Source organism: Hyaena hyaena, unplaced genomic scaffold, assembly GCF_003009895.1.
Source record: "Hyaena hyaena isolate Hyena2069 unplaced genomic scaffold, ASM300989v1 scaffold_231, whole genome shotgun sequence".
Taxonomy (NCBI): domain Eukaryota; kingdom Metazoa; phylum Chordata; class Mammalia; order Carnivora; family Hyaenidae; genus Hyaena; species Hyaena hyaena.
In genome coordinates, this window is record NW_024080862.1 from 1,903,172 (window position 1) to 2,479,887 (window position 576,716).

The following is a 576,716-nucleotide window of genomic DNA, read 5'->3' on the forward strand; positions in this document are numbered from 1 at the left end:
GCCTGACTTATTTCGCCCAACCCTCAAGTTGCATCCATGTTGCTACACATGGCCAGATTTCATTCTTTCTCATTGCCATGTAGTATTCCATGTAGTATTCCATGGTATAGAAGAACCACATCTTCTTGATCTATTCTTCAATTGATGGACATTTAGGATCTTCCCATGATTTGGCTATTGTGGAGAATGCTGCTATGAACATTGGGGTACATGTGCCCTATGCATCAGCATTTCTGTATCCCTTGGGTAAACTCCTAGCAGTGCTATTACTCCCTAGGGGAGTTCTATTGTTACTTTTTTGAGGAACCTCCACACTGTTTTCCAGAGGGGCTGCACCTGTTTACATTCCCACCAACAGTGTAGGAGGGTGCCAGTTTCTCCACATCCTCACCAGCATCTAGAGTTCTCTGATTTGATCATAATAGACACTCTGACCGGCATGAGGTGGTATCTCAGTGTGGTTTTGATTTGTATTTCCCTGATGAGGAGGGACGCTGAGCATCATTTCATATGTCTGTTCGCCATCTGGATGTCCTCTTTGGAGAAGTGTCTGTTCATAGACATTTTTTATTCTCTGCTTTCTAAGAGATGCGAAGTTTAGCTTTCAGTTTCGTGGTTTCTTTCCTGCAAACATCTCTCCAGCAGCCTTCCTCCCTTCTTTTCCCATTGGCATTGTCCTTCCTGGGACTGCAGAGCAGGGTGGTTTTCCTGGGACTTCTACCTTTTGCCGCATTCTTGACGAGTCCTTTTTCCTTATCTCATCCTCTGTTCTAGACTTCAATTCCTGGGTCTCAGATCTTTCTTTTTTCTTGGTGTACACCTTTATTTTGTTGAAATACATTTTCCAGTCGCTTCTTGAAAGGAGTATATATGAGACAAAAATCTTTAGAAACTGCAAGCATTACAAGTGCATATTTTCCACTCCTGTGAAATTCTGGATTAAAAATTATTTCCTTGAACATCAGAATTCCCAAGGCATTGTTCCAGTGCTTTCCAGCGCTAGTGTTGCTGTTGATATGTCTAATACCATTGAATGTCCACTCTTTTGTAGGTAACCTGTTTCTTCTCACTGGATGCTTTAGTATCTTTTGTTTAACCCTAGAGCTCTGAAAATGTATGATAATTTGCCTTGCCTGTGTCGATTTTCAGTCATTGTGTTGGATGCTTCGTCAACGGGCCTTTTTATTTATTTATTTTTTTAAAATAAAAAAATTTTAATAGTTTATTATCAAGTTGGTTTCCGTAAACACCCAGTGCTCATCCACACAAGTGCCCTCCTCCATGCCCATCACCTCCCTTCCCTCTCCCCCACCCCCATCAGCCCTCAGTTTGTTCTCAGCATTCAAGAGTCTCTCGTGGTTTGCCTCCCTCCCTCTCCCCAACTATTTTTCCCCTTCTTCTCACCCATCGTGTCAATGGGCCCTTTTAGTCTAGAAGATTGTGTCCTTTAATTCTTGGAACTTTCCCTGCTTTTTTATTGTTGTTGTCATTAATATATATTTTTTTGGTTGTTAATTTCCTTCCTACTGCTTTTTTGTTGTTGTTGTTATTCTCTGTCTGGAGTTATTCAGAAACTGGACATCCTGGGGGGTGCCTGGCTGGCTCAGTTGGATGACCATGAGACTCTTGATCTCAGGATTGTGAGTTCAAGCCCCATGTTGGGTGTGAAGATTACTTAAGTAAATTAAAAAAAAAAAAAAGCCACACAAAAACAAAGCAAAGAAAAACAAAACAAAAAGAAATTGGACCTCCTGGATTGTTCCTACTTTCCGTTTCTTTTCATTATTATAGTCCATTTTTTGGCCTTTTTGTTTTACTTCTAATTTTAGGGAGATTTTCTTAGATTTAAAAATTTTATGTATTTCAATATGAAGAGGTTCTTTTGTTCTTGGAGCATGACTTTAAGGCTTTATATATTGTATTATTATTTCAAGAATGAAATATTTTTTCTTACTTCTTTGAGATTTTTAATGAGTTTTCTTCTGCTCCCTGGGTTGTATCCATTTTCTCTGAGCTTTTGTTTGCTTTATTTTCTCCTATTGTATTAGGAATATTTCTAATATTTCTCAAATATCTGATGACCCAAGGCTGTCTATTCATATTTAAGGATGGGGTCTAAAGAAGTGTTTGTGTATCTCAAAATATATCTAGAATCCTAACATTTCTCACCATGGCCACCTGTACCATCTTGTTCCAAACCACTATCATGTCTTGCCCAGATTGTTGCAAGAGTCTCCTAATTGGTCTCCCTGCTTCCATACCAGTGCCGTATAGACTGTTTTCAACAGAGGCTGGAGTGATCTTTTAAAAATGTAAGTCATATTATATCACTTCTCCAAATGCTCTAATTGATGGCTTTCTGTCTTATTCCAAATAAAAGTCAAAGTCCTTATGATGATATATTAGTTTTCAATGCTGTGTAACAAGTTGCCATAAATTTAGTGGCTTAAAATAATACGCATTTATTATTTCACAGCCTCTGTGGTTCAGAAGTCCAAGCCTGACTGAGCTGGTTGCTCTGCTTCTAGTCTCACCAGGCTGCAGTCAAGGTATTGGCCAGGGGTATGTTCTCATCTAGAGGCTCGACAAGGCAAGCACCTGTTTTCTAACTCGTGCGGTTGTTCTTTGCAGTGGTAGGATTCATAGCAGTTTGCCTTCTCAAGGCAGGAAAGAGAGAGAGAGAGACAGACAGACAGATACAAAGAGAGACAGAGACTAAGGTGACTCTTTTAGCAAGACAGAGCCCTACATAATGCAACATAACCATGAGAGAGATATTCTCTCATCTTTGCTGTAATCTTTTGGTTAGAATCAAGTCACGGAACTTGTCCATACTCAGAAGTAGGGAATTACAAGAAGGGAAGGTGGCATGCCACCTTGAGCCTGTGCTGCAAATGCTCTATAGGGCCTGGCTCCCTATTACCTCCCTGACCTTATTTCCTACAGTTGTCATTCTTATTCACTCTGTGACAGCGACAGGAGTCTTAGGGCTTTTTCATTTTCTCTCCCCTCTGCCTAGAACCCTCTTCTCCCAAGTATCCATCCATATGACCTACTTTCTTACCTCCTTCATGTCTGTGTTCAAGTGTCACCTTCTCAGAGGATCCTTCTCTGATCACCTTATTTGGCAGTACTGGTATTTCCAATTCCCCTTTCCCATTTTAGTTTTCTCCATACACTATGTATTTGCTTCTTTGTTGTGTTTACTGTCTGTTTTCCCCTACTAGAAAAGAGGCTTTTTGAAGATAGAGCTTTCTGTTTTGTTTACTATGGAATTCCTTGTACTTAAAACGTAGTAGTGATTACATAAATATTTATTAAATTAACGAATGTGTATGTGCTGTCTGATGGGCTCAACCATAGGACAAATGGATGGCTGGTTGGCTGGCTTTCTGGAGGGGGACTCCCAAATATCAGCATCTGTAGGTCTTTGTTCATGAATCACCCAGTGTCTCCAAGAAAGGATCATCCAATACCTCCCCAAGAACTGTGAAAAGTCTGGTTGCCATTATTTTGTGGCTATGCAGGGGGAGGGGCTGCATATATATTCAGTTTGCAAGTTATTAGTCTATCTCCCAGTTTTTAGTTCTGCTCCTTCCAAAACCCCTCTCCTCTCTAGGCTGAATATCCTCTAGATTGTAGGGAGGGGAATCAATTGAATATACAAGTTGGAGGCTAGGATCTTGGGGTTTATCTGCTGCCTGTGGCTCACCTCTGCTTTCTATCCAGTGCTTAACATTTCCTGAATTCTAGAGTTCATGTGGATGAATTAGCTTCTCTTTCACTAGTATCATCTTTTGTATGCCCTTAGGTTTGACCTTTCTCTGTTCTGTTAAGTCATTCAACCTTCCTCCATCCACTTTCTGACTGTATATGGAGTTTTTCTGTTTCTTTTCTTCCTTGTTTTAGAGAGTTTTGAGAGAAGAAGGCCATCTTGATACTGAAAAATCCCCAAAAACATTATCATCCAGATGTGTAACATCTCCTTTGGGATAGGCTTAACGTCTAAAAATATTGATGGCGAATGGAAACTCTTATCAGAGGCTGCTTGATTTTGTAATAAAGGTAAACATTAGGAAAAGGATCCCAGATAATGTAAGTGTGAAATGGGATTGGAGGAGAAGTCCCATCTGCAATCAACACTTCAAGTCATTGATACCTTTTGATCCTGTAATTGTCATTCTAGAACTTTGCATTAAAGGTATAATCAGGGGCGCCTGGGTGGCTTAGTCGATTAAGCGTCCGACTTTTGCTTAGGTCATGATCTCGCGGTTCGTGGGTTCGAGCCCCGCGTCGGGCTCTGTGCTGACTGCCAGCTCAGAGCCTGGAGCCTGTTTCAGTCTGTGACTCCCTCTCTCTCTGACCCTCCCCTGCTCACGCTGTCTCTCTCTCTCTCTCCTAGAAATAAATAAAACATTAAAAAAAAAAGTATAATCAGAAACTCAAGCAAAAGTAGAGGTACAATCATGTTCATCACATGCTAGTCATATGATCAAACTCAGAGAAACCACAACAAAATAAAATATGACACATTCATTGGAATGTTATGCAGACATTAAAAGGGGTATTCTTGAAGGTGCTTAAAAAGTAAAAACAGTCAGATTTTAGGACTGTTTAATGACATGAGAAAGAACTTGCAACATATTAAAGGATAAAAACAAAATGAGTGTATTTTTATTGTAAGAAATTTTAAGAGGCACAACTCAATTAGAAGCCATTCAATTTATTTTAAACCATTTAAAAAGGTTCTTAAGGTACACAAAGTGAGTGATATATGCACCAGAAAGTACCAAGTTATGGTTTATAAATGAGCTCTAAAGAAAGCACCTGTTTCCTTCCTTGTTTCTATTGGTAGATGTGAAAGGGAACGAAGCAGTTACTCTTTCTTAGTTACTCCCATTACCTTTCCTTCAGACTGTGTGGTAAACTTATAAGCCTCCACTTTCCAGCTTTCCAAAATAATCTTTGTATGTACTTTAAAAGAATGGCCTTTCCCAATAGTCTGCCAAGCTTTTAAAAAAAGAACTATTCTTGACCAAGTTTGGAAAAACGCATAAGTGTTCACTGCACATAAAAGCATTGTGTTCATTTCATAGGGAAATTCTCCAGGAGGACAAATTTAGGTATGCAGATAACATGTGCTCTATCTAATATTAATTGCTAATGCTAGAGGAGTTTAGTTGAAGGAAACATTATTGACTTAGTGATGATGCCAGTTCCTGGGCCTAAACGCTACATAAAGTAGATGTCACGGTTTAGGAAATAATCACAAGATGCTTCTGTGTTCGGCCAGCATTCATCCATACAATTCACAGGCATAGTGACTAGAAAAGTTCTAGGAGGGACATTTAGCCTTTGGGGAGAGCAAGAGCTTGGATGGTAAGCAGAAGTTACATTGAGGTAGGGCACCTGGGTGGCTCAGTTGGTTAAATGGCTGACTTTGGCTGAGGTCATGATCTCACAGTTGGAGGGTTTGAGCCCTCCATTGGGCTCACTGCTGTCAGCATGGAGCCCGCTTTGGACCCTCTGTCCCCACCTTACCCCTCCCCAGCTCATGCTCTCTCTCTCAAAATGAAATAAAACATTAAAAAAAGAGAAGTTACATTAGGGTATGTTTTTTTGTCCCTGTCTGGCTTCCTTTCTCTTCTGACCCTCAATGCCCCCTCCTCCACTAGGAATGGGGAGGAGAAGTCCTATCTGTTCATATTTGCTGTTCTAGCTGCAGGGGAGCTTTTAAAACACCCAAATCTGGCACTGACTGCACAATTATGAACTTCCATCCTCCATCTCTCATATACATTTACAGAGAATTTTACTATGCAAGGCATTAAGTGAGACATTCGGCTCCAAGGAGCTTATGATAGGGTCATGATTCAAGGTAGCTCACTGAGTACATCACATGTATGGTGGAGGTTGGCAGGAGAGAGATCATTATGTGTAGGTGCCTCAGGAAATAGCTTCTGCTCTGTGCACTTGGCTTTTTGGAATAGGGGGATTTTCCTCTTTTGTTAGCTTGAATTTTATTGTTACGGTCCTGCTTTTGCACACACTCACGGAGCTGTGTCTACTGGACCTGTGCTCAGCAAATAGGCTTCCCTGCCCAGGGAAGGTGAAGGTTGACTCCTGCAAACTTAAAGAGGCAAAATCTCCCTGTGTCTGTCAGAATAGGAAGATTTTGTTTGGTAGAATTGTTAGGCACAGACACTTAAAAAAATTAGGAAGCTGCACTAATTAAACATAGGTTGAAAGTCTCACCCTTTCTTTTTTTTTTCCACTGTTTCAAACACTTGAAGTGTTTTTGTTGAGGAAATCTTATCGATCAGAGTAAAATACCTGAATTGGTCACATGAGAGCTTCCCTATTCCATACCTTCTCATTCTCTGACTTTGGAGGATTGAGCATCTGTCTCACAGTCTTGGATCCGTGTGGCAGAGGTGGTGGTGTTTCAGGTTACCTGAAAGGGGAGGGTTAGGATGGCCATAGCATTTCCGTAGTTCCATGGTTGAATCTTGTTCACTGGTCTCTAAATGTAAAGCTGATCATTCTAGAATCTTAGTGCAGTAGTTACACTTGTAGATATGAATTTGGTATTAGTTTGGTCAGTCTTAAACCTTCCCAAGATTTAGTTACTGAAAGGTACTTACCACAACACTATGGACACAGGAAGAGGTTAATATATAGTAATTCCTCAACTGAAAGGAAGCAATGCTGTTATATTTTTAAAAGAATTCACATATTTCATGTAAAGCAGTGGTTTTTGGAACAACTTGTTTGTACAGCTTCATGGGACCAAAAAGCTACAGCTGCCAGTAAAGAGAGGCTACCCTACAAGGAGTAAGAAGGGAAATTTAGATACACTTCAGATCCCAGCTTAACCCTGTAAAGTTTATTCTGTCCACCTGAGACTCATTGCTTCCTCTTGGCTTTCAGATCTTGCAGCCTGTCTATACAATTTACGACTCCATTCATCTGCACAACAGCTATAGCTATGTTTTGGTACCTTCTTTGTGCCAGGCACTATCCTAGGGGCTGAGTGAGCAGAACAGACAGTGATTCCTGTCCTCCTGGAAGTTACAAAGTGGGGGGAGAGACAGACAATAAACAAGTAACAAGAATAAGCTGTTCATTGAGGATTCTCAAGTCATTCGGATATAGACCTGAAACAGCTTTATTTTTTTCCCAGTGACTGCTTCCAACTCTTTTCACCAGTTTTCCAATTCTTAGTGAGTTTTTGGCATATCTTACAGCTTTATGTCAAGTTGAGTGGTTAAAATACAGTCCAGACCAACTCAGAATTCAACCTGGCTTCTGATTCAGAGTAAAGCCCTCCCCCATGACATGCTATACTTCTATTTACCCCAATTGGGAAGAAGTTCTCAGAGATTCTGGGCTGGTCTCCTTTCCTGAGAAAACCTCTAAGAGTAAAGTTAGTGGGGTGAAATCTCTCTCTACTGCAGCTGGTCTAAAGGCTGCAATTGTATCCTTCCTCTGTACCCGTTCTAAATTACCCTCACACTTGGCTAGCACAGCTGCTAGCTTACCTTATGTGGGGAGGGCTGACCCTTGGTCATTCATGAAATATCTGGGATCCTTGTCTGTGCTGTTCATGTATCATCAAATTGGGCAGGGAAATACCAAGAGATGTGCAACTGGGCCACCTGGGTGTCAAGCACCCTCTTCCATGTCCCTTTTGTCTACTAGCAGTTCTACCTCCTGCTGAGGAGCAAGATCGATGACTTCTGCTGGTATGGTGACACCTTTCCTTGCTTGCTGGTCTTTTAGAACAAGGGGCTCAAAGTGACTAGGTGGCAGCTGTAGCTAAAATGTCTCCTATGGGAAACAAAATCTCTGTAGACCCACAAAGTCTGAAGTTGCTGGGCAAAGAAACACAAGTTCCCTTACTGGGTCGCTGGGGGTGATAGCGAGTGAGGACACTCTTATTTTTACCCCTTGGTTCCAGACACATGTGCTCTCCCTCTTGGGGACACAGCACAATATAATCGTCACTGCTCTATTGTAAACCTGTTTATACCCTGTGGGTATCATTTCTAAGCTGCCACCTCAAAGGAACCTTCAATATGCTGTTTTACCTCTCTGCCAATGTGGCAGCTTCTAGAGAGATGAGCAGTATGGTAGGACCAGTAAATACCATGGTTATGTGCCACAAGGCTATACCAATTTTGTTGTAAAACGAGTCCCTTGGTCTAATGTACTGTCGTACAGGGTCTTGTGCTGGTAGACTGAATGCTCTGCAAGCCCTTGGATAATGGTGCTGGCCAAGGCCTTGAGGCATGAAAGACAAGGTAAATTGTCCAATCCCAGAAGATGAAATGGTGCCCCTTCCAGGTAGAAGGAAAGGGCCTAATGCAACCAACTTACCACTAGGTGGCTGGGTGGTCTCAAAGAATGAGGCATCATCAGGCACTCAGAGTTGGTAACAAGTTAGATATTTGGCAGCAGCAGTAGCAAGATCAGTGTGGGTGAATGAGAACTCAGGCTGTTGGACCCATGTATATCCTCCATCCCTGAATCATGGCTACTCCATTCATGAGCCTATGGTATCAGCACTATGGTAGTTAATGACAGAGGATGGCTGATGTCAACTGGCTACCTCACTTCCTTCATGCCCTTGACCAACCAGTCAAGCCATTCACTTCTGCCCATAAGTCTGTGTATATTCCTACTTCAGGCTACTTCTCTTTCCACATAAAGTGGACGACCAGGTGCAATGCACACAGCTGCTGTCTTTCGCAGTCACCCTCAAGTGCAGTAGTGACCTACTTTTGGCTTGCACCTACATATTGTGTCACTCTATCTGTGAAACGTTCTGCCCTTTTGCTCTCTGTCAGCTGTTCCACCACGACCTCCCACGTGGCCATAGGTAGGGTCAAAGGAGACATACAACAGTGGTGGAGGACATGGGAGTCTGGGTTACCTCTTCATGCATTTTTTTTGTGCCCTCTGTCCCTCCTCATATTCAATCCTCAATGTACTAGTTCAGCATTAAGAGGTGTCATTGTTGGGCCCAAACTAGCTTATGACTGGGTGGGACTGACAGAGCCAAGTTCACGGTGGGGAACCTTGGCCATATGGTCTTGATATCTCATTACCAGATACTTCCTGCCTCTCACCTCCCAGCAGCACACCAGAAGTTTAAAAATGATGTCTAGTTCTCTGCTGTAGATATCACGGCTTTACTCCAGAACCCTCGGGCTTTATGTTGTGATTCTCCTGTGGGAGTTTACCATAAACTCCTCATGGCATTTCCCCCCCCTTTTCTTCCCTCAATATACCTCTAAAATCATAGGTTCTGCCAGATTGGATGGTAAGGCGGAATGTGTCAGTGCTTGGACTTTTTACAGAGTCCTTTCCTACTCTAGACCACTTAGTGCAGTCTTCCATACCCCTGAGTACAGGAGTCTGGACAGTATTCCCAGATGTGAGATGTGCTGCTTCCAGAACTCAGGGGCAGATGTGATAAAGAAAGGTGCCTAGATACATCCAAGCAGGGAGACTTTGACAGAGCAGTACAAGAATAGAAAGGAGAGTCAAGAGTGTCAAGAGGATTTGTGAGGAGGTGATTATAAAGATGGAACAAAGAACGTGAGAGGGCAGTGGAAGGAAAGAGAGGTTGATGGACGTGAGAAAGTGTGTCATAGCTTAAAGGGATGTTAAGAACTACTGTGGTTGGGTTACTGGAGCAAGGAGACCACAAGAATAGGAGGTCGGAGTTTGACTTGGAAATACAGAAGCTGTGTGTGTGTGTGTGTGTGTGTGTGTGTGTGTGTGTGATGACAGTATGAGAGTAGGTAGGTGCAATGGAGCGGAGGAAAAATTCACTTGCAGTCAAAAGATGGAGAGGCCAATACACTCTTCTCTTTCAGTTGTTGTTAGTTTCACTGCGTCATGTGTCTTTATAACCACATTCCAAGTTCTTATGTTCGGCATCTGACACAGTGCTGGCCCATTGTAGGGATTTAATATGTACATGAGAGGAACAGCTTTAAGATCTCATGTTATACATACAAGGAAAAATGCGGGGTTCCATCCAGACCAGAGAGCTAGCTAGGGTTGTTTAAACTGAGCATACAGTACTGGGTTTACCTGTTAGCAGGTGTGGGGTTAAAGTCTATAAGGAGACCAGAGGAGTAGCAGTGGAGTGTGGGTGTGATGATTTTCAATATTTGCATTTGGTACGGTGTCTGGTGAACAGGAGACAGGACCAGAATGCAGAATTGGTACAGAGGTTTTGTTAGGCAGTGTTTCCAAGCCTATTTCCTTCTTTGTGTACAATTATCTGGTTCATTATTAAATTTTTTTGTTGTTAATTTGGTTTTTATTTTAGAGAGAGAGAGAGAGCATGAGTGGGGGAGGTAAGCAGAGGGAGAGAGAGAAAGAGAGAGAGAGAGAGACAGAACGTCAAGTAGGAGCTTGATCCCACAATCCTGGGATCATGACCTGAGCCCAAAGCAATAGGCAGATGCTCATCCAACTGAGCTACCCAGGAACCCTGTCTGGCTCATTATTTTTAATGTCAAGGAGAGCCTGCATAGATATTTTTTTCCCTTATGTTACAAACTTGTGTTACTTTTTCTTTCTTCTAAAGAAAACTGAGGCTGGCTTTAATTCTAGGGGCACTAAGAAGCTTCTTCAGCTGTGGTGTGTTTCTGGTGTGTGGGGGGGAGGCGGAAAGATTTTCTTTAAAGTGGTTGGCTAATGCCGAAAATTCCTTTCACTAATGTGGTGTCTTTCTTCCATTAAATAAAAGGCTTAAAATGCAAACTCCTGGGGGAAAGATAACATAATACCTTAAATACATATTCAGGTGCACATGACTGAGGCTAGAGTCTTTTCTGAGTGAAAGGGGAGGAGGCTCAGAAGACAATAATGGTGCAGGAGTGGGGAGAAATTGCTCTCAGGAGACAGAAAGGGGCAGGCAGGTGCAGGAGGTGAGCTTTTTGTCCCACGCTGGCTCTTCCGCCTGTGAGCCTCTTGGTTGCAGGGTTGGTGGGGACTATCATTTGTGAGTTCTGAAGTCATGCTCGTGTTCTCAGAAAAATTTCAAGACTGGAAGAAATATTTATCTCCTTATGTGGGCTTGTCTCTTTTTTTCCCTCTTCTAGGATTTCGTCTGGCTCATCAATCTTACACTTTGTCACACATGTGGGAATTCTACGTCCGTCTAGTTTTCCTCTCTATGTGGTCCACTCCAGTCTTTCAACTATTTCCTATCGCTCATATATGCAGAAATGAATCAGTTTACACAGGGACTAAGCAGTGATCAAATTAAAATGCCCCAATGTCTAGAAAAGCTGAATTCTGGGGTTTAAGACAAGTAGAATCTTTTTAGAAACTATTTCCAATTGAAGTCAACTGAGATTCCTAAGATCAGAGTCTTATTTCTAATTCGACCACTAAATAGCTGTATGAACTTAGATAAGCTATTTTACCTTTTTGGGAGCCTCAGTTTCCTCACTAAACAGGAGACTCCATGAATGCAACTAATGTATGTAAAAATGCTTGGTGAACTCTAAAAAAAGCCATAAGGTTGCTAGATGACATTACTAATGTTGCCGTCTGACTCTTGGCAAATATCCCATGGTTCACAATTGCTCAGGGAATTTGGTCTGGCTTTTGCTGTCTTTGTTCACATGGTTTTTGCACTTGTTTTAGGTGGTTGGAGGCAATAGTAGAATCATTGATGAGGTGTGTGTGTGTGTGTGTGTGTGTGTGTGTGTGTGTTTCTGGCCATACTATCCTTCTGAAAGCTAATTCCCAGGCTTGAAAGTTATGCTGAGTCTGAGCTCCATCCCCCTTTCTCTCCCAGAAGTGGTGTTGATATTTCTGGCTTTTTACTTCTCTTCTCCTTTGAGACCTCTTAAGCTCGAGAACTCATTTAATACCCCCATCTCCAGCTGGGAGTGTCCTTGAGTTCCATTTTTTCCTCAAAGATCTGTAAGGAGACTGCTTGCTCATTCCTGAATATCCTTTTCCTTGTGTTTTCAGAATTGAGCGCACTACTTGATTTCCATTCCGCAGTTGTCTTTTCTTTCCTGGTTGTCTATTTTCTGAACATTGCTGCTGCATCAAGAACCTCTTCTGCCTTTAATAAGATCATGAATATTGGGCACCGTGGTTCTTCCAGTGCATGTTATTTATCACCCAACTTGTCTACTACACTTCAGACACCCTTGATAATGTGAATACTTGAGAGTTACCCTTTCCCCTTTCTTTCCATTTTTCACCCACTCACTCTGGCTTGACCAAGGAGTCTGGCAGCAGGCATGGGATTATACCAATCTGTGTTTTGGATGGCTTGAGTTTATCTACCAACCTTGGAGTCACAGAGGTGAATTTTCATCCCCATCTGCCTTCTTTTTGCTGTGGGACATCAGGGGGTTGGTTCACAACTCTGAGTCTGCTGATTCCATATCTGTATGACGGGTATAATTTCTTGCCTGCTTCACAGTTATGAGGAGGAAGTGAAATAAATGCTGTGATCTGTAAAGTACTTATACATGTAAGTAAGATGTTTTTGTAAGATATAAGACTTAAGATGTACATATACATCTTTGTCATGATTATTTTTTTAAAATTTTATGTATGTATGCATGTTTATATGTATGTATTTATATTTTGAGAGAGAGAGAGAGAGAAAGAGAGAGAGAGAGAGAGAGAGAGAGAGAGAGAGAGAGAGAGAGAGAAAGCAGGGGAGGGACAAGAAGAGAGGAGAGAGAATCCTAACCAGGTTCTGCACCGTCAAGGAGAGCCTGACATGGGGCTTGATCTAACGAACTGAGTGATCATGACCTGTGACCAAACCAAGAGTTTGATGCTTAACTGACTGAGCCACCGGGTGTCCCCTTTGTCATAATGATTATTCTTGTGGCTGATTTTCTAGGAGTTTCCATCCATAGTGTCAGTGCTGGGGCTCTGAGACTGGTGGGCTTGCTGGAAGCAGGAAGGGGCATGTGGGAATGGTGGAGAGTGGGCACAGTGAAAGAATGGGGCTGTGGTACCTGAGGTTCCAAAGGATGTATGAGTGTGTTTGTGAATATGACTCGGACACCAGGTCCCATCTGTAGTCCCCAGATAAGGGCCTCCTCAGTAACACCTCCAATCTTCCTCCTCCTTCTTTTTTTTTTTTTTTTTGTTGCTGTTTTATTTTTTTTTCTAATAGTTTATTGTCAAATTAGTTTCCACATAACACTCAGTGCAATCTTCCTCCTTCTGAGAGGAGCTGGCAGTCAGCTTCTCATTGCCTGTAGCACTGCCTACCCGTGCCACTTAGCTGATTATGTCCTGGTAATCTGTGCTATTTCTTTTTTCACTTTCTATGTTCTTTCTCCGCTACCAAATCACAAGTGTTTCAAAGCCTGGAGGCATGTGTGTGCATGTCTGTTATCCCATAGCGTTAGCACTTCCCAGTGATTTATACACGGTGGGCACCCAAAATGTGTGGTATTTATGTGAAGCTGGGCCATGTTTTTCTTTGTTGAAGATTGGAGGGAAGAAAGTCTTCTGTTATTCTAGAAAATGTTTTATTTTTAACAAAGTCATAAATGAACATACATTAAAAAGTTAAAAAGTGGTACAGGCTTAGAAAAACAGTAGTCCCTGCCAGCCACACATTCGAATCTGTTCCCCAGAAATAACCACTTCTTAACTGTTTAACTGTTTTCCTTCCTTGGGTAATATCTTCCATATTTATAAGTATTTTATGTGTATATACTGCCTCATGGTTTATCAGTTTTGTACATAACTACTAACTTTAAAAATTGGGACATGAAAACTTTTATCCCTCTTTCACTCTCCTCTCCTCATCCTATAATTCAATATAGTTATATCTTAAATTTTGGTAACTCAGTTGTCAATGTTCTGGTTGTCTATTTCCGCATGTCAAATAATCACAAAACTTAGTGGCTTAAAACAACGACAGTAATTTTATTTTCTCCCACAGCTCCATGGGTCGGGCGTTGGGAAGGGCTGACTTGCTGGTTCTTGCTCCGTGTGTCTCGTACAATCGCGGTCAGCTGGTGGATGGACTGCCCAGCAGGAGTGGCCAAAATGTCTTATCATTGGAATCATGCAATATGTAACCTTTTTAGGTTGGCTTCTGTCTCTTAGTAATGTGTATTTAAGTTCCAACACATCTTTTCATGGCTTGACAGCTTCTTTCTTTTTAGTTCTGAATAATATTCCATTGTGTGGATGTACCACAGCTTATCCATTTACCTACTAAAGGACATCTTGGTTGCTCCCAAGTTTCAGTGATTATAAATAAAGCTGCTATAAATATCTGTGTGCAAGTTTTTGTGTGAACATAAAATGTTCAGCTTTTTTGGGTCAATACAATGGAGTGTGATTGCTGGATTGTGTAGTTGGAGTATGTTTAGTTTTCTAGGAAACTGCCAAACTACCTCCCAAAGTGGCCATACTATTTTTCATTCCTACCAGCAACGAATGACTGAAAATTCCTATTGCCCCAATCCTTCCCTGTATTTGGAGTCATTTGTGTTCCAGATTTTGGTCATCATCATAGGAATGTAGTGGTATCTTCATTGTCGTTTTTATTTGCATTGCCCTGATGGCATATGATATAGAGCATTTTTTACTATGTCTTTGTCATCTGTATATCTCCTTTGGTGAGGTGTCTGTTAAGGTCTTTGGCCCAGTTTTTAAATTTTATTTTTCATTTATTTTTTTGGATAGAGTTTGGCCTACTCTTTAATCAGGTTCTTTGTTTTCTTGTTTTTGAGTTTAAAGAGTTCTTTGTACATTTTAGATAACAGTCTTTTATGAGATGTATCTTTGGCAAATATTTTCTCCCAGGTCATGGCTTATCTTCGCATTCACTTGATATTGTCTCTTACAGAGCAGAATTTTAAAATTTTGATGGAGTTAGTTTATCAATTATTCTTTCATAGCTATGCATTTGGTGTTGTGTCAAAAAATTAACTACTATGCCCAAGTTAATCTAAGTTTTTCCTTTGTTATCTTCTGGGAGTTTTATATTTTTTGCATTTTGCATTTAGGTCTCTGATCTGCTTTGGGTTACATTTTGTGAAGGATATAAGATCATGTGTAGATTCATTTTTTTTTACATGGGATGTAAAAAAAAAAAAAGCACCATTTGCTGAAGAAACTACATTTGTTCCCTTGTATTACCTTTGTTCCTTTGTCAAAGATCAGTTAACTATATTTATATGGGTCTATTTCTGGGCTATTTATTCTGCTCTATTGATCTATTTGTTTATTCTTTCACCAATATCACACTTTCCTGATTATTGTAGAGTTTTAGTAAGTCTTGATATCAGATAGTGTCAGTCTTCTGACTTTGCTTTTCTCCTTCACTATTGTCTGTTCTGGGTCTTTCAGCTTTCCATATAAATTTTAGAATGTTATGGCAGATAGCTGGCAGGGATTTTGACTGAGATTGCATTGAATCTACAGATCAAGTTGGGAAGAATGGACATCTTGACAATATTGAGTCTTCCTATCATGAATATGAAATATTTTTATATTTATTTAGTTCTTTGATTTTATTCATTAGAGTTTTGTAGTTTTCTTCATATAGATCTTGTAATATTTTGTGAGAGTTACAGCATAGCTAAGTATTTCATTTTGGGGGGTATGTAAGTGGTATTCTATTTTCAATTTCAAATTCCATTTATTTATTGCTACTTACAGGAAAGTGATTAAATTTTGTATATTAACTTTGTATCCTGAAACCTTGCTATAACTGCTTATTAGTTCCAGTAGTTTTTTATTTCTGATTCTTTTGGATTTTCTACATAGACAGTAATGTCACCTGTGAGCAAAGACAATGTTATGTCTTCCTTCTCAATCTTTATGCCTTTTATTTCTTTTTATTATCTTAGTGCATTAGCTAAGACTTCAATACAGTGTTGAAAAGGGGTGATAAGAGACACATGCTTGTCTTGTTCCTGATCTTGGTGGGAAAGCTTCTAGTTTCTTGCCGTTAAGTATGTAAGCTGTACGTTTTTTGTAGGTGTTCTTTATCAAGTAGAGGAAGTTCTCCTCTATTTCTAGTTTACTGAGAGCTTTTGAAAAATTCATGAATGGGTGTTGGATTTTGTCAAATGCTTTTTTTGGGGCATTATTGATATTATCAGGTGATATTTATCTTTTAGCCTGTTAATATAATGGGTTACATTAATTGATTTTCAAACATTGAGCCAGCCTTGCATTCATGGGATAAATTCCACTTGGTTATGGAGTATAATTCTTTTATGCATTGTTGAATTCAGTTTACTAATATTTTGTTTAGGATTTTGCATATATTTTCATGAGAGATACTGATCTATGGTCTTTTTTTCTAATGTCTTTGTTTGGATTTGATATTAGGATAATGCTGGCATTGTAGAATAAGTTAGGAAGTACTCCCTCTGCTTCTATCCTCTCAAAGAGACTGTGGAGAAGTGATATAACTTCTTCCTTAAATGTTCGGTGGAATTCACCAGTGAACCTATCTGGGGCTGGTTCTTTCTATTTTGAAAAATTATTAATTATTGATTCAGTTTTAAAATTGATATAAGCCTATTCAGACAATTTATTTCTTTTTGTATGGGTTTTGGCAGATTGTGTCTTTTGAGAAAGTGGTCTATTTCATCTTGGTTATCAAATCTGCGGGCACAGAGTTGTTAGTATTATTCCTTCATTATCTTTTTAATGTTCATGGGATCTGTAATGTCCCCTGTTTCATTCTAATGTTAGTATATGTGCTGCCGAAGCGAGCACTCATTCTAATGTTAGTAATTTGTGTCCTCTCTCTCTTTCTTTTCTTAATTAGCTGCAATAGAGGCTTATCAATTTTATTGATCTTTTCTAAGAAGTAGGTTTTGGTTTTGTTGATTCTCTTTATTGGTTTCTTCTTTTCAATTTCACTGATTTCTGCTCTTATTTTTATTGTTTACTTCTGCTTACTTTGAATCTACTTTTGTTCTTTCTTTCTTTTTTTTTAAAGTAAATTCTACACAAAACATGGGGCTCAAACTCATGATCCTGAGATCAACAGTTGCATGCACTACAGACTGAGCCAGCCAGACTAATTTTCCCCCTTTTTCTAGTTTCCTACAATGGAAACTTGGGTGACTGATTTGAGATCTTTCCTCTTTTCTAATACATATATTCATGTTATGAATTTCCCTCAAGCACTGTTTTCACTTTATCCTACAAATCTGGTAAGTTGTGTTTTTACTTTCATTTAGTTAAACTATTTAAAAATGTGATTCATGTGTGAGTTAGAAGTATGTTGTTTAATTTTCAAGTATTTTGGGACTTTTCCACCTATTTTTCTGCTATTGATTTCTGGTTTAATTCCATTGTGGCTTGAGAGCAGACATTGTATAATTTCTTTATGTTTAAACTTAAGATGTATTTTATGGCCCAGAATGTGGTTTATCTTGGTAAATCTTCCATGTGGTCTTGAGAAGAATGTGTGTTCTGGTGTTATTGGGTGAAGTAGACTATAGATGTCCATCATATTAGTTGATTGATGGTGTTGAGTCCAGTTTTTCCTTACTGACTTTTGACCTGCTGGATCTTTCCATTTCTGAGAGACGGATATTGAAGTCTCCAACTATAATAAGTGGATATATCTATTTGTACTTGCAGCTCTACCAATTTTTGCCTCATGTATTTTGATGCTCTGTTGTTAAGCATATATACATTAAGGACTGTTATGTCTTTTTGGGGAATTGGCCCTTTTATCATTATATAATTCTCTTCTTTAACCCTGATATCTTTCCTTGCTCTAAAGTCTTCTCTGTCTGGAATTACTCTAGCTTTTTGTGATTAGTATTAGTATGGTATATTTTTCCCCATCCATTTACTTTAAAAATTATTTATTTATTTATTTTTATTTCTTTATTCCTTTTTTCTTTTAAATGAAGAAGGTTCTTTTTTTTTATTTCTTTCTTTTTTTAATAGTTTATTGTCAAGTTGGTTTCCATATAACACCCGGTGCTCATCCCCACAAGTGCCCTCCTCCATGGCCATCTCCCACCTCCCCCCCACACCCAAACTGAGTCCTCAGTTTGTTCTCAGTGTTCAAGAGTCTCTCATGGTTTGCCTCTCTCCCTTTCTCCCACCATTTCTCTCCTTCTTCTCCCCCATAGTCCTCCGTTAAGTTCCTCCCAATCCTCCTATACGTGCAAACATGATATTTGTCCTTTTCTGCCTGACTTATTTCGCTCAGCATAACACCCTTAAGGTCCATCCATGTTGCTACACATGGCCAGATTTCATTCTCTCTCATTGCCATGTAGTATTCCATGGTATAGATAAACCACATCTTCTTGATCCATTCGTCCGTTGATGGACACTTAGGCTCTTTCCATGTTTTGGCTATTGTGGAGAGTGCTGCTATGAACATTGGGGTACATGTGCCCCTGTGCATCAGCATTTCTGTATCCCTTGGGTAAATTCCTAGCAGTGCTATTGCTGGGTCCTAGGGGAGTTCTATTGTTAACTTTTTGAGGAACCTCCACACTGTTTTCCAGAGGGGCTGCACCAGTTTACACTCCCACCAACAGTGTAGGAGGGTGCCCGTTTCTCCACATCCTCGCCAGCATCTAGAATCTTCTGATTTGCTCATTTTAGCCACTCTGGCTGGTGTGAGGTGGTATCTAAGTGTGGTTTTGATTTGTATTTCCCTGATGAGAAGAGATGCTGAGCATCGTTTCATGTGTCTGTTGGCCATCTGGATGTCCTCTTTGGAGAAGTGTCTGTTCATATCTTCTGCCCATTTCTTTACTGGGTTGTTTGTTTTTCATGTGTGGAATTTGGTGAGTTCCTTATAGATTCTGGATATTAACCCTTTATCTGATATGTCATTTGCAACTATCTTTTCCCATTCCGTTGGTTGCCTATTAGTTTTCTGGGTTGTTTCCTTGGCTGTGCAGAAGCTTTTAATCTTGATGAGGTCCCAACAGTTTATTTTTGCTCTTGATTCCCTTGCTTTTGGGGATGTGTCAAGTAAGAAGTTGCTGCGGTGGAGGTCAAGGAGGTTGTTTCCTGCTTTCTCCTCTAGGGTGTTGATAGTTTCCTGTCTCACGTTCAGGTCCTTTATCCATTTTGAGTTGATTTTTGTGCATGGTGTGAGAAAATGATCTAGTTTCATCCTTCTGCATTTTGCTGTCCAGTTCTCCCAACACCATCTGTTAAAAAGGCTGTCTTTTTTCCATTGGATATTCTTTCCTACTTTGTCAAAGATTAGTTGGCTGTATACCTTTGGGTCCAGCTCTGAGTTTTCAATTCTATTCCATTGGTCTATGTGTCTATTTTTGTGCCAATACCATACTGTCTTGATGATGACAGCTTTGTAGTAGAGGCTAAGGTCTGGGATGGTGATACCTCCTGTTTTGGTTTTATTTTTCAGTATTACTTTGGCTATTTGGAGTCTTTTGTGGTGCCATACACATTTTAGGATAGTTTGTTCTAGGTTTGAGAAGTATGCTGGTGCAATTTTGATGGGAATTGCATTGAATGTGTAGATTGCTTTGGGTAGTAATGACATTTTAACTATATTTATTCTTCCTATCCATGAGCATGGAATGTTTTTCCATTTCTTTGTTTCTTCTTCAATTTCCTTCATAAGTTTTCTATAGTTTTCATCATACAGATCTCTTGTATCCTTGGTTAGGTTTATTCCTAGGTATTTTATGGTTTTCTGTGGAATTATGAATGGGATCAATTTCTTGATTTCTCTTTCTGTTGCTTCATTGCTTGTGTATAAAAATGCAACCGATTTCTGTACATTGATTTTGTACCCTACAACTTGGCTGAATTCTTGGATCAGTTCTAGTAGGCTTCTGGTGGAGTCTTGGGTTTTCTATGTAGAGTATCATGTCGTCTGTGAAGAGTGAAAGTTTGACTTGCTCTTTGCCAATTCTGATGCCTTTTATTTCCTTTTGTTGTCTGATGGCTGCTGCTAGGACTTCCAGCACTATGTTAAACAACAGTGGTGAGAGTGGACATCCCTGTCGTGTTCCTGATCTCAGGGGGAAAGCTCAGGTTTTCCCCGTTGAGGATGATGTTAGCTGAAGGCTTCTCATAGATGGCTTTTATGATGTTTAATTAGGTTCCTTCTATCTCGACTTTCTCGAGAGTCTTTATTAAGAAGGGATGCTATATTTTGTCAAATGCTTTTTCTGGATCTATCGACAGGATCATATGGTTTTTATCTTTTCTTTTACTGATGTGATGTATCACACTGATTGATTTGCGAATGTTGAACCAGCTCTGCAATCCAGGAATGAATCCCACTTGATCTTGGTGGATGTTTCTTTTTATGTGCTGCTGGATTTGATTTGCAAGGATCTTGTTGAAGATTTTTGCATCCATATTCATCAAGGATATTGGCCGGTAGTTCTCTTTTTTTGCTGGATCTCTGTCTGGCTTGGGAATCAGAGTGATGCTGGCTTCATAAAATGAGTCTGGAAGTTTTCCTTCGATTTCTATTTTTGGAATAGCTTGAGAAGAATTGGGATTAATTCTGTTTTAAATATCTGGTAGAATTCCCCAGGAAAGCCATCAGGACCAGGGCTCTTATTTGTTGGGAGATTTTTGATAACTGATTCAATTTCTTCACTAGTTATGGGTCTGTTCAGATTTTCTATATCTTCCCGTGTGAATTTTGGTAGTGAGTGTGTGTTTAGGAATTTGTCCATTTCTTCTAAGTTGTCCAATTTATTGGCATAAAATTTTTCATAGTATTCCCTGATAATTGCTTGTATTTCTGAGGGGTTGGTTGTAATAAGTCCATTTTCATTCATAATTTTGTCTATTTGGATGCTCTCTCTTTTCTTTTTGAGAAGCCTGGCTAGAGGTTTGTCAATTACGTTTATTTTAATGAAGAAGGTTCTTAAGCTCCAGGGGGATGTGATGGCTCTAAGAAGGAGTAAATCTGGTTCCCTAAATTAATGGAGGAAAGCCTCCTGCTAACCAGAATGTTTGCACTCAACTGTTAGATGAGTGAGAAATAGACTTTTAATTCATTATGTCCTGACATTTTGAAATTTATTACTAGTTAGCATTACCTAAATAATAAATTTATCATTGCTAATATTGCTAATTTACCTATTCTCCTTTGTCTGTGTTTGTTGACCAAGCATGTCAGAGATTTGTCTATTTTATTAATATTTTTAACAACATCTGTGTTTGGTACTATTCTCTACCATTTCTTTGTTTCCTATTTCATTAATCTCATAAATTAATCACTGCCATCAAGATTTCTGTCTTTCCATTTGGGTTTAGTCTTTTGTTCTTTTCATAAGTTCTTGAAGAGCTTGGGTAGGTCATAATTCTTAATATTTGTTATATTGTAATATATACATTCAGGCCTATAATTCTTCCTTTAAGTATTAATTTAGTCACATTTTATAAGTAATTATGATTATTTAATCATGTTCATTGATTTTTAAAGCCACAAATTATTCATCTATATGTTTTATTATTTTTCTAGTATATGAGCTTTAGGGGCCCAATTTCATTATTGCTTTCTGGTTGTACTATTTTATATTATGAGAAAGTCCATCTGTTTACTTTTTACCCTCTAGAGTATTCATTGTTTTTTATTTTATTATTTTATTTTATTGAGGTATAATTGACATACAATATTATATTAGTTTTAGGTCTACAAATAGTGATTTGACATTTGTATGCGTTGCAAATGATCACGGCAATAAGTCTGGATACCATCTGTCACCACACAAAGTTAATACAATATTAGTGACTATATTCACCATCTGTAAATTACATCCCCATGACTTATTTATTTTATAACTGGAAGTTGTTTTTTTTTTGATCTGCTTCACCCATTTCCCTCTCCTCCAACCTCCCTCCCCTCTGTCAACTACCAATCTGTTTTCTGTATCCGTGAATCTGGATTTTTTTTTATATATTTGGCATATAAGTGGAATCATGTAGTATTTGTCATTCTCTGATTTTTTTTACTTAGCATCATACCCTCATGGTCCAACCATGTTGTCACAAATGGCAAGGTTTCATTCATTTTTATGGTTGAGTAATATTTCATTGCATATATATACTACACATTCTTTATCCATTCATCTATCAATGGACACTTGGGCTGCTTCCATATCTTGGTTATTGTGAATAATGCAGCAATGAACTTAGGGGTTCATATATATTTTCAAATTAATGGGTTTTTTCTTCAAATAGATAGATACCCCGTAATGGAATTGCTGGATCATATAGTAATTCTATTTGTAATTTTTTGAGGAGCTTCCATACTGTTTTCCACAGTGGATGCTCCAATCTACATTCCCACGAACAGTGCACAAAAGAGTTGCTTTTTCTCTACATCCTTGCCAACACTTATTATTCCTTGTCTTTTTGATAATAGTCATTCTAACATGTGTGATTTGATGTCTCATTGTGGTTTAGATTTGCATTTCCCTGATGATTAATGATGTTGAACATCTTTTCATGTGTCTGTTGGCCATCTGTATGTCTTTTTTGGAAAGAGGTTTATTCAGATTCTCTGCTCATTTTTTAATTGGATTGTTTGGCTTTTCTTGTTATTGAGTTGTATGAGTTCTTTATATATTTTGAATATTAGCCCTTTGTCAGATATATGATTTGCAAATATCTTCTCCTATTTAGTAGGTTGCCTTTCATTTTATTGCTGGCTTCCTTTGCTGTGCAGAAGCGTTTTAGTTTGATGTAGTCCCATGTATTTTTGCTCTTTTGCCCTTGCCTTTGGAGTCAGATAAAAAAAAACACAACATTGCTAAGCCAGACGCCAAGGAGCTTAACTGCCTATGTTTTCTTCTAGGAGCTTTATGATTTTTGGTGTTACATTCAAGTCTTTAATCCATTTCAAATTAATTTTTGTATGATGTGAGGTAGTGGCCTAATTTCATTCTTTTGCATATAGCTTTCCAGTTTTCTCATTACCATTTATTGAAGAGACTTTTCTTCTCTGTTGTATATTCTTGCCTCCTTTGTCATAAATTAGTTGATCATATACGTGTGGGTTCATTTCTGGGCTCTCTATTCTGTTCCATTGATTCCGTTTTTACGCTAATACCATAATGTTTTGATTACTGCAGTTTTGTAACACAGTTTGAAATCAGGAAGCATGGTAGCTCTAGCTTTCTTGCTTTTTCTTAAGATTTTTTTGGCTATTCAGGGTCTTTTGTGGTTCCAAATAATTTTAGAATTATTTGTTCTAGTTATGTGAGAAGTGCCATTGGAACTTTGATAGGGATTGCACTGAATCTGTAGATTGCTTTTGGGTAGTATGGACATTTAAATAATATATTAAGTCTTCCAATTCATGAGCTTCGAATATTTTTCTATTTGTGTTTTCTTCAATTTCTCTCATGAATGTCTTCTAGTTTTCAGTGTACAAGTGTTTCTTCTCTTTGGTTATATTTATTCCTAAATAATAATCACCTTTTGATGTGATTGTAAATTAGATTGCTTTCTTAATTTCTCTTTCTGATAGTTCATTATGAGCAAATAGAAATTCAGCAGATTTTTGTATATTAGTTTTGTATCTGGCAACTTTATTTATTTATGTATTCAATGTCTTTACTACATATTTGCCTTTTCCATTGAGATTTTTACTTTTGTATGTTTTCTTGTTATTAACTAGTGCCATTTCTTTTTCAGCCTGAAGAAGTTTCTTTAACATTTCTTGTAAGGTTGGTTTAGTAGTGATATACTCCTTTAGCTGTTGCTTGTCTAGAAAACTTTTTATCTGTTCAGTTCTGAGTGATTATCTTATTGGGCAGAATATTCTCAGCAGGACTTTTTTTTTTTCTTTCAAAACTTTGGATATGTCATGCCACTGCCTTCTGGCCTGCAGAGTCTCTGATGAGAAATATGTTGATAGCTTTATGGGGTTTCCCTTGTGTATGTAACAATTTGCTTTCTCTTGCTGCTTTTAAGATTCTCTCTTTATCCTTAACTTTTGACATTTTAATTATAATTGTGTCTTGATTAGATCTCTTTGGTTTCATCTTACTTGGAACTCTCTGAGCTTTCTAGACCTGGATGTCTTTTTCTTTCCTGTGGTAGGGAGGTTTTCAGCCATTATCTCTTCTTTGTTTTTGTGTCTTTATTTATTCTTCAGCCTTGAAGGGTAACTTCACATAGTATGGAATTCTAGGTTGGTGGTTTTTCCCTCTCAACACTTTAAATATTTCAGTCTACTCTTTCCTTGTTTGCATACTTTCTGAGAAGCCAGATGTAATTAAATTCTTATCTTTGCTTCTCTGTAGGTGAGGTATTTTTTTTTTCCTTTGGCTTTTTTCAGGATTTTTTCTTTAGCTTTAATTTTTTGCAGTTTGAATATGATATGCTTACATACAGGTTGTTTGTTTGCTTTTTAATTTAATATGCTTGGTATTCTCTGAACATCCTGGATTTGTGGATAGGCATCTGACATTAATTTGGGGGTAATTCTCAGACATTATTGTTTCTAATATTTTTTTCTGTTCCTTTCTCTCTTTTCCTTCTAGTATTACCACTATGTGTATATTTCACATTTTGTAGTTAACTCACAGTTCTTGGATACTCTGTTTTCTTTTTTTAAATGTTTTTTTTCCTTTTGCTTTTTAGTTTTGGCAGTTTCTCAAGCTCAGAAATTCTTTCCTTAGCTGTTTCTACTCTACTAATAAGCCCATCAAAGACATTCTTCATTTCTGTTACAGTGGTTTTTTTTTCCCTCTAGTATTTCTTTTTGATTTTTTTCTTAGAACTTATATCTCTCTGCTTAAGTTGCCCATCTGTTCTTGCATGCTGCCTATTTTATTCATTAGATAAATTAGCATATTAACTATAGTGGTTTTACTATGATAATTCCAATATCCCTGCCATACCTAAGTCTGGTTTGATACTTGCTCTGTCTCTTGAAACTGTACTTTTTGCCTTTTAGTATATCTTATAATTTTTTCTTGATAGTTGGACATGATGAACTATGTAAAAGGAACTTCAGTACATAGGCCTTTAGTAATGTGGTGGTACGATGTGGGGAAGGGAAGTATTTTATAGTCTTATGATTAGGTCTCAGTCTTTTAGTGAGCCTGTACCTCTAGACTGTGAACTTCCCAAGTGCTTCTCTGTTTTCACTCCCTTAGGTGGAACAGGATGGTTGGAGTGAGCCGGAGTTGGCTCTTTTCCTTGTCTCAGGCAGTTAGGTGTTTATAAAATTCCAGAAGGCTAGGCTTTTGGTAAAATAGTTTCTTTCCTGGGAAGGCCTTTTTAAGAGCAGAATTCTCTGGCCTATGTCAGAATGGTTCATATTTCCTTTCCACTTCCAGAAGCACAAGGGGATTTTTCTCTGATACTCACTGGAGGCTCTGGTAGAGCTCCTGGAGATAAAATTTACAAGAGTGTGGGGTTCTAGGATGCCTATGTTGCCCTGGAGTTCTTATCTCTTAGATTTGTCTGCACTGAGACTCCAGCAACTTGTCACTACAGTTCAAATTTTCCTACCCCAGTACTGGGTTCCCAAGGAGGTTTCTTTGTGTGGATTTCTGCTCTGTAAAAGCAGTATTGTACGAAAGGTGTGGGTAATCCATATCTTTGCCAACACTTACTGTTGACAGTCTTTTCAACCTTTTTCGAATTGTAGGAATTCTTCATTTTGGATACAAGCTCTTTTCCAGTTATTATTTGTCAGTATTTTTTCCCAATTCATGGATTGCCTATTCATTTTCTTAATGACTTTTTTTGGTGAAAAAAAGTTTTTAATTTGATGAAGCCTAATCTGTCACTTTTTTTCTTTTTATGAATATTGCTTTCTATGTCCCAACTAAGAAATCTCTGTCTAATTTCAGTGTGCAAAGATATAATCTTTTTTTTATTTCTAATTTCTTTACAGTTTAACTTTTTATTTTTTGGTTTCTGATTCATCTTGAATCATTGTTTTTAATATAGTATGAAGTTGGAGATTAAGATTCTTTTAAAAATCTTACACAGATATATAGTTGTTCTAGTACCACGTGTTGATAAAAATTTTCCTTTCCAATTGAATTGCTGTGGCAATTTTTCTGAGACAGAGAGAAGGAGAGAGACAGAAAGAGAGGGAACATGGGCGGCGGGGGGAGAGAGAGAGAGAGAATCCCAAGCAGGCCTCAGTGTGGAGCCAAACAGACGTGGGGCTCTATCTCATGACTGTGAGATCATCACCTGAGCTGAAATCAAGAGTCAGACCCTTAACCAACTGAGTCACCCAGGCGCCTAACTTTGACAAATTTATCAAGAGTCAGTTGACTGTATAAGCATGGGTCAGTTTTTGCACTTTTTTCCCCTTTTTCCATGGACCAATTTATCTACTCTTATGCCAATATCTTATTGTCTTGATTTCTCTAGCTTTATGATAGGTCTTAAAGTCAGGTAGAGTAAGTCCTCCAAAATGTGAGTTTTTAAAAACTATTTTTGTTTTGAGCAATCCACATCCTTACGACTTCCATATAAATTTGAGAATCAGTTTGTCAATTTGAAAATAATAATAATAATAATATTCTCTGGGGAGAATTGACATAATTCAGTTCATCTTGGTAATATTTTTAGCTTCTTGTAAACAACATATAGTTGAATCATGCTTTCTTTTCTAGTCTGAAAAACTTCTCTTTTTTAAAAAAAATTTTGAATGTTTATTTTTGAAGGAGAGAGAGAGAGACAGAGCATGAGCAGGGGAGGAGCAGAGAAAGGGAGACACAGAATCCAAAGTGGGCTCCAGGCTCTGAGCTGTCAGCACAGGGCCTGACATGGGGCTCAAACTCACAAACCGTGAGATCATGACCTGAGCTGAAGTTGGACACTTAACCTGAGCCACCCAGGCACCTCCAAAAAACATTTCTTCTAATGATTGTATTTGCTTAATCGACATTTAAAGTAATTATTGATATGTTTGGATATATGTATGTCTCTTATTTAATTTGTTTTCTATTTGTGTCATATGATTTTTGTTCCTCAGTTTCTACTTTCTTTCCATTTTTCAAAGTTGACTTTAATAGGTTTTAATATACCACTTTAATTCCTTTAAGTTATACATCTGCATATTTTTAGTGGTTGCTCTAGGGATTATGATGCACATTTTAAATTTATCTCAGTCAGCTTACAATTAATACTGCACTCAAAAAATATAGGAAACTTATGGGGCGCCTGGGTGGCTCAGTCAGTTAAGCTTCTGACTTCAGCTCAGGTCATGATCTCATGGCTTGTGAGCTTGAGCCCCACATTGGGCTCTGCACTGACAGTGTGGAGCCTGCTTGTGATTCTCTCTTTCTCTCTCTCTGCCCCTCCCCTACTCGCACACACACACTCTCTCTCAAAATATTTTTCATCTATGTGCATTATAAGCTCTACAATAGAGTTTTATAGTATAGATTTTAAATACTCCTATATCATTAAAATAAAGAGAAGAAGAGTAAAAGTATAGTAATCTGCCTTTACCTGCATATTTGCCATTTCTGATAACTGGTAATTTAGGGTCCATCTAGTGTCTGAGATCAAATAACTTCTCTTTGCATTTCTTATAGTGAAGTTGCAATTCTATTTTCATTGATCTGAAAATGACTTAATTTTGCCTTCCTTTTTGAAGGATATAGAAATCTGACTTGAATTTTTTTTTCTTAACGCTTTAAAGACACTCTTCCACTGTTTCTGTACTTAATTTTTCTTTTTCTTTTTTTAATGTTTACATTTGAGAGAGAGAGAGAGACAGAATGTGAGCTGGGGAGGGGTAGAGAGAGACACACACACAGAATCCCAAGCAGGCTCCAGGCTCTGAGCTGTCAGCATAGATCCTGATGTGGGGCTTGAGCCCACAAACTGTGAGATTGCAACCTGAGCTAAAGTCAGATGTTTAATTGAGCCACCCAGGCACTGTCTTAATTTTTCTGATCAGAGATCACCTGTCACTTACTTTGTTGTTCTTCAGTCTATTGTAATATGTTGTTTTTCTTTGGCAGCTTTTGAGGTTTTATTTTTGACTCTTTACAGTTTGATCAAAATGTATAGCGGGGCGCCTGGGTTGCTTAGTCGGTTGGGTGTCCGACTTTCGCTTAGGTCTTGATCTCGCGGTTCTTGGGTTCGAGCCCCACGTTGGGCTCTGTGCTGACTGCCGGCTCAGAGCCTGGATCCTGTTTCAATCTGTGACTCCCTCTCTCTCTGACCCTCCCCTGCTCATGCTCTCTCTCTCTCTCTCCTAGAAATAAATAAAACATTTAAAAAATGTATAGAGGTGTGGTTTTTCTTGGTATTTATCCTCCTTGCAATTTTCTGAGCTTCTTGGATATTTTTCACCAAATTTGGGGAAATTTCAGCCATTGTTCCTTCAAACATTATTATTTTTTAAATCTTTTTTTAATGTTTATTAATTTTGAGAGAGAGAGAAAGAGAGAGCATGAGCTGGGGAGAAGCAGAGAGAGAGGGAGAGAGAGAATCCCAAGTGGGCTCCATTCTGTCAAGTGCAGAGCCTGACACAGGGCTTAGTTTCACAAACCATCAGATTGTGACCTGAACCAAAACCAAGAGCCAGACACTTAACTGACTGAACCACCCAGGTGCCCCTTCAAACATTATTTATGTCCTATTCTTCTCCTTAACATTTGGCAGTTATGTTAGACTATTTCATATGCAACCATGAGTCTCTGGGATTCTTCTATTTTTCTTTAGTCTTCTATCTCTGTATTTTGTATTGAATAAGTTACTGCCAATCAATCTTTTTTTTTTTTTTTTTTTACAAACAGTTTATTGTCAAATTAGTTTCCACATAACACTCAGTGCTCATCCCCACAAGTGTCCTCCTCCATGCTCATCCCCCCCCACATCCATCAGTCCTCAGTTTTTGTCAGCATTCAAGAGTCTCTCATGGTTTGCCTCTCTCCCTTTCCCCCACCATTTCCCCCCTTCTTCTCCCCCTTGTTCCTCCGTCAAGTTCCTCCTAATCCTCCTATACGTGCAAACATATGATATTTGTCCTTCTCTGCCTGACTTATTTCGCTCAGCATAACACCCTCAAGGTCCATCCATGTTGCTACACAACTGCCAATCAATCTTAAAGTTCATGGAGTCTTTCTTCTGCCTCTCCAATTTTTTCTTAAGCCCATCTAGTGAATTTTAAAATTTCTCTCTTTTAGTTCTAGACCTTTTCATTTTTTACAGTTTCAATTTCTTTGCTGAGAGTCTGCTTCATTTCATTCATTATATCTATGTTTTGATATAAGTCACTGGATATATTTATAATGAGATCTACTAATTCCAACATCTATGTTTGGAATTTCTATGAATTCATTTTTCATCCCCTTGATTATGCATCACATATTTCTGGGTTTGTTTGTTTGTTTGTTTCTGTATTTAATACCTTTTGATTATATGCAGGGCATTGTGAATGGTAATTTTTTTCAGACTCTGGATTCAGTTTTGTTATCCAAAAAGTGTCCATTTTGTTCTTGAAATAAGTTAATTACTGGGACTCGGACTCCAAAACTCTGTCTCCCCTGAGATGGGCAATGGCTAATATTTCCCCTAACTTCTTGTAGCTCAGGGTTTTGTTTGGTCTCCCAGAGTCTCCCTCATGAAATGATAGTACAGTAGTCAACAGAAGATTTGTTTAGAGTATAGACTCAGATTTTGGGGATCATACCCCCTGTGGAGCCTTCTTTTCTGTGATTTCCCTTATATTTTTCCAACCTCTCTGGCAGCCTGAAGTCTGTCTCTAACACAGAAAGGCAGCAAGACCATAGCTTTCTGCCAGCCCGCACTGCACAGATAAGGGACCGCCCTTAGGCAAAAAGCCACAAACATGAACTCTCACCCAGTGCAGTTCCCATCTTTCAAGGGTTAACTTCCCTCCAGTTTCTATCTCCTTTGGGCCAATATCTAATCCTTTCAGAGTTAAATTTTTTTTGTCTTGATGTTATCATTGTTATTTGTAGGTGGGACATTTTGATCAAGCTGCTCTCCTGTCCCCAGACTGGACTCAGTCTGCTGAGTACAGTACCCACTACCCTAGTTCCTATGACTTTCTGTGTTTTTAGGGGCATTGAATTAGTTTGCTTCCTGTTGGAATCTCTCCCTGGAGGTATTAAATTTTTACCTTGTTCTGCTCTAAGTCATTAACCTTTCTTCATGTGTTCACTCTCTTCATGTATTGTGATTTGGGATTACAAATGTCTTTACGTTTCATCAAAGATGGATTTTTACCCTTGTTATTTTTAGAATTAATTTCTGGAAAGGAAATGGGGGTGGAAGTGACTTTATTCTGTGCTCTTGAATCCTAAAGTCTCTTGAGTTATTCTTAAGCATGTTTAAGTTGTAAATTTTTGGGCTAGGATAGTGTCTCTTTTGCATTTTTCAACACCATGGATTTGTAAGAGCTATATTCACAAAACACATGTTGAAATCCAGGTGCTTTGGGCACACAAAGCTCTTTGGAAAGTATCAGTGTTTCTGGATGTTTTGACTCAGTTGCTGTCGAAGAAACAAACTTCAGTATTCCTGTCTTCTCTGAACCACTGCTCTTGGCCTCCACTTAGCCAGTTTTCTTCCAAGGCTTTGGCTATACCCTATACTTTCTCAATGATGTGTAGGTCGTACTGATAGAAAGGTGACCATCTTTTCACCGGCAAAGCCAAAAGGATGAATGCTGTCCATGGTTTTGGGGGGAGTATTGTCCCCCAAGCCTTTAAAAATGGTGAGAGAGAGAGAGAGAGAGAGAGAGAGAGAGAGAGAGAAGGGGGGCAGTCTTAAAATTCAGTGTTAGGAAAATATATTTATTCCCATGGTTTTCTCCTAAGGTCTTCCTGAGAAAAATAATGTAAAAGAATCACTTCACATGTCCAGTGGCAGATCTGATCTGTCAGAGCCCTATTTATCTTGAAGATGAATCTAGAAATCTGGGTTCATGGCCACGCTATGCATTCTGTCTCAGAGTAACATCGGTGGGTCCCCCTCCTTAGCCACTAGCTTTCTTACGGACTGAAAAACTCCTCAGTGCCTAGAAAACAGTGCAGTACCCAGGCATCCTCGGCGCCCTAGAAACGTCTGTGTTTCTGTGTAAAGTCTCTGTCAATCCAAGGATGAAGGGTGTATGTGGGAACCTCCATTTTTAATGAGCCTTAGGGCACAGCCTGCTCTCCCCGTACTGTCACAGCAAAGAGAGGTTTCTTTCTTTGGGAAACAGTATTAAGATGCAGAATTGAAATTGTATACACGTCATGTATGAAACGGCTTTTATCTACTTTTTCATCAGTGACAACTGATATCTGGTTCTGGCTCAGCCACTTACTAGTTGTATAACCCTGGGCAAACTAATGTCTCAGCTGAATTAATCTAGTTTCCTCCTTTATAAACTGCAGGTAATCATGTTTTCCCTGACTACCTACCTCAGACACTTAGTGAGGCTTACAGGGTAGCATGAACATGGAAAATATGTTATTAAAACTATAAAATAAATTATCGAGGGGTGCCTGGGTGGCTCAGTTGGTTAAGCGTCCAATTCAGCTCAGGTCATGATCTCACAGTTTGTGGGTCTGAGCCCCGTGTCAGGCTCTATGGTGATAGTTGGGAGCCTAGAGCCTGCTTCAGATTCTGTGTCTCCTTCTCTCTCTGCCCCTTGCCTGCTCGTGCTCACTTTTTCTCAAAAATGAATAAATAAATATTAAAAAAATAAGTTATTGATATGACAGCCTAAATAAGTTTTTCTTATGAGGAGGGATAAGTTTAAAATTTTTTTAAAGCACTTAATCACCTTTGAGAGACAGAGAGAGACAGAGTGTGAGTGGGGGAGGGGCAGAGAGAGGAGACATAGAATCCGAAGCAGGCTCTCCAGGCTCTGAGCTGTCAGCACAGAGTCTGACATGGGGCTTGAACCCATGAACCATGTGATCATGACTTGAGACAAAGTCAGACACTTAACTGATTGAGCCACCCAGATGCCCCAAGGAGGGAGAAGTTAAAAAGGGAAAACTTGGTTGCCTTCTGAGAGAGTCCAATTATGGAAGTAAAACTAGAATAGGACAATGGGGCACTGAGCTTGCAGAAGGCTCTACTGCCACTGTCACTGTCACACATCCCCTCTTTTTTTCAGCCCTCCCTCCCCCCAGGTGGAGACAGTAATCGACACTGGGCAGGACACCCCTCTTCCGTGCTGCCAGGCCACCTCTGCTGCTGGGCCTTGTCAGAGGGCTGACAATCAGCTCCCTGCTGCTTTCTCATCTTTTAAAATCCAATTAAACATCTCTGGCCACAGCTTGACAATTGTCTGGGCTCCACACAGTAGAACTTCACCTGAGGTGGCATTAGGAAGCCAACAGAGAAAGGAAAAGTTTCTTTATCCTGGAAAGATCAGGCTTACAGTTCCTGAAAGGGTGGAACCATTGTGAGGTCTGGACCCAAGTTCAGACTGAGAAGTTGCCTGGCTCAATTCTGAACTTCAGAATGTCAAAGGTCAAGGGCACCTGGGTGGCTCAGTCGGTTAAATGTCTGGCTCTTGGTTTCCACTTAGGTCATGATCTCCCGGTTCATGGGTTCGAGCCCCATGTCGATCTGCTTGGGATTCTCCCTCCTTCTCTCTCTACCCTTCCTGTCTGTCTCTCTCTCTCCATCAAAATAAATACATAAGCTTAAAAAAAGATGTCAAAGGTCAAGTAGCAGATTTAACCTCATCTACGTTGGTCCCTGTACCCAGAAGCAATCTGCTGCTTTAAGCATCAGCCATGGCATAAGGTACGTGTGAGAAATAGCAGATTTGAGTGGGATGTCCCAGCAGGGAGGGGTGCTGGAGCCTTTGGATAGGCCAGGTCACAGGATACCTTGAAGCTAGGAGTCATACTGGACTGTAGGACCTGCCCTCTTAAGGAGGGTGGGGGGATTCTGCAATGGACAAAGGTGTTCTCAGAGTGCCATCCTGTAACATCCTGCCATTACCAATGTTTCCCGAGTTTATCCAGCCCAGCTACTCACAGTGCACTGGGACAGTTTTTGCTTAATAGCATGGTGGCTTCCGGGGTGCCTGGGTGACTCAGTTAAGCATTCTACTTCAGCTCAGGTCATGATCTCGTGGTTTGTGAGTTCAAGCCCCACGTCAGGCTCTGTGCTGACAGCTGGGAGCCTGGAGCCTGCTCCAGATTCTGTGTCTCCCCCTCTGTCTGCCCCTTCCCTGCTCATGCTCAGTCTCTCTGTGTCTCTCAAAAATAAATAAATGTTAAAAAAAAAAATACCATGGTGGCTTCCTCCAAGCACATAGGAGGATGGATGCTGCATCTGGGAGGGTCAAAAGCTTCTTGTTCTGAAAGGCATGCTATGTGCTCACTGGCCTAACCAATCCCAACCAACCAGGAATCTGGACTCTGGTCCTTAATCTGCTACTAACCAATTGGACATCTGGGGAAACTATTCTTTTCTTGGGTCCTCAGCTTCCATATAATAAAATGACAGGGGAAGGGACAGCTGGTCTGGTGACCTCTAAAGCTCGTCTGAGCGTCATTGTTGTGAGGATAGCTGCGGCCGATGTCATGTCACACACGTTCAGAGAACTGTTCTGCCGGCCCAAGTTTCTGAGGAGGTTTTAAAGATAAAATAAGTGATTTTCATTAAAAAAAAAAAAAAGAGCACCAATGTGATATAACCTTTAGCAGATGGGCTTTCACCTCGTGGAGCATTTTTCAGAAAGGGAAAGTGATTTGCCAGCAGTTACAACGTGTCAGCAATGCTGCTCGGGGTGCGTATCCCTCCCCATCTACTTCCCTTCCTGCTCTCAGCTGCTGAGCTCAGGAGACGACGGGAGGGTCGCCACACTTGCTGAAGTTGTGGGAGATGAGGGAAAGGGATGAATAAGCCGTGGGGTGGTTGGGGAAGACTAAATGGCGAAAGAGAGCCCAGGCTGGACACTGGCAGAGGGGCAAGATTTAACAAGGCAGGGAGAAGGCTTTCTGAGGAAACCAGAAGGTGAGGCTGGCTGGTGCGCTGGGGGCCGGGAGGGGGCGGGGGCAGTCGGGAGCTGGCCTGGTGAGAGCAGGAAGCCTGGGCAATGAGGAAGGGCTTGAGACCCCCACTGCCCCCAGGTGATGCCGATGCTCCTACCCCTGCTGGGCCTTGAGACCCGAAGTGTGGTCTGGGCTCCAGGAGCCTGCTCAGTGCCTGGGGGCTTCTTAGAAACGCAGCCTCTCAGGCCCATCCCAGCCCTACTGAATCCATATTCATTTTAACACGATCCTAAGGAGATTCCTACGCACCTTCATGTTCAATACTTTTATTATTTAAACATTTTTTTAAATGTTTATTTGTTTTTGAGGGAGAGAGAGAGAGAGAGAGAGAGCGGGGGAGGGGCAGAGAGAGAAGGAGACACAGAATCTGAAGCAGGCTCCAGGCTCCCAGCTGTCCGCACAGAGCCCGACAAGAACTGCGAGATCATGACCTGAACTGAAGTCTGACTTTTAACCAACTGAGCCACCTAGGCGCCCTGAAGCCAGACTTTTAAGTGTGAACCAAGTGTCTTGACCTCAGCGATAGGGCAAGGAATGTCTTCCCAGCTTGACCTCAGCAACCCTCTGCCTAGGCTCAGGGAAGGACCGTGCCTCGGGCCATCTTGTAGGGCCCGTGGTCTTAGAGCCTAGCCTGCATGAAGTCCCCCTGCCAACTCTGTGACTCAGCTACACACTTCCACGGTGATATTTGCAGAGTACAGTTATGTGCGGCAGAACCTCTTTCCCATGGCTGATGGAGTTGCCCATCTGTGGAGTCGTTAAGCTCTGTGCTCTGTAAGCAGGGAGGAGGTATACAGTGGGAGCAGATCGGGACTGGCTCGGAGCCAGAGGTCTGGGATTCGCATCCTGCCCTGGGGGTCCCTAGGGACTGAGCAGGAGTGCCCAGGTCATCTTGGCAGTAGAGTGTGAACCAGACTGAAAATACACACCAGACAAAGGAAGTAGACTCAGAGCCTGAAAATAGGGGTTCTACTCTAAGTCAGCTCTGCTCCCATGCCGTCAGTAGGCTTGCCCATTTCTTCCTCAGTTAAATGAGTTTTTCCTTCCTCCCTGGACTGTGGTGAGCAGACACAGCATCACAGGTGAGCAACACAACAGATACACAGGCATAAGGAGGAAGAGGACCAAAGGATATGAGACTGCCCATTTCATGGTAGTTTGGGAGATTTTCTATCTTCCAAGAGCACCAAAAAGTAAGAACCAGTCCAATTTGGTTCCTGTGCTAGTCTCATTCTTCCGCCTTCAGCCTGAGACACCCAAGTTCCTTAGGGTGTTCTCCACACCTCTGCTCCATACCTGGTTCTGTGTGCACACCTGACCTTTGGCAAAACTGTGAAGCTAGCAAAATTGCCAGTAAGGACCTAAGAACTGTCTTTAGGGTATGCTTCCCCAAGTGGGGTGGGCATCCCCCTTCCTGAGAAGGAGACACTCAAGTTCTCCTCCTTCTCTCTCCCTTATGTGAGAGGTAAAAGGCTCACTGCAATGTTTCCAGGGATAGTGGCTTCCCAGTGTCGGACTAAAGCTTCAGGCTGTAACGATGGAATTTCTGGCGTCAGTGCACTGGGTGGGAATGTGCAGAATTAGATTCTTCTGGTATCCTTGAAACTGTAGTGCACTGGCTTCTATCAAGCTGTTGGGCTGGCCTGGTGGCAGAATATTTCCCAGCCCTCAAAGACATCATAAATTGTATGATCCACATTATCAGGGCTCTGGGATTCCCTGAAATGGGCCCAACTACATGAGTTTGCCAGGATTTTGTGAGAATCAAGAAGAGAACAAGAGAATGAGCTGGTATGCTCCTCACACAATAAGTACCATTGTGACACAGGGGTATTTGCATTTCTCACACTGGCAGAATCTCCCCGGAACCAGAGAAAACTACAACCAGAAGAAATCTCATGAAAATCAGTTCACCTGTACAGTGTGTTGTTTTTTCAAGAATCAGTGTGAATCAGAATTGCTTGGAGGACTTGTTAAAATACAGAGTGCCAGGCCCCACATCAGACTTTGTGATTTAGTAGGTCTGGGGTGAGCTGAAGTTTGGATTTCTAACAAGTTCTTGGGCACTGGTGCTGCTGCTGCTGTTCTGGGAAGTACACTGGGGAAGCCATGGGTCCCATGCTTTGTACTTCCCACACCAGTCTCCCGTGGGCCTCTGCCACCTTGTGACCTCACGAGGAAGGTCCTTCCCAGGTGGAGAAGCAAGTTCAGGAGGTCTGTGGCTGCTGAGCAGAGCTGGGATTCCAAGCCTAGTCACTCTTGCTGCTCTTTCTCTGGTTCTAATGTGTTTCACTGCCAAGTTGTAGGATGTCAGCGAAGTGTGGTCAAAACGAGAACCTCAACCTTCCAACTCTTTTTGTAGGATTCTTTTTATTCCCTTTGCCTTCAGCAGTCTACAGTGAGCTATAATAATTGGGATATTCTGGAGATTTATGAGGAAATGTTTGGAGAGGGAAAGTGAAAGGGCTGGGGTGGGGGGGGGGGAGAACCTTCCAAGAAGAAAGGTCTCTAAGAGATGAGAGGAGCCCAGACAGGCAGGGTCTGGGAAAGGAAGCCAAGGAGAGGCCTGTGGAAGGGCAGGGCAGGGCAGAGTAGGGAAGGGAAGGGAAGGGAAGGGAAGGGAAGGGAAGGGAAGGGAAGGGAAGGAGAGCAAGCTGGGGGTAGAAAGTTAAGAAACAGAAAGACCTTTCATACCACTTACACATTGAGCTTCATGGGAAAAGATGTCCAATGTTCTGTCTGTTAGCTCCTTGGTTACTCTGCCACATCAAAGGTCTGGTCTGTTTCTGATGTAGTGTGTTTGCAAAACCCCTCGCATCAGCCCTGGCATTCTTTGTTATTTACCATTAGAGGAGTGTCAGTATTCAAAAAGTTTGGAGCTCTTGGTATGGAGCCCTTTCAGCCCCATGTGTTTCTTGTATTTATCAAAATGGAACACTAACAAATATTTATTTGGTTTTATAAGACATGTTGACAATAAAGACTACCATGTGTGTCTCCCTGTCAGGGTGATTATTTTGCTCAATACATGATTGACTAAGATGTCTTCAGTGTACTATAAACACACATTAAAAATAGCAACCAAAATAAAAAAGATAAAACTGGCAAATGGGAAGGTCCATATTTTTGGATGTGATACTGTGCCAACCTGGTTATTAGAACATGAAGAGATAATCCTAAGTGAGTTATCTAAGTTTGTATAATGAGTCTTCTTCAAAGAAGTATTTTTGGCTCTTGCAATGTTCCTCTTCATTTATAAAAGTTTCTCAGATTGGAACCTTTTAAAAAGTGGCATATTTTTTTCCTGTGCGTATGTTCTAATAACCTAGGATATATAAAGATCTGACTTATTTTTTTAAAAAATGCTTATTTATTTATTTTGAGAGAGAGAGAGCATGAGAGGGTGCATGAGCAGGGGAGGGGCAGAGAGAGAGAGAGAGAGAGAGAGAGAGAGAGAGAATCCCAAGCAGGCTCTGCACTGTCAGTGGGGCTTGAGCCCACCGACTATGAGATCATGACCTGAGCTGAAATCAAGAGTGGGACACTTAACTGACTGAGACATCCAGGCGCCTGTAAAGATCTGGCTATTTTATCAAATTTTCAAAACCAAGGTCCTATTCCAATTTTTAAAGAAATTAAAAAAAATTATTTTAGAGAGAGCGCGGGAGAGTGTGCATGAGTCGGGGAGAGAGAGAAAATCCCAAGCGGGCTCTCTACTGCCAGCACAGAGCCTGACATAGGACTTGATCCCACAACTCTGGGATCATGACCTCAGCTGAAATCAAGAGTTGGTTGGTCAACCGACTGAGACACCTGGTCACCCCCAATTCCAAATTGTAACAACTGTTCATGACTGTACCCACAAAGCTGAGCAGAGGTTACTACATTTTTATATTACCTTTTTGTCAAACAGAAAGAATTATTTCTAAATTGGCTGTGTACTCTCCGCTTTGTTAATTGTAGGGGACTTAAGGGGGGTACGAAGCACTCAAGATTTGTGATGCTTATTTCTAAAGGTTTTATGGGCAAAATTGATAACCTGAAGACTCTTAATATTTTTATTATTTGCTATTCAGTATTCACCAAAAACATTGATTTGAAAGTTGAAGAGACTTGTCAGGACCAAGGATTCATGACTTCGATTTTTTTCGTTAAAGAAGGTAAATAGGTCTACTGTATACATTGTGCCACATCTGACAGTTACTGACGCCATTTACATTTCAGTTTTGTTTTGTGAATGGAATGCTTAAACAACTGCTCTGAGGAAACAGAAAGGAAACTATAATGTTCGAACTATAAAATTTCTGACATTTATTGACTCTGAATCTCCCAACTTCCCATCCTCATAAATTTGCTCCTATGGTTGATTAGATGCAGACTTGTGTTATTTTTCCATCACAGTGTGTGAACAGACCAGTTTTATTTCCAGTGGTTAGTTATGCTTTTAAACGGGAGGTGGCTGTGTGTGCTGTTGACAAAACCCAATGTTGGGTGTGTGTGTGAGTGTGTGTGTGTGTGTTCACTTCCACATTCAGCATGTGCCATGGGGCTGCACTTAGGTGCATGTATGTAAATACCTATTTTACTATTATCTGCATCCTTCTACTTTATCTGGTTTGGGGTTATGAATAGAGACTGTTGAATCTTACATACTCACACGTGTACCAGTAATTAAAAATGAGCAAAATACAAATATTATTAAAAAAAAACTAACTGCTTTCTGTTATTTTGGGACTATATTAAATAACAGGATGCTGTTAATGAAAAGGAGAGCCACTATGGTGGATTGCTATTAATGGGGTAGGTCAGGGCATAAAGGTAAGAACTAAAACCAAGCAGAGGAAGGGCAGACTCCTGATAATATGTTTAAATGGTGCCCTTCCTCCCTTCCTTTCTCTCTGTAACTGCATGTACTTGAATTCGTATAAGGCATGTGATTCAACTTGATGGTATGTGTCAGAGGGTTTACAACAATGTTTTAAATCTTTGCAATAAATCAATAAGATGGGTGATATTACCTCAGGAGGGTAAATGGCCTCCCCAAATAACATAGCTAGTGGTCAGCAAGGCCAGGATTTGGGCCCCTTATCAATCTGACTCCAAAATCTAGGCTGTCCAACACACCATATTAGAATGGCAAGAACCTTTAGAGATCATGTTTTATAACCCAATTTACTTCACAGATGGGAAACTTAAGGCTTGCCCCCTTCACTGCTTCCTTCACTCAGTGTGGATAATGGGGTGTTGACTGTGTACACTAGACTCCGCCAGGATTTCCCAACTGGGGAAATGGAGAGGATTTAGTGCATCAGAGAATCATAGATAAGATTTAAGAATTGGGTCAAGGGGGACGGGAACGAGCCAGTTAGAGGAAAGGGAATTACTTAGTTTGATGTGAAACGTAAATCCTGCTCTTCAAGTGAAGAGTTAGTTGATGAAGGATAAAGACCAGCTGGCCTCTACTTTCCATTTGGCGAAAGCAAGAAGTAAGGCCTTTAAATTGTGCTGGGTGGGGGCTAAGCCAACTGTAATCAAGAAGTCCCAATTGGGGGGTGGCGTGGGAAGGAGAGTGGCTAGGTAGGCTAGGCTGGGGAGCTGCTTTTGGTATGGTTTTTCTGTTTTCCTTGCTCAGCTTTAGAATAACATTGCCTCTATTAGTAACTACACTCAAGAAGGAACATCAGAGGTGCACCTAGGTGGCTCAGTCGGTTAAGCATCCTGTTGATTACGGCTCAGGTCATGATCTCAGTTTCTGAGATGGAGCCCCGCATTGTCAGTGCGGAGCCTGCTTGAAATTCTCTCTCTCTCTCTCTCTCTCTCTCTCTCTCTCTCTCCCCCTACCCCCCTCCCTCTCTCTCTCTCTCCCTCCCCCCTCTCAAAATAAACTTTAAAAAAACAGAAAAAGAAAGTAACATCAGAGCTTCCTGCACCTAGAAATCTTTCCCCCTTCTCATCTATCTTTAGATGATTTTCATGAAGCACAACTGATATTACTTCTCTCCTCTAAATGGCCTCACAGTAGCTGTTTGTAAGGAGTGGTCTATGGACACCCAGAGGTAAGGTTGTAGGGTTATAGCACATAAAAATATGGGATACCCAATTAGGTTTCAATTTTAAGTAAACAATAAATAATTTCTTGGTATAGATATGTCCTGTGAAATACTTGAGCATCTTGTGTTTTGTCTAGTAATTCCACCTGTGGGAGCTTAAGACCCTTCCGAGGGGTCTTGGAGGTCAGATCTATTTTCATAGCAATATTAAGGCTTATTTGCCTTTTCTGCATGTTGATATTTGCACCGATGGTACAAATTCAACAGTAGTTAAAACTACTGGTGTTTTTTAAAAAAAAATATTTATTTTTAAGAGACAGAGCACAAGTGGGGGAGGAGCAGAGAGAGAGAGTGAGACACAGAATATAAAGCAGGCTCCAGGCTCTGAGCTGTCAGTACAGAGCCCAATGCGGGGCTCAAATTCACTGACCATGAGATCATGACCTGAGCTGAAATTGGACACTTAACCAACTGAACCACTCAGGCGCCCCCAAACTGCTGGTGTTTTAACACGAATCAAGGCAGTGGCATCAGTGTGTACTGGTGGACATTGCATTATGTACAATGTCTGCATTTGCCTATTTTACTTAAGAATTTCCTCAATGAAGCAGTACAAATTATTAGTTATATTAAATTTTTTAAAACATTTATTCACTTTCGAAAGATAGAGTGTGAGTGGGGGAAGGGCAGAGAGAGAGGGAGACCTGGATCTGAAGCAGTCTTCAGGCTCTGAGCTGTCAGCACAGAGCCTGATGTGGGGCTTGAAATCACTGACTGTGAGATCATGACCTGAGCCGAAGTCAGATGCTTAACCGACTGAGCCACGCAGGCACCCCTAGTTTTTTTTTTTTTTTAATTAAATCTCAACCTTTATGTAGATATCTTCTTAATATTCTGGGTGACAAATCAAGACATATGTATAAAACTTGCTGCATACAATGCTTAAAATTTACATTTATTTATTTTTAAGAGAGAGAGAGAGAGAGAGAGGAGGGACAGAGAGAAGGAGACACAGAATCCCAAACAGGATCCAGGCTCCTAGCAAGTGGTCAGCACAGAGCCTGATGCGGGGCTTGAACCCATGAACCATGAGACCACGACCCAAGCTGAAGTCAGACACTCAAACTACTGAGCCACCCAGGCATCCCTGCTGCATACTATGATTGTCTTACATTGTAAATGTTGGAGGTGGGAGTAGAATGCATTGCTTTTTCATGGAACATCATTTTTACTGACAACTTTTGGTTACTTATACCTAAGTTTTTGGCAGATATTTTCTTGAAAATGAATGAAGCAAGCCAGTCACCTCAAAGAAAAAACTTGACAGTATTTGTGCCAATTATAAAATTTGAGCTTTCAAGTGAAAATTATAACTTTGAAAAACTTCTATCTACCACTGAGAGCCTGACAGCTTCCCAATATTTAAAGACTTTCTGATGAGATTGGTGGTGATAACAGTGCATGTGGTTTTTTTATACTGCATAATGAAATGTGTCAACATTTGGAAAGTCTCTGTAGCTCAGTGAACCAATATTTTCCAAATGACCAATGCATGATGTTACCAAATTATGCATGAGTAACAAGATTCATTCAAAGTACAACATAAACTGATAGGTTTTAATGTAACAGTATGAGAAGTTTCACTGATCTGGTTTCAAATTCCACATTTCGACTAACCTTTAAAAGTCAAGTTTAATGTCATAGCAAAGAGGAATATCTATAATTATCTGAAAGGGCTATTAAAACAGTTCTTCCTTGGATGGAACTTGAGGGTGTTATGCTGAGTGAAATAAGTCAGGCAGAGAAGGACAGCTACCATATGTTTGCACGTATAGGTAGATTAGGAGGAATTTAAAAGAGGACCATGGGGGAGGAGAAGGGGAAAAATAGTTGGGGAGAGGGAGGGAGGCAAACCATGAAACACTCTTGAATATTGAGAACAAACTGAGGGCAGATGGGGTGGGGGAGTGGAGAAGGGGGGTGATGGGCATGGAGGAGGGCACTTGTTGGGATGAGCACTGGGTGTTATATGTAAACCAACTTGACAATAAACTATTTAAGAAAAAAATTAGAAAAGGAAAAAATAATACTTATATAGATGTAGTTTACATTCTTGAATAAAATCTAACTTTTCTTATGAGTTTTCAGTACCTTATATATAATAAATTGTTGTAATGCTTAAAGAAAAAGAAACAGTTCTCCCTTTTCCAACCAGAGATCTCTATGAGGCTGGGTTTTCTTCATCTACTTCAACCCAACATACTACAGATTGAATGTATGAGGAGAATCTAGGTGTCTTTTTAGCCAGACAGGAAAGAGATTTTCAGAAATTCAAAACAATACTATTCTTCTATTTGGTTTTGGGAAATATAGTTACTTTTCTGAAAACAATGTTAACATGTTAAAGTGTGAAAAAATGGTAACATCATTTAAAAGTAAATCATACATGGTTTAAAAATGTTCTCCGTTTGAATTTTGAATATGGTAAATACTAATTGATAAAATCGACACAGTAAAAGCTCTTTAGGGTCTACCATAATTTTTAAGAGCAGAAAGCAGTCCTGAGACCAAAGACCTTGAGAACCGCTGGGCTACACGATGACACCCAGACTGGTGAACCAGATGGTAGGGACATTCCGCCATCCCACTCTGTCCTGTCTTTGCAACCTCACTTATTATCACCATCTCTGAAGTACGTCCAGGTAGGTCCCAGCCTAACCACCTTCCTGATTTGTGCACATGTCGTGGACTCTTCTGCCTGACTTTGTGCCTATACCATTCCTTTACCGGAAACACATGTCCTGACCTTTATCTGGTGCTTGGTGTGTCCTGGCTATCAACTTAGCATGAAGGCCTGAGGATGCAGAGACTCACTGAGGCCCAACTTCACAGTTTGTTTAAAGGTGTATTCTGCATATAGCCTTTAGAATCTGTTTATTCATTTTTCTTAATTAGAATTCCTGGAGTGCCAAGGACCCAATTTTCCCCTCTGTTCACACACACACACACACACACACACATGACATATATATATATATAACATATATATGAACAGAGAGAAAAAATATATAATACTATCTATTATACTATCTAAGGGCCAAGTGTCCTGCCATAAACGTATTGGATTTTTGTAAATATCAGCTGACAATTTCTAGAGCTATCTGTGGGCTTTTATGATCCAGGACAGACTAATCAGTGTATTTAGTGCCTGCTGAGAGCAGAACACTTGGCAGTGGAGGGAGGGGGCTAAGGAGGTGATCCTTGCTTAAGGACCTGCACGGTGGTTGGAGACCTAGGATTTACAGCCAAGAAGCAATGAAACAGGACACAAGAAGGCATATAACCAAAGGGATAACTGGGTGCTGTTAGGCCATTAGGGACAGGGATGTGGAGGCAGGGGTGGGTGCACATGTGTTTGCGGTGGTTGGAGAAATCAAAGAAGGCTTCTGGGAGGAGGCAGGGACTTGCTGGGGACTTGTTAAGTAGGGAAGGTTTAGTTAGAGGTCAGCAAGGCAGGATTTTAGGTCAGCGAATAAACACAAGCCAGAGCAGAGAGTCAGAAATGAGCACAGCATGTCCACGGCCTAATGAGACTGCTGACCATGGTGAAGGTGAACAGTGTGAAGGTGATAAGGTGGGGAGCTAGTCAGAGGATTTTCGCCTGGCCATGGAAGGCAGGAGGAACCAGCTTTTCTTTGCTTACGGAAGTAACCTAGAATTTTTTTGACCACAGGATGGGTTATTGTAGAGGTGGGGCATCTAGATAGTGCTCCAGGGGTGTGAGGTGGTGAGGCTCTGGACTGGGGTATCAGAAAGTTTTTTGGAAAGAAGTCACATGCAGGGAGCCACTTCCAGAATGTCCAATGGGTGCCTTTAAATGGGAGTGTTTTATGTATAAGGGCATGGGGATTAAATAGTGTGCTTGTGGCATAATTGGGTCTTATCACATGTGGGTGATCTGGAGCTGAAATCTTTTATTCTAGCCTTTCCTTGGGTCTTACTGTCTCAGAGACTAAATTATCGCATGGTTTTGGGCAAATGCTTTAACTCCTCGGTGTCTTGGTCCTGTCATCTGTAAAATGAGGGTATCAATGGGCCCTGTCTCCTAGGCTTCTTATGAGAATTACATAAACTCATGTGTAAAGTGGCTATACTTGTGTCTGGGATAGGAAACCTTTACAAAATACTAGCTGTTATTTATTTATTCAGTAATTCATATTAGCATGGGAACACAAATATTTAAATTATCTAGTGGGCCAAAGCATTCAGAACTGTACTGAATCAAGAGCTCCCTCCCCCCCCCCCGCCCAAAAAAAAACCCCTCACTGGAGACATTGGGAAGATGGGGCTCAAAAGCTGGGATGGAATAATGTTAAAAATTCAAATTCCATAAACTCCTTCATATCTAAAGTGTAAGACCTGGAGACCCAAGTCACAATATAATCACGTCACTTCTTAGCTTAAACACTACTGGCTCCCACTGCAGAGAAGATAAATCTAGTTTTTTGTTTTTTTTTTTTTTTTTGATAAATCTAGTTTTCTTAACAAGCCAGCAAACCTTCTTCGACTGGCTTTGCTTCCTCCCAGCCTCCTTTCTCCCCCAGCCTGCGAGGCCTGCGCCTCAATCCACTGCACTCCTGCTTAGTTTCAAACACCTCCCATCTTGGGCTTTAGTCTCCCCCGCCTTCGCTCTTTCCCCCAAAGCTCATTCCTCTTATCCCACTTATGCCCAATAAAATGAGTCACCTGTTTTTTTTTCAATAGGCTTTATTTATTTATTTTTTAGAGCAGTTCTAGGCTTACAGAAGAATCGCAGAGAAAGTACAGAGTTCCCATATACTGCCTCCGCAACTGTTTCTCCTATTAGTAACATCTTGGATGAGTGTGGTACATTTGTTACACTCGAGAGCCAATGTTGATACATTATTATTCACAGAAGTCCATCATTTACATTCCAGTTTGCTTTCTGTTGTCCATTCTATGGGTTCTCACAAAGGTATAATGTCCGATATTCGTTACAGTATTATATAGAATAGCTTCAACGCCGTAAAACTGCCCAGGGCTCCATCAGCTCACCCCTCCCCCTTCCTCACCTCGTCAATTTTTAAGAATCAGAATGCCATCTCCTCAGTGAAAAATGAAGACGGCTCGAATTACCCCATTATAATGAATCTCTATGATGCTTGTGTGGCATTTTTTTTTTCATACCTGTTATGGCTCCTGTGTTCCACATGGTGTTACACACACTGCTCTTCCTTCACTAGATTGTGTCTCCATGAGGGAGAGGAGGTAGTGTGGATTTGTCCTGACAACACCCAGCCTGGACCTTGTTCTTAACAGGTGCCTTGTAAGTAAAGGTTAGGTGGGATTCTGCAGTCCGGTCTCTAGAGGCAAGGTTTTAGGCCTAGAAGTCTCCAAGTGATAGCTTAACCCGTGAATTTTATACTTGCATCAGCACTCGGGGTCTGGGGATGGAAAGTTCTTTGAAGGCAACCGACTTCTGTCCCTTCCGATTTGGGCTCAGAAGCAGCCTTCTGTGAGGTGACCCAGGCTGGCTTTATCTTACTAGTAGGCCACAGGGCTCCACTTCTCCCCAAAGAAAAACAAACAAACAAAACCCAACAACAACAGCAAAAGAGAAAAGAACAAGGGGCCTGATTGTTTTTATCCTCGCAGTCCCTGTGCCCCTCTCCGCAAGGCCTCTGGGAAGCCTTCTGTTTGGTCCCCACTCTCCCTCCCCAGGGGGCCCCCAACAATTGAAGATGCCCAGCATTCTTTCTTTGGCCAAGGAGCGCCTTCCCATCAACGCTTCTTATTTCTTAAGTCACGCTGAGATTTTTCCTTTATTTTTGCTTTAAAGACACTGTTCTCAAACGTTCTAAAACGTCGTAGGAACATGCAGATCGGAACAAAAGCAAATAAATCGAATCTTGTGAAGTAAAGCAGAAGCCTTTCTCCAAACAGCCAGCACAACGCTAAATGAGAAATACCAGTCATCCACTAGATACAGTATTTCCCCCTCTAGACATGGGCTGCCATTTGCAGAACCCCCCGCCCCAAATACTGGACAGTGAAGGTACCATAAAACGAACTACTTTCCTCAGCTGCCACGCGGCAGTCAGCAGTTTTAGCGCACTATCTACTCCTTTAAGCAACACTCGCTGTTGGAAAGACCTTGGCCTTTACTTCCTAGTACCTGCCCGCGCACACCCGAGGGGGGAGGAGGGAGACACAGAAAGCCCCCCCGCCCCCCCCCCGCCTCCAACCCCCTCCAGCATCTTTGAGCCAACAGCGGCGCCAAACCAGAGCAGGGCGGAGGTGAGAAGGGGTACTCCGGAGGAAACCCGGTTAGATCTCAAGGTGCCGTTACCTGGGGGCAGTGAATGATCTCCAGACAGCAGGGCTCCACCATCCCCCCGCAACCAGAAAGAGCCAGAGGAAGCGGGGGGGGGGGGGAGCTCCTGCCCTACCGCAGAGCGTGGAGGGAGCCTGGCAGAGCCCCTCCGCACCCAGCAACGACCGCCCGCTTGCACCTGTGCTCCCAGGGGGCGGGGCCTCCTCCAGGTGTGCGGAGGGGAGGACGCCCTGAGCCAAGGCGGGCGCGGGAGCCTCAGCGTCGCGCTCCCCAGCTCCCCCCTCCCCGCCGCCCCGAAGAAATGCAGTGGAGGTGCGGTTCATCCGCACCCCGCGTCCGCGGGCTCCGCAGGCCCCGCCCGCGTGTGTCGGGGGAGAGCGGGGAGCACACTGCGGCGCGCAGGGGGTTAAGCGGCCGCCGGCGGCCGGAGCGCGCTTAACCCTTGGGCGCCCGTGGGTCCTCCGAGCCGGGCGGGGTGGCGGCACCCCGGGTCCCACGCGGCGGCCACCCCGGGCGCGCGGGCCGAGCGGGGACAGCCCCGGGCCGGGCCCGGCCCCTGGGGCGCGGCGCGGCCCGTGGGAGGCTCGGCGGGCGGGGGGAGGGAGGGGACGGCGGCGGCGGGCGCGCAGCGTCGCCAGGGCGAAGCCGGCGTGCGGCGCGGCGCGGCGGGCGCGGAGCGAGCGAGCGAGCGAGCGCCTCCGTCCCCGGATGTGAGCTCGGGGCGCCCGCGGTCCCGAGCCAGCGGCGGCGCGGGCGGCGGCGGCGGCGGGCACCGGGCACCGCGGCGGCGGGCGGGCGGGCATGGGGGGCGCCCCGAGCGGCCCCGGCGGCCGGGCCGGCATCTCCGCGGCGTCCCTCCGCTAGAGGAGGGGACCAAGCCAATTCTCCTTTGCAGCAAAAAAAAAAAAAAAATTACATGTATATATTATTAAGATAATATATACATCTGATCTTATTTTTTAAAAAAAGTTTATTTTGCTCCATTTTTGAAAAAGAAGGAGCGTGGGTGGCGAGCGGTTTTTACAAATTATTCTTATTTTCTGCTATCTGTCCCCGTCCCTCCCCACCCCCTGCTGAAGCCACAATAAGGGCAGGGACCGCGGCTCCTACCTATCGGTAACCCCCTTACCCGTTCCTCCCCACCCCCCCGCCCCGACGCCCAGCACCGTGCCCTGCACACAGTAGGCGCTCAATAAATGTTCGTGGATGATGATGATGATGATGATGAAAAACATGCACCATCAACGGCAGCAGCAAGCGGACCACGCGAACGGTGAGCAGCCAGAGCCTGGGCACCCGCTGCCAAATCTAATCCTTGTCATGGTCCTTTTCCCACCCCCTCTCCCTTCCCACCCCCTCCCGTCTCTGATGCGCTGGGTGGGTTGAGGGGGCTGGAGAGGATGCTTCTAGCTCGGTGTCATCTACACAGGGGAGATGCGTGACAGCCACTCCGTTCTCCCCTTCAGGCCTTGAATGTCAGAGTTAATTCTGCATTTGTGGGGTGGGGGCGGCCGTGGAGTCGTTGGAGTAGTGTGCCGAGGGACGGCGAGCCGAGGTGACTCGGGTTCAGTGTCCTCGGGCTCAACTTTCCTCCAACGCTCCCGAGCGATGGAAGGGGGATGGCTGTTAGTCCTCAGCCGGAGCCCCCTTTCCAGCCTCTTCTCGTCTTCCTCTCCTTCCCCGCCCCCTGGTCTCCAGTGGCATCCGGAAAATTCTAGGATTGCCCGGTTTCCCTCTTCCCGACGGTGGGTGAAGCACACCCCGCCCCTGGAGAGGGAGGCCGGGTCTCAGAATCACGGCCAGGGGGTCGAGTGGAGCGTATTCCTGCTCCCAGCGTCGCTGTGCACACGTCGGTAACCTAGCAATGCCCGGGGAGCCGCTGGCGGCCGCTGTGGGGCTCCCCTCCCCAGCCCGGCCTGGGCACCACGTGCAGCCAGCCACCACGCCGGCCTGGCTGGGTGCTGATGAACTGCTTCTGGTCAGTTCTCCTGCCTCCTTGGAGGCCAGGGCACCCCCCCACACCCTCAGTGGGCTCACAGCCTTTCCGGGTGAGGGCTTCCCATGGGAAGCCTCCGAACAACTCCTCCCCTGCTGGGGACTGTCTGCAGCTGCCCCCCCCCCCCCACCTTTCCCGTGGCCCCCTTCTCAGGCTGCTGGGCAGGCAGACCTGTGCTTGCCTTGCCTCTCTTGTTCTCTGCTTAGCAAGAACTGGGTTTGCAAACGCCCATCTCTCTACCTTGCCACCACTCTCCCTTTGACTTCTGTCTCAGTAAGGAGGTAGTGACTGAAGGTAGGCAAGTGCCTGAGAGACCTGCCAGAGTCAGGGTCTGACCCCAGGTCAGAGAGGGCCGTGCACATGGAGCCCTCTGGGGGTTCTGCCTGTACCTGGATGCCAGCCTGCACTGAGATGATTCCCTGCTTGGGCTTTGAGGACCCCTGGCACAATCCAGTCTGTCTTCCCTAGGTGGAGGGGTGCAAGCTGCCTGTCTTGACTGGTTCTCTGGATGCTGGCTTGGCTGCTGCGGCTGCAATTTAAAATGCAAAAAAGGCCTAAAGAGGTTTTCTGTTTTCGGAAGCCTGTGGAGGAAATGAGTCCCAAGCATCATGAATTTTCATCTGCAGGAAGTGTCAGTGCATAATCTAGATATTTGTTATGGGGCTTTTGGTATTGCCCCGGTGCCAGCAGAGGGTTTTTTTTTTTCCTATGCCGAAAAAAATGCATTTGTGGCTGTGGAAAGATGTTGGAGTAACACCCTGAAAATGATTAAGACTATTGAGTTATTGGCACTGCCTTTTTAAAATTTTTTTATTTTTTTGGTAGTGGGCCTCCGACACTCTGCACAGAGTGCAAGGAGTTCTCTTCCTGCTTCTGCAAAATAGGACATGAGGTTCAAAATGGAAACATGGGAATGACCCCCCTTCCTCTGTTATTGATGGGAGACAACTTTGCTCTTTTCTGACACTGGATTCCCACTGGTTTTTTTTTGTTTGTTTCTTAATTTTTCTTTTTCTCCTTCTTCCCAGAGGCAAACTATGCAAGAGGCACCAGACTCCCTCTTTCTGGTGAAGGACCAACTTCTCAGCCGAATAGCTCCAAGCAAACCGTCCTGTCTTGGCAAGCTGCAATCGATGCTGCTAGACAGGCCAAGGCTGCCCAAACTATGAGCACCTCCGCACCCCCACCTGTAGGATCTCTCTCCCAAAGAAAACGTCAGCAATACGCCAAGAGCAAAAAACAGGGTAACTCGTCCAACAGCCGACCTGCCCGTGCCCTTTTCTGTTTATCACTCAATAACCCCATCCGAAGAGCCTGCATTAGTATAGTGGAATGGAAGTATCCTTTTTTTGGGGGAAGTCTTTCTCATTTTCTCTTTTACCATCTGTTCTTCAAAAGGAATTGCTTTCTGAAATGGCACAAAGTCGTAGCAGTCTGGAATGGGAGCAACAGAAGAGCGTATGGAAAGGGTTTCATTGTATATACCTTCCTGTCTCCTCGGGATGCAGAAGGGTTGCTCTATGGGTATATTTAGCTGTGTGTGTGTGTGTGTGTGTGCGCGCGCGCGTGTGCGCACGCAGTGATGGAGGGAGGGAGTGACAGCCTAAAACTTCAAAGTGTTCATTAAATATGAAATGTACCTTTGGCCATTTGATGTGATGTCATTAGTTTAAACCCATCATTGTTTTGGGGGCAGTGATATACATTGAACCTACTGCAAATAAGGTATGCTGATTTAAAACGAAAAGACTGTAGAAGACTCTGCTAGAAAGAAATACATTTTGGACCTTTAGTGGCACCTTCTCATTCTGATGTTTGGAATTTGTTTCTGCAGCGCCAGCTACTGCTAAGGTTGCTTCTAGCTCTGACATCTGGTGATGGGGACTGTTCAGGTAGCTACAAATATGAACACTTGCTTCCTAGGGAGGGAGCAGTGTGCTCATCAATGCTATGACTTCCTGGAATTTCCTTTTGACATGTTCCAAAAAAGCATGTGAAACGTGAGCACGAGGGAGCGTATGGAGGGGGAGGCTGGCGAGTGCCTCTTCTGCCTGAGCCCTTGTGAGTTAGAGAGCAGCCTGTCAGTGGGGGAATTTGCAGTTGCTGCTTTTGTAAAACATTCTGTCTGTGTCCTTGGACTGGAGAGACATTTCTGGGTGTCTCCTTTGTATTTTTAAAACTGAACTCCAGATGCCCCAGGATGGTTGTTAGGTCTCGGATCTTGGAAAATCAGGGTGCTCTGCCTGCTTGCCCCCTCCCCCAAACCTGGAGGCCAGTCCCCAGTTCCTGCCACCCTTCAGAAAAGGTTGACTGAGGCCTCCTTTCTGAGCAAATGGCTTTCTAATTAGTCAGATGATTCATTGGTCTCGGTAAAACAAAGCATTTCCTTTTCCCAGAAGTATATTTGGGGCTGACAGGAGCCTTAGAGCAGCTTCTGACCATAGGAAAGAGTGTGAATGTAGGGCTTCTCCCACCAGCCCGGTGTGGATGGGCTAGAAAGAGAGTGTGTTGGCCAGTAGCTGGAAGGTGGAGCTGAAACCCTCTTAGAGCCTGAGTACCTTGCTAGGCAGCGATTTGCATGTCTTCTGTCTTAGCTGGCTTATTTTCTGTGTTCATGGATGCAAGTTAAAATGAGGTAACTTTGTTTAGAAAGGTTTTGCAGAGGGCGACCAAATGCAAGGGTAGGATTTGAGGGGTTTTCATGTGGTTTTCCTTTTTAGAACAGATGTTTCTTCTCTATAGGGAGTTACGGTGTCTCTCACATAGCTGGGGTTGTGTGGATGTGTTTTCTCTATAAGTTCTTTTCTGGTCTGAGAACGAGCACCACTGTCAGCTGGGAGGTATCTAGGTGCGTAGGGTGTGCCTCAGTGGCATCGCTCGAGTTAGAGGCATGCTTACCCTTAGCCAGAAAGATCTCCTCCTCCTGAGGTTGGCTTGACATGACTCCGAGGGAGCAGAGACCTCTCCGGGGTCATTAATTTCATGTGGAGTGGAGCGGGAGCCTGACGCTGTTTCTCTATGTGCACAGTAATTTCTGTGTAGCGATTTATGTGTACGGAGTGAATTCCCGGATCACACTGCTGACTCCCTTTCCCGCACTGCCAGACCCACGTGTACAGGAACGAGGGGATGTGGCTGCCAATGCAGGGGGAAGCTTGCCTGCAAACGGGACAGTCTGTAGAACAGATCTTTAAACAATGTGTGATCTGTTTGTCTTTCCAAGTGACGGTTTCCTTCTCGGTCAGGGAGCAGGTTATAGAAATCCTCCTGAAGCCAGTAATGCCAGGCCCAGGCAGCACTGGGAGGGCGACAGCTTCATTTGTTTTTACACCCAGATGAGGCGGGGTGTCCTGCATCTTAAGGGAGTGAGAAGAGTTTGCCTTAGCAAAAGGAATTTTTAGGAGCAGATCCATCTATTTCTCTATTGCTCTGTTCTGCTTGGCTTGTAAAAGTCTTGTGGGTGAGACAGTCTCCACCAACACCTGGAAACTGAAACCTGACCCCCATAAAGAAAAAGAATTACACCGGGCATTCCTGAACAGCACTGGTATCTTTCAGATTGCCTGGCGCATCATTTAGGTGTTGAGAACTAAAAAGGAAGGGCAGGGTATGGGGCATGGAGAGGCCATAGGTGTGTTTCTATGTAGAATAACAGTGGGACAGTTGGCTTTTAAAATTTCAGTAGGAACTGCGAAAAGGAAAAAAAGGAAAAGGAGATTCTGAAGTCTTTTTAAGGGAAACTGTCTTAAAGTTGGATCCCTAGATAAGAGATTTTGTAATCCTAGATGAGCTAAAAGAGTAAATATGAATGAAAGCTAATTGGCTTTAAAAATAAACCCATCAGAATTAGTAAGAGAATAATGTCACGCATGGCCTTATTTCAGTGAGTGTGAAGCTCTTCACAGGGCTGAGTTCTCATGAGACTCAGGGTATCCCTAGAGAGGAAAGGTGCCTTTGTTTCCCCAGTAAGTTTGGATTTCCCAGAAGGATATTGGGATGAATGGAGAAGGGTCTGTTCATATCCTCAAATCTTGAATATTTCAAGGAGTTTGGTTAAACCAGTGGCTTTGCCTTTTGTGGGTAAGGTTATTGGGGAAGCACTGCTGTAAAATCAAGCCCCAACCCCCCCACCCCCCGCCCCAAGCCGCAGACTATGTTAGTGTTCAGAAACCTTGCAGTTTGGAAAGGCTGAAAACCAAAAGAAGATAAACAGTCATTTTAGTAGAGGTCAAACCTTGCATTGCCAGTTGTCTCTTAATAACACCAGAATGTTTAAGCAAGTGTCTGTTGAAAGCTGATTTCAAAAGTGATTCTTCCAGACAGACCCCCGAGATTTAGAATTGCTCAGTTGTACTTTGCAAGTGTCTGGTGCTGATTTCTTATGGCCTTTTATTTAATTTGTTTATAAATTGAATGCAGTAACAGCTCATTATAAACTGAGCTCCAGTCCAGCTGTAATCTGAAACAGTGATAGGCATTGATTAGTAAAGGAAGCAGAGGGGGAGCTGGAGCCCAGCATGCCGGTCACAGTGTCTCAGGCATTGGAACATGCCATGATACAGTCACAGGTAGAATGCAGAAAGTCCTGGTGACTTGGCCTGCCCCAGTCCAGACAGGAGATCGACCCAGCCAAGAATAGCCCCCGAGAAAATGGCTTTAACACATGGAGACAAGGATTTGTGGGAGAGATTTGTCTCACGAGGACTTCTCTTTGTGTCTCCAGCAGTGTTCTAAGGACTTTGTCACTTTTAAAACTTTAAGAATCAGAAACCTGGTTCAGAGGCTGCCCTAACTGGATGTATGTTTAGGTTTCCATATAAAATGCACAGCAAAGAATGAGCGTAACGTGATCCTTTTAGAAGGAAAGGACATGGAAAAGTCATTCGCTAGGAAGACTTGCCAGACGACCATGGATGATTACATCTACTGGGGACCTAGGGGGTCTTGACAGCTCATCGAGAAGGGGTTTGTGGGTATAATTTTCATTTCAAAAGCAATTCAGGAGTGGTGTGATTGGGAATGTGATGAGAGAGAGGATTTACGTTTGCATAAGACATATATACCTTAACAAAAATTTTCAGACCATTTGACATATTTATATTATTGGCTATTTTTGCCAATTGTGTGGCCTTAGCTATTTACATCCCATTCCCTGAAGATGATTCTAATTCAACAAATCATAACTTGGTAAGTGTCCTTATAGTTCCTGCTTGTCTTGATGTGTGGTTATCATTTGCCTCTCAACTTAAACTGGCAGCTGGCTTTCTGGGTGGCTGAAGTTTGCCACTATGCATGTGATGTTTCCTGGAGCTTTGCAACAGGGGGTTGGTTGGTTTGTTTTTCTCTCTGACCTGTATTCTCAAATTTATACTGAATGAAAATGTTTAAAGTCCTGAATCTTGTATAAAGAGATGTGGAACTTTTTAAATGGAATATTCTGGTTTGTAGCATGTTTTAAAATGACTTTTCTCTCTACATAGACTTTTGCCATCCACCATTATTTTCATGATAATAAGAGCTGCTTTTTTTTTTTTTTTAAATCAAGTGTTATTGGGGAGTGGTGGGTCTTTTGTTTGGTCAATTTTTCTGGTAAGTAGAGAATTACTGTGGACTTTGCACATGAAGTAGAGAATTACTGTGGACTTTGCACGTGAACTATTTCATTTTTAGGACAGCAGAATACAAGGAAACGAATAGATATACGTGGAATCCAATTTAGAGAATAGAGTGTAGTATTTTACTAGGAGCAGCCTCTGAAATGCCCCAAGATAAAATGATTCTATGGTTAAATAAATCGGGATACTTCCACATACTTTATTGCCCTTAAAGATTTATAGCGCACATTAGCTCAGTAAGAGCCCTGGGAAGGTCTGTAGTTAAAAAACCAGTTTCATTTTGTTTAACTCAGCTAGTCCCTAAAAGTAATTGGTCATGGATTCTTCACTTTCTTTGGCAGAACACATCACCGAACCAGTGTTTCATGGAACTTCCTTTGGGAAAGGTTGATACAGTTTAAAAAACAAAACAAAAGAATGAATGAAAAAAGAAAAAGAAAAGCCTTAAAGAGCACTGGAGTTGGGACTAGGAGAGTGTTTGTCCCACTGAGCTGGCACCTAGCTGTGTTCTGGGGCATTTCCCTAAATCCTCTCTACGTGGACATTCACCCACTTGTCAAGGGGGTTGGATGCGAAGATCACTGGGATTGTGTTTACCTCTGATATTCTGTCGTCTTTATGATTCAGAAGGCCCATCAGGACTTTTCTCCAGCTCCAGCGTCCATCCTCCTGGGTGGAGGCTGTGCAGAAAGGCAGGTGGGGCAGGGGCCAGCGCTGGGTAACAGGGAGCTCGCTCTCTTGCTTTCTCCTCTTTTCAGCTGGATTCTTTTGTTTCTGGTTTTTCATGTTGAATCTGTATCTTTGTAGGGCTGCTGTTTGTAACCGAGTGTTGTAAGGGCAACACTAGTGTGGGGAGAGGTCTGCTGGGTTCTGAAGATCCCGAAATTAGGCTCTTGTGATTTTCGCCTTAATAGTGTGTATACAGGATTTCATGCCACACTTAAGATGTTGTGGCATAAGTCAGATAATAACGTGATGTCTGTTCACGGTCTGACTTTTATAGTCTGATTTCTAGAGAATGCAATAAACTTGCGGCTACTGCTCCTCCTGAAAATGTAACTCAACAAGAGTTGGATGCACGTCTACACACTTACCACTAGTGTGTATTTATACTGTGGTGATTTGTGTGCTTTGGGATATTTTAAACAGCTTCCGATTTGGTTGTAGACATGTGACATTAGAGGATCATTTTCAAGGAAAAGCAGAAGTGGCAAAAAGCCCCCATCAATGGGGATAGATCATCATAGTCTAGGCCACAGATGGTGTCAGCCTTGTTACCAAATTTAACAATGTGGATGGTGACCCAGTTTGTTGCTTTTTGTAGCTCAAGAGAACATGATTAAACAAACTTAGAAAATAAATACCTTTCAGAAAGGCAGATTAATTCAGATCAATGGAATAATTAATGTAGCTGCGTGTGTAAGCCAATTAATATTCTGATTTTTCCCAGGGAAATTCAGGGCACTGATATCTGCTGTCAGACCAGTTGGATTTCTCAGCTAACGAGTAAGGGAATAAAATGCAAGAAATGGATAAACCTCTCTTCTTCTCCTTTGCAATCCCTCCCTAGCGGATCCTTTCTTGACAGTTCTTAAACATTGGTATTTTTAGGGGGTGGAGGGAGAGGCAGTGCATTAAGTTTGGCAGGCCTTTCTAAAAACCAACATGTATTCCTTTGACCTCTTACTGTTCTGAAACTCATAGCATTCAAGTTTCTGTCTTGTTTCACTTGGATGGTCACATGGCCAGATGAGTTTATTCTCTGCTTGACTCTTTAAATATTTCCTTTCCCACTGTGGGAAGGGAAGATCTTTGTGGATTTCCCCCTGACTCTTTGCAAGGTCCCATGCCATGTCGGTGCTTTCACCAGGGAGCCGTTTTTTTTTTTTTTTTTTAATACATTTGACCCAATTTATACCAAAGTGATTGCTCTATTTTTGGGATCGGTTTAGAGGCAGCTGAACGAAGCTTATTTTTCATCTGTAGTAAATACCTTTCAGTTAACGTGAATGGTAAAGCAAAGGGCAGAGACTGATATGGGTTGCAAAGCTGCACGTGTCAGGGAGCTGATGGTTTGCTTTGCTTCATAGCTCTGTGGGTGTGTGTATGTTGAACTCTTAGAGCCAGCTTGGTGCCAGCTGTTTCTGCCCGTTACAGGTCATCTGTAGTGATGGGATTACTTCTGTTGGGTAGGAAAGGTGGCCATCCCCACTGGTGTGATATGTTTTTTGTCTGGGTTGCATGCAACTTAGTCAGCTTTGGAGATCTGGAAACTACCTTGGGGAGCGCAAGTTTTCCCAGGGTTAGATTTTTTTTTTTTTTTTTTTTTAAATATAAACAGTCTCAAGTTTCTATGCAGCTTTCATTTGTGGACTTGCAGGGACTGGTGGAGGCTGAAGCCATGGAAACAGTACAACTGAGTTCCCACAGTGAGACCCTTCTTGGCTCAGTGGGTAGCGCTAACTCCTCGCTTCTGCTTATTGAAAGTATATATCACTGGTTTAATTTCTTCTTAGCCCGGGTTAGGGGGGCGGAGGGGAGAGCTCTGCTTCATGGGGTGTCAGAGCGAGGCTGCTCACAGTATTGTACTTCAATGTGTTGAAGGATGCTTTATCTTGCTTACCAAACTTCCATTTTTCTGCCTGTGCAGCGGGCTCCTCGTACTCCCCGGCCCTGGCCGTGCCCAGCTGTCGGTAGCGCTGAGCCGCCCCAAACTAGAGCTGTCCCGAGTGGGGCTGCTCTTTTGCCAGTTCAGACCTTCCTTCGTGTCTGCTAATGACGCCACCCACGGAGAGCAGGGCGTCTGGCCCAGGCCTCTCTATCCCTTTATCAGGCTCAGCGGCAGATAAAGGGTGTTCAGTAAGTTGCTCGTTCAATTCAACAGGCTGTTTGACCAAACCTTTGGCCCCTTTCCTGCCCCCGTTCTCATCTTGTTGTTGAGGCCCCTTTGTTTTTCTTTGGCCAGTTGACATTTTGCCTCTACAGAACCCCTCCCCACTTCCCCTCCTCCCCGTCCATACCCCGGGTTGCTGTGGCCGGCTCCTCCTGGGCCGTCTGGGCTTTTTGAGTTCCTCCTTCATAGCCGCCCCCATTTGTCCACCTGCAGTTCCTAGGCACTGCTCTTGTGAGCTTGCCTGCCTTCCAGGCTTTTCTCCGTCTTCAGTGCCTCTCTCCCCCAGCCTGTTCTTCTCCTTCACCTCCTCCTCCTCCTTCTGTTTTTTAATTTTTGAGAGAGAGAGAGAGAGAGAGAGAGAGAGAGAGAGAGAACGAACAAGCAGGGGAGGGGCAGAGAGAAAGGGAGACACAGAATCTGAAGCAGGCTCCAGGCTCTGCACTGTCAGCACAGAGCCCCACGTGGGGCTCAAATTCATAAGTGGTGAGAAAATAACCTGCGCTGAAGTCAGAGGCTTAACCGACTGAGCCACCCAGGCGCCCATGAAGTAACACTCTTATTTGAACCTGTCTGGTGGAACCTCGCATATAAAATACCCTATATTTTAGTTCTTTATATTCCCATCTTATCTCTAGCCTATTAAGCATCTTCAGAATACAATTCATAGGGGGTATAGCTCAGTGGTAGGGCATTGGACTGCAGAATCCAGTTCATAGTGAATCATTCTGGAATCCCCAACAGTGCCTGGCCTGGTGGTACAAAGTAGCTGTTCAGTAAATACGTGTTGTTGATGTGATTGCCAGGAGCAGCACCGCTTCATTCTTTCCTCTGAGCTTTATTCAGGATTTCCTCGTTTGGCAGGCCCCTCTGTGGACTCCTTGGAGGTCCTTGTCTGGGAGTGAGTGGGAAGTTATAAGTGCGTATTCCTGAAAAGGTTAGGGTCTTGTGACTCTGCTTCTCAAGTACCTCTTGCTGAAGGAGCCCTGGGAACTTGGGTTGAGAGCTGAGCCACCTAGCATGTTTTGTGCTTGCAGTAGCGGAGTGGTGGGTCTCTGAGCAGCAGTGCTGGCTGTGGGCTCTTGGCAGTGGGACCATTGTGAGATGCCTTCTAGTGGCCAGGAAAGTTGTGGGACAGTGTACTTTGATCACATTCTCTCTTCCATGGCTGATGTGGTGTTTCCTGGTCTTAACAAGTGAGCACATTGGATCTGTGTGGTCATATAGTTCAGCATCTCACAGTTTTTGCACATAGTGAGAATTTCCCAAACACATTTTTATAACTTGGTTCATTGGGCTTAGCCTATAAGGTGGGTTTTAGTTTGGTATGTTATCCACACTGTGTCTTTGCTCTGCTGTCTTTCTGTTTGAACTGTACGCTCTTATTTCTGCACGACTAGATTCTGTCTCTTCTGGGACAGCTCACGTGCTGCCTCCTCAGCTCAGCCTCCTCGGAACCTCATTCACTCGTGCCTCCCACTCCGCCTGTCAGAGTGTAACTACTTGCTTTCCCTCTGCCCTCCCATAAGCACGGTAAACCCTCCTCTTTACAGGCATTAGTTCCTTTCCACCTCATTTTATAACTGCTATGGGGAGTGGTTTGTGTGTTGTGGTTCTGCACATGTGCTCTAGGGTCTGATGGCCTGGTTCTTTGGCTGATTAGCTGAGTTACTTTGGATGAAATCAGCATATGAGTTCCTAGAGACGGAGGCTGGAGTCTGATCACTCTCTATCATGTTGTGAACTTAACCCTGTACCTGGCGCACAGTAGGCACTTCAGGAAACGTATGTGGAACGAGTGAATAAATACACGAATGGCCATACAAGAGCTTCACGGTAGGTCCTTATGGATCAGTAGTTAATTTTCAACAATTGGCTAATGATTAATGTTTGCCTAAGAGGCTGACTTTCGTGGTCCAGTGTTAATGAGAATCCCAGGAAACACCTGTCAGTTTGCCTTTAATTTCAGGATGGTGTCTTTCTTGGCAAATTTAACTCTTTATATATGAGGCAGGAGAGAGGAAAGACGAGCACTTGTTGATACTTTTTGAATCCCTAAGTCGTAAGCTGGCTGCTGTGTTCAGTGTTGCATGCGCGCCGAGTGTGTGCGTTCGGGCGCAACCGTGAGCGTCACGGTTCATGGGCAGATGGGAGGGGGAAAGCGGCCAAACAACCAGAGGAGGTAGACTTGTGTAGTGACACTTTACCCAACGCTGGCTTCCTAACCATGAAATATGAACCAGTTTGCGTGCCGCACAAATCATCACATCTTTTCTAGTTCCTGGGCTCCATCTTCTACTGAATGGACTATTGACAGGTTTTTAGAGACCAAGTCCAGCTCTTAAAGAGTTCAGGTTTGCTACTATTCAAGTTTCTTAAGAAGAATTTCAAAAGGGTCCTCAGTCATTTGGTTTGTTAAGAAAAGCAAATCTCATTGTTCTGTAGTCCTGCCTTGAGCACTGGTGTTTCTAAGCTTGGCTTAGAGAGCAGATATTTGGATATACTGATGTATTAGCCAGCATATGTTGGATTTTGGGTTGTGGAGCCACAACTTAAAATGGCTTAGTTGGGAAAAAGTGTGTGTGTGTGTGTGTGTGTGTGTGTGTAATTTATTAACTAACTAAAAAGTCCAAGGGGGCAGAAGTCCTATTAGAGGCATCTGGAAAAGGGGGCATTAAAGAGTGTATCGGGGCACCTGGGTGGTTCAGTTGGTTCTGTATCTGACTGTCAACTTCAGCTCAGGTCATGATTTCACAGTCATAAGATCAATCCCTGTATTGGGTTCCACATTGAGTGTGGTGCCTGCTTGGGATTCTCTCTCTCCTTCTCTCTCTGCTCCGCAATGCATCCCCCCCCAATCCGGGCATGCTCTCTCTTTTTCTGTCTCTCTCTTTTTCAAAATAAATAAATATAAAAAAGAGGATATCAGAATGCCAGCCCATGGGTGTCTGTGGCAGAGGCTGGCTGGCCTGCAGTGGGTTTGCCTCACACACCATCTGAGTGGCGCATCCCTCTTAGCCCATCTGGGGGACGGGCTGTGGGGAGTTGCATTCTTTCCTTAACCTCAGCTCAAGTTCAGTATTTTAAAAATGATTATGTGAGAAACAAGAGACCCCTGTGGCAGATTTGTGGATAGTTTCTTTTTTTAACCTTCCCCATCAGTATTTAATTTTTAACTGTCTGCAGAATGTGAGAAGTTCCGGAATCAGAGGGGACAATTTGCTCAGCAGTAGAGATACTTATGTCTCATTAGATATTGGTGGTGGTGGTGGGGGGACTCCAGAGCAGACCCCCAACGGCTCCTCCCCTAAGAAAGTCCCTAAAGAAATTATAGATGAGATGTTCTGGAATTCTAGTGGTTGAGCTACAGGGAAGGACCTCATGGGGCATTACTGTTGCTCCGATGATGTGCCAAGGGCAGGGCTGTGGGTGGGTGTCCTTGTCCTGGGGGTGGGACATTGATCAGGCATCCAGGAGAGGCATCCCTGCTTCTTCCTGCTGCACTCAGACACCTGGGGCTCTCTGCCAGCAACAGCACAGGCTCTGTCCCCAAAGTCCTGTTCTGCCCATGCGATCAAAGTAAGGAAAGTGGCAGAAGGTGTCTTCCCTTTTTAATTCAAGTGGGATATGAGTTCTTGCAGCCGTGGTTCTAACGGACAGTAAGGCTGCGTGGCTGGGTGGGCACAGCCGGCCATGGCAGTGGGAAGGAGGACACAATGAGCAAAGCTGAAGATGGGGCTGAAGAGGAAGTGCCTGAGGTGACTAGTCCTGTGTGTGTGGGTGGGGGGGGTGCAGAGACGTGGGTGGGAGGATGGATGGATGGGTGTTTTTGACACACACCTCGAAGGGTGAAGCCTTCTGGTGATTTTCGCTGAGCAGGGCCCCAGACATTGCCCCGTGCTGGGGAAAATGACTTTCTTCTCCTGAGCCTCCAAGCAATTCTTTTTGCCAATTTTTTATCCACCTCCCTATTGGCTGAGTGGTAATTCTAGAAATCAGAGGACATCTGTTGAAATTATTGAATGAGTGACCTTGGGGGGCAGGCTGGAGGCAAAAGGGAGGCCGACGTTGGGGAGGGAAGGCAGGCTCCCAGCTGCTCAGGGAAAACATGGCCGGCAGGTAGACCCAGCCTGGGAAGGAGGGACGTGGCAGTTGGGGCCTCCAAGCAGGTGAGGTGAGAGGCACTCACCTTTTCCTGCCTCCTTTCTTCTGTGTCCAAGGGGAAGTCTAGCACAATGTGCTCACAGAGAATTTTGTAGAGCTGGATGAACCCTTATTTATAAGTCAGGGAGTCGAGGCACCATTATTCAACACATATTTTGTTTGAGATTTGCTATGTGGGGCAGACCAGGCTCTTCTGTCCTTGACTTATAGCCCACGGTGCTCTGGCTCCCTGTGTCAAGGGAAACCCACAACCTGGGGTCAGAGAACAACCCTCTTTGTTTTCTGCAGTTTGCATTCTTACAACAGATCATCGTTCAACATTTGCACGAATGTATTCTTCTAGACAATGAAAACAATATAAAGTGACAGTCTCTTTTTACCTGTCCAGCTCGTTCTAATCAGTCATCAATTTGGTGTGACCCTTTCAGAATTTTCCCCTGTGTATGTATAACCTGTGCATTTTGCACAGTAGGTATCTATACAGTTTGGGTGTTTTAAAGTTTACACGAGTGGATACAGAATGCACGTGTCATATAGCTTCTTTTTTTCCCCAATTAACGTATCATATAGATCTTTCCTTATCTGTATATGGAGATCTAACAACTTTGCATTGGGGTTAAATATTCCCTGAATGCATGTACCATGGTTTACCTGTTCTTTTTCTAATTTTAATTTTTTTTAGTGTTTATTTTTGAGAGAGAGAGAGAGAGAGAAGGGGAAGGGCAGAGAGAGAGAGGGACACACAGAATCCAAAACAGGCTCCAGGCTCAGAGCTGTCAGCACAGAGCCCAACATGAGGCTTGAACTCAGGAACAGTGAGATCATGACCTGAGCTGAAGTTGGACGCTTAACTGACTGAGCCACCCAGGCGCCCCTACCTGTTCTCTTTCTGATGATCATTTAGGTTAGTTCCTAAAGTTTTGCCATTTCACACACACTGCTTTGAATATCCTTAAATGTGCTTCTTTGTGCATACAAGGGAACATCTGTCTGGGATATGGACTTAGAAGTAAACTCTCTGGGTGGGAAGATAGTGCATTTCCAGTTTCTGCACTTACTGCCATGCTGCTGTCCGCTATGCCTGTATCCATTTAAACTCCTACCCCCACATCTCCCGGAAGTGATCTGCTGTCACTCACCTCTGATGACCAACCTCACTTGTTCTCACTATGCCATGGCGAGAGAAATTTGGGCAGAGGGTTCAGCCCTCCTCTGGGATGTTTGGCAGGCCTCCAGAGCCTCTGATTAGAGCAGAAAGTCCACAGACCCTGAGCACTAGATTCCTAATCTCTTTTGAACCACAGATCCAGATGGAAGGCCCCAAAGCTTATCATTCTTCTCCTTACTTTGAGTAAGTACTTTGCCAGGTGCTTGATTATTGTAGTTGTTTTTAGTGAAATATTAATTCTAGGCAGTGAATAGGTAAATAAATTTCTTAGTTTTGGAGTGTTTGCTACAATTTCAAGGTGAACACTACCTTTATGCTCCTTTCAGTTGGGGAAGGAAAATATCTAACCTGGTAGGTTTCTAATGTCCCATGTTCTTTGATTATTAATTTTTATGTTCGTGCATGGGAAAGTCTCAGTGTTATGTATTTATGATAAGGTTTATGCCCCTCCCCACTACTTCTGAAAGCCCTAAGGTGGCTTAGGAAATAGAAGTGGGTGAAAGATGGGGCAATGTGGAATGGAAACAAAGTCGACCTGCCCCCGGGGGCTCGAGGTGCATGGATTGCTGACACCCGGGCACTGATTTGCCCTTTAGGATTTCCAGCAGTGGTGGCCGAAGGAGGCGCATCCTAACTTACACGGCTTTTATCCTCTCAACAACGGAAAGCAGCTGCAACCATTCAGAGATGCACTTTGTAGGAACAGAATCCAAGGAGGACTCTCCAGTGGGGGTCCTTGTACAAAGTGCGTCGGCAGGCGTGGTGAGCCCTGTCGTTGCTGTGCTTTTGTTACAGAGTCAGAAACGCCCTGCCAGCAGATGGTCTCTGGCTTCGTAGTTTCTAAAGGGTTAGCGCGCAACACTGAGCTGTGGTGTAATGAAGGCACTTCTGTGTTCTGTGAGAGCTCTGCTTTTTGATTATATAAGTGACGATAGACGTAAAGCTGGGAAGATGAAAAAGAGTAGTTTAACACAGCTATCGTTAAATCACGCATAAAGTACTTTTTTGAGCATTTATTATGTGTAGCACAGAGTCCATTAAACACATTCGCTTACTGTCCTAACTTGTGTAAGTCAGAATATAAAAGGATACTATGAATTAATGCAGAGAACTCCTCCAAAACCCTCATTCTTGAAGAGATGTGGTTTTATTATTTTACTCTAATGTGAACTAAGGAAGTGACCAATAGATTTTTTTAAAAAGACATCCTTGAATGTTCTGTAAATAGATAACAATGGAGTATAATGACTTTATATTTAAATGACTCCATTTGTATTGTACAAAAACAGTCAGTAATTAGCTCCTTTAGTCCTTTTTTTTTCACAGTATTGCACAAATGACCTTCTCTTAGGCTTTTACAAATTCTGAATTCTTGAACTATGAATTAATGGTGAAACAGTCCGAAGCTCTTTTTCAGAGGCTTTATGGGGAGGGAATGAAATGACAAATTCTACAGTTCTCAGTTAGAATTTGAATTGAAGCAAGAAGTTGGTAAAAGAGGGGGTGGCCGAGAGGTCTTTCTCGAGAACGACACGTGGAGTGGAACTTGCGTGGTCAGGGAGGGCAAGGAGCCGGCCAGCCGCAGAAGCTCACCTGTCATGGAACCCATGTGGGGCAGTGGGAGGCGGGATGGCCCATTCTCATTGACCCGGAGTGGTGTTGGCTGTGAATCACAGACCGCTGAGCTTGGGATCGGGAAGGGCCCTGGAGACCTTTGGATGGAAGTGTTCCTTTCCAGATTCAGCAGTTGACTTGCCCTGAGTCCCTTGGTGAGGAAGGAACCAACTGAGGACCCAGCCCGGTCTCCTGTCCCCTGGTCTGTTTCTTCCCACGCCCTCTAGTTATAGCTGTGAATCTGGGTCGAAGCCAGGCACTTCCCCTCTGACTGGGCAGCGTCTGAGAATACCGGGGACCGCCGGGACATCAGATGACCAAAGAATGTCTCTTGACAGCATGCTGGGCATTCAGTCGACCTTTAATTCTCTCCTCAATCTTTTTTTTTATCTTCCCAAAGAGAGTTTTGATCACTCATCCTTGCCCTGTTTTACTTTAGAAATGATTCTCTCACTTCATGCATGCCCATGTGGCAATCTTGACCATAGGCAGCCACGTTATTTTATGGAGTCAGGGCGCTGGCCAGTGGGAGGGCAGGAGAGCATCGGCAGAGCAGGAAGACAAACAGTGTCCTCTCCTCCGTTACCTTGTTCAGCATAGCTGCCTTTTGATAGTAACTGGAGGCACAGAGATAATTGCCTTTGTTACTAGCTCATGGTTGACATCTACTGAGCTAGGTGCTTTTTATACCTATAATTGCCCTTAATTCTCATTTAATCCTTACCGTAAACTCCCAAGGAAGTCTCATTTTACAGGTGAGGAGAAAAGGCTCTGAGTGGGTAAATTGTTTACACCAGGCCATAAAGCCTAGGAAGGGGCAGGGCCAGGGTTCACACCAGGCTTTCTGACCCGACGCTCCTCCACTGAGCTGTGAGGGGAAGCTGAGGCTCGTGACTGATTCCTCTTGATGCTGAGCAGGGGAGGGTGAAGCCAAGGTGCAGAGCGGCATCAGAACATCCAGGTGGGTCCTTGGGGCAGGTTTCACATTCGTGATTTTGGTTGGGGTTTGGAGCCTAGGTGTGGGGGCTGGCATAGAAACTGTGTTCATGATGCCCCCTCATCCCTATCCCCCTCAGACATTTCTAGGTGGGCGCTGTGGCTGGAGGGGATCAGGGCAGAGGTTTTTGCCAACGCTACAGCCCTCTGCCAACCTTCTGAATCATCCAGTTAAAATGGGAATGGATTGAGAGGTTGAAATTCAGGTATTAAGTAGATTACATTGCATTTTAATTCATGAAAAGTTGTTAACCTGCAAGTGGAAAGTGCAGGAACTTTTGCGGCGTGGGTCAGAGGTTTGTGCTGAGCACTGGCCGGTCGTAGGATGAAACAACCAGGGTTATGGGTCCCACGGTCAGATTGGGTTCAGTCCCTAGCTTTGCTGTGCACTCCTCTGATCAGTAAGCTGCTTTTTCTTGCCAAATCTGTTCCTTTTTTGGAAAAGAGGGAATACAGGCACTAAGGGGGTTATCCCAGGCCCTGGCTCCTTGAAAACATGGAGCCATCGGGGGTGGTCACTATTATTGTGAGCCACGACAATGTGTCCTTAAGCTTCAGCATAGAGACCAGGGAAGGAACTGGGGCTTGGGAAGACAGACCCACTCGCTCCCTGCCTGGTGGGGGAGAGGCAGAATGGGATTGGCGAGCCACATCAGAGACGCTTCCTGACTGATTTACCGTGTTGGGGGCTTGCTCTCAAGCCATCCTGTGGAAGACATATTCACCAGACCGACTCGGTTAGTAGAGGTCCTGGTGGGTGTTGGGGCGGCCCTGGTGAGGAGGTGGCTGAAAGTTCTCCTCCCTATTATAAGAGGAAGCGCTAGGCCGGGACCATACCTTGCCTTTGCACTGACAATGGGGAAGGGTTTCTTCTTTCCCTGGGAACACTAAGGAAAGAAAGGATTTAATGGCCAGAATCTAATTCTGCCACAGCTGGGAAGGCTGAAGCCTGCTTCTACACAGTGAGTCATCTTGAGGCAGGCAAGAAGAATCCAGAGCTCAGCACCCTCCCAGGAGGCTTGGGGGTGTCTGCACAGACTACGCTCTCAGTTAACAAGGAATCTGCTTACCGGCTGTGTCTTGTTCCTGCTCGGCCCAGGTGGGAGACCCCTGACCATGTCTGGATTTAAATAATACTTAGAAGGGGAAAGAAAACAAGCTCTAAGGAGCAAAACCAGCGTGGAGAGTTCTGGCCTGACTGCCATGGCTCTGACAGGAAGAGCGGGTGATGTCTGGAGCTGGAATGGCGACCATCACTGGCGCCCCGGGGGAGCCCCCATCCAGGGGTCTGATTTCCTTCTCACGGCCACCTTGTGTGTATTGCTGGTGCTTTACAGAGCAGGTGGCCTCACTGGGGCAGGGAGGGCCAGAGATCTGGCAGCCGGGAAGTGGCAGACCTCTCCTGCCTTTTCCCAAGCCGTGTTCTTGGGCCTCAGGAGTCCCTGCTCCTCCCTCGAGTGGGAGACTGAGGCCTACGGATGGGCCCGAACTAAGGCTTCCTAGAACCCAGGCTGTCCCTGGCTCTTTGCCATGTGGCTCCTGGCCTCAGTTTCCTCACCTGTGAGATGGGAGTATGGGAGTGGTGAGGTGATGCGTGTATCACGTTGTTGAGAGGATGAAAAGTGATTTTCATAAGGGACCCTCTGAACCTCGGGAGTTGCACCATTAACTTCCTCCTACCTCAGGCCTCACTTGTTTGGGGCACACCCTGCTCTGACTGTCCCGCCTTCCTGCCTTCAGCCTGTGTTCTGCCTTTAGGAGAGCAGAGGCTGGAGGAAACCGAGCTGGATTTGGGCCCCAGGTTTGCTGCTCACTAGCTTTGTGACTGAACACATTCTCTTCCCTCCCTTGGCCTTGGTTTCCTCATCTGTCAGATGGGGATAAGACAGAACTCCTATGGAGTCTTTGTGAGGAGTCCTAACACACTGTGTGGGTGAGCTGCACTGTAGCAAAAGACACTGTTGAGTTTGTCAGGAATGCTCTTGAGGAGAGTCCCTTCCTTCCCAGGGAAGTTCAGGGCTCAGCAGTGTCTGCGCACTGTGGGGACCCCCAAATTCCCCTGCTGGAGTGCTATGGGGGGTTTAAATCACAGTCACAAGCCATGCCTGCTGAATCCCTGTGTTCTCTTGTGAGTATTGTGTTTCCTGGCCCTGGATTTTTTTCCCCTCGCAGCCCAGGGCCGGGGCGCGGGAGGAGGGGCATGCCCTTACCTGTTCTTCAGCAAGGGGCTGGTCACTGCTTCTAGTTCCGGGCTTGCTGGCCGCAGAGGGGGAGATGCACAGGGGCTGGTCGTGGCCATGGGGCATGTGGCCGCCGCAGAGCACACTGATGAGCTGAGGCCTGTATTTTCAGCAGGGAGCTCTGTGTTCACAGTCTTCAGTGATCAGAAGCTGGAAGGGCAAGTATGGCTTGTGGCTTCTGGGGTTGGCATTCGTGGCCACGTGGACGTTTCAGCTGAGAGTGTGTTGCCCTCTGTGCAGAGAGCTGGTGGGGCCTGGGCCTTGAACTTTGCCCCCTTAGATCTCTGGCACCAGGCTGAGAATCTTACACCTGTTTTGTCTGTCTTCACTGCCAGTCGGACAGCAGCGACTGGCGCTTCTGTGGTACAGATGAGGCCAATGAAGCTCCGAGTGGTTAAATGAATGGCTATTTGCTGCGGTAACGGCCCCCTGGGATTACAAACAGGTTGTGGGGTCACCCCATACTGTTTCAGGACGGTGCCCTGCTGTGTGTATGAGGCATGTCATGGAAAGGGCACTAAACTTGGAGTCACATGACTTGGCCTTGAGTCTGTGCTCTGTAGCCTCGCTTCTGTGTGACCCTGCTTTCCTCCCTAGTCTTGAAGTAGGGACCAATGGGATGTGTGTGCAAGTGCCTTATAGTCTAGAAAGTAGTATACACGTAGCAGACATTATCCTTATTGTCTGCTGAGTGACTCCAAGGACAGGATCCAGCCTCACCTTCCTCGGATCCTGTTAGAAAGTGGTGTCAGGCTGAGTCCCAGTGATGCCAGTGCCACACGTGAGCCCCACGCAGGGGAAAAATCACCCCCTCCAGCATAGCCACAGTGAGTGTGCTGGAGTGCTGGAGAGAGGCTGAAGTGCAAGCAGAGACAAAACCAATCAGATCTAAGCCTGAGGCAGCCCACTCCCACCCCTCACGATTTTCAAAGACCAGCTGTTACTTGAAGTCCTGAGTCTTCCTCGAGCTCCTTGAGAATTGTGGGATTCACCGTGCTTGGGAAATGCGAACCACAAATGACTTTGCCGAGTAAAGAATAGACTTGTGACCCGGCCAACTCTGTGAGCAAGCAATGGTATTTCCTGGTTCCAAGTGTGAATAGAGCATAGTTAATATCACCTCTTAACTCTGTTCCTGGATCTGTCTTCCTTTTGTCTGTGATGAAAAACAGAAATGATGAATATAGGCCTATCCCGCAGCTGGGGGCGGCTATCGAGGTTAGAGGTTCTGCTGCCTGGGTCCTGACCCGTTCTGGTGGTTTGCGTGTGGGGTGCTAGAGCTGCAGCACTGAGATCAGCGGGTGTGTTCTTAGTGGAAGTTCAAGACCAACCCCTGAGATGGAAGCAACCGGGTCCTCTGAGCCACAGACTTGCTTGTGTTTGATCTTGTGCTGTTCCCTTACTTCTAACAGGAGTGTGAACTTCTTGTGGGCAGGGACCCAGCCTTCCCTTTGTCTTAAATCCTCTACCTCCTGGCGTGGGTGGTTTGGTAAATGATGAGTATTTAATGAAGCAAAACTGTGTCTACATCAGGCCCCCTGAGGTTGCTTTAATTGCTTTGACTTTTTTCTTAACATAGGCTCGATGGTGTCTCTTTCCAAGTGGGGAGCGGAATGAGGGAGCGTGCACATGTGCCCGCCTGACCCCCTTTGGTCGACTGCTTAATGGAAATAGCAGAACTTAGGCATCCAAAACACAGTGCCCCCTTCAAAGTGGTTATTGTCGGGGCTGCACCCTCCTCCCAGTGATGCTGGAATGCTTGTCTTCAGAACTGCTTTTAGGCAGTTTCTGCTTTTCATTTTGCTTTGCTTCTGGCTAAAATTGGGGTGATCGAGGTTGATCACTGACCTTATTCACAGCCTTTTCTTAAATGTTGTTTGTAAGAAAATCACATCTACCCTCAAAGAACCACATTTCCTTATCTTTGAGGATCTTGAGAGGAATGTCATGGGCTTTGAAGAGGGTCTGACCATGGCATTTTGGAAATGTTCTGAGGAATGGCAATGTTACCAAAATTAGGTGTCCAGCTTCCCGAGCTTACTACACTGAAGGGAAGGCACTTATTTACATGATTCTGGTGAGCTTATTAAACAGAATGGCCTCACTGCTTCCCAGTCCTGCTTCTTAGGTCTGCAGTCTCTCCATCTCCTGGACTTTCTTCGCATGCCGAGAATTTTTCCACCTAGGCTGTGCTCTTTAGCCCTTGGCCCCAGGAAAATGGTCAAGTGAGACGTTTCATGCCCTGCAATAGCCTGGTTCTTAAAGCCCTCCTCCCATCCCTGGCAAGGCACATTTTCACGTTCCTCTAGAGTCCAGAGACTGTCGTGGGGTTGTGGGTAGTGATGATACATGCCTGACCCTTGCCAGGACTTTGGGGTCCTTGGGAACAGATGCAGCTGTACTGTTCACAGCTGTCATTTGGGTGCTTTACATGGGCAGACAGAATTCTGTTCCCAGGAGGGCTCCTTGGGCTTGACTAAGAAGAATATGTAAGTTTCTGCCTTTCTTTCTTCTTGCCTTGAAAAAAATGTACTCTTGATGCCAGTTAAGTTAAACATTTTAATCTTAGCAACAGCAAAGAGCTCCACCCTTGCTGCATGTGAAGCTGTGTGAGACAACAAAGACGGCTTTAAAAATAGTCTCCTTGTTTGTAAGTGAAGCATCTTTGACTTAAGTCAGAGTTCTGTAGCTGGTTCACGCGGTCACCACAGGTCCCTGACCTGTGGTGCTGGGACCTGGGGGCCATAAATAATAGAATTGGTCTCCAATTCTGGGATGATGGTGTGTACATTCTTTATAATTCACATACCATACAACTCAGCATTTTAAACTCCGCGATTCAGGGGATTTTACTCTGTCCACAGTGGTGCAACCACCATCAAAATCAATCTTAGAACATTCCTCAGTCCATAAAGAAACCCCTTATTCATTAGTTCTCACTTTCTATTTTCCTCCAACCCTCACTTCCCCAGCCGTAGACAAACACTAATCTGCTGTCTATGTGGATTTTCCTAGTTCAGACGTTTTTATATAAGTTATATAATATGATCTATGAAAACTTAGCATGTTTTCAGGATTCATCCATGTTGTAGTACGTATCAGTACTTCATTTCTTTTTATGGCTGAATCATATTCCACTGTAGGGATTAGCTACATTTTATTTGTCCCTTCATCATGGGTGGACATTTGGGTTGTTTACAGTTTTTGGCTCTTATGAAGAATGCTGCTGTGAACATTTGTGTACAAGTGTTTGTGTGAACTTATGCTTTTAAGTCTCTCGGGTATATTCCTAGGAGTGGAATGTACTGGGTCATACGGTAACTTTAACATCATTTTGAGGGACTGTCAAACATTTCCAAAGCAGCTGTACCATTTTATATTCCCACCAGCAATATACGAGGCTCCTGTTTCTGCTTGCTAACACTTGTTATTGTCTGTCTTTCGGGTTTTAGCCTTTCTAGTGGATATGAAGTAGTAGATCCTTGTGGATTTCCGTTTCCCTAGTGACTAATGATATTAAGCATCTTTTCATGTGCTTATTAATCACTCGTATATATTCTTTGGATAAATGTCTATTTAGACCCTTTGCCCATTTAGAAAATAGGGTAATTTTGTTATGGTAGAGAATGCTTGTTTTTTTTTTTTTTATTACACTTGATCTAGAATCTATAACTAGTCATCGAATAGTAATATATAAAAATTCAGAAAACTGAAGTCATGCCATCAGGCAAAAACTGGTGAATCTTAGAAGCCTTCAGACAGATCTTCTCTCCCGCTTAGGAGACAGAGCTCATGCTAACAATCTCTGATCTGTGTTCTGTTCATTTTGAATGAAACAGCTATATCTGGGACATACTTTGGTAGGTAGAAACAGAACATAAAATTCCAGGGTCTTAGGATTTACATGGTATGTGTCTAATTAGAATCTCTTTTAATCACACATTTTCCTCAGTTAACCTGCATTTTTAAAAAGCCATAAGAATTATACATCAGAGAACATAAATTCTGAATATAAGGCTTGAGAAGGAAATAAGAGTTGTTTTATAATTCTGAAGACTTACCCTGTAACTCAATGGTGAAGCAGCACATCATGGAAAGATTAGGACTTTGAAATCATTGTTGACCAAGGTTTGAATTCCATTGCTTTCATTTACTAGCAGCATGATCTGGAGCCTTAGGTTCCTTATTTATAAAATCTACTTTGTTATAAGTGTTTTAAATAAAATTTCTGGCACCTAGTAGTTGCTCACTTAGTGGTAACTATTAACATGCATGCTTTTAGTTCATGGATTGTACTTTTATGTGTATATAGGTAGGTTCTTAATTTTTTAGGTTCTTCTGTATTTTGTCATATTATTTAGAAGTAGCATGCATCATTATTCTAGAGTTGTATGAAAGAGTTCTTTGTGTATTCTCAAGACCAGTCCTGCAGATACAGGATCTGCAAGCCTTTATTTCCTGTCTGTAGGTTGTCTCTTCATCTACATGATGGTGTCATTTGAGCACAAAAATTCTTAATTTTGATGAAGTGGTATGCACATGCTTATAATCTTTGAGCTGAGAGGGCCTTTGATGTTGCCTGTTCCAGCCCCTTTGCCTGATGACAGGAGGCTCTATGGCTCAGAGAGAAGGGGTATTCCTCAAGGTCACAGGCCAAGTTTCATCTCCTGATTTTCACCTCTGTGCATCCTCTGTTTCTACCCCTACTGTTTCTGAAGGTAGGAGGTTTAGGTCAGCTGTGTTAGGTGTGGAGGGGAAGAGAGTGGGTGGTTCCTCTCTCCCTTGAAGCACACAGACTCCAAACTTTGCTTATAGATGGGACTGACCCTAAGGTGCATTTGTGTGTATCCTCCCTCCCCCAGCAGCTTTATTGAAATAAAATTGACACAGTTAATTTGTTTTTGACTGTCAGAAATTTGGTCCTGTCTCTCAGATGGTGCACGGCATGAGGGAGTTGCTCAGAGCAGTGGTGTCTTGAATGTATCAGTCACATGGGGCTATAAGACTGTAAATTCATGAAAATAAAATAAAAATTAAAATTCAGTTCCTCAGTCATGCAAGCCGCATTTCCATCGTTCACAATCCACATAGGGCCACCATAGTAGACAACATACACGTGGAGCCTTTCTGTCGTTGCAGCGGATGCTGTTGGGCAGCCCTGGTCTAGAGAGATTTGTGTGCCCTGCCCACTGGTATTCTGACCAGGCCCCTGATCCAGGTTGGCATCCTGGACTTGCAGCCTTGATCCGTTTTCTGTGTGTTCCTCATCGACCCACCACTCAGACTTCCTATTTCTGTGGCTTCTTGGTGAGCCCCCTGTTCTGATCAGATGATTGTGGGCCCTTTTGGCAGAAACCTTTCTTTTCTGTAGTTTCTGGACTTCATTGCCAGGAAAGAGACTGGGGCTTTCCCTTACCTCAGCCAATAGATGTGACTTGCAGAAACAGAGCAGAAAGGTGCTTAAAGGAATATGTGCCTTCTTGGAAAGGCTAACTCCTTTAAAAGTTTTTATTTATTTATTAAAAAAATTTTAATGTTTGTTTACTTTTGAGAGAGAGAGACAGAACATGAGCAGAGGAGAGGCAGAGAGAGGGAGATGCAGAATCTGAAGTAGGACCCAGGCTCTGAGCTGTCAGCACAGAGCCCGATGCGGGGCTTGAATTCACAGACCGTGAAATCATGACCTGAGCCAAAGTCAGATGCTTAACTGACTGAGCCACCCTGGTGTCCCTAAAAATTGTTGTTAATGTTTATTGATTTTTGAGAGAGAGAGTGTGAGCGGAGGAGGGGCAGAGAGAAAGAGGGAGACACAGAATCCAAGGCAGGCTCTAGGTTCTGAGCCATCAGCACGGAGGAAGGCTAACTCCTAAGAATGAATGAATGAATTGATCTACTCTTGGGCAAGGAGAAGAGGTTGAAAACTTTTGACTGCATTGATTGGTGGCCTTTTGATGGATACTTCTCTGGAGAGGTAGTTGGTCTCAAAAATTTGCAAGATTGCAAGGTGACATGGAGGTGGGAGGCAGGAAGGGCTGGAACCTCGATTTCCTAAGACAGTAGCAAGGCAGATTCTGGCTTAGTCCTGCCTAGTGCCCTTGTGGGAGTACATGCAACCTTGAGGACCATCTGAGCTGCTGATCCCAAGGTCATTAGAGCTCCACAGATAATCTCAAAGGAAGTGCTTTATGTGAAAGGCGGAGCACCTTACAGTTGTACCAAAGTGGAATATTAGACCAGAAGTGAGCATAGGAAATACCTCAGAGGAGAAAGGCGTTCACCCAGGCTCACAGCAAGTTAGTGGTGGCAAAGTGGACATTAGAATCCAGGTCCTGTGGCACATGGCGTCATCATGTTCCTCATGCTGGATTGTGTATCTTCACTGACACAAGTGACAGGTACTTCAAACACATGCAAAGAAACCAAACAGCTTCTTGGAGACATTGCCTGGGCTTAGACAAGAATTAATTTAACCCCTTACGTGCTAGGTCTTGCCGTAAGTCCTTCTTGGCCACTCTCCTCATTAGAAAGTATTTAGAAATTTATCAGTTAAGGTGGGGTCACCCAGGTTTTCATTCCTTCTCTCCAGCCTGTCTCTAGGATCTGTTTTCTGCAGGAACATCTGTCGTTGACCTTAAAGTGTTTGGAAACAGACATGTTATGGAGATCAGCCTTGTCCCCCCGACTGAGGAACCTGGAGGGCAAGAGCCACATGGTCCCTGTCACCACTCGGGGACAGGTGCATCATGTTCATTTAGTGAGTATCTGTGGACTTCTCTCTTTCTGGAAGCCTCCCTTTCTGATGGGTTTTGGAGGTATGAGGCCCCTTCTCCCTCTGATCCTGAATCTTTGTCCATTCTGATTTGGAAGTAGTGACCAGAAGAAATGGGATCATTTTTCTGTGTGTTGCGGGAAGAGTTGCCCATTTTGCCTGTGCCCATTTTACATTTGTGCTGAGAAAGTAAGGGTTACTTTTTGCTGAACTGGGCAGTGGGTGGGCATATCCCAACAGGACATCCTGGGAAGGAGTCCGGGAGCAGCGAGGGGCAGGCGGGGAATTGTGGAAGGAATTCCATGCCATAAACAGAATATCTTGCTTAATAGTGGAACTTTTCTACCTTCTCCTCTGGAGGTGGAAGACCGTTCTTTTCAAAGACAAGCTTAATGACTCCTGTGCCAGCACGCACAACTACGAGATAAATTTATGCACGCACCAGCTTAGCACCAGACATGCAGTTTACAAAAGATCTGATGAACATCTTAAAAACAGGTTGAAATGTCTTAGGCTCAGGCTGGTGTGCTTTCAGTTGAGTTATCAGGGACAGGGCTCTGGGGACAAGATCATGGGACAGAGATGTGACCCAGGCTTGAGCACCTGTCTGCCTGGCCTTTGAAGCCCGTTTTTGGGTTCATTGAAATGAATTTCCTTGTTCAGCTTTTACCAGGACCTGAGCTTCTCGGGTTGGAGCAGAGTAAGTTTTCAGGCTGAATTACTTGGACCATTGCCTGTGTTTTCTTTTTCACACAGCCTGCGGGTATCTGGCCTTCTCAGCCAAGGAAAATGGAAATGGTTCTAAACACTCACTTGAACCACGAATTTCAACCATGTATTAATTTGTTGCTTATTCCTTTTTGTGTCTTCTGAGAAGCAACGAGAGGACCCTAGGGCAGGCCTCAAGGGTCCTTTGGAGCTGGGGGGAGAGGCCAGGGGTAGAGGAACTGTGCCCTCCCACCGTGTTCCCCACAGAGCAGCACCCCGCCCGCCCGGGTGTGTGTGCACGTGTGTGTGTGCGTGTGAGGTTGCACTTCAGATTTCATTTGGAGAGGAAGGTTTCTGAAACTCCTTATGTAGGCAGTCCAGGGCAGATTGCTCTGTGCCTTACCCTCCCTTCAGTCTGCAGGACTCTGGGCTGAAAACTTAGGGCTCAGCTCTTGTTCCTGCCTCTTGCATGAGCTGCTGGATAGATTCTGTCCTGAGCTCTCGATTTTTGGCTCTTACTCATGGCTATCGTTTTGCTTTAGGGGCCACAGAAGAAGAACCTGGTATCATCAGTGAGCACAGGCCCTATAGGAAGTGATTTCTATGTATTATAGACATCTTAAGTATTCAGCATTACCCACGTTTTCAAGATATATATATATATAAGGGTTAGATCAGGGTATGAATTCGTTCCTGTCTTCTTTTAAAACTGTTTCCTAGGGAGGAGAAGACCCAGGGATGAAGAGTAGGTAGTAGGCTATATAACGCATAGCGGCTTTATGAGTGAGGGTGGGAACACAGTGGAAATAAACTAGAACTGATGAGTAAGTGGTCAGGATAGAGCTTTGTCCCCTTTTCTTATTAATTGTTGTTTTCTGATTTTTGTTATTTTCTGCTTTGACTGTCAGTTTTGCTATGTAAAGCCTGGAGGTGACCTATTTAATTCCTATATTTGGAGCCCTCAGAATGTGCTGAGGATCAGCTCAACACACTGAACGTTAACAAAAGGAGTAAGATGTCAGTCCCTGACCACAAGGCGCTCACAGTTCAGGAAGGAATAGATGACCCATTGGTGAGCCTTAGCCTGTGTTAGGACTCCTTTGGTCACTAATAATAAGTCTAAACCCAGCACAGACTAGGTTAAACCAAAGAGGGATTTATTGGCTCACATAACTGACCAGTCCATAGAGAAATCTGCAGTCAGTTCACAAGCCCAAATGATGTCCTCAGGATCTGGTTCTCTCTCTTCATCCTGCCCCCACTTCCTGTGTGTTGACGCATTCTTCGAGATGCCTCCCCTGTAATTGTAGAATGGTGGTCTGTATTTCCTAGACCTGCATTTGTCCACCTTCTTTCCCGCAAGAGAGAGTGAAGGAGTCTGTCCCAGACATACCAGTCTTGTTTCATCCCATTGGCTCAGGCTGCATCACATGCACATCCTGAATCTGTCACATGGCCAGGGGCATGTGCAGCGCTGACTGGCTTGAGCCCTGGTCCTGTGCTTCACCTCTGAACCCAGCAGAGCCAACTCTACCCTAAATTAACCCTGGGCTAAGAATGGAGAGAGAGTGCTCATTGTTGGGGAAAGGTGTCAGGCTTTGAACTCTGGTCTGTGCCGTTGTCAAGGCAGGACAAACATGGGGCTGTATTCCCACCTGACATACCCTTGAGTCAGAATTGATTCTGTAGTATAGCATCTTGTTACCCTGTGGTTTTAGCTGGCTCATGCATTTCGACACCAAATCTTGTCTCCACTGAGAACATTGCTCTGTCCCAGGATAGAGTGGGAAACTTATTTCAGGTGAGCATTAGGACTTTGGCTCCAATATTAGATAGCTTATAATCTTCTAACTTAGATGGTAATTAATATTTGAAATTTTCCAGTGCATAAGGGTGAATAAACCCAGTTGGTTCAGTGGCATTCCTCCTCCCCCCCCCCAAAAAATAGCCACATTGTTCAGATTAACATGTTTTAATCTCTCTGGGGTTTATATAGCAGAGTGGGGGATGATCGTACAGACTTGAGATTTTGGAGAAAGATCCCAAGGTACATCTTGACTTTGTAACTGAAGATTCTTCATTTGTAAAATGGTAACTCACTCATAGATGTGTGAGAGGTGAATTAATGTGAATAAAAACACAGTACCTGGTGGGGCACCCAGGTGGCTCAGTTGGTTAAGTGTCTGACTTTGGCTCAGGTCATGGTCTTGGAGTTTGTGGGTTCCAGTCCTGCGTCAGCTTCTGTGCTGACAGCTCAGAGCCTGGAGCTTGCTTCAGATTCTGTGTCTCCCTCTCTCTCTGCCCCCCCCTTGCTCTCTCTCTCAAAAATAAATAAAAAACATTAAAAAAAAACCCCACAGCGTCTGATACATGGTAAACAGTTGATAAGAAGTAGCTATTGTTTCCTAATTTTTCAAACGAGCAGGGTGTACTACCAGATAATGTCTTTGAAGTTTGGCATTTCCATTCTGTAAGCCTATGAAAATCTTCCATGCCCACCCCCACTCAGAGTTTGGGGTGAGATGCTAGGAGGCCCTTAAAGCCCTCACAGAGTATAGAGCTTTATAGTTCATGGAGTACTTCTGTGTTCTTTTTCATTTGATCCTGTGAATAGCCTCTCATGAAATAAAACAGGAATCACAGTTTCTTTATGTCTAAGGATACTTAAGTCTTTGAGAGGTTGAATGACTTCTCCAAAAGAGTAGTGGCTACAAAGTTGTGGGGCAAGCCCTGTAGCCAGCATCTTCTCAGATACTCCATGTCCATGGCATTCTGCTTCTCCAGGGAACGTTTGCCTTTCTAATATAATTCATTGAATTTGTTGGATATCTATCATGGCTTCAGATGGATTTCACTGGAGAGCCATATTGTATAGTTCCTTGAAATAAACCTTGGGTTCATTTATTGAAATCTGATTGTCTTTTTGTTTTCGTCTTTGTTCAGTGGCCTGATTTATCAGGGCTGAATCACAAACCTCTCCTGTCTTTAGAGCAAATTAGCTCAATTTGTGTTGTATGAAGTAACACAAATCAAGTTTATCACATTTCAAAGTTATAGTCGGAAGCTTCCTAATTAGAAGCTGAAAAGCTTGCCTTAACTGACGTCTAAGTCATTTATCTTGGTGAAGGTAAAGATTTCTCAGGGAGGTTGGACTCCTGTGAAAGATGGCTAAACCCTAAATCCTTAATCCATTAACACTTAGCTAATTTCTTCCTAGCCATGCCTCTCAAAGCATTGTGAACTAGTACCATTTAAACTATTGGATACTAATTACGATGGCATTAATGATTTGAGAGGAATTGAGTGTGTGCCCAGTAGCCAATAGACTATTGTTAGAGGCTTATCCAAAAGACACAATAGTATTAATAATATTCTATTTCAAGATCTTTGGAAATGTAGGCCAGATTAGTCCACTGCATTCTGCACAATCAGTGTCTGTTACTGTCTCATTTTGTGAGCAAAATGGTCACAAGAGTCAGCAAAAGCAGGATCATCTGATGCAGGTTTATCAGTTGTTAGGAGGTTTTAGGGTGAGTAACATCTAGTTGACTGAGAGTTGAGACTAAAACCAGATTGCTGGTCTCTTGATACACCAGGAACGAGTGTTCTGTGAAGCCCCACAAGGCCTTGACTCACACTGTTGGTCTAAGCACACGGATGTCCCTGTGAAGACATCTTCTGCTGTAGAATACAAATAAACCAGCATCTGAGACCAAAGCACAGATAACTAACAGATGTCTTGAGGTATGCCATACATATGATGAGGTGGATAAAATTCACAAACCTGAAGTGTACAATTCAGTGAATTTATATATATGTATATATACACACACACTCATGTAATACCACCCAGATCAAGGTATAGAACATTTCTCTCTCTCCAGAGGGTTCCTTCCTTCCCTTGCTTACCCCTGCTTCCCCTAATCCCCCACCTCCCCCAGGAAATCACTATTTTGACTTCTACCAGCATCAGTTAAGGTTTGCCTATTCATAAGCTTCCTTCTAAGTGGAATCATCCAGCATGTACTGTTGTATGTCTGGCTTCCTTCGGTGCCAAAAGGACAGGTATCGGCAGTTAAGCTTGGCTTGAGAACTTACCTGGAGTAAAAAGGGTTTGAGAAACTTTGATTTATACTAGTGGGCAGCACACATTCGGAGATAAGAGATGCCCTGGAAACATGATGAAATGAAGTTGTATAAAAGCCAAGGAAGGTCAACATTGCCTGAGAAAGGACTTCCATGAAATTAGAAGCTCCTGGTACTGAATATATTTTTTTTTTTTTACCTGGCATAGGGCGTATTCATTCCCTGCCACCTGCCTATTCCCACATCTTCCACATAGATGCTGGAGAGTGCTGGCTGCTTATGTATAGCATCATGGGTAGTAGATGACATTTGAATGCATGCATGATGGGGTCAATGAATATGTTAGCTGGCATTCTGTTTCAACTATCTCTTCCTATCTTGGAAAGATTCCCTCATATTAAATGTGAATAGTTGTAAAAGACCTTGTAGAAAGAGACCTTATTTCTTTTTTTTTAAGTTTATTACTTACATTCCTCATCTTATTAGTCCTGTCTCTTCTTTGACATTTGTCATTTCCTGATATTTTTCTTTTTGTCTGAGTAAATCCTGAAGAACCAGTCTCTGTAGTCCTTTAATTTGGAGAAGCTAGACTTTTAGCTATATTTGGAAGTATTTTTCAATAATGCTAAATATAATCTATGCAAGAACTGCCCCCCCCTTTCCAAATGTCTTAGAACATTATGGAAGTGTTCTCAAATATACATAGTCAGACTATACTAAATAACACTAATAACTAGACAGGAAGACTTGAGATTGAATTACAGAATATTTGAAAGTGGGGCATCTGGGCAGCTCAGTTGTTTAAGTGTCTGACTCTTGATTTTGGCTCAGGTCATGATCTCATGGTTCATGGGATTGAATGCTGCATTGGGTTCTGTACTGACAGCATGGAACCTCCTTGGAATTCTCTCTATTCCTCTCTCTAGCCCTCCCTCACTTGCATATGCATGCTCTCTCTCAAATAAACTAAAACAAAAGAATGAAGAAATCTGGTTTTATTACTTTAAAGTTTATTTATATTGTTAGAACGAGAGTGAGAGAGCTAGGGGGAGAGGACAGAGAAAGGGAGAGAAAATTCCAAATTGTTGTCAGAATTCTGTGCTGTCAGTGCAGAGCCCCACACGGAATTTGAACTTACCATGAGATCATGATCTGAGCTGAGAACAGGTGTCAACAAATGGCTTAACTGAATGAGCCATGCAGGTGCCCCTAGTTTTATTACTCTTAATTTTGAAGTTAAAAGTTTTGATATTAAAAAAATGTGGCCCATACTTTCTCATCCTAACAAAAGTCACAAAGATATTGTTTTCTTTAGAAGCTTGATAATTTAGCTTTTGCATTTAAAAGGTCTGTGGTCCCATGTAAAACTTTTATTTCCTATGGTTTGAGGTAGGGGTCAGAGCTCATTGCCCTCCCCCCCCCCCATTGGATATCTAGTTCTTCCAGCAACATAGGTTGGAAGCACTTTCCTATCTCCATTGAATTACTTTGATACCTTTGTTGAAATCAACAGACCATATTAAATATAGCCTATTTCTAGACTTTTTCATTGGTCTATTTACCTTTTATGTCATTAGTACACTGTTTTGATTACCATAGCTTTATTGTTGTAAGTCTTAAAATGAGATAGTACAAGTTGTCTGCTTTTTGTTCTCCATGCTCCCCTCCAAGATTGTATTGGCTGTTATAGGTCGTCCTTTTTGTTTCCATATAGATTTTGGAATCAACCTGCCAATTTCTACAAAACAGCCTTATGGGATTTTGATTAAGAGAACATTGAACGTATAGGTCAGTTTGGGGAGAAGAACATTTTTACAATAGTAAGTCTTGGGGTGCCTGGGTGGCTCAGTCAGTTAAGCGTCCAACTTCAGCTCAGGTCATGGTCACACGGTTTGTGGGTTTGAGCCCCGCATCAGGTTCTGTGCTGACAGCTCAGAAGCCTGGAGCCTGTTTCAGATTCTGTGTCTCTCTCTCTCTGATCTTCCCCTGCTAACGCTGTCTGTCTGTCTGCTTCTCTCTCTCAGAAATAAATAAAAACGTTAAAAAATAATAAGTCTTTTAATCACTGAATATAGTGTATCTCTTCATTTAGTTAGATCTCCTTTAATTTCTTTTAGCAATTTATCAGTGTAGAGGCCTCATCATATTTTATTAAACTTATCCCTAAAACTTAATGTGTTTTTGATGCTATTATAAATGGAATTAGGAAAACTCTTCCAGTTATTTACTGCTATTATATAGAGATATATTTGAGTTTTACATATTGGCCTTGTATGTCACTTTGTCCAATTTACTTATTTCAGTTTTTTTTGAAGATTCTTGAGGATTTTATATGAATATAATCATTCTGTGGGTAAAGACTTTTATTTCTTTCCAATGTTTAAGTATGTATGTATATATGTATTTTCTTGCCTTATTGCATTGGCTAGGGTCTCATAGAAGACCCTATGAAATAGAAGTAGTGAAAGTGGGCGTGCTTGTGTTATTCTTGAACCCAGAGGGAAAGTGTTTAGTTTCTCATCACTGAGTTCCATGTTAATTGTAGGTTTTGCATAAATGTCTTTATTGGTTGAGAAAATTTCCTTCTCGTTTCTAGTTTGAGAGTTTTTGTTACAAAGGGTGTTGAATTTTGTCGAACACTTTTCCTGCATGTATTGAAGTTATTATATGGCTTTTCTTTTATTCTATTAATGTGGTATATTCTATAGAGTTTTGAATATTAAACCAAATGTTATTCTTAGGATAAACCTCACTTGGTCCTCCTATATTACCCTTTCTATATAATGCTGCATTTAATTTTCTAATATTTTCTTAGGGACTTTTGCATGTCTGTTCTTGAGGGGTATTGGATGTCTAATTTTTTGTAATTCCTCTGGTTTTGGTATCAAGATTGTGCTGGCATCGCATAATCAATAGTCTGGAATGAGTTACTTTGTCATGACCAGTAGCAAAGTTCCCATTTTAAGTGCATAAAGTAATAACTGTTAGGTAAAAGAGGTATAATTATTTTCCTGACCAGCTAAGAACTTCTGCTTATTAACATGTGAAACATCTATGGAAGAGTCTATTTGTTGTGTATGAAGTAACGCATCAAATATGCCGGAAAATATTTTATCTTGAGTGGGATAAACAAGTCATACTCTCCCATATCCTAAATCCCATTCCTTTGTAATTTATGGAGTATTCAATTAATAACCTTTTATTGTATGTCAATATTTGGGTCTTTTTTACCCCCCTCTCTCTTCCCTGTTTTGGTTGTATTTCTCCCAAATAAAAGTTTATATTCACAAGTCAGCTAGTGTTTTTACCTGTTGAGTTATTTTGCATAAAGTTGGTCACATGTGCTCAGATGGAATAAAAACTTTTCCATCTGTCCTGGAGGCATTGTTGTCTGCCACGGCTGCTAAGGGCTCTGTTTTGGGGAGTCTCCTGTTCAGAAGGAAGGATCATAAATTCAGTCCAACTCAGTGTAGAATAGAGTTAGAGGAAATCAAACCATCAATTTGGTAAGGGAGAAATCTTGTGCTAGGTAAGCAGTGGGTGAGAGAGATCTGGGAGCAACTGTCCTGGTCCCCATGATGATGGCGCATCCAGGGAAAGGACAGGGAGAAAGAGGGTCATTCTGGAAGGGTTCTGGGGCATCAGGATGCTTCAGGAAGCACGCCAGCTCTACACCTCTGTCTTCAGACAACGTGCTGAGACCTCCTACATGACATGTTCAGCAGTGTTTATCGTGCTTCTCTGGAGCCTCTCGATCTAGAGGCTGCACCTCTGGGGGAGTCATGTCCCCATGTAATTTAGAAGGATCTTCTCCCCTACTTCCTTTCCAAGAGTCCAGGGAAGATGAGTTCTAACTCCCCTATCGGCAGGGACCCACAATATTGCTTGGAGCATCTGGTGACCTCTGATCGACAGATGTCCGCTGTCCCTGGTTCCTGGATGGTGGACCGAGTCATGTGATGCCCGTGGGGTGGTGTGCACATTCTCAGATGCCACAGGCCTGACCTTGGTGCTGCCCCCTGGAGCAGATTTACTTGTTCCTTGGAGGGATCCTTACCCCATAGGATATTGGGATTGGAGACCATTCCTGTGTTTGCAAAGAATATTCCCCTAGCGTAAAATGTCCCTCCTCATTCCTGAAGACTTATTTCAAGTCCAGCCTCCTTCAGGAAGCCTTCCCTAACTTCTCAAGCCCCTGTTTTTCCTTCCCTTAGGATTTATTCTGTGTGTGTGTTTGCTTAACACGACCTTAAGGATAATTCATGTTGAACTGAATTAAGAAGATAAGGTTTATATCAATCAGCAGATACAAACTAGATCTGATTTTTAAAAAAGAGATACAGAGTGAAGGCATTTTATTTTTTTTTACTTGACATTCTCAGGTAGGTTTTAGTTATTTGAAAATAGTGGGAAAAAATGTACTACACAATGGGAAATGAAATGTTTGTAAAAACCAGAAAATTTGGGTTGTACAGAGTATCCTAGCATATAATTTATACTAAAAGAAACAAAGTTAAGTTAGCTCAGATCTTGATGTCTCTGGCTCAACCCCCCTGATATTATAACCTTATTATTTCCTTTAGTCTTAGACTATATGGTGAGATTTTTCTATAGAGGTCCCCTCTTGTCATTAATGAATTCTTTCCTCTGCACCCACCCCATCTGAATTTTTGTTGTTTATCCCTTTTGGTTTCTATACCTCAGGTCTCTTCTTCTTCTTCTTTTTTTTTTTTTTTTAAATGTTTTATTTATTTCTAGGAGAGAGAGAGAGAGACAGCGTGAGCAGGGGAGGGTCAGAGAGAGAGGGAGATACAGACTCTGAAATAGGCTCCAGGCTCTGAGCCGGCAGTCAGCACAGAGCCCCACGCGGGGCTCGAACCCACGAACCGCGAGATCATGACCTAAGTGAAAGTTGGACGCTTAACCGACTAAGCCACCCAGGCACCCCAGGTCTCTTCTTCTTGAGGCACCTCTGCCAGTTGCTTTTAGGGTACTGGTGTCAGAGATCTCCCAGGACCAGATCCCAGGCTATGTCCTCTTGAGCAAGCCAATCTCACTGGGTCTTCCTTCTGTCCCCTTTAAAAAAAAAAAAACTACAAATCTTATCCTGAAGGTGATGGTTTTAACGTGGGAGGAGGCATGTTGCATGCCTGGTGTGTGACAGAGCTCTGATGTCAGCTAAGTGGCTCTCTGTTTGCTCTATACCAGGGACCCACTGGTCCTTGCACATCACAGGTGCTCAGTAAGTGCCCTCCCAATGGGTTGCTGACATTACAAGTAGGGTGACGTTAATAGTTGATAGCCAAGGGGAGGTGAGGGTCATTAAGCTCAGGTTGGTTAAAATGTTGCAAAGGCATGTTTCGTGCTGGTTACTCAACTGCAGGTATGAAGCTTACAAAATAGTAATCCAATGGTGACATAGCCTGTTGGTATAACACCTAGGAAGTAGTTAGGAACACAAGAAGACAGTGATGCCTTACGCTTTGTCCTGTGTAGAGATCAAGGGATAAATAATTAAGGAGAGAGAGAACAGGGGAGGACAGAGGATACTTTCTAAGGAGACAGGATTTCAACTACAGTAATTGTCATTTATGGAGCCCCTGCTCTGTTCTAGGCACTGTCCCCAGTAATCACAACCATATCATAAGGCTGAGGGGTAAACTGAGGCTTCAAAAGGCTGTATCGAGGTGGGAAAGTACAATTTGAAGATCAGTGAGAAGTGGGTATTTCAGGCTCAGGGAAGAGAATAAAGAGATGGGTAAGGATAAATTTTAAGTGCTTTTTGGTAACATCAGAATTTTATCACCTCTCTTTTCAGGGTAATCAGCACCGTCTAGAGTTTGAGATTATGTTATTGTTGAATTGAATTTTGCATATAGGTTGCTTTGATGGTTTTGATCCCTGTTTTTGAAAAGCCTTTACATTTATTGGATTTTCTTAATTTTGAAGCAATAACTTTTATAGTCAGGAGGAATTGGAGAGGTGGTGGGTGTCCTGAATAGAAGGCAGCAAACTTAGACTCAGGTCCCTTTCCTGCATTACCTGGTCGTGTGATTTTGTGTCTGACACGCCACGTCACTCAAGAGGTGGAGGTACTGCCCTGCAGCATCAGGCTGGGAGTCTGGCCCCATGGCCTTTTCTCTGGGGCCATTGAGTGAACTCCTAGCTTTGTGAGGACGGTTTTGTTAAGGGGCATTCACGACCGCTTCACAGCTGGTCAGTGAGGATGGCTGAGACAAGCTTGAGACCTTTGTACTGCAACCAGGCTCTTTACTAGGTCAAACCTCTTTGATGTCTTAGCCACGCCCCTCTCGAGATATCTCTGTATGAGTTGCAACTGTCTCTGTACTCCCCATCATGTTTTTCTTTTCGTCTTGGCTTCAAAGAAGCTCAGAGCTAAATTTATTGCTTGATTATAGTTGCTGGGTTGGCTAGGGTTTTAAATATGTATTTTTTAACGTTATGTGATTTTTCTTTTGATCATCTTGTTTCTGTGTCCTTTCTTGCATATCACCTTAAATCATTTTGAGAAGTAGGTCAGGTATACGTTGAAAAATCACTTCTGAGGGAGGAGGGCCATTAGACAAATGGGGAACACATTTGAATGTCTTCGGTCAATGTTTGGAATAGATTTTGTATTTAAACTCCTTTTTATGTTATTCACTATCAAATGGTCTAGACAGCACATTTTACTGTCCTCTCATGTGAGGTAAGCATCAGAGGGAAGTTGTTCTTCATAAAAATTGTTTTCCGGATGAAAGTACTTTGACCTTGTAGGCAGACCTGGGAGCCCCTGAGGTTGTGGGCACCGTGCTCCTGGCTCTTCCTGGTCAGGGCCTGAGGTTGCTCACCTGGGGTCCCAAGGCCACTGCAGGGGTGGAGGTGGGGGTGTAGTGGGAGGGTGTATGAGGGGCTGCTGGCTCATCTCCCTTGAATATGGATAGAAAAGATGGTGGGCATAGTTACTAAATGTCACTGCCCCTCCCCTTCTTTCTCTAGCTTGGCTTTCAGAAGCAGCTTTTATTTACTTGACGGTTCTTTGACATCAGCTCTATGCTGGGTCCTGGGCACTGATGCAAGTGCTGTATTGTTCAGCACTTAATGAGAACAGCAGAGTCATTAATAATCACAGGTGTGATGGAATCCTCACAGGGGCCACACGTTTTGGAGGAATACTCTTCTTTTAATTTTTTTATGTTTGTTTATTTTTGAGGGGGCAGAGAGAGGGGGATTCACAGAATCTGAAGCAGGTTCCAGGCTCTGAACTCTCAGCACAGAACCTAACTTGGGGCTTGACCTCATGAACCTCAAGGTCATGACTTCAGCCAAAGTTGTACAGTTAACCGACTGAGCCACCCAGACACCCCAGGAATACTCTTTTTATCTTCTTTTAAAAAAATATAATTTATTGTCAACTTGGCTAACATACAATGTGTACAGTGTGCTCTTGGTTTTGGGCGTAGATTCCCGTGGTTCATTGCTTACATGCAACACACAGTGCTCATCCCAACAGGTGCCCTCTCAGTGCCCATCACCCATTTCCCCTCTCCCCCACCCACCCAGCCACCCTCAATTTGTTCTCTGTATTTAAGAGTCTCTTATGGTTTGCTTCCCTCCTTCTCTGTAACTATTTTTTCCCCTTCCATTTCCTCATGGTCTTCTGTTAAGTTTCTTAAGATCCACATGAGTGAAAACTACGGTGTCTGTCTTTCTCTGCCTCCAGTTTCATCCATGTTGCTGCAAATGGCATGATTTCATTCTTTCTCTTGCCATGTAGTATTCCATCTTCTTGATCCATTCATCAGTTGATGGGCATTTAGACTCTTTCCAAACAATGATTTGGCCATTGTTGAAAGTGCTGCTATGAATATTGGGGTGCATGTGCCCCTGTGCATCAGCACTCCTGTGTCCTTTGGATAAGTGCCCCAGGAATACTCTTGAAAAGATTCCTAGTGGCAGACGTGTGTAGCTCTAGGAGAGGAACTGAGGTTGCGGTAGACACTGGGGACATCAGTTACCCTGAGGCAACAGACAGAGAGAGCAGAACTCCCCTTTCCCAGGCTGTGTTCATTGTGTGTCAGGGTCTATTTGGACACCTCTTCACTGTGATGCTGGGTATCTGGGTTTACCAAGTACCTCAGCTCCATTAACCTTTGGTGTGTGGTCCCCAGAGATCCCAGAGGTATTTCCAGAAATGACATGGCACGGGGTGGGGTGGGGGGCAGAGTGTGTAGGCTGACCAGGCTTACTCTCCCCTCCCCCAGAGTGCTCCTCCTTTCTGTAATTCAACTGATTGCTTTTCTTTCCAAATTGCTGGCTTAAGCTTTATCTTATCTAATTTTATCTCCTCCAGCGTGGTACTTCCAGAGCAGCACTGGGGCCTGTGCTCATTCTGTCCCTTGCACTTCTGTGCTCCCTCTGCATCCCGAGGGGATAGGGACTGGATTTGCATAATCTCTGCATTTTCTGGCACCAGGAGATGGTTGCGGTTTGCCAGTGCTTTTCAACCTCTGGAACCTCTCCTTTCTGTGTCCCCTTCGTCATTGTGTTTCATTGACATCTTTTGCCTCCTCTGGGACCTGCTTCTTCTTTCCCCATCGCTCTCAGCCCCCTTGTTTCTTTTGACCTGTGTCCTTCCCAGCCCCCTGTCCTGCCCTTTTGCTTGCTGGCTGCCTTTCCTTACCTTCTGTCACATTTACATGCTCACTATTTCTTTTTACTCCAAGCATCTGTTCATCTGAATCGTGAACTGCAGTTGGTATAATTAAATATGTAATATGTTTATTTTAATATCAATATGTCTCTTCATGCACATATTAGTAAGAGACTTGGCTGTTGGCAGCAGGCTGGATGGCTGTTTGCAAACGGCCACTCCTAGCAGCTCCCCGCTCCGGACGCTTACTCTGACTCTCACTGGTTCTCTCTGTCTCTGTGTGTCTCTCTGTCTTTTTGCTCCGTGTGCATCTCTGTGTGTCTGTCTTTCTCACAGACACACAGAACTCAAATAGGCCTGTATGTTTCCTTCCCCATACATCCCTGTTTGGAAGCACACAGACACTGGGTGAGTGAGGATGAAGGGTTCAGTCAAGAGGCTGCATGCAGGAACCGGGAGGAGAATCTCATGCTCACGTCTTTATGACCCTTCCGCTAGGTCCTCTAATACGGCAGCACTGTCATCGCCGGGAACATGGAACCTGGGCACCGTCCCCTGAGAATATTGCTGATGCAAAGGAAGGAGGGCAGGAGCAATCCTAGCCTTGCCTCCCTGGCCTGTGGTCCCAAGTGAGTCCCCTCCCCACAAATGGGTGGAAGGGAAGCCAGCCCATCTGTGTGGCATCTCAATGCCGTGACAGGAAATAGCAGATGCTGCATTAGAATAGATTATGTGGTATTTGACTGTCACTTCTGTTTAAAGGTAAATAAAAATCTATCTTTGGCTTAGAATTCTTGCCTCCCAGCCTGTGGGTGAATATTGACTGACAAGCATTACCTCCCATGTAGAAAAGGCTTGCATGCAGGGCTATAAATTAAAGCTCTGCATTGGCTATATCTTCTTAATGTTTTCTGCGGAGCGGAATTAGAACATGTCGTTTCTTCTGAGGTTATAAAAAGCAAACAAGGATCCCCTTCCTCCCAGACTCACAGAAAGTAAATGAATACTTGAAATCCTGTTTTATCAGCCATAAAAGTTAGATAAAAGCTGGGGCAGATGTAAGAGAAGATTGTGATATATCTGGGACCATGGGTTTCTATTCCTTTTCTGGAAGAGAAAAACTGCGCTTACACGTAGGCAATTTGGTTGAATTCTGTAGGCTCTCGAGCACGAATACTGGATTAAGTCTCTAGAGTTTCAGATTTTAGTGCAGTGAGAAGCAAGTCACTTGTCTCCCTGGGCCCTGGTTTCCGTGGCTCCTCAAGGGGATACAGATTCCTGCCTCACAGGTGGCAGCGACAGTTAAGGAAGAAATTTATGCCAAGCACAGAATATGTATTCTATAAATATTAGTAATTGATAAGCCCTTTGATAAGCCTGCGGAAGGCCTGGGGAGTCCTTTTGCCGTTGGTTTTTGGTTTTATTTTGTTACGATATTTGTAATACATGCTCTTGGTGCTTCTGTGGTCACTGGTGCTTTTAAGGTCCTAACTATACTGTTGTCATGAAATTTTGAAAGGACTCCTGGCTTCAAAAGAGGCTGCAGGGTTTTGAATTTCCTTTTTTCTTTGCAAAAGATTTTGAAGCTTAAGTCATGTAATTAATAACAGGGAAGGTTAAGAGTCAAAGATTTTTCTCTTAACTCTGGTCATTTTTAAAGCCAAACTTGGCACAGGTTGAAGCAAATCTGTGTCTTCTTGACCATTCACTGTTTTTTTTTTTTTTTTAACTGAGAAAATAGATTCTATCTCTAATGAAGTAATTGCAAACAGTCCTGTTAACATATGGTACTGATTCTTCACAGAAGCATTGTTGAAATGCATGGGAACTACCAGGTTAAAAGTTGTAAAAATAGCCAACCCTCCACACAGTCCAGATGGTATCTCCAGACTCGAGGGTCCAAGTGGCATGAGAAATGTCTGGTGCGGGGGTCGGCGAACCATGGCTCTCAGGCCAAACCCAGCCTGCTGTCTGCTTTTGCATGGCCTGTGAACTCAGAATGCTGTTTCACATGAAAAAATGGTTAAGGGGCGCCTAGGTGGCTCAGTTGCTTGAGCGTCTGACTTCGGCCTAGGTTGTAATCTCTTGGTTTGTGGGTTCGAGCCCCGGGTCAGGCTCTGTGCTGTCAGTACAGAGCCCCCTTCAGATCCTCTGTCCCCCTCTCTTTCTATCCCTCTTCCCCTCCTGCTCTCTCTCTCAAAAATAAATAAAACACTAAAAAAAATTTTTAAAATGGTTAAAAAAAGAATCCAAAGAATAATACTATTTCGTGACATGTAGAAATTATAGAAAATTCACATTTGTGTCCATAAGTAAAGTTTTATTGGAGCACAGCCACACCCATATGTTTACATATTGTTGAGGGCTGTTTCTGTGCTATAATGGCAAAACTGAGTAGTTGCCTAAAAGATTTACTGGGTGGAATTTTACAGAAAGAGATTGACAATCCCGAGTCTAGGTGGTTAGGAGTTTTAGTTCTAATGTGTACATATTAATTGATACATGGCTTGTTTTTGAAGTTCAGCTCTTAATTGTAGGGTTTTTTTTAAACTTTCATTTGTTATTAATAAAAGTATAAAGAAGATCAAACATGGCCCATTAATGCCACTACTCAGACTACCCTTTTCAACAGTTTTGATGGTAAAAATAAAAATTTGTTCACGGCAAATTATTCTAATGGATTAATAAATGTATAAAATAAAAGCCTTTCTCCCCATTTCCCATACCCCAATTCTTCCATCCAAAGGAAACACTGTTAATAATTTAACATTCCAAATATTTGGGAGAGGGTGCTATTCCAGCAGATCTATGTGTGTCTTCTTTTTCAAAAAGCTTCTTGGGGTACTTGGGTGGCACAGTCATTTGAGAGTCTGACTCTTGATTTCAGCTCAGGTCATGATCCCAAGGTGTGGGATTGAGCCCCACATTGGGCTCTGTGCTGAGTATGGAAACTGCTTGGGACCTTCTCTCTCTCTCTCTCTGTCTGCTCCTCCTTAAATCGCACGTGCACTTGCATGCTCTCTCTCTCAAAAATAAAATAAAATAAAAACTTCTCACAGCATGCTTAATTTAGTGTAAGATACCTCTTAGTCAATTATTTAAGCTTTTATTATGAAGTTTCAAATGTTACGTCATAGGACAAGAAAGTGTAATGAACCCATCATTCAGCATCGCTCCAACATTTCAAACACTGGCCAAATCTTGTTTCATTTACAAAATTCACTTCCCATATTATTTTGAAGTAAATCCCAGGTACCTCATTTCATTGGTAAATATGTATTTTTATACATACCTCTAAAACATAATCTTTTTATTTTTTAAATTTTTAAAAATTTTTAATTTTATTTTTTCTCCAAATTTTTATTTAAATTCTAGTTAGTTAACATGCAGTACAATATTGGTTAGGATGAGCACTGCTATGTGTAAGTGATGAATCACTGAATTCCACTCCTGAAACCAATATTGCTCTAAAACATAATCTTTTTAAAAATATAACCACTAACAATTAACATGAATAAAAATCCCAAAACAAACTGTAATACCTTAATGTAAGTTTGAACACTGGGCATTAGGTTTTTTTTTTTTTTAACCCCACTCTCCATTATCTTTTAAACAATTTCTTTTCTTTGAATCAGGATCTGGATAAGATTCACACAGTGTGATTGATGGCTGTCCTTTATGTAAATTGTAACTTGTACATTCTCTCTGACCTCTTTTTTTTCCCCTGACTTGGCACTTACTATCCAAAGAAAGGAAGTTATTTCATAGGTCCTCTTTCTCATGCTTGTGGTTTTAACATGTCCCTCTGTCCTCTTACTGGTAGTTGGATCTAACGGCTTGATCACATTCAAGATTCATTTTGTTTATTTTTATTTTTAGCTAGGCTACTTCATAGATGATGTTGAATCCTTCCAATAGGAGGCACTTGATATCTGGTGATCTCTTTCGTGATGTTGGCACTGGTTGGCATTTCCTGTGCCCATCCAGGCGTTCATCATGGCCTGTAAAATGGTGGTACTACTCTAATTCTGTCACTCCTTTGCCATTTATCAGCAGAAATACTTGATTTTTTAAATATTTACCGGTTCTGAAAGTATTTGGAGTCTTAGCCTCCTTTAACAATTACTGGTTTGTTTTTTGCTTTTGTTTATGTAATTTAAAAAAACGCTGTGAATTTAAACATTAAATGTGTTCCATTGAAGTTCTTGAGGCTCAGAGTATCCCCGTTTTGGCCAGTGTTCACCTTTTCAAGTTGGTCCCTGAGTGCTTTTGACGTGAGCCCAGGAGTCTTTGACAGCTTTCTTTGTATGTGGTGTGACAAGATATTTTATATTCATTCTGTACATGTCTTGCCCCAGATCTACAATTGGCCATTTCTTCAAGGAGTCAGTCCTGTTTCTTTTCAGTGGGGAAATTGTATTTCAAGACTACAGTTGAGTTTCAAAAGGTACACATCTATGAACAGGTTTTATAGTAAAAAACACCCACAGAAAGTGTATGACGTACGACACTTATGGAACCACCACCTCTGTCAAGAAGCAGAACGTGGAAGAAGCTCAGAAGTGCCCTCGTGGGTCCCTCCATGACCGTTCTCTCTTCCTTCCCTTCACAGTGACTGTGTTGATTTTTATGGTAATCAGGTCCTTGCTCTTCCTTTTTGTTTTATCATTTATGTACATATCCCCAAGCAGATAAAGCTTGGTTCTGTCTGCTTTTGCGTTTTTGCACAAATGGATCATGCCGCATGAATGCTTTGATATCGTCTCCCATTCAACAGCATAAGATTTATTTGTTTTTATTTTCTTTGCAGTATGATATTCCATTGGGTGAATGAATAGACCACATTTTATCCATTCTACTACCGATGTACATTTGAGTTGCCTCCAATTCTCTGCTAATATCTGAAAATGCTGACATTATCCTTGTATCTGTTTTCTGGTGTGCATGTGCAATCATTTCTGAAGGGTTTATACATAGAAGTAGAATTGTGGGGTCGCAAGGTGTGTGTATCTTTCCTCCCAGAGAGTTAGACCCGCTGTTGCTCTCACCAGCAGAGCCTGAGTGTTCCTGTTGCCTCTTGCCCACATCTGGAATGGTCAGGCTTTTAACATTTTGGCCAGCCTGTTGATTCAACATGGTATCTCATGGTGACCTTTGTTCCCTTTTTCCCCGATTACCAGTGAGGTTAAACATCTTTTTATATGTTCAATCAACTATTTGGATTTCTTCTTTTGTGAAGTCTCTGTTCACTGAGTTTTTTTAAATCAATTTATAGACATTTTCTATTGGATACAGATTCTCATTGGCCTGTGCTACGGCTTTTCACTTTCTTTATGGCACCTTTTGATTTAATGCAAGTTCTTGTGCCCTTTAGGTCTCGTTTTAGGGAGTCTTCCTGAGCCCTGAGCTGGGTTAAGACATAACATACAGATACCGAATATTCTGCTTCAGGGGACACTCTGCACTTGTGTCGTGTGCATCCCTAAAGGACCAGGAGGCAAGCAAATGCTGGAGCATGCTATGAGACGAGCACAGAAAAGCCTCTTCTGATGGCTGCAGTGTTCTTTCTGACGACTAACTTGAGTATGCTTGGGTCCCTGAGTAATCCTCCCCAAAGATGAAACTCTTACCGGCCTTTCGGATCTTTGATTTTGTTCAAATTGAAATGCATTTCCCCCCTCTTGTTTTAGTGATTCTTCCAGTATAGCTGTTTTTCTTCAAATATCTCCTGAGCACCTGCGTTGCAGGGAATAGTAGATGCTGTGGAAGGAGGGGGAGGGTGGGTGATGAGATCAATCTTTGTCTTCAGACAGATTACCATCACACAGAGGAGGTTAGGTAGTACGTTATTTTCGTGATGGGCTTTGACCATGCATTGCCTTTTACTTTCTTCAGGACATCATTTAAATCCAAGCAGCTGGGCCTATCACAAAATATTACATATTGCATAATTCCCTTGTAGGCAAGTCCAGAATAGGGAAATGTGTAGAGACAGAGAGTATATGTATGAGTGGTTGCTTAGGGCTTGGGGCAGGAGGCTGGGGAAATGGGGGATGAGGTGGGGATGGGGGCATGACCCCTAAAGGGTACAAGGCTTCTTTTTGAAGTGATGAAAATGTTCTAAAACTGACTGTGGCAAGGCTTGTGCAGAGCTGTGAATACACTAAAAACCATTGAATTGTACACTTTAAATAGGTGAATTGTATGGTATATGAATTACCTCAATGAAGTTGGTAAAAAACAAAAAAACTTAATGTAGCTGTTTTTCCTCACCTGGCTCAGTGATGAAACTCAGTGAGTTTCATGGTTACTTAAAAGAATGGATGATATAGGGGCACCTGGGTGGCTCAGTCAGTTTGGTGTCTGACTTCAGCTCAGGTCAGGATATAGCAGTCTGTGAGTTCAAGCCCCACGTCAGGCTCTGTGCTGACAGCTCAGAGCCTGGAGCCTGCTTCTGATTCTGTGTCTTCTCTTTATGCCCCTCCCTCCCCCCCCTCCCCCCAGTAAATAAATAGTAAAAAAAAAATTTTTTTTTAAAGAATGAATGATAAAGAAATCCCAGGTCTGGAGGAAGGGACCTAAAACAGATGCCAGTTTGTCCATAAATTAGCCAGTTTACTTACCAGCAGATAAGAAGGTAACTGTGATTCCTTTCTTCACTTCATGAATCAGTACTATTCAGATGCTTTTTATTTTTTTATTTCATTTTATTTTTAATTCAAGTATAATGAACATACAGTATTATTAGATTCAGGTGTACAATATCATGATTCAACAATTGTATACATGACTCGGGACTCATCCCAGTAAGTGTATTCTTAATCTCCTTCTCTTATTTCACAGCCCCCCCTCTTCCCCTCTGGAAGCACAAGTTCTCCATAGCTAAGAGTCTGGTTTTCTGTTTCTGTTTTTGTCTTTGTTTTTTTTTGTTTTGTTTTTGTTCGGAGGCCCTTTAAAGAAGGGGTCAACATTATTCTTGCTGTAGGGGGAGAAACCCAAACCAGACCCTCCCCACGAACCACCAGACTCATTTAACTCAAGCTGTTTAACATCTCTGAATTTAGAATTAATATGGAATTTAAATGCTACCATCCCTCACCCCCTATTTCTCAGCACACCTTTTCTGATGCCCAAGGTGAGGAGAGGGGTAAAGGACTTCTGTGCCTATAGTTGAGTTAGCAGTCCTCATTCTCCAAATGTGCAGGATTCAGGGCTCTCTCATTGGGTAGGTGGAGTGTATACATGTAGACACCCAGATTCAGAGAGTTAGTTAGGTATCTTGCCCAAGGTCACATGGTTGTGAAGTGGTTGATTCACACCCAGATCTGTCAGTACTTTCTTTTGTCAGGGGAGAGGAGGCAAGGAATTGGTAGCATTTTTATTATACAAATAATACAAATTAATTTTTTAAATGTTCATTTTTGAGAGAGGGAGAGAGACAGAGCATGAGTGGGGGAGGGGCAGAGAGAGGGAGACAGAATCTGAAGCAGGCTCCAAGCTCTGAGCTATCAGCACAGAGCCCCACACTGGGCTCAAACTCACAAAATGCGAGATCCTGACCTGAGCTGAAGTCAGATGCCCAACCAACCGAGCCACCCAGATGCCCCAAATAATATAAATTAAAGGACAAGGAAAAAAAAAGGTCACCCATAACTCTACCATGTGGGCATGCCCATCCTTACTGTTTCTGTGTATTTCTTTCGAATCTGTTTTTATACTTTCTGATTTATTTTTATATCCACCCAACCTCCGTCAGCCCATCGTTGAAGGCTCTTGAAGACTGTTGCTAATTCATTAGAGGACCTTGGGACAAACAAGTCATAAATCAGTATGTTTCATGGGCTGGGGACTGGTGGGCAAGGGAAGACTCCGACCTGACAAATTCATACCATGGTGCAGCCAGAAAAGGTCTTACTTGTCCCAAAGTGTACCCCCCCCACCCCCAGTCTTTCTCTACTCCCCTAGCTGTTGGATTGTGTCTCCTTTGAGACATTTGAAGAAAAATGTGTACAAAGGGGCACATTCTGCAGCCTGTACAGTCACCTGATGGAGAAGGGCAGGGCTAATGTAGCTGCTTTGAGATTGCCTGGGTGCGTGAGGTGGGGGTACAGGGCAGGGTCTGGCTGGATGCTTCCTTAGACAGATGTGACTGTGGCTGGCTCTCGGCCAGTTAAAAACCTGCAAATCTGGGAGAGAAAGTTCCATGTACTATGAAAAGGTCATGAGAACCTCCAGTCCTGGGAGGATCTAGGCGAGGGAAAGAAATCAGATGGGACTTTACCCGATGAGTCACCAGTCATTTGCCTGGTGATTGGTGGGGGTCACCTGCAGTTGTGGCTTTTCCAGTGCAGGATGGGAGGTGGGAGGGAGGACACGTTAGAGCTTCCTTTCTGAATTAATAGCAAAAGAAGGGTTGTATCTGTGAACCGAGCTCTGTGTCTCCCACATGTGTGGCATGTTTAGCTGTGAAGGTTGGAGTAGCGGACGGAGCCATTTGAGGGTAGCAGGATGTGATTGTGGCAAAGGCTCAGATGCCGGTGTGCCCAGGTAGCGCCCTTCTGATCTCAGCAGCTGCTCTTTTGAAAGTATGGCCGAGCAGAATGCTTCACCTCTCATTTGTAGACTGTGGGGCCACCCCCAGCACCTGTCTCACAGGCTCCCAGGTTCCTGGGAGGACAGAGGGATATAAGGCACAAAAAGTGGGTAGCCCGGTGCCTGGCACAGTGTAAGGGCTCAATAAGGATGAGCTAATGTCTCATAATTCCGGAGAAGGGGGAGGGATAGATATTAAGGTTGGAAAGTGAAGGATATCTTTCCTTTATATTGACAAAGAAAGCCATGCCTTGAGACCTCAGGCAACTCACTTTAATGTTTGGAGCCTCAGTTTCCTCAACAATAAGATGATGGGTGGTTCTAAATGATCTTAGATTCTACCCAAGATTATAACTCTATGAGTCTGTTGTACTTTTTTGTTTTTGTTTTCACCTTTTATAGTTACAACATTCTTTTCCTGCTGGTAAGTTTTAAGATCTTCTCTCTTAGCGACTTTCAAATAAGCTAAAGTTATTTGAATAACTTTATAATTAATAACATTTCATTAATTATAGTTGTCATGCTAGACATTATATCCCTAGGACTTATTTATTTATTTATTTATTTATTTATTTTTACAAATAGTTTATTGTCAAATTAGTTTCCACATAACACCCAGTGCTCATCCCCACAAGTGACCTCCTCCATGCCCATCGCCCCTCCCCCCCACATCCATCAGTCCTCAGTTTTTGTCAGCATTCAAGAGTCTCTCATGGTTTGCCTCTCTCCCTTTCCCCCACCATTTCCCCCCTTCTTCTCCCCCTTGTTTCTCAGTTAAGTTCCTCCTAATCCTCCTATACGTGCAAACATATGATATTTGTTCTTCTCTGCCTGACTTATTGCGCTCAGCGAAATATAACACCCTCAAGGTCCATCCATGTTGCTACACATGGCCAGATTTCATTCTCTCTCATTGCCATGTAGTATTCCATGGTATAGATAAACCACATCTTCTTGATCCATTCGTCCGTTGATGGACACTTAGTCTCTTTCCATGTTTTAGCTATTGTGGAGAGTGCTGCTATGAACATTGGGGTCCATGTGCTCCTATGCCTCAGCATTTCTGTATCCCTTGGGTAAATTCCTAGCAGTGCTATTGCTGGGTCCTAGGGGAGTTCTATTGTTAGTTTCCTGAGGAACCTCCGCACTGTTTTCCAGAGGGGCTGCACCAGTTTACATTCCCACCAACAGTGCAGGAGGGTGCCCGTTTCTCCACATCCTCGCCAGCATCTAGAGTTCTCTGATGTGCTCATTTTAGCCACTCTGACTGGCGTGAGGTGGTATCTCAGTGTGGTTTTGATTTGTATTTCCCTGATGAGGAGGGATGCTGAGCATCGTTTCATGTGTCTGTTGGCCATCTGGATGTAGGACTTAATTTTTAATAACTGGAAATTTTTGCCTTTTGACCTTCACTGGATTTGCCCACCCCAACCTTATGTACAAGTGTGTAGTTTTAAACTGTATCTTCTTGAATACAAAGTATTTCTCAAAGTCTTTCCTTGTTTGAGTCTCCCTCCTTGTGACATTGATATGGTAATGACTATTCCTACCATTTTCTGCAGACATTTGCTTTTCTAAGAACTCAGAGTTTCTCTCCAACATTTATTTTCTAGAAAGTTAAGGCCAGGTTACGTTTAAAATGAGCATGTGAGGGGCACCTGGGTGGCTCAGTTGGTTAAGTGTCTGACTTCGGCTCAGGCCATGATCTCCGGTTTGTGGGTTTGAGCCTCGCATCGGGCTTTGTGCTGACAGCTGGGAGCCTGGAGCTCCTGCTTTGGATTCTGTGTCTCCCTCTCTTTGCCCCTCCCCCACTCATGCTCTGTTTCTCTCTGTCTCAATAATAAATAAAAACATAAAATTTTTTTTAAATGAGCATGTGAAATATTGATGCACCTTGACTAGGCTTTTGGCCTCGTCTTGAAACTGAGTGGGGGAGGGGTTCTTGAAGAGGCTGGGTAAGCATTTTGGGAGAGGTGATTACCAGGGGAGCTTGAGGCCAGGATTATCATAGTAGAACAGTAATTTACAGGCTTTTGTCTGCTCAGAGGTCATGCTGGTGTGCTTTAGCGATGAAAACAAAGTATCTTGGGGTCCAAGGATACACATAAGGGCCTGTAAGACTGACCTCAAAAATCCCTGGTTATCATCATGTAAAAATTCAATTTGTTTGATACAACTAGCCAAATATGGACACTTTATTCTTATTCTAAGAGCAGTTGGGATTCAGGGCACAGGATAAAGGTGTCTTGGAGCAGAGGGCAGGGAGGAGGCCCCTTGGCAATAGTGGAGAGGCCAGATTGTTTCTATTGTGTGTGGTGATGGAATTCTTTTTCCACATGCCCGCTTCGGTTTATCATTTTCCACGTCACACACCCTCTTGTAAAGCAGTTGCGGAAGCAGTGTGACTCAGTGCCTCTAGAGTGGATGCCTGGTGTTCACAGGGCTTCAGTTTACCAGGGGTGCGGTGTGGAAGGATAGGGAAAGGAGAGATTCCTCTTAGAGGAGTGACCGCGGCCACAAGGGGTCATGACTACTGCGTCCTGGGCTGCCCTGGTCGCTCCTGCCAGTGTCTGATTTGGTTCCATTTCCTGCCTGCACGAGGACCATGGCTGCAGTGGTGGCCAAGAGCTTGTCATTTAGATGTTACCGCTGCTCAACCGTGAAAGGTCAGCTTTGGGCTGCTCCCTCCAGTGCTGCAAGGGAGATGTGGACCCTGCAGGAACTAGCCACTGGATTCAGAGTTTGGCTGATTGCAGGAGCCCCCGAGGAGTGCTTGGACCCTCACCTCAGTGGGTCAGAATTTGAGGTGGGGGTTCCCCAAACCAAACCGTGTATGTACCCTCATGTGTAGGCACTGAATATGTAGCCGTCTAGTGGGCAGGGTGCAGATTAATCTCCATCCTTGGTTTTGTTATTTTAGAACCCCTTTTGGCTTAGGCTCCTGGTGACTGACTGTTCATGACCATGATTTAGCCCTTGAAAGGCCACGAGAGCTAGGATTTGGCTGGCAGGGATGAGAAACCAATTCCAAAGTGTCCGTGCTGCATGGGACATTTCTTCATTTGTTTTTGCCCCTTGTCTTCTGCTCCCAGCCACCCCCCCTCCCCCCCCTCCCCACCGTCCTTAATGTTGGCGGTTTTGCATATAGGGCTCACCTCGCTAGCCTGACCTCATCAGTATCACTGTTACTAAGTACAGCACATCGTACAAAGCCACGGCCAAGGAAATACATAGAAAACAGCCAGCAAGTGGCTGACTCTCCTGAGTTTAAGTTTCTTTATGCTTATGACGCGGATGATAATAGCAGTATACAACATGGTTATGAAGAAACACGTGCCAAAGTTATTCAAATGACAAAACACAAACCTAAGATGGCATTTATCCCATATGTACAGTGGGACTTCCTGTGGAAAAGTGGTTTTTAGTAAATGATAGTATTACATACCCTGCTCATATAGTACTTAACATCTGTCCAAAGGGCTTCTTCTATTTTGTTACTCCTTTTTAAGCCCATCAACAATTCTGTGCAAAGAGGCAGGAATTGTTAATCTTCCCCCACTATGTTTTTAAAAAAGTCGATTTATTTATTTTAAGAGAGAGATAGAGGGCATACATGAGCACATGAGCAGAGAGAAAGAGGGAAAGAGAATCCCAAGAAGGCTCTGTGCTGTCAGTGCTCAGCCTGATGTGGGCCTCAAACCTGTGAACCATGAGATCATGACCTGAGCCGAAATTAAGAGTCAGACCCTCAACCGACTGAGCCACCTGGGCACCCCACTTCCCCAACCACTTTACAAATGAGGGGAGCTGAGGCGCCTGGATGTTGAGTGACTTGTCCAGGGTCATTTACTGAAGAAATGGCAAAATCAGTACTACAATGGGGCATCGTGAGGCTGGCCCAGCAGCCCAGCACTGTTATCATCGCCGTGTGTTACATACAAAGCACTCAGGCTCCTTGGGCCTGGCCCTGGCTGCTCCCCTCCCTCACCGCCCTCCACCTGCCTGCCCTCATTCACTGGCTAAGGAGCTCCTGGCTGAGGGAGCACTCTGCTGGGTGCTAGAAATGCCATTAACAAGGGAGATGTGGCTCTTTGTCTCTTGGAACCCTCAAGTTAGTAGTAAGGGAGGCAGACTTTGATAATTAGTGTTGGTCTTCTGTCTTCATCCTGTGAGCATGCCAGGGCTAGGGGTAGAGAAAGACTTGGTTCCCGCACCTCGGGTTTTGTCTAACTTTCTCCTTCTGGGGAGTCCCGAGAGGGCTCCTTAGCTAGGTGCCTCTGTGGGGGTTCTGCCTGCCTCTCCTGGAGCCTGTGTGCTTGGTGGTTGGAGGCCACGGAGGTTGTGTTAGTGTGGGCTTGGGAGGGCTTTGAAGATGAGAAGACATAGGAAGGTTCTTCGGAGGAAGCACTTCTGGGTGTTTTTTTTATTTTAAGTTTTAGGTGTATAGCTTTATAATTTGACGTCTATGTTCACTACAAGCTGATCACTGCAAGTCTAGTTACTGTCTATCACCATGCATCTTAAAGATGATGACAGTAGTCTCTAAAGAGAGTAGCACCTGTCCTTCCTGACATGACACACGGTGGGACCTCGGCAGCTTTCACTGAGACCCCTTATCCTACTTGTGAAATTTCTGTACCACTCTGCTTGCTCTGAGTAGAGCTGGAAATGACGAGGCAATAAAGTTCCACCTTCGTCCCCCTAACATCTTCTCCTTACCAGAGCTTTCCCACAAGGAAGTAGTGAAATGGAACCACTTCTTGGCACTGCTGAACAACCTTCCAGCATGAGTAAGAGGTGTAGTTTCAGAAAAGAGGAGCATCAGGCTGAGGGAGATTATCCCAGATTTCACAGCTAGGTGGGAGGAAGGGAGGTCTGGGCTCATTAAATACAGAAAGTTTTTTCCCTTCTATCGGAGAATAGAGGTAATTTGCAGATTTCTCTGTGGTTTGGTGTTCTGCTTCCTCTCGGTCCTTTGACTCATTCTGCCTTGTAGCTGCTCTTTGCTCTTCCTCTTTGTACCTGTCTCCTGAAAGGTGGTTTGGCAGGGGTTAGAAAGAATCATGTTAAACACACTTGCTTTGTGGCTTAGTTGATGATGCACAAAAGTAACTGAAGAAGAATCTACACCTTGGCTGTGTTCCTTCACAGATTGTATCCTTCCAGAGAGCTGGCTTTGTTCCGGAGGGCTGAAACGGAATTTTCTCCATTGTAAGCAATGAAACTTTTCTTTATTTTTGAAAATCCACTTTGGAACAAGGAAATTCTCTGAAAAGTATTACATAGGACACATACAGTGCCTTCCTGAGCAGACCACTCAGAACCTACCATGATGTTTTGTCTATCACACAGGGTCGCTGTTAGGAACATCCAAGGTTCTGCTCTGCTTGCTGGAGGAAGGATGCCTTCGGCATGTATGCCCCTACAGTCAGTGACTCCACTTTCTTACTTTCCTGATTCTTGTACCTCTCTGCCCACCCACCCTCCTCCCCAAGGTGTTAGGTGTTACCTTTACTTGCAATTTCTCCCCCCTTCTAATTTGTGTGTTCAGAAATAAGAAAGCAATTGGGGTGCCTGGGTGGCTCAGTTGGTTAGGCTTCAGGCTTTGGCTCGGGTCATGATCTCGCAGTCCATGGGTTCAAGCCCTGTGTTGGGCTCTGTGCTGACAGCTCAGAGCCTGGAGCCTGCTTCAGATTCTGTGTCTCCCTCTCTCTCTGCCTCTCACCTGCTCACACTCTGTTCTCTGTGTCTCAAAAATGAATAAATGATAAAAAAAAACAACCAAGAGAGCCATTTTTTTTCAAAATACAAGAGCAACATTTGCCATATAGTGGGTTCTTACTATAGGCACGGCAGTGAATGTTTGTGTGAATGCTTCCAGCTGTAGGAGGTGGATAATATCATCTTCATTTTACAGAAGAGGCAGCTGGGCAGCCGAGAAGGCAACCACATATCCTTGCCTGAAATATAGGAAATTAATTCAACAGGCATCCATTGGGGGCCTCTATTGTACTTATGGAGCATCATTAATTAAAAATAATTGGTGGGGGGCTGCTGAGCAGTAACAGTAAAAGAGTTTGAATAATAGGATATTCTTAAATAAATAGTCTGGTTATTTACAGGGCTTCATAAATCTTTGTGCTGTTTGAGAACACTTACATGGCTTTGAGAATGCTACAAACAGTCCGTAAATTAAATGAAAATGCAAACGCAGGCTTCTTACTGCTGCTTGGAGTTCAGCTCTGCAGAGGACAGCTGAGTACAGTAGTCATTTTTTTGTTTGTCACATGTACTGATGTCACAATACTTTGCGTTCATTTATGCAGCCTGATTGCCCCAAACTTGGATGTGCTTTCACTTAAATTCACTTAAATTGCTCCTGTCTGATGGAAATGACAACTGTGTATATATTTGAGTATACATATGCATAGGTCCTTGAAATCCTGTGGATAGAGTGAACTCAACTGTAGGTGATTTGTCAGTAGACGTAGGCTCCAGCTTTGCCCCTAATGTCAACTTTTTGTGGATCCCTGAGCACAAATGATTTCTTTCTCTGGGCCTCTAGCTCTTCAAATTTAAAATGAGGAGGTAAGGACATCTGACAGAATTTCTAGTCTGGGACATTCTATGGGGATTCTGTATTCTATCTCAAATGATCATGACTGTAGATGCAGTCTACAGGTGCTCTAAAGAGTGGTGGGGTTTAAATGTGAACCACTAGCTTAGAATATTCTTTACAAGTTGAATCTTTTAAGGCTATTCTATTTGCCCTTTGAGTCTTGCATATTTAGAAACATTTCTTCATGTTCCCCATTGGCTGTTCCAGCATTTTCTTTGTAGCTAGCACAGAAAATATTTGTAGATATCTTTCTGATGAATTTATCATACATTCTAAATTGGTAGATTTTCTATTAATGATGGTTTTATACCGTCTGTTCACGTTAGCCTTTTAACTTAGAGTAAATTAGAATGGGAAAAAAGTCTTCATCCCTTTAAATACTCAAAGGATTGTTTTGTTTTTTTTTTTTCTCCTGAGCATTCTGCATGTCTGTATGTGATGGAAATAGAATAAAGGGCATTAGAGTGGAGATGTCAGATGGATATACCGAAGGGTGACAGCAGCCTGGGCATCATCTGAAATGCCTGCTGAACTGCTGGGAGAAGAGGTGGCATGTAGCATTGACCCGGATGGCCCCTCAGGAGAAAGAGTCAGCTCTCCCTGGCCCCAGGGAAAGGGCCTCCTGGAGGAGACGGGGTGGGGGAGGGAAGAGCCTGGGATGCCCTTTCAGGGCTGCTGGCAAGAGTGGGTTAGCAGCCAGGTGGCTGGCCTTCACGGTCCCTTTCTGCACCTGGGGGCTTTTGTACTGAGCTGGTGAGCACAGCACCTGACCAGGCAGCACAGAGAAGTGGGCCACTCCTCTTCTGTGTTTCTCATGCTCCCTGATGGCCAAGATGTGCAAGGGCCCTGAGTGATAGGTGATTGACACTGGAGCCATGGCCCAGAGCTTGAGAGTGGATGCTCACTTTACCACCCTCCTCCCCCCCCCCCCCCCCCACAGGGTCCCCCCCCCCCCACCCAGCAGCCTCCGTGACCCCAGGGGCAGGTTGGTCCCCTAGTCTGCATTCCATGAGTCTTCATGAGCCATCAGGTTTTCCTCTAGAATCGGGTCAGGCAACCATGTGACCTGCTCACTGCCAATTTCTGTTTTGAAAAGATGTTTATATCATGGATCATCATGAAGATTCTCTGTGGGTATGCACCGTGGTTTTAGATGGTTGGATAATTTTTTGTTGGCTCTTTGAGATCAGTGGTCTTTTGTTCTTCCTTGTGGTCAGTCATTGCAGACTTTTGAAGAGAGCTCTCTTGCTATCTTTATTACTTCTTGTCTGAGGAAGACCACTGGAGAAGGACCCAGACCCTTACGAGTCCAACCCTCCCAAGAGGTGGTGCGAGAGGATGCTCCAGGGGAAAATACGGATTTTTGAGTTACAGATGTTTTAGTAAGGGAAGGGGAGGGAGAGAAGGAGAGACCAAGACCTCAGCATGTTTTTTACTTAAATGAGCAATTATATCCTTGACTTGGGGATGGAAATTTGTTTGGAAATTTCTTTTGCCAGCTCCCTCTGAAATAAATAAAATTACAGTGATGATATCATTCCTGTTTAAGATGTTTGAATAGGTATCAAGGCAAAGTGATTAGGGCCTAATTGGTTGCCAAATTTTCTTTAAAGCTATGTTGTTTTGGGGGGAATCTCTATGCCAAAAAACATCTTAAACTGATGAACATATAGTTCTTCCTTATTTTGGCCAGTGTTTAATTAGATGACTGTTTTCATAGTTGAGGAATACATTTGCATTGGGTCTGAGCCCCAGGGTGCCAGATTTCCATCCCAGAAAACAGTGTTCTCCCTTAGTTTAGTGCTGATGCACACTTAAATAGCACAGGAGCAGTGCTTTTCCTTGGCCAAGGTCACATGGCAACTTTCCAGGGGGTTGATTGGTTTCAGAATTAGGCAGGTTTAAGGTCAAGTGCCCTGGAGGAGCTATGACTCTTTCAAGCTCCCCATACATGCAGCCCTCTGAGGAAGGGTCCAGAGTCCCGAGCCTCTGTTACCCTGGGCCGGAGGCTGTGAGCAGAGGGGGAGTGGGTGCCGAAGCACGTTGCTGCCCAGTACGACCTGACCTCTTCCTCATACCCACTCTGCCACGGCCACTGTGCATGAATCACCAGCTCCCACGTCTACGCACTTGCTCACACGAGGTGCTTGCGAATGAACTGTGAGGTATTTACTATTTGCCACCTACTGTGGTAGATTCTGGGAAGGATAAACCATAATTTTCCTAAAGCCACACTTGGAGGCTTGCAGTGATCACCTTCTGAGGACCTTTGCCGACCCCGGGTCAGGTGCCTTTGCTGGGTCTCTCCTCACGCAGGGCGTGTAGGCTGGGCCCCTCGTGAACACTCCATCCACTCCAGGCAGGCTGGTCCTGCCCAGCCCCGGCCCCACCCCTACATGTTGGCCGGGCCGCTGCTCCTCACTGTGCGGCAGTGGACAGAGCAGCTTCACACGTGGCTTCCGCGGTGGCTGCGGGACTTTCCCCCCACGCCCTGCCTGCCTCCTCCGGAATAGTTGGTCTTCTCTAGGGGCTACGGGTGGAGTGCTGAGAATTGTTTTCAGTCATCCCTTCTGCACACCGCGGGTGTGGAGGTGGGGTGCGGGGTCTTGGCTGGCAAGGGTAAGCAAGGGCACGGGCAAGGGCTCTTGCCAGGGGTCTGGTTCCCGCTCCTGCTTCTGGTACCCCCTTCCTCACCTGCCCGTGCTCACTCTTCCGTCTGGGAGTCCTCCCCCTCCCTAGGGCAGCTCAGTGCCCCAGAAGATGGCAATTTCTTCTCTTCTGCCCACATCCCTCTGTGTTGTGTGTGAGGTTCTATGCCTGGCAGCTTTATTTCACTTTTTGCGGATCGTGGGCTTACCTCCTCCCCTGGCTTCTCTCCAGCCTGGGGCCCCCACCCCAGAAGCATCAGGGCTTTTATTGCTTGCCCTTCTTTGCCTCCCCAAGGAGTAGGGTAGGGTCAGGAGCCCTGCCACGCAGCTCCTTCCACCTGATTCTTTTCCCGTTCTTGACAGATGCAGTGTAAGATTTATTTCCTTTCCGTGTTTGGTTGCTCCTGGCATGCATGTTTATATGTGTATATACACATGGATACGGATGCTTTTCTTAGTTGTGTGTATTGTGCTTGACTTTGTAGTATAAAAATAGCACTTCAGCCTCTTCTGAACTTGGAACTCCCATGATACACTAAGGATTGACTATTCCTGTGAGTTTTCTTCCTTCCTAAACTAGAAACTTCTTCAGGTCAGGTCAGGAACTATATTTTATTCTTCTGTGTGTCCTCTACCTGCTGAGCGCTTGATAAACACAGGGCAGATGGTCCTGTGCTGAGCCTATAGGAGAGCAGCTGATTGCAAGTCCTGTTAACAAGTCCCAGGAACACTAAACAATTAACTTGAGAAACAAATCAAGCTGCCTGCACACACATTAAAGCAGGAACACTAAGTGCTGCTACGAGGCCACAATTTTAGCTTAGGAAACAAAGTTTAATGTTTTATGTTAACATATTCTAGTTGACACAGTGATTCAGAGTGGTGATTCAGAATGGCCTTGGTATCATTTAGTGGAGCGGGTTAGTGAGGTTTTTAGTACATTCCTAGTTTCTGTGACTTAACTAATGAAGCAAGGCTGGTGTTCAACACGATGCCTGCCTCTCACTTATCAAGTCCACAAATGTGGTGACGCTGTTGTCACAGCAGCTCATCTGTGTGCTTCCCCAGAGGGCTGCAGAGGCCCCCGGGCACCATGGCTCTCCTGCTCCCCTTCGCGTTTTGAGAACAAGTCCCTCCCATTCACCCAGGGTGCGTACTGGCAGCGGTGGAGATGCTCCTAGCACGCCCCACTCCCACCGCTCATGCGGGCTGGGAGTGATTGATGAGCACTCTTACATCCGCCCTGTTGTGAGGAGTCTGCATATTGTCCCATTCAAACATTGTGGGATCCTATGAGGCAGTTGCCATGATTAGCTCTAGTTTATGGGCGGGTCAGCGAGGTTAAGTGACATGCTGAGACCACACAGCTTGAAAAAGTGGGGTGAATGAGGGGGATAACAGGACTGTTTTTCCTTTAAGGCTACATTCAGCAAACTGAAAAGTAATCAGAGCCTACTGATGGGAGAAAGACCTTCCCCCAGGATGGGGCACAGGCTAAACATTACTGTTTTGTTTGTGAGTATAATCCAGAGGACTGGGGCTGAGGGGAGCGGTCAAGGAGGAGCATCAGCTAAGAGTTACCTATGGTTCAGATAGAAAGTAGTGCAGGTACCAGAATTACAGTCCAAAGTGCAGCTCTGAAATGTTACCCATACAATAATGACAAAACACACATCCAGACCGGAGAGGAAGAAATACTACAGAGTCCAGATTTCTTCTAGGTGGATACAGCTTTGTGTTCATATGTATGTGTGAGTGTCGTTAGCCTATTCACGACCTAGAGACCCTAAGGACTTGACTGTATTTCTCTAAAACACAGTAATTCATGAGTGTGTGTGATTTCCAGCATTTCTACAAGGGATGCTTTACGATTAGAAAAGAATAGCTCTGCTAAAAAATTGTAATGAGAATTATTCTCAAAGCAACTGAAACAATGTAACACTAAATAGGATCTTTTTCCAGCTGTATTACAAGTCCGAGCGCACAGGACACACATAAGCTCCCTGATTCTGTAATACTTAACTGTGTGCAGTCAACATATTTTATTCCCTGGCAGTTAGCACTGCACGGGAAGAGGAGGTAAAAATTAGGACCGCTAAAATTGAGTTCAAAGTTCCTTCTACAGACTGACAAACCTTTGTGATAGCTTTCTGTACGCCCTACAGCTTTTTGTTACCTACAAACTGGTGTCGAAGTAGAAAATGGCACAAAACACAGTCGTATAAATACTTTTTGAGAGTGTCTTAAGCTGTGTGTGTGCATGTGTGTTTTTAAAAGTGGAATTTGCAGTATCACACCATAGAAAATAGATACGTAAGCTAACCAATAAAAACTATTTACAAAAAAGGACAGAAATTGTGAGCTAGTAAACCACTTTTACAAGAACTGGATTCACTGCTCTTACCACTCATATGCTGTTCCTATAAGTCCTGCTCGATCTAGCCTCACCCAGCCTGGCACATGGGAAGATTTTTCCTGCTCTCCAGGCACTACGTTTTGTATGGGCCTTTCCACCAAACATCACTTCTCTGTGACCTTGCCCTGATGAGTTCATGAGACTCCTTGCCTGGTTCCGTGACCTTTCTGCGCACAACAGGATGGCGATTGGATTGAATGTGCACTTAGAATTCTTTACTGGTTCCTGGGTCTGTTTCAAATGCATTCATCAGCCCTCCTCAGTTACACTGGAGTCTCCTCAAGGTTAAGATTAGTGCTTCTGTGTCTCTTCTCTCACTGTACGGGGTTCGAACACTTTGGTGGCTGATGTTTTATTCCTTTGTTGCCACTCAGGATCCAGCTCATGGTCTTAAACCTAGGAAGCAACCAAATATTTCGTTGGTTAGTGATTCCTGACGTGAAGAAGGTTCTAGGACCCTGCATTCTGTTGAGTTAGAGGACTGTTTGCATTCTGGTTCTGAATGGCAAAGGGTTCTCCCCTTCTGTTGGGAAGGGGAGGTGGTAAACTCCTTGTGACTCCCATCCATTTAAGCTCACACCACGACTCCTCTCTTAAATTTGCATCAGTCGTATCAGCAAGTATATAGGATTATGAGAAGTTTTGAAGAACATATATTGAAATGCAATCCAGGTGAAAAATGACAATGGCTTTGGAGCAAATTTGGTTTCTTGTAGCCTGTGTCTTGCTGTCTGGGGAGTGTATCTGACATACCCAAACGATGGGGTAGCAATGGAGAAAGACTTATCAGGCATTTAGTGTCAGGGACACATGAGATGCGTCAATACCGGAATCTCCAGCTATGTTTTTTATGGCCCCATATTTTACAAAACCATGGAAAATATTGAACACTTAGACAAGGATCTCGGTCACAGTGATAGAACAGGATGCAGGATGGGGCTTTGCTGATGGAGTTCATTTGGAAACTGGCTGAGATGGGTGGACCTCCTGCCCTTTCCCTTGTTGCTTTCTGGATGCTTTTTCAATTTTCCTCTGAGGTACTTCCCAGGGAACAGAGAAATAAGTGGACAAAAGGCAAGTATAAAAGAAGGATTTATGACTTTCTGTACCTAAAGCTCAGAGCCCTTTCGTTTAATGCTATATTGACTCATCTCTTTTTTCTCTTTAAATCATTCTCAGTGACGCTCCATTTCTCACGTCTCCCTCTTTCTTATCAGTTGCAGGTGATCTGTTGGGAAGGCAGAATCTTTAAACCATGTGTGGCTCTCAGCAGACAGACTGCCTGCCTGTATTTTATCAAGGGTCCCTTTCTTGCCTGTGGGAATTCTGTCCTACCTGGATAGTCCCTGCCCAGATTCTTCTTTTATTTGTTTTTAAGAATTGCCTACAGTAAACACTTTTTATTTTTGCTGTACAGTTCTGTGAACTTGAACACATACATAAATCCTCACACCCCACATCTCCATCATGACGCAGAACAGCTCGATCACCTCCCCAAACTTAGTCATCCTGCCTTATCATAGTTGTGTTGTCCCTTCACCTCTAGTCCTTGGCTGGCAACCACTGATCTGTTCTCCGTCACTATAGAATGTCATGGAAATAGAATCACTCAGTATAATGCCTTTGGGATTGATATTTGTTCAATCCTGTGCATCAGTAGTTCCTTTTTATTGCTGCCGAGAATTACCTTGATGGATTGCCACAGTTTACTTATCCATTTAGCTGTCAAAAGAAATTGGGTTATTTCCACTTTGGGGCAATTATGAATGGAACTGCTGTAAACATACAGATTTTTATGCAAATATAAGTTTTCATATTTGTACTGTAAATACCCAGAAGTGGGATGACTGGATCATCTGGTAAGGGTCCATTGAATGTTACGAGAAACTATCAAGCTATTTTCCAGAGTGGCTGTACCACATTGCATATGCTTGCCAGAAAGGTATGAAAGTTCTGATTGTTTCACATCCTTGCCAACACTTAATAGTGTCTGTACTTTTTATTTCAGCCTTTCTAACAGGTATATAGGGGTCTCCCGCTTTGGTTTTAGTTTTCCTGTCTCTAATAGGTAATGATACATTTAAATGTATCTATTGTTCCTGTTTGTAGGGGAAAACATTCAGTTTTCCAGCACTAAGTGTGATGTTAGCAGTGGATTTCCGTGATGATCTTTATCAGGTTGAGAAAATTCCTTCTTATTCCTCTTTCGTTGAGGGTTTTTTTCATGAGAGGTGGTATGGATTTTGTCAAATTGTTTTTATGCTTCTATTAAGATGGTCATGTGGTTTCTGTCCTTTATTTCATTAAGCTCGTATATTTGCATTGACTATTTTTTTCAGTATGGTAAGCCAGCCTTGCGTTCTTGGGATAAATCTCACTTGGTTATAGTGTATGATCATTTTTATATATTTATATGCTGAATGCAGTTTCTAGTATTTTGTTAAGGATGTTTATGTATATATTAAGGGATGTTGGTATATTATTTTCTTGCGATGTTTTTGTCTGGTTTGGGTATTGGGGTAATGCTGGCCTCATAGTATTCACATGTGTGTTGTGTGTCTGTGTAGGGTTGGTAGTAATTTTTCTTTAAACATTTGGTGGAATTTACCAATTGGTCCAGTTGGTTCAGCCAGTTGGGGTTGGGCTTTCCTTTGTGGGAAGTTTTTTGATTACTGATCCCATCTCTTTGCTTATCATAGGCCTGTTCAGATTTTCCATTTCTTCTTGAGAAAGTTTTAGGAATTTGGTTTTTTCCTAAGAACTTGTCCATTTCATGTAGGTTGTCTAATTTGTGAGTAGCATTTCCTTCACAGTAATGGTTTTCATTCCTCTGAGAATGTCATTTCTGTTTTATTTCTAAGCATGTTTATTGCTGGATATGAAGTCTAGGTTGACAGTTCCTTTTGCTCACCACTTTATAGTCTTAAAAATTTTTTTTAATGTTCATTTATTTTTGAGAGAGAGAGAGAGACAGAGCAGGAGTGGGGGAGGGGCAAGAGAGAGGGAGACACAGAATCCGAAGCAGGCTCCAGGCTCCAAGCTGTCAGCACAGAGCCTGATGTGGGGCTCGAACCCCCAAACCATGAGATCCTGACCTAAGCCAAAGTTGGACGCTTAACTGACTGAGCCACCCAGGCACCCCTTACTCACCACTTTATAAGTCTTGCTCCCTTTCATCCTGACCTCTCTGGTTTCTTCTGAGAAATCCATAGTCATTGAAGCAATTATTCCCTGTATCTTAGAGGTCGTTTTTCTGTGGCTGTTGAAAAGATTTCTTTCTGGGCAGATATTTTCAGCAAAATGTGGGAAAATATGGATTTCTTTGAGATTTTCCAGTTTGGGGTTTGTGAATTTTCTCGAAACTATCAGTTTAGGTCTTTTGCCAATATGGGCATTTTTCAGCCAGTATTTCTTCAAGTGTTTTTCCTTCAGAACACTCTCCTCTTCTGGGATGCCAATGACATGAGTGTTGGATCTTTCAGTGTTGTCCTGCAGGTCTCTGAGGCTCTACTTACTTTTGTAATACATTTTCTTTGTGTTTTACATTGGGTAATCTCTACTGGCCTCTCTTTGACTTCACTCACTATTTTCTCTATCACTTCTATATTGCTACAGAATCTATTCAGTGACATTTTAAATTAGGTATTTTTCAACTCCAAGACTTCCATTTGGTTATTCTTTGTTTTTGGTTTGTTTTGTTTTGTTTTGGCTGAAATTTTCTATCCTTCCATTCATGTAAATAGGGTTCAGTCTTACTTCTTGGAGCATGGTTGTAACAGCTATTTTAAATTATTTGTTAGATAATTGCAGACACAACTGAGATGTCTGTTGATTGTTGCAAACTGAGAGTTTCCTGGATTTTCATATGCTTGAGTAGTTTTAGATTGATTTCTGGATATTTTGGATATTCTGATTCTCTGGGTTTTGTTTATATCTCATGGAGATTGCTGTTTGTTTTTTTTTTTTTTTTCCTTTAAGCAGATAATGGGCCCAGTTGCAGGTTCTGGCTTGTCTTGTATGTTTCCAACACCAGTTTGGCTTTTTGAAACTTTGCCATGTCATTTGGATCTGGCCCGTGTGTATGCATGATCCATTGTCCAGGGTGGGACCTGGGCCGTGATCTCTTCCAGAGTGCAAATCTCAAAGCCATTACCATGCTGTTTAGGATCAGATCTACAACAAACAGCTTGGAGATGAGGCCAAATGTAATAGACCATTTTGTGGTGCCACTCTCTTCAACTCCCTTCCCTCTGTAGTCTCTCTGACAGTCTCTGATTCACTGACATCCTCTTTTGCTGTCCTCCAGCCAGAACTCCAGGACATTGGTTCCCTTGCTGTGCTGGGTACTTCCTGTCCAGAGTGGAGCAGTGGAAGCCCAGAGAAGAGCAGCAGTGATGAGGACTCACCTTCTTGTTCTTAGAACTACACTCCCTCTTCTTAGAATCATTCTTTTGTCTCAGAGTTTCAGGCTCTCACCTCTGCTCTCTGCTCTGTGGCACCGTGTGGTTGCCTGGAGCTGAGGTGATAGGGATCAGAAAAAAGTAAAAACAATCCAGGGGAATCCTCTGAACATAAGGAGTTCCTTTTATTTTGCTCCCGAGTCTAGAAAGTGAGTGTTTCTCTTCAGGTCATTGTGTCCATACCTAGTGTGCACTTCTGGGCCTTTGAATCCACACTGGGTGATACCAGAGGGAACAAAACAACAATGGAAAACTCACCGCTGGTTTGTGGTGCTTTGAGTTCTAGTTTCTTTCCCCAGCCTCTGCTTTTCAGAGTCTTCAGCTACTCCGTGTTTCCTGTTTGCCTTCAGAGAGAGAGACAATGTGAGTGTTCTTGCTCCATATTACCTGGAACCAGAGCCTCTGTGTGAGGCTAAACATCGTTTTTATGAATAAATCCTGCATTGGGTGGGGGTTACCAAGCCTGCTTTTCTGAGACCCTGGAAACCAAATTGACAATAAACTACTTAAAAAAAAAAAAAGGAAATCATAACATGTATCTTAGAATTCTCAAATAACATTATGACTAAATAAGTTTGCATTTCCTTTCATTTAAAGGAGAGTTTGGCATACTATTTCTATGAAGGGCCAAATAGTAAACCTTTGTCTTGTGGCCGCATGTCTTGTGGTCTTTGTCACACCTTCTTAACTTGGTCTGTTGCAGTGCAAAAGCAATCACAAACAGTACATAAACTAATGAGGATGGCTGTGTTCCGGTAAAACTTTATTGGCTCTGGGGGCACCGGAGTGGCTCAGCTGGGTCCGTGTCTGACTCTTGATCACAGCTCAGGTCTTTAGTCAGGGTTGTGAGTTCATCTTGATCATAAACTTATTTTCCACTAGTTATGGAGAAAAAAGCATGAAAGCATCAGAGATTCCAGAAACCCTATGGAGGGTTTATAGATGAGAGCCATAAACCTGTATTTCTTAGGTTGTGTAGAGAGAGAAGGCTGTTTACATGTTTTATCTCAGTTTATTCCCATATTACTTTGTAAACACTTTCATCCTTATTTTATGGATATAGACACTGAGGCACAGAGACAACTACTAGCATGTCCCAAATTATGACTAAATGAGGGTTTGTATCCAGGCCCGTCCAGTGCCAGCGCTGTTGGGTCTTTATACTCTAGAATAGTGCAGATCTCTGTTCTCCATTATGACTTGTCTCTGTACAAAAAAGGCCTTGTTGATAATGTAGAGGTCATCGAAAGACCTGGTATACAAGACTCCTGTGTTCTGGTCTGGACCTGTTCCTGAATTATTACACAAATCGGGGCAAGTCTCTTCATTTCTCTGGGTTGTAGTTTTTCTGCTTCTATAATAGATGCTGGACAAGCCAGTGTCTGTTTCTCTGTCATTGGTGGGTCTGTGGGTTTTGATAGTGAAGGAAGAGATGATGGTGACCTTCATCCCTGGAGGGGTTGGGGAGGGTTGTAGAGAACAAGCCTGGTCTGGGGACCATACTGAGATGACTATTGATGTAGAGCTTTGTATCTTCAAAAGGAATTGAGTACACATATCACTTCTTTTTGACCTTCACTGTTTTACCAGTGTACTCCTCGATTATGCCTTGACTTAGTGTTGGCTTGACATAAGAGGTCAAAGAAAATGGAACTTATCAAAGTCCACAATAATGCTTAAGAAACCAGCGCCCTTATGGGGCGCCTGGGTGGCTTAGTCGGTTAAGCGTCTGACTTTTGCTTAGGTCATGATCTGGCGGTTCGTGGGTTCGAGCCCCGCGTCAGGCTCTGTGCTGACTGCCAGCTCAGAGCCTGGAGCCTGTTTCAGTCTGTAACTCCCTCTCTCTCTGACCCTCCCCTGCTCATGCTGTCTCTCTCTCTCTCTCCTAGAAATAAATAAAAAATATTAAAAAAAAAAAAAGAAACCAGGGCCCTTGGAGCCCCACACCTACTCAGATTGTAAGAATCAAGGCAATGTTGGCATATATGCCCCTTGACAAGACGAGCCTTGCACTACTGTTGGTCTTTTTGCACGATTGCCTAAAATACCTGGCAAAGAATACTGCCTCTCTTTTTACTGCCAGTGATTACAAAGTGGCTTTGGCTGAGTACCACCTCAAAGCCCTGTGAGGGTCTACTGACCACTCACTGTTATGTTTAGTATCTGTAAACATTCTTTTTGTTCTTAGTCTTTTTCTCGTATAATTGATGTTCTTTAAAATTGTTAATGTATAACAGGGCTTATGTTTCCGTTTGTGTTTGGTTCTGTTTTCTGCAAGCTCCTTTTCTTATTTTAAAGTTGCTACCAATGCAGTAATTGGACAAAGAAGAGACATTCAGTGGAACACCCCATTGCCCAGTTGACAACATTGCTTGAATGCTGGTGATTCGATCCCTTTGACACTACATAATTTTTTACTATGTGTTAATGCTATGTGACAAAATGCCCTGATTCCTAGTGCCAAAGGTTCAACTTAATGTATATACCTCAAAACCCATGCATGTGTGCTCTTTATTTTTTTTAAATGGTTCTTGAAATAAAATAGCCCATCCTCTGCAAGTCCATCTATATTGTTCCTTGGGCATTCCATCTTGGCTCAAGTTGTTGAAGGATGGTGGTTTGTTTCATGGTTTTTGTATTGGCGTCTAATGCACGTTCTAACATAATGAGGCAATGCATTATTGGGTAGCCATGGTTTTCTCCAGAAAACAATTAGAAATTGTATTTCAGATCTTAAATAAAATTGATTTCTAAATTAAAACAAAAAACAAAAAACATGGGCCTTGATGCAATACTGGTTTACCCTGTTGGAAATTTTGTCTGCAAGTAAAGGACATTTTGAAGACTTTATGGGATAGTATGAAAGTGCTTATTGCTTTCTTTGTTCACTCTAGCATTAAAAAATCACTTTGATGTCACATATCTTAGTTGTATAGTTGATTTAATGTTCTTTAGAACCCAGGTATGATCGTAACCACTTTGCTTTGACCACTACCTCATTTACCCAAGGGCTGAATGGAACACCATGGGAAAGTCTAGTGGGAGTCTGGAAGAGAAAGTTAAGGACATAGGATGGCTGCTGAGCCTATAATAGAGCTTGCCTGTTGAGAGATGGAGGAGATCATGTTCTTCTCTTGTTTTTTAATGTAAGTTGGTGCTAAAGAATATCTTAAAAATATTTTAGAAGTTCAACTCAAGATACAGTGAAAAGCCACGGACCTACACTTTGCATGAAATAAATCGCCATCACCGTGCAATCCCATGTGCTCTACCTCATCCCCTTTTCTCCATGCAGAGGAGACCATGATCCAGAATTGCTGCCTATCCTTATTTGCTTTTCTTTATAGTTTTACCACTTAGGTTTTTTTTTAATTTTTAAAAAATTTTTATTTTTGTTATTTATTTATTTTTTACCACTTAGGTTTTTTTTTTTTTTTTTACAAATAGTTTATTGTCAAATTAGTTTTTACATAACACTCAGTGCTCATCCCCAAAGTGCCCTCCTTCATGCCCATCCCCGCCTCCCCCCCACATCCATCAGTCCTCAGTTTTTGTCAGCATTCAAGAGTCTCTCATGGTTTGCCTCTCTCCCTTTCCCCCACCATTTCCGCCCTTCTTCTCCCCCTTGGTCCTCCGTCAAGTTCCTCCTAATCCTCCTATATGTGCAAACATATGGTATTTGTCCTTCTCTGCCTGACTTATTTCGCTCAGCATGACACCCTCAAGGTCCATCCATGTTGCTACACATGGCCAGATTTCATTGTTTCTCATTGCCATGTAGTATTCCATGGTATAGATAAACCACATCTTCTTGATCCATTCGTCTGTTGATGGACACTTAGGCTCTTTCCATGTTTTAGCTATTGTGGAGAGTGCTGCTATGAACATTGGGGTCCATGTGCTCCTATGCCTCAGCATTTCTGTATCCCTTGTTACCACTTAGGTTTTAATACCTCAGCAACATATCTTTAGTTTTACCCATTTTGGAGGTTTAGATACATGGAAGGATATTGAATATATTTTGTAACTGGTCATTTTCTCTCAATTATATTTCGGAAACTTATCTGTAATTCACTAGTCTTCCTTGTATATTGGAATATACCACCATCTATACATTTACTGTTGGATGTTTGGAAGTTTTCCGTTTTTTTCTAGTTCAAATGGTGGTATTGTGAACGGTCTCCTGGATGCCTTAGGTGCAGATGTGCAAGGGATAGTATGGGGTTGTGAGGTCATAGGGTGTATGCGTCTTCATCTTCACTGGAGGATACCCAGTTGTTTTCCAGAGGGTTGTACAAATTTATACTTCCCTCTGATGATGTCTGGAGGTGGTTTGTTTTCATATCCTTGTGAACACTTGACATCACACTTTTTAATTTTTCTAATATGATGGTTCCAAAATAGTATATTATTGTGGTTTATCATTGTGAATTACTCTGAGATTGAGTGTCTTTTTGTATAACCATTTAGTGATCTTCTTTCATGAAGTGTCTGTAGAAAGTCTCATGCCCATTTTCTAATTCGATCTTTTCCTTATTCCTATTAGTCCTTTAAAAAAATTTTTTTTAATGATTATTCATTTTTGAGAGACAGAGAGAGACTGAGTGTGAATGGGGGAGGGGCAGAGAGAGAGGGAGACACAGAATCCAAAGCAGGCTCTGGGCTCTGAGCTGTTAGCACAGAGCCCGATGCAGGGCTTGCACCCACAAACCACAAGATCATGACCTGAGTTGAAGTTGGACGTTTAACTGACTGAGCCATCCAGGCACCTCCCTCCCCAACCTTGCTAGTCCTTTATATGTTCTGGATATTAATTTTTTTCACTTATATATATTATACAAATATGTTTCCCAGTTTGTGGCTCACCCTTTTGATTTCTTTGTGAGATCTCTTGATGAACAGAGTTCTTAATTTTCATGGGGCCTACTTTATCCATCTTTTCCTTTGTGAATTTCTTTTATTTAACAAGTCCTACTGGAGCATCGTCTATGCACTAGACACTTTTCTAAGCACCTTACACATATTTACTCACTTAGCCCTCATAATGGTGTTAGAGGTGAGTACTATTATCCCATTTTATAGGTAGGGAACTGAGGCACTGAGGGTCATGTGACTTGCCTGGGTCACCCAGCTAGTAGGTTGTGGAGCCAGGATTTGAACACAGTCAGTTTGAGAAACTCTTGTTTAAGGAATCCTTTCTAGGACGCCTGGGTGGCTCAGTTGATTAAGTGTCTGACTTCAGCTCAGGTCATGATCTCAGTTAGTGGGTTCGAGCCCCACGTCAAGCTCTGTGATGATAGCTGAGAACCTTGAGCCTGCTTCATATTCTGTGTCTCCCTGTCTCTCTGCTCCTCCACCTCTTGCGCTCTGTTTCTCTTTCTCTCAAAAATAAATGAACATTAAAAATAAAAAAGAAATCCTTTCCTACCAATACCTCATGCAGATGATTCTCTTATATTGTTCTCTGAAATTTAGGGGTACGGTCCATTTTTTCCATGTGGATAATCATTTGTTCCATCCAGCACAGACCCCACTCCTCTGCAACACAAGCTGTACCACAGATCAGATTTTCTTGTGTGCCCCGATCTGTTCATGGGTTCTTGGTTTTGCTTCATTGGTGGATTTGTGCATCAGCACCACGCTGTGTTAATTTCCGTGATTTCTCTGGAAGTCGTTCTCCCGCCTGTTCTAATCCTTCAAGGATGTCTTGGAAAGTTTCTCACTCTTTGTGAGCAAAACGGCAGGGGAATTTCTCACTGTAACACTATATTCACATACTGGGCTATTGGAAACGATTCGTCGTTGCTGTTGTGTGCACTTGTTTGCTGAAAGTTAAGGAGACCCAATTTCATGTGATTAGCTCAGGCTCCGTGGATCCTCAGGCAGACGTCTCCTCCAGTGTGTATCATGGTGGCCTCTGGAAGGCTTTGAGGTCTTGGGAAATGGAGGGGAAGGGGGGAGGTAAGGAAGGGCAGTGTGGTGGGTTAACGTTCTCTTCTGTTTAAGTGCACTTACACTGGCAGTTTCAGAGTGCATGCTGGGGGACATCAAGAGGCATGTAGAGCCTGCTGTAGTAGGATTCCATTAGTTGAAAAAACCCAAGATATTACATATTATGATTAAGCTGCCTTATTTGACAAGAAAGAGGGGATGGCGTCCAACTGGTCTGAAGTGGCCGATGTACACTTTGGTGCTTATGTTGTCTTGATTCTGTTGAAGGAATTAAGCTCAAATGTCTAGCATCTGCGTGGAGGATATTTCTGTCCCCCCCCCCCCAAGTATTTTATCAGAGTAATGGAAATAGAATGTGTGTTATACCTCTTCAGGCACCTGCTGCTCTTTCCCGTGACCCTTTGCTCTGTAGAAAGTATTACCAATGCTGCAAATGGCAGTCACCTTTCAGATAACATGGTGCTCTGCATCCCAGCCTTTCCCAACCTGCCTGGCCAGCTTGGAGCAGGCTCTGTGAAAATGATAATTCTGGTTTCTTTCTGACAGAAGGGCTACGAATTTCTAGGCAGCAGAGAGCCGCTTCTCCAAGGAAAGCCTGACAGTGTGAAGCCTTCCTGGCCTTCAGGTCATAGGAAGGTCTTACCAGGGCCCAGAGAAGTCAGTCCTCTGCCAGTAACATTTCCCCTTCATGCCTTACTCGAGCCCCTTCACTCTGCTCTGGCCACGGTGCCTTCCCTGCTACCCAGAGTGCCAGGCGCACTTTCATCTCAGGCTTTGACCCTGCCCTTCCTTCTGCCTGGAATGCGTTTCTGCCGATCAGTTCACTCCTACTTGCCCAGGGCTCTGCCCAGTTGCCATCTTCTCAGAGAGGGCATCCCTGACCACTTCTACAACAGCAGCATCTACACGCCCAGTCCCGCACTTTGCCTCCTCTGCCTCATCGCCCGTGTGGCCCCGACATGCTGTGTCTGTGGCTCCCCTGGTGCCTGACCACATGCTGGTAGGTTAGCTTGTGGAGGACAGGGGCTTTGCGTTCCACTGCTCTGTCTTCTGTGCCTACACAGTGCACGCCATGCAGAGGCCACTTGATTGCTATTAGCTGGGAACGAAGCTGCTTGCTGGAGAGAGGTGGAGAGAGGGGACCTCCAGAGAAGGCTTGTACCCCTGTACCCCACCCCCGGCCTTTAGGCCCCTTCCCAAGTTCTCTGGCAGCATCTTGCTCGCCTCCATCAGAAACTTGCCCCATTTAGAAACATGCACCTCTTTCCCTGGGTGTTGCTTTCATTACATGCTAAGCTCCTTGAGGCCAGAGTTGGACATTTCTCCCCTCCTGTAGGGCTGAGGCCTGAGCCGTGCATGCTACTTTGCTCATAGTAGGCTCTCTGTCAGTAGAGTCTTTAAGTAGAACAACTACACAGTAGTAGAGCAACACTGTAATTTCTTAGGCAGACTTCTGCTTCTTCCTTAGCATTTCCACTCAATTCCTGGAGGTACTTTCCCTGAGTGTTGTGTAAGCAAATCCCATTGACTACAATCTTGATGAGAGAAGGGCCAGTCTGTCTTATTCACTGTGGCATCTCTAGTGCCTCATGCAATGCCTGGCATATGAATACCCACGCTTGGTAAATGTTTACTAAGAATGCATTGCAGAAGTTAACTTTTGCTGATGTGAAATTTATTAACAATGTCAAAAATTCCTCTTCGAAATTACCAAAATTATTTATACTCCCCATACAGGATTTATAGGGAACAACAGTTTCTTTTTTTTTAATTTTTTAAAAAAATGTTTGTTTATGCTTGAGAGAGAGAGCACAAGCAGGGGAGGGGGAGAGAGAGATGGAGACACAGACTCTGAAGCAGGCTCTGTTAGCACAGAGCCCTATGCGAGGCTCAAACTCATGAATCATGAGATCATGACCTGAGACGAAGTCAGACGCTTAACCAACTAAGCCACCCAGGGGCCCCTATTTATTTATTTTGAGAGAGAGAAAGAACGTGCACATGTGCATGAGTAGGGGAGTGGCAGAGAGAGAGAGAGAGAACCCCAGGCAGGCTCTGCAGTGTCAGTACACAGCCCGACATGGAGCTTGAACCCATGATTTGCGAGATCATGATCTGAGCCAGAGTTAGATGCTTAACCGACTGAGCCACCCAGGTGCCCCAGGAACAACAATTTCATATTGTGGAAGACCCTTTGTTGCCCACCCGACTTCCTATGATGTTGAACAAGAAGGTCTAGACAGACGTGCACCCCCTTCTCTACTTGGGGTATTCATAAAACGTTCAGAGTCTCCTCTGAGTAATTTGTTGTGTTTACTTCCTCTAATGGTGTCCTCGTGACATTAAACAACTCACCTACCTTCCAAAATAGAGCTATAATCCTGCTCCCTCCTCACCAGAGAGTTTAAGCCTCAAGTGTTTAATTAATGAAGAATGAGAACCTACAGTTTTAGGATTAAAGAACTCAAGGGCAGACAGCACCACTGCTAATAGAAAACTGTTCATAAAAAAATAAAGTCAAATATCTATAGTTGAGAACACCCTCACCTAATAATAGCTGCTTGTGATAAGGAGCAGCTGGTGAGCTCACCCGTGTGGAGTCACAGACGTGTCTTCTATCTGTTACCTGGGGTGCAGCTGGACTGTGCTTGGGCAGAAGCAAGTGCCAGAGCTTGGGCCACTTTTGCCAGGCAGGGTTGTATCAGGAGTTCTGAGAGAGTGAAGAGTTCTGGTGTGTGGGTTTCTTTTTGGTTGGAAGGGGGCTGACCTGGGCAGAGCACTGGGCTAGGAGTCAGAGAACCTAGCCTTGTGGCACAAGTAAGTGATTTAACCCAGTCAAGCGTGAGGGTCCTCCTGGAACACAGGCGGAAACATCATGGGGCGATGTTTGCATCAAGTGAGAGAATGTGATTCTTTGTCTCTATTTGTGGACAGTGAAGTTCTGTGACAGTAGATGGTAAGGGGGCATCATATACTTTGGTGCCAAGACCCCAGACTGGAATACCTGCAACCATTCATCCTCCTGTACACCCGCAGCTAAGTCTTTTATTTACTGATTTTTGCACTTTTCTCTTTTTGTATTGACACAGTGTTACATTCACGTCAGGTGTCCAGCATAGTGATTCCACATCTCTATTCACTGTGCTGTGCTCCCCACAGTACAGCTACCCTCTGTCACCACGCAACACTGTTCCACTCCCACTGACTCTATTCCCCATGCCCTTCCTTTATTTCCATGATTTATTCATTCCATAACTGGAAGCCTGTGTCTCCCACTCTCCTTCACCTCCCTCCCCTCTGGCAGCCATCACTTTGTTCTCTGTATTTGTGGGTCTGTTTCTGCTTTTTGTTTGTTAGATATTTTTTTTAGATCCACATGTAAGTGAAATCATATGGCATTTGTCTTTCCGTGCCTGACTTATTTCACTTAGCATAACACCATCTAGGTCCATCCAGTGTTTTCACACATGACAAGATCTTATCATTTTTTATGACTAAGTGACATTCCACTGTGTGTGTGTAATGTGTGTGTGTGTGTGTGTGTGTGTGTGTACACACCCAACATCTTTATCTGTGCATCTATTGGTGGACACTTAAGTTGCTTCTATATCTTGGCTGTTGCAAACAGCACTGCAGTAAACTTCGGGGTGCATGTATCTTTTTGAATTAGTGGTTTTATTTTCTTTGGGTAAATACCCAGTAGAGCAATTCCTGGATCATATGGTAATTCTATTTCTGATTTTTTGAGGAACCTCCATCCATACTGTTGTCCACAGTGGCTGCACCCATTTGCATTCTCACCAATGGTGTATGGTGGTCTTTAAAAGGACAGCTGACCCCAAGTGAGAACTTAATGCCACTGCTCCTGATACTATGTTTAATCTGGTCCATTGTCTCTTTCTCATTTCATGATACCAATTCCATATATTCTCCTCTCTCTTTAAATCTCCAATACCTCCTTCCTCTCCTCACTTCGTGCTGATGGCCTTACTGCCCATTTTCCTGAGATAATCGAAGGTACCAGGAAATGTCTGGTACCTGCAGCCACCCGCCTGCATCTGTCCACAGATGCTGCCGCTTTGCTGTTGCTACGGAAGAACCATCCATGCCCCTGACCAAGGCCAGGCCTGCCGCTTGCAGTCTGGATCACATCCAGCTTTGCGTGCTCAAGTACACGGCTCTGCATCCCTCCTGCTCTGCCTCTTTATTCCTCCGTGCTAGACCTTTGCCACCACTATGCAAACATGCCATTTTCCCTCCATGTAGGTACAAATCCTCTACCTATCCCTTTTCAGCCCTCTTTTCCCTTTTTCTTTAGAGCTAAGCTTTTCAAATTACTTTCCATATTCCCTGTTGCGTATTTCTCTTCTCCTGTTCCTTTTTGGACTACTTTGGCTATCACCACTCCACACTGCTCCCCTCACCATCACTACTGCTGGTTTTGGTGCTAAACCCAGGGGCCAGTTTTCAGCCCTCTCTGTGCTCAGTTCATTTGCCACAGGTAACGCCCTTTGTCCCTGCTGCCCTGCATTCTTGTGGCTTCCAGGACACTGCACTCTCTGGATTTCCCCTGCCTCACCTGTGGCTCCCTCTTTGTCTGCTTTCCTGCTTGTTCCTGGCCCCTTCATGTTGGAGCGCTCCTGGGCGGGGTGTGACAGGTCGACATCCCCTTATTTCTGGCAACCCTTGCCCTCTCAGGGTTTTTTTTTTTTTTAAAGAGAGAGAGAGAAAGAGGGGTTGGGGGGAAGAGGCAGAGAGAGAGAGAGAATGAGAGAGAATCTTAAGCAGGCTCAACACTCAGCACAGAGCCCGATGCAGGACTCGATCCCACAACTGTGGGATCATGACCTGAGCCAAAATCAAGAGTCCGAATGCTCAACCGACTGAGCCTCCTGGGTGCCTCCCTCCCTCAGGGACCTTACACGGTCTGTGGTTTCAGCAATATCCAGAAGCCGGTGTCCTACATCCCTCTCACTCCGGTCTGGCTGCTGCATTCCCAGCTTGTCCACCTGCCTGGCCTTGAGAGCCATGTCCCATCCTCCTCGCCCTGTATTTTCTCTAAAACACTTGCCACCAACTTGGTGGCTGTCCTCTCTGGGCCCACCACTAGAAGGGATGCTCTGCAAGGGAGGATTTTTTATTGACTGCTGTAGTGACAGCACCTAAGACTGTTCGGTCTCAACAGTCAGTGTAGACTGTGCTGAGCCACCGTCCTCATGCACAGCCTCCACTCTCCCTGCGTCCAGTGAGGCTCCAGCTCCACATCGAGGGTCCTGGTCATGGAAATCTCCTAATAAATCCATCTGGCGCTATGATCTCATTGTTTCCGTATAGGCCTCGGTAACTGAACTCAGACATTTTAGTATGCACTATTAAGTATATTCCTTACGAGTGATTTAAGGAGGCCATTTAGAGTAGTGGAAAGATCTTTGACTTTAGAGCCAGATTCTTGAGTTTAAATTCTTGTTCTGCCACTAAATAGCAGGGCCTTCATCAAAACACAGCAACACTCAGCATTAGTTTTCTCATTTGTAAAGTGAAATGATACTTGTTTCATAAGATTGTTGGAAGGAATTGCTGAATGTATGGAATGCATCTAACGTAATTTGGTTAGTGATAGCCAGTATGATTATTGTTCTTAGCTGTGTGCATGATAGTTAAGATTACTTGCAATTCTAAAACTTTTGAAATAAAAATGTTGCTGTCTTTCCTTTTAGATGTTGGCAGCTGCTCTTTGGTCAAAACCCATAATTGTTTAATAAAACATTGTCTCTGTGGTAAAAATTAGGCTTGATTTACATTGCTTCAACTTACAGAGTCTTTTTCAGGAATTTATTCTGCTACAGAGTTCAAGGGTTGCCTTTCAGTAAAATTTACTTAACCAGAGTGCTTAGGAATGGAATGTTCTGGAGGAATTGAATCTCCTAATTAATGAGAAAGGAACTCATTTTGTGGGGGAGGCCCTTCCTAAAATGCCTTTATATGTACATTGAGCATAATTCCAAGTGTACAGAGTGCTCAATAAATACTTGGTTAATTATCTTGAACTTAGAGACATTAATTTCTATATTGATTGCCTTTGAGCAATAAGCTATAGGAAGTATAAGTGATGGTCCTAAAAACAAGTCCTATGTTTTTAACATAGGCTTAAAAATATCTTAAAGGAAGTATTTGACTTTGATCCCTACATGTCAACAGTAGCCACTTTCAGGATAACTATTCATTGATTGTACCTATTTGGATAAGAAGGATTGCAGGTGACTCCAGTTCAAAGGAAGTGGAGTGAAGTTGAGGCCGTGTGTGCCAGCACACCCTTCTGTGGGTGTACACGTGCATACACCAGGACTCTCTCACACACCATTAAATGGTGAGTCAAGAACAAAATAATCAAGCACAATTTACAGTCCAGTGCATGGCAGTGAGCAATGTGTGGTAGGTACCAAGTGAACAGGATAGATTTAAGGACTGTGATTTCAAAGAAGGTGTGATTAGCAAAGGCTAAACGTGATCAGAGAAGGCTTCCTGGGAAAAGTGAGATTGGAGCCGAGCATTGAAGATTGTGTCTCCTGCTCCGGTGTCCCAGGCTGGCCCAGCCAGGGCAGAGTGGGTGGTTCTCAGGCCAGTCTGCAGCCACCCTGGGAGGACTGGGGCGAGGCCGCTGATCTCACACAGCTTCCCTTGTGAGCACAGCCGATGATTCGCTAAGTTATAGCCTCGTTTGCCACTTGTGATTTTGGGTATTTTGTGGACTTTGGTTCAAGATGGGGCTTTTCAAGCTGAGAGGGCAGGAGATGGAGATTTAGGACCAAGTTTGTTGCAGGAAAGTGTTTTGTTTTTTAATGTTTGTTTATTTCTGAGAAAGAGAGGCAGAATGTGAGCGGGGGAGGGCCCAACACGGGACTTCGACTCACGGACTGCGAGATCATGACCTGAGCCCAAGTTGCATGCTTAACTGAGTGAGCCATGTGGGCACCCTTGGGGGAAAGGGTTTGAACCATTAGTTTCCTGTGTGTGTCTGGGTCTTGCTTTGAAGATGGACCCCTGAGGGCCACCTCGGATGATTTTGAGGAAGAAGGCAAAGGAGATTCACGCTTTAGACAGAAGGAGACATGTGGAACCTTTCACAGATACATCCCCCCTCCGCTGAAAACCAAGCACACAGTTTACGCTTTGTGGCAGGGATGAGAGCAGTGGGGTTGCTGGAGAGAGTTGTATATATATCGATTGACTTGCTCAGTGCTCTGGATTGTTTACTGAGAAATCATGGCTGTGGATGGTTGATTGTACTGACTGGAGGTGTGCAGCCAAGAGCCCACAGTCTCATACAGGCCTCTGTGTGAGTCATGAGGGGCTCTCTGTTGGCAAAGAGGCTGGAATGCAGGTGGGGAGGCTGGAAAAGGAGCGGCTGTGATTGTCACAGGGTGACAGCCACTTGTCTCCAGAGGAACCATGGCTGCAGGTGTGTGCTTAGGTTAAACGCAAATGCTAAACAAGAAAGCAATGTATTTTTAGGACCTCCTGACTTAAATGTCTTTCTCTCTCGAAGACCACGGGCCTTATGGCACAGGCTTACCTGAGAGCATAACCTGTGTGGCAGTGACTGTGCGTTTCGAGCTGTTTTGCTTTGACTGGGCAGTATGGATCTTAGCTGCTCCTGGGCCTGCTTGATAAACACTCTCCAAATAATAGGTGGTGAGGGATGTATGACCCTGGATGACTGCAACTTGTAAGATTCCCTGGAAATGCCTCCGGCATCACCCTGGCTTTTCAAGTGAGAAAACTACTTCTCAGCCTGTGGACTGATGTGCTGAGGTCACTAAGCTCTTTTTGTCTGTCTGTCTGTCTGTCTCTATCTCTTCATAGCTGTTTGCTGTCGAGGCTGAAGTTTATATGTCGACCCCTGACCTATTAAAACCTTGACTTGAACGTTTCAAAGGTGCCTTAAGCTCATCGTGTCCAGTGGAACTCGGGTCTCCCCCACTCAGCCTGGCCACCCCCAGCCTTCCCTGTCCCATCGGGGGATCCCATTCAGCCACGTGCTGAGCCCACTGGCTGAGCGTCTCTCGGATCCCTTGTCACCCCTGAGCCTGCTATCTGTCTTGTCCTCTCTGCCTCTGGATTTGTTCTGAGCCTCTCCATGTCTCTCCCGCCACCTTCCTAATCTAAACTGCCATCTTCTGCATTTCCGTTCTCTTCCAGGCAGTGGCCAGGTGGCCTTTTCATAACAAACCTGAGCATAGTATTCCTTTACCCGAGTCCCTGTTCACAAGCCCTGCTGCTGTGAATTGAGCATGGGCTTCACATCGGGGTCTGTGAGGCCCTGTGTGACCCCTGCCTTCCTCCCACATGCCTGTCTCCCCCCTCCTTTGCCTGTCACGCTTCAGCCACATCAGCATCATGTCGGGATCTTTCAGATAAGAAACTCTGATGGCCACCGAGCTTTCAAACCTATTCCTCCCACCCAGAAACTCCTTTTTGTCTACTAGTTCCCAGCTTACATGCCCCTTGCTTTTGTCCTTCACTAATTCTTCTACCTAAAAAGTCCTCCTCTGGTTTTCTCTATCACCGTGCCCAGCTTATTTTCTTGATAGTGTGTCTGTAATTGTTTATTTGCTAATTTGGTCATTTCCTAGACTGATAGGGAAGGGCCTATGTTTGTTTTGCTCACCATATAAATCCCCCTCTGTCTGCAGCTCATCTCCTATTACTGTGTCTTTCCTTCATCCCACGGCAGCCACACTCATCTCCTTGCCATTCCTCAAACACACCTGGCTTGCGTATGCCCCAGGGCCTTTGTACTTTGTGGGCTATCTGTCCAGAAAGTTTTGTTTTGTTTGGTTTGGTGTTTGCTCAGTTATCTGCATGCTGACTCTTGTTTTCTTTAGATTTTAACTCAAAGTCACCTGTTTAGTGAAGACTTCTCTGGCCCCTGTGTGTAAAATTACACCTGCCCCCTGACACTTCACACTGCCTTTCTCTGCTTTACTTTTCTCCCTCATACGAACACCAACTACCATATGGCACATCTTTCTTATTTATCTTATTTTTTGTCTGTCTCCCCAACTGGAGCGAATACTCCATGAGTTTCTGTTCTTGCTGTTCTGTTTTCTGTTCTCCTAGTGCTGTATGCCCAGTACTTGAATGTTGGTTGAATGAATGAATACTTGCATGAATAATGCATGCTTAGGGAATCACACAGAGTGGGCACTCGACACACTTTTTTACTGTGGTGAAATATACATAACATGTACCATTTTAACCATTTTTGAGTGCACAGTTCAGTGGCATTAAATATGTTCACATTGTTGTGCAACCATCCCCACCATCTGCTCTTTATTTTCTGAACTAAATGTATCCAAGAATAAGTGAGTAACTGAATGAATGAAAAGCAGGTTTACAATAAAGGTCTCTTGACTTGGGGCCCAGTGTTTTTCCCACTGCATCGTGTTAGGGGAAGGGACGGTAAGAAGAGGCATCTGGGTAGCCTCTCGGACGGTCAGGTAGCTTCAGCGAAGATGCCTAAGGGTGTGGCACATGTTTTGTGTGGCCTTTGTTGTAAATGATGAGGGGCCCCTCTCTCTGCCATGCATACCCATGTGCCTTCTTTTCTGCATCTGAAGCTGTGACTCTCATGGAGCTTGTAAGAGGATGTAAAAGGAGGTGCTCATTCACCTCTGAACCTTTCTTACTGGACTCATGCAATGGGGCAACCCTGCCTGCCCCCTTGGTGCTGTTCTCATTAACCTTTGAAGAGATTATTCCACTGATGGCAAGGCAGTGTTTATTTTAAATTCTAAAGGAAACCAGATTACAGGGAACACAAAATGTTAAGTGTGGGTCAAAATCATTGACTATGAAAGTCTCCCTGATGGATGGGAAGGGAGGAGTTAGTTTGAGCCCATAATAGTTTCTTCCCACAAGCTTGGTGAATTCTGTGGCACCCACCTTTTCATGCACTTCAGCATGTTAGGCACTTCCTGCTGAAATCCACATGGTAGGTTCCCTCTCCTGTCTGTCACATGTCCTGCCTTGGATTCTTTGGTGATGTGGCAGTGGTGTCTTTTCTTCATGTCCCCACTCAGGTCTTAAGGCAGAAGCATGGGCAGACACAGCTGAGGGTGTGGGGTCCCCAGTGCACCTGCCATATGCCGGATGCTGTTTTGGCTTAGGGAAGCTGAGGGGGCACCTGAGCATAGGCTAGGCCCCCAGGGAACTTACAGCAACATCCTGCAGGCACAGCTGTCCCTACCTGACTTGTCCCTACCCTAACTACTTGACCTGTTCTCTGAACGAGAAGGAAATCTGCTGTGTGGGGTCAGGGGAGAGTTCACAAAGGTATCTGTCAAGGCATGAGGTGTGTGGTGCGGCAGAGCGGAGATCAGAAGGCAGAAAAGTCAGAATGAGGGGTGAGATTGTGGTTTGGGTCAACTTCCTGTTTGGTCTTTTCAGTGATAGACAGGAAATGGATCTAGTTGAATTATCTTCGGTTCTGTTTTCAAGCTCTAATCATTTGTTGTTTGACCTGCTTCCTGCCTTCACTGGACATACTCATACCTGTCAGGGAATTCCCTGAATTTCCAGTCTTGCAGGGTCCAGGGTCAGTCATCATTTTGTTGGCACCAGGTGGCATTCAGTGTTACCTAAGCTCGCAGGATTACCCAACCCGGTAGAAATATAATGTCCTTTTAGATTATTACATGTTACTTCACGAGGGTAAAGATACCCACCAATTGGTTTAATCTACTTTGATAGACTCTTAAAAATTTTTTTTATGTTTTAATTTTATTTTTGAGAGGTAGACAGAGCATGAGTGGGGAGTGGAGGCAGAGAGAGGGAGACACAGAATCCGAAGCAGGCTCCAGGGTCTGATCTGTTGGCACAGAGCCCAACGTGCAGCCCAAACTCACATACTGTGAGATGATGACCTGACCTAAAGTCAGACCCTTAACTGACTGAACCACTCAGGCGCCCCTACTTTGATAGATTTTTAACTAGTTATGTCCGTGAAAATCACCAGTCCATTCTCTTTGTTTATGTTAAAGGGTAGTAGGTACTTCTAGCCACTCAAGCGATGAGACCTGGTTTTAGATTTTGAATGGCAGTATTAATACTACTTTACCCCCACAGCAGAGCGATACCTTTATCTCCTGATCAGCAGAAGTCCTTAAGAGAACCTTCAAATGTTCCTGGAAAGGGGAAGAATATGCCTTAACTAGCAATGTTTTTCTTGTTCTCAAAATTAAGTGTACAAATAGCTAAATGGATGAAACAGTTAGTTGTTTTTCCAAGGCTATCTGTCAGCTTTTAGTTGGGAGGACACTTGTGTGTCTTATGGGCAACTTCCTTGCCACCCACCAAAACATAATGAAGCTGATAGATGGTCCTTATGGAACCTTTCCTTTATTTTCCTGGATGTTGTGGCTTTTGGCCAGATGCACGCTGGCGGAGAGATATGCTATTGTCTTTCAGTTGGGAAATATTATTTTCTGTTTCCGTCACAATGGCCCAAGGGGTTGGATGCCGCTGACACTTGTTACACTGTAAGAAGAACCAGGGGGCCCTAAAGTTTGACCTGTAGGTCCATCTGCTTTCTTAAAATGGTGACCAATGAACATTTTCCGGTGAGTGTTATTCTCCTAAATTTTAAATGGATTCAAATAAAACGTGGTCTGTGGATGTGATGATTCTTAGTGAAATCTTCAGTGTGCAGAAATACTAAAGGCAGCAGCATATTCAGGGAATCCTTGCTTTCTGTAATGATTTCCTGTAAGAATATAAGAGTCTCCATTCTCCATCAGACTAACAGTTTTCCTCATCCAGCACTCTGATGCCAAGACTAGGGCAGGGGTCCTAGAGGGAGGGCTTGGTGCTCCTTCTTGCCATCACCTTAACAACCTGAGGGTATGGTTCAAATATGGAGAACTTCCATTAATAACCTATCATGGAGCCATTACTCCTATTATTCTTGGATTTGCCTAAATTGCTTTCACAGCAGTTTTTATTTTTGGCCTGTACCATCTGGTGGAACATGGCGGCCAGTCTGAGCATGAGCCAGTGGGAATGTACTCGTGTCACCAGTGAAGGAGGAAAGTCTGTCTTCCGTTCAGTGTTCATGCTTCTTCATGTGACTCAGTAAGTACAATTGGTAGATGCTTACACCGTTCACCTGTATGTGTGGGATCTTTGCAGCACACGTTAGTTCGACTCATGTCGCCATGAAGCCAGTTCCTCTGCTTCCTCTTGCTGTGGGGCTCTCAGAGCCGCACGGCCTCTGCTTGGTAACTCCCGCCTCAGAGTGGCGGGACACTGGCATCACAGGACTCACTGTCTCCTGGCTGTGTGGCCTGTGTGCTTTACCAGACCTGAGGCTCAGCCCCCACCTCCGTAAGGTGGGAGCGCTGCGTACCTTCTTGTGGACTTGGACTCCATTTAGACTCCCTAAGTTGCAAGTGATGGAAGCGCAGTTTGAAGTACCCGGAATGGAGGATTTGCAAGCTTATGTAGCCAGAAGGCCGGGTATGCGGCTGGGTCCCAGCTCTGGTGGAGGGGCTGTCTCATCTCTCAGCAGTGCTAGTCTCTGCTTGGCTTTCTCTTCTCATGTGGTGGCAAGATGGCCATTAACAGCATCCAATTCATATCTTACCAACCTGGCAACACAGCCAAAAGGGCATTTTTTTCCAGTAGAAAAATTAGAGAAATCTCATGGTGGTCTCTGAGTTCTTGGCTTCGGGCATGGTCTGTTCTCATCCTTTTCACTGCAGCCGGAGGCATAGAGTTCCCTGGCCCTGCAGTGGCCAGAGGATGGAACCCCTGCTACGCAAACCACGGGAGGAAGAGGTTCCCCACAGAGAAAGAGGTTCCCACCAGGGCAGTTGTGGGGGGGGGGGGTGGCCACGGCAGCAGCTCCCCTAGTGGCAGGAGGTCTGAGGTGATGTAGATGCAGAAACTCGTGCAGTGCCGGGCAGGCCGATTCCCCGCGGACACAGTCCTTCTCTCCTGTTCTTCCTTTCTCTTCTGAGGAGATGCAGCTTCTTTCTCTTGGTTCTAAAACACATTTTTTAAAATAAGTGTATTCTTTTTTTTAATGTTTTTTAAAATTTATTTCTGAGAGAGAGATAGAGATAGCGTGAGCAGGGGAGGGTCAGAGAGAGAGGGAGACACAGAAACTGAAGACAGGCTCCAGGCTCTGAGCTAACTGTCAGCACAGAGCCCGACATGGAGCTCGAACACATGAACTGTGAGATCATGATCTGAGCTGAAGTTGGACACTCAACTGACTGAGCCATCCAGATGCCCCTAAAGCACATTTTTTAAACCTAGTAAGGTACTCCTATCTTTAAGATGTTTATAAACCTTGAGTTTTACTTATGTTCAACCCTGAAATGTTTTAAGGAGATCTATTTTGAGGAGCATGGTAGAGGGAAATGTTACTTAATGTGTTTTTGTTATTCAATAAAAAATTACTCATGGAGAATCTGCCATAGAAGTTCTGAGAGGATAGAAAAGAACAAGGAAAACTCCCTTTCTTGGGGTGTGTGCAGCCCAGCTCATGTGGGCAGTAGGTCAGGTGTCCAGATAGCATGTGATACAAGGTAGAATATGGGCAAGTGCTGTTAGGGAAGAGAGGAAGCACTGGGGAACACAGAATTGGGCAGGACGCTATCCAGCTCAGAGAATTCAAGAGAACTCATGGGGGCAATGGTGTCTGAGCCAAGCCTTGAACATGGGGTGTGGCTTTATAGGTATAGGCTATAAGGAGCAAGAGGGGGTGGCCTGGAAGGAGAGGGAGGGAGCTGATCCATTTATTCTTGGGGCTCACTCTATGCCAGGCTCTGTGCCTGGCACTGGGCATTCAAAGACCAGTAATCGATCTTTGCTCTCCTGGTAGAAGAATATCACACAGAGTCACAGAGGCCCAGGTAGAAGTCTATATGCAGTCTGGTGAGGGCATGGAGGAGGGATTGTCCATTCTCATTCCAGATGGAGAAGAGCACACTCAAAGGCATAGAAATGGGATGGCGAAAGATGGCTCTGTGAAATGAGTAGTTCTGTGTTTCTGGAGCTGGAGGTTCACCAGGAAGAGATAAGGTGAAGCCAGGCAGTGGAGGACCTTGAATGGCTGATTCAGAAGTTTGGCTGTGATTCTTGAGGCACTAGCTCTCCAGGGCAGGCTTCAGGGGCATGTGACCTATGCAGCTGCATAGGGCCCCACACTTCGCTGATGCTCTGATGGTGTTGTCTTGAAATCCATAGTGCTTTTCAAACAAAGAACCATGCGTTTTCATTTTTGTGCCGGGCTCTGCAAATTGCGTAGCCTGCAGGGGGGATGTGATAGCTGTCTGAGCTGTGCTTCAGGACATGTCTAGCTGGAGTGAAGGAGAGCCAGTGCAGAGGAGTAGTAATTGGGACACTGTTTGCATAGCTTTGAGGAAGGGACATTAGGGGCCCAGGTGAGGGTGGGTAAAGGGAGGATGGAGATGCATCTGACACCTGTGGCCAGGCCTGAGAAACAGACTGAATGTGAAGGCAGGGGGAGGGAGGAGCCAGCGTTAGCCTTGGCTCTGGACTTGGGGGCTTCTTGTGCTCAGCGCTACCCTCAGAGCCAGGGGACTTCTGGTGGATAAGGCTGGTTTTCCAATCCAAAATTTACAAGACTGTCTTAATATTTTTATTCTCGACAGTAAGCGAAAGCTGACATTGGCAGGCTCCTTCAATGAATGTAAAATAACCAGAAAAGACATTCTGAGGCATTCTGGAATCCAACAGATGGACCAAGCAATCATGTTAAAAACAGTAAATCACAAGTTGAACTTCAGTTAATCATAATCACATTTCTCTTTCCCTACTTAATTTTGAAGCATCTTCTTAAGTAGTTTCCTTTTTTGGTTTCTTTTACTTAAAAGACCTTGTTATTATAGGGCACCCCAGTTAAGGATGCCTGATACATAACATCCAAACCGAAAAGCCTTATTTGGGAAATGACATCCTTTCTGAGGTTTCGGAAGTGGTTATTTTGTCTCCTGCAAAGATTCATGGAGGAATTTATTTCCTCTGGTTCACTTAGCACAGAAATTAAAATAGCACAACTGTGTATTTACCTAGTGGTCTTTAAAAGACCCTCTTCAAGGAAACCAAGGTTGCCCTGAACTTAGGGTGACAGCATGCAGGGCTTTGGGAATCCGGGTGGGAAGTCATGTGGTTTTGACCTGTCGGGTCTGGTCTTTTGGCATTGGACCATTTCCTGTCTGGTGCAGACACAGACAAGGCACTTCTGTTGCAAGGACATGAGGTCAAGGTGGTGCCGTCCAGGCCCCAGATGCTGTGCTGTGCTGTGGAATCGAGGAGGCAACTTGGGGCCAGAGGCACCCGGGAGAGGCTTGTGAAAAGATGGAGGGATGTCACTGCAGTCATGTGGACAGGTGGGCACGCCTTCTATGTTTTTATCAAAAATGGGCTCCGCCGAGTACAAAGACCCCCCCCCCAAACTCTTCCTACCCTCGTGGTGTTGCCCTGCACCTGATCATCCACCATGGCTTTCTCCAACTTGTGCCTCTTTTCTATGGAAGGAGAAATTTGGAGCCATCCAGATGTGTCATTCTCTAAAACTAGAGATTATGTCTGCTGCTTTTTCTTTTTAAAGGGGATTGTGGAAAAACACCTGATGTCATGAGGGAGACCCATAAAGTCGTCAAGATGAAAACAAAGTGTTCCCTTGCTTTGCCCTTTTGCAATGATTGTGATGGGTTTGATTTCATTCGGATGTGACTCTCCTGTTGCACTGATGGCGAGTGCTGCTCCATCAGGGCTCAACACCAGCTCCTTGGTAGGAGCGTCTCCAGGCACAGCGAGTAGAGAAAGTGCTTGTAGACACTGGGCCAGCTCCTTGGAGTCTCTCCTGGCACCACGTACCTTGCTCTCAGCACAGTAGGCACTGGGGGTCGGGTGAATCAATAAGTGTGCAGTTGAATTAATCCTATTTTCTCTATCTGAAGAAAGGGACATTCACCATCTGTAGAGTGTGAATTTTGAACTCTAGGTGCAGGGACAGCTTTGCGCTAAAGCATCCTCAGAGCCTCACTTGGCTCTTCCTGGCACCAAGAGCTGTGAAGGCAGAGGCCATTTCTATTTTGCTCAGCATTTATTCCCCAGCGCCTAGCGTGAGGCTGGACACATAGCAGATACTTAATAAATCTTTGAGTGAATGCATAACTGAATAGGTATTCCTGTTTTTCTTACATATTAGAAGCTCATCTCTAAGAGTCATGTGTGAATGTCTCCAAGTTCCTTGAGACCTCAAGACCTCCCCTTCCCCATCCCCATCCCTCCAGCGCTTGACACAGTGATTGGCACATAGTTGTCATTTGGTATTTGTTGAGGGAATGAAATAAATGGCAGTAGGCAAAGGGAAGTGCCCTGACTGGGAGTTAGAAGGTCCGGAGTCCAGGCCAACCAGTCTGGAGACCTTGATTAGGTAGGTTGGGTGCTCAGGGCCTGGCAGAACCCTGCTTTGTAAAATGGGTTTCAGCCACTAGTTGCTGCTCTGCTTGTCTTGGGGCCATTTTGCAATTCAGAGGAACTGATGGTACCCTGTTCATCCACCATGGCCCTCTCCGACTTGTGCAAAAGTTAAGCCTTGTAGCCACGGGGAACTTGTCACGGAAACACGATGGAATCCAGTTACAGTGGAGGTGTGGCTGATGCCAGCACACCTCCTTCCCAGGCCTTCCTGAGTACTGGGGGCTTTATTTTACCTCAATAAATAGATAAATAAGTGAGATGTGCTGTTAGCGTAGAAAATTTGGAAATCATAGAAAAGCAGAAATATGAAAACAGTAATTTCCCTAAAGAAGTAGCCCAGGCACTATCACTATTAACTTTGTGGACTCTTTCAGAGCCTGTCCTCGGCAGCTACACATACACATCATACACACACACGATGTGATTCTGGTCATCTAACAGATGGGCAGGGGAGGGGCAAAGGTAGAGGGAGACACAGAATCTGAAGCAGGCTCCAGGCTCTGAGCTGTCAGCACAGAGCTCAGCACGGGGCTTGAACTCACAAACCACGAGACTCTGACCTGAGTCGAAGTCAGAAGCTTAACTGACTGAGCCACCCAGGCGCCCTGAATATCCTCATTTTAAATACATGGAAAAACTAAGTCTCAGGGAGAAAAAGAGGCCCAGGGCCTCCAGGCTAGATGGTAGCAGAGCTGAGCCTCCACACCTTGCCTGCTGATGATTCTGGCCTGCTCATCTCCACTCCCTGCTGATGAGTTGAAGTTCAGATACCGCTCTGTTGGGCGGAGAAGTCCGTGCTTGGCTAGTCTTGCCTGCATCTCCAGGTTTTGGGTCCTCCTCTGTCTCAGGGTAGCATCTAGGTGTCTCGGAGGAGCTGTCTCCAGTAGCACTTTCTGACTGTTCTCACAACATTATGCTGACTTCTGTGTCGGCCGACATCTGGGGCTCCCTCTTGGTTATCACCATTTGTGTCGTATGCATTCTCTGTGCTTGACTTAACATGCTAGTCTTGATGGGAGTACATTCTCCTGTGCTTTCTCCTTAAATGTCCTAACATTTCTCTTGCCTTGTCTTGTCTTTCAAGCCCAGTGGGAAGGGTCCTGCTTTTGATGGGCGTTCCTTCTCTCCTGCTCTCACAGGCGTGAGATTCTGTCCGCTCCCTTTCTGGGGCTGTATAACCGAGCCATCTTTTGTCCGCCAGCAAACCTTTCATGTTTGAGGTCCCCAGTGAGGCTAGCCTGTGGAAGATTCTGCATCTGGGAACACCCTGGCTTTCAAGATCTGAGTCTGAAGAGAGAGGGGACATGTATACAGGAAAATTATAGCTCAATTTATAAAGTAGCCAGGAAGCCAAGAGAAGGGTAGAGAAAGTGCTTTGCATCCTCAGTGGCAGGAGGCCTTCCTCATGGTTACTAGGGGTAGGGAGATGGGTGGGCAAGGCTTTTACTTTTTCATTTTTGTTTTTTAAGTTTGTTTATTTTTGACAGAGCAAGCAAACAGGGAAGGGGCAGAGAGTGAGGGAGACAGAAAGAATCCCAAGCAGGCTTTGAGCTGTCAGCACAGAACCCTGAGATCATGACCTGAGGTGAAATCAAGAGTCGGATGCTTAACCAGCTGAGTCACCCAGATGTCTGAGGCAGGCAAGGCTTTTGAAGAAGGAACATTTGAACTTGACTTGGAAAGGATGGTCAGGGCTTGAGCACTTGGAAGCTGCAGGGGAAGAACTCCAGCCAGAAGAAAGGATAAGGTGGGTAGTGTCAGGGGTGACTCCCCAGCTAGGGGCAGCCAAGAGGGAACCCCAGGAACCCTGGCTCTGGCATGCAGTAGAGGCAAGTTGAATCCTCCCCTTTGCAGTCCGTGCCTTGGGGACACCTGGTCTCCCACTCAGTTCCTGCTCCAGTGCTGTTGGTGCAAATAGCCTGGGAAGTTGGTGCAGCTAGCTTTCCTTTGGGACAGAACTCTTGCTCCAGAGGCCTATGGACTCCTTAGGAACCTTCCAGTTGGTGTTGGCATCTGGGAACTACCTGAGATTACGTGCATAATTTTGTATCTTGTGTGCTTTTTACCTCTCCAATGGGTCTGTCTGCCCAGCACCTGACAAATGCAATTCGAGGTGTCTTCTCCCAGAAGAGATCTTAGGCCCCATGATCCACAGGTGTATGGCTAGGCCCAAATGTACCTCTTGACCTGTTGTGGGGCGGGGGCCGTGCTTGGGAACCTGATCTCCCCCTCCTTGATTTGAGACCGGCTGGAGCCAACACCCATCCAAGCTTGTCTTCGGTGGTGTGAGGACTCCCATGGCTGCGTACTACCAGCTGGGACTCCCCTCAGGGCTTTCTGCTTGGTGACTGCACAAGGTTTCTAATCAGGAGCTCTGATGGTAGGGCCGCTGGCAGCTGCCTTGGCTTCTGTTAAGTAGGTGTGTAAGTTGTGGCCCATCGGGGAGCTCCAGGGAGCAGGATTGGCAGGGTCATTTGCCCATCTGGCTTAGACTGCGTTGTAGCACCATGGGGGAGACCCAGGCAGAAGAGTGGCCTCCTTCATGGTTTGTCAGAGGCCTCCTTTTCCTGTTTAGGAAAGCGCAAGGAGAGCATTTGATTTCTACCATGAAGGGTCTTGGCTTCACCTAGGAAGATGGCAACTGTGGTGTGTAGTGCTTCAGAGTGACAAGCCAAGTCCAACCAGTCCCAATCCAAGAGGGATCTGGAAACCCCTCCTCCAGCCCCATTCTCATCCATTCAGCGGCTCACTGATGACCTACCATGTGCCGAGAGCGAGGCTGCAAGCATATCCACCCCGATCCTGCTTTCAGGGAGCTTTTAATACTGCAGGGTAGCACCTAAGTGTTCTAAGAAATTCTGAGATGCATGCGGTGGGGGGTGGAGAGGTTCTTGGATTGATGCTCGTGCTTCTTCAGAGAGGTCCGTATTCTCTTTCTGTTATCCAAAACCTGTAGCATCTTTACCACTGAAGAATGTTTCCAGCTGTAACATCTGATTGCATTTATAGCACTGTTGTTGTGTCCATCATCTGCTGTTCCTCCATCTCTCCGCCAGCCAACATTCACAGGCCCTTGGACAGGAATGCAGCAAGAAAGCCTGCTCGGCCCCAGCTGTCTGGGAGCTCATCTCTGACCGCCTTCTCATTGTTCAAACTGCCCTGTGGGTTTTGTTCCCCAGCTTAACTGTAAACTCCTTGAAGGTCAGAGCTGGTCTCTTCTTAGATATTCTTGGAAGAGGGGAAGATTTGTTGGCCAGTGGGTTGCTGGAACTGTAGTCCTGTTGTATTTGTTTAGTGAAAGACTGAACAGAGTGTCCGCAAAGCCTCCCCGCCTTCCTGCTCGCCAGGCTGCACGGATGTCTCCGTGAAAGGCTCTTCGCTCTGCTTTGGGAATCCAGGGTGGTGGGAGGACTTGGGGGAAAATATAATGTCTCAATAGGCAAAGATCCCGGAGGTGTATTTGTGCTCGAAGCTCTCCTGAAGAATGAAAAGCTTAATTCATGCCTTTTCTGTATGCTGCCACTTCTTTAAAAAAAAGAAAGAAAGAAAACAGAAGAAAAAGAAGGGAATGTGTCAATTTAAGCTGCCTAATTCATTTTTAATGTGGGTCAGAGTTGTCATCTTCACGCGCCTTTGTCTCCTCACACCTAGGCTGCTGCTGTCATGCTTGCCTCCTCAACAAAGCTTAATTAATAGAGCCGGGAAGGTGACACACAGGGCTGACGCCACTGAGCACGGCTTCCTGCCTGCCCCGGGAGCCCGTGGGGTGGCGTCCCTCCCAAGCCTGTCGTCTGCCGTCTCAGGCGGACTTGCACTTGGGGGGGGGGGCGGGCAGGGTTCTGGGAGTCAGGCTGGGGCAGGCGTCCACAGTGTGGAGTGTAGATTTGCTTCTTACCAGATGCGGCTGGCCCACTTATGGTCCTAATGCCAGAAGAATTGTCATTGTCTTAAAAAAAAAAAAAAAAAGGATTTGACTTAAAAAAAAAATCAGACTCCGGGATGAGGCCAGGTTTGAATCTTAAAGCAGGTTGACCTATTTTCATCACAGCATTATCAAAGCCTGCTTTGTGATTCTACCTTTTGAATGTGCTTTTATCTGTGTCACATGAACTGAACACCTGATTGGAGGAAGAGAGTGTGCGAAGACCTTGTCTGGGAGGGCTCTGTTTCCCATGGGTCTGGGGGCTGAGCCTTAGCCTGCTCCAGCCGGTCCCTGCCTGGGGGAGGGCCACCCGCGCAAGGACGGCAGATGTCTAGGGCTAGCCTGCAGGGTGGCACCTTCCGCAGAGGGCATCTACACCTTCCCATGTGACCTTGACAGCTGCCCGGGGAGGGAAGCCTGGCCGGCCATGTTCTCCTTGCTCCACAGAAGAGGAAACTGAAGCTCACAGAGGCAGGTGGTTGGAGAGCCTAGGTGAGAACATTCAAAGTCACCGAGACCTGTCCTCGCACTGACCCGGAGTCCCCTGGCTGACCCAGAGTCCCCGCCTCTGAGAGCTTCCTCTTTCCAGATCCGTTGTTCTCCTTCTCATTTGGTTTAAGTAGTTCCAGCTGTGATTTGGGAGCAAAGGAACCCCCAGACTGCATGTAGGATGTGTGTGTAAAGGGCCAGGAAGCTCACTCTTCTGGAAAACCTTGGGAAGTATACTCTCCTGATCTACCTTGTCACATGGTGAGCCCCTTGGTGAGATGAGGGAAAGGTCTCAATTCCTGGCAGAACAGCGACAACCCTGTGGCCAGTGCATTAGCCAGAGGAATTCATGTGGAGGAAAGAGAGAGGAGGATTTTCCCACTGACTTTTTCCTGGCCTCTGTTCTGAGTGTTTTTCCCCTTGGAGGGAAAGATGGCTCCTCCTCCCAAGAGGTCATACCCTGTGGCTTTATCAGTAGCCTCCTTTTCGACTACTTTGCTTTCCTTGATGGCCTCAGAGACTATTCCTCACTCAGTTTGTGTGACATACTACAGTGTCTCCAGTGTTAAGAATGGGTGTTGTAAAAAAAAAAAAAAATCAAAGCAAACTTAATTCACTTCAGTTTTTTTTCAGTCATTGTACTCAACAAAAAATATTCACAACGACCAGAGATTGTTAGTATTATAAAAAACAATAGTAATAAACCCTTCATGTTTTGTAAAAAGCTTAAAAATGTTTAGATTGTCTTCTGTTGTTTTACTTGCCATTTCTGGAAACCATCTGGATTAGATAAGCGGATATTTAAATGTTTCCATCTTACAGATGAGAGAATTAAGATCTGGATCAGGAACTTGCCCAGAGTTATTGGCCAGTTTAGTGCACACCTGAACTGAATGAACCCAGATCCTTTAGTTCAGAATAAGATGGGCATGGTCTTTGACTTGAGGAAGCTAATGATCTACTTGGGAAGGCATTAAACACATAGACAAATATTAAAACAGGTATAAGGGGAGTTGAGGGACCTAAACTGGTCTAAGGAGTCAGGGTGAGCTTCCCTGAGATAGTGGTGGGTAAGTGAGACCTGGATGGTGAGTTGACTCCCATTCGATGAAGGGGCAGGAAGACCGTTCAGGGCATGGCACATTCGGGGAAGCAGATAGAGCTTCATGTGGCTGGGTGAACAGGAGCAAGGGGTCGAGGACCAACAGAATCACATCATGGGGGGCCTTGCAAGCCAGGCTGAGAGCTCTGATTTGGTCCTAAGGACTGTGAGGAGCCACTGAAGAGTTTTAAGCAGAGGAGTGCTGCAGGGCAGCCCCTTCCGCAGAGGGCATCCACACCATGTCACAGAAAGACTAACTTGGTGGCTGGGTGGCTGTGTGTTGGGGGTGGGGCCAGAATACACCCGGCATCCTGGTCATGCAGCTGCTGGAATTTGTCATGGAGAAATAGGGTGATACGGACTCTGGCGGGGATGGGGGGTGGGCAGGAGGGGACAGACTGAGGAATGACTGGTGAGTGGACTGGAGAGAGTTTGAAACTGTTTGGCTATGGCAGAAGAGAAGAAAAGACATACTCTGAGGATTTTGGCGTGGCTGTGGCTAGGGCTATTTTCTGGGTTAGGGAACCCTGGGGAAAAGGCCAGTTTGGGGAATCAAGAGGACCGGATCATGGACCCTGTTTGGGCCATGCTGAATTTAAGGTGCCTGAAAGTATCCGAGTGGAGGCACCCATAGGAAGACAGACAAGTTGGCTGGGGCTTGGAAGAGAAAACTGGGCTGGTAGTGTGAATTTTGGAGCCACTAACACAAAATGAGTGGTTGAAATGGATTAGGCCACCAGATACGGTGTCTTCTCGTCTTTACCACACGTGTTGAGAGGATGTTTCACTCCGGGCCTGGGTTAAGATCCAGAGCTTTAAGGACATTGTGACCAAATCTGGAGTCAGTTTAACAAAGGCTGCTCCCTGGGTCCCAAGAGAGGCCCTGTAATGCCAAAGGAAAATCCAATAGGCGAGCAGAACCAGCAAATGAACTTGTTATTCTGAGTGTTGTTGATTCATAACTTGTGGCTGATTGAGGGAAGGCTGATATGTGGTCTCTGGTGGCACTTTTTCATGGCTGTGTGTATTCCACCAAGTTGTTCCTCCCAGTTTTATTTCAGTAGATGCTGTGGTATACTGCACAATTAAATAATTCTGAAAGACCTTCATAGTGTTTGCAAATTGTGGATTCTTTGGATGAGTACCAAGAGGCTGCCTTCTTCGGTTACAGAGTACACACATTTTTATGACTCTTGTTATGGAGGCACTCTATTGTGGTGTCAACAAGAACTCTGGATTCGCTGGGGGCAAGAGCTTCATGGCCTGTCCCATAACAACTCTCAAAGGGTTGCCCTCCCTGTGTTTCCAAGGGACCCCCTCTGGGGGCCGCTCTGAAGACTAGAGGAAGAAGCACTCATTCACTGACTCATTCATCACTGCTGGCTGCGCACCCTCTGTTGGGAACGTAAACATGACTCAGACCCAGCCCTGCTTACAGCCTGGGGCTGGTAGCCTAATAGCTGGGTAGATATTACACCAATAATTGCAGCCAAGGATGAGCCCTGCTTTATTTGAGTTCTGTATGAGGTGGGGGGTGGTTGAGAGGGAGGTGCTCCTTCTGCATAGAGAAAGGGCTTCACCGAGGTTGTGACAAGAAATTGAATTCGTGGAGATGACTAACAGCCCTGTTCCACCATTTCTCTGGCAGTCAGAGAGCTCTTGCCCAGAGGGCACATGGAGGTCAGCCCTTGGAGCCCCAGTTTACCCATAGGCAGGCAGAAGCCCATGTGAGGACCAGAGCCACGTGCCTGGCCAGCAGTTTTTTGTTTTTACTTCAGTTTTCAGTTTTTGAGGTTTGAATTTCTAACCAGATTTCTTCTGACTGTAAAGTTATTTAATGCTCCTGAGAAATCATTCTTAAAATTGGAAGTTTTAAGTTACTTACGATTTGAGTTGAGTAACTACAGTTAGATATACAGACTATATATAAAAAACTATAATAAATTCTGATATCCTTTGTTGTGGGGGAATATCTCTTCTAGTAGAAAACGACAGAAAAGGGCTCGATTAATATTTTGTCGTGTTCACAGTTTTTGGAACGCATCTTTCATTTCTCAGCCACTTCATGTATATTTCCATTTTGCACAGTGCCACTTCTAGAGTTTCTGAAGCTTCCGAATGGTGACAGATGTATGATTCTTCAGATCTGTAGGGTTTTCCCTCACGCCGAAATCAGTGTCTTTTTTTTTTTTAAATTTGATTACACCTTTAATGAATATTTTATCAAACGAACTCCATGTCTTGTATTTCATTATTAATGTCATTTATGAGGCTCTGTCCTAATTAGCATAATTTAGAAACGAACAGATCACCGAAGGAGGGGTGATCCTTTAGGGACGATGGGTGGGAGTGGGGGAAGACCGTCCACCTCACGCCTTTCTCAGCATCAGCAAACCCGGGCACTTGCAGGTGCTGTGGGAGGAGCTGGCTTGGTTGGGTGTGCCTTTCACCTGGGTGGACAAATTGAGCGTGTGCGCTCAGTGAGATGAAGTTGTCCTAAATGCGTGCTGTTCCTGCAGCGTTTTGGATGCAGCACAGCTGCGAGGTGGCAGAGACAGAGCAGGGCTGTGGAGGCAGGACAGATGTGTGTGTGGGTCAAGGTTAGTCTAGTCCTCACTGGGTCACTTGTCAAGTGCTCTTCCCCTGATTCGGGGTCATTTTGACCTGCCCACTGTCCACAGAATTCCCTGGTTCACTGATGACCCTGGCAGCTGGCTTCTCATTATCCTTTCTGTCTGTCTGGGCTAAATGATATGCTTGCCCATTCAGCCCACCCCGGCCTCTCATTTCTAGGGGCTTTCTCCTTCCCTTCTTAGTCAGTTGCCCCCTCCCGCACCCCCCATACCTTGGGTCCATAGTCACAGGTAATGTTCCAGCCCCTAAGCCTCTCTCTCAGCACCTACCTTGTCCCTCCTCCCAGCTTGCCTTCCCAGCACTGCCCTGGGACTTGTTCTCCATCCTCCCGAATCTTTGCAGACCTTTGCTTTCTTCCTTGGCTCAGACCCAGACCTTTCAAATCATTGCCCTAAATGCCCTTCCCGTTTGTCCCTTCCTGGGAAGTTCCCAGCCCTGGATGAATCCAGCCAGCTCTTCTGGCTCTGGCTGCCTGACCACCACCACCTTGTTCGCGATTGCTGCTGAGCCACAGTAGGCTTGGCTGTTCTCAGTTGACCTCCTTCCCACCTCAGAGCATCCTCACACACTGTTCCAGCTCTCTGGTTGTTCTTCCCTGCCTTCATCCACTTTTTCAGACCCCAAGTCTTCCTTTGTATCACAGGGGCCCTTTTCCCGCTGCCCGGCTGAGGTCGGTTCTCTCCTACTGGGTGCTCACTCAGCACGCTGTCCTAGGCTGCTCTGTACTCAGGGTCGTCACCTGTTTGTGTGTTCACAACCTGGCCCAGGCTTCCCAGGGCAGCCCAAACTTCAGATCTTTGTTCCCTCATGCCCAGGAAAGAGCCCAGAATCCTATTACCCTAGCATCCAAATGCCATCTCTCAAACTATCTCTCTGACTCAGAAGCAGCTCCAATCTCTTAGCAGCACGAGAATCCTGAGTTTTGGTTCCTCAGGTGCCTCGGGCCGAAATCAGCCACCATATCTCAAGCTGCGACGATAAGAGTTGTATTGAGCAGGATGTTGTCAACCAAACCAGGAACCTTAGACAAGAGACTCTGGCCGAGAGCACCTGGCAGTGCCCTCCTTGCGATGAAGACTGGGATAAAGATCTATGGGAACAGACCAGCACCCCATTTGTCTGGGGCTCAGCCAACTACTGTGGCAACAACAGCCCTGCAAGCAACATAGTTATGGAACATAAGGGTAACCTGGCTTCAGGAATGTGTGTTCCCAAGTCTCTGCCATACGTTCTGCCATGGAAAAACAATGGAAATGCACATTAACTGAATATCTATCTCATCAAATTCCAGACCCTAGAAGACTCTTTCTTCTTCCTGCTACCAGGGGGTTCTTCATTTTTTTTCTCCTAATCTAATTATAGGAAGATAAACTGTGACTTTCAAACTGAAAAAAAAAAAAATCCCTGTGGTCCTCAGTGATAGTCCCTATTGTCTGTCGGTGTGGTAGGATATTGGTGAGGCGCATAGGCTCTGGGCCAAAGTGCTTGAGTTAAATTCTGACCTCACCACATCTAGCTAGAGGGCCTTGGGTCAGGTACCTGCACGGAGCCTTAATTTCCTCATCTAGGAGATAATAGTACCCACCTCCTGGTAGCGAGAGAATCAAAATGAGCTGATTGGGGTGTGGGGCACATAGAGAGGCTCAGGGTGCAGGTGAGCATCCGGGAAGTGTGGCTTTGTGAGCTAGCTGTTCTTCGCCTCGGTGGGGGAATGTGAGGCTCTGCTGCCTCGTGCTCCACGTGCTCTCTTACACGTAGGCTTCAGGAAATGTTTGTAGGCAGAAACCAACACCTGGAGAAGGTGCTGGGTGCTGGCTTTTGGGCCTACAGTGTAAACAGCTTCTCACTTCCCATGTCCCCAAACTCCACCCCTCTGGGCAGCACCGCGCTCTTGACGCTTGCCTCCCTCTCCTGCACGTGGAACAAGTTCTTCTTTGTGTACTCCCTCCTCTATTCTGTCCACCTGGGATACTCTCTCTAGATCTTTCCTTGAGCCCAACATCGTGTCCACCACCCCCTTTATTACCAACTTCACAAATCCTGAGTGTGTCCACTGACCTTGTTGCTTTCTAATTCTCAACTTAGAAATGACCGAAGGCAGGGATGAGGCTTCCTCTTTCATGGGAACCGCACAAGGCACAGAACTCCGCTGTTGTTAGACATTCAGGCAAAGCTCACTGCCCACAGCTGACCTAGTGCAGGTGTTCATTAGTGATATCTGCACATCAGGTGTGTCCTGGCATGGTCCTGAAGTCCCATGTCACTCAGCATATTTTGTCATCAACGTTTGGCAAAACAGGGTGACAGGGCCTTGTCCTCCCCGCCCCTTTTCTCTCCCTGCCTTCCCAGTAGCATGTGATCCCTCTCTACACTACCGTGTTCTTGCTCTTGTTCAGCAGGACTTACTGAGCAGCGCACCTACTGTGTGACAGGCAAGGACTTGTCTGGGCCCCAAGGAGCAGCAGTGAACCAAACAGGCGGGGCTTCCGGTCTTGTGGAGCTACGTTCTGGTGGGAAGAGACAGATGGTAGACATCCCTTCCCCCCTCCATAGATGCAGCTTACATTCTGGTCAGGGAAGTGAAGTGATGGAGTGGATACTACTGCACATTTTGGTGTCCAGGAGAGGCTTCTCTGATGAAGTGATACATGAGCAGGGATTGAGTGGGGGTGAGGAAGCAAACCTTACAGATATCTGGGAAACAGCATTTGAGACCGAAGGGACAGCACCTACCAAGGCCCTGAGGAGAGGGGGGTGCAAGTGCTGTTTTGGGAAGATCACAAGGAGGTACCTTCAATTCGAATGGAGAGGCTGAACGGGGGAGAGTGGAAGGGGCTGAGACACAGCAAGAGGAGACCAGATGACATAGGCTCCTAGAGGGCCTTGCATTTTATTCTGAACTCAATGGGGAGCCATTCGAGGGTTTTGAGGAGCAGAGAGACACAATTCATGTAGTGTCACCTTCGATCTCTCAAGAGCCAGAGGAAATTGAACTAACAGTGTCGTAGGAGAAGAGAAGTTACTTGCATTTTAGCAGGAGAGCACCTTCCTAATTACAGAGAAGGCCCAGAGCAAAAAGGCTATAATGTATGTGGGATTAAGTGACTCTACATGCTTCCTGCATCACTCTCTCCCAGCGTGTATAGACGTGGTAAACACTTTGGAGGAAATACACCCCCAGCCCAGTGTTGTTTCTTCTTGGTATGGTTTTGGCACCACAAAACTTGTCTCTTACTAACGAAACCAAAGAACCTTAAACACTTTTTGCGAACATCAACTTTTTTCTTTCAAATTTTAAAATGGTATTGTGAGTATGCATATTTTAAAAGTCAGACAGTTTGGAAGACACCAACAAATGCAAGAAATCACTGGGTGATGTTCTGAGATGTGAATTCAAACCCAGAGAACCATCAAGTAAGCGTCTGTAAAACCCCTCGGCCACTGCACCTGTCGAGGTGATGACCGGGTGCTGCTTGTGGCTCTGCACAAGGGCTTTGCTCCCCTCTCTCTGAGGATCGTGAAAGCCCCAGGGCCATCCTGTTGGCATTGAAGTCATGACCCAGTGGGGGAAGAAAGAGGGAGGGATGGGTGGTGGGGTGGTGTCTGTCCTTCACCCTTGTGGTGGGACAAGGGCCATGTGCCAAGGCTGCCAAGCAGCTGGAATTTCTTTCTTCTCAGCCCAGTCTCCCCGCTCCCACACCCCACGACCCACCAGGTGGACAGAAGGTGGTGCTTCACCTGCCCCTGGGCTCAGAAGTGGCCATGAGTCCTGCCTGCACAGCCGGTCACCGGCAGAGATGGCTGCGGTCCCAGGCACTGTTGCAAGAGCTTCAATCAGAAATGATGATGTTTGAATCCATTCTTCAGGGAGCTGCTACTTTTCTTAGAAGGTGTAAGAAAGGAAAGATGGAAGGTGGAAGGTCAGAGGAACGGGAATTAAGTTCAGTGACAGAACCCACCAGGCCAGAAGGCACAGCCTGTGTGATTAAGGAAGGTGTGAGAGAGGGAGCGGTCCCCTGCATGCATGTGCATGTGCGTGTATGTGCACATGTGTGTGCGCATGCATGCGTGTTTAAAGAAAGAGGAGATGGGATTCCCATGGACAGAAAGGCCCTCACTCCCAAGTCTGAAGTCTGGTTCTTATTAGTAACCAAACTTAGAGAACAGCTTTAAGCTGTGTGTTGTGTCACTTGAAAGAGTTTGAAATAGTCTAGCTGGTCTAGAAGGCAGCTGTCTGAGTCTTACTTGAGGATGGGAACAAAGTCACTGGAATGCTCTTGGCTTCCTGACACTCCAGACAAGCAGGTAGAGCCCAGCTACCTCAGGCCACATTCTTCCATTAGTTAATTCAACCTCTTCAGCAAATGTTTCTTGAGCACCTGCAGGTGGCAGCCACTGTTCCTGGTCCTGGGGCCATTGGGCCAACAGGCTCCATGTGGGGCTTATGCTCTCCTGGAGTGGTGTGGTGGGGTGGGAACAGCCACGCAACAAGTGAGCGGAGAAGGTAACTTCACGGAGCACCCACCTTATGAAGGAGAGAAAGTGAGACGGCGTGGTAGACCTGATGGGTGTCTCTGGGGCAGAGTTCCCAAGGCAGGAGGGAGATACAGACTTTGATGCAGAAAGTAGTGTGTGTATGTATGTAAGTATGTATTATTTTTGAGAGACAGGGAAGGGCAGAGACAGAGGGAGACACGGAATCCGAAGCAGCTCCAGGCTCTGAGCTGTCAGCACAGAGCCCGACACGAGGCTCAAACCCACGAACCATGCATGAGATCATGACCTGAGTTGAAGTCGGACGCTTAACCGACTGAGCCACCCAGGCAATGAAGTGCTTTTATGGAGCGGAAGGGAGGCCAGTTGATGCCTCCTGATGCACAGCAGCCGTCTCCAGCAATCCCTTCCTTCTCTCATGTTCCTGGGCAACGCCACAGACTTGCATGTAAATGGCATGCACAGTCATGGGCACTGGGGACTCTCTTTCTGAGCTTTCTTCCCTTTGGCCCAACATGTAAAGATTGCTGAGCAGAGTGTAGTGTCTTAAGACTTGGTGATTGTTCTGTCATTTTCCCTCCAATCACCCAAATAAGAAAATTCCTTCTTCCCGAATCCCCCATTGATCTGGAATTGCGCCCTGGCGGGAGTGTTCTCCCTTTTGCAGATTTACTGTCCCACTGTGGCTTTCCTACCAATTGTCTCTTCTCCACGTGGTCTGTCCCCTGGTTGGCTCTCTCCGTGAAGCTAATTGTTGAACCGTTAAAATGGTTCATTAGTTCAAACACAACCACTGCGCATAGCTGTTTGATGGGGAGTTTAACCTTGGTAGTTTCGGTCCATCTTCAAGTTGGTGGTTGTGATGGTCAGCTCCTCCTCAGTGTGCTGCTGCCCACAGAAGAATGCAGGGGCCACAGCTATGTGAGGACACTGGCAGGGGCATTTGGAGAGAGTTGAGGTGGGTACTAAGAATACTTGAATTTAGAAGAGAAGGAGAACGAGAACTCCAGAGGTTAAGCCAGGGGTGACGGCAATGGCACCTTCCCTCCGATCCCACCCTGGGTCCCTCACCCACATAGAGCTGTCTTTGAAGCCCCACATCACAGTGGAGGCCCTTGGGGACCAGGAAGGACCATCCATCTGTTTGGTCTCCATGTCCAGCTGGTCCCCGAAGCTACTGGCATCCAGGGCTGGTTCCCTGATGCTCCCTGACCCGGCTCACCAGAGCCCACTGACTGGGGCCAGAGCCACGGTCATCCTGGGCCCTTGCCTGCCTGGCTTCCATCACCCATTCCAGAGTGGCCCCAGCCCCTAGTGCCATCTGCCTGACTGGACTCTGCTTGTCTAGAATGCAGCTGAAGCTGCAGCAGGATGCCAGGTGAGAATTCCTGGGGAAAAAATGTTTTCATGGTTTTTGCCTTCAAGGAGTTTAGAGTCTGGTGTGCATGACAACATGAGCAATAAAGGCACTCGGTGACATGTGCCCAGAGAGTGGTGCAGAGGAGTTGAGCAGGACAGGATGTGGGTATGTATGATGGCATGCGCTGCTAGGTGGTGGCATCAGTGTCAACAGAGAACCCAGGCTGGTGTCAGGGTAGACTTTCTCGACCTCCTAGGCTTTCTTTCAGTTGTAGTATTCTGGCATCAGTGAAGACGCCAGGCTTCGCCACTTGCAGTTTTAAGTGCCACAGAGGGATAGAGAAACAGGTGGAGAACAAGGGCACGTGCACTGCAGCAATGCTCCTTCTGGCTGAGGCCCACGCAGGCCTCGCAGCTCTGGGGAAGGCGAGCTGGACCAGGGTCCTGGGTTCCAGCCTCAGATGTCCGCAGGCTCACTGTGTGACCCGGAGCTCTGCCCTTGGGGACCCCTGCTCTGTCATTCTGCAGTGATACACTAGCACGTGGCAGAGGTTCTGTGCATGTGCGCACCCGCACATGTGCCCGTGAGCTTGAGGACCAGTAACTCCAGAGTCGGGAGATAATCCACTGGGAGGCAGGAACCCTGTGGGGGGAAGGGTTGTCTTTGTCACTTACTAACTGTCATTTTGGGGGGAAATCGGGAAGAATAATGACTCCTCAAAGATGCCCATGTCCTGATTCCTAGAACTTGTGAATAAGCACAAGGGAGTGGTAGAAGGCGCTTAAACCCAGGTCTGTTGGAATCCAGAGGTCTGATCTTGTCTCGGGCTGGTGGAAGGCTCTGCTCTACTTGGATTGTTTGTACTCCCCCCACTTTTCTGAGGGAGAGGAGTCCCCGCTATCAGCTTTTGTCAAAAAAGTTGCTGTCATTCTGGATTTCATCCTTTTTTTTTTAACTCCTTCCCATCTTTCCAGTAAAAACACCAGAAATCCAGGGCCTATTCTGATGCTGGTGATGAGTCAAGGGAGTGGGTAGCCCGTGGGCTTGTGTAGAAGGTGCACAGGCCCCCGTTTCTGTCAGGGGAGATGGGACACCAGAATCTTCCCTCCCTGGAGGCCTGAGGGTGAGGCCGGAACTCTGGGGAGAATACTCCGTGATTATTATCCTTCTGAAGCATGGCCTCTTCCAGGCAATTTGATTTTCGTCATTTCCCATCATCTAGGAATACATTTTTCTAGGGAGCTGTTGTGTCTTCAGAGGGAAACTCTGAAACTGTGCCTCAGAGCTCTGTCCCTTTTGTTTCACTACTTAGTCCAGTTCTGACTGGAAAACAGAAGAGAGTGGAAATAGAATGTTTCCGTAGGAAACATTCGCAAGTCATAATCCATAAGTAATTAGTGAGCTTTGTTAATAAGTCTTCACAGCTCAGACGGTAGATTTCGGAGACCGTTTCTGGAGTGCCTCCTGTTGAAGGGGGTTTGGGGAAAAGCTGGTGGTCCTGTTGTATGCAGTTTGGGACCATTTCCCTTTTATTTCTTCTTTCCCGCTACTTCTACACAAAGCAGAAAGAAAGGCTTGCTTCAGAAGAATTACAGATGCGACCCCTGGGGCCAGCCGCGGGGAGAGGGATTGAACTTCTGGTTAATTAGCCGAGGCCCTGCGTCCCGGGTGCAGAGGGAGATGCGTCCCCGGTGCAGAGGGAGGTGCCCGGCCTGGTCGCTGAGAGACTCGGCCTCAGCAAACAAAGCCCTGCGGCTGACAGCCGTTTCATCTTGGGGGACCTTTCTGGGCCCCTGGACAGCTGCGAAACCTGATGCCATTTGAAACTGTTCTCGAGGCCTCTTGCAGATGAGCCAGTCATGGAAGTACATCGGTTTTAGCTGGCCAGATTGGGATGTGGTATCAGTGTGCCTTTAAAAAAATACCACAGTTCCTGCTAAACAGGAACATGTATGTAAATTGGATTTTAGGTAGTTTTCCAGTGAAAGGGATATTTTACTTTTTTAAATATTAGGTTTTTCTGAAGGGGCAGCTCTGTCTACATTTCCTTTTTCATGCTAGCTTAAAATGTTTTAAGGTAATAAAGCATATTCATTACAAAACATATAGGAGACGTAAACAAAAGGACAGTAAAAATAGTATCTTTAAAAAATATGGGCTCAGGGTGCCTGGGTGGCTCAGTTGGTTAAGTGTCCGACTTCAACTCAGGTCATGATCTCATAGTTCGTGGGTTTGAGCCCCGCTTCAGGCTCTGTGCTGACAGCTCAGAGCCTGGAGCCTGCTTCAGATTCTGTGTCTCCCTCTCTCTCTGACCCTCCCCTGCTCATGCTGTCTCTCTCTCTCTCAGAAAAAAAAAAAAATAAAAAAAATAAAATGGGCTCATTTAAAATAGATTCTTGAAACAGAACACTGTACTGTGAATGCCTTTTGGCATGTCATGTGATCTAGATCTGACCTTGCAGGCTGCTTAATTTCATCAAAATGGTGGTTCCATTTCACACGTGTTCTATTGTTGGAGATCAAGGTGAGCTTCCTCTTTTTGCTGCCATAAACCATGTTGCAGTGAGTATGTCTGTGGCAAAATCACCCACCATGTACCTCCACGGTTATATCCTTTGAATCAATTTTTAGGTAGGAAACTGCTGTCCCAAAGAATATACAGATTACATAATTCTTTGGTCTTTGGTACAAGTTGCAAAGCATTTACTTTTTGTTGATTTCTAAAAAGGGAGTAAAAATGGAGAAATTTTGATGTTAAAGTAATTGACTGTTCAAGAGCCTGGACTCTTAGGTCAGATACAGATTGTTTCACATCTCCAAGCCTGTTTCCTCACTTACAGTAAAAAATTTTTTAAATGCTTATTTATTCATGAGAGAGAGAGAGGGAGGGAGGGAGAGAGAGAGAGAGAGAGAGAGAATCCAAAGCAGGATATAGATTCCCAGCTGTCAGCTCAAACCCACGAACCACAAGATCATGATCTGAGCCAAAGTTGGACGCTTAACCTACTGAGCCACCCCCTGCCCTCTGTCTCCTCACTTATAAAATGGGCATCCTAATATCCTTCAACTGCACGTGAGCATAAATTAAGTCATATAAGTAAAACACTAAGCTGCAGATGACCTCTCTGTGTGGAAGTTCTGGTTTGTTCCTGAACCTCCCATTCACCAGAACAGCCTGGACACCTAGCCAGCCTCCTCTCCAGGCCACCCGGCTTCCCGGCCACCACTGTAGGCACTGGCAGGTGCACTGCCATCTTGCTGCTCTGTGTCCATCCTGATTCTGAAAGCCTGCCTTCAGACATTTATATGTTCAGACAAACTAATCAGGCTGAAATTTCTCATGCTTATTTGCAGCTAGATGAAGCAATCCATTTAGTTGCTTTGGAATTACCCAGGCGTGGAAGAAATTGGTTTCTTCAGCCTTGAGAAATTCTGCAGCTACTGACGTAGTGACAGGCACCAGGGCCGGCTTGATGAAATCAGAAACTAAGGGGCTTGCGGTGGCTTTTGGTCAGGACCTCTGTCCTTAGCAGCACTGGTGCGTCCACCTCGGATGCAGCATACTCATCAGTGTTCTTTGGTCTGCTTGTGTCTGAAAGTTATTCCTTCTCTCCTCCTCTGAGGAGCTCTGAGCTTCTCCCCGAGAAAGCCTTCCCTTCCAGGTTCGTCACTGGCTGATAGAGAGGAGACATTTGCTGATTCTTTTTCTCCTTTTGCTGACTGAGAGCCCCAGAGGCCCTTAAATAGTTGCTTTGTGTTAAAGCCAGTATTTGGGCCATCAGGAGAGCTTGAGCTGAGTTTGGGATTCCAGAGTGTGAAACACCCCCTTTTATCAGTCTTCCCAGTCCACGGGATAGAAGTACGACAGAGATACTGGGTCACCAAGGGGACTGGGCCCGGAGATGTGCCACCAGTAAATGGAAGACCTGGGATTTGAATCCTTGCAGAATATAGTTCCATTGTGGGTGCTTTTATAAAAAATGTTTTAATGTTTGTTTATTTTTTGAGAGAGAGAGATCAAAAGAGAAAGAGAGAGAGAGCAAGTGTGAGCAGGGGAGAGGCAGAGAGAGAGAGAGAGGGAGACATCAAATTCGAACCAGACTCCGGGCTCCAGGCTCTGCACTGTCCGCACAGAGCCCAACGCAGGGCTCAAACTTAAAAACTGTGAGATCAGGACCTGAGCTGCAGTGGGATGTTTAACCAACTGAGCCACTCAGTTGCCCCCTTTGTGGGTGCTTTGAACCACTGCACGATACTACCTTTCATCAGACATCTATTAATCAGGATGTGTTTTGTACCTGTCTATACCTTGGGATTTATCGCTCACTCAACTGTTTACACGATTGTTGCATGAGAGCAGGCCCAAAAAAGGGGGAGGGGGCACCTAAGTGGCCCATTCAGTTAAACATTTGACTTTGGCTCAGGTCATCATCTTGCGGTTTGTGGGTTCGAGCCCCTTATCGGGCTCTGTGCTGACAGAGCCTGGAGCCGCTTTGGATTCTGTGCCTCCCTCTCTGCCCCTCTCCCACTCACCCTCTGTCTCTCTCTGTCCCTCAAAAATGAATAAATGTTAAAAAAAGAATGAAAAAAAAGTTATGGCCCCTGTTCTTAAAGTAGAAGCAACAAACTGGTCATACATTATTATATGAAAATACCTCACTGGTTTGATGTTTAGCTCTAAATCCCAAAATCCCAGAAGAATTTTGTTCCAATGACCAAAATTGATGATCCTTCCTTACCACACACATCATTTATGCCCCATCCCCACCCAGCCATCACTTAGAATCTGTTGATTCTTTTCTTTCTTGGTGGCCCCAACATGTGGGCTGATCTCAGTGATTCCACAGTACCCTCTAAGTTTGTAAGGAGGGAACTCATCTGTGGCTCAGATCGCAGAGTGTTTTTCTGTCTCTCCTCTTAAAGGTCATACCCTCTTGTCATGAATATAAGAGCTCTGGCCCCGCTGCAGAGATCCGGATGCCGCCTTCTGGGGTTTGTGTATGCTCAGTGCCGCTGCCCTAGCCTCCGTAAGGATCATTAATGTGCAGAGGGCTCTGTTCCTTCCCTGTACATCCCATCAGCAAAGGTGTGATCAAGCTTTGCTTCCTGTCCTATGTATTAAGGTTTTAAATCTTAAACTATGAAATTCCATTCTAATACTAAATATGCTCCTTTCATCCCCAGTCACCACCGTGAGCCTGTCCACTTTACCAAGATGTGGCCCTTTCTGGGGTACGCCCTCTGGTTAAGAACCACCGGGTTAGTAACAGGGGAGAAGGCAGGAGACTGATTAAAACAAACCCAGGATTCTAAAAATCCCGGGATTTTGGAAATCCTGGGATTCTAAAAATAAATGGCATGATTTTAGAGAAGGGACTAGAGCCCTGCAAACTTATAGTCACCACTGCGAATATTGTTCTGTCCTAGCTCAATCACTGATTTTCCTGACTTCACTCAGAAAACATGAAATTATGTTGCTAGTAATAATGAGGACGATGAAGATGAGGGTAGCTGCTATGTAATGTGTGCTAAGCACTGTGGGAGGCACTGCTGGTACTCAATTAATCCCTATAATGACTTTCTGTTATAGGTATTTCACCCTCATTTTAGATCAGAGGGCCCTGGCTCTATCCCAGCCCTCACCTCCCACAGCTGGTAATGGGGCTTTTACCCCATATCGCGCCAGCTCAAAGCCCCGTCTTCCCAACCATGACACCCTGCTGCAGCTTTCAAAGCACGTGCAGAGAGTACTGCTACCGTGCCCCCCCCCCCCCCCCCCCCCCCCCCCCCCCCCCCCCCCCCCCCCCCCCCCCCCCCCCCCCCCCCCCCGGATTGGAGAAGTTTTACCCACCTGATTTGCACTGTGTTGTCTTGGCTGTTGCAGATCCTTCTGGGATGAGGATTGGGTGTAGTCTCTTTCACTAGGTGAGCAGTTTTGTGGTCAGAGTGGATGACTTTTATCGTTGAAGTAGCAGTTAATAGACGGTAATACCAGCCTAGAGTTCCTGTTTAAGTGGGTGATGCTTGGAGCCCGGTGTAAGAGCCGAGCCAGAGTTCTGAGCCTTACCCGTCATTATGGGGCTCTGTGACCTGGGGAAGCCCCCTTCCCATCCAGCACTCATTGGTCATGGTTCCCCTTCTTCCCTTTTCCTTCTTTCCTCCCTTTGCTCTTTTTGAAGCTAAGCCTCACAACTTTACCAGTTAATTAGAGCTGAAATGCAAGCTAGAGTCTGTTTTTCTATTTCTTGACTTTGATGGTCTCTACAGTTCCTTCCATTTCTAGAACTCATCTGATGTGAGACTGGTGCAGCATTGACAAGCTTCTTCTCCCTAGCTGACCCAGTTGTTCCTCTTGGACAGTGAGGTGCAGCCGAGGCACCAGTGGGCTCCTAGAGCCATGAGGTGGGGAGGACTGGAGGGACGCACAGACTTACACGTAATGGAACCGTGCTCTGTACCGTGGTTTTGCATGTGGGGTTTTCTGAGAAGCCAGAACAGCCACATGGAGCAGATGTACTCTTACCTGAGAACTTGTTCCAGTGCCCCTTCCTCACAGTGGGACTGAAGCTTGCGCTTGCTTTGAAGGGCAGTAGAGCAGAGTGCTTGGAAGCCTTCATGGTGGTGGTTAGTCACACTGCTGGGGCTTGAATCCCAGCTCTGATATTAAGACCTCAGGTGGCTTCCTTAGCCTCCCTGTGCCTCAGGTTCCTCATCTGTAAAACCGGAAGCAATAACAAACCCACCCCACAGGGTTGTTGTGAGCCCTGGATGACTTTCTCCGTGGAAAGTTCCTGGAACATTCCCTGGGACCTAGTTTGTGATAGGTGACATGTTGTTGCACCATTTAATTCTCTAAATCAAATGAGAATGCTCCAAAAACTGCAAAATACCATTCAAATTCTCTTGGCGACAAAAGGTGAAGAAATGGGATGGTGTCATCTAAGCTATCGCTGATAATCCCAGTTCATGCAGTAGCAATAAAATTGGCCAGCTGGAGATGATGGAGAGCCCACAGGCATGAATGGGCTCCTCAGAGCAGTGATGCCCTAACTTAGCCATGTATGTACATCCCTGGGGAACTCAAAATACACAGCCCTTGGTTTTTTCCAGACCAGTGGAATCAGAACTGTGCAGGGCATGGGGAAGGGTGGATGCAGGGAGTTGTTATTTTACAAAAAGCTCTCCAGGTATACCCTGGTGCAGCTGGTCTATGGACCAGTGTTTGGGAACCCCTGGCATGGATGGTCTAATGGAATTCATGGGTTGTATTTAACAGGTTACAAGATTTAGTAAAGTGTCTGACAGCAGGTGTCTACATTTAAATACGTTTTCATTAGACCTCTAAAGACACCTGAAGCCTGGGGCTGAGAGTCTGGCTGTGTTTCTTTTCAAGGTCAGTTTTCACTGGCTGACTGGTCCCCTTGCCATGGGGTAAAGTGACTGTGGAGACTGGTAACTGGCTGAGGGTTTGGGATGAATGTAATTGAGATGGGATTTGGGAACAGGCAGTTTGGGATCCTGGTTTGTAGTAGGGACCGCAGACTCCCACAGTGGAATGTGTACCTGGAATGGCTCTGTGGGGTTTTGCAGAAGGTGAAGGGAGAGGCGCAGGAGATTCAGTGAGCAGGCACTGGGGCAACTGGCCGGCAGATGGGGAATGGAGCTTAATACAGAGTCATAGCCCAGGAGCAGGGAACAAGCTGGGGAACATGTGCTAAATAGAAAGAGGGACCAGCATACTACTGAAGAGGAAGAAGAGGATTACAGATGGAGGGCTTTTTGAAAGTCACTGAACACTTCGTACCCACCCACCCCCCCTGCCAACAATTCTCATAGCAAAAAAAGTGTTTTAAAAAGCCTTTAGGAAATCATAACGGTTAAGGGAGATGCCAGGATGAACGTCTTTGGATAGTCTTTGGACCAGTGTCTAGTAGCCAGTCTGGTTATGTTGGTTTTGGCTACAAAGTAGGGATAAATAACCTTGCTTTGTAGAGCTGTCATAGAAGCGAATGCAATGGTAGCTACGGATGGTGGCTTTGTAAATTGTAAAGTGCCATTCACACATACAGAAGTATTGTCTATGATATGTACATAGCATGGCCCTTAGTATTGGCAGGAGAGAGCAGTCTGTACCTCTGGATGGAGATTGAGGGTAGTTGGTACCAGGGAGTAGGGCCTCAGATCTAAACATCTAGAAACATTCACCATCATGTGCTTCATGGTCTGAAACATATGAGTTTGGACCTTCCTAAGATCTCTTGCAGGGAAATGTATTGTGTTCACTCCTGGTGGTTAAAGCTGTAATGGTATGTCTCATTGCAGCCTATAGCTGTTAGGTTGCTGGTTATGCCTAGTTGCCAAGCTCTGCTGTGACTCCATTCCTTTCTCTCCTATGGTATTGCTATACATAAGCAAGATTGACATCACTGAAGAGGTAACTCTGAGTCTACCTGATTGAAAGAGAACCCAAAACATAATAGATGATTTGGATTTTGATACTATGTTGTCAGCAATAAATGGCATATGATACCCCACATGGTGGTTGTCAAGGTAAGAACCACAACTCCAGGTAGGGAGATCCTTCCAGACACCAACAGCTACCATGTACTTGAGACCACCATGGAGGGCTCCCCATGTATCTGGCACTTGAGAGTTCTTGGGGAGATAGAGGTGGTATCACTTTCTGATCCTCAAAGTGTTTTCAGTCTTCCCAGGAACACAGTAAATGATCTTGTGCCCAAGTGATTGGTAGGCTCCTAGGATCTATAGGATTTGTTCAGAGAGAGAGAAGATTCAGATTAATGTAAGTCTTCTAGTTGATCAAGACACTAAAGGATAGGGAGCTAGCTAGCTGGTCATTGATTATGCAAATTAGAATAATAACTTTCATGTAGAGCATCTTACATTTTTAACATTTTCTACAGGGATCATGAACTCGGATCCCTTCAGGGGCCAGGCAGGTAACAAAATTTGGGGAAGCAGTTAGGATGGTGAGGATTGTGACACCTTAAAACATGACAGCCCAGAATTTAGAGCAGAAGCATAGCATGATTCTGATTTTCGAAGAAAGTTTACAAATATCCTATTTGATGTTCACAGCATCTTATGAGTCAGGGCTATTCTCATTTTCCAAAGATAAGGAAACATCGATTACAATGAAAGGTAGAGATAGCTGTGGTCTGGAGTCTGCAGTGTCTATCTCCAGAGCGGTGTGGTATTTCCCCTGGAGGCTTGGGGCCCCCCAGGACCAAGCCATTGGAGAAGAGGGTATTGTGCTCTTCTGAACGGTCCCCGTCTCCCCAGAGCTGTCCCAATCATTCTCTGAGTGTGGCTCTGGGGAGATGGCTCCTGGCCCTGTTTGTTTCTACTCCTTCCCTGTGTCTTAAATGGACCCAGGAGGAAAGGCTGGGAGACAGCAGCAAGGCTGTACAGAACTCAGAGAAAGCCGTCAATGTTCAGTGTTCAGGTCCTTTTGGACCTAATAACAGGTCCCTAGTGCTGAAATCAGCTTTGCTACCACATCTAATTGGCTGATTTGAGATTTCCCATCTGTCTCTTTTTATCTTTTACCCATCTTTGTTATTTTTCACTGGAAGAAAAAGTAAAAAAAATTGAGGGGTCGAGTTGGGGGTATTTGAACCCAAAGTGCAGAATCCCGTGCACCAGGGCTGGGATCCGCTGAAAGAGGGAAGAGGTGTCAGTTACAGTTAATGTGAGCAGTCTCTCTGGCCCCAGAGACCTTTGGTTACAGCTACCATGACAGCCTGAATTACCTTCAGTTGTGAAGTACATTTAACAGCATTATTACCGGCACACACTGGTGGCAAACGGGAGGGAAGACTTGGGAATGACAGATGCCTGGAGTCTGGGTGTGGGACACAGCAACAGGCCAGGGACCATGGACTTCCTGTGCCATCACCAGAGCTTACATATGGTTTGGGGTCTGATTTCCACAAGTGCTTGAGGAAGGAACAGTCACCCACTTTATTTAGGTATCATTTACATATGATAAAATATATACCTCAAAGTATACAGATTGAGCCTTGATAAATGTCTACACTTCTCTAACCACCACCCCAGTGAAGGTATAAACCATTTCTGCTGCCACGTAAAGATCCCTGTACCCTCTCTTGTCATCAGTCCCCACCCCTAATTCTTGATGCAAGACAAACACTGATTTGCTTTTTACTATTATAGATTAGATTTGTTTTTCCTAGAGTTTCATAGAATGTACTCTAGTATGTGTATCAAAGTTTTGTCCTTTTTATTGCTGGGTGAATGACATTCCATTGTGTGGCTACACCACGATTTGTTTATCCACTTACCTGCTGTTGGACATTTGGGTCCAAACATTGGGAAGTGTTTTGGCTATTACAAATAAATAGCCAGGTTTTGGCTATTACAAATAAAGCTGCTGTGAATATTTTTATACTAGCCTTTGTGTGGACATACATTTGTGTTACTCTCAGGAAAAATAGCAAAGACTGGAATGGCTGGATCATACGGTGTGGCAGGCAAGAATTTGGCCCCAGCAATTTTTGTCCCCTGGTGGTACACCTGTGAATGTTACCTTATGTGGCAGAAAGGACTTTGCAGATAGAATTAAAGTGGCTCATCAGTGGACTTTAAGGTGGGGAGATTATGCTGGGTCAGATGGATAGACCCAGTATGATCCTGTGGAAGTATCAGAACGGGAGGCCAGAGAGGCAGCTAGAACTCTTTAGGAGGAAAGGTCAGAGTGAGAAGGACCCTGCTGCCATTGCTGCCATTGAATGTGAAGAAAGGAGGCCATGAGCCAGGTGATGCAGACAGCCTTTAGGAGATGAGAATGACCCCTGGCTGACAGCCAGCAAGGAAAGGGGAACTTCCATCTTATAGCTGTGTAGCTGAATGAGTCTGGAAGCAAATTATCGATAAGAATCCAGGCTGGCTGACACCCTGTTTTTTGGCATTAAGGGACCCAGAACAGAGAAACCACCTTACTTACTGGACTTTCTGACATGGCAGAAGTGAGATAATCTGTGTTGTTTTAAGCCACTAAGTTTGTGGTAATTTCTTACAGCAGCAACAGAAAACTAGTGTATATGCTAAGTGTATGTTTATAAGCAACTGTCAAACTCTTCCAAATGGGTCATACAATTTTATATGCCAGTCAGCAGTAATTGTGAGTTGTAGATGCTCTGTATCCTTGCCAACACTTGTTATTGTCAGGCTGACTTTCATCCTAGCCTTTCTGGTGGGTGTGTAGTCATATATCATTATGGCTTTGATTTCTATTTGATTTGTAGATTGTCTGTTGTGATGTGTCTGTTCACATCTTCTGTGCATTCTTTATCGGGCTGTCATCTTATTGAGTTGTGAGAGCTTTTCATATATTCTATATTTAAGTTCTTAGAAGACCTATGCCTTGTGAATATTGGTTCATAGTCTGTGGCTTGCTTTTTCATGTCCCTAATGGTGTCTCTGGAAGGACATTTTTTATTTTGTTAAGGTCAATTGTATTTTTTCTTTGGTTCATTCCTTCTAAATCCTAAGAAAAATTTTACTTACACATGATGTACAAATTTTTCTCCCACTTCTTCTAGAAGTTTTCTAGTTTTAACTTTTATTAATGTCTATGATTTGTTTTGAGGTAAGAGTTGAAGTTCACTTTTTTACATGATGATGAACTCTGTGCCATTTGTTGAGAAAGCTGTTCTTTCCCTGTTTAATTCCCTTGGCCCCTTTGTCAAATCAGTTGACTATATATGCATGGGCTTATGTCTGGACTTTTAATTTTCCATCGATAGGTCTATTCCTTCTGCAAACACTGCTCTGTCCTGATTACTGTAGCTTCGTATCAGGTCTGGAAACCAGGGAGTGTCAGTTACCCAACTTTCAACTAGGTGTTGTGTATTTCCATATAGATTTAATAATCAGCTCATTAACTTCTACAAAAAAGCCTTGTTGACATTTTGATCTGGATTGCATTGAATCTGTATATCAATGTAGGGAGAATTGAGGTGGGAACAGAAAAAGATTTTTAAAAATTAATGGTTGAAAACTTTGGAAATTTGACAAAACCCCACATATCCAAGAAGCTCAATGAATCCAAAGGGAGGAATAAGCAACAGAGAAAAGCTCACATTATAACCAATGCCCAAAAATTTATATAAAGAGAAAATCTTAAAAACACAGGGGAAAAAAGACCTATTATGTAAACAGATTCAGAGAAAATTTCCTATCAGAAACACCGCAAGCCAAAGATAATACCTTTGAGATATTGTAACACCTTTAAGATATTACAAACTGTCAATCTAGACTATATCCAGTGAAAATACCTTCCCAATTGATGGCAAAATAGATTATCAGACAAACAAAAAGGGAAATCTTCGTATGGGAGGAAAATGACATCAGATGGAAACTTGGATCCTCCCAAAGGAATGAAGAGTCCTGGAAATGGCAAATATGTGTTAAATATAAAAGAACTTTTACCTAGAAAAGATCTATAAAGTAAATGTAGCTAATATTGCAAGAGTAGAGATAAAGTAGAATGCTAGAGAATATTCAGTTGTACCAAAAAAATGGCAGAAAATAAAAGTGGAAAGGAACAGGAAATATATAGAAAAACAGAAAAGAGCAAGAATACTGCAAATGAAAGCCAAAACGTGCATGGTCCACACACTTAGTTAAAGGACAGCTGATTGGGAGCGCATTAGGAACTTGAGAGGCTGTCCGACCATCACTGGCACAGCCCACTCTTCTGGCCACTCAGCTTCCGTCCCACGTGCAGCCTGTCACATCTGAACCCCTGCACAACATAACCATTGCTTCTGTGAAATAAGATAACTTTGTTACAGGTGAAGACGTTCTCCCCCATTTCCCTAAATGAAGAAACACAGTCTCAGGAGCCACTGTATTCTTCTCTGGCTGTGTTAATTACTCCTTAAATTTAGCAGTCCCACCAAATATTCTGTTACCTAAGACTACATTGTACTACAAGTTAGCTTCCAAACACTTGTACATAAGTCAAAATGGGAAGGAGAGAGAAGAGAATGATTAACATAATATAAACAAAAATACACATATGACAGGCAAATAGAAAATATGGAAAACTGCTATAGTCCACGTTTCGTTTCTGAAATTAGTCACGTGGCTGCAATTGCTCTGTGTGCAGTCACAATTTCGGCTGGTAGGGACTTTTTTACCTGGTGGAGTGACCTTAACCTACCTTCCTGAAGGTCTGAGTCCTCATTTTCCTGCCCAGTTTTGATTTACTGGAGTTTCCTATTAATCTTTATTATAGAGCATGGAAGTACTAAGAGGTGCCCCAGAAAACCATCTGGATTCCGACTGCTGCCCTGGCTTCCATTGTATAAAAGCAGCCTAGTTTCCCCCTTGCTAACCAGAATCAGCTACGAGAGCCAATAGATTAACATCCTTTCCTCTTTGTTCTCCTTGTTGGTCCAGTGACATGAGGGGGCTAAACTGTCGGGGTGGTTATCTCATGTTCAGATCCCGTGAACCCATGGAACCCTGTGGAACCAGTACTTTCTTGGGGGACTAGGGTCTCTATACCAGCAGATCCGAGTTGCTGAGATGTGGATCAGATACTCTGCTAGTCGGTTATTAGATATAATAAGGGTAAGTGGAACCTCCTTCACTTCCACCCCTTACATTCCAGATCCCTGCATTCTCACTATGGGAGAGACTGTGCCCTGGGTCAAGTTCTGATTTGGAGCACATAATGCCTCCCGTAAAACAGAATCGCAGCTTTTCAGGGTATTCTCTTCCACCGGGTGCCATAACTGAGTCTTTAGGAAGCCATCCTATCTTTCAGTTGGCCAGCCATCTCTGGGCAACAGGCCACTCACGGACTGCTCTTCTTGACCCTGGACAGACACCAGGATTCCTGCAGTTTCTAGATTTCTGTTATAGCTGGCTTGTTGATGCTCACATTTGCTTAGTCTGCTTTCTTCCATGGCTGGATGTGCAACCTTAGGTAAATCCTCCCCTCTCTCTGGATCTTTCGATCTCCATTTGAGAAGCGGGAGGTTTGGACGTGATCCTCCTGACCTTGCAGGGTTGCTGTGAGGTCAGTAGGGACAGTGTGGGTACAAGTGAACTGTTAACATGCATGCACCACCGGGACACGATGCGTTCTCATTGTTGTCAGAATCCATGTCCAGATCTTGACTTCCATCTTCTGGAGCTGAAGAAAGGTCATTGCCCTCCACTATCATGCTGTCCTGTCTCTACCCCAGGACTAGGATCAGTGCTTATATTTGTGGATGGGGACTGGGACCTATTGGTGGCAATGAGGATGGGGCAACCTTGTGGGGAGAAGGTCAGAAGAGGAATGGGGCGGAGTTTGAGGTTTCCAGTCCACCTCTTCCTGCCTCTCTCTCCTTATTCCCCCTGCACAGAGGCGCCTGCACACGTATGCACATTCTCTTTCTCTCTCTCCCCCCTCCCTCTATCCCTCTCCCTTCTCTCCCTCTCTGCCTCCCCCTCCCCGCTTTCCAAACAGGTGCATATGCTCTGGAGTCAACCACACTTAACGAGGAGACAGCCATCCAGGCTCTTCCTCCTGCCCCTTCCCTGGCCTGATGCTGCGCTTGGCAGTGGCAGCAGGCCTACGAGGAAATACACTATGCTTTCCCTGTTTTTTTTTTTTTTTTTTTTTGAGATGAAGACCTAAAAATATTCCACTCTATAATTGGTTATCCAATCAACCATGCAAATAAGCACTGTGCCCAAGCCTATAGGAAACGAGGCAGGAGGCCTGAAACTCCAAATCATGCCAGCTTTGCCTTTCCTTGTTTTAAAAATGTGCTTGGGATCTGAGCCTTGAGGGGCTAGAGCAGAGGATGTGCTGGTGGGTTTCCATGGGGGCAGGCACGTGGCGCTGAGTTTATGTCTACCTGACAGGTCAAGGGCAAACGGGGAAGGATTTGGTGTCCTGGGGAGTTTGGGAGGTGGTATTACTGAATATAGTGGGGACTGTTTGACTTACTGTGCCTTGAGCATCTATTCGTGCCTCTGGGCCTTGCTTCTGTGTGATGTGTTCCCCCCTCCCCACAACTTGAGGCTCAGCTGGCCCGCCCCATCCTCCTCTCTGCATATCTGAATCCTGACTGCCCCTCCAGGCCCCACACTTAGTGGTGCTGTCAGGACTAGCCCTGTGTTGCCTCCAGCACTCCATCCATAGCAGAAACAGTCCTCTCCCCATCCCTGTACACAGTGCGCATGCGGGCAGAGCTCACTGGGTGCTCTGTGGTCTCCCCCCGATTCTCCCAGAGGCCCTCTGGTCTCAGTGGAGGTGGTGGTGAGGGGGGAGGCAGGGAGAGCTAGATCAGAGTTTGGGCTAAGAGCATAGGCTTTGGAGCAACATACTTGCTGCTGCTCTGTAACCTTGGCTAAGCTGCTCTGCCCTTTGAAGCCTCAGTTTCCTCAGATATAAAACACTGAGACGAATATTTTTTTTTGTAATGTTCTATTTATTTTTGAGAGAGAGAGAGACAGCATGAGCAGGGGAGGGTCAGAGAGAGAGGGAGACACAGAATCTGAAGACAGGCTCCAGGCTCCAAGCTATCAGCACAGGGCCTGACGCAGGGCTTGATCCCACGAACCGTGAGATCATGACCTGAGCCAAAGCTGGACGCTCAACTGAATAAGCCACCCAGGCACCCCTGAGAAGAATATTTCTAGTTTCAGAGTGAGGGCTACTAAACTGTTAACTTAGAGCACTTAGCATGTGTCTGGCTCAGAGTCAGGGCTCAGTAAATGCTAGGTGGTGGTGGTATACTTTCCTGGTGGAGGGAAGAGACACGTGGGTGTCGGCAGCTTAGCCCAAGAGCATAGTCCATCACGGCTCCCAAGCAAGGACTGCAGATGGTTCACTAACTGGACTATTCCATGCCGGCCCCATCTGCTAGGTGGTGCTGGAATATTGGCACAGCCGGGGCGAAGGGGGTACTCACATGAGAGTACCGTGTGTGCTGGGAGAGACAGGATGGAGGCTGTCTACACACGGCTGGGGAGCACTTGACCCAGAGATGGAACAGAAGCATTGTAATGAGAGTGCCTTCTGTCATTTTGCCCCAGCACCCAGAACAGGGCCAGGCACAGAGAATGTGCTCGGTCCTTCTTGGGGAAGGAACAGCCTCATGCTCAGGGGCTCAGGTGGTGCCTCTGACCTGGGTAACCCTGACTGGTTCCCGTGGTCTCCCAGTCCCCGAGGTCCCCTGGTGCAGGAGGGGCTGGGCCTCACGGTTGCCGGGCTGCATTTCGGAGTCATCCTGTGACTGCCCTCTGCACAGTGTCTCACTTCTGCTGTGCTTGTGGAGAACTCGATGGAGAGGCGGGAGCGTGAAAGGTCCCACAGCTGACTGGCAGTGAGGGTACCAGGTCCCGGCAGTGCCGCAGGGAGCATGTTGGCTGTCCTTAGATGGCCGGGCCAGCGGGAGCACTCAGCTTGTGGACAGCCTTGATTTGTGCTGACGCTGAAGGACTTCCCTGGCAGCCAGATTTGCTGCTGTTGCTACTGCACGGTCAGAGTCTAGAGCGTGTTCTGACAACAGGAGCCACACCTTGTGGTCTCTCCACTGGTCAGAAGCCTCTAGTGTCTGGTTGGCCACAGGTGAAAACTTTGGAGCAGGGTGGTCAGTGCCCTTGGGGTGCTTAGGTCCCATGAGTGTTTCTTGTATTACCTTTTTCCCACCCCTAGTCCCCACGCACCCCCAGACCATGCTGCAGTCACCTCATCTGTTTGCTGGTCCCCAAACATACCCAGACCCTGATTTTTGCATGTAGGCATTCAGTGCACCTGCCTCCCCACTGTGCACACCATTGCACTATGGGCTTTCACCCTTCCCTGCTCCGATGCCTTCTTCCATAAGGAGCCTCCTTCCCTTGCTCAGAATGAATTATTTTCCTCTCATGTACAACCCAGAGCACCTAGAGGGTACCTGGGTCCGTCTCGCACCCTCATGTCTGTGAGGTGGTGTACTCTAGCAGTTCCAATGTCGGCCTTGCCGTTGAGCAGGCTGGGATTTGCATTCTAGCCTTGCCATTCACGGTCCATGTGACCTTGGGGAAGGCATTGAACTTCTTGGCCCATGGTATCATTATTGGTGAGGTGGGGTCAGTGGCTCTGGTTACAGGCATCTCTTTGCAGGTGGCGAATAATAGGTCCTCATAAGTCAGCTGCCACCACATCTCTCCTGTGTTGGTTCAAGTCTGTTTCCCTGTCCACCTCCACCTCCTTCCACACAGAGGCAGGACGTGTGAAGTACCAGCGTGACAGCAGGTCCAGCCAGGATGCAGATGTCCTGCTCTGTGGCTCCAGTTTCTGCTGTCTTCCCCACCCCCTGCCCCCACAGCCCCTGCGCCTTGTACAGGGCTGCTCGTGGACCCAGTCTTGATAGGAAGAGGGTGAATTGGAATTTGAATTTGCTCATGCTTTCTCTCCCTTGGCCCTCAGAAAATTAATATGCAGAATTAGAATTAACTGTGGGAAATTCTCCATTCTCTCCCTCATTGTTTCTCAGTGAAGATCACAGTTTCAGGTCATTCCCTTGAATCAATTAATTCAACACGCCTTTTGAAGTGTTGGTAATGTGCCTGGACGTGAGGCGCTGGAAATGACGACCAGCATTCTTGGATGGGTGTGCATTTTCCAAGTGCCTTCAGCTGTGCTGACTTGGCCCCCTCAGTGCTGGATGTAGCTCAGGGGCCACTGTTCCTGTTACTGTCCTCATTTTACAGAGGATTTGGGGCTCAAGGCCTGATCTTCTGGCCCTATGTCGGTATCCTTCCCCTGCTCCACTGGACCTTCTCCTTATTCGTTGGAGGTCCTCCAGAGATTACCTGGCGCACCAGTGTAGAACGGAAGGCTTCCTTTTGATCCATCTCTCTTTTATGTGTAACAAATGCTGGGCAGGTACAGAGGAAGGAGAAGTGGTCCCTCTCTACCAGAACTGTATAAATGTCTTTACTGAACAAACAGTTGTTGAGTGTCTGCTTTATGCCTGGCACTGTGCTAAGAGATAGTAATATGGTGGCAAACTGGACAGAAAAAATATATCTTAGACTTCTGGCTGTACAAACAGGCAGCTTAACACGGAAAGAGATAAATAATCATAATAGATTGTTGTGCTATCAAGAAAATTTATGAAAAATTAAATAGCAGTAGAAATAGAACAATATAAAATGAGAACACACCAAGACAAATTATAGGACCATCATGTATCCATTCTGGAAAGGCCCTGATCCTGCCTCCCTCTCTTTAAAACAGAGAAATCCAGTGTGAGAGGGTGGGGCAGGCTCCTAGTGAGCGGGCTTTCCATGGGCAGTGGACATACAGGGGTCTGGGGAAAGGGAGTACCGTTTTTTGAAAAGGGTATTGAGACCTTTAATTTCTACCATTTGAACTCAGTTCTGATCCCTCTTTAAAGCAGAAGAAAGCACAAAGGAGCCACATTTGTACTTTTGTGGTGTGGGAACATTTCTTCCAACTGAGAACTCCCCCTGAGCATTTGTGGCCATACATTTGTGTAAGAACTTGGTTTGCATCTTACATTTTTGGAATAAGCAGATATACGAGGACTTGCACAGCAGAAAGGACTAGTTCAGGACAGCTTCTGAACGGTTCTCCTGCCGTAGGAACTTTAACATCAGGTGAGGGAAGAGGGAGACAGGTACAGGTACAGGTTCTGAGGCCTGAGGAAGAAGGAATGCTCCGTCCCACTGGGTTAGCTGTGACTCTGCCTTAGGAGGTAGGCCCCAGGACACCAAAGAATGATCAAGAAGGGTGCTTTGATCCTTTGAGGAAGACAGTATACAGTTGCACACACAGCCTGGGCCTCCAGTTTCAAACTCCATTTCATCTTCTGCACTGAACCCTCCCTCGCCTCAATAAGTATGTGACAGCTTGGAGGATATACTTTCATTACAAATGAAAACAGTCTTACCTTAGACGCCAAGATAGAAGGCTGTGAATGCAAACAAAGGAAAAGAACAAAAGGGAATTCACAAAAGTCAATAGGCACAGGGCTGGGGTGTGGCTCCCTGAACTTCTCTCTCCATGGCCCCTCCTTGAGGCTGCATGTCGGCGGCGCTGTGTTTTGACTACGTGTCTCCTTCATTTTGTCTTTTCAACATTCTGTTTCAAGACTAAGCCAGAGAGAGCTCCCAAAGGGATGACAAGTGTGTCCAGAGCCAGCCTTGCTTCTTTTCCCAGCTTCTGGCCATATGGGGATGGTGGGGGGGCGCGTAGGGGGAGGGCGGGTTAGCAGAGATCAGGAAAGCCAAGTGTGCACTGCTCACAAGCTGCCTTGGGAGAGGAGCTAGGAGAACACAGTTCACTGTGCTTATGTGGCGAAAATAAAGGATTGGACATAAGCAAAGGCTTTTAAGGTAGGGCACAGACAGCAATAACCATAAAAGGAAGAAATGGATATAGTAGGACTTCATCAAAATGAAAAGCTTGTGCTCATCAAAAGCTTGCTATAAAGGAAATGAATAAGCAAAGCAAGCCACCAGTTGGGAGAAGATAAGTGCGAAACATACACCTGATGAAGGACTTGTATTAAGGATGTGTAGTGCCTTCATACAACTTAATGATAATAAAAAAGAAGTTTAATTTAGAAAATGGGCAAGAGATGTAACAGTTATTTTTTTTAATGTTTATTTATTTGTGAGACAGAGAGACAGATCGTGAGTGGGGGAGGGGCAGAGAGAGGGAGATACAGAATCTGAAGCAGGCTCCAGCCTCCGAGCTCTCAGCACAGAGCCCGACCCAAGGCTCGAACCCATGAACTGCGAGACCATGACCTGAGCCAAAGTCGGATGCTTAACTGACTGAGCCGTCTGGGCGCCCCTAACAGTTATTTTTAATACAAATGGTCAAGAGCTAAAGAAAAGAAGTTCAACATTATTGTCATGAGTCAAATGTGAGTTAAAAGCATAATGGCGTGCCACGGCACACCCAGCAGAGCAACTAAAATGAGAAAAAGGTGACCACAAGCAAATGTCGGTGAGGCTGTATAGCAACCAGTCACTCTTACACATTGTTGGGGGGACTATACAATAGTACAAACACTGGAAAAGCCTTGGGCGCTTCTTTAGAAAGCTTATAACACAGCAGTTTTATTCCTGGATATTTACCCAAGAGCATTGAAAACATGTCTCTAAAAAGATTTAAACACAAATGGTTATAGCAGTTTTATCCATAATAGAAGAAAATCCCTGCAGCCCTATAGGTGTTCATTAGTAGGAGAATGGCTAGGCTGTGATGCCTTCATACAACACAGCACTACACAGCAATAAAAAGGTGCAAATGAACAAGCGATATGTGTAGCATCACTATACGTGAAAGAAGCCTTTGATCAAAGAGCAAATGCTGTACAGTCCATTTGTACAAGTCCTTGGACAGGCAAAACTCATCTATGGTTACCTCCAGAGACTGTAGGGTGTGGCTTGGGTGGAAGAGCATCCATCGATAGTAATGTTCTCTATCTTGATGGAGGGGCATTCATTGGTCCAAACTCACAAATAACACGCTGACAACTTTTACATTTCTGAGTGTGTAAATTGTACTTTAAAAGACCTATAAATATCAGAGTGCCTGGGTGGCTCAGTCAATTAAGTGCTTGACTCTGGATTTTGGCTCAGGTCATGATCTCATGGTTTGTGAATTTGGGCCCTGCATCTGGCTCTGTGCTGGTAGTGCAGAAGGATTCTCTCTCTCTCTCTCTCTGGCCCTCCCCTGCTCACGCTCTCTCTCTCTCAAAATAAATAAATAAACTTAAAAAATTTATTTTTCTAAAAAAATAAATACTCAATATCCTATTCGAGGTAATAGTATGTGTCCTCAAGGGTTTGGGGGTGAAGCAGACAGAGGTCTGCACTGTGTTTCAAAGAGTATCTGGAAACTGAGGTGCACTGATGGGTGCATTGAGGGGTGGCTAGACAAAGCACACGTAGCAAAATCTTAATTGTAGAGTTTAGGTAGTGGATATATGGATATTCACTGTAAAATTCTTTCAGCTATTCTGTGCCTTTGAAAATGTTTTTATGTTAGGATAAATATGCTCAAGTGCCGTAATATGAGTGGAAAATAATTGTGATTTATTGCCCTTGTTACACAGGGTTCTTTTGCTTATCTTCTTCAAAATTCCATTAAAATCCTCCACAGGAGCCTCTGCAATGTAGCTGATTTATCAAATGTGAAAGAGTCCTTCCATCCTCTTGGACTCATTTGTATCACCTGGATACCTTTGAGCTACACCCCCCTCCCCCGCCACCACTCTGATTCTCTCCCCACAACCCATGTCATCATCCCAAAGGTGTGTTTCCCTAAGTGCTGAGTGGCTGGAGTAGCTTTGGAAATGTTGCTTTTGCTGTCTGTTCATTTGGAGAACAAAAAACCCAAACAACTAGAAGGAGATCGGGACATAGTGATATGGAAAGACAGCATTCACTAAATAATTTGAAATCTACCCAGTGACCAAAACAAAGTTGTAGCTTTTTAGTAAAGATTTAAAGAAAGGATCAACTAGGACATGTCCTTCCCTCTGATATCTGTCATCCATCTGCCGTGCAATGGCGGACGTTGGAGACAAGAGCTGAAGTGGCTGTTCACTTTATAACTTTAAGGGCATTAGGCAAAAATACCAGAGATGTTGTTCAAGTTAGCAATATCAGGCAGGCCTTTTTGTGGGGAGGGGAAATTTGTAAACCACCGTAGATAATCAGAGAGTGAACTGAGGACAGAGATTAGATCAACATTCATTTCTTTTTTGTTTTCCTGGAATGAATTCAGAGCAACATTGTTTTCATTTTTATTTGCAGTGAACCTGATTTTTGAACCGATCTCTGTCATAATAAGCACAGGAAAGGCAAACCAGAAGGAAGGAGATTCAGGACGTTGGCTGGTTAGTTCTTGCCCGATAAAAGAAAACGACAGAAAGTAAACTGATGGCTGGTCAAGTGAACTCTGCCTTCCTTCCCTGGCCCCTCCCCTTCTGACATGCTGAGACTTTTCCACCTAGGTAGTTTCTCAGGGGTGGGATGGGGTGAGGGGGCTTTACTAGCCCCCTCCCTGCCAGCCCAAGCCACCTGCAATTACCCATCTGCAAGGTGTACTCTCCAGGTGTTTACCTCTCATTACCTGGCACTTCACTTGGGAAGGACTTCTGTGCAGGCACTCTGCTGTATCCCACAAGCCCTTGAGTGGTATTCTCGTTCCTTCGGTTATACAACACAGCCCTCAATCCTGGAGCTGAGGCCTTGATGGGAACAATTGTTGGAAACCGAATTTCTGTGAGGGACAGTGAGTTCCCCCAGTGAAAGGCCTGAGACTGGATTTGTCTACTGGTGCCAGTGAGTTTGTGTGGGGCATGCTAGCAAGGGATGCCCTGTGGATACAGTGAGAAACTCTAAGAAACCCAGAGCATTTTTGGTGACAGTGAAAATCATGTCGATGGAATCAGGGCATAAGGAAGCTGATTAATTGCTGTGTGTTTATAAAGGAATAGAGAAGGAAGGGGAGGAGAGAGGCTGTCAGCCTGCAAAGGCATGCCACAGAGGCTTGTGTGTTCCTTCCATTGTTTGCAGCCCTGGGTATGGAGGGCTCAACTTGCTGAGTCCCCAGCAGCCAACAGAACTGAGGACTGTGGACCGTAGTGAGTAAAGAACACGAAGAGGCAAAGACCACATTTCATTCGTGTCTGTGTCTTGATGTCCTGGCATTGGATGTGCCTCGGAAGGAACCCCGAAGGGCAGTGAGGACAGCTGGGTCCAAGCACTGATACTGATGTTGGTGAGACAGACTCAAGGCCTGTCCCCCCCTTACAGAGCCACCTGGTAATAAATGAGTTGGTGGCCAGGTCCTTGCTGTGTCTCCCACACTTTCCTCTTAGAGGTTTAGGTGCTTTGCTGGTTTCTAGCACCCCCACATAAGCCTTTTGTGTCTGGCACTTGTCCTGAAGCCCATAGTTTTATTCCCTGATTGCTCCTTAGCTCTGGTCTTTGGCTGTATGAGGGCTGTGGCCATTCTAGTCATCTTCTGGGAAGGTTTGCAGCTCCAGGATTTGGGAGTGTTCTCTGCATCTCTCCTGCCCCCCTGTCTCAGCCAGGTTTGTGCCCTGTTTTCTAACATAGCTCATTTTAGGAGGACAGGGCACATTTATTCACTGACTTGTACAATAACTGTTAAATGCCATGTTGGGTACAGTTTAGACAAAAGGAATGTGCTAAACCTATAGATAATTCTAAGTCACGTGCATTGCTATTTGACCTTCAAATGTGTTTATGAATTTGCAATAAAATAAGTCATATGGTGGGGAACTGGTTTGCTAGTGACATGTTGTTAGGAGAGGGGTGGGCTAGTTGTGTGTGCAAGGGTCCAGGGTACCTGATGCAGAGAACTTGGGGTCACACGGAATCACCTGCTCCAGCCCCTGCCTTCAGGGTAGGTAGGGGAGCCAAGTGAGAAAATTCACAGAATGGGTGGGCAGTGGAGGGAAAGGAAGTTTTGTTTCTAGTCCTGTTTTGGGTTTTTCTAGCTTATTATTATTTGTACATGAAATTTATTGTCAAGTTAGCTAACATACAGTGTATAGTGTGCTTTTGGTTTTGGGGTAGATTCCCATGATTCATCGCTTATATATAATACCCAGTGCTCATCCCCAACAAGTGTCCTCCTCAATGCCCATCGCCCTTTAGAAATTGGAAGCTGACCAATGAGATGCACAGAATTAGTGGGATTCTAGAGCAGAAGAGTCTGGTGCCCACTGTATTTCTCCTTATTAAAAGTGGGGCTTGTCAGAGATGTTTCCAAGTCTAGATTCTCACTGCTTGGTGTGGTGGGCTTGGTTTGGTCAGTGCTGCCATGCCTTCTCCCTCATGGTCAGAGAGTACAGAGAAGGCGGTGGCTGATGGCCGAGTTCTAGAAAGACCCATCCTAAAGTCATTTCCTGGTCTAGAAATAGCTTAGAACTGACTATGGCCTGAGTAGGGACAATGTTAAGTAAGGTCTTGATTGATTTTGACAATCAGATAGAGGGGAGAAGAGGGACAGGCATGGCAGATGGAAGAGGCAATCTACCCAGAAGGTGGAGAAAGAGACAAGAGGGAAAAGGCTGAACAGTGAACCAGAGCATCTGAACGAGGTCTCCACAGAGGGAGGGCCTGAGCCAATTCCTCTAATTTTTTATCCCCCTCAAACATGGATGAAGTGACCAGCAGGTGTCATCATGCAGGGGAAAGTTTCACTGTAGCTACTGTCTGGGTTCGTGACATTGGGGCAGTTCGTTCCCTGCGAGCCTCAGTTTACCCACGTATATTTCATTGGTTAAAGAAGCACACATCATGCAGGAGGCGGTTTGATGTTTGCAATTACTGCTTCACCTGCACTGGTGCATCGCTCCCCCTTCCCCCAGCCACTCTCCCTCTCCTGTTTCTTCACCTGATCCTGGGTAGACTCACTTTCAGTTGTTACCCTTTAGTGTTTTATTTATTTATTTATGTATTTATTTTTAAAATATTTTTATTTCTAGGAGAGAGAGAGAGACAGAGTGAGCAGGAGAGGGTCAGAGAGAGAGGGAGACACAGACTCTGAAACAGGCTCCAGGCTCTGAGCTGGCAGTCAGCACAGAGCCTGACGCAGGGCTCGAATCCACGAACTGCGAGATCATGACCTAAGCGAAAGTTGGATGCTTAACTGACTAAGCCACCCAGGCGCCCCATACCCTTTAGTGTTTTAACTGCAGGGCTCCCCCTGGCCCACGACTGCCTCTCCATCAGCCTCCCTACCTCCCCTTCCCCACACCCACTCCAAGTCCTCCATTTTTGAGGAAGGTGAGAAGGGATATCTGCAAAAGAACAAACATCTTTCCCCCTAACTGGGCATGATGGAGGCTTTCTTCCTGTTCAGCTCTGCAGCCTGTGTAGCTAAAATGGGCCGGGTGGCACACCTTCCATCTGTCAGGTGTCCAGTGCAGGTCCCCCCATGGGGCTGGTGTGGTAGTGTTCTGCGGAAGGTCTGCTGAGACTTCCCCACCTCTCGGGTGCTGACCTTGGACATGTGGCTCTGGCTCCTCCCTAGCCCCTGCTGCACAGCCTCTGTCACTATGGTGACTGACCTCTCATGGTGACCAGTCCCCTTGAGTGAGGTCCCAGAGATGGCTCATGCCTAGTAAGAACCCCATGGGGTCCATCGCTTGGCTCAGGGGAGGCTCACGTGTCCTTGACAGGCCAGGAGGTGTCAAGGATACCCTGTTGAGGGTAAGAGGGGCAGCAGTTTAGGACTGTGGCTGAGACTGAGGGTCCCCTGGGGGATAAGATGCTAGTTTTTCTTCTTGTAGCCGTGACCATCTTTGTGACTCTTCTGAGTCCATGTCACGTGGATTTAGGAAGGAGAGGCACCCCCAATGTTATAATCCCCACAAGGCTGACAGCCCGATGCCTCTGTGTCCCCCCACCTCAAGCCTCTTCACACTGTAGCCATGAGGGTGGCAGGGTGGAGGGCTTGTTTGGTAAGCCCTGTGTGGGGATCGTCTAGTCCTATTTGTTGGTTACTTAGAAAATGAGCTACTTTGTACTTTTCACTCGGGAGCTCTGTCCCCTAATACCTGAACAATAAGAAACCTGTCACCCAGCTTTAAAAAAGTACAAAGTGAAGAATTTTATCCTTACCTCCACTTCCTGTTATACCTTATCTGTACACACATGCAAGTATCAAATGCAGAACCTGTGTCCTTTATTGTTTCATTTTTATTTTTTTAAGTTTTTTAAGTTTGTTTATTTTGAGAGACAGAGCAGAGGAGGGGCAGAGAGAGAGAGAGAGAGAGAGAGAGAAACTCAGGTAGGCTCTGTGCTGTCAGTACAGAGCCCGATGTGAGACTTGAACTCACAAACCATGAGATCATGACCTGGGCTGAAACCAAGAACTGGCCCCTTAACTGACTGAGCCACCCAGGTGCCCCAAACCTGTGCCCTTTATTTAGGACATTTATCTTTTGGTGGCTTCGGTGTTCTCCCTGTTAAGGTGTTGTTTGTCAAGTCTGAGGATAATTTCTTGTAGAAGGGTGGATGTTGAGTCCGATTTAAGGCTATTACAATCTCCCTGAACCTTAAGAGTTAACATGCTCTGTTCCGGGTCTGCTGTATGCTTAACATCCGTGCTGACAGACCAAATTATAGTGCTCCCTAACCCGATTCTAAAGGATGAATGCCACGGCACTTAAAGTATTTTGCAGAAACTATTATTTTAACTAATTTTCACAGTGGCTATGGTTTTTTTTATAGTCTCGTAGGAACTTTGGTTAAATACAGAGTAAAAACTGAAAGCTTCTTTGGGAATAATGGGGAATCAAGTCCTTCAAGGCCTTTCAAAAAGTAATCCCTAAGTAGCGGTTTCTTTAGTGCTTGGGATTCTCCGTTGTAGTGTGTACCTCTAAACAAAGCTGAGCACTGTATGTGACTCTGCACGTGTGTGTTTCAAAAAGCCTCAGTGGTCACTGTAATATTAGTGCCTTTATGTTTTCACAGGAAGCAGCGAGGAGGGACTATCAGAACCTGTTTTTAAAAATGTTGATGTACGTAAAGATTTTTGCTAGTATCCCACACCTGTCTTAGCTAGTAAGCAGAATATGTTACACAATTCATCGTAGAAGAAGGATCAGAGCTAGATGATCACTAGTGGTTTCCTTTCCTTTCTCTGGCAGGGAAGTGAACACTAAGAGCATTCTCTCTCATGGGCACAGCATGGGTCATCAAACCTTTTCTGTAAAGAGCCAGATAGTGAATATTTTAGGCTATGTGGGCCACGCAAATGCAGCCAAAGACAGTGCACAAACAAATACTTGTGCTGTGTTGTGCTAGAACTATAGTTTTGAGAATCTGGCAGTGGAATGGATTCGGTCTATGGGCTGGGATTTGCCAACCACTAGTCTAGTGAAAAGTACAAGTTTTGAGTTGTCACTGATTGTCTTAATGTGGCCCAAAAAGGTGGCGCTCCCTGTCTGGTTGCCTTCATGGGACACAAGTCTACCTCGGTGATCGCTGACGAGGATGTAAGGTTAGGCTGGTCTTCAGTCTCCTCCGATGCAAGTGAGTGCATCTGCACACATGTATGCAGACTCCCAAGAGAAAACCTTATTTTTCTTTACCTCACACACAGCAGATGCTCAGGAACTGGGTATCGAACTTAGAACAAAACCCCGAGTGCAAGAATTCTTCACAGTTTAACGGAAGTCACAGTGAAGGTAGTGGTCAGCACTGGGGTGATTTGGGGGAATTCTGACCAGTCGTGAATTTGCATCAGTGGCCGCCATCCTCCTCTGCCATCTAGGACGCGTAGGTCTCGCTCAAATGCTCACGTGTTCTTGCTCGTGCTCCTTCGCAGTGCATCACCCCTTCCCCTTGTCTTTCCCCAGCAAGTAATGCTGACATTACCCCCACACATGCTTGTGAGCAAGAGCTGGTGATCTAGTACTCATCCTGGGGAGGCTGGCGAACTGAAGCCCAGCCACGCTAGTGGTGGTGGTACTTGGTGTCTGTCTCTGCATCACAGGTTAGCATAAGAGCAATATACTTATTTCATATATTTATTTAATATATATATTTCAATAAAACATATTTATTTTGAGTGACTGACAACACCTCTGCACTCTGTGATGCTGTTTCTAGAGACAAACTCGTGGTGAGCATCGTCATATGCCAAACCTCAAATGGGAGTTGAAGACAAAGTGAGCCCTGGCTGCCTGCTGCACCTGCTCTTATATCTCACCTCTAAGTTGGTTATTCTAAGAAGTCAGTTATAAGGAGGAACCTGGGCGGCTCAGTCAGCTAAGCATCTCTTGATTTTGGCTCAGGTCATGATCTCACAGTTCGTGGGATCAAGCCCAGCATCAGGCTCTGCCCTGACAGCACAGAGCGAGCCTGCTTGGGATTCTTAACTCTCCCTCTTTCTATGCCCCTTGCCTGCTTGCATGCTATTTCTCTCTCAAAATAAACTTCAAAAAATAAAAAGATATAAACACATCTTGAAGATTGTTTATCAATCTTTCAGAGTAGGGCAAAGGCTTTCTATTGAGTATTATGCATGTACTGATAAGTGTCCATCTTCTTTCTTGCATAAACTACACTTATAATGTGCCTACAGTTTCTAGCTGTATTTGAAAATAGGGTAAGAATTGGGGCACCTGGGTGGCTCAGTTGGTTGAGTGGCCAACTTTGGCTCAGGTCATGAGCTTGCCGTTTGTGGGTTCAAGTCCCACATCAGGCTCTGTGCTAACAGCTCAGAGCCTGGAGCCTGCTTCAGGTTCTGTGTCACCCTCTCTTTCTGCCCCTCCCCTGCCTGCACACTCTCTCTCTCAAAAAAAAAAATTAAAAAAAAATTTTTAAAAAGAGGGTAAGAACTTGGATCTATGAGAAGAAAGCTGAAAGCTTATGGTTTTTCCCTTATCAGTCATGTCACTCATGTCCAATTCAACAACAGACCGTCAGCAGCACCCTTACTCAGTACTTCTAGAGGACTTAGCCTGGTTTTTCATGGAAGCAACAACTCTTTTACACTCCTGTATCATCACTCTGAGCTGTATTCACTTAAGTTAGGTAGTCCATCCAATACAAACTTGGGAGCAAACATAACCAATTCATGGTAAGCATGTAACTCAACGGTTGGGAACAAGAACACATATGCTGTCTAGAAATTGACCTAGGAGCCAAGTGAGCTCAGTGTGGCATGGACATTCAGCATTATTTTACCCAGAAGGATCAAAGAATATCAGTTCATTAGTTGCATTGGTTCAATCCGGAGAGCTTCTATTGTAGGAGAAAAGAGGTCACAAACTGCCCTGCTAGCCTCCATTCTTCATCTCCTATAACAACCATTTCTTGTATGCCTACTGCGTGCTGGACACTGCGCTGGGTTTCACTTATTCCTCTGACAGTGCATTCACTGACCAGGAAACTGAGGCTTGGGGTGTGGGTGGGGGTGAAGTGCTTGCACCAGGTTAGATAACTGCACCAAACAGGAGCTTTCAGCCCCAACTGTCTGACTCCAAATTCACTGTGCTGCCCAGCTGAGGACAGGGACTCAAGAGTCATCCAGGTAGATTTTGCTTTCATCGTCCTGGCTTATGGATGTCTGGTTGTTTAAAAGTCAATGGCAGACTCAAGGAGCACAGGCGATAGAGCCACTTGGCTTTCAGACCCCACCTGTTTACCTTCTCTTGGCCGTCATGGGGGCTTGTCTTGTCTCGTATCTTTGTCACTCTCTCTCTGGATTCGCCTATGTTCGGGCTATTTAAAAAAAAAAAAAAGGCAAGACTGGATGTTACAGTTGAACTCTTTGTTCTGGATCTGGATTTTTTTTTTTTTAAAGTTTGGCATTTGAGCAGAATCACAAGCTGTAGAAAGTGGTAATTTCCAGACATTTGAGATCTGATTCACCAGCATTACTGTAATTAAAGGAAAACCTGTATTTGTTTGCTCCATTTTATCCTAACTCTCTAGGATGTTTTATAAATAATGAACCTAGATATTTAGAAAATAGCATCCATTTAGCTGTTTAAGCTCTCATGGTTCTCTGTGTTCAGATGTCTCAAAGTGATCCTAGTGATTTGAGTTTGCCTGGACGCGAACTTCAGCCAGCAGTGACTCTGGGTGGTGAACTGTACTGACCTGTCAAGGCTGCTTTAAAATAGAGTACAGAAATTAAGCAGCATGGTAGTTCTCCTAGGAGGTACGTTTATGAGGAACAGGGCTCGGTGTAATGATTTCAGCTGGTCACAGAGTGTTAATGAATTTTGAATTGAGGCAGTTGTGATTAAGCCTGTTGCCTTTTCTAACACTAATCATTATTAAAATGATGATTGATCTTAGTGATTATGAAACCATTAAAAAGGCATCTGCTTGTGCCCGAATTAACAGGATAGATCTAGTTTTGAGCTTTCAGAAAGCCAAACTGAACTTCAGTGGCTGTGATTTCAAGGTACTTGTTTATTTATGACCTTTTCTGTGTTTCCTGAGCCTCCAATACTATGTTTGGTCGTAGGGCATGATGGCAATGGTGGCGGTGGTGGGGCCAGTGCACCCTTTTCAGCATCAGCGTGGTGGCAACATAAGGTGAAGTGATTGCTCAACTTTCCAGAACCCTGCCCTTGATTCCTTGATTGGAAAGAGGGTCTCTGCCCACCTCACCTCTTGCAGAGAGCTTTCTCTGTGACATTCACAACCACCAGGGTGACAGCAGCTACTTTATTGGGTCCCAACCATGCGCCAGGCATTTCCCACCATCAGTGTTCACCCTGAATCACCTGCCACTGGTGGTGTCCCTGATGAGAGGGTGAGGATTCTGCTGCTTGAGAGTCTCGGTGCTTTCCCTGGGGCTAAGAACCGGGATATGAGCAATGTTCTTCATTACCCACAGCCTTGTGCTTCCTCACAAGAGTTGTCTGTGGCGAGGTCAGTTCCCGGTGTGACTCATCTTATCCAGTGAATAAGGCACAAAACCACGCTCTGCCCAGCTGCAGAGGGGCTTCGATCTGAGCTGGTCCCCTTTTCTGTACAGCAGCTGGATAAGTGTCTCTGTCTCACCTTCTCTCTAGTGTCTCCTTGTGAGTCAAGTGTCCCTTGCTTTAACAGCTTTGTTCCAAGGCAGCCCCATGGCTGCCTAAGGACATGGGTGACAGCCAGTTTCTGTTGACCCTCCTTGGCCTATAGACTCTGCTCTAGGGCGGGGGCCAGAGTCTTCAAATGCCCCATGCTTCCTGTCCTGCTTCTTTCTGACCTGTTCCCTCAGGTTTAGGGCCCAGGGGGGTGTCATCCTCTTCCTGTCCTGCTCAGGACTCTTTTATGAGCCATTCTCTATGTGGTCTTGAGTGGATCTTTATCCCTATTGGTGTCCACTGGTGGGTCCATATTATTGGCCTCTAGTGATGGTGTTTTTCAACTTTCTTTTTTACCTTGGCCAACGGTAACAAATACATCTTACATTTTAGCTCCCAAACACATATGTGTCTGTCCTCTGAAACATCAAGTTTGATGAAAATCTACTTACTCTTACTAAATTCTGCTATCTCCTATGCATTCTGGGTTTTTTTCACTCTATTTTCACTTTTCAAAAACTGCTTGTTGTAAGCCACAAAATTAATTTCATATGTATTTCATTTCTCTATTACAGTACAAATTCCACGAAGACAGGCAAACATTATTTTACTTCCCATAATTGGTGCTCAATTCGTATTGTCAGCTGATTCTTCTCTCTATGCAAATCCTCTGGAGAAATATTTTTCTGTGCTGAGAAACAATTTCATTCAAAGGAGAAGGTGACTTGTGTCACTGGTCTGATTTCTTCCTTCTGCATTAGTGTTTAGAAATCTTGGAGACATTAATATAGCTATCTTTACAGTGTACATCTTTGTAATGGCCTTACTCCTGCTTCTTTTCATTTTCTTAATTTTTCTTTCTCAGCTTACTCTTGTCTTAAATATTTAGAAGTTCAGCTGATTTTGAAGTTAAAGATCTTGGGGTGCCGGGTGACTCCGTCGGTTAAGCATCCAACTTCAGTGCAGGTCATGATCTCACAGTTTGTGGGTTCGAGCCCTGTGTTGGGCTCTGTGCTGGCAGCTCAGAGCCTGGAGCCTGCTTCAGATCCTGTGTGTCCCTCTCTCTCTGCCCCTCTCCTACTTGTACTCTGTCTCTCTCTCTCTGTCTCTTTCTCTTAAAAATAAATAAACATTAAAAAAATAAAAATAAAGTAAAAGGATCTTCAGTGAGAAAGAGTGATGAATCAAGGATACCTCAGAGTAGAGAGGAAGTGCCCGTGATTTCATTCTCAGAGACTCTTCACTCTTGGCTGTCTACACTGTAGACTGGCTTATTTAGAGATTTTTTTTTCAGACATCAAGGGGATCCTATTCATATGATTTCTTATGTCCATATGTATTGTGGACATCCTCCCCTAGCCTTCCCATATAGATTTGCTGCCTTTCAAAAAAAATAGGCATATAGCATTCCCTTTCTTACCTGCTTCAAATTTTCATATTCTTGCTGCCTAGAGTTCTTTTTTAGGAGTTCAGCAGGTATTAAACAAAACTTTACTTTTAAAAGAACAGTGGCTTTGTGAACTAGGTCTGGAGAGCTAGGTCTGAAGAGTATCTGCTTTTGGAGCACCCATCTTCCTGGGGATGGACTTGCTTGTAGAAAGCCCAAGTGGATCGTGAGCTTGGTGTGGTGGTGCAGAGCCCTTCCTCCAGCCTCTAGGAGGTGTGAATTGATGAGGGAGACATTTAACTGGCAGGACCAGAGATCAATGCAAGTGACACTTCCAGCTTGGAGTGGGTCTGCAGAGAGTCCGTTCTGCTTAGTCAATGACTATGTATTGATTTCCACTTCAAGGCCACGGTTGGGTGGTGCCTGGTTTTTAAACCACCCAATGTCTTTTAAATTAACTTAATTTTCCTTTCTGATTCTAAAATAATGGTGAATTATAGGCATGGGGTTATTAATCTTCTGGGTGGATGGGTTACATACTTTATCTCAATTATAGACTCCACACTTTATGTATTTTTACACTTTGATTCATAAATTTATTCAGAAAGAAATGATATATGTTCTCTACACATTCACTGGGAAGGAGCTGACCATGAATTAGGGTTGTTCATCACCCAATGTGGTTTTTATGGCAGAAGGTAACAGCTGAGGACCTGCGTGCTTCCTGTTCCCCACGGCCCCGCAGACATCTGCTGTTTTGCCTTCACAGTGAAGGGGTGGGGGGTAACATGGGTGTAGGAAGGTGTTGGAGCAGATGTAGATGGGGCAGCTTTCTCCCTCAAGGTGGAGCCCATGCTAACCGGAGCAGGCCCACCTGGAAGAGATGTCTACACTGTGGGCGTGTGGACCTGCAAGGTTGGCTGGGAGTTAGACTGCTGTCCCTGGGTTAACTTAATGTAGTTAGCACTTGGTCTATGCCAGTCCCTGTGCATTTCCTGGGTGGAGGCCAGGGCCGTGCAGGGCACATTACATAGACGCAACAATGTCCATGGAGTGTGGTACACACAAACCCTGGTTCTTGTGTTTTACACGTGTTGCCTTGTGTACACTCAGCGAGCATCCTGGGCAGTGTCTGCCCTCCCTCCACTTTACAATGAAGAAGCCATGTTGAGGAGGATGGTAAAGTCACTTTAGAAGTGTGTATGTGGCAGAGCCAGAACCTGGGCCCAGGCTCTTTGCCACCACTGTAGGAGGTGAAAGTACTTCCAGGTGACTGCACAGTTCTTACATGGGAGCAGCCTCACCCCAGGTACCTACACCAACTGTTAGCAGTGGCACCTCCAAGGCGCATTCTCATGGTTGCTCGGTTGCCCAGGTGACCCTAAGATGGGGCAGAACAGCACAAAAGCCCAGGAGAGATTGGGCAGGTGCAGGATGGCGTGGAGGTGGGCGTGGTCAGGGCTCCTCACACCAGAGGGCACCATTGCTGCTCCTTGGCCCCTGGCCAGAAGTAACTCGGTGTCTGTGACACTCATGTGTGGATGCGAGTGGTGATCCCTTCTCTGCCTGTCTTACCCCATAGCTTGGAGGGTCAGCTGAGGTAAGAGACTGGAAGGTGTTTCCTCAGCTTCTGGCACAGCATCACATGTGCTGGCAGCATGTTGACAGGGACAGGAGTGAGCATCAGGAGAATGAGATGAGATTCCATCTGTAACTCAGATGTCAGGGAATTTAACCACATCCAGAGTTGAAAAGCTTGTCCTTAGCTCTGTTAATGGAGAAAAGAAATGACTGTCTCCTTGTCAAATGAAAATGTTTGGTTTTAAGCTTACTCGGTTCCTGCCATTTTGAAATGTTTGCTCATTTCTTTCTCATAGCTAAGGAGGTGGACGTTTTGGAGCAGTGGCTCACGCCATGCAAACTAACCAATGCTAAGAAGGTGGCTTTTCTAGAATGATGGGAGTTTGGCAGCTATGACTTGACCCAGGTCCCTTACATCCCAGGGAAGCAGCAGGTTGCTTTGATGAGCCCTACATAGGGCACATATTCTTCCATATTCGGTCATGCACCTTGACCCGAGCTGTCAGAATGGGATACAGAGGCTGATATGGTTTAGAAAGAAAGCAAAACTGTATCTCCAAGTAGGAGAAGGCAAATGGGATAACGGCTTGGGTGATAGAGCTGCTGTCAGTGCCCCCTGATGGTAAGACAAGGTGTTGGCCCAGGGAGGGGCTTGGGATCATGATGACTCTGCTCTTTCTTCTTTGTGCATTGTGGTGGATGCCATTATGGTCTCTTCTGAGGCTCAGTCTTCTGCTTGGGATGGTGGGAGAACCTGCAGAGGTAAACACAGTGGTTCTTCCCCTCAGGATACTGACAATCTACAAATAGTACAAGACAACACATCAGTGGGTTTTCCTTCCCAACTAGACCAGGAGCTGGAAACAGGGTAGTGCCTGCCCTTCTCTGCTCTCTTTCATGGCCTCAAGAGGACATGAAACTTCCTAGCCTTCCCTGAAATGGTGAGCAAGATTGAGGTAAACAGAAGTGCTTTGCGTCACAGAGAAGAGCAGTCACAGTGACCATGAGTATGACATATGTGCAGGATGTTATGGGAACTGATGGATTGGAGCGGAAGAGGAGGAAGGGGATTGAGAAGGGTGGGGGCCCTGTACCCTGTGGGGTAACAGATACCAAATGGGTGTTGGTAGGTAGACCAAAGACAGATTGTATAGGTCCTTGAGAATGCCATATGGAGGAATTTAGATGTGACACAGTCCTATACTTAAAATTTTTTAATGTTTATTTTTGAGAGACAGAGAGAGAGAGCATGAGCAGGGGAGGAGCAGAGAGAGAGGGAGACAGAGGATCTGAAGCAGGCTCCAGGCTCTGAGCTGTCATCAGGGAACCAGATGTGGGGCTTGAACTCATGAACTGTGACATCATGACCTGAGCCAAAGTCATTGCTTAACTGATGGAGCCGGCCAGTTGCCCCTGGAGGTGACACAGTCCTATACTTTTATTTTTTTTATTTTTTATTTTTTAAAATATTTTTTTATTTATTTCTAGGAGAGAGAGATCGAGAGACAGCGTGAGCAGGGGAGGGTCAGAGAGAGAGGGGGATAGACTCTGAAACAGGCTCCAGACTCTGAGCTGGCAGTCAGCACAGAGCCCGACGTGGGGCTCGAACCCACGAACCGCGAGATCATGACCTAAGCAAAAGTCGGACGCTTAACTGACTAAGCCACCCAGGCGCCCCACAGTCCTATACTTTTAAAGAAGCTTTCCCAAATGCTCTAGACACAGTTGATGGCACCATTCCCCCTGTTTCTACACAGGAGGTTGCCAGTACTCTACCTTGGCTTTGATTGCCATGTGCTGTGTCTTGAAATTTTTATACATGCCTCTGATGTCTCTTTTTGGGACACAAATGATGTCTTAGCCATTTTTGACTCTGCAGTGCTCAGGAATGTGCCTGGTATGGAGTAGATACCCTGTGAATGTTGTTGAATTGAATTGAAACAGGGTGCTAGAACTGCCAAGCACAGTGGGGTGGTGGCATTGGAGCTGGGTCAGGAAGCACATGTCCACCAACCACAGAATGCACCCACTACCAGGGAGACTCACAGTTCAGGTCCCAGCATGGGCGGGATAGGAAGCAAGGCAAGTCTGAGGCATCAAGTTTATAGGAAGGAACATGGAGAATGACATATCAGATAAAGGACTAGTATCCAAAATCTATAATGAACTCACCAAACTCCATACCTGAAAAGCACACAATCCAGTGAAGAAATGGGCAGAAGATATGAACAGACACTTCTCCAAAGAGGACATCCAGATGGCCAGCAGACACATGAAATGATGCTCAGCATCCCTCCTCATCAGGGAAATACAAATCAAAACCACACTGAGATACCACCTCACACTGGTCAGAGTGGCTAAAATGAGCAAATCAGAGGACTCTAGATGCTGGAGAGAATGTGGAGGAACATTCACCCTCCTACACTGTTGGTGGGAATGTAAACTGGTGCAGCCCTTCTGGAAAACAGTGTGGAGGTTCCTCAAAAAATTAGCAATAGAACTCCCCTAGGACCCAGCAATAGCACTGCTAGGAATTTACCCAAGGGATACAGGAGTGCTGATGCATAGGGCACATGTACCCCATTGTTCATAGCAGCACTCTCCACAATAGCCAAAACATGGAAAGAGCCTAAGTGTCCATCAATGGACAAATGGATCAAGAAGATGTGGCTTATGTATACAATGGAATACTACATGGCAATGAGAGAGAATGAAATCTGGCCATGTGTAGCAACATGGATGGACCTTGAGGGTGTTATGCTGAGCGAAATAAGTCTGGCAGAGGACAGATATCATATGTTTGCACATATAGGAGGATTAGGAGGAACTTAACGGAGAACCATGGGGGAGAAGAAGGGGAGAAATGGTGGGGGGGAGGGAGAGAGGCAAACCATGAGAGACTCTTGAATGCTGAGAACAAACTGAGGACTGATGGGGGTGGGGGGGAGTGGAAGGGGGTGATGGGCATGGAGGAGAGCACTTGTGGGGATGAGCACTAGGTGTTATCTGGAAACCAACTTGACGATAAACTATTTAAAAACAAACAAAAAAAGTGCAGGAAACCAGTTGGAATTGAAGACAGCAACAGAGAATGGGTGGGATTGAAGGAATAAATTTGGAAGATCCAACCTAGATGAATTCCCAGAGGCAACAGCCTGCAGGGCTCATGGGTCCTATATATAGAGAATCATCCCTAAGCCTGTGGGTCAAAGGGATTCATCAAAGGAGTTAAGTCTCTTGAGAAAGGAGTGGCTGAAGTTGCTCTTAGACGCTTTAACTTTTAGGGAAGCAAAGTGATCCTCTAGGATCACTGTGTAGTTAGCTAGGACATTTTTGTTTATAGTTGACCAAAAACCCAACCCAAACTTGCTCAGTGAATTGGCTTTTATAACTGTGAAAAGCCCAAGGCAGGAGTGGGGGATGAGAGGTAGAATTTTGGCTTAAGTTCAACTTGCTCTCTGAGATTCTCTTTGTTTGGCTCTCTCCCCATTTTTTGGCTTGGCTTTTCTTGATACTGGTGGTGGTTCATTCTGTGTCCCCCTGATAACTCCAGGCCTCCTGCCTCTCAGAGCCAAGTCTGGCCAATGACAGAATGTCTTGCCTGGGTGCTGAAGTGAAAATCCCAGGTGTCGCCTGCACCGGACGTGGTTTGCATGTGCAATCACATGCCTGTCCCTGAACCAGGAGCCTGGGCCACATGCCGACTCCTGTAGCTCCCGGATGGAGACTAGGAAAGGAGCAATTCTCAGGGGAAGGACAGAGTGCTGTTACTACTCCAGGAATTTCCTGGGTGGTAGGAACCATGCTTAGCCAGGCATGGCCTTGAAGCAGCAACTTGTGCTGCTGTGCCAGCGAGCAAGGAAGCTGCTTCCAGAAAGAGTGCCCTGTCAGCCTCCTCCACCCCAGGTGTGATGCTGCTCTCCTCCCACAGACAAGATGTTTTAAGGCTGGTCTCCATGGAGGGCTCCCCTAGGCCACCCAGCTGGCTACCTCCATTTGTTCTTGCCTGGCAAGGCCCCTCCCTGTCTGGATGTTCACGGGCTCACTGGATCTTCAGAGAGTTTCCAGATCCTTCTGTGAGGACGGTACCTCCCAAGTGCTGAGAGAGCTGCCTCACGCCTGTCTTCATTTCAGGGGGCCTTTGGTTGTGGGGTGTGGGGCAGTTTACAGAGCTTTTTCCCACCTTTCACTTAATCTGATTATCACCATAGTCTGGGTGGGTGGAGTGAGGACAGTGTCTCCTGTTTTACAGACAACGAGGCAGAGAAGCCCAGGGGTAGATGACTCAACCAGGGTGACTCAGCTGTAGAGACTGGCATCGGGCTCAAGGGACACAAACATCATCTAAAATTTGTGCTTTTAACCAAAGGTGAAGAAAGCTGAAGGCAACCGGTATCTCACAGCCAGTTTCTTCATGTAAACGGGCGATCGAACTAGCTCCGCTGGAGGCTGGGGAAGTACATACCTCACTAGTACCTGCAGAGAACATTACTTCCGTTTACCTCTAAGTGGCCCTGAGCCGAGGCCTGCCAGCTGACACTGTCCTACGGTCACCCACTGCACTTTTACTAGGGATCGCTGATGGAAACTGTAACCGCCTTCCCACGGCTCCCCACTGTCCCCTCCTGCCGTGTTCATGGCAGCTCGTTGGGGGTTACCTCGGCAAACCTAGCCTGAATGCACTCCAGCAACCTCAGGTGGCCCAGCCTCTGGACAGCACGGCTTCCGGTCTTGGTTGGGCATCTTCTCCGGGGTTGTCTGGGCCTCGCAGAGCCTCACTGTGAAGCCAAGGTCCAGATTTTGTTCCTTGGGTGGTGGAGAACTGTAGTGTTATGACTGGAAAAGACCATCTGGTTAGGTCTGCTAGGTCTCCAGGTGAGAGATTGAGGCCAGCCCTGTAGCCTGGCCCTTGAGGCCTCACGTCTGCACCCTCGCCTGTCCCTCACCCCTGTGCTCTCTTCACTTGAATGATTAGACTTTGCGTGTGCTCCTTACTCTGAAAGAGCCTTGCCTTGCATATTGAAGCAGGGAAAACTGTGGTTTTGGAGAAGAGCTTTTCCCTCACTTTTAGTCACGGACGTTTTTCCTGGAATAGGGCAAAGCCAAGGAGGCCCTGAGATTATTGCTATGGACTGGATATTGGTGCCCTCTCCCCTGCCCCCTCTCCCAAATTCATATGTTGAAATTCCAACCCCCCCAATGTGATAACATTGGGAGGTGGGGCCTTTGCCGAGGTGGTTAGGTCATGAGGGCAGCGCCCCCATGAATGGGATTAGTGCCCTTATAAGAAGAGGTAGAGGGGCGCCTGGGTGGCTCAGTCGGTTAAGTGTCCGACTTCAGCTCAGGTCATGATCTCACAGTTTGTGAGTTCGAGCCCTGTGTCAGGCTCTGTGCTGACAGCTCAGAGCCTGGAACCTGCTTCAGATTCTGTGTCTCTCTGCCCCTCCCCCGCTCACATTCTGTCTCTCTCAAAAATAAACATTAAAACTTTAAAAAAAAAAAAAAGAGGTAGAGAGAGATCTCTTTCCACGTACACACATGGAGGAGAGGCCAGATGAGGACATAATGAAAAGTCAGCCCTCTCTGTAAGGTAGGAGAGAGCTCTCATCAGACACCAGATTAGCTGGTGCCTTGGTCTTGGACTTCCAGCCTCCGGAACTGTGACAGATCTCTGCTGCATTTTTAATGTTTGTTTATTTTTGAGAGAGACCAAGACAGAGCCCAAGTTGGGAAGGAGCAGAAGGAGAAAGAGATACGGAATCTGAAGCAGGCTCCAGGTTCCGAGCTGTTGACAAGCACAGAGCCCAACGTGGGGCTCGAGCAGCAAGATCATGACCTGAGCTGAAGTCGTTCGCTTAACCGACTGAACCACCCAGGCGCCCCATGAGGGACCTTTGCTCTTTAAAGTCCCCTGGTCTATGATATTTTGTTATGGTAGCCTGAGCAGACTAAAACAATTATGGAATTTGTTAGCAGAGAGACACAGTGAATAATGTTTGGTCAAAGCCTCCCATTTTGCTCATTTATTTATTCATTTATAAATATTGAGTATTTTTGTGGCAAGCCTTGAGAATACAGTGATGCATGAAATAGGAATAGTCTCTGATCTTATAGAAATTCATTAATGGGAGGGAACAAACATTAAAGAGATAACTTCAAAAAATTTAAAATTTCAGTTATGAGTAGTGCCATGAGGAAGTATAATGGGCCCTGACGACATCTAACAGCAGGCTCTCAGATTGTCTGAGGAGATCAGCAAAGGTTTCTCTGAAAGAGTGTTATTTCAGCTGAGGCTTGGAGGACAAGTAGAGCTTAACGTGATGAAAAAGTGAGATGGGGGGAACCATTCTAGAAAGAAGAAGCAAGGTGTGGACCTGAAGTGGTGGTTCATTCGGGGCTGGTAGAAAACAGATACTGTGGGGGCGCCTGGGTCGTTCAGTCGGTTAAGTGTCCGACTTCGGCTCAGGTCAGATCTCACAGTTCATGGGTTCAAGCCCTGCATCAGGCTCTGTGCTGACAGCTCAGAGACTGGAGCTTGTTTCGGATTCTGTGTCTCCCTCTCTCTCTGCTCCTCCCCCACTCATGCTCTGTCTCTCTGTCTCAAAAATAAATAAACTTAAAAAAAAAAAAAAGAAACAAGAAAACAGATACTGTGGCTACAAGCCCTGTGTTCTTTCTGCTGCCCCAGGCTGGGCTTGTTCTAGTCCTGTGTTGGTTGTGCACTCACTCTGGAGAGGGGAGTTTCCATGCCTGAGGGTGGGCACCCCAGATGGGGAAGCAGGGCGGCCCCTCGTGTGGAGGAAGAGACTCTTGTGGAAGAGAAGAAAGCTGGAAGAGGAAGGTAGGGACGGAAGGATGAGGACTTTACTTGGGGGTGCAGATCAAGATTGAAAGGGAGGGCCAGGTGAGATATCAAGATCAGTTGTTGGTTCAGCGGTGTGACCATTTCTTCCAAGCTTGCTCTAGAAAGAGTTAATGGCAACTTAGAGACATAGCCTCATTGTTTCTCTTTTTGGATCACAAAATCTCATGTTTTTCTAGCCTCCTTTAAGTCTGGTTTTCTTGATTTATTCCTTCCCTTTTTCTTCTCTACTTCCTGTTGAAAACCTTATGTATGTCCAATATAGTGCCGGGTGCTGAGATTACAGAGTTGGTAAGAGATGACCTCTGCCAGTAGGGAGCCTGGGACTCGCAGGGTGAGGAGGAGTCGTGTGTGGAGGAGCATAAGCTACTACCAGGGTGTCAGCCAGGAGAGACTTTCCAAAGATTTGGGACCATGTGGATGCATGACCCAAGCAAAGAGTTGACCCTTACCTGGCTCACAAAGCACTTGTTACCTTCTGATAGCAGGTGGGAACTCTGTGAAGATACACATCAGGCTTTCTGTGGAGGACCCAGGTGCCTGGGGATGGGTGGATGGATGAGTGGGTGAGTGGATGTTCATACTACAGTACTAGTGAAAGGGTCCCTGAGAAAGGAAAGGAGAGAACCAGGGGTAATTAAGGATCCTGGCATCTCCCACCCATTGCTAGTTGACAGTTTCAGTTTCTCAAAGTCCTGTGCATGGTTAAGTGGTGTAGACACTCTTCTGCAGAGTGAAGCTTCACTGTTTAAAGATCTACCAAGTTTATGAATTAGATTTTGAGCCTTTATTTCTGGTGGCTTAAGGTCTCATGGGCAAATTTCATCCATACGTAGGGTGGTATCCGGTTAAGAGGAATTGGTGGTTTTTAAAATTTTTTAATTATTATTTTTTTAATTTTAGAAAGAAATACGATGAGTAGGGGAGAAGGTCAGAGAGAGAGTGAGAAAGGGAATCTTAAGCAGGCTCCACGCTCAGTGCAGTGCCTGATATGGGGCTTGATCCCATGACCCTGGGATCATGACTTAAGTTGAAATCAAAAGTCTAACACTCAACTGATTAAGCCACCCAGGACCCCCTGCCAGCGAGAAGAATCCTGCTGGTGGCTGGGTGGCATGTGGCCCTGCCTGGCAAATGCAGTGAGACCAGGATGCAGGAATCATTTAATTTATCTGTTTCACCTGAGGCTGTTAGCTTTTATGAAGCAGCCCTGCCCCCAGGATACCTCCTATCATGTCCAGATCTGTAGGGTTCCTGCTAGCCTCTGCCTTAGCCATCCCATTCCTCTGTGCTCCCCTCCATCTGGGCCACAGACTCCATATCTTCTCTCTGCAACATCTCACTGGGTCCCTTCCATTGAGTGTATATTCCCACCTTGCCCAGTTAGGAACCTGACCTTCCTGATGGACTCTCTTTTCAAATTACTAACTCAACCTTCTTTTCCCAAATGAACAATTCTTCTGTGATGTAAATAATTACCTTTCCTTCCCATGATTGTTGTTTTGCAAAAGTTTTTTTTTTTTATATTGCGTGTGCTTACTGTGGAGGTGTATTTGTTTTATAGGAGTCCTTTTTAATGGCAGCACTGGGGATGAGAACGACACTGGCTTCTAGGCAAACTGGTCTAGTATGCTCTCTGGGCTGTGATGGTTCAGTTGGCATCATGGTAGCATCTCTGTAATAAAGAATCACATTAAAGCAAAGTTATATTTCCTACAATCAATTCCATCAAGTAATGCACTAAGGTTTTTGGAAAGAGAAACCTAATTCTTTAAAAAGAGAGAGAGGAGGACAAGAAAAGGGGACATAAAAGAACCCTAAACAATTCAGTTATACTAATGGCCCTTGTGTTATTATAGCAATATTACTTACAAATAAAAGCCAAAGAAGAAAAACAAGCTGTGTTTGCTCCATGTACTCTCTGTTCCCTGCCTTGTTTTTCTGCTCTAAAGTATAGCACTGTGTTGACGTAGGGATGTAACTGCTATGAATATTGATGGCAGCAAAAGCCTTTTTTTCTCTCTCTGCCTAGTAAATAAAGCAGAAGGGATAAAAAAGGAAGAGGAATTGTAAAATCAGCATGCTGTTTTTAGCTTATCTTGTTCCCCTAGAACTCTAAGTCTTGAAAACATATTGACAATCTACATTTGGTGGTCAGGGTCTAATTTGAGTACAGTGGATTGGTATTTTCAGGGATTTTTGCTTCTGGTTCAAGTAACAGAATTGCTTTCTCCTTTTAGCTCTCATAGTTAGTGCCACTGCCCCATTGAAGCCTTCCTGGGTCTCTCCTCCCTAGCCGGTAGCAAAGTTGGTCCTGGTATGAGGCCCACAGGGAATATGGAGAGTAAATAAGGGAGTTACTGGAGGTTTGGAGGGCACGACTGTGTGGAGGGAGAAGGGTCGTGGTCAAGGAGGGTCCTGGCAGCCTGGTGAAGGGTGTTGGGTACATGGGATAGGCTAGACTGAGGATGGGACCAGTTGAGAGGTCTGGGGGCAGCATGGGTATGGAGGTAGGGATGAGTGAGGTTCTGTACATTGAAAACACACTGACTCTGGCCAACTCACATCACAAAAGAATTTATTAGACCTCTCTGATGGTGTTCAAGGATCAAAGGGAGCTCTGGAGGACAGGTTAGGGACAACAGAGACCCAGGAGGGAAGAACTGATAAACTGGCTTTTTGCAAGACCAGTGGGAAGTCAGGAATGGAGGTGAAGGCTGGAGTCCAGGAATGGTTGGATGGCTGCCCTGGTGATAAAGAGAGAGGATGTGGGGTGAAACACAGGGAGGATCAGGCCAGACGACAGAGGGGTAGCACTTTGGTAGCAGGGTGGCTTAGTCCACCTAGTAGTGGTCACATACAGCAAAGCAAAGTCCTGGTGAGGGAGGAATGAACTAGTTAGTCCTTCAGCCTTATCAGAGTGCTCAAGATGTGCAGTTGCTCTTTCAGTTACCTGTCTTGGGAAATTCTCAGTGTTTCTGTTTGAAACCCTCCCTTCCCCACCAGACTAAACCTTTTGAGGGAACTGTAGTGGAGACATTTTCCTAATCCTGGCTCCTGGTGTGGGGTCTTTATGTACAATAGGTGCTCACTAAGTGTTTCCTGAGTCAAATGTATTTGACCTCTTGCACTGGGCATCTTAATAAGTGAATTCCATGACTTCTATTTTCCTAAGGTATTGCTAACTTTCCTCAGGTCCCACAGGGTAAAATTAATATTTGTGGAGGACTTTATGGCCCACGTGGAAGAGTTTTAATTGCTGATGGTTTTTCATTGAGTTATTAAGTAACCTCTTGCCAGGGAATGCCTCTAATAAAATTAATTGCACACATCCCAGTGGGTTGGTATTTCTATTAAAGCTGAAGCTGCATAAAGAAAACCTTTATAAAAGAGGAAAGGAGTCAACATTTTTAGACCTGCTGATGGATGTGTTCTCTGGACTCATGGAGCTGCATGAATTGGAATGGGTTGGGTTCTAAGAGTCACCCAGCCTGAGGGCTAAATCTCAGAGGTCTGGGCAGCCAGATGGGAATGGCTGCCAGGGCTGGTAAGAGGGAAGGACACAGAGGCTGAGCCCAGGCTCCCTGGGACAGTGTATGGTGACCACTTGGCAGTGTCAGCTGGGAGAGGCCACATGCCAGTATACCGGCAGGGCATTTGCCATCCTGAATATGCTCCCCTTCTGTGCTGGTGAGGAAGCAGAAGTCCAGAGGAGAGGAGGGACTTGCCAAGGTCACCTTGCTGCTCTGAGACCAAGAGGACCCTGGCTTAGAAATCAGGTGTAAACCCAAGAGGAAGAGAGAGAGTCAAAGCAGACGCATCTTCCTTTCTTCCAAAGGACATTCCATTCAAAGTCACTGTTGAGATCTTTGTTGCACCCTTGTGCTTTTCTGGGCCCGATTTGGCAATCTCAGGAGGAAAACATGCTGCGTTTTGCAAATGTGTGCAAATAACAAACATGCCCGTTATGTCCTAGGCAGACTCATTGCACACGCATCAGGCAGGTGGCAAAATGCAGTCATGCAGCCTGGAATGAAAAGTGTTTTACACTTAGCTGCTTATGAGAAATTCAGTGTTAGAATTAAAACGCTTTCCTGGCACAGGTGCTGTGTTAATGGTGCCATTTCTCATAATAAAACTTTGCTTGGAGAAAAATGCTTATATCTTAGAGATATTGAATCTAATTCCTGTCTCTTTTTCTTCTCTCCACTCCCCAACCCTCCTCCCCCCTCCCCCCCGTTTTTGTTTCTCTTCACAGGAAAAAGTAGAATATGCCTTCCTGATTATTTTTACAGTCGAGACATTTTTGAAGATTATAGCATATGGATTATTGCTACATCCTAATGCTTATGTTAGGAATGGATGGAATTTACTGGATTTTGTTATAGTAATAGTAGGGTAAGTCTCTTTTATTTGGGGGGAATGTTTGGAAGATGGGGGCCAGGTAGCAATGGAAAGCACAGTCTTCTGAGGAAACCTGGTTGCTCCTCTCTGCCAGCAATCGTGGCCAGAGCCTGCCAGGAGTGTTTTGAAGCTGGGTGATGCTGCTGTCTGTCTCTGGGCAGAGACCAGTTTGAATCCCCTCATTGTTTTTGTTTCCCTTCCAGTAATGTGTTAAAGAAGGAAGTTGAAGCTCTTGATTTAAGAGGGGTTCATTTTACAAGGCCTTGGGTCTTCACAAATAGGCCAGCCCTGCTAGTGGTTAGACTCAATTGAGTAGAACTCTTATACTTAGCACCTTGTTAAGTTAAAACACACACACACACACACACACACACACACACACAGACAAAACAGTAAAACAGTAATAAATCCTTCATAGCAGTGAGATACTCTGCTATTTAAGATCCCTTGAGCAAAGCTATTAATTTTTTTTGCTGACTTGTGGGAAAAACTTTGGCATGCTACCATCCATTTGAAATAACAAAACAAGTGTCTGAATAATGTCAGGTATCTGGCATGAAATGAAATAAATTGGAAAATGCAGAGAAGTAGGCATTCTCCTGAAATCCAGTCACAGGTAGAAGACGCCAACAGTTTTAGTTAAAGAAGTGTGTTAAAAAAAAAAAAACAAAAAAAAAACAAAAAAACCCAGTGGCCTGTGTTGTGTTATTCTGGTCCTTCCACACCTGGAAATTTTTCCGGCAAGAGGAAAAACTGAATCTGTGTTAGAGGAGTGCTAGGCCTTGGAACAAAATACCCAGATAGGAAAAGAAGATCTAGCCTTCATGAAGTCTTCATTATCCGGCTATAAAGTGGGTTGCTCCTAAAATTCTGTTTGATCCTACAGAGAGATTATTAAATGACATCTCTGTTTTCATCTCCATAACTTTGTTCAACTGCCTTTTGAAATTGAGCAAGGTAATTTTTCTTATGTGTTGTTTTTTTAAATCATGGATCCTTTGACTTTTCATGGGAGACAGATGGATGTTAGGAGAGTGGGATAAGTTTTGAGCCTGCCCTTTTAAACTTAGGAAGTTCAAATGAGATCCAAAATGGTGGCCCAGTGGGATAATTAGACTTGAGGGGGAAAAGTCAGCTTTTACAAAAACTACCATAGTACAAGGTACCTACATTGTTACCACAAACGTAGTGCAGCTAAAGTGATCAGGTAGTAGGTATATCTCATACCTTCCTGTATCTGGTGAACTCTAAGAAGCAATGACAAGCAGGAGCCTTGCAAGTCTCTTGGTTCTGGAACAGTCTTGCTATGCCTATTCTGCCCCTGGACTTTTCTGTTCAGCTACAGGATGAAGCTTAGCTCCATTTCTTTTGTCCCTGCCTTACAATTATCTCAGCTTTCTACCTGGAGACACTTTTCAGACTATAGTAGAGCACAGAGACAAGGAAGTGAACAGCGGATCGTGGTCTCATTGCATTGAGGAGACAGAGACAAGAATCCAGGAAGGTGGGGCTGAAATTTGACAGGTGTAGTATGGGAGTGGAGGGGAAAGAGCTTTTCAGAGAAGGAGCTCCATAAATACGCTTTGGGGTCCTCTTGAGCTTTGCCTGAGGTGTAGTCTACACTTACAGGGAGTAAGAATCCATGAGGCCAGTCAAATAATGCTATTAGGGAAAAATGGAAAGCTGGAGACTGTAATTTGAATAATAACTAGAACTCACATAGATCTGGGAGATGTTCAAGTTATGACCAGCAAGAGTGAAAAGACCTTAATACTCACCCTGGACTGTCAATAGAGACCCCAGAAGGGCCATTAGTAGCAGGGGTTGGGAAAATATGGCCAATAGGACAAATTCAGCCTGGCCACAAATTTTTGTAAATAAAGTTTTATTGTAACATAGTCACATGTTTACTGAGTTGTGTAGTTTAGGTCCACAAAGCCTGAACTATTTACTCTCTGGCCCCTTAAAGAACAGTTTTGCCAAACCCTACTATAGAGTAATGATCACCTGAATTCCTTTCTAATGATGGTTGAGAAGAAGCCTGAAAAGGAGCAAACTGATGTGCAAAACAAACTACCTGCAAAAACAAAACTCAACACCCTTTAAAGGAAGACAACAAAATACAGATGCTTAAACAAGTTTCCAGCATCCAGTCAAATATTATAGCTGTATTAAGACATATGACCCATAAGGAGGAAATTCCATCTATAGAAACAGGCCTAGAAATGATAGAGATGGTGGGATTAATAGAGAATTGCTTTAGAAGATTTTAAAAATAGCAATTATGAATATGTTTATGGACCTAAAGAAATACATGACCACGATGAGAAATGATAGGACAATAGTAGTAACAACCACATGGGACTTTGAGAGCTGAATAATTTTCCTGGGTTGGCTTAACATCAAATTAAATACAATAGAAGAAAACATCAAGGAGCTTGAAGACCTAGAAATAACACAAAGAATAATGACAGAGAAAAACTGAACATTCCTTGGATGACCTGTGGGACAATATCAGGTGGCCTAACATACATATATTTGGGGTCCCAAAGGAGAAGAGATAGAGGAGAGACAGAAAAAATACTTTAAATGACTCCAAATTTTCTCAATGTGATGAAAAATACAAACTCACAAATTCAAGAAGCTCAACAAAACTCAAGCAAAGTAAACGTGAAGAAAGCTACATCAAAGTATGTCATAATCATAATGAAATTGCTCAAAACCAGGGATAAAGAGAAAATCTGGAAAAGTAATCAGAAAAAAAGACGTCCCTAGACTTCTCATCAGCACTATACAAGCCAGAAGACAATAGAGATGTATCTTTAAAGTGCTAGGGAAAATGTCAACCTAGAATTCTTATTCAGTGAAGATACCTTTCAAAATTGAGGTAAAAACAGACTTTTTCAGATAAACCAAAGCTGACAATTCACCACCAACAAACCCTCACCTCAACAAATGTTAAAGGAACTTCTTCACACTGAAAGAAAATGAAAGCAGGAAAAGAAAGGAAGAATGCTATAAAAAAGAAATGAAGGGTAAATGCATGGGTAAATATAAAAACAGTTTTTTGTAATCTTAAAATCTCTTTAAAGGTACTTGTTTATTTAAAGCACAAGTAGTAACAACATATTGTGGAGTTTGTAGCTTCTATGAAAGTAAAATCTGTAACAACAATAGCATGAAGGACAGGAAGAAGGAAAAAGCAATATACTTTTGAAAAGAGCTTATACAGTTGGTGGTAAATATGTTAAAATATTATTTGAAAGTAGACTGTAATATGTATATTGTAAACCCTAAAGCACAGGCTGGCCAACTTTAGCCCATAAGCAAAATATGGTTTATTGCCTTTTTATTTTTTACATTGACAAAGTATTTTCCTGTGTTCTTTGGAAGATTGTTTTATTGGAAAGCAGACAGACTCATTCATATGTATTTGACTATTTGGTGTTAGGATGGCAAAGTTGAATAATTGTGACAGGGACCGTGTGGCCTGAAAATCCTAAAATAGTTACTATCTGACACTCTACAGAAGATTTTTGCTGATACTTGTCCTAGTGGAGCCACCAGAAAAATCAAGAGATATAGTTAATAAGCCTATATTGGGGATTCAATGGAATTTTTTAAAGTTCAATTAATTTTAAAAAGTCAGGTATGAATTAAAGAGGAGCAATGGGCAGGGCAAACAGAAAACACATAGCAAGACAGTAGATTTAAACCCAGCTAAATCCTTATTAGAGTCCAGAGTTTGTCAGATTATATATATATATAAAACCAGACCCAACTTTATAGGATCTACAAGAAATTGAACTTATAAAGACACAAATAAGTTGAAATTAAAAGGCCAGAAAAATATATACCATGTGAAAACTAATCAAAAGAAAGATTGGCAATATTAGTCCAACAAAATAGACTTCAGAACAAGGAATATTATCAATAACAAAAAGAAACATTCATTAGTGATGAAAGAATTTTTTCATGAAGATGTAATAATCCTAAATATATATGCCTAATAACAGTGATTCAAAATACACTAAGCAAAAAACTGAAAAGAAAAGAAAGATGGAATGAACAAATCTGTAATTGTAGTTGTACATTTTAATATATCTCTCTTGAGGGGTGTTGATAGAACATCTAGACAGAAAATCACTAAGTATATAATGAAATATGAACAGTACCATCAACTAACTTGACTTAATTGGCATTTTTAGAACACATTACTCAAGACCAGAATGGACATTCTTTTCACATGCGTGCACATGGAACACTGACCAAGAAATATTCTGGGCCATAAAATAAGTCTCAGTGAATTTAAGAATAGCAAAATCATACAAAATTATGTATTCTAAATGAATTTATCAATGTTACTTAGTAGAAGGTTCATATTTAAAAAGCATGTGAATTTCTACATGCTAGTCATGAACCAATGGAAACTGAAATTTTAAAGACATTATTTACTATAGCATCAAAAAAATTAAATACTTAGGAAAAAACAGCACACTGCAAATGACTAAACTTAACTGAGAGAAATTAAAGGATACCTAAATAAACGGAATGATGTACCATGTTCATGGATTGGAAGACTCAATTATTATTAGGATAACAGTTCTTCTCAAATTGTGCTATAGATTGAATCTAAATCCCAGCAAGATTGCTATAGAGATTGGCAAATTTATTCTAAAACTTATATGGAAATTGGAGAGGCTCTAGACTAGACAAAGAAATGTTTAAGAACAAAGCTGGAACCTGATCTGTAGGCTTGGTATAAAGCTCTTGTAGTCAAGACTGTATGATGATGGTGTAAGGAGTAGATATAAAGGTCAATGGAACAGACTAGGGAATCTAGAAGTAGACCCATATCAATGGGATACATTCGTTTTAGACAAAGGTGCCTCGATAGTTCAATGGGTTAAATTACAAATTGTAGTCCATTTTCAACAAACAGCAATGGAACAACTACTTACCCATATGAGAAATGGAAGAATCTTTATTCCTACCTAATAACATATACAAATATTACCTTAAAATGGATCATAGACCTATATGTGAAAGTTAGAAATATAGAATGTAAAGAATATAAAATATAAAATGTAAAAATACAGATTTTTATGACTTAGGCTGGGCAGATTTCTTAGGAACCAAAAAGCACTAGCCATAAAAGAAATAATATTTTGGAGCTCATCAAAATTTGAAAATTTTCTTTAAAAGATTGTGTGAGGAGAATTAAAAATTACAGCACAGGTTGGGAAAAAATATTCACAATACAGATATATGACAAAGGACTTACATTCAGAATATATAAAGATCTCTTATAACCCATTAGTAGGAAGACATCCCAGTATATAAATGGGCAAAAGATTTGAACACATCTCCACAAAAGAAGATACGTAAATGGTCAACAAGCACCTGAAAAACATTCAACATTATTAGAATTAGAGAAGTACAGATTAAAACCACAATGATGTACTACATACCTACCAGCTTTACTAAATGTAAAAAGATGGGCAACACCAAATGTTAGCCAAGATATGGAGCAACTGGAACTCTCATACACTGTAGAAATGGAAAATGGTGCAGTCACTTTGCAAAAGTTTGCCAGTTTCTTCTAATGTTAATCATACACTAACTACACGACCATATTACCAGTATTACTCTTAGGTATGTACCCGAATAAATGAAAACACATGTTCACAGAGACTTTATTTATAATGGACAAAAACTGGAAACAAGCCAAATATCTCTTAACAGGTGAATGGATACATTCATTGTGGTACATTTATACAATGGAATATCACCAATTAAAGGAAATGAACTGTGGATAAATGTAACAACTTGAATAAGTTTCAAAAATATGGTGAGCAAAAGATGTTAAAAGAACAACATACACTGTATGATTTCATTTGTATAAGATTTGAGAAAAGGGAAAAGACAACCCAAAGTGATAAGCAGTCAGTCATTGGATACCTAAGGTTGAGCTGAGAGGGAGGTGACTGCACAGAGCCATTATTAAAGAACTGTTGGGGATGGTGGAAATGTTCTGTATCTTGACCATGGTGTTTGTATTTGGACCTCTGTTTCTCAAGAATCCTCTCTTTGTGAGCTTTAAATAAGTGTATTTTATATATGAATTGATCTGTAGTAAAATTAAAAAGTAAAACTCATCTAGGGAACTAAAGTAGGAATGGACTCATTGGTCTTAATAAATGCAAAGAACTTTAGAACATCAGATTATTTTTTCATCCAAAATAAGCACTAAATTATAGTCAAAGAGCAGAAGAAAGGTTAAAAAAAAAAAAAAGAAAACTTACTGTGTCTTCATGTGCATCAAATTTCTACTCCCTAAAGTTTCCAACTACAGGATGTATCTAAGTCCAGTGGATTTTCTATTCCCAGCCAACTGTGACCTATTGCTTTTGTCACGATTCCCAATAACACAGACATTAAGAAAGTAATTGATACTTCTAAAATGTTAACTATAATGATGTGGCCACAAGAGGACTCACTGGGTCCACCGGGGCTGACAGTGTTCCCTGTGTAGAAAAGTTTATTCCGCCCACCCAAAGTTTCAGTTAACATATATTTCAACCATTCAGGCTCATCTTTCTGAAGAAAGACATGGGGCTCATTCTGGTGCTTCTAACTTGTGTCAGTTTAGGTAGCTCCTTGCCTTTTTCTCCTGTGCTGGGATAAACTTAGTAACAATCGAGGATCAAACACTTTGTCTTCATGTCCTGAACTCTCCAGGCATGTGGTACGTTTTTTTTGTTGGGGGTGGAGGGCATGAGTGGTAAAAGGAATAGAATCACAAAATATTAGAATGGGAAGGGCAGGGCTCTGGATCATTTAGTTCCAGTTTTCTCATTTTACAGAGGGGGAAACTGAGGCCCAAAGGAGGAGAGGAGCTTTCCTAGTGCCTCCTAACTCTTAAGAATGGAAGCCAGCCCCAACCCCTTACACTCTTGGCAGCTTGGACAAGGCAGCCAGCTTCCCTCTCTGACTCAGTTTCCTCTGTAATGGGAGAGAGACCTCATCACCTGTTATCAAGGGCATTGCTGAAGAACAAAGGGTAAAAGGACCATGATGTATGCCCTGTAAAACACTGATATTTGAAAGTGATCTTCAGTCACCACCTGCATAAATTACTCTCCTAACCCTTTGGGATGAAAATTCCTGTGGCTGCTACATTTCAGAAGAGTTTGAGGTTTTCTTTCTTCCTTTTTCTTTGCTTTTGTGAAGCTATGAACTTGTTTTGGAGGGGAGACTTTTAACTTTAGCCTTGCTGCAGGGGTTTACAGTAATTAAAAAAGCCTATACTAATGAGAGAAACCGGTTATAAATTTGGTCTATTTCCCCAGTTGTAACTAGGGAGAGCCCACCATCTGAAGGTTTGAAAAGGTAGAGACTTGATTTATTCCCCACTAGCGCCAACCCCCCTCTGCCCCTGCCTGGGTTCACCGCTAATTGCCATAGTGTTGTTAAAACAAATGGCTGGTCTTTAAATGCCCCAGAATGATTATGACTGTGCCTGATCAGGACTGTAATCAGACCACCCTGTATTTTATGGATTTAGTGTCTTCTCAATCCAGAGGCATGCCAGTGGGGGCAGAGTTTCTGCTTTGGCTGCTAATTAAACTTTAGAAACCTTTTCTCTGTTGTTGGGCCAATCATCCCCACAATCTGATTGGCCAGAGTTGATTCTATTTGAAATGGGCAAATTTATATTTATTCTGAAAAACAAGCAATAATTCCAAAGAATAAATGTTTATTTGAAAGAGCAAAAGTAACTGTCAAGTGAGCAGATTGTCTGAAAATAGCTGTATCCGAAAAACCTTTGGAGAGTAGGAAAAAATGTGTTGTGGCTGCCAGATACAATATTATGCACATTTCAAAAGAGAAGACGACAATATTAATACCTTACCTTGGGTTATTGCTCCTGGCCTTTGCACATGTCCTCAGCATCTGTGATTTACATCATTCCTTGAACATCCCTGGGAGGGTGGAGGTGGGTGTGGGCATGTGGGTGGCTATACCAGAAATGGTATAACACATTGATTAAGATTTGGGACTTTGAAGTCAGTATTCACCCATTGGTTTACTCATCAGATAATTTTTGAGTGCCTTCTGTGTTAAGAGCTGTTCGAGGCACTAGGCTTGAACAGACTAAATGAGCAAATGAACTACACAGGCTAAAAGTCCCGGCCCTCATGGGACCTGCATCCTAGTGGGGCTGCTATACCTGGATTCATACATTAGTTCTGCCCTAGTAGTGTGACCTTGGGCAAGTTGCTTGTTCTTCTCAAGTTTGTTTTCTTACTTGTGAAATAATAAGAATTCCTACTGTATAACACTTTGTGAGGGTTGAGATAATGTATGCAAAGTGCTTACCACCTGGTGAATGTGTATAAATGGTAGCCGCCATGTTTGTTTCCTTGTTACTTCTGTTTGGGCAATTCTACTTGCCATCATTGGATCCATGGTGAGTTCCCTCTTCTGTGGGGTCTGACTTGGTCAGGGATGCTCTTTTGGCAGGAAAACAGATGAGTGCAGTCCCTGCCCATGGTCATGTTAGATGTAGGGGTTGCTTTCAGGATTCACAGCCTGATCCTTGCCTTTGCCTTGCTGCTTCCCCTTTATTTAGGCAGCAGCCGCACAGAATTAGCCCTTGTTCAGAATAACTACTATTATCATCCTGTTTTGCTTCCCTGGGTGACAGACTCTAACATTTCTTCCTTTCCTCCTTTTTTCAGATTGTTTAGTGTAATTCTGGAACAATTAACCAAAGAAACAGAAGGCGGTAACCACTCCAGTGGCAAGTCAGGAGGCTTCGATGTCAAAGCCCTCCGAGCCTTTCGAGTGTTACGACCACTTCGACTAGTGTCAGGAGTACCCAGTAAGCACGTCTTGTTTCCTAAAGCCAGGCGTTTCTTGACTTGTTTTTCTTCTGGGTGGGGCTCAGGATTCTGGAGCTGAGTGCTGCGAGGTGAGTTGCTGTGTGCCAGCCAGGGGGTCCGCAGATGACCACAGAGGCCTTCACAGTTCATGACACACTTTTGCTTGTGTTCGCACTACCGTGATAGCCCCAAGAGAGGGCCAGCAGGAACTGTTGTCTTCCTGATTTTGTGGGAGAATCTTCTCTCACACAGACACCAAGTGCGCAGTGACACGGGGCCTTGAGTTCAGGCCTCCTGCTTCTGGTCTGGTTTTCTTCCTCAGACACCTCACTGCCGCAGCCCCCTCCCACTCCCAGCCCTCTCCCACTCCCTCTCTGAAAGTGGTGGCTTGTGTAGAGGAGGGTGATGGAGAGTTCATGACCGACTGCCTTTCTTCAAAGCGAGCAGCAGCAGGGGGCTGGACTCCTGAAAAGTCTGCTCTGCTCTCCACTACTAAGAGTTGTGCCTGTCTGGCTCTTGGGAGGGGAGAAGTGGATGCTTCTGGGTCCTCCCTGCGGTACAGTAGGACCTGCTTCAGGTTGTTGTGGGGACCAGCAGGGACGATACGAGGAGAGCCCCCAGTTCAAGGTCTGGAGCGTAGAGGTGACCCTCCGTGGTGAGAGATGCTTTGCTCCACTAGGCTACGTACCCCTCCGTGCCAAGTTCTAGTCTGCTCTTTGCTCTGGATGTCTAGGCCGGGTTGAATGCCACCTGAGCTGGAACAGATGTCTGGTCTGTGCCCTGTCTGGGAGCTGTAGGCTGCTTCTGCTTCTGTAAGGAGCACGAGCGTGTTGCTTTGCTGGGCCCTGCCCGTGAGGATGCCCCTGCTGGGGACATGAGGGTGGACGTCCTAACACCTCTCCAGGGACTGTGGTGGTGAGGGGGCTGCCTGCTCTGGCTGGAGGAAGGACCTGGGAAGACAGGGTGTGCCTGTTTTTCACGACTCATAGAGCCATCAAAAGAGCACAGATCATGTTTTTGCCTCTCCAGAAGTTCTTCATGAAATTTTTATTAAACCTGTTGGCACTCAGGACGCACCAAAAATTCTCTGGAAAAAAAAAAAGTATTTCCAAATTTAACATTTTAAAATGTAGGAAGTGGGGTTTTATGTGTACTTGTTTTTCCAGATGGTTCATTTATTTTCATTGAAAAAGATCAGCACAAGTCAAAACCACAGAACTGTCTGGAAGCAATTGAGAAAAATAGAAATACCTTGGAAATCACTGGTTCTGTTATGTGTAACACGATGAAATGAGAAGTTCAGTGAGCAAACGTGTTCTTTCAGATTTAGTTGTTAGAGCTTAATCTGATCTCAGAGTAACCACGACAACCTTTTTCCTATCAAAGAGCACATGACAGGGCAGCCTGCTTGCAGTATGTGTTGTAAGGACGAGCAGGTACTGTGGCTTCATGCATGCAAGTCTGGCCAGTGAAGCTCTCTGAACTCCTAGATCATGCTTTTGGCTTCCTTGCCTAATGAGGTTTTCACTAAATGACTTGTGTTCCCGGATACTCTTGAGAACAGTTTAAAACTATATTTCTTCCTTTTCTCCTTTGTAATGTGATAGAGTTCTCTCTCACACTCTCCTAGAGGTGGACAGGGGGGAATGGGGACCTAAGTCTTGCATGAGGACTTTTCAGCCCATGTTTATTCACTGCCCTAGTGGAGGACATCCATGTCTCTCATCAGCCCCAATTGGGCTTTGGGGAGATGGGTCAAGAGCTCTGGGTCCTGGTGTTTCCCATGCTGGTTATCAACTGGGGCCTAGTGATTTCTTAACCCTGAATTTGTTAAAAATGCCATGGAAGGTGTGACTGTTTACCCTCATCTGGGAATTGTCTTGTCCCTTCTATAGAGAATTCAGACTGTTCTATAAGACATGATTTTGTGTGTGTTTGTGAATATATATTCATTCATTGGGAGGTAAATGTGTATTTCAAAAGAGTACCTCAGGCATTCATGGAGTTCTTAACCATGATTGGTTAATCCATCCATGCTCTGGTAATATTTATCAGAATCCTGGACCATCAAATGGGAAAGAGCCCCACAGATCATCTGATCTGTGTGCATCATCTTTTAGATGAAGAAGCCAAGGGCTGTGGAGAGGTAGCAACTCGTGCAGATTCTGATAGCCAGTGGGTGGCCAAAAGGGAGCAGACATGCCCTCTCCCTGTTCCTGGCTTAGTGTTCTTTCCATTCCATCCCACTCTGTCCTTCATTAGAGTCCATGAGCTCTACTGTACACACTGATAATGTACAAAGGAGCCTGATGTCAGGAAAGTCTACATGTTCACATGAAGATAAACCTCATTATCTCATAAATTTGGTGAATCTGAAATACAGTAGTTACAATGAACAAACACGTTCATGAAACATCTGGCTCACTACCATAGAATTCAGAGGCGCTAACTGCTAGATGATTTCGAATGGACCATCCATGTCTAAAAAAACCAACCAAACAAACAAAAACCCTCCAAATGAAAAAACCAACCCCTGTCCAAGTGGATTAGAGAAGATACTTCTTTTTGTCTCTTTCTGATAGAAGGCAAAAACATTAAAAATTACTGTATTAATCTTTTTTTTTCTAAAACCATTTGAACACTTAACTATCTGAAGGTAATACCTAGGATAGGTTGTAATACGGGCCTTGGAAAGAAAGGCTCTTATAGAGTGAAATCTCAGTTTTCCCTCCCCATCTCGTTCTCACCTGTTTCCGTGGACTTCCAATCATGGTCAACTTTTGTTATTATTGCTAATGAATATTCTTCTCTTTCCTTGGTGTGTTCTGATTTCTGTCTTATTTACTTCTAGCGTCTTGGCATCTGACGCTGTTTTGTTCTTTGAATATGTGCTGGTAGCTGTGCTCCCGGGCAGGGGTCGGGGGTGGGGTGGGGGGAAGAACCTAGGTGCTAAACACGGGAATTAGGAAGCCTGGCTGCAGGGTGGGTTCTGGTGTCCTGCTCACCACTCACCCTCAGTCCCCTGCTTCTGCCCACCCACTCCTGACCTGAGTGCGGCCCCACCAACCCTCCTTCCATGACTTGTCTCAGCCTGTGCACAGAGCTTCCGGATGTTCCTGTCCCACCGTCATCTCACAGGTCCACGTAGCAGCGGCAGGACACTTCCCTCTTGAGGTTAGGCCCGCCACCAAACTTCCTGGGTCCAAAGTGGCTCTTGCCCCTCTCCTCCTTCCCTCGTTCCAGAAGAGCCTCCTTTGTGACATCCTTGTTTTTGTTCAGGCACACAGGTTTGCCTCAAGAGCCTGCCTCCATGGGCACCTTCTTCTCCTCTCAAACTCGGCTGCTAGATTCATCCTAATCCTCAGACTGTCCTGCCTGGAGAGCCCAGCGCTCACCAACGACCTCTCTGCTGGCCTCATCTCCTGCTGCCTTGTTTCTCTTTCTAAAGAGGCTGCCTTTTGCCAGTGGAGTACAGTCTGGCCCTGTAACCCAAGTTTAAAACCCAGAGCTACCTAGCTGCAATATGCTTTTTCTTTCCCGATCTTCTCTCCACTGTGTGAACCCCAAGCAACACTCACTGGCCTGGCCCACATTGCCTGGCCCACTTGGTGCTGCTGATGCACTTCCTCTGTCTGGAGTGGCCTCTCACCCAGGCCCACCTGTGGAAATCCATCCTCTTCCATCTTTAGGCCCTAGCAAGAGGGCGGCTGCCACCTAGCCCTCTGCCTTATCCCTACTCAGAAGTGATGTCTTTCTTTTTTTTTAAGTTTATTTATTTATTTTGAAAGAGAGTGTGAGCAGGGGAGGGGCAGAGAGAGAGGGAAAGTGAGCGTTCCAGGCAGGGTCCACACTGTCTGCGTATAGCCCCATGCAGGGGTCAATCTCATGAACTGTGAGGCCAAGACCTGAGCAAAAATCAAGAGGCGGATACTTAACTGACTAAGATGCCCAGGCACCCCTAATGTTAATTTAGTGTTAAATATCTCTCTGAGTTTTATTACTGTGTGTCATATATGGAACAGGCATCATCAGGACTTTGATCTATATCTTTACATCCTTAAAGAATCTCTTTGGCTCACAGACTTTTTTCTCTCTATCTCTTGTAGGTTTACAAGTTGTCCTGAACTCCATTATAAAAGCCATGGTTCCCCTCCTTCACATAGCCCTTTTGGTATTATTTGTAATCATAATCTATGCTATTATAGGATTGGAACTTTTTATTGGAAAAATGCACAAAACATGCTTTTTTGCTGACTCAGGTGAGTAATGAAAATGGTAGCTACCCTTGTTTTAAAAAATTTAATTTTCCCCTAAATAACTTCTGTGGTTTGGGGAAAATCTAAAACAAAATGGGGGGAGGGAAGGGAAGCCAAATATACCAGTAAATGTACTGAGCCAGTTCTTAGTGTGAATTGTGATCAGAATAAATGAGGATTTAATCTCCTTTTCTTATGTAATGTGTCCTGGCAAACCAGATGAGGTACCCCCCAAACTAGAACATGACGGGAATCTCTAGCATTGTTCTCTGTAGGCTTAAGAAAGGTGCTATAGAATCAGGGCAGAGGAGAGAGCACTGGATCCTGAGTACATAAATGTCATATGCCGCAGAGGAGGGGGTCTTTGAAGTGGACCTTGAGGGTCAAGTGGGAGTCTGAGACAGCACAGGTGGGAGACAGGTGTTCTAGGCTCTGAGGAGGGCACTCAGCTTTCACCGGCTTTGGGCTTCCTGGTGTTGGTGTTCTGAGTGGTGAAGCCTGTGCGCTCTGTTTGCAGATATCATAGCTGAAGAGGACCCAGCGCCGTGTGCGTTCTCAGGGAATGGACGCCAGTGTGCCGCCAACGGCACAGAGTGTAGGAGTGGCTGGGTTGGCCCAAATGGGGGCATCACCAACTTTGATAACTTTGCCTTTGCCATGCTCACCGTGTTTCAGTGCATCACCATGGAGGGCTGGACAGACGTGCTCTACTGGGTAAGCAGCAGGAGGATAGTGTGTGGAGTGTTTTTTTCTTTGCATAAGAGTGTTTCATTTGCGGGCACCATTGGAGAGTCAGCTGAGAAAGAAACCCTGGAAATCAGTTCTTTGGAAAGGGAAGCAGAACCCTCTCCTCACTCAGCGAGACTCATTCTCTTTCTTCCTCATGAGCTTCATTTCCATTCCAGAAAGCCGCCGTGTAATATTGGCTGCCCCACTCCCCAGTGCTGCTTGGTATGCCTGCAAGTCCTTGTTTTGGGGGAACTCCCAAGGTCAGGGCTGTTGTGAATTAAACTCTTAAGGAGCCAGGGGTTATTGGACAAGTTAAGAGACTCCTGGGCTTCCGTGGGCTTGATCTTTTTTTACGTAAAGGTGGGCTGCTCTACCAGATCCTAACAAAAGATAGGAAGTATATATTGGATCCCTTTTGTGCTTTCCATGAACTTAGCACAGCCTTAAGGCCAAAATGGATTATCCCTTATTTAATACTATTTCCCTCTTGTCTCTCCAGCCTTACCATAAATTAGCCCAGCACAGCCCCTACCTCTCTCTTCCTTTCTCTTTGGAGCTATAGAACTCTGGCAGAGAGGGTGGGAAGGCATGTCAAACTTCCAGGGCTGGTGGACCCATCCAACCTGCCATGAAAACAGACCGATGCCTTTTCTCTGGCTAAGGTCTGGTTCTCCTTATTCCTGACAGAGCCAGAAAGCTTTGCTATAAATGAAGAGCAATAGTATTTTAAATGCTATTTCTCAGAGCTGAGTTTGTTTGCTTATTTATTTGGTAGAATTCAAAAAAGCTCACAGAAGTTTAGAAATTATTTTCCATGGCACAGATTTCCGGGAAAAACAGCTGACATGCAGATTTTGAGCCTAAACCCAAGTTCAAGTGGATTAATCAGGATTCCAATAATGATTGGTTAAAAGGCAGTTAGTAATAAAGTACTTCTTGAATGGGCTGTCTTGAGTTAGAAGGCCTACAAATTGAGAAGTAGCTGCTGGCAGTATCTACATTTTAGATACTCTGTAGGGTTTCATATTCCTTTCTATCTTCAGAGAACATGGCACACAATGGTTATAAACAGGTTTTGCTTCCCTTCACCAATGAACACCATGTTTATAGAATTGTAGAAATCCCTATATATTCAATGTTATGCAAAGAAGGTGTATTTTTATTTTTTTCCCCAAAGTGTGAGTCTAATTTAGTAAAAAGTTTTAAGTATCACTAACATGTTATATCTTGTTTCTCTTTTCCCTTCCTTTTTCTTACTGTCCTAGGAAAGAGAGAATGTGCGTGTGTGTGTGTGTGTGTGTGTGTGCACATGTCTCTGTGTGTCTGTGTGGGCATGCATGTCTGTTCTTTATATCCATAAGATAATGTCTTTCATGAAGAGGAAGAAGGAGGGAAATTACATTGGATGAGCCAAGATCATGGCCAGGGCAAGGGGACCTTCAAATTAGGTAAAAGTTCATTGTCAGCATTATCTTCAAGAGTTGCAAATCCTAGTTAGATTAGTTGAGATCTCAATCCCGGTTTTGCCTTGAAGTTTCTGGTAAATAGAAAATGCTTCATGTAAGTAGCCCAAACTCTGACCCTCCCCACCCCTGCAAATGGTACAGGAAACAACATTTTGATTTTTTAAAAAATCTGTGATTCTTCTCAGCTCTGTTGTTCTCTCTGTCAGGGTGAATTTCACTGCTGATCCAATGTGCCTTGACTAATGCACAATTTTATACTTTATTTTACATTTTTGTACTTAGATTTTTGACAATTTTCCTGTTGTCTTGCAAGTGAAAACTCTTTATTGTGTAATTGAAGGGGAGAAAACTCCATGTACCCAGAAACAAAAATATCCATTTCTTTTGGAGCACCTAGGATTGTATTATTATCTCTATCATTAATATGACAGAGGGTTAATAATTTGACAATATAATAATCATATTCTCTGTGAATTACAGGACATCTTTATTCTGATGGAGAACCTCAAGTAATTTACCAACATTATCCCAGTCTGTATCCCTTTCTAGAAGGTCTGGGATTTTGAAGACCGAACAGTGATATACAAAGAGGCCACTGAACACATAGCACCCAGGGTCCTTTAGCAAGTGGTTGTGGTTCTTGATCCAGGGGTTTGTAGACCTGTGAAAGGACAGATAGTAAGTATATTTGACCTTGTGGACTGTAATATTCCTGTCACAACCACTCAGTTCTGCCTTCTGCCCATGTAGCTCAGTAGATAACATGTAAACGAATGGGTGTGGCTCTGTTTCATTAAAATTTTATTTGTGGATACTGAACTTTGAGTTTTATATAACATTCATGTGTCATGACACAGTCTTGATTCTTACCCTTCAACTGTTTATAAACGAAAAAGCTATTTTTAGCTCAAGGGTTGTGCAAAAGCATATGCTGGGCTGGGTTTGGCCCACACGTCATAGTTTGGTGAACCCTGCTCTAGCCTGGAACCCAGCACTCTTTCCTTGGCATTCCCTACTCTGAGGTTTGTGAACCATTCTAGAACACTAGGGGGCAGCTAAGTCATCTCCCATACAGTTCACTAAGATCCTCTGAAACACATCAGGTTTAATTATTCATTGATGACATTTATTAAGTCATCAGAGAGCTAGGCAAGAGCCAAGGCACCATACTTTCTTAATATCGAATGGGCCATGGTCAGGTGAAAAATACACGGCTGTGTTCCAGCCCAGAACATCCTTGACCAGCATAGTGCCTGGCACAGAGCAGGTGCTCAACAAATACTAGTTCCTCTTACTTCTCATTGTACAAGCCCATTACCTCAGTGTAGAAAGGCTGTGTTTAAATACCGGGTTGTATGTACAACTAGGGTAGAAAGGGAACATCTCGAGAGATAACTAGGGAGATTAGATTGTAAATATTGATCGCAAGCAGATTACTCAATCCTTCAGGTGTTTGTATATTGTGGGCACAGTCTTTATTTTGCCTCTTGTCAAGTTTATATTCAGTCAGTGTTCTCAAGCTCATCGATGCCTTAATTCTTAAGAATTTCTGGCAAAGTGTTGGCAGAGGCTTGAGAAAAGTTACAGGTGGGTCCACTATGCAGGAAGACATGCTTAGAGAACCATTTGGATGTGTGGGGGTGGGATTATCTATTTCTGGTGGGGAAAAAAGTTCTTGTAGAGCTCTTTTATAAAGTGAGTTCCGTATGCATAATCAAGCTGCCATCTCATCCACAAGTGTTTATTGTGTACGGAGGCAGCGGGGGGTGTAAGACATGGGAAGACCATGAAGGCTGGATGGGGCTGGGTGTATGACCTTGGGGAGGCCACCAGAACTCTCTGGGCTTTAGTTTTCTTGTCTGCAAGATGCACAGTTAGACCTCATTCTTCTCCAACTCAGGGGAAATGTCTTTAAAGGTAGGAAATTTAAATAGTGTTGGTTTCAGGAGAGAGCTACTCACATATAAATCATTTACGGCCTCCTGCCTTCGTGCCCGGCTCTTTCCTCAGTGAACACACCTCTGGAGGTTCTGGCTGCCAGACTCAAATGGGAAGTCTCATGGTCAAACTGCCAGTCTACGTCCTTCAAGACACCTGGGAAATTCCTCTCTCATTGGCCAAGAGTTTGCCTTTCTCTTATTCCCTGCCCAGGGGAGCCCCAACCAGTATGCCAAGTTCCCAGTAGTGTTTTCAACAGTCAGAAAAAGAAACAAAAAATCCTTAGGTTGGTCTTTAATTGGAGACATGAATGTGCATTTCAGCCTTTGAAATGAATATGGAAACTAAATAGAATATTATTTTCTAGGCACCAGGTGGTACCACATGATGACTTTGATACAAATCTTTCAAAAATGAATCTAACCTGAAATGCTTCAGCTTATGCTGATTTTTTTCTTTGCTGATAAAGACCTCACAGACAAAATTGCAAGCAGAGTCTTTATTTTCATTTGGGTATTTTTCAGAATAGCTTGCCAATTCTGACTTGTCCCAGGTATATGATAGGGTCTGAGGAATACTAGCCTCTGAAAAGAGACAGGTTGAGAAGGTTTAGTTTGGAGAAAGACTGGCCTTTAGACATGAAGTTTCATTTCTCTTCCCCACCTTCTGGAGATTTAGACAGTCTTCTGTGGCCTTTGCTATGGCCTTCTTCCCACAGCTGTCACTCCAGTTGATATTTCTGATCCAAGCAAATGTGACTCTGTCCAACACCTACCCTTAAGAAATTAAAAACTTCCTTAATTAAAAAAAAAGTGCCCTCCCAAGTAGAGCAGCCTGCTGTTCCAGCATTCCCTGGGACAGCACATGGGGCCTGAATGAGGACTGGGAGAGCATTTGGTGCTGCCGCTGACTGTGCCAGCGCCGTGCGGGACTGAGGTCTCCTGGTGAGAGTCCTGGACTTTGCACGTCTTTTCCTCACCCCATGAGCATGCTCTCCCCTACGACCTGGGCTGCTCTTGCGGAGAGGAAACAGGCCCAGAGAGGTCTCCATGGAAGTCCCTGACTCCAGGCCGGGCTCTGGCCACTACACTGGACAGCCTGGTTCTTCTCTGCCACACACGAGTATTTAAACAAGTTTAGTGGTGTTGTTGCTTTGGAAGAATTACCCTGTACCTTCCTGCTGAAATTAGTTTATCCAGCTTAATTAGGTCAACAATTGCAGCCACAGCCCTGGTTCATTCATTACTCTAATTGCCAGTGTAAGATGTGCAGAGTGATATGAGTTCTACTAAGCACATCAGTTTTCATGTGGCCAAACAGGTGTTTCATAAGGGATTTAATGTCCTCTCCCTGGACTTTGGCAACAGATGTTAGGTCTTTTTTTTTTTTTTTTTTTTTTTTTTTTTTTGGTTGTTGTTGTTCTCTTTTCCTGTTTGGCTTCTGCGTGAGGCAAACAGTGAATGCACCTCCTTCTGTAAAGTTAAAATCTGGAGCCAGATAATGTGGAAGCAGTCGCATGCTTAAAGGCCTAAGGGGCTTTCACCTGTGAGGCAAGAACAGTCACCCGCCCAGACTACATATAGTTCTACTGGCTGAAGATGCTGGGTGTTCCAGCAAAGTCAGGTGGGAGATCATTCATTCTGTCCTTGGACCGGTCCTTAACACCTCCTTCCTGGGAGAAATGTTTGCCTAATTTAACACTGACCTGTGCTGCTGGCAAGTTCCGTCTAGCCGTGGACCTTGAAGCACCTTTTTGCTCCAGCATGTAAGCTGCTGGTGACCACACCTCCTCTGCGAAGGTTTGCCCCTGAGGCCAAGACTGACTGTGCTGCTTGATCTTGTTCCAGAAGTAGCAGCACAGGGTTCATTTGGACCAGCCTTCTCTCACCTAGTCTCAGTCGGCTCACACCTGGAACCAGCTCCCCCAGGTGGCGCATCTAGGTCAAAGCTGGGTGTGGGAGATAAGGACTTCTTTTCTCTCCCAGGTCCTTCCTTGGGTGCAGTTGGGAAACCTCCCATTCCCCAAAGCACTCTTGAATGTGTGTCAGCTTCTGAGCACTTTTTCTTTGCATTAGTTTAGCCCTGCCTGTACTCACGGATGGCAGATAATCTAGATTTCAGATTAGTTTGATTTCTTTAGATAGGTTAGAGAGAGAGAGAGAGACAGCGTGAACAGGGGAGGGTCAGAGAGAGAGGGAGTCACAGACTGAAACAGGCCCCAGGCTCTGAGCTGGCAGTCAGCACAGAGCCCGACGCGGGGCTCGAACCCACGAACCGTGAGATCATGACCCAAGCGAAAGTCGGACGCTTAACCGACTAAGCCACCCAGGCGCCCCTATTTTAGGAATTTTTAAAAAAGAATTTATAGAGTTAAATGTTGTAAGTTTGTCTCTATAAGACTTTTCCACCATGACACATCTTACAAGCAAGAAGTTCTAACAACTTGGGTAGAGTAGAAAATATTTTCCAACTAAGCACGAGCTTTGTCCTCTACCAAGATCTGTTCTGAAAGTCCATGATCAAGATTGATTCCACTGAGAAAGAGCCAGATTCCAGTTGATTCCCCTGCCTGTGTCAAAGTCTGCTATTATTTGCCCCCAAAGCTTTGATGACTCTGTGTGCGTGCGTGTGTACGTGTGTGTGTGTGTGTGTGTGTGTGTGTAATATATAGTGAATGTGCCTTGGCTACTGTTGTCTCTGATTTAAATCTTAGTAAATGTTTAATTCAATGTATAGAATGCTGTCTCTAATGTGACCCTCTCTCTTTATTAGAACCTCTTATTAACCTGCTCCTATGAGACTATCTTATTTCTTGCAGATGAATGATGCTATGGGATTTGAATTGCCCTGGGTGTATTTTGTCAGTCTCGTCATCTTTGGGTCATTTTTCGTACTAAATCTTGTACTTGGTGTATTGAGCGGGTAAGCTACACCTCTTTCATCTTGAAAGCAGAGCCCTAAGGACAGTTGCCAAGACCACACAGGTTTTGCTAGATGGGGGCGGCCGGGTGGGTGCCAAACACGTACTGTGTCCTCTGAGACACTTTCTCTTCTGCTGAGCCTTCCCAAATCAAGATGCTTCCTGGAACCTCACTGGGCTTTATGAAAGAAAGCTATGGAATGGTTATTGACCAGAAATTAATCAGCGTTGTTGCTTGGGATTTAAATAGATTCCGTTGCCTGCCTGCCTTTTGGTCTGTCCTAAAATGAGATACACTTATAATTGCTTTATTGGTCTGGATCCAAATATGCAGATTAATTGGTACAAAACAGTAGCTAAATGAGCTGGTCCTGGCTTACTTTTGGTGGGCCGCGTTTGTAGATTTCAGCAGCATAACTTGTCCTCATCTGAAAACACAAGATAGAAGGTGCCAGGCAGGGCCCCTGTCCTGAGAGCACAAGTCTTCACTCAAAGCCCTGAGTGGTCTGGTCTGGCAGCTGCTCCTGGGGCTCCGCTCTTTAGTAAATGGATAACTGATAACTGATCTCCTTACATTTTACAGGTAAATGATGCGATAGGATGGGAATGGCCATGGGTGTATTTTGTTAGTCTGATCATCCTTGGCTCATTTTTCGTCCTTAACCTGGTTCTTGGTGTCCTTAGTGGGTAAGCAGTCAGATCCATGTTGCACACTCTGCTGGTGCCACGTGCGGGGTGGCTCTGCGTGTCCCCCAGCTGCTCCCTGCGGCTTCTCTGCATGCGTGTGGACTCTGACGTCCCTTCCGTGTGTTGCTTTTGGATTGAACTGTGATTCTCTCTGCCTGTATCTTGTCTGTGAGATTCTGTGTTTCTGATGCTTGCCAAATATTGTTAATTTAATGAAAACGGTTCCCCGAAGCCAGGTGCGTTAATGCGTCCACTTGCAGATGTGGATTGTGAATAACAGGAGTCCCAGCCTTGGTCTCCCCCAGGAAAGGGCCTGTGTCTTTCATGGCTTTATTCCCATTTAGTACCTAACCTGGCCTTTTTGAGTTACCCACAGCGTATCATGAATATTCCCAGGATGTTTCAGATTTTATTGAGTAGGAAGAATAAACCTAGATTTGCACATAAATACAGAACAATTTCAAAAATCTTACATGTTTCAAGTCATTTCTTTGCTTGGCTGTCTGCTACTGTCACTGTGAGAACTGTCCCTGTAATTCATGATTAGTCTTAACCTGTCGAATCTTTAATGCAGAGGAATGACCACCTTTTACACATACACTTCTTAGAGCCTTATAATCCCCACCACTTGGTCACCATTTTTGAAATTTCAGTTTGCTGCCTCCGCTTGCTGGATGACCTTCCATGGAGAGGAGTCTCTGTAGAGAGTGGAGGCTGGCTCAGGAAGGGGGTCCTGGTGTTTCTGGGTTCTGCCCTGCCTGTACTTTGAGATGCCGTCCCAAGCCCCTCCGGTGGCTCTGTATCCTCCCCACCCGCAGACACCCAGAAAGGGGAGCACCCCTAGAAGGGAGAAGGGGCTGTCTGGGCTCTCCCAGAGCTGCTTCAGAACATAACTGCTGCTGGGGGCCAGGGGTACCTGTCTCCCCTCAAAAGAGCCTTTGTACCCACTGTGCTCACACATCCTCAGGAAGTAGTGGAGGTGGTCCCCTTGATCCCACCTGCTTTAGCTTGAGTGTATCCTCACCTGCTTTAGCTTCTTCTTCCCAAGCTTGAGTCTCTGGCCAGGGAAAGGGTGGGGGTGGGGCGGGGGACAATGCCTGTGTGGAATGCTGTCAGTGAGGAGCCCTGGGTCACATCTTTCTGAGCACTGACTTTTCCAGAGGAGGGCACACAGCTCATCCTTCACCTCTGCTTTCTCTCCTCACCCACCCTCTAAAGTGCCCTGCCTGTTTGCAGGGGATGATGTCTGCGGTGTCCGTTTTACACCATGGACGCACGCTGTGGTGGGAAACCCCCCTCTAGAGATGGCCCAGGAGCTCGTGCCCCCAGTGACCGGAGTGGGGCTGGGTCGGGTTGAGGGTGTGACAGCATCGTCCATTCCCAGCAAAGCTTCCTTTCATCTACCCATGAATGGCCCTGCAGCCCTGGATTTAAAGTTTTGGATTTAAAGTTTGAGCACTTTAAAAGTGCTCTCATCCTGATGAATCTCTGGGGCCTTAGGTGAACATTGAGATTGAACGGGTGGAATTTATCCCTGGAGAAACAGCACAGCCCTGGTTTTGCGTCAGGAACGGCCTGCACAGGGTTAACAGCAACTCTGTGCTGCAGTCCTTGGCCGCTGCACCCCACGTCTCCCAAGTTCAACCAAACTGACTGAGGCCATGGAAACGACTAATTTTAACAGTGCCAATGACATGCCTTATCTCTGAGCTTCCCGGAGCAGGGGCCGTTGCCCAGGCGTGATGAAGCAGCTCAAAACGGGGCAAAAGGAAAAGCTGGGAGGAGGGGCTCCTTATTATAATGACGGGTATTAGATGTTGACCCCACAGAGGATGAACACAGTGATACACTCATGCAACAACCAGGTTACTGCGATATATTTTAGGGAAAATAGTAATTTTTTTTAATGTTTTATTTATTTCTGAGAGAGAGAGCGAGAGAGAGCAGGGGAGGGTCAGAGAGGGAGACAAAGAATCGGAAACAGGCTCCAGGCCCTGAGCTGTCAGCTGACGTGGGGCTCGAACCCACGAACCCACGAACCCACGAACAGTGAGATCATGACCTGAGCTGAAGTTGGATGTTTAACCAACTGAGCCACCCAGGTGCCCCAGGGAAAATAGTAATTTTAAAACATTATTGTGTCAAAGCAAAACTCGATCCCTTCTGAAGGAGAATGCAAAGGCATGTGAATTTTTAAACTCCAAGTCTTCCCAGTGATTTCCACAGTCCATTCTTGCTGTGCCCCAGCTCCTAAGGGCTGCAGCTGATGGTGCTCCAGCATGAGGCCACTCTGGGAGCCAGTGTAGAGAGGTACTTGGTATAAAGAAAGAACCACAGCTGCAAAGCACAACCTTTCAGCCGTGCTCGCCGGTTAGGCTAGCCTCTCCTGTGGAGCTAGAGGCCAGGGGTGCCAGGATGGCTGAGACACAGACAGAGGCTCTGGGCTCAGGCTTTCATTGTCTGGTGGGCAGACTGTGGTCGAGCAGTGCAGGATGGCAGAGCTGGAGCAGGGGTGTAGCCTGAGGGGCTAGGAAGGCTGCGTGTCTGTGAGCTGGATCTTGAAAGGCAATAAGGCATCTGCATGGGGAAGACCGATGAGGAGTGTGCATGCTCCCACCTCCCCAACAATTCCCCACTCCTCTGCGCAGCGACTCCCCCTAGACTGGTCCCCAAAGCAATGAACTATGAAAAGAAGTCATTCATATGCATTTTCTTGTGAAATTTTTAAAAATTTCCTCAGTCTTAGAGTTCTTCACAATTTTTTTTTTTTAGGGAACGCTAATGGGATCAAAAAACCAGAGGAATGTAAATACTAAAAGCAAGATGACTTCCATTGCATAGCCCCTTAGGGATCACCAGACCAGCACACATGTAATCCCTAAAGCACTGAATTAAAAGCCTCCCGTTTTAGAAATTTAAGACTGTGCTATTGCCTTCTGGTGAAGGATTGTTAAATAATGCTTGTGTGTCTTTAAGTCTGTTAACCACTTGGAAATACGTGTTTCTGCTCCTTGGCTTTTTCTTTTTTTCATGTGGCCATGCCATCCTATGGTATTTGTGAACTGATTTTAATCTGCACACTTGATTTGGTACATTTGTAAAGCATTCTAAGACTGATGCTTTGGAAAAATCTTTGGTTTTACAACAGATCCTTTTCTCAAGGTGAGTATGAAGTTTATGATCTGCACACCCTGTGTAACCAAGCATGAACACAGGTGAAGACTGTTCTCTCTAGTGACAGTGTTCAATGGGAGCTCTGGGGTGGGGCGGTGGGGGGAGCCAGGAATGTCTTTAGCTTATGTTGCAGTTTTACATTAAGTTGTCATTGAGGAGATGGCCCTGTTATGACCAGGGATTGGAAAGAATGTCTCATTTAAGGCTATAAGCCAGGAAGATTACGTCTCTTTAAAATTGTTTAACTGCTTGTCCCTTTGGAAATTTTTTTCAGTAAATAGGCAAAATAAGAGGACTGTTGGTGTTTGGGTGCATTGCTTCTTTAGAATCCCTGCCAGATTCTCAGGGGGGAAAATAGTGGTCTTGGGCAGTAGGCTCACTTCCTCACCTGCAGGACCCACCTGATGCCAGGCATACCCAAGGTAAGGCCCACAAGGTGTGGTTCAGGTCCCCAAGAAGAGATTGGTAGATGAGAAGACCTGGGTTCTGGTCCTGCCGTTGTCACACACCGACTCTGGGACTTCACTGTATAGCCCTGAGCTTCGGTCTCCTTGTCCCTCAAATACAGATGGTCCCATCCTGCAGCGTTCTCCATAGGGTGGCTGGCTTTATGTCTAGTAATGAATGTGGAAGTTAAGGATCTTACCCATTGAATGTGTCGTCATCCTAAATCCATGGGCCTCCTCCCAGTTCCCTCTCTGGGTGAAATAGGAATAGATACAGGGGCCCTTTGGAAATTAAAGTGTACCGTTTTCTGGATTTCCCAGAACATGACCAAGAGAACTGAGCTTTGTATACACATGAATACTGTATTCTGTGTCCCCTCAAGAGGAAGCCTTTCAGGCTCTTTGTCAACTACAGAGTCTTCTGCAACTCCAAATGGTTGTGACTGAAGTTCTCTCTGACAGTGATTTTTTTTTTTGCACAAATTTGGGGGCATGGCATTTCTGTAGCATTGTGGTTAATGATACTGGATTTAGAGTTGGATAGCCAAGACTTGATTCTTTGCTCTACCTTTCTGTGAGATTTGGGGCAAATTACTTACATATTTAAGCCTTGCTTTCCTGGTCTGTGCAGTGGAGCTAATAATACCAAGCACATTTTGTTACATGAGGATTCAATGAGCTAGACGATAGCATGCTCACTCTTTGTTACTGTGGTGGCTTGATTGAGAGTATAGAAAATGTGGTTTGATGCAAGAAAAATCTAATCAATTCAGCCCTTTTAAACTAATAATAATTGGCCAAGATCAGCCTGCTCTAGTGGAAAGTCAAAGTCCTATATTATTTTCAAGTGTTCTATTGCATACACACATGTATATATAATGACATAAGCCAATGATTACTGAAGGATATTATTACATAAACCACCTCCTGGGTCTGCTTTAAAGAACATATTAAAATCATTTATAACTCATCTGTGAATTCAAAGCTTTGGTTTTGTCAACGTCTTAGGGAAAATATTTGAAACACTTTCTTAAACAAGCTTTGTCTGTTAGAATGTTCTTTGTAAGTAAATTAGGTTTTATGATCTAAGATTAAATGAAAACCCAGCCCACATCTCTACATTCAAAGTCCTTTATCTCTAAATTAATCTGTGTTCTTTGTGTCCCAGTAAGTTTCAATTTACCAGATCACAGGTATCTTTTTAAATCACTAATCCAATTTTATATTACTAGAGGCCTGTTTATCTTAACTTCAGAAGTTTTGAGGGAGCACGGATGAGGCGAAGCATTATAGAAAAGCAAGAGCCATTTTCAAAAGAGTGGGTCATTCTGAGTTTTACCATTGGGATCTTTCCATTCACCATTGTAGTTACATCAAATCGCAGGGTCTACACAAAGACTCAGGCATGGCTACTTTACTAAGTAATTGCAGGTATAGAGCAAATGGGGAGGAAAAGGTAGTGGTAGTGGTGGAGTGTGGACTGTGTTATATCAAGATTTTGTGGAATAGGATCAGGTTTGGGGCATCATTGTTTGCACCCTAGTTCATTTGAATTCACACCATCATGAGCCATGGTAGGTCAGAGATTGCCTCTGATTTCCTCCCCTTGAATGTTGGCTCAGAAGAGAAAACATAGCATGTAGATGGTAGTTGTATCACTTGTGAATATTTTCTAAATGGAGACATAACCTCTGGGAATAGGCATCCTTATAAATTATTCATGACTGGGATTAGATTTTGCTCTCATTCAACACTTTACCAGCATCTACTGATTGAAAATGAACACTAGAATTTCTTCCTATACATACTCCTCTGGCACATCTGCATCTTAGAAGAGTAGTTGGGTTGCTTACAGCCTTGAAAGAGGTGTTGTTAGGTAAAAGGATAACCGGGCTGCCAATATGACTGGGTGCCACTATGTCACAGAACCAAATTGTACTGAGTTCATGACTTAATTCTGTATCTTGACCAGCAGACTGAGAAGGCACATAGAAGTCCAGTGTAGAAATGAAAAAGAGGGTATAGGGTTCTCGGAAGATCATACAATTAAAAAAATACATTTTTCTTTGTGTAATTAGTGATGATGATGATCATGCTGCCAGAACTCCAGACAGAGGCATCTTTAATGACCACTTGTAGGAAAATAATGCTCACATAATTTAGCTGGGCTTGTCTTTGGTTTGAGTAGGCTAATATGTGAAAGATTTGTCCACAGAGTTGGATGTTTCCTTTCTTGAACATGGAAGCCATGTGGGTGAGATCAAAGGCTGAGGGGAAAATCCATGGCTCTTTAGTAACTTCACCTGGTTTGGCTTTGGTAGGACAAGAAATTAAGCCCGATTTGGCTTTGAATGGAAGAATGGTAAATTTCCTTTTTCTGATGAAGATCCAAGCTCAGCATTTATATATACTTTCAAACACTGAACTTTCTTGTTGCAGAGTTAAAAGGCTGTCGGGGGTAGCTGGCAGCAGCATCCTGGTGCTGTTGGTATCATGGTACCTGAAGTGCACAGGCTGGTAGCCACACCTGACATTAACAAGTGAGTGGTAACCTCTCTGCCGCTGGCTCGCAGCTACTGTTACCATAGAAATGGCTGTCGGGATCGGTGGAAACGAGGTAAGTGAAAGTTTTTGCTGATCCTTGTTTCCATCAAGCTGACGTCTGTTTCCCTGGCAACAGCGGTGGACAGCAGCCAAGCACTAGCAACAGATTCAGTAGAGCGCTGTCACTTGTCAACTGTGGCTATCATCTGTTTCTGACTGAGTTCCTTTTTTATAAGGCATAGCAGGGGTGCTATGCCCTTTGATGACCAGGGGGCACTTCTGGCCACGTGTGCCCTCCTGGGCACCCATTTTGCCGATGGAGAGCTCTGTATGAAGCAGCAGGTGCTCTAGCCGCAGTCTTCCCTCCACCGTGTTCTGGTTGGTTGATGTGCTGCCCAGGAGAAGGGGAGACTTAGTTGCAGGCATCAGCGTTGCAGGGCAAGTCTGTTTAGTCTGTTGATCCCAAGTCTTGGAGGAAGAGAATTCATTATAGTACTTTCGTGCACAGACCCAGCTCTTCATAAACTTGCTGGTAACTTAATGATCAAAATTAAAGCCATAATTTTCTTGTGTTTCCTGTTCGATTGGTGGCATTAACAATTGCTATCACTTTTACAACGAGAGGAGTGTTTGTGAGTTTAATCATTTGACTTCTTGGGAGAAACATATTGATGATTGCTCCTAAGATGCAACTGTCAACCTTATGTCAATCTCTCCTCCTCACCCCCCGCCCCCCCCACTTCTGTGTGATATTCTTTGATAGGCTGGTAAAATTGCTTACAGAGATCAAATGTTGGTAGAGCTGGGCAGCTGAGCATGCAACGACCAGTATTTTCATAGTACAGGGAGCTCTTCTTTATTAAAGTTCAGCCATGTTCCTTTCTTGGAGTTTCATTTTAATATCTCAGCAGATGTATCCTCCCTCACGAGACTGCTTTCCCAGGTCCCACAAGGTAGAAGGAGGCAGTGAATATTGCCTTGGCATGGAGGCTTGAGAGCACATGGATAGCATGGAGCGAGTTGTGTAGCCGCGTCTGGGTTTAAATCCTTAAAGGTATCATTAAAAAATTTTCCTTCTGAAACAAAACAAGGCTCTGATATTCAGCCAGAGCTGTATCTCTGAGAATCAAATGAAGATATGGATCCACAGTGTTATGAGAATTTAGACTGGCTGTCTAGAAGAGCACAGAAGAATTGTGGGTTTCCTGTCTCTGGAGGGCTTTCTGAATGACTGTGTTCCTCACCAGTCTGGACTAGGAAAGTATGCCTGGAGGCAGTATTGAGGGCTGACCCTATACTGCTTGGTTGGGTTCAACATAACAGACTAATAAGGAGCAGAAAATCTTGCTAGATATTTTTTTTTCCTCTTTCTTAGATTTGTTAAGAAAAAATGACTTGCTCATTTACCAAATATCTCCAATAGGAGATGTATTTGCCAAGTATCTACTAGGCACTGGGTTTCTAACAATGAGACAGAGCAGAGTTCTTGTCTTTATGAAGCTTTTATCTACTGGGGGAGACAAAGATTATAGTTATAAACTTCTGTAAATTCTTTGAAAGAAAGGTATGTAGTGCTGTGAGAGTATTGAAAAGGTATAGCTGACACCTAGGGGCTGAGGAAGAGAAGAATGAATGGGTCGCCATCATATCCAGGCAAGATGGAGAAGGAGGCTGGGGGAGGGTATTCCAGTCAAAGGAAAGGTTATGCAAAGGCCCTGCGGTAGGAAGGAGCAGAGGATGTTGGAGTAACTGAGCAAACCAGGGTGGCAGGCACCCAGGCAACAGGGCGAGGAGGGTGGAGAAAAGACACTGATCAGCAAAACCCAGATCAATAAATGTTGTTCTAGGTCATGTCACAGATTTTGGTCATTAGCTGAAGGGTAAAGGAACCAGTGATGAATTTTAAGCAGGATGTATGTGATTATATGGATTTTATAGAAACTATTCTGTGTTATAATGTCTTCAGCTTACCTTCATATGTGCCAAAAAACTAAGATGACTTTGTGAATGGGAAGAAGGATGGATAGATAGGTGATAAAGAGAATGTAGGAAATGTTAATTGTGAAATTTAGGTGGTAGGCATATGGATGTTCCTGCATAATTCTTTCTACTTCTATGAAAGTTTGAAAATTATCGTAACAAAGTGGAAACATTTGCATAAAGAAATCACTCTGGCTGCCACAGTATGAATGGATATGAGGAGACCAATTTAAGACTGTTATAATCCACTTCCAGCCACAACAGAGTAACAGTTCCAGAGTGGACCTTTTACCATAAACAGCTATAAAACTGGCCAAAATTTATGAAGCAGTCCCCCCCCCCTCAACAATAGAAATAGGCAGCACAGGATTAGGATCCCTAAGAGAAGGGAAATACATCAAGTAAAGCCCCACAACTGTCCTGGCCTTCTGCCTGGAGACACTTTCAGAATTGTGGCACAGGAAGCAGAGCCCAGGAGAGAACAGCAGTCTATTTGCAAAGAGGCAAAGAGCAGAGCATAGGCTGTCGAGACAGCTGGAGTTTTCAGGGCAGAGTACCGGAGAGAGGTGTGCAGAGAAGGGGCTCTGGAAATCTAACTAGGGATTCTCTTAAATCCTTGATTATAAACTAAGCTGCTGTGTGCCAGGTGAGACTATTGAGGCATGGTGGAGAACAGCTGTTTAGAAAGCTGTGGGCTGCTGGAGACCTCACAATGCTGGGAAACAGAGGGGTTCAGATCAGCTGACCTGGACTGACCTTGATGAATACATTGGACATTCAACTGAGACTTCAGATAAGCTTGGCCTTGAGAGGGGGGCTACTGTAGCACTATAGTGAGAGCTACTCTAGACCCGCCTTAACAGAGCTTAAAAACAAGCCTCAAAAGGCTCAGGTTAAGTGGCCAATTAATTAAATACCTGCCAAAACAAAAGTCAACACCCGTTACAGGAAGACACCAAAATCCAGATGTTTTCCCCAATGTTTCTTCACATCACTAAAATCACAGGATATGAAAAGATGCAGGAAAACCTGCATAATCAAGGGAGGGAAAGTCAGTGGAAACAAATTGAGAGATGACAGAAGTGCTACAGTTAGACGTCGAAGACTTGGAAATTGCTACTATAAACCTGTGTAAAGAATTGAGGGAAAGGATGGATCTATTAAAGGAACAGATGGCAAATCTCAGCAGAGAAATCAAGGCAATACAATAGCCGGAATAAACAGCAGATGGAACACTGGAAGAAAAAAAAGATCAGTGAAGTCTTAGGACAATACTAATCTGATATATGTGGAATTGGAGCCCCAGAAGTAGAGGAGAGATTGGAGAAGAAAATAATTTTTAAATAAATAATTGCCAAAATGTTGCAGTTTATTTGAAAACTATAAATTCAAAGGCCAGGATGCTTTATAAACCCTAGGCAGTAGAAACACGAGGAGAAGCACACCTAGACACATCAAATGCAAACTGCTAAGAATAGAAACTAGAGTATTTAAAAAGAAGCCAGAGAGGAAAAGGCAATTATGTGCAGGGGGATAGTAAGATTATACACTGATTCATTTTCAGAATAATGTAAGCCATAGAACAATGGAATGGCGTCTTGCAAGAGCTGAAAGAAAAAGACCAGAATTCTGTATTCAGCAAAATGTTCTTCAAAAAGTTAAGATGAATTAAAGAAATCTTTGGAGAGGATTGGTCACCAGCAAGTCTGCACTACAGGAAGTGTTAAAGGAAGTCCTTCAGGCTAAAGAAAATAATACCAGATTAAAAATATATGTACATTAAAAAATAAGGAACACCAAAACCTGATAAATGTGAATAGAGAATTTTTGTCACTTCTAAATTTCTTTAATTTTTTTAATGTTTTTTTTAAAAAATTTATTTCTGAGAGAGAGAGGGGGAGACAGCATGAGCAGGGAGGGTCAGAGAGAGAGGGAGACACAGAATCTGAAACAGGCTCCAGGCTCTGAGCTACCTGTCAGCACAGAGCCTGACGTGGGGCTCAAACCCACGAACTGTGAGATCATGACCTGAGCTAAGTCGGATGCTTAACTGACTGAGCCACCCAGCCGCCTCCTAAATTTCTTTAAAAGATGATGAAAATAATAACAATCCTCTGGGAACTAAAGTTGTAAAAAAAAAAAAAATCCTATATGACAACAACAGCACCAAAGATAGAATTAAATGGAACTTTACTATTGTAATGTGCTTACATTATATGTGAAGCAATATGCTATAAGTTCATCTAGAATGTAGTAAGTTAAGGATGCATATGTGAATCTTTAGAGCAATGGTTTAAAAAATAGTGTTATCTTAAAAGCCAGAAGAAGAAATAAAATGGAATCCTAAGTAGTTGTTGTATTCAGTTATTCAAAATAAGGCAGGAAAGGCACAAAGGACATGTAGGCTGAACCAAAAACCAATCGCAAGATGGTAGACATAAGTCCAACCACTTCAGTAATTGCATTAAATACAAATGGACACATTTTAATTAAAAGACAAATTGTCAGACTGCATAAAAATGCAAGATGGTATAAATTTAAAGACAAAGATTTTAAAAAGCAAACAAGAAAACACCGAGGTAACTATATTAATACCACATAAAAGGAATGTCAATACAAGGAGTATTTCCAGAGATAGAGGTGTCTCATAAAGGGATCAATTGATCAAGAAGACATGATTCTAAATGTGTTGCCACGTAATAAGCTTTAAAATACATGAAGAAAAGCTGTAAAAATTACGTTTTCCAAATCATTTTATGAGGCCAAAGTAACCTCAATACCAAAACTAAATGGACCTAATAAGAACATCTTTCACTAATAGAACAACAACAACAAAAAATCTTAAATGTTAGCACATTTAATCTAGCAATAGGAAAGGAACAACACTTCAAGCCAAGTGAGTTTATACCAAAAATACAAGGTTGTTTCACTGTTGGAAACAATGTAATTTAACAGATTAACCAAATGAAGGAGAAAAATTAGATGATAATTTCAGTAAAATAGAAAATGATACAGACAGTATTCTATAACCATAATAAAAACTCCCCAAACTGGGAATATATGGGAACATCCTCAGTCTGAAAGGGTCATCTACAAAAAAAAAAAATAATAATAAATAAAAAAAGAAAGCCAAAACCCTAAAACTAAAGCTAAAACTTCACAAAACTGTAACTATTTTTAATGGTGAAAAGACTGAATGCTTTTTTCCCCTAAGATTAGAAACAAGGTAATCATTTCTCTCTTACCACTTTTATTCAGCATTATACTGGAAGTGCTGGCCAGTGCATTAGGGCAAAAAAAAGAAAAGGCAGAATGATTAGAAAGCAGAAACTCTTTTCTATTCACGAAGTGACCTAAGACCTGTTAGAATTGATAAGTGAATCTATACCATGGAATACTACATGGCAATGAGAAACAATGAAATCTGGCCATGTGTAGCAACATGGATGGACCTTGAGGGTGTGATGCTGAGTGAAATAAGTCAGGCAGAGAAGGACAAATATCACATGTTTGCACGTATAGGAGGATTAGGAGGAACTTGACGGAGGAACAAGGGGGAGAAGAAGGGCGGGAATGGTGGGGGAAAGGGAGAGAGGCAAAGCATGAGAGACTCTTGAATGCTGACAAAAACTGAGGACTGATGGATGAGGGAGGGGGGGGATGGGCATGGAGGAGGACACTTGTGGGGATGAGCACTGAGTGTTATGTGGAAACTAATTTGACAATAAACTATTTGTAAAAAAAAAAAAAAAAAGAATTGATAAGTGAATAGAGCAAGGTCACAGAATACAAGATCAGTATACAAAAATTAATTTTATTCCTATATAGAAGCTGCAAGCATGTGGAAGCTGAAATTTGAGAACATATTTATGATAGCATCAACAAATTAGAATACTTAGGAATAAAAATAAGGAAAGATATGGAAGATCCCTACACTGAAGATTACAAAACACTGATTAATAAAATTAAAACTAGTCTAAATAAATGATGATGTCCCATGATCATGCATTGGAAGACACAATATTGTTAAGATATCCATTTTCCTCCTATTTTCTGTATATTCAGTGGTATTCCATTTATAGAAATTAATAGTTTTTTTTTTAGAAACTGACAAGCTGATTCCAAAATTCACATATAATTACATATTACCAAATAATAACCAAAACAATCTTGACAAAGAACAAAGTTGAAGGACTTACACTGCCTGGTTTCAAGACTTACCAAAATGCAAAGTAAATATAGTATCATTTTGGTATGAAGATAGATATGTAGAATAATTGAATGGAATAGAAAATCCAGAAATATATATGGCCAATTGGTTTTTAAAAAGATGCTAAATAATCCAATGGAGAAAAGATTTTTTAGTTAAAAAAAAGACTCCATGACCCTTAGGTCACACCAGACACAAGCACTGACTTGAAATGGACCATAGATCTAATTAAACAGCTAAAAATACACATTTTAAAATGATCTTTGCTCTTCAGAAACAAGAAATTGAGAGGGTTTCCACAAACTGGGGGAAATTCTATCTCTCTGGGTGGGTAGATAGATATAGATAATCTGACACAGCTGTAGCTAGAATATGCAAAGAACTCTTAACAACTAAAAAGATAACCCAGTTAAAAACTGGCAAAAGACTTGAACAGATATTTTGTAAAAGAATATACAAAAACAGCCAATGTGGGTGTAAAGATTTCAGCATCATTAGTCACCTGGGAAGCACAAGTTAAACTGCAGTGAAATACCCCTGCATTTGTAGTAGAATAGCTAAAATAAAAAAGACAATACCAAGTGTTGGCAAGAGTATAGAGCAACTTATGTACTCATACATTGCTCATAGAAATGTAAAATGGTACAACTACTTTGGAAAAGTTTGTCAGTTTCTCATAAAGTTAAATACTGTACTGACCCAGCAGTGCCATCTGTACACATAAAAGACCCAAAAGGAATGAAAACCTCTACCCACAAAATGACTTGTCTTTGAACATTCAAAGAGCTTTGTTCCTAGGAGTGCCAAACTGGAAAACCAAGAATGTTTATCAACAGGCAAATAAACAAATGGTGGTGTAATCAGAAATTGGCATACTATTCAGCAGGACAAAGGAATGGAAATACTAATATGACGTTATTGATGAGGCTCAAAAACATTTTGCCGAGGGAAGAAAGCCAGATGTAAAAGAGAGCATATGGTGCAATTTCTATTTATATGAAGTTCTAGAATAAGCAAACGTATCCATTATATAGAAATTAGATCATTGGTTTTCTGGGGTAGGAGGAGGGATGGTTGGCTAGGAATGGGAACGAGATAACTGGGTGCTATACATGCTCAGTGTCTTGACTGGGGTGTTTATATAGTGCGCATTAATGTTAGCTAAAACACAAACTTAAAATGTATGCAGTTTTATTCATAGCTTGTATTTTTATAAAGTTGATTTAAAAATACCCTTAGAGTAGAATGAAGAGATACTTTGTTTCTAGGGAAGATGCAGTAACGAACACCCTCCTGCCTGAAACAACAGCAAAACTAAAAACAGACAGTGTATGTAAAACGCTGGACATCAGGCAGTGAAGGACAAGGATCGATCCCCGAGAAACAGGAAGTAAAGTGAATGAGCATTGTGACTGCCCCAGCTCACTGGCTTGAGAGTTCTGGGGGGCATGGCATGAGAAGGGGGACCCAGGCGGAGCCCTGTGACTTCCTGCAGTTGAGAAGACAAAGCTAAGAGTCTGTAGAAACCAAGGTGGCTAGAGTATCCAGGACAGAGTATTGGAGAGCAGAGACCTGCATAGAAAGAGAACCCTGGGGATGAACAGAAGGTCCCCCTCCACGCAGCAGAGTTTACTTTTTAGTACCTGTCTGTGAGGAAACTACCTAAGACTAAAAGAAGAACATTGGAATGGATTATAAAGGATGATGTTTGGTGCTCACACAGGGCCTGGAACATTGCCTGTGCCCACTGACCAAACTGAAAAACTCATAATTCATGGGACATTAGGGAGAGTATTCAAAGGATTTGCCCAGTTAGTGAGGAGTAACTAGACCTAGCTGGGGAAGGGCTCCATACTGATCTAGCGGAACAGTAAAGTAAGGCATGAAGGATCAGTGTGATCCAAATAACTGTATCTCAGAACAAAGCACTAGAATATTTATAGGAATACAGAATATCTCACACCCAACAAGATAGAACTTACAATGGCTGGCATTCAGTCAAAGGTTACTAGGCATGCAAAGAAGCAGAAAAACATGACCCATAATAAGATTTAATCAATCAGTTGAAACCAACCCAGGACTCACACAGATGCTAGAATTAACAAAAAGAACATTAAAAAGTCATTAGAACTGTATTCCATATGTTCAAAATGTTAAATAGAAACACGGAAGGTACAAAAATATATAGCATTGAAAAAAATCAAGATCCTAAGAATAAATCTAATAAAGGGTGTACAAGACCTCTTCTACGCAAAACTTTGCTGAAGGACTTTAAAGAAGACCTCAATAAATGGAGGGATATATGATCATGGTGGAAAAGCTCAAATTTATTAAGATGTCAGAAGACAGGTATTAAGAGAAGTTTCTTTCCTTCGTAAAGAGAAGAAAGGAAGAGAGGACAGGGCAGATGTAAGTTTGGTTTGATGGTGGGAAGCTGGGAATATTCTTGCCTAATTCCTAGTTTTCCTGAAGCAGAAAGCAAGCTCAACTGCAAGGGCAAGAGGGTAGCTGGTTGAGTTGGATGTTTGAAGAGCATGGAGAAGGCTCAGATGAGTCACTGTGGGGAGCTGAGAGGGAGTGATAGGCTGTGTTGAGGTCTTATGTGAAGCTACTGCTGAGGGATCTGCATTGATGGCAGCCTATCCCACCCACCCCTTCTCTAGCTAGGGGAGAAGGAGGTATTTGAGCTCATCTAGAGTTTGTTATCTGTGTATAGTAAAAAAGTGGGAGAGAGTTTAGGTTACTGTCAAGAACTTCACTGAATGGATCACTGATGGATCGTGAAATCTAAGTTAGATTAGGAGGAAAGGAGAGGCCTAATGGGTGGGGAGCAAATGGAAGGGTCAGTGGATTGGGCATTTCAGAAAGGTTAAAAAATGTCTTTTGTGGGAGCAAGGAAGGCAACTGTTAGGAGAGAAGGTTATGATCAGAAAGCAGGGACTTGTGATGAGGTTAGGGATTTGAGGTGTCACAGGGATTGGGTGGCGGAAGCAGCATGGAGGAGATGGCCTTTGGAGATTAATATGTCAAGGAATTGCAAAGCTAGGGGTTGGCAGAGTCAACCAAGGGTTACTGGGGTCCCCCAAGAGGATGGTAGAATAGAGAGGAAGGCTGGTAGTCAGGAGCTGAAGGCTTCAGTTCAGGAGTTTGGCAGAAGATAACTGCAAGGAAGGGGCGAAGGCCACGTGCCCACTGGTACTGTCCCCGAAGGGAAAGGGTTTTTTGTGTGATTGACTTTTATGGCAGAATGAAGGAGTATTGGTCTAAATGTTAAGAGGAACAGAAAAGCAAGCAACTCCACCTTGAGGAGGGATCTGGAAGGACTGTAACGGAAGCAAAACAGAAAACTCAAGGTTGCCCCAGGTTTCTATCTAAGCAATGAGGCCGGGGCTCCCTTTGAAGAGGCTGAGGGCACAGGAGCAGGAATTCCAGAGGGCACAGGGAAGGGTTGAAGAGCGAGGGAAGCCCGGGTCAGTGGGAAGGAGGTTCAGAGGAAGGTGGGGACAGCTGTGTCCTGGGTGATAGGGATTGGGCGTTGGACGTGTGCCTTGCGCTTTGGATAGGCTTTTGCTGGTGGTCATCAGCAGAGGGAGCAGAGGCTTGGTGGTGAGGTCTCCTGATGGGGGAAGGTTCTCGGCTGACGGAGACCCTGGCGCACTTGGTCTGGGGCCATATCAGCCCCTCTGGTCTGGGCTCAACCAGCCTGAGGTGTGTGCCAGAAGCTTCACTCTCTACAGAGAGTCTCTCCGGAGAGCACGTGGAGTGCCGGGTGTTCCAGCGGTGTGGATGGTCCAGCCAAGGGTTGAGGTCTCGGTGCTGCCCGGCTGCAGTGGTTCCTTTGGCCAAGGAGATGACGGGTCGCTAATGTTACTGGTTCCCACGGATCATCACGGTGGGGAGAGCACAGGTTCAGGGACCTGGCTGTCATCTTCGTTGCATGCTTCCTGCAGACGTGACTTTTGCCACTGGGCTTCTCTTCTGCATGTTGGGGTTTTCTCACTCAAGTTGGATGGCCTATCCACCCTGTCACTTCTCTTGCCGAGCCGTTCTAAGAGCCAAGGAGGGAAATGGATGGGAAGGGACCTGTAAACTGAACACACCTTCTCAAACGCGAGGTGTGCTCAGCATCCGCGAGACCTCAAGGAGACTGATTCTGTGTGTTTGAAAAGCTGCCTTATTTGCACTCTGAACGCTCACTTGCCGGCTCCTCTCTCCAGGGCGCTGTAGCTTTTCAGGACCGGAGTGGCACTTGAAGTGCTAACCTAATTTCTCTAAGTCTGATTATCGGAAGAGTCAGGTTTGGATTCAGGGATAAAATATTAATCTGTTCAGAACCAGATCATTCCCTTTAAATTCTGCTTTAAAATAAATCTTGGTCTAAGTTAAGTTCTCTGCTGGCACCTTTGGAGCTTCCAAGCATTTGCAGGTTTTTGGCTTCTAAGTCTGGGAGGCTTTTGCTGTATCTGAAGGAGTCTTAATTCAGTGGGCGATGACACTGAGCCTGCCCAGAGGTGTGCAATTCCCAGAGCCCCACCTGACCTTGAATCCTTTGCCATTCCTGATGAGCTGGCTTACAGGGACATAACCCAGGAACTCCAGGGTCCAGCATGGAGGCCAACTGTATGCCTTTCCTGTCCTACCATCAGTCACATGCATGTTAGCATCTGCTCTGTACATAGCAGTGTGCCCAAGGCATATAACAAATGGCTGGAACGTCAGAAAGGGCTCTCTTGAGGAAGCCAGGCTCAAGGTGGTCATTTGTAAGGAAGGACCTTGAAGGAAGGACATTTGTAAGGATATAAAGAAAGAAGGGCACTTTCCAGGTCCCAGCAAGTGGCAAGGAAAGCAGGGCCAGATGCACACGTGTGTCAGGAGCCAGGGAGGAAGCCAGGGTGCCCTGTGCTGGCTCGTGTGCAGCGAGACAGAGAATGGGTACAGAGCTGGGAAAACCCAATGAGGGAGGCGGGGTTTTCTCTTTAACTTACAGGAGTTGTTGCGGTGTTTGAAACAAGATGATAGAGTGGAACCAGACCTGGAGGGCAAAGCTGGGACCCTGCTGGGTGGCATGGAGTGAGGAGAGTCCTGGATGATGGGGGGCTCTGACTGGGAGGTAGGTGTGAGGTGATAGGCAGGGTGTGGTAGTGGAGACAAACAGGAAGGGCTTGATGCAGAAGGAGGTTGTGGGGCCTCTGAGATGGGAAGGAAGGATCTGTGGCTTTGGCTGGAGATTGACTGTGAGAGAGAGCTTTTCTTTATTCCTTGTAATTGTTAATAGAGCCACTAAAACAGGTGCCAAGCACTGGGCTAGGTGCTTTATCTAGTTTATTTCTTTTTTTAATGTTTATTTATTCTGAGAGAGAGAGTGAGCATGAGCAGGGGAGGGGTAGAGAGAGAGGGAGAGAGAATCCTAAACATCTCTGTGCTGTTAGCATAGAGCCCGACACAGGGCTCGGACTCATGAACCATGAGATCGTGACCTGAACCAAAATCAAGAGCCAGACGCTCAACTGACTGAGCCACCCAGGTGCCCCTATATAGTTTATTTCATTCAATCTTCTCTAGTACTTTAGTGAAGTGCTTTTGCTTCAGTTTTACAGATGAGGAAAGCACGCTCAAAGGGGTCTTAACTTTTCTGAAAGTCACACAGCTAGTAAGTAAGGAATCCTGGTAAGCTGGGAATTAAGCCTCCAGCTACTTGTCTCCAGAGCCCAGGCTGCTTTCCCGACCAGTTGGACGCTCCTTCTGTGTCAGGTGAGGGGCACCGTGGGATCCTGTCTACCCAGAAGGGGCCTGTGCTGATACATCCTGAGTGGCTCCGTGTTCTGTCAATATCTTTCTCTCCCCCACATTAATTACCCAAAGCAAAGTGGAAGAGTGGACGATGGAGGCTTCAGATAAATTGTTTGGTTGTTTTTTTTTTTTTTTTTCTTAACAGTGCTTGTGAACAAGGCTCATTCTAGCTCAAGTGGTCCTTTTGGATCCTTTACTGGGGATGGATCTCTCCGAATCCTTGAGTGTCCCTTATAACAGGATGCTCATTCCCTTGTTCTCAATCAAGTGTGATGGTCCACAGAGGGCACTTCCCGCCCATCCTGCCCTCCCGCAAGGAACCCCTCTGGGAGGGAGAGCTTCCCTGTCCTCTGTGTGCCATCACCAGCCAGTTTCAGTGGGTTGAATGGGGCTGAAATTCGTACAGGTGTTGCTGTGAGGACCTCCCAACAGATGGGTTTAGTTCCCGCTTGTTTTCTGGGCCAGTGTTGCCTACCTGTGGCCAGACCCTCCCAGCACACAGGCAGACACAGCCATCATGCCGCTTCAGGCGCTAAAGCCAGGCCCTTAACACAGCAAACAGTATCGGGGTATGAGTAGGACGTGCCCGGGGGTTGCAGGTACCTGCAGACATGTTCGTTTTTTAATGCTTCTGCCACCCTCCTGAGTCAGACTTCAGGTACACATTTTCCTTATTTTTCTTTAAAAACTGGAATCTGACAAGTCTAGCAAGAAGTTTCTCAAGTGACTTGTTAAGTGGCAGTATTTGAAGTGTGTCATGGAAGATACGAGTCGGCTTGGCTCATCTGATTGAATGATGTATTTCGTTCAGAGAAAGTGATAAGAGATGAGAGAGCCCATGCTTTTGAAGAATGCCTCCTAACACACGCTCTCTGCAAAACAGATGGAAACAAGAAATCTGTAACTTTTAGCATGCAACCGACATGGGGAATTATCTGCCGGAAGCACTGGAATGTCTTTGGTAGCCATGGAAACTAACTCTTCAAAGAGGGAGCAGCTCCTCTGCCCTCGACAAGGAGATGCAGTGAAAAAAAAAAAAAAGAAAGTGTATTTCATTCTAAGGTGCCGGATACACTTTATTTCCCTGGAGGACTTTTTAAGCCTTCACGAGACTCTGACTTTGTTCATTCCTGTTTGTTTTTTAACGAGTACAATTTTAGGTGATAGAATGTTACATGGGCATTTGTGACCAGACACATCCAATGCAGAGCCCACAATCCATGCCTTTGACGTGATCGTTATTAATGTAAGACCTGAGCCTATAAAACTGTGTGTTAAAATTTAGCCTCTTCCTACTGAGCAGTGGCCACTGTTCTTGACAAGGAATTGATATACAGGGATGAGAAAGACACGACTCCTCCTTCACAGGGTTTATGGTCTAGTGTGTAAAAGAAAATATCAAATAATAATTGCAGTGCTATGAAATAGGTTCTACATAAGTGAGCCTCTTATCCAGGAGACTCTAAAGACGTTAGAAAAATGTCCTCCCAGGCTGACCCAGCTGAGTGGGGAAGAGCAGTCAAGGTTAACGTGGGGAACAGCATACACACAGCTGTAAGACCTCTGTGCCTTGGAGGAAAGGAGTGAATTTCAGGATGGCTGGAGCACAGAGTTTAAGGAACAGAGTTTAGAGAGGGCCAGGAGAGAGAAAAACCCAGACAGATCATGCATTAGTTCATTCCCTCCGTGTCCCTGTTCCTCTTATGCAGGTTCAGTGCCATATGTACCCAGTCCCTGAAGTTTGGTGTGTTACAGGCCTGCCCAGCTGCTGTTCACAGCAGATAACCTTGTCATTAAAAGCTAAGGGGGAAAAAGTTTGGAAATGCCTGCTTTGAAAATGGTTCATCTTCTCCAGCGAGGGAAAATTTTCTGTTTAAAGCATTTTTGTAGACTTTTATGTCAATAAAAGCAGTCAAGGACATGAAAAGGGGGAATTGGTTTGAGAAAAAATCTCTTAAGATACTCAAACCTTTATGAACAGAAAAATTAGGAGGCACTGACTCCCTTTGCAGAAAGAGTCACTGTGGGGATTATTTTAGGAACAAGTTCCCAAAGAATGGTCATAATGTGGTATGAAGGAAGTGTGACTGTTAAAATACTTTCCTCCAACATATACTCTGTGTAAACAAAATTCCTCCATTTTCTCTTGTCCCTCTTGCCAGCCCGTGGGTCCCCCCCCCCCCACGCCCCTGGAGGCTGATGCCTCACTTGCCATTGAAGGATGCTGTCGCAGCTTAGCTCCCCTCCCCCACATCCCCGTGTCCTCTGCAAACCAGCAGGTCTTAAGGATGGGGTGCTGCGGTCCCAAGGCCCACTTCTGGCTTTCTGGCCACTCCTCTCATACAAAGAGAGCCTCCTTAGGCTTCACTGGGGCCTTTTGTGTTGAGGGAAACTGGAACAAAACCAATGATTTAGATGAACTTTGAACCTGAATCCCTGCCACTCATTTAAATTTTGTGGTGAAGCATCACACATTGTTGATTTCTTTTTAACGTAACACCTCATTTCCTTGAACAGAAACTGAATTTACATGCTTTCCAAAGAATTAGATTTAAACATAAAAATATTTTTTGAGCCAAACTGCTTTTTCATTCTGTTTCATTTCCTTTGTATCTTTGTAGGGGAAATAATTTAGGTCTAAGGATAACTGGCCTCCACTGATAAAAACCAGTGGCTCCCTTCTTCAGCTCCCCCTACTCTGCATTTTTAAGAATGCTGCTTGTGTGTATCTGTGAATTTCCAAGTCTTTCTCTTTTCACTGGAAATCTGAGTCCCAGTGGCTCTTTTGGCTTTGTTCACTGAAGGTTTTTACACTTGTTTGTGCTTGTTCTCTCTCTTTCTGTGTGTCACAAATTTTAAAGTGTTTATCTAAATTTTATTTGTGTGGGTCTGGTTAAAACAAATAGCATTACAACCCAAGAAAAAACCCTATCTCTAAATCAACATGATTTCCAGTGGCCCATTTATTTTATGGGGCATTTGAGAAATATAACAAATTCCAGAGTAAATGTGCGGTGGCCATCACGTGTGACCTGAGCTGCCATTTGAATGCAGTGGCTTGCTTCAGGCTAAGTGCTCCCTCCCTGGTGGGGTTGATTGAGCCAGGCCTCCCAGAGCGCAGGATGTCAGGGCCTGTAAATCCTGGCAATGTCAGGGTTTGGGGAGCTCTCTGCAGTGTGGGGCATCTGTATAGGGGCATCCCATCTTGGGATGGGAGGTGCTGGCTGGCAGATTGTCGCCCTGGAGCAGAGCTTCCTAGGGAGTGAGGGACAACATGTGGGGGGACGTGTACTATCATCTTTGCTAAGCCTGAGTTGGGGATCTGGAGGAAAATCAGAATGCGGGCGGTAAGTGGTAAGTCTTGACCCACCCCTTCTGATCCTGACCAGTGAGTGTCCAGTGGACACAACTCCTAAGCCAGGCAGCAGAGGGATTAGGAAACCTGTGGAAAGAGCAATTAGTTTGGAGCCTGGTTGGCCTATTTACTGAGCATACAATGCAGGGTCAGTAACGCTACCTTACTGAACTTCACTTTGGCTTTTGTGAGATGGGAGTGGCAGCCCTTCTCCCACACCGAGGAGTGAGGAGCTGTGGGACAGCATTTAAAGACACTTTGAGGACCTCAGATAGAAATCCATATGCATAAGAGGTTTGTTTCTGTTATTACTACAAAGGGGCCATGACCTGGACAGACTGTCCTGAAGGAAACTGAGGCAATACCTCCAGCTGTGAAGGCTCAGATTATTGGCTGACAGGTGGGACCTGGGGCTGGTGCAGTTACGGGTACAGGACTGTGGACTCAGGCTGTGCCTGTCTCAGAGCCTTCCACTTGTTCTTTTCGATTTCTCTCTCCCTCCTGCAGGGCTTTGCTGGGGCCCATGTGAGTGTCCTTGAGGGGGCGGGGGCAGGCTGCACCGTCACTCTGCAGCCAGAACCCCTCCGGCCCCTTGCTTCTGACTCCCTCAGCCCTCAGGCTTCTTGGTACCGATGCCAACAGACTTGTTGGCTGCCAGGACTAAGGGAGGGCAGCGGGCTGCTGCCCTGGGAGGAGAGCCGAAAGTGAGGAAGGGATCATTTCTCAGCACTGAGGGGCCCTGCTTTCCCTTTGAGCCATGGAGGAGGCCAGGAGGGTCCAGCCTCAGCCGTGGCTGGACACAGTACAGGGCGGTGTGTTGCAAGTGCTGGCCTGAGTGAGAAGAGGGGTTGGGAAGACACAGCGGCAGGATCTGTACCACATGCGGGACTCCAGCTTTCCCGCTTTGCTGCTAGTCCCCTACCGAAGTCCGCATCTCCACGCACCCCTTCCAGAAGCTGCTGCTTCCCACGCTACACTTTTCATCTTCTGTACCCTTGGACTGTTAGAGGTTTCTGCCTTATATTGCGCTGAAATCACCCTTCTTCCACTTCCCTGGAGCACGTAGGGGGCCTGCTTCCTCTGTTCCAAGGCAGCCTTCTGGAGATCGAGGACCGGGAATGGGGCTCTTCTGTGGTGTCTCCTCTCTACCTCCCTGTTCCTCTTTTCTCTGCCCCCTGCCCACCTGCCTTTGTTTCCTGAACACATGGGCATGGAATGTTTACACGGCAGGGAGTGGGGGCATCATCTGGCCCTAGCGGAGATGGTTAGCAGAGAAGCTGACACTGAGTGGGACAGGCCCAGGGCACCAGCATGAGGGAGTGAAGGGAAGACGAGCACAGTGTGGGGATGGTTGGGGGCCAGCAATGATAGCCCTCACAGGTGCTTTTCCAAATAGTCTATGAAAGTTGGGAATTTTATCAGAACATGTTACTTCTGACTCACATAGTTATTGCTTCCCCATCACTCAGTGCTTACTGAATTCCTCTGGCCTCAGCACCATTGTCTTGACTTGATCTCATCTTTACATAGAACTCCTATAAAACAAAGCTGATAAGGACCCTTCTCCTATCAGACTTCTGCTGGCTCCCCTTTGCTTTCAGGGAAGTAATCCTAATCCTCCCCAAATAGTTTTGGATTTAAGGGCCCTCCCAGTCTGACCCTAAGATGTTTCTTGGTCCTTATCCCTTCATATTGCTGCCCTTTTCTTTCTCTGCCTCCCATGTGGCCCATGTGGAGGTCCTTGGGAGGGTCAATTCAGGAGCTAGGTGGGCTTCTCTGACCAACCTGAGCCTCTGTTTCCTCAGTTTCTGTGTAATGAGGGTAATAACAGCGCCGCCATCACCACTGACCCTCTGCAGTGAGGATGGGGGTAAGGCATTAGGCTGGGCTCTGCCAGGGGTATCTCGTTGAGGAGGCCAGCTGGGATTGGACACACACATACCTCCATGTGTTGGTGCTCACTGAGTAGAGTGCTCTGGTGACTCAGAGAAGGGAAGAACTCTTTGAATGGGTAGCCAGGTAGAGCTGGGTCTTGATAGGTAAGCTGAAATTCAAAGATGGGAAAAGGCTTCTAAGGTGGTAGATGGAGTTCTGTGGACAGAGCCTCAGAGGGTTGAGGAATTGAGAAGAATGTAGGCAAAATACAAGATGTGTGTTTATAAGGTGGGGAAATGGAGCTGGAATAGCCTATGGAAAAAGGCTCAAAGGCACCAAGTGCCAGGCTAAGGCGTTTGACCTTGGAGTGTTGAGGGCAGTGTTGAGGAGCCCTGAGGCTTTCTGAGCAGGACAACATCAGAATGAAGCCAAGGTCTGCAGTGGTATCCTACAGTCAAGGGGGCGTGGGGCGGAGGTAAACCCTCATGAAACATTCTGACTACAACTCTTTCCAGCGGTGTTGGTGGGTGAGGTGTGTGCAGATTGTCCAGCATAAGACACTTGCTGGTCATGGTGTCCAACTGGCAGGGAGATTCCTCACTGAGAAGTTGTTCCTTACAAAGGACATAGACCTGGAGGGAAGATTCTCCAGCAATGTGGAGACAGAACATCCACCCCATGAGGCCTGTAAATGATAAGGGAAAATGGCAGGCTGATGGCGAGAGCTGCTGCAGATGGTATGTCTGGGGTTGAACACACTCATTTCATGCTTCTGGGAGATCCCAGGAATAAGGGGCTTTCTATCCTGATGTACTGTGGCCTCTTAAGGAGTAAGGCTCATTTTGTGTGCTTTGTGCCTGCATGACTGTTGGAAGGGGAACATCATGAAAGAGAGACGTGGAAAGGAAAACATAAGAAATGTACAACATTGTCCATTCCTGAAGGATCTTACAATCTAGCTGGTAAGCAGAAATGAATATATAACATAATTTGCATTTGGTTACTATGGCTACATTTTTCCAAACACTTGAAAATTTTTTCTCTTTGGAAGTGATATCAAACTACAGAAAAGTTACAAGAATAACATAATGAACAGTCCATGTACCCTTCACTTGATGCTTATTAATATTTTATCTCATTTGCTTTTGCCTTTTTTTACACTTTTAAAAAATTTGAGCATAGTTGACACACAATGTTACATTAGTTTCAAGTGTACAGCATAGTAATTTGACAAGTTTATACATTATGCTGTACTCGCCCCAAGTGTAGCTACCATCTGTCACCATACATGCTGGTACGGTATCATTGACTATATTTCCTATGCTGTGCCTTATATTCCTGTGACTTATTCATTCCATAACTAGAAGCCTGTACCTCCTGCTGCCCTTCACGCATATTGCCCATCCCCCTTTTTCCTATCCTCTATCAACCATCAGTTCATTTGTTTCATCATTTATCTGTCTATCAGAAGTGTGGACTGATTTATTTTTAATCATACTTTGTTCCTTACTACATGGCAATGAGAAAGAATGAAATCTGTCTATTTGTAACAATGTGGATGGAACTTGAGGGTGTTATGCTGACTGAAATAAGTCAGGCAGAGAAGGATGGCTACCATATGTTTGCACGTATAGGTGGATTAGGAGGAACTTATCAGAGGACCATGGGGGAGAAGAAGGGGAAAAATAGTGGGGGAGAGGGAGGGAGGCAAACCATGAGAGAGTCTTGAATGCTGAGAACAAACTGAGGGCTGATGGGTATGGGAGAGAGGGGAAGGGGGGAGATGGGCATGGAGGAGGGCACTTGTTGGGATGAGCACTGGGTGTTATATGGAAACCAGCTTGACAATAAACTATTTAAGAAAAAAGTACATTAAAATTCCAAAAAATATATATTTTATTCTTACATCATCATTTTCTATCCTAGATTCAGCCAGTGAGAGATCCTTTCTGGCTCCTGTGCCCTTATCATGTTTTTGTTTTCCTTTAATTTAAATTTTTTAAGCACTTCCTTATTTAGGGTACCTACTCCACCCTAGCCCTGGAATTAGCCACTTTACCAAAGACTCTTGGTTTCTTTTAATAGAAATGGTATTAGAGACCAAAGTCTGGGTGCCACATGTACTCATAACTACTGGGCTGCCTTTGTTTCCATATCCTGTCAACAGAGCTAGGAATTATATGCATTTACATATATATGGGTACATATATATGTATGTATACACATACATATACATATTTACATTTATATATATATATCTTCTAGAAATCATGAATTCACATCGACACCTCTAATTCCAGTCCATCCCCAGAGGATTCTTTGTAGTCTTCCTTTCTTCCATACTTCTGTGTTCCTCCTTCCACAGTAAGAACCCTGGCTCCCAACAACACGGACACATTTACTCACTTGTTAAGTCCTGTAATAGATCTGAAGTGATTTCAGCATTGTTTTGTCCATGCGCTACAAAACACAAAACTCCTGCAAAGAGTTTAGAATTTACTTGCAGTTTTTCCCTTACTCAGTCCTGTCCAAGGCTGAGAGCATACAGTCCAGGAATCCTAAGATACCTGAGCTAGTTTTGTCTTTCTCTTCATTGTGGTCGTGGTATTTGTTTGAAATACAATCAGATTCATTTCTCTCAATTCACTTCCACTTTAGGGTTATTTCCCCTTGATGCCATCCTTGTTGATTTAATTAAAAATTGCGATGTGTAGGACACTGACGTGGTTCCAAAAGTGAAAACTGTAGAGGAAGGTATACTTAACAGTATCCCTCCTACTTTGTCCCCTCCCTTCTGTTTGTCCCATTCTGCAGTTTTTGCTTTATCCTTTGGATACACCCTGAAGCAATATGCATGTTTTCCTATTTCCCCCTTTTTCTTTTTTTTTAAATTTTTAATAGTTTATTTATTTTTGAGACAGAGAGACAGAACATGAGTGGGGGAGGGGCAGAGAGAGAGGGAGACACAGAATCCAAAACAGGCTCCAGGCTCTGAGCTCTCAGCACAGAGCCCGACGTGGGGCTCGAACCCATGAACCACGAGATCATGACGTGAGCCACCCAGGTGCCCCCCCCACCCCACTTTTCATACACAAAAGGCAAAATACCAGGTACCTTTTTGTTGAAGCCTTTCTTATATCTTTTTTTTTTTCTTTTGGTCAAATGTACCATAAATAGAATTCTGATTTGGAACAAGTAGGCTCATGTCACATGTTGAGCTGTTAGATTTCTAGGGACTTGTAAGAAGTCCGATGGTTTTGGGGCACCTGGATGGCTTAGACAATTAAGCATCTGATTTTGGCTCAGGTCATGATCTCACAGTTCAGTTCGTGAGTTCATGCCCCGTGTCAGGCTCTGCACTGATAGCTAAAAACCTGGAGCCTGCTTTGGATTCTGTGTCTCCCTCTCTCTCTGCCTCTCCCCCATGTCCACTCTCACTCTTTCTCAAAAATAAACATTAAAAAAAAGATGGTTTCTACCAATAGCTTTGTTAAATCAACTTTTGTTGTAGTGATTATTACTTCGTCCCTTAGTAATGGCTTCTAAAATGACAAATTCTCATGCAAAATGGAAAACTTTTTTTCTTCATCCACTGAGCCTGATACAAGTTTCAGTAGACTTGGGTGGGAATTTTCTAGAATGGAAGAATTGTTGACATGGAATGGGTTATTTTCAACCGAGCAGAGAGGGGTACGGGATTGATGAGGCACTGGCTGGCCCATTGGGGTTACTCTGAGCCTAGGATTTCATATGTCCTTCTCTGCTTCTCTCAGTTTTGCTGGGATCATGAAGTTTAGAGTCCACTCAGAGCTGTTTGCAGTTTTCCTTCCTTTGGTATTTGAGAAAGCTCCTCTGATTGCCCTTTTAATGCCCAGATTCAGCAGCTAAATATTACATCTTTGAACTTCACATTTGTCCAGTGCTTTGTGATTTCCACAGTATTGTCTTAATCTCCGTGAAATAATAGAACAAGTATTATGTCTTTGTTACAGCTGAGGAAACCCAAGCTCAAAAGAGATGACAGAGTTGAGACTAGAACCCTGGTCTTCAGACTGAGAGCCCAGTGTGGTCTAGGTCCATCACAAAGACCACTCCCCACGCACACACCGCTCTTCCTCCAGCCTGTCTCAGAGCCCACAGCAGGAGATTTATGCTTGCAAATCTCAGTTCTGTCCAAATCAGCAAATGTTGCGTGTCTGTTGAGTACTGGACCATTCAGAACTGTCTAAAATCTGTTCAGAGGGTTTACATCAACAGCTTTATTACCTGAACTTGTGTAATAGTGACTATTATTTAAAATAAATGGGCCATAAGCCTGGCAATGGTTTTATTCTCAGAAATCTTACTCATAGTAGGATTTTATCTATGCATGTGTTCCTGTGTGTCAACAATCAAGAATGTGCAGTGATCGAGCTTGTTAGAGAGGGTTTTTTTGTGCTTACTTCGGCAGCACATATACTAGACTGGGTTTTTTTTTGTATTTCTAATGCAAAAAAAATTTTTTTAATATGATATTAAAGCAAAATCCTCTTTTATAAAGCCCTTAAATTTTTCAGGTAACTCTTTTACTATCTTTGTAATCTTTTTCAAGAACTCAGATAGGATATGACTCTAGGAATAAGAATAGCCTGTTTGTGTTATAACCGTGTAAATTTCATACTTCAAGTTCAGAATCAAAACACAAAGATTTGTGCTTAGATACTTTTGGCAAACAATAGAAACGAGGCCCACATGGTTGTGTTGTACAGTGTATTTAAGGAAAGGATGGCATGATGTATTTCCATGTTGACACGTGAGCCTCCATGGCCTCCACTTCATTCTACAGGGATGGACATTATGGATTGGGTGTGACTTTTTCAATATTCATATTAATTTGGTGAACCTCCCCAGAACTGAATTATGCATGTACTGTATCTCAGGAGGCCTGGAAGGCCTAGAAACCCCAAATTGTTCTGAAGGTATGGTTTGCATGAACAGCAAGACGCTGCCTATGATGGCTCTTCCTACATGAGACAGGAAGGGATTCTCCCTTGCAGGAAAGGCCCCTCGGAGAAGAGTGCAGAAAACATCTCTGAGTCTTAATCAGCTTTGGTTCACCCTGCAAACCCCCTGAAGTCAGCTCTTCTGCAGGTTGCGCCCAGGATACATCATAGCCCCCTCCTCATTTTTTAGAGGGGGAAGGTGGGGTGGATCAGTCATAACAGCCAAGGACAGGTTCTGGGGCATTTGGAAGGTGAGTGATTGGGGAGCAATGAGGGTCATCCTTTTATTTACTAGGCACAGGGTGGCACCTGGGTAAGGATTCCAGCTTTTAACTTGAAGCATCAGCATCCCTGAGCATTCAAGTACCTGTTCAGCCCTTCCACAGCCCAGGGTGGAGGAGGAGAGAGAAGAGGGGTTGGCTTTATGAAGGCAGGTCATTTCCCCCCTTTGTCGGTTGGGTTGGGGTGAAGAGGTCCCTGACCGGGACGTGTGTGGGCTTCGGGCCGGCAGGACAGCAGATGGAAGGCGGATGTAACCTCCATCAGAATCAAGGGCCATGTGCGCAGAAGCTGTGCTAAATCTCATCCGCTTTTTTAGCAGCTTTTTAATCGTGCTTGCAAAATCCGTAACTTGTGTAACTTGGCTCCTGTAAGCATTCGCGGTTGGAAATGCAGATGGTTCCTTGTACATGAAAATTGGGTAATCATCCACCTGACTCCCAGGCGTGCCTGAGCACACGTGGGATTCTATATGTATGTGTAGATGTAGGATTGCAGACGCGAAAGGTGGAGTAAACAACGAGCAGTTGGGGACATTTACACGTCTGCCAAAGCCTTTCCAGGGCAGGTGTTTCCATAAATGGGCAACAAATTGTGCTGCCTCTTCAGCCCCTGCATGGAAGACTTTTGGGGAAAGATCATGGCAAGAAGTGAGGGTTACGAGCACTGGTGCTCTGTGTCCTGTGTGGGAAGGGAGGACAGGGCCATGAGGTGGGTCTACCTCGGCCCTGCCCAGGGCTCTGGCTGGGACCCACGGGTGCTGCTCTGGGCACCGGCTCCCCCTCCTAGCTCTTAGTTTGGAATGCTCCCTTTGGCTGAAAGTATTGAAGAAGCCCTCAACTTGGTGTGTGCCCTCTTTGACCACAGCTTAGCCCTGCCAGGTCCTTTCTCTTTGAAGTGTGACACCAGCTGTCCATTGGCATCTGGGGACGCTCTGGGAGAGGTGGGAAACTCTGAGTTCAGGCTAATGGCAGGGGGGTGTCAGGAGACCCTCCATGACAGCACATGGTGATTTTGGCCTGGGCTCCTTGGGATCATTCATCTTCTGAGACAGCTTATGTGTGTTGATGTGGTCTCTGCAGCTCTGACACCACAGTCTTGCTTAGGAAGACACTGTCCTATGTCCTGTCCACATGTGTGGCCTTTCTTGCTGTGCTTGTGTGACTGTTACTCAGTGCTGTGTGTCCTGCCACAAGCCTGTTGTGCAGCAGGACAGATGGCGCACGGTGCAGGTCCCTGGGGACGTCCTGACACGTGCTTCTTCTTTCTGCCTCCCTCAGAGAATTCTCAAAGGAAAGGGAGAAGGCTAAAGCCCGGGGAGATTTCCAGAAGCTCCGGGAGAAGCAGCAGCTAGAGGAGGATCTAAAGGGCTACTTGGACTGGATCACCCAAGCAGAGGACATCGATCCTGAGAACGAGGAAGAAGGAGGAGAAGAAAGCAAACGCAACAGTATGTAGCACCTTCCTCCTCCTGACCCGAGAGAGCTCGTGTGTGATTCAGACGCCTGCTGTCCAGAGAGATGCCTGTCCCCCTGACCCGGCCTATGGTCACATGGCACCCTGTCCACTGCCCGTCAGAGAGGACCGGTGTGCTTACACCGCCTCTGAGAATCTGCCGGAGGTTCAGGTTTTAGATTTGTACGTGGCCATGTGGTTTCAAGGTGGAGGAGGGTCGGCCACACTCACCCACTGGGAACCAGGAAGTGAGTGGTTCTGTGTGGGCAGCAGCCGTGGGAAGACACATGCTGACCCTGCAGCACAGGAAACAAAGCTGTGGCTCCTTCCTTCCCTTCAGAGTGAGTCGTGTTCCTGGACAAGAAGTTGAAAGGCAGGGTCCCTCTCCAGCCTCGTGTGGCCTGAAGCGGCTCCTACCTGTGCTCTACAGGGGTGGGGCGGGGGGCAGACACTCAGCCTGTCAGGGGCTGGGAAGAGAGCAGCTGACCGGTCTGGGCAGCGTTAGGAGACCTGAGAGTCAGCATGGCTTCTTGGAGCCCACTCGCCTGGTTGTTCGCCCTGGCACCAGGCACCACAGGCGCTTTCTGCAGCCCGAAGGCCCGACACCTAGCAGAGCCTGGTGTTAATTGCCACTGTCACCCAAGGTGTCTCTTTCACCACCTGCTTTCCCCACGGATGTGCCTTTACTCTTCCTGGGCCATCTGGGCCTCAGGTAAAAACAGAGATTGACATTCAGCAGTGGACTTGACTGAGATGCTTGGGCTTTCTTTGAAATCTCGAATAGTTGAGCATAAAGACCAAGAATGTCTCAAAGGTGTGTGTCCCTCACGAAGCCTGGGAACCAAGGTGGGCCCCACCTCACAGAAGAAGATGGCTGAGCGAGCCTGCTTGGGCAGGGCCCCTGAGACGGCGTGCAGTCGCGCCTTCGCTCAGTAAGGCGGGTGCTGGTTGCAGAGGGTGGGGGGCGCGGGGGGTGCCAGCGGTTTGCTTCTTCTGGGGAAGGGCAGGCCTGTGCTCGCCAAGATGCAGCACGAAGGGCCAGAGATGCAGGTTGCAAGGGGTGGCGAGCTGTGTGCAGGGTGCTAAGGGGGTCGATGGCTGGCTGCAGGGTTCCAGCACAGAGCTGTGAGGCGTCGGCCCTGAGCCTGTAAGGATGGGCGGGTCTGAGGTCAGTCAATCTCTCAGGAGAGACATCCTGAGCCACGGCAGAGGTAGGAGGAGGACGCTGAGGTTGTCTGTTCCTTTGGCTGGAGCACAGAGGGTATGCAGGTTCGGGGAGACGAGGCGGGGGGGGTTGGGGAGCAGAGGCCAATATGTGCTGCCTCTGTGCATGTGGAGGCTGAGTGGCCCATGTTTGACTGAGATGGCCTTTGGCTGCTTCTAGCCAGAGGCTCTGGGTCTGTATTTCCATGGGGAGTGAGGCTTTCCTCTTCTCACAGCTGCAGATGATGGACTTAGCCCTATGTGCTCCTGTGGGGCCTGTGGGGTGCAGGCCCCTCCCCACGCCTCCCCGCTGCTTCCCAGCATCATTGGTGCTGCTCCCTCGAGGAAGAGGCTAGGGACTCAGTGGCTGAGCGTTAGGAAGCTGCCGGAGGATTTCTAGAGCTGACTTTGTGTGCTGACTCTGAAATTGGAATTCTTAAGGGAACATTCATTCCAGTTCCAAACTTGGTGCTGTCCTTTAGGTGACTGGGTGCAAGAAGGGTGTCTGTGTGTCTTCAAGGCACATGAGCCTGAACTGCGTGGTCTTCTTGCAGCCTCTGCATCTGCCGTGTGCAGCATGGGGGATGCCTGCCTCACATTTCCCTCTTCCTTTCCAGACCACAGCTTTGGTGCTGGCCTGGGAAGGTCTGCCAGCCTTGCCCTCCCTGTCCTGATGTGGCATGCTGTGTGTGCACCAGCACAAGTATTGTCCCTTCTCCCGAGTTTAGAACCTCCTTAGCCAGTTTAGTTGTGCCTGGTGGGGAGCCGTGTGAGCCTGTTAGGGTGGTGTCTCATCATCTCTTCATTGCCCCGGCTTTAGAAATAGACAGGGGCCCCTGTTAGCACTGCTAGCAGCAGCTGTGGTGGGACCGTGCTTGTGGCCTGGGGCTTGAGGCGTGGGCATTTTCACCAGACTCGAGGCTGTGGCTTCTGCTAGTCCTGAGAGCTCACTCTGTCTTAGCCCAGTCCTTCCTGTGTCCTGGCACCGTGTGTAAAGGACCTGGCCACATGATGACAAAATCAGTGCCTCTGCCTTTGGAAACCCAGCTGAGGAAGGAAGACAGAGAGGCAGTACCTTGACTTAAATGGAACGGACAAGCTGGCACTGTGATCCGGGGCCAGCAGTCTTCCGTGGGAGCCCCAAAAGGCACAGCGAAGCAGCCCCGGAGGAATGCAAGGGAGGCTCCCTAGAAGAGGTGGCATTCCTCCTGAGCTCAAGGGAGGAGCAGCCTGTGGCTTCAAAAAGTGAGGGGCAGGGGGGTACTTATTACGTCAGGGAAATGACACAAATAAGGTACAGATGGCTATAAATGGTCCATACCGTTGTGTACTGCTTAGTAGTATGATCAAGGAAAAACCCAGCCCCCCTTTAATGGTGGTAGATCTTCAGAGTCCACTTTGTAACCAGGACTCCCAACTGCACAAAGCTGCCCTGTGTCTCTGGAATGTCAGCTCTCTGGTTTCTGCCGTGCACAGGGCCATGTGACTCAGCCCGGGTAACCAGCCTGACCGTGGAGGCAGAAGAGCACATGCTTCTGTGGGGGGACTGTACCAGGTGCCGGGGTGTCCTGTGGGGTGAGGCTCTGATTTCTCGAGTCACCAGATGCCCAGAACCTTGATGATTAGGGTCTGAAATAAAGACAGGGGTGCCTGGGTAGCTTAGTCAATTGAACATCCGACTTCAGCTCAGGTCATGATTTCACGGTTTGTGAGGTCGAGCCCCACGTCATGACTCTGTGCTGACAGCAGAGCCTGGAGCCTGCTTCGGATTCTGTGTCTCCCTCCCTCTCTGCCCTCCCCTGCTCTCTCTCTCTGTCTCTCTCTTTCTCAAAAATAAATAAACATTAAAAAAAGGCATAAATCCCAGGCTGTGGGAACCATGTAGGGATTTAACTGACTTAGGACAAGAGCCCCAGGCCTCCTCCCAACACAGAAGTGGGCCTCCCTGAATGCATTCCCAGCAGCCCGGAACTGTTGGAGAAGGAGAGCTGCTGGGGTTTCCCTGGGACTCCCCGTGGTGGCTGTCTACTTTCTTCTCGTTACAGGCACAAACCACAGGGGAGAGGGGTTTCCACGAGGCCTGCACCGACCCACTCACCAGCCGACAATGCCTGGTTTACCACCTGTGCACGCCAGGTCCGGTCTCTGTCACCTGTGGCAGACAGTGCAGGTGGGCACTGCCGGTGCCAGCGTGCTCCCTGGGTGTGTAAGATCCATGGCCACGCACTTAACACCCCAGCCCTGCTCCTGCATTTTCTTTGGGAAAGGGGGTGGGACATTCTCTACAGATCCTTGCTTTATCCATACTGCCTTGGGATGCTTATGCCACTGTCTGCCCTTTTTTCAGCTGGGTCCTGGATGGGATTGGGGCAGGTTCCTTCCAGACATGGGGCAATTAAGTGACAGTGTGACAGGAAGCCCTTGCTAAGCCTCAGCATGTACAAGCAAAGGGCGGGGGGGAGGTATCAGAAGCCAATGATAACAGGTGTCATGAGCCTTTGGAGGTAGAGGCTAGACAGCAGGTAGATGCCGCTTCTCTGGAATTGGCTGTGATTGAGTTTTATGACTTAAGAATTTGGATTTGAGTGCAAGGCACACTACCCAATGTCTCCGAGCCCCCATTTCCCTGTCTGTGAGAAGGGGACAAAGATACTTGCCCATGGGATTGTCATGAGGATTAAACGTTCAGTAACTAGCAGGGGTCACTATTGCCTTAAGAGTTCTTGCTACTGCTGTTGTCATCAGACTGCAGTAAAACGTGCCCTACACAGAATTATTCTTGCAGATTCTACTAGACCTGTAACCAACCTCAGGCTAAGGACTCCTTTTAGGACCACATCTTTCTACTTTCCTTTTCAGAGACTTTCAGGCTCTAAAGTATTGATGGGAAACAAACCTGTTGACTGAGTCACGTTTGAGATACAGAAGCACGGCTTTCTGTTTCGACGTCCATTTGTGGTTGGTTATGCTTGCTGTGGGAGAGCAGATGTCACATCAAGTGCTTAGAGATATGCACACATTATCTTTCCTCTCTAATCTACTAAATGTCACTGTCTGCGTCTGTGGTACCCACCTTCGGCTGTACATGGTAGTCACCTGGGGAGTGCAAACACATCCTGATGCCACCCCTCCACCCCCATGAAGAATAGTTTGTCTGCGGCGGGACCCAGGCATGGCTTTATCTGCTGCTCCCTGGAGGCTCCCGTGTGAAGCCAGGGTTGGGAGCTCCAGAATTCTGTCATGCTGAATATCACCCTGTTCCTGGCTTTCTCTTGAAAGGAGACAGGAGAAGCAGTCGGTCCGTAACTGGACTGTCTGGTGGCTGTGGTGACTGGTAGCTCTAGCTTCATGCATTCACGGAATATTTAAAATGTCCATCCTGTAAATTTGCTATTAGGAAGCTGGTGTTACATGGTTAATTGAATGGACAAAATTCCCTTGGAAGTTAGTTCCTAAGCATTTGGGATATTTTCAAGGATAATTTATTTAACTTTTTGCTGAGCTTCAAGTTTCTTAAGAAACCCTGCCAAATCTCAAAGTGATTTTTTAGACGTATGCAGCTGCTTCTGAGTTAACAATGGCGTTTTTCTAGGGCCATTAAAATCTGGAAGCCTAAATTCTATTTTAAACTCTTTTCATTGTCAGTGATTAGTCTTTCTTTTTTTAAGAAAAAAAAAAGGCATTAAAAATAATGAAATCATTTTAAAGGGAGCTCATTCTAAAATTCTGGCCAGAAAAGCTGGGCAGTTTCACTGTGGGAACTATTAATGATCAATAATCTCTGTAAGTGGGGATGCATGATGCCCACAAGGAGATCTCCTCTTCCTCAGAGGTCCTGGAGGCTGCTCCTGCCGCTCCCATCAGGACTCTGCCCTGCCCAGCAGGTGTCTGCACGGAAGGCATGTGCAACTTGGATGCCTTTTACCGTGATATTTGATTTGGGGGTTGGGCAGGAAACCAGGGATGGCATAGCTGTTTGCAAGCACACGGCAGAGAAACGTGTTGGTCCTGCTTCGAAACCTGTGTCTTCAAGACACGACTTATAAAACTGCTGTTGTCACAGTTGAACTACCTCAGGGCGCAAGTTCAAAATGGAAAACATTCATTTAAAAGCTTTGTAAAGCAAACAGCAGCAATTAGAGGCACATACAGTAAACATGCATTGGGAGGGTTGCCCTCTCCAGAGAGGTTGTTGGAACTGCCTTTGACCAGGAGAGCTGACCGGGATAGGCCCAACACTGGGGTCTTCTGGGAGCCCCCCCTCCACTTAGGGTGGTGCGGAGGGCATATGGCTGCCCCGGTAGGTCTCACAGGAGCTGGCAGGAGACACACTCGGGGATGGTCGCCCCAGCATGGACATGAGGAACAGGCACTCCAGCTGGGTTCGTAGAGTCCAAGTCAGGGTTGTGTTTGTTTTTAATTTTTTCATTACAAAAGTAACGTATGCTCATTACCAAGAACTGAACCCTATAAAGCATGAGAGAACCACACTGGGCGGTTGGGGGCCTCGTGTTCTTCCCCACCTCACCTGGGCCTGTAAGAGTATACAGCCCACACTTGGGTCCCCACCAGCTCACATGGTTCAGCTTGACTTTTGTACTCAACCATGTGTCGTAAACATCCTTCCATGTTCTTTAAAGCACATTTAAGCTCTTTTCAATAAATTGACATTATAAAGCTGCTACAATGAACTGTATACTCCTAGCACCCGGACCTCCCAGGCCCGTGTCAGAGGTGTGTCTTTATGCCTCCTTGGTATGATTGCCTGATTCATGTCTTCCTCTAACACAAGGAGACTGTGAGCTCCTTGGGGGTGGACACAGGGTCTGTTCCTGTTCTCACTGTGTGGCTGGCACCTAGTGTGGTCCTTGTCACACGTATGAGCTCCCAATGATTGTTTGTTCAATGAAAGAACACAGACTAATAACATCTCACATTGATCAAGTGCTTCATGTATGCCGGACGCTGTTCTAAGGGCCGTGGATGTACTCATCCATTATTCCTCACAGGACTCTGGGAGGCAAGAACTTGACAGATGAGGAAGTTGAAACACAAAGAGGTTAAGTAGCTTCCCAGGCTTGTATGCCTATCACGTGGCCAAGCTGGGCTTTGAACTCAGGTTCTGCTAGTCTGCAGATGAGCCACCACAAATCCCCACAAATACGTGCACAAGGATGTTTGCATCCTTGTGGGAGAGAGTACCAGAAAGGAGTTTGCTGGGTCAAAGATGATGCCCATTTTAGATATGCGTCATGCCCAGTGGTCCTCATGCGCATCACCACCATGTTACAGGAGCCCATTTCCCTCATGTCCTTGCCTGCTCAGGATTCCTTCCGCTTCCCCCCACGGCCCCTGAAGTCCTCTTCCCTGAGCATGTGGCCTCTACCCTAGAGACCAGCCTGTCTGCAGTCATAGCATATCCCGGAGCCAGAAGGAGCTGGGGACCCTACAGTCATTTTTCTTGTGGCCTAGTGGCCACAGGGGAATTATACTCATAACGACTGACCACGCTTTGCCAACACTTGTATTACTATATTTACTGTTCACCGTTTACTAATGTAAGCAAAGGCTTACCAAATCAGGTAACTTGTCCTTGGTCATCTAGCCAGGAAATGGTGGGGCTGAGGTTAGACCTGGTCCGTCCAAGTCCAGAGCCCACTTATCAAACCCCCATGTGTCCTGACCTGCAGGGCAATACTGGCTGGACCTGCCCACCCAGGACTCCTAACTGCTACCAGGCGCCTTCTCCTAACGGCCTTCTTAGCAGGGAGGCCATACCCTAGGAAGCTTCGTCTCCGGTGGGTTGGTTGGTTGTTTATTTAGGACAGGTTCTTTTTTTTTTTTTTTTAAATTTTTTTATTTATTTCTAGGAGAGAGAGAGAGAGACAGCATGAGCAGGGGAGGGTCAGAGAGAGAGGGAGTCACAGACTGAAACAGGCTCCAGGCTCTGAGCTGGCAGTCAGCACAGAGCCCGACGCGGGGCTCGAACCCATGAACCGCGAGATCATGACCTAAGCGAAAGTCGGACGCTCAACCGACTAAGCCACCCAGGCGCCCCTATTTAGGACAGGTTCTTAGAGTCAGGCATTTGGTATCATAGCTATGGAAAATGTGCTTCCCTCTACTGGTCAGACCCTGAGTGATAGATGTATACATAGGAGGACAGTTTGGGATTCACGGTGGTGGCTGCCTCTCTGATCCTCGGCCCGGTTGCCCTGCTCCTGCTGCTCTCTGCTGCCCTCTACTGACTCATAATGACATTGCCTGTGTTCCACCTGAAGGAGTCACAGTGGCCGACCTGCTAAAAGATGATAAGAAGAAAGGGAAGTTTTGCGGCTTTCGTCAACGCAGGGCTAAAGATCACGGTAAATGGCTGAGGTTGAACTTCCCCTCAGGAGACTCCTGTCCCGAGGCTTCTGGTGCTTTCTCCTCGCACATAGGCCTGCTGTGAAGTGCATGTGCCCGTGTGGTGTGTTTGTAAGATGCCTATGTTTTAACTGCTTGATTTCTTTGAACTTTGGTCATGCTGTTTTCTTCTTGCCTTTACCCCAAATGTGTGGTTTTGCCAAGACAGCATTGCAGTTTCCTTTCTGTTTGAACTGTGCCTTTTAAAGAAGCAGCTGAACCCCCTCGGGACGTTTAATTCAGCGCGAATATTCTTAGACTGGAAGACAGACTTCTTAAACACGTTTCCACAATGAGGCTTTTTCATCTAAACTGTTTAGAAATTCCAATGATGTTATTTGATTGATTTTTATTTTCCAGGTTACATTTTTCAAATGGCCTGCTGGTCCCCCGCCCCCCCCCCCGCAGCTGGTTTGTCCAGGACAAGCTAAAACTGGTAGTTCCAGTTTCAAGAATGAAGTTAAAAATCTATTCCTAAGATGCAAAGATTTGGGGGCACTTGCCTTTGCCAGCTGGAATGCAAAAAGGGCTCATGTGGGGCACAGTTAATTTTCAAGCTACGCTTTAAGAAAGGAACTCTAGGCTGGGTGTTTTATGTAAGCAATGAACCATGGGGATCTACCCCCAAAACCAAGAGTACACTTTACACATTGTATATTAGCCAATTTAACAGTAAATTATATTTAATAAAAGAAATAAATAAAATCTTTTTTTTAAAAACAGGGTAAAAAAAAAAAAAAGAAAAAGAATACTAGGGGCACCTGGGTGGTACTCAGCTCTTGGTTTCAGCTCATGATCTCACGGTTTGTGGGTTCAAGCCCCACATCAGGCTCTATGCTCATGGTGCAGACCTTGCTTTGGATTCTCTCTCTCTCTCTGCCCCTCCCCTGCTCATGCTCTCTTTCTCTCTCAAAATTAATTAATTAATTTTTGAAAAAAAGAATGCTAAACATAGACTCTTATTGGAAACCCTAGGGCCAGAGGCAGGGCCACCTACACGCAGGGCAGTTACGCAGACAGCTCAGGCCGCGTCCTGCCTGTCCCACCACCGCTGCAGTCTCAGAGCGGCACGAAGCTTCACCCGGGCACACCGCAAGGGCCAACTAGTCGCTGCCGTTGAGATCGGCCTTGGTCAGGCTCTGGAGGAAGAGTCTATGTGACTGTACATAGGGACACAAAGCCAACTGCCAAGGCAGCGGAGGGGACATATTACATTGTGTTTTTGGTCGTAGCCTCTGCCGCCAGGAAATGCTGCGCTTGGAGATTGTAGGAACTGGATTGGAACAAGACGTGGGTGGTCTAACTAAAGGCTTTAGCGTCTGCTGTCATCAGAAGACTTGAAAGTAGACAGGAGCGGAGAGTGTCAGACATAAGGCCCTCACACTCCGGAGGGCACACTGTGGCCCCCAAAGGACAAAGAGCCTGAGTGGAGGCAGGCAGCCAGTGAGGGACAGGGCTGGGGCTGGCTCATGTACAGTTAGTGGCCGCAGAGGTTTACCAAGAAGAGCCGGCCTGACGCAACTCATGGAGGTCTCTGCGGAAGACTGGGCTTCACGTGAGCGGCAAGTATTGTCACTGACACAAGAAAAAACCTGAGGACCACAGCCCTGGGCACGTCATCATGAGGAGATGAGTGGTCTGTCCCCAAAAGAGAAGAGACCTCTCCTTGGGTGTGCAGGTGCCCAGCTTCCTAATGGGGGCTCAGTCCTTGGGATTTTTCAGGGATGCTTTGTTCGCTTTCTGAGGTGTACAGGGAGAGGACGAAGCTTCATATTTTTAGGAAACATTACATTTTTAGCAGGGGAGGAGTTTTATTGACCGAAACACCCCAGGACCCTAAAAAAGGCCGCTATGATGCTGCTGGGGTGAGGGCCCTGGTGGGGATGCCGTGCTCCCCCTGTCATCAGTCATACAGAAATAATCATTGTCAGGTCATCGTTCCTGCTTTAGGCACAGAAACCTTGGTCTGGCCTTGACCCACATTCCCCAAGAAGAGTCTGGCTTCTTTACAGCAATCAGAGTCTGTTACCCTGTGACAGCTAAGCGTGTCACTACCAGCAAGCACAGGCCAATTCCTTCAGGGGGTGTCGTGGCTCCGCTCATGCTCGTCATGAAAATAAGATAAAAAAGCACAAGATCTTGGCTTCAGGTCCCCTAATCCTGAGGAAGGCAGCCGTGACTGCCACCGCTCTGTTGTCCAGCCTCATGCTTCCACCCTTTGAAAGGAAAGCGTGAGAAGCTTTAGGTTGCTTGGGCTTGGAGGCAAATGCTGAAAGGCATCCGTGAGTGTGCAAGGGAGCCTGTCTTGTGGAGAACAGAGGAGCATGTCTCCAAGGAGCCCAGCACATCTGGGAAGGACACGTGTTGTGTCAGGTTGAGGAGGAGCAGCCCAGGGAGCTCTGAGCTCAGCTGGCACAGGTCCTGGGTCTCCTGTGGCTGGCTGAGGTCCTCGGGGGCTGCTTCCTGCCCCAAGGGCTCTGTCTGGGGGTGGCTTGTGATTACTTCTCCTGGACAGGCTGCTTGATTCCTGGTGGCTGTTCTGAGGAGTGGTGGGCAGGGGCTTCACAGTACTGCTTCTTCCCTGCTGTTCTCACCAAGATGGGGGAATGCAAGGGAAACTCCCTTGGTGCTGCTGGTAAAAGCAGACAGTCCGTGGGTGTTTCGTCTCTGCAGCAGTTCAGGCAGGTCAGAGGTAAATGGGTCTTAGAGATGATATCACCCAACAGCTCATTTTATAGATTAGCTAACTAAGCCCAGGGAGGAAAAGGGAAGAGACTTGGTGCCGCATTACCAGCAACAAAGACCCAGCTTCTCTGACACTTTTTTCTTGCATCTTTTGAGCTAAGTAGCCTCCATCACTGAAGGAAGTGTGCTGGAGAGTTTGCTGTGCCTGCTAATGGGGAGCAGACCTGGGGGGCTGCCTGCTTGAACCCACACACAGACTCATTCACCACGTGCACGTGTGTGTGTTGGATTCCCTCAGAATTCACAAGCCAGGCAGATTTGGTTAAGAAGTATGTTGTCCTTGACAGTGAGTGTAGACAGAAGAATGTTTACATGTTGGTGGAAATGCTAGTTAGCCGTGCTGGGGTGAGAAGCGGAGTATTTCCCTGGTTTATGTTGTACAGCATTGCCACTGGATCTTAGAAATGGTGTGGCGTGCCATCCACAGAGAGTGCTCCTAGTAGGGCCCTGCCTGGGAAGGTCAGGCCAGCTTCCGTGTGCAGTGCAGGGCCCACTGGCCGCTGTCTGGTGTGGTCTCCTCACCAGCAGCTGTCCTCGGGGCCTTTTCCCAGTATACCCGCATCGGAGCCTTGGGGCCTGCCCTGGAGGTCTCCCCCTGATCCTAGAACCTGGAATAGCTTACAGAGCATTGGCCCTGAGCTTCCCCAGATTTCCAGCCGGCAAATTGCAGATCAAGGCAGCATCCTGTTCCAGACATGGGATTGCCCTGATGCCTGGTTTCACCCGGATTCTGGAAATAGTTTTAAAACTTACATTAAAAAAAGTGAAAACTTGCTCCACAGAACTCTCAAGTTCCCTGGAATGTGTGAAAGGATGTACAGCTTCTCTGCATGCAGATGGCCCCGTTGGCTCTCTTCTTGCTGCAGATCGCACGGTGGGATCTGAGGGTGTCTCTGCCTGCATCCCTAACAAGGCGTAGCCACTTGTCACCAATGACTGTTAAATCCGTACTGACGGGGACAGTGTGGTCACCCTGAACAGGGCAGCCATTTAGGCATGTTTTCCAGTGTATTTCCTATGGATTTGCTGACGTGGATTTTTGTGAAGTCCCAGTAGTCACCATGGCCACTTGATCCTTGTTCTCTCTCTCTCTGCCAGGGTGGTCTCCTCGAGGCGGGCTGGCTGTAGGCCAGGTTTCTAGGGGTTAATCGAGGTCATTGGGAAAACAAACCAAGGCTGCTGGATAATAGGCTTACTTGGTTCTGGGAACTTTTAATGTGTGGCATTTTAGAAATAAACCAATGTATACCGACATACACCAGTACGTCTAAGTATATGAAGTATAATTTTAAGGATATGCCGGCATATACATCAACATACTCAATAACACAGACGTATCCTGGCATAATGAAGCCCATCCCATAAGCTCGGGGGGCGTGGCTGAGTGGGAAGAACACCCGGTGTGAAGCAGGAGAGCTTTCTCACACCAACCTGTGTGTCCCCAGGCAAGTTGGTCAGGTCTCTTATCTGTGAAACCACAGAGCTGCTTCATGCACTCTCAGAGGCCCCTTCCAGTTCTAACAGCCTGTGATCCTCCTGTCTTGTTTTTAAAAACATAGATGAAGGGGCGCCCGGGTGGCGTAGTCGGTTAAGCGTCCGACTTTCGCTCGGGTCATGATCTCGCGGTTCGTGGGTTCGAGCCCTGCGTCGGGCTCTGTGCTGACTGCCAGCTCAGAGCCTGGAGCCTGTTTCAGTCTGTGACTCCCTCTCTCTCTGGCCCTCCCCTGCTCACGCTGTCTCTCTCTCTCTCTCTCCTAGAAATAAATAAAACATTTAAAAAAAATAAATAAAAAAAAATAAATAAAAACATAGATGAAGTCCCATGGGGGCTCAGTGAAGTAAAACTCGTATCAGTTTTTTAACATTAATGAGTGCCTCGTACGTGTGGAGGGTGAAATGTTTATGCACGGATGAGCCCCCTTTGCCCACTGGGCCTTCTGTCTTCATACTTTGGGGAGGGAAGATGCTCCCCTGTGACAGGGAGGGAGAGGCTGGGGCAGACAGAAAGGCTGCTGGGGCCCCATCAGAGCTGGGTTCTTCTGCTCAGATGTAGGGACTGGATCACAATCTGTTTCTGGGATCAAACGAGTCACCTGATTCTGGACTAGTCACTGTCCTCTGCCTTCACCTCCCCTTTGTTGCCACCTCAGCCCTGGTCGATGTCATTCTGGAATAAGTTATCAGAGGTCTGTGGCTCTCTAGATGCCCAGCAGTAATGATAGAGAAGTCACAGCATCTGCAGCAGGCTAAGTTAGACAGAAAAGCTGCAAGCCCAGAGTGGTGGCCGAAGCTCCCTGAGGAGTCTGGAAGGTTGTTCAGACTGCACGTCTCTGTGCCATAATGGGAGTGGTCAGGGCAAAGGGACCCTAGATTTGGGCCATGTGGGGAGTGTCACTTTGCTTCTAGGGAACTCCAGGAGAGCCTTCTTGAGATGAGAGTTACCTCATCGATTGCCCAGTGATGACCCAGGACCGTGAGAAAAACACACGATGCCTTTTATCTCACTTAATTCTGCCAACAGCCTTGTGAGGTGGGTACTTTCCATTTCACAGATGTGAACATAAAGCCTTGGAGACCTTGACCACATAGATGCGGTTAAACTTAGATCTGGTCCACCAGGTAGCCTGCTCTTAGCCATGTCCCACCCCATTTGAAGCATAGAATCTGCCTGGAGGGCAGGGAAACTTCTCTCCATCTGTGCAGCCAGCCCTGATGCTGTGCCACGTAATTAACCTCTCTTCGTTTCTGTCTGGGGAGTGTGCCTTTATTTCTTATCTTTCTCCCCACTTGGTTCCCATGTCCAGGAAGTAACTAGTACATTTCATTCACTGATAGCTGGCACAGAGCCATACATGCAAAATGTCCTCCCTCCATTTACCATAGGCAATACGTAATTTATCTGTTTTGATCAGATCGTTTGAAAGCTTTAGGCATGAAACATTGGCAACTGTATTGATAGCATCATGGGACATCCCCTAGAAGAGTGAAAAGCCGTGAAGATTTAGCCTCTTCAGGAGAAGTTTGTTCTTTTGGAAATAGTAACTACAGTTACAGTATGGTTAATAGTAGTGAAGTATCAACCTGTCATAGGTGGAAGTGACCCTCCAGAGTGTGGAGTTAGTACCACCACTTTCCAGATAGGACCTTAAAGCCTGCAGAGTGGTAGGACTCTGTCCAGCTAACTGGGGCCTGTAGACGACCCCCCACCCCACCCCATGTCCTTCTGCTCTCAATTTCTGCCCCCTTATGTACTAACTACCAAGAAAAAGCACTGCGCGGAGATGACTCACGGTCCTATCTGTAGGAGTCTCCCACTGTGATGTTCTTTGTCGCTGAAGAGAAGGGTGACCTATGGGAGGAATGCATAACAATGAGCTTCATTGCATTTTACAGTGTTTTCATCTTTTTGCTCAAGTCAGAGCACAGATCAGTCATGGAGAAGAAAATTGCATGAGCAGCTTGTGTGTGTGTGCATGCGTGTGTGTGTGTGTTTATGGAGCTTTTGTTAAAGGTTTATCTGTCGTTGAATTCTGTGGGGTGTTTTTGGTTTTTGGGTTTTTTTGAGTGGGGTAGTAAAAAAGTTAATCAAAGCTTGTAGTTGGTTTCTTTTGACTTAATTGAACAAGAAAAAGGTTTATTCTAAAAGAACATCTGTAGTGCAATGTGGGTCTGTAAGTTTTGCTCATTTGGCTTTCAGTACTTTTGCCTAAATGTTCCCGGACTCGGCTATGGGACTCCCACCCTTAGTTCCTCAAGCACCCATGGAGGGAAAAGGATTCTCTTCAGTGCCCACAGAGGAGATGTGTCAGCTCTCTGGAGGCCTCCTTGCTAACCAGAGCCATGTCGGCAGAGCCAACGGGGGGGAAGGCCTTCTTGTTGCTACCAGGAGGTCTATAAAAGACAGTCCCTACAGTTCGAAGTCATGCATCCGGGCAAAGAAGCACACGCGGTTGAGTGATTCTCCCACACTTCCATCTTCAGCGACCCCCCTCTCCTAACCCCACAGCAGAATTGGTCATTCCTTCCTATGTGTTTCTGGGACTTCTTGCACAGACCCCTGAGGTGGCTCTCTTCTGAGTTAACTGAAATCCTTTGGGTTTCCAGGGCAGGTGCAGCACTGTGTCCCTCTTTATGCCCTGCATCACCTTCCTGGCCTGGCTCCCACATGTGCCTGTGGTGCTTCTAGGGTTGCGTCAGGTGATTGAGAAATAAATACTGTCCCTGTGCCAGATGGTGGGTCCCTGGGCCTCTCAGCCTCCCTGGATGCCTTTCTACCTTCCCTCTACTTCCTCTGCTCAGGATCCAGCAGTAGAGGAGTGACACATGTCCAGGGACCCTGGTGACCCTGAGACCACAGTCAGCTTTGCCCCCTGGTCACTGGTGGGGCACAAACTGTCTACCTGTAAGACTGTATACTTTCTGTGTGCTCTAGTTCTAGCCGCTTTGGTAAGAGCCTTCTGTGTGTTGCCCTCACAGGTTCAGTGGAACATAGACATCAGATAAATGAGCTAATAATGAGTAGAGTTCTGAAATTTTAAAAAAGATTTTGTGCATGGTGCCTTCATGTACTCTTGCGTCCAATACCTCTGCTCCTTGAGTATATTTAAAATAAGAATTCATGTATGAAGTATTGGTCTAGATTTTCTAGAAAAGACAAGTTGGGGCAAGCAGAGATGTCCCTGTAACTGAGTTGTTTTGGTGGCCTTACTCGGTGCATCCCTGGAAGTCAAGAGAATACACTGGTGCCAGGCACAGAGCTCCTCCCCTAGGCTGCTTTTCTTGGGAAGTATCTGGATGGACAGACTTTCCTCTCAATGGGGAGGGGAGGGGTGTTCTGTGGGCTTTCTTTGCAGATCTGATCTTGGAAGCGAAGGGTCCCCTGGCACGGAGGTACCTGACCTCTCGCCCTCCCTCGCCCTCCTCCCAGGCTTCCAGAGGGCCTGCCTGGTGGTGGCGGCGATCTGCAGCACCACCAACGTGCCCGTCTAAAGCGTTGTCTTCTCCCCGCAGCCAGCATGCCGACCAGCGAGACGGAGTCTGTGAACACAGAAAACGTGAGTGGCGGAGGCGAGAACCAAGGCGGCTGTGGGAGTCTCTGGTGAGTGTGGGGGCCGCTCGCCATCCTGCCCCCTCCTGTCTTCTTGCAGGAGCACATGAGCGGGATGGCGCCCCAGATTTCAGTGGAGACCCTGGGCCATGGCCTCAGGTGCGCGAGGGGTGGGTGGGCTCACCTTGGACCCCTTGGTCTCCTCCCATCCCAGGCCCCCCAGACCCCCAGCGTTTTACTCGCCTCCTCCCCCAGAGCAGCTCGTCCTGCTGAGGTGGAGCCTGCTGCGGGGCGTGCCAGGTAACCCGGCAATTCCACTGTGTCCACTAGGTGCTGGTGGAAAAGAAGAGGCACGGCCAAGGCTGGGCCCTCTGGGTGCCGGCGGTGGGGGTAACAGGCCTGACTCTCCTTCCGGTCTGCTGTTGGCATCAGGGCTTTGACAAAGCGCTTGTGTGGCAGAGTGGCTGACAGAATGTGCTGCATATTTTTCTTTCCCTGGCGCGTTCTCTGGCCTTGTACCCGGCGGCTGGACACAGAGCCCAGAGCCCGCCCCCCTTTGCTCATGGCACCTGTTTCTGGAGCCCTGCACCACACTCTCCTAACAGTGGAGGGCACCGCCACATTCACCCTGGTTGGCTTCCATCTAGATGACCTGGTCCCCTGTGGGGACCAGCAGTGTGCATTGTGCAGGGAGTACTGCCTGCCATGGGGAGCCCATGCAATTGTGTTTCATTTGCTTCCTGCCGGTACCCTTCAGCTCTTATCTCTGTAAAGTAGAGGTGGTGTTTTTAAGAAAATTGGATCTCCTTGCAGAGATCAAAAACGATGTGCTTGGGGCAGAATGCTCTGCAATTTAAGAAGTGCATTTGCCTCTGTTGTCATGCTCCGCCCTCCCTACAACATTGTAAAGTAAGCGGGGGGATGGGTTCATCTTCCTCATTTTACAGATGAGAACACTGAGGCTCAAAAAGTTGTGCTGCTTGCCCGAACCCATGCAGTAGTGAATAGCAGAGCCAGGACTCCTAATCCAGTGCTCCTCTTGCTGTTGTAGCAGCACAGTGGCTGAGTTGCGAGCAGGGGAGGTCCTGCTGACTTCAATCTGGGGAAGTGGGGTCAGGGGAGAAGACCCCCTCCCCCCGCCCGGCATCACGGCCTGTGACAGGGCTGCACAGGGCAGTTGGCTAAGAGTCTTCTCCTACCTGGACCCTGGAAGGAGTCAGCCTGGCATGCCTGGCCCGGGCAAAGCCTCACCTCCTGCTCTGCTCTCACCCCTGCTGGGCTCACTGGGGAGCTGGGAGGTGCTGAGCCCAGGCTTCCGTGCATGGCTTCTCTTATCTCTCAGCTGAAGTCATGGGGAGAGTACACTCAAGCCTTCCTAACCAAAATCCTATTCTTTCTGTCTTTCTTTCAGCCAAGCCATCTCAAAATCCAAGCTCAGGTCAGTACCTTCTGTTTTTCCTTAAGCCTGTGTGTTGGTGTCTTACTTTCTCACTTCTCAATTACACATGGAGTTGCTCTAGACTTGATTTTTACTCTCTGGGCTAAGACATTCATATTGAAGATTGGTCTGTCCAGTATGTATTAAACACCTGCCATGGAAAGCAGCATAGTAGGTGCTGAAGATCTTACCCCAAAACAAACTGACAGGATGTAATAACGAGCAATCTCTTGTCACTAGTCAACCCTTCATATTCCTGCCCAGAGTCCGTTCTTAAAGAAGGATTCTCCTTGTCACTTTTCTGCTTACAAGTTTTATATGGAGGGGGGTTCAAGGGGTCTTCTGAGGTGCTAGCGATGTTCTATTCCTTGCTCTGAGTGCAGGTTACATGTTTAGTTGGTAAAAACCCATTGAATCATATACATATTATTTGTATACTTTTCCATATAAATGCTGTTTTTCTTTTTTTTTAAATTTTGTTTTAATGTTTTATTTATTTCTAGGAGAGAGAGAGAGAGAGACAGAGTGAGCAGGGGAGGGTCAGAGAGAGAGGGAGTCACAGACTCTGAAACAGGCTCCAGGCTCTGAGCCGGCAGTCAGCACAGAGCCCGACGCGGGGCTCGAACCCACGAACCGCGAGATCATGACCTAAGCAAAAGTCGGACGCTTAACCGACTAAGCCACCCAGGCGCCCCATAAATGCTATTTTTCAATTGAAAACAATTTACTACAAAAACTGACTTGAAGTGGACATATAAATGCAAAACCTAAAACTGTAAACATTCTAAAAGAAAACACAGGAGAAAAATCTTTGTGACCTTGGGTTGGGCCAAAATTTCTTAGAGACAAAACCTAAAACACTGGCCATATGAGAAGATAAGCTCCAGATCGGAAGAAAAAAACCTTCGTAAAACATTTGATAAAGGACTAATATCCAGTATATAAAAAGAATAATACATAAATATGGTGTGAATGGTTAGAAAACAATAAAAAATGGTTAGTAGAGTTTAACAGGTATGTCATCAAAGGGGGATGCATGGCAAAGCAGCACATGACATGACCACTGTCACTAGGAAAATGCAAATTAAAACCACAGTGAGACATCACTGTATACCTATTAGAAAATTCTTCACACCTATGGATCAAATTTAAAATCTGACAATACCAAGTGCTGACAAGGATGTAGATTGGTGGGAGTTCCCACACATTCGTACATGGTGAAAGACACGGCCCTTTTGAAAACAAGTTGGCAGTTGCTTGGAAAGTGAAACTTATATTTACCATATAACCCAGCAATTCCACTTCCAAGATATTTATATAAAATGAAGATCTATGCCTGCATGCCTATTTTTTACATAAGGGTTTACAGCAACTTTATATGTAATTATTTTTTTTTATTTTTAAAAAAAAATTTTTTTTAATGTTTTATTTATTTCTAGGAGAGAGAGAGAGAGAGAGACAGCGTGAGCAGGGGAGGGTCAGAGAGAGAGGGAGTCACAGACTGAAACAGGCTCCAGGCTCTGAGCTGGCAGTCAGCACAGAGCCCGACGCGGGGCTCGAACCCACGAACCGTGAGATCATGACCTAAGCGAAAGTCGGACGCTTAACCGACTAAGCCACTCAGGCGCCCCAACTTTATATGTAATTATTAAAAACTATAAATAACTCCAGTGTCCATCAGATGGACAAATTGTAGTTCATGCATATGATGGAATAACGCTCAGCAATAAGACGGAAAAAACTGCTGACACATACAAAACAAATTAATCTGGAAAGTATTTTTGCTAAGTGAAAGAAGCAAGTCTCTCAAAAAGCTCTATATTGTGTGATTCTATGAAACCAAACCATAGGGACAAAAAAAACAGTAGTTTTCAGGGGCTGAGGTGAGGAGGGTGGGTTAACCGTCACAAAGGGCTGTGAGGAACTTCTTTGAGTGATAGAAATATTCTACCTCTTGATTGTGGTGGTGGTTACAAACCCTTTACCTAAATGTTAAGAGCTAACCACATATCTCTCATATCTCAATAAACCGGACTTCACACACACACACAAAAAACAGTTGAAAGCCCCTCCATGATTCCCTGTTGCCAGAGGGCACCTACCTTCCTTCATAATTTGGTCCCCAGCTTGCTTTCTGGCCTGATCTTCTGACACCGCCCCCTAACTCCCCACTCTGTGGCTTTAACCGGACTGCTCTCAGGTTTCAACACACTGTTTCTTCCCACCTCAGTCCCCGTGGCCATGCAGTCGCCTCGAGAGGAGTACCCTCCGTCTGCTCCCTGGTGAACTCTTACTCCGTCATCCAGAGCCAGCCCAAATCTCAGCTTTTCAGGGAAGCCTTTCCTGCCTCTCGCAAAGAGCATTTGCCACTCCTGTCTCTTTGTGTCTGTACCCGGGACCCCGAGAGAAGCGCTTAGTGGGGATTAATAATTGCTATTTGCCCCAACCTTGCATGCTTTTCAAGGTCAGAGACTGCAGGACGATGCACCTTCTTCATCTCCATATACGCAGTGTCTGGAGCCCTGTGAGGGACACATTGAGAGATGCTGCAGGACTTCAGTGGATGGGACAGTGAGGCCTCTAAGACCTCATGATGAGACGCTTGTGACTTGTCACTACTGCATAATAGAACCACCAACTCTGGTTCTTTCTCGAACCACCTTGCTTGTGTGTACTTAATCACGCATCACAGGAGAAACACAGCCTCCCTCGAGGGGACCGTCTTTAGTACCCTTGGTGGGATTTTTCTACCCTGGTCATCCTGTTAACAGCCACTGTTACCATGGAAACCACACAGCAGGAGCAAGCACCAAATGCACTGTGCTTGTGCCAGACCTTGTTGAAGAGTTAGCACAGTTTCTTCTTTGCCTGGTTCCTGGGTTATGGTGTTTTTCAGCATAGCAGCGCCGCTGAGTCAGCCAGCACTGCTGCTTGGACCCCGCATGGAGTTTCCTCTGACTCAGGTCCCTGGAGGAAGTGCCCATGGCCCCTGTCACTGAGCACAGCCTGCACAGGGCTGATGTAGCCACTCGGCCACCCTTTTTTCTGGGACCCACCTCACCAATCCAGCCTGTGTCAGGAAGTGTTTTCCATGGGGGGAAACAAGCTAAGGGAGGGGATACTTTCCCTAATAACACACCAGCACTGAAAGTCGCTAGAGGACACACCACTTGTCTGTCTGGCTCCGCTCATTTTATTTGTATGAAAACATGATTCAATATTGGCTCTTCTCCTAAAGGTGTATTTTGAGCATCCCTAGTTAGAAAGGGCACCTGATGACTCAGTATGAAGACTCATGTCCTACTCAGCTTTGACAAGTCTGCCAGGCTCCAGAGGAACCTCCCAGATTTAAGTAAGGAAAGTTCCCCTAAAAGGAAAACTGGGTTTGGAGCACTTTGCTGCCTGATAAATTCTGTATGACGGTCGAGATGCTGCAAGAGATGTGTATGATCAGCCAGACGGCTCTCTGTACCCATAGCGTGAACAGACCCATGTACCATATGGTGGGAACTGCATATATGTGCGCAGGCTCAGTTTTGCGTCTGCATATGAATCTATGAATATCTAGATTATTCTTACTGGTTTGAGGACTGCTTATGGCAGATTATGGAGTTATCTAAAGCCATAGGAAGGAAACTAATAGCATGACCAGCCAAGATACTATTTTAAATGCTGTATTTTAAGACTAACATAATTAGTATGATGAGTTCTGTTAATTTCTTTGTCCTTTGTTCTCATCTTTACTTCCTGCACCTGGTGATCTGAATCTCCAGAGTTGAAGACAGCTTGTTTCTCCATAACGTCCGTTGGACATTCAGATGCTGTGTCTGCCACTCAGCCAGGGAGTAACTTTTGCTTCTGTTGCAGCCGCCGCTGGCGTCGCTGGAACCGATTCAATCGCAGAAGATGTAGGGCTGCTGTGAAGTCTGTCACGTTTTACTGGCTGGTTATTGTCCTGGTGTTTCTCAACACCTTAACCATTTCCTCTGAGCACTACAACCAGCCTGATTGGTTGACGCAGATTCAAGGTACGAGCAGAGGCTGTTCTCTTTTTATTCTGATTCTGAATTAGGGACTCCTGAGGCTGCCCGACTGCAGTGTAGTCTTAGCTGATCAATGTGTAACGGCGGGACATTCCTGGAGGGCACTGGCTTGGAAGACGTGGAACTGTACAAAACACAGGCTGCACCCAGAGCGGTGGGGGTGCAGTTCATGGCGTGCAGTCAGTGAAGCACCTTGGGGCTGATTGAAGCTGAAGCCTCTCATTGTCTTAACCCTGTGACCACCTAGGGTCATGGAATCTTGCAGTTGGGAAGGACCTCGTCTCCCTTCTCCCCAGCCCCACATGAAGCTTTATTTTCCTGTATGGTATTCTTGGCAACTGGTTGTTGCCCCTTGATAGACAACTGCTTCTTCTATTATTGGCTGCTATGCGAGGCCAGATTGCCCCTTCCACAACTGATTGAAACGAGAAATATAATATGCTGGTCTAAATGCAGAATCATGGGCTTTTAGTGCTAGAAAGCATCAGAGATTATGTGGTAAACTACTCCTCCCTATTTTATGATCTGGGAAACTGAGCCCAGAGAAGTGAAGGGGCTTCTCCAGGGTTCCATATCTAGGTGGTAGCAAAAGCAGGACTTGAACCCAGGAGCCAGACGGTAAATATTGGTGCCACATTTCTGTAATGGGCACCAAAGCAAAGACAGAGGCAAAGTGCTGGGGATATTTCTAGCAGAGCCTGGTGGGGATGGGGGGTGAGGAGGGAAAACAAGTCTGAGCCACTCCCACCATGAGACCCCGAGCGTGTGAGCCCCCTTGTCTTTTCAGATATCGCGAACAAAGTCCTCCTGGCTCTGTTCACCTGCGAGATGCTGGTAAAAATGTACAGCTTGGGTCTCCAGGCGTATTTTGTCTCTCTTTTTAATCGTTTTGACTGCTTCGTGGTGTGCGGTGGAATTACCGAGACCATCCTGGTGGAGCTGGAGATCATGTCCCCCCTGGGGATCTCTGTGTTTCGATGTGTGCGCCTCTTAAGGATTTTCAAGGTGACCAGGTAAGGGTGCATGCATCTCACTGCAGGTGTTTTCTGGCCGGGGGTGGGGGGTGTGGGGGTGGAGGGTGGAGGGGCGGTGTCATTCAGCCACATCCTGGTCCGGTGATGTTTGTGGTGTCCCGCGGGCATTCTGGGCTCACACCCCCATCTTGATTTCCAGGCACTGGACTTCCCTGAGCAACTTAGTGGCCTCCTTGTTAAACTCCATGAAGTCCATCGCTTCGCTGTTGCTCCTGCTTTTTCTCTTCATCATCATCTTTTCTTTGCTTGGGATGCAGCTGTTTGGTGGCAAGTTTAATTTTGACGAAACGCAGACCAAGCGGAGCACCTTCGACAATTTCCCTCAAGCCCTTCTGACGGTATTCCAGGTGAGCCCTCGCAGGGGGCCCGCGTGAGACGCCGCCTTGTCAGTCCACAGCTCGAGAAGACAGAGTGATTCTGCTGTGGTTAGTGACCTCTGCCCCAGTCATGCTCTGACAGACCTGGCACCGTGGGAGCCATTGGTTTCGTACCCAACTCGGGCTGTCTGTGTGCTGTGACTCAGTGCCTGTGTGAGACCCCTGGATGTGGTACAGAATGACACAGCAAAAACTTCTGTTCGATTTTGTGAGGTTTTCTGTGAGATAGGCCCTAAAATCCTCTTCCTGTTCTGCGCTCACTTTTGATGGCTGACCAGCTTTGTGATTCTGGCTCTAACGGATTTGTGTAGAGAGGTGAATTCTAAAGCCCTAATGCTCCAGTGTGTAGTCAGAGGAATTGGGGTGATAAAAGGGTTGTGACAGCTTTCTGCCCCTTTGTTCTCCCTCCTGTGATGTAATGAGGACATGTGGGCTCTGAGCACGTCTGCACTGTGGGTCCTGTGCAGGCATCGCAGCTGAGAAGGGGGAACAGCGTCAGAGGTATGCAGGTGGCTAGGCACTCAAAGCAGCAGTCTCCACACCCACCTGGCTTGAAGCTGGGGTGTTATAACCACCCCCCACTTCATATGCTATGAGCTGAAGCCCTTCCTCAAACAATGAGTGGCAGATAAAAGCTTCCCTTGTAGCTTTTCCCACCGATGCCAGTGAGCTCCAGCTTTAGAGCCCATCTGGTGAGGAAGGAAGGCATGGTGGGAGGGGCCTAGACATTGAGGGCCCTGCTGGCTCTTTCAGTGCACAGCTCTGTGACCGTGGGAAGTCACTCTCCTTTCTGAAAACAAAACAAAACAAAACAAAACAAAACAAAACAAAAAACCAAGAGACTAGAGGGAATGATCTGTAGGATTCATTCCCATTTGGTCATTTTGAGGTGGATGGAATATGTTGCCACTGAAGGCCATACTTTTTTGAAATATACTCTGTTTGAATTCTACTTAATTTTTAGCCACCAACTGGTTATTTTTTCCATTTTATTTCAGAGAAACCTGTATGGTGGTGGTGGGTTTTGGTAGTACCTGTGTATAGTGAAAATTCAAATGTTTACAAAAGGGTATAAAGTAACAAATAGCCTCCTTCCCACCCAGCCCACAATTTCTCCTTCTAGAGGCAACCCCCTCTGGATAGTGTCTGTGTTCTTTGAGATCTATTTGCTCGGAGATGTGAATCAATGAACCTAGCAACCAACCTACCTACCCAGGAATACAGTATGATTCAGATGGTGGCTCATGTTACATGCCATTTCCATCATCTTACCATTTAAAGTGTCCTTGAGAACCTTCCTTATTGGTCCCTGAGAGTTGCTTCCTTTCCGATTCTGCATGAATCCTGTTGTCTGCACAGCCCCTAATTCATGTAACCAGTCCCTAGCTGGCGAATACGTCATTGTGTCTGGCCTCGGCTCAGTGGGTGACCGCAAACTCAAACCCCGGGCACACGTGTGAGCCTACTTGTGTAGGATATATTTCACAGAAATGGAATTGCTGGTTTGAAGGGTGTGGGTACATTTTCAACTCTGATATTCTTGCCTAGCACATTCCTCACAGGACTGTCTGTCCATCTCCAGGGAGGGGGATGCTCCTCACGGGACGGTCTGTCCATCTCCAGGGACTGGGACGCTCCTCACGGGACTGTCTGTCCATCTCCAGGGAGGGCTCCTCATGGGACTGTTAGTCTGTCCTCCAGGGGGGGGATGCTCCTCACAGGACCGTCGGTCTGTCCTCCAGGGATAGGGCATGGAGACTGACTGACTTTTTTACTACTTTTTTCACTACTTTTTTTAGCAGGTGGGTGTTTGGACTTTTTGATGGTTGTCTGACAGATGAAAATAGTGTCTTTCTACTTCTCTTATCAGGAGGAAACTGAATGTCTTTCATGTGACGAAAAGGCATTGATAGTTCCGTTTCTGGGAATTGCTTTTTCTTTTGAAATCATTTGCCCATGTTTCTGTTGGGTTGTGAGCCATGACAGTTCCACTTTTCAAAGTATCTGGTGCAGATAGATGATACAAGAGCATATGCACTCCCTCTTTCTTTCTCTCTCTCTCTCAAAGATAATATGCTTTTATTAATTTTTGTAAGTTTTATTTATTTTTGAAAGAGAGAGAGACAGAGTGTGAGCAGGGGAGGGTTAGAGAGAGAGGAAGACACAGAATCCAAAACAGGCTCCAGGCTCTGAGCTGTCAGCACAGAGCCTGACGCAGGGCTTGAACTTACAAGCTGTGAGATCATGACCTCAGTCAAAGTTAGACCCTTAGTGACTGAGCCACCCAGGAGCTCCTGGAAGATAGTATGTTTTTAAAATGGTTTTTAGGTTCATCCAATTCTACCTCACAATAGATTGAGTTATCAAATATCATCAGTAGGGAAGATTAAATTAGAAATTTCTGGTAGTTCTTAGTATCTACTCATGAGGTAGCTTGTAAATTTACAGAGATATTTTCAGTTCCCTGCGTCTACAAGTTCAGTAGGTTAACTGGGGAATAGTAGGCAGCCGTTAAAAGGACTGAAGGGCATTGACCGACCCAGAGGGTCTCTATAGTATATTGCTGAGTGGGAAAAAAAAGAAAGCAAATGCAGAAAATTCATATAGCATGACACTCTTTATGTTTAATAAATTTGAGAAGACACCAACTATCTCTTTTCTCTGGACATGTATCTATATGTTTACATGAAACAAGTTTCTAGAGAGAGACCATGTTTTTGGGTGCTGGGGGCAAAACTAGGGTGTCACCAGAAACTACATAAGTCTTACGTGTGGCATTACTTTACTTCCATGTGAAGACTTAACTCATGCGTTTGTGTACTTGGAAACAATGTTTTCACAACTCTGTGGGATAACCAGTGGCTTTGTTGAGCACAAACCGGACAGTAAAAGGCAGCTGGAACCAGATTCAGGCAGCCCCCAGCGAGCTATGACAGACCATCGGGAGCTGTGGTCCAGCGAATGCAGGCTGACCGCAGTTTTGGCCTCTTAGATTCTGACAGGTGAAGACTGGAACGCTGTGATGTATGATGGCATCATGGCCTATGGCGGCCCGTCGTCCTCGGGAATGATCGTCTGCATCTACTTCATCATCCTCTTCATTTGTGGTAACTGTATCCTTCAAGCCGAGCAAGGCTTTGTCGTTGTCATCTCCTTTTGTGTCTCCCTGTCTGAGTTTCCTTGAGGTGGTCGTGGTGGCGGGTGGTGGCAGCTCTTGGGCCAGGGAGATGTATGCCCTTACCTTGCTACCTTAACACCTGCTCCCCTTCACTGTTGCTGGAACAGCGTAGTGGGGTCAGAGTTCCAGCAAGGCTTTGAGGAATGAGCAAGCTGGGGAAGGGAGCATGGGACAGTGTGTGGCCTGTACCGGTTGTCACCCAGTTTGGTGCAGCTCCTGCACAGGTTCCAAGGGAAGGCTCAGAGCAGAGCCGGTTGTCCCCTGCGCCATCAAACCTGGGAAGTTAGGGGTAAATCTGTGTCTCTTAAGACCCTTCCTAACCAGTGGGGACCCATCAGCAGTGGCTTGACCTAAGCTCCCCGGACTGATCTGGCTTTGCTGATCTGTACCTCTCTGGGGATCAGGTGTCCATTGGCCAGTGGCTGTATTAGGCCGAGAGCTCTTTTCTGACTCCTATTATTCCTTTTCCCTGCCAAGCGGCACTCTCTAATTCTAGACTTCTGAAGGTTTAGATCTCTCTTTCCCTTGATCAGACCCTTTAGGACCCTGAAACTTTTGGCTGTGTCTTCTTTCTCTCTCTGACCTCCCTGACTGGCACAAGACCTGGTGTATGGAGTCCTCAATAAGGGCTTGGTGGAAGAGCGGCTGTAATGTGAATACCACCTCTTGGTCTTCACCTTTCTATTTTAAAGAATCCTAACTAGATTCTTCTCCTAAGAAGTCCCAGATTCCTTCAGCTGTTTTCCCCCTAATCTTCACTGGTTCATTAGTGAGTTTTCTTCGGTGCAGTAACCCTGTGCAAACTTCTAAGGAGAATACTTTGTGCTTCAAGTTATTCTATGGAAATCCCCATGTCAGTACATAGAAGCCCATTGAGTCCCTCGGGCAGCTAGAACACCCCTCCTACCCAGAGGTGAGCTCTCCTGCCAGATGTTATCCTCATAGTTCCTGCTGCACAGGGCGCCATCATCTACTGGATTTGGGGTGAGGGCTTCCCCATCCCCCCAGCTCAACAATAAACTTCTTTTTTTAAAAACATTTATTTATTTTGAGAGAGAGAATGAGAGCACAAGTGAAGGATGGGGCAGAGAGAGAGGGAGGGAGAATCCCAAGCTGATAGCGCAGAGCCTGATGTGGGGCTCAATCTCACAATCTGAACTGTGAGATCAAGACCTGAGCCAGAATCAAGAGTTGGACACTTAACCTACTGAGCGACTCAGGTGCCCCCAGCAATAAACTTCTTGCTTCAGGCATCTTGTCTTCTTTGTATTCATATCTCTCGTGGTTTATAGTGGAGGGTCTTGCACATAGTCAGCTTGTTTAATGCTTGTTAAATGAATCAATGTTTTCTTATTGTGCTTTCCTTGCAGTGAACTATCTGGGCCAGAGCAATATACCAGCTTTGGGTCTGCAGAGAAGTATTCCCTGGCCACACTCATTCTGGTTACATGGCTGTGTTTTCTTTGTAATATGTATATCATTGTCTGAAATGCTTCAGTATGTTCTGTCTCCCCCAACTAGAATAGATGCTACGTGGGAGTAGGGACTCCAGTCTGTCATGCCCCCAGCATCTAGCATAGTCGTCACTGTGACAGAGGTGCTTGGTGGATCTTTCTGAATGAATTCCAGAGCACACCACACTGTTCAGGAGGGTCTGGGCAATGCTTCTAAATGCAGATGATGGGTGTGAGCTCTTGGAAACTGTCTATTCCAAACTCGTAAAAATTTTCCTGTAGTTTATTACTTCAGAACACTTTCCGCTACCCAAAGGATTTTGGTGTCATTGAAAGCTTTACAACAATGTAAAGATACATGATTTCTTCAGTGAGAGCATTGGTAGGAATCCTCAGGACAGTTAGCCCTGCACTAATCCCTGCCTGAGCCACAGTTGCCTCTCAGCTGTCAGAGGAGGGCTCGTGTTGCCAAGCCATCACCCAGCCCAGGACAGATTGCTTCCCCGGGCTCATTACGTTCTGCTTAAAAAATAGTCTAGCATATCAAATGTGTTTTTAAAAGTTTTCGTATATTTCATTCATGTATCTATCCTCTTTAAAGACTTGAATAGATTAGTGCAGTGTGATATCCTAGGCAGGCATCTCCTCGTTAGTCCCTTGCTAGGTTGTGTTTGTGTTACCCACCTGAGACTGCAGATTGCAGAGGCTCTGTGGGACATGGGTGCCCTTCACCTGTCCCCGGGTTTCTGGACTCCCACGGCCTTCCACCCAGATGGCCAGGCCTCAGCCAGGGAGAAGCATGGTCAGAGAAGGAGCCCTCTTGACTTACTCCCTCTGATCCCTGTGCTTCTCAAAAAATGTATTTAACTGCTAGTGAATAAGAGATAGGCATCTTCTAGGAGATTCAGGAAACTTGTTCAGAATTTTTTCTTCTGTCATCCAAGGAAACCACACATACAACATTAGAGTAAGAGCCAAAAACCTGATAATATGCTCATTCACTTCACTTCACATTTTAGTATTTGAAAAAACACAATTCACCCACAGTAGTCAAAGATACAGCAAGAGGAGGACCGTTCAAAAGAATTGCCGGGCACCATCTGGCAGTACACGGTGTTTGTGTCGTGGATGCATGAACGAGGTATCTACAGACTCCAAAGATCATTTCAGATGAGAAAGACTCAGGACTGTGTTGTGCAATCATCATCTTGTGGGATCATCATTTGATTCCCATGTAGCCTTTAGAAGGGGCTATTTTGGAAAGTGCATCCTGGACATATGTTAAGGGTGTGTGCGTGTTTTAAAAGAAACGAAACAGTATGCATAAAGTGAAATGCAAAATGCATACAAATACCATGTTTATGTTATGGAATGTTTTAGGCAGTGTGTATTATAGCTACAGACACCTGGTGTGCAGAGACACACATATGTGCGAATGTGCACCGATGCACACAGATGAAAGGAAATGTCAAAGTTTGTAGGTTTTCATGGGGTTTAGTGAACCTTAATTTTGCTTCTTTCCAGACTGTCTTCTACAGTTTTCTAGGGGTTTTTGTTTTTGTTTTTCAAACAGGGTTCTGGTCCTCTGGTCTTACCAAGTAAAGACAGCAACTAGGGGAGAGTCACCTGTTAGCCTCCCAGAACACAAAGGGGTGTGATGTTGCCATTATGGATGACACATAGCTGTCTTTAGAAATTGCGTTGTTCCCTTAAAATGTTCAAACTAGATATCCTACTGAATGTCTTCTTGGCCATTGCTGTAGACAATCTGGCTGATGCTGAAAGTTTGAATACTGCCCAGAAAGAGGAAGCTGAAGAGAAGGAAAGGAAAAAGATTGCCAGGTAACTCCACTTTCACCCAAGAATAGAACCTTGGGCAGAACCCAGGCCCTCAGCTCTCATTTCCTCAGAGCCAAGAGTAGGAGTCACACGTCCCCCTGCATAAAGAATCTCTGTGGTTAATTTTGGCGGCATAAAATAAATGATGCGTTTGATGCTGATGAGCTCTAGGATGAGAATTTTAATAAGGTGATCCATGTAATGAACCCAGTGCAGTGAGGTGAACGGGGAGCTCTGAGGATGGGTTGTGCTATGGTCTTGCTATTAGGGTTGTTTCCAATTAAACTCCATCCTTCATCAGGCCGCTGTTGATTCAAAATCTGGATCAGTATTTTTATACATAGCACTATGGTTACTTGGTTTCTCATGTTTTCTTCTGTGTAGAAAAGAAAGCCTGGAGAATAAAAAGAACAATAAACCAGAGGTCAACCAGATAGCCAACAGTGACAATAAGGTATATGTCCTAAAACAGTTCTCCCCTTTTCATTTCACTGTGAGTCTGTTGATATCATCATAAATGTGCCATTTACACTGGGAAGGTGTCATCCATGATATTTTGGTGTGAAAGTGTGACACACATCATGGAGGCTGGCCTCCCAGTGGGGTTCTCAGTGAATTTAGACAGCTGGCTGGTTATTAATCAGTATTTTATGAAATGACTGGTATGGTAAGTATTTGACTGGTGGGACTACTTATTTTTTCTTTACTGGAATTGTGTCATCAGACCTGACCTGTTAGTATCTTCTGGGTGGAGATTACAATCAAGGATTGTTTTTTTTTTTTTTTTTTTTTTTTATTTCTAGGAGAGAGAGAGAGAGACAGCGTGAGCAGGGGAGGGTCAGAGAGAGAGGGAGTGACAGACTGAAACAGGCTCCAGGCTCTGATCTGGCAGTCAGCACAGAGCCCGACGCGGGGCTCGAACCCACGAACTGCGAGATCATGACCTAAGCGAAAGTCGGACGCTTAACCGACTAAGCCACCCAGGCGCCCCAGTCAAGGATTGTTAACAGACGTCTGGCTCCAGAAGGATTTTTCAGTCCTTTGTTTGTTCCTTGAGTCAGTAAATACTTACTGAGTGGTTAATGTGCGGCAGATACCGGAGGTCAGCTGTGAACAAGACCAGTGAGGTCCCCCCGTGCATGGACCTCACATTCCGGCAGGGAGACAGGTATCTGCCTTGCAGTGACCATTCAGTATGGGCCAGTGTTGAGTGGGGAGGTGCGTGGATGGTGTTGTCGGCTAACCGTGGCCGGGTAGAGGTTATACCCGTTTTCTCTCCATTTGCCTTCAAGTCTGTGTCTTAAGCAGAATTACCAATGGGGACACTTGTCCCTATGCACGCATGCATTTCCGTGCAGTGTGCACTTTGGAGAGAGTTTCTCTCCCTGCGTTGAATGGCAGGGTTGAGTCTGCACTTGGATCTCAGCAGTGCATTGAAGTCAGAGTCTCCCCTCCTCCCAAGACCTCTCTGTCAATCTAGGTTACAATTGATGACTATCGAGAAGAGGATGAAGACAAGGACCCCTACCCACCTTGCGATGTACCAGGTATGGGGGCAGAGGCCAGTGACAGGCTCTCAGTTCATGAGTGATGCGGCTTTGCTACCACTCTGTGATCAGAGGCTCAGTCTCTGGCTGACTAGCCCAGCTGGGGAGCGTGGTGGGCAGTGGGGCTGCCGAGGCTGTGGGCCTCATCCTTGCGGCTGTGGAGCACTTAGCGCTGCTGCTTTTCTCGGCCACCCAGGTAGCTTACATAACTCAAATTCCAGGTGGTGGAGAAAGTGTGAGTAGATCAGGGCAAGCCCCACCCCTGCTGGGAAATCTCTCTAGGAGGCAACCAGCCATTACTGCTGTTATTACTGCTCACTTGACCCTTTCATAACTGCTGGTGTCTTACCTTTATTGGCTGATGTAGCAGGGACTGTGAGGGAGGGGTGCCGGGGAGTGGGGGACACTGATGGTGTGTGGCTTGAGGCCCCACACACAGTTTTTCAGGCAGAAGGTGAGCAAGGCTGCTGGGAAACAGTGGGTGCTGGGAATACTGCACTGATGCTTTTCATCTATGCTCAGACTTGGAGCTGCTGGGCACCTCCTTCCCAGAACTGCATGCACCCACAGGCTGTGATGCATGTGAGTTGGGCACACTTCTCGCCCCACCCCCCCACGCACTCAGTCCGTATTCTGAAGGGTTTTGACCAATGTAAGCCGATAGATGTGAAAGTTAACTCTTCATTTGAAACAGAACAATAATTCAAACCCAAATGCAACCGTTATTTCATGCCTACAAAAAAAAGTGTCTCATTTAAAGTAGGGGAAGAGGAAGAGGAGGAGGAGGAGGATGAACCTGAGGTTCCAGCTGGCCCCCGTCCTCGTAGAATCTCGGAGTTGAACATGAAGGAGAAAATCGCCCCCATCCCTGAAGGGAGCGCATTCTTCATTCTGAGCAAGACCAACCCGTAAATACCCACTTTCTGATTTCATTGTTGCCGTGTCTCACCTGTCCCCTTACAGATTGCTTGAGGGGGCCTGGAGGTGGGGAGAAGGAAGGTGGGTCACAGCCGCCTTCTGTGCCTATGCCTCCGAGCCCCTGAGTCCTCTCCGACACCTCTCTGGCTCCAGCTTGCCTTTGCCTTCTGTCCATCTCTCCCTGGCCATCCCGTTCCTAGTTGAAGGCGCTATTATAGGAGTATGGCCAGGTCCTGGGAGCAGCGCCATTCCAGATTGCCCTCCCCTTAGTCCCTGTGTATTAGAGCCCACACCTCAGGTGTCTACTCATTGTCACCTGTGAGGTGTTTTCCATCCAGAGGACCCTTTCTTCATGAGTGGGTCTTCTGTTAAGATGCTTTGGGGATGAGAATTTTGCGACCAAGTTCTCCACAGCATCTTCATCCTGAGACCCAGTTGAGTTGGTCAGTTTTCCCTATTGAGTTTTATGGCAACAAAGTGATATTGCTCGATGATGTTTTATAGGTGATAGCTATTCAGCTGTATGCTATCCTGCTTAAAATAGAACTTCTTGTGTTAAAATGATAAGGTGCTCACCAGGAGCACGGCACTGCAAGTGCGGTAAGAAGACGATGTTTATTCACGAGCCAGTTTCTCGGTTTTCAATCATCTGAGATAGATGGCATCCCTATGGGCAATGAATGGCTCCTGGAAGCATTTCTAGACTCGCAGAGGCAGTCCTTGGCTGTTAGAGAAGAACCCTATGGAATTCACAGTCCCCAGGGGGACACAGGTGGGAAGTGAGGCTGTCGTCCTTAGTGACTTGAGGATTTGATGGTAGTTTTTACAGCTCATCACTGTAGAGAATTTGGGTGTCTCTTTTTTAAAAAAGGTACTCAACTGATGTTACTGATGCCTACAGCTCACTGGGTCTACATATATTGAAGGAATGGCTTGATTTCCCTCCCCAGAGCTGTGAACACTCCTGCCCTCCCTGCCTTGGAAGGTTCTCCCCAGACTCACCTGCTAACAGCTTGCAAGCCCCCCAAGGGCACATCCCAGCATGAAGCAGCCCTACAAGGGAGGATTTGAAGAAAGGGGTCAGTTTCTCATAAAGTTGGCTCCTGTTTTGAAAGTGAAAAAGGATGGAGCACCTGGGTGGCTCAGTCAGTTAAGCACCTGACTTCAGGTCATGATGTCACAGCTCATGAGTTCAGGCCTCGAGTCAGGCTCTGTGCTGACAGTTCAGAGCCTGGGGCCTGCTTCAGATTCTTATCTCTATCTTCTTTCTGCCCCTCCCCCTGCTCACGCTTTGTTTCTCTCTCAAAAATAAACATTAAAAAAATTTAAAAAGTGAAAAAGGAAAATAATTTCAAGGGAAAACATATATGCATTCTAGAGGCCAAAAATAAAATCTTTAAGTTCTAAAGTCAGATGTTGAGGTTAAAGGAAGTCTGGTGCTAACTAGCCTCTGGGACGTCACGGGTGGCAGGACGCTGAAGAGTGTCACATAGTGTGGAAGATCCCCGCATGATTCTTGCATGATGCAGCTTTCTCTTCACTTTCTTGGGAGTGCTTGGGTCAGCTCCAAAGTTTTAAAACAAAAACACATTTAGGACAGAATCTCCTTGTAACAGAAGATGTTACCACCCCATCTACTCTTGTAGTCATTCATACAGCCAGGTGGCAGCATTAGAAAGGGGTTGCTCTCTATCTTTTTTAATTTTTATGTATTTTTAAATTTTTGTAAGTTTCCTTATTTTGAAAGAGAGAGTAGGGAGGGGCAGAGATGGAGGGGGAGAGAGAGAATTCCAAGCAGGCTCCACATGGACAGCATAGAGCCCGATGTGGGGCTCGAACTCATGACCTGAGCTGAAACCAAGATTCGGATGCTTAACCAACTGAGCCACCCAAGGGCCCCTTAATTTTTATTTTTAACTGAAGTATAGTTGACATACAATATCATATTGGTTTCAGGCAGACAACAGAGCAATCTGACCAGTCTGTGCATTATACAGTACCTACAGCAAAAAGCATGGTTCCCATACAATGTTATTGTAATAGTATTGATGATATTCCCTATGCTGTACTTTTCATCCCTGTGACTCGTTTCTTTTATAACTGGAAGCCTATACCTCTGGATCCCCTTTACCCATTGCTCTCATTCTTGTGAGCTGTGGCAGTGAGCCCTGAGCTCAGATTCCTTCCTAAGGCAGGCGAAGGCAGACGCTGGGCTTCAGGTCATAGCGGGAAAGCATTACAGTCCACCTGGATTGGAAATCCCCCTCAGTCCTTACTAGCTGCATTACCTTAAGACCTTTCACACGCTTAAGCCTCAGTTTCCCCACTTGTATCAGGACGATAATCCCCACTTTTAAGGACTTGATGAATGCTGTGTTTGGAACTCTCCACAGAGCCATGGCACTGTGGGTCCTCAGGGTCTGCCTTCTGCAACTTTTGAGGGGCTGAAGGTCAGGTGGCTCTGGTTGGCCGGGTGGGGGCACGGACAGCTGTCCTCTGCCTGACCTGTCCCTGCAGAGCAGCCCCAGCATGCAGGAGGCACTGGCCCTGCCCAGGGCTGTGTCCATGCAGTGGTTTCCCCCACAGGATCCGCGTGGGCTGCCACAAGCTCATCAACCACCACATCTTCACCAACCTCATCCTTGTCTTCATCATGCTGAGTAGCGCCGCCCTTGCTGCCGAGGACCCCATCCGCAGCCACTCCTTCCGGAACACTGTAAGCCACCGAGCAGGGCCAGGCGGGCGGGCCTCCCTCTGGGATCAGCACCGGTCTTTCAGGCAGGGGCTGTCACGCAGACAGGGCTAAAGGTTAGAGGAGGCCTCCTGTTCCCCCAGAGGTGTTGCAGGTTCGCGAGTGCCAGAGGGGTTTCGTCTCATCAGGACAGGACTTTTTTGAATCCTGTCTTCTAAACTTCATCTTAAATACTCGGCAGTAACTTAAAGTATGTTCAGGAGCCCTGCTTCTCCTATTCGTTCTTCACTGCATTTAGTCCCTCTTTTCCCCCTCCCTGGTCAAATTTACATCCACACTTGGTTTGAGATTTCTGCCCAGTTGGAAGCATCCAGCAGGAGAGAAAAATAAAAATGGAGCCGGGTATGTCCATGCTCCCAGAATTCTTACTTCAGGCTGGCAGGAAGGTGTAGAGCTGGCCTGGGCTCAGTCATGAAGCTACTTGATTTTGTGACTCGGTGGAGGGGGTGGGGTGGGGTGGGGTGGAGGGAACACAAGCGAGGGAGGCGATGGTGCTGGGGGCCAAGTGGTTCGGTGGACAGGAAGAATTGTGTCTTGATAGGACGGGAGGTGGTTTTACAAAGAAAACAAGTCGACAGCTGAGTTGTCTGTTATCAGTCAGTTCCGTGCTTTAGGGAGAGCACGTCTGTGCTGCACAGACACCGGCACCTCGGGTGGTTCTTGCCCAGGCGGGTCCCTCTTAGCAGGTCAGCTTGGTCAGCACCGAGAACAAAGCCAAGATGACAGCTTCACAAGACCGGCAGTCTGTTGTCGGCTCTGGGCTGGAGACCGTGGTGCTGTCTTAGGTGATTGTCAAGAAACCCAGGGGAGGGAGGCTGACGAGTGTGTGAGGCCATTTGGTATCGCTGCCTCACGTGGTTTGTGCCTCTCTGTGTCCATCAGATTTTTAGATATGTGAGTGTTAAGGCAAATGACTAGCACCCCAAGATTTGGGTTGTGACAGTCAAGCCTTGTGCTGTATCTTTTTATTTCCAGTGCTGTTGGTTTGAAACCTGGTGTACCGAATGTATCAGGCTGATAAAACATGGGCACTCTGATATGCAGATTTTAAAAAGACTTCTCTCCCAACGCACATGTCGGTGTTGATGTAAAGATGAAAGCTGTGCGTCCGTCTTAATCTGCACTTGCAGATCAGGGCTCTTGTTCAAGATTCTGACACTGTCTCTATCTAAAAGTTCAAATGGAGCAAAGACCTCGGTGTCCTTGGGCCTCATCATAGAAATGAGGCACAGTGCGTAGAAGCTGTTAGGAAAAAAATACTGTTATTGACAGACTAGGTTAGGAGCTAGTCTAGAACACAGATTGACAGAGTTAATTTACATGTGGCCCCATGTTCTTGTTTTTATTGTGATTGCTTCCTCATGAGTTTATGTCCCTGCTGCCTTTTCGAAGAATGTTATTATTCTTTTTAAACAGATGTACATATTTGTACATGTATTGCTTTCAAACTACAACAGTGTTTATTTTATTGAAGCAAGAACGCTTTATGTGAGATCTACTCTCTTGATAAATTAAGTGCATGAGTCGGCCTTCTTAACAGTAGGGACTATGTTGTACAGCATTATCTCCAGAACTCACTCATCTTGCATGACTGAAACTCTATACCTGTTGCACATCTCCCCATATCTCCCTCCCCTAGCCCCTGACAGCCTCCATTCTGCCTTCTGTCTAAGGACTTGTCTACTTTAGATACCCCATGTAAGTGGTTCATGCAGTGGTTTTATTGTGGTTGTTGTGTTAAGGTAGCTAAGTTATTAGTGGAAGAGGGGTGAATGGGGAAAGAATAACCTGAATCTAAGAGCTTTGACCTCTGGCACTGGGATGAGTTGCTGACATGTAGGCAGTGGTGTCTGTCGTGGCTACACGGGTGCTTTCGACATGAACAGTCCTGCTCTGACCTCACATGGGGGATAGGGCTCGGGCTTGCAGTATACTGGAAATACCTTTTGTTGCCTGGCTAGAATCACAAATACACGACAGGTGTCCAGCAATTTTTTTAATGTTTTTACTTATTTTTGAGACAGAGAGAGACAGAACATGAGCTGGGGAGGGGCAGAGAGAGAGGGAGACACAGAATCTGAAACAGACTCCAGGCTCTGAGCTGTCAGCACAGAGCCCGATGCAGGGCTCAAACCCACAGACTGTGAGATCATGACCTGAGCTAAAGTTGGATGCTTAACCCACTCAGCCACCCAGGTGCCCCAACAGGTTTCCAGCAAAATCTATAAAGTTTCAAAACAGAAGTGGTTTGAACAATGAATGCCCTCTGGAGAACTTCCACGGAGAAGAGTTAGTTTTCACTGTAGGGGTCCTCTCCTTACTGTGACAGAGAAGTAAATGACTCCCCTGGGCTGGATCCCACACTCAAGGAACAGGGCCCCGGGGCCCACTCCTCGCCCAGCCACCCTGTGACTGGCTTTGTAGCCTGAGCAGCCTGCCCCCTGATGCCTCCACAGCATCCCCGTCTGTTATGTGAAGAGAGTTGGTCTGGAGGGTCCCTCCACAGTCCCTTCAGCTCTGATCTTGGCCTTTGCAACCGGCAGTCTTGGCTGCCATCTTTGTGGCTGAGGGTTCCCTGTGCACAGCCTCCATAGAGCGATCAGACTCTTCGTTGCTGGCCCCCCTGCCCCACCTGCCTGCTCACCCCTATGGCTCTGAGAAGCAACAGGGACCCCGAAGGGTTCCCTGAGCGGGACTCAGTTGGAGGGTAGACGGTATATTCACGAATACTGATAAAAGCAACCTGGACTGATCATTCAAAGACCAGATCAGTCTGTTCCTTGAGTGGGCCCAGCTAGGAGAAAACAAACAAACAAACAAAAACCCAGTGTTTGGAGAGAGCAGTGTTAGATGCGGAGCAGGACCATAAGTAGAACTCTTCCCTGAGGGCTTACTCAGTCCTGCACATCAGTGATGGAGGGGCACTCCACTCTGATTTCACAGGCTGGAATCAGAGGGGGCATGTGGAAGCTTCTGGCCCTATTGGATGCCATTTGCATCTTTATTTACATTTTTCCACCAAACTGAAGCTCAGCGGGATGACACCATATTTTATTCTTCCAAGAATTCCCTTTAAAGATCTAAAATGTGTATAAGTCTCCGGTTTATCTGGTGTCACAAGTTTGTCCATGTTGTGCTCTGATGAGCAGAGGTTATTAACAAAGCACTCTAGAAATGAGCCTCTGTCCGTCCATGACATGAGACAGAGAAGAGAGTCCGCATGAGTGGTGAAAGGAGGTAAGTGTCCCCAGATGCTCTTTCTTGGTCACGAAGAGGAGCTGTCACTGGGCCAGATGGGGCATTTGTGAGCATCTCTGCACCTGCCTTTGGAGCAGCAGGCTTATCTTGGGAGAGCGGGTGTCTGACTGTGCGTGGGTGTCCCGCCCACGGGGGTGCACGCTGTTGAAGTCTGTCTGGATGCCTTTTTCTCACTTCCAACGTGTTGTCCCTTGCAGATACTGGGTTACTTTGACTATGCATTCACAGCCATCTTTACAGTTGAAATCCTGTTAAAGGTAACGGCTTTTTCATTGATCCTCACATACTCTAAAGCAGCGGTAGCAATAATAGTTGCAATTTTTTGTTTACTTTCCAGATGCTAGGTTACGCAGATTATGTCTTCACTGGTACTTTTGCATTTGAGATCGTTTTGAAGGTAACAGGTCCCATAGCAGTGTGTCGAAGGGGCCTGCTCCTGTGTGACACACGGCAAAGAAGCGTGAAGTGCTTTTGACTATTTTATTTTTTGCCTTCTGTGATCAAGCTACCCTTTTTTTTTTGTAAACCGAAGGATTTCCCCCCCCTATAACCATTCAACTTGTTTTTGCTGTTTCTTTTTAACCTTTAAATGCATGTAGGACTTTGACTTAATAATGATGACTAGAAATTATTTTGCTCCTTCTAAAATATATCCTCTGAAATGTGTCATCTGATAACAGATACATCACTACGTGTGAACCTTCTTCCACCTTTCCTGACCTCAGAGTCAGAGGAAAAGCATTTAGCCTATGAAAGGAATGTGTCTTCTTTCGTTTCTTTGATGGAATGGTTTTCAGTGGCCTAAAATAGTAACACACTATTTTCTTGCAATGGGATTTGCAAGATAACCTATTTGTGTTAAGATATTTTATATCTGTTTTAATGGATGGGCTTACATTTACACAGACGAAAAGAGCACCCTTTGGACAGGGTGCCCGAAATGTACTGCCCATGCATGAGCTCACAGTTGGCATTGCTGCATGTGGTTTGTGTACTGATTGTGGAGGCCTCCCGGCGCGAGCCCATTCCCCATGTGTTCAGAGGCCTGGAGACCCAAAGCGGAGAGCCAGGGACACCCCTGATGTGCTCAGGGGCATGGATCAGTGCAGGACCGGGACAGGGTGGCCCATGACAGTCATCAGAGCCGTTGTGTCCTAGTGGGGAGACAAGCTGGGAAATTTTCACCACAATTTCCTTCAAGCCAATTTTGGGTTTTTACACGTGCATCTCAGGAAAAAGAAACGTATGTTACATTAGACTACTGTGGAATGTGGGCTCTTTACAAAACCTTTTATAAAATGAAACCTCGATGAACCCTGCCAGGGAATGGGGTACTTTGAATTGCTTTCTTTTATTTTCATTTATTAAAAACATTAGCCCCAAATGAACCATCTTCTGTTTAAACCTTTGTTAAAAATATCTAAAAATTCACATTCACTCTTCTGCCCTTAAGCTAGTAGACGTGGCTGACAGTTCTCTCCTAAGTGAGCGTAGGGGTTAGCTGAACCTAACAGGGCCTCTGTCACAAGGAGCACAGACACGATGCACGGGGGTCAGGGTCAAGCATACTCACCCTGCCTCTACTTCATTCTACGCTCTCTTTTTTTCCTTGTAATTTACCTTCTCTTCAAACTGAATGGCGAACATGTTCCACTTAGTCTGTTAGTTCATCGAGGTTTTATTTTACTTCCCACAATTTTAAGTTATTAAATGAATATAGTATTCTTGGGCTTTGAGGCCATGAGATACAGGGTTATTTAAAAGAAATAAAAAAACAATTGTTACTTTTAAATTTCTGTATATTTGCCTCCATGACTTAAATCTTCTGAGTTTTCTTCATTTAAAACCTGTGTGAGAGGGTGGGAAATAAGTTTTTTTTTTTTAATATTTCATTTATTTCTAGGAGAGAGAGAGAGAGACAGCGTGAGCAGGGGAGGGTCAGAGAGAGAGGGAGTGACAGACTGAAACAGGCTCCAGGCTCTGATCTGGCAGTCAGCACAGAGCCCGACGCGGGGCTCGAACCCACAAACCGTGAGATCATGACCTAAGTGAAAGTCGGACGCTTAACTGACTAAGCCACCCAGGCGCCCCATAAGTTTTAAAACTGGAAGGCTTCAGAAAATGGAGGCTCTCCAAGAAGCATCTAGCATCCGAAGTGGTGGTTCCTGCTGGCCGTAGGAACAAAGACACCACTGTAAGGCCGTTCGGTTGAACCATAGCAAACTGCCATTTGTGTAGATCAACAATGGTGGTGTGTTGGCGATTTTATATGGTTCAGTGTAATTGTTTCATGACTCTAGCCCTCCTGTGCTATACTTACCTGAGCCTCCTTCACCCCCCCCCTTTTTTTAATATTTATTTTTGAGAGAGAGAGACAGAGCATGATTGGGGGAGGGGCAGAGAGAGAGAAAGAGACCCAGAATCTGAAGCAGGCTCCAGGCTCTGAGCTGTCAGCACAGAGTCTGACATGGGGCTCAAACTCAGGAACAGCGAGATAATGACATGAGCTGAAGTTGGACGCCCAACTGACTGAGCCACCCAGGTGCTGCCCCTCCCCCCCCACCTTTTTTTAATACACAGTGAACTCTATGTACTTTGCTGTTTTTACTCTGGGAACGTCCTCACTAAAGTCCTTGGTGCATCGCCAGTAGACACCTCTCTGGGGCACTTGTGGTATGTGCTCTGGGTGCACATGACTTTGAGTGCAGAGCAAGGTGACTGCCCTGAGGAGAGGCCTATGACAGCTTCCTGGCTATACCTTGCATGTGCTGGAGTCACTGGGCTTAGAAGCACCTTTTTTGTTTTAAACATTTATTTTTGAAAGACAAAGACAGAGTGAGAGTGGGTAAGGGGAAGAGAGAGAAGGGGACACAGAATCCGAACCAGGCTCTAGGCTTCGAGCTCTTAACACAGAGCCCGACGTGGGGCTCATACTCACATATCATGAGATCACGACCTGAGCTGAAGTCAAACACTTAACCTACTGAGCCACCCAGGTGCCCTGGAAGCGCCATTTAAACTGGATGTATTGCTGAGGACCATTAGTAGCAGGCAGGGATCTAAAAAATGCAAGTCTCTCTGAATAGAGCCCATGAGCCTTGGGCTCCAGCGCTTTTGCTGGCCACACTGGGAAGGCACACTTGGGTGACGTAGGCTCTCCTGGGGCCTCAGGGGCAAGAGCCATGAGTCCTGACGAGCAGGGCCTATCCTTCCTGGGATAGGAAGTTTGGATCGGCCCATGCTGGATTCTTACTCAGTTTAGCATTGCTGATACGAAGTCTAGACTGGTCTCCTCTGAAATGTATTTGACATCAGCTGCCCCTTTTTCATTATTGAACCAATATTTGGTTGCTTCATCCTGTTGGTTTATATATATCTGGCTTCCTAATGCATGCTTGTTAATAAAGTTGTACTTTCCTTGAGGTTTTGTAAAGAGCCCAGGTTTCTTTTCTTCTGGAGAGAGAGAGAGAGAGAAAAAAAAAAAAGAACATCACAGTAAATCACTCATGATTCTGTTTATAGATGGCGACCTTTGGAGCTTTCCTCCACAAAGGGGCTTTCTGCAGGAACTACTTCAATCTGCTGGATATGCTGGTCGTCGGGGTATCCCTGGTGTCATTCGGGATCCAGTAAGTGTTTGGGGATGGACGCGGGTGTGTGAGCACAAGATTCTGGGGCAGGACCGTTTCTGTGAGGGGTTTTAACATAACTCATAAAGGCTAGGCATCACTGTAACAATTACATTTAGTTACCCTAGAAAGCTTGATTTGCATGCAGGCCAGAGAGCGTCGGGACGCTTCATGTTTCTCGTATTTCTCCTTCTCTCCATGGCCCCTGCCAGGCTGAGCATATCACTCTCTGTGATGTTTGCTTTCAACAGAGAAGTCTCGACTGGGAGAGAGGGGAGCCTGCTTCTAGTCAGGCTTCCTCCAGGGCATCACGGCCTTACTTGTCTCACAGGACCGCAGTTCTCCTACAGGAGGGGGCCTCTGGGGGCCCTTGCAGATTGAATATTGAAGGCTTCTTCCCTTGATCTCCAGGATATAGCAGCTGCCATGACCCCTTTCTTTTGGCTTCTACAAGTTTCAGCTAGGAGGGGGCCAGGGCTGCAAGGCAGGGCCCCGGGCCTTTCCCCGGCCTTTGCAGGTGTCTGGTGGGTACTCGCCCCAGCTGCAGACCACCTGCCTGCTGCACCATGGGAGTCTGTGGCAGTAGCTCCCGAGGGAGTGTCCTGGGTGCTCACTTAAAAGCGTCTGAGCTCGGGTGCTGGCCGTCAGTGCCCCGGATGAGAACACGTGCCCACCTACCGGCTCCGAGCTCAAGTTAAATGGAGAGGCTGCGTCCCCCACAGAAGACCAAGGACCCCTACCTGAGCTGGCCCTCCCCTCCCCCCACTGCCCAGAGGGAGGGAGGCAGGAGGTGGCCAGAGAGGACGTTCTCACAGCATCTTTGCAGGCCCTACAAATTCACGGCTGTGCCTGCTCCCTGCCTCCCAAGCCCACGCTCCAGCCACCTGCAGGGCTGCGTGAGCTCCGTTCTGTCGTCTGGGGCCTCCCTCGTGTGGCTCTGTAGCCCTCCCTGCTTTGTCTGGCGGACCCCGGGACTCGCCTGGCCGGCACGTCCCCAGCTCCCAGAGGTTGTGCGCTGCCGGCGGTCCTGCTACCCCTCTGCTGTGAGGCCCCACCACGCAGGTGGTGATGGCGTCTCTCCCACAAACTCCGCAGAGGCCAGAGGCCGGGAAAGCCCCGCACAGGGCACCAGGGCACTCTCTGCCTCCCAGAGCAAACCCAACCAAACCCAGCCACACCCCGAAAGCCAAGGACTACCTAGCGCTTACACTGAGTGAAAAGAACAAAGCAAATTCCTAAATAGTGCCTCTGCTGCCTCGGCCATGCGCCCCAGTCGGGGCCTCTGTGAGTGCCTATGGGCCTGGCCAGGAGGGGCTGTGTGGTGTGGACTAGACGGGGAAAGACCCGTGTGTGTGTGTGTGTGTGTGTGTGTGTGTGTGTGTGTGTGTGAGAGAGAGAGAGAGAGAGAGAGAGAGAGAGAGAGGGAGAGAGAGAGANTGTGTGTGTGAGAGAGAGAGAGAGAGAGAGAGAGAGAGAGAGAGGGAGAGAGAGAGACAGACAGACAGACAGACAGGCAGAGACAGAGAGAGCACACTGGGGGAGAGGTGAGCTCAGCTCTATACAGGCCAAGGTCTTACAGCGAAGACCATGTGAAATAGCTCCAGAGTATTTAATCTGACTGTAATACACCTTGCCTTCCTTCTTTGCTCTTTTCCTTAGATCCAGTGCCATCTCCGTTGTGAAGATTCTGAGGGTCTTAAGGGTCCTGAGGCCACTCAGGGCGATCAACAGAGCGAAAGGACTTAAGGTTTGGATTTCCGCTCTCCGGCTCCCAGAGCTGGGCTGAAGCTTGATGGGTTTTACAGGGTTGTACATTTGGAAAGGACATTTCTTTTTTTTTTTTTCTTAACATTTTATTATTACTTTTTTAATGTTTTTATTTTTGAGAGAGAGCATGCATATGCATGCATACGGGGGAGGGGCAGTGGAGCAGAGGATCTGATGCTGACCACGGATGGCCTGATGTGAGGCTTGAACTCAAGAAGGACAAGATCATGACCTGAGCTGAAATCGGTTGCTTAACCAACTGAGTTACCCAGGTGCCCCTGGAAAGGACATTGCTAACCAGTGACACTACCTCTGACAAGTGCTGGAAGCATTTTACAAATTATTTTCTTTATCTTTTTAAATTTACTTTTCTTAATGTAATTACTGTTTTATTTTTAAATATTATTAATATTTTCTTGGGTTGGGGTGCCTGGCTGGCCCAATCAGAAGAGTGCACAGTGCTTGATCTCAGGGTCATGAGTTCGAGCACCATGTTGGGTGTAGACATTCCTAAAAATAAAGAAATAAACCTAAAATTTTTTTAAAAAATATGTTCTTGGCCTTATTTTGGTCTTTAAATTTATTCTCATGCAGGTTGTATAAAAGGCCAGAGGTTTTGCATTTTCCTGAGTACTTTTATCGGGGAGCAGGGGTCCCTGTGGACCTGTGTGCCCCGGAGTACTACACCTGGTAGTGTTCCTTCTGACTAAACCACTTTGGAGGTAACCAGGGAGGGGCCCGTCTACAAGGTGCTCCTCCCAGGTGGCCCCGTTGCACTGGAGGCAACTTCCCACAGATAACTCCCTGAAAACCAAGAGCAAGGGAAACACAAAGTTGGAAAATCATATAAAAATGCACACAAAAGTAGAAAAAATCTTGGTCGGTCTTAGCTCACCCTGAGGCTGAAACGACAAAGGCAGATGATGTTTGTCCTCCTTCCCCGGGCTCCTCTCTCCCCAGCACGTGGTCCAGTGTGTCTTCGTGGCCATCCGGACCATTGGCAACATCATGATCGTCACCACCCTTCTCCAGTTCATGTTTGCCTGCATCGGGGTCCAGTTGTTCAAGGTACGGGAATGTGCCTTCTGGCACACAGCCCTGCTAATCACTTTGTGGGGAGCCTGGATTTGACTGCCTCTTTTGTACGTAGGGAAAGTTCTATCGCTGCACGGACGAGGCCAAAAGTAACCCTGAAGAGTGCAGGTGAGTGTCCCGAATGCGAGAGTGGGGAATGAGGAAGTGCAAATAAAACACTTTGAGGATCTGCTTGTGCTCACTTTTCAAAAGTTTTCATCATGGATTGCGAGAAGCTTGGATGCTCAGCTCATGGCTGGAGAGAGGATGGGTGGGTGGGTGGTGTGGTGGTGGTTTTGAGGTGACATTCACATATCATAAAAACAATCATTTTAAACTGTGCAATTCAATGACATTTAGTACAGTCACATTGTGGGAAAAGCATGGCCTCGGTCTAGTTCCAAACCCTCATCACCCCCAAAAGAATGGATAGAATGGCTTTTAATGTTTGGTATAGAATCTCTAAAATTCTATAGAGGGCATGCACTAAGACCTAAAATAACAATTCCCAAATGCCCCAGAGAACCCCACCACCCACCTTTCAGCCACATGGATAATCCCCCCCTCCTCCAAACTAGAACTCAAAGGTCAACTCCAGCATTCAGGAGCTGCTTAGCCTCTACTGACATGTTTTCTAGGCTGTCTTTCTCCCCTTGCTCTCCGCACCCACATTTGGGGCATAGTTTTGTTCACAGGAACAGGCAGAGGAGAGACAAGGCGGGAAATACTCATGCTTCTTATCCCAAGATGTCCAGAAGAATGTGAAGGCAGACATGACACCATCGCCTCAGGCTGTAAGACCGCGTAGAGGTCTGTGTTTCCCCATCCTCTGGGGATGGCACTAGCTGAGGTCTGGTCGCTCGCACTGCTTATGTTCCATTGGGGGTTTCTTTTCAGCAGAAGGCATGGTCAGAGAGTATCAGCCACGATATAGCTGACTGTGTACCCCTTGGGCATCATCCACGCAGGCTGTGGGGTGGGGGGTGCCCCCTGGAGTTTTTGTGGCATGGCAGGAGGGCGAAGACCCCTTCTCTTCTCTCGCTAAGCCTCTGCTTCCCCATCTGTGAAATAAAGACATTGGCCCCTTTCCAGAAATTAAATTCAAAGGCAAATACTGTGTATTAGAAATTATAGAATTATTTTAGAAAGAAAACTGGGAATATTGTTCATACAAAGAGAAAGAATATGATTACAACCAAAATGCAGAGAGGAGGATACACCTGGGTTTGCTTCCCGGAGCTTACAGAATTCTCCATGCCAAAGCCTCAGTCTTTAGCGTATGCTTTGAGCCTGTTGTATATGAGAGACGTTTACTTGGTAGTTTTCATTTGTTATCAGGCATATGCTGGATATCTGACTAGTTAGTTGCTCTAGAGGATAGTCATTAAACTAGTAGGTACTCAGTGATTATTGGAACTGTGGACTAGGATGAATGCAGGACATGAAGAGGAGAAACTCTGTGCTCTGCTCAGATGTGGGGCCTGGATGGCAGACAGTGTGATGGGGCCTGGCGGTGGCCTTGGGGCAGCTGTAATCGATCTCAGGTCAAGCCAGGATGACCCACACTTCTTTTCCTCCTTAGGGGGCTTTTCATCCTCTACAAGGATGGGGATGTTGATAACCCTGTGGTCCGTGAGAGGATCTGGCAAAACAGTGATTTCAACTTTGACAACGTCCTTTCTGCTATGATGGCGCTGTTCACGGTCTCCACATTTGAGGGCTGGCCTGCGTAAGTATGGAGAACATCTCAATAACATTCCCAAGCCATCCCTTCAGTCATTCAGTCATTCATTTCTGGTTCTAATGTGTGCCAGACATGGGCGGCTACCACTGGGCCATGTCTTTCACTGACCCACTCACTCACTCATTCATAAAATGTGTTTTGGGTACCAGCTCAATACAGTGTGGGAGAAACAGTGGTCTCAACATGCTCCTCCCTTCAAGGCCCCAAACTAGTCAGCGTATCAGGCAGTCAAACCAGGTAGGAGAGTCTGCCGTCTCAAAGATGTACAGAATAGCATCCTGAAGAATGCTAGGATTTTGATGAGTAAAGTTAAAAAAAAAATTCAGGAAGAAGGAAGAAGGTAGAATACAAAAGGGAAGTCTCTTACACCGTTGTTACCCTGTGCTCTCATGGCCACCCCAGCCCCACCTCCTGCGACCTATACATACATACATACATACATACATACATACATACATACATACCCAGAGTCCTGGATGTCAAGTTCTCGCGCCCAGAGGACCTGAAGAAGGTGGACAAGTTCGCTCTCTCAGGCTGGCAGAACTCTCTGGATGCATGGGAGAGTCAGAACTTTTTATGGGGGAGCCTGTGGAGTAAGAGGGTAGTTGGGTGGGACTTGTTCATTAGGGACTGGTCCTGCGGAGGGAAGAGGCAGTAGTGAGCCCTTTACCCTGTTGAGTGTGTTTTAGCAAGTCAGGATGGCAGATGAGGGAAAGGGAGCAGATTTGGGACCTAGGGCTCAGAGGAGCTGGGCTCATCTCCTGGCTTTGCCCCCAAGGAGTGTGACTTTGGTCACCTAGATCACTCTGTGAGCTTCCATACGATGGGTATGACTGTATTGTCTGCCTTTGCAGATGGACGTGAAAGTGTGTAGCACAGTGCACTGTGGGGTGGTGCCTAGCAGTGCTGACTCTGCGTCATTGTGGGGGTAAATTAAACTTGGAGATGTTATGGTAATTTTCCTTCTTCCTCCTGAGAGTTCTGCTTAGCATATATTTAATTTCTGTGTATATTTCAGTTTGGGGAACCTCTCCTAGTTCTTTGGAAATCCCGGGTTGCTCGCTTATACTCCTTGTTGGCGTGTGTACAGCTTTCAGTTCTGCCGGTGTCTTGCACGTGATGTCCTTCCTCTCTCCCATCTGTCAGTAAAAGGAGCATTGTTGAATATCCATGAAATCTTTTCTCATGTCCTCAAAACATCAGCCATCGAATGTATTCAGGTGTTCCCTCCTCTGGGTGCTGGGCCGACTGGGCCTAATGCCAAGGAGGATGCCTCAGAGAGCTGTGTGTGTCCAGGGACTGTGGGTGGGCTCCCAGGGAGGGGTCTGCCAGGCAGGGGGCAGGCCCACAGAGGCCATCAGAAAAGGGGCACGTCTCACCTGGTCTTTCTGTTCTCCAGGTTGCTGTATAAAGCCATCGACTCAAACGGTGAGAATGTCGGCCCCATCTACAACTACCGCGTGGAGATCTCCATCTTCTTCATCATCTACATCATCATCGTGGCTTTCTTCATGATGAACATCTTTGTGGGCTTCGTCATCGTCACATTTCAGGAGCAGGGAGAGAAAGAGTATAAGAACTGTGAGCTGGACAAAAATCAGGTTAAAGTCACACACTGTTTGGGCTTCTGTCCCTTGAGGGAGAGAGGAGTGGCTTGTTTCTTGCCAGCTTCCTCCATGCACAGAGAAGGACACGTATCTGCTGGCTGTCCCGGCATCTCAGGCCCTGTTCACAGCACCCTCTCAGCTAGTTTGGGTCATTGCAGGGGAGAGTGAGCTTTCCAGATACAGATTAGACCTTGTAATTGTGAAATTCACCCTCTCCTATGGAGAAGTCAGAGAATTGATTAGGCCGCCTTCTGTGGGCATGACCCATGACTGATGGCTCATAGTCTTGGGAGGGATGTGGCCAGGGGCCAGAAAGCCCCCATTGCCCCTCCCACAGTCCTTTGAGGGCTGGGGTGTGGATTGTGTCTTATCTTCTCGCCCTCAGCACTATTGATATGTTAGGCTAGATAATTTTTCGTTGAGCTTTGTGTGCTTTGTAGGATGTTTCGCAGAATGCCTGAACTAGACCCACTCATTTCCAGTAGCAACCCACTGCCCTGAGTTTTGACAATCAGAACTCCTCTACAGACATTGCAAAATGTTCCCTGGTTGAGAACCATTGACTTAGGAGGAAGTGACCTATCACACTGCAGGGGAAAGTCGCTAACTTTAAACCTGGATCTAAGATTGCACTGGCGTCACTCTCATTATCCACTGCTTCGTTTAAACCAGTCTGATAGTGGCAGGGGCCTTTGGCTCTGATTGGGTGATGATGTGAGGGAGCCAGGAGACCTGTGCTCTGGGCTTGCTGTAAATTGAGGGCACCCAGGAGTTGCTTTTAGAGGTCCCTTCCAGCACTAAAAGGTGGTGAGATGGAGATTCAGCTCTGGGAGTTTCCCTGTGGCCCTGGCTCACTAGCACCTCCATTTGAGGCTGACATAGGAGCAGGGATCATCTGCCAGCCTGGCTTCTGGAGGGGAAGTGGCTGTGCTAAGACTGGGTGTCTCAGGCTGTAGCTGTGCCCTCTAGAGCAATGAGGACAGAGCTGGCTTGATTTGTAGGAAGATGTTGCTTTGAATTGTCAGATCCCATCAGGGATGGTCAGAGGGAGGCCTGGCCCCACCCTCTTTGTCCCCCACTCCCCCACCTCCCAGCCCCTGGAATAAGAATGTCAGGGCGAGGCCCAGGCCTGCGGGTGGCAGAACCAGAGCTACAGTCATGTCAGCACTTGAGGTCCGGAGCAAGTTCAAATTGAGGTCACTGGAGTCAGCGTGCAGGATCTCAGCAGGGCCAGATCCTGGACACAGGAAGCCTGTCTCAAGTCAGAACCCAGGGTGAAAGCAGGAGATGGAGTAGGTCTGGGTCTAGGAGCAAGTGGGGCCTTACACTGAGCCAAAGGGCTGGGGGTCCCTCCAGGCTGCAAAGGGTGGACCCAACTCAGCCTCAGAATGAGTAAGAAGGACAGCGCTCTGGGGATCATTGCTGACCACATCCTGGGGCCTCTGAGATGAGCACGACAAGCTCGTGAGTATCAGAAGATCCCAGACAGACCCACAGCCAGGTCACCATTAGACACGTGTGGTTAATACAGTCTGGCTCCCAAGAGGCATCTCGTGTGGATCGGGTCTCAGGGCGTGAGCCCAGTCTTGCTGGCCCTGGAGGGTTTCTGTGCCTCTCATTACCTGACTTCCTTCCTGGTGCCAGAACTCCAGGCATAACACACCAGCAGAGAGGACAGGAAGGAATGGGACCTAGGTTAGGCCTCGCTCCTCTGGTAGGCACCGCAGGACCTCCAGCAAGGCACTGCACAGCTCTGGACTTTCGTTGTAATAAGGAGACTGGAAGCAGATGGGGTGCTCTGCTAACTCACCCCCCAGCTTGCTGTGAGGAGCCGATGAGGTGACAGAGCTAGGGGCCCTTTGCCAGTGACCTAGTGTGGCACCAGTGGGGGTGGCTACCGTTGTTTCCTCCAGTCCACAGTCCCCCGCAGTGGGTGTGTGTCTGTCCTTTCAAAGTGGGCGGATGTATGTCCCCTCCCACAGGTGTGCTCAGGACCCCTCCTTGCTCTTTTCTGCCGTTGCAGCGTCAGTGTGTCGAATACGCCTTGAAAGCACGTCCCTTGCGGAGATACATCCCCAAAAACCCCTACCAGTACAAGTTCTGGTACGTGGTGAACTCCTCGCCTTTCGAATACATGATGTTTGTCCTCATCATGCTCAACACACTCTGCTTGGCCATGCAGGTAAAAATGGAGACAGCCGTGGGGGTCACATCTGGGCCTTCTGCGCAGCCCCCTGCCCCAAATTCTCAGGGGGGAATGCCACCCCGTCACAAGAGAATGGGTTTGATTTTCTGATGAGTCTGGGCTGTAGGTTGGCCAGAGCCCCATTCTGGCTAACAGCTATCATGGTAGGCATTGAGGATGGCTCTTGTGTTTAAGAGCCTGTCTGTACAGCATGACCATAAGTAACGTTTCCATGGAGCCTGAACCTGGCATTCAATTCTATAAACATTTACTGTGAGCCTCCTGAGGCCAGGGAGCATTTGAGGACTAAAGCTTGGTCTATGTGGAGCTGGACAGGCAGGCATTCCAATCCTGCCTTACTCCTTACCAGATGGGCAGTCTTGGCAAGGTTATTTAAATCCCCGAGCCTTGCTTCCTTCATTGGCATAATAGGAAATCTATTCTATCTATGCCAGAGGTAGGGTTTGCACTGGATAATTCACATCAGGCATTGGCACTGGGACTGTCACAGAGTAACACCCAGTGTTGAAAAACAAAACATAAGCCACATTTCTGTCCTCAAGGAGCCCTCAGTGTGGGGTTGGGGAATCTTCCAGTTCATGGAGGAGACCTTGACCTGCATTATAGCCACTTCTTGCTACACTGGAGGCAAGGCACGTAACTCCCTTCAGTTGGTCAAGTTGGTGTACACAGTGAGCAGGTCTGGCAGTTATATTGTTGAGTAGTTACTGCCCTATCACAGAAGCAAAGTTTCACACAATTTGAGCAAATCAAACCAACTCCCAGTGCTGTCTGGAATATGGGTCTAAAACCCACCAGAGATACATTTTCTGGCATGGATTTTTTTTGTTTCAATTTAAGAAGTCTTTATGAATGAGAAGGACCACATGTCAATGTAGGGAAAAAGTGTGAGGTCAAGATAATACTGCCTTTTATTGAACATGGACCTAAATAATGGCATCAAATTTATCTCCAACTGAATCCTACCTTTAGTCGTAGGCATTTGGGTAGGTTCTGCCTTGTGCCTGGGTCAAGGCCCTGAGCATAAACCCAGCCAGGAAGAAGGGTGGGTTCCCTTCATCCTGAGCAGAGGCAGTGGATGTCTTTCCCCTTCATCTTCCAATCATCCTCATTCTGTCGAGGCGCCCTGTGCTTTGCGGTGAGTCAATCATGTGCTCTAGAACCAGTGAAGGTTGTCTCCATGTCCAAGCAGAGGGTGGATGCCTGCAGGGAGCAGGGCTGGGGAGCCTCCTCTCATGAGTTGGCCGGGCTGGGCCTTCTGAGAACTGTGCCTCTGTCTTCATCCACAGCACCACGAGCAGTCCAAGATATTTAATGACGCCATGGACATTCTGAACATGGTCTTCACTGGGGTGTTCACCGTCGAGATGGTTTTGAAAGTCATCGCATTTAAACCTAAGGTGAGTCAGTGGACCTGATTCTCAAAGTCTGTTGCTGAGTCACCCCAGAGAAGCACACACTTCCTGTTCATTGTGTGTTACCAAGTTACGCCGAATTGCTCTGGCCGATAACTGGGTTATCACCTGAGAATGTTAGAATCTCATTAGGGCATCTGTCTACATATTGGAAAACAAAACTACAAAACAAAACCTCATAAAAACAATTCTGAGAAAAAGAAGAGAAGGGTACAGAATTGGGAATTGGCAGAATGGGACTTGTTTTGAAACTAGGTTTTCCGTCTCTAGAATAACATGTCTCAGGGAAACTTGCCTCATCGCTTGAGCACTGGAGACACTGTTTTACACAGACTCTTCAGAAAGAATTCAGCCTTGATTTTACTCTTAGGTTTCCAGGAGAAAGACTTTGGTTTTATTTGTTCTTGGTCTATAGCTTCTTTTTCACCTTTTATGGAAAGTTCTGCCGGTTGGAGATCTCCACCCGCCATGCCACCTTTCATTTATTTGACCTAGAAAATGTCACTTGACTTTAGGACCAAACAAGACGTGAAGTTTGTCAAATTCTGTTGGGCTAGTCAGCATATCCTCTTGCCCTTGGGGAGAACGTGAACCCAGTCCCACGGCTGTCAGTGTCTGTGGTTGAACAGATTGATAGAACAGTGTCAAAGAGCACACACAACTTTGGGTCTAAACTCATACTCCCCATTTGCTAACACGAGTGTGTTCCTTAACTGCTCTGTGCTTTAGGTTTCTCCCCTATAAAATGGGGACACTCCCAGTTCTGTTTCATAAGGCAGCTGTGAGGGGTAAAGAATCACTATCTGTGCCATGCTTAGAAAAGTACCTGGCATGTGGTAACATGCTGTAGGCGTGCCAGTACTGTTACTCTGACCACCACCACCATTGTCATCACGTAATGATGCCCCCTTGTTCTAAAACTGTAGACAGAGGCGCAGACCCTGGCTGGGCTGTGGGACGTTTGACCCTCAGCCTTTTTGCTAGCAAAGCCCCAAACCATCAGAATGAGATGGTGACAGAATTCCGTGACCCAGTTATTTATTCATCTGTGTGTAAGGTATCTGACAACACTGATTTTACTGAGACTTGGATTATGAAGTGATGGTTTTCATATACTCCCTATTTACATGGAATTCTAATTTAAAACTGTTCCTTTCTTTAATTTGAATTAATTTCTACGCAATCTTTATCAGATCTTTGTGGACCATAAAGAAAGGACACTTGTAAGTGATCACTTGGGGTGATTGCAGTGGGGTCCAATTTGGCACTTTATGCATGGCCAGATGTTACTTACTGTGACTTGTCCACACCTACATACATAAGCATTTCCTTCTTTTCCAAATTCATCTTAATTTCCTTTGAGATTTTTTTGGTTTGCTTCCCTGTCACCTTTACTTCTCTGAACAATATGTGTTCGGACTGATGAAAAAGGTTGCCAAATAAGAACATCAAAAGGACTTGAGAAGATGCAACACGGAACATATCTCTGGAACATTCCTAGATGCCCTTACCGTGTCTTTCCCTGCCTGGTGATTAAGCTCTGAAGTTTTTGAGAGCTTGTTCTGGGCTGAAGAGAAGGCATACTCACCCATGGCATGTACGTGTGAGAGAGCGCGTGCATGTGTGTGTGTGTGTGTGTGTGTGTGTGTGCAGATGCGCACCCACTGGCAGGCCAGCGCACCAAGGGGCTTGCACACCCCTCTGCCCTATAACCCACTGATACCAGACCTGGGAAGAGGAGTTGGTGGCATGTGATCAGACTGGTTGATATCAAGAGGGAAATGAGTAACTAATTTTTAATCAGTGTTGATTAATCAGAGTTTTAAAATGAGTGATTTCTGCTAGGAATCGTGCTTTGTTATTTTGCCCAGCGAGATACTTCCATAGCGTAAAATAGCAAAAGGAGCATCCCTGTGCTTGCAAGCATGGTATCTGCAGTCACTGAAGCCAGGAGAGACAGTTTCTGTTGAGGAGCAGAAAAGAATCAATTCACCAAGAAACAGAGCTCTTCCTAAAATGCTCCCGGACTTTTCGTTGTTTTTCTCTTCTGGGTTGACAAAGCAAGCCAGGGCGGGGAGGTTTTCACTAAGAAGTTGGTGAGGCCCCTCCTCCCCCCTCAGAGGAGCAGTCAGACTGTGGAGCCTGTGTGTAGAAGCTGCTGAGGAATCTTGCAGGAGATAGCTGCCTGGGACAGGGGGGTGGGAACCCTAGCCTGTGGCTCTCATTTCAGGAAAGCCTTTGTCTCTGTGTGGCATTTGATACAGGGCCCCTCTGGGCAGCGTTCTCCACAGTGAGGGGCACACCTTCTAGGAAAACTTGTCAGTATCTGTCAGGAGAGATGGGCTTGCAGCCATTCTGGGATACAAATCCAGAGAGTGGCATTGGACGAAACCCTCCCTGATGGACAAGGAAGCACCGTGAGGAAGACCGGTTAAAAGGAGCTGGGAAACCTGACCATGGGGACCTCTGTTCAAGAGACTAACAGAAAGGCAGGGCCTCCCAGGAGGATGGGTTTAGGGAGAAGTGGTTCCAGGACTGAGCAGGTCAGGTAACCCCACCTCCGCAACTGGGCAGGGCTGAGGTTGGGAACCCAGAGCGGGGACCACCCGGGCTAGGGAGGCAGGCTCAGTGCATGGGAAGAGGTGTTCTGAGCATTGGCCAGGCAAGAGTGGGGGGTGGTAAGGAGCCGAAGAGCACAAGAATTAGGGAAAAGCAAGCAAGCTGTTAGGTGTATTATGTCTGCTCCCCAGGGGAACACCCACCATCGGGCATTGATTTTGCACACTCTAGATTGTGCTTTTGACTTGGAGGTGATGTTCCATCCAAGGGTTTTGAATGAAAGGTAGGTCATAATTTAAGTGAGAAATAAGCCCACTTTCCTGGCCTTTCTCTCCAGTACTCCAAGGGAAAGGCACTGGAATTATCCGATGAATTCTCTTGTTCCAAGGAGAGAGATTGAGAACAAAGGGCCTTTCCCAAAGTGCTGGCTCCTGCAGGAAGTAAGGAGCACTTCCAGTTTGCTGAGCTCCCTCCCCCCTTTGTGCTTCTTGATGTCACCCATCTCTGTCCAGCATGTGCCCGAAGCCAGGTTAGCTGCCATGGCTGCAGGATCTTCCCCCAACAGCGACACTTTGTTCACAGGTCTGCATTTTGATCTTGGTTCTACCTCAGAAATGTATAATTTATACTCCTAGCCACTTGGGCTTTGGAAAAGGAAAGGGTAGTTGGGTTTGGGGGAAGAGAGTGGTTTGGTGTCATTCTCTTACAGCAGTGCAGAGTTGCGACACCGTGGAGGATGGCATCCGATGCCACCAGCCCTCCAAGGTAGCATTCCCTGCCCCAGGGTCCCTGGCAGGAGTAAGGGTTCCTGTCAAAGCCTTAGCAATCATTTTCAAGGATATCCTCCACCTCCTGGAAAGAACATTTGATACTGTCTTTACAGCTCCTCAGGGACCACATCTGTGCTAGGGATTTATTCTAATGCCAAATATCCCTTGAGATCAAATAGGCTTCTCCTTAGCTAGGACTTTGGGCCAGACTTCATGGGCTCAGCCTGTGTCTTCGAGGTCAGGGTTTCCCCTGGTTCTCTCCTGGTCCCCCTCTCACCTGGCAAATGCACATGGCCTAGGGCTTCACGGGCCCCTTCCGTCTCATCCAGGCCCCTCCTTCCCAAGTTCCCTAGACTGCCACGTCTTCCCCTCCTCAGCCCTCTCTGCTCATCTCCCACAGGGAAACTCTGGTACCAGCCACCTGCTGCCTGAGAAAAAAACCTTAGAGTTTTCTTAGTCTCATGTTCAAAGTCTTCCACCAGACACTGGCTCATTTGTACTTCTGCCTTGTTTCTCGTTGCTTTCCCTATCTTTCCTTCTATACTCCCCACCCCCAACTGCTAACAAGCTAGACCTTTCCATGGCACATCCTTCTGTATCTGGAAGCCCTTCTTTTGCCTGGTTATTCTCCAAAGCCTGTCTGAAATGTTGGCTCCTCTGTGATGTCCTCCCCACCAGCTCAGCCGCAGTCTGTTCTTCCTTCACCAGTGTGTCTGGTTCAGGCTCACGGTGCATCATCATCATCCATTGGCTGCCGAGCAGTGGCTTGAGGTCATAGGCTAGGTCTCCCATGTGTCACGCAATGCCTGCTGCATGCTGGCCACACAATAAGGGTTGGTGGGATGAAGAAAGGAGTAAGTGGATAAGCCTGTAGGTGCAGGCTTTTGGCATTAGTGGTACACAGAGTCTTTTCTGTCACCGGATATTTGATCAGGGTAGAGTGGCCAAAAGTGAATGTGTTACTTTAAGCCCCCACCTGACCTTTCGAAAGGCTTATGCTAAAGAGCAGCCAGTCTCAGTGTCTACTGAAAGTTGGTACTATGGGTTATCTCTTGGGTCCAATACTGCCCAAACGGCCCCGGGCAGAAATTACTGCATGACCTGGCTGCCCTGGCAAACCATGACAGCAAGCGATCTGTGTAGGCGCCTTCAGGTCTGTGGACGAGAGAGGCTCCAGGCAGCAAAAGGAATCTGGACTTGGTCTGCTTCTCTTGTTTCTGCTCCACGAACATAACCCCCTGCTGTGTGTGCTGAGACTGCCTATATCTGGGCTGGAGGGTCCAGCTTTCCCGCAGGAGCCCGCCGTCAGGAGGGAGATGGACATTGACGGACAGAGCTCTTGGAGATGGTGAAAGTTCTGACCCCAATGCCCACATTGCTCTGCTTTATGATTTAACATTTCTGAGTCACAAGTGTTTCTGAGTGATAGATACCATTGCATGGGGCTGACTTGCTTGCTCTTTTCCAGCCAGTAGGGCTGAACAAGAAATAAGAGTTACTCTAGCTGGGTGCTAGGACCTGGTGGTTCCCCTTGAGGGGCCCTGGCCTCGGCATTCAGTGGCAGGAAACTCTGTCATTTTTGGCCAAGAGAAGAGGACACGGGGATGGGCACTCCGCCAGAAGCCCTGGTCTCACCTTTTGGCTCCCCAGACTCTATAGTGACTTTGGTGGGAAGAGGTGGGAGACTGAGTCAGACTCACTCAACTATGACTTTATTACATAGGGGGCTACTAAACAAGGAGTCAGATGTGGGGAGTAAGAGCACCTGGTGTTTTCTGTCTCCCCTGAGCCTCTAGCACAACCCCTGGTCAGAGCCCATGACTGTGGCCACCTGCATCTGCTCAAGCCTCCTGTTGCCTGGATCAGGGGTGTGTACCGTCAGTCCAGGAGTCCTCTAGGACATGGGCACAGTTTTGTGAGTGTGAGGGATCTTCTGAAGAGAGTTAATGAGCTGGTCAAAACATTCCAGCACCCCCAATATTAAGCCCCTGTTGCACCAAATGGGCCAGTTAGAGAATAGTGTGTAAGCCAATGGGAATGACCCAGAGGTAAGTACTGATAATTCTGGAAAAGCAAGGCAGGAACTGCTTAGGAATAAAGTCCAAAGTTGGTATGTAGGTGGTGGCCTTGGCCTTGGATGAACAGCCTGCTGTAATGGGGGGAGCAGTGTGTGGGGTGCAGCAGTGGGCAGGGGCTGGTTGTGTGCCCGGACAGGAGAGGAGGAGAAACTCGGGGTCTTCAGCTGTTCTCTGTACCCTGGAAGCCTGAGTGTTGCAGTACACGGCTGTCTCAGTGAGGCATCAGCCCCTCTCTAGAGGAGGTGGGAATGACCGGCATGCTCTCCTTAGCTTTGGACTTGCTGTTAAATCCAGGAAGGGCAGCATGGGCTCTGGTCCTGAGTAGAGTCTGTGGCCAGGCTGCCGGTCAGATGCCTTTTTGTTGCCCATGAACAAGGGAACCCAGTACTCGATCAATCCAGGCACCCCCAGGGCAGCACTCAGCACCCCGACCCAGCTGCCTTGTATGTTAAGAGGTCATCGTCCATGAAGAAGCTGTGTGCTCCTTTGGGTCCAGGTGCGAGCCCTGTCTCCTGGCCCGCCAGTGTGACTGGTGTGCTCAGTGGCACTAGTCTGGTCCTCAGAGGGGCTGGCCTTGCCCCTGTCTGGCAGCCAAGAATCACACAGCATTGGGAAGAAAAGCTAGAAGATGCTAAATGCGGTGTTCCTAAAGACTTGTTCCATCAGATGTGTGCATACAGGTCGTCAGCGACTCCCTTTACCTGTTAGAGGCCTGAGAAGGGGGTCTGGGAGGATAGCAGCCAAAGTGGTAATGTGTGACAGGGGAGGGGAGGAAAGAGGGGAGCAGTGGGTGAGAAGTCATGACGATTGGGTGGGAAAATCTTATATTATTCAAGATGAAACTTTTAAAAGGCCAAACCATGAGTCAGTGTTACAGCTCTCCCATAAATGCCCTGGAGTGATCAACTGTAACTAGAATAAACATCCCCTCTCCAGTTATCAAGATGGCCAACATGTCCACATTCTCTATCGTGTCACCAAAGGCTGGGGCTCTGCAGTGGCTTCTTTGGGGCCTGAATGTGATCATGAGTTCATGGAACCTGACACTTCAAAGTACCTTCTGCTCTGGTTTTCTTCATCTGCACTAAGTGTACCCAGTTGCAAGCGTGGTTGGTCCCTTTTTATGTAATTTGGACCTGAAAATTTTTATTTCCAAAACATGTCCTGACTTCTTGAAAAGACACTGTTGATTTGCAGACAGAGCCGCTGACCTTGCAACCAGAAGCCTCTGTGCCCAGTGCTCACCCCCCACCCACACCCTGTCCAAGGGCTTCCAGAGGCAGTGGGCATGCAATGTGCAAGCCCACAGAGGGAATATGTAAAATGTATACCATAGATACATAGGGGGACAGATAGGCGGATTGATAAGCCATGCTCATAGATATGTTGTACCATCACGATGGCTGTAGGATATGGAGATCTAAATGATGATAGGTTGCTAGCCATGGAAGAAAGAGACCCTGCGATGTGTTGAGCAGCAGGCTCATGGCTCTGGGGTAGATAGTGGGACTAGTAGAGGAGGGGATGGAAGAGTCAGCACTGAGGGCTTTCAGGGGGATAGACCTGCAAAGACCCAAAATTCAGTGATGAGGACATGAGAGAGAGACAGAGACAGAGACAGAGAGGCAGAAGTGGGTATCAGGAGGATCTGAAAAGGTCCCTTCAAGGGGCTGGCATTTGGTCTGACCTTGAAGTAGATTTGGGTAGACAGAGCTGGGATTTCAGAGGCATCAGGAGCAGTAAAAGAAACTTCTGGTGGTTTTGAGGGGTGGCAAGGAGCCCTCTTGGCCTGGCAGGTGAAGAGGGGAAGGAGGAGAGCCTGGGGCTAAGGGGGGTTATCGAGGTCAGTAGGATGCTTAGTGCATCATCGCCCTTGACTGCTCTTTTCTTTTGTAAGACCTCCATGGCTCTCTACACAGCCCCCTGTCCCACAGCCCAGAGTGAGTGTCCCTGCCACGGCTCTGTGCCCTGGACTGTGTGCATCACTGTGCCTCTGTCCTCGTGTGCCCAAGAGCTCTGTGAGGACAGAGCACACCTGTAATTCTTGGGCGGGTGAGGAGCAGGAATGTTTGCTGGTTTAAGGGCAGAGAATGGAGAATGTGTACATGCCTGGTCACAGTGCTCTTTAACTGGGAGAAGAGAAGGATGTGGTGTGATTGGGGACCCCATGGAAGGATCAGGGGGAGGGCCTGCTGACCCCTCTGTGTAAGAGCTGAAATCTTAGAAAGGTTTGAAGTTGTGATCCCAGGGGCAGGGGCAGGGGCAGGATTTCCAGGTGCTGCCCCTCTGCCCCCCACCCTGCAGACCCTCTTACTTGTCTGGTGCTGCCCAGGGCCGTGGGTCTGCGCTGTGCGTGCGTGCACGTGTGAACGTGTGTGTGCACGCGCCCTCTCTCACACATGTAGGTGCACCCCATCATGTGTCCCTTTCCACCAGTGGATGCTACTGTTGCCTCCCTTTGGCTCTCCCACCCCAGCTGGTTGCCATGGGTGCCATGGGGCCTCGGATATGTCCCCATATGATCCGTGTGTGGCGTTTCGTTCCTACGTGCTCACAAACGTCTGCCCCCTGCCTGCTCTGTCCAGGGGTACTTTAGTGACGCCTGGAACACGTTTGACTCCCTCATCGTAATCGGCAGCATTATAGACGTGGCCCTCAGCGAAGCCGACGTGAGTATACGCCCGCCGTGGCCGCCCGCCTCCTGTTCTCTCTCTGTCTGTGCACATTCTGCTCCCTGCCCTGCACTGGCATCACCTGGACAAGTCACAGGTCCCAACCTCACTCGATCTAAAACCGGGCATTTCTGACGAGAGCCGTGGACAAGAGGCTTGTGAGGGTAGAGCTTTATCCTAGGCCTTTCCAGATACAGATCAGCTTTTGGAGGGCTGACTCCTGCAGCGTTTCCCACCTCACTGGTAGGCAGGGCAGGACAGGTGTCTCTAATTGTCTCTATTTGCTATGTCAGCAGCAACACTCAAAGTGATGTACCTGTAACGTGTGTTTGTTTTAGGGTGATTTTTCAAGTAGCCGGGTGGCATAATGCCAGAATGTTCCCTTTTTATAACACTGTCCTTTTCTTCTTTTTTCCTGTTGTGCTTCCTCTCTGTGGCTTCTGAATGCTTGCCCTAACAGCACTATTTCACTGATGCATGGAACACTTTTGATGCCTTAATTGTTGTTGGTAGCGTCGTTGATATTGCTATAACTGAAGTGAATGTAAGTAGCAAATTTTGTGTCCTGTAACGTGATTGTTTTTGTTAAGTCTAACACTCAGGAGCCTAGAAACCCTATCCATGGGTCTTCCTACACTTTAGAAATTTGGGCATATGCTAGTTTTCAAAGACAGAGAACATTTTGTAGTCCCCCCTCCCTCACCCAAACCCCTCTTCCGGACAGAGAGTAGAGAAGTAAATGTAGAATTGCCATTTTAGAACTAAAACATTATTTTTTTTAAAAAAAGTTCTTGTTAAAATGTTAAGGGCTGTGAGTTATATATGTGAGTATATGAACATTACCACTCCCTAGCTGTGTGACCTTGGCTGGTCACCTGACTGCTTTGAGCCTCAGTCTTTTCAGCTGCAAAATGGAGTTCATCACATGTGCCCTGGTACCCACAGCAGTTCTGTGAAGGCACAGGAGGTAAACTTCATGGCCACACCATGAGCCCGTGGCAGCTGCTGCTGTGTCCTCACCTGTACCTTGTGTACCCACCGAGTGTGACTGTGACACTGGGGAACACCCCTCATCTTAGCTCCCCAAACGATGATGCACATTGAAGCCTGCCCTGGACCAAGGGAAGGAGGGCCTCCTGTATATTGGGAGAGGGTGTCCCTTCTCCACTGTTGCACTTGATGGAGCCCTTTAAAAAGGAAACAAGTGCGCTAGTGGTGTGGTAGGTGGAGCGAGCCCACCCTTCAGGAAGTTTCCTGAGAACCCTCCTTTGAGGGGAGCACTGCCTCCCTCCAGCTCCTCCTGCATCTAGCCCGTGCCTAAGCCAGAAGGATGTGAGGCAGGCAGAAACGGCCCTGCTCTCCTGGCCTGCCCTCAGTTCGTCAGCGAGGCTTGGTGGGTGTCCAGCGTGTGTACCCCTGTTGTGTAGAGCCCGTTGTGGGGAGGAACGGAGCATGGGGTAGACCTGCTGTGTGGTGTTGGCTTCCTGCTCCATGTGGCCAGCGCAGCCCTCCTCCCTCACCCCTGGCCGGGAAGAGACCTCCTCGCTCTGCCTGGCTGACATCTGCAGGGTTGTACGGCCCATCCTGGTGTCCACACAGCCTGTATCAAATAGTGGCAGTCCCTGTGAATGCCACTGCTTTGGGGCCAAGCTAATCCTGGAGCACAGAACAATGAGACAGCTGCTGGCCCGGCACTCCTCAGGCCTGACAGCCCTGGTCCTGGTTCAAAACTGACTTGTTGGACCTGGGGCCTCAGTTCCCCTATGGATCCACTGGGGTGATGATATGTGCCCTTCCAGCTTCATAGGTATGTTGGGGTGATAACATGATATGAATATTTGTGAAAATACCTGCTATAAAACCTAACACATTAGGGAGATACAGGCTATTATCCCAATTGTAGATTTTCCATGGACCGATAAGTGAAATGGATTGTAAGACAGGTCCCTGAGAGTGTGATTTAAGTCTCACAACACCCAAATCCATGCCACGACAGGGCATTAAAGTGGTATTTTACTAGACTTAGGAAGATACACGCCTACCAACCTCCGTAAGCCCAGACTTAGGTAAATTCCACTTTATGTGAAATATTCCATAACTCAGCTATAAAATTGTCATTCATAATGTGTAAATTATGCTCGGTTGTAAAATAATCTAATGCTAATGGCAGAACAGCAGGACCCTAACTGGGCTGCCAGGGGCTCTCTCTGGAATTTATGACCAGGCAGCTGCCTGCTTAACCGTCTCCTGATGTAAAGCACTTACAACCTTCATCAAAGTATGCTTACATGAAAGTTCTAAAACAGACCCTTATGTAAGTCAGAGATGGCCTATAATGGAGATGAAAACAGAATAAGCTACAGATTCAGCAGGTCTCCCTGGAGTGCTCTGTGCTCAAAGTGATGTGCACGCAGTGAACATAACTACATAGTTTCTGGGTACCAGGATGTGGCCAGGGCTCATTGGCTGAGCCAACAAACCAGCTCTCCAGTGTCTCAACCACCTGCTGGCTGGCAGGGTATGGCGCTGGTGGCCTCAGTCGACAGCACGTGCCCAGCTTCCTGGCTGCCCTTCTGTATGCTGGGGGTAGGAGTGCACCACGCCCATCCCCTCTGGCCCAGCCTTGCTCGTTGGTGTCTCACATATGTCCTCCTTTGTGTTTTATCGGTCAGGAAAGCTGCAGGGGTACAAGAACCCACACTGGATTTTCTAGTTAGAACTTGACTTTGGGGTGCCTGCACAAAACACCCTTTCACTGGGCCCATTTCTGGCACTCAGTTGGACTTTCAAAATCACACTGGTGAACATTCTCCTACTGTTTTCTAGTCGGTGACTTTCCCTGCAGCCAGATACAGCCCGAGACAACACCTCCCTCAGCTGGTGGCCATGTCAGTTGTCCACCCTGGTAGAACCCCTTGGGAGATGTCAGCAATTCTGTCCTGGGATGCATTGCACAGCGAATGATCAAGGCCACCTTCTCATTTATTTAGTCTCTCCCCACACATGTCCTGGGCATGTACACACGGGTCACAGACACAAAGATAAAAGATACTGGATGTCCTCAACCCCTGGTGGTATAACTGTCTGGGTGGGGTTAGGAATTCCTACATCACCCTCTCCTGCGCATGCCTAGTTCCCCAGTGGACCAACGCATACCGTACCCCTTGCTGGCCTTATCTTCCAAGATCCTGGGCCAGCCCAGCTTGAATAGCCTTGGTCCATGTTGGCTGTTTTTAGCTGCAGTAAGTCATCATTTTTTGCAATAGTTAACTTGCTGTGCTCTCTCCCCCAACCTCTATTGATCTTCCTTTTCTGTTGCCTAATTGATTTTCATGTTGGTTTTATTTTTAGAAAATTGTAGCGGCAAGTATATATAAACATATATACGGTGATGTCGTTAAAGCAAAAGCACTCTAAAGACTGTATACTTGTTTTTGGCTTCCCCACCTATGGTTTTCACTGAGTTTCACGGGGTGTGCTATTTATTACGGGTTGCGGTCATCTAAATTGTTTCCCATCCCCTGTGTCCAGTCTCCACCTGGGGTCTGGGCTTGGGCCATCTCGGCCAGTCACGCTTGGCTCTGTGACTTGCCAATGTAGTCCTCAAGAATGATTGATCTGGCCTGCAGATGAGAAATCCAACTTGCGTTGGTACTGTTTGCAGAAACAGTTTGGATGGCCCTTTCTGTTGTCCTGCTTGTTGCTCAATCAGCCCTCTCCTGCTGCCCCCGCCCCACATGCCTACCCTGCTCTGATCATGGTCTGATGGCTCTCACAGACTTGTCTTTATCACATCTGGTCATAACATCACCAAGCTGCTAAAATGTCAGATGGCAACTGTTAGGCTCGCTTTGGCTCCCCCTCAGATGCCTGTTGGTTCCCTGAACGGGGAAATGAGTGAGCACCCCATTCTCCCTAACCCAGGCAGTGGCTGTTCCTCACACTGAGTCTTTTCCCACCGTTGTTATTACCGGGGAGGTAAAATATCTGTGCAGAAGCCACGACTGCATTGTTCTTCCTTACTGAAGAGCATGTGAAAAGTCAGTAGGGAGCTCACTCCCAGGGACCCAAGAGTTGTCCCTGACCTGTCAGGTACCCAGTTTGGACCAGGTGACCAACAGCTGTGCTCAGCTTCTGGTTGGTTGTTCAGCCCTCCATTCCAGAAGCCAGCCCTTTTCCAGGGACCAGGTCACAGGTTTCACAGTCTCAGAACTGTGAACAGTTCTGTGTACAGAAGCTGCCTCTCCCTAAAGAGTTCCATGTGAGTCAGAAGCAGCCAGAGGGAAGCTCTCTCCTCCCCCTGCAAAGAGTGGGTTCTCCAGGATGCCTCGAGTTAACTGGTTCTGGGGTGCTGGTTTGCTTCCCGTCTGAACTAGAAAACCACATCATCTCAACCTTACCAGGAAAAGAAGGGAGTTAATATAGCAAGTGCAGACTGGCCTTTGGTTGCACTTGGGAAACTCAGGGCTTGTTGCTAGGGGTGGGCCCTGGCCCTGCCTCTTGACAGCCTTTCAATGGCCTTCCTGTGTGAAGGTGCCAGAAGGAATAGCAGGGAGCCTCAGGGATCTAAGGATCTTTCTGGACCCTGGCATATCGTTTGGCCTCCTGGGGCTGAGGGCAGTCTCCCCATGGGGTTCCCAACTGAAGACAGGGGCACCTCAGAGTTGGAAGGAGCTGCCCAGGCCTCTAGCCCAAGCCCGGAGATGGCGCTGCAGTCCCCTCTATGAGGACCAACCATGCAGCCCTGGTATCTGGTTTTGGAAAACTACCTGGGGAGTGAGCTCTTTTCCAGTTTCAGCCTCTGCGAGCATCCTGTCGTTGATCCTGGGATGGCACAGAGCATCGGCTCACCCATGCTCCCGCCACACCCTTCACAGCCTGCTGTTTTTCCAGGCCTCCCCCTCACCCCGTGGGGAACACAGGGATGCAGTCTAACCTATTTGCATTGCTAGAGTACTGAGGCCTCATCAACTCCAGGAAAACCCACTGCTCAGCGGTAACAGCCTAAGTGGGCTTTTCTAGGGGCCCCACTCTCTATGGCCAATCCATGTGGAAAAGGACTTTGCTGGTGTGGGTGACCATCTGAAGAGTGCCCGGCTTTGCCTCAGCCCAGGGCTGCCGTTCCCCGCTCTAGCAGAGCCTTAGAGTCACATGGGAGCTTTTAAAACTCCTAACGCCCTGGCACACCCCAGCCCAGTTCTGTAAGAATCTTTGGGGTGGAACCCAGGCAGCAGATTCTGTCAAAGACCCCCAGGTAGTTGGAATGTGCAGCCTAGGGTGAAAGCCTCCCGCCCTTAGCATCTGGCTGCATCTGTAGTTTGTACAAAGCCATCTTCAGGGTCCTTCCGCTCCACAAGATATTTTGGCAACTTGCACCGTCCCCTGGTGCGACCAGCAGCGTCCTCCCCTGCACCTGTGGCCCCCAGCTAGCGTGGCGCTGAGCGCAGGAGAAGGTGTCGCAGGCCGCACTGGGGGTGCACGTGGATTGCTGTGCTGTTTGTTGGCTCCTTCCTTTCTGCATGTTGTGCTGATGTGTCCTCCACAAATGCTGTCTCGTTCTCCTCTTTTTCTTCCTTTTTTTTTTTTTTTTTCTTCAAGAAGATCCAGGGTTTCAAGTTCATAGTCCAAGATTTGTCACACTTCAAAGATATCAGTTGGGGAAGAGAGGTGCCCCTCAAAAGTCAGTTTGGCTGCTGACTTGCCCACATCATGAGGGGGAAGGGGGCGGTGAAAGGTCATCTGACAGGGAACGGGATGGGGAGGACAGGGAGAAGGGGCTGCGGCCAGATCGTAGCCAAAGAACATGTTCCCTGACCCATAGGCCTCTTATTCTTACAGGTCAGACATTTCGAAAGTGTAACTGTAGAGTGCTCTGTCTCATACCCTGGTTCCCTTGAGCACAGGCAAGCAGAGGTGTGCATGTGCACACACAGCCTCAGACTCATGCCTTCGCACTCCAGCTGCATGGGTGGGACCCAGGCCTTGTGCTCACAGCCTTTAGGGAGATGGGGTTGGGAGACAGAGGTTTGGAAAACGAATTCCTTCATTTGCTAAAGTCAGAAGTTAAAAACCATCATCTGTCCCTTTTAGGGGATGTGCTTTGTCTTGAGGTGAGAGAAAAGAGGAAAATAAAAACCGTGGCAGGGGCTTGGACAGTGCCATTGGAGAGTTTGCATTCTGAGCATCGGGGTGAATCAGGGACCCCCTTTTCACCCTTTCAGAGCCTGTCAGTCCTGGGTTTGTCATCACATTGCTGAATTTCAGTTGTGATGTGACATGCTCCAATTCTTTGTTTTCTGTGAATTTTATGTGTGGTCTCAGGAGGCAGCTGTTAGTAAGTGTGAGATTCCAGAATGGAGCCCTTACTTTCCCTGTATCCTGAGGGAGGAGAGCCCCTCAGATTTGTGTGCACATCTGTGCGTGTGCATACGTCCCTTAACCGTGCGGACACACCATGCAGAAGTCTCCCCAGAAACCCTGGGGAGCACTCAGCAGTCCTGGGTCCCCAGCCAGAAGAGGCTCATTCCTTTGCCAGTTTCCAGGCAGACCAGCTGCTTCTGTGGAGCCGGCCCTCCTCAAGGGAAGGTGGAAGTAGAAGCTCAGGGCAGGCTGCTCCCATGCTGCTGCTTCCCGGGCGTCACACGGAGCTGAGCGCTCTCCTCTCTGACAGCAGTCTTGGCTGTACGCTGGGCATTGAAGCCCCTCTCCCACTCACACTGACTTGATTTGCCCACCTCCTCAGCAGCCCCGCCACAAGGGCCCTGTCAGACACCCTGCCCAGGCATGTGACCCAGGAGGTATGTGGACCACAGGCAGGTGCCACTCTGTTTGGCCCATCTGGTAGCCTCATTCTATTCCTTGGGGTTAGGGGTGGCCTGCTGCAGATCAGTTCATTCCCCGGACCCACAACCCAGCCTCAGCAAAGAGAACTAGCCTGTCCTTGAGATGCAGGGTCCCACCAGGCATTTCTGTCTTTGGGGACAACTGAGGTCCTTCTGTGTTCTCTTTCACTGGATGCACACCCACGTTGGAGCATCGTGTCCTGGGATGTGAATTAAGAAATAGCATGGCTGAGCCTGCGTCTAAGGCTACCCACCCTCAAGTCCAGGTCCAGGCAGAGCCCCTGGCATCTTCTCAGGGAGGGAGCAGCTGCATAGTCCTAAGACATTAACCACACATTGTTATAAAGAGGGGAGGGGCCCATCCTTCTGAACCACTGCTTCCTTTCCGTTCATTAATACATGTTCAATCTTTGATTTCTTAAAGCCAACTGAAAGTGACAATGTCCCTGTCCCAACCGCTACACCCGGGGTAAGATCAGTGATAAGTCCCCCCGGGGCTGGGCCTTTTCCTTGACCATGCTGAGTTTTCCACTAGTGTTTCTGTATTCTCCATGATTGTCCTTCCAGAACAGTGTCTGCAGTGGTTTGCATTCATCATCAGTGTCCAGTACTCTTGACCAGCCTGGCGTTCTCCTCTTAACACACTAGACCACGTGGACATGCATGTGCTGTGTGGACGCGGTTTTCCAAGCCCTGTGTTGTTAGCATGTAACTTTTCCTTTCATATCATGCTTTTTAAGGTGAAAAGGCCCTAGAAACACATCTTCAACTCTTACCTCTGTCACCTTTGTTTGCACTTGTTGCTGTTTTTCTGAAAGTGTTGCATGTTCTACTTTGCATTGGGTTTGACCTCTCCATGATAACCCTTCAGAACTCTGAAGAGAGCAATAGAATCTCCATCACCTTTTTCCGTCTTTTCCGAGTGATGCGGTTGGTGAAGCTTCTCAGCAGGGGGGAAGGCATCCGGACGCTGCTGTGGACTTTTATAAAGTCCTTTCAGGTAAGAGCCCCACAGGGGGCTTCTCTGTTGCTCTTGAAGACCACATATGAACTGGTGAGTGTCCTCTGTCATGAAGGACCCAGACTCCCTTCTGCATGGCCACTGGGACCCCTAAGTCACTAGAGGGTGTGGAATGAGGGAGGCACCTGACCCAGCCGGCCTTGGTGAATCAAACAGGATCACTTGCTAAAAGGAAATAGAAGGTAGTAAGGACCCACAGCTGAGAAGAGGTAACGTTTCTAAGACTGATAGAGATGGGGAGCCTCGAAGCCCTTCAGTCCTCCTGGGGATCCCCAGTGGTGGATGGTGACATCTGAGAGAGGGCAGGCCCCAGCTGACCCCTGCAAACCTAACAGCCTCCTGCCAGGACAGCGTCTCCGAGCTGCCACAGTCCCATCTGTTGGCTGGTCTAGGCACAAATGAGAGACCCCTTCACCTGGGCCAGTGCACCATCACCAATCAATGCGTTACCCAGTGCCTGGAAAGATCAGAGCATTGAGGACATTTGGATATAAGCCAAGCCCCCCTTGTCATCTGACTTTCCAGACTGGTGCAGGCTGGTTCTAGTCTATTCCTGAACTAGGTACCAGCTTCTCCAGGACTTTCTAGTACTCCATCCCAGATATTCTAGTCTTCTAGATGGAATTAACTGGGGACAGGGTACAGATTCTTCTTTAAAAGTTTCATTTAGGTAGAGTATTTGTAGCTATGTACAAACACTAGAAAGCGCATCATGAACCTTTAGGTTTTTGTTTGACTATCTTTAATTTGAAAGAAATAAATGGGTTGACAAGTAACACTGGTTCACATCCCAGGTACATTTTTCTGCTGTGGGTAGGATTTTAACGCATAAAGGGAAGGGATGGCATCTGGAGAAGGGGGTAGATCTAAAAACTCAAAGAAGGAAAATCCCAAATCCTGGTAGGGGAAATGAGGTTGTAGGAAGAGGCAGGAATGCAGCTCTGAGAGAGAGCAAGTGGGGCCTCACGGGAGCCTTGGTCTTGGTAAGGGACAAAATCTCAGATGCTTGTTATTAATATGAAGTACCAAAGCCTGAGAATGAACTGCTACAAAAATAGAATAGTTTCATGCAATAATGTCATCCTTGCGTTTAAAGAAATTATTAAAGTTTTCCTTTGTAAAGATTTGGTTGCTGTAGATAAATTCATTTCACAGGGTGGTAGTTCACAAAAACTGAGAAACAGTGCCAGCAGAATTCTGAAAGACTCAGTAATCTAGGAAGCCACCACATATAGGTGTGGTGAGGGAAGCCTAGAACTAACCTGTGGGGCTCTGATCAGCAGTTGACAGTCACAGATCCAGAGCTGGCACATGCTAGAGAGCTTTGTAGTCCCTGGCTTGCTGATGACCTTTTTTTTTGGTGAAAGGGAAAGCAGATGCTTTCTGTAATGCGTAATGTGCACCTGGCATTACGTTCAACAACCTGGCCGCTGCCTTGGAGGTGTGCCACGTGCACAGACATCTCCTGTCACACAACATGACATAAAATAGCAGGTGAGGATCATGGACTGAAGGACATGAGACATATACTTGTATTTAATGTTCCTAAGGAGAACTCAGGTTTGGCAACCACCCAGCCAACTCCTCTTTCTTCCCTGACCCAACCCCCAACTCTGGTTCTTTCAGGAAGTGTTCATTTTAAGAAAGATATCTTGCTTTCTATAGCAACATCCAGAAAGTGGTTCTTCTCTGCCCCAGCAGTTTCATTCCTAAGACCTCCCCTTAAGGGAATACTTGAGCAGATGCAGGTGATTTTGCATAAAGGTATTCCTCTGCAATGTGATCCACAATAGCCCCTCACTCCCACCCCAAACATGTCCACAAAAGAAAGTGGAAGCAATCTAAACATCCAGTGTTCTGGAATGGTTTGATCACTTACGGTAATTTCACAAAAGAATCTAATGACAACGCAAACGTTCTCGTGAGGGCGATGTGTCTGTGTTGACACTATTTATGATCAGGGTACACTGTTAATGATGGTGGAAGGCACTTCCTGCCTGTAGCTTCGTAACACTAGGCATATGCATGGATGGTATACTCAGGACTGAAATTATTGGGCTGGGCTGGGGTTTAAAAAGTCCTTGTTCACTGTTAGTATCCTTTCAACATAACCCGGAAAAGAGAAGCATGTGGCCCTGTGTTGGGTCTTCATTCTGCCCCTGGGCAGTCACAGGGGTGCATGAGGCTGGCAGTGAGCCAAGTGCTTCCTCTCTTCCAGGCACTGCCCTATGTTGCCCTGCTCATAGCCATGCTGTTTTTCATCTACGCTGTTATCGGCATGCAGGTAAGCACCAGCCGCTTTCCCCCAGCTTCCCCTTCTCTGGGTAGCCCCAGATCTGTGGCAAGATTGCCTTGGCCAGATAGAATGGAAAGACAGGGTCATGATTTTCCAGCCAAACGCCTTGGCTACTGACGAGATGTGGAGATGAGAAGGATGTGGCTCTGTGGGAAAGTGCCTGTGCCAGGAGAGCCAGGCTCAGGAGAGGGGGGGAGGTAGGGATGTGCCAAGGAAGGCTGGGTTTAATAGTACTCCTCACCCCCAATCTGAGTCTTGGGAGACTCAGCTGATTGAGAAAAGCCACAGTTGGTTTAGCAACAGGAAATGCAGCTCTTAAAGAAGCTGTAATTGTTCTAGTTTCTGTACCGATGTTACTAAGAAGATATTTAGTGATACAGACGTCTGTTTATAGTCTGGAAAGTTAGGTTTTATCACAAGCAAGTGAGATTCTTACTTGAGACCAAGTGTTCCCACATGCCGTGGCTGGGCCTGAACTGGAACCCTTCTTTGGCCTCGGTAGCACTCTCCCCCACCTTTAAAAAGAAGCATGAAACCAGGCCTTTCTGTGACTACGGCTGGGGCACTGCATGATTGTTCCCCACTTATCCTGGCGTGGAGGAAAGGGCTTGGGGCTTCGTTCCCTGCTGAGCCCCAGTGGGGTAGATGCAGCCTCCAGGAGGAGAGGGAGGTGGAGAGCAGCCTGCTAGACCCCTTGGGGAGGGATCTCCGCCACATTCTCTGCTGGTTGGGATGCTGTCTTTCAGATAAGGGGGGATGTGAGTGTCAAAGAGGTGGGGGGACTCCAGAGCAGAGAGGCGGCTGTGCTTACTTATCCGAAGGCATAGGAACCTTGGCGGTTTGCTAGGGATCTTATTGGGAGTTATGAACGAAGAGTCGACATACTTGAGCACCTGCAAGTCAGCACGGGACGCTGTGTGCCCTGAAGGGTCTTTATGACCTGATGTCCTCCTACAAAACGAGAGTGGTTTCAGAGAACCGCGAGCTGCGTATTGCACGTTCCATCACCGGGGCACTCGGGAGGCTCTGCGGGCACCACGCTCCTCTAAACTGGCCTGCTCCTACTAGTCCCACAGCTGACTTCTCCTGGCCGTAAGGTAGAGGCCGCCCTCCTTTCTGCAGCTCACCGGCCCCACGCTTGTCTGCGCACACTCATGTGCTTTTCATTTCCTGGAGTTCCCGGGCCGTGTCGCCTCCGCTCCCTCACAGACACTGCTTCCTTGTCACCTGACCAGCTTCCACTTTTCCTTCAGTTCAGGGCCTAAATGTCCCTGCTCCAGAGGCCTTCCCTGACCCCAGCCCCTGGCCTCAGATATGCCATGTGCTTCCTTGTCCATCTGGATCATCCCAGCTGTCCTGGGGTGGGGCGCTCTGTCTGGTTTCCTGGTGGTTACTCCCCGACATGAGAGTGTGCCTGACTTAAGCACCATGCCACCAGCGGTTAGCACCCTGCTGGGCACGTGTTTGTTGAGAGACTGAAGTGCCCAAGCACCATGAGAAAGCCCTGGTGGGTGTTGATCAAACTTGTGTTAGTTCTAAATTCACGTATGGAATATGTTTTGTGGGTAGTTTTTTTTTGGGGGGGGGGTGGTTATTGGGTTTTTTTGTTTGACAAAATCTTTATTTCCCTAATGATTTCTCCACCTAGATGTTTGGGAAGGTTGCTATGAGAGATAACAACCAGATCAACAGGAACAACAATTTCCAGACATTTCCCCAGGCGGTGCTGCTGCTCTTCAGGTGACTGCGTCCCGTGAGGGCACATGTCTCTCTAGCTCCAGGCTCTAGTGTGACACCGGACATGCGTTCTGTGGGGGCCTTTCCTGGTTCATCAGGGTGGTTTTTTGTATTTGTTCTGAATTCTTGAACAGAGGCACTGGCATTTCAGTCACAGAGGAACTTTGCTGGATGGTGAAAATGGCTGTGGTCATTCAGACCGGGGCTGGCTTAAGGCTTATCCCTTTGTAGGTTAGTAGGTCTCCTAAGGCCACCAGGAAAATGACAGGATATATGCTAACACATAAGAGCATGCGCCTAAACACAACCATGAAATTTAACAGGAACGGAAAGGCTTTTGCACAGCCAACGGGGAACATCCAAGATGTGGACTTTCAGATTTTATAGGATTATTTGTAACCCCAGTGAACTGACTTTGTAAAGAAGGTGCTTTGAAGTGAGAGAACTTTCTAGAAATTATACGGGTACTTTCTGATGATTCTAGTGATTGACTAGCAAGTCATTTGCCAGTTGGGTGGTTTCCAGTTCTTTGCTTTCAACAAAATTGAATGAGTATCTAATCAAGTCAGGTGTTAGGTCATTAAAACATAATTAATAATTATTTAAAGATTGGACCGTGAGTGTTTAAAGACAGAAACGAACATCTCTACAAAAAGAATCAATGTGCAAGTATCAAATTATTTATTTTTTAATGTTTTTATTTTTGAGAAAGAGAGAGAGCATGAGAGAGAGAGAGAGAGCGAGCAGAGCCTGACATGGGGCTCAAACCCAGGAACCATCAGGTCATGACCCGAGCCAAAATCAGATGCTTAACTGATGCAGCCACCCAGGCAGCCCCTCAAATTATTGTTTTAAATCAGAGGGAGCTGTAGCAGGGCCTCTGTGGACTCAGAGAGGTTGAGTTTGAAAATAAGTAGGAATTTCAATTTAGGAATTCTCACTAATACAAACAGGCCTCTCTCCCACATGACTTAGATTTGCTCCACTTAAAACTTTTTGTTTTAAAAACAATTCTTAACAATCTTGTAAAGGTCTAAGCTTTAGGTTCCTTCCTCTGCTGAAGCCCTTTCTTTTGCTCATCTAAACCAGGTGTGCCACAGGGGAGGCCTGGCAGGAGATCATGCTGGCTTGCCTCCCGGGGAAGCTCTGTGACCCCGAGTCCGACTACAGCCCCGGGGAGGAGTACACGTGTGGCAGCAACTTCGCCATTGTTTACTTCATCAGTTTTTACATGCTCTGCGCGTTTCTGGTGGGTGATCACGAGTGCTCCCTTCCCCAGTGGACAGGTGCTTGTGTAGCATTTGGGAATCAGATCATGGATATTGTCCCACCAAATTGCTGTGGGGTCATTTTTGTTTTTTGTGTTTTTTTTAAATGTTTTATTTATTTTTGAGAGAGAGAGAGACAGAGCACTAGCGGGGGAGGGGCACAGAATCCACGAAGCAGGCTCCAGGCTCTGAGCTGTCAGCACAGAGCCCAATGTGGGGCTCGAACCCATGAACCACGAGATCGTGACCTGAGCCGAAGTCAGACACATAACCGGCCAAGCCAGCCAGGCGCCTCTGCTGTGGCGTCTTTTATGTTGACGAGCACTCTAGCCTTCATTAGGCAGTAGGAGGTTTTGCCTAGCTAGGCGTGTGGCCAGCACCTTTGTTGTGAACAGGGGTTTGGGGTTCACTAACAGGCTTGGGACAGTCACTAAGCTTCTTAGGACTGCTGGTGTCTTTATAAAAGTTTCAAAGCTACCGCATGTAGCAGTAACTTAACAGTGTGAGTTATTTGGTGGCAATGAAACTGGAAAACTTCAGTGTGCTTCAAAAAGGCCAGATAATACAGCCCCCTGCCCCACCCCTGGGACTATACCAGAGTCACTGTGGAAAGCTGGAAGCCTGCCTTTTTCTTAAACATTTTCCATAAAGAAGTTTTTACTGTGTCTCTTAGAGAAATGGGTTCCAAATGTTTCATGACCCTTATATTTAGGAGGCCCTTACTAGGGTCCAAGCCTACCCGTTCCACTACAGCTGAAGTTTCTCTGCTCTGATTTGCTTCCTCAGATCATCAACCTGTTTGTGGCTGTCATCATGGACAACTTTGATTATCTGACCCGGGATTGGTCTATTCTGGGGCCTCACCATTTAGATGAATTCAAAAGAATATGGTCAGAATACGACCCTGAGGCAAAGTAAGTTGAAAAGGGTTCCGTGTGACTCGTGTGGGCTGTTTCTGGAATGTTGGCTGTGACTTCTGTGGAAGGTGGGATGGGCTGAGAGCTCAGGCTGGCCAGCACTCCCCTGGACCTCCTGCTGTACTTTGTCTCCAGGGGAAGGATCAAGCACCTTGATGTGGTCACCCTGCTCCGCCGTATCCAGCCTCCCCTGGGGTTTGGGAAGCTATGCCCACACAGAGTAGCCTGTAAGGTAAGTGTCCTGTCTGCGTGTCTGATGGCCTCTCTGCAAGGACTCCCTGCTTCATTCAACAAACATTAAGTGACATTCCACCAAGTGTGCTGGGGACACAGATAAATAATATGTGGTTCCTGTCCCGAGGAGCTATCATATTTGTAACTCTTAGGACACCCTGTCAGCAACCGTAAGAATAGGAAGGGAATTAAGTAATTTGTCACTGGGTGTGGGGGGGCGAGGGGAGGTAACATTTGTGTCAGGTCCAGGAGGAGAGAAGCAGGAGTTTGTGGGAGCAGGAAGGGCATTGCAGAGAGGGAACACAGAGAGCTCAGATGCAGAGGCAGGAGAATGGTCACCAGGTTGGCAAACAGAGAGTCCCTGGTGTGGCTGGAATGTAGGAGAAAGTGGCAGAGGAGTGTGGGCACAAGCCGAGTGTAGCTCCAGGAGACTTTCAGGCTATGCCGAGTCCCGGGAAAGAAGCATGGGTAGACTTTTGTGGTGGGAAGTCGCCTCTCAGCGCTGGGGGAGTAAACCGGGGCAGGCGACCACCCTGAGACCTGCTGGAGTCTCCTTGTGAAGTGACAGGAGCCAGAGTGAGGGCGGTGGGGGTGGGGTAGAGGAGGGCATGGCCGTCCTAAGCTCTGCTTAGGAAGTAGAATGGAGAAGACTTGATGCCCTGAACATTTCCTCGCTGGAGTGACCGTGAACGTGGTGGCGTGCCCCTCTGCTGCCGGAGCGCCTGTCCCCGTGAGCCATGTGTCATCAGTGGCCTCTCAGGGATGGGTCCAGATCCTCCGCCCTGTCCCTGTAGTTTTCGCACCAGACTATGCTGTCTGTGAGCCCCAGCTGAGATTTGTTCTCCCTCCGTAGAGCTCACAGGGGACCCCTTTGAGTCGGTGTAGCAGTAGCAACAGAAGAGAATTCTCCTTTCTGAAGGAGACAGAAGTTGCAGCTCTGCCCCTAGAAATCCAGGCAATCCATACAGCAGGCCCTTTCCCCATGGGTCCAACGTGATCCTAGGGTCAGGGCTGTTACCGCTTTGGGGTTGCGGGGCCAGCTCTAGACAGAAGCCGTGGTAACAGAGTAGGGTCTATATTGTATTTTAGGCTTTCAAAGAAATCTTTGGAGAAAAACTCCTTGTTCTCTGCCCTGAAAGTCCAGAAACCCCCATAGGCAAGCCCTTGGGATCTTTGCCAATGTGTTTGTCTCTCTGTAGCCTGGACTCCGGATGTAGGTACAGAGAATAAGCCACAGAAGATGACTTTTCTTCATAAATTTTCCAGCATCAGCCTCTTTTCTGCTTTCCAAGAACAAGATGGGCTGAGCTCATGGCTATCATTTTGTGTTTATGTTTCCAGACACCTTTTTACATAAAGGATCTAAGTATCCTTGAGCCACAAAGTGGTCCATTTTGCTGATTCAGGAACTTGCTGTGAAAAGCGAATGTACACGCTGGCTTTCCTGGCTGCTGGTGCTAGTTTTGGAGACAGACGTGGTTGGTAACAGGACTAGAAATTTAGGTAGGATGAGCCATATGAACACAAGATTCCAGGCTGTTAATAGGGAAGAGAAAAAGTGTTACAAATTGCTTAGGATGCCTTGCCAGCCCAAAGCAAGAAGTTAGGAACTATTAACAATTACACGTAGCACCTAACTCAGCTCTGACCATGTGCCAGGCACCCCCTGGAACCATAGCATCCGTGATTTCCCTTAATCCCAGCTGGGTGTGTTGCTTGCATTTACAGGGAGGTAACTGGGGCCCAGAGAGGGTGTCACTCACTCAAGTCCGCTCCCCAGCTCTCAGTGCTTGTGTTTGAGGGACCAGGAGCGGGAAGAGAAGCAGGAAGTGGGGGTCCTTCTCTGGAAGACCAGACAGAGCCACCGCATGGACTCATAGGAAATGCTACATGACGATTCCACCAGGCAGGGTTCCCTGAAGGACACTCCTGTGTTAGGGACAGTGAGGACCCAAGTCCCATGCCCTGTGCCTGGATGGTTGTACGTTGTATATCGTTTCATCCCTTGTGACAGCGTTAAAGACATGTCCTAAATGGAGGCCCAGCCCCAGGACTCAGGGATGGCTGCTTAGTAGAAGGGGAGAAAATACTTGAACAGTGAAGTGATTAAATAGTAGAGGTTAAAAACAAGCAAAGCACACCATTTAGTGCCAACATTTACATTTCATGATAAAGTTTGATCTGTATCAGCTCAGGGTTCCCCTAGATGGTGGGTGCTTCCCCAAAGAGTTGTTGAATTTTTTAAAATTTTTGTAAGGTTTTATTTATTTTTGAGAGAGAGAGAGAGAGAGAGAGAGAGAGAGACAGCATAAGCAGGGGAGGGTCAGAGAAAGAGGGAGACACAGAATCCAAAGACAGGCTCCAGGCTCTGAGCTAACTGTCAGCACAGAGCCCGACTCAGGGCTCGAACCCATGAACCGTGAGATCATGACCTGAGCTGAAGTCGGACGCTTGAGCAACGGAGCCACCCAAGTGCCCCAAGAGTTGTTGAATTGAAGAGCAACTGGATGGCTCATTCAGTTGAGCATCCAGCTTCAGCCCAGGTCATGATCTCAGGGTTCCTGAGTTTGATCCTCACATCAGACTCTCTGCTGTCAGCATGCAGCCCACTTTGGATCCTCTGTCCCCCTTTCTCTCTCTTCCCCTCCCTGGCTTGTTCTCTCTCTCTCTCTCTTTAATAAACCTTAAAAAAAAAAAAAAAAAAGAGTTGTTGACTGGAAAGAGGTGAGGGATTAACAGAGAATAAACACCGTAAAGGGACATGGTCATCATCCATCATTAGCCTTCTGTTGAGAAACTTCCTTCTGTTTACAGAGACTTGTTGCCATGAACATGCCTCTCAACAGTGATGGGACAGTCATGTTTAACGCAACCCTGTTTGCTTTGGTTCGAACGGCTCTTAAAATCAAGACAGAAGGTGAGCCTCTCCGGGACAGGACAGGTGGCACACGAGGGAGGGATGCCCTACCCTACCCCACCTTGGGTTCTCCTGTCTGGGCCTTCCCAGGGGAAGGGGTGGTGAGTGCCGGGCCAGCTGGCTGTTCCTGCTTTCCCCATCCCTTCTGCCTGCCTTTATGCTTCATTTTGTCCCCAAGAGTTTTGAGGTGACCTCTGCCTCTGCCACTGCTTACTACAGAGCAGGAGAAATAGGAGGTTAGGGCAGAGACAGGACCATTATGAACACGCTCATTCCAGCTGTCCCTTCCTACTGTGTGACCCTCAGAGAGGGACTCCACTATGCTGAGCTGTAGCCTCACCCTCTATTGAAAGAAATACACCCCCATCAGAAGTCCTGAGGATGAGATGAGAGGAGGCCTGCAGGAGCCCCTCTGTGGTATGGGCACATAGCTGGCACTTGCGGGCTGTTCGAAGCCACTTCTCCCCAGCTGAGACCTGGGGAGTGGTCTTCGCGGCCACACCCAGCCCTGGAGCATGGCCATTGGCGTTGGCTCGGTGGTGACTTCAGAAATGGAACAGAAAGCAAGTTGAGGAGGGACCAGGAGGTGGAAAGGTGAAGGCCAGGAAGGAGCCAACTGCTGGCACCCTTGGCCCAGAAGGAAGAGTGGCCGGCAAGGCGTGCCTGGAGTCAGCAGACAGCTGCTTGCTAGCGGCCCCCGGGTGCTAGGCGAACCTCTCCACAAAGCCAGTCTCTCCAAGCTCCCAGGTACCCCTTGCAGGGTGCTCACTCATAGCTGGTCCCGGCCAGCATCACCGAGCAATGCAGAAGGCAGGGTGGTCTTAGGTACTGACAGGTCAGTAGAAGAGACAGGCATCAGCCCATATAATGAAAGACCAGGATTCTGTGGTGCTGACCAGTATGTGCAGTAGGAATTGAGAGAGTCTCATTTGGGTGAAATTTAGTCTGATCTTCAAGGATGGAGGCAGGGTTTGGAACAGGCAGCAGAGAAGGAGAAGGCGTTCTGGCTGGAGGCAGTGGGAAGTGTGTGGGTGGGGGGAGGGGGTCTTAGCTGTGGGAGGGCAGGATGGATCATACTGCCTAGACCTTGAATTCCGGAATAAAACATGGCTGTTCCCACTGTGGAGTGCCTGCCCGGTGCAAGGCTTGCACACCATTTGCCTGCGACCCCTACTGGAGAGCCCTGGGGAGAGGGGATCCCTGCCCCACTGAGGGCTGTGCTCCAGGCCAGGCTGGGGGGAGGCAGCCTTGGTGGGAACAGACAGGAGAGCTGCCAAAGAGACACCAAGGCTTGTGTTCCCCTCTTGCTTTCTGGATTCAGGGAACCTGGAACAAGCTAATGAAGAGCTCCGAGCTGTGATAAAGAAAATCTGGAAGAAAACCAGCATGAAACTGCTTGACCAAGTTGTCCCTCCAGCTGGTGGTCAGTGCAATCTCTTTCCTAAGTAGCTCTTGGCCAGCGCGTTGGTTCTAAGGAAAGTACCTCCGGCAAGCCCACAGGGTGTTTGCAGAATGCTTCATGTACCCGCTAGAGCATTCGGGCCCACAGCTAGAGAAGGCTCTTCGGCCTTTGGTGTCATGATTTGGGGTAACAAGAGAACCACTCCAGAAAAAGAGAGGCTTCAGTGGGAAGGAAGCCCAAGACCCCAATGGCTAGAGCAGGGGTTTTCTCGTTGGTAGAGGAATTACCATCGGGGAATGAGCTTACAGTTGCAAAACGAAAACTTTATATTTTTTCAACCAAAATGAAATATTTAAAACTAGTTTCCATCTATCTTTCAACATACTGTTGAAAAGGTTTCAGAAGATAGAGATAGCTTTCAGAAAATGATATTTTTGAAACGTTCTTCTCCAGATTGAATTTACCATCGTAATTACCCCAAGTGTCCCTTCAACTGGAGTTTAGAGGCAGAACTAACAGGCATGCTTATTTCCTTCTGTTATTTGTCATAAAATAACTGACTAAACTTTTTCAGACGTATATATATATATGACACACATATATATCATATATATGCTGTTTTTCCATTTTTTGTTTAAGTACGCCGGACTTAGATGTGGAGGTGGTTGTTTTGTGACTATTTTATTTTCACGTTTTAAAGGTGCAGCATCCGTGCATTTAGTGCCACCATGCCCGCATTCTAGACCCCCGTCCCCACGTAAGCGCTCGGTGAGCTTTGTGACCAACCGAACTTTTCTCGCGTCACCTCTCCGGCAGCTTTCCAGGTTGGTCCTGGCTCAGGCTTAGAAGCCGACTCCAGGACCCTGGGCCAGGACAGTGGCCAAGGCCTCTCTCTCTCTGACAGCCTGACAGTTTGAGCTCTTGGGTGGCAGAGAGAGACAGAGACAGAGACAGACAGACAGCAGCATGGTGGCCAGCTCTGGCCCTCTGCATGAAGTGAGAGCAATGTGAGCTTTTGCCACTGGAGGGAGTCCTCCACAGCTGGCGTAGCCACCTCCTCAGAGCAGGGGATAATTGCCCCCAAAGAAATGATAAAAGGAAAGCAAACAAACAGGCAAAACCCCCAAAACGCCAAAAAGCAACAACAGCAACAAAAAACCCAAACTGCCACGTAGGGAACCCTGGGTCTCCACAGAACGGATACTGCACATTTAAAATGACTCTTTGGTTTTCGTTCTTCTCCTCGCAGCTGCTGCACCCAGTGCTCGCATGGCTTAGATGAATTGCTTTCTTAAAACTGTTGTAACGATGTGCTTGAGCTTTTTCTGCAGCCTCCATTCCTTTCAAGTCTCAGTCTTTCAGAATATTCTGAAGCAATTCTGTTTTAGGGCGGTGGCATGGAATCAGCGTTATCTCTTGGCAGCCGCATTCCCCTACGACTTTCTGAAACACAGATGCATGCTTCAGAATAGCGGCTGCGCCCTCCCAGTAAACCGTACCCCCGGGGCCGGCCGGCCCTGCCCGCCTCACCTCTGCTCACACACCTCAGCCTTCTTCAAAAACCAGTCTTACCCGACATCTTGGTGAGCGGCTTCATGTCACCATGAGGCTTTACTTGGCTTAATTATACCAGAAAGAGAAGGTCTAGAGTTTGGCTCATCCTATAAGCGCCCTTCCTCCAAAAAGCAGGTCAGCTTTTAGCCAGACTGCCAGCAGAGGCTAAATATCCCTCCACTCTCTTGGCTCCATCACTGGGCCTGGCCTTTTCTCTGTTTCTTAGAAAAGATTGGGGTTTAGGATGACGGGTGTTATTCTACTCCAGAATGGCAGCAGGGGCTCGGTGGGACCCAGGAGGAAGGCAGCAGGGCCTTGACAGGAGGTAGGATGCCGTGGGAGCGCCCATCATTGATATGTTCCTGGGATGGTGCTCCCCCCGCCCGACCTCAGATAAGTGCTACTGCGCTGACGAGGTTCACGAGGTGGTGCCCCTTGGGCACTGGGGGACAGACTCTGAACGAGGTGCAGGGCAGGGTTTAGTGCCTGCATTCGCCATTTGGCTCTGTTTTCTCTCTTCTCTTCCAGTAGACCAGGGGTTCCCAGGCTCGTCCACATCGTGGCACACTTGGAAAATGGGAATATCGGGCCAGGCCTCTGGGCCAGCAGACAGGTGGCTCCCCGGGGCCGGGGGCTCAGTGTCCCGCCGGCTGTAGCCTGCTCAGAGCAGCAGGCCCAGCCAGTCTGGGTGCTCCCGGCGCCTGCGACCAGCCCATGAGGAGCACTCAGGGAGCTCCTTACTAAAGGACTGGTGGCAGCAGGGCTTTGTAGCCCAGGGGAGTGCGAGGTGGCTCCCAGGTCATCACCAGCTTGAGGAGGCGACACCCAGAAGCCAGCCCTGGAGGAGCAGTGCAGGCGCCTGGGGCCGCAGGCACAGCCTGCCCATTCTCTCCATCACCTGGGCTAGGTGGTCTCCTTGGCCATCCCCGCATCTTGCTCATACTCTATCTCTGCTCTGCTCTTTAGTCTTCGGCCTTTTCATGGCTCTCTGCCCTTTCTTTAGAAGTCCCTCTCCTCCCAGAGACTGTCCTTGCCTTTGGGCCTCTACTCCTTGACCTGGATCTTTGGCTCCTTTGCCCCAAAGAGCACAAAAAACTGACCCCATCTCTTTCTCTCCGGGCTTGAGCTCGGATGGCCTCATTGCATCCGTTCCTTCTGTCCCTTCCTTTTCTAACCTGCTGTAGCTTTGACTCTTCCCGTTCTTGAGAGCTCGCCCTCAGCCCAGCCTCGATTAGCCTAGCATCTCAGTGGAGAAGACCACGTGGTGGGGCTGCCTGTGCTCTGGAGCAGCCTCTCAGGCAGAACCTCTCTGCGCTGAGCCCTCTGCACGGGGCACCCTGTTGCCCCCGGTTCTGGGCCAGGGAGAGGCAAGACTTCCCTCAGGAGCCTCCTGGGCCCCTCCCATTTGAGCTGAAGGAAGAAGAGGGTTAGGCCTGCGTTTGGGGGAAGCATCCTAGTATGGAATGAGGTGGACCTTCTGTAGACCCAGTGTGCTTTTTCTGGGAGCCCACAGAGAAGACATGACACCCTGGGCTGCAGGGGACAGCTGTGGTGCTGCAGACAGTCGTCCTGGGTTCCCAGGGTTGTCGGCCAGGGGCTGTGAGGCCACCTGCTGCACGCAGCTCGGTACACAGACTAGCACTGTAGGGGAGGCAGCCCCAAGGAGGCCCCTCTGTGTGGCCAGAGCTGGGCCATCCCCAGCGGGTAACAAGGAAGAGGAGAGGGAGAGCCCAGGCTTGGGGGACCGGCTGCCCTGGGTCACATCCCAGCTCCGCTGGCCAGGGCAAGTCATTCAGCCCCACCCCACCTGTTGGAGGGGTCAGCCACCCCCATCTCAGAGCGGCCGTGAAGAGGCATGAGACCCACATGGAGTTCCTCTGGGAACGTGGGTGCCCAAGAGTAGCAGCAGCTAGAACCAGTATTCCGGACGCATCCTGGGCAAAACTGGGAGTGGCTTGGGAGCAAAGCAGGGCTGAAGCCTCGAGACCTGGATGCTCTGCTCACCTCCTGCCTCCTTGCCCATAGACAGTGCATCGTTAGGCCATCTGGACCAGCCTGAGACTGATGTGGGATGTGGTTTTACATGCTACCCAAAGCCTTGGTCTCTTTGGTGACCCCTATACTAGTCAGGGACTTCTTTGCTGGGGCTTGGGAGGAACGCAGCACACTTCTCAAGGCCGGCCGCCCCAAGGCATCTTCTTGCTCAGTAATGCTGAGTGGCTTCTGCCACGGAAGTTTGGAGAGGTGCCCATAGCAGCCCAGTGGTTTCCAGACTGGACACTTCCCACATGGACACAAATGAACCCCGACCAGGAAGCATTAGTGAATACAGATGGTCGCAGTGGCCCCCAACCCATCTCGTTCCACCATCCACTGCAGTGGATGCCACTGTTGGCATGCTGCCACCACTCACTTTTCTCCAGCCCGGGCACTTAGGACTGCCCTCGCAGAAGGCCGAGTGCTTCAGGCCTTCATCTCTTGTGGTGCTCAGGGCTCCACAAGCTCCTTGCCCCAGATCAGCCCTCCACTCCTGGGAGGGTGGCCTGGGTGCAAGTTCAGTTGTCCTAAAGCCTGAGGCTCGGCAGCCCTTCCTCCTCTCAGCCTCTACAAGCCCTGGGGCCCTAAGCTTCTTGCCCAGGAGCCACTGTGATCTGGGGGCACGCACGCCAAGCACGCCAGCTCCACTGACATGGTTTACTGTGAGGCAGCCAGCACCTCTATTCTGCCTCATGCATCACCTTAAAATGCTCAGCAGAGTTCCAGCCCCCAGCGGTACAAGCTGGAGTTGTTTCCGAACAAAGCAGAAATAAGCTCAACTCCGAGGTTAGTTGGAGCTGTTGCTGCTGTGCCGAAAACCAGCAGCTCTGGGTTACAAACGCACAGATGGCATATGGAGGCTATTGGAACAGAGTCACGGGGGCACGTGAAAATCTGGGTTTGCAGCCACTTTCCTGAACCTTCCTCCTCTTCCGAGCTTGTCTGTCACTTTCTGAGGTCTCTGTCTTTATCTCCAGGCATCGGGATTTGGGTGCTTAATTGCCCTCGGTGTTCAGGTAATTACACATGCAAATCCCTATGCGCAGGGGTGAAAATAGGACCCAGGAAGCCTTTTTTTGTTTTGTAATTTTTATTTTAAGTAAATAACCAAGACAGCACTTCATAGTGTTACTAATACGCTGCTCTAATAAACTCATGACAAACATATTGTTTTCTGCAACTTTGAGTATCAGTTCATGTGACTGACTCTAATTTTGAGCCTTCACTGCTTTGCAAAACCTTGCTTTTTGCTAGACTTAGTCTCCCGTGTCTCAGCCCAGAGCTCAGTGCCTTGCGCACCGTCCAGCCCCGCCCCCGCCCCCGCCCCAAGCGAGAGTTTAGGCTCCTGGTGCAAACGTGCTGATTTCGGAGAGCTCTGTCTGGTCTCTCCGTTTAGATGATGAGGTAACCGTGGGGAAGTTCTATGCCACTTTCCTGATACAGGACTACTTTAGGAAATTCAAGAAACGGAAAGAACAAGGCCTGGTGGGAAAATACCCTGCGAAGAACACCACCATTGCCCTACAGGTGAATTGTCCTTTTCTTTTCTTTTCTTTTCTTTTCACTAACGATTTTACAAGCTTATTTGAAATACTAGAGAGCTGGCTATTCATGGTTGAGCAGTGCCACCAGGATTTTGTTTAAACTGAGATACTGCACACCCCCCAAAATGTGGACTAGTCCTTTCTGGGCTCCGAGGTAAGTGCTTCCCTCTCCTTGCTTTTTCTCTGTTGTGCCCGCCCCCGCCGTGGCCCGTGGCCCGTGTGGCAGGGCCCCCAGGAAGCGGCAGAGGCACAGCCCTGGTGGGCGGGGGGCCGGCGCTGGCCCTGCACCCTGTCTCCTCCAGGCTTCTCCAAAGGCAGTAACCTTAGGCAGGCACCCGCCTCCCCACCCCCGGCCCTGGGCTCAGGCCCTAGCTGCCCCAGAAACAGCTCTCCATCCGAACGCAAGTGCTTTGTTTTGTTTCTGTTTGTTTCTTACCCCACTGCTTGTTGGTTTTTGGTCCATTTCAGTAACATCCATCACCTCCTGGTGTGTGTGTACGTGCATACGTGTGTGTGCGCACGCGTGTTGTGTGTCTGTCTCTCTGTGCTGTGCAAACACTGCTCTGTGCCCAGGCCAGCCTCTGGTCCCTCCCCCTATGCCAGCCCCGGCCTGCCCCGGGCTCCCAGAGTGTAGATGCAGCTTTCAGGAACCTCTGGTTCAGGCCAGGGTCCATGCCTTTGAGGATGTAGAATCCTGGGTGAGCCCAGAGCTCTGGCACAGGAAGCAGGTGTGTGGAGGAAGGGGGTCTCCGTGAAGCCTGTAGAAAGAGGGGCCAGGCAGGAAAGCTCGTGAGCGAGCGCTAGCGATGGAGAAAAGCAGGGTGAGGAGGGAACGAGAGGACCTTAAGAACCGGCAAGGGAGCTACAGAGGTTGGCAAGCTGTCAGAAACACCTTTCCAAACTAATCAAAAGCCCCATCATCCCTTCTCCCTCAGCGCTTGAAATCCATCAGGAATAAGATACAGAATTATTTTTCCCTATTAATTTGTTTACTCTCAAATTGCTTTTATGCCCTTCTTACATGTCTTCAATTGGGTCGTGTAGTTATTAGCAGGGTTCAGTGTGGAATAGTCCTTCTAGTAGCCCCTCCCGGGGAGAGGCGCCCAGCGTTGTTTTGTGTCCAGAGTAACGGTGAGGTGCAGTGAGGGCTGGTCTGTGGCCTTGCTGAGTGAGAGGATGGGAGCGTGAATGGCCGTGGATGAAGGAATGTGGTGCACATGCAGATGCTGGGTTAGCAGATGACCTTGTGTGACAGTGACCTGAGGATTCACGGGGAAGCCTCTGCTCTGCCCAGACAGCCGCCGAGCTAGGGAAAGCAGCTGAAGACAGTTTCTGATCTTTTGTTTCTCTGAGGTTGTCCTAAAGGTGGCTTAGTGAATCAGAGGCCCAGTCCAATAGCCCACCGCTGTCTCAGGCTCTGGAATTTGCTAGTAAAACTTTCCCTTCTGACCCAGCCAGTCCGCAAAAGTGATCGCAGTTCACCAGTAGCCTTAGAGAGATGAAGCAAACAGAAAAGACATGTTTGCAGATTTGAACACGCCTCTGGTCCATCCATGGGCTCTTGAGGGCAGCGCGGCCAGGAGCAAGGAGGAGGTGTGGTGAACTAGTTTCTGAAGGCACTTTCATGAAGTGGTGCTGGGCCTGGAGACCCAGACTGGCCAGATTTCAGAGTGTCATGGCTCCCTCCGCCTGTAGGAAACTGCTTGCTGTTCTCAGATTCTAGTTGGTGGGCTTGGTAGAACCTGATGAATTTTCTGGACGAGGAAACATAACTCTTTCAGGGATGGTTATGTCATAATTTCTAGTAACCAGGTTAGCTCTGTGTTATGAGACCCTTCTGTTTTCTGGAGAAGGCATGTATGAGGAACACCTGGATACTGAGCTATCCCTTTCTTGAATCCCCAAACTTTCCAATCAGATGGCTTCAATTCTTGCTCTAGTGGCTGGATATAGTGTCTTGGTGTCTTACAACCTGAAAAACAACATTGTGGCTGAGTAATGATCACATTTGATGGATGGGCTTCCCTGGGTCTTTTAAGTTGCAGGTTCAAATGATGCTAAAAGTACATTTATAAGTCATGGGGTAAAAGACTATGTTGTTATGTGTTACAATAATGTTTTTCTCCTAAATGTTTTTCACTTTGTTGTTTGTAGAAAGTGTTTCATTTCCTTGGCAACATTCGAACATTTCCTATTAGATGCTAATACCGGCACATTTTCACCCGGTTCTGTTGGGAGCTGAGGCTATGACTATAATTTATGTTGAGTATACAGCCTAGAAAATTAAACTGTGTTTGCGATCTTGACAGATAAATTCTGAAAGTGCATTGGATACTGAAGCAAACATTAAAAATAGAAAATCTGTGTCTCCTTGAGGAATCATTCTAATTACATTTTTGGCCTCCTCTGCTCTAGAAATGGCTTTAAATGTGATTTGTCACTCTGCATTTAGTAAGCATGAGGAGGCTCTTCCTTTCTCTGTGATGAAATGTTACATGATGACGTGCAGCTAGGGACACAGGGTCGAATGACAGTGGCACCCACAGTGTCACTAGGTCGAGTGCACGGACTTGGGCATGGCCTGCTGAGGAGCCACACCCGGGGTGCCACCCGCTGACGGACAGACAGCTTATGGGAAGTGGAGTGTGAGTGCAGGGGGACGTAGGCATGTGCGTGCTTGTGCTGCATCGATTGGTCTGTCTGAGCAGGATCACAACTGGTCCACACTCCCTGCTCCCCGTGGATGGTTCCCAAGGGCACACAGGTGCACTGTGGTGTTCAACCCTGTGGGCTCCGTCTGGTCTCCCTCTGTTCAGACCCTTCTACGTGAAGGGGAATGGCCTGAGCTCCGGGATGGGTGTGTGGGTGGGAGCTCGGCACCCGGTGCCCTCTGGCCTCTGTGGTCTGAATGAATGTGCACTTTCCATCTGTCCATCCATCTTCATTAAAGCCAGCCTTCTCTCCCACCCTCTGTGGGAAGAGAGAGGGTGGGAGAGAAGCTGCATCAGGCTGCCTTTTTGTTTTTCTCCCCCCCCCCCACCCCCCATGTGCCATATTCACTTGAGTTTGACCCCACATCTGCTCTGTATCCATCATTGCCGCATCCGAGTGACCCGTAAGTTTCTGCCAAGAGCAAGTAAATAAAGGAACACAGCTCTGCAGGCTCGAAAGCACTCAGTCCCCTTCCAACAAACAGTAATGCCCCACCAGACCTTCCAGATGAAGACTTCAATGCAAGATACAGACATGCGTTAATCCAGTGTCTCATGGATTAAAAAAAAAAAAAGATCCCAAAGTGGGAAAAGTTTTGTTCATTTCTTTTTCTTTGAACATTCAAGGATTGCCCTTGTGCAAAAGACACTCTGGTGAAATCCAAGGAGACTTATCCCCCAGGCATCCCAGATGGGAGCCTGCCCTTCTTTAATGACAGGAAGACTTTAGTGGGATGGTCTCTTTCTCACCTGTTTGGAAGTTGGGTTTAGAGAGAAGACCATTCTTCCCCACTTGTAAAGAATGTAGTTGTCAGCTTTTATGTTAAAGCCTGCAGCCCAGCCAACAGACAGGGATGCAGGTGGCCGAGTGGAAGGAGAGGTGGCATACAGGAACCCAGTGACCCTTGGTCCCTGGCGTGCCCTGACGTGGCCACCTTGGGGAGGTTCGGTGCAGAAAGAGAGGGGAACTCACTCCACAGACATTTAACCGGTGCAGTGTCATACTCCTGTTATATAGGTGCCTTAGTTTAAAACGTAGCAGATGTTTTTCTTTTTTTAAAAGCATGAGTCCATTTAAAGCCATAAGAAAGGCTTTTTTTTTCTCTTTTAATCTAAGAAGAGAACAGATGCTAACAGATGAGATTTCACTGGCTGATTCGTTTGTTTCAGATGCTTGAACGGATGCTTTAGAATTTTCTGCCTGAGCTACAGCACCAAGCTCGTTAGTCGGAAGGCGTTTATGGCTAAGGCCTTGAAAGGGAAGTCTCAAGTGGGCTTATTTCTACTGAAACAGCATTTCGGGAGAAATGCAGGAAAAAGCAAACCCAAGGCCCCAGGGAGACCCCTTCCAAGCAAAGCACTACTCCAGAAGGCGGAAGCGGGGCCGTGGCTCATCTGCAGAGCCATGGCCTCCTGTCGCGGATGCTGCTCACGGTGGCTCTTTTTCATGAAAGGGAACATGCAAGGCTTAACAGTTTTCCCTTCCAAGCAGAGACTCAGAGAAAGGGAAAGAGAGAGAGAGAGTGAGAGCAAAGGAGGGGGGCAGCCGCCCCACAGAGAATGAAATGAACACAACTTCCTGATGCTGGCCAGTAAAAAATAACATAATAAAAAGATTAAGCAGACCTGCCTAAGGTGGGCAGCTGACTTCGTTCCAAAGTCCCGCGTCCCTAGTTTGTCTGAACTCCCAAAGACTGGCAGGCCCCTTGGCTGAGCTGACAGAGTTCCTTTTATATGCCAGTCCTCCATGACCTACTGACCCTCCAGCCCCCACTCTCTGCAGTGACCCCGTTCAGAGTGCATGAGACGTGGGCAGGCCAGGAAGCTCAGACACACCATTTAAACTAACACTTACACCCGCATGCCCAGATCAGTCCCGGTAACACCTCACGTTCCATCTCCGCGTGCCCACGGGAAACACCACCACACCCAAATCTCATCCAACATTGTCCGTCTTTAATTCGTGCTCAAAGCCAGTCTGGGGATGCCTCTTTGGAAGTGGTGTGTGGTCTAGTTTCAAGGACACTGGGAGTCAGGGAACCTGGGTTCTAGTCCCAGCTCCAGCGTTCACTTGCTACGTGACCTTGGGCAAGACACTTAACCTCTCTGTGCCTCAGTTTCCCCATCTGTAAAATGGGGGTAATAATGTCGACCTACCTCACAGGGCTGTTGTGAGGAATAGCTAAGTGATTGTAAAGCACTCTGAACGTATAATTGCTTATTATTAAGACTACAACAATAATAATATCCTATGCCTGTTTACTAACAGAACTTTAAGAAATTCTTGTTTTTCTTTGATCTCTTTTCTGTTCTGTACTGTAGTTATCCACCAAGAAAGAGAATTCTCCCCTTTTAAAGATCTCTGGGAAATGTATAAAGATGTACACAGAGGTACCTGTACAGGTTGCGTTTTCACATCTTAAAAATGGTAGACATTTGCCTGAGAAGTTGCTTCATGAGGAAGTCCTGTCCGAAATTCTCAGCCAATCACAAGCAGTGCTTAAGGAGGTCTGTGCATCCAGTGCTGAGCCCAAGACCCCCAGAGGAGCCAACCCAAGTTTTGAAATCAGTATTCAAAAGTAACTGTAGTGTGAAAACTCGAAGTTTCGGAAGTGTCTAGAGAAAAAAAGCTTAGAAGCAGCCCTTGCCTGCCCTGGTCAGTGCAAACCATAGGCCGTGTGCATGTGTGCGCATGCATGAGGGGCGGGGGGAAGGTGGTGGACAGGGCCACCAGAATGCAGGAGGCCCAGTTCCTGGCTGCATTCCTGCAGGAGCCACTCAGGTGAGCAAATGGTGTCCCCAACAGGAAGAGCAGCATTAGCGGAAAGTCTACGGGCCCATCCTGGGCATGGCTGTCAGGTTCCCTCCCAGCCCTCAGGGCTGTTCCAGTGCTGTCCTCTGTGCTGTGACCTTCGCCCTTTGGCCACAGTGGCTTCTTTTACAAGTGGTCTGGACTGCTTGCACTTACGTGGATTCCCTGGCCTTGCTCATGGAAACAGGTCTGGCCCCGGATTCTGCTCCCGTTGTATAGACTACTAGAAGTCTAGGAGCTCAGGGTGGCCTTTACGGATTCTCATGGCAAAGTCCGTGGGGCCAAAGAGCAGGTGTGACTTCGCACAGCGCCAAGGGCAGCGATGTGGGGTGGGGTTGAAAGCTGGCCAGCAGGCTGCGGGATGAGCGCAGACTTGCAAAGATATTGAAGCCTGTCTGTATGTGCCACGTCACAGCGGTGGCCCCCTTGCCAGCATCCAGTCCCTCTCCAGACCCCTCTGTGATCCCGGACGTAAAAGGCTAATGCCTGCTGTAGCAGGGGCTTCTAGGATCATGCTCTGGTCTGAAGGTCTACTCTGCCCCAATTGGGGAGTACCCAGGACATACCAGTTGTTAAGAATTTGGTGTATCATCCCTGAAAAGGAGGCTGGGCAGTCCTGTGACCACAGGTGTGGAGCTAGTTCCTCATCAGATAAATGACCCTCCTGTTTCTGACCCACCAGGACATCAAGCTTATTAAACAATGAAGGGCCGTGTCTCAGAGGACCAGTGCGACCAGCTGACTTCTAGATGGAGTCTCCTTAGGGTAAAGTCTCAGCATCCGGGCCCCCAGCAGTGTGCGGGGCAGGTGTTTCCACATGCCTTTCTGCAGTCCTTCCAAATAAGGGAAAATGGGACAACAGTGAACTTTCTAGATGGGATTAGGGAATGGCTTAAATGACACAGGAGCCTCTGGCCCCACATGGGCCTGGCTGTGCTGCTGAGTGGCGGCACCAGCTGTGGCTGCTAGCCAAGGGCAGTTCATGGAAACAGCTAGAAGTTATGAGGTATACCTCCGACTTCAACTCAAAAGGGAAAAAAGGCTTCCCTAAAACTTGGCATACAGTCAGACTGCAGACACCTCTGTCCTATCTCCTGAAACCTTGCCAGCAGAGTGTAGCTTTGAGCATAGAAAATGTAGGAGATGACTCAAGTTACCTGAGAATCTTCCCACCCTCAGCAAACTTGGTACCCAACACCAGAATCCATGGTGCTAACCTCTTAAGCTCCTGGATGGAAGACAGGATGCAGGCCAGGGTCCATCATAGGGAAGCAGATGTAAGACTGGGCGCTGGGCTCTTCATAAATAGATTACACTATGGCGGGACCCAACTATAGATACACAGGACTATCAGGTACTGCGTTCTGTTCTCTTTCTGAAAGGCAGGAGATCTTTTCCCTCTGACAATAATAATAATTATTTTCAAAAGACTTTGAGAAGATAGAATTACTGAACAGAAGTTAAGGCAGGTGATATTATGTAGTTGCAAAAGGTCTTAATTATCGTGGTGTGTTATTGAATAATACCAACCTGATGCCCTTCAATAGCCCTCATGTGTCATGATTCAGTTTTCCGGGGGAAGGAGCTCACTATCAGCTACTAACAGTTCCTGTGTTGGGAACTGTGCAAATATGTTCTCCGTGGCATACATCACACCTAAGAGAGGTGGCTATTTGGGGTAATGGAAGAGTACATCGTTCTAAGGCCATGGTGAAGGCAGTCCCATTAAGAAGTGCCAAAGGCCAGCTCAAGAGAAGCCACGGGGAGGACGTTTCTTCTAAAAGTGGAGCCAGGTCAGCAGAATCACAGGAATCATAGATGAGGTGAAGGGGCCAGTACCTGAGGAAAGGTTGGTGTTGCCTGTCTGGGGAGGAGTTACCAGCCAGTCTCAAGCTTCTGAGTCTCTTTTATATTCTTAAAAGTTATCGAGGGCCCTTGTATATCAGCACGTACATTAAAAATGAAAACAGAAAATGTCAAAATACAGAATATACATGCACAAAGATACCAGAAAGGTGATTCCCTCACATGTCATATAGCCTTTGAATAACCCCACTGTGCTCTGAGGCGGGTATAAGGCAAAGAACGTCCTGGTAGTGTGAAGATTACAGTCGCCTCATCAAGCCCTGGAGACATCCCTGGGCCACACTTTGAGAACTGCTGCCCTAGGGAAATGATCCCACATCCCTCCCCTCCCCGCCCCCCACTGAAGGGAAAGGGTACTAGAGCCTCTTTAGGATCTCCCTAGTGCGGGAGCCTCCTGCGTATAGCACTGCCCCCACCGTGAACTTTTGTCCCTCCCAGGTGCCACCCTAGTCCCAACCCACTGACCTAGACATAGAGTTGTGTGTGCCCCCCACTCCCCACCCCCATGGCCAGCTAAGTTCAGACTGAGCATTGTACCCCATACCTCACTGCCTGTGCTGGTCTGGAGGACAGCGGTCTGGATGATAGACAGTGTTGTTAAAGATCACTACTCCTCGGAGCGGCACAGCCGTCACCAGGGTGTGTGCTGAGTATAGGGTCAGTTTTCATGACCCGGTATGATCGCTGGTCCACTTCCATGTTGACCTAGTGATACAAGAGATCTGCTAAGTTAGTTGAAAGAAGGTTAACCTTGACTGAGGTCATGTGTGGGGTCACATGCAAAAGTGAGCACACAGTTGAGACTCAATCCCAGCCCTTGTTTCAGGAGACGTGATGGCTTTGTCTTGGTGGTGGTCTGGGTGGGGCAGGCCTGGGGACTGGAGTCCCAGCTGAGCCTTCACCAGGTCGGGCAGGCCTCTCAACCAAATGGGGATAATCTTGGCCTCCCCGATTATAGTGGGATAAAATATGTGAGATCACTGCCAGGAACAAAGATGTTAACAGAATAGTAGTCATGATTTGAAGCTTCTGCTGAGCTTAAATTTAAGTAATACTCTGTTATCAAGAAACTGGCAAGAATTTCTCTGATTCTGGTGTCAAACTACAACCAGGAATCAAGATTGCTCAGATAGGTGTCAGATGGCTTGCAGGGAGATGTCATAGATCTCTTTAGATACTTCTTAAAAAATGTTCCTTTATCTTTCAATGTGGTGGTAACAAACTTGATGTATACTGCTGAATGCGATGCCAGGAGTAACTTAGGTGGTGACCTAACAGCTGAGTTTTCAGCCAGGGTCAGAATCCCTGTGGGTGGCCCGCAGAGAGCTGCGCTCATGATTCTAACCCTTTACGTATGACTCAAGGACTGTGCATAATGGACACAAAGGCCACACTGTCACATTTTCCCTGGAGGAAAAGGATGACAAAAGAAGGGGAGTGCCTGTGTGTGCTCTGTGCGCGTGTGTGTGTGCGCGGGGGCAGTGGGGGACAGCTTGTAGATGAGCTGGTTTATTCTATAAGAATTGTATCCCCGGTTCTTTCTTCTGATGGAGCTAGTCTGAAACGATGCCCTCTGATGCAGCAGGGGCTGAATGCTGCTAAAGGGGTAATCAGAACTTGCCTCTAACGAGAGGGGTTTGTAAGGCCAGCCCTGGCCCAGCAAAGCCGAAGCCTATGATGGGAAACGGGCTCTAGCAGACAGGGGGCTCTTTGGCTGGAGTCTGAGAGCCTGGCACTGGCGTCCAAAGATGAATGGCCTGGCCTGGTCCCGACTGGAGACACACATCTCTTATCTCCACTGTTACAGTGTATGTTCGGGAGGTCGGGGTGGGGGGGCGGGGGGAGGGGGGATGGTGGCGTCTGTCTGTGTTTTCTCTGGTGCTGAGAGCAGGTGGCTCCCTGTGTGTCTGGTGGAGCTAGCTTAGAAAGGTGGCCAGCGTGACCACACGTGCACAGCCAGGTAGGAAGAACTCACCCTAACAGTGGGCAAGAGAAAGGAAGGTAAATGAATGTTCATATTTGATGTTAAAATACCATAGTTTTATGCTATTGCTTCAGAAATATTTAGAGATTTTATAGTTTATTTTTTTTTGTTTGTTTATTTTGGTGACCTAATCATTCTATAGAGTACCTATAAAATTCCAATTAAATGGTGTCTAAAATTTAAAGCAGCAGTCTACAGGCAAAGCGCCAACGTTTCTTTTTTTAAAAGATATTTATGATACCATCTAGAATTTAAAAATCAACTGGAAACTAGGCTTAATTCTGTTTAATATTTTATATGATTGGACATCTTAAATCAAAAATGTTTCTATTTTATAGCAAGCAATTCTGTGTTTATTCAAAACCATAATTCTACTGTGATATGAATGGAATGACTTTATATGGCTTTCATTGTGTTGGTTTAAGTGCTAAACGACCACGTTTCAAATTAAAGTAGTATTTTGCTGATCGAGGTAGATACCTAGATGAAAAATGAAAGAAGAGATCATTTTACTGATTGTAAAGTGTTTGTTAAAAAAAATGTTCCTTTGGTTTTTTTAGGGCTGTGAAAAAAGTAATTTTTTCAAGAGTTTAAGATAGTTTTCTGGGATTGGAATTTGTGCCTATGGAATTTTTGGAGCAGCCTAAGCTACCTGTTAGCTTGATATGTGTGCTAGAAAACTTTCATTATCATGTTTTGTGATATGTAATAAATTCAGGGTGCTGTGCTTAAGCTTCATTTCAGTTCAAGTTTGGGAACATCTGTTTCCCTCATTCCCAGACCTGACAGACACCCTATTCCCCCATAGCCCTCCGCCCCATCCTTCCCCAGATCCCACATGAAAGAGTCAAGTCAGGCCCTGACTCGCAGAAGATGTGCTTCTTCCTGCGTGGAGCAAACAAAACATAACCATGAATTCTAAACCTCTGCTTTTGTGTCTAGGGAGGGTGGTGCTTTCTATCCTCCTTTGATGTCTCTTTAATAAATATGTTGTCATTATTTGTCCTTGGAAGTGGCCTCTTGAGCTGCCTCTCAGTTTTCTCCATGATTTATGTCACAAACAAATTCTCTGTCCTGTGTCTGTTCACCACTCTCCTGATCTCGTGTACCATTGAAGACATGCTGGAGACCGTTTTTGTTTTTATGATGCAATTATATTATATGTGTATTTCAGTGAAATGTCAACCCGTCAACAGAGGATGATGTTAAAAATTGTCCAAATAAATAGTTTTCTATTTCTTTTAATCAGACCTAGTCCGATCAGTTGAATGACAGTGAACAGGATTATCTGTTGTTTTTCAAACTCAGGAGTGTTTCCTAGACCATGGTGCCTTGTGGCAAGCGTTCATATGCATAATTTACCTGGGGGTGTTGACTTAGTGCTTTGTCACCTATGTTTATTCTGTGGACAAGGCAGTGGGTGTCTCAAACCTGTTCTTTGACTTGGGAGCCTCAGGTCTGTGATCGCCCTTTCCTCCCAGTAATCCAAAACCAGACAGTGAAACCCTGACTTAGCTCACCTTCCCTTGATGGCCATGCTCTGGAAGATACTGAATGGATGAGCCACAGGCTGTTTGATACTGCTGGGCTTGACCTTTCTGCACATGCCTGCAGCTCTGTGTGAAGGAGCTTTCCCCCACTTGATGTTAGAGTTGCCTTTTTGCTGTTTCCAAGAGAATGGCAAGTGGTTCTACCTCCAAGCCAGATGATCCCGCTAGCTCAAATGTGCTGGACCTGGGGATCTGAAAGAGGGAAAGTGTGCATGTGCATATATGTGAGTGTGTTTGTGTATGTGTGTGCACATGCATCTCATGCCTGTGGTCAGAGGGACAAGAGAGTGAGAGGCAGCCTCAGTGACCATACTGCAAACTGTTCTGGGTTTGGCCCCAACACGTGTATCTTTCCGCTACAAGACCACAGCATTCCTAGCCAAGAACCTGAGAGCTCTGAATCTGGGCAGCTCTTTCACCCATAATTCATGAAATGGAGACAGTCCCTGCTCCTTTATCCAAGGAATGGATCAAACCAGACCTAGCCTGGTATACCATTTTGAATAGCATCATCTCATATGCATGAGGGTGTTTTCACAGGAGTCTTTTAAGAAATTCCTGTAGGACTTTACATCCTAATTACTGTCACCATCAACGTCTGGAGACCAGTTCTGAGCATTCCCACCCTCGGGGGCACCAGCCCTATGGGATCTGGCTAGACATAGCCACCATCCCCACCGTCTCCTCCCCTCCCTACTCACACTGCTGGGGGTCATGAAGGAAGGGCCAGGAGGTGGGCCCCTCCCCCGATGACCTGCCTCTAGGCCAGTGCTCCCCTGCCAACCACCTTGATGTGGAGTGTTAACTACAGATGTGGCCCCCATACAGCTGGGGTTCATGCTCCAGTGTGGCTGCTGAGTTGGAGGACTGCCAGCAAATGAGGGGGTCCTGGCCGAATATAGGACAGGTGGGTTTAGGCCTGGTGGCAGGGAGGAAGTAAGTCTTTCTGTGGAAAAGGATAAAGTAGCTGTAACATCCCTACTAGTATTTGAAGTCAGCATGCTCTTTTTCTTCAAATTGATGATCAAAATATAATCTTTTCAGAGCCAGCAACTCCACTTACCGTGTACATAGCATAAGCACCTCTAATGTTTCCCTAACAAAGTTGAGAACAAAAGAAGGGCTCCTCCCAGGGCCTGTCCCAATGGAACCCAGTGGAACCAGGCCCAGTATAAGGTAGGCCAATTGCGAGAGGCTTAGGAAAAGGAGTATGTCTGTGAGGGCCAAGGAGAGGTCACCTGGTGGGTCCTGCACAGCCCCCAGAGGCTGGTGAGCCCCTTTCAATGTGTTGTGGTCTTCAAGAGGATGAACCAACTGTTGGCAAGTTCTTGGCTTGACCCCAGGCTATAGGCCGGGGCACCATGGATGGCCATAGAGGCTGGCACTGCACAGCGGCCCGGGTCTGTGTGCGTGTCGACCCATCTCGTCATGGTCCTGAGTGTGCTGGTGACTGCAGTGTGTGGTGTCCCTCCCTCGTTCCCATGGCTTTCTAGCAGAACCAATGGCCCCAATGGGTGCTCGGTCTGCACTTGGACTTAGGTCTCCTTGTCCTGGACACAGCCAGTGAGTTCTTGTAGCATGGCATGGTTGTGTTCCTTGCCCTCTCTGGGGCTCTGGGAGAGGACTCTGCAGGCCTTCCTTCTGTCATTTAGATGTGAGCATGTGCTCTTGGCCATGGCAGACATTGCTCCCTACAAGTGTGGGTATTTGAGAAGGAGGTTACTGGGTTGAAGGCCTCAAGCATCCCAGCCTAGGACCATCTTGAATTCCTGACCACACCCTTCTGCCCTGGGGCTTCAGGGACCCATCAGTCACATTCACACGAGTAGTCAGTTCCCCAGGTTGCCTTTGGAGAAACTTCACTTCCCACAGCTGAATCAGGCAGGAGCAGAGCCAGGATCCAGGCCGGGCCCAGCGCGTCCATGTTGTCTAATCCGTTTTGCCATTTGTGTTGATCTAGGCAGGATTAAGGACACTGCATGACATTGGGCCAGAAATCCGGCGTGCTATATCATGTGATTTGCAAGATGACGAGCCGGAGGAAACAAAACGAGAAGAAGAAGAAGATGTATTCAAAGTAATTATTCCACGCCTAGCTACACACTGGCCACTTGGAAATAGTAGGGCAGGACTCCAGTTTGGGCAGTCGGTGATCCACAAAAGAGCCTGGAGAATGCAAAGCAGCCCCCGGGCCTAGAGGGGCTACGGACCACGCTCTCCCCACAGCAGACCTTCAGCATTTCCTCTAGGGCCAGGCCTGCTCCTTTCCTGAGCTCACCCCTCTGGCTCACAGTGGCAGCTTCAGAGGGACTTGGCCATGGCTGCCTGGCCAGTATGGCCGAGTGTCCTGCATTCCGCTAGCAGCTGCCTACCTGCACTACCCCCTTCTTCCCTGGGCCAGCTCTTTGATCTGCCAGCCGGCCCCCAGCCCCTCAGCCCTGCCCAACCGCAGCCAGCCAGCCAGCCCTGCTGGGTTATAAGTCACCTGACTTTGGAGCGACTGCAAGAGCACACTCGCGTGACAGCCAAGAGCTTGCTCCTCAGCTCAGGAATCGGTAACCTTCCTCATTTCAGGGGGGACCAGCTGCCACGCAGACACATTCACCCTGATCTGTGAGAAACTCAGATTGTTTTTACAGGGATCCTACGGAGCTTACCTAGAATTTGTTTTTCGTGTAGAAAAAAGTTACCTAACATAGCTAGCCTGCATCAAATACTTGTTAAATTACCTGGTGTTGTCTCCCATTATTTTGCAGAGAAATGGTGCCCTGCTTGGAAACCATGTCAATCATGTTAATAGTGATAGGAGAGATTCCCTTCAGCAGACCAATACCACCCACCGTCCCCTGCATGTCCAAAGGCCTTCAATTCCACCTGCAAGTGATACTGAGAAACCGCTGTTTCCTCCAGCAGGAAATTCGGTGTGTCATAACCATCATAACCATAATTCCATAGGAAAGCAAGCTCCCAGCTCAACAAATGCCAATCTCAATAATGCCAATATGTCCAAAGCTGCCCCTGGAAAGCGGCCCAGCATTGGGAACCTTGAGCATATGTCTGAAAACGGGCATCACTCCTCCCACAAGCGTGACCGTGAGCCTCAAAGAAGGTCCAGTATTAAAAGGTAACCTTTAAAACGTGTTTGCACTTGGCAATGTAGTGTGTACCCAAGGCAGTTCTTTTTCCCTGTACTCTGGCACACATGGGAGATTCCTAGGAGGTATTTGCACTAGAACCTGGGAGTGCTGTGATCTCACAGCCTCATCAGGTACTAGCCAGTGATGCACTCAGAAGATAAAGGGCCACCAGGCATCCAAGTGGGATGCCCCTTGAAACAGCAGCAGTACAAACTCTACTTTTCTCAGTGATGCCAACACACTTGGGGACAGGTGTTGGCAAACTTTGTAAAGGGCTAGATGGTAAACATTTTAGGCTTTGGGCACCGTACAATCTCCATCGCAGCCACTGAGCTCTGCTGCTGTAGAGAAAAAGCAGTCACAGACCATGCGTAAATGCATGGGTAAAGCCATATCCCAATAAAACTTTATTTAGGTACTGCAATGTGAACTTCATATAATCACATGTGATGAAATATTTTTCTTCCTTTGTTTTTTGGTTTTTTTTTTTGTTTGTTTGTTTTGCAATCCTCTAAAAGTATAAGAACTGTTCATAGCTCATGGACAGTATAAGGCCTATAAACCATAGTTTGCTGACCTTTGCTCTAGGGACTAGCCTGATATCTGCATTTTAAATTTTGTTGGAAATGTTTAACTTTTATCTTCTCCCTCCCTCCCTCCCATGTTATGCTTGTCCTGGATAGAACCCGCTATTATGAAACTTACATTAGGTATGTGCACACTGCCTGTGTTTGTGTATTAAATACTCTGTGTTGTAAATGTGACCGACCGGCCTCAACGCTGAGGGACGAGAGCCTCCTTAGATGCAGCTTCTTGGGGCTGTGGACTCCAGGAGCAGAGGTAGCTGCTCCTTTGTAAGCAAATGAGCTCTCAGGTCCATAGGTGTGTAGACTGTGTTACCATCCAAGGACTAGTATTGATGCGCCAGCGTGCCCACGGGCCTCACTACAGTGTAGCGAGCACCCACTGTGCACTTCCGGCTGCCCAGCCCTGGGAGGCCGGCCAATTCCTGCTGCTATATGAGTTCAAGTCTCTTTTGGGGACTTGATAAGAAAGTGACCCCAGTCTCCTGAAGACCAGGAACCAGGTCTTCTCTCTTTCCCCTGGAGCCCCTGACGTATGTGCAGTGTACCCTGCTCCACATTTGCTAATGTGGCTTGAACTGTGAGTGGGATGATCACTTTACTGGGAATGGGGAGGCTAGGTCTTTTGCTTTCATTATATCAAGTGAAACCAGCTGCTCAGGAACAGCTTGAGAGCTTGAACTTGGAGGGGGCATGGCCCTGTCTTTGGAGGGAGTTGATGTAACAGAGCCTGGCTGGTTTTTCTGAGGACCGAGGCCAGGACAGTGGCTTTTAGGGAGAGAGCATGACAGCCTTGCCATGTGGGCAAGGTAGCTTTTGAAAACTTGGTGGGTGTCACACGTATGAGTCCCCGTGGGATACTGAGTCACAAACCCCTGTCCCTTTTCCTCGGGGTGGACACAGTGGGAAATTGGCTAGGGAGCCTCTTTGTTCCAGACCCTGAAGTCACACAGGCCAGGGTAGGAAGGATCAGAGCCTTTTCCATGGGACTGCTGATCCTTGCCGGCCTCTATGTCCATTTCTTTGTTCTGTTCCCCCAAATTACACCGACTCTTTTGGCTCCATGGCCCCTGGGCATAGTGGTTTGGCACCGGCATTGTGCAGGGTACTGAGAGAGAGATGTGCTCACACAAGGAGCCTGAGGCAGTCCAGTCCCGGTACACCGGGGAGAAGCCAAGGGCTTGAGGTGGGGGTTGAGGGAGGAGAATGCTAGCCGCACACAGAGGCCTGGCTGCAGGAGGTGTCTGCCGCCTGCCTAGGCGGCTCAGGTGCTCAGGCCCTGTCTCACAACTGCAGGTCTGACTCAGGAGATGAGCAGTTCCCAACTATTTGCCGGGAAGATCCAGAGATACATGGCTACTTCAGGGACCCCCGCTGCTTGGAGGAGCAGGAGTATTTCAGTGGTGAGGAGAGCTATGAGGAGGCCGGCTCACCGGCCGGGAGCAGGTGAGTGGCTCTGCAGCGCAGTCTGATGGTAGGAGGCCTGGCCGTGTCCTGGCCCCGTCCCCTGAAGCCTCGGCCCGCCTGCACAACAGCTGGACTGCCCTGGGAAATGAGGCAGAGCACAGACTCTGGGCCAGAGGGAGAGCGGGAGCAGGAGAAACAGGGCCAGAAAGGCAGCACGGAGGCCGCTCTCTCAGACCACCTGCTACTGGGGCCCTGAATCTTCCGTGACGCCGAGGACTGCCTTGCTCTCAGCCGGTCCAGGGTGTTCAAGAAAGGTGGGGGAGGACTGTAGCGGCGGGTCTGTCCAAGCTGACAGACTAGGATCTCAGGTGCCCCTTACCCTCTCTTTTGGCCTTCTTGACCACCAGGCAGAACTACAGCTACAGCTACTACAACAGATACCCAGGCAGCAACTGGGACTTCGAGCGGCCTCGAGGCTACCATCACCCCCAAGGCTTCTTGGAGGATGATGACTCACCTGTTTGCTATGACTCCCGGAGATCTCCAAGGAGACGCCTACTACCTCCCACTCCAACATGTGAGGCCAGATTTTTTGTTTTGGGTGAAGCCTTCCAGAGAACAGTGTGCCCCTCCCCCTCCCCTGGGGGAGTGTGAAAGATGTGGTCCTGCTGTGTTAGGGACTGTCAGCCCTCAAGACACAGGCCCCTGGTTGGAGACCCTATCGGCTTTCCTTTTTGTTCCATCCGTATCCTATGTGATGAAGCTCGAACAACTTTAGTGCCCTTCTTGACTCTCTGAACACAGAGAAAGGCAGTGTGTGGTCTGTGTATGTAGTATGTGGCACCTGATAAGGGGCTTTTTGTGCATGTATCATTGCCTTTGAGCCCGAGGTCCATCCTTTGAGGTAGACGAGATATGCACAATGTTGTTGTCAGGTCCTCTCTGCCCATGGGGTAACTGACCCTCAGAGAGCGGAAGGGATCAGCCCTGTGCAGAGCTGGACCTGAGCCCAGGTCTGCCCCACCATGCCCCACACCTCTGAGGGCCACCTGGGGACTCTTGATGTCCATCTCTTCTCAGTCCCCACCAGGGAGTTCCCCTCTCACCTCCCCGTCCACCTATTTTTCATCTTTGCCATGGGTCAGCCAATGCCATTGCTCACAGGGCAAGTTTTGGCCTTGGTGGTGGCTTCTAGGGTCAGCACCCCCACCCTGGGGCTGGAGGAATCCCATTCTACTGAGAAGAGGCAGGGTCCAGCCGCTCCCCACCTGGTTTTCCTGTGCAGGCAGCCTAAGCAGTGCTGCAGGAGATCTGGGTCACCCCAAGTGAGGAACTTGGGCCAGGGTAAGAAATGTAGCAGTGGCCCCTGTCGGCTCCTGGCCGGGAAGTGTGATTTTGCACACGGGGGCATTTTGGTGATGGTTGCAAAATACCATTCCTGGTGTTTCTGAGGAGTGAAGCATATTTTCGAGCAGGACTCTAATCAGTAACCAAAAATAGCCAAGACACACGGGCTCCGAGTCTGCTAACTCTGTGTACAATAACAAGTGCGGCTGGGTGGCGCCTGGGGCCCTCTGCCTCTCTCCAGCTGCCACTGCCCTGCTGGGAGGGTAATCAGACCCATTTCCATGGTTAATATTTTATTCTGTGGCCCCAAACACATGCTGCTAAACAGAGCAATCCCGAACTCCATAAATACTGGATGACACGCAGGTGAGGCCAGGCAGAGACCCTGGCCCACGTGAGGACCACTGCCCTCCCTGGACCTCCCTGTTTCCCCTATAGTGGCCACATTAATGCCCACCATTCAGAGGCTCTTCTTTAGTGAAGCAGGAAGCTGAGCGGGCTAGAGCAGAAGCCCTTTTTATTTGTAAGGGCAAATAAATAAAACGTATTTTATTTGCTTTGCTGCCCATCAATTCAGACCTTGGGCAGGGAGGAGAACATGGAAGTCTTCAGCCTGTGTTCTTAGCTGCAGTGGGATTGCTTCCCCAGTCAGAGATGGTTGTGCACAGCAGATGAGATGATGGGTGTACATGGACTGTTTTTCAAAACTGAAAGGCACTACCCAAGTGAGAGGGCTGGTGGCTTCCTCTCCTGGCTCCAAGCCTCTGGCCCTTGCCATCTGATCTGAGGACGGTCCTAGAGGGTGTGCAGACAGGGGAGGCCCGTCCCCCTGTGTGGTGCATGGAGGACAGCAGCTGTGGTGCAGCTGTCTGTGTCCTTCATAGGCAACTCAACAAGGAGGAGGGGGCCCAGCATGCCCACAGGGGCAGAGCCAGCCAGGGGCTCAGCCCAGGCTTCCTGCACTTTGAGAGTAGAGATCAGAGAACTCAGTTCCTGCAGCTCCCATGTGTGGTCCCAGGAGGCTCGCCCCCATAGTTTCCCAGTACAGGAATTAGGGGTGTGCAGCATTTTGCTGGGGCATGAGAAATACCCTGGGAACTTAGAAAGCAGAGGTTGAAGAGACCTCGCTCCTGCCTCATGAACTATCAGCGGGGCCCCCAAGCAGCGAGCCAGCGCCCTGGAGGGTGGAGCTGTTCCCAGGGCAGCCTGTGGCCTGTGCTTGGGGGCCTAGAATTCGGAATGACCTGCATCTCTTGTCATTGCTCAACCCCATGCGGGGGCCTCTCTATTTAAAGTGGGTGTTAATGGGACAGCCGGGTTCTTTATCATCAGAGGTGTTCTTTTCTATCTTCAGGGCTCGAGAAGCTGGGTCTTTCCCAACAAAAGAATTTGCTTCGTATCTGGCTGAGCTGGTAGTGAGTCACTCCCCTTAAAGCAGGTAGAGGCACGGGAGCGCCAGTGAGATGCCACGCCCCCCCCATAGGCACTTAGGGTGTCTGCAGGGTGAGAAGGCGGCCAGTCAGCAAGGAGCTGTAGGATTCTAGAATGACGCTGTGTCTTGGCCTGAAATGCTATGGTCCCACAACATATACACAGGGCTGGGGTTTGGACTCAGAACAGCCACACTCTGGAGCCTTTAGCTCTGCCCCATGAGAACCGGCTTTACATTTATAAGAAACCAGCTTGAACCTGTTAAAAACATCCTCTGGCCAGGCGGCTTCTTCAGCCTCCTTCTCAAGGTTCTGAGGCCTCACCTCCTTGATGCTTTTCCTCAGACCTATTGCTTGCTTCCTCTTGGGCTCTGCTGAACGTCCGGTGGGCCACCCTGACCCCAGGGCCCTGGGGTCCCCACTGAGCGCCTGGTTCACAAGTGCTCGTGTGCTTCACTTCTCAGCCCGCCGGAGATCCTCCTTCAACTTCGAGTGTCTGCGCCGGCAGAGCAGCCAGGAGGAGGCCCCGCCGCCCCCCGCCTTCCCCCAGCGCACAGCCCTGCCCCTGCACCTGATGCAGCAGCAGGTGAGCCGGCCCACCTGGCCTGGACTCCACGGGCCCGACGGGCACCCTGCGTGGGACCCACCCTCAGGACACCCCCTTCTCTCTGACTGCCGGCAGCGGGAGGGATGGAGACAACCTTCACAAACACGCCGGTTCAATCCCGTAGCAACCCTGCCAAATAGATACAATCAAGAACCCGTTTCACAGACGAGCAAATGTCAGGGAGAGGGAAGTGGCTTGCCTGAGCTCACACAGCGGGTATAGGACCGAGTTGGCATTGGAATCCGAGGCTGCCAGCTCCCAAAGCTGGGTTCTCAACCTTGGTGCATGCTGCATTCTTTCCCCGGTGTTGAAGAGGGATCTGGTACAATCCCTGACCCAGGGCATGGCGACCGTTTGCCTGATCCTGAACAATCAGTGCTGCCCTCTGTTTGCTCTGAGACCTTGTTCCTTCATTAAAGTGTGTCTCTAGAGCCCTCTGTGGGCAGGGCTCTGTGGCCTAAAGGGTGGGTGAGTACCACCCCAGCCCCAACCTGTGAGGGGCCTGTGGCCCAGGGAGAAGGACCCACCCACAGAGAGGTGCTTGGACAGGAGGGGCTCGGGGTCTGGAGCGAGGATGGGGCTGCAGCCCACTCACCTGGGGCTTTGCCTCAAGGACAAGAATATGGTACTTTTTCTTTCTGAAAAGAGCACATCGGAGATGCTGTGCACTGTGTGCACGTGTCGGGGCGGGAGGCGTGCAGGGAGCACCCAGTCTGTACATTTGCAGAGAGCTAGCTCACCCTCCATGACAACATGAACGCCAGCTTCCACTACAGGTCTCGTGGCCAACTTTTTACTTTTCTGCCTTTGGTTTTTATATTATAAATTTTTATTCATGTCTTATTTTACTACAAGAGGACATTTGGAAAGGCCCAGCCATCAATGCCACGAACCAAGTAGGCACAGAGGTCTACGCAGGCACACGTGTGAAAACGTCCTTCCCTCTGCCATCCCGCCCCAATGAGGGCCTGGTCCGTGTGTTCACCCTCCCTCCCTCGGGTGGCCACGGCATCCAGGTGGGCCACGGGCCCTTGCTGTTCATAAGACCGGGCATCTTTGTGCCGAGGGGGTGCCAGGACGGACCTGCTGTGGTGCTGCTGCACGTGAGAGGGGCAGGGCCGGTGCCTGAGGCTTCCCAGAAGCCCCTGTGCCGGCCGCTGTGATGACTGGCACTAGAGAGAAGCAGCTGTGCTCCTTCCTGGGGCTGGGAATGGCTCATTTGCCCCGCATGGACTCCCATATTTAAACGTAGAGTGCCCTGGCTGGTATGTTCGCACACCACAGGGCCAATGTCTTCCCTAATTCTCCGCCACTCGGCAGTAATTTCATGAATTAGTGGCTGATTCCTACTTGGGAACAGTCATAGGCGGTGCGTTATAGATTTGGGAAAACAGAACAGACAGCTAGAACGCCAGATTTTACTGCCTGTGTCCTTTAAAAAAAATTTTTTTAATATTCATTTATGAGAGAAAGAGTATGAGCAGGATAGGGGCAGAGAGAGGGAGACACAGAATTCGAAGCAGGCTCCAGGCTCTAAGCTGTCAGCACAGAGCCCGACCTGGGGCTTGAATTACGAGCTGTGAGATCATGATCTGAGCTGAAGTTGGACGCTTAACCAACTGAGCCACCCAGGTGCCCCTGCTTGTGTCCTTTTGAAGTCATTGTCAAAGGCTGCCTTTGTCCAGCGGTGCCTCCTGCTTGGTCTGTGTGAGGCCTGCGGCCTGCGGCCTGCACCTGAGGACCTCTGGCCTCCCCACCTCCCCTCTTCCCTCAGATCATGGCAGTTGCAGGCCTGGATTCCAGTAAAGCCCAGAAGTACTCGCCGAGCCATTCAGCCCGGTCATGGGCCACCCCTCCAGCGACTCCTCCGTACCGGGAATGGACGCCGTGCTATGCACCCCTGATCCAGGTGGAGCGGCTGGAGGCCCTGGACCAGGTCAACGGCAGCCTGCCGTCCCTGCACCGAAGCTCGTGGTACACGGACGAGCCCGGCATCTCGTACCGAACTTTCACACCAGCTAGCCTGACTGTCCCCAGCAGCTTCCGCAACAAAAACAGCGACAAACAGAGGAGCGCAGACAGCTTGGTGGAAGCAGTGAGTATGCCACCCTCCCCCCGCCACCCTGCCACCCCGAGTGTGCCATGAATGGGCAGGCTCCACACAGCAGAGGGGGACCTGTGGGAGCAGTGGTGGTTGTGAGGGTGGGAGGCTCCAGAGCCCAGCTATGTCGCTTTTCGTCTGGATAGTGCCCACTGCTCAGAAGCAAAGGGGGGACGTACAGCACAAATAGATCGCAGCACTGCCAGTTCTCGTGAAGCAGCTGTACCTAGGATTACACGTGGTGTGCCTGCAAACATTGCCAGCTTCTCCTGACATCTTTTTCCCCAATGACGCTCTTGTTGGGCTATATGTAGTGTTTGAAGTCTGCCATGTCTTCAAAGCCATTTACATTGAGCTGTATATATCACGTGTGAGGTCTAACGAACATGAAATCACGCTGAGCAGTTGAGGTGGCTCCTCTGTCATCCCTCCCCACCCCCAAAGCCTTGTAACACATTCACGCGATGCACTGCTCCTTTGTCTCGTACAGGTCCTAATATCCGAAGGTTTGGGAAGGTATGCAAGGGACCCAAAATTTGTATCGGCCACAAAACATGAAATCGCCGATGCCTGTGACCTAACCATCGACGAGATGGAGAGTGCAGCCAGCAACCTGCTCAATGGGACCGTACATCCCCGAGCCAACGGGGGTGTGGGCCCGGTCTCACACCGGCAGGACTATGAGCTCCAGGACTTCGGGCCAGGCTACAGCGATGAAGAGCCTGACCCCGGAAGGGATGAGGAGGACCTGGCAGATGAAATGATATGTATCACCACCCTGTAGCCCCCAGGGAGGGGCGGACTGGCTCTGGCCTCAGGTGGGGCGCCTGAGGGCCAGGGAAAAAGTGCCTCGTAGTTAGGAAAGTTTAGGCACTAGTGTGGAGTCCATATTCAATTAGACTTTTGTACAAGTGATGTCATGCCTCAAGGAAGCCATAAACCTGGTGTAGGGAACAGCCGCGCACACGTGCCCAGCCCCAGCTGTCGGAAGCAGCAGGTCCAGCCCTCTTGGGGAGGGCCAGCGAGGAGGTCGGACAAGCCCAGCCCACTTGTCCGAAGTGCTCCCGAGGCACTCACCCACGCCCACCCACCTGCTGGCACGGTGGGGACGGTCAAAGGTGATGACGATCACCACACCTGTGTCATTACCTCAGCCATCAGTCTAGCATATCAGACATTCACTGGGCCCAGCATATCCATTTTTAAACCCTTTTCCCCCCAGTACACTGCTTCCTGGTTTCTGTTTAGCTGTTCTGAAACACAGTGTGTAAATCAGGACCCACCTACCAGCTGTCATCCTGAGAGGAGAGCAGGACCTTATCCACAAGGTTTGCTGTTACGTGACCCCAGTTTACGAGAGAGAACGTTGGTCAGTCGGTTTCTGACTGTCAGGTTAAGGGCAACTGTAAACTGGAATAATCATGCACTCGCAACCAGGTAAACTTAGATACGCTAGTTTGTTTAAAAATTATAGATTTACTGTACATGACTTGTAATATACTCTAATTTGTATTTGTAAAGAGATGGTCTATATTTTGTAATTATTGTACCGTATTTGAACTGCAGCAATATCTATGGGTCCTAATAATGGTAGTTCCCCACTGAAATCTAGAAATTATTAGCATTTTTACTCGGGCTGTACAGAAGTAGAAGAAATAGAGCCAATTCTCCTTTATCCAATGAAAACTCTTTGGGGGATAACATTTTAAGTTCAAAAGAACTTGACGCTATAGAGATTTTTCTAAAATATTTTGAGTCGCTGTAAATCTACCTTTACCCAAGATACACCAGATGACGATTTAGTCTTGGCTCTGGGCGAGTGCTAGGATTTGAGGGCAGGCCTCTGGTCCACCGTGGGTTGCAACTTTCATTTTACTGACCCTTCGACAAGTTCATTACAGAGTAGGTCGGGCTGTTAGTCTGACCCTGTGGCGGTCACGGGGTGGTTTCCTCAGCTGCCCTGACAAGGCTTTTTTGAAGTCTCTCCACCCTTGCTCCCTAAGGACAGCTGCCACTGCTTATCTTAAATAAGGAGTGGGGGGTGCGGGGGGGGGGCAAGGCGATGATCTGTGGGATGAGAAGGTCACAAGTGTCCACAAATCGTGTTGTTGCCTTTTTTTACAAAACATTGCTGTACTGTGTGTTCTCTCTGAGGGCTTTTATATGCAACTGAATGAGGGCTGAAGTTTTCATTAGAACGTACTCACAGCCTCACTGTACTTCCTGATGAAAACCCACTTCTGGACCATTAGACCCATCCAGGCTTCCTTTTGTTTTCAAAGAATCATGCCGGCTTTGTGGACTTGCCTTGGCAGGGAGTCCCTGCAGTCAAAAATACAGGTAGCAGTTTTTGGTTCAAAATTTTTAAATATTACCTACACGACCTGTTAACGTTTTGGGTTTTGGGTTTTTTTTTTTTTTTTTTTTTTTTTGTAAATAATGACACTTTGTTATGAACACCTTACAAACCTCTTCTTAAGACATTCTTACTCCAGATCCAGGCAAAAACACTTCCAGGTTTGTAAATGACTCTTTCCTGACATAATTTTTTTTTTATTAAAATGCAAAATGTTCTTCAGAACAAAACTGTGTAATAATTTTATTGTGTTAGGGAGCTCTCCTTGCAAAGATCTGGCGCCGGCGGGTGCTCTAGCGCTGGAGGTTCTGTGACTGTGTAACTCTGTCTTACCCTCCTGGCTGGCTCCTTAATGCAGAAGGTAACACCAGCTGCAGAGAGCAGTCTCTCCTAAAGGGCTAACCCCCCTGACCCCGTCATCTCTGCTGGCACTGTTCTTCCTGTGACTTAGCAGCCCAAACTGCCCTCCCAGGATGGGGTTTTCTGGTGCAGGCCACAATCTTTCCCAGTCAGGACTTAAAAACTGGCATTTTTATAGGCTGTACTGCTCTTTACAGGTCTGCTTTAAGCCTAGTTCCCATCAACCATTAAATTGTTCTTGGTACAAAAAAAAAAATTGAAGTTGTAGAGGATGTGGTAGTGTTTTTTCCTTTGCTTTAGGAAAGTTTTAAGATTAAATGTCTCTCCTTTTGGGGCCCCCTCCCATTCCATAAAAATAGTACATTTGGTTTCTTGTGTTTTTCAGAATATCACAAATAGATACGGCTGCTCTGACTTAACTAACAATGAGCAGGATCCTCGTTAAGGGTCCTCTCTCTGGTTTCTATCTTGGCAGCCTGGCCAGATGGGGCTATTCCGTTTCGGAGTCTGCCCAAGGCTAGGATGCTTCTCGGTACCCAGGGTACACAGTGTGGGCTTTAGCTGCCTTACTGCCGACCCCACACTTATAAAGGGAACCAGGGCAGTTTATTTCATGTTATATTTTTCGGGCCTTCAGCGTCTTTGCCAACTGCTTGTCTTCCTACAAAGGTTTCTGATGTTATGGGCAGTAGGTTCTAAAAACTGGCCAGCTAACAGAGCTCCAGCTCCCACCCCGACTCAAAACAGACCCCAGCTAGGCTCTCGTATGTTGACAACGTTTTTATTTCTCCAAAATAATATTCCTTCTTTCCTGGGGACCTCAGAGGGCAGGTGAGAGGGGAGAATGGGGAGCAGGCCTGGGGCCCTTGCCTCCAACGGGGCAGCGCCAGCGAGAGTGGCCTCGCAGATACCCTGTGGGGACGGTGGCGGGAGAGGAAACGGGAGATGGCCCGGGTCGCGGAACGGGGCCAGTGGAGAAGGCGTGTGTTTTCCTCTAGGTTTTGTTTTTGTTTTCGAAGGAGAAGAGGATGTAGATATTAGATCTGATGTGAGGTTGGTAGAAACAGGAAATGGCCTTTGTGGGAAGAACAGGGTCTGGCTGGAGAGGAGACGCTCTTTGAATTTATGGAAATGAGGAGTCCCACAGTCTGGCTTCCAGGACCTGCCACTTCCCGGTCATGCTGCTGGCGAGCGGCTCCTGTTCCCTCTCGGTCTGTCCTCATTCTACCAGGAAGAGCCTTCTGCTGATGAAGCCGCTTGAACCCATTCTTCAAAGTAGCCCATGTATGCCCAGAGCCCGCTCAGGTATATACACAGCTTTCTGTTACACTTTCTTAACCATTTTTTGAAAAGTACATTCTTCCGTTTGTTAGGTATCCTGGGCTCTTTGCTAAGGGGGTGCCTTTCAGGCCCGAGTGCGTGTGGCTCAGCCTCCCTAAACCAATGGGCACTTTCCTCCCCTCTCTGGCCTCCTCAGCCAACAGCCCTCCTTCTGAGGCCAAAGGTTCCCTCACAGCAACGGCACTTTGAGACAGTCCGCAGCTGTGACACGGGCCACTGTTCCGCTCCGCCAGACGCTGCATGCTCACCTGTCAAGCCAGGAGCTGCTTCAAAGCACATGATTCTGTCCTGTAGCTGAGCCCCAACTACACAGGGGTCCACCTTCACTTCTGTGGGGCCTGGATACAGAACACTCGCAGAGACTCCTCTTTATTTCTACATCCGGCTAAACTGTGTGATCACATGGGATGAGGCTCGGTGACCAAGGGTAGGAGAGGGGCCTAGATGCAATCCAACCCCTGCGGATCACGTACCTCCTCTCCCCACAGGCCGTTCTGCTTACCTGACCACACACACACACACACACACACACACACACACAGTAGAGGAGCAGCCACTGCCCCAGAGACCGAGGCCACCACAGGACGGAACGGCTACGTTGCCGGACTTACCCGCTCAAGGCAAGGTCAGCACGGTTACAGGCAGGCCTGGACCCCTCCACCCACCTAACTGGTTACTCACTGGCCCCAAGAACAGTGAAGTTGGTAGCTGCCTTCCTCTGCTCTTCCTCCATCCTTGCGGGTGGCTTCTAGGTGCTGAGGGTGACGGTTGGGGACCACAGCTGCCAGGGCACACGGGGAACCTCTCTAGGAGAAATCAATCTCTTGGCACATTTAGAACCTCCCTTGGGACAGAAAACCCAGCAAGATACAGGTAAGATTAAACCAGAGCCACTTAAAATTTGTCAAGGAAGCAGAGGTGTCATGGTTTTCTTCTTTCCATCTTCCTGGAAGGTCTTTCTCACAAATACAAGTTGTGGCTGTCTGGCCTCCAAACCACCTCGATCCACTCTGATCCTGGGGGGAAGCCTGGAACACCCCCATTTTCCTCCCCTCCTTGTTCTGGGTCTAGTACAGCCGCTTTCCATGGGACAATCCTTTTCTCCCCTGCTGTGTGGATGGTGATCTTGGAGATCTTCCAAAAAATCCATCCAAAACGCATTTAATTTTCATTACACCTTGTGAGAACAGTCTGGCTAAGGCATCTCCATTCAAAAAGAAGTTACTAGATTACATTACTGGATTATAGAATTTTAAAGATCAAAGAGCTGTTTTAAATGCTTCTGGTATCTGTTTCTCCCTCCTCCCCGGAAACTCAAATCTTTGCCAATTGATTTTTTTTCCTTCACTCAATTGCACTTTTACAGGATCAGGTACCTAGCGTGACCTGACCGCTTTTTCCATCAGCCTCGGCTCCATCCCGGTCAGTTCCTGTGGATGCCTGCGGAATACGAATCGGCCGGCCTTGTCTGCTGTGAGTCGCTTCCCCAGGGTGACAGGAAAGGGTCCTCTCAGGCTTGCTGCCTTGGCGTGGAGCAACGGTCTGGTCTGTAGGGTCTGCTCTGGGTTTCTAGGTTTCCCTGGTAACAGGAAAATCTTTTAAAATGCTAAATCATGAAACCTAGGGTAGTGAAGAGACTCTCTGGAAGCTTCTTTTGAACAAGGTCCAGAAATCTTCCCAGCGGGCTGTGTTTAGTAAGACCCAGAGCACTGGAGAGGTGGGCCCTCAGAGTGACCCAACAGGAAGTGGCATCGAGAAGCGCAAGGGAGGCCCGTGTTTGTCCCGGCAGGCAGCTTGCCGTCTGAATAGGGATGCTGGAGGCTTATGCACACCCCTCAGCTACAGCATGCAGCCTGAGACAGGGGATGCCCCCTACCCTGAGAACCCGGTATGGTCTAGCCAGCACCCAGCCTCTGGGCACAGCACCCTGCTCTGGGAGCAGCTCACCTTAATTAAGAGGGAGGTCTAGGAGAGAACCACGTCCCTCAAGTCCGACCAAGACCTGGACTATTGAGACAAGGCCCATGGCAGGAGTTAGCCATCCTCTTCCACTGGCCTGCCCCCTGGTCCCCTCTGCTGTCTCTTCAGGAGGCAGGGGGAGGGGCCCACAGGAAAATGCTGGGGAAAAGAACCCTGCTTCGTTGTTCTGATACCGATCTCCCACCCTACGAGATTACCCATTCTCAGCCATCGAATCCTAACATTCTAGACAGTTTCAGGCAGGGGCACTGAGGGCAGGGACTGTTCTGACCCTCTTGGCTTGTCAGGAGGCTTCTCAGGCAGTGACTGCCTCAGCGCTGGGTGGCCAGGCTCCCGGGCTTATAGACGGGGACGTCCTTGTCCCAGAGCGCAGGCTGCCCCTTGATGATGTCGGCTGCTTTCTCTGCGATCATGATGGTGGGGGCGTTAAGGTTGCCGCTGACCACACTGGGCATGATGGAGGCGTCGACCACCCTGAGGTTTTCCACTCCAAGCACCCTGGTCTGTGGGTCCACCACGGCAGTGGGGTCAGAGGGCTGGCCCATCTTACAGGTGCACGAGGGGTGGTAGGCGCTGTCCGCTTTCGCCCGCACAAATGCATCTATCTCTTTATCTGACTGCACGTGGCTTCCTGGCTGGAGCTCTTTCCCCCGGAACGGTTCCAGGGCTTTCTGGGCAAAAATTTCTCTGGTTAGCTTCACACACTGTCGGAAGTCCTTAATGTCGGTTTCTGTCGATGAGAAGAAATAGGGGAGGTGACTCCTTTTACCATGCTGGCTTTGCCAGCTGATTCTGAGCACAGACAGGCTCTGTAAGCTGCCTGAGGGGACCATAGTTCAGGGACACAGAGCCACCAGACTGCCTGTCACCTACTCACAGCCAGTTAGACTGTAACCAAGCAGCACCCTAGATGGACACAGCCTGCTCCTGCCAGTGTGGCTGTGAGCACACTACATACAGGTCATTACTGAGCAAGACCTGCCCAGTGGAGAGTACTTGGTTTTGCTGCTGGCAAAGAGGCAGGCCCAGGAATGTGATCTGCTTCTGGGCAGAGCTCAGAGTAACAAGAGCACAAGTCTCTCCTGCTGTGTAATAGGACATTCCACGGTTACTTCAAGGAACCCAGGGCACTACCTAGCAGCAGGTGCCAAGTTTATAGCCTTAGAACGAGGGAATGTGGAGGGTGATTGGTCTCAGAAAATGCATTCTGGGGTTAGGATTCAGAGACAAATGTAAACCCCATTCATTCACTGAACGAATGACCTGGCAAGCCCAGGCCCGGGGGGAGACAGAAGGGGTGGAGGATTGATTACCTGTTGACAAGTAGTTGGGTTGAATCACAGGGTGGTCCCGGGGGTTGGCACTTCTCAGTTTGAGCCAGCCCACACTGGTGCCCCGCATGGTCCCCACATGCACCTAGAAAAACGAGAGGAAGCTGTGACCTCCTTCAACCTCCCAACCCAGTAGCTTAAGCCCTGGGGTTTCCTGTGGGATAGGACTCCACATCCAAAGCCAGTTAAGAGCAGACACATTTTAGTATTTGTTTGCCTCTTACCCCAAGTGATCAAAAATCACCTCAATGAATCACTCCTGCTCCCTGGCTTTATACTTGATTGTCTTAAACTTTCAGGGGCTGGAAACCCCAGGGCCATTGGCCTCATTTGTCTATTTCTGGTGGTTTGAACCCCTTGAGCATCTGCCTTCAGCTAGGTGACGGCCTCCCCTTTCCATGAACTACGTGGACCGCCTCATGAAGACTGCAGCCTCCTCCTCTCCCCTCACCACTTGGACCCACTGAGCAACTGGAGGGCAGGGCAGAGGCTTGGCCCTCACCCCACCCCAACCAAGAGCCCTACTGCAGTGAGCAGAATGCTGCCTGATGACAAGATGAAGCTGGCTGCTCACCTGGTATGCTTCCTGCTGGGTGGGGACCCGCCCATGGTCGATCACCTGGGATGGCAGGAAATGGAACTGGATGTCTGGGTGAGGGACCCCAGGCTGGCTCCGGATGAACCCACCTGTTTCCAGATGGGCTGTGGCTCCATCCCCTGAGGATCAGAAGAGTGGGTCCAGGCATGGCAGACCACCCCGCCCCTCCTGGCCTCCGTTCTGGTGCCTGGACCCACATGCTCAACTCCGGCCTCTCTCCCTCAGGTGGGCTCACCCAACACCACGGTTTCAGTAGCCACCACATGCCAAGGGCCTTTTGGCTTTGCCCTCCCCATAGCGTCCTCCACCGCCAACCCGACTATGAGGCCTGATGGGGCCCGGCATCCCGAACTTTCCCAGCCCGGGCTCTACCTGACAGGCTGTTCTTTCATAGAAGGCCTAAGTCAGACATTCGAGCTGTCCCTGCCTCCTCCTCACCTCCCACCATCTGACCCTCAGAAAGCCTCACTGACTTTAGCTCCAAAATCTACTGGGATCCATGTACTTGGCAACACCCCCTACAACCTCCCGCAGCCCAGGCTGAGACCCCTCCTCACTGGTAGCCCCAGTGGCCTCCTTGCTGGTGCCCCGGCATACCCTCGTGATCGAGTCTCTTCCATCGCACCCCTGCTTCCTCCTCAACGTGCTATAGTCTCCCTGGTCCAACACATTCGTTCTTCAAACACCAGATCCTTAGACCCGGGGCCTTTGTACATACTCTCCCTAGCTCCCTGATATCCTCTGTCACCATTCTCTACTAACAACCCTGATCTTTTTAAAACTTAAGCATGTTTACATGGTTTCTTTCCGTCGATCCCACCAGAGTGTAAGCTCCCCCAGGGAACCCGCCTTACTGGCAGGGCACACAGTACGTGGCAAGTGCAGGAGAAACCCATGCTGAGTGTGATTTCACAGCACCGATTCCTGGCCTGGGGGCTGCTCTGGGACTCTGAAAACAAACCGAAACTGCTGAGAAACTGATGCCGACTGTGCCTTTTCTCCTGGCGCCTTGGACCCCAGATGGTGTCCAGCACAAGGCCATCCCTGTCTGTATGTAAGGAAGAGTGGCACCCAGGCTCAGGAGTCTCACCCTGGACAGGCCCTGGGCCACCGCATCTGGTCCTCACAACAGCCTGCCAGATAGGACTATGTATCCCCTTTTTGCAGACGGGAAAGCTGAGGCAAACGGCATAGCTAAGCTTTGGACGAGTGACGTGAGGCCACAGCCCTTGCTCAGCACCTTAGGAAGGAGGCTGTGCTGCCCTCCACTCCTTGGGTCCCAGAGCAGCACGCCCACCTGTGAACTTCCAGAGCCACTCTAGACCAATCCGGACCTTCCTCAAGGGCTTCTGCGCTGAATGGAGGGTGATGGGGAGGGTGCACGCCTGCTGGACGTAGATCTCCAGGTGGTCCTGAAGGTTCTGGCCAACTCCTGGAAGGCGAGGGGATGGTTAGGAAAAATAGCTTCCAAGGGGGGCTCAGCCTAGCTGGCCTCTCAGCTCCCCTGGTTGTGAACACGTCCCCCCACCCCAGCCAAGTATCTGCCAAGTCAGCTCCTGCTCAGCCCTCAGGTCCCCGCTTAAAGGTCACCTCCCGAGACGCCATCTCTACACTCCTGGCCAAGTCTCGTCCTCTCATGCTGCCCAAGCCATCTGCCCTTGTCACTCACTCCCAGGGCAGCCGCTGTACCAGTCCCGCTGCCCTCCTGCCACGCAGCACCCTCCCTGAGGGCAGGGCCCAGGCATCCAGCAGGCACTGCCCAGTGAGACTGACGGCCCCAACCGCACCCGTTGCCCGGGGAAGGAGGGAAACAGGCCTTGTCTTCCTGGGCACTGTGTGAGCTCATCCAAGCACAGTGGGGCACTGGGCAGGTCACAGTCACAGGCCAGCACTTTTACAAACCTCTTGTGATAAAGCCTCAATACACAAAAGGTCATTTCAGGGGGGCGGGGCTGGGTTATAAGAGAGATAAGAGGTCCTAATGGGCATTAAAGACAGTTTCTAAGATAAATTTGAAGCTTGGGATAATTGCCTTAACATGCTCTGAAGCACTGAGTTGGCTTCTTTAATGTCAGGGCTGCTGCTAGTCCTGAGGACAGAAAACACACAGGCCTGGACCCCTCTCACCGTTAGGGTACCCTGGTGACATACCCGAGCCTGGCCCAGCGGGCTTTCCCGGTGGAAGCTCGCTGCTGGAGGGTCATCACCTCTCAGTGGGACAGTAGGGCCGGGGAAGGGGAAAAAATAACACAAAGACTCGGGGTCCCTGGGGGGGTAGGGGTGTCCTGTGAGGCTCATGGGAAGAATTGGCCATTCTAAGGAATGCTGACTGCTGCCCCCTCCCCAACTCCATGCTGATGAACTACATTAAGCCGTTTTATTAGCAGAGGCCCCTTCTGAGGAGCAGCGGCAAAGGAACTCACCGGGAAGGTGGCATACCACCGGGACACCCAGTTTCCTGAGGTCATCTGCATTGCCGACACCCGAGAGCATGAGCAACTGCGGAGAGTTGATGGCGCCCCCGCTCAGAATCACCTCTTTGCCGGCATAAGCCTGGAAGAGGCAGAGGCATGCAGGTCACACTTCCTGAAAAGCCAGAAGGAAACCCAAGAGCATGGCCTTGGCATGACGTCCCCGAGTGGTGGGTGGGGACCCAGTTCCCAGGCCCCAGAGTAAGGAAGGGGATGCTTAGCCAGCCGCTCTATGAAGGGCGCTCCCAGGTGTGGGTGCGACACTGAGCACTTCACATGCTGATGCATTCTGCAACAGCCACGCTGTGACGGTGGTCGGAATGCAGAGCCCCAGACACTGCAACAAGCAGCTGCAGTAAAGAGAGCAGTGAGCCAGAACTTCATGTAGATGCAGAATGACCCTGACACACTGCTAAATGGAGAACAGCGTAGTCCTGGGGGCACCAGGTGGCTCAGTCAGTTAGGCATCTGGCTTTTGATTTTGGCTCAGGTCATGATCTCACAGTTCATGGGATCAAGCCTTGCATTGAGCTCTGCGCTGACAGCATGGAGCCTGTTTGGGATTCTCTCTTTCTCTCTCTCTCTCTCTCTCTCTCTCTCCTTCTGCCCCTCCCCCTAGTTGCACTCTTTCTCTCAAAAATGAATAAACATGAAAAAAAATAGTGTAGTGTTGAAATATGGAATATGATCACATTTAAGGTTTTTAAAGCCTTATTACAAACCTATCAATTCTGAAAAGGTGTGGAAGGCCCTGGGAGCATGCTCTGAGGTGGGGGAGGGGCAGACAAGCTCAGCTCACAGGGGCCACCATGGGCTCTCTGCAGGTGGCCGGAATGAGGGCCTCCTCACCTCCTCTGAGACCCTGGGGACAAGAGCCCGACTGCTGCCTACACTAAGCATGACCACCAGGGTGACTGCTCATTCCCTTCCCTCTCCACTGCCCCAGCCAGGAAGTAGCTCACTCACCCGGTGGCTCTGGCCATTCTTGATGTACTCCACACCCACCGCACGGGTGCCTTCAAACAGTACCCTGCTCACGAACGTCTGGGCCTCGGCGGTGAGGTTGGGGCGGCTCAGTGCCGGGTGCAGGTAAGCACAAGCTGTGCTCCAGCGCTGGCCTGGCAGACAGAGCAAGGAGATCAGGCGCAGCCCCTGCCTCTTGAGGAGGGGTCGTGGGTGGCACACTGGGCGCTGAAGCAAGATGGAATCTGCCCTTGCCCTGGCAGGACAAGCTCCGCCTCCAAAGTAGGGCTAAAACCAAAAGTCTCTGCGGCACTGAAATCCACATCCACCTGGGGGTGGAAAAACACCCTCCACTCTCAATAGAATGACCAAGAACAGCTAATACACGGGGGTGAGAACCCTGTAGAGGCAGTCAGGGGCCCCCATCAACCCAGGCCCTGCCTCTGTCCTGCTGCGTGCAGGGCACTTCCATGCTCCGTGCCTCAGTTTCCTCATCTGTAAGTCTCTGGTCAAAGAGCTGACTCCCCTCGACCACAGAGGCCAGAGGCCTAGAGGATGCCGGAGAGTCTCTGTCTCCAAGTCCTTTCTTACTGGCTGCGGGGTGTATTCTGTGCCCTGCAGGGGGCGTGAGACCTCCGTCATCTCAGCCTCATACTAGTCTCGGTGTATCCTCACTGTCCATGGTGGGGGCAGGAGGGATGGGGCTGTGATGGACAAACGGGGTAACCAGGGAGATGAGGGGTGGGATTGTGCTACCTTGATGGATGGTCATATCCATCCATCCGAAGCCTTCTTGCTGGAAGCCGTTCATGTCCTCGGTGAGGGGGTAGCCGGCCTGCTGCGCCGCCTCCAGGAAGGCGCGGTGCAGCGCGTGGTTGGTCTTGCCCCGGGACACGTGCAGCGGCCCGTCACCACCACGGTACCTGTTGGCGCCCAGTTCGTGGCTCTGCGCCTTGCGGAAGTAGGGCAGGCAGTGCTCGTAGTCCCAGCCGGCCGCGCCCTCCCGCTGCCAGCGGTTGTAGTCCTCTGCGTGCCCGCGGATGTAGACCATGGCGTTGAGCGATGACGAGCCGCCCCAGACCCGGCCGCGCGGCCAGTACAGCACGCGGCCGTCGAGGCCCGGCTGTGGCTCCGTGTGGTAGCACCAGTTGTACCTGTCATCGCACAGGTTGGCCACAAGGGCCGCGGGCATGTGGATCTTCCACGAGAGCCGCTTGCTCCCAGCGAGCACGTCCTTGGGCCCGGCCTCCAGCAGCAGCACACGCTTGTCCGCATCCTCGGTGAGCCGCCCGGCCAGCACGCAGCCCGCCGAGCCCGCACCCACCACCACGTGACTGTACTCGTCCCGCGTCCCGGAGCCCACGCTGGCCAGGGCGCGGACGCTGGGGGGCCGCTGCCACCCCAGGGCTCCCCATGCGCCCAGAGGGCCTCTCCTCCAGCCTCGTAGGACGCCCCACATGCTTCCTGCCCAAATCCTTGCCTCCACCGAAAGGAGTGGGATGATTCACCGTTCCTGAAACAGGAAAAGCAGCTTTAAATTTTTAACTCGACATGCACAAGGCAGAATCAGCCCAAAGCTGAGGCAGCCGCATCAGTGCCGCAAAGGTCCCCTCTAGGCTCGCCAAGTGCCCAGCTCAGGCTGGGGGGGGGGGGGGGGGGGGGGGGGGGGGGGGGGGGGGGGGGGGGGGGGGGGGGGGGGGGGGGGTAGGCCTGGCGGGCATATCCCTGTGCAGGGAACTAGGAGGGAGCAGAGGCAGACTCAGGGTATCAGCACTGTGAGGTCCTTGCCAGGACTGACGAGCACAGGGCTAGGGCACAGGAGAGAGGCTCCTCTCTGGGGAGGAGGGGTGGTCCGCTGAAAGGCCTCTCAGTGATGTGTACATGAACCTGCAGGCTGCGCAGGTGTCTATCTGCTGGAACGCAGGGGAGGGAAGGGCTTCCTAGGCTTGCACTCATTGCTCGCCCATGTAAGGCAGCTGCTGAGCCCCTACCCCGTGGCAGCCACCACTTCAACTCTAGCAGTACACGGAGAACAAGTCATCTGCCCTCAAAACTGATGGGCTGCCGCTCGGGAGACAGGAGACTTCAGCAACTGAAGGAAAGGCAGGGTGAGGGGCTGGAGGCTTTGAGCTCTGCAGCCTCTGACCTGAGGGCCATGGGGTGCCCTAGACGGCTTTTCAGCAGGTGATGGGGTCAGAGCTACAATCTTCAAAGCTCCCTCTGTAGAGTGCTGGGGTTCAAACAACGAGAAATGCCAGCAGCCTTCGGAGAGACCCTTCCCAACGATGCACAAATTAATTCCAACATGCCCAGTGCACAGAGGTGAGGAAGAACCAGGATATCCCACTCCGCTGGCCCAAGAACATCTGAGAAAGCCCCACCCATGAGATTCAGGCCCATGAGACCTGCCCAAGACTGACGCCACAACAGAGCTGAGGAGCCTCAAAGAGCCCCTGAGCCCTCCCTCTTCCCCCCTCCATCCATGAGCCTGCCCCAAGTAACAGCCACCCACCGCTGGAGGAGGGGTGAGAGGGAAGAATGTAGAGAGAGCGCCTGACCCCCATTTACTCAGGCACAGGAGAAAGAAGCCCCAGGCCGCCTCAAAGCCGGAACACTGAAGAGCCTTCCAGCACGCCAGGCCCCACAGCAGCGGGAGGTGACAGTGCCCACCACTCAACTCCCAGCAGTGGCCTCCTCGCCACACTACTGACCTGGCAGAATGCCGGCGTGTCCTCCTCTGGGCATTTACTTATCTACCTAGGTCATTACTGTCCTGTTACACATAAGGCCCAGCACTCAGTATGATGTTGAGAGACGCACACGAGGAGGAGCAGGGGCAGATGGCAGAGGAGGAGGGCCCTGAGCTCACCTCCTCCCACAGGCACAGGAGGGCAAGTACACAGCATGCAGCTCACTCTGAAAACCACCTGAAGACTGGCAGAACAGCTATTCCACAGCCAACGACATAAAGAGAAGGTCCTATCAAGACGGCAGGAGGGGCAGAGAAGTTGTCAGGAGCCAAACCCGGGCACAGCCGCCCCAAGTGGGGAGAATATCATCAGCACAGAGGTCCTTCCTGAGGAGCGAGGGGACCAAACCCCACACAGGCCATCCCCCATCCTGGGGATGTGCCCCGGGAAGATGAGCCCCTATAATGTCTGACTTTAAAAATCAGTGAGACTTAACTGCGGGAGAGCTGGAGGGCTATAGGAAACCAAGAGTCTGCTCTTTAAGGACCACAGTGCTCTATTACTCAGTCTGAGACCCAACACAGGAGCAGCAGTTTGAAAAGCACCTGGCTTAAATGTGAAGATATACTAATTTTACCACATCTGCTGAAAGGACAGGGATCTGCAGGAGATTTCTCCAGAGATGGAAGTGCTGGTGATGCCATTTTCTCGCCCTCCTTCAGCCTAGCTGGCCGGATGCTTACAAGGAGCCAGTTCTGATACTTCACCTACCTTGCTGCCATTGCTCACCCCCCTGCAGCATTCCCCCGTGGACCCACACCGCCCTACCCATTTGCCCCAGCAGGTGTCCCTCCAAAGCGGCTTCTGCCCCAGCACACCTGGCAGGCACCCCCGGCCGGGACTGGCACCCCTCCAAAGTGACGCCTGTCCTGGGGAAGCAGATAGCCAGCACCGCACACCAGCATGCCTGCAGTGGCTACAGCCAAACCATTGGGCCAGCCACACCAGACGTTCAGCCAGTCCTGCCCCTCATTACACCACAGAAGTTGTGGCCCAGTCACAATAGGAGGTGCAAGCAGCTCGCAGAGGGACACCACTTGCGTGCCTGGTTCTGGTGACCAGGGGAGACTGCACTTGTGCACAAGACCACTGCTTTCAAGACTGGGAGACACAGCTACCCTACCTAATGCACAGAGACAAACACAGAGAGTCAGACAGAATGAGGACACAGAAGAGTATGTTCCAAACAAAAGATGACGACAGGGCCTTGGAAAAAGAACTAAACAAAGTGGAGACAGGCAAACTACCTGCTAAAGAATTCGCAGTAATAGCCATAAGGATGTTCACTGGACTAGCAAGAAGAGTGGAGGAGCTCAGAGAGAACAAGGAGACGAAATATAAATCAGAATGGACTAAAAATAACAACAATATGATAGAGGAAAGCGGCAGCAGATTAGAGGATGCAAAGGAACAGATCAGCAATCCCGGACACAGGGTAGTGGAAAGCACCCAAGGTGAATAGCAAAAAGAAAAAGAATGTTTAATGAGGATGGATTAAGGGACCTCTGAGACAACATCAAGTGTACTAACATTCACATTAAAGGGGTCCCAGAAAGAGAAAAGAGAGAGAGGGCACGCACGAGAGAGAGACAGAGAGGAATGGGGCAGAAAACTTACTTGAAGAAATAATAGCTGAAAGCTTCCCTAACCTGGGGATGAAAACAGGCATCCAGGTTCAGGAAACACAAAAAGCCCCTAACACGATGGACACAAGAGATCCACAAAAAGGCACATGGTAATTAAAATGGCAGAAATTACAGAGAACCTTAAAAGCAGGAAGAGAAAAGCAAATAGCTACCTATAAGGAACCCCCCCATAAGGCTATCACCAGACTTTTCAGCAGAAACTTTGCAGAAAAGAAGGGACCGACATGATATATTCAAAGTGCTGAAAGGAAAAGCCTACAACCAAGAATACTTTATCTGGCAAAATTATTGTTTAGAATTAAAGGAGAGAGTGAGTTTTTCAGACCTACAAAAGTTGAAAATGTTGATCACCACTAAACCAATCTTATGAGAAATGTCAAAGGGATCTCTTTAAAAGGAAAAGAAAAAGATCATAATTGACAAAAGTAGTAAAATCAATTATACCTACAAAAATTAGTTAAGGGATACAAAAATAAAAACATATAAACTATGTCACATACATTAAAACGTGGACGAGGGGAGAATATGTGCAAACTTAAGTGACCAACTGAATATAGACTGTTACATACTTAGGATATCATATATGAGTCTTATAGTAACTACAAACCAAAAATGTATAATAAGTACACAAAAATAAAGACAAAAAAACCAAAGTGTAACACTAAAAAAAAGTCACCAAATCACAAGGGAAGAGAGCAAGAGAAGAAAGGAATATAGAACAACTACAGAAACACCAAAAACAATTTACAAAATGGTAATAAGTATATACCTACCAATAATTACTTTATTTTTTATTTAAAAAATATTTTCTAATCTTCATTTATTTTTGAGACAGAGAAAGAGACAGAATGTGAACAGGGGAGGAGCGGAGAGAGGGAGACACAGAATCTGAAGCAGCTTCAGGCTCTGGAGCCCGACCCAGGGTTCAAACTCACAGAACTCACAAGATCACAACCTGAGCTGAAATCAGACATTTAACTGACTGAGCTACCCAGGCACCCCTATCAATAATTACTTTAAATGTAAATGGATAAATGCTTCAATCAAAAGACACAGGATGAATGAATACAAAAATAAGACCCATCTATATACTATCTATAGAAGACTCACTTGAGACCTAAAGCCACATAGACACATGCAGATTGAAACTGAAGAGGTAGAAAAAGATATTCCATGAGAATGGAAGCAAAGCAAAACAAAACAAACACTAGGACAGCAATACTTATATCAGACAAAGTAGACTTTAAAACAAAGACGGGAGGGGAAGGGGGTGCCTGGGTGGCTCAGTTGGTTAAGCGTCTGACTTCGGCTCAGGTCATGATCTCACAGCCAGTGGGTTCAAGCCCTGCATTAGGCTCTGTGTCAAAAGCATAAAGCCTGCTTGAGATTCTCTGTCTCCCTCTCTCTTTGCCCCTCCTCCTCACGCTCTCTCTCTTTCTAAAATAAACAAACATTAAAAGAAAGACTGTAACAAAAGATACATAATGATAAAGGGATCAATCCAACTAAATATAACAATTGCAAATATCTGTACACCCAACATACAAGGACCTAAACATATGAAACAAATATTAGCAGAGTTACAGGGAGAAATTGAGAGTAATACAACAATAGTACAGGACTTTAAAATCCTACCTCAACAACAGATAGATCATCCATGCAAAAAATCAATAAGGAAACTGTAGTTTTGAATGGTAATTTAGACCAGATAGACTTAACAGATATATACAGAACATTCCATCCCAAAACAACAGAATATACATTCTTTTCAAGCACACATGTAATAGTTCTCTGAGATAGTTCTCATGTTAGGCCAAAATACAAGTTTCAATAAATCAATAAATTGAAAAAGAATGAAATCGTATCAAGCATCTTTTCCAACTATGATGGTATAAAAGTAGAAATCAATTACTAGAAAAAACACAAACACATGGAAGCTACAAACAACCAATAGGTCAATGAAGAAATAAAGGAGGAAATTTAAAAATACCTGGAGACAAATGAAATTCTAAAACACAATGGTTCAAAAGCTTTGGGACTTAGCAAAAGTAGTTCTAAGAGAGAAATTTATAGTGATACAGTCCTACCTCAAGAAACCAACGAAAACCTCAAACAATCTAACTAGAGAAAGAAGAAAGCCCAAAGTCAGCAGAAGAAAGGAATAATATCAAAGCAGAAATAAATAGACTAAAAAAACACAATAGAAAAGATCAATGAAACTAAGAGCCGGTTCTTTGTAAAGATAAGCAAAATTGATAAACTGCTAGCCAGATTCATCAAGAAAAAAAGAGAACTCAAGAAACAGAAAAATTACACCACCACTGAAATACAAAGAAATACATGAAACAACTGTGAAAATTATACATCAATAAATTGAAAAACCAAGAAGTGGATAAATTTCTAGAAACATACGATTTTCCAAGACTGAATCAGGGAGAAATAAAAAATTGGAACAGACCTATTAGCAGTAATGAAATTGAATCCGTAATGACAAAATTCTCAACAAACAAAAGTCCAGGACCAGACAGCTTCACAGGTGAACTGTATCAAACATTTAAAGAAGTGTTAATATCTATCTTCTCAAACTAATCCAAAAAATAGAAGAGAAAGGAATGCTTCCAAATTCATTCTATGAGGCCAGCATTACCCTGATACCAAAACCACACAAAGACACTACAAGATAATTATAGACCAATATCCCTGATAAACAAAGATGCAAAAGGGGCACCTGGGTGGCTTGGTCAGTTAAGCATCCAACTTCAGCTCAGGTCATGATCTCACAGTTCCTGAGTTCGAGCCCCGTGTCGGGCTCTGCACTGACAGCTCAGAGCCTAGAGCCTGCTTTAGATTCTGTTTCCCTCTCTCTCTGTCCCTCCCCCACTGATGTTCTATTTCTCTCAAAAAAATAAATGTTAAAAAAAATTTTTTTAATAAAAAAGCAAAGATGCAAAAATTGTCAACAAAATATTAGCAAACCCAATTAGCAAACAATATTTTAGAAGGATCATTCACCACAATCAAGTGGAATTTATTTCAGGGATGCAAGGATGATTCAATATTTGCAAATCAATCTACCTGTTACACCATATTAACAAAATGAAGAATAAAAATCATTCAATCCTCTCAATTAACATGGAGAAAAATAACAAAACACAACATTTATTCATGATAAAAACTATCAACAAAACGGGCAGAGAGGGAACAGATCTGAAAATAATAATGGCCATATGACACACCCACAGCTAATATCATACTGAATGGTGAAAATCTAAAAGTTTTCCCTCTAAGATCAGGAACAAGACACAGATGTCCACTCTCACCACTTTTATTCAACATAGTACCAGAAGCCCTAGCCACAGTAATCAGACAAGTAAAATAAATAAAAGGCACCTAACTTGGGAAAGAAAAAGTAAAACTGTCACTCTTGACAGATGGCATGATATTATAGATTAAAAAAAAACCCTAAAGATTAAAAAAGAAACCTATTAGAACTAAAAAATGAATTCAGTAAAGTTGCAGGATACAAAATTAATATATAGAACTCTGTTGAGCTTCTATACACTAATAATGAACTGGCAGAAAGAGGAGTAAAGAAAATAATCCCATTTACAATTGTATCAAAAAGATAAAATGCCTAGGAATAAATTTAACCAAGGAGATCAAAGACCTGTACTCTGAAATATAAGATACCAAGAAAAGAAACTGGAGATGATACAAATAAATGTAAAGACAGGTCTGAAGAATTAATACCATTAAAATGTTCATACTTCCCCCAAGCAATCTCCAGATTCAATGCAATCCCTATCAAAGTAACAATCGATTTTTCATAGAACTAGAGCAAGCAGTCCTCAGATTTGCATGCAACCACAAAAGACCCTGAATAGCCAAAGCATTCTTCAGAAATAACAAGGCTGTAGCTATCGTGCTCCTGGATTTCAAACCATACTATGAAGCCATAGTAATCAAAACAGTATGATACGGGCACAAAAACAGACACACAGCTCAATGGAACACAACAGAGAGCCCAGAAATAAACCTGTACTTATATGGTCAAATAATCTATGACAAAGGAGGTAAGAATACACAATAGGAAAAAGACAATCTCTTTAACAGTGTTGGGCAAATCGGACAGCTATGTGCTAAAGAATGAAACTGGGCCATTTTCTTACACCATACACAAAAATAAACTCAAAATGGATTAAGGACCTAAATATAAGATCTAAAACGATAAGAATCATAGAAGTAAACATAGACAGTAAATTCTGACATCTGCCTTAGCAACATTTTTCTGGATTGGTCTGTCCAGGCAAAGGAAACAAAAGCAAAAAGAAAAAACCTGGGATTACATCAAATTAAAAAACTTTCTGCACAGCAAAGGAAACCATCAACAAAATGAAAACACAAGATATTTGAGAGAAGAATGAATGGATAGGAGAAAACACTTGTAAAATGATTTATCTGATAAGGGGTAAATATCTGCAAAATATAAACAACTTGCAAAACTCAACACCAGAAAAACAATCTGATTTAAAAATGGGCAGAGGACCTGAATAGACATATTTTTCCAAAGAAGACATACAGATGGACAACAGACACATGAAAAGATGTTCAGTATCACAAATCATTAGAGAAATATAAATCAAAACCACAACGAGAAATCACCTCACACCAGCCAGAATGACTAGTATCAAAAGGACAAGAAAAACCAGTGTTGGCAAGGATGTGGAGAAAAGGAACTCTCCTGTATTGTTGGTAGGAATGTAAATTGGTGCAGCCACGATGGAAAACGGAGTTTCCTCAAAATATTAAAAATAGAAATACTATAAGATCTAGTAATTCCACTTGTGAGTATTTACCCAAAGAAAACAAAAACACTAATTTAAAAAGTGTTTATGCATCTCTGTTTATTGAAGCGTTATTCACAATATCCAAGGTATGAAAGTAACCAATGTGTCTTTGGACAGATGAATAGATAAAGAAAATGCAGTGTATTACACAATGGAATATTACTCACCCATAAAGAAGAATGAAATATTGCCATTGGCAACAACATGGAGAAATCTAGGGGGGTATAATGCTAAATAAGTCACAGAAAGATACCATATAATTTCACTAACATGTATAATTTAAGAAACAAAACAAATGAAAAAAGAGAGAGACAGAAAAACTCCCCTTATTTTTTTATCTCTTCAGAATATAATTGACTGTCAAAAGCAAAGTTGGTAAAATATATAATAGGGTTTATAGTATATGTAGCATTAAAATGTGTCTGACAACAGCACAAAGGATGGGATGGGGAGAAATAGAAGTATACTTTTATAAGGTTTTCATACCATACATGAAGTGATACAATATTATTTGAAGGTATACTGTAATAAGTGAAAGATATATATTGTAAATCATGACAATCACTAAAAAGTAAATAAGGATTGCACCTAGTAAGTCAATAGTGGAGATAAAATGACACAAAATAATCAAAAGAGGTAAAAAACTTAGGAGAAATAAAGAGCAAATAGTAAAATGTTACATTTAAATCAAAACATATCAATAACTACATTAACTGTAAATAATATAAACACTCCAATTAAAATACAGAAATTGTCAGATGGAATTTTTAAAAAGACTCAAGTATGTGAGGTCTACAGAAAAAGAAAACACTTTAAGCACATAGGTAATAAAAAATGGAAAAATAGATGCGCTACATAAACTGTATATAAAAACAGTCTACAAAAAATAATTAGAGTGAGTATATTAATATCAGACCATGTAGACTTCAGTACAAAGAATATTACCAAGGTTAAGAAGACATTTCAAGATGATAAAAGGGCCAATTTATCATAAAGACAAAACAATTCTAAATGTGTATGTGCCTAATAGAGTTTCAAAATCATGAAGCAAAAATTGATAGAACTGAAAGGAAAATGAACAAATACACAATTACACCTGGACACTTCAACATTCCCCTCTCTCAGTAACAGATAAAACATCTAGGCAAAAGATCAGTTAGAATATAGAAAACTTGAACAACATTATGAACTAAGTTGACCTAATTAACACTTATTATTAAACACCCAAACAACAGCAGAATATATATTGTTTGCAAGTATATCTCACTGAGACCTTATTCTAGGCTATAATAAGAATCTCAACAGAGCTAAAAGGACTGAAATGATACAAAGTATGTTTTCTGTCCACAAAATGATTTAGAAATTATATTATATATATATGTGTGTGTGTCTTATTTTCCATAAGAAATTAAGTAGCACACTTCTATATAACCCATGAGTCAAAAAAGAGATCACAAGAGAAATTAGCACGTTTGAACTGAATGAAAATGAAAACACAAGAGACCAAAATGTGTGGAATTCAGTTAAAGTGATGCTTTGCAGAAATATATGGCATTATAATGCTTGTATTAGAAAAGCCAGATCTCAAAATCTATACTTTTACCTTTAAAAAAATCAGAAGAAAACCAATCCCTGAGTCATCATAAATAGTAAACATTAACAGTAGAAATAAAATTGAAAACAAATTTTACAAAAATTTTTAAGTTTACTTGTTAATTTTGAGAGAGAGAGAGAGAGAGAGAGAGAGAGCATGCGCAGGGGAAGGGCAGAGAGAGAGAATCCAAAGCGGGCTCCACGCTGTCAGCACAGAGCCTGATGCAGGGCTCAAACTCATGAACTGTGAGATTGTGACCTGAGCTGAAACCAAGAGTCGGACACTTAACTGATTGAGCCACCCAGGTGCCCCTTTTTAAAACATTTTTTGAAGTTTATTTATTGAGAAAACAACTTTAAAAGTAGAAAACATAAACCCAAAATTTAGTTGTTTAAAACAATAAAATTAATAAACCTCTACCCAAAGAAAAGAGAGGTAACACAAATTACCAAAATCAGCAAATGTCAGGGGGTATCACTACATATTCTAGAGACAATAAAAAATATTATGAAAATTTTATGCTGAAAAATGTGATCATTAAGACAGTATGGATAAATTTCTTGAAAGATTATCCAAGCTTACTCAAGAACTATGTAACCTAAATAGCTATACATACCTATTAAAGAAACTGAATTCATTATTTAAATTTTTCCCACAAAGAAAACTTTAGACTTCACTGATCAAATCTAACAAACATCCAAGATGTAATACTGATTCTATAGAAAACAGAAGAGTAGAGAACACTGTCCAACTCATCTTGTAAAGGCAGCAGTATCCTATTACCAACGACAACCCAAGGAGACTACACACCAATATCCATCATGAATAAAGATGCAAAAATCTTTAACAAAAAGTTTAGCAAATCAAATCCAGCAACATACATTATAACCAATTACAGTTTATCCCTGGAATGCAGAGTTGGTTCAACAGTAGACAATCTATGTGTTTCAACATATTAAAAAACTAAAAAAGAAAAACCCTATGATCGTCTTAATGCAGAAAGCATTTAGCAATATTCCACATTCTATCCATAAAATCTTTGTGTACTCAAGGAATGAAAGAAATTCCTGGTAAAGAGCATCTATGAAATACCTACAGCTAACTTTATATTAAACTTTACCCCCAAGGTCAGGAACAAGGTAAGGATATTCACTCTTACCACATTTATTCAATGCTGTGCAAAAGTTCTAACCAGAATTTTAAGGTTAATTAACTCATTAATATAAACGTGGAAGGCAGGGGCGCCTGGGTGGCTCAGTTGGTTAAGCGTCCGACTTTGGCTCCGGTCATGATCTCATGTTCCTGGGTTCAAGCCCTGCATCAGTCTCCGTGCTGACAGCTCAGAGCCTGGAGTTTGCTTTGGATTCTGTGTCTCCCTCTCTCTCTCTGATCCTGCCCTGCTTGCACCCTGTCTCTCTTTGTCTCTCAAAAAACAAAACATTAAAAAAAATTTTTTTTAAATAAAAGTGGAAGGCATACAGATTAGAGAGAAAGAATGATAAATGTCCTTATTTGCAGATAACATGATCATCTACATAGAAATTCCCAAGGAATTTACGAAAGGTATTGAGAATAAGTAAATTTAGCAAGGTCACAGGATGCAAGGTCAACACACAAAAGTCAACTGCATTTTTATATACTATTAACAATTGGAAATTTAAATGTAAATGTAATAAAGACCGAGTTTATTTTTGATGTTTGACCACTGGCAAGTTTAAGCTCCATCCCTCCTTCTTGCTATGTATCTGGGCAAGTCAATAAGATGGCCCTGGCATTTCTGCCCTCACTGTCAGTTGGGGTAGGCAGAGAGGGGAGTTCAAATCATGAAAATCCAACCCATACACAGGAATTTTCACCTTGCTCCTGTTCCCCAACCATAATAAAAACCAGGACCACTCACCCTTCCCTTCACTCGAGCTACCCCAGAACAACTCAGGTGCCTGCACTGCTCTCCCCAGAAAACCCCATTCTGTGAAAAACAAGCCCTTTCAGCCTTTTGGTATATGTGTGGTGTCATCAGTCTCAACATTCAAACAAATTTTGGGTGGCGGTAGGGTTGATCCCATCTTCTGTGGGACAACCACAAAACAAAACAGTATTATTTATAAGAGCATCAGGAAATATGAAATGCTTAGGAGTACATTTAGCAAAATATGTGCAAGACCTATACAATGAAAACCAGAAAAACCCACTGATAGAAATTAAAGATAACCTAAATAAATAGAAAGAGATACCAGGAACAGGAAGACCTAACACTTCTGATGTAAATACTCTCTAAATTGATTTATAGATATGATGCAATGGCAATCAGATCTCAGCAGGATTTTTTTTGTTGAAACTGACAGGCTGCTTCAAAAAGCATATGGAAATACAAAGGACACAGAAAGTTGTAGTAGAGTCGTACAAAGAAACTTTTCACAACAGTGAATATGAAGGAACACAGAACTTCACATCAACACAAATGAATCCTAGAAATATATTCAAATATAAAAAACTATGAGTGGTATGACATAAATAAGACCTTTATGTAAATACAGTTTTAAAACATGTACTCCACATGTGTGCCTAACATCAGAGCCCCAAAATATATGAAGCAAGCTTTAACAGATTTGAAGGGATTACCAAGTAATTCAACAGTAATTAGTGAAGACTTCTATACTCAAATTTCAATAACAGATAGAATAACCAGACAGATCAATAGGCAACAGACAACACTACAAACCAACTAGACTCAGTAGACATATACAGAATACTCCGCCCAACAACAGAATATACATTTTTCTCAAGTGCACGTGGAACATTCTTCTAGCACAGACATATGTTAGCCTATAAATCTTAATAAATTTTAAAAGACTGAAATCATACAAAGCATCTTTTCTAATCATAATGAAATGAAAGTAGAGATCAATAGCAAAAGGAAAACTAGAAAATTCACAAATATGTGGAAATTAAACAATACACTCTTAAACAGCCAATTTGACAAAGAAGAAATCGCTAGGGAAATTAAAGACAAATGAAAATGAAAACAACATACCAAAACTTAGGAGATGGAGCAAAAGAAGTGCTAAGAGGGCAGTTTTTAGTTGTAAATGCATACACTTAAAGACTCAAAAAAATAACCTAACTTTAAAACTTAAGATACTAGGAAAAAAAAAAGCAAACTAAGCCCAAAGCTAGCAGAAGGAAGGAAATAATAGATTAGAACAGAGATAAATGAAATGAACAGAAAAATAGAGAAAATCAAGCCAAAAGTTGGTTCTTCAAAAAAAAAAGAAAAGAAATTGACAAATCTTTAGTAGAATGGCTATGAAAAAAAGAGAGAAGACTAAAATTAGTAAAATCAGAAATGAAAGTGGGGGCATCACAACTGATTTTACAGAAATAAAAAGGAGTATAAGAAAGCACTGTGAATAACTGTATATCAACAAATTGAATAACCTAGATGAACTTCCCAACAAATTCCAAGAAAAAGACCATCTATCAAAACTGAATTATGAAGAAACAGAAAATATGAATAAATCTATAACTACCAAGGAGATAGGATCCGTAATCAAAAACCTCCAAACAAAGAAAAGCCCTGGACAAGATGGCTTCACTCATGAATTCTACCAAATGTTTAAAAAAAGTAACATCAATAGTTCTCAAATTATTCCAAAAACATGAAGAGGAGAGAAAATTTCCTAATTCATTATATGAGGATGGCATTACCTAGATACCAAAGTCAAGACAGACGCTAACAAGAAAACTTACAGACCAATGTATCTTATGAATATTGATGCAGAAATTATCAGCAAAATATAAGCAAAGTGAATTTTTTATTATATTAAAGAAGATTATGCATCGTGACCACGTGGAATTTATTCCAAGAATGCAAGGATGGTTCAATGTATGAAAATCAATCAGTATAATAAACCACACTAATAAAATGAAGGAAAAAAACCATATAATCATTGATGCAGAAAAAACATTTGACAAAATTTAACATTTTCATGATAAAAAATAAGTGAGTAAACTAGGAATAGAAGTTCCTTAACATGACAAAGGCCATATATGAAAAACCCTCAACTTCATGCTCAGTGGTAAAAACCTAAAATCTTTCCCCTGAGATCAGAAATAAGGATGCCCACTTTTGCCACTTCTAATCAACATAGTACTGAAAGTTCTAGCCAGAGCAATTAGACAAGAAAATAAAAGTCATCAAACCTTTAAAGAAATAAGTATAATTATCTGTTTGCAGATGATAAGATCTACATTTAGAAAACCTTCAAGATTACACACAGAGAAACTATTACAGCTGATAAGCAGAATCAGCAAAGTTATAGGATATCAAATCAACACAAGGTACGTTTCCACACACTAACAATGAACAATCTAAGAAGGAAATTAAGGAAACAATTCCATTTATAATAGCATCAAAAAGAATAAAACACTTAGAAATAAGTTTAGCCACAGAGTTTAAACATTTGACATGACAAAACATGGCTGAACAAAATTAAAGAAGACATAAAGGAAAAAATCCCACGTTCACAGACTGGAAGACTTATTATTGTTAAAATGATAATACTATTCAAAGCAATCTACAGATTCAGTGTAATCTCTATCAAAAGCCCAACAGTGTTTTTTGCAAAAACAGAGAAACCTTTCCTAAAATTCATATGGCATCTCTCAAGAGACCCCAAAAAGCCAAAACAATCTTAGAAAAGAAGAAATTTGGAGGACTCACACTTCCTGATTTAATACTTACTGCAAAGCTACAGTAATCCAAACACGGTGGTGGTGGCATAAGAATAGACGTGTACACCAATAGAGAGCCTAGAAATAAACCCCTGCACAAGTGGCTAACTGGGGGTGCCTGGGTGGCTCAGTCTGTTAAGCGTCCAACTTTGGCTCAGGTCACGATCTCATGGTTCGTGAGTGCAAGCCCCATGTCAGGCTCTGTCCTGACAGTTCAGAGTCTGGAACCTGCTTCGGATTCTGTGTCTTGCTCTCTCTGCCCCTCCCCTGCTCACACTTTGTCTCTCTCTCTCTCTAAAATAAACAAGCATTTAAAAAAAGAAGTGGTTAACTGACTTTTGACAGCGTGCATGGAGAAAGGTTGGTCTTGCATTAAGTTGGACCCTTACCTGATGCCACATACAAAAATTAAAATAGATCAAAAACCTAAATGTAAGAACTAAAATTACAAAACCCTTAGATTAAAACATAGAGGAACATCTTCAGGACATTGGATTTGGTAATGATTTCTTGGATAAACACCCAAAGCACAGGCAGCAGCAACACAATAGATAAATTGGATTTCATCAACATTAAAAACTTTGCACACCAAAGGACTCCCTCAAGAGGGTAGAATGACAACCCACAGAATGGGAGAAAATATTTGCCAATCATATATCTGATAAGTGATTCATATCCAGAATATATTTTTAAAAAACTCCTACTACTCAATTACAGGAAAAAACAAACAACCCAATAAAAATAGACAAGCAAAGGACTGAAATAGACATTTCTCCAAAAATATACAAATGGCCAATAACCATATGAAAAGATGCTCAGCATCACTAAAACAACTTAAAGCCACAATGAGTTACCACCTCACACACATTAGGATGTTTAAAATAAAATTTTAAAAAAGGAAAGTAACAAGTGTTGACAAGGATGTGGAAAATTGGAACCCTTGTGCACTGTCAGCTGGAATGTAAAATGACACAGCTACTGCAACAAAACAAAATAAAACAAAACACAGTTTGGTGGTTTCTCAAAAAGTTAAATATAGAATTATCATATGATCCAGCAATTCCGCTCCTAGGTATGTACCCAAAAGAACCAAAAGCAAGGTCTCAGATACTTGTACCCCAGTACTTTTAGCAGAATTATTCAAAATAGCAAAAAGATGGGGTGCTGGGTGGCTCAGTCAGTTAAGCAACTGACTTCAGCTCAGGTCATGATCTCATGGTTCGTGGGTTCAAGGCCCGCGTCGGACTCTGTGCTGACAGCTAGCTCAGAGCCTGGAGCCTACTTCAGATTCTGTGTCTCCCTCTCTCTCTGCACCGCCCCCGCCCCCCGCCTCGCTCATGCTGTCTCTCTCTCTCTCTCTCTCTCTAAAATAAATAAAACATTTTTAAAAAATTTTTTAAAAAACCAAAATAGCAAAAAGGTAAAAACAACATGAATGTCTATCGACAGATGACTGAATCAGCAAGATGTGGTATATACATACAATGGAATATTATTCAGCCGCAAAAAGGAACAACATTCTAATACATGCTACAACATGGATGAATCTTGAAAACAGGATGTGAAGTGAAATAAGTCAGCCACAAAAAGATAATTATTGTATGGTTCCACTTACGTGTGATAAATTCATAGAGACAGAAAGTAGATTAGAAGTGACCAGGGGCTAGGGAGAGAGGAAATGGGGAACTACAGGCATACCTCCAAGATACTGATTTGGTTCCAGACCATTGCAATAAAGCAAATATCACAATAAAGTGAGTCAAACAAAGTCTTCCTTTCCCAATGCATATAAAAGTCATGTTTACGTGATACTATAGTCTATTAAGTATGCACTAGTATTATGCCTAAGGAAAAAAAAAAGCTTAAGAATATTTTATTACTAAAAAATCCTAACCATGGGGTGCTTGGGTGGCTCAGTCAATTACGTGTCCGATGTTTGATTTCAGCTCAGGTCATGATTTCACGGTTTGGTTTATGCAATCGAGTCCCACATCAGGCTCTGTGCTGACAGCAGAAAGTCTGTTTGGGATTCTTCTCTCTCTCTCTCTCTGCCCTTATCCTGCTTGTGCTCTCTCAAAATAGATAAACATTTAAAAAATAAAAAATGCTAGCCATCATCTGAGCTTTCAGCAAGTCATAATCTTTTTGCTGATGGGGCCCTGCTATGTTGACAGCAGCTAACCCATCAGGGCAGTGCCTGTGGAGGGCTGGGGTTGCTGGGGCCATTTCTTGAAGACAACAGTGAAGCTTGCTGCAATGAGTGATTCTTGCTTTCACAAACAATTCCTCTGTAGCATGTGATGCTGTTTGATAGCATTTTACCACCACAGAACTTCTTTCAAAATTGGGAGTCAGTCTTCTCAAATCCTGCTGCTACTTTTATCAGCTAAATTTATGTGATATTATAATGTGTTTTCATTTCAACAATCTTTGCAGCATCTTCACCTGGAATGATTCCCACTCAAGAATCCACTCTGTTTGTTTATCCCTAAGAAGCAACTCCTCATCTGTTCAAGCTTTATCATGGGATAGCAGCAATTTGGTCCTATCTTCAGGCTCCATTTCTGATTCTAGTTTTCTTGCTGTTTCCAGTACATCTGCAGTGACTTCTTCCACTGAAGTCTCAAACCCCTCAAACTCCTTCATGAGGGCTGGAATCAACTTCTTCCAAACTCCTGTTCAAGTTGATATTTTGACCTCTTTCCATCAAGTCATGAACGTTCTTAATGGCATCTAGATAGTGAATCTTTTCCAGAAGGTTTTCAATGGACTTGGCACAGTTCCATCAGAGCAATCACTGTCTATAGCAGCTACAGCCTTATGAAATGTGTTTCTTAGATAATAAGACTTGACAGTTGAAATTACTCCTTGATCCGTGGGCTAAAGAATGGATGCTGTGTTAGCAGGGAGGAAAACAACATCCATCTTGTTCATCTCCGTTAGAACCCTTGCGTGACCAGGTGCTCTGTCAACAAGCAGTAATGTTTTGAGTCTTTCTTTCCAAGCACTAGGTCTCAATAGTGGGCTTAAAATATTTAGTAAGCCATGTGATAAACAGATAACCTGTCATCCAGGCTTTGCTGTTCATTTATAGAGCACAGAAAGAAGAGATTTAGTATAATTCTTTGAGAGAGACAGAGACAGCATGAGTAGGGGAAGGGCCAAGAGAGAGGAGAGAGAATCCCAAGGCAGGCTCTGCACTGCCTGTCAGTGCAGAGCCCAATGTGGGGCTCAAACCCGCAAAACTATGAGCTCATGACCTGAGCCGAAACCAAGAGTTGGACACTTAACCGAATGAGCTGCTCAGACGGCCCAGATTCAGCATAATTCTTCAGGGCCCGAGGACTTTTAAAATGTTAAATGAACATTAGCTTCACCTTAAAGTCACCAGCTACATTCACCCTAAAAAGAGGCAGCTTGTCCTTTGAAGCTTAGAAGCCAGGCACTGACTTCTCCTCTCCAGCTATGAAAGTCCCAGATGGCATCTTCTTTCAATAGAAGACTATTATATCTATGCTGAAAATCTGGTTAGTGTAGCCACCTTCATGAATTGTCTTAGCTAGACCTTCCAGAGTACTTGCAGCGGCTTCTACATCAGCACTTGCTACTTCACCTTGTATTTTTATGTTAGGGAAACAGCTTCCTTAAACCTCATGAACCAACCTCTGCTAGCTTCAAACTGTTCTCCTGTAGCTTCCTCACCTCTCTCAGCCTTCACAAAACTGAAGAGAGTTAGAGCCTTACTCTGGATTAGGCTTTGGCTAGAGGTAATGTTGTGGCTGGTTCGATCTCCTATCTGGACCACTCAAACTTTCTCTGTATCAGAAATAAGGCTGCTTTGCTTTCTTGCTGTTGGTGTGTTCACTGAAGTACCACTTAAAAAAAATTTTTTTTTAATTTTATTATTTCAGAGAGAGGGCACACATGAGCAGGGGAGAGGGGCAGAGGGAGGGAGAAAGAGAGAAAAAGAATCCCAAGCAGCCTCTGTGCTGTTAGCGTGGAACCCAACAAAGGGCTCGATGCCACGACCCTGGGATCATGACCGGAGCTGAAATCAAGAGTCGGATGCTCAACCAACCAAGCCATCTAGGTGCCCCTAAGATAGCACTTTTAATTTCCTTTGAGGACTTTCTTTGCATTTACAGCTTGGGTAATTGATTGACTCATGAGTAACCTGTTAACTGTTTAACTCAAGCTTTCAACATGCCTTCTTCACTAAGCTTAATCATTTCTAGCTTTGATTTAAACTGAGAGATGTGAGGCTCTTCCTTTCATTTGAACACCTGAAGGCCACTGAGGGTTACTAATAGGCCTTGGTTCAATGTTGTTTTATCTCAGGGAATAGGAAAACAAGGAGACAGGGAATGGCAGGTCAGTGGGGCAGTCTGAACCCACAATTTACAAGTTCAGTTCACCATTTTATATAGGGATGGTTCGTGGCACTCTGGAACTATTACCACAGCAGCATCAAAGATCCCTGACCACAGATCACCATAACACAATGATAAAGTTTGAAATACTGTAAGAATTACCAGAATGTGACACAGAGACATGAGGTGAGCAAATTCTGTTGAAAACACGGTGCCAATAGACTTGCAGCGTTGTCACAAACTTGCATTTGTGAAAAACACAGATCTACAAAGCACCATAAAGTGAAGTGCAATAAAACGAGGCATGCCTGTACTGTTTAGTGGGTACAGAACTTCTGTGTGGGGCAAGGAATGTTTTGAAAATGGAGAGTAGTGATGGCTGTACAACACTGTGAATGTACTTAATTCCACCGAACTGTACAATCAAATATGATTAAATACGGTAATTTTTATGTTATGTGTATTTTGCCATAATAAAAAAAAAACTGCAAAAAACCCTCCCATATCACAGGCAATACAACTTTGGAGGTTGAGTGACTCAAATCTATGACTGAGGAAAGTATAAAGAAATCCAGGATACTGCCTCTGAGTGGGGTTACCCAGGTGTTTCCACTTGTACCTGCCACGTTTTGATTCTTAATCTGGGGGACAGGCACAGTATGTTTGTATAGCTCCAGTGAAGGTCTGAAATAATTGACAATCAAAGTCAACAAGATTAGGAGGCAACATGGCGGCTTTACCAGAAGGCACCAAGCTTACTGTGGAGAAGTGAAGACAGGTCCCTTAGTCTTGGGGTGATGCCTGGTCACTCACTCTCCTTGACCCACTCCAATCTTCCCTCCTATCACAGCTCTGCCTTCAACACCCCCTCCACATGCTCCACCACGGAGGGGCCTTTAATTGCTTTCAGAGTTCTGGGCCTGGCCTTCAACTAAGGCACACATCTCTCCAGCCTCTGGGCAGGGGTAGACTAAACTGGGGCTTATCTGTCTGGTCCCTGCCTCTGCTGAAATTGGGAAAGTCCCTCAGGTGCCTCTGCCTCCCTACCCGCCCTCAAGAATCACCAGCCCAGGATTTGCTGAATCATGGAGACAGAAGAGTACAGCGCACTTGCCCACTCACGTGAACCCCTTTCTCAGGATGCATGTGGTACAGCTCTCCACCCATAGCACGGCCAGAAGTGGGGCGGGCTTTCGTCTTCTCTCCAGGAAGGCTTAGTGCCCATGCCCCAGGCAGGCTCCTACCGCAAAGCAACATTTCCTTGCTCCTGAGATGCATCCAAGGCGGGCTGGACCCACCTCGGCTGTGTCTAGGGCCCCATATGGCCGCTCCTATGGTTGTGAGTAAGAGAGAGAGGGGCAAGCAGAGACTTCCACCCTTCCTGGCTCCCAGTCCAGGGGAGAAGACCCTCGTGCCACACTCATCTTCCTGGGGCAGCCGCACTGAACCACTCCTTCCATCCGGCCGGGCACCTGGTCCCTGTGGCACTTCTGTCTGGGAAGGCTTTGGTCGGTTCAGGCCCCCACCCCCAATGCCAGCGATGGACACAGCAGATGGGTCAGGCGCAGAGGTGACATTCAATGAGGGGCAACAATGTAGGGACCACATGACCCTATTAAGTATCACTAGAGGCCTTTGTCACTGCAGCACTTTGCAGCAACTAATGATTCTTGTTTCCAGTTCTGAAATCAGCAGGCGAAGATGTGTATTGCATAATCTGCCAAATTTCATGGTCAGAATTTCTCATATAACGGCAAATTTCCATGTAGTTTTGAACTCGTGGCCAATTGCACAACAAGTTTGGTAATTTGGGTGGAGTCAAGTTGCAAAAGAATTGTGCCCAGAATAAAATGCCTACCTGCCATCTCAGGAGGGTCCCGCACTTGGGACACAGTCCATCTCCAAAGTCACACAGCCGGAGAGCTGACAAAACTTTCTGAAACAGCACTTGTAACAGGTTCTCACAATTTCTTGGCAGGCACACATGTGTCTGTGTGTGTATGTATGTTTCCTTTCTGGCTTAGGGCCAGTGCAGTGTACTGGGCTAGGGCCAGACCCTTGGGCCACTAGACTCCTGATTTTTGCTGGTCACCCAAGAGATGACAGAACTCTGGAGAGGGACCGAGCAGTGTGAGCCAGGCTTGAGGCACACGACATGCTTCAGCCTTTCAAGAAGCTCAGCCAGGATGAAGCTGATGATGGTGATTCTGCTTTGGGAACAGCTGGTGGCATGTACACTTTCCAGGAGGTAATGGGGGCCTCCAGACTTTATAGGTGCCAGCGCTTTGTCTCCTCAATCTTACTTGTAGGAATTTAACCAGATGAGAGTGCTTCACATCTACCAAAAAACAAGCACAAGAGGTCTGTCCTGGGTTGTTTATGTTGGCAAACAATGATAAAAACTGAACCACCAAGAGAGGATGGTGCAGAGAAAACAGCGGGCCCGTGAACATGAAAGGACCTGTTAGCCCATTTCAATAGTGGTGCAGCCTTGTCACTACAGCCACAGCTTGAGCAGACCCGAGCATGAAGCTCAACTACTCATGACCGTGGAGGGCCTTGGTGCCCAGAGGCTGGCACTGTTCCTGGAGGCACCGGCTCGCACACCTGTCTCTGTGTCCTCGGACCAGGGCGGTGACGACAATCCCAACAGAACGGCAGAACGTGTGGCGGGGGCCGCGGCCATCCTTGCCACTGTGGCGGGTGTTTGCACGTCATTCTCAAACAGAGGATTTGGGATGCGTCGCCCACCTTTGACCTGGCCTTCCAGTCCTGGCTTTGACCTGCTCTCTCTGCAAGACTTCCAACGAGGTTCTCAACCTCCTAGGCTGGGCTTTGTGTGAGCAAAACGAACAGTGCTCTGTAGCTGCCTTCGTCTGACCATGAAGCTCCATTAAGCCATGGAACCAAAGAGTTACACTAGTGATAACAAGGGCACTTCACATGGATCACTATGCACATGTAACCCCCCAGAGACAGATGGGGGTGAAGCATGGGGAGGGGGTCTCCTCCTCCTCCCCCTCCATCATCATCATCATCATCATCATCATCATCATCATCAATCTCATGTTACAGAAACAGAAACAAGCCTGAGGGATGGGGTCCCTACCCCGTTTCAAGCTGGAGGCCAGAACCCACCCCACCACAGGCCTGAACAACAAAACCACATCATCGGAGCCAAAAAGTCATGGTCAGAACATGAAAAGGGTGCAAGGCACCATGTGCCCACACTAGGGCTCTGGAGGCCAAGAAGTGGTGAAGGATCGGCTTTCCTGCAGCTTGGCAAAGCCTTCCCAATGGCACAACCATCTAACTGCCCAGCCCTGTGGCAGGCTGAGGTGAGTGCAGGGTCGTGGCCCAGGGTAGGAATCTTGGTCAGAGATGAGACCTGGCTGGGAGGTGAAGGTCTAGTGAATAACCCTGGGGAGCTGCCTCCTCCCCTGGGACCCTCACTGCCACCCCTAACCCAGGCCGTCCACCCTTCCCAACGTGGCGGAATGTGCTTCCTCTTGCCCCAGGAGCCCTGCCTAGTCTGCCCCTGCCCACTCTGTCGCCTTCCACCCCACCATGAGCCTTGCCGTCTGGGTTCCAGTCCAGGTGCATGACCACCCTCCCTTCCTTCCACCCAGGGCCTCTGTGTGTGATACGCCTCTTCCCAGATATGTGACCTCACCCCATCCTTTCACCTGGGCCACTCTTTGCCTTCCCTCAGTCCCCACTCAGCCATTACTTCCTCTAGGAAACCTTCCTGGGCCACTGGCCACATCCATCTGGGACTTCTCTTTGTACCACACTTACTGGGACCTCAACAAACTAAGAGTGAGATGAGCTGTCCAAGGCCCATCCCCGAGCCAAGGGCTCTGCAGCCTCGCCCCCTGCAAGACTGGCCTGAGGCTGCATTCTGGAAATGCTGGTTGGCCAGACCAGGCCAATGCAGGATGGGCCTGCCTGCAGCCTACAACTCCGGAACCTGGGCAGTATGAAACACGGCCACTGAACTCATGCATCTGTGCCAGGGTGGACAGAAGGGCTCACGGAATGTTCTGGGTCCTGACGTGGGGGTGCTCCCCTGGGTGATACACAGATCAAAATTCATCACCAGTACACTTTATTCCGGGTATGTCATAACTCAATTTTGTAAAAATTGTAACAAGAAGAAAATTATAACTTTTTCCAAAGGTCAAGTTCTTCTTCCTAGAAATCTCATCTGCCATATACTGGTGCACGATGAATAAATCAGAAATTTTCTTCTCACCTCTTCTAATGGCTCATCATTTGTTGCTTTAAAGAGGCCCCCGGGGCGGCCTAGGTGGCCAGGGACCCCCTGGTGCAGCGGCTGTGGCAGGCTGGTTGGGAGCTGCCAAAGGCTGCGAGAGAGCCCCCCAGGGGAGCCCCCATGCCCGAGGCCACACCAGGACCAGAGGCCAGGCTTTTGTCCCCAGCTCTGCCAGGACCTGCTGTGTAGCCTAGCCCGCTTCAGATTCTGTGGCTCTCTGCCCCTCCCCAGTTCATGCTCCCTCTCTCTCAAAAATATAAATTAAAATTTAAATAATTTTAATATCAAATAATAAAAAAATAAATTTAAAAAATATTAAATAAAAATATGTTCACTTCAGGAGAGGAGCCAGACATGGCAACTGAGGCACAGAGGGCCAGTGACTTCTCTTACAGGGGCCGCGGCCAGCATTGCTGAGTCTGTCCACCCCAAAGACACCCACCTGGATCAGGCTCCATCATGTCCCCCTAGGACCTTCCTGATGGCTCCTCAAGGCGTCTGTGCTACCAGGACCCCTCTCCTCACCACCCTATGATGTGCTCCCCATACAGCAGCTGACGGTCAGCCTGGGCCTCACCAAAGGCCTCACCTTTCCATGCAAAGGAAACAGGACGACTAACAGCTCCTTCGGGTCCAGGGAGCAGTCTGAACGGGAGAACACGACACTGCCTGCTGCAGAGGCCACTTTGGGGCAACTGGGCCATGGAATGTGGAAAGGGCCAGAGTAACGCGCTGGCTGAATACAGACAGGCCCATAAGGTGACCCACCTCAACATATCCATAGGCCCTAATTCACCAAAGGGCTATTTACAACCAGGCAGTTACCAAAACAAGAGAAAATTCCATCTGTCGCCATACCTCCTCTCTTCCCCCTTTTAAAGAGCCTCCACCCTCCCCCTCCTGGCAGACAGTCCCTCCTTTGCTGTCTTGCCCTGTGGCTTCCTTGTGGGGTATTGAATAAACTTGTGTCACCTTTGCTCGGAGTCAGGTGAAGCCCGAGCCTCCTCCGGCTTCCACCCAATCATCACCCCACATTTGGGGGCGGGGCCTCCATCTGATTGGGAGAGACACCACACCTACAAAATACCCTCGCAGAAAAATTCAAACTCAAATCTGCTCAGATCCACCAATTCAGAGGAAAGTCAGAGGAGCATAGGAAAGGACATCCAGAGAGCCCATCAACAGAGCCCAGGGTTAAAGGGAGCTCCACAGATTTCTCACTACAGATTCAAGTGAAAAATACACAAGACAGAGAACGATGGAGGAAAAGCTATAGAATAATGAATGGATCTTCCATAGATCCTGGCAATGTGAACACTGGCTAGATTTTTGAGGATGCTAAGGATGTCACTGCTTATCAGATGGACAATGGCCCTGTGGTTACATTGTTTAAAAGAACTCTCTCAGAAATACATAGTAGGGGCGCCTTGGTGGCTCAGTCAGTTAAGTGTCCTACTTCAGCTCGGGTCATGTCTCACAGTTCATGGGTTTGAGCTCCACATCAGGCTCTGTGCTGACAGCTAGCTCAGAGCCTGGAGCCTGCTTCAGATTCTGTATCTCCCTCTATCTGCCCCTCCCCACTCACGTTCTGTCTCGCTCTGCCTCTCAAAAATAAATGAATGTAAAAAAAAAAATACATACTAAAAATTGAGAGAAAAAAATACGCTATTTGGGAATTGGTTTAAAACAACCCCAGTGTCATTAGAGGGGTGGATGAAATGGGATCACAGCCGCTTTGTGATGGGCATATGGGGCTTGACAAAGGCTCCTGGCTAATTCTGTTGCAAACTTTCCATAAAGAAAAGAGTGCTGTTGTTGTTGTCTGTTTTAAGTCTCTAATATCCTTACCAAAGGAGTGAGGTAAAGAAAGGAGGGTGGCCTAGAAACCACCCCACCCCCAGGTATGGGGCCAGGGCTAGGCTGGAGGATTCCAAGTATTTCCACTGCAAATGCTTAAACGCTCTGTGCACCCCTAACAGTTTTCAAGTCTCAGTTAAAAAACACCTACCTCAGGTGCCTGGGACTTTGGTGCAAGTCATGATCTTACCATTCATGAGCTCAAGCCTCAGGTGGGCAGGCTGGGCGATGACAGAACCCATTTGGATCTTCTGTCTCCCTCTCTCTGCCCCCCTCCCCTGGCTCACACGCACACATGCTCTCGTGCGCACGTGCGCTCTTTCTCTCAAAAACAAATAAACATTAAAAAAAAAAAAAACACCCACCTCACACCCGGATATGACAGGATTCAGGGCCACCAGGGTCAGCCCACACACTGTTGTGGATTGTCTGTGAAAGAGAAAAAAGTCAGAGCTGAGAAACTTTTACAGCAATGTCACACAGTGACTTGGTCTGCTAGGTGTCATCCTTAAGACAAAGGCTTTAAGGGGCGCCTGGGTGGTTCAGTCGGTTAAGCATCTGACTTCGGCTCAGGTCATGATCTCACGGTTCATGGGTTCGAGCCCCACATGTGGCTCTGTGCTGACAGCTCAGAGCCTGGAGTGTGTTTCAGATTCTGTGTCTCCCTCTCTCTCTGACCCTCTCCTGCTCATGCTCTCTCTCTCTCAAATAAATAAAACATTAAAAAAAAAAAAAGACAATGGCTTTAAAAAGTGAAGGGGAGGAGCTAGACGGTTAGCAGCCGACTTTGACTTCGGCTCAGGTCATGATCCCACCCTTCGTGAGTTTGTTAGCATCTGGCTCTGTGCCAACAGCTCTAGGGGACTCGAACCTGCTTTGGATTCTATGTCTCCCTCTCTCTCTGCCCTTCCCCTGGCTTGCACTCTGTCTTTCTCTCTCTCAAAATAAAAGTTAAAAAAATCATTTTAAAAAAAATAAAAAGTAAAGGGCGTTGGTGGTCAAGATCCTTGGGTTGCAGCCCCAGTGCTATCACCACTCGTGGTTTATTTAACACCTCTGGGCCTCAGTTTCCTCATCCATAAAATGGGAACAGAAGCCATCTCTTTTGTAGGTTTGATAGGAGAACAAAAGGAAGTCAGAGCCAAAAACACCCTTTGAAGAATGAAGTGCAAAGCCGAAGCACTTGGCGATTTTGTCACATTCCCAGTGTGGCCTGGGCCCTGTCCCCATCCCACTCACTGCATAGCCTCACTCACCCTGTTTCCTCCTCCATCAAGTGCAACCACGGCCAAAAACAGTATTACTGATAATAGACTAACTAAAGTATCACTGATCAAAAACTAGATCACCAACGCACCTGTGTGTGCCCGACACCTCCAGGAATGCTCCCTCCAGCCCTGGGGGGCCTACTTCACCACCCCATGCACAGAGGGGGCTCTGGGAGAACAGTGGTCCCTGTCCCTCTGTGTTCAGACTTGCTCTGAGGTCCTAGTGTGACAACACATGTAACACCAATGTAAGTGCACGTGGGCTGTGACTTCACAGGGCTTTGTCCCAGAACACGCAGAAGTCATACTAACGTGGAGTTCACGGCAGGCCCAGTCCGGCCCCGCTGCACCGAGAGCAGACAACAGCAGTCCTGTGGCCCTGCTGGGAACAGCGGAGTGCGGGCCCTCTGCAAGGCGTCACATCCTGGCTCAAAGCAGGCATTACCCTTGACCCCGCAGAGCCCAACCAGCTGGAGCAGCACACGGGGTGAAGGGACGGAGGCGCTCCCACTAGCCCCATGCCCCAGCTCGGGTGGGCCGCAGAGCCTCTGGGAAGCAGCCAGAAACAGCTTGCTCTTCATGAGACAATGAGTCCACTGTTGACTGGCCGGGGCCTTGATTAATATTTGCAAAAGGAGCAAAGTGGAAAATTCCACCTGGGTGGAGGCAGGGCCCAGGGGAAATGTCAACAACCTCAATGGCCTTGTTCTCCCCGGGATGGACCAAGCAGAGAGACAGAGGCCTGATAAAGGATATAGAACCCGAGAGTGTCATTACACTTGGATCCAAACGAATTTCCTTATGTGAGTCATAGAGGTATTAATTTTTTTTGGTCATCCTGACTTCCCTGGCCCTAAATTGACACCACACCTTGAAATCCTTCAACTCTCTTCCTCTCTCTGCAGTCTCCTGATAGCCCTGCCAGACCAGCAGAGCTGATGTCAGCCCCGTTACAGGTAGGTAAACTGAGGCTCTCACACTCTGAGAGCTTCGCCCAAGGCCAGCAGCTGATGAGTAGCACAGCCAGGCAAATCCTGGTGCCTCAACGGCCAGTGGTGGTACAGAACCTGTTCCAGGGAGTCTGGGGTCAGGTGTCACGGGGACGAGAAGGGGCGGGTCTTCTGGGCTCCGGCAGAGGCCAGACCTCCCTCCACCAGAGGAGAAAGAAGAGGAAGCCCAAAGCAGCTCTCCTGCGTAGGCAGGTGTGAATACCACCTTGGGGAAAGGTGCCCATAACTGGTTCATTCAAGCATTTAACAGTTTCTCTTAAATACCAGGACATGAAGGCACACTGCAGGAGTGAAGGCGCACTGTGCGGTGGCCCTCTGAGAAACCCAGACCTGGCGGAGTTCAGGACTGCAGGGGGAAGGTTTGAGTATCTTCAAAGGCTGCTTCCCTCAGGCTCAAGTCACCTCACTGGGCCACTTCATGATCTCATCTGCCCCATTTTACAAAAAAGGAAACAGAGGCCCTGAGAAGGGCAGCGACATGCCCTAGGTGACAGAGAGAGAGAGAGGAAGCTGAGATTGCTGGACGCTTAGTGGCCCTGCCTCCAGCTTATAAAGCCACAAAATTATTGGGCTTAGGTACTTGAACAAATGGTGTCCCTTCCAGCAGGCCCCTCGAAGGCTGCATGCCTGATCAACAAGGACGTCTCATGACGGACACATTTTGGAATGACCTTCCAAGCCAGTGTGGACCCCTCTACCCCCCAGAAGGCAAGCAGGCATAGCTTGCTGGCCTACAGAGAATACCAGCCATGGCCGCAAGGCCCTCCCCTCCACGCCCCAGCCCGCAGTCCTGTCTGCAGATCCCTTCACGGGCATCATCACCATCCCGGAGCCCCAGAGGGCCAGGGCGGTGTCAGCGCTGTGCCCCCACACCCCACGCTGCCCAGGGTCCCTCCTTCCACCCCTGCTACCACATGCTCAGTGACCTCCACACCACACTCACCTCCCGCCCCTGGACAAAGAACCTCCGACTCTCCTTTTCTTAAAACCACCCCCACCCCACTCCCATCTCTGCATCTCCTCCCATGTGCGTCTCATTCCCTCTTGTCAAAGCCACCCCTGAATGCCAGTGACATACCCTGACCTCTCTGCCCCATTTGGTCCCTCGGGGCTGCTCCCTCATCCCTGGGGCCTCACCTCCACATCCCTGCTTGTCCCCGAAACCCTTGCACTCATGGTCCCAACACACAGCTGTAAAACCAGCATAGCTTGAGCCTGGCCCACAACAGGGACTCACCTGTTCAGTGAGGGAATGCACACTGGTTAGCAGCTACCTTCTTGCTGGTCTCACAGGGGCTGCCCCTCCCCCCAACTATCCCTCAGAGCCATCCAGGTGGCCTTTCTAAAGCTTAAACTGACCACCACCTAAACCTCAGCTGTTGTTCCTTGGCACCCCAGAACAAAGTTCACGATCTCCCCCTGGCCTATAGGGCTGTCTCCAACTGCAATTTCACAGCAGGGCGGGTAGATGTGCCCTTGAACATGCACTCACCACATTCATCCCCAGTCTGAGAGCGCCCATCAGCCAGTACCTGTGTGTCATTCACCTTTGCACCCCAGTACTGGCACCCTGCAGGTGTTTGCTGGGAAGACCGACAACTATAAGGGCTGGAATCGGTCTCAAGGACCACACAGCTCAAAGCAACTCAGAGAGGTTGAGTAACGGGCCCAGGGTGACCCAGCCCCAGGCAGTGATGAGGCAAGAACCTCCCTTCAGCCATTCTCCTTGGTCAGAAACCAAACCAATCCTTTGGAAACGTCACCTGAAGCCCCACATGTACGCATGCCAGAGCTCTAGGTGACCTTGAGATTTAGCTCCAGTCCACGTAGGTCCAAATCTGAACCCGGCAAGTGAGCCAGGCCTGGCATACAGTAGGGCCTCAGCAAAACCAGCTGCTTCATTAAGTCAACCTCTCACCAGCTATTAATTCCCTCCATAAGTTTCAGGGCCCTCTTTAGGCCTTAGTCTCTTCATCTGTAGAATGGCGCTAACTTGGCCTGCAAGTTTAAGTGGCCTTGATCAGTCAACCTAACCTGGTCCTTTGCAGCAGCCCAGATCTAAGCTCTGTGATCCGCTGTTGGCCCCACTAATTTTTGCTAACCGTCTTCAAATCACTATGCCAGGCTCAGGCGTCAGAATTATCAGGGAGGGCTTGTAAAAGCGGAGCGCAGCCGGGACCCAGGGCCCAGGATTTGCATTTAAGGCGGAGCGTGACACCAGAGCACAGCGAAATCCGTACAGCGTCCAATGCTTCCGCCTTCGGAGATCCAAGTGTTACTTTCAGACCTCACTTTGCGGCAGTAAACATACCAAGGGAACCCGGTGGGGAGGGAGGACTTCCATTACTCTAACAACACACAACTTAGTTCCTCGAAACAACTGGCTCCCGCGAAGAACTCAGCGAGGCTACGGCTGCCAGCGTCCCACCCTTTTGTCTTGGGGGGTAGGGGGGCGCGCCGAGGCGGAAGGTGGGGCTCCAGCCTCAGCGTCCAGCCCGGGTCCTCCCGACTCAACAACCCCCGGCCCGAGGCCACCCGGGGCTCCGGGTCTGCGGCCGGGACGATGCGGGTCGGGGCGCGTCCCCCGCTACTCACCCTTGGCAGCTGGGACCGGGGAGCTGCGGCGGAGCGGCGGCGTCCGGGCGCTCGCCCCGCTACCCTTTAACTGGCGGCGCCCGCGCACCGCGCGCTCTCAGCGGCCTGGAGGGGAACCGCGAGCGGGCGGTTCGGCCCGGGGCTGCGGGCTGGCCCGAGCGCGCGTGTGCAGCCCTGAACTTGGCTCACTGCTCGCACGTGTGCCCGGGGTCCGCAGCGCGCCGCGGCCGCCGGTGCTCTGCCCACCAGGCGCCCGGAGGCTCTGGGACCCGGCCCATCCCCGCGAGCCCCGGCAGGCGCGCCCCGGCGCTCCCGGGTTCCCCACCCAACTAGGGGTCCGCCCCCTGCGCGCGCGGCGGGGCGGGGGCGGCGCTGCGGGAGGCGGGGCCGCGAGGGATGGCCGCAGGCGCGCAGATAAGAGTGCGGCCGGCCGGGGGCTGGCCGGGGTTCCGCGATGTCGCCGGCGCTGCTGAGCCTAGCCACGCTGTGCTGGGGAGCGGTGTCCACGGAGCCGGTAAGCCTCCGTCCGCGCCCCTTTCCCGCGTTCCCTCCCTGGAGCCGAGACCCTGACGGCGTCCGACGGTCCAGCTCCTGCTTGTTCTCCCAGGGCCGCCTGGAAGGGGCACATCTACGCCCCCTGGGGCACCAAGACAGGCCATACCGGGCTTCAGGCTCGAGGCAGGGGCGTGGGAATCAGACGGACCCGGGCTCAAATGGTAGCCGGTGTTCTGGATTCAGTCATTTATGTCCACTGAGGCTCGGTGTCCTCATCTATAAAAAGGAGAGTAATACCCACAACTCACTTGGGTCTAGTGAGGAACAGCGACAGGGCTTGCAAGACAGCAGCAAAGCGCCTGGCACATAGTAGGCACTCAATACTATTCGTTGTTACCACTTGCAGTCTTGAGGTCTGCCCACCTTGGCGTACAAAAACCGAGGGGGCGCCTCTGTAGTTCAGTCGGTTAAGGGTGGGACTTCGGCACAGGTCATGATCTCGGGTCCGTGGGTTCGAGCCCCCCTTCCTGTTCTGTGCTGACAGCTCAGAGCCTGGAGCCTGCTTCAGATTCTGTGTCTCCCTCTCTCTGCCCCTCCCATACTTATATTCTCTCTCTGTCTCTCTCTGTGTCTGTCTCTGTCTCTCTCTCAAAATCATATATCAACATTTAAAAAAAAAAAACTGCTTCTCCATTACCGGTTGCCTTTCGTTGCCATGTTGCTTGGTGCTGTGCTGGGTGCCACGGCGGTGGAGCTGGTAGTCTGTTGAACTCTGGCAGGTTTCCTTTCTTTCCCAGTGCCTTGAAGGTTTGAGGGAATCTTCTGGGTCACTATTGAAGAAAAATCTCATCAAATAGCATTTGAAGCTATATCCCTGCTCTCCTAGCATACAGCATAAAAGCTGGTGGTTACCTGTTGATGGTTATGGAGAGATGAACCCCTTCATGTGCTCTGATGTCTCCAGCTACTCTCCCTGGTGCTTTGCTTCTTCCTAAAATCTATATCATCAGCCCTTTGACAAGAACTCAGCTCCCACTGTGGTGGCTTACTTGTTTTAAAAAATATCTGATATTACTTGAAGTTCAGCTTTAAAAAGCGAAGATGAGGGACTAACAATTTCATCCAAACCCAGATTGATCAAACCATCAAATTTTATCTTCAGTCTTAGAAGATGTTTGGAAATGTACAAGGGATCAGATTCCAGAGCCAGTGCACTTTTATCGTAGAGGGTCTTGTCACTGGGACTTGCTGCTGCCTGAAAGTTAAATATTTTTGATCTAGTATTTTATTACAAAACAAAAGTACTAATTATTTGTTTCTTAAAATGACGTGAGCCGTTAACTCCGAAGGATTTAGTACTAGCCTTTCTGGACACTAATGATCATACTTATTTTTTAAAAGCTCTTTGCAAAACATAACATGATGAAATCACAACTGCTTTTTGATTTTCTGAATAGCTAGCTCAGGTGAGTCCTTTTGTATCAGAGGAAGAACATTTTAAAGACAAGGGGACGGCACCTTGGATTGCATTCATAGCTTTCTTCTGTTTATCTTCTTGGCACAGCTAGTCCCTAACCTGGGGAGAATCAGTAGGTACTCTGGATGGTCCTCAAAATCTACACTTGAACAACAGAGTGGGAAGGGGTCTTCATGATGGTCCAGAGTCACTCCTGCGTATAGCAGGGCAAGGGGGCGAGGCACAGAGAGGAGTGGAGACCCTGCTCTAGTTTTTAAGTGTGGTGATGAGCAGGCTTGAGGATCTAAGTATATTGATAGCTAATCTAAGGTCTATTTTACCCTACTCTGGGCCAGCTTAGTCTTCCTTAAACTGAAGTGGAACCAGCCCAGCTTTTCTCTGAGAGTTTGCCACTTGTATATGCATTTTAAGAAAAAGATGGTGTTTTGTCTAATTTGGCAAATGAGGGTTTATGGTTTGCTGGCATTCAACACGATACTTTATTTCTTTCTCTCTTGCAGACCATTCAGTGTGGCTCTGAACCTGGTACGTATGCTAGGGAATGGGCATTTGGGGCTTTACACTGACAGAACAGTGGACTTTTAGGGGGCCCACATCCAGGCAGTGGGTCATTGAGACCAGGGACAGGGTGAAACATTGCTTTGTTAGCCAATGTGGATGAAGCCTCTACCCGGCAAGGCAGAGCTCCCAGTGTTTCAGATGGGCAGGCTTCCTGGCCGGTAAGAGGGGCACAGGCAGGAGAGGAATCCCCCTTCAGGGTGGAAAGTGAAGCCTGATACTCTGGGAGATCAAGTGCCGAGATAGGGAGATCACTTACAGTTGAGAACAGGAAGGAGCTGTCTTAGAGAAGAAGGAGTGTTTGAGATGGTAGCATTTGAAGAATGAGTGGGCTCCTGCTCCAAAACTGTGGATGGAAAAGATGAGCTTGAGGAGAGCTGGGCCACCAGTGATTAGGAACTGGGAGTTGTGTGGGCCAGCTGGCTGGAGTCCAGACTGAGACATGAGGGACCTGCATGTCAAATACGCTAAATACAGCTGTACATACACAGACACATGGGGTGGTCTTGAGTGCCCTGCGAGGTGGGGCCAGGAGGTTGCCCATCTCCTTGGACATAAACCAGCCAGCATTAAGAGATGTGTGCTGCCTTAGCAGGAGGAATAGATGAATAGTGAGTGAAGGATGGATCCGGGTGGGCCACTCAGAGGAGATGGCATTGGGTGGGGCCAGGAAGGAGAGTGTCTCAGGCAGTTTTGCCTCTTCCCAGGACCATCTCCAGAGTGGATGGTCCAACACACTCTGACCCCCGGAGACTTGAGGGACCTCCGAGTGGAACCTGTTAGAAGCAGAGTTGCAATGGAGGACTATTCAATTTTGATGAATGTGAGCTGGGTACTCCGGGCAGATGGTAAGTTTGCATCGAGCAGTAAAGCCTAAAGTATCTACTACAGCAGAAAAGTGCAGATTATGTGACCCATTAATTCCTCGCATGGCAGGAACCGAACAGAATACTGTAAATACAGAGGTGCACCAAAAGCCACATACTGTGGTCCCTTATCTGTGGTTTTGCTTTCCATGGTTTCAGTTGCTCATGGCCAACCACAGGCTGGAAGTAGACGATCCTCCTTCTGACGTATCTTCAGAAGGTCCATAGTAGCCTAGTGCTACGTCACAGCACCAGCCGCATTTACCTCGCTTTGCCTCATCACATAGAAGAAGGACGAGTATAGCACAGCATTTTCACATAGAGATCACAGTCACATAACTTTTATTATGGTCTATTGTCATAATTGTTCCATTTTATTATGAGTTATTGTTAATCTCTTGCTGTGCCTGATATATAAATTAAAGTTCATCATAGGTATGTATTATAGGAAAAAAACCTAGTGTATATAGGGTTCGGTACTCTCCACAGTTTTAGGCATCTACTAGGGGTTTCGTAACATATCCCTTGTGGGTGAGAGTGGGGACTGCTGTACTAGGTTATTCGTAGTTGCATTATCCATAATAGCCAAAAAATGGAACACATCAAATGCCTGACAGTAGAATTGGAATCATAAAACCAATACAGTGCAGCAATGAGCATGAATGATCTGTTACTAAACACAGTGGGGATGAATGAATCTCACATTTTCATAGTGAGCTTCTCACAGAAGCCAGATTAAAGAGTCCGCATTCACATCTGAATGCAAAACTAAGTGGATAGAAGTCACAGTAATGGTTCCTCTTGAGAAGGGAGTAACACAGCACAAAGGGCATTCCTGGCATGTTTCTCAGCCTGGGTGCTGGCTACATGAGTGTGACAACCCATCACGTGGTCTGCTTAAGATCTGTGTACTCTTTGGTATGTTATATTTCATGGAAGAAAACCGAGTAAGTGCAGCAATGATTCCCTCCATCCACCACCATCAGGTTTAGGAAAAGTGCTGGCTCAGGTACATTTCTGCTTCCCAAATGGCACCATGAAAGTCCTGGCATTTCCCCCAAGGCAGCTTGCAAGTTCTTTCGATGAACCAATTTTGGGGGGCCTAAAGCCCATGTCTCTGGTTTCCACCCGCTCAGAATTCAGTTCAATTCCATCTAGTTGGGAATCCAGGAATATCTGAGACAGAGAGGTGAGGTGGCCACAGTTCCCACCCAGAAGGGCTCTCAGAGGGCAGGGGGAGACAGGCACAGGGGCACAGACTCAGTGTCGGTTGGTGGGGACAGTCCCGGAAGGAGCTGTGCTCCATCTGAATGGACTGGAGGCAGCGGGAGCTGGAGAGGGCCCTCAGGGAGCACTGTAACTAGGTGGTGCGGTAAGGCAGTGACCCCATACCTAGTACTGAGTAAGCATTTGCATTTGTTTGCTGTTGTTACAGGAGAGCTGGGCCTTGAAGGAGTGGTAAGCTAGAGGTGAGGGGAGGGGGAGGAGGAGGAGGGAGGGGCAGTCAGAACAGGCATGGTTTGGTGATTACACTCTGGGAGGCCTGTTCCTCTTAAAAGATACCCACAGTAGTGCAGAGCCAGAGTCCCCTTTGTAGGATCCTGTGAAATTGAGGCTTACCTGTGAGGACGCAAAGAGCTTGGGTTTTGGAATTGAATCTCTATCTGCCGCTGAGGAGCTTTGTACGCTTAGTCAGTGCTCCCTGAAATCCCCTGAGCCTCACTCACCCTGTCTGTACACAGAGGGCAGTAAGGTTGCCTACCTTACAGGACTGTTGTGACTATGAACTGAGATAAGGCATGTAACTGCTCTAGCATCAAGCTGTCCGCATAGTAGGTGCTGAATAAACACTGCTTTCTTGCCTGTCTCTGCAGCCAGCATCTGCTTGTTGAAGGCCACCAAAATCTGCGTGACAGGCAAGAGTAACCTCCAGTCCTACAGCTGCGTGAGGTGCAATTACACAGAGGCCTTCCAGACTCAGACCAGACCCTCCGGCGGCAGAGTGAGCACATTGAGGCACTTTGGCTAATCGTCTTTAAAGCTCGTCCCTTTGCTTGGGGGGCAGACGTGACGTGGTGTACACATAGGCTGCGGACGGGCCACAGCTTGGAGCCTAGAATAGGATGCCTGGGTTCATATCCTAGTTTTGGCCACTTCTGGGCTGTGCGCCATGGGCAAGTCAGCATCTCTGGGCCTCAAGTTTCCCCTTCTGCAAAATGAGGGGAGCTGAACTTAAATTATATCCTGGCTCTAAACGTTTACACTTCTCCGATTCTGTGACTTACGCTGGCAAACTGTGGGAGCTCCGTTCCCGTAGTAGACATCAGCGGGACACAGAAGTTTCAGCGGTAGGCTAAGGAACACAGTTATAAACTGAAAGGGCAGCACGCAAAGGTACTACATTTCTGCATTGCGGTGTTTCAGAAATTCAGGGGTTCTTTGCTTTGCCTTTCTTTCAGTGGACGTTTTCCTACGTAGGTTTTCCTGTGGAGCTGAATACAGTCTACTTCATTGGGGCCCACAATATCCCCAATGCAAATATGAATGAGGACAGCCCCTCCATGTCTGTGAATTTCACCTCACCAGGTAAACCCCCTCACTCCTCTGACATCCACTCCAGCATCTTGCTGGGATGCTTGCTGTGAGGTATGTGGTTTGATACAGAGATGCTGGCATGCCTCAACAAGGCTTCGCGGAGTCTGGTTTCCTTGTCTGCAATACATAGTAGTAACTATGCCTCACTCACAGAGTCGGGGAGAGGAGGAAGTCAGATAAAATGGAGGGAAAAGCCCATTCCTGTGTGTCAGGCACTGGCTGAGCACCTGACATGCATCCTGTCACCGAAGCGGCCAACAGTCCCAAGGTTATTGGACAGATGAAGACATTGAGAGCTTAAGTGGCTTGCCCAGGGTTAGGCACACAGGAAAAGTGAGGCTGACATTGCAACCCTGGTCCTTCTCGATCAGTGACTTTAACCACGTGCCACTGATGCAGAATGTTGTGTGCACAACATCGGTTACAGCCTTGGCTGGCTTCCTTGCTGGCTGTGGTGTTTGAGGAGCAGCTGGGTTTCTGAGGACGCAAGGACTCCCATCGGCCCCTGAGCTGTCAGTGAGAGGCAGTTGGCACCGGGTTGAACTCTGGGTTATTTCCCCTACTCTGCGGCACACAACTGGCCCTCAAGTATCACATCTGCAGGGTCACACGCGGGGCTGCCCCGAGGATGAGACAGGACCATGTGTCACATGTGGAGGTACCAGCATGATGTCGGGCTACAGCGATTCCCATGCTACCCTCACCTGGGATGGGTCACCTTTTCCTTACTCCACTCCTGTCCTCTGTCTCTGGTGAGGTGTCCCCAGAGACACCCAAATGGGGTAATTTCTGATTCCTTGCTGTTCTTTGAGAGTGTGGTCCAGTGCGTTCTTGGTGCCCCACAACTTACTACACAGTAGTTTCCAGCTTTCTTGATGCAATCAGACCCCATTTTAGGAAACATAAATGTTTTATTTTGGAGTAATTGTAGCTTTACAGAAAAGTTGCAAGGATAATACAAGGAATGGGTAGATGTCCAAAGGATCCCCATATAGCTCTCTCCCAGCTTCCCCCATCATTAACCTTTTATGTCTCCATAGTACATTTGTCAAAGTGAAGAAACCAACATGGGTACATTCCTATTAACTAAACTCCAGACTTTATTTCAATGTCACCTGCTTTTCCATGAATGCCCTCCTTCTGTGCCAACCCCATTTAGTCCTTGTGTCCCTCAGTCTCCTCTGGTCTGTGACAGGCTTTGGGTCTTTCTTTGTTCTTCATGACCTTGACAGTCTGTTCTTCATGACCTCGACAGTCTGGAGTGCCGGCCAGGCATCCTGCAGAATGCCCCCTAGTCTGGCTTTGTCTGATGTTTGTCTCCTGATTAGACTGGGGAGTGTGAGGTTTTGGAGAGACAGTGCAAAGGTGGAGTGGCCTTGTCCAAATCATGTCACTGGTCATGTTCACCATCATCACTTGGTTAAGTGGTTTCTGTCAGGCACCTTCATTGTAAATCTACTGGATTTTCCATTTCTCTACTATGAGTTTTTTTTTTTTTAAAAAACAAATGACTAAATCTCCTCCTACTCCGGGGTAGGGGTGTGGGGTGGATTGAGTTCCATTTCCTGGAAGGGACAGTATTTACATATATTATCAAACCTCATTTTCAAGGGTTTGTGTCTTCTCCTGGGGATCAGAGATACTATTCTAATAAAGGTTATATTTAAATTAGACTCCGGTTATCACTTCGTGGGTAATCTTCTGTTTAACCACCAAATGCCAAATGTTATTGTCTCATTTAAATTTGTTATCTTACCTCACATGTTGAATGTTCTGGCAATTTGTTACGAGTGTGGTATGCATGTGTGCATGTGTGCTTGCTGGCGAGGTTGTGGAGCAGAGATACCTTCTTCTAACATGTAAAAACTTCCATTCAAATTTCCAGGCTGCCTAGACCACATAATGAAATACAAAAAAAAGTGCATTGAGGCAGGTAAGTAAATACATGTTTGCCTTTGTTATTAGAAGAACCTGGAGGCAGCACAGCCCGATCCATCTTCCACAAAACAGGGGAGTTCTGTGTTCAAGTTGCACAGAGAGGGCTGGTCCCCGGCCAGCACAATGCCAACTCCATTGAGCAACCTGTCCAGAGGAGGACAGATTCTGAGTAGGTTTAGGTAGTGAGCCAACAGTCACAGAAAGATACCCACTGTCCAAACTGCACTTACAGTGGTACTGATTGAAGGCCCTTCCTGACTGGAGGGAAATCTGTAAGTCCTTCCACTGACCTCTGGCCTTGGGGAACCTGTGGGCCTTCCATTTGGATTAGCAAATATTCGAGGTGGGAGTGTTAGCTAAAGTAATGACCTAGAAGGAGATTCTCAACCTGTGTCTTCACTGGGGCTCACCTCTCACAGGCTAGACTATTAGAACCTGCCTCTACCCTTGGAGTTCTGAAATAGGTGCCTTTAGGATATCAGTCCTAAGTGTCCAATTTCCAAGAATTTTACAAGAGTGTGTGTACATTTCTGGGTAATAGAGTCTTATAATGCTAATGAGGCTAGTGGCACTGGAGGGAACCAGTTCGCACCTTTTAGGCACCCTCACCCCACCAGGCATCCCTGTGCAACCCCATCAGACTGAACTGCATACAGCTTCCTTGGGGGTAAGGCTGACTTGGAGCTTTATGCTTTCTCTCTTGCCTCCCACCAGGAGAGCTCTGGACTGTGGAGGGCACAGTGGGTACGGCGAGCTCTGAGAGCTTCCATCGCTCCTAGACCCCTATTCCTAAAGACAGTTGTGAGCTAGGGCCTGACATGCTCTCCCCTGTGGGGAAAACACCGCACGCTCCCATCTCTTCTGTTCCTGGAAATTAACCTGGTGCTGATTTGCAAGTCACAAAAATCAAACAACTGACCGTGTATCACTGAGTAGGACTGTCAGGGTATCTACTAAGCAATGAGGCATTTCCTTCTTTCTTCACATCCAGTAAAGCCAACAGCATGGTCTGATGGTTGAAGTTCCTGGAACCCAGCATGTTCTAGTAGCTATAGTCCTGCTTCAGTTATTCACTCGCCCTATAACCTTAGACTTCTCTTCTGGCCTGGGGCTCCTCCTCCCCCTCCTGAAAGGGAGAAAATGCTGACCTCAACCCTTAACTCAAAATGGATGTTGAGAACTGAAGGGAGTTAATAGAACCCCCCCATCTGTGCCTGCCACCCCTTGCCCCCCACAGCCCAGGGAAGCTATCTCAGCAAAGTGGTAATATGGGGCCCCTAAACTTTCTTGGGCAGCAGGTACTTTGACATGCTGAGAGCAAGGACTAATAAAAAGTACACTGTGCAGGAGAGCCCTTGGATGCACGCATGCCTGAGAACTTAGATTTGTTTTGGTCAAGCCCTTTGGGAGACTTAAATGAGGGGCAGTTTGCAACTCCGTCCATGTGATTCTCTCTCAACTCAGGAAGTCTGTGGAATCCGAACATCACTGCCTGTAAGAAGAACAAGACGGCGGTGGAAGTGAATTTTACAACCAGCCCCCTCGGAAACAAATACATGGCTCTCATCCAGAATCGCATCGTAATCGGGTTTTCTAATGTGCTGGAGGTACCTCTTCCCTCCGTTTCCTAACACCACCCCCAGCCTTGCTCACCTTGCTGACAAGAAAAAAGCAGGCCCCCTCTGGCTCTCCGTGGTAGCAGAGCACAGGTGGGACTGTCCCTGGTCAGGTATGCAGGGCAGTTTTGACTCATTTAACAGAGAAAAACAAGTCCCAAGTCCCTGGGAACATCCCTGGAACTGTCCCTGAGAATGTAAAACCAACCAGAGGTAGATGTGTCCAAAGTAGGAAATGAATCTTCATTCACGCGGTCTGATGAATTGAGAGTTCGTTTGGGAAGAGCAATCTTTTCATGGGCAGTCTTTGTTCTCGCTCCCCTGGCTCATGATTCTCCATTTGTCTCACTTAATTTCTGCCCCAGAACAAACCCCCAACACGTACTTCTGTGGTGATTCCAGTGACTGGGGAGATCGAAGGTGCTGTGGTCCAGGTAAGGCTCATGGAGCTGTCGGCGAGGGCAGGGGCGCTGGACGACAGCGGCGCTGGATGACTGGCTGCTGCACCGCCCACCGCTCCGATGAGCTCCCTCCCCCAGTCCGCTTCTGCCGCTGCCGGTCTGCCTGCACTAAGTGATAAGCAGGGATCCCTTGCCTCAGTCCTTATGGAGGCAAGGGGAGAAGCAAACCTTCGTGTCATGATCCCTTTTGTTTTTATTAGTGGTCATTGACTTTCTGTTTTAGTCCCAGAGCCTCAGAGAACTTCTGAGACAGGGGTACCATTTAATTGTTCACAAGCTTAATCTTCACTGCAAAATGAACCAACAAAGGATTTAAAATCAGAAGGTTTGGGTTTTGATCAGGGTATAAACTTTGGGTTCCTCTCAGGGCCTGAGTCTCGTCGGCTGGAAAACAGGAAGCTGGACCAGGCAGATGCTCTCAGGTCTCTTTCAGCTCCGAGTTTATGATGTGGGGGCATGGAAGGTCATAGAGGCCCACAGCCACACCCAAGATATAAGGAGCTTTTGTTTTCCATTCCCTGGAACGTAAAGGTAGCACTCGCACATGCCAGAGGGAGCAGATACCTGTCAGCAGATTATGACTGCACCTCTTCCGGGAAACCAGACTTTCCTAGTCCCGGGGCTATATCTGTCAACAGGGGCTCTAGTGCTTGGGTTTTTTTAGAGGAAATATTTGTATATGTATTAGCCTGTGACCTAATCCTTTTAGATAAGGAAACCAACATGTTAGCAACATGTACAAAGTTTAGGTTCACAGTTCAGGAGTCAGAAGGCATTTGGTCTTAGGTTGCTGGTTTGGATTTTAGGGGTTTGTTATGGAAGTGTGACCAAGGCAGAAAATGTCCTCTTAAAATGCTGCGGTGGGGATGTGGTTCAAACCAGGAGAGAAAAGGGGAGACATTTGGTGGAAGTAGGCATCATGCTGAGCTTTTGCTCTGAAGCATGATGGGAGCTTCCCAAGCCTCTTGTTTTTCCCTCAGCTGACTCCGTATTTCCGTACTTGTGGCAATGACTGCATCCGACGCAAAGGAACAGTTGTGCTTTGCCCACAGACCAGCGTGTCCTTCCCCCTGGATGGTCGTAAGTGCCCAGCCATTTGGTCAGAGAGGCTATGGGCCAGGGTGGGCATGCGCCTGTGGGAGGATGCAGGAGTCCCTGCTGTGGACACGGTGGGAGGCTGGGGTGCAGGGGAAGATGTCCAACCCGTGCCAGAGAGCCCACTACCTGACTGGGAATAGAGACTTTATCTGTGAATTCACCACAAGATCCTTTATGAAACAGATGCACACATGAAGGGGGAAAATAAACAGTGCAGAATGGATGTTCATTGTGCTACAAGGACCTGCTGAAAAGTCAACAGCGTTAAAGGACTGAGTCCATAAGGGAATGTGCAATTAACTACACTGTGATTTTCTTTCTTTCTTTCTTTTTTTTTTTAATGTTTATTTATGAGAGAGAGAGACAGAGCACAAGCAGGGGAGAGGGAGGGAGGTACAGAATCTGAAGCAGGCTCCAGGCTCTGAGCTGTCAGCACAGAGCCTGACGTGGGCTCGTACTCACGAACTATGAGATCATGACCTGGGCTGAAGTCGGATGCTTAACCAACTGAGCCACCCAGGCGCCCCTGCACTGTGATTTTCTTACCAGCCTCAGTGGCCTGGCCTAACCGTTGCTGTAACTTGATGAGGTCACTCAGCCACAAATTAATTAGGAACACTGGTTCCCAAAGACACACCTAACTGATGCCTGAGAGCAGCACGTTTGGGAAAATGACTTTCTGGATTTAGAGATGGTAGTTCTCTCACTACAGACAAATAAAATGTTCCCAGAACTGCCCCAGGGTAGAGTCAAAAGTTACAAAGTGTTACTCTCAGAAACACCCCAACACACCAACAACCTCAGGTGCCTAACAGTCCTGCCTACTATGGGGGCACAGGGCCTGTGGACTCTGGAGCTTACCTGACCAATATTCCTGTGGGAGGTGGCATCACCCCTCCCCCCGACCCCCGTTTGTCAGTCTAACAAAACAGCCCTGAAAAATGGCATGTGTCTGTGCTGTGTATTAAGTAACCACACTGAGTATAACATTAATTCATCAAAGAACAAAAAACCTGAATGCAAACTCTAGTTACCAGGGTGAAAATGCCTGTATATATGTGGAGTGAGAAGCAAAAATGAATTTGTTGGAACTTTCTTAACCTCCTGGGTCCCATATGCCTTTTTTTTTTTAATGTTTATTATTTATTTTAGAGAGGGAGAGACACACAGTATGAACAGGGGAGGGGCAGAGAAAGAGGGAGATACAGAATCTGAAGCAGGCTCTAGGCTCTGAGCTGTCAGTGCAGAGCCTGGTGTGGGGCTCGAACTCACGAACCATGAGATCATGACCTGAGTTGAAGTCAGACACTTAACCATCTGAACCACCTGGGCACGCCTCCCATATCCCTCTGACAATCTAACGAATGACCTGGACACTCCATGGAAAAATGTACCAATCTATAGACCCCCTAGAGATCTAATGACCCTTGGTTTTATAGGAATCTAAACTTCTACAAAGTTTCCAAAAAGGAGATAAATTTGGTTTTGTTTTGCTGAAGGTAAATCAACTTGGTTTTCTCCAGGCAGAAGCATGTTGGGTGTCTGGCTGCCTCTCCTCCTCCCAGCCCTGCTGGGGGCCACAGCGGTGCTGGCGGCTGGGATCTACCTGCTGTGGAGGCACAGTAAGTGTTACAGTTCTTTAAAGAAAGAAACCTGAATGAGGAAATAACACTTTGAATTTTTTTAAAGAAGATTCCTCTAGAAGCAGTTACATTTTGGCATTAAGACAAGAGTCAGGTAGCACTGATGTAACGCTGTAGAACTCTCCGAAAATACTGCTAATGGTGACTGGGTCACAACTGCCAAGGCAGAGCAGGGATGGGGACCTCTCAAACCAGTGACTGCCACCAGTTTCATTTTTACCACTGAGGCACCTGCAAGTACTGCAATGGGCAAATACAGTGAATAGTGAGTCACATTTTGCCTGTAACATGTACTCCAAGCTAGTTCCTACTTTTTAAAAATAATTGCTCCATAGCATAAGAACAACACTCGCTTGAATTCACATACCTCAGGGTGCTTGCCAACTCTTAAAACGTCAAGGATTTGAATACAGAAATCAGAGTATTTATACAGATACACAGCGAGAAGGACACCCACTGCTTCTCCTCTTGTCCACGTGGAGAAAAAAATGCAACCTTTGAGTCCTTTGTGATGTTGTGGATAGAACAAGATTAATCTCATAACCTGAGTAAGAAAGCCATGTGGAACTCTGACCTTGGAATACTTCTATTTAGGGGATGTGATCTGGCCTGTATTAGTTACAGTACTTTCATGTGTAGTTTCTGTTTTGTACCACATACAGGACAGAATTCCAGCTTCCAGCTCAAACAGGGTACCAGTTAACCTAACACAATCACAAAAAGACTCTACCACCTGTAGACATCAGATGGATCAATTACTGAGTTGACTGAATTCAAAATGTGATGTGAAGGGCAGAGATCAGGTAGCCCTGTTTATATAGGAAACTAAAAATACTAGTTACAACCATCCACCTAAAACAAAGTACCTCAAACCTAAACAGTTTCTGTAACTTTATTTGAAGAGATATAGCTTAAGAAGACTGACTTCATGATGGGGACTTAAAAAATACATCTTTCAGAGCATTTTTAAGGTTTAAACATCAGCGTGTTGCAGGTGATATGGTCAAAAGGAACGTGGCGGGTATTTTCCTTGCTGGCAGGAACGTCCTTGGTACTCCACCAACGTTCCTTAGCAGGGGCTCGTTTACTAGTAGTGGTTCAGATTGGAGTGGCGGCCTGCTGTGTGCTGCTCCTAGCTAACAAACGCTCTCTCCCCCCACAGGAAGGACCAAGAAGGCCTCCTTCCCTACTGCCACCCTACTGCCCCCAATTAAGGTTCTTGTGGTTTTCCCATCTGAAATATGCTTCCATCACACAGTCTGTTACTTCACGGAGTTTCTTCAAAACCACTGCAGAAGCGAGGTTATTCTTGAAGAGTGGCAGAAAAAGAAAATAGCGGAGATGGGTCCAGTGCAGTGGCTTACCACTCAGAAGAAAGCAGTGGATAAAGTCATTTTCCTGCTTTCCAATGAGGTCAACACCATGTGTGATGGTACCTGTGACAAGAGTGACGGCAGCCCCCACGAGAACTCCCAAGACCTGTTCCCCCTTGCCTTTAACCTCTTCTGCAGTGATCTGAGAAGCCAGACTCCCCTTTGCAAATACATGGTGGTCTATTTTAGAGAGACAGATACCAAAGACGAGTACAGCGCACTCAGTGTCTGCCCTAAGTACCACCTCATGAAGGATGCTCCTGCTTTCTGTACAGAACTTCTCCGTGTTGAGCAGCATGTGTCAGCAGGAAAGAGGCTGACAGCCTGTTCCCTGTAGGCCACCTGGGAGAAGTGAGGGGCCCTGAAGCCTTCCTACTCCTCCACATTACAGGGGGAAAGTGTCTCAGGATTCTGAAGTTTCCTGTATGGACTACGTGCAGGGAGGATTTTACATTATACCTGCTTTATTTAGCAGTAGGAATAGGGAGGATTCATAACTGAATACTTATGCCTTAGTTTAATCAAAACTTGTATGCCAATAAAACTGTTACAAATACTAACCACTGTAGCAATAACGAAAGGACAGAAACTGAATTTATAATTATAAATCAGCTGCATACCTGAAAATCAAGGAGAATAATAATGCAAAACTATAACCATTCTTATAATGAAATGATAAAGAATCTTCCAGCCACACATCCAGTCTTGAACAGTCCATGCACTGCACTGTAGGTAAGACTGTTTACTTCTGTAACACAGTAAACTGAAGGAGTATCAAATTTAAGAAGCCTTCACTAATTCACTCAAGTAACTTCATAGGTGAAAAACCGTCTAATACATATAAGTCATTTTTAAGAAAACAGAATAGGGAATAATGAGGTGAACTCCTCTCTGCTGACCAGATGACATAGCATACGTGTGACCACTTGTACTATTTGACACTTGCAGAGGACCTCTCTGAACCAGATTCATGTCCTCTCTGATTCTTGTACAGGTGACTTAACATGGATACCAATATACATTACTTGCAGATCTCGTGTCAACTTTTGCCCAAAATTATCTATTAGAGGTCACTGTCGAGAGTTCAGAGTTTCTTGGTTATTATATTAACTTTTCATGTTCAAAACACAAAGTTCCTGCTCTTTAGAAAGTTAGCCCTCTTGAGTAATGTCTTTTTATAAATCAGTTATAATGGTTTACTTAAATTACCATAGAGCTCCACAACATAGAAATGTATGGTATTTTAAGTCTTCCAACTTCTTTTTCTGAAAGTATCTTTTTTGTAATGCAGAGGTTACCAAGGAGCTATTTATATTATTTATATTTATATTATGCCCTTTTTTCTAAGAATGCTGGTCTTTCACACATACAATACTGTATCTGCTCTAGGACATGGCTCGGTTTTAGGTGGATGACTGTTAAAATATATTTGTGAAGTGTCAAAACTATCCTTAAAGGACTATGCCACCCATTCTAATTCATGTCTCACCATGTTCAGCAACCCAAGCAGATACTTAATAATGGCTGAGGCAATGTTTAATGTGGTTAAGCTCACTTACTTGTCATGATCTGTTTTCATGGTGCTTATTAAAGTGCTGGTAACAGAAGACGGACATGGTTTGTATCAAAACTTGGATCAGAAACCAACTTCCTCTGAATCAACATCTACCAGTTACAAGAACAATATGTTATTATGTAAAAAAGATTATAAACAAAAATAATGTTTTGCTTTTGGAATTAGGTAGCCATTAATAGTCTTGAAACAGCCCAGAAACATAAATAAGATCAACACCGTATAAGTTTATTCTGTTAAAAATTTTTTAAAAAATAAAGAACACAATTTTCAAATTGAAGGCACACATCTTCAATAGTGCCAACATGTTAGAGTTGTTTTGTTTTACTGGTGGACTCTTCTCTGTTCCTGACCTAAGCAGGTATGTAAGATTCTCCTATTTATGCAGCTTATCTGGTACCAGCATCTCTCCACATCCTAAGACTTCTAAACACCCCTGTTCTTTCCATATGCCACTCTTCCCTCCACCTCCTATCCATCCCTACTTTTGTCTCTCCGTCTCTCTGTCCCTCTCCATCTCCAGTTCTGGCGGAGCGGGTGCCCTGGGGTGGCAGGGACCCGACACTCTCCCAGGTTCCCAGGTCTCTGGCCCTCCAGCACTGTGCTCGCTGACTGGCTTATCTGCAGACAATGCCTTCTCTTCCTGGGGCCAGGGGCTCAGAAGGCCTTCACCAAGGCCTGGATCACTGGTGCTACTAGCTGTCTGTACTTAGATGTTGCTTCAATCGCTCACAGATTAAGGTCAAATAACCATACTGAGCACAAAGAGCACCAAAACCTTTCTTGGTTCCATGAGTATAAGAAAACTGGGGGCTCAATGATTAAGTTAGTAGTAATTACGACACAAGTTAACAACTCTAAATTATACCTGAATTGTTCCTATTTGGCTTTAGGAAGGAAACAAATTTTCCTTCTCAGTTTTTGTTTTGGTCAATGATTGTTTTCTTTCCCCAAGCCCACCCTGAAGCATGTCGGGTAACAGAAGCCAGCCCACCCAGCATTAAATCTTTCTCTGGAAATCCAGACCTCAACTGGTCCCAATCTTTTTTGTAATTCAACAGAAAAAGAGAATAAAGAACCTTCTTTTCTTCCTATATGGAATTCCAAGAGCACACAGGAGTCACAGCATGTGTGCCTGCTGTAACACATGAGGGAAATGGCATGACCAGAAAGTCCTCAGGGTTCAGGCACACAAGTCATACACACGTCCCTATGGCTGCAGGAGATTGTCCGATGACACTGAGGTCAACTTAAACCAAGGCGTACACACAAGAACCACACAACAGCAACCTTTCCCATCGTGAGGGAGCTCCTGTGACCCTGAGAAAGGGGCGGGGGAGTTTACCGCTGAAGACTAAGTTCGCATTTATTCTTAAATGTCCTGACTACAAAAGCAGCTTGTAATTTCACACGAAAGACCTGCTGTCGACATAAAAGTTAAAATTCATTTATTTTCCACAAAACTTAAGCATCTGAGTCAATAAATTAAAATACATATATTCTTTAAGAGTCTTTATACCAGGATGCTTATTTTTGGTCTTCAACACTGACTTCCTGCCCACTTTCACCACACAAAAGCAGCTCGCTCTCGTAACATGCGGACACCAAAGCGCTGCCATTCTCTCTGATAGATCCACAGTTCCTGTGTCGTGTCCAAACAAGCCAGCACGGCCCCTCCTTTCCAAGCAATCAGCCGGGGATCCATGTCCTAGAGCAAAAAGCAGACAAGACGTATATTTAATAATTAATTTCCTTGAATTTGGGAGTAGAAAAAACCTGAATCAATACTTAAACACTCAGATTTTTAACCTGTATTAAAGACACATCCATGCAGGACCCGTGAACTGCAGACATCTCTCTGTTCCAACTGATAGGAAAACTTTTTAGTGTTTATTATTGAAAATCCTACTATTCACTATTATTTCACCAATAGGCTCCATATGCAGAAACAGACATAAGGAAATTACTTATTCTGAAGTTAGAGTGTAATAAATGTATTCCATAATCCCTCCCTCAGGATTAAAATTAAGTAAGAACATTCCCAGGAATTGTTTGTGGGATACAATGAAATACAGATACAATCTCTTTCTAAATTCCTGGGTTTCTATTTCTTTCTGAGATAAGTTTAAGTCAGAAGAATCCTTAAAGATGCCCTGGTCCAGGGACCAGCAACAGATCCTTAACATGGAAGCTAAAACTAAAGTTTTTCTGGCAGAGACCAGCCAGTCTTCTTGCCCACACAGTCCTCTTCCAAAGGCCTGGCTTCTGGGAGTCAACCATGCTGGTCTGGAGAGCACAGCAGGGTCTAACACACAGGAATCCAGGAGCCCAACCCAGAGTTCCTTGCACCAAATCTGTGACCTACTGAAAGAAATCTTTCCACTTCCCCACACCCTCAAGAGCTGTCCAGATGCAAGCTCACACCTTTCAGTACTGGTTTCATTCATGTACAATCCAATTGCACCATGAACAACAGACCTTGGGCCTTGTGATCACATCCACATTCTCGATAATTCGCCTGAATGAGGGTGGCATTTTGTTGAGAATTCTGTGCTGCAGAAATTCTTGAGCTTTATGAAACATCAAACCACCTCCCACCACCAGGATGGAACTGTACATCTTCTTTTTGGTATCATCAGATGCTGAAAAGACAATGATACTCCTTCTATTCTTCTCCTCCATATCCACCATTAGGCCAAACCACCACCATCTCTTGTTTGGGACAACTGAGCCTCCTCAAAGCTCTCCCTCCAACCCACCCTCAACAATGCAGCCAGAACCCTGCAAAACACCAACGCCAATGTGAGCATGCTGCTGCACCCCCTACCCTGTGACTTGCAGGATTAGGACCAAAATCTCTACAGGAGCCTACAAAGTCCACTGTGACATGTACTGCACTTCTCCAGCCCCATCCTGGCATCTTACCTCCCAGCCACACTGGCCTCCACACAGGCCTCTTCCTCTGCCTGGAATGCCACCTGGTGACCCACTCACCTCCTAGCTCATTCTCAAACGGCTCTTCCCTAAGAAAAGATTCCCTGCCTCTCACCCTCCATACCTCCTCCTACCAATAAAAATCCCTTATTAAATCCCTCAACCAGAAGCTCTCAAAGTCAGCTAACTTTCCCTTTTGTTCAACTTTGAAGCACCTGTCATAGTTGTAATTTCACATTTGTGTGACAATTTAACTCTTTGGTTTCCTCCACTAGGCTATATGCTCAAGGAGGCCAGGAGCCAATTCCTAACACTGGACAACGCAAGCACAAAGCATGTGCTCAACAGTTTTTCAATAGATACACTACACCGCACAACCAAACCCTAGCCTGAACCAATTCACCTAACTGCTATCTTACAACGTGCTTACAACAGCAGTCTATGCTGTGAAGAATGGCTTTATCCAGGCCCAGGGCCTTCCCTTCAAACAGCGAGATGGCAGTCTTCCTGGACATCAGTGCTGTGAGAGCTTCCTCAGATTCATTGCCTGCCATCAGACAGTCTCCCTGGGAGGATCCCAAATCCACCTCCTGGGCATGGAGTCTTTCTGGAAGATCAGATGACTGGCCACGAAGATCCCCTTCAAATCCAATGGGTTTGGATGCAGACTTTCGGTCAGCTGTAGCTTTTGCAGACTTTAAATCAAACAAAAGGACAACCAAGTGGATGATATGACTATAAGAAAATGGTGCTGATGTTCTCCAGCTAGACCCCACCCCTCCCTACCGCACTACTTTATACTATAAAGCAAAGGCCCAACACTGTGGTGCAGGGAAGGAATACACCCTAGCATGTGACCAAGCAACTGCACCCACTCCCAGATCACCTAGGAGTGAGAGGTGGTATACAAAAGGTAAGGGTGTGCTGACAATTCCAAAGCAGCCATAGGCAGGCAGGGCAAGTCTCACAACTTTACTCTTACTGGTTGGATTTTAAAATTGAAATGACAGTGTACATGGACATTTCCCCCTTGAAATGAGTTTTTAGGTAGAGTATTTCAGTAGAACTTGTGCCTGTGGTTACTACCTAATCCTCATTTTCAGACCTTATCCAACCACCTCATGCTCACCTTTGGGACAGGGACAAAGACTAGAAAATAGAAAAGGTAGATAAGTCCTCCTTTCTCCATCATAAGCTGCTATTTCACTGGGAGAGAAGAGCTTTCATTTGTGCCCCTGCATCAGACATCCTATTACTTGGATCATCAGCTCTGGACAATAGAATTCAGCTCTTTGCCAAGGCCACATACCTTTTACGTTACAATTTTAAAAACTGGTGAGATTTTATTAAAAATACTCACTACTGGATAAATATTCAAAAGTAGATAATTTATACACCAACGATAAATATCTTTATTAAATTAACTTTTAAATTTGTGGACTGGTATTCTGAAAACTGGATTCATGTCTGCTGAATGAAGAAATCTGTCATCTGATTTTAATTTAGACTTCATTACATCTCCAGTTCTAAAAACAGGATTAGCTTCAGTATGCAGTCAGACTGCAGTGACTGCAACGATTCACTAATCGTGGGCAAGCTTCTGCAGGGACACAGCGGTCTCATCTCACACCGGAATGACCAGAGACCTGTTCTTGCTTGCTCTGTGTGGCTAGCAGGTAATGCTCATCGTGAGGATCCTCAGGGTCACCCTGGGATCTGTGCTGCAAAGTTGTCATCTTCTGTCCAACAATTCCGAAAGTTGCTGGGTAAAACAAAGCCATTGGAGCCTGCACAAGGAAGGAAAAGAATGATGAGCCAAGGACACTTGGCCTTCTGAAAAAAACTGATCCATTAAATTCTGTTCTTCCCAAAACAAAACTGGCAGATCAGATGCTAGAAGGCAGACTCAATAAGCATTCTCTTTCGGGAGTAGCCTTATTTCTTCATTGCAGAGGATGCCAGAAAACTTACAGAAATCATCCAACTGAATGAGTGATGTGACACCACAAAGAGAAATGTCAAAGCCAATGTAATGCAAATGCCTCATAAGCTACTTTATAATTTCCTAATAAGAACAGTCCTTCCCTCTCTAAATAATAACAGATCATATATAGCAGCTAATTAAAAAGATGGTCCCCATTATCTATTCTAATCTGTACTTTATCAGTGGCTTAAAAGCTGGTTTAGCAGGGGTGCCTGGGTGGCTCAGTCGGTTGAGCATCCAACTTTGGCCCAGGTCATGATCTCACTGTTCATAGATTCAAGCCCCATGCCGGGCTTTGCACTGACAGCATGAAGCCGACTTTGGATTCTCTGTCTCCCTCTCTCTCTGCCGTGCCTCCCCCCCGCGCCCCGCCCCCGCCACTCATGCTCTCTCTCTCAAAAATAAACACTAAACAAAATACCAGTTTTTTAAAAAAACAGAACTGCTAATCTATACCAGGTGACACTCTAACCTCACGAGGTTTCACACAAGTGCATGTTCTCTCAGTCTGAGTGAACGAGGTCAGCTTTCTTTCTACCCATGGAAATACACACCCATGTGTTACCTGGAGTTTTTCATCTCCTAATCGAAACTGGTAAAGCAGGGCAGGAGAATCTGGATGTCGAATCTGAAACTCATGATCCTGAAGCCCAGAGATGTCCTGATTCCAGGAAAAGATGCTGTCAGTGAGCCAGTAAAAGTGCATGTAAACTCCTCAAATTATAGTTAAGCCTCTCCATAATCCGCAACTCACTTATAACAAGGCTGCCCTGCAACTTAGTACCATTCCACCTGAAACTTAATAAGAGTCAAAATGTACCTTGCTTCCCTTTTAACATTTCTGAGATTTCTACCATCTGCTTTTTCTTCATTATCAAGACATACTAATACAATTACCCAAATCAAAAAGCAAATTTCCTCAATAACTGGGAAGTGCTACCCAGTCTTAAGTTCCTCAAAATTTCATTATTCAGAATTAGATAGTTTGAAAAATGTTAGGAAAAAAAAGTCTGAAACAGAATGAATAAAAAGGTAGGAGTCCACATATAACGTTTGCAATGCTAAGTGCTTCAAATGATACCATTTTATTAAATGTCTGCACCTATATATTTATTACATCTAAAGGTGTATCTTCAACCTTTATCAGAATGATCAAAGATCCTAAAAAGAAATTTCTTAAAGACACTTTCTTAAAAAAGCCAGCTGTACTTTCTAGAGCCTGAGACACATTCTGACAGCTCTGACCTTTTACCCAAACAGCCTCGCTCCTTAAGAGCTTCCACCTCAAGGCTCTGTCAACTTGGGTTGAAAGGGTGGCATAATACTGTTACGTTTTCAACTGCCTTTAAATATCTAACCTTCTTCCTGGAAACAAAAATAATCAGTGATTTTGATTTTGCCCCTACCTGATCTAAATGACAGAAAGTTTCTTTAAGGTGCTGTAGAAGAAGACAATCCATTTTATTTGTTAGCTGGCATTCCCGGTAAGGGAACCCGGCTCGCTGCATCAGCCAGTAGAAACACCTTGACACATCAGAGCCCCCATACGCCAGACAGAGCCTAGGGTTAAAAGAAAAGGCAGGTGGGTAATCTGTTGGTCAAGAAGGTGTGAAGGACATTTCAAAAACTCCATCACCCACAGGGAAACATGACAAGCCTCCAAAGATATCTGTTGCAGGAATAGACTGAAAGGACAGGATGTACGGATGGGATGGAGAAATGGACTCCAGCTAGGGGCGGGCACCTAGAAGCAGTCATGCTATTTGCAAAAAGTCTCCAAGAAACAGAATACACATGACTAAATGCAGCTCATTTCTAAGTCACTATGTTTAACATACGATGTTTGGTTGCCTGTCTATACTCACAAGCATATCAGGTTCACAGGCAGTGACATCATAGGACAAACTCACGAGAAGAAACTTTAAAGAATACCCTACCCACTAATTGAGTGGTTCTACAATTTGGAAAGAACACTGCTATGTTATTTTAGAAGTGGGAGACCTAGGTCCAGTATTTTCTACACATTTTGAGAACCAATGGCATCAGGTAATACAAACAATGGATGAGCCAAAAGAACACAGTGGGTTTTCGAATGCACCGTAACTTGGGGTGGGAAGCAACAGAGATTAACCTTTCTCATGGACTGGTTAGGCTCTCTTTCCAATGTTTCTCTGCCCTGTGACTCAAACCACCTATGTGACGGACAAAGAAGAGCTACCGCATCCTGAAGAAGCCATCCTGGAAGCACAAAATGCTGCAGAGAACCTGTATGTGCACTGCCTGAGTGTGCTTACCTGTGTTGGGCTGGTCTCAGAAAGTACAAGCAGTAAACCTGAGCCTGATAATTATTTTATTATCTCTTGTATCAGTAATGACATCACAAAGAGACTGGACAAGAAAGCTACTCATCACTCTCTGAACAATTACAACAAAAGCAAAAGCTAGCTAGGTAGAGAATTTAGACCTGAAAATCTATTTTCCCCTACATGACTTGCCTAAATAAAACTTTGCTATGAGCATAATTGATATCTTTACACCAGACCACAACAAGACACAGGGCTAACTTTTGTGGGAAGGCATACGACACAAGCTGGGATTTTCAGGAGCTGCTGATGTGAACTCACAGCAGAGAATTCCAACAGGAAAGGTAAAATTAGTGGTCTGTAGCCTTGCTAGAATTTGTACTTCCACAAGAGTGAATATAATTCCTTATAAAAATCTCGCTTCTAACTTGTGATGCTTTATAGCTGAACAGTCTGTGAGGGGAGAAGCAGCAGAGAAAGCCACCTTCCAAGGTCCTTACCGAGTATTCCGATGAGAGACCCCATCCTCCACACAGCACACACTTGTCTTCTGGTCACCAACATCTACGATACATGTGCTGCTTAAACCACTTCCAAAGGTGGCACACACAGACTCCTGATGGACCACAATCCCTGAGACACAAAGGCAGAGGAGCCATCAGCTGGGCGGCAGTCAAGATCCTATGACAAATCATCAGTTAAAGTCTAGAACCCCCTGAGCAATTGTCCAAGCACAGCAGATCCTCTCAGAATAAACATTTCAATAAAGGAGTGAATTAGATTAACTTTGTCAATAAAAACAGAAAAACAGTCTCATTTCAAGCAGATTTCTCTGGAATATTAGACATACCTGAAAAACCCATCTTCATGAGGATCATATTCACTAGTTCTTTCACATGCTGTTTATTATAGATATCAGGAATTAGCAAGATACATCTATAATACTGAAAAGATAAACGAAGGAAAAAAAGATAAAACAGTTAATGCTAAAGTCAGATCAAAATAAATGTCACTACATTTGTCTTCAGAGAGGATTCAATCTAAAGGATGGCAGCAACGATTAGGGGTGCGAAACAAAATCTCAAAACCATCTGCTATCTTTTGGGTTTTTGAAAACAGGAAATGTTGAAGTTGTGTGAGGATTTTTTTACCTTTAAATTATTAAAAACTTGTGAAATGGTATCACAGATTTCAAAATACACTACAAAGCTATGATAATCAAACAGTATGGTACTGGCACAAAATTACACATATCGATCAATGGAACAGAATAGAACCCAAAAATAATCCCACACATATATGGTCACTTTGACAAAGGAGGCAAGGATATGTAATGGGAAAAATCCTCTTCAACAAATGGTGCTTGGAAAACTGGACAGTTATATGCAAAAGAATGAAACTGGACCACTTTCTTAGACCATTCACAATAATACATTTGAAATGGATTAAAAACATAGATGTGAGACCAGAAATTATAAAACTCCTAGAAGAAAACACAAGCAGCAATTCTTTCACATCAGCCTTAGCAACATATTTCTTGTCTCCTGAGACAAGGGAAACAAAAGCAAAAATAAACTACTGGAGCTACACCAAAATAAGAAGTTTGCATAAGGAAGCCACCAACAAAGCGAAAAGGCAAACTACCTGATTGGAGAAGGTATTTGCAAATGACATATCTGTTAAGTGGTTAACAGCCAGAATCTATAAAGAACTTCTACAACTCAACGCTGGAAAAACAAATAATCCAATTAGAAAATGGGCATTAGACCTTAATAGACATGTTTTTCCAAAGGCATATAGATGGCCAACAGACACATGAAAGGATGCTCAACATCAATAATCATTAGGGAAATAGAATCAAAACCACAATGAGCTATCACCTCACACCTGTCAGAATGGCTAGTATCAAACAGACAAGAAATAACAGGTGTTGGCAAGGATGTAAATAAAAAGGAATCCTTGTATACTGTTGGTGGGAATGTAAATTGGTACAGCTGCTATGGAAAACAGAATAGAGATTCCAAAAAATTTATAAATAGAAATACCGCACGATCCAGTAATTCCACTACTATTACCCAAAGAAAATTAAAACAGTAATTTGAAAAAATATATACATTCCTAATTTCAGTGAAGCATTATTTACGATAGCCAAGATATGGCAGCAACCTAAGTGTCCACTGATAAATAAATGGATAAAGAAGGTTGGTATATAATATAATAGAATATTACTCAGCTATACAAAAGAATGAGATCTTGCTATCTGCAACAATATGGGTGGACCTAGAAGGTATTATGCTAAGTGCAATAAGTCAAAGATAAATAACATACAATTTCACTTTTAGGTGAAATCTAAAATATAGAACAAATGAAAAACCAAAAAAAAGCAGAAACAGACCCATAAATACAGAGAACAAAATAGTGGTTGCCAGAGGCAAGGAGGGTGGAGGATAGGCAGAATGGGTGAAGGGGAGTGGGAGACAGAGGTTTCCGGTTATGAAATGAATAAGTCATGGGAATGAAAAATACAGCATAGGGAACATAGTTCTCAGTACAGGAAGAGCACAGTATGGGGACAGACAGTAGCTACACTTGGATTAAGCACAGCATTATGCATAGGGTTGCCAAATCACTGTGCTGTACACCTAAAACTAATGTAACATTAAATGTCAATTATACTTCGATTAAAAAAGAAAAATAAAAAACCAAAAAAAACCCTGTGAAATTAAAAATAAGACAAAACATAAATCCTGAAAAAGGTCCAGAGAGAAGGCATCAACATGACATGAGCAAGTTGCTGGTTGCAGAGCAGTAGAGAGAGACACCAAAGAAACAGTAAGAAAAAGAGAAGGCACCAGAGCTGAAGTCAGTGAAGAAGGAAGATCCCCTCCATTCCTTAAGGCTGAAAATGCTTCAAGGACACTAGATTACAAACAACTCAATAATATGTACGTTTACTGACCAAGGCTCTTAAAGACAATCCAAGTAACTAGGAATTTTAGCTCACCTTTAAATCTTTTTTTAATTTTTTTAATGTTTTTTTTTTTATTTCTAGGAGAGGGAGAGAGAGACACCGTGAGCAGGGGAGGGTCAGAGAGAGAGGGAGTCACAGACTCTGAAACAGGCTCCAGGCTCTGAGCTGGCAGTCAGCACAGAGCCCAAAGCGGGGCTCGAACCCACGAACCGCGAGATCATGACCTAAGCGAAAGTCGGACGCTTAACCGACTAAGCCACCCAGGCGCCCCTAGCTCACCTTTAAATCTTTGAGTGGAATTTCCAAGTATTTTTGGATTGCGTGAGACCATATTACTTCAATATCTGCCAAAACAGCCGTAAGGGAGCCCCCAGGTCCTGGGTGAATATTTAACTGACCTCTTCTGATAGGCCAGTGAATATTATAACAGTCCAATGGATTAACATATAATGCCTAGAAAAGACAGGGAGATGAACACATTGTTAAAACTTTTCTTGGGCATTTTCTGGATTCACATTTAAAAACCTGAGGCCAGAGTTATGATTAATATTTGCTCACTATTCTAATTAATTTATTTTAATGTTTATTTTTTTGAGAGAAAGACAAGAGTAAGTGGAGGAGGAAAAGAGACAGGAAGACACAGAATCCAAAGCAGGCTCCAGGCTCCCAAATGTCAGCACAGAGGCCAATGTGGGGCTCAAACTCACAAACCATAAGATCATGACCTGAGCTGAAGTCAGATGCTTAACCGACTGAGTCACCCAGGCTCCCCATCTGCTCACTATTCTAAATGTTGACTGGAGTATCTAACATCATGGGAGCCTGTGTGAGTATCTGGGCCTGCAAGGAAGATGAGGAATTCTAGGAAACAACTAGAACTGGATGGTGCTGCAAAGTTCCCTACCTCTTCTCCCACCAAAAATTCAGGGTGATGAGATGTGTTTGTCCACTTATTTCCAGAACAGTGATCTAAAATTGCAGGTCGCATCTGCTTGTTGTAGGAACGTGCCTGAAACAAAAGAACATCAGAAAAGTCTTTGAATATAAGCAAGAAAAAAGAAGAGGGGGGAAGGACAAATGTAGTATGAGTCCTCTTTTCTCCTCTCTCACAGACCAGATACAGTAGCAAAATGTAACCACAAGCCTTAAATATTTGGCAAAATACTGACTGGTCACAGAAAGATTCTCTTGGCCATTTCCACAATTGTCATTTTTTCCTCATGGTTTTAACACCTAGGCTGTGATTCCTAGCCAGTCCAAAATTACTACGGCACTCTGCTTAATGCTGAATACACATTTATGTATCATACCAACTCATGTCCACTCCTATTTTTTATCATATCAAAATGACAAATGTAGTAAGAACATAGCTTCCCATGTTCTTACAGATCCTGGAATTATACACTTAAGACTCTCAGGTAAACTATAAGTTTTTATCAACTTGCCATAAGAAACATCATCTTTTAAATTATTCAGCATGCCCAAGCTTTTGTGACAGTGATTTGGGTATTCTGTAGGTGGTTATGAATGGTTTTTCTTCCTTTTTTAAGAAAATCCCTTTAATTTGCATACTGAAATTGAGAGAGCACATAAATGGCATTATGACAGAATGGCAGTTAAAGAGTGAATCTGAAGAAACAGTTAAGACCAAACCTGTTCAGGGGACACAGGAATCCGTCTTGTACCGTTTGACATCTTTTTAGACCATATTGCTTGATCCACCATTTTAAGGCCATTTTGTCTTTGTTCATTACTTTCTGGTTTCTGGGAGAAAAAAGTGAAAGATGAACAGTACAAAGGATTTGGTGAAAAAAGAAAGCAATTTGGCAATGTTTTTTCAAAATATATTAGATTTGGTTTTTATTGTAGAGCACACATTGTAGGGCAAGGTGCTGAACACAGAACTACAAATCATTTTTGGGGAAAAAAGCTGTAAAAAAAAAATTAAACTGCAACTGCTTTAGTTATGCAGTCCCGACATGAATCCATGCTGGCAAAGGAGTTCTAGCCCCTGAGAAGGGCTTCTCCATGGTGGCTGCCCCAGAAATCGGCAGCCTCAGGCCTGGCCTCTGTAAGACAGGGCCCCTGGGGTGGTGGCAACCTGGGTACTAGGAGGGCCTCTGCATTCAGCAGGCCTGGGGCTTGGCCCTGGCTGGCAAGGAGACATTGCTAATGAATCTACATCATCAATAGCTTGCAACCTTCGAGGATCTGAGTAGGTGGGAACTTCCAAAGACTTTATTTTTCCTTTTACTATTTCTTAAAAGCCCCTTCCCAGCTCCCATGCCCCTGAGGCAGAGGAGGCACCGACCCAGTCTGCAATCCAGAGCTCTGGCCTTGGATACATGCTACAGGCAGATGGGAGAGGGGGGGGCACCTTCCTATGGGGATGACATGGAGAGAAGGCCCACGCTGGCCAATGTAGGAGCAAGGAAAGGGTTAGGAAAAGGCTAGGAGATCAAAGGAAAATTAGTAAATTTAAATTAGTAAATTTAATCCACCAAGAAGAAATGCTCCCTCATCAACAAGTAGCAGTATTTCCTTAATTTTTGCCATATGTATCAATCTTAAGAAGTCAAAGTAATCTTTTTACAATTTATACATAAGTCAGAAAGGAACCCTCACTATAAAGGCAACTATTTGCAAAAATCTATAACCTCAAAGAAGTCTGAGTGACAAAATTTTTCATAGCACTAATCAGAATAGCTACTTTGTATTTATAAAGTATTTCAGAGACTTTTCCATACATCTACATATTTTTGCCTTTGTAACAATGTTACATCCACTCCTGTGCTACTTTGTTTAATCAGCAGGTATTCAAGTTGCTGTGACATAAAGAACAGATCTGTAAATACCTCTGTGAAAAAGTTATTGTTTTCTATCAACTTTTAATCCTGAGATTTATGCCCTACAAAAGAATTATAAGATCCAAAGATATAAATGAATTTAGACTCTTATACCCTCAAGTTACATTTAGGCTTAGAAATGGACTTACATAGTCTTCCAGTTATGCTTAAAAAAAAAAAAAAAAAAAAAACCCTAAAGTTTACTATTTCAAGTATAAAAACTGCAAATTCCTAAAACTACCTTCAATCTAAAACTTAAAAGTGGATTACAAAGCAAAACATATATTTTAACATCTACCAAGAAATATTTTGCTCATAATTACTATCTGCAAGATCGGATAAAGTAAATGCTACCTGCAAGGATATGTATAGTTTTGCCTTCAAGTTATAATTCGATCTAAGATTGTAGTAACTGATTATAACAATCAATTTACTTATGGATTGAAAATACAAGCTCAATATATACTGTAAGTATCTGGAAGAGAAAAATATGGCAGTCAGTTAATAGAGACCTTAAGGCCTTATTTTAAGTGAGTGGCAATTCTGTGTCATCCATTAAAGATCACCTTTATCAGGGGCACCTGGGTGGCTCAGTTGGTTAAGTGTCCGACTTCAGCTCAGGTCATGACTTCGTGGTCCAGCCCGTGAGTTCAAGCCCCACGTCAGGGTCTGTGCTGACAGCTCAGAGCCTGGAGCCTGCTTTGGATTCTGTGTCTCCCTCTCTCTCTGCTCCTCCCCTACTCACACTCTGTCTCTGTGTCTCAAAAATGAATAAATGTTAAAAAAAATTTTTTTTTTAAAAGATCACCTTCATCAATACTCAATTCATATTGATGGGTAAAAAATGATTTTGATTTACTTGTGTTATAACTATTTCTTTACAATCTAATACCGCTAGCTCAGATGAAAAATGCTACTTGTAACCCTGAATGATGTTATTATTTTAAAATGCATTAAAGCTATGAAGATATAGATGTTTATTCAAGTACACAGTGTACACTTGAATGTGTAAGCTCTCCCAAAGAAACCACCTTGGGCTTTCTCTCCAGATCCTCCATTTCTGACTTACATTTAGTCCTTCCCTTAGGAGCCAGTTGTCCTTGTATAGTGGCTGCCCTTGTTGTTTGTGTCTTCGTGCAATTACATGAGGAATGCTAGCAGGAAGTGTGTCTGTGGCTCGACCAATCCTTAAGGTTGTTGAACCGGGGTGTATGACAACGATGAAGTTGCTCTGGATTTGCTGCAAATATAAAACACAGGAGTGTGACCTTAGTAAATAACATGCAGATAACAAGTTAAATAATATATAGGTAACAGGCTAGACTAAGTTAGTTTCCTATGACTATCAGACTCAAAGGTATCAAAATAACTCACTGAAGGTAGCTCTTTGAGAGGCATCCAATTATTGCTCTCTGTCTGAATGCAAACTCCTTTCGTACTTCTGTGCTCCCAGGATCTGACTCACAGTACACAAGTCAATATTTGTTTAAATGAACAAAACCATAACTATCCAATGCAAGTTAATCTATAATTATTGGGCATTTCTGTGCCAAGTACTGGGAGTACAGTGATGACCAAGACAAAAGTTCCCGGCTACCAGAGAACTTTCAGATTACCAGGGCTCACAGACAAGGAATACATGTGGGGGACACCAGGACTAGTGAACAACTTGCTAAAGCTGAAGCACTAAAGATTCCTGTAAACAAAAAATAGATTCTAAACCTCCACTACACGTTTTCTGATTCAGAATTTCCAAGGAGAGCCACCATTCCTGCATGACTCCTTAGCTAGTACCTACTCTGCCCTGCCCTTGAGCTACCGATGTGTCTTCTTGCATATCTCCATTTAAAACATTTCCAAAGTTGCTCATAAAACAGAGTCCAGAACCTCTGGGATCAAGACCCTGTCTACTTCTCTAGCCTTACTTGAGAACCACCCCCTTTCTCTTTCATCTTCCTGATCTAGGCATCTCTTTTTTAATGTTTTTAATGTTTATTTATTTTTGAGACAGAGAAAGACAGACCATGAGTGGGGAAGGGGCAGAGAGAGAGGGAGACACAGAATCTGAAGCAGGGTCCAGGCTCTGAGCTGTCAGCACAGACCCTGACACAGGGCACGAACTCATGAGCCATGAGATCATGACGTGAGCCGAAGTTGGATGCCCAACCAACCGAGCCACCCAGGCGCCCTCGATCTAGATTATCTCTTGATTTCTTGGGGCACCTGTGTGGCTAAAGGTCATGATCTCACAGTTCATGGGTTCAAGCTCCATGTCAGGCTCCATGTCAGGCTCCACAGAGCCTGGAGCCAGCTTCAGATTCTGTGTCTCCCTACCTCTGCCCCTCCCCCTCACTCTCAAAAGTAAATAAACATTTAATTTTTTTTTTTTTTTTAATTTAGGTATCTCTTAATTTCTTAACTCACCACTCTGACTTCCAGGACTTCACAAAGGCAACTCCCTTTGCCTGCTGCACCCTTTCTCCCTGGTAAATCCTACATCCCCCTTCAGTTCTGAAGTTAAATGTCATCAGACTAGGTTTGCTTGTCCCCTTGCAATATAATCCTATGGTACTCTTTTTCTTGATACTTGTCTTCTTTGTTATTATTTACTGTCTGCCCTCACAACAGACAAAAACCTTTATGCAAGAAGGGATCACTTCTGTCCTGTTCACTAGTCTATGTCCAGAGCACAGTGCATAGGAGCCTGGGAGGTATTTGTTGAATTGTTGACTGCTTTCTCATGGCTGGAGTGTTAAACACTACTTCCCAAGCTTTTTTGTGGTATGGTAGACATGTGTACAGCAGATCGGAGTAGAAACACGAAGCTGCTTGCCAGCAGAGATATCTGTACCTTATTAATGGCACACAGGCTGCAGCACATTGATCGGAAAGCTCTGGGGTAGTAATGGCAGTTTTCCAAAGCGTGGGCAAATATTTTTTAACAAATTTATTTTAACACATGAGGAAAAGACTAGTCTGTACATGAAACTAACAATAGAACTCCCCTATGACCCAGCAATAGCACTGCTAGGAATTTACCCAAGGGATACAGAAATGCTGATGCATAGGAGCACATGTATCCCAATGTTCATAGCAGTACTCTCCACAATAGCTAAAACATGGAAAGAGCCTAAGTGTCCATCAATGGACGAATGGATCAAGATGTGGTTTGTCTGTACCATGGAATACTACATGGCAATGAGAAACAATGAAATCTGGCCATGTGTAGCAACATGGATGGACCTTGAGGGTGTTATGCTGAGCGAAATAAGTCAGGCAGAGAAGGACAAATAACATATGTTTGCACGTATAGGAGGATTAGGAGGAACTTAACTGAGGAACAAGGGGAGAAGAAGGGGGGAAACGGTGGGGGAAAGGGAGAGAGGCAAACCAAACCATGAGGGACTCTTGAATGCTGACAAAAACTGAGGACTAATGGATGTGGGGGGGAAGGGGGATGGGCATGAAGGAGGGCACTTGTGGGGATGAGCACTGGGTGTTATGTGGAAACTAATTTGACAATAAACTATTTGTAAAAAAAAAAAAAAAAAAAAGACTAGCCTGTACATCCCACACATCACTTCCTGAATATTATTAAATAAGACCAAGTAAAAAAAAGTTATTAAGCAAATAATGGGTATGAAAAAAACACAGAGAACACAGGAAAACTAAAGGGTGTTCTACAATGGAGTGGGGTTAAGGAAATGTTTCTATAGTGGTTAAGGGCCCAGGCTCTGGATTCACGGACTTGGCTTGAAATTCAAACTGCACCACTTCTTTGCTCAGGATAAGGTTCCTGCCTCACAGAGCTTTGTGGGGATTAAGCAAGTTAATCCTGCAGCCGGGGGTCTGTCGAGTTCTTCCGAAGTTCTGTACTACCTTCAGAAGAGACCAGACTCTGGCTTTATGCCTCTCGTGATAGGGCCCGCTAGGATCTCCTGTCTCACCTCTGGCTCCCTCTTCCTCCTCACTTCCAGACATCCTGATCACCAACACTTGATCACCTTTCCTGGCCCAGGTCTCTTCCACACTATTCTCCTTCTGAGATTCCCTCTGGCTAACTCCTAATCACTCTTCAGGCCTTGGTCCAGATGTCACTTCCTTTAAAACCGTCCCAGACCATCAGGGCCAGAGGAGGCACCTGCTGTGTGTGCCCAATACTTCCCTAAGGCCTTCTGGACTAGCCCATCTGATACCATATGCCCTAATACCTGCTGCCCCATGCACAACTGTAGGCTCTACCCTCCTGCCTCCCAGTCACAGGGTGAAAGAACATAGAAGGTGGGAACCTTCAAGGCCCATACGGACCGCCCAGTCTGCCCCCTCAATTAGATGGGCGGAGAAGCAGGCCCAGGCAACAGTAGGAATCACCCTGTGGGGTCACCGTGAGGCACCACAGTGCTATACATCCCACAGCTGCCTGGACAGTTGGGTGTAATCTTTAACCCATCCACCCGTTAGGAAGCTGCCTCAGAGGTGTCCATCATGCAATTCTGGCCATTTAAATGTCTTATTTTTTATGTGAATTTGCCTATTTTCCTACGGGAATGTTGGTGTTTTTCATTCATCAGTAGGAATACATACATACACACACACGTCCTTTGACTGCCATGTTACTACCAGTATTTTTTTCTGGTTAGGATGACTTCATCTTGTTCTGATTCTGACACACAAACTCTTCATGTCTATTCAGACGATCGTCTGCCCCTTCCTTGCTTTATGCTGGAACTGGCCTCCCCAAGACTTCCTTCACAAAGGAAACCGCCTGCACCGCCAAGTGTCCCTGCCCGGCGCTAAACTCCATCTGCGCTCGCTGACACTCCACAGCAGCTCGGAAGGCAGGCGAGGGCGGGGGGTCCGTCCCGCGGCCGGCCGGGGAGACAACCACCCCCCGCGCCAGCGCAGCGAGGGCGGGGGCCGGAAACCCGGCACCCCCGCCTGCCTTTTCACCCCCCGCCCGGCCGGAAGGCCGTCTCCGAGACCCGCCCCCGGCGCCGCGCCGCACCTCCTGCAGCGACTCCGGCACCAGCGCGGGCACGATGGGTCGTTTCACGCCGCGCTGCTCCTTCTCCTTCTCTCCGCCCTTCTCCTTCCCGTTCTCCGCGTCCCCCTTCTCCGCCTGGGTCATCGCGGCCGCTGACAAACACCGACCTCTAGCCTCAGGGACGCGCCGAACCCGCCGGAGCCGGCTGGGCCGCCGCGCACGCGCAGCCTGCCAACCTGGTGCCCGGCAACCAAGATGGCCGCTGGACAGCCGCCCCAGAGGATTACGGGAAATCGGAGGGGCGGGGCTGTCCAGGGGAGGATAGGGCGGGGTGTGGGGCGTGGAAGGGTGGGTGTTGCTGTGATTTGTCCAGACGGTAGGATGTTGGAAGCCTACTTGTTTTAACTTTTGATCACTATACCCAGCGTCGCGTTTTGTTCTCACAATAGGAAGCCTCTATTCTTGGCTTCCTAGACCTCACATGCTCCTAGTTCTCCTCATACAGCGCTGGTTAGACTCAGTCCCGCTTCTGTTGCTAAGGTTTTCTTGAGTTAGGGCCCCTCTGTCTACACCCATCGAATAACTTTATCCAGTTTCATGGCTTTGCATATGAATATAACTCCCAGATACATAATCCAGTCTGGAAGTGTCTCTGAGATCCTGACTGATAATCAACAGCCTATTTGGTATCTCCATGTAGATGTCCACAAGCCATAGCAAACTTAAATGTGCCCAAACTGGAACGCTTGGTATCTGCCCCATACCCTCTGCCCCCAACCTACTCCCATGTTCACCATTTTGGTAAATATCACTTTGATTCTGCTGTTGTCCAATCTATCAGTAAATCCTGCAGTCTCTAAAATATATCTTGAATGAATCCACTTCGCCATCTCTATCGTTACCTTAGTCCACACTATTCTCTCCTCTGGACTGCAACAGCCTCTTTTTTCTTTTTCTTTTTTTTTAGATAGTTTATTGTCAAGTTTGTTTCCATATAACACCCAGTGCTCATCCCCACAAGTGCCCTCCTCCGTGCCCATCACCCCTTCCCCCTCCCCTCCCCCGCCATCAGCCCTCAGTTTGTTCTTAGCCTTCAAGAGTCTCTCATGGTTTGCCTCCCTCCCTTTCCCCCACTATTTTCCCCCTTCATCTCCCCCATGGTGCTCTGTTAAGTTTCTCCTAAACCTCCTATACGTGCAAACGTATGGTATCTGTCCTATACGTGCAAACATATGGTATCTGTCCTTCTCTGCCTGACTTATTTCGCTTAGCATAACACCCTCAAGGTCTATCCATGTTCCTCCACATGGTCAGATTTCATTCTTTCTCATTGCCATGTAGTATTCCACTGTGTAGATAAACCACATCTTGATCCATTGGTCAGTTGATGGACACTTAGGCTCTTCCCATGTTTTGGCTGTTGTTGAGAGTGCTGCTATAAACATGGGGGTACATGTGCCCCTATGCATCAGCATTCCTGTATCCCTTGGGTAAATTCCTAGGAGTGCTATTGCTGGGTCATAGGGGAGAGGAAGTGAACTTAAGAGATGTCAGCAGAAACTGGATTAAGAATGGCCTTCTAAGCTATGAGTTTAGATTCTGTTCCATGAAGAAGGGGAAACCTAAGAGTAAAGCATGGGTTTAATTTTTGTCCAAGATAACTCATAGGTGGTATTAAGTGGATTGCTGGGTATGTGGTATTGATTAACTACTTCATAATTTAAAAGTTGACACTTGAGCAAGTGCATTAAGAACAGATTGCAGGAGGACAAAATGGAAGCAGTGAGTTGGGTTAAGTTTAACCCAGCATTCCAGTTATTAAGTTCTTAATCCAGTTTCTGCTACATCTGTAAGTTCACTTCCTCTCCTTCTGTCCACATTTCCAGTTACCCTTGCTTTCTTTCAGCTCCTCACACATGCCAAGCACTTCCCTTCGTTGGGCCATTGCTCTTGTTCTCCCCTTTGCCTTGGGTGCTCCTCCTCATGCTCCTCCTCAGCTGTCTCATCCTCATCCTGTCAGCTCAAATGCCACTTCAGAGAAGCCTCTCCCAGTTATCTTGTCATCTTATTCCTTTGAAGCAGGAATTAAGTCTATTCTTAGCTTGCTTACATTAGGAGAGCTAAATATCTGATGAAGTCAGGACTATAGGATAAACCCTAAAGAGTACCTCCACAGTGGTTCTGGGCAGAGATGGGGCGGGGGGGGGGGGGGGGGGGGGGGGGGGGGGGGGGGGGGGGGGGGGGGCGTGGTAGGGATCACAAATCACAGGCAAAGAGAAGCCATCACTTCCTGAGACTCTACCCTGGTCTCCTCTCCTCTCCACTACAGCCTTAGGTGATTTGACAGAATGACCCTGCCATTCATCAGCCATATAGTCTGGACATCACAACTTTGTTGAGCCCTTGCATGTTATCTGTATAATGCAAATATCATCTACCTAACCCAGTGCATCAGAAATAACAATAAGTAACAGATAAAATGTCTCACAGACTTGAGTGATCAATAAACTGTCTTTATTATCCTTCTTAAAGTTGTTATAATTGCCCCATTCCTTGTGTTTGAAGACTAGTGTCTCATGGCACGACATCCCCATTTCCTGGCAAATAGGGTTAAATAAATGCTTCTAAATAAATACAAACATGCTTTATCCTGGATGTGAGGGCAATCTGGCTGTGACATCTGTCACCCCACTGATTGCTAGGGTTGATTCGGCTGATCTGGCTGGCTATGCGGGTGTCCCCTCCCTCCCTCATCGCTCCATGTGCGTCCCTCCCGAAGTTGCGCACTTGGTCGAAGAGGATGACCTTCCCTGATAGAGGAGGACTGTTCTTCGGTCAAGGGTATACAAGAAGCTGCGCTCCCTGCTAGAACCTCCAAACAAGCTCTCAAGAATGCTTTATCCTGAAACTTTGTTTCAAAGACTGTTAAGCACAAAGCAGAATTATCTGTATTATTCATTTTTCCAACAAATATTTCAATGCTTATTACATGTAGTCACTATTCAAAGCACTAGGGTAAAAAAGACAAAAATCCCTAACCTCATAGAGCTTCCATTCTAGTGAAAGAATATAAGAGTTACTAGTGTTCCTGGGGGTGAGAGCCAACAAGGCAGTATCTTAAGCAATGGTTTAGAATTCAAATTTGTCAAGATAACACAGAAGCCTGTGATTGTAAAACCACCTAGCAAATCTTCATTTTGTATGTAGCTCAGGTTTGTTGGTTATGGCTTTATAAATACCCTAATTATATTTGGTAGCAAATCTGAAATTGTGTATTAAAGATTTATAGGACAAACATGTTTCGAGATAAAACTGTATGCATACCACTGAAATAAATACAACGTGATTTATTTATAAATAAGAACGAATTAACAATGAGGAGTACTTCAGAAGTTAAAAAGGTGACACTAGTTGTACTGAATACACAATCTTTATTCTTCCTCAAATTTGGTTTTTTAATTATACAAAGATGACAAGTCAAGTTTTGTAACCTAAAAATATTTACTTATTAAAACTATATTAATACTTTCATAAACTATACAAAAAAGATAATGAGACAAACATGTGCGTTTATAGAACTGCAGGTCAGTCATGCCAGATCCCTGGGGAGGGAATTCCCAGCACAACCTCATCCATCTGTGAGCACACAGAGCAATCCTTGTTTACACATACACATTCATTTGCTTGTCCAGCATGGTCAGCCCTCCACCTCTTGATGGTTTCCTTCTGCTATGAATGTGCATGTCCAGTTGTCTGCTTCTTAGAGCAGACATTTACCTAAAAGAAAGCATTATAATAATCAGTTAAGAGTCTTTAATTTGGATCTGCACAAAAAAGTCCATATCTTTTTTTAAACCTGTTTTCAAAAGACACTTTGCTAATAAAATACAGTAAATTTTTCAAGGGTTGAGATATTTTTCCAAATAAGATGTCTGAATAATTACAAAATATTGGGAAACTTGTTTTCCTAAAGAAAACTTTCCTAAGAAGGTATTTTCAAAATGAAATCTCTAAACTATGAAAGAAAAAAAAATGAAATCTCTGCAGAGTAATTTCAGATTTCAAGTTACCTTCCTCATCCACCAGCCATTGGAGGAGGACTTGGGCCACGCAGATGGTTAATTCGACCCATTCTTCTGGGGGGGTTTCCTGGTGGCCTAATAAAAGAAAATTTATGTTTAGTAGACATCAAGTGGTTCTTTCAAACACTCAAATAGACCCTCTTCTCTATTTAAAATAGGAATTACCAATTGGGTCAGGAGTTGAGAAAATTCAAACACTTATAAGGACCAGACACTTAATGCACATGAGGGAAGTGGGTCAAGCAAGACTGTGATGACCTGAACAGTATCTCCCGTAAGCAAATGCCAACTGAAATTCTGCTCCGTGGAAGTGCTGCTTGGTCTTGTCTGGTTTTCCTTAGCAGTGGAAATCTAGATTCTAAAGTGAAACTCTCTACATTTAATGTTGGTCATCAGTTTCAGCCTTTAATTTAGACTTTACCCATAGGATATCTGATACACATTTTAGCTTTATCAAATTGACTCTGCTTTTCAAATCTGAAGCAACTTGATTTAATTTACAGTAATACATTAATTTTGTGAAATAGAATTTAAATACTTTAGTTCCATGAGCAAAACTATGTCTATCCATACATAATATCTAATTTAATTAAAATTACAGACTGGTAAAAATATCTATTATTAATTTAGAAAGCTCTACCCTCTTCCGTCATCGTATCTGGAATCAGAGGAGCTTCCGTAGCCTCTTCTCTTTTTCACATCTTGCTGAAGCAGAGTCTTGAAACTGAAACAAGGGGCACAAAACAACAGAAATACCACTTTCAACATTATGAAATGTATTTCCATGGTTTCAGTTATGTCTGTGAGAAGATAACTAAGCCAACTTAGTTCCAATCCCACACTTCTCAAAGCCAGCTGGACAGCACCATCTAGCAGGAGCACATGTCTACACTTGTGCCATGTTCCGGGGCAAAGACACTACTCCTTGTCTTTCCTTGACAGAGCCTAGGAGTGACTCTCAAACCAGAGCCGTCCCCAACTTCCTTCCTCCACTCTATGTCAGCTGTCAGGTCCCAGAGTCTGTTTTCACAGCATTGCACATTCATTTCCCCTGCCAACAGCCTACATGATGGTAACTTGCTGAGGGAGGAGCCCAAGGTGGTGTGGCAGAGGCAAGGCTTCTGGGAATCCATGTGGATAGAATTTTCTTTATTTGTGGAGGGGAACAAATTTAAGTTAAAACAATGTTTTATTTTTTTAAGTTTGTTTGTTTATTTAGAGAGAGCACAAACAGGGGAAGAGCAGAGAGGGGAGAGTGAGAATCTCAAACAACCTCTGTGCTGTTAGCATAGAGCCTGATGCAGGGCTCGAAATAACGAACCATGAGGTCATGACCTGAGTAGAAACCAAGAGTCAACTAATTAACGGAATGAGCCACTCAGGCAACCCTGAAACAATAAACAATAGGGAGTAGGTGAAGCTTCTAAGAGACTTTAGTGAAGTTTTTCAGTAAGTAAATTAAGGACTCTCTGTCCCATTGTATTTTTCTATGGAACCATCTCTTCCATTTTTTCTTTAATCCCTTCAAACTTCTGGTACATGCAGCGATCAGATTATTTTTCTAAACCACATCCATAATCCAATTAAGTATAAAGACCACAGTCTGGTCTCAACCCTCTCTACTACCTCTTCTGTGTTTTTTCCACCTCTCACAATCACATCCAACCCAATACCCATTGTAATATGAATTTAAGTCAACGAAGGAAGGGGCAATCGCCCACACTCTGCATTCCTGCAGTTCTCTGCTATGTGACACTCAAATGTCTATTCAAACTTAGCACAGTTGGTAATTGATAAACAATTTTCACAAAACAGCATGCGAAGGACCACAAAATGCATTTTACTAAGGATTGCTTGGAATTAAAATTTACATTTTTGTCTCCTATGTGGATTTTAAAAATTGAAAAAACAACTTTACTCCTTGGGATATTTTTTTTTATCAAGATCTAATTCCCCTGTGTGTTTATGGCATAACATGGAGTAAAAGCTGCACATACACACTAATGCTGGAATAGTGGAGAGAAAGTGAGGTACTGTCGTTGGCAGTAGAATAGGGAGGCCTGACTCCAGAGCTGCGGACTGAGATCGTTACCATAAGGGCTGAGATGCAGTCAGGCTTACTAACTCCACTATCAGGCTCATGCTTACGATGTTGGGGAGCAGCTTTGCCACCACCATTAGTCTTCATTTCCCTTAGAAAAGCTAATGATAATAGTAAAACTTACAGTGAAAAACTGCTTCAGGAAAGCTCAGTTTGTTTTAAGATACTCCATATAATGGATCTAATGTCCTTCTGTTAACTGAAATACCAGGCCTACTAAGAGCATTGTTACACTTACAACAAAACCACGAACTCAGCTATTCCCCAAAAGAAATCTGTTATCAAAGATAATCTCCATGGGGACTGACTCCGGTTGTCCAACACTTGTCCTAGAGACAAGAAAAAAGAAACTCCAGTCAGTGCTACAAATCCCTGACACATGATATATCACAATTAATCCCTTAGGGAACAATGAGACTCAGTTCCAACCTGTTTGCCATTCCAGATGGTCAGCACCCGGAAAGGCGTGTTATGTGTGCATCCTTCTAAGGAAGGGCTCAGGGAAGTAAAGCTCTATGATCTAGGGGGCATACTTTTAATATGTCAAATCTTCCTATGTTCCTAATGTTGGTGAGTGACACTTCAAGTATTTTTTCTTTTTAAATTGTGGCAAAATAAACATCAAAAATTTCCATTTTAACCATTTTTAAGTGTACAGACTGCTGTACAACCATCACCATCATCCGTCTGCAGAACCTTTTTACCTTCCCCAACTGAAACTATGTACCCAGTCAACACTAACTCCCTTTTCTCCCTTCTCCTAGTCCCTGGCCACCACCATTCTACTCTGTCTCTGTGAATTTGACTGCTCTGGGAACCTCATTATGAGGAATCATACAGTATTCTGACTTCGGTCTTCAACTTTCATCCATGTTGCAAATGTGTCAAAATCTCCTTCTTGTTTAAGGCTGATTAATATTGCATTGTATGTATGTACCACATTTTTTTATGCGTACACATCCTTGGGTTGTTTCCACCTATTGGCTACTCTGACAATGCTAGCATGAATGAATGCTGGTGCGTGAATCTGTCTATTCAAGTATTTTGAGGACACAAATGGAATGAGTGAATATAAAAAAAATGTTTACACCACTTCCATTTTCCTAAATGTGTTCAAAACATTTCTTTTCACCTGCAAAGTGTCTTTCTGGTATATAAAAAAATTGTGTATACACATTCTTACAATTGTTTAGAATCAATTATGTTAAAATTTTCATAAATCAGAGTCTGTGTGCTCTAAGTATGGAAAAGAATTTGCCTTGTTCATTAAAATAACCACAATCTTTCTGTACCGGGATGCTGTTGATTCTAATTATAGACTCCAGTTTTATCTTAAGCACAAACGAATCTATTTTTCAAACCATTTAAATAATGGAAGCTACAACATGAAAGGTTAGTTATCTAAGGTTATAGCCTTGCAAATCAAGAGTTCAGAATATTTTGGGAGAAGAGCTGTCTGTCAACCTCTCCTCTCCATTTGCTCAAGGGCTTCATCATACTCACTGTCACCCCCTCAACCAGGGTCTACAATTCCTCTTTCTTTGACAGCCTTACTTTCAGGGATTCACTTGTACCTGAGCACTCAAGGGAGCTATTGAGAAAAAAGGGATACCCTTCAAGACAGAGCGTGGCTGCCTCCTACTAGCTCTGCTTTGTTGGCTGGTGGGACATCTTCCTTCTCTAAGGAAAAAGTATTCCAAGGCTAGTCAAATAAGATTATTGAAAAAGTCATTTGACAGTAAGAAAAATGTTTTGTTGACAGTAAAGCGCTGATAAACTCAGTCCTTCTAAAAGAGAACTAACTAGAACACACCAGTTCTCTCCTTATGATTCTAAGGAACCCTTTGCATCGTTCTATCTCATTTTGGGCACATTCTCTCCTAGTTTCTGAAGGCAGAAACCTCCCCTCCCAAAATATGCGGAGGGAAGTAACTTGCTTGGATGCAACCAGCATTTCTCACCTATAAAAGTGAGATAAAGGAGCTTAAAAGGACCTTTGTGTTATTTATGTGGATCCAATAGGACAATGCATACACAGGAAGACACACTACAAAGAATTAATAATGCATAAATAGAAGCCGCCAGCCTTACACACAAAGGATATAACACAAAGTCTGCAAATGCCCAAAATAAGATGAAACTTTAATGCTTTTGTTTAGTGTCCATCAACCTACTTGTTTCAAAGATTAAAAAAAAATTTTTAAGTTTGTTTATTTTGAGGGGCACCTGGGTGGCTCAGTCAGTTAAGCGACCAAATGGCTCAGGTCATGATCTCAGGGTTAGTGAGTCTGAGTTTGAGCCCCAGTCCGGCTCTGTGCTCACAGCTCAGAGCCTGGAGCCTGTTTCAGATTCTTTATCTCTCTCTCCTTCCCTCTCTCTCTCTTTCAAAATAAATTTTAATCGATGTTTATTTATTTTTGAAGGTGAGAGAGAGGAACAGGGAGGGGCAGAGGGAGAAAAAGAGAGAGAGAGAGAGAGAGAGAAAATCCCAAGCAGGTTCTGCGTTTCAGGGGGTTAGGAGTTGGGGATGGAGGGTTTGAACTCAGGAACTGTGAGACCATGACCTGAGCTAAAACTCAAGAGTGTAATGCTCAACAGACTGAGCCATCCAGGCGCTCCTCAAAAATCTTTAATTGGGAGATGAGGAGGCAGAGGTTTTGAAGAGAAAAGAACTGCAAAGTGCACCCAGCCAGAAGACTTCTCACGGATCACACCTTAATGGTCTCTGAAGGCGAAGGTCTGACTCAAATAGAACAAGGAGCTAGCTCCAGGGATCCTGCTTTTAGATTGCACCAAGGCACTGATTCCCGGAGTCAAACAGGTGGGCAGGCACTTTGGGCAGTGGTCTGACTCTGTGGTCTTGTGTCCTTCCTTTCCAGACACTTTCTCTGTGGAGTCCCTAAATTAAGTCTCTGATTTTCTTCTCCGGGAACAGTTTACCTTTGTTCCGACAGGGGGCGGGGCTTCTTCCTGTGCCCCTTGGAATTAGGGCATAACAATTACGTGTGTGACTAGCTACCTAATTCTGGTGGGGGGAGGGGGACAGGAGGAGCCTATCCTATTTTTAAGTTTATTTATTTTGAGAAAGAGGGAGCAAGCGGGGGAAGTGGAGAGGGGGGAGAGGGAGAGAGAGGGAGGGGGGGAGAGGGAGGGGGGAGGGGGAGAGAGAGAGGGAGGGAGAGATAAAGAATCCTAANCAGGGGAAGAGCAGAGAGGGGAGAGTGAGAATCTCAAACAACCTCTGTGCTGTTAGCATAGAGCCTGATGCAGGGCTCGAAATAACGAACCATGAGGTCATGACCTGAGTAGAAACCAAGAGTCAACTAATTAACGGAATGAGCCACTCAGGCAACCCTGAAACAATAAACAATAGGGAGTAGGTGAAGCTTCTAAGAGACTTTAGTGAAGTTTTTCAGTAAGTAAATTAAGGACTCTCTGTCCCATTGTATTTTTCTATGGAACCATCTCTTCCATTTTTTCTTTAATCCCTTCAAACTTCTGGTACATGCAGCGATCAGATTATTTTTCTAAACCACATCCATAATCCAATTAAGTATAAAGACCACAGTCTGGTCTCAACCCTCTCTACTACCTCTTCTGTGTTTTTTCCACCTCTCACAATCACATCCAACCCAATACCCATTGTAATATGAATTTAAGTCAACGAAGGAAGGGGCAATCGCCCACACTCTGCATTCCTGCAGTTCTCTGCTATGTGACACTCAAATGTCTATTCAAACTTAGCACAGTTGGTAATTGATAAACAATTTTCACAAAACAGCATGCGAAGGACCACAAAATGCATTTTACTAAGGATTGCTTGGAATTAAAATTTACATTTTTGTCTCCTATGTGGATTTTAAAAATTGAAAAAACAACTTTACTCCTTGGGATATTTTTTTTTATCAAGATCTAATTCCCCTGTGTGTTTATGGCATAACATGGAGTAAAAGCTGCACATACACACTAATGCTGGAATAGTGGAGAGAAAGTGAGGTACTGTCGTTGGCAGTAGAATAGGGAGGCCTGACTCCAGAGCTGCGGACTGAGATCGTTACCATAAGGGCTGAGATGCAGTCAGGCTTACTAACTCCACTATCAGGCTCATGCTTACGATGTTGGGGAGCAGCTTTGCCACCACCATTAGTCTTCATTTCCCTTAGAAAAGCTAATGATAATAGTAAAACTTACAGTGAAAAACTGCTTCAGGAAAGCTCAGTTTGTTTTAAGATACTCCATATAATGGATCTAATGTCCTTCTGTTAACTGAAATACCAGGCCTACTAAGAGCATTGTTACACTTACAACAAAACCACGAACTCAGCTATTCCCCAAAAGAAATCTGTTATCAAAGATAATCTCCATGGGGACTGACTCCGGTTGTCCAACACTTGTCCTAGAGACAAGAAAAAAGAAACTCCAGTCAGTGCTACAAATCCCTGACACATGATATATCACAATTAATCCCTTAGGGAACAATGAGACTCAGTTCCAACCTGTTTGCCATTCCAGATGGTCAGCACCCGGAAAGGCGTGTTATGTGTGCATCCTTCTAAGGAAGGGCTCAGGGAAGTAAAGCTCTATGATCTAGGGGGCATACTTTTAATATGTCAAATCTTCCTATGTTCCTAATGTTGGTGAGTGACACTTCAAGTATTTTTTCTTTTTAAATTGTGGCAAAATAAACATCAAAAATTTCCATTTTAACCATTTTTAAGTGTACAGACTGCTGTACAACCATCACCATCATCCGTCTGCAGAACCTTTTTACCTTCCCCAACTGAAACTATGTACCCAGTCAACACTAACTCCCTTTTCTCCCTTCTCCTAGTCCCTGGCCACCACCATTCTACTCTGTCTCTGTGAATTTGACTGCTCTGGGAACCTCATTATGAGGAATCATACAGTATTCTGACTTCGGTCTTCAACTTTCATCCATGTTGCAAATGTGTCAAAATCTCCTTCTTGTTTAAGGCTGATTAATATTGCATTGTATGTATGTACCACATTTTTTTATGCGTACACATCCTTGGGTTGTTTCCACCTATTGGCTACTCTGACAATGCTAGCATGAATGAATGCTGGTGCGTGAATCTGTCTATTCAAGTATTTTGAGGACACAAATGGAATGAGTGAATATAAAAAAAATGTTTACACCACTTCCATTTTCCTAAATGTGTTCAAAACATTTCTTTTCACCTGCAAAGTGTCTTTCTGGTATATAAAAAAATTGTGTATACACATTCTTACAATTGTTTAGAATCAATTATGTTAAAATTTTCATAAATCAGAGTCTGTGTGCTCTAAGTATGGAAAAGAATTTGCCTTGTTCATTAAAATAACCACAATCTTTCTGTACCGGGATGCTGTTGATTCTAATTATAGACTCCAGTTTTATCTTAAGCACAAACGAATCTATTTTTCAAACCATTTAAATAATGGAAGCTACAACATGAAAGGTTAGTTATCTAAGGTTATAGCCTTGCAAATCAAGAGTTCAGAATATTTTGGGAGAAGAGCTGTCTGTCAACCTCTCCTCTCCATTTGCTCAAGGGCTTCATCATACTCACTGTCACCCCCTCAACCAGGGTCTACAATTCCTCTTTCTTTGACAGCCTTACTTTCAGGGATTCACTTGTACCTGAGCACTCAAGGGAGCTATTGAGAAAAAAGGGATACCCTTCAAGACAGAGCGTGGCTGCCTCCTACTAGCTCTGCTTTGTTGGCTGGTGGGACATCTTCCTTCTCTAAGGAAAAAGTATTCCAAGGCTAGTCAAATAAGATTATTGAAAAAGTCATTTGACAGTAAGAAAAATGTTTTGTTGACAGTAAAGCGCTGATAAACTCAGTCCTTCTAAAAGAGAACTAACTAGAACACACCAGTTCTCTCCTTATGATTCTAAGGAACCCTTTGCATCGTTCTATCTCATTTTGGGCACATTCTCTCCTAGTTTCTGAAGGCAGAAACCTCCCCTCCCAAAATATGCGGAGGGAAGTAACTTGCTTGGATGCAACCAGCATTTCTCACCTATAAAAGTGAGATAAAGGAGCTTAAAAGGACCTTTGTGTTATTTATGTGGATCCAATAGGACAATGCATACACAGGAAGACACACTACAAAGAATTAATAATGCATAAATAGAAGCCGCCAGCCTTACACACAAAGGATATAACACAAAGTCTGCAAATGCCCAAAATAAGATGAAACTTTAATGCTTTTGTTTAGTGTCCATCAACCTACTTGTTTCAAAGATTAAAAAAAAATTTTTAAGTTTGTTTATTTTGAGGGGCACCTGGGTGGCTCAGTCAGTTAAGCGACCAAATGGCTCAGGTCATGATCTCAGGGTTAGTGAGTCTGAGTTTGAGCCCCAGTCCGGCTCTGTGCTCACAGCTCAGAGCCTGGAGCCTGTTTCAGATTCTTTATCTCTCTCTCCTTCCCTCTCTCTCTCTTTCAAAATAAATTTTAATCGATGTTTATTTATTTTTGAAGGTGAGAGAGAGGAACAGGGAGGGGCAGAGGGAGAAAAAGAGAGAGAGAGAGAGAGAGAGAAAATCCCAAGCAGGTTCTGCGTTTCAGGGGGTTAGGAGTTGGGGATGGAGGGTTTGAACTCAGGAACTGTGAGACCATGACCTGAGCTAAAACTCAAGAGTGTAATGCTCAACAGACTGAGCCATCCAGGCGCTCCTCAAAAATCTTTAATTGGGAGATGAGGAGGCAGAGGTTTTGAAGAGAAAAGAACTGCAAAGTGCACCCAGCCAGAAGACTTCTCACGGATCACACCTTAATGGTCTCTGAAGGCGAAGGTCTGACTCAAATAGAACAAGGAGCTAGCTCCAGGGATCCTGCTTTTAGATTGCACCAAGGCACTGATTCCCGGAGTCAAACAGGTGGGCAGGCACTTTGGGCAGTGGTCTGACTCTGTGGTCTTGTGTCCTTCCTTTCCAGACACTTTCTCTGTGGAGTCCCTAAATTAAGTCTCTGATTTTCTTCTCCGGGAACAGTTTACCTTTGTTCCGACAGGGGGCGGGGCTTCTTCCTGTGCCCCTTGGAATTAGGGCATAACAATTACGTGTGTGACTAGCTACCTAATTCTGGTGGGGGGAGGGGGACAGGAGGAGCCTATCCTATTTTTAAGTTTATTTATTAGAGAGAGGGAGGGGGGAGAGGGCGAGGGAGGGAGGGGGGAGAGGGAGAGAGAGGGGGGGAGAGAGAGGGAGGGGGGAGGGAGAGAGAGAGAGGGAGGGAGAGATAAAGAATCCTAAGCAGGCTCTGCGCTGTCAGCCTAGAGCCCGAGGTGGGGCTCGATCTCTCAGTTCCTGACCAGTTAAACGACTGTGCCACCCAGGTGCCCCCTTATCCTATTTGTCTAGTTCTCTTTACAGGTTTTAGAGAAAGACCGTCTAGTAGATACCAGCAAGGGCTCTGACGACAGCCACCTCCCTTCGTCTGTGATGCTGAGCAACCTAGTGGACCCAGCTGCGCCGCGGTCTCCACCCCTCAACGGGACAGTAAACTACTACCTAAACAGGGCTGCCATGGAGGCTGAATGGGCGGATAGAGAAGAGCGCTATCACTGCGCCCCGAACACCGGCGCTGCGCAGACAGCGGGTGTCAACCCTCGTTAAAGACGCGGGCGCCCGAGGAAAGACCAAGTTCGCGAGACCCACAGTCAGAAGCGGGGCGAGGGCGCCGGGCAGCCGGCACCGTCGTCACCACCGGGACCTCGGCCCCCGCCCGCGGGCTCAGGGACGCTCGGCTGACGCGGCGCAGGCCCGGGAGACTTCGGGAAAGCCGGGCCGCCGGGCGAGGATGGAAGAAACCCGGTTCGAGCCTCGCAGGCCAGCGGTGGCCCTCGCAGACCCTGCAACTCACCATTCGAGATGTAAACCATCTTCGCCCCTCGTTCCCCGCCTCCGTAGCGACTGAGGGGCTTGGCCCCTCTCGGCCTCGGTACCTCCCTCGCGACCCGCCCGTGCACGTCACAATCCGCTCTCGCACACAGCGGCGACGCAGGAGGGAGGTGGACGGAGCCCATTGGCTGCTGGAAGGGACACGACCACGACTGGCATTTTTTGCCTCGTCACGCCGGCAACTTCCGGTAGAGCGAAGGCTGCCGGGTAGGTGAGCGGAAGTGATGTTTGAGATTTTTAACCCGTAAACGCGCGCTTTCTTGTCTCCTTTTGGATTTGAGCTTGAAGAACTCGTTTGCACCGTACGGTGAAGAAAAGCTGTATTCTAGTTGCTTAATGGGCCCGTGTGAGCCCAGATTCGGGAATGCGAAGCTGTTCTATGTGCTTGAAGGAACTGCTGGCAGGAGGGGCGTCCTCAGAATATTCCAGAAGTGCTGATATTTGTGGGTGTGGAGGGAAGTGCCTTCGGGCTGAGGCGGTGATCCAGCCCTAGGGAGCTCTATTATCATGTTTTTGGAATGCACAGACAGGCACCCTCTAGATGTATTTATTCTTTTAGAACCAGTGTTTCTGCTCTTGGTTCGCCAGAAGTGAATGGAATTGTTAGCTCTTTTGAGGCAACCGTGAAGAAGAAATATTGTAGCTTGAGACCTTTCTGTTCTTTATTGATGGTCACTGCACGCTCGCATTGTGAACGTGACGGATGTGTAAGAAGATAATTAGGTGGTTAATGATTAAATATGGACCACGTCTTTGTTCCTTGATGGGTTTTACTCTGCGCCAGCCAGTGGGCGACTTTCTGTTCCTTGAACGTGGCAATTGCTTTCCTGTCACAAGGACTTTTGTACTTAACTGGCTGTTTTTCTAGGTGGAGTCCTAATGAGTGTGTCCCACCCGGCCCTCAAGTCCGGAGTGCTCCAGCCTTGTGTCATCTCGAAAAGGTTACCGATCATCTCATTTAAAATGAAGCAGAAAATTACGTTTTGGAGATAATTATATCTTGGTGTTTAGTAGTTTGGGTTAAGATTTTAAGTGTGTTCTAAAAAAAAAAAAGATTTTAAGTATGTTCTAGTATTTAAAATAGATATTTAATTTCACGTTGAATTTTTTTGGGAGCATTCACCCCCCCACCCCCAAAGTGCATAATAGGACGAGACAACATACTTTACTTCTTTTGTGATTTTTGCAGCACAGTTATGGATCGTTTATGGAAAAATATTGGAAAGGATCATAACTGTACCAAGGACTTTTTTTAACCTGCCGTTGTCATCTCACATGCTCTACTCGCCTTGCGTTGTACCTGAAATCCCAGCATCCACCTTTGGCAGCCTTAAGCGGTTTTTCACACTGCAGCAAGAATGATTTTAGAATGAAATTCCTCTCACTCCCTTGTCTATAACCTTTGGGACACTAAAATTTAGTGTTTTCTTACTGCACTTAAAATGAAATCCAGTTCCTTTTCATGGTCTTTGGGCCCATCATGACCTGTTCACTTGATTCCGCCTTTTACTGTATCGTCTATAATCCCCATCCATGTTATCTCTACCAACATTGTGCTTTTAGTGTTTTGAGCACCCCAAGTTCTCTTAGGCCTCCAAGGCTCTGCACGTGCTTTCCCTTCCACCTGGAGCACTCTTCTGGCTCCTTGTACATCAGCTGCCTTTGTCCCTTAGATTCAGTTTAAGTATCACTACTTCTGAGTACCTTTCCCTGGCCACTCATCCCCATGATTATTCGTGGTGCTTAACACAATGTGAACTTATTTTATTATCTGATAATTGATCTTTGTCTCTCTCAAGAAAGTATAAGATATGACAGGTCAGGAGCCCTACCTGGCTGTTCCCTTGTATCTCAAGGTCTATCATAGTCCTTGGCGGATGGTAGGTACACAGATATTTGTTGGTTGGCTGCGGGGGTGGGGGGTGGGTATCTTTCTGAAAACTTCCCCAGTCACCAGAGGAGAAAGGGAACTAACATGGGGATCTCCTAAGTACCGGACTCTGCTGAGTTATCTTTTCCTTTCTCTTTCTCGGTCTTGATCATTTCTAAATGAGATTTAATGCAGTGATTTCCTAATGAACTGCCTCTAGCCTGTCCCACTCCATTTCATGGTATACATAGCTGCCAGTTTAATCTAATCTTGCCTCTTTCCTGCTCACAACTTTCACTTTCTCCCCTCCCTACCCCCTAACAAATAATGCCCGGCCTCCCTGGTCTGGCACTGAAGGATTCCCTGATACATCTCATATTTATCTCCCTGACTTCTAATTCCCTGATAGGCCCTTTGTTTTCCTGTCCTGTTGCTTCTATTCATCTGTTTCCTCTGAATGGAAATGTTTCCCACCTCTTAAAATCTAATCCATCCTCCAAGGCAGGTATATTGCTATCAAATGAAATCATGTGAAGGGATTTTGCAAATGGAAAAAAATAGTGTAATTAGTAGCAAGGTGAGTGGGGGACAAATATAACATTTCCTTTGTTTCTCTGACCTTCAGTGTCTAGAACTGCTGTAACTAGTAGCCACATTTGACGGTTGAGCAGTTGAAATGTAGTTAGTCTGAATTGATGTATACTCTGCATACAAAATACACACTAGGTTACAAGGACTTAAGATAAAAAAAAAGGATGTGAAGTATCTCAATTTTTTTATACTGATTACACATTGAAATTATAATATTTTGAATATTGGACTAAATATTTTATTAAAAGTACATTTAACTGTTTCTTTTTACTTTTTTTAATGTGACTTCTAGAAAATTTAAAATTATGTACTTGGCTTATATTTATGGTTCACATTACATTTCTGTTGGATACTGCTGGTCTAGAATGAAGACATTGGCCTGGTACAGAAAAGGCGCTCAGTAAATATTTGTTGAATACATGAGTGAATGAATGGTCTTAATAATGACTAATAGTTTAGTGTATGTGCTGCCAACATCAGCACAATAGTGGATACTACTACACAGAGTTTACTCTGTGTCAGGCACTGTTCTAAACACTTTCTGTTTATTACTTCATTTAATCCTTACAATGATAAGAATAGTTATAACTAACATTTATATAGCACTTACCCTGTGCCACCCAATATCCTAAGTGCTTTTCATGTATTAATTCATTTAAACTTCAACCTTACTAAGTGGGTTTTACTATTACTCCCATTTACAAATGAGGGAACTAAGTCATAAATAGCTCAAATGACTTGCCCAAGGTCACATAGCTAGTTATGAAGCAGAGAAGAGATTAAGACCAGGTCTGGCTCTATAGTCTGTGCTTTTGACTTCTAACCGTACTGCCTCTCCACATAATAACAGTTATTAAAACAATAGTACTTCGGTTTCTGAAGATTGTATCTCATTTTTCTCAAAGTTGTGAAATAGCTTACCGAAGTTTTTCTTTTCTAGACATCCTATGCATTAAATTCCCCTAAACAGCAAAGTTAATTTCCTTCCCATCTCAGCATCAGTCCCTTGGCCAGAGGGATGGGCTGTTCTGAAAGACAGCTACCTCTGGAGCTGGAGTCAATCCCACTTAAACCACATGGTTCGAGAGCTGAAGAGGAGTGGTGTTTATTACAAGACAGTGAAGAGGTACGGGTTACATCTAAACAATAAGAGGCCCTCAATTCTGCCTTTAGGGAACATGGGAAACACTTGGTATTGATATTTTTTATTAATCTTTTCTGTGTTCTTACAGTTATTGCCTTGTATTCTTTATTGCATTTGGGCTCAGAAATCTTAGCCCTTTAATTATCTCATTTTTTTTGGACTGAGCATTAAAAGCAGATTTTTAATATTTTTAGACTTGTATTTCCTAGTACAAAAAATTATTGCTTTCTAAGTCTTATCTCTAGATCCCTAAAAATTGAGTAAAGAAATAGAAATGTACATTCCATTAGTATGTTTATAAGTCTTAAGATAACACCGATTTTTATATTTGGAAAAATTAAGAGTATAGATATGTACCCATTGATTTTAAGGAACATATGATTTATTATTCTTTTTTTTAAATTTATTTTCAATTATTTTGAGAGAGAAAAAAGAAAGCATGCCTGTGTGCAAGTGGGGAGGAAGTGGCAGAGAGAAAGGAAGAGAGAGAATCCGAAACAGGCTCTGCACTGCCACTGAAGAGCCCAGCGTGGGGCTCAAACTCACAAACTGTGAGATCACGACCTGAGCCAAAATCAAGTCTGACACTCAACCGACTGAGCCACCCAGCACCCTGTGATTTATTATTCTTATTCGCTAAATGGTTCAGAGCAGAGCATTTAATAGTCTTTAGATCTGTTTTTGTTTTAATGTGATATCTGAGCATAATATAAGAAAACAAAAGATACATATGGGTATTCCATGAAGAATAACTCTCCTTTCTTCCCCCATAACTCAGGATGCTAAATTTTGATGCTCTAACTTAGGCTGTCCTAAGCACAGCTTGGCAAATTCCTCTTGAGATATAGTAACCTTCATAACAGACTGACCTCTCTTAAGTTCTGTCTTCACTTGGGTCTTTATCAAGCAATTTGTCACTCGTTAGATCTCTACTATTTTGAAAAAAAAAATTCTCATTGTTTTGGCCAGATTCTTTTTAGTTGTCCTCTGAAGGAAAGTTAGTACAAACTACTTAATCCTCCATCACAGAAACAGAAGTTGATGCATTTATTTAACAAAATCAAGGTGAGAAATTAGGTTAAGTCTTAGGTTAGACACTGCTTTGCCTTCGACTTTAAAAATTCTGTTACATATGTATAAATAAATTTTCTACAACAACTGCTTTCCTAAGATAGTCAAAACACATTATTACTTGTGAACAATAAGGATCATTATAAGCAGTAAATTAAAATGTGCAGGTGATCAAAAAATTATTTTGGCAGTAAACACTCTGCTTTTAATCTTTCCACTACCAAACAGATGAATAAAACTTTACCTTGGCTTGACATTCTTGGTTCCTTCAGTGGTGGTTCATTGAAAATGGGTTTATTTTATAGTCTCTTAGGGGCAAGTGTTTTATGGCCCAGTAATGACTGTTCCTTGGAAAGACTGTTAACCAGGTTCAAAAGGGTGCCATGAAGGAGATCGCTGTCACCTCAACTCCACCGATGGACAGGCTGTTGCTGATGCCTCCCCACCCCTGTCACTTCATTTTTCCTTACTAATGGTATAACACGGCAGCTTGGTTAACATCACCCAAAGTCAAATATGGTTCTTCACAAAATCATCTTTCATAATTATCAGTCATTCCTCTCTTTTGCTATGAAATCCTAACTTTGTTTTTGATGGGAAATATGAAACAGAGACTCTGAAAATGGAATCTGGCAACTGAAGAAGTGTTGCTTGATATTATTTTCTCGTTTCATCTTGAACGCATTTAGCTACTCCTTAGTGGCACCCAGTCTTTCACGTTCAGACTGAGACATTTCACAAGTGTGCTGGAGACCATATGCCCAGAAAAGTAGAGAGGCAAAAGTGGAAATGGATGGAGTCATCTTGGGTTGCTGACCTGTTTGATCTCTCCAGTTCCTGTGCTGGCTGGCATGGGAGCGGGGCAGACGTGGAGGCTGTCAAGTGGCTGGCGCACGAGACAGCAGGGCTGGAGCTCAGGCTTACCGCTGCAGCAGAGGGGCCAGCATGAACACGTCACACAGGGACCTAATAGGTTAACCGGGTACTGGGGAGTTCAGCTTTGGGACTATTCCTGCGAAGGAAGCCACCCAGAATAGGACTCTAGTCATTTCATTGGAGTCACTATTTTTAGAAATGTAAAATTCCAAGGCAAGCCTGCTAAATTACATTTCCCGTTGTAAGCTTTGAAGACGTTCAGATCCTGAACCCAGTGTTTCCATTTCTAGAATTTCTAAAGAAACAATGAGGAGTTCAAAGAGATTTTTGTGCATCAGTATTTACCCCATGTTATTTGGAATGAAGAAAATGGTCACCATATAACTGCAATGATGGGGGATTGGCTAAATTTTAGAATATAATGGCATATTGTACTTTAAAGTAATGGGAAACCATTCATGACAAGTGAAAAGAAACATGTCACAAAGCAGTATGTATAGGATATCAGTGCAAAAAAAGAAAAATACATGTATATGGAAATACACTAAACATGAATTATGAGAGCTATAATATTTCTTTGTGCTTTTCTGTAGTTCTCAAATTTTTATGATAAATTTGTATTCCTTTTTTATTAGAAATATAAATAATATCAAATAGCAATAAAAATCAGTTAAAATATCCATAATTTTTAAAAGTTGCGTTTGTTAGAAACTGAGGGTTCATCTTTAGTTTCATTTAATGGTCTGAGCAATTCTTTAAAAAATTGCCCCAAAATATTTCTCTCTAGGAGAAGTGATAGAAAATTAATAACTAAACAATTTGCACAGGTAGTTGGTAACATTTGGATACAATTTAGAGGCCATTGTATTTAATGCAGTTATGTTTGGTGTGCCCACTTGCTCTCATACACAAAGTTATATTGTAGAATAACACATGATACATATGAAAGTATATGCATGCAATAGATCCCTAGCTATTAATTTACAAAGGACCAAAGTAGTTCCAAAGGACCCACAAGAACTGGGTTCAGAGAGCACCAACTCACATTAGGTCCATTAAAGGACCATAGATAAAAAGGTCCTCCTTGCCTCCCCTCCCCTCCCTGCAGGAGTCTGAAACCACAGTAAGCCAGCTCCAGAAGGTGAAGGGAAAAGTTGGGCTGGAGGCAAGAAGAGGGAACCATCTTGTCACAGACACTTCCTGCCTTCAGCAGGCCTCATGAGTTCGTCAAGGTTTTGGGGTTTTCCCTAAGTAGGAAGAGTCTGGTAAGAACCAAGTAAACATAGTTTCACATTCCTTGCTAGTTAGCTCAAAATAATCCTGAAAGCTGATCAAAATGCATACTTACATGTTCAAATTTTGTGAATGATCCATTGGCAAGGTTACTGAACAAAAACATTAATCTAAAACGTGTTTTTTCAGAGTCCTATCATACTATTCAATTAAAAATTTTTGTTTAAAGCATTAAAATAGGGCTACGGACCTTTATAGATCTTTAGCCCTTCTTTTGGGTAGCTGATTGTTGAAAGACAGTGAAATCATCTTACCAGTATTTGGACCATGATGAAAAAAAAAATGGACTGTGAATCAAGAAAATTTGTGGAATTTGATATGATGGCAAATAACCTTGAAGCAAGAAAACAGATCCCCAAAAACAAAAGAACAAAAACTCAAAAGGTTGTGTGAGTTTCGTCTAACATCCTTTCCTTTAATAGAATTTAGATGCTGCAAAAAATACACTGCAGCAACTTTCTTACCTTCGGGGGAATAAATTAGAGTCCAACTCAATGATTTTTGCCTCCTAACTAGAAGGCACTCTCTGGAAATAGCATGCAGGGAGTCAGCACTGAAAATAAGTTAAGTTCTTTTAAATATGTATACAGTCAAATGCAAGATGTAAGCTGCCTTCTAAAACAGAGTGGAGATGGGCTGTAGAGGCCCAGGATTATGCCTACGCTCTACAAAGGCCACAGGAATCCAGGCAGATGTGTCTGCATGGTGCCCACAAGTGTGTTCTGGCACACCCTCTATGAGCAATTTGTTTTCTTTAGTTTTCTCTCAAATAACCAGTACTTCAGCTTTTGGGATTAAGAAATTGCTTTTGAAATTTAAGACTAGTGATGGAAATGGTTTCCTTTGATCCTCTGGACGATGTGAAGCCTATTTCAGAGCTTGTCTGGTTTTTATGATATAAGGCAGGGGGAAAAAAGACCTTTGCATGCTCTATGGTATTCTCTTTTCTATCCTTTTAAATGAGCTATAGGTTTCAGGAGAGATCCTCAAAAAAGTTCTGGACACTTTACTTTTTGCTCTAGATCTTAGAGAGCTATTAAATTGTTTAATCACCTCTCCTATGAATTCAGTTTAACTTGATAAAACATTTATTAGGCTCTTACTGTGTACAAGTCATCATGCTAGGCAATGAAGATAATAATAGCTAGATAATAATAATAATATAGAATGGCTAATTATTTACTTAGCACTTATTATGTGCTATGTACTGTTCTAAGCACTTTACATATGTAAATATCATATTGAGGAAGCTAGAACTATGGGTTCTGATAATAATTTTATTTTTGTCTCCACTACTCCTTTACATTTTGTTCTGTGGGGCTAGTTCTTCTAATCTCCTAAATGAAAATTTGGGCAAGTCTCATGATTTCTCTGGTTTCTCATAGGGCAGACTATTGAAATTTAATAAGAAGAATGTCCATTCTTAAGTAATAGTAAAGCTCCTGATCTTGATTGAAAATTAAGACTTTTCCCTTCCCCAGGTGAGGCTTGCTGTGGGCAGGAAGTGACTATGACTAGATGGTTCCCTCTTCTTGCCACAAGGCCAGGTTTTCCCCCCACCTCCTGGCCCTGGCTTACTGTGGTTTCAGAATCCTCCAGAGGTGGGAGGGGAGGCAAAGAGAACCAGAAAACACTTCACCTATGACCCTTCATAATCTGAGTTGGTGCTCTCTGAACCCAACTTTTATGGGCCCTTTGAAAATTCTCTCAATTTCTGTGGAATCTATCACAAACAGCTCCCTTGATAAACCAGAAGCATCTCTACTGTTCTTGGATTGCTCACAGATCATTCTTCTGTTTCTGGTCATCCACATTTTACCTCCAGCCTTTTCTACTGATGTCCCTGTACCTGCCAGGCTGCTGGGTCAACACAATCCCAGGTCCCTCCCACATCTGCCTGACAAATGTTGGGAATGCCAGTCAAGTCCAACATAATAGCAGCAGTGTCTTCAGTCTTGCCTTTAAGGTAGCCATCGAGACCACTCCTCACTTTTTAGGTTTTCCAGGCAGAAAGCAGACCCCAGCTTTGTGTGTCTCTGTCATGTGGGAAATTACTTTGATTCAGAGGTAACTTGTAGTACACTATCTGACAAGCTATCCCAGAGGTAACTTGTAGTACACTATCTGACAAGCTATCCCAGAGGTTACAAAATAGAATCATTCAGAGATGAAAATAAGATGGTCAAATGGCATGATTTATTCAATCAATTTAAAACACACAACAGAGAACAAAGAGAAACAGATGGGTAGGTTTATCACATCTTAGGGTAGTGTGTGAGCAGGTTTATTACATCTTAGGGTAGTATGTGAGCAGAATTGAAGAACTACACTACCTGAATCCTTTGTTTCTCATTGTTTGTATGTCCCCTCTTATCCCTGGCCCCTTGCAACATCAGTTTCCCCACTGATAGTGTGGTTGGTTGTAAGTACCAGATCTGAAAATGAGCAAAGGGGCTCAGCATATAAAAGGTGCTTGGAGCCAACATGTTTACTCTGTCAGAGACACACTTGAAGCTGGCCTTTAGCCATGGCTTGCCAGTTAGCTGTTGAGCAGCAATGGTTTGTTTTGCTTCGCTTTGCTCTGTTTTGTGTCAGGAATGGGCTTTATGTGCATATCCTGGGAAGAGCACGATGGGTTCACAGTGGGACCATAGTGGGTATCACAGGTGGATGAGCAATTTAGGGGTAAAGTAGTTGTCAGTCTGGAAGCGGCATGGTACATTATCTACCTGTGACTTCATCTTTCCATCCTTTTCTGTCCATAAGACATACTCTCACTTATTCCATTTAAAAAATGATAGAATCCATTATTCTCTTTATCTTTAACACATCTTAGATGTTTCTAACATACTGTCTTTTAACATCCACACTATTGGTTCCTCTTGTCTTCTTTCACAGAGTTGCATAGTTTAAATATAATAAACACACAAGATTTCTTCTAAAACTTAGGGGTACATATTCATCTTTATAGGTGGTTTCCTTAAAACCTCCCTCTCATGACTTAGGATGAAAGTAGTGAAGCTCTCTCTACCCATTCTCCTCAGGGTGAGAATCAGAGAATAATTATCTCTAAAGAAATTTACTTTGAAAGAAATTCCTCAATCTCTGCCCTTGAACCCTTTCATATTCCATGTGGACAAGGGCTTAGGAGTTTAGGAACTAGTTTTCTGACACATTCAGGGTGGTATGGCTGGGGGCGGCCAGTAATAGACAAGGAGCTGGTTTTCAGATGGCTACTTTGAAAAGATTCATCTTGGGGTCCCTGGGTGGCACAGGTGGTTAAGTGACTGGGTCTTGATTTTGGCTCAGGTCAGGATCTTGTTGTTCATGAGTTTAAGCCCCATGTGGGGCTCTGCACTGACAGCAGAGACTGCTTGGGATTCTCTCCCTCTGCCCATCCCCGATCATGCTTTCTCTCTCTCTCTCTCTCTCAAAAACAAAACAACAACAACAACAAAAAACCCTTAATAAAAAAAAAAAAAAGATGTGCAGTGCCTGGATGGTGTAGTCGGTTAAGCGTCTGGCTATTGCTTTCAGCTCAGGTCGTGATGTCACAGTTTGTGAGATTGATACCCACATAAGGCTGCGTGCTGACAACACAGAGCCTGCTTGGGATTCTCTCTCTCCCTCTCTCTGCCCCCTCCTGCTCACTAGCTCTCTCAAAAATAAACATTAAAAACAAATAATTTTTTTAAAAAGAAAAGATACATCTTGCTCTAGTTCTTTTTTCAAGATGTTGTATCTATTTTATCCAGACCCTGCAGTCTAAATTTCCATTTTAACATCCTGTTATATGTGTATGACTTCAGTGAATCTTCCAAATGACTCTATATAAAGTTGAAATGATTTCATCCCCATTTTGTAGATGAGGAAATTGAGGCTCAGAGAGATGTAGTAATTTGTGCAGAACTAGCAAGTGGTAGGGCTGAGATTGAAACCCAGGCAGGCTGGCTGCAGAGTCTCTGTGACTGAGGAACTTATATCTTCCTCAAGGGAAAGGGGGATTGGCGAATGCACAAATCACTAATGTAAGACTGAGGAAGAGTCATGTGCCATAAGGGAATCACACACTAAGTGTCCCTGGGATGTAGAAGGGGGAGAGTACATGTTATCTGGTGGTGTAAGACCGTAAGTGTAAACGTCTAAACCAAACTGACTCCATGACAAGCTTTAAGTTTCCCCTCTGAACTAGAAGGCCTGAGTTTCAGCTTTCCCGAAACTATCAGGCAGTTACACATTGCCCAAGGCAGGAGAAACCACCCTTGCAACACCCAATCAGGAAAGGCCAGCGACCACCCTCCACATTACTAAGGGAGAGGCCTGGAGATACACTATAGATAGGACCCTGTTACCTAATGTTAAAGTTAACCTGTTAGTCGCCAAACAAGACCCTAGGCTCGTTCTGTGATTGGTTGAATTTCAAAGGTACTCTAAATGTTGTAATTGGATCCCGCCAAAAGTAATGAATACTCTAGACAATGTGTGTGGTCAAACCTGCTGTCAATGATGTTGAATAATTATGATTGGATCACTGTTCCCCTGCCACAACTTCTGTAACTCCCCCGTCTCAAACCCCATAAAAACCCTACTCTGCCCTTGTTCGAGGCTCTCAGCACAGACCCATATGCTGGTGAAGTCTGTGAGCCCGAGCTTAAGCCTGTAATAAAGCCCTTTGCCTTTGCATGCGTGACTCGGTCTCCCTGGTGGTCTCTGGTCGGTTAGGATACTGCGATCTGGGTGTAACAGTGGGAAGCAGTAAAAGATTCCTGAGGGTCGCCTGGATGACTCAGTCGGTTGAGTGTGGGACTCTTGATTTCAGCTCAGATCACGATCGCAGGGTCGTGGGATCAAACCCCGTGTCAGGTTCCACGCTGTGTGTGGAGCCTGCTTAGGATTCTTTCTTTCTCAGTCTGCCCCCATCCCCTGCTCTCTCTCTCTAAAGTAAAATTAAGTGAAAAAGAAAAGGATTCCTGAGAAGTGACAGTCGAAGTGTATCTTGTAACATAAAGAGTATCCCGAGAGGAGCAACAGGGGCTAGAAATGAAATGAAGGCTGAATGAGATTGCATGTGTCACTCAGAAATCCTTCCATTTTAAGCACATCTCCGAGTGATCACATGTCGTAAACTTAGTAAGACTTACGATGAGATTAATTTGAATTGACTGGGTTTTTTAAAAGTTTTTATTTGAACTCCAGTTAGTTAACCTACAATGTAATATTAGTTTCATTTGTACAATACAGTAATTCAGGACTTTCATACAGCACCCAGTGCTCATCACAAGTGGCCTCCTTAACTGAACTGACTGCGTTTTTAAAGCATCCTATTTCCATAGTTTATCTTATGAAAGGCAATTGTTTTGTCATTGACTTAGCTTTGCCGGCTACCTGCTGAGGCCTACCTGGTTGACTGTCACGTTAAAAATGTTCTAATTGGGGGCGCCTGGGTGGCATAGTCGGTTGAGCGTCCGACTTTCGCTTAGGTCATGATCTCGCGGTTTGTGGGTTCGAGCCCCACGTCGGGCTCTGTGCTGACTGCCAGCTCGGAACCTGGAGCCTGTTTCAGTCTGTGACTCCCTCTCTCTCTGNTCTGTGCTGACTGCCAGCTCGGAACCTGGAGCCTGTTTCAGTCTGTGACTCCCTCTCTCTCTGACCCTCCCCTGCTCACGCTGTCTCTCTCTCTCCTAGAAATAAATAAAACATTAAAAAAAAATTTTTTTTAAATGTTCTAATTGGCATCAAATCTTGCATAAGCTGTTCTCCTGTCTCTTTTGAACACTTTGTAGATGGGTGAAATGTTATATCTTAAACCATTTTTGTTCTTCAGAACCACATGTCTGGCTGTACTGTACATTGATTAAACTCAAGTTTATTGATTACTATTCATTGTCATCTCCCATTGTCAGCAAGGTTTTGAAGCACAGTAAGGCAGGAATGGCACACTTTGGGTGACTGCGAAAGCCAGGAAAATGGGCACAGTGGCAAATGGAGAGTCACTTTCCTCTCTTAAGGGTACAGAAGCTTTTCCACTCGAGTCAGTTGTCACCATGTGGCTGCAGGTCCAGTGTAGCCAGAGCTTCTGATGGTTTCAAGAAAAGCTTGAAATCTGGATGATTGTCCGAAATTTCCCTGTTTTAAAGTGTTAAAATTTGGTAGCTAATTCATATTAAAAAAAATTTGGTAACTAATTCATATTAGTGCTGGCTAAACAAAACATATCTATGGGCCAAATGCAACCCAAGGATCACCCGCTTACAATGTTTGCTTTAAGATATACCTACTAGAAATTGCTAAAATTCCTTGCAGGCCCAGACTTGAAGAAACGAAACATCACAAACAACAACAATGCACCAAACCTTTTATTGTGGAAAATTTCAAACACTAAAAAGCAGAATAGTATGATGACTCCTTTGTACCCATTATCCAGTTTGGACAATTATCAGCTCATAGTCTTGCTTCATCCGTACTTCCATGTACTTTCCCTATTTTCCTCAGATTATTTTGAAGCAATTCCTAGACATCATATAGTTTTATTTGTAAATATTTTGGCATGCACCTGTAAAAGACAAGGACTCTTAAAATTATATGTGACTGCGGGGTGCCTGGGTGGCTCAGTCAGTTAAGCATCCAACTTTGGCTCCGGCCATGATCTCATGGTCTGTGGGTTTGAGCCCCGCTTTGGGTTCTGTGCTGACAGCTCAGAGCCTGGAGTCTGCTTCAGATTCTGTGTCTCCCTCTCTCTCTCTGCCCCTCCCCTAATCACGCTGTCTCTCTCTCTCTCTCTCTCTCTCAGGAAAAAAAAAGAAAATTAAAAAAAATATATGTGACTGCGATGTCATTTTCCCACCAACAAAATATTAACAATAATTCTCAATATCATTAAATATCCAAGTTCCAAAATCCCCTCCTAATTGTCACTTTTTTTAGTTTTCCTTTTTCAAATCAGGATTGAAATACATTGCAGTTTGTTGATATCTCTTGAAATCTCTTAATCTATACATGAACACAACATTTTAATAAACATAAAAATTTAATAAAGAAGAGAAAACAACAAAACTTGTACCCATGGGAGAAAAATTTGCTGTTCTGGTGATTTGATGAATGATAATGTGGTAAGTTTTCTGGGAACTAGTAAAGTACCAAATACCATGGAGACCCTCACCATCACTTTATTACCACAGTACTTTTTAAGAAGTATTTTTAACTAAAAAAATAAAAATAGTACACTAGAAAGACATCAGCAAAAATAGTGGAGTAAGAATCTCCAAAAATTCTCTTCCTCATAAAAGCAATGAGAAAACTGGCAAAAATGGGCAGAATCAACTTTTTCAGAACTGTGGAAATTAACCAAAAGCTTGCAGCAATTGGGAGAACATTTTTTTATATTTTATTTGGAGAACACTTAACCCAGAAAAATGGCTAAATCTCAGTAAAAGCATCTTTCTGGTATGTTAAGTTGTCCTATCTCCATCTAGGTCTGCCCCTCTCTACGTCTGCAGCGGCCTTGAGACCCACAGCCTGACCACCACCAGAAGGGCAGAATGGGGTTAGTGCATTATTAAAACCTCATTCATAGAAAATTATCATTATTTGACCTGTCTGACGATTCCCTTTAAGACACCAATTGCAAGGCTGCCAGAACTCACAAAATGCACAAAAGACTTTTCCTGAGACATTTGTGGAAAACAATGAAAAGCAATGGGTTAATTTTGTGACCACCTGAGGCAGCGAATAACACTGGGACAAACAATAGGCCCCCCAAAAAATTAAAAGAAAAACTGGGTAATGAGATGACCATAGGACTTTGAAAAGCTCTGACATGTTCTTGGGAATCTAAAAGGTCACCTTTATGAATAGGACCGTTCTCATGCCTAGGGATAACTACATGCTCAAGAAAGACCCCAAGAGGTGCTAAGCTCTCAACCCTGGCTGATCTTTTTTTTAATTAATTAATTAATTAATTAATTTTTTAAATGTTTTTTTATTTATTTCTGAGAGAGAGAGACAGCGTGAGCGGGGAGGGTCAGAGAGAGAGGGGGATACGGAATCTGAAACAGGCTCCAGGCTCTGAGCTGTCAGCACAGAGCCCGACATGGGGCTCGAACCCACGAACCGTGAGATCATGACCTCAGCCGAAGTCGGACGCTTAACCGACTGAGCCACCCAGGCGCCCCTTTTTTTATTTATTTAAAAAAAAAAATTTTTTTTTAATGTTTTATTTATTTCTAGGAGAGAGAGAGAGACAGCCTGAGCAGGGAAGGGTCAGAGAGAGAGGGAGTCACAGACTGAAACAGGCTCCAGGCTCTAAGCTGGCAGTCAGCACAGGGCCCGATGCGGGGCTCGAACCCATGAACCGCGAGATCATGACCTAAGCGAAAGTGGACGCTTAACCGACTAAGCCACCCAGGCACCCCTCAACCCTGGCTGATTTTAACACACTGCACAAGCAGGAAGTAAAAGTCAAGGTAGAATCACCAAGTGCCTGCCTGAACATTGAAGGCATGCCCGAGTCCTTAAGGACGGTGGGAAACTTATTGGTTCCAAACATTTAAAGGAATCTCTAACCACTAAGCTAACTGAACAGGGACTTCAATGACTACACATCACCAAGAATACAGACAGCCTTTATAAAATTTCTTCCGAAAAGCTACCAAACAAACAACAGTTAGAACGTATCAGAGGAGGGAGAAGAACATTATTTGTGGGGTTGCCACTTTATGTTATTCGAAATGTCTAGGTTTCAACAAAAAAAAATTGGCGACATATGGTCATATTTACCCTGCAAGCTCTACAGAATAACAATTCACAGGCCAACACATCCAGGCCATTCATTTTACACCTGAACAGTTAGAGAGAGATACCTAGTGTTTTGTATCTGCTTCATGCCATGGAATCCTGTGACTATCCAGCAGATTTATTATTAGGGTTATGATAAAATCAAATTCAAATCAGCACATTTATTGTACATCTACTATATGTGAGACAATATGTTCTAGTTCAAAAATGATTTTACTAAGGCTAATTATGTTTATACATAGACTCTAAAAAAAAAGACTAAAAGAAACATTGGGACTGTTGTGTCTTGAAATGTATCACAAAAGAAAGTTTTAGAACTTTTAAACTGCTTGTTATGGGTTAGATTGTGTACCTCTCAAAATTCATCCATTTTTTTTTTTTTTAAGTAGGATTGATGCCCAGCACAGAGCCCAATGTGGGGCTTGAACTCAGGACACTGAGATCACGAGTCAGATGCTTAAAGGACTGAGCCATCCAGGTGCCCCAAAATTCATGTTTAAGTCCTAACCCCCAGTACTTCAGAATGTGACCTTATTTGGAGATAAGGTCTTTACAAAGTGAATCAAGTTACAGAGTGAATCAATGATAGGTCATTAGAGTAGGGCCTAATTTAATATGGCTGGTGCTCAAATAAAAAGAGGAATCTGGCAGAGATGCACACAGAAGAAGTTGGTATGGAGATAAATAGGAAGAACATGGCCATCATAAGCCAATGAGGAAGGCATAGAACAGATCCTTCACTCAAAAGAGACCAGCTCTGCTGATCCTCTAATTTTGGACTTTTTGCTTCCGGAACTGTGAGACAGTAAGTTTCTGTTGTTTAAGACATCTCTCCTCCTGCCCCCTGCCCCATTTGTGATACTTTGTTGTGGCATCCCTAGCAACTAACTCATTACTTAAAAGATTTCTTTGAAGGCACCCAGCTCTTCAACAAAGCTGTAGAACACTGTAGAAATGGGAATATTTTGGGTTCCTGGGTGGCTCAATAGGTTAAGCATCTGACTTTGGCTCAGGTCATGATCTCATGGTTTGTGAGTTTGAGCCCCACATCTGGTGAGCTGTAATCCCATTTTGGTTGAAAACTAGCCCTGCTTTGGGTGAGCCCCACTTCTCTGTGTGTGTTTCCCTCTCCCTCTCTCTCTCTCTACCCTTCCTCATTTGCATCCTGTCTCTCTCAAAAAAAAAAAAAGAAAAGAAAAGAAAGAAAAAAAGAAGAAGAAGAAGAAAAGAAAAGAAAGAATAATATTTTGTGACAATTTCATTTTGCCATTTTTAAAGTTCACAAGAATTTACGGATTATTTCTATGCCATGCATCTTAGTGGAGATCTACTTTGATACAAAGAGGAAATAAATACTGCACTTGGCTCATTTCTTCTCATTATTTAAAAAGAGTCCTATGATGTAATGCTGTCAGCTAAGTTTTTTCTTGCATGTGTCTTGCTCAAAGGGAAACTCATTTTTGATGTTGTTCTACTTATGGCTCATCAAAGGTTTCAGAGCATCTGTATATCATGGTTCTTGGCAGAATTCACCTGCAATGTAGCTGAGGTCTGAAAGCCATCTTCCTCACAGTGCCTTGCAGACTGATTTGTAGGTTGCTGAATGTAGCTAAATTGAAAACTGCTCTATTTGAAAGGAAATGGATGTTGTCAATCCTTCCAGAATACCAAAAGCTACAGAACAGATTGTCACAAAATATAATGACTGCCTAGACAACCACCTGTAAGAATGACAGCAAGTATAACCTGCTGAATTTTAATCATGCACTTGGCATATTTGCTATGGGATCATTTAATTTTGATAGCCACTTTTTTCATTTCACAGCCTATGTAATAACTTCTGCAGAGAAAGGAAGAGAGGCCTCCCAGCCTTGTGGAAGCTCTCCATGATACTTTTATTAAATTGCCCATTTTGTACTATATTCCTCAAAGAATAGACAGACAGACAGGAAGAAATTAGCCAGATCCAACTGGTTATGTGACACTTGGTTGACTGTGGCAGTGAGCTTTTGAGTCTCCCATTTCCAGGTTCTTTGATGGAATTGGGTCTCCAAACTTTTTTGGTGTACTGAGTCTCCTAAACTCCTAAATTAACCCAGAAGCACACGCATTTGGGAGGAATGGGGGTGGGTGGGTTTGTCACATCCTTTCAAATGTATCAGGATTATTATCAAAGCTGCAGAGGGAACGTCACTTGTGGGAGGATGTGAACTTTATATGCAGTGATTAAGAGAATCCAATCTTATGTTGAAATGGCCAGAATGAGGCCATGGAATATGAATGCTGTTTGCTACGGAGATGAGTGATTTGGGGGTACAGATACACATTGACATCTCTTGGGAAGACTGGGGACAGGACTACGAGGCAGATAGGGGAGTTTTCCCATGTTATCCTACATGTTTAAATTTGCTTTGATTTTTTTTTTTTTTGAAAATGAGAGTATTTGTGTTATGTCATTTAAAATCAATGGAGATAAAACTATAAATTGTGAACTAAAATGAAAACAAAACCAAACTGCTTGGGTAATTAACACCAAGCATTTTAGATGCTTTTTGGGAAAATTAGTGATGTGGACTAATGAACAGAAATAAAATTTTCTTATTTTCTCTTTCCTGATTCTTATGTTACACTTAAAAAGGTTTTTGAAAAAAATATATTTGAGAGAGAGAGAGAGAGAGCGAGCGAGCATGAATAGGGGAGGGGCAGAGAGAGCCGGAGACAGAATCTGAAGCATATTCCAGGCTCCGGGCTGTCAGCACAGAGCCCCACATGGGGCTCAAACTCACGATCCATGACATCATGACCTGAGCCGAAGTTAGACGCTTCACCACTGAGCCACCCAGGTGCCCCTCATGTTACACTTTTTGAAATGCTGTCCCCACAATCCATAAAAAAAAATAACAGTAATCCACACTAACTGAGCACTTATTATGTTGGACACTGTGATAATGTCTTCACCTTCAGTCCTCACCAGAATCCTAAGGAGGAGAAAGGGTGAATGTCAGAGAGTTAACCACATAGGTATCATCCACAGCTACAGCATCAAAAGCATTATTCTTAGGAATATGCCATAAATACCAAACTCCACAAAACATCATTTGGACATACTATCCTTTCATTGGATTTACTATCCATTTGATGGACTGTTTATTTAATTATTTATTTTAAATTGTTTATTGTCAAGTTGACTTCCATATAACACCCAGTGCTCTTCCCCACAAGTGCCCTCCTCCATGCCCATCACCCCTCGTCCCCTTCCCCCCCATCAGACCTCAGTTTGTTCTCGGCATTCAAGAGTCTCTCATGGTTTGCTTCCCTCCCTCTCCCCTACTATTTTCCCTTTCTTCTCCCCCATGGTCCTCTGTTAAGTTCCTCCTAATCCTCCTATGTGCAAACATATGGTTTGATGGACTGCTTAAACAGAAATCGACATCATTTTTAATTCTCTTTTAGTCATTCTGTTGCTGCTAGAACATAAATCCTGATGATCACATTGTGATGTCTTTCAATACACCTGTAGAAATAGCTGATGTAGGAATCTTGGCTTGAAGATCTTATGCCAGGCTAGAAGAAACAAAATTTCAAGATGTACTCAGAAGTGAATTTGGTAATATATGATATTCTGAAATAGGCTTACCTATCCCATATAGTAAATTCTTCAGATAACTGATAGTCATGCATCAGAGCCTTTAAAGATTTATTCTTTCTATTAGAAGTCTTTTGAAATTATTTATAATGGCTTGTGGTAAATACTATACTACTTGTAATTTCATCTTGATAACACAAGATTATCATTATGAACACCCATTATTGTTCTGTGCCAGAATGTGAAATAATGTAATTGTTTTAAAAGCTCTCTTAATGAATACCTATAATTGGATATGGTCCTTTTCAAAATAGTTATCTTGTGAGTTTTTATACTATTCTGATAATGCTGTTACTGTGTAGAACATGTTTGAAACTCTTTCTTCAGAATGTCCTACTTAGCCTTAGTCATATTGCTTCAGATTTCCTTAGTGAGGGAATGATCTCATCTGTTGAAGATAAATTTGATTTTGGGAAGTAGATTGTAGTCACTTGGACTCAAGTGTAAGTTACTGTCTGAGGTCAGAAACACTATGATTATGAGGAATGCAATTGGTTACTTGCCTTAGGTCTTTGTATTTTTACTTGCTTCTACCTTTGATATCTTCATTTGAGAGCTCTCTTTTTATTAAAACAAAGTAGATCCATTCCTTCACATTCTAGAACAGAAGAACGATGCATGACTGTAATGATAAGCTAGGTTTGAGACTTTAGGAAATAGATGAGTAGAGGGTTTTTAGAAGGCTATTCTGTGGGTTGAGACTTAAACTGTCCCTCCCAAAAGACCTTCAATAAAGACTCATACAAATTTTCCCCAACATTTTATGATGAAAACTTTCAAATGTATAGAAAAACCTAAAGACTGTTTGGTGAACACTCATGTATCTACTCCCTAGTTTCAACTGTTAACATTTTATTATTCTTACCTTATCTCTGCATCAATCCATGCCTGTACCATGAGTATTTCTCTTTTTTTTTATTCGTTTCAAGCTTCCAACTTTGTTCTTCTTTTTCAAGGTTTCTTTGGATATTCTGGGTCCTTTCTATTTCTATATACATTTTAGATTCAGCTTTTCAATTTCTACAAAAAAATTTGCTGGAATTGTGTTAAATCTATAGATCAATGTGGGGAGAATTCACATGCCAATGATACTAAATCATCCAATCTGTTGAACATGGTATGGTTTTTTTTTAATTCTCTCAGAATATTGCATGGTTTTCAGTATAGAGATCTTACAGGTCATTTGTTAAATTGATTACTATGTATCTAGTTCCTTTAAAAATAGCATTGCTAATGGAATTGTTTTAAAGTTTTATTTTTCAGTTATACACAAATTTGCAATTAATTTTTGTACATTAATTTTGGATGCTGCCGTCTGGCCTAATTCACTTATTCATTGTAGTTGTTTTGTAGATTCCTTAGGATTTCCTAATTTACATATAGAGGAAGAAACCTTCCTTCTACTCTCTTAGGTTCCATGCTGGACCTGAGAATTAAACTACATAAAACAGATTAGGAAGAAAAAAATGCACATTTTGTTTGATACTTTTACATGCATACAAGTGTCTTTAGAAGGAAAATGAAGACCCGAGGAAACCATTAGGACCCAAAGCTTACATACATTTTTAAACAAAAACAATAAATTGTGAGTATATGAAAAGGCAAAGGGGCTTGGTCAAGGGGCAGTAAATTGTGGGACAGTGACTAGGGAATATTTGGGGGAAGCTATTGGAAGATAAACTTTATTTTAGTAGGCTTTTAGTCTGATCCATGCCAATGTCTGTAAAAGGAATGTTTTCTCTCTGGTGCAGTGAGGCCTCACTGGAAATTTTTATAACCTGCTTTTAGGTAGAAGGTGGGAGGTCAAAGAACCCTTCTTGCACCTGTTGTTTCTCAAATGCCTTCAGCTCAAAATAGTCAAGATGCCAAAGTGGTACATTTTGGAGTGGCATGTTCTTTCATAAACAAGCATGTTCTATAGAGACAATTTTCCTTTTCAATATGTGTCCTTTCATTTCTTTTCCCCTGCCTTATTGCACTGGCTACGACCTCTGGTACACTGGTGAATAGTTGCAGTGAGGGGAGGCATCCTTACTTTGTTCACAATCTTAGTGTTCACTATTTCATCTTGATTAAGAATGATCTTAGCTTTAGGTTTTTCATGGATACACCTTATTAGATTGAGAAAGTGGACTTCTATCCCCAATTTTCTGAGCTGTTAAAAAAATCATGAGTTAGATTTTGTCGAGTGCTTTTTCTACATATGCTGAAATAATTATATGGATTTTCACTCTTATTATCTTAATATTCTGAATTACATTGATTAATTTTTGCATGTGAAGGCAACCTTGCATCTTGAGCCAAACCATCTTTGATCATGATATATTATTCTTTTATATACTTTCATACTCAAATATTTCATACAATTCACAAGTCTATTGTAAAAAGAGATTTCAAAATACAACAAGCAAACCTAGCTAATTGTCTCTTAAGATAGGGTCAGGAGGCCATAGGTGAGGAGGGAATTTTGCCTGTCCACAACAGAGGAACCATGAACTTCTGCCAGCTGTAAGACTTAACTCTCTCCTTACCATGACCCCTGAATCTTAGGCGTTCTGTTGGGTTGGCTTCTTTCACACTCTTCGCTAGGAAAAGAGCTAATGTGATTCGACAAGTTTCAATCCTTCATTTACATATTAACCCAACCAATCCCAGTTAACTGAGTTTCAATCCCTATTTTGCATAGACCATCTTTCACCTCTGTAACTCTACCTCCTCTGTCTTCCTTGGAGCAGGAGTCAGGTTTCTACCTGAATTCCTGTCTCCTGAATTGCAATCCTAATTGCCCAAATAAATGCCTGTTTGCTTAAATCTTCAGTGAATTCTTTCTTGGTAGACACTACTCTTCAGCTTCTGAGGGCAGATATGTCTGTTTTTATAAATAATTAAAAGGTTCAGTTGAGTAGTCTGTACTTGGCAAAATTTACTGAGGGAGGTTTTTTTTTTAGTGTTTGTTTATTTTTGAAAGAGAAAGAGACAGACCGAGCACAGGCTGAGGAGGGGCAGAGAGAGAGGGAGACACAGAAGCAGGCTCCAGGCTCTGAGCTGTCAGCACTAAGCCTGACATGGGACTCAAACCCATGAGATAGTGACCTGAGCCAAAGTCAGATGCTTAACTGAGCTTCCCAGGTGCTCTACTGAGGAAGGTTTTTGAAAACACTTTCCTGGAGTACTCAAAGGTGGAACCTGAGCAGGACCGAGAGAGAGTGTGCTATAATAACAAATAAATATTTGATCTTAGTGCCCAGTTGCTGGCACACAGCTCTTAAAACTTAGAATCTCAGGAATGACAAGAGTATCTTCTGTATGCTAATGAGATGATTGGTGATGGGGGCTCCTGGATCCTACCGGGATGAGGGCTGGTCATCACCCCAGAAAGACCAGGCATGATGTGAAGATTGGAGCTTTCAGTCCCATTCTCTGACCTCTGGGGAGATGAGAGGGCTAGAGATTGAGCACAATTACTGATGACCAGTGATCACCAACAGTTGATTACTCAGTTGTGCCTGTGTAATAGAACCTCCATAAACTCCCTAAAAGATGGAGTTCAGAGAACTTCTGGATTGGTGAGTCGGCTTGCGAGCTGGAAGGGTGACATGCCCCAACTCCATGGGACAGGAGCTTCTGTGCTCCAGACCCTTCTAGACCTGGTCATATGTACCCCTTCATCTGGCTGTTTGTCTATAATACATTGAAAAGGCCGTGTCCTTTATAATATTCTTTATAATGAAATGGTAATATAAGAAAAGTGTTTTCTGAGTTCTGTGAGATGTTCTGGGGAGTTACTGAAACTGAGGAAAGGTTGTGGGAACCCCTGAATGTATTGCCAGTTGGTTGGAAGTGATAACACGGGACTTGTGATTGGCTTCTGAAGTGGGGGCAGTCTTCCGGGACTGAACCCTTTACATATGGGGTCTGATGCTATCTCCAGGTAGATAGTGTTAGAATTGAATTGTATCATAAGACACTTAGCTGGTTTCAGAGGGCTGGAGAAGTGTTGTTGAAAAGACACCATGCATTTAGTGTTAGAAGTGCTATGAATAACCAGTCTGGAGGTGACAAAGGGTCTTGGGTTCCTCCTACGATTCCTCTCATTTTATAAATAAATAAATAAACAAACAAACAAATAAATTTATTGAGAGAGAGTGTATGTGCCCTCAAGCAGGGGAGGGTTAAAGAGAGAGAGAGAGAGAAAGAGAGAAAATCTTTTTTTTTTTTTTTTTTTAATGAGAGAATCTTAAGCAGGTATGGAACCTGATGTGGAGCTCCATCTCATGACCATGAGATCATGACCTGAGCTGGGATGCTTAACCAAGCCACCCAGGCATTCTTCTTTCTCCTCATTTTAATTCTCATCCCCTCAAGGCTTTATCCTTTTCCTCACAACTGTGTTTGGTCCATTTTCGTCAGGGTCCAGACCTCAGGTAATTGCTAAAACCATACAATGAACTCTTGAGGTCATCCAATTTGACCTCATGTATAAATTCCCCTTCTAGCTTCTTTGCAAGTCATTTGGTCTCAGCTTTAATTTCCCTTCTTCCTCAGAATGTTAGCAAGCTATTACCCATGTCAGGGTCATGTGCACTTAGCATGTGTTTTGAAGTACTGCAGAAAGCTGTCCAATGTCAAAGGGATGAGCTGCAAAGAGATGGAAATCCAGGTAGTGATATGGGTGAAGAAGGAAACATTTGGGAGACAGAAAAGCCTTTCCAGCTTCCCTAGTATGAGACTAAATAGGCTGTTTCCTAGCCCACCTATTCTAAAAGCACCCTGGCCACATGTGAGGCTACTTGTTTTAACTGCCTTAGGCATTCCAGTCTTTGAATGGCTGTATTTGGGCTTCTCCTGGGCCTAAAACAAATGTCATTTCTGTGGGAGAAATGTTTTGAACAGAACAGGGTTTACTAATGTCTTCCCCCTCTGCCTTATTTAGGTCACAAAGATTTTAAAAGGAGATAAGGCTACACTTGTTATAGGCAGTGTAGGGAACAAACAAGAACTTTTAAATTGGACCTAGTGGCCCCGCCCACCCCAATGTGCAGTTTCTATAACTTTCATGGAAACAGTTACCCAAAATACAAATTCTTTCAGGCTCCTGCTTGAGTGCTGCCCTTCTTTCTCCCACTAGGTGTCACCACACTACACAACAAATAAGGGAAATGACTCGTAGAGTGTGACAGGCTTCCAGACTTTGGAGAAATGGTTGCATTTAGGTTAGCACAGTGGGCATAATTCGTTTATTTAATAAGCTGTATCTTTAAGATCTGAAAATAACATAAAATCAGGCCAGAGAGTAAGTTCACTCTCTTAAAATGCCATACAGAGGGGAGTTTACAGTCACTTACTCTATCTGTAAAAAACCTGGCTGGATTAAATCAGCTGATGACCCTGCCAGGCTCGGTGGATCTCAGCCCTCAAGATATTAAGCCTCTTTGTTGAGAGGTTGGATTACTGCTAGGTCTTTTTATCACCAGAGCTGAGCTCTTGCGGCTGCTGGGCATTAGACAGGATCCTTCTCCATCCACAGTGCTTTCACATCCTTCCTCCTCCTGGCACTTCCTCTGTGGTCACTCTTCTGTGAAGGCAAAGATAAGATGCCAGAGATAAGGGAGTGAACATGGCAACCTCCGCAGCATTTCATTTACAGCATCCCAGTTGCCAAGCCATCCTGCTGGCAGTATAAAAGATCCTTCCTATTCCCTGAACATCCAGCCTCCGCAGGCCAAGCCCGTGAGTATCAGCTTGATCTCAAATCTAATTTAGGATATCGGGATGCTCAATGGAAAGCAAAACACAGCTAATTCTATGTATCTCACAGGATGAGTGATAAACACTTGTGAATGTATCTAAATCGAATGAAGCTTAGCTCTGCTGACCCCTTCCATCTCCAAGACAGGGCTCCTTGGGTGCCATTATCTAACTTGCTATGGATGATAATTTGACATCCAGGGGTCAAAAGCTGGTAGGCCAATGATTACTCTGTCTTCTGCTCTTGGACAAGGACAAGATGCCACTGACATGTCTGGCCTTCCTTTTGTTGCAAAGTTTAAAGTGTCATTTCAGCTGGGTCATCCAAGGTTGCTGTAAAAGTATCCCGAAAGTTTGCAAGCTCTTAGGAGTATTGGAATTCAGCCACCATTATTAGCATCAAGCAGCATTTATAAGGTAACTCTCTCTGTGTCTAACGCGGGACGGGAGGGGTCTCAAACATGTTTTACACTAAGTAGAACACCTTCCTCCTCCACACTTCTAAATGAAATGTCAGGCAGAGCCACCATTGGCATATAGAGTTGTGCACAACTCGAGGGGGTGCTGTTTGCATTGTTGTCTGCATAACCATAACTGGTGCCTGGGCAGTACCCCAACATGTAAAGCAGATAACAGTATCTTGTTGATATAAAAATTGTACTTTCCACTTTTGAACCTTCATTTAGTAGCCCACCAGTGGAAAATAGCCTTTTGATGAACATAAAAATTTGAAATCATGAGCTATAGTTGAAAATTTTATCAGCATCAGCATCTTAGGTCATGCAGATGAGCAGGTGAATTTTTAAGGACCCTTGAGTCAAACAGATTCAGATGCTCATAAATAAGAATGACAAGGATCACATATTTTGAAATTTGGGTGAGCTCTGTGGAGGGGAAGAAGAGGGTATCTATCCAGAACACATAGTGTTTAACCCAGCAATTCCACTTCTATGATGTTATCAGATGTACTTGCAAACATGAAAAATTATCTATAGACAGAATTATTCATGGCCGCATTATCGATAACAGCAAACATTTGGAAACAACCTAAATATCCAATAAAGGATGTATCACACAATGGAGACTTCGGCAGCCCTCATAGACAGTGAGGAAGCTCTATGTGGGGGGTGGTTTCCAGGATAGGATCCCAGGAGAAGAGCAAGGTGCAGAAATGTGTGGGAAATATGTTACTTTGAATGTGTGTGTGTGTGTATCTGCTTGTATATGCGTGAGAAATTTCTGGAAAGATATCCAAGAAACTAATAGCATTGTTTTCTCCAGGGCAAAATGCTCACTGCATGAGCATAGATAGAATGCCCTTATTGCATACCTTTTGTACCTTCTGAATTTTGAACTATATGAATGTATTCCCTAATTCAATAATAGTAATATTTAAATGGCCAAATTTCCCTTGTGCCTCCCTCCCAAAAGAAAAAAACCTCACCCAAGATGTATGATAATCACTGTAGCAGTCTAACATACAATATTCTCACCAAGTGGTCCACCCATTACTAATTCACTTGGGTGGCACAGCTTCATGACTAACTTGGGTGACAGTATAATTTAGTACTGGGGTTGAATTCTGCCTCTGTTACTTATTAGTTGGGTGACCCAGGGCAGATCTATGTAACTTTTCTCTGCCTCAGTTCCCTGTTTAATAGATGATGACAAATCCTACTTTGAAGGGTTATTGAGAGGAATTGATGAGTTAGGCTCTGTTAAGTGTTCAAAGAAATGTTTAAAAAGAACAAAAGAGAACAAAGAATCCCACTGTGCCTGGCATTAGTTGTGGTGTGCCTGGATGTGGTAATATGATTGATAAGACAGAGGATATAAATGTAGCCCTTGACACCCAGTAGCTATTTAACAAACACTCATTGCCTCCTCACCCACACTTAATTGGGCTGCCAGGGGCTTTATAGACTCTCTCTGAGCAGACTGAGTAGTAATTTTCTACTGGACATATTTGTGATCTCTTCATTTTAGTCTGCAGATGGACCCTTTGAGCTGTCTTAGACTGGGTCAGGTGCTTTTAAAATGGAGAAACTATTTTGCTTTATTATTTTCATGTCAGTTTCTCAGGTCTTTCTAAGTAAACATTTCCATATTTTTTTTGTCCAAGATTTATTTGGATTAAACTGTTGAAGTGGAAATCTGCCATGCTATGAAATGGAAAATCTGTGGCTATGACTTTAGGCATAAATTGAAAGAAAGGTACAAGGCAATTATATGAATAATTCTTAGGAAACTGAAAACAAAACCAAAAATAAATAGCAAACATTTTTAGAATGTTATGGGTCATGGCAAATCTTTATAAACTTTAGCCTTAACCCCTTTGAGTTACTATGAGGAGTTTAGTGTACACTTGAGGGAACTGAGGCAACTTGTTCAAGGTTACAAGAAAGTGAATTGCAGAGATAGGATTTAAATCCTAAGTATGGATAGTTTTAGGTTCCAAGTTTTGCATATATTCCTTTTCCTCACAGCCAAATCATCATGAAATAAAATTCACAAGCCTTAGACAGAAATTGCTAATTGATTTTAGGATGTAGTTTTCTAAGTAAGGAAGGGACTCTCATATGTATACAATTTTTTATAACTCTTACATTCACTCTGTAAGTTTTGTTCTCATCGTTCAGGTAAGGAAACCAAGACTCAGAGAGGTTAGGTTACTTGCCCATGGTTACACAGCAAGTAGAGAAGAAGGCATTTAAACCCAAATCTGTCTACTTCCACAGCCTTCAGACTTATGTTCTTGAGAACTTCAAGTCATCTTCAGTCTTGTCTTGTTTTCTTTCAACCCCCCTGCTGGGGCACAAGTTCAAAGAACATTTTATTCAAGGTCCCTGAAATTGGTCTCATGGAGTTCTGTTTCTCCTTGTCACCCATGTGACTCAAAGTAAAAAAACAAACCTTCTCACTGAGATGAGATAAGTCTCTGTCTTGCTGTATCTAGACTCCATTTATTCTCTATCTGATACAATATATTTTTTTAGAATCTACATTTGTGACATGGTTCTTAAAACAATGCAGTAGTTTCTGTAGTTCTTTGTAGTCTACGTTGTCAGTGCCTTGAATTAGGTGGAATACAGAATTCCTTTCAGATTAGGAGTGTCTGACAGGGTTTGTTTGGATTTTCTTGACACAGCTGTTTACAGCTAGATTCTCCATGTCTGAGCACACCGAACCTGAGAGGACTGACAAGCAACAAGGGAGATGCTCAGAGGCACAGAAGATGCTCTGGGGAGAGAGGTTCCGGAAGGGTGGGAGGGAGGCAGGAAAGTGGCTGGCATCCTGGGCTCTCATCTGAGCTTTGCCATTGCATCCCTGAGACTCCAGAGGAGGAGTTGGGTCAAGTGATCTGTAAAGTAGGTGTGAAACCAGGAAGCTGGATTATCACCTCTGGCAGAAGGGGGAGGAATTCTTCCCATGTGATAAGAGCGCTTGCTGTGTGCCAAACAATTCACTGAGCACAGTTCAGGGACAACTGACTGAATCCTCATAGCAGCCCCATGAGGGGAGTTCTGCAAGTCCCCTTATTTCACAGATGAACAACCTGAGACTCTGAGAGTTTTGGTCACTTTGCCCAACGTCCCACAGCCAGTAAGAGGCAGAGTGAGGATTCAGACCCAGGCCAGCTGGCACAGGGACTTGCACCTTAACCACCTGGCTCTAAGGCCCTGAAGCTAATAGAATTACCCAGCCTTCTACTGCCCAGAGAGAGCCCATTCTCCGTGCAAATGCATTCACATGCATGCAGTAGACAAAACTGGATCCTACCAGGGTGCTATTTCTAATTGTTCTTTCTTTTAGCAATGTACTGAAAAACGACCATCTTTAAGGTAAATCCCTCCCTCCTCTCCGGTGAGGTTCTTCCTGTACAACTAGGGAGACTGTGGGGTGAGGGGCTGAAAAAGGCACCAGTCCACTGTGGGGCTTGCTGCTAATGATACCTCCCAGGGCCTTCCAGTGACCCCCAAACAGCCAGATCCTATTCAGCAAAGGGAGAAAAAAAGAATTTTCTTGGCTTTGTTTTGCAGCTTCCATTAGCTTAACTGTCATCAAGAACAATGCTGAGTCAGGGCCTGAATTATCTTTTTCTCTGCTGAGGTTCTTGCCTTTGGCTTGCTGCCATTCTCTGCGTGCTACAAGGGATGAAGACAGGTCTCCACCTCATCCATCTCTCAAGAAAGCTGATAGGTATTATATATAATTTAATAAAGAGCAACATAGCATATGAGTTAGAAGGGTACATTCCAGTCCTCGTTCCAACACTGTCGAGCTGTGTGTCCTTGAGCATGCCATTTAATTCAGAGCCTTGATTTCTTCAAGCGTCAAGTACAGATCCCAAGAATGCCTCCTTCCTAGGGCCGTTGTCAAGGTGGGATCAGATAGGCGAGGAGGATGCTCGGCACAGTGCCAATTCTCCACCCCCGCACTTGGCTGGGGAGATTCACTTCTGTGCCCTTCAGGGTCACCTGGGATCATGTTGCCATTCCCAAGCCACTTGGTAAGGACTGCGCGGTTCAGACAGACCTCACCACAAAGGCCCTGGAGAACTCTGGGTCTTGTGACCTATCGAGCTCCCTGAGGACAAGGACATTGCTCTCCCTTTCTCAAATGTCTGAAATTATCTGGGGGGACCTGTCCTCTTTTTCACAGGAATTTGGCCAGAGAAACAGGGTGTAGGGTCCCTTGTCAAGATTGTATCAGTATCTTTTTTTATTCTTCCCCTCTTTCTCACTTGTTCTGTCCCTCCAAACCTGGGGAATTTTGATCTAACCTGGAACAGGGGAGGGAGAGTGCTGCTGGACAGGATAAGCCACCTTCTACCATATATTCTTGCAAATCTTTTGACTAACTTCAGGAGACACTTTGGAAACTCAAAAGCCAAACATGGATCCCTATATTTGTTGTGTTCTGCTATTTCAAAATGGCACCCTGCTGTAGTAGCAAGGCTTCATTTTATGGAGAATGGGAAGTGACTCACTACTTTTGGTTGCCTGACTAATACCTGTACAGGTTGGCTTTAAGAATCTTTGTGTGAGCACCGCCCTGAAGAGTCTGTGAGTTCCTCAGCATCTGGCACCCAGCCTAGTGTCTGGTACGCAGTAGGCACTTCATACATGCCTGTTGAATGACAGCCTATGTAAAACAAGAGATATACTGCTCCTGTTTGTGAAATGTGATTTTTAAGGTCTTCAGTGGTAGTTTTTGTGCACAAAGGAGATTATTCATAAGTAACACTGATTTTTAAATTAAAGTTAGAATTAAAAAAAATCATATTTCATAGGCTTTTAAGTTTATATTATAAATCTTGGTATTTTTGCTTGTAAACACAGAAAGTCACTTTTAAGGGGTATTTGATTAATGCTTGGTCCTATTTACAAACTTGGTTAAACTTTTAAACTGCTTTTATAAATTTAATATATTCAATTTCCTTTTAAGTACTATAACTGTCTGATTTAACAAAATCTTCCTGAATACTTATATAACTCTTATAAATCTAATACATTAAACTTATAAATATGGTAAGCCTTCAGTTCTATTAAATTATTCAGTTCCATAATAAATTTACTATGATTTGCTGGGGCGCCTGGGTGGCTTAGTCGGTTAAGCGTCCGACTTTCGCTTGGGTCATGATCTCGTGGTTCGTGGGTTCTAGCCCCGCGTCGGGCTCTGTGCTGACTGCCAGCTCAGAGCCTGGAGCCTGCTTCAGTCTGTGACTCCCTCTCTCTCTGACCCTCCCCTGCTCACGCTGTCTCTCTCTCTCTCTCCTAGAAATAAATAAAACATTAAAAAAAAAAAAGAATTAAAAAAAAATAAATTTACTATGATTTGAACTTAAAACCACAAGTCTAAATCAAGTCCACATTTAAAATTAGAATTGCAAGGATGACCTCTTGCATAATTAGGCCAAATTCTTTTAAACATTATAAATACATAAAAGGCTAAAAATGCACAGATTTTTTAAACCTGAAAATATTAATATTCCCCATTTGAGATTTTTAAATATTTCTATAGTTATTTTTAAGTGATCCCAGATTTAAAAGATGATGTTCGAAGAAAATCACCATGCCATCCTGAACAGTTTTCCTTGTCTTTTATTTTTCTCCTCTATACATCTGTTCCCCAACCGACCTGACTACACCTCAGTGAAGACCTTGTGATCAAATGCCCTGGCAAAACCTACTTAGAGTTTCTGTTCTCTTTACCTAGAAAGAATGGATAGAGTTAGCTTAGATTACCTCTAAGGTCTTAACCATAAAATTCTGAAATTCATAACTTTTCTATTTATTCACAAGTATGGTTTTCCAGTTAGGCTAATAGGAATGCACAAAACTACTAAAAATTGGATCGTAGGGGGCCTGGGTGGCTCAGTCGGTTGAGCATCTGACTTCAGCTCAGGTCATGGTTTCACAGTTCAAGAGTTTGAGCCCCATGTCAGGCTCTATGCTGACAGCTCGGAGCCTGGAGCCTGCTTCAGATTCTGTATCTCCCTCTCTCTGCCCCTCCTCTGCTTGCACTCAGTCTCTCTTTCTCAAAAATAAAAAAAGTTAAAAAAATTTTTTAATTGGATCATAGACTGCCCATGAAAAGCCCTCATCACAGAAAATGCTCTCTATTTTTTTTAAAAAAAAATTTTTTTTTTAATGTTTTATTTATTTCTAGGAGAGAGAGAGACAGTGTGAGCAGGGGAGGGTCAGAGAGAGAGGGAGTCACAGACTGAAACAGGCTCCAGGCTCTGAGCTGGCAGTCAGCACAGAGCCTGACGCGGGCCCGAACCCACGAACCGCGAGATCATGACCTAAGCGAAAGTCGGACGCTTAACCGACTAAGCCACCCAGGCGCCCCGAAAATGCTCTCTATTGTATGTAGTATGTTTGCAGCCTGCTCCTGTTCAACGTCACTCATTGGTTGTATGAACCCTAATGATTTGGGGGCCTTTTGACCTCAGAGCACAAACGATCAAGAAGTCACATCTGGGAACTTCCAGGAAGAGTTTTAAAATCAGGAGGAACCATTTGTAAAATGTATTTCCAGTTTATTTTGAAAATCATATCCCTGGTAGATGGGTCATGTCATTGCTATAACTTCTGGGAACTGGACTGAATTAGCATCATTGTGCCTGCTATTTGATGCCTGGTCTCTGTAACAGAATACTGAATAATAAATGAATGGGAGGCAGTATGCCTAACAGTAAAGGTTGGGGGTGTGAGTTACAAGGCCAGTGCTGAGGTATAGGGCCTTGTGTGGGGGCTGTGAATTAGACCCCCTTTTGTTTAAACCCAAGATCCAGTCCTTAAAATCATGTGACTTTGAAGGTCAATTTTATACAAACAAATTTGTTAACATGGATGAAATGGACAAATTCCTAAATAGACACAAACTTGCTGAAACTTTCTGAAGGAGACATTTAAAAAGTTAAATAGACCGGGGCACCTGGGTGGCTTAGTCGGTTAAGCGTCCGACTTTCGCTTAGGTCATGATCTCGCGGTTCGTGGGTTCGAGCCCCGTGTCGGGCTCTGTGCTGACTGCCCGCTCAGAGCCTGGAGCCTGTTTCTGTCTGTGACTCCCTCTCTCTCTGACCCTCCCCTGCTCACGCTGTCTCTCTCTCTCTCTCTTTCTCTCCTAGAAATAAATAAAAATAAATAAATAAATAAAAATAAAAACTTAAATAGACCTATAATAAGTAAAGAAATTGAATTAGTAATTAAAAATCTTTGCACCCACAAAAAAGACCTGGGCCAGATGGTTTCACTGGTGAATTTTATTAAATTTTACTATTTACAGAAGAAATAATCCCAGTACTGCACAAAGTCTTAAAAAAATTCTCCCAACTTACTCTGTGAGACTAGTATCATATAGATGCCATAGCTAGAAAAAGACATCATAAGAAAGGGAAACTAAAGATCAATACTCCACATAAATACAGATGTGAAAAATCCACCACAAAATATTAGCAGAATCCAAAAAGCTTATACAGCATGATCAAGTAGGATTTATCCAGAAACACCAGGTTGATTTAACAACTAAAAATTAACTAGGAAAATACACCAAAAACCACATGATCATCTCAGTAGACACAGAAACAGCATTTGCCAATATTCAATACCAATTTGCGATTTAAAAAAACTGGAATATGAGGGAACTTCTTCAAGCTGGTAAAGGGCATCTATGAGAAATCTACAGTGAAAAAAACACACTTAATGGTGAAAGACTGAATGCTTTCCTCCTAACATGAGAACCAAAACAATGATATCTGTTGTCACCTTTTTTTTTATTCCACATTATACTGGAGTTTCTAGCCAGTGAAATCAGGCAAGAAAAATAAAAGACATACAGATTAGAAAGGAAGAAGTAAAATTGTTTTGATTTACAGATGTTATGATCCTGTATATAGAATATTCTGAAGAATCTACATATATAGCACACACACACACACACACACACACACACTCCCACAGTTAGAACAAATAAACAAGTACAACAGGATTGTAGGATACAAGAGCAATATACAGAAATCATTTGTACTTGTGTATCTAAGCAATGTGCAATCCAAAAATGAAATTAAGAATATAATTCCAGGGGTGCCTGGGTGGATCATTCAGTTGAGCGGCCCACTCTTGATTTGGGCTCAGGTCATGATCCCAGGGTTATGGGATCAAGTGCCATGTTTGGAGCCTGTTTAAGATTCTCTCTCTCTGTCCCTCTCCTTGACTCTCTCATATGCTGTCTCTTTCTCAAAAAAAAAAAAAAAAAAAAAAAAAAGAATATAATTCCATTCACTATAGTATCAAAAATAGGAATGCCAATTTTTAAAAAGAAATCCAAGCGTTGTATGCTGAAAATAATAAAACTTTGCTGAGGAAAATTAAAGAAGATTTAAGTAAATAGACATTTCATGTCCATGGATTGAAAGACACAATATTGTTAAGATGTCGATCATATCCAAATTGATCTGTAGATTCAGTGCCATTCTTGTCAAAATTCCAGCATGCTTTTTTGGGGCAAAACTGACAAAGGGATCCCAAACTTTATATGAAAATACTTAGACTAGCCAAATCAATTTTGGAAAAGAAGAATAAAATTGGAGGATTTTCCTCTCCCAATTTCAAAACTTACTACTAAGCCACAGTTATATACATAGTGATACTGTCACAAGGACAGACACTTAAGTCAAATGAGTATAATTAAGGCTCCAGAAATATATTCCTATATCTATGGTCAATTGATTTTTTTTAAACAAATGCCAGAGTAATTTATTGAGGAATAGATAGTCTATTCAACAACAGATTCTGGGATAAGTAGATAAGCTTAGACTTTCATCTCAGCCCATACACAAAAATTAATTTAAAATGGGTTACAGACTTAAATGGAAGAGTTAAAATAATAAAACTCTTAGGAAAAAAACCTACAGGAGGATCTCCAAGACCATGAATTACACAAAGATCTCTTAGGTGCAATACAAGGAAAGCATAGTCAATGAAAGGAAAAATTGGTAATTTAGATCTCATCAAAATTCAAAACTTTTGCCCTTCAAAAGACACCATTAAGAAAGTGAAGAGACAGGAATCAGACTCAGAGAAAATATTGGCAAAACACATGTCCAATTAAGGATTTGTATTAAGAATTTACAAACATATAAACACAATTGAATGATAAGTAACCAAATCAAAAAAGAAAGGGCAAAAGATATAAGCAGATATTACACCCTTCCCCCAAATGAAGGGTCAAGAAGTACATGAAAAGATTCTCAGGGCACCTGGGTAACTCAGTTGGTGAAGCATCTGACTCTTGATTTCGGCTTAGGTCATGATTTCATGGCTTGTGAGTTCAAGCCCAGTGCACCTCTTGATAAATAGATGATAGATAGATAGATAGATAGATAGATAGATAAAATTAAAAAAAAAAAACACAGATGCTCAGCATGATTAGTCTTTAGGGAAATGCAAATCAAAACCACAATGGGATCCCATTTCACACTCACTAGAATGGATGTAAGAAATAAGATAGACAGTAACACATGTTGATGAAGATGTGGAGAAACAGGAACTCTCATACACTGTGGATGGGAATGTAAAATGGTACAGCCACTTTGGAAACAATTTGGCAGGTGTTTTTTTTTAAAGTTAATTAATTTATTTTTAAAGAGATAGAGAGAGAAAGAGTATGAGTGGGGCAGGGACAGAGAGAGAGGGAGAGAGAATCCTAAGCAGGCTCCGTGCTGTCATTGCAAAGCCTCAATCTCACTAACTGTGAGATCATAACCTGAGCTGAAATCGAGAGTTGGATGCTTCAGTGACTGAGCCACCTGGAGCCCTGCAGCAGTTTCAAAAAGGTAAACATAAAAATATTATAGAATATGCATTTCCACTCCTAGGTAGAGAGAAATGAAAGAAAAATGAAAACATAAGTCCACATAAAGACTTACACACAATTGTTCATAACTGTTATTCATATTAGCCCCAAACTAAAGGAACCAAAATGTCCATCAGCTGGAGAGTGGATAGACAAAATATTACACACACACACACACACACACACACACACACACACACACACAGAGTGGAATACCATGAGCTACTTATACATGCTAATTGAGTGTGAACCCAAAAAAACATTATGCCAAGTTAAAGAAGCCAGAAACACATATGGTATGATTTCATTTATATGAAATGCTCAGAAATACAGAAACAGAAAGTAGATTAGCAGATGCCTGTGGCTCAGGATATGAATAAGGATTAACTACAAATGGGCAGGAGGGATCTTATTGGGGGGACTAAAATGACCTGGAACATTATGGTGATGCTTGTGTTGTTTGGTAAAGTTAGTTAAAAGTTATAGACTTGTACACTTGAATGGAGAGAATTTTATGACAGTGAAATATACCTCAAAATTGTTTAAGAAAAAAGCACTTGACTTTGGGCAGGTGACTAACTTCTCTATGCTTTAGCTTGTCATCTAAAAATGAAGACAATGAGGCTATTTACCTCATAAGTCTTTGGACAGATGCAGTGATAAAACATATATGTAATGCTTAAAATCAGAGTGCCTGGCATGTAGTAAACATTTAAATATCAGTTTCTATGATTATTTTAAACAACAGAACAAAGGTCTGAAAGATAAGAAGTTTCTTTTATAGATGATACCAGTATATAAAAACCACTTGAGGTGCATCTGGGTGGCTCAGTTGGTTAAGTGCCTAACTTCAGCTCAGGTCATGATCTTATAATTTGTGAGTTCGAGCCCTGCATTGGGCTCTGCACTGACAATGTGGAGCCTGCTTGGGATTCTCTGTCTCTCCCAGTCTCTGTCCCTCCCCACCTCTCTCTCTCTCTCTCTCTCTCAAAATAAATAAACTTAAAAAATAAATAAACTGTAAAAACCCACTTGAAAAGACATGGAGGAACCTTAAATACCTATTTCTAAGTGAAAGAAGGCTATCTGGAAAGACTACATACTATATAATTCCAACCATATGACATTCTGGAAAAGGCAGAACAATGGAGAGAGTAGAAAGATCAGTGGTTGCTGGGGGTGGAGGGTGGGGAAAACGGGATGAATCAGTGTACAACAGAGGATTTTTTTAGGGCAGTGAAAATACTCTGTTGATATCATAATGACAGATACATGTCACACATGTGTCCGAATCTATGGAATATAGAACACCAAGAGTGAACCATAATGTGAACTGTGGATTTTGGGTGAGTGTGATGTCAATGTAGGTTTATCAGTTGTAACAAATGTACCACCCTGCTGGGGCATGTTGACAGTAGGGAGGCGAGCATGTGTAGGGCAAGGGTATGTGGGAACTCTATACCGGCTTCTCAATTTTGCTATGAACCTAAAACTATTCTTAAAGAGTGTGCTGTGAACCTAAAACTATTCTTAAAGAGTGAGGTCTGATTAGTAATAAAAAAACAACCTCCCAAAACCTACTTACCTGTTTTCCAACACTAAACTCTCTATCTGTAGCACAGAAAAACTGGTAGGTGAGGAAAAAATGCTTGTGGGAATCAAAATTTAGCTTAACAGATCAAATAGGTAAAAAATTCACTTTAAGGAATAATGAAACTAGAAGGCTTCATCATTTCCATTGATGAAATTCCAACTTATAAAGTGAAAGATTTTGGCAGCTAAACTAAACTTCCATCAAGACAGTGTTTTTGTTCATACAGTTCCTGAGTCAAAAACCACACAGTAACGTCATTCTAGAAATCTAGCTTCTATCCCCATTTTCTCTACTTTGTCCCCTTCTTCCCTCTCTAGGTAATCACTTTTTAAGGGTGTTTTTTTTTTATTATCCTTCCATTGTTTAATTTTTTGAAAATATAAGCAAATGCGCGTTTTATTTGTTTCCTCTTCCTTTCTCATGAAAAGATACTATACTATAAGCCTCATCCCCTGTTCCTTATCCCCCTTAACAATATATCCTAGTGACTATGCCGTGGGGAGAGACATGGCACCCATTCCTTTGGCATGGTGGTCTGTGGTGTAGATGCTCCATGGTTTATCCAGCCAGTTTCTTGGTTGTGTTCATTGGGATTGTTCCCAGTCTTTTGCTATAATACATAATACTGCAGTGCATAGCCTTGAAGTTGCAGTAAATTTAAGGTGTAAACTATGAACATCCCTTGCCATCTCAATAAGTTTGTCCTTTGGCAAGCCAAACCAGTTACGGCTTATGTAACAGAGCCAGCACTGTTTGTGAAGAAACTCCACTTGGGGTACATGTTGGTTTGAATCATTTTGATATTATTCATTTTTCTAAGCTCCTAAACTGTTTTGGGAAAGAGGCCTCGATAGCAAATGCCATTTCTTATTAACTGTCATAGGCAAATATTGACTTGTTTAATACCTACAACCAAATTGTTTGACTATCTTTAATTAATGTTTCTGGAAATTTCCATTTTATTGTACTAGTTATCAACTCTGTGAACCATCTTTCACTTGTTAAAGTGTGGAAATTTAGGATCTAACAAAATTGATCAAGTCAAATGTCAGGTATTTGGAGTTGGACCGAGCCTTATAGATATTTTGCAAAGACTTTAACATATCCTGAGTCTTTTACAGACATTTATATATTTTTAAAAATTGTTTTTAAAGTTTATTTATTTATTTATTTTGAGAGAAAATCAGAGAGAAAGAGGGAGAGAGATTCCCAAGAGGCTCTGCATTGTCAGCACAGAGCATCATGCAGGGGTCGATCTCACAAACCATGAGATCATGACTTGAGCTGAAATCAAGTTGGACACTTAACTGACTGAGCCACCCAGGTGCCCCACAAACATTTATATTTTTAACTTTTATTGATTATTTAAAAAATAAATTATCTGTGATCACTGGAGAAAAATTAGGAAGTTCAGACAAACAAAATGAAAAAACCCCACAAAACCTATAATCCCAACCCCTGACATAACCAATATTAGCATTTGGATATCCTTGTAGACTTTTCCAGTGAGCATAAACGGCCTCCCTCCCCTAGTATACATGCATATGTATTTTCTTCATTTCTTATGCTATATGTAGTCCAAGGATATTTCAACTTTTCCATTTAATGGGTTTTATCCATGAGCTTTGCTGTTTGCTTTGCACACTGTATAGATGTTTTTTCTATTTATCTGTCAGAGTTAGCCATTTTCATTTCTCTCTGCAGTATTTACTTTGAAACAGAAAATCAAGGTTTTTTTTTTTTTATTGATAAATAAGTTAAAAGTCTGCCAGATTTGTTTCCATGGTGTCCAAGTCCTTGAACCACCCTCTGTGTGTTTGCCCAGGGCAGTTTACCGACTCCTAGAGGGAGGTAGTATATGAGACTAGGTGGAGACTTGTCCTTGGAGAAATTGGTTATGCAGAAATGAAAGTCAAGCAGATTCTCCCTGATAATTATTATGCTATTCAAAATATTTATTGGAAAAAAAAATTCTTGCAAGTGCTTTCTGTGATCATGATAGCTTGTATCTTATTCTAACTACTGACATTGCATATCTAAAACCTGAAATGTTTCAGCACCATGTACCCAAAATAGTTTCTGATAATGAACTGAATTTAAAATTTCCTATGTGGATGGATTTTGACATTTTGTACACTAGAGTTGTGTATCTGGGTTAAAGGTGGAGCATTTTCCCCTTCTATGGGTCATTGAAATCAAAGATCACACAGAAATAACTTAATATTATGTCTGTGGGTTCAAGTCCCATGTCGGGCGCTGCTCTGACAGTGCAGAGCCTGCTTTGGATTCTCTCTCTTTCTCTCTCTGAACCCCTCTCACAATCTCTCTCTCTCAAAAAAAAAAAAATAAACATTAAAAAAAAGAGGTGGAGAGTAGATAAGGAAAGAGGGAAGAAGAAGAACCAAACAAAGGAGGGATACATCAAAAGATACTAGGAGGGGCAGAAGGTAGGGAGACTTGGCCTAAACACCATGCCCAAGGCAAAAGAGGAACACACCTGCAGAGCAGAAGAAATTCGTTATGAAAGTCAGTTAGAGAGCTATTTGACAGGATTTATCAAATATTTGCATTCCTAACTCTTCAACCCAGCAGTAGTACTTCTGGGTATCTGTACTCCAGAAATACTCACTTATGCATACAAGGATGTTTATTTACAATAAATTTACAATAGCAAAAACCTATAACAGCAAAGAATGATAGACAACATGTGGCACGGTGGGAAAATGTTTAAATAGATAAAAGAACATTTATCAGCGAAATTGTAGGCAGTCTTTGAAAAGAATAAGGGAGTTATATATTGTGATGTGATAAGTTAGGCATGCCGATCAAGCAAAAATCATGTGTTGCAAAAACATCATGTGCCGTGTGATTACAATTTTGTAAAAACAAAAAATGTGAGTATGGGAATATATATATGCATACGTGCTAAACTGTTGATAGTTTGGGATTGGAAAGTTTGAATGTTGCCATGGTATTTATTATTCTCTGGGAAGATGAAAATGAGAGAATCAGGTGTCTATGTGCATTGAGAAGAGATTTTGCAGCTGGGTTGTCCTCTGACTTCCAGCAGGCATCCAGACAGACTCAGCTAAGGGCTGAGCCAAACCTATAACTCTCTGTTTTCCGTTTCTCTTGGACACCATAGAGCCCCTGGACAGACAGCCCAGACCTATGTAATTCTTGTTTTGGGTATTAACAGACTATATTCATTCCAGTTGTGGGGTTTGTAGGTGAGACTCTGAAGAAAAGGATATTTCCTCATCTATCATTTGATGATAATAATAATCCTTGCATTAAAGGATTATGTTGAATGTCAAATGTAGTAATATATTTTTAAAAATGCCTAGCTCAGTGCCTAGGACATGGTCAGGATTCATAAATGGAAGCCACTACTGCTATTAATATTTTAGAAAGATTCAGGATCAAATCCCCATTTTTCTAGGCTTTCATTTTCTTTATTTATGTTTCCCACTCTTGTAGCACTGAAAGAAATTTGATAAATGGAATTAGAAGTAGACAAAAAAACAAGATTTCATGCTAAGCCATCACAGCTTATGTTCTATGTCTGTATGAAGAAGAAACTTTTGTTCAGTTCGACTCCTTCTCATCACGGCTCAATTACTTACCTAATAATTTGTATTAGTCATTAAGGAAGCCCCCTAAAAGTATTTGTTCCTTTCCTGAATATAGACTTTTAATTTTAAAATATCTTATATAATTTTTGGACATTTTTTACTATTTTTAAATGAAGCAACCTTTGACACATTAGATTTATTCCAAGACATCACCTCAGGCTGTGTTCTTCTATCTGTTCTCTTGGGTAGAATTAATGCACTTCCACCTTCTTAAAATGTTTTTATAATAGCTTCGTAATTACAAGTGATGTGGTTTTTTTTTAATGCTTTATTTATTTTTGAGAGAGAAAGAGAGAGAGAGAGAGAGAGAGAGAGAGATCAGAGAGAAATCAGAGAGAGAGAGAGACCCAGAATCTGAAGACAGGCTCCAGGCTCTGAGCTAGCTGTCAGCACAGAGCCTGATGTGGAACTCAAACCCCGGAACTGTGAGATCATGACCTGAGCTGAAGCTGGACACCCAGTCAACTGAGCCACCCAGGTGCCCCTACAAGTGATGTGTTTTCAATGTGCTGCTTTACCAAAACAGAAGACCTCTGACTTGCAGATTTTATGAATATTGCTAGTTCCATAATGCTTCCTTCCCCAGTGTGTAGGAAGAAAAAGGTCAAGTCACACCAACAGCCAGTTCACTTGTAGAAGTTATGAAAGCCAGGCAACATCTATACATGGTTATTGTGCATTGCAGGAAAGAGGCTGTTGGGTTCCTGGCTGTATTTATTTAATAACTTAATGTAATAATTGAGAAGACTATGTACTTAGAAAAAAATTTAAGAAATGTAAATAGTATATTTGTACTTTTGATTTGTTTCCAGCAAAGGACCAAGGATTCCCTTAAGTATAACAATTATTCAGCACCATTTCTCCAATATTATGAACATCAGATGCATTATCATTGGTTTGATACCTGTAACAGGTACTGGTTCTCCCCTGTCAAATCCTACTCCTACCCACTCATTACCCCACACCCTCCCATCCTCTCCCATCACCCCCAGCCCCTGCCACACATCCGTGGTGGGCATCACAAATCATTTAGTAATTGTTTTCCCACTGAGCTGAGCATGACCTCAGAATCCCTGTAAATATTGAGCTTCAAGGAACCACTTCCAGTCGACTGCTACAAAGTAGGAAACCCATCAAACTTCCAAGATTTATCAACTAGTCACAACACATTGAGCTAGTTTAGGCCATTCAGCCCCCAAAGCAGTTAGTTCATTTAAAAAAAAAAAAATAGCCAAACGATTTCAGATATAATGTATTAGAGGCAAAGACATTAACTTTTCAAACCAGTGATTCATAAAGTACAACACTGGTAAAGTTTGAACAATGTTAAATACAATATATGGATGGCATTACATGAAGTAAAGTTAATTGTGAAATAGCTGATGTTTAGGCAGGATCTTATCAGCAAGTGTGAATGTGTCCAAAACTTCTGCTTTGAAACAGATTTCTCACTGACCTTCATTTTTTGCTGTCCTCTTGGTATATAGTATAGTTGTTCTTTTCCACCACATGAAAATTCATCACCATGCCCCAGCCTGGTGGCAGATGGGAGAGCTGTGGCCCAGCATCTTTTTTGGAGATCTTCCCTGTCTACTCACTACTGCTGAGTAGTTTTACAATGCGGGTTCATTTAGAATGGAATGGGGAATAAATCCGACCCACATGCCATGCACCAATCACAGGCATAAAAATACCTTACATCCATCTCTAGCAGCATGGTGGATGGTACACACTGGATAGCTAGTTTGTGCAAGCACACCCTGAATGCTCCTGTTAATGACTATCTTGAGAATGTAGAGATCCTGTCCTCCCTCTGTATTCCCATCAAGCAGAATGTGCAGAAGAATGCGCTGTTCAGTGTTCAAGGTCAGGGGCCCTGGAGTGGCAGAGAGTCTCCTTCGTAACAGAGTGTCCGGATGGCAGGCAGTGATCTCCTTGGAATGCTGGCTGTACAAGGAGGGGAAGGGCTACAGATAGTTGCTAGGCTAGTTGCTATGATATAAAAACTTACTGCACGTAGATTCCAGCAGCAGACGCTTTGTCCAGTTGGCTGCTCCTGGACTCCCTGTATAGGAGTAAGTTCCCCCAACAAACCTATGTCTCAGTCATTATCTCTGGGTTTCTTCTTTGGCCTTACCATCATCCACCTAAGCTTCAGAGCCTGCCAGGGTGCAGCTGCACATATGGGCAAGGTAATTGGCACTTGGGAGCTATGGAATGTATTTCTTCCAACACTCTGTTGACTTTGTACTAGAATTTACAATCTCCTAGGGGCACCTGGGTGGCTTAGTCGGTTGAGCGTCTGACTTTCGCTTAGGTCATGATCTCGCGATTCATGGGTTCGAGCCCCGCGTCGGGCTCTGTGCTGACTGCCAGCTCAGAGCCTGGAGCCTGTTTCAGAGTCTGTGACTCCCTCTCTCTCTGACCCTCCCCTGCTCACGCTGTCTCTCTCTCTCCTAGAAATAAATAAACATTAAAAAAAAAAAAAAGAATTTACAATCTCCTAGACTGGATACCCAGGGATTCAGAATCCCTTCTGTCCCCCTTTTGCTATGCCCTCTCAGTTTCCTTTGATAGGGACAGAAACAGAGTAGGGGAGGGGAGGGTGCAGCTGCTCCCCCAAGCACAGCCTCGAAGACTTTAGACTATGGGGAAAGGTACACAAAGGAATAGTATAAAATAAACCATGAAATGCAGAGAGAAGATGTTTAAAAGAAGGATTCCATTCTTTGGTGTTTGCTTCTTTACCAACCACCAGGGCTTGTCCCAGTCCCTGTGGGACCCCACAGAGATGTAGTCACCTTAGTCTTATCCCCTGGCTACACCTCTGATTGACCTCTTTGTGTGAAGGTGCATGACCTGCCTATTCATGCACTTGAGACCTGCTTCAGGTGTCCATGTGGCCCAGCACATTTTGGGCCAAGTGCACCCAGTATGCTGTCTGTGCCTTCTGCAAGAGCTGCCAGTTCCTCTCTTCTGCCCTGCCCCCTAAGGTGCCTTGGCAGCCTGAGGCTTGAAGCGGGCACCCCCACTTGCAGGTTCCAGGACAGCTCAGTTCCTCAGGCAATGAAGGTCATGTGTGACTAATTCATTCTCTTTTATTTGGAAAATTCGAGAAGTTTTTATTAAAGTAAATTCCACACAACAGGACTTTTGATCTAAACTGTCTCTTAATCTTGTGTTTGATAAATAAGTAATGGCTCGTGGTTCACACTAGTCAATGATTACTAATGCCTCATTTGCATGTGGAATTAATGTTCTATATTATTGGTGCAATCATTTAAGTCTGAGCATGTTGATTTAATCAGAAGTTTTGGTTGCAGTGGGAAAAATTACCGGGTTGGTGTTTGTATTTTGATGCTCTCATGGCCAGTGCTGGAGGCATGGAACAAGGGGAAATTTTTTCTTTGGGGGGTAAAAAATGCAGTAACAAACTTGTTCTGAATATCAAGTGCCATGAAGATTATCCTATCATTCAACAAGCATTTATTAGAATCCTACCATGTACATACCACTGTGCTCAGAACACCTGTGCCCAAAGCACCAGCTATTCTAATGATTATTAGGAATGCAGGAAAGAAAACAAAAATTTTACTCCACTTTAATATGGAGTTGGTTTCTAGATCTCAACCACAGACTGTAATCAGTGCTTTGAAATCCCCTGGGTTCTGGACATTTGTCAGCGTTTGGCAATGAGCCCTTTAACCAAAAGGTTTTTCCCCCGAATTTTCAGTGCATCATCAACAAGGATTATCAATTATGATTAAGTTCATCATCAATATTCGGTTAACAAGCAAAATATTTTGTTATATGATGGGGATTCTAAAGCTCAATTTTATCAGTATAAGAATATCTAGATTAGTATTTGTTCCTTACCATATTGTGGTGGACTTTCATAAATATTATGAAAGTAGAATCTGACAGCTTAGGAAGTGTGTCAGATAAACTCTAGCTTGAGTGTGATGCCAGTAATGTCCTTAAATGATAATGTTATCATTTCCCTTCTTTTGGGGGTGGTATTGAAGAGGATACTTTTAGTTCATAGATAGACCATATACCAATCCAGGTAGGCAACATTATGTTACAGTAACTGTAGGAATAATTTCCCCCCTGCCTTTCTGAGTTCTTGGCTGAGACCCCCTATAATAAAAGACAAATTCACAAGAGAAAAACAAAACAAGTTTATTGACATATTGACATATATATGTCATGCATACCCAGGGAAAATGAGTAACTCTCTGAGGTGGCTTAGAATTAGAGATTAAATACCATCTCAGTAGGGAAAGGGGAGGGGGCATGTGGGCCTTTTAGGGAAGAGTAAATGATTTTTAGGAAAGATGAATGGGCCCTTAGAAGAGTAAGTAGGAGGTATGATAATTTGTGACTAAGTTTGTCAGGTTGTGTCATTGACCGCTAGTCTCCTCTCCAGTGCTAAGTCAATTTTTCCTGGTTGATGAAACTCCCAGGGAGGGGATTTATGATAATTGGGTTCCTTTTAAAAGATCTATCTTTAGGTAGGTAAGGAGAGATCAGAGAAAGCCTCTCCTTACACAGACTGTTTTCAGATGCCTATGGTTTAAAATAATCAGTATGCAAAACAGGCATATTCTGTGGTGGGATGTCCTCAATTCCTATGGTCATGTATTGGGGTGACATGTTCTGCCACTCCTGATAACAAGTAACCCCAAATATCCCTGGCTTAGCATAATGAAAGTGTATTCTGCACTCATGAAAAATCTACTGTAAATCAGAGCAAGTCTCCAAAGCAGCTGCCCTCAGTGTGTTGACTCATCAATCATCATTCCAGGGAGTGTCAATCTCCTGCCACATCTATGCTAACATGCTCTGTGGCAGTCATTGTGGCAGGGGAAGAGAGGCCTGGAGGATGGGGCAATGCTGATTAAATACTCTCACACTGAAATGCAGCAGAGGAGATGTGTGCTGCTTCCAGGCTCACAGAAGGATTGAGGGTCACTTGGCCATGTTCACCTTCAGAGAAGTAAGAACCAGAAAGTTGCAGATGTCCAGACATTGATGGAAAGGATGCTTGTCAGTTGGCCTACATCAGGCTGTTAGGAAATCCAGGAGAGGGGCACATGGCTGGCTCAGTTGGTTAAGTGTCCAGCTTCGGCTCAGGTCATGGCTTGTGAGTTCAAGCCCTGCATCAGGCTCTGTGCTGACAGCTCAGAGCCTGGAGCCTGCTTTGTTCTGTCTCCATTTCTCTGCTCCTCCTCTGCTCACTCATAGTCTCTCTCTCTCTCAAATATAAAGAAACATTAAATTTATTAAAAAGAAAAAGGAAATCCAGGCAAACTTTTGTCTCTCCTTTGATTAGTGAACTGGGAAAGCAAATAAATATTCCTGAATGACATTTTCTTCAGTGTGATTTTGATGGAATAAATGTGGGAGAGGCTTCTTGATTATTGAAATGACTATGCCACCGAAATCGAAAGTAACTACTGAGAATCTGCATATTTTGGTGTCTTCAGAAATAGGAACTTATTAAATGCCTTAAGGGAGACTGTGTGTGGACTTCTCTTAGAGGATTCATGTGCTGTTTTTGGCAGACTGATGTCCCCCTCCCCCACAAATGTCCATGCCCTAATCTCTGGAACCTGTGACTCTGTTGTGTGTGTTACAGGGCAAGGAGGGCTTCAGACTGCAGATAGAAGTCATCAGCTAACTTTAAGATAAAGAGATTATCCTGGGGGAACCTGTGTCGGAGGCCGAGCCAGCTCCGACAGGTCCAGGGGTCCCTGAAGGATGGACGGTGTCAGTGAAAGAGAATGAGAGAGCCCCGAGATTCTTTCTGATCACCAGGCAGGCATCTCTGTCCTGTCTGTTTTGGTGTCTTTATTTAAAGGTTCAGCAACAACATGAAGTCAGAGAAAGGAATTTCTACAATGGGAGGCTTTTTGCGATAACAAGTTTTTGATATTCTGCAGAATTATCCCAGTCATAGTGAATTTACAACCAAGGAATTAACAGGATGCTCTTAGTGAAAAACAGGATAATATATAGGTAAATTGTATATAGATAAGCTAGGAGTCATTCTGTCTGGCTCTCAAGAGGATGAATGTTTCTGAATTGGTTTGTGTGTGGAAACCATCATGGGGGCCCTAAATGTGTCCGTCTTTGCACCTGGGTTTATGTTTTAGCTACTCTTATCTGTCCTCATCCCAGTTGCCAGTGTAAGGGAGGGTGTTTGTGGAATGTAGGCCTTGAGGAAGGGACTGCTATGCTTCACCAATTAGCAAAGATATATGTAGTAACTATATTCTGCTCTTATCTGTACCTTAACCCCAAAATAGGTTCTTTGTCTCAGGGCCAGGTTCAATTGTAACTCTTGTGTTCTTAACCCCCTTTATTATGCAAGTCTTGGGTCTGCAAGGCCCATAGGAAGAGCCTTTTGACAATCACCCACAGAGCTTTCATCTAAAATCTCTCTTGCAAAGGCAGGAATATGCTTTTCCTTATGAGGTATCTGTGTTCAGAATATGGGTCTGATATGGAATATTGTGAGGCCTGGTCAATACCAGCAGGCTTATATCCAACGTGAGCCAGTAGTAGCAGAAGGAGATACCAGTTTTCATTTCTCATGGCAGGAGCTGCAAACACTGCCATTTCCTTGCTGTGACTGCCATCCAGAGAGACTGGTGCAGCTCCCGGCAAACCTGGGTAGCTCAGTTGGTTAAACCATTAAGAATCTGACTCTTGATTTCAGCTCAAGTTATGATCTCATGATTTGTGGGATCAAGCCCCGTATTGGGCTCTGCACTGACAGTGTGGAGCCTGCTTGGAATTCTCTCTCTGTCCTTCTCTCTCTCTGCCCTTGCCTTGCTCGTGCACGTGCCTTTTCTTTCTCTCAAAAATAAATGAATAAACTTAAAAAAGGATTATCCTGGATTACTTGAATGGGCCAATATAATCGCAGGGGTCATTTAAAGTGGAAGAGGGAGATCGGCACCATCGAGATGGCAGTGTGAGAAGACTTCAGCAGATAGGGCTAGTTTTGGAGATGGAGGAAGGGGGCCACAAGCCAAAGAATGTGGGTAGGCTCTAGAAGCCAGCAAAAGGCAAAGAATGCAGCCATTCTGACATCTTGTTTAGCCCAATGCAATACCAACTTCAGACTTCTGACCTCTAAAACTATCAGACAATTAAACCTGTGTTGTTTTAAACCACTAAATCCATGGTAGTTTATGGTAGCAGCAATAGGAAACTAATATGTACCCTGAATTCTCTAGAAGGATTGAGGCAGAAAGGTGGCATTTCCTGGAAGGCTATGCATGAAAACAATGGAATTATATTCTTTTCTTGTCAATATCTCTCCAAGTGGCCTCTAACATTCCTGGAGGAAGGAGAGAAAGCCGGAAAAGCACATTTTCTGGGAAAATTGTAAAGGTGAATCTTTTCTATTCTGCTATGAGCAAGCTCATTGATCTGTTGAGAAATGAATGCAGAGGGACAGGAGAAGAGGAACATGGAAAGCACCAATTTTTTTTTTAATGTTTTATTTATTTCTGAGAGAGAGAGAGAGACAGTGTGAGCAGCGGAGAATCAGAGAGACACAGAATCTGAAACAGAATCTGAAACAGGCTGTAGGCTCTGAGCTAGCTGTCAGCACAGAGCCCGATGCAGGGCTTGAACCCAGGAACTGTGAGATCATGACCTGAGCTGAAGTTGGACACTTAACCGACTGAGCCACCCAGGGTCTCCGGAAAGTACCGAAGTTTTAAGAATTCCACATGGCTTTGGAAGAACCAAACTTGGGGTTAAAATTCAGCAGGTGTCCAGAGGATTGACTGATAAGCAGCTTTGATGGCTGGGGTCAATATGCTAAGAAATGAGCTTGTGTGTGATGCCTTATTTGGTTAGACAAATAAAAGATTAGGGTTTGGGATACTGTGTACAACCTATTTATCTTGAATCTAAGGTGCAGCCAAGGTGGAGAGCAAAGTTTGTAGTTTCCAAAGAAAACTGTGTGTGCCAAAAATACCCCACAAACCATCTTTGCATTAATGCATGAGTATATAGTCTATATATGTGAATATATATGACTATCCATAACTATAAATAATAAATATACACAATAATTAATATATTTCCCTCCCTTGAAAGGATTTCCCTCTCTTGAAAGGATTCCCAAAAATAGAATGTAAAAGTACAGCAAAGTTGTTACTTAGAGAATATATGTAAATAGTGACATAAATGTAAATACATGTAAATATATGTAAAAAGTGACATGAAATAGTGACAGGAATTTGGCTCTGAATAAAAAACTGTTGAAGGCTATTCGTTGAGTGGTCCCAAAGATCACACCAATGCCAGACACCCAGCTAGTTGGTTGTAACAATCATTTATCTTTTACAAAGTCCTGATATGCAAGCATCCTTTTCTATTCTATTTGCTAAAACAGAACAGAATTTTGTAACTGAACAGAATTAGAAAATATCCTTAATTTGTATCCTAATTATCAGGAGCCATATAACTCGAGAGAGTTATATTTTGGTCATTAGTAACTGCTTTCCAATAATGATGGCAAAAGATAGCTAATAGTTCTATTATTTATTTATTTTCACTCCTACTTTGTTCCAAAAAGGATTTAAGGTGGGTTGCAAATATACATGCACTGAACAAGATGAAACAAAGATTAGCAAAGTGAGGAAATTAGGGCAAAAGTGGGAAACATAAGAAAATGGGAGTACAAAATGTGCTCCATAATACTCTGAGTCTTTGCCAGGGAAATTTGGGGCCCCAATTTGGCCCCAGCTTCCTAGTAACCAGCTCAAAAGGGGGAAATGATCAGTCCCATGAGTCACACATCAGTTTGTCAGAAGCCCCTCAATAATTCCTGGAACTTAGACCAAAGAGAAATTTCTCCCATCTGGTTGCATACATGGGACCCCTGCAGAATTCAGTGAGCAGAATCCTTAGCAACATCCTCCCAGAAGAAATGACAAATTCTTCCAGCCTGTGTCTTATCACTTGTATCTGCCTGTGACATCATACCCCAGAAGAATTCAGCAGAAACTGCTACACGGATCAAAGGGAGGTATTTCGGGTTGTCCTGTTCATTGCCGGCTTAACAGAGGCATGAAGTGTCTAGAGGAGTGGATGGGCAAACAGTCCTCCATAAACACTGTCTCTTCTCAGCTGAGCCCCTGCAGAAGTTCAATGTGCATGCTCACGTTCTTTCCTGTGTTTTAGCGTGAGGGTAAATGGTCAGAGACATTTGCAGAGAGCGTCAAGTTCTGAGAAAGAGCTTCAGTCTCCCTTTTTGGGTTTGAGAGCTTTAAAAGGAGAAGCCACCAGGTCCAGCAGAAGCACCCAGGAGGAAGGGTGCACAGGCATGTTGATGTGTTGGAAGGGGTTGGAGGTGGAATGGTAGTAGTTGGGTCTCATGCTTCTCTATGTGGGGACAGTCGTCTTCTGACAGCAAGAACATTTGGCTCTTCACGGTTGCCTTGATGAGTGCCTGGGTCCACAAGTCAGCAGGCAGAGCAAGTTCCCTCGGTGTGCCGAGCTTCGTGATGGGCACCTCATGAGCCCAGCTGGCTGGTGCCCCTCAACCATCGGTGAAGGGGCTAGAGGTCCTCATGTCAGCCTCCCTCCTACATGCAGGCCTCCTTCAAGGCATTCATCTGGTGCCCTGGCATGTTGTCAACAAGGACCACTAATACTGTCTTCCAGCCGCCCAGCACCTGTTTCTCCAAACCTCCTGAGGCTTTCGTGGGGCTTGGGAACTCCTCCAGGCTCCAGCAGCAGGCCACTCACATCTTCCCAGCGGCATTGTCCTTGTGCGTGTTTGGCAGGAAGAGGAAATAACCAACATGTGTTGTTCCAAGAACACTCCAATTCCCTCTTCATGCCGCAGGCACCGCCGTTGCTCTAAAACATATACCTCACCGTGTCGCCTCCCTGATGAAAAGCCATGGCTCTCAGGAGCAAGCTGCAGGTTTGGTGCTGGTCCAACCCTCTTTTGCTCTACAGCCTCCACCCTCCCCGTGCTTCACCACTGTCCCTCTGCGGCTGCCCATGCTTTTCAGCTCCTTCAGCTTCTCATAGTCTCCTTCTTCCTCCAGGCCCAGCCGTGTGCTATTCCTTCCTCTCAGAAAACTGTTCTTAAAGAACCTCCACACTGTTTTCCAGAGGGGCTGCACCAGTTTACATTCCCACGGGGGAGAGGGAGAGAGGCAAATCATGAGAGACTCTTGAATGCTGAGAACAAACTGAGGACTGATGGGTGTGGGGGGGAAGGGGGATGGGCATGGAGGAGGGCACTTGTGGGGATGAGCACTGGGTGTTATATGGAAACCAACTTGACAATAAACTATTTGTAAAAAAAAAAAAGAAGAAAGAAAGAAAACTGCTTTTAGTCTTTCATCCATTAGATCACCTCTACGTACTTCTATTGCAGGTTACAGCCCAGACATTCATCCCTCTGGGGAGTGGTCCTGGAGGTGCCCCTGCTGGATGTTCTATAGCATCCTTTGCTTGGTGCCACTGTAGTGTTGTATCAGCTAGGAAAATGCCAGCTGCAGAGACAAACCTCCAAACCTCAATGACTTCATGCAATAGAATTTTCTCTCTCTCATCTAGCCATCCAGGGCATGTGTTCCTGGCTGTTAGGCAGTTCTCTCCCGGGTGGTTCAAGGCCCCAAGCTCTTTCCATATCATGCCTCTGCCATCTTCCAGACCCTCTGAGTCCTCCATGTCCAGCTGGGGCAGAAGGAGAGAGGGGGGCTTGATAGCACATCATCCCCTTGCTGCCTTGATGTGAAGGTGCCCCGAGTCCTGTCCACCCATTCTGTTGACATGATCGTGGTGTTGCCTGGTTGCTGGGGGGCAGCTGCTGTTCAGTGACAGATATAATACAGAAGAGGGACATGGCTTTTGATGGGCACACAAGCTCCTGAAGCACTTGTTTTAATGGCCTGTGACTCCACTAGACTCTGAGCCCCGTGAGGGGAAAGAAGGTGATAGGATTCCCACTGTTATGCCCCGTGGCCAGCACTATTCCTGGCCCTTGGGTGCGGGGATTGTCTGATGAGTAACAACAGCCAGTCCATGCTCTGCTGCAGGAGGGAATGGGTCATGTTGACCAGTGGCCTCTTGAAGCTTCTCCCCAACCCTGGGTAGGGCTGGGGGCAGGGTGTGGAGAGGCAGCCAGCAGTCAGGCCTCTCTTGCTTCTGCTGCTGCCAGGCAAGCCCCTCAGAAGGCGCTGCTTCCTTTCACAGAACAGCTTTCATTGTGAGCACAGAGGTTCGTAATCACAGGTGCTGGTAAAGGCACAAGCCTCCACTTGGATGATGAGGCTTTCTGATTAAAGACTTGTTATCGGTACTTTATGGGGCCGAGAGAAAATGTGCTGCCGCTCGTACTGGCGCTGCAGCTCCGCGCCACATCTGGCACCTGCCTCTGTGTCCACGGAGAGGGGTGCTGAATGCATTTCTGTCCTCTTTATAAGCCAGCCATGTCTTTAGAGTGTCTCTTCAGAAGTCAGTGTGTGTGTGTGTGTGTGTGTGTGTGTGTGTGTGTGTTGGTGTGAGCTTATAGTAGTACGATGGCAATCACCTATCAGATTGTCTGAGTAGAAAAGAAGGAATGAATAGACATGATGTCTAATTGATTTGTGAAATTGGGTAAATAGAATTCACTATCTCAAGCAACGTGGTTCCACTTCTGAAAATCATCAGATGGGAGACTTAATGCCTTGGCTTGTGAAGCTGGGGCCTTCTGCTTTACAGTTCGAGGCCCCAGAAAGTGACCTCAGGTAATGACGAGTGGAAACTCTGGAGTGTCCCATCCCCCCAGACCCACATGGGGAGGAAGCCTGGTCCTCCTCTCCCCGAGGAATTCCAAGGCTAACTCAGTTCAGGGGATCAGTATTAATTGCCTTTGGTGTCACTGCAGACAACTGAAGTCCAGTTCAGTCCATGACTGTCCACTTTTCATCAAACCTGACATAAAAATACACAGTCTCATTGATGCTTAGGGGTTCCATTTCCTTATGAGGGCGTTTGTGTCATGTAAAAGTTCCATGTGCGGGCTTTTCTCCTGCTAACCTGCCTTTGCCAGTTTACTTTTCAGACTTGGGGGTTGGGGGGAGGGCCCTCAGAGGGTCAAGGGAAACTTCTTCCCCCTGCCCTGGGCAGCTCCCATCTGGTGCAGGGGGCCTGGTGGGGGTGAGCCGTGTGGTGCTGTGTCTGGTCTGGCCCGTTTTCTCAGGAGGAAGAAAGGAGAAGAAAGGAGAAAGCCTCCCCTCTCCCAGCTAGTGGTCCACGCAGCTGTGGGCGCTGTAGGCCCAGGAGATGGGAGTGAGGTTCCAGTCCTCTAGTGAGACTGCTGAGGAAGCAGGTGCAAGCCGACAGCTGCAAACACCCCTCCCCGAGGTGGGATGTGTGTGACCTTCCTCAGGCACTCCTGGCTGCCCAAGGAGAAAGGAAAGGACAGAAAACAAATGGTTAAACTGATAGAGTCTCCATCAGTTTACAAATACCTTAGTAATATTACCAGAAAAAGGCAATATTATCAATCAATAGCCTCCTCTCCAGGAACTCCCTACTTTCTTAATGGTAATGCTTTGCTAGAGGGAAATGGAAATGCTTTGCTGGACAGTAACTAAGCCTCCAGTAATCTGTAAATCCTCTTTAGCATATGGGAATGCCTTTAAGAAACTTCCTCTTGACTTTACCTCCCCCAACTCTGCAGTCTGTAACCAGTCACTCTTCACAACCCAGTGCAACTTTTTCTGCCCACGGGTCCTGTCTCTGTGGGCAAAAATCACCCTTTTTGCACCAAAGACCTCTTCAAGAATTCTTTCTTGGCATCGGTTCCAAACCCCACCATCACCCCAAAACCCCATCAAGACCATCCTGTTCAGGACAGGGACGTCTCTGTCTCCAGAAGAGTCAGAGCAGTGCAGAACAGCCCACTCTGCTTAAAGCTAGGGAGCCAGCCCCCCTCCCCCCCCCCCCANGCAGTGCAGAACAGCCCACTCTGCTTAAAGCTAGGGAGCCAGCCCCCCCCCCCCCCCCCCCAATCTGGTTCTGTGGACCCAGAGGTCAAAGAGATGGTAATCTCCCTGCCACTGCCTGGCTCCGTTCCGCCCCCCCCCCCCCAGGGCTTTGTATGTGCTTACTGCTAAATGCAGGCATTGTTTTAAATCTTTTATATGGATTAGTTCACTTAATCTTCACACTTGGTCTGTAAAGCAGGCCTAACATCATCTTCATTTTATTTAGGAGGAAATTAAAGCACAGAGAAGGTAATTGCCCCAAATTATGCAGTGTCTAGTTTGACCCCACAACAGACACCCTGGTTTGTTTCCTAGATGCTCTGTGCTGCTTCATTTACAACAAAAGTTGATTCTTAGAACACATACGGATTCCAAAGCCACTAGACCTACTTACTGCTATTGATGAGGGAGCATGGGTCAAGCTGAGATAGCATACAGACTAACAGCACCTGCCCCCCGCCCCCCCCCCCAGGGTGGGACAAGTATGATATTCCTTGGACACTCCCATGTTCCTAAAAACAGGAAGGGGCAAAAAATAAATGCAAGTCTCCACCAGTTTACCAGGAAAAGGCATCCCATCAGGTTCAGAAACTCCCTACTGTCTTAGTGTTAATGCTTTGGAAGAGGGAAAACCAGCCTTAGCTTGACCATAGCTAGGCCTTCAGTAAGCCTTTTTAGCATGTGAAAATCCCTTTGGAAACTCTCTGTGACTTTATCTCCCCTACCCACCCACCCCCCACTCCACAAAAGGGTCCCTCCCCCACACTTGCAGTGCAGTTCTTCCTGCCCACAGGTCCTGTCCCTGTGCTTTAATAAAATCACCTTTTTGCACCAAAGATGTCTTCAAGAATTCTTTGTCGGCTGCCAGCTCTGGACCCCATGAACCCCCATCACCCCCAAACTTCATCACTATCATTATGAAAAATGTAAAAGATGAAGAAGTTTAAAAAATAAGGAGTAAATCCCCCAACCCCCCACTTAATCATCCCTCACCAGAAGTGACCACTGATAACAGCTCTCTGTGTGTCCTCCTAAACCTTCTCCCTGGCCTCTGACAAACATTCCCATATGTTTCTACAAAACTGGAATCCTTTCTCAAAACAAAGCATGGAATTACTGGTGGTGTCTTTTGCAGACAAGTAGTTTGCAAGAAAGTTCAATCTCCCGGCACCTCTCTGTGTTTATAATTTCACCTTAGTGAAAGTAGCAGTCTTGCTTTGGACTGGATGTTTGTACCCCACCCCCAACTTCATGTATTGAAATCCTCATCCCCAAGGTGATGGTTTTAGGAGGTGAGACCTTTGGGAGGTGATTAGGTCATGAGGGTGGAGTCCTCATGAATGAGATTAGTGCCTCTATGAAAGAGACCCCAGAGAGATTCCTCACCCCTTCCACTCTGTGAACACAGTGAGAGGACCTGGGAAACACACTCTCACCAGACACTAGTTGGCTGGCATCTTGATCTTGGGACTTCCCAACTTCAAGTCCCAAGTTGAAGTTGTTTAAGCCACCCAGGCTGTGGTGTTTTTGTTACAGAAACCTGAAGGAACTAAAACAACGTCCCTGCACCTTTACAGTCTCTGAAGGCCCCGAAAGTTTCCTTTGTTATATTGGATTGTCTGGTGTTTGGCTTTGAAATGGATGTACCAACAAATTAATTCCATCCGACACCCTGGGGGTGGCTCATTAGCATATGAAAAGCCCTAATCTGAATCAACCCCTTAGGCCTGGTTAATAAGTGTAGGAAGATTAGAAGTAATGTTTGGTGAAATTAATGGTGGTTAGGGGTTGCTGGATCGGCTACACAATTTGCGGAGTTCAGTGCAAAACAAAAATACAGGGCCCCTTGTGCAAAAGGCAGGAAAAAATACCATTAAAGGTACTGAGACATAATGCTTTTTCTTCCAGTGTTTCTTTCGTGACCTGTCACATAGTTTTAAAAACTTCTAATTTAGCTCCATATTCCTTCAACAACAGGGCAACATGTGGAAGAGTGCAAACCCACACAGGCACCCAGGTGGGGGTGCAGGGTCTTCCTCTAGGATTCAGTTTGCTCACAGGACCCACTGATTTCCAGTTTCCTGCCAATCTTTGTTTCGGGGCACTACACCCAGCTGGGAGCCAGGCATGTGCTCTTTCCGTGGGCCCACTGCCTAGCCCACACTGGGTGGGTGACACCCAAGAGTCTTGCAACTTCTGGCCAGCCAGGACCTGCTAAGTATCTGACTGGGGTGGACACGGAGCTTGCCTCCACGGCACTGCCAACCTGCAGTAGGGACAGTCATGCCATGTTTCAACCAGAAATGCTGCAGGCCACCTATGCCAGCCCCAACAGTCTCCACACTCATGTCCTTGTCCCCAGTAGGGGCAAAGTGTGGCAACAATCATGGAGTGGGACAAGGCCTGGAGAAGGAGAGCAGGGCAGAGAACCTGTCCTTGGGAGGCAGTAGGAGGCCAGACCGCGGCTCTAAGCCTCCTGCGTCTACTCCATTGTTCCTTTACACTTCACTTACGAAACACAAATTCAAAGATAAAATCATTGGGAATTCAGTATAGTGACTGCAGACCATTAAGCCCAAGGGTGAGCTCTCCTCTTCACCTGCCCTGTTGGCTTGCTTGTGAAGTTGGCTCTGAGGGCACATGATGGCTCAGGAGTGAGGTAGCCTGATTCCTGGCCTCGGCAGAATAAGATGTGGGAAGTGGGAGGCCCAACACCTGGCAAGCAGCACAGGGCTTCTGGGATCCTGGTGCAAAGTCTGTAGATCTTGTCCTAAGCGCACTGGGTATCTGTCTCTCCCAGGAAGGTGCTGGCCCCCATTCCAGAACAGAGAGGGGGCCCTCCTTACCTCCCAACAGACTGAGGACTTTTCCTGCTTGGTAATAAAATGTCTGCTCATGCTCTGAATTTGATCTACATTTGCTTTCACAGAAAATTGGTAGCAGTGGGGTATACTGCACACCGACCTGCTTTTAACCACTCAAAGCGGCTGATATTCCCAAAAGGAACAGAGGCAAGTTCGCTACATCATTCTAGTCCTTCTCCCAATTGGTGATTACTTTATGTACCTTCTTGCTTAGGTGTTGTCAGTTTGTCATCTATATTGTGAATGTCCTGAAGGCAGTGGCTTTGGCTCTTCCCCATTGTCTCCTCAGGGTTCAGCAAAATGTCTGGTCCTGACTGTGTCTCTGTACAGTGTTGAGGATCCTCTAGTGTGAAGCCAGGTAGTCAGATGCTCCATTTGTCATGGAAAGAAAGGAGGGGGAGCAGGTTTCACAAATATCCTTAAGGATCATCCAACCTGCCAGTTGTCTGTTTGGTCATGTCTGTGAATTCACACCTAGTGTCTTTAAGTTGTACTAAACTTATAATATACCAGTCAGAGATCAAAAGAACGTTTGCTTCAATACATAGAATTCTTCTGCCTTCATTCTTTTTTCAGACTTAAATTTGTATGAGATGGAACAAAAAGGCTGACAAAGCTCTCTGTGCAATGATGGGGTACAGTGCAAGAATCAAGGCTATAATGTCAGATAGACAGTATAGTCTATCCTTTCCATCAAAAACAGCAACACCAACATATTGGGTACATGATTAGCTTTGAATTTAGAAGCCTTCCATAAAGTAGGGAAAATGACATTCTCTTTGTGGGGAGATGAAATAAGATCATGTACATTAAACTACCAATACATATCCTGGCACACAGTAGGCAACCTCTGTACAGAGCAGCTAATATCGTCTTTGGCTTAAGAAAAACTATAATGTGACATTTGATTTGTATTTCCCATTAGTTACTTTCTTGCTTGCATTACTGATATTAGCACCACAAATGTAACGCATGCAAATAACCTAAAATATTAGCAGCCTAAGACGAGATGTTTTTCTCCCTTATGCTACATGTCTGGATTAGGTAGACTGAGTACTCTGCTCCATAGCACCATCATTCTCACTCTGAGACTCAGGCCCACACCGCTGGAACTTGGCTGGTTGCTATGGCAGAGAGAGCTCTGGAGGGTCTCATATCAGCAACCGGTGGTTGGCCTGATGGTGACATGCATCATTTCCACTCACAGCTCATTGGCCAAAACTGGTTGTGTGTTTCTACTCAATTGCAGGAGACCAAGAAGTATAATCTCACCATGTGCTCCGAAGGGGGAGAACCAGAATATTCAGTGAGCAGTGTTAATGACAAGCGTGTAATAAAAAACACTATTTATCGAGTGCTTCTGCTGAGGACTGAATGTCTGTGTCACACTCCAACACCTAATTCGTGTGTAGAAACCTAATCTCCTAATAATAGCATTACGAGGTAGGGACTTTGGGGAGGCAATTAGGTCATTAGGTATTAGGGCAGAGCACTCGTGAATGAGATTAGCGTCCTTATCAGAGAGACCCCAGAGAGCTCTCTTGGCCCTTCTGCCATGTGAGGTCACAGTGAGAAGATGGCCATCTATGGAGCATGAAACACATTCTCATTAGACATTGGATCTGCTGGTATCTTTATCTTGGACTTCTCAGCCTCCAGGACTCTGAGGAATAAATGTTTGTCCCTTAAGCCACCCAGTCTATGGTATTCTGTTATAGCAGCCAGAACTAAGAGAGCCTCCTCTGTGCCAGGCACTGTACTATATACTTTACACATACAGAACCACAGATTCCCCATGAGCCCTGCATATATTGCCTATTAGAGGAAGGTTTTGCTTTTGCTTCATTTTTTTTAATTTAAAAAATTTTTAGTGTTTATTTTTGAGAGAAAAAGATAGAGTGTGAGCAGGGGAGGGGCAGACAGGGAGACACAGAATCCAAAGCAGGTTCCAGACTCAGAGCTGTCAGCACAGAGCCTGATGTGGGGCTCAAACCCATGAACCATGAGATCATGACCTGAAGATCAAAGTCAGACACACAACCGACTGAGGCTCACAGACACCCTGCTGCATTTCTTGCGCTCTGTATCAATCCGGGGTACCTGAGCTCTCTGTTCCCTTTGCCCAGGGGTCCCTGGAGCTTCCTTGTTGTGTCTGGGTCAGGGGGCTTACATCTCAAGGGTAACTTGGCTCCAGTCATGTTCTTTTCCTGTGAGATGTTCCACCAAGAACTAAAATACTAGAAGGCTGGAAACTGAGACCATTTGCTTCCTGGTCATTGGAACTTAAGACCCTAGAAGGGTTACCCCCTGCCCTTGAGAGCAGCTTTTTGGATTTTAATTCTCCTTTGTGCTTTTGGAACACTTCATGGTTGAAAGAGCTTTCTCGCTAGCATCCAGGAGTTGAGAGAAGGAGGCAATATCAGGAGTGGCACAAGCTTTGTTCAGGCCACTGAATAAGTCACCAGGCCCTAAGAGGCAGGAACTAGTGACTGGATGGTGTTTTGCCCCTCCCTTCTTGCACACATGCACCCAAAGGCCTCTTCTGACGGGGTATTTTAAATACAGCTAAGAAAGCTTCCAAGGGAAAATTCCTCCTCTTAAGGTTTACTGTGTTCCCTCACCTATGGTCATTCTGGCTCCTTAGGATGTAATACAATTGTGATCTGCTTTGCAGAAAAAAGATTGGTCTATTTAAGTGTCAAATTTACAAAAGAATTAAATTAGGAATTGACTTTAAAAAGACTCACCACAAGCTTTTTTTAAACAGAAAGGTACCTTGGAGGCATTTCAAATGATTTAATTTGCACACAACCTTTCAGGAAGATCTAAGGTGTAGAGAGGAAGGTAGACAAGTGTGATTTGTGTGGGCATAAATGCGTGTGCTTCTTCTAAACCCTGTACATATTTCTATGATTCAATCTATCATACTCTGTACATTGTGAGCCTTTGTTTTCATGTCTGTTATTACCATTATAATGTGAGTCCCTTGCTGGCAGGGAGCACATCTTAATCATCTGTATATCTCCAATATCCAGTAGGGTGGTTGACAGTGGGATTATGTCTTATTTTCTTTCTATCCGTGGGACTTGGTTTAAGGAGTAGCATTTGGGGGCATTGAGAAAATATTTGTTGAATTGAAATAGCTAACTATAAGTTTCCTTCTTTGGAAATAGTGCAGATTGTTTGCACTTATAAAAATCCTCTTGTTAGTATAGCCCATTAAAACCATTACTGTATTTAATGTTCCCAGCCATTGACCATCTGTAAGAACTCTGGCTTCCCACTGATGAATTCATTTGTTGAATGCCTGTCATATGCCAGGCACTGAGCTAGTAGCTGGAAATACAGTGAGCAAGGCAGATGGGGTTTCTGACCTTGTGGTGCTCATGGTCAAGGCTAGGCAGAAGATAAAGAAATGACAACAGTGTGGTGAGTACTGATAGGGTGGAGAACAGGACAAAAGAGCAAAAGTGATGTTTGAGCTAAGACCTGAAGGGCAAGGAGGAATTAGTTAGGTAATATGGATGGGAAAGAGGTTCCAGGTACAAGGAACCAAAATGAGGTAGAGCCAGAGCCTAGAGAGAAAGGCACAGAGAGGGGAGAGGCAGCAGTGGAGGTTGGGCAGGGTAGATTGGGAGAAGCCATGTTACCTGGGTGGTAGAGTTTGGAATGGATACTGAGGAATAGTGGGGGGAGCATGAAAGGTGGCTCTGACCACAGCCTAGAGGATGAATTGGAAAGGCCAACAGCTAGGTCAGTTTGGATTTTTAATATTCAAGAGAGCATTTTATTGTGGAAAGAAATGAAGACTAACAAAGTAGAAGGAGCAAAGGTTATTTATTCAGAGCTTGCTATGCAACGGAGTCAGTCAGACACTGTCACTTGTATTTGGGCAGAGACTCAATGGCAGGCAGAGTGGAAAAAAGAGGAGGGCTTTAGATGTGTTCTAATAGCCACAGTTGGCATGGGGAGCTGTAGGCAGACCAACTAGAAGTGGGCATCCTATGTGATTGGTTAGGGGTGCATATCTGGTTTACTCTAGTTGGTCCCATGTTGGAAGCAGGGACAACAATTAGGAAAGCTGTCAGTGATTCATCAAGTCCTGGCCATTTGGGGTTGACTGTTATAGTAGTTATTGTTTGGCTTCTTGGATTGTTACTAGAGATAGAAGTCTGACCTCCTAAAAGTCTCACTTACAGCAGGCTAGTCTCCTGGGCTGGTTATTACAGAGAAGGGGTTGATTTCATGGGCAGCTTGCTGCAGGTTGTGAATCACAGTTTTATTTTTATGAAAACAAATCTATTTTTATATATGGTCTAAACACCGTCTGTATATAGAGTGTCTTGTTATCTTCAGGGAGAACTATTTACAGTTGCAGATATTTAAATTAGAGTTGCAAATAAGAGCAATCACTTTCATTAATGTGTATTAAATTCCTCTAAACATTTATCCTTAATTACACCATTAGCCAATTAAATGGTCTTAAACACATTATAGCACATGTATAGATTTATTTAATATATCTGACTTCTCTCAAGCACTCCAAATGCCTGCTTAGAAAGACTTATAACTCTCACGGGCAACAGGCTTCTTAAGTATTGAAGCATTTCTTGCAGATATAATAAATCAAAATTCTTAAGTATCATAAGTCGTATTATTTTAAATATTCTAAAAATCTTTACCAACCTGGTCAAATTTAAGTACACCTTTTGAAAGTGTTTTTAAAAGTCCCGCATCTGCAATAAATCACATAGGTTCACCAATTTGCTCCTGTCAACCATTGCTTTTTAAAAAAAACAAAGGTACACAGATTGTCCTGAGAATTACAGAATTTAGTCCTCTTAGTTAATAGTATGAAATTATAGGTTTAAGTTACTTCTTTCAAAACCATCTCAGTCTGTAAAGTCACTTACCCAAGTTAGTTAAGAGTTGCAGCTTTACGACCTTAGGCAGGCTGGGGTTGCTAGGTCAAAAAATTAGGATCAAAGCATTGTTACTTCTCAATCACAGGGACCTGGTGCTCCATACTGTCTACCATGGGGTTCACATGGGGCCCTTTCTTACAGTCAATTTCTTTTTTTTTTAATGTTTTATTTATTTTTAGGAGAGAGAGAGAGACAGCGTGAGCAGGGGAGGGTCAGAGAGAGAGGGAGTCACAGGCTGAAACAGGCTCCAGGCACTGAGCAGGCAGTCAGCACAGAGCCCGACGCGGGGCTCGAACCCATGAACTGCGAGATCATGACCTAAGCGAAAGTCGGACGCTTAACCGACTAAGCCACCCAGGCGCCCCTGGGTCAATTTCTGACTTCCATTGGTGGATGCCTTCCGTGAACATACCTTCCACTGGGATTTATTGGATCTCACTGCATTCCATTTCTTTTGGGAGGCTTTCACCATTGTTCATTATTCCCCTTCACTTCCTTTAACTCATTACCTGTATAGTGGCTAATTTGTCACTACTTGACTAGATTAAATTATACTCTCTACTGTCCCATTAGATTCTGAATTCCTTGTATGTTTTGCTTGGCAACCTCTCTGAGGAGTCAGGTTAGGAGGCTGTCATGGTCAAGGGTAGCAGTGGTGGGTAACCTGGATGTGAGGAAGGAGGCAATCTCAGAGGTATTTAGGCTGAGAAAAAGTAAGATCTAATGACAAATTAGATGTTGTGGAAGAGGGTTTTGAGTGGAGGGGAAGGAACCAGAGATGCTGCCCAGATTTCTGGTTTGGGCCACTTGGTGAAATATGTTTTAGATAAAAATCTCTGACCACTTCTTAAAAATTAACTCCTTATGTAAGAGTGATATAATTAGCTAAACATGTGGTAATTTGCAAACAGGCAGATGCTAGAGGCAGTGAGATGGGGCAGAGACACCCAGTCTGGGGGTTAAGAAACCAGATTCTTTTCCCAGTTTGGCCACTGGCTTTCTGGTTGCCTGCTGGACAGATCCTGTCTCCTCTCCCAGAGCCTCCCCCCCACCTTCTCTTGAATAAACACGTACATTACAAGTCTGAGTCCTATTAGCTTTAAAATGCATACATTTGCCAAATGAAAGAGTTGGATTAGACTAAGTTTCATAAGCTTCTTTGATAATTTGATGAACACCAAGGACCGTCTCCCTAGGAAAATGCATGAAGCATTCATATACCCTTTCATGGAATTTACCCCTTCTTCTCACGTTCAACACTCATGGATTAAATGGTCTCCAAAGCTCTTTTTCACGCTCTTAAATTCTCCCGATTTTATGATTCTGTGAACAAAGGCATGCCTCTTCAGCATTTTAAATCACCTTATCTCTTCTAAAGAAACAAGGATAAAAATGGTGCTGCCTTTCTTAGCTGCTGTGTTCTTTCTTTCCCCTTTGAATTACCCGGCCATCTATTTAGAGTGAAGTCCCTGGGGCAAAGGCTGTCTCTGTCTTTGTATTTGTTCCAGCAGATAGAATGCAGTTGGATGCTCAACAATGCCTAATTATAATAATATGGTTTGTGGTATAATGTCGTCTGTAAACCTTGATAAATTTAGCACAGATTCTTAATATCTTAAAAACAGGTACAAAATAGATGGACAACATGTAAGGAGATTTACAACTCAACTTGTGTTTCCATGTTACAATGTAGGATTAATGAAACCTTCCCAAGAGCTTATCTCTAAGAACTCATGTCTCACAGAGTATCAGAATATATAAGTGTGTGTATATATAAATATATATATATATATACACAGAGAGAGAATATATATTCATGAATTATATATTGAATATATATTTAGAAATTATTTGAAGTTATCAAGATTGATCATTAGACTTACTATTCTTTAAGACTCTTTGATAGTTAAGGTTAGTTTTCTATATACTACCTGGAGCCCTTATGGAAAGATTTGGTGTAGATATTGATATTTTCTTTTTTCTTTAATTTTAAAAAATTTTTATTTATTTTTGAGAAACAGAGAAAGAGAGAGAGGGAGAATGGGGGAGGGGCAGAGAGAGAGACACACACACAGAATCTGAAGCAGGCTCCAGGCTCTGAGCTGTCAGCACAGAGCCCCGTGTGGGACTAGAACTCAAGTGGTGAGATCATGACCTGAGCCGAAGTTGGAAGCTTAACTGACTGAGCCACTAGCTGCCCCAGAGAGTGATATTTTCTAATTGGCTGAGGATTTACCCCTTTAAGTACTAAATCTTTTCCTTTAGCCATTTTACAGAGATATCTTTCTGAAATATGCTATATATTTAAGTGCCTTCTTAAACAGATTATCTGGAACATAGCTACCTCCCCTCCCAGTAGCTTTGATTATTATATCATGTGACAGTCTTTAATAATCTGTTGGCTTAGGTAATCTTATTACCTATTGAAATATATGCAGGATTGTTGGCCCCTGGACTACAGCTTTTTTTTTTTTTTTAATGTTTGTTTATTTTTGAGAAAAGAGAGAGAGAGCATGAGTGGGGAAGGCACAGAGAGAGAAGGAGAGAGAGAATCCCAAGCAGGTTCTGCACTGTCAGCACAGAGCCTGATTTGGGGCTTGATCTCAGGAACTGTGAGATCATGAACTGAGCCAAAACCAAGAGGCCAATGCTTAATGAACTGAGCCACCTGGGTGCCACCAGAGTTTTAGTTTTATTAGAGTTACACAGGCACTACTTCAAAGAGACAAGTTCTGTAAGGCTTGTTATGAAAAGCACCATCCCCGGCCTGCCTTGCCCCTACTAACCCCTGCCATAGGGAAGCGCTTTTAACTGTTTTAGCCAACTTAACAATTTCCTTCCATATCTGTAAGTAACATGGTTGTGTATTACTTGTTTGTTTTCCTCTTTTCAGCTCTATCTACTGATTTTCCACTATGGAAGATGAGGATTTAACTCTTGCTTTTTCTCCCATCCCTACCACACATGCTCACTTTCCATCCTCCAAAGATAATTCATCGTAATTTCAACTAAATCAACATTCAGTGTTTACATTATTTTGACTCTATCTGCTATTCACAGCTCAGCCATGGAGAAAACAATAATTACTTTTCCTTTCCTGCACAATTTTGTTTTCTTTCAAGTCAATAATTGTCTTTTTTAAAAATTTGCTTCAGTTTTCTGTGTATTTATTTCTGATTCAACCCATTGTCTAAATTAGTGCTTCTGAAACCGTGCTGAAGGATTAGATTTTTTAAAAAAATTTCTCATCTGTTACAGATACTTTCATGATATTAAAAAAATAGAGTTTTGGAACAGTTCGTGTATAGCACCAGTCCATCAACAGTACTTTAACACTGAAAGATCTCCTATTATTATATATAAACACATTGAGCATTCTGTCAGTTTTGTCTTTTTTTTAATGTTTATTTTTTTTATCTTGGAAGAGAGAGAGAGAGAGAGAGGGAGAGAGTACAAGCAGGGGAGGGGCAGAGAGAGGAGGAAAAAGAAAATCCCAAGCAGGCTCCATGCTGTTGGCACGGAGCGTGACAGAGGGCTAGATCCCACCAACCATGAGATCATGACCTGAGTGGAAACAAAGAGTTGGTGCTTAACCAACTGAGCCAGCCAGGTGCCCCAGTTTTGTCTTCCTGAAGACGCCTCTTCAGAGCCTTCTGACTTGCCACTCTGGACTGATTAATTGCCTTCTGTTTACCAGGTATTCAGCTGTTTCATGAGTCTGAGTTCTTCTCCTTAAGCCTCAGGCTTCCCTTTGCCTCTTTTACTCTGGTTCCCAAGCCTTCCTTGTGCTCGATTTACTCCCTTGTTTTCATGGAGCATATCCTCCAATAGTTTCCTGGAAAAGGGTGTGTGGAAAATAAATTTTATGAGACTTCAAGTGTCAAAAACTGAGAAAGTTTTCATTTTACTCTCCAGACCACTTATTTGGCTGAATGTGGAATTCTCTTTTGGATCTCAGTTTTCCTCAGCTTTCTTATCTTCCAGCTCCCAGCGTGGTTGTAAAGAGGCCTAAAACCATGCTGCTTTCAACCTTTTTATACTCCTTGTTTTGATTTGTGGAAGCTTGTAAGATGCTTCACATGACCTGGGGTTACTTGTATTCATTATGGCAGGCACTTGGTGAACTGTTTTAGTTCTAGGAAATGTTCTTGAATGATTCCTTCATTTTCTCTTCCTGGAAATGCTATTATTTGGATGGTGGACCTGCTGGTAAGCTCTGTTGTGTGGGGATTCTCCATGTAAACAGACTTAGTTCCTTGCCTTCTCCACTGCTGACTTAGGAATTAGCATTCTCCTGCCTACTAAATGACCTGCCCTTCTCTGGCTTCCCAAATCAGGTGTTATTGCCTCCTCTACCATTCTCCAAATCCTGTAGTAATTTTTTTTTAATGATAATTTTAGTAGGGTCTCAGAAGGAAGCAAAATTAGGCAGGTGTGTTCAGTCAGCCACCTTTTACCCAATACCTGGTGTCTACTTTCTAAGTACTGGTGTCTGTTCTGCATTGTGCTCTGGCTGCTGGCTGTGCCTTCCCTTCAGCCCAGGAACATATTGGATGAGGATGTAGCTGTGGGCTTTCAAAGGCCTCGGAGCCAGCCCCACTCACATCACTTACCAGCTGTGTGACTTTGGCCAAATCACTTCACCTTCAGAAATTCACTTTCTTTATCTGTCTGATGGGATGAATAATACTATCCACCCCATGCAATCTGGATGTAGCACCCAGGACAAGGTCACCACTTCATAAACGGCAGCTGGTATTGCTACTACCGCTAAGGCTTGACCCTTCCCCCTTCCTCCTCTCTATCATAAATAGTCTGTGAACTAGAAAATTGAACTGCCATTCATGTTAGACTGGAATAAGACTCCCAAGGGGGCTCTCGTAAGGTATGAGGGAAAATGTGATTTAGTGGACAGGGTGGCATCTAGTTTGGCTGCCTAGAGACTCAGATACTGGCTTTAACTATTCTCCGCAGATCATCCAGAATCCTCTCTCCCAAATGCAAATCTCCTGAGGCTTCATGATGCAGGGCAAGTCTGTGCAAGATGGCCAGATGTCTTTTTGCATCTCCAGCCACGTGTCTCCCCCTCGCCCCCCAATTTGTGGCTGACAGGTGCTACATCCTTATCCCCCAAGTTCCACTTGTCAGCCCTGTGACCCTGGAGCCAATCCTGCCCTCCCTGCAAGAATTAGATCAGCTTTCACCCTTTTCTGGGAGCTTTTCCTGAGGCCACCCCTACTCCATCGCTGTTTCTCGGAACCCACTTGGAATTAGTGAGTTTTCTGTGCCTCATCATATCTATTACACTTCCATCACAACATTTGTGACTCTACTGTATCTTTGTCATCTACAAAATTGTAAGTGCTGTGTGGATGGAAAATGTGATTTTCTTATTATCATTCTTGGCATCTAATATGGTGCTGGTGCATCTTAAGTGTATACAGTTCTTGAAGTAAAATAATATTTGCTGAGCGAATGAAGGAGTGAAAAGATCTCATATAATAGTTTGGCTTGCACATACTTAAAGAATGAAATCCTCGAGTCAAGGAACTTAAAATGTAATTCTCTTTGCACGGCTTCAGAGTTTAAAACCTCCCTCCAAATAGTAATCTTTACTTGGCAATGCCCTTAAAAGCCTTGAATAGTGAAATCTTCTGGGTAGTGAACTTGTGATTCAGGTGCTCTGAATGCTCTGATCCTCGTCTTCATGCCCAGTAGCTGCCTGACGCAGCCAGCATGAGAGCAATCACCCTGTTACAATTGTCCAAAGCAGACACAGGCAGCTTTGTAACCTCTCTAATCGGTCCAGCAATAATATTTCAGTCACATTTCTGGGTGCTCATTGCCCTTCCTAAAATACAAATGATCTGCATGCTGCTTCTAGCCAAATTAAGACGGGCAAGCTTTACATGTCTAATGAAGGAACAGCTCAAAAGATTAGGAACAAAGCATTTCGGTCACACCAACATGCACCGCAGACATGTGAGGGCAGGGAGTTTTCTGTTCATCCACCAATAGGTTCTGTCAGCCCCGGCTTTTATCCTGGTTGCTCCTGAAGGAATCTGGATTAACATAATGAGGGTGCTCATGAACTAGCTCATTATCATTTTAGAAAACTTCAGGGCCGAATAAAATACCAGACTTTATGTTCAAGCTGTACTACCGACAGACATTTATTTAATGAACTATTTTCCGCTTACAGATGGAGGTTGAAGAAGTACTCACATGTTCTAAATGTCAGCCTACATCTTTAGACTTGGAGGGCGGAAGAAAAGATAAAACATGGCGCTCTGAACTTCGTTATGTTATCCCAAACACGGGCATCCAGCTTCTGGTAGCATATCATTATTTCTCTCTTGGCCTCTCTGATGGAGGGGTAGCCAAGACAAGGATTCTGCATATGGAGGCAGCTCCTGAAGCAATTTGCCAATCAGAGTGTCTGGTTAGGACTGTAATTTCAGATGTAAATAATAACAAGTAAGTTTCTGGATTTTTCAGGTGAGAACTGCAGTCTTGAAAGATGGTTTCTATCTGTGACTGTAGTTAGTGAGTTGGACACTTTTGAATTGCATCAATTTTATATCCCTGGTAAATTGTTCACCTTTCTCTTTTTAAATTTTTAAACAATGTTTATTTTTAACAGAGAGAATGAGAGAGAGAGAGAGAATGAGCAGGGGAGGGGCAGAGAGAGAGGGAGACATAGAATTTGAAGTAGGCTCCAGGCTCTGAGCTGTCAGCACAGAGCCCAACATGGAGCTTGAACTCACAGATCATGAGATCATGACTTGAGCTGAAGTTGGATGCTTAACTGAGCCACCCAGGCACCCCAAATTTTTTGTCTCTCAATATGCGTTCCTATTTTAGCAAAAGAAAGCAAAGACCCATTCGTAGCAGTCTTTTAGGAAGGTCAGAGGAAATCGGCACAACAAGATGAAAATTGCAAACTTGACATTGAGGAACAAGTGATCATGTTAAATAGCCTTATCATTATTAAATGGAATAAAAAGTCATTAAATGCATATGAACCCAAAGCAAAATTGATCAGAAGAGTTAATCACCCTCATCAAGTTACATTTCTGGAAGTGCCCGCTGGGTGTAAGTTATCACTGCTCTTGGACACGAGCTGTTCATCTCTTCAAGGGCAGCACACTTAGAGCTTGGGAGCAATCCCAGTCTTCAGTTGGGGCTCAGGAGGAGGACAGAGAAGAGTATCGTTGGCCATATGGATTCCATTTTTGCCACTCAAGACATCAGTGGTGCCACTGACTCCAATCAATTTGGACCCATAGATATATCAAAAAATAATCTGTATTTAAAGGGCATTTATTCTCATCTGGAGAGATATGACATGTCTTTGTATCCCAGGTAAATTGGATTTAGTTGTTTAGTGCTTTGAGCCACGTGCAGTCAGGAAGCTTTATTGAATAACGACGTTGATTGATTCACAATCCTTTGGCTGCAGGAAAGGCATGAGGGAGAACTAATGATGGCCAGCCAAGTGTGTCCATCCCACTCACTGCCACCCCAGGCAAGAACCAGTAGACTATGGATCCTACTCTCCTCGAGGCGTCTGAAGTCCCCAGACTGGTCTTGATTGTTGCTTTGCTTTTGCTTATCACATAAATTGGACCTACAGAAGCATTATGTCTTATATGTTTAAAATACAGTCCTCTACTGTTTCAGAAAACTGAGAAAATAGTATTTATTCATTGCCCATTCTGTCCAGCCACATGCTAGTCATTTTGTCCAATTGAAATCTAATCTTCAGGTCCTCAAGATAGATTTTATTATTTCCATTTTACAGATGAGGAAACTAGTGCTCAAAGAGATGAAGTGATGTGCCCACAATCCAGTAAGTGGTACAGCCAGGGTTTAAGCTCAGGTCTGTGTGATTTCAAACACATTCTCTTTCTACACTGAATCAACAAAAGATTGTGTGTGTGTGTGTGTGTGTGTGTGCAATGTGTCTATATTTATATCTACATAAAATTGGGGCCATACCTTATATATGGAGAAAGTCTAGATTTCTCAAAAAGTCAAGCATAGAATTACAATATGGCCCAGTATTCTACTCCTGGGTATAGATCTCAAAGAACTGAAAATAGGAACTCAGATACTTGTATACCAGTGTTCATTGCAACATTATTTATAGTGGCCAAAAGGTGGAAATAAGCCAAATGTCCACTGATGGATGAATGGATAAACAAAATATGGTTATACATGTAATGTAATACTGTCCAGCTTTAAAAAAGGGGTGAAGTTCTGACACATACTACTACCTGGGTGAACCTCTTTAAGACATTATGCTAAGTGAAAGGAGCCAGTCACAAAAGGAAAATATTGTATGATTCTACTTTTATGAGGTATCCAGAACAGGCAAATTTCATAGAGACAGAAAGTAGAATGAGGTTTCCATGGGCTAGGGGAGGGGAACTAGGGTGTTATTGGGTTCTGGAATTTCCATTCTGAGTCTTGAAGAAGTTTTCGAAATAGCGGTGATAGTTAAATAACATTGTAAATGTACTTAATGACACTGAATCATTTACTTAAAAATGGTAATGGTAAACTTCATATTATGTATATTTTTATTACAATTTTAAAAAAAAAGCCTGTCATGATGGAAAGAGTCAAGCAGGCATTGGTGTGAATCTCAGAATGGCCTTTTTACCTGTGTGAATTGGGCAAGTGGCTTCGTGTCTCTGGATCTGTTTTCTCATTTTTTAAAAAATGTTTTATTTCTAGGAGAGAGAGAGAGAGAGAGACAGCTTGAGCAGGGGAGGTCAGAGAGAGAGGGAGTCACAGACTGAAACAGGCTCCAGGCTCTGAGCTGGCAGTCAGCACAGAGCCCGACGTGGGGCTCGAACCCACGAACTGCGAGATCATGACCTAAGCAAAAGTCGGATGCTTAACCGACTAAGCCACCCAGGCGCCCCTGTTTTCTCAATTTTTTAAAGTTTATTTATTTTGAGAGAGGGAAAGAGAGAGAGAGAGAGAGAGAGAGAAAGAGAGATCAACAGCACAAGTGAAGGAAGAGCAGAGAGGGAGGGAGAAAGAGAATCCTATGCAGGCTCCACACCCATTTTGGAGCCTGAGTCTGATGTGGGGCTCTATATCACTACTGTGAGATCATGACCTAAATCGAAATCAAGAGTCAGATGCTTAACCAACTCAGCCACCCAGGCGCCCCCGTTACCTTATTTTAAAAATGGATATAATAATGCCTAGTTTGGTAGGCAGGTAAAAATTATCTAGCCAGTGCTTAGCAGAAAGTGGGAGAACTTGATAGGTGTGGAGGTGTCAGTCGAGGTAGTAAATTATCATTATTGTTAGATCTGGAGTTCCACACCTGAAGCTGAAACACATGGATGGCAAGCATTTCCCACCACACACACCGAGGAATGGGTAAATGAGAACTGAGGTTTTGTTCCTGTTTTGGAAGAACTTTTTAAGACCGAATGCCAATAAAGAACCAGGTGTTTGAGAAATGTGGCTGTGTTAAGTTAAATGAGCCTTTTTTGGGACGCCAGATGGGAACATAAAGCTGCTTGAAACCCCAACGGTCTTTCCTGGTTGATTTTCACATGCCTGAGAAATGGCTGACCACAGCACAGAGGGGCTGCCCGCAGTTCTTGCTGCCAGTTCCATGGCCACTGTTCAGGGAAGGAAGAGATGTTAGAGCAAAAACTCCTCACCCTTGAAAATAGGAGGCTTGTGATAGAAGCCTCTGAGGAGGCCCTTAATTATGGCATTGCTGAGGTGCCGTGCTAATTACAGGGCTCTGGGACCATTCCCTTCTGTTGAGTAGAGTCCCCGGTGGCCTCCTGCATCAGGAAACTGAGTTCCGTAGTGACAGAAGAGAAGATACCTGCGAAGACCCACGGAAAGCTTATAAATACATCAAGTAGACTGTTTAATTTCTGTGTTCCATGAAGTGGATGATCAATTCCCCCCCTTTCTATACATATTAAATCTGCTTTCAATGCACGTTAACATTTTCTCAAATAAGTTCACGCCAAATTCTTACGGATATTGACTGTAGCTCCTTAATAAAGCACAGCTGTAGGCTTGGAAACTTGTCCTTTGAACATTTGGAAACCACTCTGCAGGCTCCTTCCTTTGCTTGAGACACATATGGCCCATGGAAAATAATACGCCTTTGTATTTAACCCTTCAAGTCTTTAAAGGAACTGTTTTGTGGAGTTGAGCTTCGATTTATTTAGCGGCTCCCTAATGATCTGAAAGAGGGAATACACCCTCCTAAAAGTCCCCTAGCTCCCTCCATGTTCCCATATGCCATGTGGTAGCACTGCCTTCAGGGAGGCTAAATATCTGCTTCTTTTGTTCAACTAGAAGTGAATAGGTGTTTAGATGGTACTTACATCTCACACAGGTCAAATACATAATACCTACTCATGATATGAAATTAACTAGATGTTCTGCATAAAAACACAGGCTAATGACTGTAGTACAACTGCTCTTAGATAACTATTTTCACATTTTGGTGTATAACTCTCCAGACTTTCTTCAATACATGAAGATCAATTTTCATCTTTTATAGAAATGAGATTATACTGTATGCACAGTGCTTTACATTTTTTTTTAATGTTTATTTACTTTTGAAGGAGAGAGAGACAGAGTGTGAACAAGGGAAGGGCAGAGAGAGGGAGACACAGAATCCAAAGCAGATTCCAGGCTCTGAGCTGTTAGCCCAGAGTCAGATGCAGGGCTCAAACTCATGAGCCATGAGATCATGACCTGAGCTGAAGTCAGATGCTTAACTGACTGAGCCACCCAGGTACCCCCATAGTGCTTTTAAACTTGCCTTTATCCAATACCAATATATTATGAACATCTATCTGTCTAGTATCATCATAAATGGCTACTGAGGTTTTATCACGTGAATTGCACTTATTTAACTAGTTTTCTACTGTTGGATGTTTAGGTTGTTAATCCCCTGTACAAGCTAGAATTCAGCCCAGCTTTATTTTCAGAAAACTTCTAACAGTAGAGGCTTAAACAAAGTTTAATTTCTTCTTAACGTAAAATAGTGCGGACATGGGCTGGCATGGCGGCCATCCAGAGACTCAGGCTTCCTTCACCTTCTCACTCTTACCATTTTTTTGGATAGCTTCTATCCTCAGGGTCACTCGTTGGCCCACAATGAGTGCAGGAGCTCTGGACATCACATCCAAGTTCTAGATAATGCAGTGGAGAAAAAAAGGAAGGCTCCAAAGGGCCCCTTCCCAGCCTTTGAGTAGCCTCCCCAGAAGACCCATCTAACACTTCCAGTTTCTTGTAGTTGGGTAGATTCAGCTGCAGGCGAGATTGTGAGGGGGAGAAGAGTTCTGTGAAAAGACAAAACAAGGAATTAAAAGAGGGAAGAATGGCTATTGTGTATTAACTAGTGGCTTCTGCAACACCAGTTTTTGCCCTTATAATCAATGGTGTCATGTATGCACTCTAGCTAAATGTTTTTAGAATTTATGCTGAGGAAATAATTGTGCAAGGGTGAGGGGCACATTTAAAATATTTTCTAATCTTTTGTTGTTGCAAAAGCGATGGCTGCTTGTTGAAGAAAAAGAACACCAAAATAGTAGAAACATTACCTGTTTTAATACACATTGCCATTCTGTAATGTGCCAATCCAATTTAATTAGCATCTTACAAAGGGATCAGTTTCCCTATATGCTTACTGCTTTCCTCTTGCCCTGTTGTCTTATCAACCAATCTAATAAGTAAAAAAATATATTAATCTGTACTTTTTTGATTACTCACCAATTGCCTATTGAGATCCTTTGCCCTTTGCTCATTTAAAAAAATAATAGAAAGGAGTCCCTTATATATTTGGTATTTACATGATGGTTATCATTGTTTTAATGTTTTTCCAAATTGTTGCTTTCTTTTAACTTCGTTTACAGTGTTCTTGCCATGTAAAAATAATGTAAACTTTATACTCAAATCTGTTTATCTTTTCTTATAAGGCTTTCCCTTTGATGTAAGTGCTAACACTCAAATAAAATACTTTTTATTTTCTTGGGGAAATAAAAAATGTTGGATTTGGAATTAAAGTCTAAGTGCTAAGAGCCAGGCATGGTAAGATGGACAGTTGGTGAAGAGGTCATCTTCCTTAGTTTCCTAGTACAGAACCTTGTATTAATTACTCCAGGGAACAAAAGCTGAGGGTGAATCAACATTAAAGCAGTATAGATGAGCCTCACCTTCTGCAGCAGTTAGGTTTCTGAGGCCTGAAATGGAAGGAATATATTTGTTTTAATAGATTGCTATTTTTCCTTTAAACTACGTATGCCTAATTTTAGGGAAATATTCCACAAACTAGACACCTAATTATTTATTATTTTCAATGGAGCCTCCTTGTGTCTGGGAAGGGTTTGGGATGGTGGGAAAGACATGAGTCTTGAAGTCAAACAACCATGAGTTGAAATCTTAGCAGCGTTTATTACTTAGGTCCCTCAGGCAGGTTATATGACCTGCATGGGCCTCAGGTTAGCAGGAGGACAAGAGGGAATAATTAATGTGAAAGCACCTATCACCATCATTAGCTCGAAGTGATGGAGACCATCAACAGAGGTTTCCCCATTCTGCCTAGAAACCAGAACTTAGATGTATTGGTGCTTGAGATTCTGTTTGGTACTGAGAATTCCTTTACAGTGCAAATAATCACCTCTTACTTTTTCTGCTTAGTGGTTCACATTTTTAAATATTAGGGTAGCCGAAGTATAATAGGACCTCCCTGGCCTTCCTTGCTCGGTGAGGCCCATCTTGTATGTCCTAGACTACCCTCTCTCCTCTCTCTGCCCCCCAATCCACACCAGTTAATGGCAGGTGATGTGGGGGTGGGAGAGATGGTTAATAGGTGTCACCTGAGGCCACAAAGCTAGCAAGTCTTTGAGCCAGAGATTAGCCTCTGATCCCTCCTTTGACTTTTAAGAATTCAAGTGGTTCGTATCTCTTATACTCAATAGGATCTTGATATCCTGGAGGAGGGGAAGGCCTGGAGTTTTTGTTTATGCTCTGGACCTGGGGAAACTGAGGTGCAGGGACAGAAAGGACTAGCATAAAATGCATAGTGCGTGGTGGATCTGGAACCGGGGTTGCAGCTCTGTGCCCGTGCTGCTTGCCCCTTGCTGCTTGCCAATGACCTGACTCGGTGAGCGGCTCTGGAATTTGCAAGTCAGAGGTCAAGATGTCCATTAGATGCAACCTTGAGAAGAACCATTTCACGTCCAAGGGGAATAATATGCCAGATGAATAGGAACATTAGTGATTTTCATTTGCCATGTGCTAATTTCTTTTGAGAAAGGTGAGCGGATTTTTTAAAGCCACAAGCTGGCAGATTTCACTCTGTGCTATTTCTGAGGTCTTGGCAGCAGAGCTGACTCTTCATCCCAGATCTCCGAGAACTCCACAGAATCTGGTGCAGGGTGTTCCCGTGAAGTAAGATGTTGATGAGCCTCAAGAGAATCTGGGTGAGCTGAGTGGCATGGGGACACGTGGTCAGCTGCTCAGGCCCCTGCGTCCCCACAGGCTTCCGGCAAATGTGCGACAGCCAAAGGATTCAGGAAAACCATCTGCGAGGCTCTTACTGCTGGGATGGGCATGAGGGGAGGGGCATGGAAGTGAGGCCTGCTGGGAGTGGGTGACCCGCCATGAGGTAGCCAGGTTCCCCCAGCTGTGGAGAGTATTGTTCATAAATATCAATTACCAATTTTCCATCTGGACCTGACAGGTTCCATGAATTTACAAGCAAAATTGTTTTAATAATTTCGTGTCTGGAATTCACTCCTCTGGAGCTTTTGTTTACTCCCTAGGAAGTTCATATAATGCACATTTGTGTGATAAGTGGGTGGGTTGACCCAAAAATTTATTAGTAAATTTAGAATCGCAAAAAATGACTCTGGCACTAACACTGTTTGCTCTGGCTCTTGCGTCTTTTTGGAATGCCCAGGAAATGTAGTAGTTTCAAGTCATCCTGACTGTAAGCCCCTCATCTCTAGCCCCTGCTGCCTGGGGGAATGGAGGGTAAAAAGCTCTTGGAAACAGTCCAGAGGTCATGTTCACTCTCTGTGTTTCAGAGAGGGGCCTTCTGAACCGCCCTCCCCTTGCACCCCTGTGCCTCATATCTTACCGAAGGTGCCCAGCCTTATAATGATGGTGGCTAACTGAGGACAGCAGTCCAGGCCAGGCCTGTGCTTGGGATTCTGACAGTTCAGGGTGTGCCTGATGAGTTAGTGGGGCGAGGTTGACCTGCTCAGAGAGGAAGCCATATAGCTGGGATGACATGGGGCGGGGAGGTGGGGAGGACAGGAGAATGACATGTTGTATGTCTTAAGCATGGTCCTCCCACTGGGCCCCTGGGCCTCATCCGAGCCCTTTGGGGAGGGCTGCGGGCACATGCCCAACAGCGGTTTTCATTAGGGTGCTGGCTTGTGGTAGCAAAAGCCTTCAGGGCCCAGGAGACTCAGGAAAGCAGAGTGGGACTGAGGGCTGCCACAGAGAGCTGTTTTGCTGTGCTGGGAACCTGGCTCTGGCTTGGCACTGCAGGAATATCGCTCTGGGACTGTCTCGGTGAGCACTCGGGGCCTGGACATGTCCCCACGGACAGTGGGCAGCAGCAGCGGTAGGGATGAATCTTTGCGGAGAGTCGACATCAACAGAGGGCTCAAGTAGAACACCAAAGGGATGTTTGTGATTCAGACAAGACACCTAGGATGTCTCAGACATCACTGGGTAAGACTTTGTGTGGGACAAGAGCCAGTGAACTTGGGGTCCTTTTAATATGACTTGCATAGTGCCTGGGGAAAGCCCAGGCTATTTTGAAGTCTCTCCCTTTCTCAAGAAGGAGAGCAACCAGTGAGCGTGAGGTGTGATGGCAATGGTAACAGTCTCCGACTCTGAATCCCCATCCACAGTCCTCTTTGGAACCCAACACCCTCAAGCCCTGTGCTTCCCTTCCTTTCCCAGGTTTCTGGAACTTTCTTCAAGTTGTCATTAAAGTTTTCTGCCTGCCCCATTCTGCCGCTCCCTCTTTCTCACTGCTGTTCCCCTGTACTTCTGCACTGGTTTCTTGATGTTGACATTGAGGTTTAACCTAATTGCTTTCTCCTGTTGCACCGACTCTAGTTTCTCACACCCAGGTTGGCACTTCCTCCACTGTAGACCTTGATGCCAAACCCCTCCCTGCCAAGGTAGGGAGCCCTCTAGTGCCATCAGAGTTAAGCTTTTCTTCAGTTCTTCAAAATAGCATCTTTTGCTCCCCAATCTTCTGATAGCCTCCCCATGCAATGGACTTAAGAGCGAGTTACTGCCAAGGGTGGATGCACGGCACATGCACGACTTTGCAGAGTGTCTCATGAGAAAGTTCTCTGCCTGCTCATGATAAGAGAGGGTCATCTCAGATTCCCTCTGCTACAGGAGATTTCTCCACGCAGGTCCCTCTGCTTGTTGCTTATTTTTCACGTGCATGTTAAAATTTCACAATCCTAAGCCTTTGGCATTCTGCCTTCCAGACTGGAATTCCGTGAAACAATCTAGTACTCTGCTTCAAAAGATTTTCCTTATGAAATATCTGGCAGTTGCTTCTGTTTGTTTAAACTTAGAAAAAAATCAATGATTTCAAATTGCAAATTCGGTTAAAATCTACTTTGCGATAATGTTGTAGGATAATATTGCCAGAGTTTGGAAGCAGAAAGCAAATGAGGCAGGAAAACAAGCTAATCGAGAGGATGATAGAACAGGATCTCTGATTAGTGAAGCACAATTACACGGAATAAATACGATATCGATTTTTGTGTAAAAATCACCCACAGAAGGAGAGAAAAAGGAGACTGTCATCTTTCCTTTTTTATTCCACTTTTCAAGACATTTTGAAGTTCTCGGAACTGTATTAGTTGGGTTTTTCTTTTTTAAATAAAAACAGTTCTGAATTAGATAATTGATGTTCCTTTAAGTGCTTCTAGTAGTCCCTCTTTGGAAATATGTTTCATCTGAACCCCCATCGCTCTGTGTTAGTTCTATTCTTTGGCCATTCCTCACTTCCTACATGGTGTTATTGGTATTTGTGTCCATGACTTCACTCCCTTGCTAGATTGTGAATTTATTGAGAGTAGACATATACTTGTATGTGCTTTATCAACAGTGAATTCTCTAGTGGCATGAGTAGGTGGGGTTCTTATTTTAAGAATATGATTTTTTAAATTGAGTTATAAAATACTTTTATAATGAGAATTTTTCTCATGGAATGCATGTTTTGGTGACTCTGAGATGGAGAATTCATACTCCATTTATATCTTTAATAATTTGTAGGAGGAAAAGATGGATGTTTCATCTGTAAACCAATTTGTTTTAGTTACTTATATGTGTTTATGATTCCCAGGGATTATGTAAAATCTAAAGAGATACAGAAACACATACACGCACACAGACCTTTGAAAGGAATGGGGATCCTAGAAGACCAGATGTGCCTCCAATTCCAACACTGAGTAGAAGGTCTGGTATTCCCAGAGGGCTGGGGAATCACAGCTGTCAGGGGATGATTTTGGTTACAGGGGCCTGCTGGTGCTTACAGCAGGAACCACCTGGAAAAAGGGAGGGCTAGCAGTGGCCCTGTTTGACCAGCAGGCCCTCCCAGCTGACCTCCACGTGAGAGCACAAAGGGATGCAAAGCTGGTTCCTACTTCCTTTCTCTACTTATTTTTTGGCACGTGATGAATTTGAATTTGTCTGAGGACTCTTCACCTGGTTATTAGCTTAGCCGTTTTGAACTCAAGGCTTCCGTGGACATTGTATTGTGTATGTGACCTTACAGAAAGCATCTTGGATATTCTTGTGGGAACTTCAAGGAAGACTATTGCTAGAGGAGAATGCCTAATGTAGTTGGAGGTGTACACTCCCTTTTGTTAATTTCTCAGATAGGCAATGTGTAGAGGTCAGGTGCTCAGGGCCTTGAGCCAATCAATTTTGGATTAGTGCTTCATCACACAATAACTGTGCAAAGGCCAGTTTACCGGGAAGCTAAAAATTCAAGTCTGGGATACTTCCCTTCCCAGAGGAGCCCTAGCCATGTGGCCAACATATTCAATCAGTTCAGGCTACTGTCTCTTTCCATTCTGACTGTCCTTGGTCTCCCTTTACCTGTGTAGGATGGTGCTAGAATGGCCAAGGGCATTTTGGGGATCTGGCTAAGGGGAAATTGAGTGCAAAACACACCATTTTAACTGCAGTTTGGAGAGTTCTTTTGGAATGTGTCAGTAAAACAAGTGAGAAATCACAAACTTCTGACTTTAGCATGGGTAAATTGGCCATCTTCAAACCTATGGAGGAACTGAAAGAAAATTCATAGAAATATAAAAATGTGAAAAAGTGGCAGAGATGAACAATAAAATCAACAGACACTAATCAGCAAATTATAACAAAAAATTTCAGATCCTATCAAATAAACTCATTGATTCATTGATTCACAGAAAGATAAATCCTATTCCATTCATTTAGCAAAAAAAAAAAAAAAAAAAAATGGACTAGAAATGATGAAGGACTTGGAGTTTTGATAATTCAGTTAACGAAGAGGAGTGAATCTTATAAGCATATTGGGAAGATATTTAAATCATTTGCTGATTTGACACAGAACAAAGAGAACATAAAATTCATTCATGCATCATTACGATGAGAACATCTGTCAACAGCAAATAGGTTAATGAGTGTTGTTAACTCAGTGGTGTTGATTCAAGATTGGTCATTGACAACAAGGAAACTTGAAGTGCCCTGAAATCTTTATGGCTCAGATGTAAAAGAGACTTGAAAGAGCTTTTACCTAAGTTTGACGACGACCCTAAGGAATTACCTGCTATCATCTATAATGAGTCATGAAGCTGAAAGGTATTTCCTCAACTATCAATAATAAAAACAAACTTTGATCAACCACAATACAGGAAGGATACATTATCTTTCTTTTCTCTTTATAGAAAAAAATATATGGGCAACAAATTTAGGAAAAAAATATAGAGGTATGGCAGGCAGATGATAAAATTACTGCTATTTTTCTAGATTCCATGATATTTGTAATACTTTTACACTTGTAACCACTTGTTGCAATTTCTTTCCTCATCCTAAATAAATATCCTCTTACATACCTAAATTTATTTTGGAGTTTTGTGTTCTTTTCCTTAAAGCAGGAATCCTCAAACTGTGTAAGTTTCAGGCTTTATAAAACCCGTGTATTTAGCATAGAATCTAGAATGTGGCAAACAGTCCTTATTAGTATCATTCATCTGTCAACTCAGTGGACTTAGTTAAGCACCTGAATATTCAGGTATCATGGATTTAGCAGGGAATCAGATAGACAAAGTCTCTGCTCTTAAAAAACTAAGGTTCTGCTTTATTCTAATTATTATTATTTACTCCACTCATTATTGGGTCTCTTTGTGCTCCTCCTAAAAGGATTATTGGCTCCTTACCTTTTTCAAATGAGATGGATTAAAGGTAATTTGTTATGAAAATTATGTGCCACCCTTTAGATATGCAGTCCTTCCAGTGATGTTGCAAAACCAGAGCTGATAAGTGCCAGCTCAATGTCCTGTCTAATCCTGTGGTAGGGTGGGGGTGGGAATTAAGTCTGTGACTTGGTGTTCTGAGTGGTTCATGACAGAGATGGAGCAGCTTGGCCGGGAGCTCATCAGAGCATCTCGAAAGAGGCCTATCCAGTGGCTCTCACTCCCAGCTTCCCTGGGAACCTTAGGGTAGAAGAGACTTCTTGGAACTAGGACATAGCACTCACTTGCTTCTCTATTGGGCTACCTATTTTTTGCAGGGTTTTCTGGGGTAACTCATCATTTTGGAACTACTGTTTTCTGCACTAATAGCTTTCTAAAGCTGGAGGGAGGTCAGGAAAGGAGGCAGCATGCAAATTCTGAGGACCAGAGGGTTGGTTTTCCACTTGGACTCTTTGAGTCCAAGCATCTGCTGAAATTTATTTATAGGTTTACAGAAAGGGTCTTAGTTATTCTATAGCAGAAGCCCAATGTACTGGCTTTGGTCCAGTTTTGGAAAGCTGAAATGTTTGACTCTTTTTGTTTTATTTTAGGCGTGTACTATACTGGTGGAATCAAATGAGGAAGCAGTGAGTTGTGAGCATAATGTGGGAATTTTTTTTCTTTTTTGTTTTTTGTTTTTAATATGGATGACTTGGTCAGAGGTCTGATAATCATTTGGTCAGAACTCAGCTGCAGTGAGTTCTTAAGATCCAAGATTGAGAGAATCTATTTATTCTCTTCTTGTGCTGAGATTCTGTTTTTGATACCTAAAATCCCACTAATAGAGTGAATTTTGGATGCCTCATCTTTAACAATTCCGATACAGACTGGGAGTCCCTTCAAGGTAGGAACTTCATCTGCTAAGTCCTAGGAACAGGCAGGGTGCCTGGTACTTACTAGGTGCTCAATAAATATTTCTAAGTGGAGGAATGAAGGATGAATGAACAAAAGGCCATATAAGTTAATAGGATTTCTTTTTTTTTAATGTTTATTTATTTTTGAGAGAGAGAGAGAGAGAGCAAGCTGGGGAGGGGCAGAGAGAGAGAGGGAGACACAGAATCTGAATCAGGCTCTAAGCTCTGAGCTGTCAGCCCAGAGCCTGATATGGGCCTCCAATTCCCGAGCCATGAGATCATGACCTGAGGTGAAGTCGGATGCCCAACCGACTGAGCCACCCTGGTGACCCAATAGCATTTCTATGATGGGAGAAGGAGGCCTCCTCTACCCAAATAAGTTCATGTGGTATTCATTTAAAGCATGCTAAGGAAGGCTCTTAAATACAAAGTTTACCTCACAAATAAATGTTGTGTTTTAAGAATAAACCTCTTCCTGTATTGATAGGGAATAAACTGCTTTGCAGCTCTTGCTACATTTCTCCAAATGGGAAACAGTCACATATGTGTCAAGGTAACTGAGCTGTTTGTTAGGAGTTGGTATAGTTCCATAACTTGCCTCATGGAATTTAAGTCAGAGAACTTGGGCTCTAAACCCAGCCCTGATACACACTAGCTCCCTGGTCTTGGCTAAGCTACCTAAGCTCTCTGAGTTTTCTCATCTATATAATGGGAATAATAAGGATGACTTCATAGGGTTGTCAGAAAGATTGAATGAGATAATGCTTGGAACAAAGTAAGCGTCCAGTAAAAATTTCTCCCTTTCTACCTCCTTCCCATTCCTTTCTCTCCTGCTAACTAAGCTGGGCATTGGCAATTTGTCCCCCTCACTTTCTCAGGTGATCTCTCCTGGAAGCAAGTTATAGCATGGGGAAACTTTCCAGAGGCCACTATTCAGCCCACCTGGCAGTAACATTTTTGTGTAGCTTTTGAATGTTCAGAGAGGAAGCACATGGAGATTTTGTATCCCTAGATTTTACAAAAAATTCAGCACTTACATTTTTGCTCATTTACTTAGTGACCATCCCCCTCCTACACCCACCCTACCCGCCAAGTTGGATCTTGCCAGCTTTCTAAATCGCTCTGGGATTGCTCTGAGCTCATTTTTCTTCTCAGAAGGCAAGCCTGCTTTTATTTCTTCAGGGATTTTACTGGGTGAGAAATTGACATTGAAGACCATTTCCTTAGGGCTTGGTCCTTGAAGTTGACTGACTTAAAAAAAAAAAAGCTATTAGTGGCATAGAGAAGCCAAGCCAAAGCTGTCCTTCTGGAGAAAGCCCACAACTCTCTAAAGCTGCCTTTTCTCCTGGCTCTGCCCACCATGACAATCCAAGGTCAAGCTCAGCCATGGCGGCGGCTAGATTTTGCTCACTTTGTACATTATTTATGTAACATGCGGGTTGCGAGGGAGTGTGGATGTAGATGATTCATAGGCCCAAGCAGTTGGAAACAGATTGCAGATGCCCAGCTCCTTCCCTTGGGTGTCCCCCCTGCCCCCCAAGCTGCTTCATGTGCTACTTCCTGTCTACCCTGTGGTGGCTGCTCAGGCTAAATGCAGTACCTGCCTGTCCCCTTCCCCCTGCACCCCCACCCCCCCGGCCTTTAGGAGCAGGGGCACCGTGGGCCTGGAGGCCCTAAACCTGCAACAGATTCCGGGGACACACCTACTTCCTCAGATGTAATTCTCATTAAAAAAAAAAACACACAAAAAAACCCTAGACCATAAAATAGCATACGGAATTCTGAAAAAGTTATGATGACTACTTCAATGCCTATTTTTTGAAATACCAAGTTCTTTAAAAAAAAGTTTCATTTTCATGGTGCTGCCCCTCCTTTTCTAGCATGGCTGGCACCACACTTAGCTGGCATCTTGGGCAGCCTGTCAATGGTAAGCACGCTGCTCTCTATGGCTAAACTGCAAGGGAAACTCTTCTTCACTTTGTGAGCGTTCTGTCCCCCCTGGGGGACCTGCCCTCAGGTGACATCTCAGCACTGTCTGATGCACTGGGAGGCACAGACTGTGGAGCTGGACAGGCTTAGTCAGACCAATCATTCGTTCTGTGTATCAGTCATCAATTGTGAAGATAATGCCTCAGAACAAAACCAACCAAAACCTCCATGGCGCACAAAGCTTTTGTCAGTCTCGATTCTGGGGTCATCAGCTAGGTGGCTCCATTCATCTTAACAATCTTACTCACATACCTAGGGGGTCGTGGACAGCTGATTGAAGATGGCCTAGGCCTAGGTAATGTCTATCTTGACTCTGTGCCACTTCCCTCCCAGCCTCTAGGTTAGCCTAGGCATGCTCTCACAGCAGTGGTAGACCAAGAGTGAGAAGAGGCCCAGTCAGACAGACACTGTTTAAGCATCATATTTGCTAACATCTCATTTGGCCAAAGCAAAGCACATGGCTGAACTCAGAGTTGGTGTAGATGGAACACTACAGAGTTATATGGCTAAGAGCTTAGGAACAGAAAGAGGTGAAGAATTTGGGTCATTTTTGCACTCTACTACACTGTATGACCTTGGGAAAGTGAATTGACCTCTCTGAGCCTAACTGCCCCCTTTGTTTGAAGTAGAACATTCATGACCCCTAGCCATCAAGACTGTGTGAGAGTATTGGGTTGAATGGGTGTGATTCATGGCTATTTAAGCTTACAGAAGTGCTATGAAGCTGGTATTAACCATGTTTCCAGGCTACAGAGGATACATGCATACTCCCGTGGCTAGTTTCTTCATTAGCAGGTTAGGTACTATATTAGTTAGGGTTCTCCAGAGAAAGGGAACCATGAGGGGTATATATTACAGAAAGAGTGAAATTTATTTTAAAGGAACTATTTTACATGATTGTAAGGCTTGGGTGGTGAAAAATCTGCAGGGGAGGTAGGCAGGAGACTCAGGGGAGAGTTGCCGTCTAGTCCAAAGGCAGTCTGCTGGCAGAATTCCTTCTTGCTCAGTGGCAGTCAGTCTTGGTTTTATTAAGGCCTGCAACTGATTGGATGAGGCCCCACTCACATTATGGAGGGTAAGTTTCTTTACTCAAAGTCCACAGATTTAAATGTTAATCCTATCTAAAAACCACCCTCACAGAAACATCCAGAATAATGTTGGAAAATACTGGGGAATTGGGTTACCTGGGTGACTCAATTGGTTAAGCATCCAACTGTTGGTTTCTGCTTAGGTCATGATCTCACAGTTTGTGGGATCGAGCCCAACATTGGGGTCTGTGCTGAGAGCACAGAGCCTACTTGGGATTCTCTCTCACCCTCTCTTTCTGCCCCTCCCCCACTTGTGCTTGCTCTCTCTCTCTCTCTCTCACTCTCAAAAATAAATAAATAAATAAATAAATAAATAAATAAATAAATAAATAAATTTAAAAAAAAGAAAGAAAAGAGAGACAGAGAGAAAGAAAGAAAGAAAGGAAGGAAGGAAAGAAAGAAAGAAAAGAAAGAAAATACCTGGGTGCCATGTCAAGTTGACACCTAAAAATAACTATCACAGGTATACTCTGGGCCTGGGTCTTAATTAAGTATGAATTCAATGAATATTTACTGAATGCCTACTATATGTTTGGAACACATTCCAATGTGTTACCCATTGGAATATAGCAGTTAATAAGCTGCTAATCGTACCTTTGAAGAAGTGACAGTCTTTTTTTTTTTTTTAATAGTTTATTGTCAAGTTGGTTTCCATACAACACCCAGTGCTCATCCCCATAAGTGCCCTCCTCCATGCCCATGAAGAAGTGACAGTCTTATAAGCGGTAACTAAGCAGGTAAGACTACAAGCCTGCCAGATGCTGTGGAGAACTAGCACTGATGGGGTGTGCTTCCGCACTGACTGAAGGAAGCGTTTGGCGTGCATTATCTCATTCAACCCCCTCAGCATTCAGATAGACAAGCATCATCATCCCTATTGCACTGGTGGGCAGATGAGGCTTGGAGAGATTGGGTGAGCTATGTGCAGGTCACTTAGCTGCTTAAATGTGGAGCCCAGACTGAGTTCATCCCTCCATGATGGCCACACCCAAGCCTGTCGCTGGCTTCAACTTCTCACTCCTGCCCTTATGCTGTGGCCTCTCACAGACGGGAACACAGAGGCAGAGCAGGAGGGTGTGAGCCCAAGGTCTGCCTGGAAGGTGGGCACCAGGAGAAGCTGGGTCAGGGGGTTAAGGGGAGATCAGCTGGTTTCCCTGAGCCACAGGAGCCCTCCCGCCCCTGGACCCTGACGGCTGGTTTGTGTTGCCCCTTTCTGAGCCTCTGGGATGTGGGCGGCAAACAGGCCACCAGTCCTATCCTGGAGTCTGCAAGTCCATCTTGGGAAACAACCCTCTCAGTATCCTCATCTTCAAAGGGACAAATGAGCATGTGTCTGTGTGTAGGTAGAAAGAGGGAAGATTTGAGCTCTTTCCAGGAAAGCCACCTCTTCATCGATTCTGCTCAGGGACATGCTCTGGGTGAATATGTGTACAGACATACATATGTAATATTTTCAGACTTTCTCTACATCCGAACTGCTCGCAGCAGGGTGCAGATGGAACTATATGCTAATGGTTGTGGGAGAAGCCTGAGGCTGGTGTGAGGACTGCTCCTATGTATGTTGAAAGCAAGCTCTCCTCTGAGGGGCTTTTCTCCCTAGCAGTTAGCGGGCCATACAAGGCTGTGCACCCATTAACCATTGGCTTGGTTTGTGCTGGCCAAAAGCCTGACCTGGCACACAGATGAAGAACCTGTGGAGGCGAGGGAGAAGGGGGCGCTTTATGTAAGTGGTTTTTAGACAGATGGAAGACTCGTTTTAATTGCATAAGAAGTAATCTTTCTGAAGTAGAGATGTAGGTCCTTTTGCAAACCTGGGCTAGACAAGCCTTTGCTGCTGTTGCTGCTCTTATAAATGCACCTTCGTTTCCATGAGAATTTCTCATCGGTGTGTTGTCTGGGCCATTTGCTGCTTCTACAGAGGCTCGGCGATTCTCCGCACACCCCCTACTCAGTGCAAGTTCACCCTAAGTGCTGATGATGTCATCTAAAGGGTCTTGAGCTAGGTCATAAATGAAATGGTGGTTTTGAGAATGGATTAGTGGGGTGCTCACAACACAGGCCAGCAGGCTGTTTGAACAAAATAAGTTTAGAGCACCAATTTTCAAGTCACAGTCTAATGGCTGACCCTGCTTCAGGGAACCTATTAAGCTCTATATCTTTGCAGCATTAGAGCCCACCATTGACAGAATTTCCAAATTCTCCCAGAAGAAGCACCCGGAGACCCAGAGGACCTGGGTTCCAGCACCTCCATCTTTAGAACTCATGTTGGGGAACCAACCTTAGTGTCCTCAACTCAGGGACCTGGAAGGAGAGGCTGGCTTCCTGGATACGCTCTGGGCTGAACAATTCTGCACATGACAAGAAACACACCAGCTTGGATCATGGGGTTCCTGTGTAGCTGTACTCAAGGTGAAATCACGTATCCTGGATGCTTATTTTATCAGCAGCAAGCGAGTGAAACCTGATCTTCTTCAGCAGGAAACAGTTTATGCAAGCAAGCTCAGTGCTCTGTGGGATGAGCTTTTCCCAAGAAAGGACACAAAGGTTTGAGGTAGCTTATAGGGAGACCCTTTGCCCGAGGTAGTTATGTGCTGGGTGGAAGGAAGTTCACCTCAGGCATGGGTTTTTATAGGCACCGTGTAATTTCATTACTCTCTGCATAGCCAGTGTGCTGAAATTCATTGAGAGGCACACAATAAATGTTTGGTAAATGGATGAATGACTCCATTGAGACTAGTCAGAAAGGAGGCAGCCTCAACCTAAATAATCCTTACCAACTGTAAGGGTCAGCTATCTCAAGGAACAAGGAGCGGAGCAGGCCTGCTGCCTGGCCTTTGCCACTGGCCCCTCCACACTGCCAGTCACAGAGATTCGAAGAAGTAGAGATATGATTCTCTGGCATGTCCATTTGCACCAGGCTATTTCTTCCTTGGAACTTCTGCCTGCCCTGTAACTGGCACACTGGTTTTCATCTCTGTGTCTTTGAGTGTATTGTCACCACTGCCTGCAGTGCCTCCCCACACCTGGTCGCCCCTCACCTGTCCTCCATTACACATCCCATGCTTCCATACGGGCATGGTGAGTTGGAGGGGGGCCCTCAGGCTCTCAAGCCATCCATCTTGGACTTCTGTGCTGGGTAGACACTTATTTCTTGCGTCCTGTCCAAATCACCCAATAATTCTGGACCCCCATTTTTCATCTGGAAAACAGAAATGACAGTAACAGTACCCAAGCCAGAGGATTATTTTAAGATTGAATTGTCGAGTACACAGAACAGAGCCTTGAACAGGGCAGCCTATCTCCTATCAGCCTCTGTCTCTCTTGTGACTCCCTGTCTCCTATACCCCTGTTGGAGTTGTTTTCTCCTCCATCTACCTCCACCACTTTGTTCTCCCCTCCTTCCAACTGAGCACTATGGCCGGTCCACTTCCTTATTCAACAGCTCTAAGGGTCCCTCCAGTACCCACCCAATTACATTCAAAATATCCTTAGCAGAATTCCAGGCTTTCCATTTTCCAAGCCACCAATGTGGCCGATATACTTCCCCTATGTTTCCTGACCCATCCCTGATGTTTCTGCCTAAATGCACCCTATATTTGTTCCTAGGCAGGAACTCTCTCTTACTTCCTTGCTCTGGCTAGACCTTCCTGTCCCACCTGTCCTGTCCTCTGCCTGCTCAGACCTCTGCACAGTAGGAGGGAAAAGCAGCATTCCAGAGCTGGCCCTCCTTGATCTGCAGGCCTCAGATACTCTTCATTTGGTTTTGGAGGTCACATCCTGCACTCATATCAGAAAGGCATCCTTCGAGATTGTGATCCTATTCAGAGATACCTTTTGTACATTGTAGCGAACTGAAGCCTATCATCTTTTAGTTGGTCCGAGGGTTGTGGGTTATCGTTAAGCTGAAGCCTATCATCTTTCAAGCTTATAAAAGGTTAATGCTCCTCTAGGCACCCAAAGTACCATGATTTCCTTGCCTCCTTGTGACATTGGTTTTATGATACTGAATTTGGTTACTTCCAGGGCCAGCATTGGTCATCCTAAGGGATTTTAATTTAGAAAATATGAAGGAGACTACTTATGCTGTAGAGAGGGTCACTGCATCTTATTGTCCCTGAATACGTACAGCTTTTAAAATCACCATTTAATGATGTGTTTGTAGCAGCAAATGCTTATCATACAATGTTGGCTGACAAAACCCAGAATGCAAAAGTGCATTTACTATATGATTACAACTGCACGAATCATGTGAGTCAGGACTGGAAGAGGCTGTGGACAAGTGACAATAGTTTGATTTATTGGGGAAATGAGATTGAAGACAAATTTTTCTTCTTTTTACGATTGCTGTGTTAATGTTTCTGATATTATGCAAAATAAAAATAGCAACTAATGTTAATAGCTACCATTTTTTATTATATTAATAATACAGTAATAAGTGTATGCTCGACCTGGGCCACTGAGTTCTACATTATCTCATTTAATCCTCCCGCAATGTCTGTGAGGTGGGGATGTTTATCTCTGGCATATGGGCAAGAGGCAAAGGGGTTTTCCAGTGACACAACCACTGAGGATGCAGACAAGCACCTTCCACACCATGACATCTCTCACTTTCAACTTTCTGATTAAAACAAAACCAGGTAACTTTTCATGAATCAATTTTATAACAGTTACAGAAGGATGAATATTACAAAGAGAAAAAGTCCCCTTGAAATAAAATATCATCTGTAATATCAAAATTGGGATAGCCACTGTACACCTTGTGGTCACAGCCGCCACTGTGACCCTCCTGCAATCTCTCGTGGGGAACTTTTAGTATGCTTTCCTCATTTGGGAAGTACAGAAGGAGAACAAATACTTGCTCTTGAGGCTAGCATCTAGAAAAACCATGAAACTACTGTTGGGTGGCAGAATTTCCTTTCCTAAAATCTAAGATAAAAATCATTGGGAACGGGGGCTTTGGATGGAATGGGTTGATGCCACAGGATGGAATGAGGCGGGGCAAAGGGTGACTGTGTTCTTTCATACATGCAAGGTCTGGGGAGCAGTTACATTCCAGGCCCTCGTGAAAATCTTTTTTAACTGAAAGTTGAACTTTAAACAACTTATGCATATCAGGAATGAAGACTGGAGACAATTTCATTCTAAAAATCATAAGGGGTGTTTGTGTGGCTCAGTTGGTTAAGTGTCTGACTCTTCACTTTGGCTCAGATTATGATCTCATGGTTCATGGGTTCGAGCCCCACATCGGTCTCTGCACTGACAGTGGGGAGTCTGCTTGGGATTCTTTATCTCCCCCTTTCTCTTTGCATCTCTCCCACTTTCTCTCTCTTGCTCTCTTTCTTAAAAATAATAAACTTAAAAAAAACTCCATAATATTATAAACAATTAAGTAGTGCCCAAGGACTCATGGGTTTCCTACATTGTTAGTACTGTCAGGAGGTAATCCAGACTTTACTAATATTTTCATTGGATTAAACTAGTTAATATCTTCTGTACTGTTTTAGTTTATGTAAAAATAATTTCTTTATTGGCCTAGCAATGATTGCCATCTTCATTTAGTTCTGTCATAGTGACAAGTTCATGAAGGGTTTGTGTGATGATATTGCAACTGAGCTGTTAGAGATTTATCTTTTATTCATTCATTTATTCACTTACTTATTAATTCATCTAGTAAATATTTGTTGAAAAACAACTTGTTGAATATCCTTCCTTGTGCATTTGTTATAAAATTATAGTCAAGGGCGTTGCCTATTGTGTATATTAATGTCGTATGCAAGAAATCCACATGAAAACCTTCTTTAAGAAATAAGTTCCAGAGGGTGCCTGGGTGGTTCAGTCAGTTGAGTGTCTGACTCTTTCTTTTCTTTCTTTTTTTTTTTAAATAAATTTAGTTCTTGCACTTAAAAAAGTTTATTTATTTTTGAGAGAGAGAGAGAGCGAGCAAGAGCAAGCACAGGGGTGGGGCAGAGAGAGAGGGAGATAGAGAATCTGAAGCAGGCTCTGCACTCACAGTGTAGAGACTGATGCAGGGCTCAAACTCATGAATCGTAAGATCATGACCTGAGCCAAAGTCCAACGCTCCACTTACTGAGCCACCCAGATGCCCAGAGTGTTCAAGTCTTCATTTCATCTCAGGTCATGATGCAGGTCGTGGGATCAAGCCCCACATTGAGCTCCACACTGAGCCTGCTTAAGATTCTCTTTCTCCCTCTGCCCTTCTCTCCAGCTCGTGCTCTCTCTTTCTCTCTCTCTTAAATAAAAAAAAAAATTAAGTTTCAGAAAAGCACTTAAACTCCCTTCGATCATACTAAGCTTTCTCCTTTCTGATAATAGCCATTTGTTGATGTGTTTCGTATTTTTCCATGGCTGCCAGGAAGCTCAGAGATACTCATGGTGCTCAGTCACAAGCATTGTATTAACCTCACAGTTGGTATATTCCTCCCTTTTTCTTTTCAAGGCTCTGATTTTCTTAGTATATATCTATTCCTTTGACAGTCCACCTCAATTCTTTTTGGAAAAGGTGGGGCGTGGGGCATAAATTCAATACTGTGCTGGATATCATCATCAAATGCTTATAGTTGGAACCAGGTAAAAGTGATGGTGCACAACATTGTGAATGAACTAAATACCATTGAACTATACACTTGAAAGTAATTGATTTTATCTTAGGTGAATTTTACCTCAATAGAAAAATTGAAAAAGCAATCATACCAGTGACTTTGATGATGGTGATAATGATGGTGATGACTAGGCACTAGTTGAAGGCAGTTTTTTCCATGACGGGCAATGGGAACAATGGGAAGGTCATCCAGGGAATCTGCCCCATTGCTTTAGAAGAGCAATAATTAATATTGGCATGTGTACAAGCAGTCACACAGCTAGTTTTGAGAATGGGAACTCTCCCATCTCCATCCCTTCTCCAGCCATCTTAAAAAAATAACAAACCAGCTTTGTTATTTTAAAATTATATAAACAGAAATGTTCATTGAGGGAAATAATACTTCCATAAAAGTTACCTATATTTTTAATAGCCATAAATAACCATTGTTAACATTTTGTGTGTACCTTCTAGACTTCTGTATTGATTCGTTGGTGCATGGATTCAATCACCCATCTGTCTTCCTTTTCCAAAGTGAGGTCCCTAGGACACCAGTCTCATGATTCACTAAGTTCAGAAAATGGGTCATCAAAACAACCCCTCTTGGAGAGTCATTAAGCACATTAGCATACCTGAAGCTTTGAGGAATTTAGTAGCAATGGACTTCATTTCACTGTGATTCATGTAGAGTTTTTCCAAGGAAGTTGAGCATGGAATCATTATTTTCTGTAGCCCAAGGAAGGAACAAAATGTTGCATGGAAGCCCAAGGGAGCTAAAGAATACTTGATCTTAAGTCCTAGTTCATATTTAGTCTATGTGGTCATGCTAGAGAGCCCACCTGAATTGGTTCTATGGAGTACATTTCTCTCCATGTCAGTTCTGTACACCTAAAGCATAGTTTTTCACGGCTGCATGGAATTCTGTTGTATGGCTGTTCCATGGCTTACAGAACGAACACCTCATCGCTGGAATTTGGATTTTCCCCATTTTGGCACTCATAATGAACATTATTATTGCTAACTGAGGCCCACCCCTAAAATATCCCCTTGTATGAAGTTTGGTTTTCCTGGGGAATAGTATCTGCCCAGATTCTCCATGAGTATTGTTTGTCTTTACCTTTAGTTTAAGGGACTTGTTAGTCAGGAACACTTTGGAAAGAGAGAAAGGTATAAAACAGTAAGAGAAGAAGGATGGGGGAGGGGATCATTTTGCTGCTAACTTGGGCTTTGTACACTTTTTAAAAAATACATTTTTTAAAATCTTGTGTGCCTATGACCAGAATCTGGTCTAGTTCCTGCTCACTCCAGGAAGGGACTAATGTTTTGGGATGGCTGAGCTCAGATTTGCTAGACTATTGAGTTTAGATGTGTAGATCTGGAGCCTCAAGCCAGGGTTAGGAAACTTTAGGAATGTGGGAGCAGCTTGTGAGTAGTGTGGGATAACCTTTCAAGGAACACAAACCCCATTTTTAAAGCACAGCATGAGCCCCACTGGAGTATTGGGGGATTCCAGATGGTATAGAAGAGGATTTTTCGGTGGAGTGCTGTGGGCATGGAGCATGCGACAAGAAAGTAATTTCCTTTTCAATTCTTGTTCAGCATTCCAGATATTTTTTAAGGAGCCAGCCTGTTTGGTGCTGGAATAGTCTTAGCACCTGAAATTTTCTAACTTCCCTGTTTTTTTAAAAAAAGTTTATTTATTTATTTTGAGAGAGACAGAGAGAGAGAGAGAGAGAGAGAGAGAATGCATGCGAGTGGGAGAGGGAATAGAGAGAGAATCTCAAGCAAGCTCCAGGCTCAGCATGGAGCATGACTCAGGGCTTGATCCCATGACCCTGGAATCATGACTGGAGCCAAAATCAAGAGTAAGTGGCTCAACCAACTGAACCAGCTAGGTGCCCCTAATTTTCCTCTTTTTTTTAAAAAAAAATATTTTATTTATTTTTGAGAGAGAGAGAGATAGCGTGAGCAGGGGAGGGTCAGAGAGAGAGGGAGACACAGAATCCGAAACGGGCTCCAGGCTCTGAGCTGGCTGTCAGCGGGGCTTGAACCTACGAACAGTAAGATCATGACTTGAGCCAAAGTTGGATGCTTAACCGACTGAGCCACCCAGGTGCCCCTCCTTTTTTTTTTTTTTTTTATGTTTATTTATTTTTGAGAGAGAGAGAAACAGGCAGACAGAGAATAAACAGGGGGAGGGGCAGAGAGAGAGAGACAGACAGACAGACAGACAGAATCTGAAGCAGGCTCCAGGCCCTGAGCTGTCAGCACAGAGCCTGATGCAGGGCTTGAACTCATTGGCTGATAGATCATGCCTTCAGCTGAAGTCGTACGCTTAATTGACTGAGCCACTCAGGCACCCCTCCTAATTTTCCTTTTTGATGAGGAGAGAGCAGACCTCAGGGTTGGAGTCTGGCAGACTAAAATTTAGTGCTGTTTTGACTGCATTCATGTTTAAAATATTTGGTTACTTCCTGGTTATGGCAAGAGATCCTAATAAAATTTCTTTTAAAATAAATGGAAAAAGCAAGTAGACATCAAGAAAAAATATTAGTAAGTAAAAAGTCATAATACAAGTAACTGAAATTTGGGTGAAAAGTGAGCAACCCAAGTCTCATGATCACCACCAGTATTAGCTCTTAAAACTGTCTCTTTGTATGATTATCATTCGTGAATCTATTGTGGGTCCTTAGTCTGTTTTTGTTTGCTTGTGTTTTGTTTCTTTTTTCTTCTTCTTTCTCATCTACTTTCAACTGCCCAGGGAAAAATTCACACAGTGGGGATATTTAGTTGGGTCTTCACAAGTGAGTGAGCATTTGCCACATAACAGAGAACAGGCATACCAACCCGTCAAGGTGCTGACCTCTGGTGCAGGTCACCATCAGCCTTTCCCTCATCACAAGAGAAATTGCTTATGATGAGAAGAAATAGCTCTTGGAAACAAGATATACAGAAGAATTCACTGAAAACCAGTTTTCCCAATGAAACTATCTGGGAATTGGAGAAATATTTCTCCTTTCTCCTCTGGTTGCTGGGACAGCAAATAGCCCTAACGGAGATCTGCAAATAACGGTAATAAAAACTAAAGCCCGGGCACAAGACTGAGGGGGAGATGTCAGCTTTAAGAAGGGAAAGAGAAGGGACTAGAAGTGGAACAGAGCAAAGAAATGTAGGTTTAAGCCCATGAGGCACAGGTGGGATTTTTATATTAAGCAAGCGAAAGACCACAGGGGGGAAAGCAGGCTGACTTTATTTTTTTTTTATGACAGAATCAATAGAATATAATCAAGTTTTGAATGCAATCAGAGTAAGATGAGAAATACCAAGTAGGCTCCCTGAGGCAGCAACCAGAACATAATCGTGTCCGGAAGGGATTACCAGAGTGATGTTCCACATTTCTCTCCAAGTCCTGCTGGGGAAACTCTGAAATTAAGGAAGAGTGACACGGATTCAGGTTCATGTCCCCGGAGTTTTGATGCCCTGTTTTATGTTGGATTTTTCTTGTGTAGAGCTCCTACTGGCACCGGGCTTTTGGCTAAGAAAGAAAGATGTCCTTTCGGAGGAAGGTAGTGATGACTGTCACAGGTCACTTTGCGGGATGTACAGACTCAGATTACAGAACCCCTGGCTGGAAGGTAGTGAGAACTGGGGGCTCCAAGCCGCCTCATAGTCTCCACACACACCCTCCCCTAGTCACCCCATATACCAACAATCCAAGCAAAGACAGACTGCATGCCCCGCGAATGCAGCTTCAAGCTCCCCGCAAACAGCCATGCCAGTGCAGTCTACTTAAAACAAGACCACTGATCATCCCGTGCTCCTCTCAGCACCTAGGCAACCCTCTTAAGCACTGCACCCCATAGAGGAATTCTGAAACCACCATTGGAAGGTGGTTAGGATTTGAATTTGTTGGTTGTACAAGGAACAGGAAAAAATGCAAAACTGCTTACTGACATTGGCTCTTGCAGCTACTTTAATCACACAAGTTCTGGCTTATGATGATTTGGTGCCAGGTCCTGGGAGACGGGGCTGGGGTAGAAGCCAGTCTCATCCCTGAGGAGCCCTCTCAGAGTTAGAGGATGACAGACTCTTAGTCGAAAATGTAACCCAATCAAATTGGACTATAATGGGGGACCTTGGAAATCATAGGAGGCTGTTACCACTGTTGGTTGGGGCATGGGGCAAGGAAGGGAAGTGAGGACGAGTGGTCATGATTTCTGCAATGACTTTAGCCCCAACAGTGGTCTCAGGCCACACAACCCCCTGAAGGAGGTGTTATTACTTCAGGCACTTAGCGATTGCTCAAGAACATTTGTGAACATTCAGATGAATGAAGAAACGAATGGCTCCAGTAAAGAAACTGGGCCTCAGAGAAGAAAGAACTTCCCTGAGATCACACAGCTCATCAGTAGCAAAGCTGGAATATCAGACCTAAGAACCTCATTCTCTATCTGTCACACACAGTGTTTGCTGGATCTGGGCATGGAAAGAGCTAGAAAATCCAGAGAGCCACAAGGGGAACTTGATAGGAACCAACCAAGTTGGGATTTGCAGAAGAGAGAGTAGCAGCCCTTGCTGATAGAAGTCTGTTCCCTTCTCTTACAGGCAAGTTCACATGAGTTAGGGAGCACACTGCTGATGCGTCTTAATATTTATCTCTAAAAAAAACAAGAACAAAAACTATGGTACTCTACCTTCACTCTGAACGAGTGGCTCTGGTGCCATAATCTGAATTAGCCCTTTAAAAATATCCCCCTTCCAGCCCACCTTTGTTTGGATATTTGATTTAGAAACAGCTAATGAAGTCCACTTGCCATATGGGTAAGTGAACTTTTTTAAGTAGGTGTTTTGCATCCCTGCAGCTCCAGGAGCTGTTGTCATAGTAACATTTCCCCCTCCACTTGCAGAAGGCACAGTCCATGGAGCCAATGGCAATGTAGGTCACAAGTGAAAAGGGGTTTGATGGCTTTGCCTCTGTTTGGCATAGCTGGAGATTGTTCATGCTGGGGCTCCAGAGAGGCTCACATTCCTCATAATGTTCTATAGTAGGACTGAGTCAGAAGAGATGCAGGCATGGAGGTGGTGGAAATAGGCACTGAAATGGTGAACCAGGCCAACAGGACCTGTCCCCTGTGTGGAGACTCAGAAGGTCTGAGAGCCCGGGATGACCAGGGACAGGTCACAGCGGAGGGGGGACCCTGTGGAGCACTGGGGGCTCTCAGTCCCAGCTGCTTGGTGGGAGCTGGTGCCTTCTACAGTCCAGAGTCCTTTCAGAGGTGGTTTATGAAGGCTTGTGTCAATTACCAGTATAGAAGTTGTGGCCGCAGGAGACCTCAGCTTTATATGCAGCTAGGGAATGTGTTCTAAGAACTTTTATTTATTCATCTATTCATGGAGTGAACATTTACCAGGGCTCCCTTCTGCACCAGGCACAGCGCTGAGCAGTGCTGGATTCATGGGTGAGCAACTCATGCACTTGAATAGGGAGAGCCCCATGCTCTTAGTTTAATGGTGCTTGGTTTAATGCTCTGCTGTTGCTGTCTTGAAATTCTTAATCATTTGTGAAGGCGGGCCCACCCAAAGTGAGCGTTGTGGAAGACCAGCGCAGGCTTTCAAGAAAGGAGGGCAAGTTTCCCTCTCAAGGTAATAAAAATTAGGAGGACATCCACATGCCAAGGCAAGTGCTTTGGTTGCAGACCTTTCTCTCTTTTTGAGAGTTTTCTCTTTTAATTTTTTAGTTTGACATAATTTCAGTCTTATAGAAAAGTTGAAAGAATAGTACAAAGTATTCTTATATACCCTTCATCCAGATGCTACATTTGATCATATTTATCTTATCCGTGTATCCATTCATCCACCCACCCATTGTCAAAAGGAAATCTTTTGTAAGACCCTTACTAGCTATGAACATTTTGATTTGGAAAAAAAAGTGTTCATGAACATGGAGATGTGAAATTCAAAAGTCGTAAGTAGTGCAGTGGCATGACATTATGGGATGGCTTACATAGTGAAAATAAGGAAGGTGTTTAGGGCCACCTGGGTGGCTTAGTCATTTAAGCCTCTGACTCTTGGTTTCAGCTCAGGTCATGATCTCACAGTTCATGGGATTGAGCCCCACACCAGGCTCTGTACTGACAGTGCAGAGTTTGCTTGGGATTCTCTCACTTCCTCTCTCTCTTTCTCTGCCTCTCCCCACTTACCTGAGCTCTCTCTCTCAAAATGATAAACTAAAAAAGGGAAAAGAAAATAAGGAAGTTGTTTAAACTTTAGAATGATTGGTTATTTCAATGAAGTTGTCCAGCTGAAGGGGATTGGTTAAAGTTATTATATCATTTTAGGAAGATGACTTAAGTTTTGTTTATGATTATGAGAGGCATTGACAACAGACGGCCTAAGTTAAGTTTTGCTTATGTCAATGAAATAAGCTAGAATAAGCATTACCTATGTGCCTCAGCTGCTTTTGTCTGCTAAGGGGTTGGCAAGCCTGGTCTCTATTTTATTTTAACATTACCAAGCCAGCCAGCCAGCCATTCATCTAATCTGTCTGTCATCTATTGTTTGATCTTAAGTTGTAGACAGGATAAAATGCCCCTTTACTACTAAATACTAAATCACCTATTTCCTTAAAAAAAAAAAAAAAATATATATATATATATATATATATATATATGTATCTTACATAATCATAGTATCAGTTACTAAAATCAGGAAATTAACATTATACAATATTATTGTCTATGTATAAATCTTATTCAGATTTTACCCGTTGTCCCAGTAATGTTTATTATTTATTGTGATGCTCATATTGTCTCAAATTTGGCCCATTCAAGCTGGCCCATATTTTGACATATCGCCCATCATTCTTTGAGCACTTTCTGACTTCTGGCCCAAGATATCCCAAGTTCATTTTGCAGTTTCTCTGCCACAGCCTTGGAGCCAACCATTTCTCCAGGGAAGGGTGCAATTTTCTGAAGGTGCACATGTTGCCTGAATCATTTCAATCTTGAGATTCTTTTCCCAACTCATGTGATAGAAACATAAAGGGGAGACTGTCAATGTAAAATTTTATTCAGGATACTTGTCTGGCTCTTTTCTTTCCTTGATTGAATTTGAAGCAATGTACCAAAATTTTTATACCAAAAAAATCATGAAATAAGAATTTTTTCAAGGGAAAAAATGATCGAAAGAGGAGGAAAACAAATATGCCAGCAACAAAACTCACTGGGCTTGCCCAGAATAACTTGGTTTTCAACATTCTGGCAGGCAAATTAAAGAAGGAACTGCATGGGGAGAAGATGCCCAGTGCTCAGAGAACACCTTCAGGGACTCTGACCTGCTGGCAAAGGCAGGTGTGGCAGCAAGGGGCCCAGCAGACACTGTGCTGTAGGAATAAAGAGACTTTCAAGATGGCATTCTGGCCAGAATTCTATGTATTCTTGGAATACATAGTGGAGAGGAAGCAGCAAGGCCAGGATATATGTATTTTTTAAACTTTATTTATATTTGAGAGAGAGAGAGAGAGAGAGACAGAGACAAAGCGGGGGAGAAACAGAGAGAGGGAGACACAGAATCTGAAGCAGGCTGCAAGCTCCAAGCTGTCAGCACAGAGCCCAAAGTAGGGCTCGAACCCACAAACTACGAGGCCATGTCCTGAGCTGAAGCTGGACACTTAACCGACTGAGCCATCCAGGAGCCCTCACCCCCAACCTTTTTTTTCCTTTTTCTTGAAAGCACTTTGGGGTATGTTCTAGCTCTTGGACTAGAACTCAGTGAAACCTCACTGCTAGGAGAGAATTGGTATTTAAGGGTTCCACAATAACTCCTTCACTCATACACTGTCTCATTCAGTGATGTTAGGAGACGTGCAACTATCAGGCCCAGGTGAGCAGACACAACTAAGGCATAGACACTGCCCACTAGTTCCAATAGGCAAGGAGGCTTGACCGTGAATGATAGTATAGCTGATTAAACACTTGCTGTCCTCTGAGGGGTGCAATAGGGATGGAGAGGCAGGTAACTGCAAGGCATCTCATAGAGCTTCTTCTGAAGGGGCTGCTATGTTGCGAACAATGAGAACTTTAGATCTGCAAAAGGACGTTAAAGAGAATTCTGACCAGTGGCCCTCTTAGGTGCTTACATCTATTTTGCCATGGATCTTGTGGGTGAATTGCCATCTGACAGAAGTAGGGGTCTAGTAAAAATATGCAAATGAGAGGAGCTGTCCATATGTGAATAGGCATTCTATAGTTTCTTCACTTATTCATTCATTTACTCAGTGACCATTTACTGAGGCCCTGTTATGTTCTCGGCACTGTGACACTGTGATGGAGGTGGGGTATGTGGTGGTGAGCAAAAGTGTCCTCAATCTCTCCAGTGCTTGAGCTCTAAGGGAAAAAGTGGAAATTAATTAGATGAATCAAAATACACATGTATTACTAAAAGTTTCTCCAAGTGCTTGGATTAGGTGGGGTCAAGGGGAATTTCAGCTTTATCTGTAATATCTTAATTTTACTATGGAAATGTTCAAACATATACAAAAATAAGACACTGTCGTAAACCCCCAAGTGCCCATCACCCACACATTCCCTCCCTAAAGATTGTTTTTCAGTATGTTTCAGACATTGTATTCCATTCATAAATATTTCAGTAAGTATCTCTAACACACAAAGACCCTTTGTAAAATAGAACCCTAATGCTGCGATCATACCTGAAAGTACTCACAGTAATTCCTTAGAATGTTCAAATATTCAGCCAGTGTTCACATTTCCTTGTCTTGTGATTACACTTTGTTCAAATCTGGACCCAAAGAAGGTTCATACGCTGCAATTGGTCAATAGTCTCTTAATGTGTCTTTGCTCATTTTTGCCAGTGTATCTCTGGGACAGATTGCTTGACATGACTTTGATGGGTCAAAGGAGAAGGGCACGTATAATTTTGCTAGTGTTACAAAGCTCTCTACAGAGCTGTGGAGGTTTGTACTCCTCACTGAGGGAGAGTGTCCATTTCCCCAGAGCCTCACTAGCAGACTATCTGCTCAGACTTTGGGATTTTTGCCAATCTGATAGATGAGAAGTAGTATCTCATTGTTGTTTTCATTTGTTTCAATGAAGTTTCAAAAGAAAATGGGTTCAGGGTGAATTCTGCATTTGCAGAGGAAAGAAGCAATTTGCATAGATTCAGTAATATTGCCAACTACCATTCAGCACATGTGTTATTTCATTTTACTTAATCCTCAATCTTCCAAGGAAGAAAAGTCATATTGCCCATTACAGGGAGGAAACTGAGGCACAGAAAGGGTGAGTACCCTTGTCGAGTGTCCCACGGCAAGGAGGTGGAGGCCAGATTTGGGCCACGGTTGCCTGTTCAGGAACTGCTTCTGAGCTGCTCTGCTCACCTGCAGGACAGTGCAAGCCCAGGTGTGAGCTTCCCCTGAGATCCAGTCCTCCTTTCTCACTTGGAGCCACCTTACAGAGTGGCCGGCAACAGCGATCATCTGTTCTGGTGGCATTAAGGGCAGGGAGAGGGATATCACAGGCCATTCCTTGATGGTAGCACCTCGGCCCATGGAGGCCCAGGCCAGATGGTGGACAGTAGGGCTCAGGCCAAGGAGGATGAGGCCCAGATGATGGAAAATGAGGAGCCATGCCTGCAACCGTTCCATTGTGCACTTTGGAACCCCACTAATATAATATTAGAACTCGTGTCTTTCTTCCCCTCTGTTTTTTTTTTTTTTTTTTTTTTAAGAAGAAATGAAAATAAGACAAGAATGGATTCGGGAAGAGAGGAACCAATTCAGAAATGCAAACAGACTTCTAAGTGAGTGTCCTTCTGTCCTGTGCCTTTTGATTCCTAAAGTACCGCTTTGCACACTTCACTATCCACATAAGATACCTCGTTTTAGCCTTACATTGTACTCCAGCGAGTGAACGTGGGGACTGGCTCTGGCCATTCTTCAGAGGGAGGCTGGTCTCAGGTCCTCTCAGGGGCTCTGCCAGCCGGGGTGGGAGCCGCGATAAGATGCAGCCCCTCTAGCCCATGCCAGCTGGGTCCTCCACAACATGGATTTTGGTCAGAGCTGGGAAATTAGAAAAAAAAAATTCCGTGCTTGCTTCAAGGTGCTAAAGGGATTTCTTCAGTTTCTTTGTCTTCTATCTTCAGACAGCACCAGGCTGGGTCTGGGGGATGCAATGAGGATGGAGCTAAGGAGGAGGTGAGGGAGGCATAGGACTAGGTAGCCACAATGAAAGAAAGTCAAGCCTCCTCCTATTATCACACATGTGTGCATGCACGCGCGCCAGCCTGCCCAGCACATACGTGCAGGTCCAGCCTCCAGACAGGTGGGTTTGAGCTCTGGCGATGTTGCTTCATGGCCTGTGGTTCGGGGCAAGGCCCTTACCCTGCTAAGTCCCAGTCCCCTCCTCTGGAAAATGGGCCTTCTTCCTCCAAGGAGTGCTGTGAGGTGAAATGAAATGAGTAGAGGAGGGCCAGAGGGCACAGTTGGGATGGTGCCTGACGCACAGTGGGTGCTCAGGAAATGCCCACAGAATCTGAGCCTGGGAGCCCTGTGGACTGCTAGAAGTGAAGGACTCTTGGAGGACCAGCATTCATTCTCTCCTGATCTCTGGGAAGTGTGGATGGGAAGAGACCTCCCTTTGCCTTTCTCTGAGCAGGGGCCAGGCTGTGTCTAGAACCCAGCCTTCTGACCCTCGCTCCAGGCCCTCATTGCCACACTTGCCAGGCCAGACCTGGAGTCTCAAACACATGTGGGCTTCTTTCTGTGTGTGTGTGTGCCAGACCCCCACCCCCGACACACAGACCTTTTAGGAGCAGAACAAACAACTGTTCTGCACCTTTGCCTTTGAAATGTGTTTTGAATCGTTTGTTTGTCTTTACCAGATGGGGTTTTGGTGTTTTGTCCACCTCTCACTCCCTATCTATCAGTTATGAGTGCCTGCAAAAATTCATTTCAGTGCTGGAAAGAAAGGACAGTTTATAGGGAACCCCCAATCTGTCCATGCTCCTGATGCCCCAACAAATACTCTATAACAGTGACCCTCCATCCCCCAGATGGACAAACCAGGTCCTTCCCTCTCTAAGAGCTCTGGGAGAAAGAGCTGGAGAATTACTCTGGGCTCTGGCAGGACTTCAGATTCTTTTGTTTTTTCCCAGTCAAAGCTCAATAATTCTTGAGATCCAAATTTAGAAGCCTGTATGGAGAGCCCTGAGAAATCAGTAGTAAGACAGCCAGGCTTTCTAACTTTTTTCCCCCAAGCAATCTAAAGAAGCTATTGCACAATCATTTCCCAAGGTCAATTCTCTGCTTTTAATAGTTTTAATGAGCTGTTTAAAAGGATCCTCAACTTGTGCTCACCCAAGCTTGCACATGTTTGGGTGTAAGGAGGAAAGGAGGGGACAAAGAAAGGAGAATGAAGATAATATAGGAGAGGGGGTTCCAGGCCACTAGCTGGGGTGCAGGAAGGAGACCAGTGGCGGGGGTGGGGGTCGGGGGTCAGCATCCCTCCAGGAGGTCCCAGGGATGCTCAGGGAGCACCATTTCACTCTTGTGCTCATATCTCAATAACTCAGAGACCTGAGGGTCAGTCACCACTTCTGCCTGCAAGTGGGACCCTTGAGTGCTCCCTAGTCTTAGAAATCTGCAGGGAGGTGAGGAGATAGTGGAGTTAGAGGGTGGGTATGAAGACAGAGGGACAGAGGAAAGAGAGGAGCCTCCAGTGTTCAGTGAATGCATGGGTTTGATGAAGGGGCTAAGGACAAGGGAGGAGAGGGAAGGTAAAGAAGGCTCAGTTCAGAGATGCTCCCAGCACAATTGAGACCTGTAGGTGAGGCAGCCTGATGCTAGCAGTTCACCATAATCACCATGTGACACTAGCAATGCCCAGTGCTGTCCTACCTTAGTCACCGTGCACCAGGCCTTGAGGCTATGCAAATTGTAGGTCTTAGCTCCTTCAGTGCTCACACTGCCATTGAGGTGGGCTCTATTGCTCCCAGGACACAGTTGAAAACACCAGTCATGGAGAAGGCATTGGTCCAAGGTCATCCATTTAGTAAGGCTGATTTGCATCCAGACAGTCTGACACCAGAATCCCAGATTATTCCATCCATGACTGTTATTTTGTATACCATCTGAGAGCAATGTGAAAATTTCAGTAAAAATTCAGATACTTACACAAAAAATAAAATAAAAATACCCATAAGCCAACTTCACAGTGATAGACACATGAGAGTTTTGGTGCATGTGACAGACACCTCAGATGGTCCACCGAAAGCCATTCTGTCTTCTTCTGCAGTAGTGGAATGAGAGTCAGGCCTCAGCTGCTCAGGTGGACAGCCCATCCCAGCCTCCCCGGCAGGTGATGCAGTTATCACTTGTGGAACATGAGAAGAGGCAATGTGGGCCATTCATGGGCTTGGCGTGACAGCGGGGGCGAGTCCGCTGCCCTCATTCCCCTTCCTGCTGGCTGGAATCTGCATGTGTGGCCACCCAATGTCCACCATGTTTGTGATGACAGTGTCAGGGGGCAGATGGGAGCACATCATGCAGAGAGGTGCCCACCTGCTGTGCCACTCACTTTCACCTTGACACTGTTATATGAGAGAGAAATACAATTCTGTTTTTCAGGTCATTATATTGATGCACCTCTTTGTTACAGCAGCTTTCCCTGACTATCGTGGTATATTTCTTTCTAATTTTCCTCCTGTGGAGTATGTGTCATCATTTTTCACATGCTGGCTCTCTTATTTGTTATTTTCCTCATATTTTACGATTCTCCTTAGGGACCCATGAGTCCAGACTGACCAATTGAATTCCAGTACGATATAATTAAAAATGGCAATCAAGCTTCAAACCACCCATTCATTGTATACCTCTTCTTTGATGTGAGAAGTCTTTCAACCTTAGGCACCCGCTGGCAGAATGCAGTTCCCACAGGATCATCAAATGTGTCTGAGGTTCATAAAATTCTTGGGTGATGCAGCCCTCTTTCTACTATGAATAAGTCTGTCCTTGGGTCTTGTGTCATGACCCACAAGCCCTGGGCACCCTAGTTCCTCATGTTCAGTCTTCCATCAGGGCTCCGAGCTGACAGCATGGAGCCTGATTGGGCCTCTCTCTCTCCCTCTCTCTCTGCCCCTTCCCCCTGTGCTCTCTTGCTCTATCTGTCTCTCTAACAAAATAAATAAATAAACTTAAAAAAATCAGATTATCTTTTTTCCACACTGTTTGAAGATCCAGTTTTTTTCCACTTAACATGCCGTGGACATCTTGATGTGTCTGTCATCTTCATCTCCTGAGGGAGAAATCACTTACTTGCCTGGTGCTTATTCACTCCTTCGGTACTTAGTGAGCACCTATTACAATGACTTGTAATGCCTCTTACAAGCGGGCAGGACAGATCAAAAACAGTGGGGTGTCATGGGTCGGCAAGGGGTATGAGGGGGTGAGGAAGGGCTAGTCCTGGCATCAGGGAGAACTTGGAATCTGGCTGGAGAACACCAAGGGGAGGGACCTCAGGACCCGCTCCAAAACAGCAGGGTGGCCGCGTGGTCAGGAGGCTGCGGAGGACTTAGGGGCTCTTTGTGATCCAACTTGCTGCTCTGATTGTAGCCGCTGGCTCTCTGTCTGTCTCCACCGGGAGCTGCCTTGTTGGCGACAACACATACCTCCGAATCTGGGAAGAACGAGCCGTGGGGTGGTTTCCTTCTTGTGCTTTGTGCATAATGTAAATGTAATTAATCATGTCTATGGTGGCTTATAATTTAGGATTTTTTTCATCTTTAGCAGTCTAATTAAATTCATTTGAGCTTTATAAGTAGTTATTTTAGTATTTTTCTTTGTGCCCCCACTGGTAGAGTACTGAAAAGTTACAATAAATATGTCTCAAGGTGGCCACTGCTGTTTTTAAAATGAATCTTAAAGGCTATTCAAGAGAAAAGTATTTTTGTGTCACTACAACTTAAATTAGCCACCAAAAAAAAAAGAAAAAAAAACCTGGAGAACTGCTTCTTGTTTCTCTTTTCTTAAACTTTACAGTGCTTTCAACAGATGAACATAGGGGAAAGAAAGGAAAAATAAGATAAAAAACAAGAGGAAGGCAAACCATAAAAGGTTCTCTTTTTTTAATGTTTTTATTTATTTTGAGAGAGAGACGGAGCGTGAGTGGGGAAGGGTCAGAGAGAAACGGAGACACAGAATCTGAGGCAGGCTTCAGGCTCTAAGCTGTCAGCACAGAGCCCGATGCAGGGCCCAAACTCATGAACCACAAGATCATGACCTAAGCTGAAGTCGGGTGCTTAACTGAGTGAGCCACCCAGGTGCCCCAAACCGTAAGAGACTCTTAACTACAGAGAACAAACTGAGGCTTGCTGGACAGGTGTGGGGTGGGGGAATGGGGTAAATGGGTGATGGGCACTAAGGAGGGTACTTGTTGGGGCGCCTGGGTGGCTCTGTCGGTTAAGCATCCAACTTCAGCTCAGGTCATGATCTCACTGTTTCTGGGTTCGAGCCCTGTGTTGGGCTTTGTGCTGACAGCTAGCTCAGAGCCTGGAGACTGTCTTTGGATTCTGTATCTCCCTCTCTCTCTGACCTTCCCCTACTCACTGTGTCTCTATCTCTCTCTCAAAAATAAATAAAACATTAAAAGAAAATTTAAAAAATAGGAGGGTACTTGTTGGGATGAGCACTGGGTGTTCTATGTAAGTGATGAATCACTGGGTTCTACTCCTGAAACCAATACCATACTGTAAGTTAACTAACTTGAATTTAAATAAATAAGTTAAAAAAAACCCAAAACTTTACAGTGCTGTAAAGATTTAGGATGGGAACTGCTAGGAGCAAAGGGGAGCCGTTTGGCAAGGTCCTTACCCAGGAGAGGTGGGGATGTGGAGGTGGTACTGGCTTCCAGGACACCACTCTGCCTGGACTTGTGGCTTCTGATTTGGAAATGAACCACACACATTCCTCTCTGTCTCTCAGACAAAAGCCCATTTCCAGATACACTGTGCAGAGCTCTTCTTAATGGTATAGTGATTAAGTTAGAAATATGCAGTGCTTATGTCTTGTATGAATGCCCTACTCACCGAGTTTACAAATTCTCTCTTAAAGTCATAGAAAAATTATTTAAAATAAGGATTTAAAAACTCTATTAATAATTAAAGAAATGCAAAGGAAAGCAGCGACAAGATGCCATGTTTGTCCCACCAAACTCAAAAATTCCTCAGAGTAATGATTAATACTCTGAAATTGGCAGTGGAGCTGGCAAAAGTTTGCATAGGTACAATCTTTGTGGGAATAATTTCATAGTAACAAGATTTGTATTTTGGATAATTTTTTTTTTTGCATAACCTTAGAACCAGAAATCCTACCCCTCAGACTGCATCTTAAGAAAAGTACAGGGTTTAAGCAAAATACAGATAAGAGGATTCTCATTCATCTTCTTCTTCCTATTTATTTGCCAAAAGTTTTTAGAAGGACAGTTTTTAATAATTCTTCTTTTCTATGTTATCTTGTGTGTAAAAATTCTCCAGTTCCCCCAAAGGAGCCAGCTTGGAAATGGCAAATAAGTGCCTTTGAGAAGAATAACATGGGAACCCAGAGTCTGGCTCTGGGACCCATTATGTAAACTTGGGACAAGATGGACCAGTCTCCTACATTTGATTTCTTCACCACTGTTATTTGTTCCTGAAAGTATCGTGTTTGTTTTTTTGCCCATTTTTTGGCTCCCTATTCTGGAAAACTCAGCTCCTCAAGGGTAGGGACCAGTCAGGGCTGTTGACCACTGTGAGTGTGGAGCTCAGACTGTTGACTCCCTAACTGTGCTGGGCCTCAGTTTCCTCAGACACAAATAAGGGGAGTAACAGGTAGGTACCTACCCTGTGGTTTAGGAATTTAATGCATGTAGAGTGCTCAGAACAGTGTCCTTAAATGCTCCATGAAAAGTGAGTAAGGACTGAATTTTATAGTCTCCCAAATATTACTGAGAAAAACCTGGTAGGGAATCTGTTTAATGGAGGGAAAAGAAAGAGTGATGAAAGCGTCTCTAAGGAGATGACCGTTTCTGTAGCGTTGAGTGCTGAATCCTAGTTGTTGTCTGCCGCACCCCCCTCCCCCCAGCTTAATCCCACTTTGCTGGGAGCTGCGGAGGTGGGGTGGCTTCCTGTTTCCCATGGTCCACAGTAACTCAGGTCTTCCAGGAACCTGTGTTCATTGGTATTCAACTTCAGGTAGAATTAGTGCTTGGGGTAAAGGTTTTGTGAAGTCATTGTGCCCCGTGTGGATCAGCCTTACTTAGAAGGACTTTCTTCCCCTAGGAATCTGTTTTGGGGACCTCAATGAGGAAGGTCACCATTTGGAGCAAAATCTGGCTCTTTTTACTTGGCTTCTATGATTCAAGCAGTCAGGTGCTTCCTGACTAAATCCATTGGGTTAGACATTGGCATCGATCCCCAGAGGAGGAAGGAGAGGAGGGGCGCTTGGCTGCTCATCTGGCCTCTCACAGAGGCAGAGGACTTTGGTGCTGGATGGGAACTGAGAGTCTTGTTGGCCCTCCATTAGTGGAGTGGGACACTGAGGACAAAGCACTGGCTTATCCAAGGATGCTCAGTTGGTTTGGGGCAGAGCAGGCACTTGGCCCCAAGTCCTCAGACCTGGAGTCGGTTCTCTTTACACCAAGTCCAGCTTCCCTGTTCTATCAGCAAGAAATGAGGGCAGAGGAAGCATCCTGGTGGCACAGTAAGGGCTCAAGGCAGAGAAGAGCTGCTGGACTTGGGGATGTTGTGTGGGCAAGTACCTCAGCACCTGGCCTCACGTACCTGTATCCCGAATGCTGGAAAACGTGCTGAGTCATGGCACTCAGTTCATCAAAACACCTGCCTCATCATGCCTTGGGCTACATTCCATTTTATCAGCACTTTAAAATTTAGATTTCTGGTTCTATCTAAGAATAATACAAATTTACTTTGATTTTAGGTTCAGGTGATGTTGCAAATGAAGACCAGAATTCAGTACTGCTTATCATGTCAGAATGGATTCATGTTAACTATTATTGCATTTTCGTTTGTGTGAAAAAAGAAACCATGCCTATATGAATTCATTCATGTGTTCTTTCAACAAATATTTTTTAAACTTAAAAATGTTCCCTTTTCCGCCCCCAGCTTTTCTGTTCTCTCTCTCTCTCAACCATTCTCACTGATGCATCTGTCTGTTCTTTTTTTTTTCATTCAGTAAAATTAGTTGAGAACCTCCTTTGTGCCAGGCACCATGCCCAGTCCTGGTGATGCAGGGCTGAAGTAAACACTCAGAAATAGGCTTTTCCTTCAAGGAGCCTTATCCTAAGGAAGAAAGACAGACATTAAAACATTAAAACAATTTCAAAATCTCAAGTGTCATGAAGACAATGTATATTTCTTTTTTTCTTAAGGATTTAAATGTCTATTTATTCTCTTGGGGGAGCTAAAGACAGAAAGAGAGGGAAACACAGAATCCGAAGTAGGCTCCAAGCTCTGAGCTGTCAGCACAGGGCCCAATGCGGGGCTGGAACCCATGAACTGCTAGATCACGACCTGAGCCAGAGTCGGACGTTTCGTGGACTGAGCCACCCAGGCGTCCCAAAAATGAATATTTCTAAATATCTTTGAGACAAGTCTTCCTAGATGACCCTCCATAACTTCACATCAGTCAGTCAAAAATAAAACTCATTTCTTTCCCTTGGTCAGATTTTCCTCCTTTTCTTCTAGGTCTTTATTAACAATATTAGCACATAAGAGTGATTCTTAATGTTTTAAGATAGAGACCACTTTAAGAACACACTAAAGGCTGTGGGTGCTCACCGTTTCCTTCATACAGTCTCAGGGGGCTCCATGGGTCCTGGATAAGAATTCCTAACCTGGGAGAATAAAGAGACATGGGAATAGGGCCCGGTTCAGCCAGAGCCTCTGTTCCCTGAGGGTGAACACTGATGGGAGATATTTATGCTGACTTGCCATTATAGCACTTAAGATTCCTTGAACCCTTGGCATTGAAAAAGTTTTTATATATCTCAGATTTCTCAAGCCCTTCATATTAAAAAATTTTTTTAAGTTTATTTATTTTGAGAGAGAGAGAGAGCACATGCAGGAGAGGGGCAGAGAGAGAGAAAAAGAGAGAGAATCCCAAGCAGTTCCCACACTGTTAGCCCAGAGCCCGACATGAGGCTTGAACTCATGAACCATGAGCCCATGACCTGAGCCAAAATCAAGAGTCAGATGTTTAACAGACCGAGCCACCCAGGAGTCTCTCAAGCCCTTCATATTTAAAAACAATGTTCATGTGTCCCACAGATTATTTACTCATTACAAACAGAAACAAGTAACTTTATTATGGAGAAATCTGGTAGTTAGCACTTTAACCATGTAATCAAATTGCCAAGACAAAACCAAGACATCAGGTACCTCCTGATGTCGTGCACTGAAAAAAACCACAGCACTAGTCATGCCATATTCTTGCCAAAAAGTTTCCCACCTAAATCTAATTATTAGGAATAACTCAGCAAATACAAATTGAAGGATATTATGTAAAACAACTAGTTTGAATTCTTTTAAAATATTAATGTCATGAAAAGCAATGCAAAACAAAGATGAGGAACTATTTCAGACTAGAGAGACAAATAAGTAACTGGCATAGTGATTAGATTTTGGATCAAAACAAAAACAAAAAACCCAAAAGCCCACTATGACATAAAGGATACTGAGGGAAATAGTAACTTACAGTTTTTGATGGGTAGTATTTAATGGTATCACATATAGAAACTTAATTTGCAAACTTTAATCACTAGAAAAATATGAGCTCTTAGTATAATTTGTATTTCATTTGTGCTGACCTTACGAAGGACAGACACCAAATAGTTCCATATAATATTAATTAATTCTTTCACTTATGCAGCATGTATCTGTTGATCTGAGATGCAAAGGAGTAAAATGACTTGCCCAAGGTCACCAGTTTAATTAATAAGCAGAACCAGGTCTTCTTGTACTCTGGAGGCCATGAGGCAATGCTCAGGGAAGACCATGAGTGTTGTTCATGAGGATGGTGGGAGGCGAAGAGATGGTGGTGATGATGGGGGTGGCCACAATGGTGTTGGTGGTTGGTCATGGTGGAGCGATACGGTTGGTGGTGGTAGTAACAGCAGCAGTGATGGTGTTGTTGGTGGGAGTAGCAGTGACAGGGTTCGTGGTGGTGATGGTGGCCGTAATGGCAGTGGTGGCGGTGCTGATAGCGGCGGTAAAGGGCTGTTGTTCACGGTGGTGGTACTAGAGGCAATATGGAGAAAAGTGGTGGGTATTAGAGGTGAACCTGAATGTCATCAATAAGATTAAAAGGTAAAGTTTAGGAAAAGCAAAAGCAGGTATTGTTACTTTTCTAGAACCTATTTTCTGCTACCTGTTTTTTTCTTTCTTTCTTTTTCTTTTTTTTTTAAATGTTTTATTTATTTCTAGGAGAGAGAGACAGTGTGAGCAGGGGAGGGTCAGAGAGAGAGGGAGTCACAGACTGAAACAGGCTCTAGGCTCTGAGCTGGCAGTCAGCACAGAGCCCAACGCGGGGCTCAAACCCATGAACCGTGAGACCATGACCTAAGCGAAAGTCGGACGCTTAACCGGCTAAGCCACCCAGGCGCCCCCCGTTTTTTTCTTTATCTCCCACATTCTTGGCATCACAGGTATCTGATTTCATATAGGGGTTCTCTTTACATTAGATCTGCTTATTATGTCTAGAATAAAAATATATATTATTAGGATGGCAGACCATAGATCTTTGCTTTGCTTTATAAATCATGACAATGTTCTATTGTTATGGAACAAATGGCTGCATTCTATACAATGCGGTCTTTTCAGAACAAAACTCTTAAATCTCCAGGACTTCCTTTCAACTTGTGTTTTGTTGCACATAACCTAACAAGCTGTAATTGTAGGGCGCCCAGAATGGAGAGGCTGATAACTGCCATAATAATGACCCATGGGGTGTGTTGAGCACCCTTTACTATTCCCTCCTCAGTACTGTTAATGCCTGTGGGATGTATCCTGCCCTTCTTTCCCTGCTTTCCTGGCATTAATACCAGGAAAGGTTCAGTCCAAATGGGTATCAAGTTGGTGTATTTTTGGAGACACTGGTGGGTCAGTTATCATTTGTTATCAGACCAACTGCTAGTATTGTGTTTGCATTTAGTCTCTAGTTGCTGTCTTATTCAATGCTGTTTTCTTTTTTTTTCAGCGCTGAGTGGGGGAGTACATTGATGGCATGCTGATCAGATTTCCAGGCTGCCATGGGGCTGTGAGTAGAGCTAATAGACTAGAGGAAAGAATAATGAGGCAAAACGATGTTTTCAGGCTGGGAAGCAACCTGGTCTGTGACAGAGACCAACACAAAGTCCAGCTCTTGGGTCCAAAGGACATCTTGCAGGAAGAATGGTAGGTAAGGCTCACAGCCTAGGCCTCTGGGAAAGCATCATGTGTTGTGGCCAATGGCAGCCTCGAGGTGAGGTGGCTGCCAAGAAAGTGAAGTTGGGTGTGTGAGAATAGAGAGGAAACAGCTCTGTCTTGGGCAGCTGTCACTGGAGGGGAGGTGGGGGGGCTGGCGTGTGGGGTTTTCTTCACCAACCTGACTCACAGGGATTGTATTGAGGAGATGGGTCAGGATGGTGGGGCTGAGGTCGGGGCTCATATGAGTCTAGGCAGAGGGAACCCAGAGTTCTGGTGAGCTGTTATTGGTTAAAACATGTTCCATTACAACTTCTAGAAAGCTCCGCTTGCAGTGGTTGGGGGATAAAAACGTGATTGTCTCACAGAATAAGATGTCTGGATGTAGGCCACCTTAGGGTAAGCGGCAGTGGCTTACTGCTATCTTCTAAGGCCGAGGCTCCTTCCAGATTTATGTTTGGCATTCTCAGTATGTCGGTTTCTTGACCTTCAGCTTGTCACCTCACTGGACCAAGATGATTGCTGAAGATCCAAGCATGAGTCACACTTCGCACAACCGCATTCGCGGCACAGAGGAGTGGGAAGAGGCAGAGCTGGTGGGCTCTTGCAAATTACCGTTCTATCAGGATCAAAAACTGTTTCAGAAGTTTCCCTGCAGGCTTCCCTTGTATCACTAGCCAAGTTGTGTCCGATTCCTGTCCCTTTGGTCCTTTGGTTACAAAGACTGACTAAATCTCATCACTGGGACTGGGGAAGGGATGTTTGTCATTGATGCACATCTTTCTGTCCATCTTGGAAGAAAACAAAATCGGCATCCTCCTAGCTCAGAAGGAGGAGGTATGAGAAATGGCTGTCAGGTGGGCCACCAAATGTATCTGCCACTGGGCATAGCTTACTTTTCAAATATGAGGAGATGCTTCTCCTTGGTGTATAGAAAGGGGATTGTTTATGAGGCTCTGAACACAAAGTTTGAGCTGATGTTGGGCCAACTGCTGGACTTTGTGAGGAAGCCATTTTTAGTCCTACTCGAGTCAAGATTTCCTGGTAGCTGTAGGTATCCAGAAATGGAAGGTGTTGCTTTGGTTGAGGTAGGAAGCAGCATCAGCCTCTGCCTGGGAGGGACATGGTAAAGGGGGTTCTTGTACCAGTTGGGGGTTGGGAAGGGCGAGGGGAGAGAATGGACATTTACACTGACCTATGAGTTTCCTTCCAACCCAGAGAACCTCTGAACCAAGTAATTAGTTTTTCCCCTTTGAATGTTTGTTGGATAATTATGCTAATTGGATATAATGTTTTTACTAAGTGAGGTATAATTTCAAGTCCAAAGGTATTTTTATCTTTAGCATCATTGCATTAGATACAAAGTTTGCCTTGGACCTGGGCCTGTACTTTGTTTGAAATTGTTACTTTTAGGAGGACAAAGCAAGTGGGACACATGTTTCTTTGAGTTGTGTTATGGACACATAACACTAACTGGCATTGTAAGTTCCAGTTCCCAGGAGCCACAGACATTGTTGGACTTGTCACACTGAGTATCACTCTGCTGAGTATCACCTCCACAGAGCCACCTTCTTATACTTTCTTGATATTCTGTGGCCAGTGGGATAGCAACAACCACACACTGATTAGGGTTTCAAGGAGAAAAGGATGAATTCAACCAATTAAAAGGACTTGTTAAATTCATTTCCAAATGAGATATTATTACTGATTTCCAGTATTCATGGCAAACACTACCTCTTGTCTAAGGTCTCTCAATTCCCTTGCTGCTCCGTAGTAAAAAGAAGGAAAAGACTTGATATAGTCACCGTCTGGGCATCCTCTTTACTCTCCTCTTTGCAACCTGTCCTGCCACTACCTGGTGTAGTCTTAACTATCCAGTATATATGTTATATGGGGACCCAGCTCCCTCTCATGATCATTGCTGGTGAGACCATGAGTGTTCATCTGACCAATCAGATTCCTCAGGGAATTTGGAATTGGGACACAGAGTAGATAATCAGTTTTGTTAGATGCCTGGTCATAGAAACAGTATGGGTCACCACCTCCTACTCTGAGCTGAGAAGCCAAAAGGAAAGGTACAGAGAGACACCATGTAGCCAAAGAGAGGCTGAGACCTTCCTTGCCTTCTGCATCAGCTGTACTAGCTAGCCCCAGTCCAGGTTCCCCTAAAGCCCCTGGACATTTCTTAGCCTCCCATTCTGTGACCCACTCCAGAGTCCATTCTATACCTCCTTTGCTATTTTGTTTAAGCCGGGTTGTACAGATATTTGGCACTTATAGCAAATATCTCACCTGAGAGAGATTCCATCCTCCGAAGGGCCCAACAGAAAGCCAATAGGAATTTTTTAAATATTTATTTATTTATTTATTTTTGAGAGAGAGAGAGAGAGAGAGAGAGAGAGAGAGAGAATCCCAAGCAGGCTCTGCACTTTCAACTCAGAGCCTAACACGGGGCACAAACTCGTGAACTGTGAGATCATGACCTGAGCTGATATCAAGAGTTGGATACTCAACTACTGAGCCCACCCAGGCGCCCCACTAATATGAATTTTTCAAAGAACTTTGTTAGTTTTCCAAATACAAAATTATAAATAGTTATTATAAAAAGACAGAAAAGTTTTATCTTTGAATGTGGAGATTCCTACAATGCTCCTCCTAAGAGATAACTGCTCTTGATATTTTGTAGGCAGAGCAAAGAGCACGAGCAGACACAAACTGGCAGGCTCCAGTCTTGGGGCCTGACAGGACACATTGTTTCAAGCACTTTACCTGCTTAAAATGCATCAAGTCCTTACCACCAGGCCAGCTGGGAGGACTTGTCCTGCTTTCGTGCTAAAGATGAGGAACCTTAGTCATGGAGAGGTCGAGTGGGGGGAGCAGAATCTGCACCCAGGCAGTTAGGCTCCAGAGCCTGGGCCCTCAACCACCAGACTATATAGCCTCTCATTTAATGATTGTTGCTACTTATTTATGGTGTCTATTGCTGCATAACAAATTATCATAAACTTTGAGACTTAAAACAATGAGCACTGATTATCTGGCAGTTTCTGTGGGTCAGGAATCCAGGTGTGACTTGCTGGGCTGGTTGCTCGGAGTCTTGCAATCCTGAAATGAAGGTGTTATGTGGGGCTCCCTTGAGACTGGGCTTAAGGTGGACCCACTTCCAAGCTCATGTGGTTGTTGGCAGCCCTTGTGAGCCCTTGGACCAAGGAGGACCTAATATCCTTACGGGCTGTTGGCCAGAGGCTGCCCTCAGTTCCTTGCTGCATGGGCCTCTCCATGGATAGCTGGCCCATCAAAGTCAGCAAGAGAGAGAATCTGCCAGTCTGGAAGTTACTATCTGATGGAGCCTAATCACAGAGAGACACCCCATCACTCTTGCCATATTCTACTCATCGTAAGCAAGTCTCCACGCTAGGCTGTACTGAGGGGGCCTAGCCTGCATCCAATGATATAGGAGCATCCTCTCTTCTTTAACTTTTATATTTTTCACAGCTTTCTGGTATTGGTTGGATTGGAGCAGTTGGCTCAGGGTCAGGCCAGAATAGCACCTTGAATTGGAGGTGGCCAGGCTAAGAGCAGGGCAGGGTGAGCCTGATCCCCACTCCCTGATGTGGGAGGAGGAGCTAAACCAGAGCTGGAGAAGGCCGGGTCTGCTCACCTCCTCTTGATGCTCCTATCCTTCTGGTTTCCTACCTGGGGACAAGACACCCAGGGAAGGGCTCCTGAGAGATGGGGCAAGCCCCTGCCACACCCGGAAGCAGGCAGCTCAAGATCTAGGAGGACTTGTGTTCTTTCTCCCACTTTCCCTGCACTTTAGGAGCCATAGTGCAAGGGATGGCTGGCCATCCTGGGGAGGCATGAGTCTGGGACGAGTCAGGATGGAGACAGAGATGGGAGGTGTTTGCTGCGGGTCTCTGCCCTGCATGTGCAGGGTGAAAAGGAGGAGGACAGGTAAGGTTCCCCCTGACTTGTCTCCTACAGAGAAACCTGCACCTGGCTTTTGTCCCTAGACCATACATTTGGATATCTTTCTATGTCCAAACATGGGGATCTGTTTCGTGCTTTTCTGGGGCTGCTTAGTGGTCCACTATGTGGGCAGCCTGATGGAACCTAATCTCTAGATCTTTGGAGGCTCACCCAACTCTGTTTGAAATGTGTCCTTTCTGGGGGGGCCCTCAGGGCAGACCCATTTGTGTTATGTCATTATCTAAGTGTGTACTCTAAATATAAGCCTCCTCAAAATAGTCTTTCTGAGTTTGGTGCATGTGTATCCTCCAAGGACTCTCACAGCCAAATGGGGCCTCTGGGGCTTTCCATCGACAAGGATGGCTCCCGTCTCCGTGGAGGTCCTGGGGCCACCGAAGGAAACGCAGCCAAGTCTCTGTCACGCCTCGGAAGGCTGAGGAACTCTACATTTGAAAAAGCCAGTGTGCAGAGCTCTGGTTGACGTCCTTGTATTAGCTCGTCTTTCACCAGGTGAAAGGGGGTGTTATTTCCACTCAAGCAGCTTCACCTTTTGCCCTTCTACACGTGCTTGCATTTCACTTTCAGCTTGCTCTTTCACTGCGCACACTACAATTAGTGATGTCTGCTTCATGAGTGCTGCGCCAAGAACAGGCTGCAGATAGTCTTTCATTTCCCTTTTGCTTTATTCAGTTCTAATAAATAACCTGTTCCCTCACTTATCTTTTTTCCCCTACAAAATCCAAAACCATCTAACATGACTTCTGCATACAGCTCAGCTGCCTGTCACAGCTCTCCTGTTTATTTTATGTGGCTAACATTTTGATTTCATTATTAGCAATCGTCAGTCATTATTTACTGAGGTTTTAATGTGGACCCGGGCCCTGTGCTAGATGCTTTGTAGGAGAAAGCTCCATGAAGCTTCACTGCAGATAGCCATAAGAGATGATTTTTGTCATCCTCAGTTTACAGAGGAGGAGACCAAGATGGAGAGAGGGCCTCATTCAAGGTCACCTTGCCAGAAAGTGGGTGGATCTGAAGCTACCCCTGCTAAGATAACCAAACTCTGAAGCCCTCTGTCATGCAGAATTATTGCCCTAAGTCCTTTGCAGGTTCACAGTGGGTGCCGCTAAGAACAAGGTTACTCAGCTTCTCAGGAGGACAAGGAGAAATTGGAGAGCCTCCAGGGAAGGTCCTGGAAAGTGATTAAGAGGACGAGAATAACATTGGTGAGAAGGCTCAGAGGAATAAGAGTAATTTAATCTGGAGAAAAATATTCTAAGGGCTAATTAATGGCATTCCACTGATGTCTTCATGAGAATCAATTAAAATATTTTAAAACAGGAACTAATCTGCTAGTTTTATTATACAATGGTAAAGGAATGATTTAACTATTATTTTATTCAATGAATTCAACAAATATGTAGTAAGCAGCCACCATGGCCCAGATACCTAGTAAACAAGGACGCTCCTCTGGTAGGACTTGAATTTTGGTGTCAGGGATGGGGAGGGAGGGAGGAGGGACGGATTGTAAGCTAGGAAACCATACAGAAACAGGATCATGCTAGTCAATGATGAATGCTGTGGGACACCAAAAGAGGAGGACAGGAAGCAAGTGTAGCAGGTGGGCTTCTCCACTTTGAGGGGCGGGGTGGCGTTTGAGCTGAGACGGGATGTGAACCTATGGGAATGGAGTGGTTTGGGCAGAGGGGACCTTGGGGAAGGAACTTTGGCAGATACAAGGGGCAGAAAGCAGGAGGGTAAGGCGGGTGGTAGAGAGTGGTGGGCAATGGGCTGGGACATCCAATGGGCAGAGAAGGTCATGTGTGAAGGAATGGACCATAGGAGGTCAGGGTAAGGGGTATTGGCGAGGGCTGCCATGGTGGCTTGGACTTGGGGGGAAGTAGGGCAGGTGGAAAGGAATGGATCTTTACATCTCTCTTGTGTTTGTTGACAGGTAATTATGGCAGATGAGATATGGGGGTGGGGGCAGAGATGAAAGGAAGAGAAGACTCGATTGTGGCCATCAGAGTTTTGGAAACAAAAATTAGCTATTTATTTTGTTGTCATTTTACTGGGAGAAGGAAGTTTTGAGAGTACCTTGCTTGGTAGTTTTAAGCTGATACTCCTGGACCATCAAGTCTAGGTAACATTTTGGATCATAGTATGCTTTGTAAGGAGAAGGTCCAAACCTCTCCTTTGTTTCTTGGAAGGGAAAGCCTCCCTCTCCCCAGGTCCCAGCAATGAGAATGTTGAGTCCAATACAAGCCAAGCTCTCCACACCCCACCCCATTTTGCAAGCAGGGAAACTGAGCCTTCGAGAACAGTTTGCAGAAGGTCACACCATGTCTAGCTCTTGGCAGAGTTTCTAGTCTCCTGACTCCTCAGTCAGGGCTCTCTCCACCATATAAGCTGTCTCATGGCACAGGGAAGGGAAGCAGAGGTTTTAACAAAAAATTCCATCCCTCCTAGCCTGGACAAAAATGAGGGTCTTTGCTCTTTGGGGTCAGTTCTCAGAAGCTGAGTGGCCTCAGCCCCAGCCATGTCAGTGCCTTTTCTCTGGTCAACCTGATAAAAGTTTAAACAGGTCTGTTTCTAAGAAGTGTCCTCAATAATCAAGTGTCTATGAAATGCTTAAGATCCAGGTGTGACTGGAGCTGAAATTGAACATCAGTGAGGTATGTGTGTCAAGCTATTTTGGGGTGCAAACACCAAGGTTTGGGGCCTGTGGGAGGAGGGTAGTGTTCAGTGTTCCCTCAGTCCTTTTTTGGTGAGCCATGAATTACAGTCTAACAGACAGGATCATGAGTAGAAACCTCCACAGTGGTAATACTGCTATGTACCTTTCAAAAGCAGGAGTTGGAGTGTTAGAGTTACCCAAGGTGAAATGAATACATGTTTCTTTTCCATTTGGGCTTTGCATTCTTTAGGCACACTTTTATGGGTCAGTCTATGAAGGTCAGCTAAAAAAAAAAACCCAGAAGAGATAAAAGAAGTTCCTTGAAAAAGCTTCTGTTAGGAAGACAAAACCATAATGTTTCTCAAGGCATGGACTGATAAAATAGAGACTTCCTCCTGAAATTTTCCAATGGGGGAAAAATAAAAGAACTTTATAATGACATTTTATGTAGCCTGGTGAGCAAATGCACAAAATGATAGAAAGCATTACAATTATAATGCCCCCTACCCAGAAGCTTAATGCAACATGGTGAGAATTTAGATGTATCTGCAGTCACATTTCTTGTGGAATCCTAACTGCCTCAAGACCTGAGGCCAACTTTTATTGTATAGTATACTTTTAGCCAAACCTAAACTGATAGGATTTCCAGGACAGAGAGATATCTTCTCAACAAAACTTATTCCGCCAGAATTTTTAGATGTACTTTTTTTGCATCAAGGCAGGTAGTTTGGTCTCAAAGAAATACACATTATTTGGGAAATCCTGTGATGGGCAAGCCATGAATTATATTATCAGGTTGTTTGGCTGACTGAGTGGTTGGCCAAGATCTGAGTGAATGAACCATACAATAGACTAGTTTTGATGCGTTAAGGAAGGGATTGGAGAGCTACCTGGGTAGGGAAGCTTCCACAGTGAGGAATTATGGGGTGGCAGTTCCCAGTATTGGAAACCAAGTTAGTCACCTGGTGTAGCCCTACTAGGACTGGTCAGAGCTTTGTCTTTGCAAACAGCTTAGTTTCCTTTGAAAGGACGTGGGAGTTTAGAGTTGGACGGTTTGCTTAAAGCTTCAGGCATGGTGTTTACCACCCCAGGAGAGTGGATTAGGGTCTAATGTGCGCAAATGGGAAAATTCATGTCTCACACTGGGTGGCAGTCTATGGGCCGTAGGCTTGCAAAACATCTAGAATTTTGTTACCTTCCAAAATGGGGCCACTTACTCCCAAGAAAAGATTGCTATCCTCATTCCAGTCCTGGAGAGAAGCTAGTCTATCTCCATTTCTCCATTTCTTCATGTTTAGCTTAGCTAGCCATGTTGTTGAACTGTGATGATTGTGTCAGCAAAATACATTCTTGGAGTGAAATGTTTTCTACATGAAGGAAAATTCACCTCTTAAAAGGAATGGTTTCTCTCAGTCTCAGAGCTTATACAGTTCAGTTTCAGTGCCCTAGCCAGAAAATATTGGGAAAATATACCCCAGGACCTTCAGATGACTAATTATCAGTCACACCTAGAAAACTCTGGGTATCCCTGGTGTTGCAATAAGAAATAATGGGAAGAGAACTAAGAAGAGATCTAATGCTTGTTGCATGTTTTCTCTGGACAGAGAGTGAACTGTGGCTCATAGAGCTTAACTGCTCACTCAGTCTAAAAACAGATGGAAATAGAGTTTGAACTCAGGTCCAAAAAACTCTGGCTTTTGTAAAACCAACCCCATTTCTGCCATCTGATGCTTGATAAGAACAAATGGCAGCAAGCCAGTAGCTATGGTGGGGACAGGACAAGGAGATGTTCCAGAGAATTTATAAGTAATACAGTCTTGACCAATCAGAGCATTGCATCTCCCCCCTGGCCCCAGGCACAGCGACTCGTTCAGAAATGGGCATTTGAGCTGAGCAGTGCCCTTGGGGAAGGCTTTTTTCTGCTAGATTTGCAGCTGTGTTAGAGCACAAGCTGCTGAGGGCCCCACATGAGCAGTGAGTGGTCATAGAGGTCAGAGCCACAAGACAGGGAGCCTGAGACTGGATGACCTCCTGGCAATGCCCAAGCTCTGGGTCCAATCACTTTTGACCTTCCCAGGATGTTTCAGTTGGCCAGCCAATAGGTTATCTCCCTCTTTTAATTATGTCATTTGGGGCAGAGGGGTTATCACTTGTCACCAAAAGAATATTGACTTAAAGACGTAAAGACGAGGAAGGGCTCAATGAAAATAAAACAAAAGCAGCTACAGGTTCAATGTGTACTCACTATCCTGGCAGACAACTTTTTACATCATCAATCTTTATCCACTGAATTTCAGAATGAACAAATGAATAAAAGGCAATAGGGGCCAGAGTGGCAGACAACTTTCTACGTCATCAATCTTTATCCACTGAATTTCAGAATGAACGAATGAATAAAAGGCAATAGGGGCCAGAGAGACATGGGCAGTGTAAACTAAGATTCAGCCAAAACACAAGAGCAATTGGGAAAAAGTCTTAGGATTGCAACACCACCTGAGCTAGAGCTACATGCTGTTTTCTACATAATATTTGAAAATATGACGTATTAGAACAAGTAATAGAATGTACAAATAAATACAATACCTGTAAATTATTTGACAGTCAGCCGTGGTCCAGCTTGAATTGGTCCTGAAAGCTGAGTCTCAATTATAATTGCAGGAGTGATGGAACCATTATAGTTAGGCTTGATTTGGAAGCTTTACTAATTGTGAAAGAAGGAAAAAAACACCCGGCCTTCATAAGGCAGACAATAATATGAACATTTCAGTAAGTATTTTCAGTATTGAATTTTCCTTGGTCCATTTTCAAATTCATAGTAATTGTTATACTTCCTTACTCAGCCAAATTCAGAATGGTTGAATGAATGAATAGCAAATTTGCATAATTTAGGATTGAAAACCCAACTCAAATTGGTTGAACTGTAAGAGAGTAATAGCCCTAAAAAAATTGGGAAGCCCAGAAGACCAGATGTGAGGTCAGTCTTGACCTAGATAGTAGGATGGAGTCCTTCCATGACCCATTTCCCCCAATTCCCCAGACTTTCCTCATGGAGCAGCATCTCCATCTGCAGGCTTCACACAGCAGGGCCAGCAGGCCAGCTGCCCTGGGGGGAGGGGGGAAGCAAACCAGCCACAGAACACCTCACCGTAGAAGATGTATAGATGGCCAACAAGCATATGGCAAAATGCTCCACATCATAAGTCATCAGGAAAATGTGAATTAGAACAACAATGAGATATGGCTACACACCTGCCAGTATGGCTGAAGTCTGGAACACTGAGAGCACCAAATCCTGGGGAGGATGTGGAGCAACAGGAACCCTCATTCCTTGCTGCTAAGAATCCAGAATGGTACAAGCCACTTTGGAATACAGTTTGACGGTGTCTTACAAAACTAAACATACTCTTACCATACAATCCAGCAATTACACTCCTTGGTATTTACCCAAAGAAGTTGAAAACTTGTGTCCACATGGTAACTTGCACACAGATGCTTATAGGAGCTTTATTCATATCACCCAAACTTGGAAACAACCAAGATGTCCATCAGTAGGTGAATGGATAAACAAACTGTGGTACATTCAGACTGTGTGAATGTTATTTGGCTCTAAGAAGACACTCAAGCCATGAAAAGACATGGAGGAAACATAAATGAATATAATTAAGTGAAAGAAGCTAGTCTAAAAACTATATGATTCCACCTATATGACATTCTGGAAAAGCAGTAACTGTGGAGACAATAAAAAGATCAGTGGTTGCTGGCGGTCTGTGGGGAGGGAGAGATGATAGGAGAGAAACAGAGGATTTTTAGGGCAGTGAATCTATTCTGTGTGATGCAGTACTCTGTGTGGTATAATAGTAGATACATGTCATTATACATTTGTCCAAATCCATAAGATGTACAACACCCAGAGTGACCTCTAATGTAAACTATGGACTTTGTGTGGTGATGATGTGTCAAGGTAGGTTCATTGTTCGTAACAAATGTACTACTCTGGTGCAGAATGTTAATACTGGGGGAGGCTGAGCATGTATGGGGCAAGGAGTATATGAGAAATCTCTGTATCTTTATCTCAATTTTGCTGAGAGCCTAAAACTGTTCTTTGCCAAAAAATAAAAGTCTTGGGGAGCAAAAAAAAGCTACAGAGTCCTAGGCTTTAACATCCTTGTGACGCACTCTCTAGGCTGAGAGACAGGGTCTCTTGCACTAGCTTTGGCAGAAGAGGAGGAATCTTTTCTTTGCTAGAAGGAGTCAGCAATGCCTCTTATTGCCCTTTTGTTTCACTGGCCAGTCCCTGGAGCCAGAGGGTCAGGAATACTGGTTGGCTTAAGCCAATGTGAGACCACACACTGATGGGGTTTCTGCCTCATCTAAATCACAGGGCTGGGCTCAGAGGAGAGTGGTTTCTCAAAGGAAAAATGGGGAGACTATTCCCAGGAAGAGGCTGAATGAATGATGGGTCACAGATAACAGAAGGCTTCTATAAATGGGAAGTATATCTTCTGAATATCCTCATCTCTCAAAGTTTGATAGCTTTTCTTTGAAGAATATTTGTTTAATTTTGTACATTGAGCTGGTCTCTAAGGGATGTAGACAACCCACAACAAACATTATTGAAAGAAAGACTATTGGTGAAATAGCACTAGTTGTAAGATCAAATCCCCATGTTTCAGTGGCTTCATGCAACAGAAGTGAGTTCTTGCTCCTTTCAAGGTGCTGGATTGGAAGGTGATCTCTCACACTCTGATTCAGAGACTGAGTTTTTTTTCTGTCTCATGCCTCAGTCAAAGGCCTCAGAATCTTTACTTCCAGACAGTAGATGGGAAAAAGAGCAGAACAGAGCCTTTAGGAGGTTTTCATACACATCACTTCTGTTCACATTCTGTTGTGCAAAACTCAGTCACAAGGCTATGCCTTAACACCGGGGAAACTGGGAAATGTAATCCAGCTGAGTGTTGGGGTGGAAAGCTAGAAGGAAGGCAAAGAAAGCAGTCAATGAAAGAAATCCCATTCATTTGGTGCATTTACTGTCCAGAATCTCTTCATCTAAGTGAAAATATATTCCTAGAACAGAAGGTGAGAATTGTTGCAGATTATATGGAACAAGCATGTGAATACTATTTTAAAACTTTTAAAAATTGGTCTGTATGGAGCTGACATGCACAAGTGGCAATGCCATATAGTTCAACTTGAGAATAGTTTGACATAAAATCTAGGACGTGGGGAAGCCTAAAACATATTGGGAGCATGTCCTATTGAATGTTGTGGGATCTTCATTTTTGAAACAACTTCTTTTGAGATATCATTTATATATGATAAAATGCTGGCATTTTGGGTATAGAGTTTGATGGGCTTCAATAACCCCATTACATCTTTGATGAGGGAAATGTACAGGGAGGTAGATCTATACTACACCATACAAGAGGGAGTATGGAGGGAGTTTCTGGAAACATCTATAAAATGATTTATCTTTCTTTGGGTTAATTAATAGTGAAAAAGGAATTTGGTCCAAAACAATTGGATTATTGCTTCAGTTTGCTTAACCAGGATGGAAGTGACTTCAGCCTTTGAGTAGCAAAAGTATGAATATAAGTAACAGATTCCTGATAAACCACATAAGCCACACATGATAAACCACAGAGCTCGGCCTTTGGCGTCAGATAGATCTGGGGTTGGGTTCTGGCTCAGCCCCTTTCAAACTGTGTTGACCTTGGGTATTTTATTCTTAATTTTTATGTTTATTTGTTTATTTTGAGAGAGAGCAAGAGAACACACAAGTTGGGGAGGGACAGAGAGAGAGAGAGAGAGAGAGAGAAAGAGAGAATCTCAAGCAGGCCCGGCACTGACAGTGTGTAGCCAGATGTGGGGCTCAAACTCATGAACCACGAGTTCATGACCTGAGCTGAGATCAAGAGTTGGCTTAACCCAAAAGAGTCAAGAGCAAAAATAAACTGTTGGGACCTCATCAAGATTAAAAGCTTCTGCACGGCAAAGGAAACAATCCATAAAACTAATAGGCAACCAACGGAATGGGAAAAGATAGTTGCAAATGACATATCAGATAAAGGGTTAATATCCAAAATCTATAAGGAACTCACCAAATTCCACACCCAAAAAACAAACAGCCCAGTAAAGAAATGGGCAGAAGATATGAACGGACACTTCTCCAAAGAGAACATCCAGATGGCCAACAGACACATGAAACGATGCTCAGCATCCCTCCTCATCAGGGAAATACAAATCAAAACCACACTGAGATACCACCTCATGCCAGTCAGAGTAGCTAAAATGAGCAAATCAGAGAACTCTAAATGCTGGCAAGGATGTGGAGAAACGGGCACCCTCCTACACTGTTGGTGGGAATGTAAACTTGTGCAGCCCCTCTGGAAAACAGTGTGGAAGTTCCTCAAAAAGTTAACAATAGAACTCCCCTGTGACCCAGCAATAGCACTGCTAGGAATTTACCCAAGGGATACAGAAATGCTGAGGCATAGGAGCACATGTACCCCAATGTTCATAGCAGCACTCTCAACAATAGCCAAAACATGGAAAGAGCCTAAGTGTCCATCAACAGACGAATGGATCAAGAAGATGTGGTTTATATATACGATGGAATACTACATGGCATTGAGAAAGAATGAAATCTGGCCATGTGTAGCAACATGGATGGACCTTGAGGGTGTTATGCTGAGCGAAATAAGTCAGGCAGAGAAGGACGAATACCATATGATTGCACGTATAGGAGGATTAGAAGGAACTTAATGGAGGACAAAGGGGGAGAAGAAGGGGGGAAATAGTGGGGAAAAGGGAGAGAGGCAAACCATAAGAGACTCTTGAATACTGAGAACAAACTGAGGACTGAAGGGTGTGGGGGGGGAGGGGTGATGGGCATGGAGGAGGGCACTTGTGGGGTGTTATATGGAAACCAACTTGACAATAAACTATTTGTAAAAAAAAAAAAAAAAAAAAAAAAAAGAGTTGGCTTAACCAACTGAACCACTTAGGTGTCCCAACCTTGGGTATTTTAAACCTCAGTTTTCTCTTCTGCGAAATATCAACCCTACTTGATAGGGTTGGTTTGAAGATTAAAAGACATAATGCGTGAAAATATTTGGTACAATGGCTGGAACATAGTAAGTGCTCAGTTTGCATAAGCTGCTACTATTAATTATTTATCACTCCTGAGAAGCTCCCCATTCATGGAGAATCTCTGGTTTCATACAGTACATGCCACTGGCAGGCTCCTGATGAAGTCGTGTTCAATTTGACTTCTGCATCTTTTTTTATTCACCATCACATTATTTTTTATAAGATATTCTGAATTCCCCTTGGAAGTAAGAACCATAGTAACAAGCTTTCAGCTTCATTTTGCTTCTGAGATGATCATTAATGGAGTTATCATGATACTTTTTTTTTTTTTACAAGACAGCCTTAAGCTGTAACTACAAATGTCTTTTCAAAAGCCCCTGATTTATTTTGCTGTTCAGCTGAACTCTTGTGTCTTTGTCTTCATATGTTTTTGATGAATGGATGATGTTGTCTTTAGATGTTCTTAACCATCCTGGGTGCATTAAAATCACTCAATGGCTCTTGTCAAGTGGAAGACAAGAAGGGGAAATCCAAGAAAAAGACAGGCTGTGCTTCCTGGGATATACATGCACCTGCTAAGAGACTAGTGTTAGGAAATTTACAAAGTCAGCCTCTGATCATAAAGATTCTTCCTTAAGGAGAAAAGGAAAAGAGCAAAAGCAAAAAAATACATTTACTTCAAAGAACTCCTGTCTGATTGAGTGGAGAAAAAGTAGCCTCATTGCTTTGATCCTTTCACTGAAAGAAACAACATGAAAAGAAAAGAGAAAACAAGGCTCAAAATATGGGCTTTTGTTGAGAGCATCATTAGGGGTGTTTATTGGCTGCAGCAAACACACATCGCAGCTCTGGAACATTCTGTAGGGCTTCGCCAGCTTCTGCCTGGAAGGCCAGGTGGTTGATTTGGGGCTACATTTCTTTTTTCAAGTGAGGGAGCAGGGACTGTAAGTCTCAAACCCTCTTGACCTTTCGTGAGTTCAGTCTTTAGAAATAAACCTGGACTTTTTTCTTAAGGCTTTGGTTTGTTTACCTTTGGTAAACACTGTCTGATTCTTTTTTTCCCCTTGAAGAGAAAAGCTCTTCACAAAGCTGATGAAAAGGCTTTTTGCACATCAGCTTCTTCAAAACAACATTGTGATGAGTTAAGTGCAAACAAATCAGGATCAGAGGAATTGCATTTTTCCTTTAAAATAGAGTTGAACAGATTTAAGGTGGTGAGGGAAGTGTTTTTCAAAAGAGCTCTTCAAAACCAGAATACTGAGTGGCAGTCAATAAACTCAAAAGTATGGACAGAATTTTCCTTCCTACTCTTCTGGAACATTATTCTTCAAATGATGTGCATGGCCTCAGTGGTTTACAGGTGAGCCGTCAAATTTTGATGAATGCGTGGAGTTAATTTGTTCTAACAAGGAGGAAATTCCCAGCAAAGTGACTGAACAGATGGAATGTAAAGCTGAGTGCATGGCCATTGCCTGCTACAAGGAGCTAAAAGGTACTATTTAATAGTAAATGGCACCAAAGAAAGATTGTGTAATATGGGGAGTGTGTGAAATTTGTGCTTCACGAGCGTATAAAAGAGTGTGGTCAGAGCAGGAAACAATTCCACACAAATGGCTCTGTGTAAATTCCATGAAGACTGAATCGAGCTCAAGGTTTCCTGTGGAACCGGGTGCCCATTACCTAGCATGGGGCGAGCATAACAACAAATCATGGGCAGTCAAGGGGACACATAAAATTAGCCACCCCAGTGGTCTCTGTCACAATGCCTGCTCTCATACTAGGCCAGAAAAGTAAAAGGCTAAGAACCTTTGTTTTGAGCAGGACCAGTCCCTATCTTTTCTGCAGTCTTCTCCTGTGATGTAAGTATTTTCTTGTTTTGCCTCCTTCCTGACCTAGAAGCTCATTGAGGGCAGAGTGCGTGTCTCACCAGGGTTTTCTCCTCACCAGAGTGACTGGTGCCTGACACGTGACACTAAATGGTTCTGAACCCAGTAGAGAATCCACTCTGTCATCATCTTCATCACCTTCTCTGTGGTCATTTTCTTCTTTTTCACTGATTTCATTATGTGTCAGGATAGTGCCGTGCTGATCTCTAAGTGCTTTCATGTGCATGATGGTCCTGTCGATAGCGTGCATTTGCGCTGTCTGATGCGGCTGAGATTTAAGGACTGGTCTGCACTGGCCCTTCTTTTCTAGCACTTGCCACTGGTTCTGTTAGTTCTCCAGGTACATCTTTAGGCATGGGTAGCTTTAGGTGTAGGGAGGAAACGGGTCTCAGGAAACAAAAGCTAATGCTTTTTAGTTAAATTGCTTAGCAAAAAATGACTCCTACGATCTCTAACCAAAAAAGGATGGAAGCTACGTTGTGTCTGGCTGGAATATTCCTTTGGCACAAATGCAGTGAATGGTGTTATGTCCAATTTGGTTCTTTATTGCCTAGCCCCTGAAAAAATAGCCTCATTGGGTGTCAAGAGAAATATAAACACACATGCAAACCTAGGCTTTGGCATTGCCTTGCATAGGTTGGCCATCCAAATTATGCAGAATATGCTAGTATTGATGGATATTTTTTTAGTCATCAACATGAAAACCCGAAATTAAAAACTCTCCTTTATGGGTCCACAGCAACCCATAAATTCATCCCAGTAACCCAGTTAATACAAGTTTAACTAAACTTGAGCTTATAAGAAAAAGGTTTTGATTATAATACAATGACTTTTAAGCATTTCTAGGACGATTTTATATTTTTATATGGAGTTCATTGAGTTAACTTACAGTTTGCCAAATGGGGAGTGAATGTTCCAACAGGATCATGAAGGGCCTTTGAAGGAATTTGTAGTCTCTTTTCCATTTTTTTTCTTCTGTACAATCACTACAGGCCTGGTTCTGCTGCAGTAAGAAACAACCCCCAAATCAGAGTGGCTTACCAAAGTGCATTTCTCCAGTGCTGGTTGGGACTGGCCCTCTGCTCACTGTGGTCACTTGAGGACTCCCACTGATGAAGGGCAAACCTTGACATGTGCTTCCTCCACTTCCCTGGCTATGGAAGGGGGTGTAATGACCTGTGAGGGGAGTCTCTCAGTTTCAACTTAGAAATGCCACACATCACTTGTGCACAGTAGCCATTTGCCACAGAAGGTTGAAGAGCCATCCTATTTTCAGAGAAGTGCAGTCCTCTCATGTGCTCACAGAGGGGAGAACCAGAATATTTGTGCCCCATCTTAGTGCCCAATACCTCTTTCTTTATCATTGTGCCCTTGTTACAGAAGAAGGACCCATGATGTACTGCCTCTGATGTACCTGTTAAGTTGTCTGGCTTTGTTATCTCAAGATGCCCCTGCCATTCTAGAGAATAAATGGGTTACACAAAATAAGAAGTTCAGTTTACTACTTTTGGGGGGAAAAAGGAAGAAGTGCATAGCTGAGCAAAGATTGAATAAAAAATGCAAATTTTATGTTTAAAGGTAATTAATAAAATGATACCATCTTCTTTCCTGGAATGAAACTTACCTCAAATGAGTCTGATTGCAGGAAGGTTGGCTTTGGAATTTTAATCCTATCATAGAGCAAATAAGGCCTCCAACCCATAAGGGGTATATGAACCATTTGAGGGGGGGGGTATTTGTTAATTGTTACTTTTTTGGTAACTGTAGTTATGGAGAAAGAAAAACTCCATGAGTATCTCATATTTTCACTTTTTAAATTTTATTTTTAAGTGGCAGTGGAGATCAAGGATAATTATGCATGCAGTTTGTATTTAAATAAAGCATGTGAGTGGAAATATCACTTAATTTTCCTCTCAGAAATCAGTTTTCAATCTCAGTGTTGGAATGTGCCATTAAAAGTACCTCATGCTATGATAATTAAATATTATGTTTTTCAAAAATGCTAAATGATATCTCCTGAGGGTCTCACAATTTCCAAGTGTCTCTATATACAGGGGCTTGAAAATGAGCAAGAGTAACTATTTTATAAATTGAGGATTTAAAATGAAATTGGACATACTCATGCTCATATTATATTCTAGTACATGACCAATGAAAAATCCATAACTGTATGGATATAGTACATAAAGACTAGAAATGTTTATCTTGTCTAATAGATTATGTGATATGTGCTACTCTTTAGTTTTCTTTCAGCCATTGTATTTAAACAAATTAAAAAGCCTCTTTTGTGACAGGTAGTATAAATTTAGATGGAAAACACACCTATTGCCTTTGATGTCTGGGTATAACAAGTAAAGTGGATTTGTTTTAGGAAAGTCAGAAAGCATTGAAGAACATTAAGGATCCAACTGAATCAAACCCAACAGAACTAATACTCTAGTCATAATCCTTACCTAGGAGCAAGAATTTAACGTAGTGGTTTTCTTGCTAGTCTTTCCTTAAGTGTGTATGCGTGTGTGTGCCTGTACATAGGTGCTTAACTCTGTTGGGATGGTTATAATTTAATTTTTTGCATTTTTCATTTAACATCAGAATATTTGGGAGTAGTGGGGGGAAGGAATGTACCAGATCCTGTTCCTAGTGTTTTTCTCAGAATTATGCTCTCTTTACCCAAATGCCAGAACAGTGTTCTGCTTGGGATAAAGGCAACAATCTTTATGCACAAGAATGTATCTAGCGTGATGCTTTTGGAAGCAGGTGTAAGAAAATCTGGCTCAAACTGGCTTAAACAACAAAGAAATTTATTATCTCACATTATTAGAAGTCCAGAGGTAATTCAAGTTTCAGGGTTGCTTGATTTAGTGACATAATGAATATGGTCGAGGACCAAGGTTCTTCTCATCTTTCCTCTTTGCTGTCTACCCAATTGGCTTCATCCCATGGTTGACAGCAGCAATTAGATAAACAGGCTTCCTTTTTTATGCCTAGAGGGAGAGAAAGGCCTCCCCATCCTGGGATGATATTCTTCCCATCCTTTGAGGGTCTGATTGGTCCAGTTCAGGTTATATTCTTACTCTGTTCCCATGGAGGTACCTAAACCTGGGATCTGGGAGGATCTGTTGGAACCCATTCCTGGAGCTGAGGGTGGTATCCTCTCCGCCTGCATTACATAAGCTGTATGGAGTAGGTTGAATTCTGAAACAAAATTGGAATTCTATTGAGAAAGGTGGGTTAGATGCTGCATAGGCATCCAGCATTGTTCAGCAAAAGGACCCCTTTACAGTGTTACTCCTGCCTACCCAAACCTTCTAGTCTCACTTTGCACTATGTTTTCCCACCTCTTTCTTGATTCCAATTTCTTTTTTTTAATTTTTAAAAATTTTTTATTTATTTCTTTTTAAAATTTTTTAAAAATTAATTTCTGAGAGAGAGGGAAACAGCATGAGCAGGGGAGGGTCAGAGAGAGAGGGAGACACAGAATCTGAAGAAGGTCCAGGCTCTGAGCTAGCTGCTAGCACAGAGCCTGACACGGGGCTCAAACCCACAAACCACAAGATCATGACCCGAGCTGAAATCAGATGCTCAAACGACTGAGCCACCCAGGCGCCCCTCTTGATTCCAATTTCTATCAAGGTGGTCATAATCTTCACTTCAGGGCCTTTGCACAAGCTGTCTCTCTTCTTGGGCTGCTCTTTCCTCCTCTCCTGTTTTTTCTTAGTTAAATCTCACTTATCCTCCAAATGTCAGATCAGCTCCCACTTACTTCAACTAGGTGAAATCCCTTCTTTCCTTTCTAGCACATGTTATTGTCAGTCTTTAGTGAATAGAATCTATTTTTGATTAACATGTGTTTTTTTTCTCCCCACTAAGTCTGGACTCCCTCTGGGCAGAGATTACCTCATCATTATTTTTATTTTCTGGGCCTACCAGTGCTTGAAATGTGTAAGGTGCTAAATAAATAATTTCTAAATAAAAAATGAGTGATTGAAGCTCATTCTACTTTTATAAAATGTTTATTTATTTGAGAGAGGGAGAGAGGAAGTGCAAGTGGGGTAGGGGCAGAGAAAGAGGGAGAGAGAGAATCCTAAGCAGGCTCTGCACTATCAGTGCAGAGTCCAACAACAGGCTTGATCTCATGAACTGTGAGATAATGACCTGAGCTGAAATCAAGAGTCTGAAGCTTAACAACTGAGCCACCCATGTGCCCCTGAAGCTCATTTTAAACAGAGGTTAGGTGCCAGTGCATCAGGATGAAATATAATCTTCAAAATGTAACATAAGTGTTTATCCTATTTATTTTAAGTATTTTCTTACAGACTAATAGAGAGGATGTTTTACAGCTGACACCACTGGAGATACTCAGAATGCTCAGGCAGGGGAAGGAGAGGGGGTAGGAAGTGCAATGCCATGTGGTTAAATGAAACTTGCCACATTATTATGTCAACTCTCATGGGGACAAAAGATGACATCATTATCCTTTTCTCTTTATTACTTTGTCACCTGATAAAGGTAGATCTTTTTTTCCCTGTTAACATAATCTTTTATTCTTTTTTTTTTCATTTTCTTTTTTTTTACAAATAGTTTGTCAAGTTGGTTTCCATATAACACCCAGTGCTCATCCCCACAAGTGCCCTCCTCCATGCCCATCACCCCCCTCCCCCCCACATCCATCAGTCCTCAGTTTGTTTCTCAGCATTCAAGAGGCTCTCATGGTTTGCCTCTCTCCCTTTCCCACACCATTTCCCCCCTTCTTCTCCCCCATGGTCCTCAGTTAAGTTCCTCCTAATCCTCCTATACGTGCAAACGTATGATATTTGTCCTTCTCTGCCTGACTTATTTCACTCAGCATAACACCCTCAAGGTCCATCCATGTAGCTACACATGGCCAGATTTCATTGTTTCTCATTGCCATGTAGTATTCCATGGTATAGATAAACCACATCTTCTTGATCCATTCGTCCGTGGATGGACACTTAGGCTCTTTCCATGTTTTAGCTATTGTGGAGAGTGCTGCTATGAACATTGGGGTACATGTGCTCCTATGCATCAGCATTTCTGTATCCCTTGGGTAAATTCCTAGCAGTGCTATTGCTGGGTCATAGGGGAGTTCTTTTGTTAGTTTCCTGAGGAAACTCCACACCGTTTTCCAGAGGGGCTGCACCAGTTTGCATTCCCTAAAGGTAGATCTCTCTCTCTCTCTCTCTCTCTTTCTTTTCCCTGTGAGGAAAGAGAAAACCATGAATATAGATTTTGATGAGAAATGAGAATATAGTCAAGATATGGGATTTCTTATGGGTACTACTTTTTCTGTTTCATTGAATGCAAAAGTATAGCTGTTGGGTTAAGAAATTAAAGACTTTATATGCTTTGAGGGGCACCTGGGTGGCTCAGTTGGTTAAGCATCTGACTTCGGGTCAGGTCATCATCTCATGGTTTGTGAGTTTGAGCCCCATGTCAGGCGCTGTGCTGACAGAGAGGAGTCTGTTTTGGATTCTGTGTCTCCCTCTCTCTCTGCCCCTCCCCTGCTTGCTCTCTTTCTCTCTCACTCAAAAATAAATAACCATTTAAAATAAAATAAAATAGTTTATATGCTTTGAACCTTTAATATAGGTGAAGAGTATTGTTTATTAAAACACTAGCAACTCACTAGGTTTCAAAGAATTAATATCAAACTTCTATCAATAAAAAATACTAATACAAATGGTCATGGTGATAATATATAGAGGAAATTCATTTTGTATAGAAAAGCCATTCATCAAAATTTTCCTATATACTTACTCTTTGTTTATATTATTTTAATGTCTGCCAATATCTCATATCTGGATATACCATATTAAACTTCAATTGTTAGGACATTTCATTTCCCTCCCCCCATTACTTACTATAATAAGAAATGCTCAGATGACCATCTCACACAGAAATCTCAGCATAAGTCCACATTCCAGGTTATGTTCTCCAGATTCCCAGAAATAGCATTACTGGGATCTCCACTTTTAACGTCCGCTTTGAAAGCCTTCTGTGGATTTAATATTCTAAAAGTGTTCTGGCTCACCGCAGTCCTCTAAGCAGAGGAGATGAGGTGTCTCACTCAGGACATGGCACTGGTTCAGTGGCGCCATTCTGCATACATGCCGGACGTGGGGGCAACGGGACCTACCCGGATATGTGGATTGTCAGAGAGATGGCTCTGTTCAGAAAGACAAGGGGAGATTTCTCGCCCAGATTCAAGTCTGTGAGAGCCCTGAGGGAAATCCAGGTGAAGTCCGTGTCAGCAGCTCACCTTTAAATATTGGACTTGGAATGTGATCAATCAGCAAGCCATGAGGGAGGAAGTATAAATAAAACATGTCCCTCGCAAAGAGGGCAAAGCTGCAATTTGCCAAGTGCACTGTAATTGCTTCTGGTTAATTATCTCAGTGGTGAGCTGGGAGCACCAAAGGCACACACTTACATCCACATTGTGGATAAAAATAATGCCAATCCTTGGATAATTCTGATTTTATTGTTGAGATGTAGACAATGCAGACCCAGTTCCCTTGGATGGTGAGAGACGTAGTGGCTTTGTACAGCTCCACTTTTTGGGCTGTCAGTTTTTATCATCATTGTAACTACTTATCATTTTAGTGATATAGTTATTAATAATCAGTGCTAATAAGACTTACGAAATCGTAGTTGCTGGGCTGTACACTTCATAGGCATTAGCTCACTAAATGTCCTCAACAACCCAAGGAGGGAGGATTGTTTTCTTAATTTTCAGACTTGGGAACTGAGGCTTAGAGAGGTTAAGTGACTTGCTCAAGGTCACACAGCTGACATTAAATCCCAGCTGTTAGCTGGGAACCATAAAATTTTCTTGTAACCACTGTAGCAGACATCTTGGTGCCACACCTTGATCTTCCCAGACCCCTTTGGCCCATCCTTCCCATACTAGAGGTATTGTTAACAGCTCACACCTGAAACCCTTTTGGAAGTATTGTCCTTCTGAGACTAGAGCCATTTTGCCTGGAAGTACCTGGCAGTAACAACACGCAGCCTGGAGCAGCCCATGGCCGATAACTAGCTAGAGCAGAACATAAAAGCCCAGCAACCTTGTGTTAGGGTGGCTCAAGTTCCGTGATATAGTGTCGCTCTAGAGCTCTCTGCAGAATCAGGCTGTAGTTAGACATTACCATCACCTGAACTACATTCTTGTTTGATTTCTTCTCCTTCCTATCCTCCCTCCCTCAGGAGATACAGCTTCTCCTGAGATCATTCCCTTAATAAATGCCTTTTAAACAAATCTCCTCTCAGGGTTTTGCTTCTAGGGAAACTGACCAGAGACAACCACTATGCTAAGTGTACTGATTTGCTGAAGGAATTCTTCCCAGGGAAGCAGTATCACCATGCCTTGTCTGCATGACCTTGTATAAGTTCCTTATATTACGGCACCTCATGTCCCTTCTCTGAAAGATGAGTCGAATAGACTGCATGGTCCCCAGAGCCTTTTCTAATCTTGTGAGCCACCAATATTTCCACCTTCTAAATATTCATTTGTTTGTACATAGCTGTATGGTTCTTCCCAAAGAGGGACATTTGGTTTGGCAATTTGCCCCTGGTGGGATGACTCCCAGAGAACATGAGCTTACTTTTTTCTGCCTATCTCCATCCCCACCACTGGGAACTCCTGAAGAGAGTGGAGCTCACTCAGTCTTTGTGTGCATGACCTTAAAGGCTGGAGTATTCTGTTAAATCTGAAATGTCTGTAGGAGGAAATATATTCCTAAGGTTAGGGAACAAGGTCAGCGTCCCCCAGGGCAGGCAAGTTCCTGACTGGGGTGGGGACAGCTTCAAACATTCCATGCCTGGAACGGGTAAGATGCACACAGTGGATGGATCATTGGATTCATCAAGATGGAGGTCACTGGTGACTTTGACAAGAGTAGATTCAATGGATGAATAAATAGAGAACAACAGGAGGTAAGGAAGTGGAATAGGTCAGATAGGAGGGGGACAGACCACCCATGGAAGAAGGAAGTCTAGCTCACAAGGTTGGTGGACCAGATGTGGGAATGACAGGGCCCCACTCTTTTAAAGGCTCTTCTGAAGAGTCATAAGTTGAGGGTGAGAAAGGGTAGAAATTGGGAAAGGACCTAGCAAGATTTGCTTAGTCGTGGCCTCAAATGTCCAACTGGGGTTCTGAGGTTGAGTGGTATATGGTCTCTTGATGGGTATCTGGGTGTATGTGGGAGGAAGATGTTCAGAATTGGAACTTGCAGGAAACACAGCTCAGTTATTTGTTATATGTTGATGCTTCACAGTCTACCTGTAACCCAAACATATCTCCTAAGACCCAAGGTGTATATTCTAGTACCTTTTGGATGCCTCCACATCTTACAGGCATCCCAGACTCAAAATCTCCAAAATTGAACTCAGAATTTCTTCCTTAAAATCCACTATAAAAAATAAAGAGAAAGGAGAAGTTCTGAAAATAGTCTCAAGGGTTAGGAAGTAGATTTCCCAGGGAAATTGCTAGGCACCACAAAGAGATAGAGCTTCATAGTTCAAGTGAGACCTGTTTGCATGGTGTATTCCCCTGTAGCCAAATTCAGCAGCTCAGGTGCAGAGCTGGATGGTTTGCATTTAACTAGGATTAGGTTTTTGCTGAAGTGTTTTGATAAGCAGGCTAGAGAGGTAGGAAGTTGTTAATAAAGTGAATTAGCATAGTGATGAGTTGTGGTATCTAAGCAAGAAAGTAAAGATGAGAAGGACATGATGGATAATAAAAAGCAAAAAGGTTAATGGACTTCAGCTCCTGTTAGATTCAAAGAATGTGGGTATCATTGAGCAAGTGAACTGGAGACTCAAGAGGTTGTGTTCAGCAAGTAGGATGTAGCTGAGACATTGAGGGGGTGCTGATATTGGAAATGACAAGGTCTAGGGTGTGCTGAGAGACAGCGACTGAGGTGGGTTGGAGAAAAGTGGAAGGAAGGACCAAGGGACAGTGCAAGAGTGCTAGAAGATTGTCTGTACAGGTGTTAATGTCCTTGAGGATGATGAAGAGAGTAAAGGTGGAGAGGAAGACAGTGAACAAGGTAATAAAATCTCTAATGAAGAGTCATAATTGTCTAAAAAAGTCAAAAGATTCTAAAAGGAGGTTTCTAAAAATGGAGACAGAGGATGGTCTAGGATTCATAGGAGTTGGGATTTTGGCAAGAGAAAAGAGGGGAAGTGGTCTAGATGTAACAATGAGGAACTATGAGGATACTGGCTCCACCTTTGGGAAATAAAGCAGGTCCCACCTGAGAGACCTGAAGGAAAGGTGTGCTTCCAGAAGCAAGCAGTGTTCATAGATTCCTTTAGCCCCCAGTGTACTCAGTGCCATCAGCAGGGAAAGAGCAATCAAACAGGGTGCCATTGCTATAGGATTTCTATAACAAAATCACTTGTCAAGCTGTTGTGGAAATAGAAGACTGATTCTCTGCATCAATTCTAATCTCTTTAAAGTATGCCTTCCTGTACTGCAGAGGCTGGAAAGGTGAAGATGGAATTTCCCAGACTCCCTTGCAGCTAGGTTTCCAGATATGCTCCAACTTCAGCCAAGCATACATGCTCAGGAGAGATCCAGGACGTAGAAATGAGGTAGAGGCCATGTTTCCACAGCATCTGATGACAGCATAGTGATGGAGCTGTGGCTGGTCAAGTCTTTAATGATGCTGTAAGCCCTCTGATACCCTGAAATAAATCCTTCTACTTAGTATTGCTAGAGTATACTCTACATTGTACAACTGAATTCTGATGGGAATATGTGCCCAAATGAGACAGTGGGAATGAAGGTGCCCTATGAATATAAGGTAGTGCCCTCAAGATAAACCACCGGCTTACTAGGAAATAAGAACTTTCCAAGAGCAGGGCTTAAGAACCCACCGTGTGCCAGGCATCATTTTGAGACCTCATATAGCCCTGCAGAGCAGACATGATCATCCCATTGTGTAAATGAGGAAATTGCAGCAGAAAGAAGCTGCATCTTTGTTAAGATCACAGAGCTGGAAAGTAGCAAAACTGGGTTTGTTAAAATTGTCATACCATGCTGCCTCATTCGGTAGAGACTCTACCTCGGATACAAGTACCTGAAAAAGTTCCAAAGTACAGAAAAGTGACTTTTGTGCCAAGAAATATCTCTAGGGGGCATTCTTACCTCCTAAAAACATTAGTAAATCGGAGTAACTTGATTCTATGAAAGGCTAGACATGCTTCTTTTGGCCATCCTACTAACTCACAAAGATTCCTAAATGGTAAGGAATTAAAGATGAGATAAGAAGGGCTGTTGGAATCCTGAGCTCCCAAGAATAGGGATGAAAAGAGAGGATTGTTTTAGTAAAAAAAAAAAAAAAAAGAAGGGCTCAGGAGCCATCAAAGGTGCTGAGCTCAGCTCTATGGGAGGGGTGATGTGACAGATGCTCAGTTAAGATTTAAGCTCAAGGCAGAAGAAGAATAAAGAGTTATGGGCTAAGCAAAGAAGTGAGATGGCAGGGGAAAGATCCAGCACCCCTAGGAAGGTGCTCTGCACAAGAGGCCACAACTCCAGCTGGGGAGCAAGGAGAGACCCACAGTGGGTGGGGGTCTGCTGCAGAGCCGAGGGAAGGCGAGGAGAGGAGCCAGTAGAGAACAGCTCATCAGAAAGGACAGCAAAATAATGAAGTGGAGGAGAGAATGACCAAGAAGAAAGGCACTTGAGATGTGGTGAAGCTTTAATTGGTCCTTTTCAGCATTTTTCTTCTGTCAGAGAAAAATGGGACTCTGACTGGTCTGGTTCAGCCATCCTGGATTGGAGTGTCATTATCTTAATCCTAAACACAGCTTCCTGGGGCCCCATGCCTTCCTTGAAGGCAATGCGTCCATGTCACCCAGCTCAGGATTTTCTGGTTCATTAGCTACTAATAGCACAGAGGCATGGACCCAGGTTATATTAGGCTGGACCAGGCATGCCACTTTGGGAGAATTACCCAGCTTCTCTGAACCTATTTCCCATCAGTAAAATGAGAAGATAATCTAATTTAATGAGAAGATAATTTAATGAGATTTAATGAGAAGATAATCTAATTTAATATACATGTTGTATAGTTTAAATGAGAGACTGCCTGAGAAGGGCCCAACAGAGGGCTTGGTACACAGGAAGTTCTCAATCAGTGCTTTTGTTATCATTATTTAGTGCCCTCTACTTTCTCTCCACACCCTTACCTGGTGAGATAGAAAATATTAAGATGAAAGGATCTGGATTATTACTTGGTTTTACACTTACTTGCTATGTGATTTGGGAAACTCTCCAGATCTCTTTTGGCCTCAATTTTCTTATCTCTGAAAGAGCACAGATGAAAAAGTTGAAATGAATGAGGTCTGTCCTTGACAGGGTCTTGTAATTTATATTCCCACAGAAATACTCCTGGAAAGTCAGTTAGTGCTTCCCTTCTGCACAAGTAGGGACAGTCTTCGTCTTAGGCTCTGCACTGAGGTAGTGTGACTCCACAGATAATTCCACCAGGCCTTCTTTGTGCCAAGCATGGGGTCAGATGATGAGAATAGGAGAGGGCAAGCCAAGTCACTGCCTTTGATGTA

At 45.1% G+C, this 576,716-nt stretch overlaps 4 protein-coding genes across 8 annotated transcripts; 2 read left to right on the top strand and 2 right to left on the bottom strand.

Moving 5' to 3' along the window:
• Nucleotides 1-47,603: 47,603 nt before the first annotated feature.
• Nucleotides 47,604-351,091, top strand: CACNA1D (calcium voltage-gated channel subunit alpha1 D). 3 transcript variants are annotated; one of them, XM_039243604.1, is made up of 49 exons: nucleotides 47,604-47,670; nucleotides 49,422-49,731; nucleotides 53,475-53,580; nucleotides 193,190-193,329; nucleotides 202,080-202,222; nucleotides 206,330-206,482; nucleotides 206,997-207,193; nucleotides 214,116-214,219; nucleotides 244,135-244,304; nucleotides 259,673-259,760; nucleotides 260,040-260,099; nucleotides 261,121-261,147; nucleotides 265,015-265,175; nucleotides 265,978-266,203; nucleotides 266,364-266,571; nucleotides 269,594-269,714; nucleotides 272,961-273,075; nucleotides 273,457-273,526; nucleotides 274,553-274,619; nucleotides 275,380-275,527; nucleotides 278,124-278,253; nucleotides 281,745-281,804; nucleotides 285,070-285,176; nucleotides 286,836-286,923; nucleotides 287,904-288,011; nucleotides 288,094-288,146; nucleotides 289,600-289,746; nucleotides 291,161-291,362; nucleotides 293,392-293,550; nucleotides 294,864-294,974; nucleotides 302,982-303,065; nucleotides 310,335-310,379; nucleotides 310,782-310,910; nucleotides 313,150-313,215; nucleotides 314,876-314,967; nucleotides 316,054-316,213; nucleotides 317,019-317,146; nucleotides 317,285-317,381; nucleotides 320,198-320,300; nucleotides 321,622-321,723; nucleotides 326,690-326,820; nucleotides 339,721-339,837; nucleotides 340,517-340,884; nucleotides 341,581-341,607; nucleotides 342,778-342,927; nucleotides 343,296-343,465; nucleotides 346,130-346,251; nucleotides 348,047-348,367; nucleotides 348,864-351,091. In XM_039243604.1, exons 1-49 carry the CDS (start codon nucleotides 47,604-47,606, stop codon nucleotides 349,155-349,157), a joined length of 6,552 nt encoding a protein of 2,183 aa, XP_039099535.1. In that variant the 3' UTR covers nucleotides 349,158-351,091. The 3 variants fall into 3 exon arrangements, with proteins under 3 accessions (XP_039099535.1, XP_039099536.1, XP_039099537.1); XM_039243605.1 differs by lacking the exons at nucleotides 214,116-214,219; nucleotides 260,040-260,099 and adding an exon at nucleotides 213,431-213,534; XM_039243606.1 differs by lacking the exons at nucleotides 214,116-214,219; nucleotides 260,040-260,099; nucleotides 310,335-310,379; nucleotides 341,581-341,607 and adding an exon at nucleotides 213,431-213,534.
• Nucleotides 351,092-353,668: 2,577 nt separating this feature from the next.
• CHDH (choline dehydrogenase) lies at nucleotides 353,669-390,861 on the bottom strand. 2 transcript variants are annotated; one of them, XM_039243608.1, is made up of 9 exons: nucleotides 390,721-390,861; nucleotides 360,530-361,286; nucleotides 359,777-359,928; nucleotides 358,763-358,892; nucleotides 357,637-357,771; nucleotides 356,316-356,458; nucleotides 355,724-355,826; nucleotides 354,682-355,140; nucleotides 353,669-354,009 (listed from the first exon to the last, which is right to left on the bottom strand). In XM_039243608.1, exons 2-8 carry the CDS (start codon nucleotides 361,230-361,232, stop codon nucleotides 354,722-354,724), a joined length of 1,785 nt encoding a protein of 594 aa, XP_039099539.1. In that variant the 5' UTR covers nucleotides 361,233-361,286; nucleotides 390,721-390,861; the 3' UTR covers nucleotides 353,669-354,009; nucleotides 354,682-354,721. The 2 variants fall into 2 exon arrangements, with proteins under 2 accessions (XP_039099539.1, XP_039099538.1); XM_039243607.1 differs by having other exon boundaries at nucleotides 353,669-355,140.
• Nucleotides 390,862-391,155: 294 nt separating this feature from the next.
• Nucleotides 391,156-406,701, top strand: IL17RB (interleukin 17 receptor B). The gene is made up of 11 exons (XM_039243661.1): nucleotides 391,156-391,234; nucleotides 393,193-393,217; nucleotides 393,958-394,098; nucleotides 395,991-396,118; nucleotides 396,576-396,702; nucleotides 398,597-398,644; nucleotides 400,114-400,256; nucleotides 400,631-400,699; nucleotides 401,707-401,806; nucleotides 403,348-403,446; nucleotides 404,630-406,701. Exons 1-11 carry the CDS (start codon nucleotides 391,175-391,177, stop codon nucleotides 405,175-405,177), a joined length of 1,488 nt encoding a protein of 495 aa, XP_039099592.1. The 5' UTR covers nucleotides 391,156-391,174; the 3' UTR covers nucleotides 405,178-406,701.
• A 1,143-nt stretch (nucleotides 406,702-407,844) lies between these two features.
• ACTR8 (actin related protein 8) lies at nucleotides 407,845-424,691 on the bottom strand. Of its 2 annotated transcripts, XM_039243659.1 has the most exons (14): nucleotides 424,457-424,691; nucleotides 420,521-420,691; nucleotides 418,259-418,369; nucleotides 417,510-417,614; nucleotides 416,885-417,058; nucleotides 414,485-414,578; nucleotides 414,135-414,267; nucleotides 412,738-412,891; nucleotides 411,897-411,992; nucleotides 410,994-411,134; nucleotides 409,778-410,042; nucleotides 408,892-409,055; nucleotides 408,223-408,280; nucleotides 407,845-408,121 (listed from the first exon to the last, which is right to left on the bottom strand). In XM_039243659.1, the coding sequence occupies exons 1-14, from the start codon at nucleotides 424,577-424,579 to the stop codon at nucleotides 407,862-407,864; spliced, it is 2,049 nt and encodes a 682-aa protein (XP_039099590.1). In that variant the 5' UTR covers nucleotides 424,580-424,691; the 3' UTR covers nucleotides 407,845-407,861. The 2 variants fall into 2 exon arrangements, with proteins under 2 accessions (XP_039099590.1, XP_039099591.1); XM_039243660.1 differs by lacking the exon at nucleotides 408,223-408,280 and having other exon boundaries at nucleotides 407,895-408,121.
• Between the last annotated feature and the right edge of the window lie 152,025 nt (nucleotides 424,692-576,716).

Excerpts from the sequence above, each read along its gene's own strand:
- CACNA1D (XM_039243604.1), top strand. The coding sequence starts at position 47,604 with ATGATGATGATGATGATGATGAAAAACATGCACCATCAACGGCAGCAG. Across the intron at positions 273,527-274,552 it reads TAGCCAACAGTGACAATAAG|GTTACAATTGATGACTATCG; the intron begins GTATATGTCCTA and ends CTGTCAATCTAG. Across the intron at positions 288,012-288,093 it reads TCGGGGTCCAGTTGTTCAAG|GGAAAGTTCTATCGCTGCAC; the intron begins GTACGGGAATGT and ends TTTTGTACGTAG.
- CHDH (XM_039243608.1), bottom strand. The coding sequence starts at position 361,232 with ATGTGGGGCGTCCTACGAGGCTGGAGGAGAGGCCCTCTGGGCGCATGG. Across the intron at positions 359,929-360,529 it reads GGATATGACCATCCATCAAG|GCCAGCGCTGGAGCACAGCT; the intron begins GTAGCACAATCC and ends TCTGTCTGCCAG. Across the intron at positions 358,893-359,776 it reads AGAATGGCCAGAGCCACCGG|GCTTATGCCGGCAAAGAGGT; the intron begins GTGAGTGAGCTA and ends TGCCTCTTCCAG.
- IL17RB (XM_039243661.1), top strand. The coding sequence starts at position 391,175 with ATGTCGCCGGCGCTGCTGAGCCTAGCCACGCTGTGCTGGGGAGCGGTG. Across the intron at positions 396,703-398,596 it reads TGTGAATTTCACCTCACCAG|GCTGCCTAGACCACATAATG; the intron begins GTAAACCCCCTC and ends TCAAATTTCCAG. Across the intron at positions 398,645-400,113 it reads AAAAAAGTGCATTGAGGCAG|GAAGTCTGTGGAATCCGAAC; the intron begins GTAAGTAAATAC and ends CTCTCAACTCAG.
- ACTR8 (XM_039243659.1), bottom strand. The coding sequence starts at position 424,579 with ATGACCCAGGCGGAGAAGGGGGACGCGGAGAACGGGAAGGAGAAGGGC. Across the intron at positions 414,579-416,884 it reads TTCCACTCAAAGATTTAAAG|TATTATAGATGTATCTTGCT; the intron begins GTGAGCTAGGGG and ends TTATCTTTTCAG. Across the intron at positions 408,122-408,222 it reads TGGATGTGTCTTTAATACAG|GACATGGATCCCCGGCTGAT; the intron begins GTTAAAAATCTG and ends TTTTTGCTCTAG.